This window comes from Mus caroli, unplaced genomic scaffold, assembly GCF_978045245.1.
Source record: "Mus caroli unplaced genomic scaffold, Mus_caroli_1 scaffold_19, whole genome shotgun sequence".
NCBI classification, from domain to species: domain Eukaryota; kingdom Metazoa; phylum Chordata; class Mammalia; order Rodentia; family Muridae; genus Mus; species Mus caroli.
In genome coordinates, this window is record NW_028227274.1 from 59784154 (window position 1) to 60360869 (window position 576716).

General features: G+C 46.3%; 8 protein-coding genes, 2 long non-coding RNA genes and 1 pseudogene across 23 annotated transcripts; 4 read left to right on the forward strand and 7 right to left on the reverse strand.

Moving 5' to 3' along the window:
* Positions 1-2759: 2759 nt before the first annotated feature.
* Arhgef37 (Rho guanine nucleotide exchange factor 37) lies at positions 2760-47343 on the reverse strand. Of its 3 annotated transcripts, none has more exons than XM_029472268.2 (13): positions 47204-47343; positions 34553-34749; positions 33285-33408; positions 28701-28848; positions 19606-19805; positions 18149-18279; positions 17326-17430; positions 16580-16690; positions 15153-15482; positions 12707-12835; positions 10871-11066; positions 9299-9459; positions 2760-6152 (listed from the first exon to the last, which is right to left on the reverse strand). In XM_029472268.2, the coding sequence occupies exons 2-13, from the start codon at positions 34736-34738 to the stop codon at positions 5943-5945; spliced, it is 2031 nt and encodes a 676-aa protein (XP_029328128.1). In that variant the 5' UTR covers positions 34739-34749; positions 47204-47343; the 3' UTR covers positions 2760-5942. The 3 variants fall into 3 exon arrangements, with proteins under 3 accessions (XP_029328128.1, XP_021006365.1, XP_029328127.1); XM_021150706.3 differs by lacking the exon at positions 47204-47343 and adding an exon at positions 46897-47135; XM_029472267.2 differs by lacking the exon at positions 47204-47343 and adding an exon at positions 46964-47134.
* A 28000-nt stretch (positions 47344-75343) lies between these two features.
* Csnk1a1 (casein kinase 1 alpha 1) lies at positions 75344-108084 on the forward strand. Of its 5 annotated transcripts, none has more exons than XM_021150254.3 (11): positions 75344-75985; positions 76613-76719; positions 87996-88122; positions 89192-89290; positions 91609-91692; positions 95171-95310; positions 96279-96357; positions 96949-97023; positions 98421-98527; positions 100063-100175; positions 101781-102343. In XM_021150254.3, the coding sequence occupies exons 1-11, from the start codon at positions 75863-75865 to the stop codon at positions 101813-101815; spliced, it is 1089 nt and encodes a 362-aa protein (XP_021005913.1). In that variant the 5' UTR covers positions 75344-75862; the 3' UTR covers positions 101816-102343. The 5 variants fall into 5 exon arrangements, with proteins under 5 accessions (XP_021005913.1, XP_021005912.1, XP_021005914.1 ...); XM_021150253.3 differs by lacking the exon at positions 101781-102343 and adding an exon at positions 107204-108084 and having other exon boundaries at positions 75346-75985; positions 100063-100211; XM_021150255.3 differs by lacking the exon at positions 101781-102343 and adding an exon at positions 107204-108084 and having other exon boundaries at positions 75346-75985.
* A 46960-nt stretch (positions 108085-155044) lies between these two features.
* Positions 155045-166176, forward strand: LOC147000309 (uncharacterized). Of its 2 annotated transcripts, none has more exons than XR_015046028.1 (3): positions 155045-155112; positions 163936-164138; positions 165940-166176. It is a non-coding gene; the product is annotated as an uncharacterized LOC147000309 (long non-coding RNA). The 2 variants fall into 2 exon arrangements; XR_015046027.1 differs by lacking the exon at positions 155045-155112 and adding an exon at positions 157603-157797.
* A 39986-nt stretch (positions 166177-206162) lies between these two features.
* Positions 206163-210425, forward strand: Il17b (interleukin 17B). Its single transcript, XM_021151098.2, has 3 exons — positions 206163-206183; positions 208081-208370; positions 210194-210425. Exons 1-3 carry the CDS (start codon positions 206163-206165, stop codon positions 210423-210425), a joined length of 543 nt encoding a protein of 180 aa, XP_021006757.1.
* Positions 210426-214666: 4241 nt separating this feature from the next.
* Positions 214667-225187, reverse strand: Pcyox1l (prenylcysteine oxidase 1 like). Of its 2 annotated transcripts, none has more exons than XM_085833520.1 (6): positions 221038-221174; positions 220879-220920; positions 219719-219893; positions 217077-217288; positions 216345-216485; positions 214667-215937 (listed from the first exon to the last, which is right to left on the reverse strand). In XM_085833520.1, exons 3-6 carry the CDS (start codon positions 219751-219753, stop codon positions 215273-215275), a joined length of 1053 nt encoding a protein of 350 aa, XP_085689646.1. In that variant the 5' UTR covers positions 219754-219893; positions 220879-220920; positions 221038-221174; the 3' UTR covers positions 214667-215272. The 2 variants fall into 2 exon arrangements, with proteins under 2 accessions (XP_085689646.1, XP_021006618.1); XM_021150959.3 differs by lacking the exon at positions 220879-220920 and adding an exon at positions 225010-225187 and having other exon boundaries at positions 214668-215937; positions 221038-221244.
* A 5158-nt stretch (positions 225188-230345) lies between these two features.
* On the reverse strand, positions 230346-243182 carry Grpel2 (GrpE like 2, mitochondrial). Its single transcript, XM_021150616.3, has 4 exons — positions 243091-243182; positions 237779-237932; positions 236830-236911; positions 230346-234169 (listed from the first exon to the last, which is right to left on the reverse strand). The coding sequence occupies exons 1-4, from the start codon at positions 243162-243164 to the stop codon at positions 233805-233807; spliced, it is 675 nt and encodes a 224-aa protein (XP_021006275.1). The 5' UTR covers positions 243165-243182; the 3' UTR covers positions 230346-233804.
* A 1814-nt stretch (positions 243183-244996) lies between these two features.
* Afap1l1 (actin filament associated protein 1 like 1) lies at positions 244997-300817 on the reverse strand. Its single transcript, XM_021151060.3, has 19 exons — positions 300708-300817; positions 274327-274455; positions 273182-273265; positions 272359-272453; positions 271105-271216; positions 269021-269119; positions 268206-268417; positions 265200-265379; positions 263287-263379; positions 260120-260213; positions 259731-259883; positions 258078-258289; positions 255807-255952; positions 255360-255432; positions 254179-254290; positions 253474-253638; positions 252323-252501; positions 250464-250592; positions 244997-248169 (listed from the first exon to the last, which is right to left on the reverse strand). Exons 1-19 carry the CDS (start codon positions 300721-300723, stop codon positions 248146-248148), a joined length of 2307 nt encoding a protein of 768 aa, XP_021006719.1. The 5' UTR covers positions 300724-300817; the 3' UTR covers positions 244997-248145.
* An 8495-nt stretch (positions 300818-309312) lies between these two features.
* Positions 309313-309798, reverse strand: LOC110285199 (U1 small nuclear ribonucleoprotein C pseudogene; annotated as a pseudogene).
* A 3607-nt stretch (positions 309799-313405) lies between these two features.
* On the reverse strand, positions 313406-435477 carry Ablim3 (actin binding LIM protein family member 3). Of its 3 annotated transcripts, none has more exons than XR_015046122.1 (23): positions 435327-435477; positions 434877-434979; positions 388043-388180; positions 374155-374338; positions 372385-372497; positions 366476-366602; positions 361582-361675; positions 355465-355552; positions 342345-342403; positions 339488-339559; positions 337493-337648; positions 335943-335972; positions 335290-335416; positions 334466-334564; positions 332516-332563; positions 329801-329935; positions 329116-329180; positions 326694-326841; positions 324516-324545; positions 323963-324021; positions 320467-320527; positions 319137-319715; positions 313406-315418 (listed from the first exon to the last, which is right to left on the reverse strand). XR_015046122.1 is itself a non-coding variant. In XM_029471984.2 (23 exons), the coding sequence occupies exons 1-23, from the start codon at positions 434887-434889 to the stop codon at positions 315305-315307; spliced, it is 2049 nt and encodes a 682-aa protein (XP_029327844.1). In that variant the 5' UTR covers positions 434890-435294; the 3' UTR covers positions 313406-315304. The 3 variants fall into 3 exon arrangements, 1 of the variants encoding a protein (XP_029327844.1); XM_029471984.2 differs by lacking the exon at positions 435327-435477 and having other exon boundaries at positions 319137-319217; positions 319708-319715; positions 434877-435294; XR_015046123.1 differs by lacking the exon at positions 334466-334564.
* On the reverse strand, positions 400096-417108 carry LOC110284599 (uncharacterized). Its single transcript, XR_002376960.3, has 3 exons — positions 416795-417108; positions 400299-400370; positions 400096-400194 (listed from the first exon to the last, which is right to left on the reverse strand). It is a non-coding gene; the product is annotated as an uncharacterized LOC110284599 (long non-coding RNA).
* Positions 435478-477356: 41879 nt separating the features above from the next.
* On the forward strand, positions 477357-539955 carry Sh3tc2 (SH3 domain and tetratricopeptide repeats 2). Of its 4 annotated transcripts, none has more exons than XM_021150688.3 (17): positions 477357-477581; positions 485695-485793; positions 491197-491324; positions 494335-494440; positions 496698-496841; positions 497889-498087; positions 499016-499089; positions 501357-501552; positions 511697-511830; positions 513340-513381; positions 513491-515191; positions 515285-515465; positions 531782-531932; positions 532591-532713; positions 535906-536056; positions 537290-537486; positions 539140-539955. In XM_021150688.3, the coding sequence occupies exons 1-17, from the start codon at positions 477461-477463 to the stop codon at positions 539329-539331; spliced, it is 3939 nt and encodes a 1312-aa protein (XP_021006347.2). In that variant the 5' UTR covers positions 477357-477460; the 3' UTR covers positions 539332-539955. The 4 variants fall into 4 exon arrangements, with proteins under 4 accessions (XP_021006347.2, XP_085689590.1, XP_029328002.1 ...); XM_029472142.2 differs by lacking the exon at positions 477357-477581 and adding an exon at positions 477928-478398; XM_029472141.2 differs by lacking the exon at positions 477357-477581 and adding an exon at positions 478450-479255.
* Positions 539956-576716: the final 36761 nt, after the last annotated feature.

A 576716-nucleotide genomic window follows, 5' to 3' on the forward strand; every position in this document is an offset into this window, starting at 1 on the left:
CGTAAGAGGAGCGACTCTGAGGGAAACGCGACACTTCCCACAGATCCAAGGGAGAGAAATCAATGTCCAATGAAGTCAAGACACCAAACTAGCTCTTCAGAGAAGATGCTCCAGCAGGAGGAGCAGAGGTGGGCCTGTTGTAGACCACGTGAAGATTTCCATAGGAAAAGGGGACAAAGCCGGGCATGGTAGTGCAGGCCTGGAATCCCACTACTGCGGGGGCTGAGGAGGGAAAACTGTCAGTCAACCTGGGTTACAACAAAACCAAACCAAGCGAGCATAATAAAAGCCAAGCAAAACCTCTGGCTTCTGGCTTCTCGTCAACAGCCAGCCAGTCTGATGCCACCCGTGTCACTCTGACGTGGCAGCAGTTGGCTGGAAGCCAGCAAGCTGTCGTCCTTTAGATGTGGTGTACAGATTCCAATCCAAATGCAGCCTCCCCCCCCCCCACCCCCGCTCTTCCCCACGGGCTCTTCCCCAGTGCGGTGGTTCTCAACCTTTCAAATCTGTGACCCTTTCACACAGTTGTTCATGTGGCTGTGACCCCCCACCACTAAATTATCTTCACTGCGCCTTCATAACTGTAATTTTGCTAGTTATGAACTGCAACCTAAGTATCTGTGTTTTTTCCGGTGGTCTTAGGCGACCCCCGTGAATCGGTGACCCACAGGCTGAGAACCATGACCCTACTTAACGTTCCTCTCCCAGTCTTTCTCTCTCTGCCTGGCCAGCCCAGCCAGTTGCATAGGCATTTCAGTTGGCTTCCTCAGAACCCTTCATGGCTGAATGGAAGAGACCTGCTGCCCCCTGGTGGTCACAGCTCACACACTACCTCCATTTTATCTTACGTGTTTGAGTGTCTTGTCTGCATGTGTCTGCATACCACTTGCCTGGTGCCCTCGGAGGTCAGAAGAGGGTGTCAGATTTCCTGGAACTAGAGTTACAGACGGTTGTGAGCCGCCACGTGGGTGCTGGCAATCACACACAGGTCCTATGCAAGAACAAGTGTCCTTAACCGCTGAGCCATCTCTCCAGACCCTCCTTGGATTCTTAACCAAGAGGAATGAAGAAGGGAGGAAGGGAGGGAGGGGGAGGGAAGGGGAGGGAGAGAGAGAAAACAGATGTGCAGGGCTGGGGATAAAGCTGACTGATAAAGTGCTCTCTTAGCACACAAAAAAAATCCCTAAATTCAATCTCCAGTAGTTTTAAAAATAAAAGTACACAGCTGGATGTGGTGGTACAAACACCCTTTGAGTAATCCCAGCACTCTTTGAGTTCAAGGCCAGCCTGGACTACATAGTGAACTACATAGGACTAATAAAGAGTACCTTGTTTAAAAAAAAAAAAAGTCAGTCATGGTGTGCATACCTTTAACCCCTGCACTCAGGAGGCAGGGGCAGGCAGACTTGGCTAGCCTGGTTTACACAGTGAGTCCCAGACCAGTCAGAACTATATAGTAAGAACTTGTCTTTAAAATTAAAGAAAAATTAAGAAAAACAAAACACCAACCAACATAGAGACTGATTTGACTTGGCCAACTATTTCTGAGCACGGGGCCCTGAAATACAGTTAATTATGTCCAATATCAGTCTATTGGAGAAATGCTGGATTTTCCTCTATTTTCCAGCAACTTCAGATCACTTCTTGGTTAGAAGTGGACTCTGTGTCCACTTCCCCTGCTCCGTGCTGGGATTCTGTCTGGCTTAAGCATGTTTAGGTCTTGTGCACTCTGTCAAAGTCTCTGTGAGTTTGTATGTGCAGCTGCTGTGTAGGGGAAACACTGTTCTGGGATTCCTGAGGCCAAGTTTCCTCTAGCTAGAGACGAGCACTCTCTCATGTGGTTTTCCTAATCCTGCTCCTCTACAAGGTCCTGCATCTATGCCCATCTCTTCTAGCAAGCCTCCCACGACCACCTCAGCCCTCCCAAATCTCCCCCTTGTCTAAGCCTGATGCGCACAGTTCTATGAGCCAGGAGCGGGGCTCATAAAGGTTTCAGTGTTTCTGCTCCCATGACATGTATCTATGTAATACATACTGGACACCTCTAGCTTGGGGCTTATGACAGAGCTTTAGAAGGTTCTGGAAGGAAGCAGCACTCCTTGTAAAGTGGTGTCATGTATACGAGACACCTAGCCAGAGCCAGGTGATTCCCCAAAACTGTAGCTCTGAGCATTTCACTCCCTCTCCTTCAATGGCTCCAGTGGCTCCCATGCACTGTCTGAAAGCCACCATGCAACCTTGCAGGCTTGCCCAGCGCATCTCTTACTGCCTCTGCCTCTCTCTCTCTCTCTCTCTCTCTCTCTCTCTCTCTCTCTCTCTCTCTCTCTCCATCCCTTCACTCTGGCTCCACAGTATTTCAGTTCTGTGATCTGCTCTCTCCTCTAGCTTTTGCATATGCCCTCCTGACCACATAAGCTCAGGCACCCGTTGGGTCAAAGGTCATCTATCACCTCCTTTAGGAAGCGTTCCTTGCTTGCCAAGTCCAGGTCAGAGGTCAGCATCTCTCCTGGGCTCCAGCTTCTGCACTGCTCTGACACACTCATAGAACTGAGTGCTAACTTGTTTGCCTCCTTGCCCAGACTGTGTGCTCAGAAAATGGCACATCCATCTGTCTGATGTCTTGCTATATCCCCAGCATCTATGCCCAAATCTTGGAGACATCAAGGGTATGCAGTAGACACTCAAATAAACATGAATGAACAAGGCGTCATTTTCATATCTAGCAAGAACAGTGAATGAATGGTATACTAGCCAACGGCTGGAGTCATACTAAGTCTTTTATTGCCAGTACTTCACATCATGCTCATCACGTGACTCAAGAATTCATTCATCTTCCCTTGACTAATACAGTTGTCTCCTTGTATCCTAAACGAGGTTGGAGCTCAAAGGGTTAAAGAGTTCCCACTTCCCTTTGAGGAGCAGGGGGGATAGCATGTGAACTATCCTCCGACTCCTGGGAGCTCTGTTCCATTCTTAGGCAATTCTCCTTGTGAGTCTGCACGTGACAGCCCAAGAGTGAAATAAATAAGACACAGTGCAATGGCTCTAGGCATTGGGGTAAAAAGGCACATTACACAGAGTCCCTTGGAGAAAATCCAGGCCATGCTCCATCCTCTCAGCACGTTCTCTCTCACTCTCCAGTGATTTTAATCTCACCCTCTGGTCTGAGAAACTACAACCCACATGTACTGACTACATTTTTATTTCTCCTTCATGAGATAGCCTTGGTTCAAAGTATATTTAATTTTTCTCCCTTATGCCTACAAGAATATCCAATTTTGTTCAGGTCCCCTTTAATGGCACTTCATAAATATATATTCTGGGACCTGACAGAACAGGCTGTTCTATTACAAACTGCTACTAAAGCTTCCTGCTTAGATAGCCAGTACAAAGCTCAGGCATGGCACAACTTATCCTTTCCCACCTCTGACTGGGTCTGTTTATCTCTGCATGTCTAGGGCAGAGGTCCTCAGCGTGGCTGCGTGTGAGATTCACCTGGTTAGCTTCCTGAAGCCTAAGGCCATGACCATGCCCAGATCAATGACATCAGTTCTCTTTGGGTGGGACCCTGCAGTTTAGAGCTACCCAGGTAATTGCAGCAGTGGATGAAAGGCCATGCTAAGAACCCTAAGCTAGAGTCTCGGCTTCACAATGAGCTGTCAGTGAAAAGCCGTGGAAGCTGCAGGTCTTGTTCCTGCTTTGTCATCTGTTTGTCTGTGCTTCCCACTTTGATCTGAAGCCTGAGAAGGAAACAGATAGGAAAGTGAGCTGAGAACATCTTGCGAGCAAACCTGAGGTTGGGAAAGAAGCTGGGGAGTCTTGCTCTTGCATCACAGTGTTGGGGCTTTAACAAGCTCAGAGGAGGCGCATTATAGATGGTCTGTCACAGGCAAGGGTGTCTTTCTCAAGAGCCCTTCAGAAGCCAAAGTTAACAAAGAGGCACTCGAGTTGGAAAAACAGATGTAGTCTTGAAAACACTGAAGTAGCCACCTGTTTTAAGCTGTCTCTCAAGAGGGTCAACTCCAAATTTGTCAGTTGTAGACAGACCACAGTGGATCACCTTTTGACTGTCTTGGGATCTTCCAATGACTCTTGACCTAAAGCAACAACCTAGGGACATTGCCCATCAGTGACTACACCCAACACTGCCCCCATGGGCCCATCATCCTAGAACGGGGTCTTCTTTGAGGGGGTTGTTTCCAGATTTGAGAAATGACTTGCTCACTAAGTACTAGGCATTGGGACTTTGGCTACCTAGATTGTATCCAATGTCACATGCCATGCAACAGCCAGCTACAGATAACAGCTGTGTGTATGGCATAGTCCCATGAGATTTTATTGCCTAGTGATGTCATAACCTTGTTATTTTGCACACTCCGTGATGTTCACACAAAACAAAATCCCCTAACAGGGTGTACTGGCTAGTTTTGTGTCAACTTGACACAGCTGGAGTTATCATAGAGAAAGGAGCTTCAGTTGAGGAAATGCCTCCATGAGATCCAACTGTAAGGGATTTCCTCAATTAGTGATCAAGGGGGAAAGGCCCCTTGTGGGTGGGACCATCTCTGGGCTGGTAGTCTTGGGTTCTATAAGAGAGCAGGCTAAGCAAGCCAGGGGAAGCAAGCCAGTAAAGAACATCCCTCCATGGCCTCTGCATCAGCTCCTGCTTTCTTACCTTCTTGAGTTCAAGTCCTGACTTCCTTTAGTGATGAACAGCAATGTGGAAATGTAAGCCGAATAACCCTTTCCTCTCCAACTGCTTCTTGGTCGTGATGTTTGTGCAGGAATAGAAACCCTGACTAAGACACAGGGCATGTCTCGAAATGTGTCTATTGTTAATCCATGCTGATTGTGCCTGGGGTCAGAGCCTGGGCTTAAGGAAAAGGACACTGTTGGCTTGGGCATGAGGGGTGGCACAGGACTTCTTTACTCTGCTAACTCAAGCCAGCCAATGGTTGCACCATCCCAACGCCACTAACAGTCTTTATGTTAGTGTCACGCTTCCTGGTTGACAAGGATCCTCAGCCTCATGACATACATCCTTACCACATCCCACGACTTGGTTATTTTCCTAGGTGGAAAAATGCAATTGTGTCCTACGTCTTAGGCCTCACATCTACCCAACCTCAGCTCCCTGCAGCCTCCATGGCCTCAGAGGCAAACCCAGGCCACCTGTGTTCTCTGGTTCTTCTACCCAGAACCAGGAAATCACACCATCCCTCACCTACCCAGAGCGCCAGGCCAGTAGTCACCTGTCTCACAGAGCTCCACCAGCATTGACTGCCAAGTTCCTTTGTCTCCTAGTCTGAAGAAAACACCACGAGTCTAGACCATTGCAATCAGCCTCGCACACCCACTGATCCACCCTCAAATTCCCCTCTTCCCTGGAACCACCTCCGAGTTTGTACACACCTGTGCAGAGACCACACCCATTCCCAGACCCAGTAGAGGATCTCCTCAGAACCTAGGCCCATGGCTTCCCCTTGAGCAGGACTCTCCACAGTTCACTGTTCACAGTAACTCAAAGCAGCAAGAAAGAAAAGATGACTAGTGAGCCGTGGTGTTTCCTGGCAACGCTGGGGGAAGTGTACTATCAAGCCAGGCAGGTCTGGTCTTCTTCAGAGATGCCCTGCCTGTGAGTAACACAAGCAACATTCATCCTAGACATGAGAGAGGGAAGAGGTAGGATGAGCTTCGAGCTGTGGCAAGCCCTAGCTAATCAGCTGTGGCCTTGAGATGGCTTCTTTATGCAGACAAGAGTGGCACTGCTGAGCCACCCACTGTGGCCTCCCACACTAGGCATTCTGTAAGGCCTAGTCACCACTTCCTGCTGACTTCTGGGTGCCCTTCACACTGATCCCATTCCCACTGTGCTTTGTGCCATGTCCCCTAGGTCATACACCTTTTCAGTCCTTAGGAATGGGGGTTCCAAAGAGGGCATCCTAAGAGGGAAGATTCCAGCCCCAGGGAGTTGGGCTTGGGGTCCTGGCCAGAAAGTTGGAAGGCACATAGCCCCTCTGTCCATTTGCTTCCACCAGGCTCCATTCTGGGTTCCCCTTCTTGTCTTGGGCCTCTAGGATGGTCACAGGCTGGCCTGCCTGTAGACTCAGCTCGTGGGTGCTTCTGGCCACAAAAGGGTACACTGCCACCACCTGAAACACATAGGAGTGACACATGTCAGGGGGTGGGCAGAGAGCCAAACTCCATGCAGCAAGGGTGTCATCCTGTGTCCCCACCATGCTCATCTGTAGTCTAGTCTCTACTGCTGGACACATCACTTCCCAGGCACATTCTTAGCACTAAAGATGCTGGGCCTGCTAGCACTGTGGCTGATAATTACTGTATGGCTGACACAGTTCTAACACTTTGCTAGGCTCTGGTTTTTACTACAATTCCATCCTGTATTTGCTCCATCTTTTTGGTTTTTATTTTTTGTTTTTTTGGGGGTTGTTTTTGTTTTTGTTTGTTTGGTTTTGGGTTTTTTTTTTTTTTTTTGGTTTTTTGAGTTTTTGGATTTGGGGGGGGGGGGTTGGACAGGGTTTATGGCTGTCCTGCAATTTGCTTTGTAGACCAAGCTGGCCTTGAACTCACAGAGATCTGCCTGCCTCTGCCTCCCCAGTGCTGGGATTAAACATGAACACCATCCCTGCAGCCGTGTCAGTGAGTAGCTTCAGCAACCTCTCCTTTCCCAGATCTAGGGAGTTAGCTTATCCGTCCAGACCAGTTCCTAACCTAGGAATAGTGAGGTTTGAAGACATGGCTACAATAAGAGGGGAAGGCATTCATCAAACCGCTGTCTAAGTTCTCTATGGCTCATTGTCATCCCCTACAAGTGTCTGTAACAACGTCCTACCCTCTAGGTTACTGAGGAAGCAGATGGACAAATGCCTGTGCAGAATAAGGTACCCATCAATGTGGCTTGCTTTGACTCCTTACCATTAGTGTGACTGGTGACTCAAAACAATAAGCACCATGGGAGAGTACCCTAAGAGTCCCACAGAGGGTCAAGGAACAGAGGAAGGGGCAGATAGACCACTGCTCCTAGGCCAAGCTTCCTGGAGACTCCATTTACATCTACCAGAGCTGGATACCTGGATGATGGTAGCAACTTCACTCCCCTTTGGTGGGAAGAGGGGCGGCTGAGTAGGGTGATCAAGTCCCTGGTGAGATTCTCGGGGACCCTTTGTAGTCCCTGCTGCATTACATCTAGCTGACACTGATAGAGGTAGGGGTGGTGGGAACTGTACACCTCCCCGACACTGGCTCTCAGCTCCACGGTGCCCTGACCCAGGGCATCCCGTACACGTCCTCAGCACCTCTGGGTCCCGCTCCTCTCTGTCCACCGTCTTTCTATCACACATGTCTCATCTTTGTAGCTCTCCCTTGTCTGTGAAGGGCCAATCCACCCAAGGGTGTTTGAGGTGGGGGGTGGGGGGGTAATGTCAAGGATTCTGCCCCTGCAAAGCCAAACCCTTCAGTACCCTAGAGTTTGAGCACCAGGGCTTTGCTTGGCCTCAGCAGTCTCTCCGACCCCAAACCTGAAGGGTTGTTCTGCCCAGGCCAAACACTCCACCACTGGGCTACATCCCTACCACACTTCCTCACTTCCTTCCCTTCTTCCTTCCTTCCTTCCTTCTTTCCTTCCTCCCTCCCTTTCTTTTGATGTTATTCATATCCCATACCGGTCATCCCTTTAAAGTATACAATTAGTAGCTTTTAATATAGTCCCAGATACTCGCAATCATCACCACTGTATAATTTCAAAAATACTCCCACTGTGACCAAAGAAAAGTCCATACCAGTTAGCAATCTTCCCCCGCTCCCCTCCCTTCAGTCTCTGCCAACCAGAAACCCACCTTCTTCCTCTACCAGTTTACCGAGGTTGGACGTTTCACGTGAGCGGGATCCTACCCTATGTTTCTGACCTTCCTCTCTCTTGGCATGTTCACCCGTGTTGTAGCGTGTCAATACTGACCTACTCTGTTCACTTTGTTATCAAAAGAATACCGCACTCTACAGTGTCGCAGATCCTCCGATAATAACCACCATCATCTCTGTCAGGACAGGGCCACTACTCGGCCGAGGCACAAAAGCTCATAGCGGGACTGTAAGGACGAGCGCTGGACCCTCATCTGCCATTCCAGCCGCTTCCGCCTGCACCTCTCAGCCACCTGTATGTCATTCGGCCCTAACTGCACATGGTCTCATAAGTCTATAGTAGTGGAAGACTAACTGACGGGGGTGGGGGTGGGGGTGTCCCATCTATGTAACTTTGGGAAAGTCGTCCGCAGTGGGGTGTGACTTTGCAGCTACGATGGGGTCACCCTCACTCCTAAAAGTACCATCTCACCCATCTCCTATAAGAAAGCTCAATAAACTTCTTGGTTCCCCCACTATGGGACATGGCAGAGCTGTGCTTTGGTTTGCCGTCGGTGCCCTATGAGGAGGGAGTAAACTTTGCTTACAGCTCTCCGAGGAAAGAGTTCTCAGCACACGTGGCCCCATCGTCGATGGTTTACCTGTTTATACGGATGGATACTTGGGTTCTTATAAATAATGCTTTCAAGAGCATGTGCAGCTGTGATCCCCACTGCGTCTGTAGGGAAGACTGACACCCTCGTCAATGGCACAGGGTCTGTCTGGGCCTGGCCCTGCAGAGTTCCACCAGGAGCATCTCACTACACCATGCCCTCTCTAGTCCCTCGGGTTCTGGCATCATTGGTTCTCCTTGGACCCTCGCGGATCACCAGGTCTCTGCATTGCTCTCCATGCTGAGAACTCACCCCAGGCATCACCACCCGCTGTACCCCCTTTATCTAGTTAGCTCCTACTCCTCCTTCCTATGTAAGGAGAAAGCATTCTTCTTCAGAAAGCCTTTCTATTCCTGGAACTCTGGGCCTTACCACAGCAGGGAGCATTGTATTTCCACTGTGTTTACTCACACATTCACATGGCTAATCTAATCACTGTTTCCCCCAGGCCATGTAAGTTTGAAGAGGACCAAGACTTGCTCCTATTCATCACTGTGACTCATTTAGTAACACACCTGGCAAATACAGAGTGAATGGCGGACTCCCGCTTATCCTGCGGATAGAGGGGATGTTGGACTAACTCCCTGGTGTTCCTGTGGGAAGACTCTATGCATTACACCACTGGCCAGGATAAGAACTTATCACTGGTCACTGCCTGGCCTCACAAGGAGGTGGGCCCTCCGATAGAAGGAGCAGTCACTTCAACAGTAAAGGAAAATCCAGGCCCTAATAGAAACAGATAAGAGGATGCCTTCCTCCAGACTCACCTGACTCGTGGTTGAGACAGTGGGAACAGAGAGCTGGGTGGGCTCTGGGGCTGGAAGCCAGGAGTCTTCATGTGTCCCTGTCTGGCCTCTGAGCTCCTTCTCACTGGGAATGATGGGGTGGTATAACTGAAGTTTTCCAGCTGGCACATAGCCCCGGTGTCCTAGGAAACATGCAGAAGGTTCAGTAGCTGCCAGCCAGCTTCCTATCCTTTTCAGTGGTGGGGAAAGCCTATAAACGTGAGTGTTAGAGCCTGGCTTCCCAGCATTAAAAAAAAAAAGTACAAGGTCACCCAGGACCTGCACACTCCCTCCCACCACCCTGTTCTATAGTGATTGATATTCCTAGCTGCAGACTTCATGGGACAGCCCATGAAGTCTGAAGTTCATCCCTGGGCTGGTATGACAATTGCTTCCCCTTGGTGGCTCTACGGCTCATGTCCCTCTAGTGGCCGCCCAGAGCAAGGCAGCTTCCCCAGCTCTCATCAGGACCAGGGCTGCCTTCCACTGCTGATGCTATCCTTCTGGGCTCCTTCTCACCAGCACCCACCCCACGCAGCCCAGCTGCTGCCCTCAGGAATGACCGCCATGTCCCGCTTCCCAGGTGGGTAGAATCTTCACACCAGTCTGGGGTCGGTCTGTGTCACCGTCACTCCGTTTCATGCTGACACCACTGTGTTCAGAGAAGCCCCATGCCTCCGTACAATCACACCATTAGGTACGCCCCGAAGCCTCCCTCTGATGGTCCTTATACTACTTCCCCACAGACATGTTTTCAGAGTGTACTGCTTTCTGTTTTTCTTTTAATTATTATTATTTTAGACAAGGTCTCACTGTGTAGTCCCTAGACCTCTCTATATAGCTAGGGCCGGTCTCAAACTTGTGGTCATTCTCCTGCCTCTGCCTTCCTAATGCTGGGGTTAGAGGGATGCACCATCATACAGGACTCTACTTCATTTTTAAAAGCTGGCTTGGTTTTAAAGCTTGGCTTTGTGCCGTACGGTAACAGCAATAAAATCACGAGTTTAAGGACCAGTGAATGTTTTAATAATATTCATAAAGGTACTTCAGTAACTATTCTATCACCAACAATAATCCTGTGCAACCCTTGTGTTTAGAATATGCCGTTGGGCCATTTCGTTACCCTGGGCTCACGGTACAGCTCACCTTTATCTAATTTACCCATGAGCCTCAGACCTCAGTGACACATCCCAAGTCCATGATCACTGGAGATCTAGAGTCCGAGTCATAAATCAGATTCTGAGAGAGTGGCTCAGATGCCAGCATCCCGTCTCAGCACACATCTGTATCTTTCAAGGGTACTATTCAAGTTCCTCCCACACAACCTATCACCGAGTTGTGTGTATGTTCTCTAAGGTTTGCCTTGCTTGCACAGCACCCAGGAACGGGGTGAATTACTGTAAGCTGACTGACGGAGCTCCTGAATCTGTCACTGGGTTCATCCTTCCTGAGTTTGCAGTCAGATTGGCACACAAGGACATCCCTGCCCCCCTAGCAGCTTCCAGCAACTGGCTTTCCCAAAAGGAGATGAAGGGGTCACGGGGACCCACATACCCCCTGTGTCTACCAGCCAGCGACTGTTGTTGCCTTTGGTATCCTTGTTTTGTAGAAGGGCCACGATTTGGCCCCGCAGCAGGGTCAGGTCCAGAGCCCCAGTCCCGTTGATGTTGTTTGACACCTGGTATAGCTTCTCAGGGCCATATCTGGTAAGGAGAGCCTGCATCTGGTGTTCAGACCCTGGAAGGAGTGGCTGAGAGAGAGAGAAGAGACAGACACTGGAGTCTGAATTAAGTGTCAAGGTTGTGCCAACATGAACTGACAGCTTGGAATCCTATCCAGCCCTTCCTCTGTCATTGAAGACTCCATTCTGATGAGGACAACCATGCCCTCTACTCCATAGCTGGCTCTTAGCTTCCAGTGACATTTTAGAAGAAAATTTCAACTAATTCAAGGATAGATATCTGACAGTTATAGAATTCGTGGGATGTAGCCCTAAATTCTATGCATAACCTGAAGCTAAGTCATTCCACAGGAGATGTTTTATGTAGGTCTTTGAACCATGCCAGACTATGGGCTCCATGGTACACCAGGCCTTAGCCATCTGGAATCCTCAGAGGCTAATACAGAACCAGCACTAGCTCTCGTGGATGAAGGACAGCTAGGTGTGACTCTGGGAATTTCCACTGCACATGTATTGGATACCTGCTGTGTGCAGAGCACTGGAGCACACTTCATACAGCAGGGACACCATACACTGGTGCGGCAAGAACATACAGCAGGGTTTTATTCAGATAGAAACTGCCATCTAGCTGGGAAGGGAGATTTGGGAGAGAGGGGACCTCAGTCTATCCCCAAACTGCCTGGCATTTCCTTTGTTTTTTCTGTTCACTGTTTTCAGAAAGAAAAAAAAAATATATATATATATATATATAATCAAGAAGGAGTTCAGGTATGATTGCCCCCTCTGTAAAACCATACAAATGTGTAAAATACATACATTTATCATATTCTCTACTTAAACATGTGTATGCCTGTTGTATTCACTGCATTGCATATGGTTATTTGAAGATGTTGGATATGGGGCAGGTAAAGGTATCTGTCAGGGACATCTGAGCATAGACGCTTGCCCTTGTACTGACAAAGAGTCCGAATTAGGAACCAGGATGCATGTTGTTAGTCCTTGTGCTTGGGAGGAAGAGGCAGACAGATCTCTGTGAGTTCAAATCCAGCCTGGTCTACATATGACTAGGCTGGAGCCAGAGCTCAGGGGCAGAACTCCTACTTGGTGTGTACAAGGCCTGTGTGCTATGTGCAACCCCACAGAAAGAGGATAAAAATCAAGCAGACAGATGTTTCCAGGCTAAACATACAGGTGGCAGTTGTATGAGAAACTGTATTCCTGGGAGCTTGGCTCGGCAGTATCTGCTCTTCCAGATGACCTAGCACCCATATGGCAGCTCGCAGCCGCCTGTGGCTCCACTTCCACAGAACCCTCTCTTCACAGCTCACAGCTGTCTCAGGCTAAGCCCTAGCTATGTGGCAAGTTCAAGGCCAGCTTGAGGTATATAAAAATCTATCTCAAACTCACTCACTCACACACACACACACACACACACACACACACACACACACATAAAATAAAATACATGCTGTGCCTAGGTGTGCTGCTTAGTGGATTGGGAGATTGTGTTTCTCTCCCCCCTCCTCCAACCCACCCCTCTGTGTGTGTGTGTGTGTGTGTGTGTGTGTGTGTGTGTGTGTGTGTCAGGAAGAAGAAATGTTTCCATGAGTAACAGGGGAAAGAAATAAGAGACATGAGGGAGGGAAGCGTCAGCACACTCAGGAGAGAGGCTGGACATGGGGGGGGGGGCAGGGGGGAGGGACACCTACCTGAGTGGTGGAGGGTGGAAGCACCTTCTCAAAGTTCTCCTGAAAGAGGCGGAGCTGACTGCTGCTCTGGCCTAGTGTGTGCTCCAGCAGCTTCTGGAAGTCTGGCTCTGAGACGTGGTGATGAGGCAGCTGGGTGGGAAGATGCTGTCAGCACAACCTCTTCAGGAGAAGGGACCATGGGGTGCCCGGGCACTCACCCTCTCTCTACTCCCAGTCTGCTGCTTTTGCCTGCCCACCTTTGTGTTAAGAAAACATCTCTCCATAGCGGAAGGAAGAGAACCTCTGTCACCATGACACCCTAGTTCTGGGGCTGGCAGGCCTGGCATCCCTCCCCTTACCTACTGTGACTACATCAAGGGAAAACAAGGCACTTAGGCCAGGCCCCTTCTGTCAGACGCAGCGTGCAAAGGCTCAGAACACCAGTTACTCTTCCTTCAGATCCCGAGGGGTAAAGGTGCAGGCCTGGTGATTTCCCATCTTTCACACACACAGAAACAAATCTTGCCTGAAAATCAGCCCAGCCAAGGGAGGAAAACAGGCAGGAGACTGGGAGAGAGTCACGACACTACACGTCTACAAGTGGGTGTGACCCCTGACCCCTCCTGGGGTCAGGCCATTCTGCTCTTCTCTGTGTTCAGCCACTTTGGCTCACATAGCTTGTGAGGACTGAGCTCTCCCATGAAGTCCCTTCCCTGCTCAGACTCTCCCATACTCTCATCAGACAGCTCAAGGGTGAATGAAGACCCCACAGCCAACAGACATGTCCAGCCCTCTGGGTTACTGCCACTTTCATTTATAACCCAGAGCCTTGCTCCTAGGCTGCAGAGAGAAGACAGTCTTTGCCTTGTGAGTCTTGAATCACAGGAGTGAGGCCAAGGTGAATGACCCACTGGATATATACAAGGGAGGTCTGGCAGCAATCCTAGGTAGGTCATAGCCATCCATAGTTCAGGACCAATCAGGAGACGCTCCCTCTGCTTCCCCATCACCACCACCACACATGCGCTTTCTATGCCTATAAACCTCCTGCTCGGGCATTCTTGCCCTGCTCACCTAAATGTCAGACTAGTAAGTTAAAAAAAGGGGGGGGGGGATTAGAAGAAAACAAAAGGGCTATCCAATCAGATTCACTCCTCTTCTTGTACAGCACTAGGTCTATTTCAACCTCGTACTTCAAAAAGTATGCCTGAGGCAGGGCCCAGTAGTAAGACATCCAAAGGAGGAGCCACTTGGATCTCTGGTCCCCACCCCCAACTGAGGGAAAACATGGGTCCCCACGACTCCAGCAGAAAGGCAGGCTCTAGTGAACACCAAGCAGTAATGTGTTAGGACACACATTAAGTTCTGCTGGTATATGGAGGTGAAGGAGGGTGTTGTCCCCACTCCTCCAGAGCAACAAGAATTCTGGGCGCTTCCTGAAAGACTGCTTCATCTGTCACTGGATGGTAAGCATCGAGGGGGGCCTGGGGGACCGTTGAGGTATTTCCAAGTGAAGAAGAGTTTGCACAGAGACACAGTGACACTGAAGCAGAGCGCTGGAGGGAGAGACATGCAATGGGACCATGGATTGGAAAGTTGGCAGGAGTGGGGAGGCGAGGAGATAGGATGTGGGGATAAAGGGGAGCTGGGGGTAGCGAGTCAGATGACGACAAGGAAACACAGAAGGCAATGTGGGGACAAAGAGCGTGGAAATGGCTCCCAAGGCCTGACTCGTGAGCCATTCAGCTGTGACTCTGACGTTACAGAGCCAGATGTGGCACTGCCACCTAGTCCCTCCCGTACCAACTCAGACTTCTAAATTCTCCACCGCAAGTTTGTGCGTGGTGGTCTGTGTAGAGCTTTGGAATCTGATTATGTCTTCAGCTGATGGTTCCTTTTTGAGAGGCTCTTGATTACTATGTTCAAAGCCCAGTTACTGCACAGTCAGGGGTCAAAACCTTCTGTCCACTCTGTATCTTTGCCCAAGCTATTTTACCTCTGTGGGCTTTGGCCTCTATATTATTGAGAGGACCCCCATACTGTACAGAATTGCTTGAGGACTAAGTGAGGCACTGCCTGGAAAGGTCCCCAAACAACTAGACAAGAAACAGCTGCTAGCAATACCAGCAGTAATCCCAGCTGGACACATCTACTCCTGACTAGACGGAAGAGACACCTGTGTCTGTCACTGTCTCATCATTACCCCCCAGGGAGGGTTTGCTGCTGTTTTTCCAGAGTAACCTCCTCTGCTCCTGAGTCCCAGAATAACCTAGAGTGGCCTAGAGTCCAGCCTGGCCTCTGCCTCCACAAGAGAAGGAGAAAAGGCATGAGAGATATCTCGAGGGTCCCTGCTGAGTCCTGGGTCCCAGAAGCCTATTTAGTCCACAATATCCCCATTTCTGCCTTGACAACACTTAGGGTCTTGCCTGGCTCTGCTCCACAGCAACCTTAGTCCCCAGAGCCTTACCAGAGCCATGCTGCTTTCTGCCCTTCGTAGCACTTGATCGGCGAGGTCTCTCTGGAGGACCACAAACGTGCACAGGATCTGACCCAGCCACTGCATGACGAGTTGGTTAAACTGTGGGAGCTCGGCCACTAGTAAGGAGTTGAGGGCCTGGTATTCGTGCCGGGCTGCCTCCTCCTCGTAGGTCACGCTGCCCACATCCAACAGCTTCTCCTCTACTCGATCGAAGTCCAGGAGTTTGTCCAGGCGCTTCTTGATCAAGTTCTGAGGGCCAGCCAGGGCTCTGGCCAGACTGCACAATGGTTGCCACACCAGGCTTCTTAGCCGCTGCTTCTGTAGGGAGAGGGGAGCGTGGGAACTGGGATGGGGGGTGGCAGAGGGTAGAGGCTGGGTAGGGGGCTGGAGGCCCACTGTTGGGGTTCTAGGCCACCCTCCATTGACAAGCTGTGACTCATAGCATATCCTAACCCCCCTGCTGCCTAAACTGTGGATTGCAGTCCATATAGGATCATGACTGAACAAGTTTCGGCAACTGTAAAAGCTTTCTCAACGTGCGCTGACCCAAAATGAATTCCGTAATGTGTATTTATGTGAAGTGATGGTCTCAGCGTTCATGATTATACAATCAAAAAGCTCATCAACTCTGAAAAAAACCTTTGAAGATGTTCTGTATCCAGGGATCTTATATCTGCATCAAATATTCAGCCAGGATTCCGCTCGCGTAAAAATGAACAGCTCACCATCACATTAGGGCTAGATGCACTTTTACTTTTAATACATGGTCAAATTATACATATTTCAAAGAATTATTTTAAAATATTCCCTTATGATTTATCATCTGTAAATCTGTATACCTATTATATATATATATATATGTCACATAAAAGTTCCTCAGGTAATAATGAGGTTGAGGTGGATAAAGCTTTAGAGCCCTGCTCTAACCTCACTGAGTCTTGGGCTTATGGTTTGGAAAGTGGGGGGCGTGGTATGTAGTGTCCCCAGAGTGCAGCCCGGGGAAGGTTCTCAACTCCTGGTACTTCTTAGTGTTGTCGTTATTATGTAAAGAACTTGAAACAGATTTCTGTATAGAATGATACATTGGAACTCAGACTCCATTTGTGTAAATGACCCAAGAGATGGAGCTCTCTGGGCCTCAAGCTTCCATTAGCAGAACTGGGCTATTAATAGCGCCTCATCTGAAAGCGTGTGTTGGGGGGTAAATGAGGTCAGGAATGGGAAAGGCGGGCACGCTGCCTGGTACAGGGCGCGGCTCACTGCACATCGGTTGGGCTATTTTTATCAGTAAGTGCAGGAATAGCGCTCCCTCCCCTATTGGATGTGACAATTGTGTAAGTGCCTGACTTAAAATATCACCCTTGTCGGCTCCACCACCTGCCTATCAGGGGAACGGGAGGAGATACCGCACTCACAAACTGCAGAAAGGCATGGAGCTTAAGGTCCCTCGCTAGGCTGCAGTACTGCTCCGCAGGTCCCCCGGGGATATCCAGGCACCGTTCGTGTGGCCGGAAGCTGAGGAAAACCTGAATCCAGGGCCAACAGAGATCGGTGGTCAGATCCCACCGTGACCATCTTACGCCTAACCCCCAATTCAGCAGACCTCCCAAGCAGCTTTCCAGAGCCCCCACATACCTCCCTGTAACTAGCCAGCACATACGCCATCTGTCCCTGCTCAACATGGGGGATTAGAAGAGGCTTACTGAGCCAGGGTCCTTATCTCTTCACTCCTTTGGGGCCACACTTATCTGTGTGCCACCTCCATGGTGAATCTTTGGCCATGTGCACGCCCTACAGAAGCTATTCATGTCTTGTCTGTTAAGCCATTCAAACCAATGCATGCAAAAGAAAAAGCCAGGGGGCTGGAGAGATGGCTCAGTGGTTAAGAGTACTACTTAACTGTTCTTGCAGGGGACCTGGGTTTGGTTCCTAGCAACCACAAGGCAACTCACAACCATCTGTAATTCCAGTTCCAAAGGACCATTGACCCTGACCCATGAGGACTCTAATGGGCTCAGAAGCTACCTCTAGCCCCCAGTTTTGGGGCTTTGGGTTACAGTGTGCTTGTCAGCACACCCAACTGACACTTTACCCCAGAGTCTCTGCAGCTGGTACCTCTGTAGCTTGTGGGCTTAGCCTTTGGACCCTGCAGGGCTCTCACCTCCAGATTACCCATGAAATCGACCACATTGTTTCTGAGCTCCTTCACACAAAGAGACACCCACTGGAATCTCTCCTCCAGGTCATCAAATTCCTTGTCTTCTGTCTGTAAGTAAAGCCATATGTGCGAGGGTCAGAAGAGCCACATGGGGGCAGTGTGTAACTGGTTTCTCTGCCTCAGGAACTCAACAGGGACAATCTCTCCACAGATTTTTGGGAAGACAAGAAGAAGAGCTGGTTCATTCAGCCTACAACTTAGAGGGGCAGTTAAAAAAAAAAAACAGTATAAACTGTATGTTATTAATATTAATAATGCTATTAATAGCCCAGTTCTGCTAATGGAAGCTTGAGGCCCAGACCCTAGGACATAGAGGCAGGATTATGAGGATGCCATAGCAAGGACTTGTTTCAAAAACAAACAGCAGTGGCGTTGGGTAGCTTTGCATTCAGACCATGGCATCAGACACTGCACTCTGAGTCCAGGCCCACTTGCTTCCTAGCTGTGTGGCTATGGGCAGACACTTCATCCTCTGCTAGCCTCTGTTTCCGTGTGTGAAAACTGAGATAAGAATACCTACTTAGGCCCATGGCTTAAATGCTTAAATGCTACTGCTTTGGAAGAGGCACTCAGCCTGAGCCTCGGCTGGGAACTGTTCAGACTGCTTGGTGCCCTGCCCAAGCTCAGAGCCTGATTCCTCTATAAGCGGCGTGAGCCTAGAGAATCAGGTGGTGTGCTTCTTGTGGTCTCTCCCTCTCAGCTTCAGATACCTCGCTTTCCAAAGGTACCTCACCATGCTTTCATTCCCCACCGAACTTGCGCTCACCCGGGATACTAGCCCTGCCTCCTGCTTCAGCATCTGGCTCAGTCTGGTGGTCTTCTTGGAAAGAGTATGTGTGTTGATGCGGGCCAGCCGCTCCCGAAGGCTCAGCTGCTCCACTTTGGTATACTTTAAGGCTGCAGTGACACGGAAGAAAAGGCACTGTGGGTGACCAAAGTAGATCCAGAAGGCATACAGCCCCATTTCCTCCTGACTTGGCACTCTGCTCCATCAAGTTACACCCCGCAGAATGGTAGATCCCACAGGGAATTCCAGTACTCAGGGTCCTCTTTGTCCCAGGTATGATTCCTGGCTGGAGAGCATGCAGTGTACTTTAACAGGTCACCGCAACTTGGGGTCTCGGTTTAAATACACACACAGACACACACACACACAAACACACACACACATATATATATATTGGGCAGGAGAGATGACTCAGTGGTTAAGAGCACTGATTACTCTTCCGAAGGCCCCTAGTTCAAATCCCAGCAACCACATGGTGGCTCACAACCATCTGTAATAAGATCTGACTCCCTATTCTGGAGTATCCGAAGACAGCTACAGGGTAATTACATATAATAAATAAATAAATATTAAAAAAAATAAATTTAAAAAAATATATTGAAGGAAAAAAAGCATAGCAGAATTAGCCTTCAAACAGCATATACTGACCACCACTCCATCAGCTGGACATTGTATGTGTGTGCAGAAGTAACACACTCTGCCCTGCAAATATTTATGAATTTGAAGTAATTGTCTTCCAAAGAAGCACACGGGCTGTTCTTCCAAAGGACCTGGGTTTGGTTCTTAGCACATGCATGGTGGCTCACAACCACCTATAACTCTAGTTCCAAAGGATCAATCTGACACCTTCTTCTGCTCTCCACGGCAAGCATGTGGTGCACCGGCATACACGGAGGCAAAACACCCACATACACAAAATAAAAGCAAATACATTCAGCCAGGGGCCTGAATGCCTTTAATCCCAGCACTCAGGAGGCAGAGGCAGAGGCAGGAGGATCTCCGTAAGATCGAGGCCAGCCTGGTCTACAGAGTGAGTTCCAGGATAGCCAGGGCTACACAGAGAAACCCTGTCTCAAACAATAATAATAAATAAGTAATATTTTCTAAAAAATAAACTTGCACTTAACTCTTGGTATCATGCTCACAGTGGACAGCTGAGTTTCTTGATGCTTGGCTACCGCTTCCTTTTGCAGCCCTTCCGACTACAAGTAACCTGAGAGGTGGATGCATCATCCAGCCACTCGCATATCCACACACACCTCTTTCCCTCCCAGCGGTGATGGAGATTAAACCAGGGCCTTACACATATCAGGCAAGCACCTAGTCAGCAGAACTCCTTCCCAGTCCCACATTTTCATGATAGATGAGGCTATCTCGGGGTGAGTTTTGGATCTAGGAATGCTGTCCCTGAAGCACCCCGAAACGCAAGTCCCTACCCACTTCCTTGCGCATCTTGTATTCGTTGATATTGCCGTTCACATCCTGGAGGGCAGAGGTGGCTCTCTGAAGAGCAGGGTGGGCGCTGGCATCTGCAGGTGTGTTCTCCAGGATTTTCTGCAGCAGGAGGGGGTACTTGGTAATCCTCTGCAGAGGGATCACAAGGAAGAAACTGAGACCCGAAGGTCCAGCTTGTGGCCTGAGGGAGAAGGTTGCTGTTAGGCAGGTAGAGACCATCCTTTAGGGGGCCAGGGGGCTTAGGGTCGTGGTCCAGCTCTGTCACTTAGCTCAATGTGTGATATCAGGCAGTGCACTCTCTCCCTGTTGTCTTTTCTGTAACTTATGGAATCTAGATAGTAGGCGGCCAGAGCCATTCCTAGGTCTTAATGATCCCTGATCAGTACAAAGTCCAGCACTCTATCGGCCCTATTCACCCTCTCAGAATTAAACATGACTGACTATGCCCTCTTCCTTAACAGGTATCACTCAGTAGGACCCAGAGTCTGCTCATTCCATGGGTTACTCTGTCTGCCTGATGCAAGAGCCCTTTCCTCCACATGCGCCCTTGGCCTTGTGTGGTCCTACTGCTTTCGATATATCCTAAGCCCCTGTTCTCACCGTTAGCTTCTCTCCAGGCATCAGAATCACATGCTGAACTGCACTCAATTGTGACGTCACGTCTCTAGTCAGATAACATCCCAGGACCCAGAGGTCACTCACTTGATATTTTACTTAACAAAATAGGCTATTACTTTAAAAAGGTTTGAGGGCCAGCGAGATGGCTCGGCAGGTAAGGGGGCTTGCCACAAAGCCTGAGGACCTGTCTCTGACGCTCACATGGTACAGGAGGGAGCTGATTCCTTCCTACAAGCTGTCTTCTGACCTCCACAAATACATGCACACACTAAATAAATAAATGAGTGTGAGAGTACCACGGGAGCCTAATTTTTAGAGTATATGGGAGAAAGTATCAACTTCCTTTAAATAGTTTAGCATAAAAATAGATAAGAAGATATTGATGTGTTAACTCTCATTTCAGGTGGTAGATAGAATATTCATCATATCATCCTAGTTTTCTATGGGTTTGGAATTGTTATCAGAAAACCATGTAATGATTTATTTATTTTTATTTTAGGTGCATTGGTGGGTGTTTTGCCTACATGTATGTCTGTGCATGGGTGTCTGATCCCCTGGAACCGGACTCACAGACAGTTGTGAGCTGCCATATGAATGCTGGGAATCGAACCTGGGTACTCCAGAACAGCAGCCAATGCTCTTAAGCACTGAGGCAGGTCAAGGGCCGCTGGGGAGAGGCTCCAGCAGCAAGCTTTCTTTGGTGATTCTCAGATTCTGAGAGGTGTATAGAATTCCAGCCCCTAACTTGTCTCAGTGCGCCTCCTACAAGAATCACAAGTGTTCCTAGGGGCCAGCCTCTGGGGCCCTGTAACAGAGCCAAGTCCTTCCTAAGGAAAACTCTTTAGACCAAAGTTCGGGAAAGAAACAGCTCAGAGGCTAAGAATAGACATAGCAGGTGGGAGCCCGAAGGGGGCAACGGGTGGACTTCACCTGGACTGGCCATCTGCTCTCCCTAAGGGTGTCCTGAGCTCAGATAACTGTGGGCGGGTATTTTGGGAACTTCATTCTAGGCTGACATTCCACGGGAAAGAGCCAGCTGTCTCCCAGGGACAACTGTCACCATAGTACAAACCAGAGGCCTAGGGGTCCTTAAAGAGATGACTGCATTTTTTTTAATGTCACCAAGGAATCAGTACAGAATGGTGGAAGCCACTCACTCACATTTGTGGCTTTCTTAAATTAGCACAGAGGAAAACTGTATGCGGCATCTCATACAGATGATAGGAATGGAAGGACAACACAGAAGGCTGAGGGAGTTTGACAGAACACAGCTTCTTACATTCTCTCGGGAGTGTCACTGGCTGAGATCTGGGACAGTTGGGCAATATTTTTGAAACATACCTTTGCTCCACCAACCCCAGCCTAGACATCTACGCACAGAAATCTTAGCTCAAGCAAACAAGGGTAGAGGTTAAGTTGTTCAGCAATTCTATGACTGCACACCACACACACACACAGAGACATACACACACACATACACATGCACACTCGCACACACACACACTCACACACATTCACACACATACATACACACACTCACTCTCACACACACACACACACACACTCACACACATTCACACACATACATACACACACTCACTCTCACACACACACACACACTCACACACATTCACATACATACATACACACACACACACTCACACACACATACACATGCACGCTCTCTCACACACACACACACACTCTCACACACTCACACACACATACATACACACACTCACTCTCACACACATACACACTCTCACACACTCACACACACATATACACAGACACACAAACACAATCCACCAATAGAATAGGGGAGTAAAGCAAAATCTACGAGCTGTCCTGGAGCAAGCTCTATGCAGCCCTAAAAGGAACACAGGAGAATCACTTACACTGTCAGGAGACAATGTTCACAGCTACAATTAAATAAAAGTTCTAGAATAGCGAAGGCGTCTCTTTAAAAACACCACCACCTCCTCCTGCTTCCCTACCGGCCTCTGTATCTTTCTGTCTGTAACTATACAGAAGAAAACTAAACAGGGAATGGCCATCCCTCGGGAAGGCCAACTGGGAATGGACTTCATGTGTTTGCGTATAATTTGAGTATTACATTCATATTTAAACCAAACACAATTAGCTGATGAAGGGAAACAGGTTATTTGCCTTCTCGAAACACCGCTGCACCTGCGCCTGCCAGCCTTCTAAAGCATTTGTTTCCAGGGCTGGTCCTCCTCTGCTATGCCTCCTTTCCCACACCACTCTGTGAAAGCTCCTTCCTAATATAGAGCTTCCTGTCCAGGCCTTCGTCTCTGTCTTAAAGGTCAGGCTACCCTGACAGCTAATCCACACAAAGGTGAAGTCGTCAGTGTATGTTCTGAGACCTCGGTCTGACTTTTCTACTACTGTGACAAAACACCCTAACCAAGGCAACTCACACAATTTTTAAAAGAATTTAATTTGGGGCTTACAGTGTTAGAGTGTTAATAGTCCATGATGGTGGAACAGAGGCATGGGAGCAGGAATACCTGAGAGCTCACATCTCCATCCACATGTCGGAAGCAGTGAGAGAGAGAGAGAGAGAGAGAGAGAGAGAGAGAGAGAGAGAGAGAGCACTAACTGGGAATGGCAATAACCCTCATACAGACCTGTGCTACAGAGACTCAGAGACTAGCACAGGACTCTCATGTCCCTCTGAACACTCAGAGTCTGAACAGGGCCTCAAAATATACTCTGACTCCATGAGCCAAAATATTTCTGTGACTCTCAGACTCGATCCAACCACACGACACACTACTGGGCTTTTTTTTTTTAATTCCTTTTTTAAAATGATTTATTTATTTATTTATTTATATGAGTCTCTCTTCAGACACACCAGAAGAGGGTATCAAACCCCATTGCAGATGGTTGTGAGCCACCAATGTGGTTGCTGGGAATTGAGCTCAGGACCTCTGGAAGAGCAGTCAGTGCTCTTAACCGCTGAGCCATCTCTCTAGCCCACTAGCCAGCTTTTTATACACCACCTTCTATACAAAAGACTCAGGCTATTTACAGGGATATCATCCATTCTCATTTCCTGACCTCCTGAGTGTGTGAGCTATCATGTTACATTATCATTAGTGTGTCATACACATGAAGTCAGGACTGCCTTCCCTGTGGGTTGTGGTCCTTGGGTACACACACCCTCTGCTCTTTCATCTTATTGTACTTCTTCTTTTTAATTAATTAATTTAATTTTTTACATTCCATATTTTACTCCCCACCCCATCCACCCCTCTGACTGTTCCACATCCCATACCTCCTCCCCAACCCCTTGTCTCCACGGATGTCCCCATCCCCCACCCCACATGACCTCTAAACTCACTGGGGCCTCCAGTCTCTTGAGGGTTAGGTGCATCATCTCTGAATGAACACAGACCCGGAAATCCTCTATTGTATGTGTGTTGGGGGCCTCATATCAGCTGGTGTATGCTGCCTGTTTGGTGGTCCAGTGTTTGAGAAATCTTGGGGGAGGAGGGTCCAGATTAGTTGAGACTGCTGGTCTTCCTACAGGATAGCCCTTCTCCTCAGCTTCTTTCAGCCTTCCCTAATTCAACAACAGGGGTCAGCTGCTTCTCTCCATTGGTTGGGTGCAAATATCTGCATCTGTCTCTTTCAGCTGCTTGTTGGGTCTTTCGGAGGAGTCATGATAGGTTGATTTTTTTTTTTTTTTTTTTTTTTTGGTTTTTCGAGACAGGGTTTCTCTGTATAGCCCTGCCTGTCCTGGAACTCACTCTGTAGACCAGGCTGGCCTCGAACTCAGAAATCCACCTGCCTCTGCCTCCCGAGTGCTGGGATTAAAGGTGTGCGCCACCACGCCCGGCCGATAGGTCGATTTTTGTGAGTGCTCCATAGCCTTAGTAATAGAGTCAGGCCATGGGACCTCCCCTTGAGCTGGATCCCACTTTGGGCCTGTTGCTGGACCTTTTTTCCTCAGGCTCCTCTCCATTTCCATCCCTGACCTCAAGCTTTACTACAGAGCAATAGTGATAAAAAAAAAAAAAAAAAAAAAAACTGCATGGTATTGGTACACAGACAGACATGTTGATCAATGGACTAAAATTGAAGACCCAGAAATAAAACTACACATTTACGGTCACTTGATCTTTGACAAAGACGCCAAAAATATACAATGGAAAAAAAAAAAAAAAAGAAAGCATCTTCAATAAATGGTGCTGGTCTAACTGGCTGTCTGTATGTAGAAGAATGAAAATAGACCCATATTTGTCACCTTGTACAAAGCTCAAGTCTAAGTGGATCAAGGACCTCAACATAAAACCAGATACACTGACTCTAATAGAGGATAAAGTGGGAAAGAGCCTGGAACTCATTGGCATAGGGCAAAATTTCTAATGGCTCATGATCTAAGATCAAGAATTGATGAATGGGACTTCATGAAACTGCAAAGCGTCTTGTACTTCTTAAACAGAGCAGCTTCAGGATTTTCTTTCCTGACCTCCAAACTTACTTCTTACGTAGAGAGGCAAGCTAATTTTAGAGTGCTTCCTCGCAGCTTCTGGAGTGCTGGTACCCAAGCGTACATTGAAAGCCACATTGCTAGAAAATGCTTCCCCGTCCTTTCTCCTTCATATTAGAGTTAGCATCACACTGACTTCTCCCAGTTCGTTTATAGGCAGGCTCCGTTTTCCAGGGTTTATTTCAGGATAATAAACACATTTAATACTTGGTATAAAAGGAGACATTGCAACGGACAGGACCGAGAACTGCAGAGCGACACGATTCCTGTCTGGCTGAGATGACAAGAATAGCTGGGACTTATTTAGCGTCCCTTGTGTCGTGTGTCTACGCTCCACCAAGCCCTGTTAGGACTCCCATCAGACCCATAAGGAAATTGGTTTTGAGATGTGAAATGGCTCTCATAGGAAGGGGCTGAACCCAATCTGCCACCATGTGGGCCTGGCTCCGGAGCTGCACATACAGAACAAGCAGAAACCTCGTTGCCAACTAGTTATTGCTTCTAGCATGGCTGGGAGGCTGGGGGTGGGGGGAGGGCAGGAACAGAACCCATGGTAGGCATCCCACCTAAGTTTCTGCTTCTCTGAAAAATCTTATTTTTTTAATATTTGCACATTTATTTGAGTGTATGTATGTGGACACAGGTGGGCCACAGCACATGTATGTGGCCAGAAGACAAGTTGTGGGAGACTGTTGTCTACTTCCACCATGTTCTGGGAAGTGAACTTAGGTGGTCAGGTTTGGTGGCAGCAGTCAAGTGCCTTTGCCCACTGAACCACCCTGCCAGCCCAGTAAATGTTGTTTTAAGGAACTGTTTTAGGTTGTTTATTACCTAGCAAAAGCTACTGACAGCAACACTCTCCTAAAGCCATTCTATGCTCTAAACAGGGTCTGCCATCTCCCTTTTACCACAGTCTCCACTGCTCCCTTTTGTCCCACATTGGGCTCTAGCTTTCCTGGTTTTTGTAGTCTGCCTCACATCTAATAAATAGCCCTACAAAAGCCTATGTTTTTGAGACCTATGAGACATTTTTTTTTTTTTTTGAGGAGAGGATCTCAGATATGAGTGAAAAGGAGACTCGGATGGAAGGAGATGGAAGACTGAGAGGAAGGCGAGGCAGATGAGAAAGGCTGGCCCGGCTTCACATCACGCCGCGTGCACTCGCCTGCCTGCTCAGCGCTTTCTCTAGGGCATAAAGAAGCGCCTGTGTGAGGTAATGATGGCTTCCCTGTCCTGCCTCCGCCACCCTGATTTCTCAAGCCTGGCCGTCAATCCCCTCTTGGCAAGCTTCTTAAGTTGTATTTGGGGCTTCTTGTTGGCTCTGGGTTTTCACTGTTGTAGGCTTTGGAGGATTTTGCTTACGAGCAGGATCTTGCTATGTAAGCCTGGCTGGCCTGGAACTCGCTATGCACAGCAAGCCAGTCTCAAGTTCACAGAGATCCTCCTGCCTCTGAATCCTGAGTCCTGGGATTAAAAGTGTACAGTATTCCATCCAGCCAAGTTTTGGAATTGTGAGATATGAGCTTGCCATGTAGCCCAGGTGAGCCTTGAACTCATAGCAATTCTCCTGCCTTGGCTTCTTAAACAAACAAACCAAAACTAAAAACCAAAAACACGAAAAACAAAAAACAGCTACCCTCTGGATGAAGAGTCACAGGTAACTAATGGCTACCGAGAGAGGAAGAATCTGACTTCTGCAAGTGTGATTCTCTTGCTAGGTTATCTAATCCCACGTGGTCAGCCCTTGTCTATATTTATGATCTCAGCTCATATACATATGATCAACACTAAATATATTCAGCAGGATATGTATATATGTATGTGTGTGCATACATATATATGTGTGTGTTACATATATACATACATGTGCAACAGTAATAATTAAAGAAGAAGAAGCTTGAGCTTGAGAGGGAGCTGAATGGGACCCAGAAGGAGTTGGAGGCAGAGGAAGGTTGGGTGGGGTGAAATGATATAAATACAGCACTCATGGATGAAATTGTCAAGAAATGTAAAAAAAAGAAATATATAAATTTTTGATAGAAGGGAAATAGTAAAATGTGAACCAATAATGAATAAATGACCCAAACAATAAGAGAAATCTGTTTTTACACACACACACACACACAATCTCTTTAATATAGAAACAGAATGTGTCACAAGAAAATATCCACAAAGGACTCTTCAATGTCCAAAGAGATGGCCAACTTGTTGTAAGATAGAGGCAAAATAAAGCCAGCCGGAGAGCACCTCCTGACCTAACCCAGGGCAAGCCTCCTAAGGTTTGGTGACATGCTGCACTGGCAAGGATGTGGGAGACAAGCGTGTGCTGTTGACAGGAATATAAATGGGCACGTCTTTACAGGGAGGTTTTAGTTATACCCCACTTCTGAAAAATATGCCTTGCAGCAGAGTAAGATGACCGCAAATCCTGAAAAAAATGCCCCGCCCATAATACTGAGAGAATGAAAACAAACTGAATGTCCACCCACAGCGACACGGGTCAAGCAAGCTGGCATGACCACCTGGAACAAGCGTGTGCATGTGAATTTATTTTTCCTAAGCATTATTTTATAGTCCTATCTTTATGTATCTCTTTGGTCTCTGAAGTTCTGACATTTGAGGCTATCTATTGCACAGTTTTAATGTCAATGACTGACTTTATTTCTCTGATTTTGGGAATTTCCTTCCATCTTGCCACCATTACAGATGATATTGTCCTGTATCATTTGATGTCTGCCCTCACAGGTGCCTTTCCCCACCCAGAAACCTCAGCCCCTAAAGGAGTTCCTTTCCCCCACGTGCCCTAGAATGTGATCCAATAGCTTCCTCATCGGGCTGGGCCAGAGCAGAGGAACCTCTGGTCACAATTACTAAGTGAGGGTTCTAACTGTATCACGCAGAGGGTTCCAGGGAGATAATGTCATAGCACCAGTGACCATGACCACATGTGTTCTTGAATACAAAAGATGAGGAATGACGTGTATTTAAGTGGAAGCACCTCCAAGAAAGAGATAAATGTAACTGGCTTCTGGTTAGAAGTTTAGCCAGGCATGCTGGTGCATGTCTTTAATTCCAGAACTCAGGTTAGGGAAGCAGAGGCAGGCAGAGGATCTCTGTGAATTCCAAGGACAGCCTGGTCTATCGAGAGAGTTCCAAGACAGCCAGGGCTACAAAGAAACCCTATTGTGGGTAGAGATAGAGAAGTAGAAGTAGTAGTTTAAAACAAAAAACCAAAAAAAAAAAAAAAAAAAAAAAAACGATATGTGTTCTGGGAGTGGTAGAGCAGTTTGGAGAAGAGGCAAGCAGGTTTGAGGCCACCTTGATCCACAAACTGAGTTCCAGGAAAGCCAGCACTACACAGAAAAATCTTGTCTGGAAAAACAACAAAGAAAAAGGAAGGAAGGAAGGAAGGAAGGAAGGAAGGAAGGAAGGGAGGGAGGGAGGGAGGGAGGGAGGGAGGGAGGGAGGGAGGGAGGGAGGGAGGGAGGAAAAAAAGAAGGGAAGGAAGGAGGGAAGGAAAGAGGGAGGGAGGGAGGGAGGGAGGAAGGAAGGAAGGAAGGAAGGAAGGAAGGAAGGAAGGAAGGAAGAAGAAAGGGAAGGAAGGAGGGAAAGAGGGAGAGAGGGAAGGAGGGAAGGAGAGAGGGAGGAATGGAGAGAAAGAGGGAAGGAGGAAGGGAGGGAGGAAGGCAGGAAATAAGATTGTATATTTGTAACTACTTGTACATGCAAAAGAGCTATCCATAGAAATCCAAACTGACAGGAAACACAGGAACATAAGGAAGCTTGGAGCCTTGCTTGAGACCACTGAGACTTGAACATTGACTGGCAGCAAGGCCTTCCTGACTGAGAGAGAGGCCTGGCTGCTGACACAGGCCCCAAGCAGCCTGGGCAGACCCCAGCAGGATCAAGACTTGAACTGTCACCAGACATGGTACTCACATGGCAGCTTCGATGATGCCCTGGATCTCCTTCTGCAGTTCTGGCTCCTTCTGGTACGCCTTGAGCAGCAGCAGGGCCTGGTCATAGTTGGCACAGTAGACTTTATAGACTTGTTCAAACTCCTCTTGGAATTCCAAGAATAAGTTACCTGACGGCCAGCAAGCAACAAGGGTTATCAGTTACAAGGTGGGAGGTAGAGTTTGCTCTGCGGAGGTCTGTTTCTATTTTCCAGCCATTTCATGACGTTGCTGAGTGGGTAACAAAATGCTGTACGGTCCAGGTTCTTAAATATCTTTTTTCTTTAAGATTTATTTATTTATGTTATTTATATGAGTACACTATAGTTGTCTTCAGACACACCAGTAGAGGGCATCAGATCCCATTACAGGTGGTTGTGAACCACCATGTTGTTGCTGGGATTTGAACTCAGGATCTCTGGAAGAGCAGTCAGTGTTCTTAACCCATCAATTCTCTAGCCCTGGGGGTCCAGGTTCTTAAACTGTAGGTCATAACCCCAGGTAGGGCTGGCTGCAGACCTAAATGTGGGGTCTGGGAAAGTTTGGCAAGAGTAAAAACTTTCCAAACCCAGAGTAACCGGAGATCACTTCTAAAGCAAACTGAATATGAACCTGAGGTGTTTCTGTCCACGCCCACCTGTGCGGGCTCACGGAACTTCCTCTGCAGCCTTGGTTTTGAACACATGAAACATCTGCACTTTGTTCTGCAGGTAACCTCATGCTACACAACCCCAGTGAACACTGCCTGCAATACCTCTCAGACCTGAGACCCCCCAGATGATATGAAAGGAGTCGCAGCATCTTCTCTGTATATACAAGGTTTTCTGCTCTTACAGAAACAGACTGGTTTAGTTGTGGAAAACGAGACGTTTAATATTTTTCTACTGTCACTCCATATGTAGCAAGTTAGTGTATCTTTGGATCACTTTGTGATAGAATGCCCGATTTTAGTATTTTCTGCTTGAGAGGGTTGGAGAAACGGCTTAGTGGTTCATAGAAATAATTTGCCATTCTGTCAGAGGACCTGTGCTTAGGTCCCAGCAACCACACTAGGTGGCTCACAACCACCTGTAACTCCAGCTCCAGAGACTCCAAAGCTCTCTTCTGGCCTCTAGAGATACATTAACACATATGACATAGACACACAGATACACACACATACATAAATAAAAATAAAATTTACTGCTTGACTGGAGTTTCAGTTTTTTAAAAGTGGTCAAATTTTGGCTTGGAATTAGAACAGTACTTTCCTTAATTTTTTTTTTTAAGGAAAAAGACCCCCTACACTTCTGTCATTGTACTACAGATTCAGACCAAGTGGAATTCTCAACATCGATAATGGTCAAATCAAAATATTGATCAACTCAGAAAAATAAAAAAAAAAACCTGAGGATGTTTTATGTTGTAAAGTATCTGATATTCAACCAAGACTTAATTCTTTAGGTTAAAAATAAACACATATATCTCACTAGTATGGAAATTTGTTTTCATAATTGTTATTGTTGTTGTATTTGAGACAGTGTCTCACTACTTGCTTTGTAGACCAAGCCGGCCTTTGCCTCCTGAATACTGAAATTAAACTTGTGTGATACAAATTCCTGCTGCCTTCAACCTTAATAAGTGGCAAAACTATGAATATAGAAGACATGTCTTAAAATTATTTGTGATTGTCAGTAAATGCTCACGGTTTTCTGTTTTTGTTTTTTGCTTTTTTGTTTTTGCTATTGTTTTGAGACAGAGTTTCTTTGAATAGCCCTAGCTGTTCTGGAAGACCAGGGCTGTAGATCAAGCTGACCTCAAACTCAGAGATCTGCCTGCCTTTGCCTCCTGAGTGCTGGGATTAAAGATGTGCATCATCACCATCTGGCTTATATATATATATATTAGATAGCAATATACTCCACCCCTGAATTGTGTAAAATTTTCTTAGGTAAAAAAAAGTTGTGAGTGGAGCTGGATCCTTGTGTAGAATCATAAAACAGGCTGATAACCTATGTGTGCAGTTTGAGTGTAGTTTAAGAAGCCCTGTATAGACAGCAGGCCAATAGCCTATACAGACCAGTTGAAATTACCTGTGCAAACTGCCTGAGACCAGCACCGCTTCCGGTGTTGGATTTTTCAAGATTGGGGATATTTGTATATATATATATATATATATATATATATATATATATATATATATATATAATGAAATCTCTTGGGGCTGGGGTCCAAGATAACATATGAATATTAGTAATATATATATTAAAATATTATATATAATATATATAATAAAAAATATATATATATTTCCAACACAGTTCTTGCCCAGTTCTGCCCTATTTTATTTTTCTGTCCTATTTCTGGTGCACCTGTCTTTTAACTGTGATCCACCATACAAGGTTAGGTGTGAAATTTTCTACCTCAAATTTTTCTGGATTTTGAAGCATCCATCTTAATAATTTCCTTGCAGCAGGCAGTGGTGGCACATGCCTTTAATCCCAGCACTTGAGAGGCAGAGACAGGCAGATCTCCAAATTCAAGGACAGCTTTGTCTACAGAGTGAGTTCTAGGACAGCCAGAGCTACACAGAGAACCATGTCTCAAAAAAAACAAAAACAAAAACAAGCGGGGTGTGGTGGCGCATGCCTTTAATCCCAGCACTCAGGAGGCAAAGGCGGGCGAATTTCTGAGTTCGAGGCCAGCCTGATCTACAGAGTGAGTTCCAGGACAGCCAGGGCTACACAGAGAAACCCTGTCTCGAAAAAACAAAAAAAAAAAAAAAATAACAAAACAAAAAACAACAAAACAAAACAAACAAAAACAAAAGACGTGGGGCTGGTGAGATGGCTCAGTAGTTAAGAGCATTGACTGCTCTTCCAGTGGTCCTGAGTTGAATTCCCAGCAACCACGTGGTGGCTCACAACCAACTATAATGGGATCTGATGCCCTCTTCTGATATGTCTGAAGATAGCTACAGTGTACTCATATACATAAAATAAATGAATCTTTAAAAAAAAAACAAAAAACAAAAAACATTGCTTTGTTCCTGTTGTAGTTTCCATTCATTTCCCTTAATCAGCAGGTTGAACATCCTCACACATTAATGGGATATTAGAACTCCCCATGCAACTTCTATTTAAAATGCTGTTTTCATCATTTTTTAAAAAAAAAAAAATCATTCTTATGTCCTACAGTTAAATTGTATCAAACACTTTTTATAAAAGAAAACAGTGTCTGTTGTGAACATGTGAGACCTTTTCTTGCTGCCTCCATCCACAACCTTCTCCACAACCCCTGACCAGTGCTGTCAGAAACCCTCGAGCATGGTTTCCAAGTGTCCAGGGGAGCTTCAGGGGGTGTATGCTAATACTGTGCCACTTTACACAAGGGGTCTGCTTGAGCATCGGTGAGGGGAAACCTGCCCTTGTAGATACCAAGGGATGACTATGTTAAAGTAAAGCCAAATCAACATCAAAGACTAAGTGTGGGTGGGGGGGTGGGGTGTCTTTTTGAGGAAGGTAGCCAGCCCCAGAAAGCCCAGGGGAGGGGTGACTCCCAAGCTTGTGGATGACAATAGCAAGGCCCAGAGTCAGGTAACCCTGGCCTGAGGACAGCCACAGACCTTGGTGTGTCTAGGAACAAAGTGAGCCAGGCACATGGGGCGGAAACACATGGGATACTAAAGCCAAGTTGCCGGGGGCATCAGTGTAAGTGGGGTGCAGCCAGGAGCTCAGTTTGGAATCCAGTGGTGGCAGGGAGCGGAGGGAGGGGTTTGAGCTGGGGTCTCATGTCAGCTTAATTTCGAGAGCAGGTACCGTAAAGCTAGAACAAGTGGAGAAGATGAAACAGGCTCGTTTCCTAAAGTGTTCTGTGTCTTCTAATAGGAATCCGGTTACTTATAGGGAGAAGGTGGGAAGAGTAAATGAACTGGGGTAGCACCGTAGGGGTAAGAGACAAAGAAGACTGCTGCATTAAAAACAAGGTTTGAGATCATTCAGACGCTTGGTACCACGGTCAGTTTTCTATAAACCTAACAATGCTCTAAAAAAAATAAAATCTACTAATTAAAAATAAAAAATAGAACCTGGAGAGATGGCTCAGCAGTTAAGAGCACTTACTACTCTTCAGGAGAACTGGGTTCAAATCCCAACACCCACATGACAGCTCCCAACCATCTGTAACTCTAGTTCCAGGAGATTCAGTGATTCAATGCCCCTTTCTGGGCATGTGCTGCAGGCTCGAGGCACTCTCGTGGTCCAGAGACATGCATGCAGGCAAAACATTCATACATATAAAAGACAAAAATAAATCAGTATCGTGTTGAGTCTAAACTGGGAAGAACCGTGGTTTCAGCATCTCCTCCCAGGTACACGTGCTAAAAGCTTCACCTCGAGGAAGCCGTGAGTGGGGCCACAGGAATCAGACACTAGATGAGTGCCCTGCCCCCTCTGACATGCCCAGACTTCCCCCTCGCTGATTTTCCCTGGAGCTCGGGAGCCAGTTCTGCAGTAAGCACAGGCTGCGTGGACAGAGCCGAGGGCAAGCAAGCCAAGCAAGCTGGTGAGCACCTGGGTCCTTTGCTTACCAATCAGGTGCGCTTGCTCCTCTTCCCTGCAGGCTGTCTCCTGCAGCCCTCGAAGGAACCTGCTGCTCACTTGGATGATGTCATCGATGTTGGAGAACAGGATGTCCAGATCGCCTGGTGGCAGCTGGAAGCAACAAAAATGAAGAGAGTGGGGGTCTGGTAGGGGACTCTCGGGAACAGACCTGGGCACTCATGCTATCTGGGGCCATATCGCTCTTGGGGAAGACTGGCTGCCCAATGCAATATTGTGGAAGATTTGAGAATATTGTAAGTTAGATCCCCACATTAAGAGACATCAAGTTCGGTGTGTCCAGCATGGAAGGAATGCTTAAGACTGGGGTTGGGGGCTAGTTTGGGGCAAGGGGTCAGTGTTATGATTTGAATATGATGTTTCCCATAGGCTCTTGTATTTAAATATTGCTTCCCCAGCTGGTAGCATTATTTGGAAAGGCTCCGGGACCTTTAGGAGGTAAGCCTTGCTGGGAGTAGACTAACAGAGGTGGACCTGAAGGCTTTTCAGCCTGCTCCAGCTCCTTCCTTGTCTGTCCAATAGCTTGTTTCATTCAGCACTTGCTGCTCTTGCAGAAGACCTAGGTTCCCAGCACCCACCACGGTAGCGCACAACCATCTGTAACTCTGGCTCCTGGGAATCTCACATCCTCCCTGGCTTCCTCAGGCGCACACACAGTTATCTAAGCATATGCCATCAAACACTCATACACATAAAAATAAATCTTCAACAGGCTGGAGAGATGGCTCCGTGGTTAAGAGCACTGACTGCTCTTCCAAAGGATCTGAGTTCAATTCCCAGAATCCACAAGGCAGCTCACAACTCTGTAAGTCCAGGTCCAGGGGATCCAACATCCTCACATAGATATACATGCATACAAAACACCAATGCAGAAAGATAGATAGATAGATAGATAGATAGATAGATAGATAGATAGATAGATAGATAGATTTTAATTAAAAATAAATAAATATATCTTCAAAAACTAACCTTGCAAAATTGAGTTACAAAAGAAGACAACAATGATATTTTCATAATACTTTAAGTAAGTTTACTATTTTATGTCGGGCTAAGTTCATAGCTATCCTCGGCCTCTCTGGCTAAGAGGCTGCAAGTTGGACACACCCAAGTCATTCAAGGCCTTGCTGAAAGCTACATGGCCAGTCAATAAAGACTGGCAGCTTATATCTATGATGACAGGTCTTAGAGGCAGCCCACTCCTGCTGCTATGAAGATAGGTTGTGGGGCACATGAGTACCTGCTGTAGGTGGCTTCTGATGTCAGAGGCACAGAGTCGGAGCGTGTGCAAGTAGGAGACTTCTGTGTCAATGAGCTCTCTGATGGCTAGCCTCTGATGGAGCAGCGATCTGTCCTCAGAGCCCTGGTCTTCCTGCTCAGGACTCTCTGGCTTGGAAGAGGCCTCATCTGCTCCAGAGTCAGCCATGTCCACAGATTCTGGAAAAAAAAAAATCTCAATCCAATTGTAAGGTAGACCTCTCATTTCATCTCCTGGGAAATGTTGCCCCTAACTTGAAGCCTACTTATCAAGTGGCCTAAAACATCATCAGCTACAGAGTCAACTGTTTATTAAACAGTCAGTGAACCGTTGGCTTTTGCGGGTGGTGTCTGAACAATACGAGAGGTCAAACAACAGCTCAGGTTGTTTCTGATATGGGAAATTCATTTCCAAAGGGTTGCCTCTGCCTTGAGGCGCTGGTTGGCTGGCGCCACTACAACGATAAAGATGTGGACATGCGCCATGGAGAGAGGCAGGACGGGAGATGTGATTGGCAGAGGCAGGTAAGAGAGAGTGCCGAGGCCGACACGCTGCCATTGCCCAGTAGGGTTGGCAGGATGGTATACAACAGCCTGGTGCTGAAGCAGATACAGACTTAGTCCCCGGACCTGCTTTCCAGCCGTAGGACTCTTCTAGCTCTGGGCCATGTTGGAGGCCCAGAATGAGGAAAAGTTCACTTTCTGGATCGGATCCCCTCGAAGGACCACCAAGGTCCTCAATACCACAGAAGGCCAGGTTGGTGTAGGCGGTCCATGCTGCGGCTGCCCTGGGCAGGATGAAGCCCTGTGAGATTCATGTGGACATACGCGTGCATCTCTGCCACTACCTGATGCCTTGGTAATGTCTTTAGGCTTTGCTGCCTGGGAGATGGATTGGAGGGGGATCCTGATGTGAGTGGCATGTGTAGCCACCTGAGGCCATGTTTGAGGCCCGTGGTCTCTGCAGCCATTGAGGGCCATGAGTGGGTTGGTGGTCCTATGGCCAAGGGTCGTGTTGATGCCTGTGGCCTGTGTTACCACCGAAGTCCATGCGGATGTCCATTGTCTGAGCAGACATCTGAAGCCACGATAATGTCAGTGCGTGCGGGAGAGCTGTCCCTGCCCCCTCTCCAGCCACCACAAGGCTTTCCTAAGTTGATAGCTTCTGGAGAGAATGCAGGTGGAGAAGAAAGAAAGAACCCTCCTCCCTTGGGGACAGAGGGCCGGCCACTAGAAATGTGAGCATGCTCCAAAGAGTATACAGACAGCACAAAATGGACTTGGTTTTTTCTTTCTTTTTTTTTTCCTCTTCTTTTTTTTTTTTTGGGGGGGGGGAGGGTGTTGTGGACATAAGAAAAACTGGGAGGTAAGCATGATTGGGGTGCATGAAGTGAGATTCTCAAATAATCAATAAAAAGTGATTATAAAAAAGAAATTTATTTCCCAGGACTCAATGTACTTTCCTAAAATCGCTTTTAATTTTTTTTTCCCAAAGTTTGACCCAGAGTCATCCAGGCCCTCACTCATTCGTTTTAAAAATACTTTATGCTGGGAGGCTGGCGAGATGGCTCAGCAGTTAAGAGCACTGGCTGCTCTTCCAGAGCTCCTTGAGTTCAAATCCCAGCAACCACATGGAACCTCATAACCATCTGTAATGTGGTCTGATGCCCTTTTCTGGTGTGTCTGAACCATATACATACATACATACATATATACATACATACATACATACATACATACATACATACATACATCTTTTATAAAAAATATTTTATGCTGGGTTCATGAGGCCATGCCCATGTAGATATATATATATATATACATGTATTCTAATAACACTTCCTCCCCATAAACAGCAGCCCTTCCCTTTCATGCCAACCCCATTGCACCTATAGGAAACCTAAGTCCACAAGTGAGTGACGACCTGTGATAGTGTCTTCCTGTGACATACTTACCATGACAGTCCCTGGTACATCTGTTTTCCTATAGATAACATAGCTCCATTCTTCCTCATGGCTAAAAAGAAATCCTACTGTTTGTATTAAAGCCTGGCCACTCCCTGGCTGGAGGCCACCCAGGTTATTTCCATAGCTTAAGTATTCTGAAAAGTGCTCTGCTGTGCGTGTGGCTCTGGAGGTGCTGACTTGGAGTTTTGTTGGTGAATACCCAGGGGTAGCACAGTCGTTGACCCAGATTTCTTCATTTGGCTCGGCTAAGTCCTCTTTCCTTTTCTCCCCCATGGTTCCTGGCTCTAGACCTCAATCTTGACCTAGAGCCTATGACCAAGTGATTTTTCTTTCTTCTTTTTCTCCTTTTGGTTTTTCGAGACAGGGTCTCTCTGTACAGCTCTGGCTGTCCTGGAACTCACCATATAGACCAGGCTGGCCTTGAACTCAGAGATCCACTGCCTCTGCCTCCTGAGTGCTGGAATCAAACGTAAGCACCACCATGCCCAGCTTTGCCAGGTGATTTTTCTAAGGTTCCAGGACCATCTTTCTGAACTGAGACCTCCCTCCAACCCTGCCATCCATTCACATTTATCCTGGATGTGCTTCCAGTTTAAAGTCCCTGAAACAAGCTGCAGTCATGGCGTTCATCCCCTGCTGCCCACAGAATCATAGCTCCTTCCTGCTCAGCCTCACTGCCCCCAGCCAGAAGCCAGCCAGAGAGAAGGTGGTGCCTCTCTCTCTGCCCTGTGCTTCTTCTGCACTTGCTGCACCCCTCCCAGGCTCCACCTGTAGCATTCTTCTTCCCTAAGCCCATTCCTGGTCCTCACCCTTCTCAACTCTGAAACTCCCATGTACTCTCTACTCGTTGTGTCTAGATGTTAAAACTGTATAAATAGGCCATGGTATGGACAAGACGGCTTGAAAAAAAAGAAAATCTTTCTACTATGAAACACTCAAAGAAGCCAGAACGGATATAACTTTAACTCCAGAGCAGGGCTTACAAAACCCTAAGAGAAATCTCCAGGGAACTAAATCAGAGCAGGGGTGAGTGGGCTGGTGCCACTGTGCCCTCAGTAGAGGGAACATGGAAATGATTGTGGCCAGTCTTAGCCAACTGGGAACTTACCAGGAAATACGCTCCATTTGTGAAATGGTGAGTCAGAGGAAAGGATCGGCCCACCAGGGAAATAAATCAAGAAAGATATTGGAGAGCAGTGATTAACAGGCTGAAGAGGAACCGATGGGATCCTGGCGCTGTGGGGGGGTTGGGGGGGTAGGGGAGGGGACACTAGAACTGACAGCTGGCCTCATGCTAATGGAAAACAATTAGGACTAGAGAATGTCAGAAGATTAGAGAATACCTTGAGAACAGATTCTTTTTTTTTTTTTTTTTTTTTTTTGGTTTTTTGGTTTTTTGGTTTTTTTGAGACAGGGTTTCTCTGTGTAGCCCTGGCTGTCCTGAAACTCACTCTGTAGACCAGGCTGGCCTCAAACTCAGAAATCCACCTTCCTCTGCCTCCCAAGTGCACCATCACTGCCCAATTTGTTGAATTAATATAGAATATGGTATTTAATTGGGAACATTTACACAGACAACTCTTAGAAAACTAAGAAACCAATCAACCAATCAAACAAACAAATATATATATACATATACACATATACATATATATGTGTATATGTGTGTATATATCTATATAGATAGATATAAAATGAGTTTTATGCAGAAGAGATAAAGGAATCTTGACCCATTGCTGGAAGAATAAATATTGTGCAGAAAGGGCTGGTACCTGAACAGACAGGCCTCCTGGGGCTCCCCATTCGGTGTATTCATAATGGCTCATGCTTCTTTCTTTCTAGTCCTATCTCTATATATCTGTCAAAGTCAGACAGTTTCCCAGCCCCGGGCCTCCAAGTCAGGTTAGAATTATGACCAAATATACCTGTGGTGCTCTTCTCCCGTTCATATACTGGCAATTTCAGAAAATTCAAATACCAAACCTTCCAAGAGGAAAGCATGAAAGTTGTCAGGCCTGGAGACAAATGTTTTTTAACCCACTGAGCCAGCCTCTCAGCTCAAGTGACATTTTTATAACTGTGAAGCAACTGAAAATTAACTGGAAAAATGAGATTTTTCCAATTTTATTTAAATTAGTAATAATAAATAACAACAACAACAATAATAATAATGTATGGGCTGGATCTGTAGCTCAAATTCATATGCAGTGGGCCAGTGAGGTGGCTCAGGGGTAAAGGTACTTGTCACCAAGTCTAAGGACAGGAATTCCATTCCTAGGACACACATGGTAAAAGGGAGCCAACACTTAGAAAGTGTCCTCAAACCTATACATGCACACAATAAATAAATAAATAAATAAATAAATAAATAAATAAATAAATAAAATTTCTAAATTACACAGAGAAGCTACATGGGCCCTTGATGCAATTTCACACATGGTCAGTTGCAAAACTACATATGATTCAATTACTCATCTGCTGACCTTGATAGAGTCAAGATTTAGAACATTCCATTACAAGTACCCTTCATCTGCCTCTCCCCTATGGCTCCAACTCCTCTTGGGTACAGTACTCTGGAAAATAATTCTTCAGTTTCTTTCCAATGAGGCATGTACATATCACCTTCCTAAGCAGCTAGGCCTCTAACCCAGAGGAAGTAAATGTAGGTCCATACAAAATTCTATATGTGACGACTCATAGAAGACAATCAGAGTGCCCTTTAGCGGCTGAATGATTGAGCAGACTGGCCCGTCGGTATCACTGAACAATCAGAAATGAACACAAACTATTGACACACAGCATTGGCTTGGTTGGGCTCTCAAGAAAATGACTGTGTTAAAAAAAACCTAGAAAGTAACTGTCCTCAGTAATTCCACCAAATGACATATGAAATTACAGAGGCAGAGGACGGATCAGTGGCTGTCTGCCTAGGGACAGGGCTAGAAGGCAAATGAATGGGACTACATTATAGAAATGAACATGAAGGAGCATTTTGTTGTGGTGGGAACGTCTATACATGTATGTATAAGTGGAGGTTACGCAACCCATCAAGTAATAATATGATAAAATGCTGTGAAATAACCGCATACATGTAGTATGCTAGTGTCCATTTCCTGACGTGGGTATTGTACAGCAAGATACCGCCACTAGACAAGCAGAGGGAGGGAGGCCAAGGTGGCTCAGTGGATAAAGGAGCATGCCAGCAAGCCTTGATGACCTGAGTTCAATTTCCAAGACCTGCAAGGTGGAAAGGGAAAGCTGACTTCTAAAAGCTGTCTTCTGATCTTCACACCTGCACCATGGCATGTAGACACCTACACACATATATGTGAAACAAATAAGCACATGTAAATGAAAAATTAAGAAGGGGGCTGGAGAGATGGCTCAGTGATTATGTGAGACCCAACTTAGAGTGTTTCTCCCTGGAAGGTAAAGCCCCTGGACGTTCCCCAAGCTTGTTTTCCCTGATCTCTAAAAATACAGCCAAAAAGAAGCTCTTTGTTCTCTATAGCCAGCAAAAAGCCTTTTTGTTTCTATACTTTACAACCGGAGATGCCTGCCTTCCTGTGCCGAGGACATGGAGATAAAAATTCAGAAAGAACTCACTCCCCACTCCTGCCTTGTAAATTTCACCAAGGACACCCAGAAGAGAAGAACTCTCCTCCCAACTCCTCCCAATTCCTCAGCTAGCTGTTAAAAGCCCCCTACTGTCACCACCACTCGGGGTCGAACTCCCCTGCCCTGCATAGCAGAAAGAGTTCTTCCTCAGCTAGCTGATAATAAAACCTCTTGCAGTTTGCATCAGGTGTAGTTTTCTCTTGAGTCATTGGGGTGCTGGCCAGCTCATCCCAGGACTTGAGCAGAGGCCCAGCTTCGGAGGTCTTACAGTTAAGAGCACTGACTGCTCTTCCAGAGGTCCTGAATTCAATTGCCAGCAACCACATGATGGCTCACAACCATCTGTAATGGGATCCGATGCTCTCTTCTGGTGAAGACAGCAGATTTACATACATAAAATAAATAAATTTTAAAAGAAAAGATGGTTCATGGAGGGCTATCCAAGGTGAAGGTCAGGAGCTGTGATAGTAAGAGACCCTACTGAGGAACACCTATAAAAACAATAGTGGCCTGGAGGGGACCCTGGCTGAAGGGTGTGGTTAATGAGACCTCTGTAGCAGTCAGAAGAAAAATTCCTATACAAAGAGCTTGCAGCTCTCAAGCTCAGAGGGGTCTGAGATTGAAATTTGTATATGAATCACCTTGTAAGCCTGCCCCTACTTGATTACCAAGTGTATCTGTGTGTGTATATCTTACATATACAGGCATGCTCAGGTAGAGAGGTCAGAGGTCAACTTCAGGTTTCAGTCCTGGCCTTCCATTTTGTTTGAGGTAGGGTCTCTTTGTTGTTTGATGCTGGGCCTTGTACAGCAGGCTAGCTGACCCTTGAGCGCCCAGAGATGCTCCTGTCTTCTACCTACTGGTATTACGAATGAGTGCCATTCTAGCTTTCTGAATGGGTTCTGGAGATCAAACTCAGGCCATGAGGTTTGCGAAGCCAGTGACTTTACCTGCTGGGCCATCTCTCAAGTTCCACTTCTAACCATACTCTTAAGATTCATGCTCAGTGCCCAGCAATTGAGGGCCAACAGCCCTACAGGTCCTTTGTGCCTACATTATACATAGCTTCCAGCTTAGTCTTTTCATGGGATTCCTGAGTATGCAGACTTTCTTGTGCCTTCTCCTGGGCTCTTTTTCTTCTATTTGTTTGTTTTGTTTTATTCTAATGTCTTTTTTCCTATTATATTTATTTTATTCCAGAATATTTTATTAGTATCCCTTTGAAGCCTGTTTGTTTTCTAATGAGAGACAAGAAGCGGGTGGATCCGGATGGGAAGGGATGTGGGGAAGAACTAGGAGGAGTAGACACAGGGGAAACTGTAATCAAGATACATCATGTAAGGGGGAAAAATCTATTTTCAATAAGAGGAAAAATATTCACACTCAGAAACGATATAAAACAGACATACTATCTGATGGCTCTGCTCTGTCTAAAAATAACTGTAAAAACGATGATGATCAAAGCCCAGGCCTGGAGCCAAGAAAATCTGATTTCACGTCCTGTTCATAGGCTTTAGGGTCAGGGTCTCGTGTTTCCCAGGCTAGCTCCAGCTCTCACATGGCCACACTTAGCTTTAATTCTTCTAAAGGACTCCAGAGTATGAGGACTACAGGCATGCTCCACCATGCCCAGCTGCTGGTTTGAAATTCTGATTCTGCGATCAATTTACCAACCTTCCTTGCATGTTTATCCAACCATCCTTATACGATTTGATAAGAGAATGTCTAACAGACTGCCCAGAACATAAGCTCTCAGCTGGTTTTTAATATCTTTTGTTGTTGTTGTTGTTGTTAAACTGGAAAGCTAGTGTGATGGTTTGTATATGCTTGTCCCCGGGGAGTGGCACTATTAGAAGGTGTGGCCCTGTTGTAGGAGGTGTGTCCTTGGAGTAGGTGTGTCACTGTAGGACTGTAAGAGCCTCATCCTAGCTGCCTGGAAGTCAGGATTCTGCTAGCAGCCTTCAGATGAGGATGTAGAACTCTCAGCTCCTCCTGCACCATGCCTGCCTGGATGCCGCCATGTTCCCACCTTGATAATAATGGACTGACTTCCAAATCTGTACGCCAGCCCCAATAGCATGTTGTCCTTTATAAGAGTTGCCTTGGTCATGGTGTCTGTTCACAGCAATAAAACCCTGACTAAAACAGCTAGTATTATCATTGACCAGGTAGATGGAAAGTTATCTATGAATACTTGCTAACTGATTTTGTTACAATCAATCAAATTCAAGTAAACGGAGACATAAAAGGGTTCATCATGACTGAAGTGCTGATCGTCATCATTGACAATAAGAACTATGAGCCATCACCCGAAATTGCTGCTACTTCCTCAAAAATAGAACTGAGAGATTGGGAGGGAGAGTGGGACCTGAGGATGTAACTCAATCCAGTCATAATGGAGACTGATTCCGTTCCGGTTTTATTTTCACAAGAGCTAATACAGTTTTCTTCTCTACCTCCACCTTGGCTTATGGACTCTGAATTGGATTTCTGCCACTTGATTAAGACAGATGGTTTTTTAGTCCTTGGAAGGAAACAGGTCACTGGGAGTCAGCACAGGCTAATAAAAAAAAAAAAAAAAAGCAGGTCATGCCAGACTATCCACGTTCTCTGGCAGTCAACTAACTGCGTCAGTAGCTCAAAGGAATGCTGTAGCCTATGTAACCCAGCAATCTGGCCCAGCAAGGTCTTGTGATTCTCTCAGGACATCCTTACAAACAAGAAAGAAAGATGTGGTTATGGGCTGGGGGGATACAGCACTGAGAGGCCATCATGGAAAAAAAAATTGCCAAGCAAGATGCACCCACCGGAATAACGGTGTCATGACTGTTAGTGAATAGCCATCTGAGTTCAGAGCACATTTGAGGCCTGCCGCGTAGGAACTAATGTCTGTCACTGTCATCCTGGTCAAAAGCCCGAGCTGGCGGCTACGAAGGTCATAAGCTCTAGTGGGGAACCTACAAAAAGCATTTGTTTTGTTAAATGGACACCTTGTCAAACTGCCTCCTAAATATTTATGTTCACGCCCACGCATTAATGTTGCTCCCAACCTCAGCAAGAGTTTCTACAGCGGGCCAAAGTGGCTAAGTGACTGTTGAGCCCTAAAATGGGTCATCTATATCACACTCTGTTTTATCTTCTTTACAGGGATCAGGAAACATGGTAGAGGAAGGGGTGGAAAGAGTCTAAGAGCTGGAGGAGGGGGAGAAATGCTTTGAGATGTTTCTTCTGGACCTGATATGCCTGTTGCATTGACAGACCCACAGCAGCCGTGGATTCCCTGCGGAAGATCAAGATGGTCGACATTCCCGTGGGCAGGGGAGGGGCTCATGAGGCCCCGCCCTCCGCTGAAGAATTATTGACAGTTGTTATCCGGAGAGGGGTGGGGTTTTTTCCCCAGGGGTGTGGCTAATGGGTGGTTGCACATGCTCCCGTGGATGTTTCCACACCCATACACATGCAGACAGAACTAACTGAATATCATGGACTATGAAAAAATAGGTAGACATGAAGGTAGAAAAGGAATGTGGGGGGTCTAAAGAAAGTGGAAGGGGGAGTTAGGTGTGTATATGATCAAGATACATTGTATACACATGTGAAATTGTGAAAGATTTTAAAAATCTGTTGTTTGTTTGTTTGTTTGTTTGTTTTCCAAGACAGGCTCTCACTGTGTAGTGTTGGATGTCCTGGAATTCTCTCTGTAGACCAGGTTGTCCTGGAATTCAGAGATTCACCTATCTGCCTCTGCCTACTGAATGCTAAAGGCATGTGTCACCACCTGAGTTCTGTTCATTTACCAATATCCACTAATCGCTCCAGTGTTTCCTATCTGAAAGACCACCTAAGTTCACACTCTACTTTCTTCCTGAAAGAGTATGACAGATTCCTGACTGGAATCATGGCAGCAGCATGCCATGATCTTTAGAACATGAAAACTTGGACTTATCTTTGAGAGACGTCTTTCATAGGGGGCTGGAGAGATGGATAAGTGGTTAAGAACACTGGTTGCTCTTCCAGAGGACTCAGGTTCGATTCCCAGAACCACAAGGCAGCTCACAATTCCAGTCCCAGGGGATCGATAATCTCTTCTTGACTCCTTGGATACTAAGCACACACGTGGTGCACAGGCATACACATACAGGCAAAAATTCATACAGATAAAACTAAATAAATAAAAATTTTAAAAATAGATACATCTTGGGATTGGAAAGATGGCTCAGCAGATAAGAGCACTAACTGCTCTTCCAGAGGTCCTGAGTTCAATTCCCAGCAACCACATGGTGGCTTACAACCATCTTTATAAGATCTGGCACCCTCTTCTGGTATGGTGTGTAAGCATATATGCAGGCAGAGCACTGTGTACATATAAATAAATAAATCTTTAAAAAAAAAAAAGGTACCAAAGTCACTTTCCTGAAGAAGAAGAAGAAGAAGAAGAAGAAGAAGAAGAAGAAGAAGAAGAAGAAGAAGAAAGACTCCTATGAGTTAAGAGAGTGATACAGAAGTGAAAAAAGAGCCAAGATACCTCTCTCTCTCTCTCTCTCTCTCTCTCTCTCTCTCTTTCTCCTCTCTCCCTCTCTCTTCCCCTCTCTTTCCCTCTCTTCCCCTCTCTTCCCCTCTCTTCTCTTCTCTTCTCTTCTCTTCTCTTCTCTTCTCTTCTCTTCTCTTCTCTTCTCTTCTCTTCTCTTTGTAAATACGTGGTCAGACAGGTGGTATGTGTCTTAACCCAAATTAAACAACAGCTATTTACCCTTAGTCAGACTTCCCTGGCTCTACCTGGAAGGTTAAAAGGGGTAGAGAAAGGAGCCCATACAGACTTTTTTTTTAAGCAGGTCTTTTTATAGAGCAGTGGGTTTGCCCAGTCTGTGTCTTCACAACTGCAGATCCACAGATTTAAAGTCCTTCAGCCTGTCAATAAACAAGCACCAGGCTGTGGACTGTCAAGCTTGGTAAATGCCAAGCTGCTTTGGTGACAACACTCGGACACACCCCCTCTCCATAGTTAAATAAAAAGCCATTGATCTGAGCTGGAGCAGAATCAACTGAGGCACTGTTTGCCGCAGTAATCTGCTGATCCGAGAGAGAGGCGAGCCAGCTGTTGGCGAATCCTGTGCCCTGGCAGAAATTCAATGAGGCCGTGTGGCTGGGCAAGAACGGTGCTGCCAGGTCCCAGTTCATGTCCTCTCCCCTCAGGCGAGTGACACCAAGGGACCACCTTTGTTAGAGTAGCTGGTAGTTTCCACTTTTAGTTTTGACTTTGGGTCATACCGTGAATTGAGGGGCTGGAGAGAGAGCTCAGTGATTACGAATGCCCACTGCTCTTCCGGAGGACCTGAGTTCATTTCCCCCTCGCCAATGGCACTCAGCTCACAACCACGTGTATCTCCAGCTCCCTGGGGATTGGGTGGCATCTGACCTCAGGGAGTCCCTGCACTCACAAGCACATAACTACAGACAGGCACACTCGTACACATAATCAAAATAAATACAAGTATCTTAAAAACCGTGAGTGAAGTACTTCGCTTCACCCTTACTGAATGTATGTCACGGTATCATTGACTTTATTATATTTTCATGTGTACACTTTCGTCTTTGGGGTGGTGTATGTGTGTGTGTGGAGGCCAGAGATCCCGTAGGATGGCTTCCTCAGCCTCTCTCCACCTTACTTACTTACTTTTTTTTTTTTTAACTTGGCAATCTCTCACTGAGCCTGCAGCTCACCTATCTGGTTTAAGGTGGTTGGCCAGCAAGCCTCGGGGATACCTTTATCTCTGCTTGCCCCCACTCCGTGGACTGGAGTTACAGACTAAGTGGGTGCTAAGGATCCAATTTCCTGTCCTCATGCCTTCAAGGCTTTGCCCGTTCCGCGATCTCCCCAGTCCCACTCACACACACACTTTTAAAAGTTTTCATTTTAGGTCACTTTGGACACAGCATAATTCCTTCCAGGTCGTTCCTAACTGGCACAGCCGTGTTTGATAGGATTATCAGCAGCAGCCCTTCTGTTGAGCATCTACTGCGTGCCAGGTACCAAGCTTTACACTCAAAACAAACTGGAGGGCAATGTACTGAGCCTGGAAAAGGGCAAATTGGACTTCCCAGATCGTCAGGAGGCTGCCTACTTCGCAGCTGGCTGGCTAGCGCTCCACCCCACCCCTCCACTTCCCTCGCAAGGAACAAACTGTTCTCACTGTTCTCGGAGATTCTGAGAGATTCTGACTGGGTGGGCAGTGGACAGCTCTTTTGCCGGACCACTGACCTCCAGAGGACCAAGAACCAGCACCTGCGCTAGGGGTGCGCTTCTCCACTTCCAACTTGCCAACACGCAGAAGCCACAGTTCTGCTTTATGGACCCAGTTCTGATACCACTTTTCTACCGGGCCAATTCTCCCTTCAGTCCGTCTTAAATTTCTGATCCTTTCTTCCCAGGCCTTGCCGGTCTACTCAGTTTCTTAGTCAGGACTCTTTTCTGTCCTTTGAATCTTTCCTTTGTTTTAATGAATGGTTTCTTATTAAAGCCGCCTCACATTCGAACCAGGCAGAGAGATAAGAAACAGAACAGTTTACCTTGCTCTAGCCCAACTTACTTTCCAGGACCTTTCTCCCACCCAGAAAGGAAATCGGGGGAACCACCTGAATCTGGTGGCTCGAGCGCCTAATAGGCTGGAGACCCAGCACCGTGGGGCCTGGGATCCGGCCACACCCTGCCTCTCTGCTTGTTCCCAACAACAACCTCGCGCACCTCATCTGTCCAGCAGCTGTTTCCCCGCAGCCCTCCTGGCGGCATCCTGTCGCCGGGCTGGACTCACCGCGCACGCGCCAGATGCCCTCCGGAGTCACTTGCACCCGCTGGGCTCCAGCTGCCCGGCTCTGGGAAGCTCCACCGTCTGCTGTGCACGCGCAGAGCGCGCCCCCGCCTTTGTCAGTTGCCACTCTAAGGCCAGGTTGTTTTCCGCGCGCGCTCCCTGAGTCATCCAGGAGCCGAGGGCGTTCCCAGACCGCGCCTCCGCTGGTCCCGGGCCCGGGCAGCACCTCACCTGTCAACTCACCTGCGGGACTTCACCCCAATACCAGGGCGACAGGTCCCCTCGTGGGCCCTCCTGCTGGCAATGGGTTTATTCTGTGCTGCGAGCAGAATCACTGAACTGGAGAGCTGTGTCTTAACTTACTTTCTATTGTTGCGATTAACACATGACCAGAAGCAATTTAGGGAGAGGACCACGGTGGATGTCAAAATCACAGCCCATTCTCAAAGGAAGTGAAAACAGAAACTCATGCCGGGAAGGAAGCTGGAGGCAGGAACTGAGGCAGGGACAATACAGGAATGTTGTTTACTGGCTTTCTCCCCACGGTTTCGTTTGTTCAGCCTTCTTTCTTCTACAAACCAGGGGCTTCAGGTGTGTCACCGTCCACAATGAGCTGGGCCCTTCCACAGTGATCATTAATCAAGAAAATGCCCTCCACAGACTTGCTTAGAGGCCAATCTGATACAGGCATTTTCTCAATAGACCTTAGCTTGTGTCAAGTCGACCAAAACCTAACCAGCTGAGACTTAAACCTGTGGAGCACTCACTACCGGTTCTTGCTCCAAGGCTCTCTCTGAGCATGCAATCTTAGACAAAGCTGCCAGTAGTTTCTTCTGGGACGTGAAAATGCTGATGTTTTATTTCGTATTATTACAGTAATCGAGGGTCACCTCTGGGTACTGAAAACTCAGATGTTAATTCCACAGTTAGGGTCTCGGTTAGCCATAGCTTCCTGTCTTGGGCACTGAACTCACAGCTGGAAGAGCAAAACACAGTGAAGCCCAGTGTTTCTTATCAAAGTAATCTACGCTTGTAGATACGGCCCTTCCCAGCTCTACCCTAGAATTTATCTAAAGACAGGATCTCGCTATGTAGCAATGGCTAACCTGGACCTCACTATAAAGTCTAGGCTGGTGTCAGACACAGAAATCTACCTGCCTCTTTCCTCCCACATGCTGAGATTTAAAGTGTGCACACTACCCCTGGTCCAGATTTTTGTATTTGTTTTTTAATAATAATTTCTTGAACTTAAAAAGAAACATCACCTTGCCTCTAGTGACAGTGACCCAGAGATACAAAAGGATTCCCCTTTACTTCTTTCTTCAGTGGTAATCAATCTTTAAAATTTACCTACTTAAAAAATGCATTTGTCCCAGCACTTGGGAGACAAAGGCAGGTGGATTTCTGAGTTCGAGGTCAGCCTGGTCTACAAAGTGAGTGCCAGGACAACCAGGGCTACACAGAGAAACCCTGTCTCGGAAAATCAAAAAAAAAAAAAAAAATGCATTTGTCCCACGGAGTGGTAGCACATGCCTTTGATCCCAGCACTCTTGAGAGGTAGAGGCGGGCAGATCTCTGTAAGTTTAAAGTCAGCCTGGTCTATAAAATGAGTTCCAGGTCAGCCTGGGCTACACAGTGAATTTCTGTATAAACAAACAAACAAACAAGCAAACAAAAATACATTTGTCTCATTTAAAATTCAAAAGTGTATTCTTGGGATTATTTTTCACTGATCTTTGGAGTTCTTCAGTACCTGGCATACTGCCAAAAAGACACTGTTAGCACTGAATTAGTGTTTGTTAAGTGGGTGGATAAGAGAGTACAAATTAAGAATTGTGAAATGCCAGCACTTGGGAGGCAGTGGCAGGCAGATTTCTAAGTTCGAAGCCAGCCTGGTCTACAAAGTGAGTTCCTGAGCTATATACAAGGAAACCCTATTTCGAAAAAAACAAACAAACAAACAAAACAAAAAACAAAACAAAACAAAAAAGAATTGTGAAATGGCTCAGCAGTTAAGAGCACTGACTGTTCTTCCACTGTGCCTGAAAAGAGCAATGGTGTACTCATTAACATAAAATAAATAAATAAATAAATCTTTTTGTTTTGTTTTGTTTTTCGAGACAGGGTTTCTCTGTATAGCCCTGGCTGTCCTGGAACTCACTTTGTAGACTAGGCTGGCCTTGAACTCAGAAATCCACCTGCCTCTGCCTCCCGAGAATAAATAAATCTTTAAAAAAAAAAAGAATTGTGAAAGTTAGAGAGAAAGAGAGAGGAAGAGTGAGTGCTGATTTGAAATGGGATAGCAGATATTTTGAGAATCAAAAGACAGCTACTGTTTTCTTTGCCATTTCTCCTTTTTTCCTGAGGCATACAAGAAAGACTTAAGGGGAACTCAGAGAGAACTCCCAAACCAGTTACGAAATTAACCGTGGTATTCTTTAGAGACACATACTATAAGCTGCAAGATGTAACTCCCTGGGGTTAAATATGTCTAGAAATGACGGACTAACAAGGCTGCTAGGGTCTTCAGCAGTAACAAAACCTGGTACTGGTTAACTGAAGCACAAACAGAGTGCATTGGAAGGTCCTTGGGGGGCTCACTGAATCGACAGAGATATAGACGAGAAGGCTCAGCTGTTAAAAGTGCATGCTCCCCTTCCAAAGGGCCCGAGTTTAATTTCTAGCACCCACAATGGACTGCTTACAACATTCTGTAACTCCAGCTCCAGGTGGATCTACTGCCTTCTTCTGGTGGCCTCTACATGTATCTGCACATGCATGGCACACAGGCATACAGGCAAGTGTGTGTGTGTGTGTGTGTGTGTGTGTGTGTGGTATGATAAATCTTAAATAAAATCCTAATAAATCTTAAATAAAAGGGACAAAAGGAAAGGGTCAAGAACCAAGCTAGAAATGTGGGCAGTCACCCATGGAGGCTAGATGAGTGATTTTCAACCTGTGGGTGGCAACCCCTTTGGGGGAGTCATGTAGCAGATATCCTGTATATCAGATATTTGCATTATTACAGTACCAAAATTACAGTTGTGAAGTAGCAATGACATAGTCTTATGGTTGGAGGTCACCACAACATGAGGAACTGTATTAAATGGTTGTAGCATTAGGTAGGTTGAGAACCACTGGGCTAGATGATCAGATCCATGAAGAAACCACACCCCAGGAAGGATGCTATCCCATCAGCAGGCTCTGGATTTGGTGATGAACACTCTCATAGCTGACCCAGCTTTTATTCTGAGAACAAGTGTTGATTGACATCTTCGCTGTAATTCACTACAGTTGACCAAATACTTTTATGAATTGGCTGTTTCTCTTTGCATCTATCTATCTATCTATCTATCTATCTATCTATCTATCATCTATATGTCTCTCTTTCTCATCATAGTCTAAGATGAACAGTGTATTCCTTTTTTGTTGCTGTGACAGAATAGCTTAGGATAAGAAATTTTATTTGTTCATGGTCTCATAGGTTTAAGTCAGTGACTGTCCAGGGGCATTGTTGTTAGGTCTGTGGCAAGGCAGAAGTGTCATGGAGGAAGTTCATGGTAAAGAAAAGCTTCTCACCTCTAAGAAATCAGGAGGGAGAGGGAAAAGGAGAGAAGAGAGATCCAGCCCTCCAACTAGCCCCACCTCCTGACACCCCACTCTTCTATGAATTCATCAGTGGATTGATCCGTAAAGGAAGTCACTGTTCTTGGGCTCCATTTGCCCCCTAATAAAAACAAAAGTGTTGGTTTCATGTTGTCTTAGTTACTTACTAACTGGTTGTTGGGAACTAAGGGAGTGGGGGGGGAGGGGGGAGGGAGGAGCCCACGTCCGGCCAGAGTTCCTCCTATGCTCTGGGCAGGCAGACCCAGGAGGGCTGTCAGACACTAAGCCACTGACCCCACTCAACAGGGGGTGGACAAGGGGCAGCCCCCGATACCAGGGGCCCCCGGGCAACACCCTCAGCCCTGGGGTTATGGGAGAGAGGGCAGAGCAAGAGAGGTTCCCACACAGGTGAGAGTCCTTAGTCCTTGACTGGAGCACAGGATGGCCTTCCAACGGGAGACTAGAAATGGCTCATTAGAGGAAAGCCTATCCCATCGTCCAAGCACAGCGGGCCTTGATGAACAGAGACAGTCTATGGTTTTAGAGCTTTATTGTAGAAAGGCAGGGGGAAAGAGAGAAGGTAAAAGAAAGAGAGACTGGCCATGGCCAAGAAGAGAGAAGGGAGAAAAGGAGAGAGAGAGAAGGCTAGAGTAAGAGGGAGAGAACAAAAGGGAGAGAGATTAAGAGAGTGAGAGGAGAGTAAGAGAGTGAGGAGAGAGAGCAAGAGTGAGAGGAGAGAGTAAGAGAGAACAACTCGAGGTGGGGCCAAGCAGCCCCTCTTCTGGTGGGTTGTTATCTTGTCATTGCTAGGTAACTGGGAGGAGTCTAGCCTGAAGGTCAGAAGCTTGGGACATTGTCTATGTGACTACTAGCCATGCTTCTCCTGTGGGGGCTGTGGGGGCCAGAGTTCCAGGAGACATGGTCGAATGCCTGCTGTCCCATGTAGGTGGGAATTATCACCACCAGGTCCTACCAGGGTTCAGACCTCAACTCAACTGGAGACCAGACTGTCTGTGCATTGGCCCATTGCCCCTCAACTGGTACGATTAAAATATCCCGACAGAAGCAACTTACAGGATAAAGGATTTGTTTTGGCTTACTGTTTTGGAGAGATACAGTCCATGGTGGTGGAGAAGACATGGCAGCAGGCAGGGCAGGTGAGGTGGCCGAGCAGGAAGGTGATTGGTTATATTACACCTGCACTCAGTAACCAAAGTGTGAGCAGGAGGTGGGGCCAGGCCTCAAGGTTCCCAGTAACTCTCTAGTGTCCGCTGACAAGGCTTCACCTCCTAAAGGTTCCAGAGCCTTCCCAAACAGCGTCACCAGGAGGCTCTGTGGTGTTTGTGTCTCTGTGTGTGTGTGTGTGTCTGTCTGTCTGTCTGTGTCCCCAAACATGAACACTTATAGTGGGGGACCATTTCACATCAAACCACTGCGCATGCTGTAGTATTGCAGATACTCATTTCCAGGCAATTCCTTCACAGTGTTCCACAGAGTCATCCACAGACCAGGCCCAGTCTTCTCTTTCTCTATAATCATATACAAGATCGCATGAGGACATAGGCACATGCTTGGGGCTGGAAGAGGCTGTAGCAGGAACAGGATCCATAGCCATTTGGGCCACGTCTTCATATAACTCATACATGCCTTCAGGATATACTTGAGCCTGGGCATGGATATAGCACATCCATTTAAAGATGGATTTGCTTCTGTGCTTTTTGCTGGAGGTCTCAGAAGTCCCTTCAGCTTCTTTATATCTGGGCCACACCTTGTAGGGTGCCAGTCACATGGAGGTGGGTCTTCCCCGTCAATTATTCATCTTTGTTATTCACTCTCACAGATATACCTAGAGGTGTGTCTCCTAGGTGATTTGGGGATACTGTCAAATTATCAAGCCCAAGCATCACATTAGTGAAAATGTCTCTAAGGAGAAAACATTTTCTCAGTGACCTTCAAGAAGTAAAAAGAATGTACTCATCAGGGTTCTCTAGATGGTGACAACCAATCTATGTATAGACAGAAGAGCAGACAAAGCTGGGGAGGGAGGGAGGGAAGGAGGGAGGGAGGGAGGGAGGGAGGGGGGAAGGGAGGGAGGGAGGAAGAACGATTAATTTCAACAGTTTGGTTTACGCAATTGTGGAGCTTCTGTGAGAATGAAGTCTTCTGTGTATGCTAGTAGGCTTGGGGAAGTGTTAAAACTTGTAGTCCAAGCTGTCTCCTGACAGTTTCCAGGTTGGTAGAGGTCAGTCTTTGTTCTTTTTGGGTCTTTGTCTGTGCTGAAACTTCTTATAGAGACCTGGCTAGCCTTGGACTGGTAGAGATCAGCCTCCTTCTGCCTTTAGAAAACCTGACATCTCCTTGAGCAGGGCTTCTCAAGCCTTTTCCATTTGTGACCCTTTTCTCCTAAACTCCCAGATATACAGATATATAAAATAGTATTATAAAACTGAACACGTGTTAATGAACAAATCATAAAGAAATTTACTTTAAAACAATTCTTTGGTATACATTTTCTTCTAAAGACAGGGAGAGAGGGAGAGTTTATTCTGGCTTCTGGTTTCAGAAGGCACACACTGTCATGGGAAGGAAGGCACAGCAAGCAGGAACAGGAGGCTGGAGGGTCACACTATACCCACAGTCAAAAGTTAGACAGTGTAAATTTTAATAATACAAACTTCATATTATTCACTCTTAACAAAAGTGCAAGCTGGATGTGGTGATGCACGCCTTTAGTCCCAGCACTTGGGAGGCAGAGGCAGGCGGATTTCTGAGTTCGAGGCCAGCCTGGTCTACAGAGTGAGTTCCAGGACAGCCAGCGCTATACAGAGAAACCCTGTCTCAAAAAAACAAACAAACAAACAAAACCCAAAACAAAACAAAAAAACAAAAAACAAAAGTGCATTTTTACGGTGATAAGTTTGATATTCTTATTTATTTTACATAAAGAATTCAATTTGAGGGGCTACAGAGATGCCTGCAAAGATTAAGAGCACTGGCTGCTCTTCCAGAGTACCCCAGTCTATTCCAGTAGCTCACAATCATCTGTAACTCCAGTTCCAGGGCACCTGATGTCCTCTTTCGGACTACTCAGGCACATGCTCCACAGACATACATGTAGGCAAAATACTCTCACACATCAAATAAAATGTACCATATTTATATGGGTACACGTAGCTGTTTTCAGACATACCAGAAGAGGGCATCGGATCCTATTACAGATGGTTGTGAACCACCATGTGGTTGCTGGGAATTGAACTCAGGACCCCTGGAAGAGCAGTCTGTGCTCTAAACTGCTGAGCCATCTCTGCAGCCCCTAAAATTTTTAATAAATGCTAAATTCTAATAAGTAGGTTTCTGAGGCTACCCTCTGGATCTTTAATCATTGGGTTGATGTTGAAAGGTAACTTAGACATGAAGAGGAGGGCTGCTGAGATGGCTCAGTGGGTAAGAGCACCCGACTGCTCTTCCAAAGGTCTGGAGTTCAAATCCCAGCAACCACATGGTGGCTCACAACCATCCGCAACGAGATCTGACTCCCTCTTCTGGTGTGTCTGAAGACAGCTACATATAATAAATAAATAAATAAATAAAAAAGAAATGAAGAGGAACCAAATTTCTGGCTGTTAAGAAAAAACCAGGGCCCTGGAATTAGGAGTATACAAATTGAAGAAGGGGAAGGAAGAAGAAAAGAAAAAAATATATCTGTTGCTTAAATTCATACAAATAGAGACAAACCAGGAGTATTGAGCATACCCAGCACCCAGATCTTGGCTTCTAAATAGCATTCCTCATTAAAGGAGCCAGGTCTCTTGGAAGAAGGGGCTGGTAACCCTAAAACAACTTATTTTAGTTTGTTGTCCTGTTCCTGCAATAAAACAGTGGTCAAAACCAACTTGGGGCACGGGGTTGTTCATTTTGTCCCACGCTTTACAGTCTATCACTGAAGGAAAACCATGGCAGGAACTCAAAGCTGGAATCTGGAGACAGAAACGGAAACGTGGAAGAACTCTGTAGGACTGTAAAAGGCAGTCTGGTTTCTCTAGGTTGAGCTAGCTTGGAAACCCCGGTGACCCTTCAGGGGATAACCCTGCAAAGAACAGTAGGTGTTTTGCTACACTCCTGGACACCAGACTCTTGACACGAGGCCACAGCTCTCCATAGGTCTGTGACCATCAGTCATGTAAAGCCAACGCCCCAAACCCCTCCACAGGTAGAGGACATGACCTATGGTCATGTTGCCTCAAGACAGATCTCCATTTTAATGAGGTACCTAAAGGCCTGGAGGCTTAGCCAATAAACTCTCCTTCCCAGACACTCCTCCCTGCAAAAGATATTTAACCTCAGGCCCTCCCTGAGAAAGTAGGGTATGTTTTACTCATCCATTCACTCTCTGCCTTGACAATAAATGCCTCAAAACCATGGTCTGTCTCTTTTCACCGGGATCCGCCATGGGGAGCAATGGGGCAGGTCTCCCCCTAAAGAGCCTAGTATCCCACAGAGGCCTTTCAGCACTCCCAGCCACTGCCTCCACCAAGCCAAGCAGCCTGTGGAGCAAGCAAAGGACTTTCCTCCCTGTGGGACCTAGCCAGAGCTATCCCCTCTTTCATCCCTGGGCTAGATCCAGTCTTCCGGCCCCCACTCCATTCTCAGCTCTTCTGTGGCTCCCAGCAGCGCCTGCGTGCCTAAGAGTCTGAGAACCAGACTCCCTCCCTGCAGCTCCAGCAGTCCCCAGGGACCTCAGACTGTGCTCCCTCCCCAACACCCCAAGCGGTGTCCCGCAGCTTCACATAGCCCAACAGCCACCTGGCGCTGGTGTTGGGTAAACATAGTCAAAACTTTCTGTGTCCTGACTCCCCAGCAGCCCGAGCCCAGGACACCCCATAACCCAACAGAACTCTACTTGCTAAATTGCTTCTCCCTTTCCTTTATAGCCTAGGCCCATCTGCTTAGGAATGGCACTGCCTGCAGGGGGCGGGGTCCTCCTCCAACAAACAGTAATTAAGAAAATCCTCACTGCCAGCTGGTGATGGCGGCGCACACCTTTAATCCCACTTCTTGAGAGGCGGAGGTGGGTGGATCTCCGTGAGTCAGAGGCCATCTTGATCTACAAAGCAAAGTCCAGAACAGCCAGGGCTTTGTTTCCGGGGTGGGAGGAGGGGTATGTGTGGAAGAATATAATAGTCAGAATGATATAAAGAGTTCATTTGCAAGGGTTTCCTGGCCAATTCTAAGTTAATTTATCCAAGTAAATATCAACAAGTAATGATAAATCAAGTAAAATAATAATCTAGGACTCCAACGAAACAGCTCAGTAGATAAGAGCGCTTGCTGTTCTTCCGGAGAACGCAGGTTCCGTTCCCAATACCCTTGTCAGGCCTTTTACAGTGGCCTCTAACTCCAGCTCCAGCTGATCTAACACGACCTTCAGTCCTTAGAAGTCTGCACACATAGCACACACTCACACGGACAAGCACATGCACGTGTAAATAAAAGTAAGCATTTAAAACAATAATAATCCACAAGCCCTTACTAATAGAAATAACAGAATGAATGAAGAAATAAAGACTGGGAAAGCTGTTCCTTACAGCAAAAAGCGTCCCAATATACATGAATTGTCTGTTAGAAAAATCCTTAGGGACTGGAGAGATGGCTTAGCGGTTAAGGGCACTGACTGCTCTTCCAGAGGTCCTGAGTTCAATTCCCAGCAACCACACGGTGGCTCACAACCATCTGTAATGGGGATCTGATGCCCTCTTCTGGTGTGTCTGAAGACAGATAGAGTGTACTCATATACATGAAATAAATAAATAAATAAATAAATAAATAAATAAATATAAAAAAAGTATTAAAAAAAAGAAAAGAAAAATTCTTGAAGGATGTGCTGTAACGAAAAGTTTGATGTGAAAGAGGGTCAAAATATCTTGCCAAGCTGGGTATGGTGCTAGGAGCCTTAATCTCAGTCACTCGAGAGGCTGAGGCAGGAGGAACACTAATTCAAGGACAGCCAGAGCTACACAGGGAAACCCTGTCTCAAAAAAAGTTAAAAACATGGGCTGGCTCAGTGGGTAAGAGTACTGACTGCTCTTCCGAAGGTCATGAGTTCAAATCCTAGCAACCACATGGTGACTCACAACCACCTGTAATAAGATCTGACATCCTCTTCTGGTGTGTCTGAAACCAGCTACAGTGTACTTATGCATAATAAAAAATAAAGTAAAAAAAATAAAAAATAAATAAAAAAATACATAAAAATAAAACAAAGCCAGCCTGAGCAAGTTAGTGAAACCCTGTTTCAAAGAAAAAAAGTAAAAAGCACAATGGTCACTTGTGTGCCTAAAGTATAAAGGCTCTACAAGTCAATCCTCCGTACTGAGGGCTCGCCTGTTTGGGAGCAGGTGGAGGTGGGGAAAGGGGGTTACCCCACTTACAAGTTACAAAAGCAAAATTATGCCTTTGCAGTGGAACTGCTGGCACCACTTTAACCAAAATGTAATCTCAAGAACACTGAGGTGTACTGGCAGCATGTGACAGGGATAGGACACAAAGGAAAGGACACAGAGTTGCTGCAAATATGTTCCTGCTCCAGGTTTATAACCTGGATGTACTTATGTGGAACTGTAAAATAAATGCAAATTAAAGACCATTTTGCAAAATACCTGGCCTGCCATCTTCAAAAGTGATAATTCAAAGAAACAAAGAAGCCAGGTGTGCTGGCACACACCTGTAATCCTGACACTTAAAAGGCAGGTATAAGAGAATGGCTGTAAGGCCAAGTACGCCTTGGTCGACTGAGTGAGTCCCGAATCAGTCACGGAAGACTGCATATCAAAAAGAAAACAGAACAAAGAAAATATACCCATCAACAAAGGCTAAAGAATCCAGAGTGAAGAAAATGGGTAGGACAGAAAATAATGCAATTCAGTTCTTGATGCTGAATTGGATCCTGGAGTGTGGGAAAATGGCACTATTGGGACAACTGAGGGAGCTTGAATACAGACTGAGGATCAAACAGCAGTACTGTGTCAACATGAAATTTCTTGATTTTTAAAAATTTATGGTTGGAGAACTTCTTGCGCGCGTCCGACTCGACCAGCAAGAACGACACGGCACACAAGTAGGATCCTTCTGCAGCCAAGCTTTAATGCATCTTGAGAGGGAGAGCATAAGCTTACACACGGATGCGAAGACTCTGAGGAACCCAGCCCTGTGCCTTATATAGAATTTTTGTCCCGCCTCTGACGTGGCGCATCCTCACAGGGCCATTTCCAAACGGACAAGATAACGTACTTAACGGATGTATGTCCTCGCGGACAGGGACTATCCAGAGACATGTGCAGTAAGCCTTTTTACTTGTTCAAACACCCAGCTCATGTGCCATCTTGTAATGGCGAATGTGGGAGCGGCTTTCCACATCTCCTCCTTTTGTTTTAATTTTAAGGCCACCCAAGCAATCGAGAGTGAGGGTGGAGGTCAAATTCCCAGTGTGCAAGATAGGTCTTACACAGGGTCCTCCTCTTAGACTCTTCGCCCAGAGGAACCCTGGCCTGACCCTATGTCGTTTTTCCTGGGAGAAGGAAACTTGGACATATAACCTTCGTATAGATGACACGCCCTCCTGGAAGAGGTTTTAACAGCCGCTTTGCCCCTTCCACTGCAGTGCTTAGCCTCGCAACTCTCCTTGGGCTGCTGAAGCGCACTCACTCTGTCCCGTGCAATGAGACTAGCCTCGTGGGGTGCAAGAGCTGAGTGGCCAGCGACCTTTTACTATACATACTGGGTCCAAGTTCGGCTCCACACTTCTCTAGAAGGTCCCCATCCAAGCCTCATAAGATATGGTAATAGTATCTTTCTTTCTTTCCTGACAAATCTTGAAATTTTGAATGCCCTGTGAGTATTGGCCACGCTCAACCACCGGGACAATCCTATTCAATCCACCCTGCCTCCCACAATCCCTTTCTTCGTTTTTCCTGTCTTCATTCTGAGGTAATTCCAGGTTTCTGCAGCCTCAAGCAATTTCGCAATCAATGCTGGTTATTCTTAATATCCTCTCTCTCATAGGCAGCAATCCTATTTTAGCAACAAATAAAACAGCATCATTTAAAGGCGTTCATACATAGCCATTATCTCAAGCACTTGTACACGTTCCCACAGGAGAGACACCACCTTTTTAAACAGGCAAGATCCTATCATAAGTATCAAAAGAAGCATCACAACTGATCCCACGAGTGTGGAAATCAAAGTTGTCATTCAGGGGGACTGACTGAACCAGCCCTCAAACCATCCTTTATCGGCATCAAAGATTTTTTGTCTCTGTGCAAGGCGAGTTCTCAATTTTGCCATGCTGTATCGCACTAATCCGGTCTTATCAACCCAGAAACAGCATTCTTCTTTTAGGGTGGCACACTTCCAAAGAGGATAAACTCGTCTCTAAATTAGTAATTGATTTTTCAATTTCCTTTATATCCTCATGCATAGCTTGTTGCAAAATTTTGAGCTGATGAATATTATTAAGCGCTACCGCCCCTGTGCCTATACCAGCAGTGATGCCGCCTGTGGCCAGGCCTCCCAATAACACCGCTAAGGTAATAGAAGCGGGATCTCTCTTAAGACGTCGGGGGGCCGGCATTCTCATAGGCTTCCACAACATGACTTATGGGATGATAAATAATCCTAGGCCATAGGGTTACCATAACACAAAGAATACTGGTAAAATTTAAGGTAGCAAGGGAAACGCAGGGGGTAAGGCCAGCACTACAGGCCCAATAAGTCCCTTCTGGCGGGACAAGATAGCCAGAGGACTGGGAATGAGAAGATATATTTGTATAACTTCTACTTATAGAAAAAATGGCGACCGGATCATGACCGGTACGGTACAATCTCAGACCCCAACTTTTTGGGCCATCCCAGTTAGCTTTCTTTCCTGCCTCAGTAAAGGTAATCACCAATGGATTACATTGGCCCCCAGGGGTGGCTCCGATATGGCTAGTTTTTAAAGAATCATAGCAGGGGCCACAATCAACCCTCCTTCCATCCTTCGTGCATTTCCATTTTCCTCTCCCCCCATAAGTATAGCCAGGTGTATTTCCTCTCTTAACAGTAATGAAATCCCATGTGGATGAGGGATTCCAATAGGCATGCCCCGTGGTCTCACACCCCCATACTTTACTATAGCCCTCTGCCGGACCCCCACAATGAGGTGACACCTTATGACCAGGGCAAACATAGATGTCAAATTCTCTGGTAAATTTTCTTTGATTAATATATTGGCATCCATAATCTCCAGATGGATCATGATCAGAGGGATCCCATTCATTACCAACCAGATCACACAAATCTACATAAAGGGTTGGAAAAGCCTCTTTTAGGGCACCCTGCAAAACAGTCTTATTAGCAACAACTCCTGTTAACAAATTAGAACTAGTCCAAGTCACATTATAGATCTGATGTGGGTTACTCCCTGATCTTTGAGTTCCTCCCAGTGTCATCATTTCCAGAAGTAGGATCATCCATGTCCAGCTCCGTCGCAATGGGTTCTTCTACCGCCTGATGGATTGTTCTCGTAAGGCGGGCAGGGATCCAAAAAGGATTGGCTTCATCCTGTGGAAAGACACATATGGCTCCCCTGGATCTGATCAATATGGGATCCGGGCCCTTCCATTTGTTATTCAAAACATCTTTCCATTTAACCCTTTCTTTGGGCCTATCTGGCTCTGAGTAATGACGTTCAGCCGCAGTATGGCCATGAGCATCAAGATTTAAAAAATTGAGTGTAAAGAGTGCCATAGACACAGACACTCTTGGTACTCGGGGTAGAGCCTCCTCGACTCCCCCTTTCTGTTTTATTAGATAGGATTTGAGGGTGCGGTGCGCCCGCTCAACAATACCCTGTCCTTGAGGGTTGTATGGAAGTCCAGTCAAGTGGGTCACGTCCATCTGACGGCAGAACTGTTGGAATTTTTGAGATGTATAAGCTGGACCATTATCAGTCTTGAGGAGTTTGGGTTTCCCCCAAGCACTCCATGCCTCAAAGCAATGTTGAATCACATGTGAGGCCTTTTCTCCAGTTAGGGGAGAAGCAGACATGATACCTGAGCACGTGTCAATGGACACGTGGAGGTACTGAAGTTTGCCAAAGGAGGGGACATGGGTAACGTCCATCTGCCAGACCTGTAGGGGTCGAATGCCACGTGGGTTAATTCCTACGTGGGGTTCTGGCAGAAACTCACAACAGTTTTGACACTGAATGACAATGTCACAGGCCTCCTTTCTTGTCAAGGAGAAGCGACGCAGAGTTTCAGCCGTCACATGAAATTTGTTGTGAAACCTCCTGGCAGTTTCTATTGGAGACGATAAGGCTGCAGCCACCATTTTTGTAGCTTTGTCTGCCATATCATTTCCCTGAGCCATGGGCCCAGGCAGGCCCGAGTGGGCCCTGACATGAGTAATATAGACTGGAAATTTTCTGGCTAATAGGACTAGCTGTATTTGCTGAAAAATATGGGCAACCTTGCTAGATGACCTAATCACCCCAGCCACTTCTAAAAGATTTACAGCATTAACCACATAATGAGAGTCAGACACAATATTAAGGGCTCCTGAAAAGGTTTTTAAAACCTCCAGGACCACAAGACACTCCACTACTTGAGGAGAATTCTCACCAAACTGTTTAGAGGTGACCTCCCCATTGTGGACATAGGCACCTATGCCGGTTTTTGACCCATCAGTATATACCACGGCCCCATCTTCAAGTGGGGATTTAGATGTCACACGTGGAAACACAACAGGCTGATTCTGGGCAAACTGTAAGATGGGATGCTTGGGATAATGATTATCTATCTGTCCTTCAAAGGAGGTAACCAAGACTGCCCAGTCATCGGAGGTGGCTGCCAGAGTTTGAACTTGTACAGCGGTGTAAGGCACAATTAAGGTATCTGGGTTTTTTCCAAAGTGGGTAATAGCTGCTTTCAGGCCCCTAAGGGCAAGCTGTGCAACTGCATTAGGATACCATTCTATTATTTTAGCAGGGGAAGCATTTGGGTGGACCCACAGTAGAGGTCCACCCTGCCATAAAACTGCAGTCGGCAATTGGGTTGTCTTAAAAACACACAAATCAAAAGGTTGAGTATCATTAATGCGATGCAATTGGGCCTCCTGCAAAGCCCCCTCAACTGCTCGCAACGCCTGGTCAGCAGCTGGAGTAAGGGCTCTAGGGGAGGAAATATGAGAATCCCCTTCCAATATTTCAAATAAAGGTTTCAACTCCGCCGAGGGGATTTTCAAAAAGGGTCTAAGCCAATTAATATCTCCCAGCAACTTTTGAAAATCATTTAAAGTATGAAGATGGTCCCTCCGTATTTCTATTTTCTGGGGTGCAATCCTGTCTGGGGTAATTATCGACCCTAGAAACTGTCCTGTATCAGAAACCTGCACCTTTTCTGCAGCTATTTGCAAACCCCACCGTTGAAGAGTGTCCAACAAACAGGGGTATGCCCTTTTTAATAGGCTCAGGTCTTTGTGACACAAAAGAACATCATCCATATAATGTATTAAAATTAAAGAAGGAAATTGTTCCTTTATTGGGCTAAGAGCCCTTTGTACATAAAGCTGACACATGGTGGGACTATTGGACATGCCCTGGGGCAAAACTTTCCATTGATATCTTCTATCTGGTTCCATATGATTGAATGAGGGAACTGTGAAGGCAAAACGAGGCCTATCCTCAGGGCATAATGGTATAAAAAAAAAGCAATCCTTAATATCTATAATAATTAAATTCCATTTTCGCGGCAGGGCAGATAACACCGGCAAACCACGTTGCACGGGGCCAAATAACTTCATTTGTGCATTAATGGCCCTTAAGTCATGAAGCAACCTCCATTTTCCAGATTTCTTTTTAATAACAAATATGGGAGTATTCCAAGGAGAGACAGATGGCTCGATGTGTCCTAAATTTAACTGTTCTTTTATTAATTGTGTTACTGCCTCTAATTTTTCAGAGGATAAAGGCCACTGAGGAACCCACACCGGGTCCTCTGTTTTCCATGGTATAGGTTGTGCTATCTCAGCAGCCCCTAGGAAAAACCCAGTCCCTGTTTTTTATAATTTTCCTTTGGTGCAATAGGCGTTATTCGTCCCTGTCCTTGTGCACCCAGTCCCTCCCCATCTCTATAACCCATCTTGGTCATGATATGCTTTGCTCTATCTGAATAGTTGCCTTCTAAGGAAACTGTCTCATTAGACAAGACGAGACTCATGTGCTGCATGATATCCCTTCCCCAGAGGTTAACCGGGAGCGGGAGCACATAGGGTACAAATTTTCCCTGCTGACCTTCGGGGGATCTCCAGGTTAAAGCAACAGAACTTATAGTGGGACAGGATTGGTATCCCAGACCTTGTAACGAATGAGATGATTCTGTGGTGGGCCAAGTTTTGGGCCACCAATGTGTGGAAATTATACTTTTGTCTGCTCCGGTATCTAGAATGCCCTCGAATTCTTTCCCATTTATCTTAAGGCGGAGCTTAGGTCTGCTATTTAACGATACCACTAAGTAGGCCGAATCACTTCCGGAGGAACCCATTTTCTTCACATCCTGTCCCACAGGCTCCTCTCTGGCGTTATCAGGGAGGAGCAATAGCTGGGCAATCCTGTCCCCTTTGTTAATAGAGAAGACTCCCCGAGGGCTGGAACATAGGACTTGAATCTCAGGAGAGTGTTGGCGATCCACCACTCCTGGGTGTACCACCAAGCCTTGTAAGGTGAGCGAACCTCGACCAAGAATAAGGCCCATGGTCCCCGGGGGCAAAGATAATACAGACTCCACCGGGACCGGTTGAATGTTCATTTGGGGCATTAGTAGGAAGTCGGTGGCGGCACGCAGGTCCACCCTTGAGGGTCTTCCTGGGCCTCCTCTCTGGTTGCTTCCTGGGTCCTGACAAATCGGTTCCCATATCTTTGGGGGCCCTGGGACCGGGGGCCCGGTTTCCCGTTTTTTGTTACACGAGGAAACTCTTTAGTATCATTAGCCTCCTGTGGTGCAAGTAGCCTGCCATTGATATCTCTGACAGACCGACATTGATCTGCCCTATGATAACCCTTACCGCACTTGGTGCATAGGGTAAGGACCCTCCTCTCACGAGGAGGGGCCCTGCAGTCTCTTTTGAGATGGCCAGGCTTGCCACAATTATAACATGTTTTATGTCCCTTTTGTCTTGTTGCTTGCTTTTGCGACTGAAGAATTGCAGCCGCCAGGCCTGCATTAGTAAGGGGTCCCCCCAACTCACGACAAACTCTAAGCCAATCCTGTAAGCCTTTGCTCTTTCTAGGGGCTATAGCTGCTCGGCACTCCTGTGTGGCTTGTTCAAAAATTAACTGTTCTATTAAGGGGTTTGCGGCCTCAGAGTCCCCAAAAATTCTCTCAGCCGCTTCTGTCATTCTTGCCACAAAATTGGAGAAGGGCTCTTGGGGGCCCTGAATAATTTTTGATAATTGTTGATTGGCCTCACCCTTGTTTGATAGAGCTTTCCATGCCCTAATAGCAGAATGTGCAACTTGCGCATAAGCTCCCCATGCATAGTTGTTTTGATCAGCCGCATACAGGCCCTGCCCTGTTAACAGGTCGAAGGTCCAATCGCGTTGTTCTGGGGTGAGTGCTGCCGCATTAAACCTAGCTAGATTTTGGGCTGCCTCATGCCATAGGGCTTTCCATTCCATATACTGTCCCATGGTTGGTAAAACAGCTTTGGTAATCATCTGCCAATCTGAAGGAGTGAGCGGATTTATGGCCAATCTATCTAGTTGCATCAATGTAAAGCTCCCCGTCACCCCATATTTCCTTACCGACTCCGCAAGTTCCTTAATTTGATTATATTCTATGGGTGCATAAACCCTACCTCCTTCCCCATTATCGAAAACGGGGAAGGCTTGTGTCACTTTATGGCAGGTTTTTTCAGAAAGAAGTGAAGAAGATGCGGGTCGTGCCCCATAAGGGGGTGGGGCAGTAGGGGTAAGCTGCATGCGTTGTTGGAGTGGGGGCTGTTTTTTATTTTTATACCTTGGGATCCTTTCATCAGGGTGATACCTCTCTTCTTCATATCTAGCTGCAGCTTCCTCTAAGTCCTCTTCCTCAGAGGAGTCAAGTTCGTCGCTCGAACTTGAGCTAATTTTCAGTTCTTGAAGTTCCCTTACTGGGTAGATACTCTCCCCTTTTTTCTTATCATTATTAGAAGGGTGATCCAACCTTATAGGTTGATCAGGCTTCTCTCCCCCTTTTTTACCTTTTCCGGGGGGTCCCTTTTCTCTTTTCTTGGATATCCCTTTTGTATGTGCTCGAGCACCCAACCTCTCACTCCGCTCGGTTTCTGACATGCTATCTTGGACTGATTCTAACGTGTGCTGGCCTTCCTGTCTTACTGGACCGCAGGTTTCATCCTCTAGACAGTTGTTAACCATCTTCCAAATGGCCTTGGTCCCAGGGTGAAGATCGTCCTCTAACAGTTTTCTATCTAGATCTTTTCCCAATTTTTTCCACGAGGCGCGGGAAAGTGATCCGGAGCAGGTGTACCATGGCGCCACACGATCAACTTCCTTCACAAAATTTTTAAGTGTGCGGGGTGCAATCTTAATGTCCCTTTGTTTAAGAAGGTTATCAAGGGCTTGAACCACAGATTGGGACGAACCCATTGTAGATGGTGCCTGCGGTTTATCTACACCCGACTTATGTAGCACGGCAGATTTCTACCTCCTCGCGGCTTATCTACGTCCGTCTGACAGGAGATCTGACAGGAGATTTGACAGGAGATCAACGGCCGAAATGTCAACGGTCGCAGGGCCGCTTATCTACGTCGGACTTATCCGCAACCCTCAACAATACAACACCAGGAAGAAAAGGAAGAAGACTCCGATCACTAACACCGCCGCCTCGGGCACCTTGTCTCCCAAGGTGGAGACAGTTGAAGACCAAGATTAGAAAAAAATCCGACACACCTCTCCGGGCGGAGTCCACTGCAGTTCTGAATCCACCTCAACGCTGAGGGGTCTCCGGTGGTGCGAACGATGTTTCGAAGTCCCGGGTTTTCGGCACCACTTCTTGCGCGCGTCCGACTCGACCAGCAAGAACGACACGGCACACAAGTAGGATCCTTCTGCAGCCAAGCTTTAATGCATCTTGAGAGGGAGAGCATAAGCTTACACACGGATGCGAAGACTCTGAGGAACCCAGCCCTGTGCCTTATATAGAATTTTTGTCCCGCCTCTGACGTGGCGCATCCTCACAGGGCCATTTCCAAACGGACAAGATAACGTACTTAACGGATGTATGTCCTCGCGGACAGGGACTATCCAGAGACATGTGCAGTAAGCCTTTTTACTTGTTCAAACACCCAGCTCATGTGCCATCTTGTAATGGCGAATGTGGGAGCGGCTTTCCACAGGAGAAATGGCTCGTGGGTTAAGAGAGCTTTCTGCTCTTCTAGAGGACTTCAATCAGGTCCCATCATCCAGTCAGGTCATTCACAAGTGCCTTTAACTTCAGTCCAGGGTCTCTGATGCTTCCCTCTGGCCTTCCTGGGCACCTGCATACATGTGATATATATGCACTTAGACACACACACAAATTAAAAACTAATTTTTTAAAGATTTATTTATTTATTATATGTAAGTATATTGTAGCTGTCTTCAGACACTCCAGAAGAGGGATTCAGATCTCGTTATGGATGGTTGTGAACCACCATGTGGTTGCTGGGATTTGAACTCCGGACCTTCGGAAGAGCAGTCGGTGCTCTTACCCACTGAGCCATCTCACCAGCCCCTAAAAACTAATTTTTAAGAAACTAGGGTTATGTCTCTTGCTCTCTTACTCTTGCATCTCTCTTGCCCTCTTGGGCTCTTCCCTTCCCCCCTCCCTTCCCCATTCCCGTCCCCCTCTCTCCACCTGTTCATGGCCGGTCTCTACTTCTCTACCCTCTCCCTCTCCCTCTCCCTCTCCCTCCCTCTCCCTCTCCCTCTCCCTCTCCCTCTCCCTCTCCCTCTCCCTCTCTCCCTCTCCCTCTCCCTCTCCCTCTCCCTCTCCCTCTCCCTCTCCCTCTCCCTCTCCCTCTCCCTCTCCCTCTCCCTCTCCCTCTCCCTCTCCCTCTCCCTCTCCCTCTCCCTCTCCCTCTCCCTCTCCCTCTCCCTCTCCCTCTCCCTCTCCCTCTCCCTCTCCCTCTCCCTCTCCCTCTCCCTCTCCCTCTCCCTCTCCCTCTCCCTCTCCCTCTCCCTCTCCCTCTCCCTCTCCCTCTCCCTCTCCCTCTCCCTCTCTGCCTTTCTCTGCCTCTACTACCCTTTTAACTCCCCTCCCCATGCCCTGAATAAACTCTATTCTATACATTTAAAAAAGGAAGAAAAGAAAAAAGAAAGAAAGAAAGAAAGAAAGGAAGAAAGAAAGAAACTAGGGTTATTAAAAGATGCCATTGCAATTGGGAAATATACAGAAATATTTAAGGATGTGGCATACAGGTATACATAATATATATGCACATATTCATAAAGCTAGACGTAGAATGCTATGCAGTTCTCAGCAAATAGTAGTCCTGTTGGCATCTAGTAGTCAGTAAAATGGCCCTTGCCATGTGACAGAAGGAAAACGAATTTGAAAATTTCACAAACTGGCCCCTCTAATTATCTTTATGACTTTGGATATATTCACTAGTATTTCTGGGACTTTGTTTCTTGGGGCTGGCTTCAAACTCAATGAAAGAGCCACCTGCCTCTGCCTCGTGAAGAGCATGGAGCACCACACCCTGATACGCCTATATGTCTTTCCCAGAGTTGACTGACAAAAAAAAAAAAAAAATGAAATAACGTATAAGAAAGATATAAACTTCAGAATGCCCAAATGGAGAGATCACATCATACTATTTTGTGGGATTCACTGAGTTTATACTAATTCTAAGGCCATAGACAAAATGGCATTTCTGACTCAGATCATCTCAATCTAGACTGCAAACCTCCTCAATGCAGGGTGTTAGAGCTGATACAGTGACTGGCCCACCGTGGTACTCAGCAAATAATGCCAGTACGCATGCCTAGTGGCTGTGCCCCTCTTAGTGGCCACCGAGAAGGTTAAATACGTTTCAATGTCTCTAAGTCACCAATAGGCTTCTGTTATTGGGGAATAGATGTGATAGCGTGGGTAGAGAGAGTGCTGACTGACCTGGGAATCTGCAAAACCTGCTCAGCTATGACTCTGAATCTGTCCTCTTTCCCCTCTGTCCCTCGCTCATTACGTCACAAAATACAAATAGGCCTGATCGTCATTCTCACCGATCACTGTCTACAGAGAGACAGAATGCACTACACAGTGAGTATGATGCAGTATGACGTCATCACAGTAAGAAAGAGGAAGAAAGGATTCTTTGCAGTATGTGTTGTTCTGCACATAATGTTTAATTGTTCTCTGACAAGGTCTTTTCTCGTCTGCCATATTCTATAAACATCATAGTTGGTTGTTGTTTTTTTTTTCAGAGTGAGTTCAACACTGTGTATTTACTCGGGGGTTATTTTCTTCTCTGAGACTGGCAAATGCCTGGTTCTGTGCATTTAATATTTGACTTCAGATGCTGCTAGGCAATCTAAGTCACAGTATAGCAGTCATAAAAGGCTGGCTATAGTAAATAACCACAAGATGGCAGCATTGTATAAATATTGAAAACCATGACCCGGTTCTTAAAGGTTCTTTGGTTGTGTATTCTAGACTGTTAAGGAGATGTCTGGTTTTGCAGCTTCTTTTAATTATGATATACATTTACAGTTTCCTTCTTTGATATATTTTGCAATCCTGAAGTGGAGGGACTTAAGTAATAAAAAGCCTGTTCTTCAACATGAAAAAAAAAATCTGTTTAAGTAGATGATCCTCAGCTGTCCTATCAAAACATTTTAAACAATGACAATTTTTTCCTATGCAATATTTATGGCATATGCTTATGTGTATAAGAATAATATTATAGATTGGATGTAATGGCAGATACTTTAATCCCAGCACTCCAGAGGTAGAGGCAGGAGGATCTCTATGAGTTTGAAGCCAGCCTGAAATATAGAGTAAATTCTAGGTCACCCACTACATTGTGAGACTTTACTTTTAAATATATATATATACATATATTAGTAGTAGCATTGCATAAATTTTTGTAAATATTGTAAAATGAGTGCAATAAGTATTGGTTGCCTTAGCATGGGAAAATCTCAATCCAGGTAGATGCTGTGTAAAAACCCAATATTCTCTCGATGAGCAGAAGACAGGTTCAGAAACCTTTAGAATAACTTGGAAATTCTTATTTCTGTTCCCTGTGACACACTTAGACACCTTATAAATACCCTGTCAACAGGAGTTGTCGTCACGAAAGTGAGTTGTGGAAATGTCCTAACTGCTGCCTTTCTCATTTCAGATATCAAACAGTAATTGTGACATTCGTCTTTTAGCTGGCAGCCTATCCCCTCCCTCTAAGAGGTTAGAGAATGTCACCTTTGATTTGTTGACTTGTCTAATAATAACTGTAGCAGCATATATTTCTGGGAGGTTTATGGCTGAGACAAAGTGCTCTCCCATATCCTGTTCCAACAAATGCAGAGTGACGCCGTCCTTGACACTGTGGGGGAACAATTAAAAAAACTAAGCTAAGAAAGGATGATAATCAAACTTGTGCCTTTGAAAAATACCAAGTAAGTCAGGTGGTGGCAGTACAAGCCTTTAATCTCACTTGGGAGGGAGGCAGAGGCAGGCGGATCTCTGTGAGTTCTCATCCAGACTACTCTACAGAGTGAGTTCCAGAACAGCCAGGACGGCACAGAGAAAGCCTATCTTGAAAAACCCTAGACTAATAGATGATAGATAGATGGATGCCAAAATATGTTTCATATGAGCTAAACAGGTTACCAGGTAAGTAGAAGAATCCTATTATTTGACCACATAGGTAAGAAGCCCTTTTAGGAGTTCAGACCAAGCTCAGAGCCCAACAGGAAGTCGGGAACTCATAAACTACAAAACACTCTGAAGTGTAAAGGGTTATTTCATATAATCAGATATTTTGTCTTGGCGGATTAGGGCCCTGCAATCCAAACCATCACCACCAAGACCTGCACATGGCTCCTCTGGCTCTGTTCACTGCACTGCAGCAAGTCTTAGCCGGCCCCCAAAGGAGCAGTTACTCCATTTCCTGTGATGACCATCCACCCCTCCAGGCCTCAGCCTGGCAAATTGAGAGTTAACAGGATGATGTGGCTTTAGGACCAGCACTCCTCAGGAATGGTAACTCAAGAGACTCCAAATTTAGTCTGACAAAGAAAAGTGGATTACTAAAGTGAACCGTGAGTCACAGGAGCCCTTCATGCCCTTGCTAGTGAACAATGCAGAGGGAGAGGCCGGGAAGGACAAAAGAAAGGCACATAGAAGATGCAGAAACTCCAGAATTTAAGGACACGTCTTCCTAGTAAAAAATAGCTAACGAACACCCCAAACTGCCAGGTGGCACAGTAACAGCTCATACAAATGAAATAAAACAATTAAAAATAGAATTTGATAATATAAATATAAATATTGTCAGGTTGATCTAACCAGAATTGTGAGAGAATGGTAGAGAAGGCCAATCAGCCAAGGCACTTTGTCTTTCACTACCTGATGCTTAAGGCCTGGCTTTAGTCGGGTGGTCAGCAAGGACATAGTCATGTGCGCCTTTTTGTTAACAGTCAGGATGTATTTCCAGCTTTTGTGCATTATTATACTGCGGAACGTTCAACTCAGACAAACAAGTCAACGCCTCCAGTATTGTTTCAGAGTGATCCTGAGAAAAGGGGGAGAGGCTTGGCTGGATCTTCATTGTTGAATTTCATTTCTTTGTTGTGTTGGGTGGTATAAGTCATTTCTCCTTTCGCTCTATATTAAGCTTTTTTTTTTTACGCAAAAAGGGAGGGGGGCTTTTAGAGATTATTTAACCTCGTGTCCCTCTCCTATCCTCAGAGATAGCTACTCTGAAAACTAAGTTATAATTGCTGTCTTTCTTAACTGTCCTGAAAAGGAACAAGCCTTTCAATCCCTTCTAATTACTATTCTGCTACTGTAGCTCCCATTCGAGGACCATTTATTGTTTGTTTGTTTGTTTGTTTGTTTTGGGGTTGGGTTGGGTTGGGTTGTGTTGGGAAAGGCAGGATTTCTCTGTGTAGCCCTGGCTATGGTGCAACTTACTCTGTTGGCCCTGAAATCAGAAATCCATCTGCCTCCTCTGCCTCTGCCTCTGCCTCTGCCTCTGCCTCTGCCTCTGCCTCTGCCTCTGCCTCTCTGCCTCTCTGCCTCTCTGCCTCTCTGCCTCTCTGCCTCTCTGCCTCTCTGCCTCTCTGCCTCTCTGCCTCTCTGCCTCTCTGCCTCTCTGCCTCTCTGCCTCTCTGCCTCTCTGCCTCTCTGCCTCTCTGCCTCTCTGCCTCTCTGCCTCTCTGCCTCTCTGCCTCTCTGCCTCTCTGCCTCTCTGCCTCTCTGCCTCTCTGCCTCTCTGCCTCTCTGCCTCTCTGCCTCTCTGCCTCTCTGCCTCTCTGCCTCTCTGCCTCTCTGCCTCTCTGCCTCTCCTCTGCCTCTCTGCCTCTCTGCCTCTCTCTCTGCCTCTCTGCCTCTCTCTCTGCCTCTCTGCCTCTCTGCCTCTCTGCCTCTCTCTCTGCCTCTCTGCCTCTCTGCCTCTCTGCCTCTCTGCCTCTCTGCCTCTCTGCCTCTCTGCCTCTCTGCCTCTCTGCCTCTCTGCCTCTCTGCCTCTCTGCCTCTCTGCCTCTCTGCCTCTCTGCCTCTCTGCCTCTCTGCCTCTCTGCCTCTCTGCCTCTCTGCCTCTCTGCCTCTCTGCCTCTCTGCCTCTCTGCCTCTCTGCCTCTCTGCCTCTCTGCCTCTCTGCCTCTCTGCCTCTCTGCCTCTCTGCCTCTCTGCCTCTCTGCCTCTCTGCCTCTCTGCCTCTCTGCCTCTCTGCCTCTCTGCCTCTCTGCCTCTCTGCCTCTGCCTCTGCCTCTGCCTCTGCCTCTGCCTCCCAAGGGCTGGGACTAAAGGGACTAAAATCTAACCTTTAGACTTTAGTTACAGTAATATTCATTATAGCATTGTTTGTTTAGACTAGAAAAGTCTGGAAAACAACAGAATATTCAGTTGGGATTGGTTCAGCATTCCATCAGTACCATTCATATTTCCATAGACATTAAGAGTGATACTGGCTGGGCAATGGTGGCGCATGACTTCAATCCCAGCACTCGGGAGACAGAGGCAGGCGGATTTCTGAGTTCGAGGCCAGCCTGGTCTACAGAGTGAGTTCCAGGATAGCCAGGGGCTATACAGAGAAACCCTGTCTGGAAAAGAAGAAGAAGAAGAAAAAGAAGAAGAAGAAGAAGAAGAAGAAGAAGAAGAAGAAGAAGAAGAAGAAGAAGAAGAAGAAGAAGAAGAAGAAGAAGAAGAAGAAGAAGAAGAGAGGAAGAAAGTAAGTTGAACATATGTGCACACACATGTATACTTGAAATTTTAAACAGTCTTTAAAATATTGAAACGTGAGTTTTATATAAGCTAAAAGGGCTAACTGGTAAGTAGAGAGGTCTTAAGTCTATATCATGTGCTCATTGAGATATAAGTAAGAAGTTCTATTAGGAGTTCTTACCAAGTTCAGAGCCCAACAGGGAGCAAGGAGTTCACGAACTATAAAATAGTCCTGGGAGTTTATGGGTCTCTTCAATATAGTTTTTTAAACTGAGTATTGTGCCCTGCATTTACATCATTTCCAGCCTTCTCCCCTTATAGCTCCACTCCTGTTGTCCTCTACTCCCTCACAACCGTATTTTATATACACACATATACACACAGGCATATGTATAATAGAGGTCACTTACACATGGCTGAACATTTGGGATTAGATAACCTGTCAGGAAGCCCCACCCCAGAGAAAACTGGCCCTCCCTCTCGTAGCAGCCATTACTTGCCTTTATCTAGAGTTGGGCACTTGAGATTCCCCACAACCATGTTGGGTATTAACTAGTATTACCATTGTGATGGTTTGTATATGCTTGCCCAGGGAGTGACACTATTTGGAGGGGTAGTCTTGTTGGAGTAAGTGTGTCAATGTGGATCTGAGCTATAAGACCCTTATCCTAGCTGCCAGGAAGCCAATTTTTTCCTGTTTGCTTTCCTGTTTTGCAAGATGTAGAAGTCCTCCATCATTCCTGCCTGGACTCTGTCATGCCTTGATGATAATGAACTGAACCTCTGAGCCTGTAAACCACCCCCAGTTAAATGTTGTCCTCATAAGAGTTGCCTTGGTCATGGTGTCTGTTCACAGCAGTAAAACCCTAAAGTAAAGCAGTCATTGAGCCCTGTCTTATTTAAGTGACTGTGTTGTTAAGATTTCATGGCCATAACTTACTGTCGTATATAGAAGACACTATGTCATAATTACATTAACAAAATCCTCGGAACAATGTAGTGGGGGAGAGCAGAGACCAAGAAAAGAGAGAAAGAGAGAAAGAAAGGACAGGGGAAGGAGGGAGGGAGGGAGGGAGGGAGAGAAGGAGAGAGGGAGGGAGGGAGGGAGGGAGGGAGGGAGGGAGGGAGGGAGGGAGGGAGGGAGGGAGGGAAAGGAAGATAAAATTGCTGTCAGTGTCAAATGCTGAGAAACAGGCTGAGTAAATGATGATTCTGACCCAAAAGCACGTTTCCAGTCTCCTGGAGTTTTCAATCCCTCCCTTGACTCCTGCATCTGATACTGACTGTCCTTGGGGGTGGGGGTGATCGGCAGCACCTGGGGGAGGGGCTTGCTGTATTTGTTATAAAGGTGTTGCAGTTTTCTACTGGTTTGTCGGTTTGTGATCCTAGAGACAAACAAGCAAGCCAGCTTCTGTTTTTTGAATGCACCTCAACTTCTTGGGTTTGTTCTGATTTTACCCAAAACACACTCTGATTACCAACCAGGAAGCTTTTCCCAAGGAGCACTGACTTTAAAAAAAAAAACAAAACAAAAACAACAACAACAACAAACTGTAGCTGCTTAAAATCTAGATTTATCCATAAATACAGATGTAATTACCCAGACACAATTGTTCAAATTTGTGTTCTACTCTTTTTTAAAAGTTCTTTCTTGCTGGGCAGTGGTAGTGCACACCTTTAATGCCAGCACTCGGGAGGCAGAGGCAGGTGGATTTCTGAGTTCGAGGCCAGCCTGGTCTACAGAGTGAGTTCCAGGACAGCCAGGGCTACACAGAGAAACCCTGTCTCGAAAAGCCAAAAAAAAAAAAAAAAAAAAAAAAAAGTCTTAATAAGATGTGTGAAATTAGTAGATGAGAAACACATACTATTCTTCTATAATTTTGTGGAACATTTTGCTAGATTTGTACCTATCTAAACCCACCCAAGTTAGTTCTCCCTACCACACCAACTGAGCATTTATAACCCTCCACCTTGTGTGTGTGTGTGACTCTCATGTATGCTTTGGCCAATCCTAGTTTGCTCATCCTTCAGAATTTCTTGCTAAGCCCTAGATAGATAGTTTCTAACTATTGTACCAGTCTTCAAACTTTTCCCCCCATTTCCCCTTGATCTGGAGTGATGGCTCAGTGGTTTAGGACACTTAACTATTCCAGCAGAGCACCTGGAGATCATCCACATCAGATGGCTCTCAAGCACCTGTGACTCCAGTTCATGCGAACCAGGTCCCTCTTGCATCCATATATATGGTGCACAAAAACTCATGCATGCACACACACATGAAATAAAAATATATCATTTTTTTCATTTTAATGTTTATTTTAGGGTTGCCTTAAATGTTTACAAATCAGGCTATATTCGTGTTTCATAGCACCCGAGGGAGCTTTTGTAAACCTTAGTTCTCACACTCAATTTTCAGTAAAAAATTTTGTACCTGAAAATATGGTCAAGTCCTGTTTTATCCGTTTTAAATAAAAAATTACCTTAAGTTTTAAGCAACGTCGGTTTTACTTTGTAATATTTATTCGTACCGTTTGCATTAATATTGTATTTCTCAACATGACCCAAGACGAAACTGTTTCTTTGGGGATCGGTATAACAAATTTTACTATGCGCAATTTCCTTGTCAAGTTTTTCTGTTCATTGCATAATATTATGAAGTTCCTATCAGAATTGTTCCTTTCCAATCCAGTGTATTAAAAGGGATACGAACAGAGAGTACTAATTCCAGGTTCTTTATGCGCCCTTAAAAAAATAGGGGGAGGGGAGTTAGCAACACTTCAGGAGCCCTGGACTTTTAATTACTAGTAAGCAGTAGGGATCGCTAAAACCAACCACTTCCTAAACCTAGCTCGCCCAGGGCAGCTTTTCTCTTCCCATCAGAGGCCACGACCTATTCCGACCCCACTGTGCTGGAAAAGGGGACGGCCCCAGAGTGACCTGGGAAAAAAAAAAGGATCAAAGGCTATAAACCGCTTCAAACGCGGAAAGAAAGATCACTCGACGCCCAAGGAGACCAGAAGCTTACATTGGCCACATTTGAAAAAGAAGGTGACTCCCTAACGCGTTCTCCTGACGCACAGCAAGACACTGCCCTCGGGGTCCGAAGTGACTAACAGGTAGCACGAAGAGAGCCACCGCCGGCCGGAAGTGGAAGTGAGCCCGGGCGGAGGGGTGGAAGAGGGTGGGAAGGACAGACCGCACCGGGCCTGCGCAGTCCGCAGGCATTGCAGCGCGCAGGCGCAGCTGGGCGTGACTGGGTGACGCCGGGAGCGTGGGCTGCGCCTGTCGCGAATCCGGTTCCGCCCTCCCCTTGTCAGCCCACCCTACGGAGAGAGCGCCCGAGCTCCCTTTCCCAGAGTGCTCCGCGCCGTGAAGAAGCGGCTCCCGGGGACTGGGGGCATTTTGTGTTGGCTGGAGCTAGAGTAACAAGATGGCGGCCTCGGCGGAGTGACGGCTTCCCTCCGGGCCGGAGCCGGCGGCAGTGGTGGCAGCGGTACCGCCCGCCCTCGTTCACCGCGCCCCTTCCCCAGCCCGCGACGTCGCCGCGACCACGAAAAAAAATCAGCGGCGGCCGCCCGAGAAGAACAAGCGGCCGAGCTTCAGCAGCCGCGACCACCCTTCACGAACCGCGGCCTGGCCCTTCAGCGAGCGGCGGCGGCGGCGATCCGGCTTCTCTCTGCCGCCTGTGCGCCCCGTGACGCCGACAGAGCCTTGGGTTTAGGTTGCCCGCCGCGCTTCTCACTTCTGCCGCGGGTGGAACAGCCCCGGAGGCTTCCATCCTCTTCCTGAGGTGTCGGGGCTCGGCCCCCCGCCTCCATCTTCGCGTCTCAGGATGGCGAGCAGCAGCGGCTCCAAGGCCGAATTTATCGTCGGTGGGAAATACAAACTGGTGCGGAAGATCGGATCTGGCTCTTTTGGGGACATTTATCTAGCGATCAACATCACCAATGGCGAGGTAATCACCCGGTTTTGGGGGGGGACGTTAACGCTGGGCTTTTTTTTTCACCCCAACCCCCCTAAGTACACCGAGCCTCTTCCCACTGCACGCACGCACGCACGCACAGGGGAGTCCGGAGCGAGCCAGTTTTCCTGGCTTAGCAGCCTCCCCCACTATTTCCCTAAAAAGGGAAAAACCCGATAGAAAGTCAGGGTAAACTCTGAGGTTTCCCACCTTGTTCAAAGTGTCTCATTTGTACAATTACTTAAGATGAGAAGGGCGAAGTCGTATGATCGCCGTGGTTTTCTTTGTATTTCTTAAATTTAACCCGGATTTCTTGTTCCAGTTAGAACACTTTCCTTTAAGAAGTCTCGCCCTAACGTTCCAAGGTTGGCTGTTTTCTGCACGACTCCTTTCATTCACTTTAAATTTAGAGGACATTGGGGGGGGGGGAGGTGTTCGCCTTTGCTCCCCCCAGAAAAGTCCTTTGAGGCTGCTTGTGTTTTGTAATTACTAAGGTAGCTTTCCCATCTTTTCACGTCCTTGTGGCGATCAGAAGCAAGCATTGGTAACATTTCTTCTCGTTTCCCAAGTGAGTTTGAATCCGTAGGGATTTTGATACCACCGTCCCCTTTCCTCTTGCAGGAAGTGGCAGTGAAACTAGAATCCCAGAAGGCCAGGCATCCCCAGTTGCTGTACGAGAGCAAACTGTATAAGATTCTTCAAGGTGGGGTTGGCATCCCTCACATACGGTAAGCACCTTTGAGCACCTAGTCGAGCACAGAGGGAGTTGCGAAATGGTGAAAGGGGTTGAGGCTGGTAATTGGACCCGATGAATCGGTCTTGGTGCTGGGTCCTCCAGATTCCACAGTTAACCGTAATCGTTGGGTAATTTTTATCTCTCCCAACTTAGTTGAAATTTTGTTTGTTGCACTGCTGCGTTTAGCTTCTGTCATTTTTTCCGATTTCCAGGGCTTTCATTTGCAGTTAACTCTGCGGGTCGTCTTTGGTCCCTACGCGGAGGGTTGGCTTCTTGGTATTTTTAAGGAGATACCCTTGGTGTTCATACGTTTGTCCCCTGAAGTGGTTTTGAAGGTGTGGCTGTAACAGAGTTTAGTCTATTGGGGTTGCTCCCGGAGCTGGTTTGGGAAATGGCTGCTCTTTTGTTGTGTTTTTGTTCCAACATGTCTTCCTCCTCCGCTTAGAAAATGGCGGAGCGACGTGACTCAACCCCCATATTCCTGCCTTCTTCTCAGCTTGGAATCACAAAATAAGCTTCCTTTAGCAGCCTAAAATAGGTTAACCCTGAAAAGCCAAGAATTGAGTTTCATAAGGCCATGAGATTCTGGGGAGGGGATGGATGACATTACAGTATGTGATCTCTGCAGCAGATGCGACATAAACTTATGAAATTGTACTCATGTAAAATTCTTATTATCCCTGTCCAATGTGTTCATTGCCTTTTGCTTTTGTGAATGGTAATGTTTGCTGTGTTTCAGTGCCTACAAACTTTATGTGTAATGGCAAAAGCAGTTTTGAACAGCACCAACTGTTGAAGTCTTGTGGTCAGCTGTATAAAAGAAAGCCTCACTTGACAACAGTTTGATAAATAGTTTCAACCTGTTGAGTTATTTTGTTGGTAACATTTAAAGGGAACTAGAAGGGAAGGAATGGTAAATAGAAATAATCAGGATAGAAACTGCTCTTCCAAAGATTTTTAAATATTATTAGAATAATTTTAAATTTTGCTTTTGAAATGAACCTTTTTAAAAATTATCGTTTTAAATCTCACCCGTTTCCTAGCAGTATTAAAAGATGACATTTGCAAACAGAGTGGTAGTTGAGAATTAACTGGACGGCTACATGATGTATTCTCTCTTTCCTCCCTCTGTCCCTCCCTCTGCTCTACCTAGAATGTAGACCAACCACCTTGGGGCCTGGACCTCAGAGATCACCCTGCCTCTGCTTCCTCTGTGCTGGAAACAAAGCATTGAGCCACCCCTGGCTCCCCCACCCCCACCCCACCAATCTTAAAAGAATTGTCTTCAACCTAATACTTTTAAAAACATTTTTAAAAAAAGAAACGTTTTAATAATGTTGGGAGATAAATACACCACTGGTCGTTTGTAAATGAGCTCTTTGAAAATAATCCACATTTATGAGGCAGAGATGAAAGTGAAATTGGAGGAGATCCAAGTTTGAGTTTCTGAACATTTTTTGTCCCTACTAATATTTGCGATCATGGGAGGAAATAAGGCCCTCGGCCTCCACTGATTTGCTTTCATTGCCATTGTTTTTCCTGGAATTTCTTAGAAATACAACCAGCGGAGCCGGGCGTGGTGGCGCACGCCTTTAATCCCAGCACTCGGGAGGCAGAGACAGGCGGATTTCTGAGTTCGAGGCCAGCCTGGTCTACAAAGTGAGTGCCAGGACAGCCAGGGCTACACAGAGAAACCCTGTCTCGAAAAACCAAAAAAAAAAAAGAAATACAACCAGCCTTTATCATTTGTGTTTGATTCTTCTCATATTACTCTTAAGTTGGGAGAGTTGTAAATTAAAAAAAAAAAAAAAAAAACAGTCATTGCCTTTTCAATGCTGAACAAATGCTAATGTGTTTAGTCTAGTAGCTTATTTAAGGATCATGCAGATACCGATCATTAAGGGCAGTGGGTAATATACTAACTAAGCAAATGAATACATTGACTTGGGAGCAGACTAGTAGGTGCCTACTATATATAAAATGGTGAGTTCAGGGAGAGTTAAGGCCTTTGTAAGCTTTCTGTGGGTGTGGCTAAATAGATTAACCAGCCTTTTAAATTAAGGCTTCCTGGGAAAGGAGACTGATTTCAGGAAGAAACCTTGGTGGACTGGTTGGGGAGGGCATCCTAGACTAGAGACTAGCTGGCTTCTGGGAGTGGTTCCTAAAGCAGAGTGGTAATTAGGGAGGGCCAGAGCGTGGACTGGAGTATGCAGCCATGGGAGGAATGGCTACATAGAAACAAATGGTGGGTTGGGCTTTGGTTTTGTTTGTTTTTAATTATTTTTGAGACAAGAGTCTCATTGTACAGTGCTGGCCACCCTAGCTGAGCAGTTCCTTGGTTTTAGAGGGAAGTAGCATTTTCCCATTCTTTTTGTATATTCCTCAGTATTTCTATGTCACTTGTGCATAATAGGTAGATAGACACACACACACATATATTCAATACTAAGTTGGCTGTTAAATAGAGCAGTCTGTTTTATCCATTAGTTGGTATGATTTAAAATATATAAATTTTTACTTCATTGTACCCATCCCCCTTTCATACTTTAGTTTGTGTGCGTACTCATAATCTGTTTATAAGATTGATTTTAAGAATCTGGCATATCCTAAAAGAGAATTAGTTGTGGCCTATGAAGGTGGTAGCCTCCCTCTTCCTCTGTACCTTTTGCCCTTAGAAGTCTAGCCTTCGAGTGTGTGACATTCAGTTGTATGTACAGGAAATTGATTCCTTTGGCTTGTGGGACATCTGGAAGCTCCTCTAGAACTACTGTCACTTCTGGATTCCTTTTCTATGTGCTGTTCTCAAGTCAATTCACCTTCTCTAAAGGAAGAACAGTGTTAATAAACAAGAAGAGTTCTTACCTAAGTGGAACCGGTTAGGGATTGGATATTTGAGCTCTATATCTGCTCAAGACTCTTGAAGCTAGGGTGATCTAGAGTCAGTCTCTTAAACTCCTTAAGGCTCATCAGCTTCCTTACCAATACAATTAAAATTACTAATTTATATGTTTTTAGTTCTGTTGAGGGTGGGAGAGTGCTGAATAGAAAGAAATGTTTAGGAGGCAGCTAAGAGCATTTAAGGTTCTGCATCGAGGTCCCAGCACCTCCCAGCGTGATGGGGTTGCTCACCTGCTCTCCTGTCGTCCAGGCTTTTGCACATATATTCACATCATGACACACTTATTTTACTCCCAAGGAACAAATGGGAAATGTATTCTTCTGGGTAAGGAACTCATTTCTTCCCAGCTTTTTATGTTGGGAAGTTTTGGTGTGAATAAAGATTTCCTATTTACAGTGTTTTTGATTGCTTGATTGCAGATCTTTCCGTTCATGAGTTTTTAAGACCTGCTTCCAGGTGAATAGTTAACAAACATTTTCTTTTTTAGAGTTTGGTGCTATGTCAAAGTCTAACCATTAAATACTTTTTTATGAAACTACCTTCAAGACTAATAAATGCATCCGCTTCTGGTTACTTTTAGATTAACTCTTTAGAGAGATGTGGTAAAATATTACTTCTATAGGAAAACTGTATCTAAGAAGGTGGTTTGGATATAGGAAAATAATTTTTGCTTGTGCTTTAAAACCACATCTTCCTGCATTTGCATTTAGGAAGCATTAGTTAATATATTCACTGCTATAAGGTGTTTAAACAGTTGCAGTCTTTTTTGTTTGGTTGGTTAGTTTTTCAAGACAGGGTTTCTCTGTGTAGCCCTGGCTGTCCTGGAACTCACTCTGTAGACCAGGCTGGCCTCGAACTCAGAAATCCACCTGCCTCTGCTTCCCAAGTGCTGGGATTGAAGGTGTGTGCCACCATGCCCGGCTATAAACAGTTGCAGTCTTAACTTCTGCTTTCAAGCATGTGAAATAAGGTTGTAATGTTATAGAGGAAAACAGCTGTTGAAAGTGTTACGAAGTGAGTCTTTGAAAGAGTACCTACATACCAGTGTACAAAAAATGCTTTGTATTGTTAATTTGTGGGATGCTGTTTTTGAGCTGACAAAACCGAGAGAACATCTACTGACCCAAATTAAAAAAGAACATCTGATACAAATTAAATTTTTGAGTTCCTGGCTCTTTGTTCTCCTGAGAGCCATTATCACCTCCATGTCAAGGTCATATCATGCCTGCTCTACACTCCACGCCTTTATTTGATACTGAGAGAAACATACTCTTATTCACTATCCACACATAATTAAATTTAAAAAAAAACCACAAAATCTGGCTTAGAGTTCTGCAAATAAGAAAAAAAAAGTATAGAGAGACATTTAGAATTTGTTTCATCTTTTTGAGTCAGGGTCCCACCATGTAATGTGTCTAACCAGAAACTCAGCCTTGTGGACCAGGTTGACCCTCCTCCTCCAGAGTGTTGGGATTAAGGGTGTTCCCCACTACTTTTCACTAATTCACTCTTTAAAGTGGGTCATTAAGTTACTTGAGTATCTTTTGCAGCTACGGGGAATAAAAGTATCTACTTTGGTTAAGGCTTAGATATATTTATATATAATGAAATGCAAAGATGCTAATGTGTGTTTGAATTATTGTTGACAAATGTATGCCCTTACGGAGATAGGAGAATTATGTATATGCATTGCTTATCTCTTATAAACTACAATCTGTGACTATTTTTTAGGGTAATTTTTTTATCATAGTTGTGTGTCCTTTTTTTCTAATTTGATGAAAGACTAACAACAACAAAGCCTTCTGGTTGCTAGTTTGCTTCTCACCCTAGGCACTCTGTGAAAGTTACCTGACAGAAGAATTATGTGCTTGCAGTGCTTGAATACTCAGTTGATAACTTCAATTTGATTCTCTCGCTCAAAGACCTAGAATATTGCCATTCCCTAGTCTTGGTGAGCAGTGAGTGGAAACAGTGCAGCTGTTTTAGTAGGACTTTAAAAGTGCCATACAGAAAGAATTAGTTGAGAAGTGTTAAATGTTAAATGAAAATGGAAAAGGCAAAAGCCAACTGTATTTGAACTTAGAATTCTATAATTTTTAAGGCAGGAGGTTCAAAAACAGCCTGAGCTACATTGCTCTCAATAATAATAATAATAGCAATAATAATCTAACCAAACAAACAGAAAAGAGCTTAGTAGTTAAGAATGTGTACTGCACTTACAGGAGATCTAAGCTATATTCCCAACACCTATTATGAGTGGCTAATGACTAACTCCATCTCCAGAAAATCCAACTCCTCTGTGATCAGTCCACTTGTGGTACATGTAAATATTTTGAAAAAATAAATGAAGAACAAGAGACACGCTGCCCATGTGTTTTATACATTACCTCTTTTAATCATCACAAGAGTCCTATAAGTTGGTAGTTTCGTGTAAAAATATAGTATATGACATAGATATTTAAGGCCTTACAGGGTGATTCAGATGTGGAAAATACAGGAACAACCATACTACACTATGTAGGGTTTTAATAACTATTGCCTATCTTGCTCAGCTAATTTATCCCAATTGTTCCTAAACAATATCAGTAAGACCTTGACCTTGGAGTTGGCTCATGCCTTTAATCCCAGCACTAGGGAGGGAAGCTGGGTTAGATGGGTCTCAAGTTTGAGGCCTGACTGGTCTACAGAGTCAGTTCCAGGCCAGCCAGGGCTACCCAGAAAAACTCTTTGTTTCTGAAAAATTATAATGGATTCTTTGTGCTTAGAGTGCTATACTGTTAACCTCATACAACCAACTGATGTGATTTTTGTTGTTTGGTGAGGGAGATACCTAAAACTGAATTTAAAACATCGTGTTTTGTGTGCATTCCTACAATGTTTTGAACTCGGTCTCATTGCTAGGCTTCGAGTATAAAGAAGCTTTTACTGTGACTTCATTGTATGTGTTTGCTTTGCTTTCTCAGTCCAGCTGTATGAATATGCACTGTACATATTGAATTCTAGAAGTAATTGATGCAAGTATGGAAGTTCCTTGGCTTCTAATTGTAGTGTTCCCAGTTCTAATACTTGTATTAGACTAAGACTGGCTAATGCACTGGGCTAATGCTCTTTTGCCTTGAATACTAATGTAAAGAAACTGCTGTGTGACTGAAATTTAATGTCCCAGCACCATGTGTGGTAGAACTTACATGTAATTTCAGAATTCTAGGCCAACCTGGGCCACATGTGGGCCACAAACTTAGCCTATTATAAGTTTAATTACTATCTTAGCCATTTAAAATGTCTAGGTCAATACCAAGTAGGGGGCTGCTGTGTTGGATATTTGTGTGATGTGTGCTGTTTTTATGCTTGTTTATTTTTTAAGAGAATGGCTATAGTGGCTGAAGTATAGGTAGTATAAATTGTCCCATGTTTAATTTGTATTGCCTTTAAATGTACAGTGGAGAAATTTACAAGTGATCTTTAAGACATTGTTGTCCTGCCCTCCCTTATCTGAAATTGAAAAGCTTGGAAATAGTTGCATTAAAAGTGTGTCATATGTAATACTTGGTAAAAACGTAGCAAGAACCTTCTTGACTAGAGTTTATGCTTTTATTACTTTCATTCTCTACTTGCTCTTTTCTTCACATTCATTTATTATTTATTTTTGTTTTGTTTAATTTGAGATGGGGGTTTTACTATGTAGATAAGATGGCCTCGAACTCAAGCGCCAGCAATCTTAGCATCCCTAGTGTTGGGATTAAAGGTGTGTGCTTGTGCCACCACACCTGTCTTCCTCTGTCTGTTCTTGATGCTTTTTATTATTTATTGGCTGGAATTGGCTTTGCGGGGGGGTTGCTGTTGACACTGTGTTTAAATTATTCCTAACACCAAATTGTACTTGGTGGAATCAGTGTTTCAGTTTTGAACTTTTGCAATTTTAATCCAGAAATGAATATTATTAGCTTTAAATAAGTCTATAGTGGTTGAAACTGTCTTGGTTAAGCTAATATACTTAAACTTATAAACATGCTTATATAGCATATCCAAGTAAGTTGTATATAAAAAGCTTTTTTTTTTCCTATGAGTTTACACTGTGTAGGCACACTTCAATGAAGAGTCGATTTTTGTTTTTTGAGTATGTGTCACGAGTCAAAGCAGGTGGCACCAGTAACTTTGACTTCCTCTGAAAATTAGGACAACCATGTTTAACTCTCAAAATGAGATTGAATGTGTAAGGGCATGAGAGTTTTCTTAATTTCAAGAGGATAATAGAAAGAATAAGCTTCAAGCTAGAAGCTGGAAGCACTCAGTTGCTTTCATTGGTCAGTGTCTTAATTAGAGGTGTCAGTTTCTATGACAAAGCATCCTGGCCAAAAGCAACTTTGGGAGTTTAGCTTAGAATTCCATAGCTCAACCGAGGGAAGTCAGGGTAGGAACTTGGAGGCAAAAGCTGAGTCAAGCCATGGAGGATTGCTGCTGCTTGCTTGCTTGCTCAAACTGCTTTACAACAGCACCTAGGACCACCAGGTGGGACTTCAAGGGCCTGCACCACAGGCTTGCCCACAGCCAGTCTAGTGGGAGCATTTTACAGATTGAGATTCCCTCTTCCATATGACTCTGTCATAAGTAAAAGCTGACATAAAACTTGCCAGCATTCAGATTCAAGGGACAGATACCATTAAGGTTGTCTGTTTGAATCCAGTGAAGTGAGCCTTTCTCAGACCTTAACCATGTATAATAATTAGCCATATGACATGGGTGGAGAGATGGCTCACCATCTCTTCTTGGGTAAGAGCATTTGTTGCTCTTTGAGAGAATTGGAGCTCTATTCCAAGCACCAAGGTGGCAGCTCACAGTCATCCATACACACACGTACATATATGCAGAGTTGATTGTCTTAAGTTGGCAATCCTCGTGCCTCTGCTTCCTAAATACTGGGACTAGAGGTATAGCCCACTACTCAATACTTTCAATACTGACATGAGAAATAGTTCCCTCGAAGCCTCTCTCAACTGTTAAAATATTATGGTCATGAGCCTCCACAAATACTCCCAACTATCCTTAAGATTTCTATAACTTCTAATTAGAGTATAGAAGAAATATTAGAAATAACTTTAAGTGACAGTTTGCTAATGAAAAGCTTGGCCCGTTTAATGTGTGTGACTTATTTTTGTCATGTACAGAGTCGTACAGTCATTACTGTTATCCAGTTTTTGAGTATTTTCATCGCACTCCTCAAAGGTACCCTGAACCCATTAGCACTTATTCTCTATTTCCTTGCTGGCCACAAGACACCAACAATTTTATTTTCTGTATGTGTATGGTTAATTGTCTATTAGGAGAATACAGATCAGGGGCTTGGACATACAGTAGTGGTAAAGTGCTTGCTTGGCATCTGGGAGCCCCTGGGTTTGATCTACAGCACCCAACCAAAAGAGCAAGACAATTAATAATTTGTGATTGATATGCAGATGATAGCTGTATTTTCCACTTGCAGCGAGTATGTGTATTTTAGTACTTGAATCTCTTGACCTTCAGTTGTCTACACTTTGCCCCATAGTACTACCACTGTTAGCAGTGTTTAAAGTAGTGACAACATGAACTGCCAAAAAATTTATTCATTGTGATTTTTGTCAAACTTTAAGTAGTCTAATAAGAATGTATTGCATTAACCAAGAAAAACATAAGTAAAATAATGGATATAAAAATTTTTTTAGTGAATTAACTAGTGAAGGAGATATAAGGTAACTGATTCCTTTTTGTGTAGGAACCATACCGGTTACCTGCAGTTTATTGTGACCATTCATGCTTTCACCTGACTCAGTAAAAGTAACTTACTCTCAAGTAAAAATTGTTGTCTGAAGGCTTACTGCTCTGTCTGTTAACCTAGACCTAGTCATGGAAGCTTCTAGCCTCTGTACAATTTAATCTAGCCCTAGAATGTTTTCAGCCTCTGAGAGTTGCTGCTGAAGCTCACCCATTCTTAGTTCTTTCTGATTGATCTCTGTCTGGCTGATCTCCAAACTGACTGAATCAGTCTGGCTTCTCTTTCTTGTCCTCTCCTGAATTGTTCTGCTTGGCCTCTAACTATCTATCAATCTGTTCTGATCTTCTGGTTCCTTCTCATTCTCTGGCTTATTCTGTCTTTATCTGTGTATACTTTGTTCTTTTCGCTCTTTTTGAGCTGTCTGTAAAGTCCTCCCAGTAAAAATTCCTGGTTCCCTGCCCCTCAAGGAGCTCCCCTTTCCTCTCTTCTCTTGAGAGCTGGGCGTATCCTATTCTGTCAAACCTTTTTTTTTTTTTTTTTTTTTTTTTTTTGACATGCCACTTTGCCTGCCACATCATTTTCAAATATGGGTCCTTCATTCTACAAACTAACTTTACCTTCTTTGTTTGGGATTAAAGGTATATACTAAGGGTGTGTCTGTATTCCAGTTAGAAGAATTAAAGGTGTGTGCTAAGGGCTCACAGTAAATAACAATCTTGGTTTTCACAGTGTGATCAATTATCCTGCAACAACTCCCTTTATCGTACAATGTAAGGATCAGTCTTATTTATTTATTTTTTATTTTTTGGAACTCCGTGTTTAAGTCATCATATAAAGTTGGGATCCTGTAATTCTTTCTCTGACACATCTTATTTGACCATATATATTGCATAGTAAACAAAGAAAATTGTTAAAGAAGATATTATTCAGCTTTGTCTTGTTAGCTACTATAAACATCAGATTCATAAATAAGCAGTAGCTTGCATGGTGCTTACAGGCTTTAGGCTGATGAGAGAAGTCAAGAGTAAGTACCTAGCCAGAAGACAGTGTTCCACAACATACCCTGCTTCCTCTTTCTCCAACTCTGACATCATTTGGGGATGCTCCCTGGACCTTGGAGAACGAGATATAGAAGTCCTATTTAAGACCCATTTTCAACAGTTAATGTCAGCACTTTGCCCAGTTAAGAGTCTCCACAGTTAGCACATAACCCACTTCCAAAAGAAGCCTCTGACGGCAGCACTGGTGTGGACATTCTGATCTGCATGCAGTCTCTAGTCGGCAATACAGCAGTGGTCTGAAATTAGAGCCAATTGATGTGAGCTTTATTTGTATTTCCTAAATCTCTTGAATATCACTTTTGAAATACACTACAGTTCTGATGGATGGTATTGAAGCAATGATAGTATTGAGTATCTGAGACCATTAATTGAAATAAACAACTTCAAAAACAGAAATACCAGCCTTCTGATCTGCATATAGTCTCCAGTCAGCAATATAACAGTGCAAGCTTCCCTAGCAGGGCCTGAGTTCCCAAACCACCAGCTTTCCTTCCTGGGAACATTATACCTTTGTATTCTTGTGTTAATACTGACGCTATTTATCAACAGTGTAGCATAGTAGAGCAAAACTGTAAAAAAAGAATTAGCATTAAAATACCTAAGAAGTAGTATCCTAGATACCTGTAAGTAATGCTTTTTCTGGGCCTTTGAGACAGGATCTTATCTTACCCTGGAGCATAGGCTGGACTCAAGCTCTACCTCAGGCTCCTGAAGGCTGGTGTTACATTCACAGATTTTATTTTTCAAAAAATCTTGGCTTTAGTACCTATTGGTATTAGCAAAGAAACTATGCCAGGTTAGGCTTTTATGTCATTTATACCAATTTTAGTTTTTTCTGGAGACAAAGGCTTGCTGTATATAGCCAGGTTGGTTCCATATTATTTCAGAGGAGAACCTGTGTTTGCAGACATTAAAATGTGAAAAGACTTAGGGTAGTAAGTTCTAGTCCTTAGAACAGATAAAATTAACAGTAATCGCACTTGAGTTATTGGGGAGTTCACTTAATGTACATTTATAGCACTGGATAGGTAAATGGTTCTTCTCAAGCAGATAAATCTAATCATGTGTGCCAATATACTTTTATAATATAAACTAAACAAAAATGTGATTTCTTTGCAAAGAAGGACAAACAACTAAGTGCAATTTGGTGTAAAGGGAGACATGAGCGAATGATAAGCCTTTCTGAGGTGTGGGGTGGCTGGTGGAGGCACTTCTTCATTACAGAGAATTTGTCCCAGGTCAGGAGAAAGGATGCAAAATGCTACAAAATTGAGCTGTGCTGATGAGTTTGTGTGTGTGTGTAACAGTATAGTTGATTATTCAGTTTGTTTTGTGACTAGAGGAAAGGTTACCTTAAATAAACAATATCAGTCATCTGGCTTTGAGACAGGATCTTCTTAACTGAGAATGGCTTAAAACTCATCAATTCTCCTTAGTTTCTCAGGTGTGAGCTACCATGCCTAAGAAATTGTTTCAAGCCTTAACCTTAAAAACAGTTTAAATGTTAGGATGTTAAGTGCTCACTCATGTTTGTACTGACTCCTTTCTTGTATTGCTAGGTGGTATGGGCAAGAAAAAGACTATAACGTGCTAGTCATGGATCTCCTGGGACCCAGCCTCGAAGACCTCTTCAACTTCTGTTCAAGGAGGTTCACTATGAAGACTGTACTTATGTTAGCTGACCAGGTATGCAAACTTTTGACAAAACAGACAGACGAGAAAGGTTGTTTATAAAATAGCAATATTTCATAGAATTGGGTTGTTTTTAGGTTTTGTTTAGTTTTTTGTTTGTTTGTTTGGTTGGTTGGTTTTTTTGTACGTGGTGGCACAGACTCTTAAAGTACCAGCATTCAGGCAACTGAAGAGGAGTTACCTGTCCAGCCTGGGCTTTATAAAAGATCCTGTTTATGATAATCAAAGAACAGCAAGGAACTCCCCCCCCCCCATTCCCTTAATAAATAACTGATAGGCACCCAAATAACTAAATGATTCTAGTCAAATTGATGCTTAAGGTAAAAAAAGTCTGAACTCGGTGTGGTGGCACACACCTTTAATCCCAGCACTCAGGAGGCGGAGGCAGGCTGATTTCTGAGTTCAAGGCCAGCCTGGTCTACAGAGTGAGTTCCAGGACAGCCTGGACTACACAGAGAAGCTGTTTCTGTTTCAAAAAAAAAAACAAAACAAAACAAGGTAAAAAAAAAGTCTGAAAGTACTAATAGCATTAAAACAAATCCCTAAGTTTGCCTCTTGGTAGCCCAGCTAGCTTCAAACTCCTTAGGTTTTACCACTGGAGAAACTAAAGTAGATAAAACAGCCCTTTCTAGGAGCCTAAAGTCAAGAAGAGAAAAGTACGAAAACAAGTTAGTCAAGGTTCTGTGGTAGAAGAGTCAACACTAGTAACGGGGAAAGAATAGGAAAGGATTGAAGCAAAGGCCTTCTTGCAATGTAGTTCTTGGCAGTTATTCTTTCTTGGTATGGAGGGCCCAGAGAGATGCACCTGCCTTTGCCTTCTGAGGGCTGGGACTAAGCGAGTGCCACCACATCCAGGAGCCCATGTATTTAATCATTTCTACTTAAAACAGGTCAAACGCCATTACTAGTTTAGACCTGAATAGCCAGCAGGCTTGAAATAATAAATGGGGGGCTTTGTTGCTGTCATTACAGACTCTTAAGTGATCTGGCCTGCTGGAGTGCTTGAGAAACTCATGCTGCTTGCTTTTATCTTATCACCTCTTCTACCCCTTTTCTTTTTCAGATGATCAGTAGAATTGAATATGTGCATACAAAGAATTTTATACACAGAGACATTAAACCAGATAACTTCCTAATGGGTATTGGGCGTCACTGTAATAAGGTTAGTTAAATGCTCTTTGCATGAAAGAACAAAGAGTAAGATATTGATATGAATTGCGTTGATAAAACTTGTAAGTCTTTAAAAAGCCATAGTAAATTGAATATGCTGTAATTTACTTAAGAGATTGTGCTAGAGATAAATCAGTTAACTCTATTAACTTAGTAACTTGAAATATGTTGCTCTACAATTGATCCAACCAAGGTTAGTTTATTTATGTGAAAATAATAAAATTCCAAGGGCTTTTTAATGAGATTTAATCAACTATACTTAACTTAGACAATTGTATCTAGTTTTCATTCACTTAAATAGTGAAAACACTTACATATAATCCTTCCTGAATGAAACAAGTCAGATTTTTAACCTTAGACTCTAAAGTGTGGGTTTTGTAATACATGCACTTGTGCCAGTGTGGCAGCCACCAACCCATCTGTCACTATGGCTGAGGGGGTTGGTACTGAGAGCTCTTCAGTCCTTGGATTGGTGTATGTAAAAGAATAACTCTTGGGCCCGCTTCAGAAGTAGCTTACAGTTTATTACTTGGGTTTCGGGTTGGGTGAGTTCTCCACCCTCCTCCATGCTGTTACAGGACAATACTGAGTGTTGAATCGAACATCTGTGTAGCAACATGAGTGCTTACTGGGGTTCCTGCTGATTGCTCCGCATATGGGTGGTTAGGTTAGGACGCATGATTGCAGTTAGAAACTAATAATATTGAAATTTTGTCTGCAATGCTTAGTTTTATTGAGTGAATTGCTTTCTTTATTCATTCAATGTTGAGCTCGGGCAGACAGGCAGCATTGGCAATGCACGAAGCATGTTCCAATCTCATGATCTCAGAAATTCTCAACTTCAGGACAAACTGGGGGGAGGGGGCTTTTTTTTTTGTTTGTTTGTTTTTTGGAAGGAAACTTCCCATTTGTCAGGCAGGTAGGGGGTGTGGTGTTTTAGGTGCAGCTGTAAATGTTTACCTTTGTTTGCCTGTATGAATGCCAACTGGGAGCCATTATTAGAACTGGTGTTACTTGTTAATGCTAGAGATTAATGTTGGTCTGTCCAAGTTTTAGGAAATTAGGTTTTTCACTTAATTTCATATATTGAAGGGCTTTTCAGCCTTATAATTTATCTTGCATCCCCAAGTTGCATATAAAGAAATGTACCTTCTCTCTTTGAAGCATCCAGGTTCTTCGTTATTACCATAAAACCTGGTAATTGGTTGGAAAAAAATTGTCGGTCTTAATTTTTTTCTCCTGCAGTTTTGGTAGTTTGACTCTTCTTTTGGCCATTTCCCAGCCCTCTCCTTCCTGTTTCCTTGTCCTTAAACCCCCGATATGCCCACGTGACCCCTGTTCTGCATAGTGACAGAGCAGTGAGTATACATGGCTTTTGCCTTTACTTTAACAGTGGCCTAGATAGTAACACCTCACATTCTTTCCCCCGTCTTAGGAACAGTGCGTTTAACCACATAGATAGTTGTCTTGGGAAGTCTATTTTTAGAATCTGTGTCCTCAGTACAGATAGGAAGATGATTTGTAGCACTGCTTACCTGTAGCAGTTTTGAGAGAGACCATAGGACCGAAGTGAAGTGCTTCATTTATGATTCAAATAGAAATGTTCCTCTTGGACACTTACTTCAGTGTCTTGTTTCCGTAGTTGGGGGTTGTTTTTGGTGTTTTCAGTACTACTGTAGTTTGAAAGTGCCCATTGTGTAAGACTGGCTCCTTCAGTCAGCTTGTACCAGTAGATTTGTATACACAACGGATAGGCTTGATGGGGTGGGGGCAGCTTCCGAGTTTGGTTTTTTGAAGTTAAATTTCTTACTTGGAAATTGTTCTGAATTTGATATTGGAGTAGCTGCTCCAATCTTAGTGAATTTGCTCATCTATTCCAGTAATCGGCCCTGCATGGTTTTAAAAATAAATTTTAAGGTGACTAAATGCCTTCTACCTCTTCCTTACTGAAGATTTTTCCCCCATACATTCTTTTGGGGGGGAAGGGCAGATTGTGGTTTTAAAGATTGCAGATCCAAATTCCCCATTTTTTATTTAAAAATTAAAGAGCCAAATGTCACCATTGATATCCCTGTTTCAGGCAGTGACACAATCATAGTGGCATTAAAATCTAAGTATTCTAGAATTCAGTGTTCTTGAGCATGTGATTTTTATTTGGAAAACTGAGAAGCTACAGTGCTTGGTGGAAGAAGGATGGCATTTGGCTACCCTGTTCTTTCTCTAATGCCTCGGTGTTGCCTGTCTGCGCCGGCCATTGTTGCAATGTACGCAATACTGTTTGATGCACTGCCACCTCTATTGTCTGTTCAGTGTTTAGAATCTCCAGTGGGGAAGAGGAAAAGAAGCATGACTGTTAGTCCTTCTCAGGACCCATCTTTCTCAGGATTAAACCAGGTCTGAAACTGTCTCCTATTCCAACCTCAACCCCAAATTCATGTGCTTTTCTTTCTTATTGTTTTAATTACTTTTATTTAATTCTGGGGAATATAGATCTTGCTCAAGCATCTCTTATGTTGGCATTATTCAGACATACTTGGCAAACATGTAACATTACTAAGATATTTTCATGGCTTTTGCTTAAAACTTTTAAAGCTTAGATCAAGCCTGAATGAAAATAGGATATTGTCATTGTTTTAGATTGCTAACATTGATATGAGGAAATGCTGTTAAGTTTAGTGTTGGAAACTTTACTTAAATAAAAGTTAGGTAGACTAGGTTAAAAATGTGCTTGGAGTCGGAGAACTTAATACACAAATTGAGTCTCACTGTGCTGTAGTAAATCTGTAGTGAGCTCTGCTGTGCTGTCCTCTCCTTCCCTAAGAGCCTCCAGTAAGTATAGGTCAGGTTTCACAGCCAGTATTTCTCAAACTTGATTCTGAAAACAGGCTGTCAGTCCAGTTCTACCAAATGGCTGCATTCTCTGCTCTAGACTAAACGACACTGTATTCATAATAGTAACAATTTAAGGAGTAAAGAAACTAAGTGGTCACTGACCATTAGTAACACAATAACTGAATATATGACCTGATTTAGATTTGGGCAGGCTAAACAACCCAGTAAGCTAATTTACTTTACATTTTATTTACTTATCTAGAAATTGTAGTCTTTCCCCCCCATGTGATATTTTTGTTTTTGTTTTGAGGCCAGGTCTCTGTAGCCCAGTTGGCCTAGAACTTAATATGTACGTGGGCTGGCCTCAAATTGAGAGCCATCCCACCTGCCTACCTGTGCCAGTGTGCCAGAATGAATTGTTTGTTTGTTTTGGTTTTCAAGACAGAGCTTCTATGTGTGGAGACCAGGCTGGCCTGGAGAAGTCAGATCTACCTGCAACTACCTTCTTAGTGCTGGAATTAAAGGTGTACACCACCACCACCCAGCTCCAATATGAGTTTTTATAGAGACAAAGGAACCTTTACTTTAAGGATGTGAATTTTGGTGTTTCTGGAACCAACAAGTCTTTAGTTTTGATACTGTATTCTCTGAAAAGATTATGTTGGCATAAATCACCAAAAAGTGAAGGACTGTGCAGAACTGTGCACTGGTTTACTCATCTAAATCACCTTTCACTGATTGTCTGAACTACCCCCCTGTTTTTTGATTTTTGGTGTGTTCAGTAGTGTTGAGGGGCTAGCCTCCTACTGTTGAACAAGGTTTCGGATACTTGAAATACCACTATTGGACTGAGTTGTGACACATGCCTGTAATCCAGGAGGAGGAGGAGGAGAATCACCAAAGTTCCAGGCCAGGACTAGTTGCATAGGGAGTTCCAGATAGCCTAGGGTGTTAGTTGCATAACCAAGACTGCTTCTCAATAAATAACCCCCAAACACCTTACTGCTGCGGCTTAATCTTGGTTAGGGGTAAGAGCACATGACTTAATGCATTCACTATAAGAGGAAACAGTTTGTAAAAACTTAATAGCCTGATTTTTTACTTACCCACCCATCTGTATATTTTGCTTACATTTTGTAGCATGACTGCTTGATAATCTAAATGCTTTAATATTAGTAAATCCTATACAAGCTAGTTAAGTTGCAGATAATTACTATAAGCTCATGGAGTAACTTGTCCCACCAATGAAGATTGCCTGTGTCTTTGCAGGTGCAGTTCTTATGCTTAACTGATACTGACTTTCCTTACTTGGTTCTCTCCCTTTATGCAGTTTCTTATTAAAGATTGGGCATTTGAGGAGGTAGTATTTGCTCTGGGTTTTTTTGTGTACTTTATATTTTTTGTTTTTAATACTGTTTCCTCATTTTTATAGAGGAGATAACTTTTGAGTGCTGGATTTCTTGAATCAGTCTTTGTTGTTTACACAGTGTCTGCTTATTGAGTGCCAGCTGTCAGACACATTACATCCACATTAGCTCACTTCCCCTTCTCTGAAAACCTGAAGGGAATAACAAGACTTGTTTTAAATACCATGAAGCTGAATATCCTTTGCTAATTTTTCTGTTTTCAGAGTAAGTCTGCAGAACTGTATGCTTATTTACTATTAGTATACTGATGGTGGTTTTCATACTCAGATCAGTGTGAGCTGTATGTATTAAAGTGCTTTCCCATATTCCTAAATAACTTGATTGCTTAGAGAGTTTAATACTAGGCTTACAATATATCTCTCATTAGTCTTGTATTATAGTAGACCAAATGAAAGTATAGTTCATAATAGCTGGCAGAAACAGGTTTTACTTTAGTTGGGGGTGGAGGGTGTCTCACTATGTAGCACTGACTAACCTGGAACCCTCCTTGTAGAGCAGGCTCTCCTTGAAGGAAGAGATCTGCCTGTCTCTGCCACTCCAATGCTGGGAATAAAGGCATGTGCTGTTACCCTTGGCTGATATTAATTCAAGTAGAGATACTTTGCTTATATGTTTAAAAGATGAAGTTAACACATTTCCTAAAGCATCACAGATCCCACACTGGCAGAAAAGGCCCAGAACTTTAACAAAAAGAAGAATAAAGTATAGATATAGTTAGAAAAGAGACACTTTTACATGTGTTCTATGTACACATAGAAATATCTAGCTTGATAATGTTGGAGATAGAATTTTATTATAGCATAGTATGGTAAGTAGGGCGTTTATAGAAGTTAAAACTTCAAATACATTGGTAAACAGAAATGAGTTTTACCTTTTCATCAAAAAGTAGGTTTCCCTTTCAAAACTTCAGTTTTGTAAGCCAAATTTGAATTACTTAATGTGCTGTTAGTACTTTATTTCTGGGATACCATGTAGATTATATACAACTAAACATTTTCTTCTAAAATGCTAATGTGATTTGGGTTAGTTTATTTAAGCAGATAATTTGTAAGCCATCTTAATTTAAATGCTATGCTTTTAATTTTTGGATTAACATTTTATATTTTTCAGATATCTTGTGAAACAATGTAATGCATGCTTTTTTATTTTATAATGTTTTATTAACAGTATCAGACTTTGAGAATTATGTCATTGAAATAATTAGCTTTCTATTGACACACTGAAGAGTGCTCTCTGTGGATGAGAAGATACCTAGAAAGCTGTGCATAGATTTGAAGCATGCTTGTTTTATCCATAAAAATGGGCTGTCAAGTTTCATGAGCATCCTTGACAACTCTGCTGTGGAACATATATATTCTTACTGTGAGAAGACAGGCTAGTGTGGGTATAAGAATTGGGCAGATGAAGTTACACGCATAAGGATAGATTACTAGGTATAGTGAATGGAGGGGTGGCTGTTACTTACTGGTGAAGAATAGTAAAGGCTTATTGGGATGTTAAATCTATAATCTGTTTCATTTAAACTACATTTTGATATTTGAAAATACTAATGAATAAGAGATTGTTTAAGAACAAGGTTAGAAACCTAATGTTTCTTTATTTCTCTTTTAAAGTTATTCCTTATTGATTTTGGTTTGGCCAAAAAGTACAGAGACAACAGGACAAGGCAACACATACCATACAGAGAAGATAAAAACCTCACTGGCACTGCCCGATATGCCAGCATCAATGCACATCTTGGTATTGAGCAGAGGTGAGTCTTATCAAATCCAAATTCAAGGCAGACTATTGATGGCTTTTCTTGAGTTTGTGTTTACGTTTCTTACTGTCTTATGATCCTTCGTGGCTGAGGATCTAAGGCATTGCTTACTGTCTTACCCTTGCTGTTAGCTAGTGCACAGAAGCCAGTTCAGTTCATCAGGGCTTTTGATTTTTTCTCTCGAGTGTTGTCATAGAAAGTTAAATGTCTAGTATAATGGCATATACCTGCAATCTTAACACTAGGAGACTGAGGCAGGATGTTTGTTAATGATTCAAGGTCCTTCTTTCTGGGCTACAGGACAAGGAATAGATTTAGCTAGGTTCTACATTATGAGACCCTATCTAAAAAGGGAAGGAATGAAAAAGGAATGGAAGTTGAAAACATAAGTATTTTGACAATTTCTTTTGAGGTTTAACATGCCTACTTTGTTTGTTTGTTTGTTTGTTTTCAAGACAGGGTTTTTCTGTATAGCCCTGGCTGTCCTGGAACTCACTCTGTAGACCAGGCTGGCCTCAAACTCAGAAATCCGCCTGCCTCTGCCTCCTGAGTGCTGGGATTAAAGGCATGCACCACCACTGCCCGGCTTTCAGGGTTTTTTGTTTGGTTGTTTGGTTTGGTTTGTTTTTTTGATACAGGGTTTCTCTGTACATCTCTGGCCTTTAGGAGTTGCAAAATTCAGACATCTCTTCTTGTTTTTCATTTGTTACCTTTTAGAGTGTTGTCTAGCTATGTTGGCATTCTTTTTAAAAACAGAGTTTCAAGTTCTATGACAGTCTTCAGTAGTTAACCCTAAGTAGTTAACAATCTATTTTGAACATTATTACTCTAATTGCCCAATTTTGTAAGACACCAAATAGATCTTTATCTTCATTTGTGAGCATTTCTTTTCTTTTGTGTACAGTGTTTGGCTTTCATGTTTTCCCATAATCTGGTTTATAAAATAATGTTCTCTTTTCTAGTCGCCGAGATGACATGGAATCTTTAGGATATGTTTTGATGTATTTTAATAGAACCAGTCTGCCGTGGCAAGGACTGAAGGTACAGTAGCCTCTAATTACTGAGGGTAATTGAAGAAAAAATAATGAGGCAGGTGATCCCAGAATTTGGGAGTTGAAATAGGCCTAGTAAACTAAAAGCAGCCTAGGCAACATAAGGAGCCCCTCCATCTTAGAGGGAAGAAGAGACCTTTGTAAGGGGAGAGGAGGAAAGGAAGAAAAATAGCAGGAAGGTGTTTTCTAAATCTGAGGTACAGCCAAAGCCTGTAACCTAAATTTAACCATTTTAGTAGGAAATTAGTTAAAAGCAATTGTTTGGTTTTTTGTGCTGGTAGTCATTGGTGACCACTAGCCTTATCAAGGTGCACTCACAGGTGGGGTTTTGATGTGGGGTGTGTGTAAGTCAGTCAGTAGTATAGGATTTAACAGCTATTTTGAACCTTTAAAGGAAAACAGTAAAATGCCCAGTTCTTTCATGCATCACATTATCCAATATGAACTTGATTCCATGCACTTCTTTACTTAGTTCTCACATACTGAATCTCGAGTATACGTCTCTGTTCACTGAGTTTAGTTGCTATACTTCTTCTAAGCATTAAATCAATTTATCTTTGCATTCTTCCTTTTCTTATAGGCTGCAACAAAGAAACAAAAATATGAAAAGATTAGTGAAAAGAAGATGTCCACTCCTGTTGAGGTGTTGTGTAAGGTAAGTGTGCATGATGAATGTGTAAAGAAAGTTAATGTGAGCCAAATGTGGTGGTGTACACCTTTGATTGCAGCACTCAAGAGGCAGAGACAGTCTTGGTCTGTATACATAGCAAGTTCTATGCATCCAGAGCTAAAGTAGTAAGACTAAATAAATGATTTGGGCTGGAGAAATGGCTCAGTTGGGTTTAAGAGGTGCTAGGTGTGTTGTTGCACTTGTACCTTTAATGCCAGCATTCTATAGTCAGAGTCAGGTTAAAGTATGACTGCCCAGATGATGGAGAGAGATCCTTTCTCCAAAAAAATCAAAACCAAACAAAAAACAGACAAAAATGGTAGTTGCTACTCTTTCCGGGGATGCAGTTCATTTCCCAGTGTGTACATTGGATGGTTACCAGTCAAGCTTCACACGCTCTTTTCTGTCTTTGGCCTTTCTGGGCACCAAGTATACATGAGGCAAGCATAGTGCATATATACACCCACTCATACATACAAACGTACATATGTACGTATGTATAAATCTTAAAAATAAAACTAATTTGTAGAAAGGGCAGCAAGGTGACACAGTGTTGAGAGACACTTGCCATCAAATCTGATTACCTGAGTTTGATATCTGGGACAAGTGGTGGAAGGAAAGGAACAATTCCCACAAGTTGTTCTCTGTTCCCTGTGCAAGAGCCATATCACATGCACATCCATTCACAGACAGTACACACAGAAAGTAAGCAACAGTAGTCATGCTAAAAAAAGCAAATCTGACCCTAACAGAAAGGCCTCAGATCTCAGGTAGGGGAAATCACCCTAGTTATTTTTCTGGTATGACAGAAGTCTGTTGTCTTTGTATTGCCCTCAAGTCCTGAATTGTTTGGGAGCACAGTGCTCTTGGGAAAGGTGGTTTCGTTTGCAATTGTCTTGAGTTTCTATTGCTGTGATGAAATACTATTCCAAAAGCAACCCAAGGAAGAAGGGGTTTGCTTCAGCTCTTATCACTGAGGGAAATCAGCAGGAATTTAAGACAGGAACCTGGAGTAAGAACTGAAGCAGAGCCAGTGGAGGAGGACGCTTTCTTTCATGCTTGCTCCCCTAGGGTGGCGTCAGCCCCTGGGAGAAGGACGCTCGCACATCAGTTATCAATCAAGAAAATGTCCCCCAGGCTCCTTCCCAAATGACTCTAGCTTTTTCCAAGTTAACAAAAAACAAAAAAGACTAACCAGAATATTCTAGATTGAGTAGATGAAGTTTAGCTTAAATTGGTGAGAAAAATAAGACATAGCTTCCTACAAAGTATGGAAACAACTTATTTTTACATTTCTTTTTGCTTATAGTTTGAAACTTGAATTTTTTTTCTCTAACTTGATTGTTTTGCTTTTCACTCTGTTTTAAATGTTGAATTGATAGGGGTTTCCTGCAGAATTTGCCATGTACTTAAATTACTGTCGTGGGCTGCGCTTTGAGGAAGCTCCGGATTACATGTATCTGAGGCAGCTATTCCGCATCCTTTTCAGGTCAGTTGTTAAGATATAAGTAGCTGCAGAGGCTAAAAAAAAAGTCTTACCAGTGAAGAGGGCAGACTGTTCTCTCAGATAACTCAGAGTGTGGGCTGTGTGTGTGTAAAACCAAGTGGAGTAGACGGGAAGATCAAATATCCTAGTATATCCTAGGGATATCAGAAGCTACACCCAATAGTCTCACCAACATGACTCCTTAAACTAGGGAATCTTGAGTGCCAGAGAAGATAGCAGTGAAAGTCTAACAAGTAATGCCACACATACTCCTGGGTAGGGCTGGCGGATAACAACAGTTGATCAAAAACAAGATCACGGTTGGTGTTTGGGTTTTGTTTTATTTTTTAAGAAAAGGAGCATGTGAGTGTGGTTGGAGAGAGGAAAGGAAGAAATAATGTTAGTTTCAAAGTAAATATTTTAAAGTGATTTAAAAAAAATTTTTTTTAAAGTTTCAGTGGTATAGAACCCCATTCGGTACCAAATAAAAAGCATTAAAAGCTGAACATGGTAGCATTCACTGCTCGGGAGGCAGAGGCAAGCGGATCTCTGACTTCCAAGACAGCCAGGGCCACACAGAGGAAGCTTGTCTTGAGGTGGTTGGGGGTGGGGTATTAAAATGTAGAATCTGACAGAGGTACACCTGAAACTCCAGCACTTAAGAGATTGGGTGTTCAGGGTCATCCACTGCACGAGATAGCTAATTGAGACTAGATTTAGATTCTTTAGATCGGATTCTTTGAAGGAACCAACAAGTAGGTCATTAGTCTCAGATGTGATGTTCCAGGATCCTGTTTGCCTTGCCAGCTGCCAGTTCTGTGTATGCTCCCCTGGCAGGTTCTTGACTCTGCTGTCTCTGCTTACTTACTGGTTTTTTCATTCCGACATGCCCCTTTTTGAGAGATGGTGTTGCGGGGTGGGTTCAGCTTTTGAGATGGGGTTTCTCTGGCTGTCCTGGAACTTGGTTTATAGACTAGGTAGCCTCAAACTCACAGATCTACCTGCCTCTGCCTTCCAAGTGCTGGGAATAAAAGTGTGCATCACTGTGCTGACTTTTTTTTTTGGTCTCACTATGGGCTATCCAACCTCAAACTCCTAGAGATTCACCTTAAGTGTGGAGGTGCTAGTATTCTGAGCTACTTTGGAGAGAATTTAAAAGGCGACTTCTATTTGAAAAGTTATTATTTTTTTAATCTAATACATCTAAGTTTTTCCCCTTAGTTGTGACATAGTAGAAGTAGTTATTTACTGAGCAGGAAGAAAAAATATTAAAAGTTACCGAGCTTAAAAGAAAAACTCTCAATGTAAAGAAATGCCCTGGGTTGCTGGGCACGGGAGTGCTTGCCTTTAATCTCAACAGTCAAGAAACAAGCAAGCAGGTCTCTGAGCTTGAGGGGAGTCTGATCTTTGCAGAGTTCCAGACCAGCTGGGGCTATCTGTATAATAGGAGAAGAAGTGCCCTCAGCTGTCTTGAAAAGTGTGCTGATTATTTAGCTGGACAGTATTATTCAAAGGTTAACACAACATTTCTTTTTCAGGACCCTGAACCACCAATATGACTACACATTTGATTGGACGATGTTAAAGCAGAAAGCAGCCCAGCAGGCAGCCTCTTCCAGTGGGCAGGGTCAGCAGGCCCAAACCCCCACAGGCAAGCAAACTGACAAAACCAAGAGTAACATGAAAGGTTAGTAGCCAAGAACCAAGTGACGTTACAGGGAAATTAAATGCAAATTGGATAATTCATTCAGTTCTAACAGTGTTAGATCAAGGAGGTGGTTTTAAAACATAAAATTTGGCTTCATATTTATAAAAAAAAAAAAAAAGACGTCCTTGGAAAATTTGACTACTAACTTTAAACCCAAATGTCCTTGTTCATATATATGTATATGTATTTCTATATACATATATGTGTGTATATTATATCATTTCTCTTGGGATTTTGGGTCATTTTAACAACTGCATCTTTTTTACTCATTCATTAACCCTTTTCCAAAATAAACATTTGGTGTTGGGAATATGGTATTGCCAATCAATCCAAAATCCTAGACCTAACACTTGTTGATTTTTTTTAAATAAAAATCTGGTTAGCCGTGGTATTTTGACTTACTTTCAGACTAACAGTGTAAGATATTCTAAATTTTTTGTTTGCATGTTAATGCTTTGGCATTTAATGGGAAAAGTGAACATGATCTAATTTCCAGAGGTGAGTCTTGGCATTGCCTTTAGCATGTCTATCTTCTTAGTTGCAGAGCAACTTGATAATTGCAAAGCTCAGTATAGCTTCCAAAATCAAATTCTCTCTGCTAATGAACTATGATATCCCAATTTCAGAATGATCTTTCCTAAAGGGAGCACTTTATTTAAGTGCTAAGGAACTTCTGGCACTAGGGTTCAGTGTGGAGCCTGAAGCCTGCAGTTAGACTGTCAGTTGAAGATAATTGAGGCAAATGCCATTAAACTGCTAGTCCATCTCTGTCTCTCTGGCACTTGTAATACTTCTGAGGAGTAAAACTGTCAGAGCACAGCATCATTCCTTATTCCTGGTGCCTTAGAGTTCAACTCCCGCTTCCTTCTGTGTTACTGACTCCCTCTCTGGGGCTTCCCTACTGAAACCTGCCTGCTTTGTGCAAGTGGTGGGCAGGTAAGGGTCTAATTACTCGATTTCTGAAAGACTGCTCTAGTCTGAACATGGTTTTCAAATATTAGTATTTGTTCTATATTTTAGTGTTGTATTTAGTGTTGTATTTTTAGTCTCTTAGCTCGAGGCTGGCCTGGTCTACAGAGTGAGTTCCAGGATAGCCAGGGCTAAGTAAGACCTTGTCTTTTTAAAGAAAGAAAAGCTTTTAGTATCTGAGGAACATTTGAAAAATAAACTGACCTGATGTCATCCTGACCCCAGGAGCTCAGTTATTAACTTTAAACTTGAGGCCCTTCCTTTCTGTGAGTCTGTATTTGGGGAGGGTGAGCTGGAGAATTGATGTAGGTGGGGTTTGAATTGATGTAGGTGGGGTTTGGATGGTGAGGCCTAAGCTAAAGAGCAGAGCAGTGTGTTTGGGCTGCTCTGCCTCTGCACCTAAATTGGGGCTTAGAAGTAAAGCTAAGGGCGAGCTCGCTCTCATCTGGCCTAGAACAGTTTCTTCAGGCACTCAGCAGCCTTCAGAAAGAAGTATCTTAATTCTTACCTAGCTTTATTGTTCCAATTTCCTGTGTGTTTCTTAATAAACAAGCAGAATTTTTGTCCTGCTTTATCCAGGTATTAAAGACGAGAAGTTGGATCCACTGAGTTAGTATGTTTCCTTGAAAAAGAAACGTGATTAAACTTAAGTTTAAGCCTTCTTTTGTATTGTAACTTATTCATAAAAAACTTGAACTCTTAAACCAGTTGAACATCATCAGACACAGTGGTCGTGCACATTATTACATGTACATGGTCTTATCATGTTCTGAAATAAGAGGTTTATCAATAAATAATTTGTTAGTATTGACTGCTTCTAAAGGTACATTTACAAGGCCCGGTTCAGCGACATAATTGCTTATATATAGTCTCAGACACTGGGAGGCAGAGGCAAGTGGATCATTTGATCTCAGGGGTTAATGGCAATAGACAAAGAGTTCCTTCTCAACAGTAGGCGGGTGCGGTGGGTTACCAAGAGAGGAGGTTTTTTGCCTTAAGCACAATACTGCTTGCTACTAAAATATGTCATTCTTGGACAGGAGAGCTAAGATGGTGTCCACCTTGTAAGAAATGGGAACTGAGTTAATCCCTAGAACCAGCATTTTAAAAGCCAGCAAGCTCCAATAGCAAAAGCTACACTGAGAAAACCTGTCTTGGGGAAAGAAAAACTGAAGGGAGGGAGGGAGGGAGGGAGGAAGGGGCCAGAGTGGGCTGGGCATCGTGTGCAGCACATGCCCTGAATCCTAGAAAGTTCATCTCTGTGAGCAAGACCCTGTCTCAGAACAGCAGCCAGCAGGCTGTAATGAAGTGTATGTACTCTAAGCAAAGCCGTGGGCCTTGCTGAACAGCCTGAGTAAGCCCAGTCACTGAGTTCCAGGTCCACAGTGGAAGACCTGATTCCAAAGGGTAAAGTTAAGAAAATGCTTCTACCCTAAGGGTAGCTTGAAATGAGCATGAAAAATCTAGTCTTAGACCTTCTGCCTCTCACATTATGTAGGTTAATGGTGACTTGAAACTTTTAGATAATAGGGTGTACATAGAACTATAGGCTATTTCTGCTACTATTAGCTTTTGATGTCGTGGTATCTTCCAATAACGGTAATACCATATGATTTCTCTCTGCTCAAAAATGATGGAAAATGGCTGAGGGTTGTGGTACATTATCTTTAATCTCAGCTCTCAGGAGACAGGAGTTTGGATCTCTGAATTTGAGGACAGCCAGGGCTACGTTGTAAGGCTGTCTTGAAGACAAACCATGTGGAAGGTCCTTCTCCGATGCTCAGGTGCACGCTCACTTAAGCTTGCATGTCTGTGAATTCCGTTTCATAAATCTTCAGCAAACAGGTTTCTGTCTTAGAGACTGTCTTCTGCAAAGATCATCTCAATGTTGACATTTACTGATAATTTTTTTATAGTCTTTTGAGTTTGTAGAGGGGGTTCTTGGCTTAGTTTTGGGGTTTTCTCGACAAGTTGTTTTTTGGTTTAAGCTTTTGTTTTTATTTATTTATTTATTTATTTATGTTTCTTTCATAGAAATTAGAGAAAGTTCTAGCCATCCACCGAGACTGTACAGGGATTCTTCTACTTTTAAATCTTGCTTATTTAGTTAATATGTACTTGTTTTGTAATAGGTGGTCTAATTACTTCTAGACCTTTCAGTTACTGCATCTCAGAGCCAGTCAAGACCAAGAAAAAATGTTTTTTCCTAATGTCTCTTGGATTTTTTTCCCAGTGCAGAAGTGTCTGAAACAATAGAATAGCAAGTCTGAGGGCTGCCTGGGCTCCCTAGTGATATCTCATATCAGAAGCACAATACATACAGAGAAAGTTTAAAATCACTTCAGTTACAGACAGCATGAGAGAGAAATTTAGCTAGATCATTTAGAAGACAGATCCTCATGGGATTCTATTCTCCTACTGTCTTTTAACTGCTCCCTGTCTCAGACATAAGTATTAAACACCTTTATTACAATATAAAAGATTGTGATGACCTTCTAAGAGTTGAAGTGTCGTTCCCTCACCTTAACCTACTTGTATCAGTGTTCCCCCAACAGTGGGCTTCCTTCACCTCCTAGTTCCATGTAGTTTAACCTTTTCTGGCTTCATCAACTGCTGTCAGGAACACAGCTGATAATTCAGCAACTTAACCCAAAACAGGGAAGGGAGGACCTTGAGATATTTGGAAAGAATGATCTACCTTGAATACACAGTTCAAAGAAGACCAGGAAACTGAATCTTCTTGCTGAATTCTGGGGTTTTTGTCAGCCTTTTTCATTGTGGACAGTAAAGCTGGAGAGTAACACAGTCCAAGAAGAAATGAAGATGAAAGTCCAAGAGCTCTCTCCAAGGCTTGCTGGGCCTGTTAACTCTTCAGCATGTCCGCTTCTGTGTGATGGTGACTGTCAGAGACCGAAACAGTGTTGCTGAACCATCTGCCAGTTGGGAAGGATTCATTCATAACAGGTATGTTAAGCTTAACTACTGTAAAAACTGTTAGAAAATGAAATCTGAGTAGACAAGACAGTAATTGAGACTGCTAAACTGTTGGTACAATTCAAGAATGATGTGAACCTATTACACATAAAGTACCAGTTTGTGATTAAAAAAATACTTGAATCTTTTGTGGTTTTAGTTTGTAGATGAGTTGCTAGGATTGTTGCTTGATGGTTTGGTAGGATGTAGTGGGTTTATACATACTGGCGGCTTAATTCAAAATTCATTTAGCTTAATTTTGTATAACTGGAAGACTATATAAGAATGTTGTAGGAAAAATTAGTTAATATAAGTGACATTGTATGGTGATGATTGCATTGATACTAACTTCAGACTGTTTCATTCATACTATACAGTGGAAAGAGCCTAAATTTCAAACATCCACCACAAATATATAAACCTTATTACCACATGATGGACCTTTCTTATAGTCCCATCAATACAGATGTAGAAGCAGGTGAAACTGTCTCAAAACATAACAGTGTCTATTTTAAATGGATTCTGGTTCTCTTTTAAAAAGAAAAAAATGGGTGTTTGAAATTGATTCATGAGTAAAGCTATATTTTTACAGATTTCTTTTTGAGGGGATAAAGTGTGTTATATAAGAGTAAGCACTTTTTCCTATTCAAAGACTTGAAAAGAAACTTAATATAGCTTAATTCCTAGGTCATTACACTAATCCTCCAATGTTGGTAATAGTCTTCATTCTGCCCCTCCTGTAGGAACAGAGATGCTGATGCCTCATTTCTAACTGAGGCTACAGTGAAGATGCACTCTGGAACCAGGGGTGCCACCCAGGCTACAAGATTTTAAAATCAAACAAAAGACTAAAGCATACAGGCTGGAAGAGAGTGATTGTTAGTAGTTGAAGATTGGACGTTGGCCTGCTGAGATGCTTTTCCTTCTTGAGTACTATCAGAGGACAGCTCTTTGGAGAAAGGATGCCTGGGTAGAAGAACATCTGCCGTTGGCCTGTCTAGCTGAAGAAATACATCTGGATTTGACCGCTGTACTCTACCAGGAATATTGTTAGACTAACCTTCAGCCAGGCCCTAAACAATTGTTGACCACAGACTGAACTAGCAGGTCCACACAGATAGACTTCTGACCTAGAGCTTCCCTATTATTAAAAAAAACTAAGTTGTCTTGTATTTTGGCTTATAGTTTGTAGTGGTTTTCCCCTTCAAATCTGCTTGCATGAAGGGATATTCAATGTAACAATCAAATTATTAAAATACAGTTACATGATTACAGCAAATTATGATAAGGGGGAAACCCTAGGTGTAGTAGCTGGGAAATCGCCTTTGGTTACAGTATTTATGAATAACTTTTTAATACTTAAAGCCATATCATTTTTGTTTAACTAGTCCATGGTTCCTTGGTTTTAATAGCTTCTTAGCCTGTGAAATCAGAATTAGATCACAAGTATGATAGCCTTTTAAAGTATGCCTTACTGTGTGGCTAGGGAGCTAGTCCAATAGATAAAGCACTAGCAGACAATGAAAACCAGCATTCAGACCCTTAGGAATGGGTGGATATGTAGGCCAAGTGTAATCCTTGCACTGGGAATATAGAGATAGTATCCCACAAAGCAAGCTGGCCAAATTGTAAACTCTAGGTTCAGTGCAAGGCCCTGCATAAATAAAAGGTGGTGAACCATCTGGAAAGATACTTGATTTTAGCATCTTACACATAAAAGAGCACAGAACGATTTTGGTTTTTTTATTGTTTTGTTTTATTTTTTAAGTTTACTGGTGCTATTTCATCATCTTTATTCAATGTTTGCTTTATGCCATTTTAGGATTATGGGATCAGGGTTGACTATGTGCCTGTTCTTTCATAGGAGATACTCTGGGAAGTGGGGTAAACCACATCTCTGCCCTCAGAGCTTAGGATAGTGTGTTTATCAGTACACGAGGATGGCCAGTTTTCCTCCCAAATGAGAAGTTTTTAGTAACGGGTGAAAATACATTTATTTAAAAAAAATGATTATAAATGTTTAATAATGTCTTTACAATTTTATTCTTGAAAAGATTTGTAATAAAAAGTAAGTAGTAGGAAAATTTTATATATCCCATGAAGCCCAAAGGAAAAATCCAGTGCTGGAAGAGGAAAGGGAGAGGAGCAGTATATTATTGACGGAAGCGTGGGGGTTGTCATGCTAGTGGTTTGCTTGTTGGCTTTGTTTTTAAAAAGTCAAGAAATGGTCTGAAATGTAGTTAGGTCACCTCGGGTTTGGAAGGGAATAGACCAAGTGGCCTTTATGGGATGTTTGTGTTACTAAGAGGTAGACTGTTTATTCTGTCTTAAGGTTTTTTAAAAAAAAAAAAAGACCAGCCATTAAAGGTAGCAGCCCCGGGTTCCCTCATGAGGAGAGAGAATTGTGTATCAGGACAATTTGGAAAGTACATGAAGCATTTCTAGTTTGGGAGTTAGTCATGAGACTTGGTCTTTTTAATGCAGCAATGGAAGTAGAAAAGTAGTAAGTTTAGCACGAGGGTTTTATATAGAAATCATTTCTTAGTGGTATAAAAAGTTGATGTTTAATGAATTCATTAAAGCTTTCTATTATGTAATCTCTCTATTAGATGGTATACACAGAAATTCATGCATTTACTCTAGTTAGAAACATATTCTAGCGCTGCAGTAATGTCTCTTTTTCTTTGCTTGTTGGGTTTTTAAAATATAGTGTGTTCTTGGTACCAAAGAAGAAGAACTGGGCATCCTCTTGTGAATGTAACAACTCTACTGTAGCGTAGAGTTGGGTGCTGAGGCTCTGATTGACTATAGACTGCTTCCTGGGTTATTCAGAGTGAGGGTGGGGAGTGGCTTTAATCAGAGATGCATGTACTGCCTTGTGAAAAGTTTAGGCTGGTGATTTTCCAGATAAAAAACACAGCATTTCCAAGTGATTATTGTCCTACTTATACCTAATTTGGGGAGTACTTGTAAAAAAAAAAAATGTTTAAAACTTGTAACATCTTTTTTCTGTTTGAATTTTTTAATAGGTTTCTAAGCATGAATTGCGGAAGAGAAGCAGCAGAGCAGACGATTGGAGCAGCGTTTGTTTCTCCCCAAACCTAGACATTTTAGTTCATATGTACACTAGCCGGTGTTGTGGACAACCATTTACTTGGTGTAAAGCACTTCATTTCGGTATAAACTGGCTCTGGGTAGCACTGCGGATCCTGAGCTGTAGCCGCTGTACTTGTGAATATTAACTGAGGTAGTGAAACATGGTGTCCGGTTTTCTATTGCATTTTTTTTTTCAAGTGGAAAAGTTAACTAAATGGTTGACCCACAAATTGGTGGAGAAATTGTGCATATGCCAATTTTTTTTTTTTTTTTTTTTTTTTTGTTAAAATCTTTTATTTTGAACTATACTGCTTTGAGATCTCATTTCAGAAGAACGGCATGAACAGTCTTCGGCCACAGTTGTGATGGTTGTAAATGTTCACAATTGTGTGTTCTTAGGGTTTTCCATCCCTGGGGTTTGCAAGTTGTTAACTTAAAACATTCTTTAAATGGCTGGCTTCTTGTTTGCAAGCCAGCTGATATGGTAGCAACCAAAGATTCCAGTGTTTGAGCATTTGAAAGACTCTGCCTGCTTACCTGTGCTAGAAATAACAGCATCTAAAGTGAAGACTTAAGAAAAAAAACATAGCGACTACTAGATTCTCTTTAGGACTCTGCATTAACTCTATAATGTTCTTGCTATTAAAAAAAGCATATTTGTCACGGGAATTTAGTTACCGTCTTACAACTGAACATGTATGTGTGTTGCTTAGATAAATGTAATCACTGTAAACATCTATATGATCTGGGATTTTGTTTTTATTTTGAAATGGGAGCTTTTTGTTTACAAGTTCATTAAAAACTAAAAACTGTTTCTGTAAGGAAGTGAAATTTTTTTAAACAAAATGCCTTGGCTGACTCACTATGAAGTGTGTGTGTGTGTATATATATATATATATATGTGTGTGTGTGTGTGTACATATATATATACATATATATGCACACATATATATATCCATCCCCAGTTTTTTGTTTTGTTTTATATTTTGAGACAGAGTCTCATTTTGTAGCTCTAGCTGGCCTGGAACTTTATAGACCAGGCTGGCCTAGAACTCTCAGATCCTCCTGACTCTGCCTCTCTAAAGAGCTGGGACTGAAAAAAAAATGAGCCACCATGTCCAGCTTTCCCTAATTTTTTGATAGACTACTTCAAGCCATTTGTTATATGATATTCCTTTGCTGCAAAAGGTTTGGTTTGGGGCTTTTTTTTGGGGGGGGGGTGTCTTGATCTGAAGAGAAAGGTATTCTTTGGCTTTCTGTTTGTAGTTCATAGGCACACTACCCCGTGCTACAGCTGTGGGAACTTTGGCATTGACTTCTGCCGCCACTGACTAGCAGATATGAACTGATGACAGTGAAAGTGTTAAAGGGTTTAACTATATTACAAAATATTTTTCTTCATAATCCCTGTGAAATGGCTGTAAGGTTGTCATACAGTGTGAAGTTAGTGATGGTTGACCCTCAAGCCCCACCTCTCTAAGTACCTGTGCACGCTTCCCCCAGTCTTTCTTGGTCGCTCTTCAGTTTTTTCTCTGATCCAAGAGAAGGAAAAACTTACAGTAATTCTTTAAATGGTATAATTTATTCATTTACGGCATGTCAAGATAAATTAAAAAGAAAATTTGTCTGAAAATGCTGCCAGGAGCCTATTGTGTAACTAGGTATTGTGTATAATCTTGAATTGTAAATTGACCCATGTTTGGTAAGATTGTATCAGAATTGATTTGTAGTAGTTTTCCTTTTCTCCCCCCCCCCTTTTTTTTGAAACAGCAATAATTAACTCCATGATTGCCACATTCTATCACCAAGAGATGTGTTATTACCGTAAAGCTGAAATAATCTGAGGTGGATCTGATGGTGGGGTGGCAGCTTCATGTTTCTTTTCTCCCATGCTTGTCAGTTTCTTGACTAATAAACCCTTTGATACTTTTAGCCGGAAATCAGTCTCATAAAGCTATTTTGAGTATAGTTTGTGTAAAATAAAACTGTTCAGCTTTGGCAATAGCTTTCCAAGTTGAACTCCCTCTCTCTATCTAGCAAGATATTTTTCAGTGCTTTTATTTACTATGCACTTAGACTATGCACTTTTTCTGAAATATTTTTGTAACACTTTTTTGTATTTTTGCCATTTGAAAAGGTCGTGGTGTTGTTGGTTTGTCATTAAGTTGCAGGTTTGAAACTGCTGTTAGCTTTGTGAATCAGAATCTAGAAATGTTCTGTCCTGGTATTTTGTCGTCCCATCTACAGCTGGAGCTGGAATCCATTGATCTTCTAGCTACCATTCATTTTCTTCACAGTTCACAAAGAAGAGGGTGAAGTTCAGTGAATGCAGTTACTAATCCTGTCTGGAAATGAATCTCATTTCACCAAATCAATTGTGCTTTTCCACTAAAATGATGGTGTATGTTGAAGACATCACTCTGAGATTGGAAGACCTCACCACTAAAGGCTGCATCCACAGTGGCCGGCTCAGCTGAACTTTAGGTTACCACTCTTTCCTTTGTTCACCCTTGGGTGAGGCAGCGTTTTAACTGTTGGGAGATGGCCATTCTAACTACTGTTGAATGTCTCTGTTTTGGGAAGGTAAAATAAGAAAATAAAAAAAGAATATATATGAAGGGAGAGGCTGGTTGTCTCTCCCGTGTGGTTGTGAATATGCTCTTATGACCCACAAGTGGACATACAAGGCTTACCTTTGCTGTGATTTCCTCTCTGCTTTAAGTCTATCATACTGTAAATATTTCAGAGTGTACTGTAACACAAGCTGAATTGTGATAAATCATGAACCGCAGAGACAGACGGTGTAGTCTAAGCCAGTAGGCTGTTTTCCCTGGAGATTGCTGGGAATAATAAAGAATAGTTTATTGTAACTCAACCAGAACGAGCCATGAAGATTCCAAGAACGGCCATCAAAGCATCTTTGATTTGACAGCATCCGTGCGGGTGTACCAAGAGTGGGCCTCCCAACTAACCTTGGCTGTGTTGGCTGAGTCTGTCTGGGCCAAGCTGGCTTATATAGTGATGAATAAGGCTATGTCCAAGATGTGAGGGTAATCTGTATGACGTAGCAAAGATCAGAAACTTGAAGCAGATGTGGCCCATTCTGGGGGCCGGTGGGGTGATCCCAGAGCCATTCCACAGCATTCGCAGCCTGTGTTGCTTTAAAGTACCACTGAGTTGCTGTTGCAGCATTTGGTCCCAGTCATTGAGACACAACACCAGTATCAGAAATATTTAATGGGTTTTTTTTTTTTTTCCCTATTTGGAATAATGTCAAGTATGGTTAGTACATGATTTAGTGGGCTTGCTGTTTAGGGTTGTTTCACAGCAACTAGGCATGGAACGGGAACCTTGTTTCTGTCTGGCAAGCATTGTACCACTAGTGGGCTGGTCTCCATTTCAGAATACTGAAAAGTGAAGTAAGGAGAATGGTTGATAGTTGCAGGCCTAAAGTGAAGGTGGCCCATGCCTTTGTGTCAAGCAGTCCAGGAGGAGGTAAAGTTCTGTCTGGAAGTTGTGGCTCAGCTAGGGCTACATGGGAAGAACATGTCTTTTCTTACTTTAGGACTAACAGAAAAAGAAGGAACTTTTGGACCATCCTTTGGTGCCAGAGAGATTTCAAAATGACAGTGCATCTGTCAGAAAGGGGCCACTTGAATGTTCCAGAATGGCAGGGTCTGCCAGTTACCATCACTGATGGTGGTTCACTAAAAAGTGAATGATTTAATCTTTTTACAGAAATGGGATAAGGTTCTAATTTGGAAGTCAACAAATTTAAAGGGGACAGGAACATAGCATATGCCTTTCTCCCACCCAGGAGGCAGGCAAAGGCTGAAAACAGATCCTTTGATGTATGCCTGCAATCCTAGAACTCAGGGGACTTGAGTGGAGAGGCCGGAAGTTCCAGACAAGCGGGGGAGGGGGGGGGGTCACTAACACTAAAGGGAAAAAGACTTATCTTGCAAAGTATTAGTGTTTTTAAGTAGTATTATATTTAGTCTTTGTAAGTCAACAGTCAGTGAGATGAATGAGACTGACTACCCATGGTTCATTGGACTGTTGAGTTTTTCCAAACCCTCAGCCTTTCATAAAGTCCTGTCTCACATGATGTTGGGAGAAATATGGGGTGTTTTGGTTTTTTCCTCAATACTGACTTGGTTGTTCTGGAACTTACTGTAAACTAGGTTGGCCTCGAACTTCCATCTGTCTTAAAGGAGTGCCGCCACCGCCTAGCTTCTAATAACTATATGATTTGGATTTTCCAGGTGGATCTCACCTAGCCTTGAGAATTCTCCCCTGCTATACTAGACATGAACTGCATTAGACTGACTTCTGTCTCCTATATCTGGTTTTTGGTGCAGGCAGGGTCTACTTTCCCAACACTGAAGCCACCGACATCTTTTTTTACGTGGATGCTAAGGAGATGCTTTGGTGTGAGTTTTGAACTAAGGGTGGTGGTTTGTGAGATTAGTGAGTGCTTGTTTGTTCTTGAGTCATGAGTGGACTGTGTCTATTAAACACAAAAGGCCACTCGGGAATGAAGAGAGGATGAGACTGAAGCAGAAGGCCTTGAGGTCAAAGAGCTATGACAGTATTAGTGTAGAGTGAAATGTTTGCAAGTTCTCTGGTTACATTGGCCTTGAGGTTTTTCAAGCAGTAATCTCATGTAGCCTAGGCTGGCCCAAAATTCATCGTGTAGTGGAGGGTGAACTTGAAGAACTAATTGCTCTTCCACCCTGTGCTGGGATAATAGGACTATGTCACCTGTTGGCAAGGGTTCAAATTTTTGTTTTATTTGTTGCTTGGTTGGTTTTCTGAGAAGGTTTGTGTGACCCAGGTTAGCCTGGAACTCTCGAGATCTGCCCGCCGAGTCCTAGGACTGAAGGTGTGTAACACCTCGCCCATCTTTCAAGTTGATCTTATTTATAAAAGTACTAACCCTTGCTTGTTCCTTTTGTGATTCACTAAATGAACTGAAGTAGAGAGGTGCTCAGGATCACGTGTCACAACTACAAACCTAGCCACAAGCTTCGAGCTCACAGAGCTCCTCTGGGATTAAAGGTATGCACCACTTGTGACCCTGGAACGGTGCTGCTTAAATCAGTGTTTCCTAGTAGCACCATTAATTAAGCCAAGGTGGTTTCATTACAGTTTGTACCTTGTTATCAGCTCCCTTGGGTGTTGGTAGTGAAAGAAAATAAAAGGTCAGCCTGCTTTGTGACTGGGCTACTTCAGATGAGTGCTATTGACAAACTAGTATTGGGTAGATGTAAGATACAGTTCAGGTAGTCAGGAATGTAATACGATGGATTGTGTTACATGAAATGGAGTTATCTTTGCTTGTGAATATAAAAATTTATACAATTAGAACAATTCTGTATTCCCGGGTATATATTAGTTGGCCTGATACAAGCTAGGGTATAAACTGAAAGGATTCTTTTTCCTTTTACTTTAGAATACAGTACTTTTAGAAGGTCTTGGTTACAAAAGTGCAAGCCTTGTATTAGCATATATTATATGATAGCAGATTTCATTGACATTTCATACAAATACAAATGATTGTGGAAAACCTCTTACCCTCATTTTCTTCCCATATTCCCAGTCAGTCCCTGTAATGTCCCTCTGCATGTATGACCCACTTACCAGAATGTGTCTAGGCAGCTTACTAGTAGGCTGCAGTGCTGGAACAAAGACTCCCAGCAGCCAATAACTACCTAGAGCAATGGTTCTCAACCTGTGAATTTTGACCCTTGGAAAGGGGGTCACCTATTTACCATAGTCTTAGGAAATGAGACATAACTTCTTTATTCAACTCCAGGCAGGTCCACCCTGGAGACAGCATCAAGCCTTTCAGGATCCAGCTTGTCACTTACTCCCTCTGGAGCTGTCATTTCCTTTCTCAGTCACAAAGAGAGCGGGTCACTCTTTGTCTCTCTTGCCCAGCGCAGAACTAAGCCTGCCGTAGGGATTCTGCTTGTGATTGAGAACTTGTCTTTCTACTTTTGTTCCAGTGTAAGTCCTAGCCCTAAGACCTTGGAGTGTGTACTTAATGGGTCTTAAAAGGGGATCAAAGTCACTGGAAAGAGCAACTCAATCATTCCAGCTGACCTGGTTGGGCTAGAGAGGTGGCTCAGCAGCTAGGAGCAAGTACTGCCCTTGCAGAGGACCCAAGAGGATCTCCGCACCCCTCGCAGGCGACTCACGTCAGTGTGTAACTTCAGCTTTGGAGGCTCTGATGCCTTTTTGGGCACCTGCACTTAATGTACACACGCGTGCGTGCGCGTACACATGTCAACAGGTCACCAAACATTACCAGGTGACAGGTGTTCTAGAACATTAAAAGGCAAGGAAAGAGAAACAGGAATGGCCCTGTCTTCAATCTCTCCTCCCAAGTCCCTCCTTTGTTAGCTTTTCCTCAACCGAACAAATCAGAAATTAGTGGAGGGACTGGAAATTAAACTGGGGCTCCACGTAGAGGATATACTATAGAAGCTCTGGAATAAAATGAAAACTAACATTTTCTTTTCCAAAACAGAATTTCTTTGTGTAGCCCTAGCAGTTCCGAAACTCACGCTGTAGACCAAGCTGGCCTCCAACTCAGATCTGCTTGCTCTGCCTCCCAAGAGCTGGAATCAGAAGCCTGTCCCATCAGGAAGCATAAACGTAGCCTTGGAGGCCTTGCTTTCTTGTTCTCACAAACTCAGCCGCTTACATACCCACATGTTCTAGGCCAGAAGATACGCATGGCACCTCATAGTAACCCAAGTATGTATGTTGTCTGAAAGGGGCCCCAGCTGCATCTTAACTGCAAGTGCGAGAGCAGGGAAAGGCCACATCAGAACTCTGGGCTGTGAATTCTCCCGTTGGCTCATGCCTGGTCTCTGTGATGGCAATTCTCAGCCTGTGAGTTTTGACCCCCGAAAGGAGTCCACAGGAGTCACCTAAGACCATCAGGAAACATTTCTAATGGTATTAGAAGGGGAGACTCCACTCTCCTTATCCCTCTCCAGGTGGGTCTGCCCACATGCAAATACACCCAAATAAGAGTTCTGGGCCTGGTGACATCTTCAAGCCTATACGTGCACCTTGAGCATCAATACAGACATATGTAACAGGGTTGGTGCCATAATGTACTTAAGCAGACCAGTCAACCATGTTGAGAGCAGCTACTGTGTTTAGCCATATTGGATATAAAAATGACAATGAATTATAACTACTGGGTAAATGCAAAAATCAACAACTTCCAGAAAGAGTTCCCTGAGAACTTAATCTGGATGCTAATCGGTCTGGATGCTAGTCAGCTGTGGTTGATGTGAAAACTACCTTGTGATAGTAACAAATGTGTTATAAAAAAACAAAAACAAATGGGCAGTGGTGGTGCAGAGGCAGGCGGATTTCTGAATTCAAGGCCAGTTTGGTCTGCAGAGTGAGTTCCAGGACAGCCAGAGCTACAGAGAAACAAGCAAACAACAAAACAAAAAAGTCATAAATCATAGAAAACTTTAATGAACTGTTTTGACTGAATTATGCCATATATTTTCTATTTTTGTTGTTTTGGGTTTTCTTTTGTATTTCAAGAAACAATTTCTCAATGTAGCCTTATCCTGGAACTCACTCTGTAGACCAGGATGGCCTCGAACTCAGAAATCCGCCTGCCTCTACCTCCCAAGTGCTGGGATTAAAGGCGTGCGCCACCACGCCCGGCCTAGCTACCTATTCTTACTTCAGGCCAGATGACAAGTTCTCAGATTGGCTGCCCACGGCTGTGGTTGGCTGACCTTGGGTTCCTGGATCCAGGTCCTCATTTCTAGAATGGAAACAGGCCTACTCTCCCAAATTGCCAGTTTGCAGCCTGTCGTGGAGTCAGCCTGGCTTTGACTAACTCAGTCCTCTCATTCTCTCCTCTGACTTTTAACTAGCTCTTTTTCCCAACGTCCAAGCCATTTGGCCAAGGAACCTTTGTTCCTTGTCCGTTGGAACCTAAGAATCCTGTTATTGCCAAATGTGGGCCTTTTTGACTTAACATTTCAGTCTGTAAGGTGGGATAATGGATGTCAAATTGTACTTCTGTAAGTGCTTCCTGCTGACATGAGGATGTTGTCTTTGGGAGCCCAGGAAGGCCGAAATGCCTGTCAAAGGCTGGGCAACAGGGCATTTATCAGAAGCATCTGATTAGATGATCCAGCTGAAAAACAAGGAACCACCATATCGATCACACTGGCTAATTATCAGCTTTCAGCAAGACAGAAGTTGGCAGTTTGCAGTCCTCAGGTGGTCCCTGTATGTAAGCCAAGTGAAAATCTGTCGAGACCAATGTAGGCTAGGGACTGAAGTTAAGAAATCCCAAGGCCAAGGGAAATTTCCTATTTTTTAAGGATAAGTGTATGTATTTATCTGGAGTCCATTTGATCTGTGGCCAGCAGATCCAAGTTTTAGGAGTCTTGATGCCCTGGAGCTTATGTGAACTTCAGTTTACCAAAGGATGAACATTAGTATTTACCATTGTGTCAAACCCATATTTTAGAAAAAGTTAACAGGTATCTGTAAGACAACAGAAATAGATTCAAGACCAAGTAAAACTATAGGTTTGGGTCAAAAGTCACAGAACATTCTCTTCTCAGTCCAGAGGGCTAGATATACAGATTGAACCGAGATGCTCCTAGCAGGATAAGCATCTTTAAGTCTATATTCAGAAGACAGCCAAAGGGAATTTAAAATCTTGAGCTTGTGACTAAATTGTAAACTGCCAGGGTTCCATTAGCTTACCACAACTCCATTGATCAAATTAAAATTTAGAGCTTTTGAAATCTTAGTATAATAGCACAGATGAGGGAAAGAAATCTGCAATATTTTCTAATTTCAGATAACTTAAATGACTTTCTTATACCTCTACAGCTTGCATTTACACACCTTAGATAATTTTCTGACACTCAGAACTTACCTAGCCTTTTACATCCTCAGAACTTTATACACCATAGAATACTCAGAAATTGGATAGACTTTGAACCTTTCCATCCAATCATTTATCAGAGACATGAGTAGTTACTACTGAGGACAGTTATTACAAAGCAAATTTAAATAAACAGTAAAAAGCAACATCTGAAACCTCTTTGTATTTTAATCTGAAGCCTGTTAGTAAAGCAAACGTGTCTGCCTTTTTAAGCAAGAAGAGAACTAATAGTTTTTTGTTTTTTGTTTTTTTTTTTTCGAGACAGGGTTTCTCTGTGTAGCCCGGGCTGTCCTGGAACTCACTTTGTAGACCAGGCTGGCCTCGAACTCAGAAATCCACCTGCCTCTGCCTCCCGAGTGCTGGGATTAAAGGCGTGCGCCACCACGCCCGGCTCGAGAACTAATAGTTTTAACTAATAAATTAGCCAGTGTACTAGCACAGTAGTGGATTACCTTGACATAAAGAGCTAGTTGCCTGTTGTCTAGCTGCTAAGCTACGAGTAGTCACTGTAGCACTCAGATAACTTGGATAAATTAAAATGACAGAGACTAGTTCATATTCCATTACCAGATGCCCCATGCTCCTGCATCTCCAGTTTAAACATATTAAATGTCATATTCAGATCGCTGACAGGTTTGAGGGCCAATATTTACCTAGCATATCTTAGTTAAGCAATCTGTCTATTTTAGTTATCTGTTTTAAATTATCTGTCAGACATAAAATGGGAGACTAAATAAGGCTTTAACTTATAATTAATTGCATCAGTACTTAGCATGACTTCATACATATGTCTGAATATTTATAAGGTTACTGACTATCCTTGTTAGGTTTGAGCCTTAAAAGTTACAGTTTTGAAGTGAAGATCTAATATTTTAAAATATAACTTTTCTTTTTAACTTGAGAATATACTCCTTAAGGAGGCTTACATAACAACACAACAGTTTCCTTTGATTTAGTTTAGGCTGAAACCAGTGTTAGGACGGGAAAAGGTTAAAAAGTTGGGATTGAAAGAATTCTTTGGGCTGTTGGAGACTTGCAAGAGCCCAGGCAAATTGAGGTTGGGCTGGGGGGGGGGGGGAGGGGGGGCGGAGTTCCAAGAGCCAGTGATTTTTTTTTAACCTTTTTAATGTTTTAACTCTTCAATATAGTTTTTAAATTATCAAATTGTTTAATTAAAAAGACAAAGCTACAACAAAAAGTCTCAGGAATGTATATCTAGTTAATGTATTGCATTAATAAATAGCTGTATTTTTTGCAAACTGTGACTATGATAACCCTGAGCAAAAAGGATTTCCTGTTTAAGCTGCAATAACTTTTCTGAGTATGGATTATCATTTTTCCTGTGGAAGAATTTTACAGTTTTCTACTGCATTTGGAATAAATGTCTTAAAATAACCTGCAGATTTGCTGACAGCTCTTTGTTTTTAATCCTGCCAATAACTATAATTTGTTTCTGTTTTATTTTAAAACCTTTTCTGCCATATCCACTGTTTTTATCATCAGATATATAGCTATCCTTATAAGGACTGCCTGAACTTTTTTCATCAAAATTTCCTCCCCTCATAGGTTTATAACCTGATTGCTATCCAATAAATAAAACTTTTTAAAATTGTAACCATCACACCAAAGACATTTTAATTACTTAATAAAATGTAGAACATCCAATAGTTTTATATGTATAACTTTTTTTTCTTAACAATTTTTTATTAGATATTTTCTTTGTATACATTTCAAATGCTATCCTGAAAGTTCCCTATACCCTCCCTCCGCCCTGCTCCCCTACCCACCCACTCCTGCTTCTTCGCCCTGGCATTCCCCTGTACTGGGGCATATAAAGTTTGCAATACCAAGGGGCCTCTCTTCCCAGTGATGGCCGACTAGGCCATCTTCTGCTACAAATGCAGCTAGAAACACGAGTTCTGGGGATACTGGTTAGTTCATGTTGTTCCATCTATAGGGTTGCAGACTCCTTCAGCTCCTTGGGTGCTTTCTCTAGCTTCTCCATTGGGGGCCCTGTGTTCCATCTTATAGATGACTGTGAGCATCCACTTCTGTATTTGCCAGGCACTGGCATAGCCTCATATGAGACAGCTATACCAGGGTTCCTTCAGCAAAATCTTGCTGGCATATACAATAGTGTCTGGGTTTGGTGGCTGATTATGGGATGAATCCACACTTTTTGCAATATCAAAATAAAGTATCTATTTATTTATTTATTTATTTATTTATTTATTTATTTATTTTGATTTTTTCAAGACAGGGTTTCTCTGTGTAGCTCTGGCTGTCCTGGAACTCACTTTGTAGACCAGGCTGACCTCAAACTCAGAAATCCTCCTGCCTCTGCCTCCCGAGTGCTGGGATCAAAGGCATGTACCACTATTGCCAGACCAAGTATCCTTTCTTAAAGAATGAAGTTACAGAGCATAACCATAGTTTTTAGAAGACAAAACCAAGTTTTAACAGTGTAGCCATAATTTTAGAAGACAAAACCAATTTTATTTTTTAAACACTTTAAACAATCCAGTGTTTCTAAAATCAATATCAAGTATATTATTTTCACGTTACAAAGTTTGACTGCTAGAGAGAAAAGTTCTTGTATACCAACAAATGAAGGTGCAGTTTTAATACCTCATTAATTTTTTTAAAAAATCCTATCTTTTTAAGTCTGATTTCTAGGACAAAATATTATTTCAAGCTGGGTGTGGTGGCGCAACGCCTTTAATCCCAGCACTCTGGAGGCAGAGGCAGGTGGATTTCTGAGTTCAAGGCCAGCCTGGTCTACAGAGTGAGTTCCAGGACAGCCAGGGCTACACAGAGAAACCCTGTCTCGAAAAACCAATATATATATATATATATAAAATTCTAATTTAAAAATATCTTTAAAGATCTTAGTTGACTCATGCCATGTGTTGTTAACCAGTATAGCTTTAACCTTGAGTTGTTTTAAACCAGCTTTCTGTTACTGATATTATAGATTATTAACAATATATTATAAATTATGAAATAATATTTTATAACCAAGACATGCAAAACATATTAAGCTTATATATATATATATATATATATATATATATATATATATATATATATAAAACCAGTCAAGTACATGCAGTGGCCACATAAATTTATATATTTAAATCAGACAGACAAAACCTTTTTCATTCTTTTAGCTATAATTTCAAGGAAGGAGCACCTTGCTACATGTTGGATCCAGTTCTCATGGGCACAGAAGTTCTGTAGCAGGATTAGCATCAGCTTTCTTACCAGAGAAACTGAGATGCTTTAAGAACAGCTTCTACTTGATCAAGCAGGCTCTTGCCTAGTGCCACTTTGATTCATTTCAGGAGGTGGGGTTTATCCAGCAATGTTCAACTTCTAGCTGCAGGTGCAGAGCTTTTGAGAGCAGAGCCAGTTTAGAAATCCCTGTGTTAAGACTCAGTTAAGGATAAACAGTGGGCAGGTAAGTTTGGCCCATCTTTTTTAGTATGAAACAATCAGTCCAAACTAAGACAAGCATTCCCAGGGAGTCTGAAGAAGACATCTCAGTCAGGTTAAATGCGTCCTCAGATGGCCAGTTTGGAAGTCTCCATTCAAGCTTGTCAGAGTAATGGAGCAGAAAATGTGGGAGCACACAGCACGGCTAGGAAATTCTGGAGCCATGACAATAGGCTGGGTATGCCTCAGAATTGCATTGCAAACTTTTTATTTTGTGAATTCATGTATTGAAGGAAAGCTATTTTTCTTTAACATCCCCCCCCACCCGACTATGAAACATAGAGCAACAATTAAGCAACAAAATGAAACTATATACATAACAGTCAGACATGGACAGGCCAGTGCCCCAATAGAGTTTGGGGGGTGGGAGAGATAGAAAGCTCCCTCCTCGGACCATCCTACTTTGGTGGAGGGTCATTCATTCCTGCAAAAGATCATTAGTTTGCCAGGAAGAACAACCAGACCTAACTCAGCAGAAGCTCTTGAAATGACTCAGGACCAAGACCAGTGCAGTGCTCTCTGCCTGTCTCATCTCAAAAAGAACACGAGGACAAAATCACAAACATAGAACAGTGTTTCCAGGAAAGTTAATGCAAAGCAGAAAGGCTGTCTCAGATGATCTTCCTCTCTGTGAGTGTGAGGATTAAAGACCCATAGTTAAAGATAGTCTTTCACAGGCAGACTGTCTTTCTTCCTGTACACAGGAGGCCCACAGACCTATAGCAGATTCAGAAATCAGATTAGAACTAACAAGTTCTCCCAGATCGGTTAAGGAGCACCTTGGTCCCAGGCCTGGTGACAGAATACATGTCTGCTCTGTCCCCCTCAGCTTCCAGATTGACAACAGAAAAACAGAGATACAGACACAGATGGAGCACTCCCAACTTACCAAACAGTGGGGAAAGAAATTTCCCCAAAATATTCAGCTCATCCATGATTCAATGGATTTGAAAGGTGGGGGTTGAGTCCCCCTAGAATCCCGGACGAGCCCCCAAATGTTAGGATCCAAGAATTACCAAAGAATGATAGCCTAGATTCAAATAGTATGCTAAAGCAAAAAGTGTTTATTTAGCTGTGTTTCCTGCCTGCAGGGGTCTCTCTGGGAATGGAGACCTCTGGTTGGACTTGCAGGATCAGCTTTTATTGTCAGTTAGGAAAACTCCAGGGAGGGGTATGTGCCCTTTTACATTGATTAGCGCTCTCTCTCTCTCTCTCTCTCTCTCTCTCTCTCTCTCTCTCTCGGTCTATCTGATTGATCATTCTGGATCCTGGATCCAGGGCCTCATTTCTGAGAAACAAACTAAGGCCTAGTCTTCCAAACTGCCAGTTTGCAACCTGTCATGGAGTCAGCCTGCCTTTGACTAAGTCCTCTCAGTTTTACCTCAATTATTACAGCAGGAACTGCAACATATTATTTGTTGTGCAGTTCTATCAGCCAAATCTATGAAGCTAAAGAAACTAAACTGCCATTTTGATAGCAAACATCCAAACTTTACCAAGGATATTTTAGAAGCAAAGCTGATGGTCTCAAGAAAGTCAGACTTGACACTGGTGGCAAGTACCACAAATGAAATGTAGCATCTGTGGAAGCTTCATATTTAATGGCACTCAGAATCACCAGAGCTATGGAACCTCACACCTTTCTGAGGGTTTAACTATTACCAGCGGCCAGAAACGCTGTTCAAGTTATGATCGGAAACATAACATTGAATTAGACAAAAGGATTATGATGATAATTTCTGTGAAAGAATTGCACATGCTTGAAGAAGCCCATTGTATTTTCCAAATCTACCTGACACCCCACTGCCAGAAGCTCATTCACAGCCAAAGTTGAAGATGTTTCTGAGGCAGCAAAGAAAGAGTTCAATGAAATTATTATCAGAGATTCAGGGAGAACTGATTTCTCTACAACATCAGTTACAAAATTCTGGATCAGGTGGTTGCAGTTATGCCCTGTTTTGTCTGAGATGGTGTTGCACCTTTTTTTTCCTTCCCTTTTCTAACAACGCATCTTTGTGGAACAGAGCTTTCCAACTTGTTGGTTATCAAGTCTACATACAGAAATAGTGTTGCTGTAGGAAATGGTCTTGATTGTGCTCTCTTGCAACGACTGCCTAGCAATTTCTGATTGGGTGAAAAAGAAGCAATCTCAACCTTCACACTGATGTTGGATTTTTATGCATACTGTCACAAAATGTTGTCTGTGTAGTTTACCATTTCCTGTTAAAACTGTTACCCATGAGCCGGGTGTGGTGGCACATGCCTTTAATCTCAGCACTTGGGAGGCAGAGGCAGGCAGATTTCTGTGTTCGAAGTCAGCCTGGTCTACAAAATGAGTTCCAGGACAGCCAGGGCTATACAGAAAAACCCTGTCTCAAAAAAACAAAAAACAAAAAAAAAAAAAAACCTGTTACCCACGTTACACCATGCTTCAGGACAAAATTTCATTTATTTGTAATTAGAAATAAATATTCTATGGTAAATAATTACATAATGTTTTGTGATTAATTCCTATGTTTTAGTCATTTTCAAATTGTAACAATGAAAACACATCCTGCATATCATATTATACATTATGATTCATAACAGTAGCAAAAATTATAGTTATGATGTAGCAATGGAAATACTTTTATGGTTTGGGGGTCACCACAACATGAGGAACTTTATTAAAGTGTCACAGCATTAGGAAGGTTGAGAACCACTGGCTTAGAGAGTCTGTGTGATGCCTCCATCTTTGCTGTAGCTGACTCACTGTCAAGATCCTAAGTGGGCAGTGGGGCTCAAAAGCTCCTCCTCTGCAATGTAGCCTTTTCTCTACGTTACAATATCAGGTCTGAAACATTACTGGCTCAGGGAAGGAAACCAATTGTAACGATCTCTGTGGATGTGGACCCACCAGCCATTGGCTCCAGTGTATACCACCTGACAGTGACACAGTGGGGTCACTGTTTTCTCTAAAGCTAATTAGAATCAGGGAGAGACAGGTGGGTTTTCATTGCAAAGCTGATTTGCTTGGCTAATATGCACATCTACTTAAAGTGGAAATGTAGTCTGGATTTAGTAAAACTGGCTGATTTGGCCTCTGGCTTTGGGTAGTTTTTGTTTTTGTTTTTTGTTTTGTTTTGTTTTGTTTTGTTTTTTCAAGACAGGATTTCTCTGTGTAGCCCTGGCTGTCCTGGAACTCACTCTGTAGACCAGGCTGGCCTAGAACTCAGAAATCCACCTGCCTCTGCCTCCCAAGTGCTGGGATTAAAGGCAAGCGCCATCACTGCCCGGCGGCTTTGGGTAGTTTTAATCTGCAACATGAAGACCATGTAAGTCACTGCTGCTTTGTGTGGTTTATGACTGAATGCAAATTTTGCCTTGCTGCTCTGCCCAGGCTGCCTTTCAACTCCTGGATTCACCCTCCTGAGTGGCTGAGACCACACGTTTGTATGCACACCATGGTTGCATCTTAGTTTAGTCTGATAACCTGGTTACAAAAGTGAAAATTTCGATACTATACAAACAGTAACAAATTATGGTTTTTTTTTCCTCTGTTTACTAAATAGGAAGAGTTTCAGAGCCCAGCATTGTTAGTCTTCCCTAGAAATTCAGATCTGATGTTTCATATGGGACTATATTAAGTGAATATGTGGTGAAACATAACAGTGCTGAAGCAGGTGGAAGCCAGAGGATGCTTCTTCACACACACAAAAACAGCCTCCTGAGTAATTTTAGACAGCAGAACAGCCATTCCCTCTGCAAAGCCAGGAGATGATGCTGGAGGTTGCTGTGTGTCCCATGAAGGAAGTGCCTTTGGGTGCACACCGTATGTACATTTTGACAAAAGTTCAAATAGACATATGTAATGGTAGGAGAGATCCCAGTTAGTCATGTTCCCAACTCAATAATGTGGTTTTGCTTTTGTTTTTGTTGTGCGGTTGGTTGGTTTGTTTTTCTTCAGTTTCTAATAGTGTATAAATTTTTTTATTTTTTTTATTTTTTAATTTTTTTTTTGGTTTTTCGAGACAGAGTTTCTCTGTAGCCCTGGTTGTCCTGGAACTCACTTTGTAGACCAGGCTGGCCTCGAACTCAGAAATCCGCCTGCCTCTGCTTCCCAAGTGCTGGGATTAAAGGTCTGCGCCACCACGCCCGGCTAAATTTTTGTGTTAATATCGGGGTGTGGGTGCGTGATGAGACTGACACAGCAACATGAAACTGACAGTAGGAAAAGGCATCTGGAGGATGGATGTGACCTGTGCAGAGTCGAGGAGTGGTCAGTGGTAGCCAGAAAACACAATCATGCTTGAGCCACTCTGGCCTCTTAATCAAGTCATATGTGTATTGCAAACTCTTGCTTAAACCTGAAAAAACTTGTCATGACTGGGAATGTACCATGCTGTACTGAAGGAAGGTTCCTATTTTTAGGCTGTTGGGGTAAATACATCTAAATGTCTTCTGGATGCTGCTGTCCGTCTAAGCTGTTGTATCAGTATCAGGATGCCAACCCAGAACTCATCCGTGCTATGGGAAGTGTTGTGATACTCAGCTTTGGCCTTTCTAAGGCCAAACCCTTACTGTTTCAAACCCTTACGGTGAGGAAGAGGCACTGTATCCATGGGGAAGGAAATCCCATAGGTTAACTACTGCTGAAGGGTCTCATAAAGCCACATGTAGACGCGCACTGCCACCAGGGAAGACACTAAACTTACTTACTATAAAGACATTGGATTCTGAGCACTGGAGAGATGGCCTAGTGTTAAGGGCACTTGCTGTCCTCCCTGGGGTCTTGGGCTCAGTTCCTAGAACCCACATCGTGTGTGTGTGTGTGTGTGTGTGTGTGTGTCTGTGTCTGTGTCTGTGTACAACCACCTGTGACTCCAGTTCCAGGACATCTCATGTTCTCCTGCCTCTGTGGACATGTGTATATATGTAGATCCAGACATACACAGCTAAATCTTTCCTTCTTTTAAAAATTGGACTCCCTACCTTTCCTTTTTCTTTTTGTTGTTGTTGTTTTGTCTCTGAGTACTATGTTTGAAATGGTGATGGAAGGAATAAACAGAAAAGAATGCCAAGAAAAGAATAAACAAAATGTGGAGCACATACAAATGCATATGTATATGTATATACATCCTATACCTAGACATATGCATGCACTTTGTCAGGCTCCTGGGGGTTGGGGTTGAAACCAGCGTCTCATCAGCATGCAAACACTACTACTACTAAGCTACATCCATAGCCCAGGACCACTGAATGTAAAAGAGGTAGAAGAGAACTCTAGTCACAGAGCTCTTTTTCCTCCTCCTCCTCCACCTCCTCCTCTTCCTCTTCCCCTTCTTCTTCTTTTCCTCCCCCTACCCCTCTTCCTCTTTCTCCTCCTCCTTCCTCTTCCCCTTCTTCTTCTCCTCCTCCTCCCCCTTCCCCTACTCCCCTTCCTCCTTCTCCTTCCTCCTCTTCCTCTTCCTCTTCCTCTTCCTCCTCCTCCTCTTCTTCTTCTTCCTCTTCTTCTTCCTCTTCCTCTTCTTCCTCTTCCTCTCCCTCTCCCTCTCCCTCTCCCTCTCCCTCTCCCTCTCCCTCTCCCTCTCCCTCTCCCTCTCCCTCTCCCTCTCCCTCTCCCTCTCCCTCTCCCTCTCCCTCTCCCTCTCCCTCTCCCTCTTCTTCTTCTTCTTCTTCTTCTTCTTCTTCTTCTTCTTCTTCTTCTTCTTCTTCTTCTTCTCCTCCTCCTCCTTCTTCTTCTTCTTCTTCTTCTTCTTCTTCTTCTTCTTCTTCTTCTTCTTCTTCTTCTTCTTCTTCTTCTTCTTCTTCTTCTTCTTCTACAGTGTCTCAGTTTTTATCCCCAGGCTGGGGTTGAACTCTATTTGGCTGCAGAGAGGCACATTCTCAAGCCTTGACCTAGACCCATAGAATGGGAAGGGTCTAGCAGTTTCATACATGTCATGCACAATCAAGTTTGACAATCCTGGCAAAAAAAGATGCCAAGTAGAAAGCAGAGTAAGCCAAGTGTAGTGGGACATGCCTTTAATCCCAGCACTGGAGAGGCAGAGGCAGGTCAATCTCTGGGTTCAAGGCCAGCCTGGTCTACAGAGCAAATTCCAGGACAACCAGGGCTACACCCTGTCTCAAAAACAAACAGACAAACAAAGACAAGATAAATTAGGACCTGATGCATGGCCTAGTATGTCTGAGATGACAAGACCTTGGTTTTATATATATATATATATATATATATATATATATATATATATATATTTCATGTTCTGCATTTTGCTGGTCGTGAATGGAATGAAGTCAGGTTAAGGACTTGCTCAAATGTTAATAAAATCCACTGTGGTCATCGTAGCTATCATTTCATACATACATATACATTTATGGGAGCGACTTATGCATACATCTGTGTGAACTGGTTTTCTCCTTCTGCTATATGTGTTCAGGCTCAGGCTTGGCAGCAAACACCTTTACCTACTGTGCTGGAGCTTGCCAGCCCATCAAATAGTCAACCTATTTATAGATTTAGCTCAGTCAACCTAAGCTAATCCAATCAGTGTGCTCTGGGTAGCCACCTTTTTCTAACCCCAGTTATGGGCTTACATATGCACACCCCCTGACTTATATGGATGCTAAGGATTAGAATTCAAGTCCTCGTACTTACAGCAAAACTTTACCTACTGAGCATCACCCTGTCTATCCATTACCTATCATTTCTATGAAAGCGACAGTTCCATGAATTCTATGACACCTGAGGTGACAGTGTGGGGCAGAGATGTGGCTTTGGTGGTAACATGCAGAGCAAGATGAATTCTACACTGAAAACTTGGATCTAGAACTGACCAGCTGAACAGAGTTCCAGGGACACAAGGACAGAGGATAATGAACTTACTGGAGAAAGTTAAGCCCAGTGGGCTTTACAGGACAATATGGAGAGGTCAAAGAGTAGACTTTATTGTTTGGTTAGCCAGCACTACCTATTACAAATTACTGCAGTGGACAAGGCAAAGTGGATTTCTCCTTAACACGAGCCATGTGTTGAGCCTCCTGAGTGGATGAGGCAGGGAAAGCCAGTGGAAACAGACCAGCCACCAGTTATCTCAGCTCAGGGGGTATGACAGCCAGCCTGTTTTGACAGTGACCGCCCTAGGTGTTTGGTTCTAACTTTCCATGTCACAGGCTTTGCAGAGAAAGTTGGAAGTATTCGAGAGGCAGTTTCTATCTGTATCCTCAAAATCTGAGTTAGGTCTTCCTTCCAGGAAGGGAGAGAGAGCCCAGACCTGGTAAACTCAAGGCTTTTGTGCTGGCTCCTTGCCTCTCTTTCAGGGCTTGTCACATAGGAAAACAAGCTGTGTGACTCCCTCCGTTGCTAGGAGATGTACAAACACAGCCAGAAAAAAAAAACCTACTGAGGGTTTAGAGTTGCAGCTTTCCCATAAATGACAAACAGCTGTTTGGGGAGGCAGGGGGCTTGAGCGGCCATGGCTCTCTGTTGGTGGCGTAGGAATGAAAAAGGAAAGAATTTCTGCTGTAACTGTTTCTTGTACTCAAAAGTCTAGAACAGGCATGCCAGTGAACACCCACTTAGAATAGAGTCTGCTTTTCGGCAGCATTGTGCCAGTGCCTCGCTGGACTTGGGCTCTGCCAAATAGGAGAGAAAAGCTTTTCCCCTGTATATAATCTTAAAATCTGAAGTGGCCCCACCATTAATCAACAAAACCCTCTTTCTAGAGTCAGGAACTGCGCTGAGCTATCTCCCTAGCTGTAAATGGACTTTGTTTGTGTGTTTGTTTGTTTGTTTGTTTGTTTTATTTTGTTAAAAGAAGGTCTCAGCCGGGCGTGGTGGCGCACGCCTTTAATCCCAGCACTCGGGAGGCAGAGGCAGGCGGATTTCTGAGTTCGAGGCCAGCCTGGTCTACAAAGTGAGTTCCAGGACAGCCAAGGCTACACAGAGAAACCCTGTCTCGAAAAACCAAAAAAAAAAAAAACAAAAAAACAAGGTCTCACTATGTGGCCCTGCTCAGCCTGGAATGGTCTGACCTTGAACTTGAAGACATCTACCTGAGTCAGCCTCCGGGGTGCAGGGCTAAGGGCAGGGCCACTATTCCCAGTCGTCAAAGGCAGTTGTGACATTTATCCAGATTCTGGGAGTCTGGCTTTTCAAGTTTACATTCAGAAGACCAGTACTGCAGACCTAAGTTTGGCAGCTTGAACCTTTTCTTTCTGCAAGGCTGAATCTGTAGGCAGTCTTACACACCTACTGTTCAATGCGTTGGTGTCTCTTCTCACAAGACATGGCTGACTTGAAATCTCCCTCTGCTTCCTCCCTGATCCTCTAGCCCACCCTTGGCTTCAGGTGGTTTGTTACTCTGGTCACTGTGTGCCTCAGTTTTTTTGCCACTGGAGAGCTTAATTTTGAGGGTTTTGTGCCTGAAGGTCAAAACCCATGTTTTCCCAAGGCTATGCATTTGTGCACTTACCATGTCTACCTAGGGAATGGGTATCTGCCTCTTTAGTTATGGTCTCTATTATTTCCATATCCACCACATCCATCCACACTGTGTCCCTTAATTTAGCCTTTATCATTTCTGAAGTTTCCTTGAGATGGGCTCATGGAGTCCAAGCTGCTCTTGAACTCACTATATAGATGGAGATGGAGATAACCTTGACTTTCTGATCCTCTTGGATCTACCTCCTGTCAGGATTGCAGGTGTGTGCCATCATGCCCTGTTCCCATGATAATCTCCTATAGGTGCTGCTTCCGTGGCTCCTTGGTTCTGACCCCTGCTTACAAGTCTCCCCAGCCCTAGGTCTTGGCCTCGGTCGACCCCAGCTCCAGTTTGTACGCCGGTGCCTCACAGGTCCGTGCACTTGCTTCTCACAGGATTCACCGTGCATCTGGCCCCTCTCGGAAATGCTTTGCACTTTACCAACGTGCACGTCTCTGGGAAGCATCCCCATGCTCCCCTGCCCCCACAGTAGCTCTGTCCTAACTATATTTGGAATCACATTTCTGGAACTGTTCAGACTGAGAGCTCCTCGGTGGTCACGACTCTTCCACGTCAAGCCCCTCCTCAGTGTTCAAAGGAGCGCATACTAGAGCCAATGTGTATGATAGGCTCACAAAGAGCCTGCGCTCAGCCGATGATGTTGGGACAGGTAAAATCTATAGAACATAGGGTCTCAAAATGAGAGTATCTGTCACCCAAGGATGTGTTCATCCTTCTTTGGGGGGCGGGGTATAGACCAGAGAAGGCAGAGAATGCAAGATTTTGTGACTTAAACAATAACGTGGGCCAGCAAGGTGGCTCAGTGGGTAGGGAAGGTTGCCGCTGGGCTTGGCAGCCTGAGTCCAATCTTTGGACCTACATGGTAGAAAGAGAGAGTTGATGGCCACACCGAGTTGTCTTCTGACCTCCACAGGTATGACAGGCATGGCACTCTCAAGGATAAACAAACACAAATTACTTTAAGGCAGGAAGAATCTGAAAATGTCGTTGGTAGACATATAAGACCGTTAGTACAGGATTAAGCTTTTACGTGTGTATTTCAAAGTATGAAGAGGCGTTCACAAAGCCTCGCCATTCTCTGAAGATCATAAGCAGTTAATGCTTTCTAAGAGTCCCCCCCACCCCCCACCCCCGCAGAGGTATAGACACTGGGAAGTCATCCATTAGAAGCAACGCTAATGTCACTAGAGTGGTGGGGGTGAGGCATAAAAGTAGGAGCAAGCTAATTGGAAAGAGGAAGGGAGCAACAGAACTGTAAAAGGGACAAGAAAGAGTAATGGGGTGACTGATTTATATATTATAATTTATATAATATAAATAAATAATAATATAAATAAATAATAATATAAATAAATACACATTATAATTAGTGTATGCCAATTTAAAACTTTCAAAGCTATGAGGGCAGGGAGTGAGCTCATCTTGGGTTGATCTGTTCTCAAGGCTGGTCTGGTCTTGGATTACGAGGAGACTGAGGTCTTAGAACATTATCTGCTCCTTCTCTGGACATTAGGAGCAATCAGTTGCCCTACATATCTTACATTTTGTATCTTTGAGCCTAGAAGGGAGCTCAGAGGGTCCCTTCTTAAACAGTCCGTGACTGGCCAATATGTCCATGTGTGGAGTTAAAGCAGCAGCCTGTTTGAGTGGTATGGTGGCACAAACATTTAATCCCAGCATTCAGGGGACAGAGGCAGGCAGATCTCTGAGTTTAAGGCCAGCCTGGTCTTCAGAGTGAGTTCTGGGACAGCCAGGGCTATCTATACAGAAAAAATACTTGTATCAAAAATGAACAAACAAACGAACAGTAGCAGCCAGACCCTGAGTTCTAAAGAAAACGAAAACAAAACTAAGGCAGGAATGTCAGGTTTTTATCCTTTTAGTCACTCAGTAGGCCCGAGGGGTTGGATTTCCTGTGTCTGTTATAGTTAATGGCCCTAGGGACACCTTCCTGCTGTCACACAGCCTTGCTGCTGATGGCTGTAGGGTCTTGTCCTGTTTCTTTTTCTGTGCAGCATCTATAAATGCCTGAATCCCTTGATCACTAGAGTTCTGTGTATCACGAGCTAAATAAATAAATAAATAAATAAAGCCTGAAAGATCTTTTATCTAAAAATAGTAGCTGGGTGTGGTAACACACACCTTTGATTCAAATACTGCAGAGGCAGAGGCAGAGGCAGAGGCAGAGGCAGAGGCAGAGGCAGAGGCAGAGGCAGAGGCAGAGGCAGAGGCAGAGGCAGAGGCAGAGGCAGAGGCAGAGGCAGAGGCAGAGGCAGGTGAATTGTTATGATTCCAAGGCTAGCCTGAGTTCCAGAACAGGCAGGGTTATAACACAGATAAGAATAAACAAAGTAGTATCTAATGGAGGGATGCAGTTCACTAGGCTAGTGTACACGAAGCCCTCCTCGGTCCCCAGCACCACATACAGTAGGCATGGCACTGAGCACCCATGATCTTAGCAATCAGGAGGTGGTGGCAGAAGAATCAGAAGTTCAAAGTCATCCTCTGCTACACAGTGAGTTCAAGGCCAACCTGGAATACAAGTCCAGTAAACAAGCCAGGTGTTGTGCATATGCCTGTAAGTCCGGCAATTAGGAGGCAGAGGCAAAAGGGCTAGTACAAATTCAAGGCCAACCTGAGCTACCTGGTGAGAACAAGTCAAAACAAATCAAATCAAAACAAAACAGTAGTCAGCCCACCAGCTTCTCCATCTTATGCCTTGACTACCTCTTTTCTCAAATGTTGTTCTGAAAGTAGCTTCTCAAACAGTGTTTCTTAACCTGCGGGTCATGAACCCTCTGGGGGTTTCCATATCAGGTATTTACATTATGATTCATAACAGTAGCAAAATTACAGTTATGAAGAAGCCATGAAATAATTTTGCAGTTGGGGGCCACCACAGCACAAGGAACTGTATTAAAGGGTTGCAGCATTAGGGAAATTGAAAACCACTGTGCTAGAACAAGACAGAGAGTGCAAGTTTACGTCTGTTCGCTGGTGTTTCTTCTTGCGCTGGTTTGCTCTAGGGACTCAGTTTCCCAAGTGAGGAGCCGAAAGCCCTGTGCCTCTGCCTCCCTTCTTCAGGTTTGAATTGCTGTGTCTGATTCTTGAAATTCCTTTGGGCTGAAAATCAGGACTGTTTTCTGCTCCTCACCCTAGCAACCTAGCCGGCTGCCTCCAGCAGACAGACTGGGCCCTGGGCCCTTGTAATTAGCCATTCAATCCACTGATGTGCTTTTCAAAGCCCAGCTTGCTGGAAGCGTTTGGTGTCAGCTGTTTGAGCTCTTTACAACGGGGGTGCTGACACAATGCAAAGTCCACTAAGACACTGAACCACTCTGGAAAATTTTCCAGAGGCTGGCGCTGGCCCCTGACTCTCTGCCCTAAGCATTTTCCCTCACGCCATTAGCTTGACTTTTGTATCTGAATCTACTTGGATTCCTGCCTCTTTGGGGCCACATTAATCATCTCGGTTTCCATTAGGGCTCTCTCCTTGGCTTCTTTCCATGTCTAATAAAGGTAAGGCCACAACATCAAAGCTGCTGCATGGGTAACTTTCTTATGCATTAGCCTTTGTTCTAACCAGAAGCCACATCCTCTTTTTGAAGGGACTCCATCCCTCAGAGACGGTGCTGAGGCCGATGAGAATGAAACCTAGTTGCTATATACTAGACTCTGTGTGTGTGGTGTGTGTGGGGTGTGTGTGTGTGTGTGTGTGTGTGTGTGTGGTGTGTGTGTGTGTGTGTGTGTGTGTGGTGTGTGTGTGGGGGGTGTGTGTGTGTGTGTGGTGTGTGTGTGTGTATGTGTGTGTGTGTGGTGTGTGTGTGTGTGTGTGGTATGTGTGGGGTGTGTGTGTGTGGTGTGTGTGTGTGGTGTGTGTGTGTGTGTGTGTGTGTGGTGTGTGTGTGTGGTATGTGTGGGGTGTATGTGTGTGTGTGTGTGTGTGTGGGTGTGTGTGGTGTGTGTGTGTGTGTGTGTGTGGTGTGTTTGAACCCAAGGCCTCTGACTGTCAGCATATGTGCTTCCACTGAGCCATACCCACAAGCCCCTGGCTTTCATTATGACATTATAACTGGCCTGGTAAATGGAGATAATCTCAGACTATTGAAACAATGGATTCCCCACCCCACCCCACCCCACCCCCCAAAAAGGGAATTTCCCCAGGAAATCATGCTGGGAGAAGGGAAAGGCACCAACCAGACAGAAAACTTGTAAAGGGATTTTACATAGATCCAACAACTTGTCAGACCGTCTTACAGATGAGGCTAAAGCCCAGACAAAGATGTGTTGGTGATGAGGAACCACACCTTGCCCTGCACTGCTTAGATATGCACATCAATGTAGCGAGACGTTTGGAATTCTGTTTCTTTAGAAAAACTCAGGAATGTGCTTTTGCTTTAATCCCACGCATGGCTTCAGTTTTCAGTGTATGGACATGAGGCTGCTTTGGACTGTCCACAGCAGCCGACTATGATTTGCCTCATGCTCTAGCAGAGGTGTGGTTTTACCAGCTGCAGATAATTTCTGTGATGGTGGAATGTTTGGAATTCTGGGAACTTCTTAGAGGGTATAAAAATGCTAGAGCACCCACCTCCACCACCACCATGTTTAGCGTCAGTGGTTGTTGGTCATTTAGAGAGAGGTTGGTTGTAGTTTGTTAGTAGTTGTGCTCAAAGAAGAAACAAAGGGAAAAAGATTAGAGTCAGGAATTTTCCTAATTTCTTTCTTCCCTTTGTCCCCCTTTTCCTCCTATCTAGTGGTGAGGGGTGAAACTGGGGGGGGGGGTAAAGGATGGAAAAAAGAAGAAGCCACAAAGTAGCAGAACCAGCTACATCTCCTTGATCCTCTGAACTTCGATCTCCCTTCAGGAGCCTGGCAGATGGACTTAATAGAATTCACTGGCTCTCTTTGCCCCTCTTCCCAGTGTAGCCACATTGAATTAATCTTCCTTTTTCTGCTTTCCACTTTAAAACTCAAAAAAATTTTTTTTATTTTATTTTATGTGTATCAGTGTTTAGGTGTGTATACCACATACATGCCTGGTGTCCCCAGAGTTCTGAGGAAGGCATCAGATCCCCTGGAAACGGAGTTACAAATGATTGAGGCCGCCATGTCACTGGGAATCAAACCTAGGCCCTCTGCCAGAGCAGCAAGTGCTCTTAGCTGATGAGCCATCACTCCAATCTCTTCTCACTGAGCATGGGTGGCTGGACTGGATGTTGGATACAGGTTATGAACCAGGCTGGCTCCTTTCTTTATCTTGAGATAGTTCTAGTGTCATCCCCGCACATGGGATATGGTGAAATCAGTAGGGTTTTTGTGGCATGGCTTCAGTTTTGACATGGGGTCTTGTTAGATAGCCCACAATGGCCTTTGGCTCTCAGTCCTTCTTCTGTTTCACCACCCAAGGGCTAAGATTACAGCCCTGGCTCCTCCCCAAACCTGTCAAATCCATAGTGGCTCTTTGTTGTTTCCTATCTGTTTTGAGACAGGGTCTCTCACAGCTCATGCTTGCTTCAAACTTACTGTGTATCCAAAGATGACCTTGGATTCCTGATCCTCCCTGCCTCCATCTTGTGGGTCACATACATCACTGTGCCTAGTTTCAGGATGCTTACAAAGTCAAATTCAGGGTCTTGTGTATGCTAAGCAAGCACTTTTCCAATTGAGCTACACTCTATTCCCGCTTTTGCTGCGTTTACTTATTTATTTTGTGTGTCTGTGAGTGTGTGTGTGTATCTATGTGGTTACTCTTTCTTGGCTAAGCTCTGCTGTTGCACTCTGTGGTCCTGGTGGGATCCTCACCTTCACTAGAGATCTGTCTTGGTTTCTTTCCTATTGCTGAGATAAGATACCATGACCAAGGCAAGTTACAGAAGAAAGAGTTTATCAGGGGCTTACAGTTTAAGAGGGCTAGAGTCTGACTGCTGAGATAGGGAGTGTGGTAGCAGACAAACAGCTATGGAGCTAGAACAGTAACTGAGAACTTACGCCCTGATCCTCAGGCACAAGGCAGAGAGTGGACTTTTTAAACCTCTGAGCCATCCCTCGGAGACACACCCCCTAATCCTTCCCAAACAGGTCTATCAACTGGAGACCAAGTATTCAAATATATGTGCCTTTAGGGACCATTCTCATTCAAAGCACCACAGGTCCATTCGATTTTAAAACGATGTGTGTGTGTGTGTGTGTGTGTGTGTGTGTGTAGATGTGCATGTGCCATGGTACATGTATAGAAGTCAGAGGACAACTTGCAGTGTTCAGCTCTTTCTGACCATGTGGGTCTTAAGAATTCTACTCAGGGCTGGGCATGGTGGCGCACGCCTTTAATCCCAGCACTCGGGAGGCAGAGGCAGGTGGATTTCTGAGTTCGAGGCCAGCCTGGTCTACAAAGTGAGTTCCAGGACAGCCAGGGCTACACAAAGAAACCCTGTCTCGAAAAAAAAAACAAAAAAAAAAAAACCAAAAAAACCAAAAACAACTACAACAAAAAAGAATTCTATTCAGCTAACCGCATCTGTAACAGAGGATGGCCTAGTCGGTCATCAGTGGGAAGAGAGGCCCTTGGTCAGTGAAGGTTCTATGCCCCAGTATAGGGGAATGCTAGGTCCAGGAAGCAGGAGTGGGTGGGTTGAGGAACAGAGGGAGGGGGAAGGGGAGAGGGGGTTTTTAGGAGGGGAAACTAGGAAAGGGGACAACATTTGAAATGTAAATAAAGAAAATATCTAATAAAAAATAAATTAATTAAAGAAAATTCTACTCAGATCTTCAGGGTTGGTGGCATCTTTTGAAGGCCTGTTTTCGAGACAGGGTCTCAGTAACCCTAAGTTGCCCCCAAACTCACCCAATAACCGACATTGACCTTGAACTCTGGATCCTCCCGCCTTTGCTTCCCACGTGCTGGTATTACAGGCATGAGCACCCACATCTGATAAACTGATGGTTTTTCTTTTAAATTTTTACTTTATTACTTGTATGTGTGCTCGTGCACTCACATGTGCATGATGTGTGCATGTGCATGATGTATGTAGATATACATGCACACGTGACAGTGCTCGTGGAAGGCAGGGGGCAACTGAACGGAGTCAGTTCCTTTCTTTCTGGATTTTGGGGATCAAACTCGGATTGCCAAGCTTGCCCAATAAGTGCTCCCCCTGGCTGAGCCTTGTCACCGGCACTGCTTTGACTGTTTTTGTTGTTGCTCATTATTTTTGAAAGACTTTTTTTTTTTTTTTTTTTTTTTGGTTTTTCGAGACAGGGTTTCTCTGTGTAGCCCTGGCTGTCCTGGCACTCACTTTGTAGACCAGGCTGGCCTCGAACTCAGAAATCCGCCTGCCTCTGCCTCCCAAGTGCTGGGATTAAAGGCCTGCGTCACCACGCCCGGCTGAAAGACTTTAAAAAAAAAAAAAAAAAAAAAAAAAAAAAGCATACATGCATGTGTGTGATGTGTGTGCAAGGGCCTCTGGAGGCCAGAAGTGTATGGGGAGGTTCTGATACTAACGTTCTGTTACCCAATTGGTTCTTGATTTGTCAGTAATAAAAGGTGTTGGGGGATGGTGATGGTGGCAATTGCTGAGTGTAAGGCACAGGTAGGACTTCCGGGTGCCAGGAGGAAAAGGGAGACAAGGGACAGAGAGAGGATCTTTCTGCCGTGCTTTGGAGGAAGAAGAACACAGCAATCATGTGAGATCTTGAGGGAGAGCTAGGGCCTGTGGTCTGGGCTACAGGCGGTTGGCCAAGGATGTTTGGCAGTGTCTAGGTGGAACTAGCCACTAAGTTTAGGGAAGGTGGAGAGATGGAAATAGTAAATTGGTAAGGGCATGCTTTTCCAGGCAGAAGATAGTAACACCCTGCAATTGTGCCAAGAAGGCAAATTATAAAGGAATTAGCCATGTACGTCTTTTATCTGAGGATTCAAGGGTCTCAGGAGTGGGCTTGTAGCGCAGTCACATCCCAAAGCTAGGCTGGGTAGAAAAAGGGAAGCTGGAAGGGGCCAGAGTGCAGTCAGACCCTGGCAAAGATGGTAGCTTTTAAAAATACACGCAACACAGAGGTGTTATATTTCCCAGAACTGAACTTATGAGCCTTTTGAAAGTCACTTGATGTAGGTGCTGGGAACTGAATTCAGATCATCTGCAAGAGTGGCATACACTCTTAACCACTGAACCATCTCTCTAGCTCCCTTGTTTTGTGAGATAGGGTCTCCTACAGCCTCTGCTGGCTTCAATTTGATAGGTAACACGGGTTTACCTTGAACTCACGATCCTCCTGATTTTTCCTCCCAATTGCTGGGATCACAGGTGTGTGCCATCAGACCTGGTTAAATCATGGATTTCCATGGAGGGAGTCAGCATTGACTGTTGGGCCCATCTAGTTAAAGCTTTATCTCATGAAATGCTTTGTCCGTGTCGGGGGAAACCAGGGCCACAGCTGAGGCCTGCCTAGGCAGGGAGAGTGGGTGGACCAGCTGCCTCGCCAGCTCACACCTAGCTATCTGATTGCCACCGCTCTTCTCTAGCCAGACAGGTGCTACCCAGCCTGCCCATGAGTCATAGCAGTCGCTTGCTTGTGCAGTAGCCAGCCTCAGGAACTATAGGGCCACCTGAGCAAGAAAGGCCTGTTCTGGATCCTGCCATGAAGAGCCTGGCCTGTCCAGTTCTGAGGTGGACAGTAGGCTACAGTCTACTGGAGCTGGAGAATGAGCAGGCCCTGGACAGTGATGATCCCTACCCTTAAACAATAGTGACCAGGCCAGAGAAGAGTGACCTCCCTCCCCTCCCCCATTTCAAGGCAGCTGCATTGTTTGGGGGCTGAGGCATAAATCCTATATGTTAGGGTGTTAGACAATTCATTTAGCTTTTCAGGCTCTAAAGGATGAACATTCCCTGGACCCCCCCCCTCCTCCCCCACAAATCCAGTGTTTAATAGACTGTAGGAGACAGCCCACACTGTCACCCACAGCAACGGGAGCAGTTCGTGTCTGAGAGCCCTCCATCCTGGACTTCACTTCAGGAAGGAACTTCAGGACAAACCAATAGGAAACATGGTTTATTTAAAAAGGATTTATAGCATATTTAAGCATGGAGGGGTAGTCAGGGAGAGAATAAGGCGTGTCCAGGTGTATGTAGGCTTTGTAAAGGAGTGTGTGTCTTTACAGTAGCAGCTTCTGAAATTCCACCTCACACGGTTGCTAAGGAACCCATTCTTATTCCGTGAATGAGATCACGGGGGTGGCTCCTGAGGAGCCCTGGGTAGAGTTTAGAGCCAATAAGTTAAGTCTCTGGGTGACAAGGGTTACTATAGACAAATGTCTACGCTTGCTCATCGGAAAAGTAAAAAATGTCTGGGAAAGAACTAAGACCACCGCAAGGCCTCCCGTGCTTAGGTTACCTGGAAATCTCTCCATGCAGAAGGAACATCGTCCCCATAAAGGGGGGACCTTAAAGGGAGCTGTGGCTCTTCGTACTGGGATGATCAACTCTCCGCTGCTAACATGCTTCGGTTAAGACTCTGGGATCCCGGTGAGATGGCTCAGGGGGAAAGAGCACTGACTGCTTTTCCAAGGATTTGGATTCGATTCCCAGCACCCACATGGTCGCTCACACCAGCTGTAACTCCAGCTCCAGGGGATCTGACCTGATGGATCTGATGCACACTTTTCTGGGCTCAGGCATCAAACATACGTGGTACACAGACACACATGGATTACAGGGTAAAACACCCATACACTCAAAATAATAAATAATAATAATAATAACAATAATGACACTGGGGTATGAATTTGTACTTGAGTAAGGCACTGAATTAGATAGCTAAGGTTTATCTCTGTGGGCTTGATAACAGAAACTAATCCAGCCTTCCCTAAATAATGGGGAGGGAGAGACTTTGTAGTAAGGGCCTCCTTTCCCTTCCTTCTTCCCCTCTGTTTACCCTGCCTTTTTCTCCTGCCTCAAGATGATGCAAGAACTCTGCAATGTCTGGTGGAACACAGGGAAAGAGATCCAGCCAGATAGAGCGGTCAAAAGTCTGCGGTTTGGAAGCAATCGGGGAAGTCCCGGAGTCGGGAAGGCTGCTGAGGAGCATGAGGTCAGTCGGAGGAAAGGCAGATCTGTGGGAATGATGAACAGTAGATGCAGAGAAATCAGCAGGGGTTCCATGGCGGCACTTCAGTTTGGAGGCAGGGTCTTGCTCTTTTGCCCAAGATGGCCTTCAACTCATGGTCCTTCTGCTTCAGCCATCCAAACGCCACAGTTACAGTCTTGAATCACGAAGCCTGCCAAATCTGTAGTGTGGTTTTGTGTGTTTGGGATTGGTTTTGATTTTCTGAGGCAAGATTCCCCATAGCCCATGCTCACCTCAAATTTACTATGTATTCAAAGATGACCTTGAACTCCTGATTGTCCTGCCTCTGCTTTCTGGGTCACTGCTGGGATCACATACACCCCATCATGCCTAGTTTATGCGATTCCGGAAGTCAAACTCGGCCTTGTGCATGGTAGGCAGGCACTGTACAACCCCCCCCCCCACCCCACCCCCGCCGCCGCCCCAGGAGCTACATTTCTAGCCCTGTTTTTGCTGTCTAACATTTGTTTGGTGTGTCTGTGAGCGTGTTGGTATATGGATGTGGCTACCCTTTGCTGGCTGCCGTCTGCTGTGACTCTCCATGATCCACCTGTCTCTGCTCCCTGGATCTGGGATTATAGTCTCACAAGAATCCCTGGCTTTACGTGGGTGCTGGAAGTCTGAACTCAGGCGCTCACACCTGCATAGCACCTCCCGCTTGTATGCTTTTGTGTTGGGCCGGGGATTGAACTCCTGACCTTCTGAATGTTACAAAAGCACTGCCACGAGCTACAACTCCCCCTACCTCCTCCCTTTTTCCCAGGCAGGGTTTCTTTTTTTTTTTTTTTTTAAAGATTTATTTATTTATTATATGTAACTACACTGTAGCTGTCTTCATACATTCCAGAAGCGGGTGCCAGATCTCGTTGCGGATGGTTGTGAGCCACCATGTGGTTGCTGGGATTTGAACTCTGGACCTTCGGAAGAGCAGTCGGGTGCTCTTACCCACTGAGCCATCTCACCAGCCCCCAGGCAGGGTTTCTTATGTAGCTCAGGCTGGTCTGGAACTATGTGCTAGACTTGTAAGTATGGGGTCGGTCAACCTCTGCACTCTTTCTCCTTGGTTTGTTTGTTTATTTTTAGGTAGGTCTCCTGTGCTCCACTCTGGCTTCAAACCCACTACGTAGCCGAGGATGTTCTTGAACTCCTGGTCCTCTTTGCTTCCACCTTCCTCGTGCTAGGATCCTAGGCATGCACCACCAGGCTGAGTTTATGCTGAATTCGTGGATTGAACTCGGGTGGGGCTCTGTGCATGCTATAGACAAGTGTTCTAATAACCCAGCTGGATGCCCAGGCTTTCCGTGACTTGCAAATCCTTTTAGAAATGGCCACAGGGAGCAACCGACCCAGATGAAATACAAGAAAGCACACATCAGACGGGATAGCTTCCCAAGCTCCATGATCAAAGAGCTGCACCTCTTCGGATTCCTCCACTCATCATCAGGTCCCTCCTTCAGGGAGACTCACTTGAAGGCTCCAAAGTGCTGAATGAGGAAGCCCAGAAGGCAGGCAGCAATTTGAGATCCAGCCTGGGCTCCCTGATGGGGAATCTGAGTCAGCATACACCCACACAGGGCCATCTCATCTTCCATAGGCAGCTGTTGTCCAGTCATAGAAATGCCACCACACTGAGGGGCCCTGACACATTAGCAGATTCCCATCTCACCGCATGATTCAGCCTCGCCAAGACACTAGACACACACACACAGTGCTTCCGCCAAGGGTGTTCTGCAAGCAATTTGGTCACCCACCAGTGATGACCATAATCTCCCTGTTTAGACATCAAAGCAATGACAACGGCAGTGTTTAACACAGGTTGGGTACCTAGCAATTTCTTGGTCGTACATTAAATGAGATATTTCGCAAAGCCACTGTTGTCTCTGGTCCATGGCCTGAGACCACAGAGCCATCCATGGCCCCTTCCACACTTCCCTAGACTCTGTTTCAGCTATACCAGCTCCCAGTGTTCCCTCTACAGCCAGGGCAGAGTCAAGATGCAGTTTCCTGGTCTACCGTGTTGGTGTTGGTAGTAATAGCAGCACCTGGCTGTGTGCTGGGTCTGTTGTAACGGAGTTCCACAAAGCAGGGCTCTTTTTTTGGTTTTTCAAGACAGGGTTTCTCTGTGTAGTCCTGGCTGTCCTGGAACTCACTCTGTAGACCAGGCTGGCCTCAAACTCAGAAATTCACCTGCCTCTGCCTCCCGAGTGCTGGGATTAAAGGTGTGTGCCACCACTGCCAGGCAAAACAGGGCTCTTAAACAACACATACACTGGACTCTTGTCCAGAGGCCTGAAGCTTGCAAGCATAGGGTTAGTGTACTGGCTTCCCTTTTCTGTCTTCACAATGAGAATTAAACCCAGGCCTTGCTCACACTAGGCAAGTGGTCTACTTCTAAGCTACATGCCTAGCTAGCCCTTGCTTGTTCGTTTTTGTTCCTGTTCTTTTATTTGAGACAGAGTATTATGTTAAATACTATTATGTAGACCTGGCTGGGCTTGAACTCACAGAGATCTGCCTGTTCCTTCCTGCAGAGTGCTGGGATTAAATATGTGTGCCATCATGCCCGGACTAGCACATGTTTTGAGACAAGAGTCTTATTACAGAGGCCCGGCTAGACCAGTAGGCTAGCCAACCAAGGTCAATATTCCACCAGCGTTCACCTTGTAAAAGTTATGTTCAAACCCTTCAAGTCCCCTCTACCTGGTAAAGCTTCAGTTGTGCAAAGGCCCCGCTGCATTCCCAGAACTTGAGCAGGAGCATCCTTCCTCCCCTCTTTCTCACACAACAGAAGGCAAGGACGCTTTCTAGAGGGGCAAAAATTAAACTGCTGAAGGGTATGGAAGCTTTCACCCAGCCCCAATCCCAGAACGACTCCAAAACTGTGTAAGGCAGGAAAGAGAACACACACTTATAGTCCTAGCACTCAAATGGCTGGGGCAGGAGAATCTCAAGTTTGAGGCCAGCCTGGACTATGTGGTGAGTTCTAGGCCAGCCTGGCCCTATCTCAATAAATGAGTAAACACTACCTATCATTTGAGTTCAGAAAGAGAATCCACATTGGATTTGATGGCATATAATTATCCTAGCATTTGGGAGTCAGAGGCAGGGGGCTCACTACAAGTTTGAGACCAGCCTCCTCTACATAGCAAATTCCAGGCTAGCCAGGGCAACAAAGAGAGACCCTGTTTCAAAACAAAGACAACAAACAAAAAAAAATCTGAGCCGGGCGGTGGTGGCGCACGCCTTTAATCCCAGCACTTGGGAGGCAGAGGCAGGCGGATTTCTGAGTTCGAGGCCAGCCTGGTCTACAAAGTGAGTCCCAGGACAGCCAGGGCTATACAGAGAAACCCTGTCTCGAAAAACAAGAAAACAAAAACAAAACAAAACAAACAAAAAAAAAAATCTGGGCTTGGTGACAAAATCCTAGTTATTTGAGGGGCTGAGGCAAGAGAATTGACAGGTCTCTAAATAAGAAGAGAATGGGTGACATAGTTGATGATAGAATGCCAGTCTGGCACGAGGGAGGTCCTGGATTCAGCCCCTCAAGTTGGAAAATATCCTTAGTGTTGGACACAGCAGCACCCAGAGTGAAGGTAACCCTGCAGGGCAATGTGTGGTTGGGGAAGGGTGGGGCTTGGCTCTTTCTCATTGGCTGATTCAAGATCACAGTCTACTCCCGGTTGGCTAATTTGGAAATTGGTGCAAAGGAAATGAAGGGAAAAGCAGAAGGAACGGAAAAAGGTAAGACGTTCTCCAAGGCCACACAGCTGGCTGGCAGCCACATAGGTGAATTTTATGCTTTCATGGACTCTGCCTATGAAAACTATTGCCCACGCAGACCCCTAGAGGAACTGGGCTTCAGCTCCATTTTAAATATGGTGTTTAAGAAGAAAAGCAATTATGCCAAAGCCAGAGGGAGCTAAGAAGGGTGCTGTTTTATTTGTCTGCTTCAATACCTCACTCCAGCTTTGGCTTAGCAGTGTTGCAGAACCTAGCCACACCCATCTGTTAAGGCTGAGGGAGGCGAGCTTGGGCCAACTGTGACTTGCTCCAGTAGCCAGGAGCTTGTTCCCCAAGCCTTGCTTCTAGCCGCCAGGTGGATAGGCCCTTGCCTGTAGGGTCACTTTGATGCCTTCCTGCACTTTCCCCTGGCTGTCCCTGACTCTCTTGAGAACCTCTGATGCCCTCAGGCCTGGCCTTTCTTGTAGTCCAAAAGCACGTATGAGGCCCTGGGTTAGAGTCTCAGCATCGAAGTGGGTATAGAAAGATGGTGGACAATGTGGGCATTGATCCTATCGTCCTGTGCTACCACCTGGAAACACCCATCCTGGGGCTCACTCAAGGTCACTCAGGACTCCACAGAAAGAGAAGCAATACTTGATGCCGGCCGGGTCTGCTGGCTTTGGTCTCAGATAGCACTGGTGAATGTGAGTGCCCAGGAACGTGATTGGTGGTTAAACCTGCAGGTCACATGCCCCACCCTGCAGGTCTCAGAGGTCTCTAGAAGGGCACTGATGTCCCCATTCAGCCCTCATCATGCAGGCAGGTCTTGAAAAACACTTGAGTCCGGGGGTTCTTCCTCCAGGGGTCTAAAACAGTGATTCTCAGCCTTCCTAATGCTGGGACTCTTTAATACAGTTCCTCATGTTGTGGTGACCCCCCAGCCCAACCATAAAATTATTTCTATTGCCACTTCATAACTTTCATTTTGTTACTGCTATGAGTCATAATGTAAATATCTGATATCTGATATGCAGATGATCTTAGGCTGAGAACCACTGGTCTAAAACAAAATAAAAATTATGTATATCTAAAATAAATGTCCCCAGTGTTCTGAATTAGTTGCCAAAATTCAAGACTGGAAACATGTCACGAACAAATATGAATTTCAGCCAGAAATAGTGGCTCGTGTATATAGTCACTGTACTCAGAGGCTGAGGTAGGAAGGTGACCTCATGGCCTAGCGTGGGTTATCAAAGAATGGTTTCCAAGTCAGCCTGGGCTAGAATGAGACTCTGCCTTAAAAAAAAAAGAAAAAGATCTGGCCGGGCGGTGGTGGCGCACGCCTTTGATCCCAGCACTTGGGAGGCAGAGGCATGCAGATTTCTGAGTTTGAGGCCAGCCTGGTCTACAAAGTGAGTTCTAGGACATCCAGGAGTACATAGAGAAACCCTGTCTCAAAAAACAAAACAAAACAAAAAAAACAAAAACAAACAAACAAAACCTATTTTTAAAAATCTGAATTTCTTTCTTCTGAAAATCTGAAAAATAGTCAGGTGGCACATGCCTTTAGTCCCAGCACTGGGGAGGCAGAGACAGATGGATCTCTGTGAGTTTGAGGCTAACCTGGTTTATATAGAGATTTCCAGGACAGCCAGGGCTATATATAAAACCCTGTCTCAAAAGAAAAAAAAAAAGGAGAAGGAAAAAGAGGAGGAGGGGGAAAAGGAGGAGGAAGGAAGGAAGAAAGAAAAGAAAAGAGAGAAAAGGAAAGAAAGAAAAGAAAAGAAGAGAAAAGAAAAACCTGAAAAATGTCCAATTAAAGGTTGGCCTAGTCTAGTGAGTTCCCACTGGGGCTATACAGTAAGACCCTGTCAAGGAAGGAAGGAAGATCTGGTAGCATTGAGCTTGTGACAGGAAGGCTGACAGGGTTAAGGTCCTGGCCCTCACTGTGGTTCTCTGTTTTCCATGTGTGGGAAAATGATTTTACTCCCGTGTGATTCATGTGCCTAAATAAGTCAAGAAACAGAAGGAACACGCACCCGCACACCCGCTGACCTCTGCTGACTGCCTGTGTAAGCCAGAGCCTTGCTATTGCTCAAAGCACAGTGGTCCCATTGGATATGTGGTATTGCCCCAGCCAGCCATGCTGGCCCGTTAGCCTTCCTATTGACTCCTTAGTACCTCCTCTAAGCATAGAGCCGGTCTCTCTCACTTGGCTTAGGAGCTCCTGCATGAGGTGGTGATGAACTTCAAACTCAGCTAGTGAGTCAGCACCTCACCCTGGTCTTGCCCGTGGTGAAGGTGTGTCTCACAAGCTGGCTGATGTCAAGATCCCCGGGGGATCATAGGTAACTAGAACCTCTCCCCAGAGACACTGACCCGCTGTTCCACATCCACCCCCTGCTCAGGTAAGGACCTGCTGACTCATTTCCTGACTTCGCCTGTGCCCTCGGCAACTTCAAGATCATTCCCTCTCACTTAGTTTTTTTGCTTTGTCCACCAACCTTGCTTAGGCTGGCGTCCCGGGACCAAACTGTGAAGAATGAGTTGGCTTCTGGGCTTAGCCAATGGGAGAGAGGGATATGATTGATTGATCTTGTTTGCCCCAGGTGGGGCAAGAGGGAGTGGCAGCCTACACCTCATCTGGCTGCCTATAGCTAGACTGTTGGTCATAAGCTTAACACATGCAGAGGGAGCGGAGGGAGGCATGGAGACAGGCTGTCAGCCTTAGTGTAACTGTCCTGACATACCCTCCTCAGGGACAGCCAGGGTGGGACCCTGTGACGCTGCCTCTTCGGTACAGTTGATTGGATGTAGATGGGGACACAATCTCTCAGCAAGTTCCCAAGATCGTGAGGGAGACTGGCTGGAAGACGACGCTGAACAATCTAAACTTCTTTTAGTGGAAACATGAGGTCAAGGCAGAGTAGGGTAGTTTGTAGCCAGGACATGCTGATGCTGTATGTTGGAGAAGATGTCAGCAGCTAGGAGGGAGAGGGGAGACAGAGTGGGAGCAAAGATCCTGAGGTTTGTGTGCTCAACTCCCAGAGCCTCTGTGGGCCAAGGGTGGGAAGGCAGGAAGAAATGCATGCTGGGTCATCAATGCTGCATTTCTACACCGTATCTTTTTCTGGCCAATGGAGAAGGGGGCTATCTTTATCTTCCAGGCTTATTGAGGTCTCAGTCAGGCCCATGTGGGTGCCCCAGAACTGGCAGAGTGAAGTAGATTCAGGTGACAACTGTGACACGGTTAGAATTCGCCACCTGGCTGGGTGTGGTGGCCCGTGCCTTTAGCCCCAGCACTATGGAGGCAGAGGCAGATGGATCTCTTGTGAGGTCAAGGCTGGGATGGTATACAAACCAAGTTCTAGGACATCCAGGACTGTTCCACGGAGAAACTGTGTCTCAAGAAACAAACAAAAATAACTCATATCCAGGCAGTGGTGGTGCACACCTTTAATCCCAGCACTCGGGAGGCAGAGGCAGGCAGATTTCTGAGTTCAAGGCCAGCCTGGTCTACAAAGTGAGTTCCAGGACAGCCAGGGCTACACAGAGAAACCTTGTCTCAAAAAAAAAAAAAAAAAAAAAACAAAAACAAAAACAAAACAAAACAAAAAAAAACCCAAAAAACAAAAAACAAAAACAAACAACTCATGACCTGTACATTTCCTAGGCTCTGGCGTGCTAAGACTCAGAGTTACGGGGCTGGAGAGATGACTCAGAGGTTAAGAGCACTGACTGTTCTTCCAGAGGTCCTGAGTTCAAATTCCAGCAACCACATGGTAGCTCACAACCATCTGTAATGAGATCTGACACCTTCTTCTGGTGTGTCTGAAGACAGCAATAATGTACACACACACATAAATCTAAAACAAAACAAAACAAAAAAAGAGTCAGAGCTACGGGCAGAGTGTACCACTCTCCTGTACTTGTGTCCTTGTTTATGAACCAAATGACAGACCTGGGCCTTGGGGTGGCCACTTGACCTAGGGAGAACCTGTGGACATCCCCCCGGTTGTTGCTTGCTTTCCCTGCAGTAAGAACTAATGATGAAGACAGAAGCCAGGCCTCTAAGCAACAGTCAGGTCACCTGATCCAAATCCAGACCCAAATCCAGGAAGCAGCGACTTTCTGGTTCCCGGAGTTCTTTCTTCTGTCTCTCAGCTGCAAATAGCCAGGCACATGACCGGCTGCTTGGGAAGGATAAACAGCCCTGAGGTGACTGAGCCTGACCTACATCCGACCTTCACTCTTCTCAGCAGCCTTTATGAAACTGCCACTCTGGGTCTAATTCCGTAGGTGGTAGAGCCAGAGCCCAGGGGCGGGGACAGGGCAATGGTCTGGGGACCCTGTGCATCCGCAAGAGGTAGGGGTGTGACCCCAGAAGCTGCAGTGTGTGCCAGTCACCCATGGACATCCTTGTACTTCCTCTTCTCTTGGAGCTGCCCTCACAAACCACCTCCAAGGCCTTGGGGAGATGGCTCAGTTGGTGAGGTCGCTTATCGCCAAGTCTGAGTTCAACACCCCAGGACCTACACAGGAGAGAAGACACCAGAGGCTGAGAACTTGTCCCTCTGTCGCACGTGTACCCACACGTGTACTTTTTGTTTTTGAGACAGGGTATCTCTACATAGCACTGGCTGTCCCGGAACTCACTTTGTACACCAGGCAGGCCCTGATCTCACAGAGATCCCCTCCCTCCCTCTTCTGCCTGAGTGCTGGGATTAAAGGCGGACCTGTTTTACAAGTGACTTTAAAACAAATAAATTAAAAGGGGCAGAGTTACCAAAGGAGATTCCTGATATCAACTTCAGGCTTCCACAAGGACATGTGCCCACATACATGAGACATGCCTTGTGAAGGGCTTTTGCTGCTGCCTTCTAGGAATTTGGTAAGAATTTGACATTGGGCTAGGACATGGAAGTAGGCTCAGGCAGGAACTTGACTTTGGGCTAGGGCTAAGACTCTTGACTCTGACCCCCAAGTAGGCTCAGGGTGTACACAGCTGAGGAGTGTGTTCCTTGTATCTTGATGGGTCTTGCTAAGATGCTGACTACTGTAACCATGGGACCTTTGTCTATGCTTTGTTTATTGACTACTCTGTTTGTGCCTTAGAACTGACCTTATTCTTTGCATGTACCTAGAATGGTATAAAAGCAGGCTGGAGAAGAATAAACCCACTTCAGCATCCGTACTGGCTGGGGTCATGTTGTCTAATTGTTTTTTTCTTTTCAGTCCTCGCTCCCTCCCTTGAGACCCTGTTGACTGACTGAACTGGCTTGGTCAATGCATAAAGTCAGTTACCACTCATCACACACACAAACACACTAAAAAGGAAAAACCCACACCCCCAAAAATATTATCTCAGAGGCTAGAGAGACTCCAGCACTTGGACTTGGGAGGCAGAGGCAGGCGAATTTCTGAGTTCGAGGTCAGCATGATCTACAGAGTGAGTTCCAGGACAGCCAGGGCTACACAGAGAAATCCCGTCTTGAAAAACTTAAAAAAAAAAAAAAGAGTTGTTGCTGTTAGATAGTTCTTTTTCTTTCTTGTAAAAACATGACACTACTCAAGTGACACGTAACTCTTTGTTATGGATACATGTTTATGTATATGAATGTTTGCCCCCGTGTATGTGTGTGTACCACATACATGCCTGATGCCCTGGGTGGCAGATCGCCTGCAATTGGAGTTACAGACACTTGTAAGCTGCATGTGGTTGCTGGGAATTAAACCCATGTCCTCTGCAAGAGCAGCCAGTACTCTTAACCTCTGAGCCAATACTTCAGCCCTCTTTTTTTTCCTTTTAAGATGTATTATTTTGGGCTGGAGAGATGGCTCAGTGGTTAAGAACACCTACTGCTCTTCCAGAGGTCCTGAGTTCAATTCCCAGCAACCACATGGTGGCTCACAACCATCTGTAATGGAATCTGATGCCCTCTTCTGGTGTGTGTCTGAATCTGAAGATAACTACAATGTCCTCATATACAAAAAATAAATAAATAAATAAAATGTATTATTTTATTCTATGCGGTTGTTTTGCTGTATGCGATGTATATACACCTGTTGCCCTGCCCGACGAGGTCATAAAAGGGACAAGATTTATAGACAGTTGTGAGCTACCATGTGGGTGCTGGGAATTGAATCTAGGTCATCTGTGTGAGCAGTCACTGCTTATAACTAACTACCTAGCCATCTCTCTAGCTTGGCTTTAGCTGCTCATGAAGAGGACCCGAGTTCAGTTTCCAGCACCCATGAGAGGTGCCTCACCACCATCTGTAACTCCAGCGCCAGGTCGTCGGACACCTCTGGTCTCTGCCAACATTCCTGTACATCAATGGTTCTTAAGCTATGGGTCATAGTCCCTTTGGGGGTGAAGGACCCTTCCACAGGGATTCTATATCAGATATTCTGGATATCAGATATTTACATTATGACTCATAACAGTAGCAAAATTACAGTTATGAAATAGCAGTAAAAATAATGTTATGGTTGGGGGGGTCACTACAACATGAGGAACTGTATTAAAGGGTCACAGCAGTGGGAAGGTGAGAGCCACTGCTGTCCATGTTCCCATGCAGACACACATACCTACTCATCATCTTTTTTTTTTTTTTTTTTTTTTTGTGGTCTTTCGAGACAGGGTTTCTCTGTGTAGTCCTGGCTGTCCTGGAACTCACTCTGTAGACCAGGCTGGCCTTGAACTCAGAAATCCACCTGTCTCTGCCTTCCCAGTGCTGGGATTAAAGGCATGTGCCACCACCACCTGGCATACCTACTCATCATTAAACATAATAACAATAAAGGCTGGATGTGGCAGCACATATACCTTTAATCCTACACTCAAGGCAGAAACAGGCTGGTCTCTGTGAGTTTGAGACCAGTCTGGTCTAGAAAGAGAATAGGCAGGAACTACATAGATAGACCCTGACTCAACAAACAAAAAAGCAAAACAGAAGTCTTAACAAATAATAAAAATAAATTCTCTCTCTCTCCCTCTCTCTCCCTCTCCCTCCCCCACCCCCTCTTTCCCCTCATCCCTGGAGTTCCAAGCCAAAAATTCCAGGCCAGAGACCTTGTCTCTAAAAACCAAACCAGCCTTCCCTCAGCAACAACAACAACAACAACAACAACAACAACAACAACAAAAACTAGTTGATAACTAAATATCTAATTTCCTGGGTGTAATGGCACACACCCTTACTCCCTGCACTTGGGAGGCAGAGGCAGACAGATCTCTGTGAGTTTGAAGCCAACCTGGTCTACATAGTGAGTTCCAAAACAGCCAGAGCCATATAGGGAGACCAGATCTACACGCCCCCTGCGCCCCCCCCCAAAAAAAAACCCACTTAAATATTTATTTATATCTTTGGTGCAAATAAGCTTTTATGAGCTGTGAATGTAACTCAGGTGGTAAGAGTTCTAGAGAGGTATACACAAAACCTCAAATTCAATCCCCAGCACAATATAAACCAGGCATGGTGGTATAGGTTTATAATCCCAGCACTCTGGAGGGAGATGTAGGAGGCTCTGGGTTACATAGCAAGCTGAAAGTCAGCCTAGGATACTAGGAAATCCTGTCTGTTTGTTTGTTTTTGTTTTGCTTCTTGGAAACATGGTTTCTCTGTGTAGCTCTGGCTATCCTGGAACTCACTTTGTAGACCAGGCTGGCCTTGAACTAAGGAGATCCACCTGCCTCTGCTTCTGAAATGCTGGGGTTAAAGGTGGGTGCCACCATCATCCCCAGCTAGGAAAGTCTATCTTTTTTTTTAATTATTTATTTAATTTGTGTATGGGAGTACACTGTAGCCGTCTTCAGACACACCAGAATAAGGCATCAGATCCCATTACAGATGGTTGTGAGCCACCATGTGGTTGCTGGGAATTGAACTCATGACCTCTGGTAGAGCAGTCAGTGCTCTTAACCTCTGAGCCATCTCTCCAGCCCTAGGAAAGTCTATCTTAAGAAAGTAGAAAATATACATATTTATACACACACACACACACACACACACACACACACACACACAGGGGTGGGGGGAGGTGGCTCAGCAATTAAAAACACTTCCAGATGACCTGAGTTCAGTTCCCAGCACACAACTGGGAGGTTCCCAATTCCCTACAACTCAGCTCCAAGGGACCTGACACCCTCTTTTGGCCTCTGGAGACATCTTCATACACATAAATAAAAATAAACCTTTTAAAAACATTTAGAGCTTCTAGTGAACATAAACAAGTGCTGTTGATTTCTACCTTTGAAACGTGAGAGAGAAGGTAAGGAAGGAGAGGCTCAAAACCCCTCAGTAGACAGGGCAGCGGCACAGCTTTCTGACTGACAAAAGTGTGTGTGTGTGTGTGTGTGTGTGTGTGTGTGTGTGTGTGTCTGCCAGACGCCGGCCAGACACTGTGGCGCTCCCCAGGAAAGAGGAAGTCTCAACAGGAAATTCCTCTTCAGGAGCAATGTCCTAGGCCGCTGCTTATCAGCTCAGGGACTGGACTTGTGTCCCTCAGCCCTCCCAGTTTCTCCAGCTTCTCCACTTCCTGCTGTTCTCAGCAGCACAGGCAGAAAGAGACAGGCGAGTACTCTGCCCAGGCCTGTTCCCTGCAGGTCTGGCCAGAGCTGCAGGCAGCAGCAGGAGCAATTTCAGAGAACCAATGGCTGGACAAGCTGCCAAAAACCAAAAACCAAACCAAACCAAACCAAACCAAAAATCCAACTCTCTACGATGAATGCTAGGCCTGCCACATTCAGGGGCTCGATTTACTGAAAGGGACATTTACACCCGTACCCCTTCATCCCCCAACCCCCCTAGCCAGAGGCTGGGTCTCTCTGTGTGTACTATAGTGTACTATCCAAGGAAGGCTCAGCCCCACTGTCTGGCTCTGCCCCAGCTGAATGCTGCTGACTCTAATCACGGGAGCAAATTCATCAAGGCAAGCAGACAGGCCAAGAACCATGATAGGGCTGGACTATCAAATAATTGGCCAGCCTACTGCCAGCTCCCTTCCTTCTTCCCAGCACAGACAGCTCTGCAGAGAGAGCACCCACCATCAGTCAGCTGGAGATGAACATGGGTTAACAGTCACTCTCAGGCATGGTGGTGCAGGCCTGTAATCCCAGGATGTATGTTGGGCTACCCAAGACTCTCTCTCTCTCTCTCTCTCCGTCCCTCCGTGTGTGTGTGTGTGTGTGTGTGTGTGTATGTGTGTGTGTGTGTATGCGTTTGTTTACTTGTTTGTCTTAAGACAGGGTTCTCTGTGTAGTACTGGCTGTTGTGGAACTATCTCTGTAGACCAAGCTGGCCTCGAATCCACCTGCTTCTCTGCCTGGTGGATTTTGAGGGTTAAAGGTGTGAGCCACCACTATGAAAAGACCCAGTCTCAAAAACCAACCAACCAACCAACCAACCAACCACTGCAAACAAACAAAATTACCCTTTGGTTCTAACCCTAGTGACATCTTCCAGTTTACAGAGGCCAGAGGCAGGCAGAACAGGGCTGGGTCTCAAAGTCAAATCTCGAACTTTCTCCCAGTGCTGGTTACACAGGGCCACACCCGAACCTTCCATTGGCCCCTCCCTGTGAATCATCCCAGCTGTCAGGCAGGTTTTGCAGTGCTGCAGCTGACATTTTAGGACAGCAGTCTGGCCCCAGCCCTGGCTGAGCTGATCTGCGTGGTGGGGCAGGATGCTCCAGCCAGGGCAATGGATTCTAAGATCTCTAGGCTCACAATCCCCAGATGATCACATTGTTGTTGTTCTCTTCCTTTCCCATCTTCTTCTTTGACAAGATCTCATGGAGCTCAGGCTGTCCTCTAATATACAGCCTTAGATGGCCTTGAGGATTTATAGGCATGCGTTGGGATTATAGACATGAGCCATCAAGCCCAGTTTATGCCGAGTTAGGGATCATACCCAGGGATCAAAGGATGGGCATTTGTCTATAACCTATACACTTCCTTGTACACTTCATGTCTCTACACTGCAGTCCTAGGGCTCTACGTTCTGTGTATCTCTGTGCCCATGGTATCTCGAAGGGAAGATGATGAAGTAAACAGATCTATATGAGTACAAGGAGCAATGGATATGAGTAAGAACACTTACAGGGGCGATTGGGACAGGAGAATGGGAGAGAACAAGGAAAGACAGCTGAAGGAAGAAGAGGGCTAGAACTGAACAGAAGGGGCTGGGATGAAGCAGGGACCCGGGAAGTATTGCTCACAGGACCTGGGTACCAGGCCTAGCTTAGCTGGGGGGCTGCTAAGGAGCCTGAGACAGACAAGTCTCCTTCCCTCGGGCCTTGGTTTCCCTATTGGAACAGTGGAAGGCAGGGCTGGCTGGCGTTGTTCACTCTCTGCCTTTCCTGTTCTGTTGGGGCTCTCACTACGCTCCTCGGCACCCCACTGACTGGTAGAGTCACACTCTTGACATTGATCTGTTGAAAGGCTCAGTCAGACTGGCTAGGAGCTAGCCCATCTTTGGAACTTTGCAGCATCCAGCTCAGGACTCCCGAGAGGACACACTGCCATCTCTCCACACACTAGGACAAGAGGGTCACTCTTTAAGGCTTTTAAAGTCCCCCTGTGGCTGTCAGTGAGTCAGGACCCCTCCCTTCTCCTCTTGCCCTTCCCCACTTCTTTCTCCTGCAGTTGCCCGAACTCCTCCCTGTAGACCAGCTGCCTTGGCCACCGGCCAGGGCGGAGGCTGGGGGCGGGAGGGGTGGCGGAGGGGGAGAGAGAGAGAAACGGTGGGGTGCCGGAGGCAGGAATGTCTGCAGAGTCCAGGAATGTTTTTACTCCCTACTCTGTTGGGAGGAAAGCAAGCAAGGGCCCCTGGGTTTCTTCCAAACCAGGCCAGAGGGCTCTCTTCCTCTTCCCTCAAACGGAGCCTATTGCTGTAGGCACCCCTCTTGCCAGCCATGTTTGTGTTTCTGGGTACTCTTTTATTTCTTTGTAGATCTGGACCTTGACACCACTGGGGCTCACAGAGGTATCAGGCTCTTAGACTCAGGACCCTGGGCCCTTAAGGCCCTCACAAACCTGCAGGAGCCTGGATCTGTGAACTGCGGGCATTTTCTTCCTTATGGCTTTAGGGCATGGTGAAGAGAGTGGGATATAGACAAACACTGGAGCACTGTCGAGGGCCCTGGGGAAGAGAAGCCCAAGGTGGCATCTGCAAACCCTCCCTTTGCTTGTTCTCTAGACAGAGAGAAGTCGGCTTGTGTGCAGGCACATGGATGACCAGGAGGAAACGCCTTTCTTTTATAACAAACCTGATCCCCGAGATGAAACACCACTCCCGGGTGTGTGAACCGGACTTTTACCCTTTACCAGACAGTTTGGGGCTGTGTGCACTGGGGAGAGGGAGGGGGTGGGGTGGAGCATGTGGCAAGTTGAAGAGATAATATGAAATCTGTGTCATTAGATTCGACTCCAGGAAGCAGAGGCTCAAAACAGTAATGGCTCCCGAAATGGAACGTTTACCTTTTTTTTTCTCCCATTAAAAAAAAAAAAAAGTCCCCCCCCCCAAAAAAAAAAAGTGGCTGGGTATGGTGACCAGAACTCAGGGAGGCAGAGGTAAGAAGTTCTCTTGTGTTCAAGGCCAGCCTGGTCTATAGAGTGAGTTCCAGGACAGCCAGAGGTGTTACACAGAGAAACCGTGTCTCAAAAAGACAAACACCAACACCAACAAAATCTAAAACTGGGTGATGTGAGGCTGGCACGGTAGCTCTGCTGTGCCTGAGCAGAGAGACCATGCTACTTCCCTCTCAGTGTGGCTGTCCTGGACCAAAATGGTCGCCATTACATGCATACTCAGTGTGTGAGCAAGGTCAAAGCAAAGATAGTAGAAAGAAGAAGGACAAAGAACGGAAAGACCAAAGGAAGAGTCAGGGGACCTGACTGGGATGGATATGCTCACATTTCATTGGCTAGAATCACTCAGACAGCTATGCTGTGGCAGAAGAAGATGGGAAATATTTTGTTGTTGTTTTGTCCTTCCCTCCTTCCCTCCCTCCCTTCCTTCCTTCCTTCCTTCCTTCCTCTTCCTCCTCCTCTCTTCTTCTTCTTCTTCTTCTTCTTCTTCTTCTTCTTCTTCTTCTTCTTCTTCTTCTTCTTCTTCTTCTTCTTCTTCTTCTTCTTCTCCTCCTCCTCCTCCTCCTCCTCCCTCCTCCTCCTCCTCCTCCTCCTCCTCCTTCTTCTTCTTCTCTCTCTCTCTCTCTCTCTCTCTCTCTCTCTCTCTCTCTCTCTTATTCTCTCACTCTTTTTTTCTTGACAGAGTTTCTCTGTGTCGCCCTGGCTGTCCTGGAACTCACTCTGTAGACCCTCGGCTGGTCTCGAACTCAGAGATCTGCCTGCCCAGTGCTGGGATTAAAGGAGTGTACCTCCCCTGCACCCTGGCTGTTTTGGGTATTTTTACCTAAGGCACACAACAAAGACCATCTTTGTGGGAAGAGAGACGGATACTGAAAGACAGTCTCTTCAGTGGACAGTATTTCCAATAGCTTTCTGCTGGGAGAGCCCATGAGTGTGTGAGGTTCTGTCACTATAGTGCAGGTCTGAGGCTTGCCCCTTGACCAGTCCCTGACTGGAGACAGCGGAGAGAAGACAGAGCAGGGGTTCAGGGAGAGGCCTCAGATTTGGAGGGACAGCCTCTCCATTCTCCATGCTGACTGAGTGCCACCCCAGTGCCTGAGGCCTCCCAGGCACTATGAGCTGAGCACACCTGCCTTTCCTTGCCACAGATAGACTTTCTTTTGAGGCAGGCGATTTCCCTACCTATGTGAATGTGAAAGTGACAATCCTGTCGCAGAATTCTGTGGAGTTACCCTCGATTCATTCTGGAATTGGCTTTAATGGTTTTCTTTGCCTACCAACACCTTGGGAACAGCAGAGGCCCTCTTGGCAGCATACCTGTTTTTCTTATGAGAAACTGCCCCTCCTCCATCCTGGATTCAGTACACGAGGTCCTGGTAGAGTGACTCTCTAGCCTTTCCTCTTCTGTGGCGGGCACAGTGCCCAGGTCGGGTGTGTCTGAGTCAGAGTGACAGAATCCAGGATCAGATCACAACCCAGGTAGGCCACTATGAGACTTGGGAGACTGTTTTGTTTTTTCCTGAAGTCACTCGGGAGTAGGAACAAGGGAATCTTTTCTACTGGGAGCACAAGCTAATATGCTAATGCTAGTCCGGAATTGCTGGGACTATTTTTGTTACTGTAGGGAGAATGAGGAAAGACTGGGATATCACTCAATGGTAGAGTGGTGTGGCCTAGCGTGTGTAAGGGCCTAGGTTCAGTCCATAGGACTGGTGTGTCTGGAGTCAGCAGACCAGGTTACTACACCCTCAATGACATTGTCACTCAGGCCTCTGGACCTAGCCATTCCTGAAGCTGGAATGTCCCTGGATTTCCTAGTGACTAGTCAACAGTTGTCTTATCTGTTTGAGTCATCTTGAATAGAGTTTCCATCTTCTGCACTGGCAAAAAGAGAGAGTCCCAATACATCGTCCATTAAAATATCGTCCTGTGCAGAGCAGGAAAAACACTGTAGTCTGGAGAGTTGCGGGGGGCGTGCGCGTGGTGTGGTGTGGTGTGGTGTGGTGTGTGTGTGTGTTAGTATATGCTGAGAATAAGTGTGTGAGCTGAGTGTGCACAATGAGTGTGAGTCCTCGTGCTGTGTGCAAGTGGGTGTGCAACCGTGCACACTACTGTGTGGGCGTTGCACAACTACATGCAATTGTGTATCTGAGTGTGTGTCCGGAGTGATTTGTGTGAGCTGTCAGTGTGAGCCTCCACATCTCTTAAGCTCTGGATCAGGGTGACCCTGCCCTGACAGGTGGGGTCCCTTCCCTTTGGGGCCTCTTCCACCTTCTGTCCTCTGTCCCCTCCTCCCCTTCACATGCTGACAACAGCTGCCACCCTTGGCAAGTGCTGACAGCTGCAAACTTAAGTGGCTCAGGCAATAAGGGTGGCCCTGCCCCAAAGGAAGAAACGCGTACTGCCACGGCCAGGGAGCCTGGAAAGAAAGGGTGGGAGTGGAGCTTCCCTGGGGCCCAGGAGAGAGAGAGAATGCTGACGTGGCAGCCGCCCTTGTGAAACCTTTTCCTGACAATGACGGCCTGAAAATCCCCAGGCCTCAGTTTACAACAACCAAGGTCACAGACTCCTTTTCTGTGACGCATCCCTTGGAGGCTGGTCATGCGCTCTCTGCTGCCACCTGCTGGGCACTTTCTTCTTGCGGCCGTGGAGAGAAGCCAGACTGCCGCCCTGGCCAATGCGGCTTCCTCCACTTTTTTTTTTTTTTCTTTCTTTCTTTTCATCCCACGCAGCACATGGGTTGGGCTCCCTAGGTTGGGGAACTGGCTTACTCGACGCTCATCATCATAGGTCTGACACTTAGTCGATGTAGCTATCCCCACCTCAGGGCAACAAGATTGGGCTGGCAGACAGACAGGGGAAGCCAACCTGCTTCCTGCGGGTGGGTTTCCAGACTCCACCCGCAGGATTGTGCTTAGCTGGCCCATGCCTGGTGGGAGATGACAGGGACTTAGATACTTAAGCATCTGGGAATCGCTAACCTCTAGACAGATAAAGACACCAAGGTTCAGATAATTCCTCCAGCCATGTCTGCACCCTTTGCTTTCTCTCTCTCAGCTCTCCAGTTCTTCCAGCCTCCCATACCCCAACCCTGCTCCTCACCACACCACAGCCTCTCCCTCACCTCAGTTACTCTTGTAGAAATCACCTGAATATCACTCCTGCCTCTGGTCCTTACCACACATGACCCTGTCCCTTCTGTCTGCTTAGGTCTGCTCTAATACAGTGTCTGTCTCTCATCTGTGGAGCCCCAGGGTTATCTCAGCCCTTTTCCTGCCTACTGGAAGCCAATAGGCATGGCTGGATTTATGGGCTGGTGTCTCTAGAGGGACTATGTGATGGGAGTTTCATCTTCTTTATATCCACAGTGCATGGCAGGATCCTGGCAAACGGCATATGGCAAATGCTCACACAAAATGTGCTGGCTTGATCAGACCAATATGCTCCTGTCAAGAGCAGCAGAACTCGTAGACTCAGGGTGCATTCTATCCAGGTACTTGCTAAAGACAGTAGAAAAGTCCTCACCCGGTCCTGAGACTATTCAGAAGGTGGGCGAGACTCCTGTGAGGCCCATTTTTCTAGGGAAGGGAACTGAGAGCCAAAGGTATTGAGTGATTGATCTGTCATACCCACAGTTCCCACCCAACTTTTGTCTTACCCGCTGTGGCTGTCCTGGACTACAGCCCTGCACACTCCTGCTTATGTGATGCTTTCTGCACCCCACCCCCACCCCCATGCCTCCTCTCTTTCCCCCACCATCCTTAACCAAGCCAAAGATCTTTCCTCTGTGTCCCTACTCCAAGTTTAGCTAAGGGCCCCAGAAAACAGGGTGGGTCTGCAGCAGATGTCAGGGGCCAGGGGCAGCTGAGGGATGAGAGAGAGAAAAGGCACACCCTTGCTCTTTCATTTGGCTAAACAAGCGTCCACGGGCCTATTGTGCTTCCCAAACCTCAGGTTCCTAAACTGAGCTTGGAAGGAAGAGGAAAGAGCTGCAGAGGCGGAGACTCTGACCCCAAAGTGATCGAGGGCCCTCCCCTGGCTTCCGTGTCCCTGTGGCAGGCGGTGGTGGTCGGTGGTGGTCGAAATCTCTGCCCCTCAGAGTCCGAGGGAGGATGGATGGAACAGGAGGAGCATCATGAGAAGGCTTCCTGTAAACTACGGAGGGTGAGGGGACAGAGCGTGAGGGAACGTTGTGAGATGGTCAGTAGCTTGGCTCAGGGGCTGGGAGGAGGGAGAGAACGGGAACCTGGCCCAGCCGCAGGTTTTTCTGGTTTGGGAGCCAGTGTCATCAGGGAGGGGAGCCGTAGCCTCTGGGGGAGCTACCTTGGTATCCCAGAAGGTCTGCTGACTCATGCTCCTCCTCCTTCTCCTTCTCCTCCTCCTCCTCGTCTTAATTACTTCTTTTGTGCTTACAAAAGCAGCACACACTCTTTGTACAAAGAGGGCAGACAGCTCCTCCTGTTCACGCCGCTGCTGCTGCCATTTTGGCATATGTTCTTCCAGTTTTTTGTCTTTTTTTTTTTTTTTAAGACAGGGACTCACTATGTAGCCCTGGCTGTCCCAGAACCCACTGTGCAGACCAGGCTAGCCTTGAACTCAACAGAAATCTGCCTGCCTCTGCCTCTGCCTTCCAAAGGCTGGGCTGAAAGGTGTGTGCCACCACACCCCTGCCTGTCTCTTCGTTAAAGAGAGAAGCCGGTTCCTTGAGGACAGTGTAAATCCTTGCAGAACTGTAGACTGCTTATTCCCTCCGACATCCAGTTGGGACTATGGCTATCCAAACCTCTGTGGGATGCTGCATGAACGATGTGTCTGAGTTTGTATTCACAAATGGGCCCGAGGGACTGGTTAGGACCCCAGACTCAAAGGCCAAGGCTACCCTAGTACAAGTCCCACCTTCCCCATGATTGGTGGCTGGCCAACTGTAGGCAGTTTAGCCTCACTGAGCATTTTCCTTCTTCCTCGGGGGTGGTGGTGGTGGTGGTGGTGGTGGAAATCATGACAGCAGAACTCCAAAGTATGGCTGAGGCAATTAAGGATGCTGAGCTCAGCACCCAGTCTGGCTCATCAAGGACATCAAGGATGAGCTGTTGCTAGAGACACACGAGAGAAGCCCCCACTCCATTCTAGGCAAATTATCCTCCTTGGATAATATGTGAGAGATTAGTCACAGGGATTCTGGAACTCACCCCCGAAGATGGGAAGTTTGCATCTTGAGTCACAAAATCGGTTGCACAAGCGTGGGATGGGACGGGAGGAACTAAGATTTCCCAGGCGGGGTGGAAGTTCCTGCAGCAAGCCTCCTCTGCATCCCCGGCTGCTGAGCTTGTGGGCATCGGAGGTGATGGGTTCTGAGTGAGGCTGGCCAGACCGCCTGAAGCTTTTCCTTTCTCCCTGTCCAACGATAACAGGCACAGGGGCAGGGGGCAGGGGGCGGGGGCGGGGCGCGCGCGCACGCGCAGTGCTGGGAATCAAACCCAGAACTTAGGCATGTTAAGCCTGGAGCTCTCTGCTGTAAAACCTCTCCACAGCCTCCATGTGTCTCCTTTTATCACCTCTCTCAACCCCTTTGGTCCTTCAACTTCCTTAGCCAAAGTGAAGGCATCAAAATCGGCCATTCTTTGAAGCCGGGCCCCTGGGAAGGCAGGAAGAGGCCGATCTTGCTCATCTCTGGTGGGGTTTGAGTCCCCTGAACCTTAGGGCTCTCCATGCCCGCCTCCTCCCTCCCTACATCTGCCATCATGTCTGTTACAGACTGCTTGCCGCCCTGCAGCTAGGAAAATGTCTTATGTTTACTTTAGCCATTTTGAATAGGTAGGCTTAGGTGGGAAGAAGCTTCGTTTGATTTTCAGAATCTGTGACTGTCTCTTTGGTGGCTCTTGGCAGATGTGACTGGGTTCAGGATCTTGGAATGGGGAGGCTACCGTGGGTTAGCCAGACATACCCTAAAGCTGATGATAGATTGGCCAAAGAGAAGATGAGGGAGCAGTGTGCCTGTCACTGGCCTGGCAGGAGAGGACCCTGCCATCAGCTTGAAAATGAAAGGACCCCCAAGTTTCCCAGAATTCCATGCTGTGGGGGGAGGAAAAGACTGAAGCCTTGTGCTAGGCAGAAGAGGCACTGGTCTCCCAGGAAGACCTATCACACAGTTCTAACAACTTACCAGACCGATTTACTGGACAGACTAGCGCTGAGACAAGGGTGGATCAGTGATAGGCAGGTGGGCGGGACGACACCATGACCCGGACTTCCTAGTTATGCATAGTTTTTGCCCTTTATTTAAGTCTAAACTTGGGGCTGCAGGAGACTCTGTGGAGTCATGTGTAATACATGCAGGGGGATGGCACATACTTGGGAACTTAGGCCTGAATTATGAGAAATTATCAACCTCATTCTTTAAATGTCATCATCCTGTTTACTCCTGCAAGTCTTGGTCCATCCGTTCATGAATCTGCCATTAGGTTTACATAGAACAAAGGTCCTTTTATTGCACTTTAAGCTTCTGTTAGTATGGCAGTCATTTCTGACATCATTTCTTCTTCTTCTTCTCCTTCTCCTTCTCCTTCTCCTTCTCCTTCTCCTTCTCCTTCTCCTTCTCCTTCTCCTTCTCCTTCTCCTTCTCCTTCTCCTTCTCCTTCTCCTTCTCCTTCTCCTTCTCCTTCTCCTTCTCCTTCTCCTTCTCCTTCTTCTTCTTCTTCTTCTTCTTCTTCTTCTTCTTCTTCTTCTTCTTCTTCTCTCATCCTCCTCCTCCTCCTCCTCCTTCTTCTTCCTTCTTCTTCCTCCTCCTCCTCCTCTTCCTCCTCCCCCTCCCCCTCCTCCTCCTCCTCCTCCCCCTCCCCCTCCTCCTCCTCCTCCTTCTCCTCGTTCAAGACAGGGTTTCTCTGTGTAGCTCTGACTGTCCTGGAACTCCCTCTATAGACCAGGCTGGGCTCAAACTCAGAGATCTACCTGCCTCTGCTTTGCAAGTGCTGGAAGTAAAGGTGGGGGCCACAACCACCTGGTTCTAAGATTTTTAATTGGCTCTTAATGGTAGCCAGCCACTCATTTTAATTTCATTATCTGTTTCTCACTAATGTGATTCCCACTTTAATGTCTGCTTTGGAATTCTATTTTACTTGGCTTCCTTGAGTTTAAGTACTTCAATGTCCTCAGTGGTTTTTTGTTTGTTTGTTTGTTTTTGCTGTTGTTATTTATTTATTACTTTATTTCATGCTTTCATACATGCAGGCAAAACACTCATACACATAAAATAAAAACTAAAAATTTGGGGGCACAAAAAGCCCCCTCACCCCAGAGCCTGAGTTCAAACAGGGCTAGAGTGATGGCTCAGTGGTTAATAGCATTTGTGGCTCTTGTGGAAGACCCATGTTCAGTTTTATTTTTAATTTTTATTTTTTAAGATTTCTTTATTTATATAAGTATACTGTAGCTGTCTTCAGACACATCAGAAGAGGGCACCAGATCTCTTTATAGATGGCTGTGAGCCACCATGTGGTTGCTGGGATTTGAACTCAGGACCTCTGGAAGAGCAGTCAGTGCTCTTAACCGCTGAGCCATCTCTCCAGTCTCAGATTCAGTTCTTACCACCCACAAGGCAGCTCAGAGCAAGGCCATCCAACACCCTCTCCTGCCTCTTCTGGGCTCCAGAATGTGAATGGTGCACATATACACACTCAGGTGCTCACACATACACAATAAACAAGCAAACAAACAAATCTTTTTTTAAAGCAGCAAACTCAAACTTACCTCAGGGCTAGTTTCTAAGAGGGTTCAGTAAGTCATAAGGATGAAGGGGTCAGGACAATAATGTTTAACCCTTCTGAGGCTTTGTTTTTTTTTTTTTTTTTTAAGATTTTATTTATTTATTTATTTATTTTTAAGATTTATTTATTATATGTAAGTACACTGTAGCTGTCTTCAGACATTCCAGAAGAGGGCGCCAGATCTCGTTGCAGATGGTTGTGAGCCACCATGTGGTTGCTGGGATTTGAACTCTGGACCTTCGGAAGAGCAGTCGGGTGCTCTTACCCACTGAGCCATCTCACCAGCCCCAAAGATTTATTATTATATGTAAGTACACTGTAGCTGTCTTCGGACACTCCAGAAGAGGGCACCAGATCTCGTTGCGGATGGTTGTGAGCCACCATGTGGTTGCTGGGATTTGAACTCTGGACCTTCGGAAGAGCAGTCGGGTGCTCTTACCCACTGAGCCATCTCACCAGCCCCCTTCTGAGGCTTTGTAAAAACCTGATGACAACAGGAAATAGGGCCACAGGTGGAAAAAAAAATTGTTTTGTTTTGTCTGGATTGGTTAGGGCTTTTTTTGTTTTGTTTTGTTTTAAATGTTTATTTATTTTATGCATATGAGTACACTGTAGCTGTACAGATGGTTATGAGCCATCATGTGGTTGCTGGGAATTGAACTCAGGACCTCTGCTCACTCTGGTCCAAAGATTTTTTTTTTTAAAGATTTATTTATTTATTACATGTAAGTACACTGTAGCTGTCTTCAGACACTCCAGAAGAGGGCGCCAGATCTCGTTACGGATGGTTGTGAGCCACCATGTGGTTGCTGGGATTAGAACTCTGGACCTTCAGAAGAGCAGTCGGGTGCTCTTACCCACTGAGCCATCTCACCAGCCCCAAAGATTTATTATTATATGTAAGTACACTGTAGCTGTCTTCAGACACACCAGAAGAGGGCATCAGACCTCATTATAGACGGTTGTGAGCCACCACGTGGCTGCTGGGATTTGAACTCAGGGCCTTCGGAAGAGCAGTCAGTGCTCTTAACCACTGAGCCAATCTCTCTGGACCCTTTGTTTCTTAAGACAGGGTCTCTCTAGTAGCCCTGCTTGTCCTGGAAGTCATTCTATAGATCGGACTGGCTAGATCACACAGAGATCCACCTGCTTCTGCCTCCTGCTGTTGGTGAAGAGTGTGCACCACAGGGCCTGGTGGAAAGCCCATTGTAAAATGCAAAATCGTCTGCAAAAGCAATAAACACTGGCCAATAATGACGTTATGATAAGTCCCAGAGAACAAGGAAGCCTGTCCTCCCAGGATGGGCCACAAGAGGGCGCCCTATGCCCCTAACCTGAGTCACCAGCCCTTTGTACCACCTTTCCAGGAGCAACCGCCCGCCCTTCCTCCTTTTTGTAAGTAAAGGCTCTCTAGGCTCTCCATTTGGGAAGAGCTTGGGTTTGGGACACTGTTCCCACTGTGTCCTTCCTTCCCAGGACAGAAGCCTGTGTCATGGCACTTAGGGATGCTTGTGAAAGTGGTTCAGCTTTAGGGTTCGTACGAGGCGTGGCCTCAGGTTCGCCGGCTGAAGGTAGGGTCCTGATGAGCGCAAGCTGGGATCTCTTTACAGTAGGATTTCCTTGGCTGCTTCTTCCCAGGCACAGCTTGCATATAGAAGATTCCGAGTGGTGCCAAGGTGAATAAAGATGCCTAAACAAGTCAGGAGCACACCTTCAATCCCAGCACTTGGAAGGCAGAGGCTGGCAGATCTTTGTGAGTTTGAAGCCACCCGGGACAGCCAGGGGCTATGGAGAGAAACCTCGTCTCTCCACCACCTGCTTCCGAGAAAAACCTAATAAAATGGGACACCTCTGGGGTCCTGCTTATTGTTTTTCTTGTGCGCCCCTCTACCTCGAGACCCTCTCAAGTCACAGTATGTGACTGTGACCTGCTAGCAGCCAGCTGGTGATCAGTTCCATGAGACTTCAAATGGGAGCTCTAGAAGGAACAATGACAAAGATGATGCCAGTGGTCCTTGAGAAGCCTGTGGTGTCCTGGTCCTGTTGGCTACTGTTTCAGAGCTGAAAAGCACAACAGTTGCAGAGGCATCCTAGGGCCATCTCTCCTGCTCCCTGTTAGGCACTCAAGTGACTGGAATGATTCCAGAGTCTCAGACCCCTCTTCGGGGCTTGTTCTGGGGGCACTGAGGAGCAATGTAGAAGCCCTTGGCATCTGGGGATGACCATGCAAGAGGGCTTGTTTTATCTAAATATAGTAGTTTGGGAACGCATGTGAGGCATGTGACTGTGTTTCCAATTGGGTTGGGTTTTTTCAAGACAGGGTTTCTGTGTGTGTAGCCCTGGCTGTCCTAGAACTCACTATGTAGACAAGGTTGGCCTCAAACTCACAGCCTCCAGAGTGCTGACATTAAGGGCATATGCCACCACGGACTGGCCATGTGACTGTTTTAAGTGTCTGGGCCCCTGTGTGGTGGTGCATACCTATAACCCCAGACCCTGGGTTTAGTCATATTTTATTTATGTGCATATTTGTGTGCAGGCGACCGTGGAAGCCAGCAGAGGGTGTAGGGTCTCCTGGAGCCACATCTCTGGAGTTACAAGAAGTTGTGAACCTCTCAACATGGGTTCTGGGAACTGAACCCAGGTCCTCTGGAAGGACATCGAGTGCTCTTAACCACTGGGCCATCTCTGCAGCCTAACCCCATCCCTTGGAGGCTGAAGCAAAGCAAGTTCAATGACCGTGTAAGAGGGCTTGTTTTGTCTACATACAGTAGTTTGGGGGATCACGCAGCGTGGGTTGCATGGTGAGACCCTATCTCAAAAAAGAATATCCTCACGTGCTGGTTTTGTGGCCTGAGGTACAACTGAAGCTGTGTTGTTGCAAAGCCTGGCTCAGAACCTGAGGTAACTCAGAATTGCACACGTGTGTGATGTATGAACATATGATTTCAGACTGTGTTCTCTGGAACAGATGGAGAGGGCTTACCATGCGTTAGATCCCCCAAGTCTTCTGTGGACCTTGCTTAAACTCTAATGGTCCCCGTCTCCCACAAATCTCTACCCTGACGTCATGGCCTAGAAGCATCCTGAGACACCAGGAATGTGAAGGGCAGCTAAGATGTGGCTCCTGACTGCTGTCCCTGTACTGGTCTCTGGAAGTGTTGGCCAGGTGGAGGCACTTGGGGGTTATAGCAGTGAATACTGGGAAGTTCTTTTTTGCCCCATACTCCCAGGAAGAACGAAGACACAAATCAAAGGTCTAGTATTTTATTACTGTCACAGAACACAGAGAGGAAGGCTTGATATCCCCCCCCCCACACACACACACTATGGGAAAGCCACTGGGATGGGGGCAGCCTGAGGCAGGCAGGACTGGTGGGCAGAATACAGGAGGATGGTGGAAATTGTTAGCATTGGCTGGATACCGTCACAGTTCCTGAGTGTGGCCTAAGGTCAGTGTCTTAAGCTCTTTCAACCCAGGGCTGCCTGTCTGCTACCTCATTGGGTCACAAGTGACATGGTGCTGGAAGTGCCAAGAGCCAGAGGGTGGAGGGTGGTGTTGCTATCGTCAGCAAGTCTGCCGTCCTGAGTGGGTCAGCAACAGCCTCTGCGTGTGAGCAGAAGGGGGGGTGGGTCCTCTCTTCAGAAATGTCTTCTGGAGGCTTGCTAGGAGCATAGCCCCTGGGGACTGCCTGGTCTCTGAAGACTCGAGGCCACATCAGAAACGAGGGCTATGGAACTATGTGACAGTTACCTCTTCCACTGACTCAGCCAAATGGACTAGGGACAGTTTAGGATAGTTCGAAGGGTCATGAGTGTGTGCATGAGTTTGTGTGTGTGCACATGGCTAGTGTCTTCTGTCACTATCTACCCTATGATGCTGAGACACTGTCTCTCGGTAAACCAGGAGCTCACCAACCCTGGCTGGGCTGCCTGGCTGGCTGCAGATCTCCAGGGGTCCTCTTGTCTTTCTCCCTACCAGCACTAGAATGCTAAGTGCGACCCCACGGCTGGCTTTCTACACAAGCACTGGACATCCAAACTCAGTGCTTTACAGATGAGCCCCCAGCACCTAAGTTCTAGTTTCCCTTTCACATTTATTTCTTTTTATTGTATGTGTGTGCATGTACGCATGTGGAGGTCAGAGGACACATTTCAGGAGTCACTTTTCTCTTCCCACCACGAGGGTTCTGGGAATTCTACTCAAGTCCTCAGATTGGTGGCCAGCATCTTTGCTGATAAGCGCCGTCTCATCCTTCCAACCCAAGTTCCATTTTATTGCTGGATTTCTATCCCTGCCTCTGCCTCCCGAGGCTGAGCTTAAAGGCATGTGGTTTATTTTTTTATTTTTAAAATGTGTTTGTTTGTTTGTTTTTAGCACAGTGAGCAAAGATTTACTAAGGAAAAAACAAGAAAGAACTCCCGAGAGTTGGGGGACAGGGAGCTATAAGGGCATAGTAGTACCTGCCTCTACTTTTTCTTTTGTTTCAGACATTCAATTCCACGCTTGAAATCAACCCTGGCTCTGCCTTTTGCTTTCCAGGCGACCTGGCTCTTGTTTGGGCCTAAGGAAAAGCCGACTGTAAGCCGGGGAAGCATCTCTGGCAAGAGATGAATAAGGATTAAGCACGTCTGTGGTTGTGCGCAGGAATCACAAGTGCTCCTGCAGTGGGAAGAGCCACCACTAGGGGCGCTCCAAGTCTTGTATTTTCTACCTTGAAAACTCGTTTCCCTGCAGCTGCCCTCCAAATCCAACGAAGATGAATGGCTTTTAGTTTACCTAGCTGATTTAATAAACTTTAAAAATAAATGTACGTATGACTTTCTTAATAGTGTGGATGTGGGTCTGGGGCCCCTCCTCACCACAAGGTCTACAGGGAAGGCATGTGGAGGGTCAGAGTGGAGGGGAGCCGTCTCATAGTCTGGTTTTCAACCACTGTGTCTTGAGACGAGTTTCTCAAGAGTGAGGCAGTTCTGAGCTTCCCACATCCAACCTCCCTCCTGGGAATGTTAGGAAATATGGACAGAGCGGAAAGAAAAGCTATACAAAGGTCAGAAGAGAGCTCCCAAGAACGCTTACCTCCGACGAACCGCCTCCTCCTCCCTACTCCCCGGAAGGAAATGCCAGGGCGAGAAGGAGGCAGATCCAGCTGCTAAGCCATGACCTCAAGAACAGTATTTCCAGGAATCCCCATCTTAGCATCCAAGGGATTCCTGGGAAAACTGGACCGTGAGGACAAGGTGGGAGAGAGATGCCTTCTGCACGTGCCACGCCCCTAGGGACCAGCAGTTCTCTCGGCATCCACCGTGGGGCGGCTTCCTTCCCGGGATGCAGCTTCCTGCTCTGGGAAGAGCAACCAGAGCTTTGAGTGGCTTGGAAAGTACCTTCCCTGAGGTCAGGAAGCATTTGGGACCAGTCCTCCCTGCCTCCCTCCCCCCGCCATGGTCCACGGGGACTCTGGCAGTGATTATTAAAAGTCCGTTCCCAGGCTCTAGTGACCTTCTCGCTGCGGTCCTCCAGAAGGTCACTTGGACTCTGATCCTCGCACGATTGTAAAGTGGCATCAAATAGGACCCACTGGGTGGGTGAGGAGCCAGCATGAAGGCAGCGAAGCCATGGACACTTAGAAATATGTATGTATGGTCAGGGGCTGGTGAGATGGCTCAGCGATTAAGGGCACTGGCTGCTCTTCCAGAGGTCCTGAGTTCAAGTCCCAGCAGCCACCTGGTGGCTCAGAATCCTCTAAAAAGGGGTCTGATGCTCTCTTCTGGCATGCAGGAGTGTGTGGTTCTGTCTCTGTTGTTACTACAGCTGAGAGTAACCAAGACCAGGGTGGGGTTTGTTCTCTTCTACTCTCCTCTATAAAGTGGGTCACCTTCCTCAGACCAGGCTTGGGAGGTTAACTACAAATGGATTATACCCCAGTGACTCTCCTCTGTTGCCCCTTGCCTCTCTGAAGCCTCTGGGACAAGGGCAGACATTTGTGAGATGCCAGCCTGGCTCAGGCAGTAGCACAGAGGCAGGGCAGAGCTCAAAAAGTGAAGACTGTGACCTCAGGCCTAATGTCTGGCATTTTGTGATTGCAACATGACAGTGTCATATTGTTGGGTTGTCAGGATCCTGAGCCTCTACAGGGGCTAAGGATTGTTAAGGAGTGTCTGATTTACAGAGATGAAGGGGTTTCAACGCAGAACCATATACAGTGGCTATTCACTATGCAGTGCTGAGAAGGGTTCCGAGGGAGTGTTGAAACCTCCCCAGAATGGGTAGATGTTAGCAGGGTCTTCTCTAGGCTGAGGAAGTAAAAGCAGGGTGTTGGTGCTTGGCAGCCCCTGAATGGACCAGAGTTTACTGTTGTAGAGGGCACTAGAGTGATCTGCCCTGGTACAGCTTGAACCCAGGAACATCACCACAAGCTGCTGGAGCAGAATCTAGGGACAACCTATCTAGTCCGCTATTCCATGCCAACACTTACCATGTCCCGGTGACGGCTGCAGAACATCTTCTCCCTTCCTGAGCTACAGTGCTTCATCTCAGACTCCCAACTGACCAGAGATGCAGCACTGCACCTCAGGCTGGGAGACAGGCGCTCCGCACTCAGGCCGCGCAGCTTTCTTCTTGGGCTGGAGGAGTGTGAGCATGCGCAGTAGTCTGCCTCCTATCCGGGTCTTGGCTTACCCTGGAAGCCTCTGGGACTGAAATTTCCACTTTCTTGTCCTTTTGTCTTTTTAAGTTAGCTTTCTTGTGATAGATCCACCCATTTCAGGCATGCAGTAAATTTTTTTTTTTTCAGTGCTAAAAATGGAACCCAGGGCCTGCCTGCTCAACCTGTGGCTCCCGTGTTTGTGCCCCGCCCTCCCCATCCATCTCTTTATGCACGCAGGACAAATGACTGCTACTGAGAAACTGTCTCTTACTTCTTTAGTTCTCAGGGCATCTCCTTTATGGGCTCGCCCATCCTTTGCACTCTGTTTCTCCCTAGCTCTTGAGGTATTGTTTTCAACTGTGGCCACTTTCCTTCGTAAGGAAAGGGAGTCTGATGGCTTCCGTCAACCCCGGGATCAAGGCCGCGTTGAACACTGCTTGAGTGGCTTGCTACCCACCTCATCCTCTGTGGCCTTGGAGCGGTTTATCTCTGGGTCACCCCAGCTTCCCTCTCCAGTTCCCTGAGGCCAGGATCCATATATTATGATTTGAGGTCCCTAGAACCTGCCGATGACTTTGCACGTGACTACAGACAGCAGATGACACGTGGTGACCATCATCTGTGGCCACGGCTTGTATGGGAACTTCGGGGTGAACAGAACACCCCCGACCCCCAAACCACCCACTCACCCTGCTCTTGCTAAGAACCCCCCCCCCCAGGGTCCCCAGATAACCTTTGCTTCTTGGTGACTGCGGTGGCCTTGGTGATGGATGATACATACCTTCAGGGTTTTCTGAAGAGGGCAGGCAGCCTTTCCTCAGGGCTGAGAGAGAACAGAAAAGAAAAAAAAAAAAAAAGCGCGCCTCCATTTTTAGAAACCCCTCTGTTCCTAGGCCTCCCAACAGGAATCTAGCACCCCCAAGTTGGGGGTGAGGTACAGGGGCAGTGGGGAAAGCTTCTTTGATTTGTTGTTAAGGCCAGGAAACTTCTGCCCTCAGGCACTCCCCAGCCAATAACCAACTCCCCTCTGTCTGGACTCCTCAGAAACTTTCCGAAGCCCTCTTACCAGGAGATCTGAATACAGGACTCTCTCGGAGTCTTCTCCATGACATTCCCCCACAGATCCCATGGACCCTGGGAGAGGTGGCACTGAAGTTGACCAAGGGACATTTCAGTAAGTAGCTAGGAGTGGTGGACACAGCCTAGCTGAGTTGCTAGGAGCCTTCCCCAGGGTCAGCTGTGCCCAAAGCCCTTTTGCCTCCATTGCTTTTGCTTTCTGGGGAAGCAGAGGGAGTGGAGATCTTTGGGAGTCATTTGGTGACATACCACTTGGGTCGTCCCCTGCCTCTTTGTCTGCCCTCCCCTCCCCCTTATTTTCCCTTTTGTCCTTCTTTCATTTTAGAAACAGAGACACATGTAGACCAGGCTAGCCCCAAACTCATTCAGTGTATAGAACTGCTGACCCCCCTGCCTCTACTTCAGGAATTCTGAGATTACACGCATAAGCCACAATGCCTGTTGACCTGGAGCCTTGTGTGTGGGGAGGAAAGCCTGGCTGTTCTGCCTCTGACTTCTTCCTGAGGCCTGTTTATTTCAGGAAGGGGCTTCAGGTCGGTGCCTGACAAGCCACAGAAGCAGATGACAGTGTGGTACTGATGTTGCATCTTCATCATTATTATTGTTTAAAACTCTGGCTGGTGTTAGCTTTCCATTTCTAACAAGTATTCCAGCCTAGGTACATAAAAGGATTCCCCTTACTCTTTGCAATAAAATTGCAGACGAAAGTGAAAAACAGGACATCCAATGATTAGGTTTGGGGTGGGACAGCAGAGCCTGCTCTACCTTCTGGTCAGCTTTTGTGGCTGGAAATGATCACCTTGGTTGGAGGACCAGGAATGGGGATAGGGCATTCTAGATTTGCAGACAGCAACTCAGAAAGGGGAAATGAGAGCTGCTGCTGTCCCACCTTGGGATAAAGGAGAACGTGGCAAAGATTTTACATCTTCTCAGCGGGACACGAGAACTAGACAGCAGGTGGTCCATCTTCCTTAAGGAGGCACAAATGGCCAGACAGTATGGAGAGGGAGGCGTTCAGCCAGGAAAGGTCTTTGCCTCTTCTTCCTTGTCCCATCCCTGGATAAAGACTGTCTCGTTCTGTCCCTGTGATTCTAGAATAGTCAAGCTGGTGAACATTTAAATGCACATATCCCCATAGGTCTCCAAGGCTCCAAGGAAATAGAATTTTCCCCGGGGTTGGAGTGTAAGGTACCATGCTGGGCCTGGCCCCTCACCTTCAACTCCATGCCTGATATCTCAGTTTCTTAGTTCTCTGGATGTGGGACAGCTCATTCAGCAGACCCAGAACCATCTCTATGTGCTAAGGGAGTATGTCCCTGCACTGCAGCCTTAATACTGTCCTTGTCCTTGCAGGACACAGAAGGCTGAGGGGGAAGGAAGGCACCGAGGAGGGCATGGGGGCAGACTCATCGGAACTCTAGAGAGCCCGTGGAAAGACTGCCAAGAGCTTGTGGCCAGGGAGGTTCCTTCCCCCACCCCTTGAGTAGCTCGAAAGGCCTCTTGGTGGTGGGGTGGGGTGGGGTGGGGACTGGGATGGTGGGAAGGAACAGTAGGACTGGAAGGTATGCCTTTTTTCTCTGGGCCCATGAACATACACGTCCTGGGCTGGTAGGCAGAGCTTGTCCGGACCCCTGGCTCCCTCACATGTAGCCTCCCTGAGAAGAAGTATTCAAAAAACCTTTCATTCACCCCAAGAAAGGCTCCTTCGCCCTCCCTGAGCTGCCGTTTCGAAGATGAGAGAGGCTTAGAGAGCCAAGCTCTATCCCCAGAGAGCAGGGATATTTCTCACTGGGCCCCTTCATCTCTCGGGCTTGGTTCTCTATTCTGTTAAAGCGGTGGCTGAACCAGGTGGACTCCAGATCTTACCTGGCACTCTTCTTGGTACTGGTTGTCAACAGCTTGAAGGCCTGCTGCCAGGGAGTAGCCCGCCTCGTCTCCTTTTCCCATGTCTTCAGAAAATGTCTCCAGGCAAGGGGATCTCTCCCTTCTGTCCGTTGGGAAGCTCCCGGGAGGGGTGAGAGGAGGGGACGCTGAAGGAGAAAATAAACAGTGGTTGTCTGGATAGTCTCGCCAGGCCTAGGCAGGACGCTCTGTGGCTCCTGCCCTTATATGGCAAGGCTGCTCTGAGCTAGGAACCCTGCCTGTCATTCCCACCTCAGGCACCACTCAGAGGACTGAGGGCCACCACTGGTCACCTGGGCCGCTGCTAAGAAGGCAGACAAGACCTGGCACGAATGCTGGGAATCACCTATACACACACCGAGCGGGCTTATCTTGGCTTTTGATTGGTGTAGCCGGTGGGAGGGATAATAAATGAGAATACGAAAAAGAATTCATCCTCAGCCAGCTTTGAGATGAGAGTAATCCGCTCCTCCATTTTGCAGAAGAGAAAACAGGCCCACAGAGGCTAAGGACAACTACGTAACTGAACAGGAAACGAGGATTTAATTCAGGCTGTCTGGTATCAGGGCCTGGTATCTGGCCTGGGGTTCTGAGTTGACTGCCTGGATGCAGCATAAAGGGGGAGGATTTGGCTATCACGTGTGCTCTGTAGAAAGTCGATTGTGTTGGAGGTTTGCCCCCTGGGAAGCCAGGGAAGCCCCAGTGTTCTACAACACAGCCTCAGAGGAACAGTTCCTTAGACTGGGACAATAGGCTATTATTTACTGATGTCTTCAGCATATGACACTGGGCCTGCTGCAGATTAGGGCCTCATAGAAGGGACGTGGGGAAGCACCTGGTCACAATTGCAGTGTGTTTTAAGGATCAGTTGAAGCAACAGGTGGGAAAGCACAGAATATCTTTAAGATGGCTTTCCCCCTCCAAAGTGGCCTCTGGTGTCTCCCTATGCTGACGCTTCTAAATGAGCTGTTCCCCCTCTGTCCAGCTATGGGACTCATGGCCCAGGCCCTAGATTCTGATTGGAAACCTCAGGTTAGGCCCAAGTCCCGGGCTAGCAGCAGGGACCGACTGTGGGAGAGGCTGTGGAGGGAGGCCCAAGCGGGTGGAGGGGGTGGGCTGCTGGGAACAGCTCAGAAATGTGCCTCACACAAGTACTAACATCCTGTGTGCTCTCAGGCCAGCCCTGGAACCTCCCTCACCCCATCCATCATCCTGGCATCTTCTGCAAGGCTCCTTCCTGGGGCTGGATGGGGGGAGGGACTGGGGGGCTCAGGGCTGACTGTCCTCATGCCAGAGAGAGTACAGCTGGCCACTCTACAGGCCTGCTTAATGTCGGCTGGCTGGAAGGTCACGGAGGAGATGCCTGCAGCCTCCTAATCCAATTTGTTTACACCAGTCTCTGCAGCTCATTGGCTCCCAAGAGGAGACCGGGTGCGTGCTGTGTTGGGGGTGCACGTTCACACACATGTGGGGGCTACACGGGGCTGAACAGGTGGGCTGTGTTATACAAGCCTCGTCTCCCATCCATAGAATCGTGGCTCCTTTCTGCAGCCCTGCCTCCCCACTTCCCTCTCCCTCACCTCCAGTCCTTCCTCTGTTTATTCCATCCCTGATAGATCTGTGCCAGACGCCTCTACACAGCTCGACCTCAAAATTCTGAGTGTGCTCCTCCCCCTCTGTGCCTCAGTTTCCCTACCTGTCTTATGGAGGTTCCACCACTGCTCTTTCCTGGGTGCTACCAAATACAGGATGCTACATGCTCAGACCCCAGCAGGGCTGAAGGAGCACCTTCACCCCGGGGAGCTGCTCTTACCAATAGCACAATGCTTGCCCAGAGCCCCGGGCCCTCAGCTGCTGCTCCTACAAAGCTCTTCCATCTCTAAGGAAGGTGGGGTGAAGCAGGAAGTGGGGTGGGAGATGTCCTCATGCCTGTTGGGTCTCCTCTTCTTTGCTTTATTACCCCACTGCCACCCCAGCCTCCAGCATTCCTGAAAGGCCACCCTTTGGCTAGGTTCTGCTCTTTGAGACTCCCGGCCTTGGTTTCCTGGTCATTCTGAGCACTGGGATGGGGAGCTTGTCTGAGGGTCCCTAGTTATGCCTAGAGCTTCCTGAGTTGGAGTGTCTATGGGGTGGGGGGGTGGGGGAGTGGAAAGGAGTACTTACAGTTCTGGGAGCTGGGCGGCCGTCACTGTCCCTTCTCCGCTTCTCAGGAAGGTTCCTCTCTGGGTCTCTTCTCCAGTGTAGGAGGAATCCTACCAGCCATCACTCTTGCCTGAAAAGAACAAAAGATCTGGCTCAGTCAGAAGTATGCTGGATTACTCTGTGGCCAGGGTGCTAAACTCCAAGGACCTGTGCCTGACAGTGCTCCCACAGAGACCGAGAAAGGCCCCGGGCCACTCCTAGCCCACAAGCCTTGAGCTGACTTGCTGAGGTTTCTCAGGCCCCCCATGGAATTGTCCTTTGGGTCCTATGTGGCCACGATTCCTGCTCTGTCCCCTGGTTTTCAAAGGAGGATGCCAGGGCAGCTCTGGAGCAGAGGGGATCACCTTCCCCTTGGACACTGCAGGACTTGTCGGTGAGAGCTCTGTTCTGAAAGGGCATTGTCCAGAGGCCAATGGTCCCACCTCATGTCCTGAGTGGGCTATGTTGAGGAGACCACAACCTGGGGCTAACTTGGTGACCAAGACTGTAACCCCCTGCAGTAGCTCAAGGCTCTTGGCCTGTAGAATGACCTCAGAATGGTACATCTACTGTTGAAGGGTGTGAGTGTGTGTGTGTGTGTGTGTGTGTGTGTGTGTGTGTGTGTGTGTGAACAAGGGTTTGCAGTTTGCTCGAGCTAATGACCAGTATCCAAGGCAGACAAGAAGCCAGACCCAGCTGGCTTGCCCCTGAGCTTGGTTAGATAGAAAGCAAAGTTCACGTGGTCAAGATCATTGCCAGAGTCAAGACCTTCTTCCATGGAATAAGCCATAACTGTTCCTCAGGGAGAGATTTTTCTACCTTAGCTCCCTCTGGCAGTTCCCTCCCACACACAGGTTCCACGGCTCTGTTCTTGACTCCAGGATCTGATTGCCACCATATGCTTGGACAGAATCAAGGAGAGACGGGCCCTGCTTTTGAATCTCATCCCTGGCACTTCCCAGCTGTGTCCGAGGACCCTTAGGAAGACTTGGCTTCTGATAGTCAGAGGCAGCAGAGAAGAAACAGAGGCAGCTCTGGGCATGTGATAAGCCATGAATACATGGCTGCAGTTTTCTATCATTAGCACGGTAAGCGCAGGGACAGGGGGACATCTAGAAATGTGGATACTGACTGCAGGAGCCACCGCTGCCTGGCCCCTTCTCATGTTCCCTCCTGCACAGCTTCCCTTGGCTTCTGTTCCCAGAGCGCCCTCAGACCCTTGTCACCCTGTAAAGTTCACCAACCTCACACGCTCCCCGCTTCCTCCCCAGGGAATAATGTTCTGGGACTCTTGAGCAAACCCTGGGAATGCAGCTTGAGGTGGAAACCAGCAAGCGGGTAGGGCGAGGGAAGGAAGAGAAAGGGGACCCTGGCTCCTCTGGAGCCCCAAGCCTTGCCTCCAGCAGCTCAGACCCTGGGGAGAGAGGATGGTCCTGAACACCCGGATCCCTAGCTTTCCAGGGAGGGCAACATCTGAGAAGAGGCATGGCTTTCTGCACAGCTTCCCTTGGCTTCTCCAAGCAAGGTGGAGGAGAAGAGCTGGGAGCTCTGGATGCACACCCCCCCACACCCCCCCACACACAGACACACCCGCCCCCCTCTAAGAATGTTTGTCCAAGTCTCATTAGGATCTTTCTCAGTGACATTTGACAAGTGAAGAAACCGAGGTTCTCAGAGCTCACAGCACTCCCTTAAGGTCACCGTCACACAGCTCATTAGTCTAGGAGTCCCAGTTGGCCCCATGCAGTCCAGCACGTACTGTCCTCTCTCCCCTGAAGCCCAGATTGCCCTGCTTGTCTTGGAGGAAAGGAGCTTGAGAACAGAGAAAGCCTTTTTGGTAGGAACAGAAACCACCAGGCACTGGAAGCTACGCTTGTCTTGTCCTGGGCGTCGCTCTCTCTCCCTTTCCTATGGCGTCCCTCTCTTGTTTGCAGGATATTTGTTTAAACAAACAACCCCAAGCCCCATTGCCATTATAAACATTTTGCTTCTGTTCTGTCTGTGTCTTTTGGGTTTGTGTCTATGCTTGTGTTCCTGTGTGTGTGTGTGTGTGTGTGTGCGCACGCGTGTGGGTGTGTGCAAGTGCATGTATGCATGCGCTTGCACATGTGCATGTACATGTACCAGTAGCATGAAGACCAGAGATGACCATTAGTTTTTTTAAATTTAATTTAAATATGTCTCCATGTATGCAAGAGGGTGTTGGGTCCCTGAGGACTAGAGTTACAGATGGTTGTAAGCTGCTGTAGTTATTAGGGATTGAACCCTGGTCCTCGGCGAGAACAGCCAGTGTTCTTAACTACCGGGCCATCTCTCTAACCCCTCTACCTTATTTTTTGACACAGGGTCTGTCTCTGAAGCTTGCTGATTTTGCTACATTGATTGTCTAGCAAGGTCAAGGATGCATCTGTCCTCTCCTTAGCACTGGCATTATAAGTGCTGTCAGAGGACCTGGTTTCTATACAGGTGCTGGAGATCTGAAACCAGGTCCTTGCCTTGTGCTTGCAAGGCAAGCACATTATCAATGGAGCCACAATCCAGCGCATCTTGCCTGCTTTGTAAAGAGTAGGAGTCTCCAGGGTTGTAGGGCTTTGCAGGAATGTTCAGCCTTCCTGGATATCAGGCACTGGTTTCTTATGGACTGTTTAGGGCACGAAGATTAGCAGGCAGGGGTAAAGCTCCTACAGATAGAATTCCTGCAACTTATGTACACAGGTCTTTGGCTTTCTGGGTTTCAGGAGCATGCAGGACATGGTGGCAGAGAGGGGGACTTCATGGTGTCAGGACTCTCCCAACTCACCCCTCCACTCACCCCCCTTTCCTCATTGCTCCACCCAAAGCTAGTCTCAGCGAGCTGCACCAGGACCTGAAATCTTGGGGCATCCTGGTCTCGCACCCTCGTAAACTCTGAAGCACAGAGAGGCGTTGCAAGGGATACAAAGGAAGTACTTGAAGTCAGGGATCCAACTGACATCCAGCTATTGACTGAAGGATGTCATTGGTCGACATAGGGGGCCTCTGGGAGGAAGGGGGAGCGGAGAAGAGGGCCTTAAGTTCCCTGGCTTTGAAGATGGAATAATCATGACTTCCTTCTTCAAATAGCTTTGGCTCTTCCTAGAAGCCAGATGGCGGATGTTTGGAATGTATGTTGTAAATACTGTTACAGGAGGGGGTGGGGTACAGATGTGTCACTTTCTTCAGTAACAAGAAAAAGATCTGAGGGAGGGGCAAGGAGGGGGAAGCTGGCTGAGAAAGGATCTGGGAAGGGAAGGGCACAGAGAGGAGAGAATTGTGTGTGTGTGTGTGTGTGTGTGTGTGTGTGTGGTGTAGTGTGTGTGTGTTTGTGTATGTGTGGTGTGTGTGTAGCATGTATGTGGTGTGGTGTGTGTGTGTGGGTGAGTGGTGTGTGTGTGTGTGGTATGTGGTATGAATGGCATGTGTGTGTGTATGTGATGTGTGTATATGGTGTGTGTGTGTGTGTGTGTGTGTGTGTGGTCTGTGTGTGCCTATGGTGGTGGGGTAGATACTGATGGCCACAAAGGAGGGTAAAGGGAGCCAGCAGCAGCTGGGGAGGGGGTTGTGCTGCAAAGGGGCAGCTCCATCTCGGGTTAGGAGTAAACCCTACATCTAAAAATAACTCAGCCGTTCTCCCAGCAGGGCTGGCAGCAGGGTTGAGAAAGGCACACTTGTCCTTTTATGGTAAGAAAAAATCCAGATTCTCAGAGGCAGGCTGGGCTGGAGCCCACAACTCTGGATGAAGCCCAACCATGGGGTCTAGGGTGGGATAGGGCTGGTGGGGCTGCAACTTGGTGAGATTTCCTGGTCTGAGTCCCCTACTGTATGTAAAGAAAGAGCCAAGGTAGGGAGGGATAAAAGGGGCCACCAGAAAAAGCCGTGTTGGGCTGCTGGATGCTGGTATTGGATCCTGGGTATCTTTTGTTCACACAGTTCCCTGTTTCCAGGTAGGGAAGGAGATTAGATATTGTGTGCAGGAGTTTGAGACACTGAGGAACACTGACCCAAGTTCATACCAGGTTGGCTTTTGTGCCCATTGTTCTGGAAAGCACTGTAGACAGTGGAAAGAGCACTGGCCTGGGAGTCACAGACCCTGCACCTCCTCAGGTTTTGACTGCTTTGATGACCTTGAATACTCCGCTGACCCTTTTTGATCTTGGCTTTCTTCACTGGTATAATTTTTATTTATTATTTACTTTATTATTATTACTGGTTGTTTTTGAGATAACATTTCACTGTATAGCTAAAGTTGTTAGAGAGCTCACTATGTAAACTAAAGTAGCCTCAGATTCACAGAGATCCACTTGCCTCTCTGTCTTTCAAATGCTGAGACTAAAGGTGTAAGCCATTATGTCTGGCTGATAATTTTAAAGAACTTCCCAGAACATACACACACTCTGCCTCTGCCTCTGCCTCTGCCTCTGCCTCTGCCCCTGCCCTCCACCTCTCTCTCTCTTTCTCTCTCTCTCTCTCTCTCTCTCTCTCTCTCTCTCTCTCTCTCTCTCACACACACACACACACACACACACACACACACGCATCCCCCAACAGACAGTTTCATATTGCCTGTCTCAGGCTCACCTTGAACTCACTGTGTATCTCAGGCAAGCTTTGAGCTCACAGCAACCCTCCTCGGATTTCCGAGTACCGGACTGCAGGTGTGAGTCACCACGCCAAGCTTGCGTCCACGCTTTTTCTCTCTCTGGGAATTTCTTGGCTGGAAAGCAAAGCTTGGGCACAGAAGAATCTGTAGGCTGCTGTTTTCTTCCTGTGGCCCACCCACTTCCTGTACCAACCCCCTGGGGTAAATCTCAGATGGGTGAGGCAGGAGATCTTAGAGGGAATCCTCTGCTTTTCTGGCTCCTTGGGTCCAGACCTTGGTGAACACATGGACGCCAGAAGGTACCTTTTGCTCAAGGTCATATGGAGATCTAGGCAGAATCCAAAAGAACCAAGGACTTCCCCAACCTAATCTCGGGTATCTCTTATGTAGGAGGTCCCCTCCCTTTTGTAGTTCCTTTAGCTTGGGAGCCATCTCTGGCCACATGAAGGGACTTGGAAGACAGATCAGCAGGAATTGATAGTTAGTCACCGTCTCCAACATTGGCTAGAAGGCAAAGGGGCTCTAGAAGATGCGTCCGCTGGGACAGTGTGATTATGGGGAAGTCTTTCTTCAGCTTCTACCACTGACATGAGGAGATAGAATCCCGATGCGTATATACCAGGAACATCTTACCAAAAAGCCACAAGGATACCAAGGGGAGGACATCAGAAGGTGTGTTCTGCTGTTAGTCAGCCTGAGGCAGGTCCTCCAGGACCTCCAAAGCTTCTTCCCCACACCCCATGCCTTTATTCAGGGAAGCCTGGACACCCCCCCCCCTGCCTAGCTTGAACCTGGGTTCAGGAAGTTCTACTAGTGAGCATCCGTACCCTGCCGTTGGCCTGAATGATGCTTAACTCTTGTTCTAGGACTCCCCCCAGCTTGGTTTTCCCTGGGCACCTTCCCTGGACTGCTCACCTCCCTAGGCTCTAGAAGGCAATGGAATACCAAGAGCTGCTCCTGTATCCTAGCTCCCTAGACTGACTTTTGTGACTCAGCCCAGGGAGGCTGTTTGCTTCCCTCACCAGCTTCCTGCCACAGCCACGGCTGGGGGGAAGGATGGGAGCGTAAGAGGGAAAAACTGAGACATTTTGGTTCTAAGTCAGCTGCTTTTCTGTGACCCTGCTGGAATCTCCACGCAGACTTGCTGGAGCGTGTGAACAGGCTCCCAGAGACTTTGCCCCCCCCCCGCCCCCACCCTGGTCTCACTCCTGCACAGTGGGGAGGCTATTGGAGGAATATGGTCCCCAGGGACCTTGTTCTCATAAATAGGCTCCAGGTCTCTCTGGTCAGGCCTGGAGTCCCCTGGGAAGACGAAAAGATCACTGTAGGATAAAAGGAAATGGAGGGGGGCAGGAGTCCAAGAAGCCCCTGTGCAAAGCCAGGGCAGAATTGACGTCATCTCTGGCTAGAATCTGGCATGCAGGCAGCCAGGGACTTACTTTCCATGGCTGTCCCACGGCAGCCTGCATGGGCATGTGAACCTGCAGGCTGCTGGTGGGAAAGGCCTCACTGGGTCACTGCTGCTGTCATCGTCGTTCTGTGTCATCATTGCTAGTCTTGCATACTTCTTGGGATCAGAAGCTCACTACCTCCAAATCACTCCCTCCCTCTTTGAGCAGACCCCTCTAGTGTGCAGATGCCTCTGGCGTCTCTGGGCCATGGTCAGTTCACCTGAGAGGGATGGACACCTTAGGCTTCTCAAGGTTGGTGGCTGAATGCCTGAGAGCTGCTGGCTCCAGGAAGGCAGGCAAGTGGCAGTTGTTATCATGGCCACTACTTATGCTATCTAGGTCAGCAGCCTGTTTTAACTCGTCCCCATTCCTGTTTGGCTAGGAGAAGCAGAAGAAGAAGGGAAGAGAGAGTTGGTCAGGAGGGGCAGGGTTCTATTGATCGCCCTCTCTGTGATACAGCCGGGGTCCCTAGGGATATAGATTGACGTGGCTCTTGAGGAGGTCCTAGTCTTGCCCTCTCTCACTGTTCCCTCTGCAAGACTCCAAAAGGCTGTGTGGAGAAAGAGCTGATGAGGTCTCCAAGGGGACACAGACCACCCAGCACGTGTGCCTTAGAGTGGTCTGGCCAGGCTCTGCATTTTCTGCCCTCAGCTGGGCTGTGGTTGAGAGTGGAGGCGGTGGGGGTGAGGGGACTCTTTTTATCCTGTCAGCATAATTATTCTTAATCTAGAAGGCACATAGCTTCCTCCCAAAATATCATGTGTCCCATAAAGAAGGTGAATGCTGGAACTGATTCAGATTCATAGCCGTGGCTGGTTCTCGAAAATAGCAGCTAAGCCAGATTTGGGGTAGAGTCCCAATTTTGCCTATTAGCCTGTCTGGCTTTGAGCAAATGATCAGGTCTATCTCTCTGAGCACCTGACTTATGCAAAGGATGAAGGTATTGGGCAGGGAGGCCTTGATACATAGCAATTTGGGTTATGTAAGAGATGGACATGATGGAAACAGAACACATGATCTGGAGCCTAGCAAGCGCTCTACCATGGTACCGTGAGCTAACACATCCCCAGTGTGACAACTGTTTTCTGAGACAGGATCCCATGTAGCCCAGGCTGGCCTTAAGCTCACTGAGTAGCTAAGTACGGCCATGAATTCCTGATCTTTCATTCTCTACCTCCTGAGAGCTGCCATGACAGACACGTGTATTGTGTTAAGAATTGTTACTTGTGAAGGAACAAAAGCATATTATTCCTTAGTATCCAAGAAGCTAGAATTCAGCAGGGCATACCCCCCTCCCCAGAAGCTGTGTGGGGTTGTACCAGCTACTTTTTCCTTACATAATCCCTGTGTGTCAGTCATTACTCCATGGGTTTCAAGGGCTTCCACTCCTCTAATCCAAACGGCTCAATAAACCATCCTTGTTAAGTACCGTAATCCTCCAACTTTGCAGATGGAGCTATGGAGGCTCAAGGAACCCCAGTTGCTTCCAGGGAAAAAAGGAAAAAACAAAATAAGCAAGATTCAGAACCAAGCAGCCTGTAGCTGACCTGGCCCTGTGATCCCACCTCCCTGTGACTTCACGCTATTTTTATAGCACCTTGATTATAACTGCCTCGTTCCTTCATCTTGGACATGGGGGACACCTCCAAACTCCAGCCTCCGCAAAACTCTGTATCTGCAACAGACCCAAAAAGTAGTTGAGGGAGCTGGGCTGTGTGGGCCAGGAGAGTGGACAAGGTCCACTGTGCATCAGGCATGGCTCAACCCAGAGCAAAGGTTTGTGGCGGCGCTGGGAGACCGCCACCAACAGAGTCTTTTGCGAGCAGGAAAATGGCTGGCCCTAGAGCCCTCGAAATGTGATTCCTGTGGGGCCTGTCTAAACAGGCTGTTAGGTGAGGCTGCCCCCTGCTTCTATCCACCCAAGCCCTACAGCTCACCCTTGGGTAATGGGCCCAGGGTGCATCAGGACGACTGCTACTCAGCCTTCTTCACGGTCTTCCTAAGTGCCTGTGTGAACAAAGATCAGCAGCTTCCTTCCTTCCTTCCTTCCTTCCTTCCTTCCTTCCTTCCTTTACCCCCACCTCCAAGCCCTTCTTTTCCTTTCTTTGTGGTGCTGGGAGTGAACCAAGGGCCTCATATATGCCAGACAAATGCTCTACTACTGAGCTACATCCTCAGCCCTCTTTGTTTGGTATATACAAAATAAAGTATGTAATGTATATATTTCAGGAAATCCCATCATTTCTAGTGTGGTCAAGGAGAGTTCCACTTGGGGGAAGTAGCCTGATGACTTCTTGTGCCGTCTTCCAGCCACACCTAGGACCCAGCAACCCCACTCCAGGTACAAACTGAGAAACTCTGGCCTCTGTCTATGTTCAAAACTGAACAGAAAACAGAGGGCAACACTTCTCACAACGTCTTCTTTTCCTCTTTTGTTCTCTTTCCAGGATATAGCCCTAGCTGACCTGGTTGCCTTGAACTCACCGAGATCCCCCTGCCTCTAACTCTTGAATGCTGGGATTATAGATATGTGTCACCATGCCCAGGTTTCTCATGGTTCTTTGAGCCACCCAGGACCTGGAAGTGACAAGGCCACCATCAAGGACCTTGGAGATCTACTCTAGGGAGTCTTCTCACCTGGGGAGTCATCCAAAGCTGGTTCAGTCCGTGGCAGCTTGAGGTCTGGAACATTCTCCTCAGCAGAGCTGTATGGATTAGCTTTTCTCTAGCACTAGCCAGGTAGGAGAAAGGACTGAGGTTGGCCACAGAGCTATACTGTGGCTGTGGGGACCAGTGAGTCTCCTATGTTCTGGGACAGTAGCATGTCTGAGAGTTAGCAGTAGCCTTAGAGCTGGGGCCCTTTCATCAAGACTCAGAAAAAATCCTGGGACTAGAGTCTCTCCCTCATGTCTGGCTTCCTCATAGCACTCAGGGGGTTGGGAAGGCAGCTAAGAGCATGAAGGTGAAGCTGGGTTGATGCCTCCTGCCTAGTGTCTAGTGGTGAGACGTTGGGTGGGCTGTGGTTTCCTTTTCTCTAACCAGGGATGTTGGAATCAGTCAACTCTTGATGAGAATAATGGAAATGATAGAAACCATGTAGCTAGTGTCTGGCTCTGGGGGGTGGCCCCATATATATTTTATCTGTGAGATTCATTGGACACTTCCTAGGAAGACCATGGTGGCCCGAGCAGAGCGGGAAGTTAGAGGGTCTTGCTGGAGACAACACCCTGGGGCAGCTAGCACACATACACAGGGTCTGACCTCTCTGTAAAATGGGAATAACTGCACTGAGCTCCCATGGTCCTGCAAGACTTCAATAAACATAAAAGTCTCAGGTTCCTGGACCTCCTAAGTGCTCAACAAATGAAAGCCATCTATTGTTTTTATTCACAACACCTGAAGAATCCCCTGGCTAGGCAGCCATACATTCTGCCCCCACTCTGTTGTCAGCTAGAGCTATGCTTCCACCCGGAGTTTGCAGTTCCTCAACTCTGTCCTGATTGCAGGGTTGATTCCTAGCTTCAAGCAGAAGATGAGCTCAAAGGGAATTGTCTTAAGCTCGTCGCTCTCTGCTCCTTTCTTTCCTCTGACTGGGATTTGTCCTATCTTTCTCTCTCTAGGCTGTTCTGGGCATCTCTTCCTTCTATCTCATTTCCTCTCCATAAACATAGGTGAGGCTTATGCCCCTTTGTCGGAACTTGGGCTATTCCACAGAGGAAGAAACCTAAGCTGAGGTGGCAGAAGACTGGATCAACCACTTCTAATATGTAAACAAGCCAGAGTTGGACCCTCCCAGGGGGAGCTCAGTGCTTCCTTCAGAACCATATGGCCTTGGGTGACCAGGTACAAGAAGGAATAGATGCTGCACAGTCTGAAGCTGGAGGTCTGTGATCCATTCTGGGCCCAAGGTGTTGGATGCTGCCTGTGTTCCAATCTGAGCGCTGCCTGGCCCCACACAGTGTCCAGCACAGGCCTTCCTTCTTAGGCCCTGGAAGCTCTCTGTGATTTCTTCACTCCATTCCTGCCCTGAGGTCTTGCACACATGGCTTATTGCATCAGACATCATCCCTGTGCCCACCAGAGGCAACACAGCACCCTGGGGAAGCCAGATCCTGGACTTTAGCTAGATGCCCTGGGAGTGTTCTCACTTGACATTCAGCTCAGCCTCGACAGCTCCCAGGGCTTCGACCAACTGCTTGGACTCAGAGTTTATGGTCAAAGATGGATGTAACCCAGGAATCTCCTCGGGGGACTTCCCCCAAAGGTTCAGAAACCACACTATGTCTCCTGACTATGTCACATCTGGACAGGCAAGCTGGCTCAGCAAGGGATAGGAACCTGCCCAGAGCCACATAATCCAGCACTGAGCACAGATCTGGGATCGGAGCTCAGCCCCTCCTCCTCCTTTCTACACACAGCCAGCATCCCATCCTTTTAACCCTGGTGTCTCCTACTCCCGGGCAGGGCGGGGGGTGGGGGGTGGGGGGTGGAGTTGAGCTTACACGACTGCTTCCCCAGCCTTTGTTTATGGACCCATTAGTTGGAAACAGTTTTCCCCAAGGTCCTTGGAGCTGAGGAGTGAGCACCTGATATAAGGTAGAGACAGGGCAAACTGCCCAGATGTGGCACAGTGGGAGCTTGGCCTGCCAAATCCATCAGCTCAGCCCCTAACTCCTCAATCAGCAGGAGCAGCCAATAGGCCCATAGGCCCAGCGCTGCTCAGGGCTGGGTCCAGTGCTTAAAGATCACCAGATGCAGCCCTGGCACAGATGGGGAAACTCAGATTCAGAGAGGCAGAAGGCACAGAGCAGTTAGACAGCAGGGACAAAGGCCCTTGTAAGAAAGCCCCAGAGACCAGCGCAGGGACCCATGTCTGTGGCTGGCCCTTACCTTGACTGGTGTCTGGTCCAGGGATGAATCTTCGGAGGTGGAGGCCCAGTCTATTTGGGGTGTGGTTGTGGGTGTTATTGCTTCTCAACTAAATTCACTTGGGTCTGGCACCTCTTGGTGCTACAGGGGCATTTTTAAGCAACTGGCATTGGAACCCCCCTCTGCTCAGCCCCTTGCCCGTGGCTCTCTGGCCACCGAGGCCTCGCTGCCTTTTACCTTATATGAGCTGAAGAAGGGAGCCTGGTGTTGGGGCAAGGCGGGTGCTGCGTCCTCCCTGGGTCCCCCATTGGCCAGGGCGCCTGCCACGTGACTGCCTCGCCTTGACCTGCCCCTGGTGCCGAATGTTGCTTTTACCCCCTAAGGAAGGAGTGGTTGACAATTTTCATATTTCTTCTAAATTTGGAGGTTTCAGACAATGCTGAGGGCTTGGCTCCAGCCCCCAGAGCCCATGTGGAAGTTATTAAACTGGAGAAGGGCAGCGCGGGGAGGAGGAGGTAGGGAGGAGAGGAGGAAGGGAGAGGGGGATGGACTTCTGAGGGCTGCCAGTTGTCAGCCTGGGAACTCTGGCAAACTCCTGGGAGAGAGCTGTGTGTGTGAGAGAATTTCCTTTTTCTCCCGCTGCTCCGAGTCCCAGGACGGGACAAGGGGCCCAGAAATGTTTTGAGAATCCCCTAAGAGGAAGACAGCAATTGAGTTAAAGCTTCTGGGACTCAAAGGGTGATGGGAACGGGTGACACACGGAAGGCCTTAGGGAAGGCAAATCTCTTCTCCCGAAATCTAATACCTTGAGCGGCTGCTCCTGTCCAGGGCCCAAACAGTGAGGCTGCCCAGATAGGGCAGGCTTTTGGAGTCAGGCATGCCCTGCTGGGAACTCTCTTACCCTAAGGAACAACCGCAGCCTCTATTTTTCAGTGTCTCACTGTATGGGTTAGGTGGTCTAAAACTCTCGGGTCTCAATGTGGAGTTTACAGGCCCAGTCCAAGACCCTGCTCCCCGCTTTCCTCGAAGACACCATCTCTGAGAGATCTGCGGGCTATCTCAGTGCTCCCTCCCGCCTCACATGATCACACTTGTCTGCCTGGTTTACCACAGGCTCTCCTAGGAGTTGGTGACTTCCTGGACCAGCTCTGAGTCTCCAGGCTTCCTAAAGGGGTTGGTCAGAAATGCCTACGGAGGGGCTGCATGAGAGGCCTTGGCCAGTGAGTGGGAAGCTCAGCCCTGAGGCCTGCAGAGAGCTCCTCCCAGTGGCCAGCCATGCCTCTGCCGAGAGCCTTGCCTTTCGAGGCTCAGAGTTTCCCATCAATGTCCACACTAGGTGGCTCTCCACTGACTACTCAGTCTGATATAGGCACCCAGGCTTCGGGCTGGGCAAGACCCAGGGTGGCTCGGCTTTCCCTTTCCTGGGGCCATACTCTATGATCTGCTCCTATTGTTCACTTCCTGCTAATAACAGACTCACGCCATCCTGTGTGGGTCCAACCAGGGGGTCTTAGGGTATGGAGCAAGACATCAGACTGTTGATTTGGGGGCCAGAGAGGAAGCAGGGTCTGTCTACATAGCTTTGGCTGTCCTGGTTCTCACTATGTAGATCAGGCTGGTCCTGAACTCAGATCCTGTTTGACTCTGCCTCCTGAGTGCTGGTATTAAAGGCACATGCCACCACGCCTGGGCCACACTATTGATCTTAATTGGCTCCCAATCAACTAGGAGAATAAAATACTCCTCATTTACCAACTGGTCCTCGAGGAAGAGGTCCCTGGATGTGGACAGGCCCGTGTCTCTTTCTGCCTTTACGATATTCAGCTTTGGGTGAGGGCACAGAGTTATCTGTGGCACTCTGAATTTTCATCTTTGTGACAGTAAGATACTAGACACCCCCTCTCTGCATGGCCATTGAGGATTGGCAGGGTGGTAGTACGTCCCTGGGGGGGGGGTGAGCAAGAGAAGGGAAGGGGGCTGGAGCCATCCTGGGCTCAGCCAGTTGTCAGCCTGGGAACTCTGCAAACTCCTAGGAGAGAGCTCTACCCCTTGATGCCTGAGAGGCTAATAATGGCCTTCCCTCCTCAGAATGGAGCTGATGAAGCACTCAGTTCCCAAGGGCTTGCCACACAGCAGTTGCTGTTGAAGTCCCCGCTTCCTTCCGTGGGCTGAGCAATAACTACCCATCTGCTTTCACTGGAATGCAAGTGACAGGTGCTGGGTGGAGAAGGCTCATGATGTCCCCTTCCCCAGGCTCTGCATGGGAGGTAGCCATCTGACAAGGGTGCCAGGAGTGAAGACTCATCTCTCCAGCACCGCCCCCCCGGGGGGGGGGGGTTCCTGCTGAGTACAATAACAGGCTGCCTACAGGGCCCAGAGGCAAGGCAAAGCCAGTCCAACAGCACCACAAAGGAAAGCCCCCTCTGGAGAGAGCATGCCTCCTCGAGGGAGGCTCCTTTCTCTGTGATAATTCCAGCTTGTGTCAAGTTGACACAGCCAGTACAGGTATAGTGATACACACCTGCTATCCCAGCTCCTTGGGAGACTGAGCCAGGAGGACAGCTTTCATCTACAACTGAAGGCCACACTGGCCAATAGACTAGGACTTTGTCTCTCCCAAATCCTCTTCAAAAAAAAAAAAAAAAATCTGTTGTCATGACTCGGACTTAGAGAGACCTGGGAAGATAGGGCTGCCTCTAACTTTTCAAGGGGACCAAAGAGGGGCTCTAGTTTGTACAGGTGGAGACACAGAGAGATCTATCTATCTATCTATCTATCTATCTATCTATCTATCTATCTATCATCTATTTATTTATGTTGACACAGGATATCATGTAGCCTGGGCTGGCTTCAAGGCTGCTTATGTAGACAGTGCAGGCTCTCAACTCCTGATGCTTCCTCTAGCTCCTGGGTGCTGAGATTGCAGGTGTGTGCCACCACACATGTTTACACGGTGTTGGGACCCAACCTACCGCTTGCAACTGAGCCCCATACACTCCTCAGCCCTGAAAAGACCTTGAAACAGTCAGTGAAGACATGAAGGACGATAGCAGCTGATGGATTGTCTCGGTAAAGCAGGGAATTCTCTGCCACTAGAGAATGCAAGTAGAGGGTGGATTCGAACCTGCGAAGTCCCTTCCAGTTCTGAGACCCTCTGAATTTCATTTTTCAGCCTTCAGCCTTTCCCTTACTTTTAGTCTGACTTCCTACCAATTCACCCCAAGGATACAAGTCAGAGGTGAGAAAAATTATATTTAGACAGGGTCTATTGCTCCTAAGTTAAAAGTTAAGCTCCAAGCTGGGCGGAGGTGGTACATACCTTTAATCTGCTGAGAGGCAGGGGCAGGCAGATCTCTGTGAGCTGGAGACCACCCAGCTCTACATAGTGACTTCTAGGACAGCCAGGTCTATGTAAAGATACCTTGTCTCAAACAAACAAAAAGAAAAGAAAAAGATAAAAAGGTAGCCTTCAAAACATCACGGTAACACACATCTATATCAGCTCTCAGGAGGCTGTGGCAAGAGAGTCACTAAGAGCTCAAGGACTGTGTGTTAATTACTTTTCTGTAGAGAGAGCAAACTGAAGGCAGGACGAGGCTATGAACTCTCAAAGCCCACCCCTCAGTCAAGCACTTCCCCAAGCAAGGCTCTACCACCTCCCTGAACAGCACTACCAACCGGGGACCAAATGTTCAAATACTGGAGCCCCCTGGGAACATTTCTCATTCAAACCACCATGACCTGCTTGGGCCATAAATTCAGGCCAGCTCAAGTGAGACTCTATCTCAAAACCCAAGCCAAAACTAAAACTCTGCATCCACAACCCATCACAACAAACAAACAAACAAACAAGACATAGAAACACATTAGGAAGCAGAGGCAGGCAGATCTCAATGAGTTTGAGGCCTGTCTGGTCTCCATATCAAGTTCCAGGCCAGCCAGGGATATAGGGTGATGCCCTGTCTAAACAAATACAAACAAACCAAAACCCCAAAACAACAACAGCAAAAATCCCCAATTCCCCAAAATGTTACACGCCTTCTCCAGTGGTGTTTGAATGTGGGCGGTGAGGCTGCACGACTTCTTCACTGCTGAAATTTGGAAAGGGTCATCTCCACTGTCAACGTGACTGGCTTTAGAATGACCGTAAAAACATCTCTCCGAGAGAGTCTGTAAAGATCTATGAGGTGGGAAGATTCACTCTGAATGTGGGTGACATTATCCCACAAGCTGGGGTCTGAGGCGGAATAAAAAAGAGAAAGCGAGCTGAGCCCGAACCTCTGTGCTTACTGCTTCCCGACTGCATGTACAGTGTGACCAGCCTTGTTCTGCTGCTCTCAAGACTTCCTCTCCCTGGTGAACTGTACTTCCAACTGTGAGCCAAAAGAAACCTCTTTCTCATTATTAAACTGTTTAAATTGTGTGTGTGTGTGTAGTACCATAATGCACACGTGGAGGTCAGGACAACTTTTCAGAGTCTGTTCTCTTCTTTCACAGGTCAAATTCAGGTGATCATTACATGTCCCATGAGCCTTTGCACTGTCCCACCAAGTTGCTTTTTTGAGGAAAGTAGTTAATTCAGAATTCTATTTTCTTCTTCTACTTCGTCTGTCTTTGTCTCTTCTTCTTCTTCTTCTTCTTCTTCTTCTTCTTCTTCTTCTTCTTCTTCTTCTTCTTCTTCTTCTTCTCCTCCTCCTCCTCCTCCTCCTCCTCCTCCTCTTTCTCCCCTCTCCTCCTCTTCACCTCTCCCTCCTCTTATTCTCCCCTCCTCTCTTCTTTCCCCTTTTGTTTTTTTTTAAAGACTTATTTATTTATTTATTTATTTTATTACATCTAAGTGCACTGTAGCTGTCTTCAGACACCCCAGAAGAGGGCATCAGATTTCATTACGGATGCTTGGGAGCCACCATGTGGTTGCTGGGATTTGAACTTGTGACCTTCAGAAGAACAGTCGGCACTCTTAACCGCTGAGCCATCTCTCCAGCCCTCCCTTTGGTTTTCTTGAGACAGGATTTTATTGTGTAGCCCTGGCTGTCCCAGAATTTACTCTGTAGACCAGGCTGCTTAAGAACTCACAGAGATCCATTTGCCTTTGACTCCCGAGTGCTGGGATTAAAAGTATAGGTCACCACCACTTGGTTCAAAATTCTTATAATTACTTGCTCTATCCTGTCAAAACCATACTCCCATCAACAGCTCAATTGGAAGAGCAGAGGCTGTCTTAACTCTCAAAGAGCATGCTAGAGACCTTCCCTCCACATATTAATGAGGCTTTCTAACAAGCCCAGAACTGAGCCGGGCGTGGTGGCGCACGCCTTTAATCCCAGCACTCGGGAGGCAGAGGCAGGCGGATTTCTGAGTTCGAGGCCAGCCTGGTCTACAAAGTGAGTTCCAGGACAGCCAGGGCTATACAGAAAAACCCTGTCTCGAAAAACCAAAAAAAAAAAAAAAAAAAAAAAAAAAAAAAAAAAAAAAAAAAAAGCCCAGAACTGAAGGCACGCGGTGGGATCTCACTGGAGTAAAACACATCTGTGAGTGGATAAGGTGGGTGAATGTTTGAGAAGCCAGGCTGAATTTGTTCTGTCTTTTCCGTAGTCTTTCTGCACAGACAAGCCAAGACAGACTCGGACTATGCAGTGCCCGAGGGAGCATCCCTGGGAATGGCAGGGGAGGGGAAGCTGCCCATTGTCCTGGAGAAGGATGTAACAGACCCTTTGTGCTGCTCGCCAAGGAAGACTGGCTGTGGAGGTGGAGGAAACAATGTGTGGCACAGTTCTCCCCGAACGCTGGGACAGCCAGGCATGCGATGCTGACAGGAAATGGCCATGGCTTGCATTCTAAGGCTCTGATTAGTTGGCGTGGGACCCTTTCCTGGTATAGTGGGAACACTGCCTTCCAACCCTCTGGCCCCTTTGGCAGTCCCAGATTTGACCCCACGACTCAGACAGTAACTCGCTGAGATCAGCCTAGGTTGGTCCTTTCATGTTTTTTCCACCACAGTGAAAGAACTAACAGGACCAAAGGGGCTGACACTGCTTAGATGACCTGCAGATCCATCAAACCCTAGCAGGACAGGACATGTGTGTGTGTGTGTACATGCTGGAGAGGACAGAGGGGCTGCATGTCCAACTTACTGTTATTACCAACATCAGTCAGGGCCTTGAACATTTGAACCTCCAGAGACAACTCTGACACATTAACTACACCCCAAATAGTGCAATAAAACACATTACCGGCTGGGTGATGGTGGCGCGTGCTTTTAATCCCAGCACTTGGGAGGCAGAGGCAGGCGGATTTCTAAGTTCGAGGTCAGCCTGGTCTACACAGTAAGTTTCAGGACAACCAGGACTACACAGAGAAACTCTGTCTCAAAGAACAAAAAACAAAAAACAACAAACAAACAAACAAAAAAGAACACATCACGGGCCTGGAGAGGTAGCTCAGTGGTTAAGATCTCTTCCAGAGGATATGGGTCCAGTTCCCAGCACCCACATGATGGCTCACAACCACCTATAAGTTCAGTCCCAAGAGAGCTGATGTCCTTTTCTGGCCCTGATGGCACTGTATGCATGTAGCACACAGACAGGAATTCACACACATACGGGCATGCGCACAGGCACATACATACACAGATCATAAATATTAAGAACACTTCAGTTAAACAGGTGGGTTTGCGTTTGATTATGCACCAAAATGCATTGTTGGAAAGAATGCGCTGAAAGAATGTTCAAGTTGGCTAACACGACAGAACTGTCTTGCCAGGTCATTGCCACTCTCGCCATCAGAAAGATGTGCCATGGATAGTCTTCTAACTCAAGTGGCTGGTCAAACACTTCTAGTGTGTCATGGGGTGTTATTTTCTATCAGGAACTGAGTAAAGGAAACCTACCATTGCTAGAGTGGCTGCTCACCTTCTAATCCGATGCAAATAAAATGAGAAGCAGGACAGGTGAGTCCACCCTCCCGCTCCCCCCTTTCTCAGCTGAGATCCATCTCCTGCTCTTAGACCTTGGAGATCTCAGTCTTGTCCTGTGGTCTCCAGGAAAGAAACTAGCAGCTCCCTGGTTCCCTAGCCTTTGGATATGACACCAGCAACAATCCTGACTTTTAGTTTCCAAGTGCATGGGGTGGTGGTATACATCTGTGAGTGCATGAATCTGTAGAATGTCTGAAGTCAGAGGATTGACAAGGTGGCGTCCTTCTAAGGCTATGAGAAAAAAGGGTGGTCTGTAACCTTGCTTAGCATCTGAGGAGTAAGCCATCTTTGGAGTTCTTTGACTTGTAGACGAATTATTCCCATTTCCACCTCTGTGTTCATGTGGGCTCACTTCTGTGTCTGTCTCTAATTTCCCCTCCTCTTAAGGGACAGTCATCTCACTAGATGCTGATGCAACCTCATTCTAATCATACCTGGAAAGCCCTATTTCCAAATAAAGTCAATGTCTTAGTTCTCTTTCCTATTGCTGTGACTAAATACTCTGCCAAAACCAACTCAAGGGAGAAAGACTTTTCTTATCTCAAAGTTCAAAGCATAGTCTGTCATGGTGAGGAATTCAAGGTAGCAGGAGTCTGGTCAGATCACAGGACCAAATTCTGAGGTGTTGAGGATTAGGACTTTATCATAATAATTTAAATGTCTATAAGCCAACCCTGGACATGAGTGAGGAGATGTTGCTACATACATGACTGTGTGCTTGTGCTTCTAACAGCTATAATAGTGACCTTCCTCCAAGAAGTCTGAGTGAGACCATTTTCAGTTTAGATTTTAGTTTGAGCAGGTTGGAAAAGATGCTCTAAACACTCTTCGGCCTCAACCTGAGGCCACCTACCTACCACACTGTCTATCCATCCCATCATTCTCAATTTCAGATCTTGAGCACATGAGTCGACTAGAAATTTCCCTGTTCTCAGAAACCAAGAGGTGGAGGGGGCTAAGCTCCTGTGATTGACAGGTGATAGCCATCACTAATGAGACCTACTACCTGTTGACTAATTAATGGTTTCCTCAGAGTTGAAACGTCCCCTCTGGGAGGGAGGCGGGGAGGAGGTTTGAGACTCAAGACTCCCAAGATAGACAAAAGGTCATGTGTGTGGAGGGGCACAGGGTAGAGGCAATGGGAAAGACTTAGAAGAGTCTCTAAGGCCCTTACCAGGCTTTCTAGAAGGGGTAAGCAGCCTGGAGGGAAATCACTCTGACTAATCTCGTTTCGCAGAGCTCTCTCAGACCTGGGAAGTGGAGTGGAGAGTTGCAGGGTTGTAGCTTTCATAAGTCATTGCCTTGTTGGACTGAGCTTTTCAGTGATGCAACTGCTTTGACTCATTGCTGCTCCTGTAAGTGACCACTCACTCAGACTCCTGCTAATAACCCTGATTAAAAAAACCCACTGCTCCACCAAGATGGACTTTGGTGCAATCATTACTTTGGTCACTCATGGATTCCCTTTCTGGGATGAGTAGGGGTGTGTGTGTGTGTGTGTGTGTGTGTGTGTGTGTGTGTTTCACTTCTCCCTAGGAAAAGTCTCTTACACAATACCAGTTGGGAAGCCCCATTGAACACAACACACTCAAGAAGATGTGGTCCCCAGAGCTGTTACATACTCTAGACTAGACTCTAATCCCACGTGCTGAGAACTAACTTTGTAAACTCTTTACACAAGGCTATCATACTCCATTTGTCGTTCTATTATAATTTTAAAAAATATTTTAAAGATGTATTTACTTCTTATTTGAATGAGTGTTTTGCCTACATATATGCATGTGTACCATGTGTGTGTAGCACCCACAAAGGACAGAGGAGGGCATCCGGTCCCCTGCAACTGGAGTTCAGGTGTTTGTGAGCCAACACGTGGGTGCTGGGAAGCAAACCCAGGTCCTCTCTACGAGAGCAGTCAGTGCTCTTAACTACTGAGTCATTTCTCCAACCCCACTTTATTATTATTTTTTATTTTATTTTTGTTTGTTTGCTTTTTTTATTTTTTTGAGACAGAGTTTCTCTTTATAGCCCTGGCTGTCCTGGAACTCACTCTGTAGACCAGGCTGGCCTCGAACTCAGAGATCCCCGCCTGTCTCTGCCTCCCAAGTGCTAGAATTAAAGGCATGTGCCACCACTGCCTGGCTTATTTCTATTTTAGGATTACTTCAAAATACAATTGTCTTTTCTCAGCCATGACAGTTCCTGCCACCATCACTGTCTTTGTGCCCTGGGAGTTGAATGCATGAGCAGCCCAAACCCCACACTCTTCTCCAGTTCATTATGAATGGCTGAGAAGGGATCCGAACCAGGGAGCCAGGCTTTCCATCTGTTTGTCCACTGCCTTGCTGTGGGTGGTAGGGACCAGGACATCTAATCCATGAGAAAAGCCCGTACTTTCTGCTCAACTGGCAGAGTGTGAGCAGGGCACTGAAGAAGGTGTGGATGAATCTTTCTGTCTGCATCTTCTCTCCTTGATAGTGAGCTTGCTTGCCGAGGGCTGCAGATATTCTGGCTGGTTTTGTTTTGTTTGTTTTGTTTTGGCCTCAAACAAAAGCGCCCGAGTATTGCTTGTGTGTAGAGTATTGAGGTGGATACCATGGTATGGAGACAGGGAAGTTGGATCATTTCTACTGCATAATATTTACTAATATTCCCTTTTGGAGAAGAATGAAAACACTTCTTCCAGGTTTCTAAACAAGAGGGACATCATTGGCCCTTGTGACTGAAGCCTTTGGGTAGATTCAGCTTAGATGTATCTGGATCCAGGGACGTCTGTCTTATTCGCTGAGAATGCATTCCAGGAAATGAAAGAGGGCAGGGTTGGGGGAGAAGCAAGGTCACTGGGAGCCGCAGTCAGGAGCAACTGCACTGTACTATGTGTCACACAGCGCTATGTGACACGAGAGGGCTTGTGAAGCATGGAGGATTTCAGAAGGCAGTGGGATTAATGTACTCAGGCATTCGTCCATGCCTTTATTGAGGCTGAGATACTAACCCTCATCTGACCGTCATAAGAACAAGCAGGGTGCTTCAAAGATAAAGACTGCCTGATTTAAGGGTCTGTCACCGTCTCGGGAGTAGGCAGACCAGTAGACACCGGTTACAAATTAGTCACCTCTTGTCACAGTGACGTAAAGGACATGCCAATGGCATATGGCCAAGAGCTCAGATCCTACTGGGGAGCCTGGGAAACCTCTGGGAAACAGTTTATAAGGATTCAGACCAGGGCAAGAAAGGCTTTAAAAAAATCCCTAGTCTCCTCATCCCGAGTGTATGTATGCATGTGTGTGTGTGTGTGTGTGTGTGTGTGTGTGTGTGCACGTGCACTCACAACTTTAGCACTGGAGAGGATACGCAAAAGAATCATGAACTTCAGGCCTGCTGGGAGATATTGCCAACAAACAAGCAAACAAAAGAAAAAACTGTCTGGGAACATGGCTCAGTGGCAGAGTGTTTGCCTAGTGGGTGGAAGGTTTTCTCTTCCCACCTTTATTTGGGTCCAGGAGATTGAACTCAGGTTGTCACGTTTGGTGACAAATATCCTTACAGCTGAGCCATCTCTCTGGTCCTTATTCATATTTTAAAGAGATTTTTTATGGGTATGTTTCTAAGTGAGCATATGACATGTATGTATGTATGTATGTATGGGTGCCCGTAGAAACCAGATTGTAACTTCTGGAGTTCCAGGCAGCTGAGAGCCATCAGATGTGGGTGTGAAGGACTGAACTCAGATCCGATGCAAAGAACAGCAAGCGCTTTTAACCACTGGGCCATCCCATTATTCACACCCCATTCTTTACACCTCTTATAAAGCGCTTATTACATTATTAAGTTACTTTTAACACAAATTAAAAGGTGGAATTTAGAATAGCATCAAAAACACAAACCCCTTGTGTTTTTTTCTAAACGTAGAACGACACTCACTTTGGGAATGCTACCTTCCCTTTGAGCATGTGTAGAACATTTCTGTGTGAGAGGTTCTGGGGTGTTTGTGTGTACACTAACTCACCGTGTGGAGCTGTTGTGAGATTTGGGAGACTGGAGACAAGGCAAGGACTTGCAGGGTCTCTAAGTAGTGAGGGGTGTAGACTGAGCAACGCGGTCCTGAATGAGGGAGATTGTGACAATCAGGAGATGATGGGCTGGGCCCTCAGAATCTTGGCATGTGGAGGAGTTTTTCTGGGCAAGCTCTCCATGCCCCAGCTTGGCTGCAGAGGAGCAGAATGGTATTCACCTTCATAATAACTTCCCTCCCTCCCTGTGAGCATCCACTCCTTGTCTCTGTGGATGAAGAGCTAGACTGTGGTGATGGATGAGGTGGTACCACAGCAGGGCGGTACCTGATTATTTTGATTATTTTACCTGCTTGCTGTAGGATGGAGCCACATTCCTCCCCCAGGCGCCAGGGGCTATGCTATCAGAGAGGAGCTGGGAGGAGGGGTTTCCAACTGTGAGCAACCTGGCTGGTGAGATTAGAGAAAATGACCACCTCTCCTGCCCGATTTGCACATAGACTGTGCTTGTAGGGGTGGGGGTGGGGCTCCCTTCCCTCTGATACCCTGCCCGCTCTTTCCATCTGATACTCTTCAGCCTGTCTTGAGGACTGGTGCTGACTCCATGCCTTCCTTCATAAACCACTCAGGACTGTTAAACAAATCCTATAATTAGAAACCAGGTTTGCTAGACCAAGTGAAAAATGTAACATTGTCCTCTGTCTGCTCACTGGACACTCAGCTGTTGTCCCATGACCCAGAGGAGCTGTGACCTTGGGTTTCCAAGAAGCCTTAATAAGGTAATGTTTATAAGGCTCTTAACTTTGTAACTCTGCTGGAGTACAACCCTGCGAAGAGAGGACATGCCATGATTCCAAGACGGTCCCCTCCCCCGCTATCTTGATGGTGAAGCATGTTGTCCCCTTAGGTAGTACATGGAAAGTCCCAAGCTTTAGAGTAAAGGATGTGGGCTCTCCTCCCAGCTCTGACACTGAATGCTGTGTGGCACCCTTTTCTCTCGTCTCTGGACTTTCGATTGTCCATCCTTAAACTAAAGCATTGAGGGGTGATGCTCTCAAAGCTTCTTCCAGCTCCAACAAAGGCTGTTTCTTTTCAGTGTTTACCACTATGTTTCATCCCAAGCAAGAATTTGTTTCCAAATTCCATTTCCTTCTCTTGATGCCACAGAACTTGGTAATGAACTTGAGCCACATACCTCTGGGAGGGGGTTGGAAAGACAAGTAGGCACATCTTTCTCTGCCTCTGCGTTCAGTCCCCAGTCTCTGTTCAGCGAGAGCAAATAGAAAGGCAAACAAACAAACACAGGGCAGGGACCGTTAGGAAAAGAACTGACAGGCCTGAAATGGGACAACATGGGGGATAGAGGAGGAGAGCCAGGGCTCTTCTGTGGAGAGATGGTCGCACCAGCTCTGATCATGAGAGCTGACTGAAAGCTCTATGAACCAGAATCTGCTGTAAGCAGATACCATGGCCAAGGCAACTCTTATAAGGACAACACTTAAGTGGGGCTGGCTTACAGGTTCAGAGTTTCAGTCCATTATCATCAAGGTGGGAACATGGCAACATCCAGGCAGGCAAAGAGCAGGAGGAGCCGAGAGTTCTACATCTTCATCTGAAGGCTGCTAGCAGAATACTGACTTCTAGGCAGCTAGGGTGAGGGTCTTAAAGCCCACACCCTCAGTGACACACCTACTCCAACAGGGCCACACCTTCTAATTGTGCCACTCCCTGGACTGAGCATATACAAACCATAACTACAACCTCTATCCTGCCAGCACAACTCCCAGCAAAGTATCAAGTTGTGTACTTCCTTGCCAGTCTCATTTTACAGATGAGAAGCTAACAAGGATGGAAAAAAGAGGGCTGGGTGTGCAGCTCAGTGGTAGAGCATTTGCCTGTCATATGCTAAACCCTGGGTATGATTCCCTGCCTTGCATTGAGAGAGAGAGAGAGAGAGAGAGAGAGAGACAGAGACAGAGACAGAGACAGAGACAGAGAGAGACAGAGAGACAGAGAGGAGATTTGCCCAAATGAAGTGTATTATTGGAATAGAGATCCCAAAACCTATCCTTGGCCTCTGTAGATCAGTCACCTATAAATCTCTAAACCTGCCATGATACTTTTGGTCATAAGCATGATGGGAGAGTTTCCATCTCTGCATTTCTGAATGTTCTGATGGAAAAGGCTCGGTGACCTGTACGGGTCATGTGGCATAGGCGATGAGGGCACCTTGGCTGTGCCAACCTTTGTAGGTTTAGGGGCTGCTCCTTTTTGCAGCACAACTAGGCTAATTCTGACTGCGGTTGCTTGGCATGGGCAGAGAGGCATCCGGCTTGCTCTGTGCCTTCACAGTTAATGTCTGGACAGCAGAATAAAGGGTCAGACAAAGGGTTCAGAGGGAAGACCAAAAGACATTTTATAGGAGTGTCAGAAAAATGCCCTTTGATGGTCTCATGGAGCTTGAGAGCTAAAGAGGAGATCTGTGATTTCTTTAAGAAGATGTGATTCTGGAATGCCCAGCCAGACCTAGCTAAGATAATGGAGTGAAAGCAAGGGGATACTAGTATGGAAGAGGAAGTCCTCTGAATATAGCTGTGTATAACACAAGTCAAGCTGTCTCCAGGAGAGCACACTGGGAAGACAGAGCCGGGTCAGCCTGACCCCTGTATCTCTACAGGGCTTACTCAGTGTCCTGGCACTAGGGCACAAAGCCTCCTGACAGATAAAGCCTCTCCCTTGCAGACGTGTATAGAGTCCACACAACTGTGCATAGTTTGAAGTCATTCCACCTTTAGTCTTTGGCGGAAGCCATCTGATGATGGGTCACCCATCTCTGACCTCAGCTGGCCCAGTGCCCTTACCTTTCTCTAAACCAGGGAAAAGACTAGGGAAAGTGATGGACCCAGCTTTTCATCCCAAGCTCTGTCTGTCTTTCTCTCACTGTACGGCCATGGGCAGGTTATTTCTCTTTCCTGGGACTCTTTCTTCTCTTGTGTTTATAGTGATTTCACTTCCTGTCCTGAGGAAATGAAGTCTCTGGGATGACTGCTTTTAAACTATGGAGTTGGGGGGCTGGAGAGATGGCTCAGAGGTTAAGAGCACAGACTGTTTATCCAGAGGTTCTGAGTTCAATTCCCAGCAACCTCATGGTGGCTCACAACCATTTGTAATAGGATCTGAAGACCCCTTCTGGTGTGTCTAAAGACATTGATGTACTCACATAAAATAAATAAATAAACTGTGGAGTGCCACATGGCTGTGAGGAGTGTCACTCTTATCCCCAGGTAGTGGTCACCTGCCTCTGTGTAGGACATCTCATGTGTGTCCCGGAGCCGGGGACCACAAAGCTCCTTCCAACATCAATGTTGGAGCTACTTTTCTGGGAGTCAGGCTCTGGAAATGGCCAACATCACCAGGCTGCCTCTTCTTCCTTCATGGGGTGTAGGGAACTGAGCTCCCTTAGAAATTTGGTGAGATATCACTGTCTTAGGGTTTTACCGCTACGAACAGACACCATGACAAAGGCAAATCTTTTAACGGACAACATTTAATTGGGGCTGGTTTACAAGTTCAGAGGGTCAGTCCATTATCATCATGGTGGAAGCATGGCAGCATTCAGACAGGCATGGTGCAGGAGGAGCTGAGAGTTCTGCATCTTCATCTGAAGGCTGCTAGTAGAATACTGACTTCCATGCAGCTAGGACAAGGGTCTTAAAGCCCACACCCACAGTGACACACCTACTCCAACAGGGCCACATTTCTAATGGTGCCACTCTCTGGGTTGAGCATATACAAACCATCACAGTCATCTGGGGACAGCACTTTTCTCCTATTAAGCTGAGCCAAGGATCACAGGATTCTCAGAAGATGCAGCATGGATCTTGCAAGAGATGCAGATGTTGTCATGGATACAGGAGATGCAGAAGGCTGAGCAGAAGGGTTCAGCAAGAGCTCTTCCAAGATGTATTGCTGCTCCTGAAGCATGGACATCGTCACATCTGCCACTCTCCACTAGAGCACAAGTTTAAGAACTGGTGTAAATGTACCATGTTGTCCCCCAGTGCCTGGAACCATGTTGGGCGTCTTGAAGTTGCTTAAGAAGGACACTGCTCACTGACTAGAGAATACATTTATCCATCACTGTTTCCTCCAGAGCACACGGACAAGCTCACCAGAGAGGCTGAGTTGTAAGTCACTATAGCCTTAACCACCTTGAACTTCCTAGTGGTCATCAGGATGGGGACAGAGGCCCTGGCTATGGCCACCAAGGCTCCACGCCCAAGGGTAAGCAAGTGCTCTCAGAGTTGTCTGTTTCCTAAATGGTGGGTTGTGAGGTGCTCTTGGGGAGAATTCGAGCAAATCTGTGTGCTTTATCCTGATCCCAGGCTCTCCAGGGCAGGTGAATAAGATACACTCATTGCCTGAAGTAGTGCTCCCTGAAGGCACTTCAGAACTGTAGCAAAGCACAGACACTACCCTCAAGGCCATACACCCCCAGCTCCACAACAGAGAAACAAATAAAACAACTCAGTGCTGGTCTCCCCAGCTAGAGACTAGTGTTAAATCTGACCTGCTTAAGGCACGGGTTTCCACTCTAGCCCACCTCACTCCAACAACTCCTTGTAAGACGGCAGAAGATACTGGCTGGCCCCTCATCCCCTGTCCCCAATAGCCTGGCTAGTTCCTTCACTGGAACTGGGGCTCTACAGCTGCTCGCCCCCTATTTTGCTAGGTAGTGAGGCCTCCTTCCACCAAAGAGACACAGAGCCACCCAGGATGGGGGTGGTGGTGAGTGGTGGCTTGGGAGATGGGTGTCAGAGTCCTGGAGACTCTAACAGATTATAAACATCCCCTGGGTCTGAGGCATGGTTGTGTGGGTGAGCAGGGGGCCTGCTGCCTGGGCTATGCAAACGGGCTGTTTATATTCTGATCTTTCCGTACCCAGGCCTGCTAGTACTGGCAGGAGGACCATGCTTATGGAGCTCCTGAGGCCTGTACAGAAAATCAGGGACTTCTCCTTGCTGGGGGACTCTAAAGCTGGGGAAGCCTGACCCCCCTCTACCTGTCTTGTACACCATGCCCCCCAACTCCAGCCAGGCTTCTTGCCTCTGCTGAAACATATGGGGTGCCCACTCTTCCCTAGAGCTCTTCCTTCTCTTTGGGGTCTCTCTGGGAACTAGAAGGATTTTAGAACCGATCTGACTAGAATTACCCCATGCTACCTTGTCGGACAGAGCTAAGAACAGTGTGTTCAAGCAAACAGTAGCTAAGCTGTCCGTGACACAGTTACATACATGTCACACGTATGACCTCACTTTCATCACTCCCTCTCTCCCTTGATGGAAGTCGGGGTGCATGCCTCTGATTGGGGTTCAGCTTGCTTTGGTTCATAAACGTCAGTCTTCACGAAAACTAGAGAGCAAGAATACACCTGTGAAAGCGCACAAGAAATGAATTTACAATAAAAAGAGTCCAAAGAGACCAGATACGACATGCCCGTTACATCAAAGGTGGAATGTGTATCCTGAAAGACTGTCCTGGAAGGCAGGGAGGTCACCAGCAAAGACCCTACACTGGAAGAACTGGAAAGAGGTCCCTGCCCATGGGGATGTCTCTGGGTAGTGAGTGCCAACCAGATACAAAGCAAACACACAGTCTATCTGCAGCTTAGACGCGTGGCCCCGGTATTTTCAAGGCTGGACACTGGCCGACGGACACCTCAGAGTCGGTCACCAGAGAACCAAGTCCAATTCACACTTGTTTGATGCCCACCCTTTGGGGTGCAGATGCTAGTGTCTGGCCAAGGCCCAGGGTCCCACTGATGCGGCTGTCCCTCTACACGGCTCATTCACTCAGCCGTTCCCTTTTTTGAGAACTGGGAGCTCGTTGGCTAGGGCTATTCCCACCAACAATGTTCCTGTCTCTGGAGCTTAAAATAGCCCCCTCTTGGCTGGGGCTCTGCAGTGAGCAGTGAGGCAGGCATTTGTGCAAATAAGGACTTGTGAGAAGGGTTCCTACCCAGGAGGGAGGGGCAGACAGTATGGCAGAGGAGGCTGGGCCTCCTGGAGGGATGTGCTTGAGTGTCTGTGAGACTGTTCGTGCTGCCCTGACCTAACTGGATCCCCTTGACCAAGGATCTGGGCCTACATCCCTCAGAGCCTCCTGGCCTGGCTGAGATTCCAGGGTAGGCAGAGGTTCACTGAATAGAAAAGCCTTTGCACTCTCCCGCTGGTTACAGCCTCATCCCTACTCATTTCATAATGCCCAGATTTCTACTTAGGAACGTCCCAAAAGCATCCTGGAAAGCCCAAACTACAACTTATTTTCCTAACAGCAATTCCAATGTCTGCCCCCATGAGTTGGCCACTCACTTTGGCTAGGCATCGCACAAAGCACTTTAATGCACATTCTCATTAGAGCCTTACCACAATCATTAGAAATCAAGTGGTTGCTGTTTTGAGACAGGGTCTCTTGTAGCCCAGGCAGGCCTCAAATTTACTATATAGCTGAGGATGGCCTTAAAGTTCTAATTCTCATGCTTTTGCACTCTGAATGCCGGGATTAGAGGCATGCCACCACACCTAGTTTATACAGTGCCAGAAATTGAACCCGGGGCTTTGTGCAAGCCGGGCAAGCCCTCTATCTACCAAGAGAGCTACATTCCCATCCCCTAGCTATTATCTCTATTGAACAGAAGAAACAAAGGCTCAGATAAGGCAATTTCTTTCCCAAGGTCACACAGCTGTGATGAGAAAGATAGGACCAAGACTAAAATCCACCGACCTGTGTAGTCCTAACTACGCCTGCTCCCCTGGATCCCCACAGCTCTCATCTCCCACCCTGAGTTCCAGCATCTCCATCCTATGTTACAACTGGTTGGATTCAATGTCTCACATTGTGCTTTCTGTGTGTCACCCATGTTATAGCTAAACTGCCCCTGAGCTTGGGAGTTCTCAGGTCTCAAAGGACTGGAGTTCTTTCTCTGAGCTCCTAACCTTGCCCCATCTGGCTTGTTTGAGACTGGAAGGTGAGGCTGAGGTGTTACGGGCCCTCTTTGATGAGCAGACCCACTCCATTTGGGGGCGGTGTCTTCCACCTACACCACAGAAGGAGACATGGGGGTAGAGTGGACTTGCTTTGTGTCTTCTGTGACTTTGGGGACATGGTTAAATGGACATTCCAAGCCTCTGCATCCCCAGTTATCAATAGAGAACAAAGGAGGACTGCACTCCAGGTGTGTTGGGATCGTTCCACAAAACAACACACTCGAAGGTGTTAGCCCCTGCCTGGCACCCGGGAGGTGGGCACTAACCAATAACTTCTTATTCCTCACTAATTCCTTCCCTCTGTCCCCCTCTCCTAATCATGTGTGTATGTGCATGTATGTGTGAACGTGTGTGCCGCTACGTGTAGATGGAGGCGACCAGAGGATAGCCTCAGATGCCATTCCTCAGGAGCCAGCCATCTTGGTTTTGCTTTTCCAGACAGTTTCTCTGTGTAGCCCTGGCTGTCCTGGAGCTCGTTTTGTAGACCAGGCTGGCCTTGAACTCAAGAGATTCACCTGCCTCTGCCTCCCAGGTACTGGGAGTAAAGGCGTGCACCACCACACCTGGCTTCCATCTTGTGTTTTGAGACAGGGTCTCTCATTGGTTAAGGGCTTTCCCAGGAGGCTAGGCTGGCTGACCAGCAAGCTCTAGGGAATCTGCCAGTTTTTGCCTCCAGGCCTTGAGTATAGTGTATACCAGAGCTCCTGGCTTTTCTGCTTAGGGTCTGGGGATTGAACCATCAAGCTCTTGTGGTTAAGTGGCAAGCATTTGTATCAACTGAGCTATCTCTCTAGCTCCGTAGTTGCTATTTTCTGCGAGTATAGTAACCAGGTTTCACATTCTACAGGCCTAGTATATCATAGGTGCTTAAGGGAAGGGTGTACTTGGGGTCACCAGATAGAAATTCTCAGTAACTGCCCTCCACAGGCTGGGCTGGCTATCCCTACTCTAACGTGGCAGACATCCTTAGCACTAGTTCTCAGCAGCAGTGTTACTGGGAAGCCAGGGGCAGCAAGCACAGGCCTTGCTCCACCACCCACTAGAGAGCCTGCTTAGCCTCAGAGCCTACTCCAGGAGGAAGGAATGAGCCACTGTTGCTCTTCAGGGCTGTCTGGCTTTCTGTTGGTGCCATCTAGTGGTAAGTACGATGAGGCTCTCAACGGGTCTGCAGTAGACCTTCCAGGGATTCCTGTATCACACCTACCGCCAGCTGCCAATCCAACCATCTGCTGTGTCGTTCTTCACATGTGCTCTTAAGCCTTATTCATAAAGACCCAAGGACCCCATCCTCATACACGAGGCAAGAGGAGCCTCCAAGTCCTGGTTTCTTCTCCTTCCTCTTGGGCCTGAGAGTATCCACAGGTTCAGATACCAGACATCACTGTGGGAAGATGACTCTTTTGTAGGATGTTAAAGCCAAGGCTGGTGGAAGAGGCTTCTGTCTGGTCTAAGACAGCCCAGGAACAGGGAAGCTAGTGAGGGCTCCTCTGCTATCCCTGGGGCCCATTGTGAGCAATCTGAGCCTCTCGTGAATGACCCAGCTCCTCCGTCCACTATAGACTAGCAAGAAGGCTCAGAGTGGCCCAAGCCTGTCTGTCAGTTTAAGTATTGAAGGTAGGACAGTGGATAGAATCAGGGAGTTAGTTCTGCTTCTGTTTCCAGCACGAGTGCTGTGTGAGCCTGGACAAGCCCTTGTGAACCTGGGAAGGCCCACAAGGAAGGCCTGAGCTTTATCCCTGGATGGGGAGTGTAATGTAAGGATCTCTGATGCTTCCAGACTGGGTTTGTATTAAAATGACGATTCCTGGGTTTCCTATGTCAAGATCTCTGGATTAAAACACTAGAAAGCAAACAACACCCTTCTCTTCCTTTTATGCCTTGAAACTGGGCCTCTGTATCCCAGACTGGCTTTGAACTTGATGTGTCAGTGAAGAGATCCCCAAATGCCTGATCCTTCTGCCTCCATCTCCCAAGCAATGCAATCAGAGGCTGTACTGCCTGGCTCTGTTAGTTTGGATTCTCCATTAGCACACCCTGCATGTGGGTACTGGGCAGCTGCTCTTTCATCCTCAAGAATCAGGAGGAAAGAAAATTGTGTACTAGCAAGTAAGAGGAATGGATATTTATGGGGTCCTGAAAGGCAGAGGAACCTCTATATTCCAGTATATATATTTCATTTGCCTCCCCACCCCCACCCCGTCTACCGACCCCAGTGTGGCAGCAGAAGAAAGAGGAGAACTATGCAAGCTGCCCGCACTCACTCCTTAGCCAGGTTCTTTCATTGTTTAAAGAGGGGTTGGGACAGCCAGGGCTGGGGGTGGGGGCTTGCTGCCCTAGGAGGTATTTTCAGAGTCTCCCGCCCTCCGGAGTTTCCAAGGACAAAACAGAGCCCTGTCTAGTATTTGACCAAATATGGTGGTATCTCCCAAGGAACTCGCGCCCCAGCCAGCTCTTCAGTTATGCTGTGGAAACCTGCCCCACACAGATTAATCTTGTGACATTCAGGAGCCTCTCACGCTGCTCTCCTCCCCTCTCTGGTTCTTGCAAATGGCAAGACTGGCCCTCAGCAAGACAAGGCTGAGGGACTTGACCCGCTTACTAACCCCCTTTGCCCCCAACGCCATTCCTGCCTCCCAGAGAGTGGACTCGTGGCTTGCTCACATTCTGACGATCAGTTGGTTGTTCACTCAACGTTACTGGCCTTAGCCAGAGAGGATGGTCAATTTAGCTTTTGGGGACCCATGAACCCAGGGGTCCCCTGGCCTCATGAAACTGTGGCCTGATTTAAGAAGGTTTCATGCAGCCCCTTATCCAGAAGGCTGGGTTTGAGGGGAACACGGGAGAGGTGTTGAGATATCTAAGCCTTAATACTAAGACAGCTGTTGTTTATAATTAAAAAAAATTATCACAGCATTGTTTTATAATAAACAGTAAAGTGTTTATTGAATGCTTACTCTGTGCGAAGCATTGCCAGCTCTGACATGGCTCATTTCTTTGTGCTTTGAAGTAATATCTAGAGATGTGGAAACAGACTTAGACTTTAAGTAGGAGTCGGTGCGGGGTCACTCTTCTCAGGGTGTAACTCCCATTATACAGAGAATAATACTGAGGCTGAGAGGAGGAAGGTCATAAGTAGTCAGTCCTACAGGGGATGGAGATCTCTCGTGCAAGGTAGCAAGTGGTACTCCATGAAGGCTGTAGCAGTTGGCTAGGAAGTTTGTCGGCATCTGCACCTCTGGCCTGGGTGGAGCACACAGACTCAGAAACATGTTCATAGAGGGCTAGAACGGTGCAGAAAATATCCCAACACAAACAGTGTGGGATGGTGTGTTGAGTTCTGGATAGGAACCAGGCCCAAAGCCCAGCCCCGACACTGCTAATTCACTGTGGAATACTGGGAAAATCTCCATCTTATTCAGGTCTCAGTTTCCCTGCCTGTGACCTAGAGGGTAGGCAGCCAAGCTCACCTGAGGCTGGTTGGGGTGGCTGGAGTTGTTTCTCGGGGAGATAGTGTTCCCTGGTGCTGGGCCAACTTGGTCTCAGTACATTTTTCTCTCCTGACCAACCAGGAGCCTATCCCTCCTCCACCCTCACCCCCTTGCCATCCCCAAAGCAAACGAAGCTGATTGTCTCAACTGGCGCTGTGGGTGCTGGCTGGTCAGCCAGCCGCAGGCCACAGGCAGAGGTGCCATCAGCCAGGGCCCCACCAGACACACAGGGCATTGTCCTTTGGTCAACAGCCCCTGGGCACCTCAGCCTGGCTCCTGGCCTGCCCCCACACACCCCTCACCGCCTGCCACTGTGCTAAGGCACAGCCAGCTGGGGGCCCAAGACTCCCAGCTGACAGTGAGCCCACCCACCCACACCCCCCAGCAGCCCCCTGTGGAGCTATAATTGCCTCAGTCCATCCTGTTGCTGCCATTCTCTCTCTACGGCATCTGGGGTTCCTGGCGGGTGGCAGCTGCGGGCCTGCTGCCTGACTTGGTGGGATGGACTGGCCGCACAGCCTGGTACGTGGTGCTCCCCTACCCCACCTCCACCTTCTCTGTAAGTGTTTCTTTCCCATTGATTAATGGCTGCCTGTGTTTGGCTTGGAATCTGCAGGGACCAGTTCTGTCCTCTCCTCCAGGCCCAGAGAGAAACAGAGGCTGGTCTCAGCCTGCCGTCATGGCCCAAGGCTGGACACAGTCTGGCCACACTGAACCCCTTTCAGACAAGCAACTGGGGAGATCCGGACAGACTCAGGCACTAGGGGTTTTTCCAGGCCTGGCTTCTGGGATGTGGGCAGAATGCATGATCTTAGGCAAGTTGTCCTGTCTTTGTTTCCCATCTGGAAATTGAGGGTGGGGCTGTTGAGTCTGGTCCATGCTTCCCCTGCAAGGTGAGTTGAGGCGTGTGTGGGAAGCGTCACTGAGACAGCCTGGAGGGAGGGAAATATTTCTGCAGCAGAATGGAGGACCAAGAGGAAGAATTTAGCAATCTGATTCACTGCTGCGCCGGAGTTGACGCCAGCAAGTGGCTCCACCAAGAGGGGCTGGGCTGGGACTTGTTTCCAAGGATCAGAGCTTGCTGGGGAGCCTGGATAAGAAACTAGGCCCAGGCCCTGTGGACTGAGAGGTCCAGGGGAGGCATTAAGCCTGGTAAGACTCTGAAAAGTAGTGAGGAAAATCAACCAGGAATGGGGAAGGACAGGTTGTCTTTGAAGGAGGGGGAGGGGGAGGGAAGGAGGAAGGAGGAGAGGAGGAGGAAGAAGAGGGAGGAGGAGGAGGAAGAAGAGGAGGAAGAGGAGGAGGTAGTGGTGGTGAGTGCGTGATCTGGAAATGGAGTCTCACAGAAACCATGTGCCAGCTTCATGCTGCGTTCCTTCTTCTCGCCCACTCTGTTTCAACTCACTCCCTTTCAGCAGAGCCTGTAAGCAGCTCCAAAACTCCTCTCACTTTCCCACATCCCTGGAAGAGTTCTTGTGCTCATGATTCCTCCTTATTCTATTGGACGAGCCTCTAGAAAAGCTGGGCCCAGCCACCTTGCTCACCCAAGCCAAGTGTGAGCCCTAGCCTCCAGCCCCTCCCTCCACTTGTCATTCCTGCTACTTTTCCCGCCCTGCCCCCCACAGGGCAGGTGTTGTGACGGGCGGACTCTGTTCATTCTGTTTGTGATCCAGGATGTCTGACACCATGCAGATACAGACACAAGGAATAAAATTGTGTGGAAAGGCGCTCTACACTCTCCGGGAGTTGGCGCCATGGTGGTGGGGCTCGGGGCAGCCAAGAGGATATCAAAGTATTACATGTCCAAGTACAGTTGCAGGCGTGTGAGGAGTTGTGACAACTCCAAGCTGCTCAGCAGTGTGGCTGAGGCAGTGAACTTGAGCCCACCGCTGGGCAAGGTGTTCGAAGGGAAAACGGAAGTAGAACTCTGCAGGCAGAGATCTGTGAAAAATCCTGTCTACAGCAGCAAGGACTGTGCTGAGCACAAGCACAGAGGAGCCAAGAGGGGGCACAGGAGACCCCCGAGGGCCTCGGGAAGGATGTTAAGGGGGAAATGATGTGGACAGACGCGCTTCTCAATGGTGGCTGCTGCTGGCCTTGGTGCGGCGAGCTGACTAGAAGCCAGGCAGTTTTGGAAAAGTAGGCTTTAGTGGAGCTGTCCTGGGAAGCAACTATGGTCTATAGATGGAGTGACTAGGATGCATTGGGTGGGGGGGGGGGGGGGCGTTTCAAGAGATTCTCTATTTTAAGGACTTCAAGATAGCCGCCATGGGGGTGTGTGGTGTGACCAGTGCCCAACACAAAGCAGGTGTCCATACATAAGGTGGCCATGGAAAGACCTCTCACCTCCCTGACCTAACCTATGCTTTGGCCCAGAGATGCTTGGCTCTGGCCTTTGACCAGTAGTCTTCCTCCCCAGCTCTTCCTCCTGGCCATCTCCATCTTCCTGGCACCAAGCTATCCCCGGAACACCAAAGGCAAAAGAAAGGGGCAAGGGAGGCCCGGTCCCTTGGCCCCTGGGCCTCACCAGGTGCCGCTGGACCTGGTGTCTCGAGTAAAGCCCTACGCTCGAATGGAAGAGTATGAGAGGAACCTTGGGGAGATGGTGGCCCAGCTGAGGAACAGCTCCGAGCCAGCCAAGAAGAAATGTGAAGTCAATCTACAGCTGTGGCTGTCCAACAAGAGGAGCCTGTCCCCATGGGGTTACAGGTAGGTGGGCTGGGCACAGCAGGCCACCTTCCCCACTCTTCCAGACACTGTGTTCAAGACCTTGGATTCAGATGAGTTTTAACCCCTCGCCTGCCCCTTACCAACCGTAAGGCGGTTGGTTGGTCGGTTGATTAGTTCTGCTGAGCCTCAGTTTCCCCGGCTGTCAATGGAAGCTTTGTCAGTACGAACTTTGTAAGCTATTGTAAACAGGTAGCCTTACACAACACTGCTTTTTTTTATCCTCCAGGGGTGCTTCTGAAGGTACTTTGTTCAGCACTGTGGTTCACACTTTCTGGCAGGGCTCGCATCTTTCATGTCAGATGGGTGCCTTCTTAATGTCTGCCTCAGAAACACGTCAGCGTTCCTGAGCTCACCCGGTCAAACTCCCTAGGACGGATGCCAGGACCACAGTGTTTTACTTGTCTCTCTTGCTTACCGTGCACAGTCCCCGCTTTGATTTAGGACTCTCTCTGCTGCTCTGGGCTGCAGAAGCAGTGTCTGTGTGTCTGTCACCACCTCTTAGGCCAACATGCACGAGGAGCCCAAGATACATGGATTAAAATGGAATAAAGAAATGGCTAGTTCACTCACAAACTCAGCCCAGAGCGCTCCCAGACATGCTAAGACTCTAGACTAGCACTGTTGGCCAGAATGCCCTTTAATAAAGTCCACTGTGGTAGCCATGTGACAACTGAACCACGTGGCTAATGAGACTAAAGGACTATAGACTGAAATTTAAGTTGGCGTTTGTAGCTGGCGGCTACTGTATTGAGGGGTGTAGCCCTGGAATGTGACAACAGAGTCAGTAAGGATTCTTCAGGCCACAGCTTGTTCCTACTTGGCTGTGCCTGTGTGTCAGTTAGCGAGATTGTAAAACTGTAGGCTCATTCAGGATGTTTCCAATTCATTTCCAAGAAGCTCCCAGGCAATGAGAGGTGTCTGAGGCTGTATGTTCCCAGGTCTAATTCTCTTACCTCTTACTCCTGTTTAACTGAGGAGGAAGTCGAGACAGAAAAGAACAGTGAATCTGGGACAACCCCCAGAAGGCTCTGTGTCCCGTCCTGTCCTGTGTTCGTACCCCCATTCCCATCCCTCTGGAATGCCCAAAGTCTAATTTATAACAAGGGATGTGTATAAAAATACAATCCCCAGAATTCACAGCATGGAAGGAGAGAGCTGACTCCCAAAAGTTGTCCTCCAGCTTGTTGCAAGGGCTCCCCTGACTCAAATAAACTTGAGTCTTGAGGTTGGTATAATTCCAACCTTGGGAAGGCTGAGGCAAGAGAATTGCAAGCAGGAGGATAGCCAGAGATGCAAAACAAGACCAACAAGACCAACAAGACTGGCTCAAAAATGGGAAGGAAAAAAAAAAAAAAAGACAAGAAACAAAAGAAGCCCAAACCAAACCACAACACTCCAAAGCCTGTTAAATTTCTGAGGCTCAGTAACACAAGAGAACACAGGCCCAGATTTTCTTGCAATGAATATTCTACACCCATGTGTGCACATTTTATCTCTGTAGACTAATTTCCTACAATATAAAAATAGGGCAGAGAAGGACGAGGGCTGACTTGGTTTTTTTCTGTAGTCCCCATGGTATCTTTCTGGCTGAAAGGAGGAACCTGGTTTCACAGACCCTGACTACCAGCGATTAGCTTCCAGATTTTGATCACCTCTTTGCGAAGGAAGAGTTCAATACAACACACCCTGGCTGCTAGTCCTGATCCTAATCGCGCAGATCCCTTGGGGTTGGCATGGGCAGCGCCCTTTGTTGTTCCTCTTGGCACTCACCCTGCTCTCTCCTGCCCACCCGCTTCCCGCAGCATCAACCACGACCCCAGCCGCATCCCTGCGGACTTGCCCGAGGCGCGGTGCCTATGTTTGGGTTGCGTGAACCCCTTCACCATGCAGGAGGACCGTAGCATGGTGAGCGTGCCAGTGTTCAGCCAGGTGCCGGTGCGCCGCCGCCTCTGTCCTCAACCTCCTCGCCCCGGGCCCTGCCGCCAGCGTGTCGTCATGGAGACCATCGCTGTGGGTTGCACCTGCATCTTCTGAGCCAACCACCAACCCGGTGGCCTCTGCAACAACCCTCCCTCCCTGCACCCACTGTGACCCTCAAGGCTGATAAACAGTAAACGTTGTTCTTTGTAAAGGAAGGCATTGTTTGGGCTTCTTTCTTTTAGGACGCTAAAATGGTGTCGGGGTTGGCGATCCCTGGGACACAGATTCCAGATCAGCGTGAGTGAGCATTTTCCAGGATGTTGTAGCTCAATTGATAAGAGTGTCTGCCCAGCACAAATGAAGACCTGTATAAACCCAATGGAGGCTGTGCTTTCTTTGGGCTCCCGAGTCTGTGTAGCAGCTATGTAATAGAAGCCTGGCTGCCTTACGCTACCCAACTAACTCAAAGTTACTAGGATTTTTAAGTTAGTAATTACTCTTAAGAAGAGACTGGCTCCAGGATCTGCAGTGACAAACTAGGGATCAGCGTTTCCCGGGATTTGGTGGAGCTGACCCTTGTCAGACTGGAAAGGTTGCCCCCAACCCAGAATTCTTTGCAGAACAGACCTAAATTCCCCTAAAGAACCTCTGCTTGCCAAAAGAGGCATGAAAATATTCACATACACACACACACACACACACACACACACACATATGAATAATATATTATATATATTATAATTATATATATATATATATATATATATATATATATATATATATATCTCCCCGGAAGAGGAACTCTTTTTTTTTTTTTTTAAATCCAGCCACTTATCTGCAGTGCTGGATGTATATATCTGTGATCCTCAAAATGTCAGTGTGGGTCAGCCACCTGGGAAGCTTGTTCATCCAGACACAACTGGCCTAGCACTCAGGATGCTGACTTAGGTGGGCCCTTGAGTGTAGTGACTTCTTTTAATTACTACATTGTGGGTCTTGGCGGTGGCTTATGCGGCCATCTGTGACCAAACTCTGAGAACCACTGGGTCACAGCAAGACATTCTACCGACCAGCACAGGCAGTATGGAAAGAGTTATCCTAAAGCCCCTACAGGTCTTTTTGCACCCGTTGATGCTAACTCTTTCCCCCTTGAAATTGAATCTTACCCCTTGGGCCTTCTAACCCCACAGCAAATCCATAATCAGCTGTCCTGGGCTCTAAAAATACCCTGCCTCCCCCCAGAACAGCTGAGGGGCTTGGGCTATTTTCCATGGGTGAGTTAGCATTTTGGAGTTACCCTCTGGGAAAGGGTCAATAGCCCCCCTGCAGGAATATTTCACTTGGTTGCTTGAGATCCTGCGCATACAGCAGCTTCAATGTGCAGAGTTTTAAACTATCTTAATTCATGAAAAGCCCATGGTTAGGTATGTGTCTGTCTGGGCTGGAAAGTAACTTGCCTTTTTTGGTATTGTTGTAGAGTGTATACTGGTTAAAATTACCCTGGGAAGTTTTGGCCTGGGTCCAGACACATGGAAAATACACTCCACGTGCCAGCTCATGCCGATCCGTTTAGCAGACACTTCTGCAGGGGCTGCTTGTCTCTAAGGCTCCCACAGAGGTTCTCTGAGTCTGTGGGGTTGTGGCCTTGTCTGCCTTAATGGGCACTGCACATCCCTACCCAGCACTCTTAAAGAAACACAACATGTAAATAAATGCAGCCTTCGAGGGACCCCTAGCTTTCCTTAGTGCTGTTTCATGACTAGGTGAGGAGAAAGGCATTCCTTAACGTTCTACCTCTAAAGGTTGGCCATCTTGGGTCATCTGCTCTAGAAAGTAGAACGTTTGTGCAGTTTTATGTTTTTCTTTCCTCTTTTCCTTCCTTCCTTCCTTCCTTTTTTTTTTTTTCTGAATTTTATGTACCCCAGGCTAGCTTCAAACTTACTACGTAGCCAAGGATGACCTTGAATTTCTGATCCTCCTGCCTCATCTCCTGAAGGCTGGATTCCCAAGCAGGGATGACCGTAACTCAAGGCTTCGTGCATACTAGGAAAGGACTCTACTGACTGAGCTACATTCTTAGCCTGTGTGCAGGGCTTTAAGTGCTCCTCATACTGTACTGAGGACTATGGGCCATCTGGATGGTACCTTTTCTGTTTTACTGGCCAGATTCACAAGCCTTTCTGGGCCTGGGGAGGGATTGCTGGTCCTGGCCTGAGAAGGCTAAATTGGGCCCTGGGACTAGCTCTCGGCTGGCCTGTGTGTTCCCCTTTCTGGAATCTGTCCTGAAAGTACAGAGACCATGAGTCGAATTTGAAGGCTTGGGCAAGCAGGCCTGAGGGCATTGGGAGTGGCTCTGGATTGGAGCTGTTTAGGCTCCCATTCAGGCAAAGGACTCTGAAGAGTGCAGCCAGCTCAACTTTAGCATAAAGCCCCAGCCCAGCCCAGGACCTGCCCTGGGGTCTAAGCCACACCCTCCTTAGGGATCTGAAGGAGGGATGGTTAAGAGCAGCGTGTTTTGCATTGTCTTTGGTCTTCTGACATACAATGATAACTTGAGCCATCAGACTAACTGAAAGACTCTATCATATGTTTTGACTGATGTCATGGATCTTGGGGTCTGGGTTTCACAGCCTTGACATTTGGGTAAGACCTCTGCTCCAGGGATTATATTATTAGAACCAGTTATTCAAAGAAAATCAGTTTATTCTGTTGTCCCATTATTAGACAAGTCAGCACTTGACCCTTCCCTGGCATGGGTGTCGGTGCAGGGCCAGTCTATAAGGTCTATGTTAGGAATTTGGCTCAGCGGCTGTGGAAGAGCTCCCCTGGGGTGGGGGGAGGCTGTTGACAGCAGTCTTTGGTTGTGGGAGAATCTGGGGATTGATCTGTGCTCTGCTTGTGGCCGCTAGTCGTTTTAACCAGTTTGTCTTTATTGTTCAGTTTTCATTTGTTTTTCTTCTACTTCAACCAAGTTTGCCTTCTGGTGTGCCAGTCTTACGGCTTCTGTTACACCTGCCGCACGCAGATCATGTGTGCCCCAAAGACCATCTCTTCCCTGCCATTGCTATTGCCTGATGGAGCAGGAGCCTACGCTCCGGTGTGAACCTCACTGCACGGCAAGGGCTTCTCCTCTGTGCTGAACTTAATTAAGGTGAGGCCCCGGATCTGGGATGTGCTTTAAAACTGAAGCCGAGACCTCAGACAAGTTACTTTCTCGCTTATGTGGGCTTTCGTCTTCCCTGCAGAAGGAAGCAGCCAGGCGACTCTCAGGTCTATCTGTTGGGCAAGTGTCTGTGCTAGAACCCTCAGGTGGCAATGTTTCCTGTGTGCACCCAAGCACCTCCCCTAAACCCCAGCTTAACAAGTCTGAGTAGGGTGTGTGTGTCTTTTTGCTTCTGTGTGTCCATGTGGGTAGGCAGAGCCCATACTGGCTCTACTTCTTCCTGTGCTCCCTCTGTAGAAAGGCCCAGATCCAAAGGAATGAAGATAAGTTCCACTCCGTTGTTAAAAAGGAATTTTTTTGGGGGTGGGGGGAGTAGTGGTGCTGAGACCTGAACCAGGGGTTTCACACATGCCAAACATATGCCCTCTAGTGAACTATGCCCGTACTCAATGTTAATTTTTTTTTTTTTTTATCTATTTATTTAATGGCCCAGGGAGCCAACACCAAGGCCTCTCAAATGCTAGGCCAGCACTCTCCTACTGAAGTGTATCTCCAGCTCCAACCTACTGATCTTTACAGGTTACAGAAGAAGCAAAACATAATTCTCTCTCTCTTAAGCTAGGGCCAGATTAAGCTCTGAAGAACTCTGTCTCATGCCTCCTTTTGAGGATGAGGTAGGCCCACTCTCTGAGGACTTGTCTCCTTTGCAAGACAGATCTATCACATGACTCCCGTGCGCTGGCCGATACCTCCAGGGGTGGTCAGAAGCATCTCTTCTCCCGAAAGCACAGTTTGGCTCCATTCGTCATGATTGACAAGCAGCCCAGAGCTCTACTGAAGGCAGTGGCGGGGGTAAATATCTCTCCCTCAGGTCGGAAGTGTGGAGATGGTCTCTAAGGAAGTTCTGAGCTAGAACCCTCTCTAAACAGCCCACCCAAATGCTTATTTTCTGACCTTGCCTTTCTGTTTTTAAGTATCTGGTTGTAAATGTTTTACTTGCAAAGCTGTGCAATTTTGAGAAGACAGGAATGGAAGACAGGAACGAAAGAAAGAAACTAGTTCTCTGCTCTATACCCCTTCTCAGTCATCTTGGCTCCATGTGAAAAAAAAAAAAAAAAAGAATAAGTCAGAAGTAGCTTGGAGGATGAATTTATATTTCTTCTTGAAAAACAGTAACCAACCAACAAAAAACCAAACAAAACCAAAACAACCCCCCCAAACCAACAAACGACCAACCCCCCAAAACAAAAACAACAAAACACACACACCACCCCAAAACAAAACCAAACAAACAAACAAAAAACTCAAAACCCAACACCACAAAAAAACAAACAAACGCCGGGCGTGGTGGCGCACGTCTTTAATCCCAGCACTCGGGAGGCAGAGGCAGGTGGATTTCTGAGTTGGAGGCCAGCCTGGTCTACAAAGTGAGGTCCAGGTCAGCCAGGGCTATACAGAGAAACCCTGTCTCGAAAAACCAAAACAAAGAAACAAACAAACAAAAACAAACAAACAAAAAACAAAAACAGCCAAAACACTGACTTGAATTTCCTTCCTTTTTCTTAATCTCTCCAAAAAAAAAAAAAAAAAAAAAAAAAAAAGGCAGCCTCTAAGAGGATCCTTAGATAAGCAGACAGCAGATCGCCGGGGCCCACATGGGGGACCCTGCTCAATCCATGAGAGCAGAGAAAGCCACAGAGCCCATGGGTGTGGCCTCGTCAGTCCTGCGCGGCTGGAGTGCGCTCCATCTCAGTTATCTTCAGTGTGGCGCAGAGTCCCTGGGCTCTCCTGGGAGCCCTCACAGTTCAGTCTTGACTTTATGGATTAGGTCCTTCTGGTCAATCTTATCCAGGTCCTGGTACCAGCGGTTATAAGCCAACAGAGCCACATTCTTAGCAGCTACAGCCGTCACCTCCACGGAGCTGGCCGCCCACTCCAAGGCATTGAGGTAGAAAAGCTGATCGTGGAGGGCGAACCTCGGGAGGGTGCGGCGGGAGCCGTAGAGGGGGTGGGCCTGCCACTCAGCCGTCTGGACTGAGTAATAGGAACGGAAGAGGGTCTTCAGCTCCATGCGGAAGAGGGGCTTCGGGGACTGCACTCGCCACACGGCGGCCTCCTGGGGTTGCTTCCGCCGGAAGCTGGCCGAGATGTTGACGGGACAGATGTTGTCCAGAGTGCAGAAGAAGCTCGGGAAGTCCGTGGTGAGGATGTTGGCGAAGGGGAATAGCTTAGGGTCCGGGAAACCGAAGTAGGAAGAGTTGAGGTAGCCATGGACCAGGGAGACCACGGTGGGCTGGAAGGAGCCTTGAATGTCCTCAATGGGCGGAGTAAAGCCTTCAAAGGTGATGTTGTTGTTGCTGCTGTTGTCCAGGTGCAGGGGCGTGGCGATGACCACGATGTCGTAGAAGTCAGAGCTGTTGCCCTTGTCACTCTCGTACGCCACTTGGTACAGGGCTTTCCCTTCTAGCAGGAAAGAACATAGCATTCATTTTCATACCCACCGACCTTCCCTGTGGGGCCTAGCACTGGGGGTGCAGGGAGAGTCTGGGGTCAGGAGCAGCTGGGTGGTCACATTGACGCAGCTGCTGGGCAAGCACTGATCCGGCTGTTAGAAAGGCCGAGGGCCCTTCCACTGGTTCTGCTGCTGACTGGCTGAGGTAGGGATGTCACTCAAATTCTCAGTGCTCACAGGAGTCGCAGTGTAGACTCAAGTCTCTGTGAACCACGACAGTGCCCTCTAGTGTTGGTAGACCTCCCACTGATTTTTCTGAAAAAAATACTTCCTACACCGACCACTAGGTGGAGGTACAGAAGAGAAAGGATAATGGGAAAGGGGTGGACATGACTCCTGCACCCGTTTGGTCACTTACCTGTACTGTGCAGGGTCACAGAGGTCACCGTGGCATGGATCACGGTGGCCTTGGCAAGCTTCAGCAAACCAGAACAAACCAGCTTGTTGCCCCCTTCCACAGACCACAGGTTACCCTGAGCCCCAGCTAGGGACATGGCTCCTGGGAGAGAGAAGAAAGATCTTGGGCCTTCATCCCAGGACAAGACTCTTCCCACCCATGGGTGTGGATTTCAAACATTAAATACAATGTGATTTTTAAACTTAATTTTTGTTTGATTTTTTTGTTTTTTTTCGAGACAGGGTTTCTCTGAGTAGTCCTGGCTGTCCTGGAACTCACTCTGTAGACCAGGCTGGCCTCGAACTCAGAAATCCACCTGCCTCTGCCTCCCAAGTGCTGGGATTAAAGGCATGTGCCACCACGCCCAGCTGATTTTTAATCTTAAAAACATTAAGAAAGGGGACTGGAGAGATGGCTCAGCGGTTAAGAGCACTGACTGTTCTTCCAGAGGTCCTGAGTTCAAATACCAGCAACCACATCTGTAATGGGGTTTGATGCCCTCTTCTGGTGTGTCTGAAGACAGCTGCAGTGTGCTCATATACATTAAATAAATAAATAAGTAAATCTTTAAAAACATAAAGAAAGAAGAAAAAAAAGAAGGCCACGGTAGTAAGCCAGAGGGTCTTCATGGGACCCAGCTTGTTCTAAGTATATGGGCAGGAAGGACAAGCAGGCTGAAGGTTGCATACTCACCAGCAAAGGCGGGCATTGATGCTGACTGGCCATAGCTGGCCCGTAGGACCGCAGAGACGACATCATCAATAAAGCGCTGTGTGACGCCCACCTGGAGCAGGGACTCGGCCACGGACCGCTGGGTCATGTTGACAAAGGTGGCTTCCCCCAGCGAGTAGAGTAGCTCTTCTACCCCCGAGAAGGCATAGCCGTGAGCCTGGTACTTGTAGATCCTAGGAGAAGCGAGCGACTGGAATCTTGTGCAGACAGGCTTTCGGGGTGACCACCTACAGGAGGTCCCCCTGCGGGCCTGCCATTCCCCAGGTGCTGATGATGTCTCTGAACACGCGTGGATTTGGTTTTCCTAGCTTCAGATCTGCTCTGGCTTCAAGGAACGAGCTGGGTTGATGGCAACAGCCTGATAACACTACTGTCCTTCCCTCTGGCTTGGCCTGTCGGGGATCTCACTGGCTCAGAGCTCCTGTCTTATACCCCCTCCATTCATTTCAGCCTCCGAACTAGCACAGATGGGAACCACCCGCTGATACAATTCTGGACTAGCTTGCCTTTGAATGGCTGCCTTTTCGGAGCCTGGTTTTCAATTGGGCCACTAGATAGGAATGAGGGACCGGAAGAAGACCGGTAGAACTTGCTTCCGCCATAGGGAACAGTCAGCATGGCAGGGAAACTTAAAACTGACGAGAGAGGAGAGCATACGGAGGAAAAGAGGGGCCGAGCATGACTGTGTACATGACGGAAGAAATGCAGTCCCAGGACTTGGGAGGGTGAGACAGGAGGATTGTGAGTTTGAGGCCAGGCTAAACGGCACAGTGAGATTCTGTGCCAACCCAAGGCAGAAAGAAGGTGACAAAAAAAAAAAAAAGAAAGAAAGAAAAAAGAAAAGAACAGAAAAGAAAAAAAAAAGCTGGGTGGTGAGGAGGAGGGTTGTGAAATAGTCTTATGGGCAGGCCATGGCTGTGGCACTCACGAATTCACCGCAACTGTGGTTGCCTGCGTAGAGCACGCAGAAGTTAGAGCCTTATAAAACTTCAGTCACAGATGGGGAGGAGCTCACAGGGCCCCAGCCCATCCTAGGAAGCTAAAAGCAAGCCAGGGCTGCTGGAGAAGAGGAAGCCACTGTCGCAACCAGAGAGTGACCCATACTCTAAAGGACAGTTCCACACCAATGCCCCTGTGAGCAGCCCTGCTTAAAACCCAGGGGATGGCAAAACAAACACAAAAACAAGGCAGAAGACACAAAAGTGAGATGAGGTCTTGGTGGGAGTGGAAGAGAGGTAAGAAAGGGAGGAGGGAAGAGGAAGGAGGGAGGAAGAGGAAGGAGGGGAGAGGAAGGAGGGAGGAGGGAAGAGGAAGGAGGGGAGAGGAAGGAGGGAGGAGGGAAGAGGAAGGAGGGAAGAGGAAGGAGGGAGGAAGAGGAAGGAGGGGAGAGGAAGGAGGGAGGAGGGAAGAGGAAGGAGGGGAGAGGAAGGAGGGAGGAGGGAAGAGGAAGGAGGGAGGAGGGAAGAGGAAGGAGGGGAGAGGAAGGAGGGAGGAGGGAAGGGGAAGGAGGAAGGAGGGGAGAGGAAGGAGGGAAGAAGGAAGAGGAAGGAGGGAGAATTGTGGCCAAATGCATTACGATACATACATAAAATTATCAAAGAATAAATTAATTTAAAAAGAAAGGAGAGTCAGAGCAGAAGTGCAGCTTCTCGGGGGGGGGGGGGGGGGGACATCTGGAGAATGTCAAGATGTGTCACCTTGGATGGTCTAATCATAGAGTGAAAAGGGAGTGGAGAAGGGCAGAGAGGCAGGGAAGGGCACTGTGGGACCACACCTGGACATCTGCTACTGAGAAGGGTAGGTGATGGGGAGTCAGCGCAGGGCTCCAGGAAGCAAGGGGCTTACATAAGAGGCATAGCTGCTTGGCATGAGGGCAGAGCGGGTTCAGACCACTTGTCCTCTGTATCTAGAGGTAATAGGGAGGGGCTGGCATTCAAGAGGAAGAAGAGAAAGTTCTAGGGCAGTTGCTCTCAACCTGTGGGTCGCGACCCCCTTTGGGGCTGATGATCATTTTCACAGGGGTCACTCTACCTATCGGATATTGACATTAAGATTCATAACAGCAGCAAAATTGTAACAAAAAAAAATAATCTTATGGTCGCCTCATTAGGAAGGTTGAGAACCACTGTTCTAGAGCGACAAAGTGGGGACTGCAAGCTTGCCAGTGGGTGACCCCAGGCTGCACACAGCCTACACAAGTGCTTCACTTGGCTCACAAAACCCACTGGCGATAAACATTGAAAAGTTGGAAATTTTCATGACACGACTCCTTGTGGTATGCTGCAGCTGGCTGGCTCCCTCAGGTGGCCTTACTCCTTGAGGTTACGCGGCCTCCCAGTCCTCTTCCACCCGGGCGCCTCACCTACGCCCGTCACACTTCAGCCTTGGAAAGTTACTGAGTTTGCAAAGTGCTCCAGAACTTCGGTGGGAGGAAAGAATGGAGTTAGTATGACACGTGGGGCTCTGTCCCACACACTCCTCGGGCTGGGCTGTCTGGGGCTTGCTCTGAGCCTGCATTGAACTGTGACCGGCCCTTGGATTTACCGTCCCTCCCCTTTCACACTTTCCGACCAATCAATTCCTTCCTAAGAGCATCCCCCTACCTCATGAACTTCTCCATGACTTCCTCTACCCACATCTGCAGCCTCAGGAAGCTGATGCCGTAGTACCACCAGAGGCGGAAGAGATTCAGCAGGTACCAGTCGGTTTCCTCCAGCACGAAATGTTCACCGCCGAAGATGGCGCTTCTGCCCACCACCTCGCGCCGCTGTCTCAGTCCTGTGGGAGACCAGCAGCCCCCTCAGCTCCTCTTCAAGGACCCCAGGAGGCCCAAGCAGTGCTTTGAGCTTTTATTTATTATTATTATTATTATTTTTTTTTTTTTTTGCACTGGGGCCTTCCTGATGCAAATGGCTGGAACTGTCTATTTTGTTCCTATATGCTACTTGTCTGTAAGCAGCACGCTAATGCATACACTGAGAAAGTTTGCTCTTCCTAGCGAATACGGAAATGAATATGGAAACAATGTACCATTTTGTATTTCTCTCAACAGCGATCTGCTTAGCCAAGAGTGAGGGAAATGTTCGGAATGTCTAAAGGCTCTTGTGACAGGGCTGGCTTTGAGATGGGGCCCTGACCTCACGGGGAGTTCTTTCTAGCTTCTCAGCACTCCAAAGGAACACTCCACTCATGAATATGTATGTATATGGCCATGATTTAGTCCCTCCCTCCCCCAACCCTGAAATAACATATACATTACCCTGCTCTTTAACAGCATCCTGCATCCTGGATAGTCTACTGTGTGCTTCCATGGCATTGTGTTTGACCCCAAGTACAGAGAGGGTGGGCTGAGAGGACAGGCCAACCTTCTGCTAAGGCAGACCCGGATGTAGTGAATGAGTTTGCATGTACCTACTTTGTGTATCTACAGGACAAGGTCCCGCAGGACCACTTCTGAGAGCTGGGACGTCTTGAGCAAACAGGGTGTGTATTTGGAGTTTACATCATGCTGGCTTTGAGTCCCGGCTTTATTGCCTATATAGATAGCATTGCTGTCTCAGCTGAGTCTCTCATCCTGAAGGCTGGTAGGGTTTGGAGGTAATGTCCACATACCACCTAGTAGAGTACCAGGTATCTGGTGGGCAACAGGACTCAGACACTGATACACTTGCATAATTAATAGGCAGTAAGCTGAAAGGGAAAGACTGGTCTGGGAGTCAAACCTGAGTTCTAATCCCGGCTCTGCAACTAACTCACTGTGTACCTCAGGCAAGTTCTTTCCCCTCTCTGGTCTCAGCTGCTCCATCTGTAAAATGAGGAGATTGAGCTAAATGACTATCTGACCTTAAGGGTCTGGGGGGAGTCTGGGCCCCCAGGAGCCTGAGGCACGGGGCACTGGAGCCCCCCTGTGATGAACACTCACCCAGCAGCTTGACGAAGTCCTGCATGTGGAGGCTCAGAGAGTGAAAGGAGGCCGCCCCGCTCTCGTAGTTCTGCTTGTTGACGGAGATGGTGGCCAGGCGGCCACCCACAGTCCCTTTCTCATAGACGACAATTTGCACTCGGGGTCCAAAGTGTTGCTGAAGGAAATGGGCCACAGCAGAGCCCCCGATCCCAGCTCCGATAACAGCTGTCAGCAAGTCCAAACCAGGCAGGGAAGGAGAGATGGCACAAGAGAGAGGCTGGTTACTTTCATACTGCCCCGTGCAGAGTGCAGGCCCCTGGCTGGCACTTAGCAGGCTTATGACATTTCAAAGCGGGTAATTTCAGTCTGAGCTTGAAAACACTCTAAGCCCAACAATGAAAGGGCTGCCCTTGCCTCTCGTAGCTGCTATCACCCTCATCAGACAAAGGAAGGCCCTAGCAGGAGAGAAGGAAAGAATCTCAAAAGTCAGAATGTTCTAAAACATTACATTGAGCTGGGCAGTGGTGGTACAGGCCTTTAATCTCAGCACTCGGGGGTGAGTGGTGGGTGGGTGGGTGGGGAGGCAGATGGATCTCTGAGTTCGAGGCCAGCCTGGTCTACAGAGAGAGTTCCAGGACAGCCCTCTGTCATGAAGAAACCTCTACATGAAGAAACCCCTGTCAAAAACAAGCAGACAAACAAAACCATGCCCCAGGCCCTATGTAGTGGAAGGACAGAATGAACTTGTTCAAGGTGTCCCCCAATCTTCACACAAGTGCCATGACATGCATGTGCCCTCTCTCCATATATCAACCAACCAACCAACCAACCAATCGATGTTATCAGGTGATAAACTTAGATTTATATAAAATTCCCCATCTCCTCCATTTTGCTTATTTCAGGATTAACTGGTGAAAAGTTACTAACCAAGCACTTCGGTTGGTGGCTGGAGACCATTCCTTAATACAGGATCAGCACACTACAGCCCGCAGGCCCAAATCCAAGTACGGGTTTGTCTTAGAAAATTTGCAGACATAGGTCTTCCCTCATTTTCCCTTTTTTTTTTTTGTGACAAGGTCTCCCTATGTAGACCAGGCCTCCAACTCCTAGAGCTCTGCCTGCCACCACTACCTCCTTAGTGCTGGGTTTAAAGGCATGAACCACCAAGCCTGGCTGGTCTTGTCTTTTTTGAGGTAGGGTCTCACCATGCTGCTTGGGCTAGCTTTGAACTCCTAGGCTCAGGTGAGTCTCCCTCTCAGCCTCCTGATGCTGCTGGCGTCTGCCAATAGAGCCCACACCCTTACTCTTACCTACCGTCAGGAGACGGCCTTCAAAGCCCCAAATATTTACCCTTTGGCTCTTTAGAAGCAAAGTGTGTCAACCTTTGGTTAAAGTCCAACCTACCACCTGATGCTACTGGGAACCACTGTCTAGACAGATCACACTCAACAAGCAGCCCTGAGGGAGGAGGGTGAGCTCGTTATGAAACCCTTGGGTTGGGCTCCTGCCTTCCCCAAGATTCTGTTTGTCTTGTATCTGAAACTCTGTTTTCCTCTCACTGACAGCCCAGTATTCCCAGCCAGGCAGGCCAGAAGATAAAGACTCCCTTTAGCTCGGCTTGCCAGAGCCACCTTCAAGGGAGAGGCAGGGATCTCTCACACGTATCGCGGCAGCACACTCTGCCTTTGCCACACCGTCTTCAGAGGGTTTGAGGACAAAGAGGAAGCAGGGTGATTCTGTTCCCCAGACCCTGGCATATCTATCGCATGTTGAAATGAACGACTCCTTTTCCTCAGCACTCAAGAGTGAGTCACATCTCTAGTCTAAGCCCTTGGGAGGCAGTGGCAGGCAGATGTCTGAGCTCTAAGACCAGTCTGGTCTACAACAGAGCAAGTTCCAGGACAGCTAAGGCTACACAGAGAAGAAACCCTGTCTCAAAAAAGCCAGAAAATCACTTCCAGGAATACTGTTAGCTTTTTCTTAACCACTCTGCTCTCTTCCCTTTCTCTTTCCCGAAGAGTTCCAAACTACCCATTTTCTCCAAAGAAATGGTCATTTCAAGGTCTGGGGGTGACTCTCAACTCCCACTCTCCCAGGCTATAAGTGAGACGTCATGTCACTGTGAATGGGCTTATGGGACACACATAACAGACACTGCTTTGTCCTATAAGATGTACCAAAGACCCAGAGATGAACCAAAGAGGGTTTTGGTTCCCAGAGGCCTAAGCAGCCAATGGGCAGAGACTCTTGAACAGTCAGCTAGAACAATCCATAACCAAGTAGGACCACAGGCTTTCAGGGCATCCTGAGAAAAAAGCAGCAGCTACAGGCTTCACATAGAGAAAGCATTGGAGCAGGATTCCTAAAGAAAAATCTGCATGCCCGTGAGAGCAGAGAGGACATCAGGAGCGCCCGGGCCATCAGGGGGACTCTAAAGGGTCCTAGGGCCACCCTGAAGCGTTGAGATAAAATCCTGCCGGAGCCCAAGGATTAGGCCCTCAAACAGGAAGCACCCTGCCCTTCCTCCTGTCTAGGTCCAGACCAAATCACCAAGGGGTTGAAGGCACTCAGGATAGCTAAGGGACAGCTTGTCATCAAAAGAGAAGGACATCAGTGAGGTGTGTCTGGGGACAAGCTAGCAGGAGGCAGGATGCAAGATATGGAATCACCATTTGGCTCTGCTGGGAGGGGTCTCTGCTGCTAGGGAAATGAGTACTGTACATCCCTGGTCCCTGCCTGCCTAACTCTTCATTATCCTGCCAAGTCTACCCCAAAGTCAACCTCCATTAGGCCTTCTCTTAATACCCAACCTCTAAGATTCTCTCTTCCACGGACTCTCAGTCATAAATCGATTTCCAGTGTGCTTTGGTCAGCTTTAACCTTTTGTGGCCTGTTGGGGGAGTTAGTTTTTCCTACACAATTAAACTTTAGAACCAGTCCAGGCAAGTCTATGATGTCCCAGATGGTCCTAAGGCGCTCCTGCCTGCCCTCCCACTACCAGAAGCCCAGCATTTCTGGTTGTCTGAATTCATGTACAAAGAGATCTGAGAACCTCTGAGTCATGCCGAGAGAAAACAAAAGAAAGGAAGAAAGAAAAGTGAACAAGGGCGGCACTAGTGACAAAGACTACACAATTGTGTGTTTAGTGAGGTGGCCCGGTGCCTGAAGTTTATTTTGAAACACACCAGAATGTAAGTGGTGTTCGATGGCAGTAAATGCCAGAGTGGGTAGTGGGCACATGGTCGAGATTGTAAAATTCTTTCAACTTTGCTGTATGCCTTAAGAACTCTGGGATGAAATGTTGGGGAAAACCACACAAATAATAATTAAAAAAAAAAAAAAAAAGAAAAAAAGATTGTCGCTAAGAGTTGTCCATATCGGGCTGCGCAGTAGAGTGCCTCGCTAGCCTGAGAGGAAAAAGTTCCCCACTCTGTCACTCAACAAATCCACCCCCAGCCATCTATTGTTCTGTCCTGTGGAAGGAACTGCTTTCTACAGACCGGAAGTTCTGGTTAAATGTTACTCTTCCAAAAGCTTTTTTAGCGCCTGCAGAACATGCCAAGCGCTCTCCAGACACGGAACTTTCTCGTCCTAAGGAAGGGCCTCTCCTGCTGCAGGAACCACAGCCATAGCCTCTGCTACACACAAGGCCCTCAGCAGACCCCTGCGAACGCCTCCGCCCGCCCAGCTCCTGTCTTGTCACCCGCCAGCTTCTCCAGAGCGAATGGGCAGTGACCATGTGCTTTGCAGACAGCAAGCTGTCAGTGGCTATTACTGCCCGGGCCTCCTCCTTCCCAGGTGGCCCTCTCCTGGTGCTCAAGCCACCCTCCCCATCACTACCTCCCCTATGCCCTCTTCTTCTGCGCCCAGTAGCCCCTAGCCTCTCCTACACCCAGTTCGTCTCCGGAGCAGCCCTCCCCTACCCCCGGTCAGCTGCGAACCCTCTTCCCGCCCGTCCTCAGTGAGCACCCCACCGCATCCTTCCCGCACCGATTTTCCCCGGCGGTGCGTCTCCGCCTGCAGCGGCGGCGGTGAGGACAGTGGCCAGCACGGCGAGCAGCGGGGCAGCGCGGGCCATGGCGGGTGGTGACCGGGCAGCACGCTCGGGATCGGCCTCTAGCGGTTGGCGCTCGACTGTGCGGCCCGCCCTGCCGCCCCACTGGCGATCCGGCCTAGCAGCCTGGCTGGTCTCAGTCTTTCATTGGTGGAGCAACCGTCCCTCTGCAGTACGAAGTCCTCATTAGCTACATCTGTCTCAGGGAGAGCTCAGTCATTGGCAGCGTCCCTGTCCCTCCTCCTGGGATGCGGGTTCTTCATTGGTTGGCTCATTCTGCTCAGGCGCAGGTGTGCCACTTTTTTTTGGATCTCAACATCAGGACCAGGGCCCAGCTGCAAGAAGATGCACAGAAGGGAGTCCAGTTATTAGCTTTGTGATGTCCCTTCTGTTATGTCTGTTTCCAGAGGACAAGATAATCTGCGCTCTATCTTTCTAGGTTGTGATGATCACGTGAGATAACGGAGGGGGAAGTCCTTTGGGGGCTTGTCTTTCCTGGGCTGTAAATTGCTGACCAAGCTGGAAAACTGCTTGACTAAACGCGCTAGCATGTGCTGAAACAAGCAAGTCTGCGTTAGATCCTGAATGGTGTTTTGTTTTCTTCCAGTTTCTACACTCTACACCTGCCTTCTACCATCTCCCCACTCCCTGCCTCCTTGATTTTTAACTATTTAATTTAGATACAGGTAGCTTTGGCTTTCCGAACCTCACTATGTAGTGGAGGATGATCTTAATCCCCCGATGCTCCGGCCTCCACCTCTCAAATGCTGGGATTTTGGACAGGCTCTCTGGTGTCTTTGGAGACAGGATCTTACTTGGTAACCTAGGCTGGCTGGCTATTCTCCCTTAGGCTCTCAGTTGCTGGGATCACGGGCCTGAGCCACCGTGCTTATTTTAAAATTTATGTTCGAGTGTTTGCCTGTGCACCATGTGGAGCCTGCTCGCCTCTAAAATCAGAAGAGGACGTAGGATCCCACGAAAGCCAGACTTACTAAACATGGATGTGAACCACCATGTGCATGCTGGGAACTGAATCTGGGTCCCAGGTGCGCAAGAGCTACAAGTGCTCTTAACCACTGAGCCATCTCTTCGACCCTTATTCCTTATTTTAAACAAGCATTTTCTTATCATTTTGTGTCGCGTTCTCTTATGTGCTGACTACTTAGGCTTGTATTTTTAATCATATTTACTTTAAAATTCATTTGGCACTCTACTTTGTAACACTGGGGTCTTGTGTTAATTAAATCTAGAGATGTGCTTTCCCACTAGTTCTTTTTAATTTTTATTCTTTATGTACATGACATCTTGACCACAGTTTCTCTTACTTCCACTTCTCCCAGCCCCTCAGCCCCCAACCTCTCCTCTAGATCTACTCCTTCTCTATTTTCCAAAATAAATAGATAGATAGATAGATAGATAGATAGATAGATAGATAGATAGAAGAGAAATACTAAGCAGGCCTCCCAGGGATATCAACTAAACATGGTGTAACAAATTACAGTAAGACTAGGCACAAGCCGGGCATGGTGGCGCATGCCTTTAATCCCAGCACTTGGGAGGCAGAGGCAGGCAGATTTCTGAGTTCGAATCCAGCCCGGTCTACAGAGTGAGTTCCAGGACAGCCAGGACTACACAGAGAAACCCTGTCTCGAAAAACCAAAAAAAAAAAAAAAAAAAAAAAAAAAAGACTAGGCGCTGTACTGGCTATTTTTGTGTCAACTTGACACAGCTGGAGTTATCACAGAGAAAGGAGCTTCAGTTGAGGAAATGCCTCCATGAGATCCAACTGTAAGGCATTTTCTCAATTAGTGATCAAGGGGGAAAGGCCCCTTGTGGGTGGGACCATCTCTGGGCTGGTAGTCTTGGGTTCTATAAGAGAGCAGACTGAGCAAGCCAGGGGAAGTAAGCCAGTAAAGAACATCCCTCCGTGGCCTCTGCTCAGCTCCTGCTTCCTGACCTGCTTGAGTTCCAGTCCTGACTTCCTTTGGTGATGAACAGCAGCATGGAAGTGTAAGCCGAATAAACCCTTTCCTCCCCAACTTGCTTCTTGGTCATGATGTTTGTGCAGGAATAGAAACCCTGACTAAGACAGGCGCAAACCTTCACTATCAAGGCTGGACGAGGCAACCCCATAGAAGGGTCCCAAGTGCAGGCAAAAAGAGCAAGAGACCCCCCCCCATTCTTGCTGTTAGGGGTCCCACAAGAACTCAAGCTACAAAACCATAATGTATATGCAGAAGACCTAGCTCAGGGCCATACAGTTCATGACTGTCACTTCAGTCTCTTTGAGTCCCTATGAGCCCTGCTTAGTTGATTCTGTGTGCCATGTTCTTGACCCCTCTGGCTCATAGGTGTTTTCCTTCCTCTCTTTTTTGGGGGTTCCCCTGGTTTCACCCCGTGTTTGGCTGTACCCATTAGTTCTTATAACTCTACCAGCTTATTGCTCATGCATGAGACCATCAGGCTCAAATAGCTGGTAAGAGGAAAGCAAGGAAACAAAACCACACAATTAGTTGGTACTTGGGTGCAAAATAATTAGTGGAGACTAAAAATGCATAGAGGAAACCGTATCAGCGAACTGCTGCTACGTAACAAACCACGCCAAAACCAAAGAAGTAACCTTTTAATTTGTCCACAAATGTAGAGTAGCCCCACTTGCATGATGGAGCCACTGATGGACAAGAAGGTATTGGCTTAGCTACTTTTTTTAAGATTTATTTTATGTGCGTGAGTACACTGTCATTGTCTTCAGACACACCAGAAGAGTGCAGTGGATCCCAATACAGATGGTTGTGAGCCACCATGTGGTTGCTGGGAATTGAACTCTGGACCTCTGGAAGAACAGTCAGTGCCCTTAATTGCTGAGCCATCTCTCCAGCCCCTCAGCTTTTTTTTTTTTTTTTAAGGGTTGGTCCAGAAGCCCAAAGTACCATTTTCACTATTATCACGTGGGTCAATTACAATGAGAAGACTCAAAAAATGAGCTCAGAAACAACTCTCAAAAGTGTCAAAAACCACTGGTGTCATCATTTTAAAGATCTGTTAATGTGTATGTGTGTGCAGTGCCCTTGGAAGCCCAGGGAAAGACAATGGATCTCCCAAATGGGAGTTACAGGCAGCTGTGATACCACAGTGAATCTGGTCAGTTTCAGGAACTTCCTGAAGAAAGTTTGGTTTACTTCTCATATTAATGACCAGAATAGAATGCAGCCATGCATATAGGATTATATATATATATAATTGGTGATTGATGGGGAATTATATATATATATATATATATATAAATAAATAAATAATTGGTGATTGATGGGGAAGGCTCCAATCCATTCCCACATAGAGATACCCCTGGGCTGGTGGTCCTGGGTTCTGTAAGAAAGCAGACTGGGCAAGTCAGTAAATCAGTAAGCAGCAGTCCTCCACGGCCTCTGTAACAGCTCCTACCTCCAGGTTCCCGCTCTGACTTCTTTCAATGATGAGTGACATGCAAGTGTAAGCAGGGTAAATCCTTTCCTCCCCAACTTACTTTTGTTCTTGGTGTTTCATCACAGCAATACCAACCCTAAGAGATTGGGGTCAGTGTGGCGATGGGGAAGTCTGCGCGAGTGAAGTTCTGAGTGAATGTGTATTTTTATATGGATACAGCCTGCTGAGGACCACAAGGCCAATTCATTGGCCCATGGAAAACTGGCAAGACTTTTCTCTGGAGTCTGAGTGTCTATGGAAGACTGAGTGTTTGCAAAGACTAGCAACCATTACTTCCTCCTCCTGGATGCTTATAGTCTTAGACTGCAGGCCTCCAGACATCTCCTTTGAGACTAGTTGACATCCCCTTCGTGCTGTATCCAATACATATCCACAGGTTCCAGTGGTAGTGATAGCGTTATTGAACCCCATCTGATCCCAGCCTCACTGTGTGACTATGTGTACGCCTGTCCTTTCTTTACTCCCTCCCTAGCCAGGGTTCCAGGGCTCAAGCTACACGGGTCACAGAAGGTTAGCTAACAACTTATTATTATAAATTACTACTACTCTCACTCATATTTTTTTGTTTTGTTTTTACGAGACAGGTTTCTCTGTATAGTCCTGGCTGTCCTGGAACTCACTTTGTAGACCAGGCTGGCCTCAAACTCAGAAATCCACCTGCCTCTGCCTCCCGAGTGCTGGGATTGAAGACATGCGCCACCATGCCCAGCTTACTCTCACTCATTATTATTAGTGTTCTCACTCAACCTGTCTTTAGACAACCATAAAAATGCAAGAAAAACAATGTGATAATCTAAGCAGTACAATAGGAGAGCTTACTGGAGTTTCATGTGCTCCTCTCAGCATCACAAATTATAACCGTCTTATAAACAGGGAATGATTAGCACCAGAAATCACGGGGACCCGAAATGGGCTCAAAGTCTATTCAAAGCGTGAGTTCTACTACACTGTTCTGGCTCCACCGTTCCTTCTGTTTTGCTTTTACAACTTCATCTCATCCCGAATTCACGATTTAAGTCTGCAAAAACTACCGAACAATAAAAAAACATACTACGAATCTACTTGCAAAACTACATGGAAAGAAGATCAGAACACTTTTTAGACAAGAGAACTCCTAAAATTGCAGTTTGTCCTAGTTTCCTGTCAAGGACAGCTAGTAACTCCAAAATAGACACGGCCCGTTTCTCATTGTTTCCATCTGTCAACCTTGTAGAAATGAGGGCACGAGGGGGCAAACTCCAACTGTGGAATTCCACTGCTTATTAAATTTATAATATGTGCCTAGTGGAAGAGTAAAATAATGCCTTGCCAAGAGAATCTTCTGACTTCAGAAGGTGCTGGGAACAAACCCTGGTTCTCTGGGAGAGCAGCCAGTGTTTTTCACCAGAGTCACGTCCCAGCCCCAGTAAGCAGTACTTTTAAAGTGTACCCACATGGTGGTTTACAACCATCTCTAACTCCTATTCCAGGGGATCTGTGTGCTCACAGGACACACACAGAGATAAAACATGCACATGAGATAGTCATAACTGTTTTCTAAATGTGGTTATTTACAGCGCCCAGTACACATCACACCATCCCAAGCCCTACCTTTGCCCAAGTGGTTAGATCTGGTGGAGATGGTGGAGACCAAAGCAAGATGGCTTCATTTAAACACACTTACTCATGAGGGTCCCTCCTGAAAATGACTGGAGGTCAGAGAGTAGACTATGCCACCTCAGAATAGTCTGTGGTATGTATTGAGCTGATAGTATTTTGGGAAACTGCAATCATGAGAGAACTCGAGAGGTGTTTTTCCTTTTTTTAATACACAAGTTGAAAATCTGTATACCTGTATATTTACAATTGGCAGTTTTATGTACCAAAGGGCTCCCCAGACAATGTCTACAAGACCACCTTTATTCATTATAGCTTTCTCTGCTCTTCTAGTTTCTAGGAGACCTAAGCCCTGTTCTGTAGATGAGGGTGGGATCTAAGCACCAATTTTCTGACAGTCTCAGATTTTGTGGGATTCTTATATTTATATGGACAACAGACTTTGGTTCTTCTAGTGATCCAGTTGGTGCCAGTTTAATTTGTAGTCCAGTCAAAGTCTGTAGAAGGGCTGTCTCCGAGTCTGGTCCTAGAACAGACATTTTTAAGCTCCAGAAGCAGCAGAATGGGTGATGTTATAGAATCCATAGGCCCTTCCCAGGGAGAAGTCACTCCATCTCTTAGAGATTAATAAAGGGAAAGCTCCTTTAACCTAGGCCGTCCTGCCTGCCTGGCAGAATTATGCTAAGAGATTCAGACTGCTGCTTTTGCTAAATTCTACCTAGTAGTTTTCCTAAGCAAGTTTATTTACATCAATTTCTCATTCCCATTTTCTCCTATAGAAGACCTCTTATGCTAAAACCTTTATAAAGCTTACCTTGTGTATTATTCGCGCAGTAAGGTATTTACCGGGCAAATCTTTTACACATCATCAGTTATTGAGACTTAAAAACTATACAGGTTCATAAAATTTACAAGGATAATACATAAGTGGATGCACATACAAACAAGGCCTAAGGCGGATACAGAAACAAGGAGACAAAGCTTGCCAGGCCTGGGAGTTGTAGAGAGCTTACCTGGCATTCATGAGACCTTGCATCCAATCCCCAATGCTCTAAAAACACAAGTTTTGTTGTTGTGAGAGGTAGTAACTTGTCAGCCCCTATGACGGGGAAAAAAGGGCACACATCAGCCTTATTTAATGAGAAATTCTAAGAGTCCAGAATTTTTGTTTTCTCCCCATATCATCTAATATAGGATCCCAGGGCCAATCTGACGAAGGCCAAGAATCAGGGTTGGTGGAACCAGCCACTGTAGGTAATTAGCTATACAAATGTTATTTGGGTTGTTTGTTGTTGGCGCTGCCTAAAATTGCTTCATACCCAAGGAGCTGTAAAAATAGCTCCTTACGTAGAAGGGAAGATGCTCCGTGGTATCCACATTTACCTGGCAAGCACAGGCTTCTCTCAGATCCTCCGCTGCCAGGTCCACCTGTCACCAATTGCCATGGAGGCAGATATTGTTTCACTGGCACTAACAGAGCTGGCTTCATAGGTGAGCATGCTTCCAAGTCTGTCTCCTGCTTCATGGTGGGGTAGCTCAATGCACTGGGGTGTGATGGTGGCATTAGCCAGGTTTCCTACATGGGTGGGTAACAAGGCCTAGAGCAAGAGAAGCATCCTGACCCTGAGGTATCCATGGAGGATTTAACTGTCACCAACTTGGATGACAGACACACCACCATACTTTACTATGTGACATGTGTAGTCCTGTCGGAACGCTTGGTGCTGCTCTCCGAGGCTCCCTGAACCCTAGGCCAGTCATGAACAGATGACCCAGACCATGCTCAAGACCATCAACACCCAGCCATGCACATAGCCACCAAGGCTGTGCTGTCTTGATAGTACCACTTGCATCCCAGTGGACTCTGGAGATAGGGTCATCCACATTGCTCATCCACAGGGACTATATCCTTCCTTATGTGATCCTGATGGACAAGACCTTCTAGACTACTCATGAAGCTCCTGAGCAAGCTACAGCCTCACCACGGCCAACTGTTAACATCGACGGGAACCTGTGCCATGTTGCCCGGGACTTCCCATAAGTCATGCCTGCTGCTGCATCCTTCTCCCGGGAGAAGAGTTAGGAGCTGCCCGATGGCCAGGTCACTGTTACTGGCGAGAACCAACTCTACTGCCCCCCGGGGTTCTTCCACCTTTCTTTCTGGGTGTGGAATACGATGAGCTTCCCTTCCCTTCCATCTCTGCCCCCCAGGGATTTTCCACCTTTCTTTCTGGGTGTGGAATACAATGAGCTTCCCTTCCATTCCATCTCTAAGTGGGATGTCGATGTCAGCAAAGACTTCAGTGCCAACCCAGTGCTGTCTGTCTGGTGGTAACCCCATGAACTCAGCACTGGTTACTACAAGATGCAGATCACTGCCCTGGCTTCCAGTACCATGAAAATCAACATCCTTGCTCCCCCAGTACACGTGTGGATGGACAGGTGCACCTTAGGCTTACTGTCCATCTTCCGGGAGGTACATACAGCTCACCAAGGAAGAACACAAGGAATATGGCCCTTCCTCTGTGCACTGCAAATGATTTTAGGTGGACAGGGATGGAGCTATACCACACCTTTTCTTAACAAAACATATGCAGAACTGAGACAACTTTGGTCTTTTTGTCAATAGTAAATATACAAAAAATTTCTTTTTCTTGATGCTTTTGACTCGGGATTTAAAAACTGGAATGGTGAAGGTAACAGCAACTGCTTTACAATGTGCCTGAGGACTTTGATTGTATTTATTTTTGTTGCTGCTGCTATATGAAGTCTCTTTTCCTCTCCAACCCAGAAAGGAGGATAGCCTGGTTCATTCTGAGTCCATGCAAGGGAGGCAATTACTTTTGTGTAAATTATAAACTGTAAAAAATATTATCCACCTTAATATTTTGTTTTTATTTTTGAATTGACAGCCATCATACCAAGTCCCCAAAGTCTATTTCTCCAACTTGAGATGTATGGAGGCTTTTAGTCTCTCTGGGATTGAGTTGTATTGTCAAGGCAACCAGGGCTTGCCTGTTCTTAAACTTGAGACCAGTTTAGTAATAAATATATTCACCTTACCAACAAGAAAGGAAGACTGGCTGGCCTGACCCTTTAGCCCTTCCAAAAGGGACCAAAAAGGGGTGTGAGTGTGACCCTAGCAAGGACTACAAGCATGAGATATGACTGGAAAAAGTGAAATAAAAAAAGGAGTCTTAGGAAATCTCTCTACACGCCAGCCCACATGACTTAAACATATGCAAGGGTAAGGCATCGTCATCTACGTACCTAAACGTCAAACCAATCCCTACCTTTTCCCTCTCCCCAAAATACAAGATACAAGGTGCTGCACTAATTCCAGCAGTTAGATGAAAACACAGGTAAGAAGATTTTGGATTCAATCATCAGAGTACCAATTTAAATGATTTTTGTAAACATTTTGATAAAGGCCACATGACACTTGTCATATTGTTCAAATGCCTAGTGGCAGGACTCCCGATGAGACCAAACAGGTCACATAAACCCAATAAGACACTGTAGAGATACAGCCAATGTGACTAAATCCGAAACGGAGCACACGAAGGACCTCGTGTATAATACAAACCAGCTTAATAAATAAAGGAGACATAGGTGCCTGGCTCTGGGAGGAGGTTTGGTTCCAGTGACCTGTTCAGAGTCTTCTCTGAGACTCTACTGCCACTTCCACTTGCGCAAGTCTAATGGTGCGGCCATGAAGTTTGTAACCATCCTGCCGAACTAATGCCACGGTGCCAGGCTGCACCCCAACACCTGCTGGCATGTGACAGATGAGTTCATGCTCATGAGGGTCGTATTTGTCACCGATGGGTGTCATTTTCTCTAGGCCATGCTTGGTAAACACGCTTTTCAGTTTGGCTTCTAGCAGGGACAGCCCTTGGAAGACTTTTTCCAGAGTGAGCTTGTGGTCCTCAGGTTCAGCTCCTTCTGCACAGCACTTGGCAGTCTTCTCCAAAATGTCTGCCACCTCCACCAGGTCCTTGCAGAAGCTCTGGATCCCTACACAGAAACCAAACACACGGCTGAGAACAATGCTGACCTCAGGGGCAGAATCTGGAGAAGGCCCAGGGTAGTGGCTGGTACACTTTATTCCTAGCATTTCTGAGAGGGGGAAGGTCGTCATACAGGACTCGGGGACTCAGCTTAAGCATCCCAGCTCCACCGACAAGTCAGTGCCGTTTTTGCAAAGTGTGTCCTTTTGGAGACAGCCAGCTATCTCCGGGAATCCTACTGGGAAACTGGGAAATTACAACTTGACTAAGTAAGTCTACGTAAACAGACTAAAAACAGGTTTATCTGAGTTGTGCAGGGGCCATTCTCAAGAGGTAAGATAGGAAGATTTCATTGGGAGGCCATGGGTTGGGAATACCAAACAGAAAAAACATTATGCTAAAGCTGCCAAGAGCCACTTGTTCTTGAGGCTGGCTAGATAGGAAGGTATGGCACACCTGTAGCTGAGGCGAGTTTCCTTCCTATGGACAGTGACCTAGACTAACCACATGTAAGCAATAGAAAAACACTGACTGAGGGATCTGAGAAAGCTGACCAGAACATGGCAGGCTAGAGGAGCAAGGAACAGTGGGAACCTGACTGGAGCTAGTCCAACAGCAGTGGTATTAGCCTGTGCCTGCTGACTTACAGGCATGCACCCGGGCCCATAAGGAAGGAATGGACCCGAGTGCCACGTGAAGCAGTGTGGCATCATCCAGTGTAGAGTAGGAGGGGGCAGGAGAGAGAGGATGAGCAGAGGTGCTTCAGAAAAACAAGCCCCGACCGAGAGCGGACTGTGGGTTTTCAGAGCTGCCTATCATGCTCAAGCCCGCCGCTCTGAGCATGTGTGAGTGCTCGGCCACTGAGCTGCATCTCCAGCCCTCTGGCACAAGTGTGAGAGCAGCAAGCTTCTGTGCTGACCTGTGTGCTGCCAGGGGAGACCTTGCTTCTAAGTCAGTGAAGCAGTGGAAATCTGGCTAAACAGAGCCCAAGTTCTCCTTGCTACACCAAGGCCCAGTGTCTGACTGCATTCTCAGCATTGCATTAGGATTATTTTGTGTGTGCTGTGTATATATGCTTTCCTGTGTGTGCACACCGGTAAAGTCACCACAGGTCAACACTGGATGATTTGCTCTCGGGTTTTCACAGTCTTCTATTGGGCAAAGAGCTGGACATTTCAGCCAAACCGAGTGCTCTGTGAGCCTGTCTCCTCCCACAGCACTGGGGTTAGTGACACGTCTGACCTTCTTTTTCATATGAGTTCTGGGTATCCCAACTGAGCCCTTCAGGCTTGCAAAGAAATTACCCACTGAACCATCTCCTCAGTTCCAATTTATTACATTATTTTAATAGGTAGTAATCTCTTGGAAAAAAGAATCTTGTGACCAAGAAGAGAGACTACAAAATTAAACTATGCATGCAAGGAGGTGAGACAGTTGTCATGATTTATCTGTTAAAAATGCTCTACTTTCTGCCAGGCACAGTAGTTCACCATCTTTGGGAGGCAGAGACAGACAGGACTCTCTGTTAAGTTCCAAGGCCAGCCTCAAACTGGTCTACATAGAGGGTTCCAGAATAAGCAGGGCTACATAGGAGACCCTGTCTCAAAAGACAAAAACAAAAAACCAAAAACCCACTGTACATTTCTTTTCTCTTCATGAGCATCCAAAAACCCTTTGGCTTCCTAAGTATCTCTGGTCACCAGAAGAAATTCCCTCTGCTAATGACTGTTATGGACTCTTTGGCTAGATACATTTTAGGATAATAAACTGGTTAGCAGTTGCTAACATGAGTTTGTTCCCAGATATCTTACCATTTGTTTCTTGAGTAAACTGATAATAACTAGCTCTAACTCAAAGCTTGACTTCTGGTGTCCATCCGTCTTGCTCATCAAGCAGGTGGAACATCAGAAATTCTCCCATTGCTAAAACTGTGCTATTTGCAACAGACATTTCCTTAACTCAGCAGCCAACAACTGTCTTCTGTAAAATGCCACACGGGAAGCATTTTAGGCTTTGTGGGACAAGAGGCAAAAAGGCAAGGACTTTATGTTCTGTAGGTAAAGAGAAAACAAGCTTATATGGATTAAAAAAAAAATCATGACATTTAAAACTGTAAATATTACCTGGCTATGGTTTGCTGAGCCTTGCTATAGGTAGGGGTAGGTGTGTGTGTGTGTGTGTCTGTCTGTCTGTCTGTCTGTCTGTCTCTCATTTTAGCTTCCTTCAGGCTGTTCTATAAATCACCAACTTGCAGAGTACTGACAGCAACTAAGAATTCTTGTTCATAGCAGTGCAGACTTTCCCTGTGGTTACAGACCAATGCTGCTTACAGCAAGCAAACTTTAGCGTCCCTGGTTATGCACTGTTCTTTGAATTCTCCTTTGAATGTCTTAAAGATTCACTAGTTTATTTTTGACAGAAATGGTTGTGTACAGACTAAAATGTTAGACATTTACTAATTGTACATGCTTAGAAAAGCAAAGGCCAGCATTATCATAGCGATGGTTAACATGACATTATTCCCATGAACAGCAGAGAAAGTCTGTGGGGAGGAAGTCTGTGGGAGGAGGAACGAGATCAGTTAAAGACTCAGGCATATTTCCACTTACTCTCAGTTTACAAAGGTCCCCTTCAACCAAACTTACTCATTTGTGAATCATCCCTTACCAAATATCTTCGCGTCTTCCACACATCTCTGGGTTCTTCTCCTTATGTTTTCACAATCAGCGACAGCTCTCTGGTATCTCAGCTAAACATCAAAAGCAAAATCAAAGGATGAGAAACCACCCGGAAAGAATGCTTTTACTTTATAAATTTCATGCTTCTAACAGTGACATGGCTCTCAGCATGTACAAAGGCTCCAATAAAAACCAATAGTGTGAAGCTGTCTGCTCTCCAAGCTACCAAAGAGGCAATCTACTTACTCTTCAGTGGCTTGTAAGTAATTCTGACTAGCTTCAGCCCATCACTTTCAAGTTCATTATTCAGAGAAAAGTTTCCAATTTAGGCAACACTGCCAAGCTTTCCTTCATTAATCTGAACTCTAATATGCCTTAGTAAGTTTGAAAACCCATCACCCATTTCCAGGCAGTTCTCAGCCGGTTTAGTTCTCTTCTCGCTTGTAATCCCTGGTTTCTTTAACTGCTCTCCTAAGACACGGTTCCCAGCACCCTTTGGTCCTGAGGGGCGCTGTTCTGCTTTGTAATCCTTCTGCTTTATTGGTTTCTTCTCAAAGTGCTCAGTCTTGACCGTGTCCAGGAAGTCAGACGCCATCTGACTAGGAGAGTACAAAGAGCCAACACACCCAACAAATATTTACTCTCTATCACCTGACTGGCACCACACGCATCACCTTTACCTTGGCAAGCCATCAGCTATCTAAATGCTGGATACAAGAGGGAGCCAAAAGGAGGCACATCCTTAGCCATGAGGCACTTTAAAAACCACAGACCTTTTTTCTTTTTTTGGCCTAATGGGCCCAGTGGAGGAAGAGGTTAAAGAGCCATTTTAGAGGAAAATTTATTTTGAAAAAAGACACACACACAACACTTCGCTTGAACATTTAAACCCAGAGAAGAGACATAAACAAACAAATGATATAAAGTCTACTACTCACTGTTAAATCCTGGACTTCCTTTTCCAGTTTAACAGCTTTGAGCCTTAAGGCCTGCTCAGCAAGGGAGGGTCCCAGTCCATCAGGAGGGTCCTCAGAACTGCAGTCTTCCCCAGCAGTTCTTTGGGTGGCAGTGCTGAATGGGTGTAGCCATCCCCTAAGAGGGTGGGGCCGGGCAGCGGCACACAAATGCAAAACCACAACGGTTAGTGCCCAAAGCACCCACACTGACACTCTCCACAGTTTCCAATCAGTCTTATCCACAAACGAAGTCCTTCCTAGGCATTTTTCTGCTTCATCTGCCTCAGGTTTTTAATTACCCAGTACCTGAAACACGACTAGATTTTAAAGTGGTCTTAAAAGCAGTAGCTTTTTTTTTTTTTTTTGGTTTTTCGAGATAGGGTTTCTCTGTATAGCTCTGGCTGTCTTGGAACTCACTCTGTAGACCAGGCTAGCCTCGAACTCAGAAATCCGCCTGCCTCTGCCTCCCGAGTGCTGGGATTAAAGGCGTGCGCCACCACGCCCGGCAAAAGCAGTAGCTTTAAGGTGAGAAAAACAGCCCAGCAGTTAAGAGCACTGGCTGTTCTCCCAGAAGACCTGGATTCAATTCCACGCATTCCATATGGCAGCGCACAACCACCTGTAACTCCAGTTCTCGAGGATCTCAATGCCTTTTGGCTTCTGTGGGCAGCAGACATGCAGGTGGTGTACAGACATAATGTAGGCAAAACTCTCATACACTTAAAGTTTATCAGTATGTAGTGGTCGTCATGCCATGGAATTTACCATTTAAACTGTACAACTGAAACATTTTTACTATGTCTAAAATCATGATGTCAGAATATCTTTGTCACCGTAAAAACAAGGTCTGTCCTTAGTATATCACTTACCATCTCCTCTTAAATCGTTTGCCCCAGGTAAGCCTGACAGTATTGTGTTCTACAGACATGTCTTTTATGGACGCTTAGTGTCAACAAAACCATAACAGATGGTCACTTAGATAGACGCAGCTTCTCACTTAGAATGTGTTTCAGAGTCATTCATGTTTTTGTGATACAGATAAAAATACTAACAAGTTTTTTTTTTTTTTTTAATTAAAAAGAATAGGGATACAGTGAATTAACTGACAAGTAGAAAATATTAGGTTACACAGGAATTTAGGCTGAGACAGGGAGATCAAGGGGATAGGTCTAGTTAATCTCCCCTGTAGGAGCAGTCATTAAGTCATAAATATCCAGAGGGGAGAAGCCACGGTGGACATCTTCTGCACACACTGTCAAAACTCACTCAGTCCCCAGAGGAAGGCTTTGCCATGACCCTGAACCTCACAAAAGGAAGGCGGCTTTGCCATTCCTCCATGGGCCTGAGGCTCCGGGGTCTTTGACATGGTCAGCTGATGTCGCCACAGTCACTATGGACTTTAATCTCTCTCAGGGTTTTCTCTTTTCCCTACATCTCCATTTTGTATTTCTCAATGTTCAGGATGAATTTTCACTCCTGGTCCAGTGGCAGTTTGCTGCGGTACTCAGCACCAGACAGACAGCAGTAAAGCTGCCATCTTTTTTTTTTTTAAAGATTTATTTATTTATTATATGTAAGTACATTGTAGCTGTCTTCAGACACTCCAGAAGAGGGAGTCAGATCTCGTTATGGATGGTTGTGAGCCACCATGTGGTTGCTGGGATTTGAACTCCGGACCTTCAGAAGAGCAGTCGGGTGCTCTTACCCACTAAGCCATCTCACCAGCCCAAAGCTGCCATCTTTTGCTGTTCGCCTTTTGGCTACTCCATGCTAGTGCTCCCACCCTGTCCCTTTGGGCTGCCTTCTTGCACTCAGGTGCTACAGAAGCCTTGTGGGCATCTGTCTTGGCCTCCTCATGTCTGGAGACAGGCTCTTCATTGGATCCATGGACCTTTACAGGCCTCGAAGGCACCCAAAGTGGCTGATCTGCACCTTCAGGAAAAACACAAACATATCCTCACCCCCACATTAGCACAGGCCAGATCATTCTCCTGCCATGACGTCTTCCCATATAGCACCTTAGGTTTTACTACTCTGTCCTTTGGTGACCAGTGTCATTCTGCGCAGTGAGGTTATCTACTATACAATTAAATATTTTAATGTAAACAAGGCCTTGTTTAGGTAACTGGGTCGGGGTATAGCTCTACCCTTTTAGCTGTTTGCTGTTTGAGACATCTGTGGGATCTTTCTACAATAGCCTGTCCCTGGGGGTTGTAAGGATGCCTGTGTTGTGAGCTGGTTTATGTTGGGCACAAAAGTTTTTAATGCAGAAGATGTATAAAAGGGAATTATTTGCCACCTAAAGATGCTGTGGATAGCTCAAAATGGCAAATGCTGCAGTGCAGTGAGCAGTGTGGTACGCTCTGCAGCCTCCTGTGTGGAGAGAGGCATGAACAATCTGAGAATCGGTATCAGCATTAAACATGCACAAACTATTTCCCAAAGGAAGTTACATGAGTAACAGCCATCTGCCAGAGAGCTCTGTGACGTAACCCCCTGGGGTTAACACTTCATGTGCGACAGGCGGAAAAGGACCCCAGTGGGTGCCCTGCTTAACCCCTTCCCTAGCCAGTCCTGTGCAGATGGCGATTTACTGTATAAAGAGGCGGCATTTAGACGGTACAAGCATGACTAAGGGCTTGTATTAAGGCAGACTACGCAGCAGTAGGGAAGCAGAGCAGGGATCCTGAGACCAAGGCGTTTCTCGTACACTACCTTCAGCCAATGGCAGAGGGAGACCTCAGTGTCACCAAATATGACAAACACAGCAAGAGTTCTGGGTCCTACATAAAAGACCGTGTAACTTTTGATCCAGGCTTGTAGCGCCTCCAAGGCTTGCATTATTCTGACTACAGGGGTGTTGTCACTGTGAACACTGATGGGAAAAGAAGAAATGGCCCAGCAGCAGGCGATGGCAGTCCTGCTGCAGGGATCCACTGCCCTCTTGTGGCTCGTAAACTCTGTAACTGCCTCCATTTATCCCATTTCTTTCTTTCTTTTTTTACAACAAAGATTGGGTGTTCTGGGGACTACTAGACTATTCTGTGTTTGGCCTGTAATTGTTTTCCACCAAAGCAATAGTTGCAGTGAATACCCCATCGGATGCTGCAAAATGGCCAATTATCTACAGACCAGTTTCTCTGATAGTCAAGTGGTCTAGGAGAAAAAATTTCCATCACAGGTGTGTGCCTAGTAGTACTGACTGGGGCTGCTAGTGAAAACAGCCTGTCAAGGACTACCTAGCATTGATGGGGCTGCAATGTTTTTACCCTGACTTCACGGTTTCTCAAAATCTCTAAGTACTGAAATATAACTGCCTATCTCTAGAATCTATGTATCCCATACTTCTTATACTCAACACTTAGACTTGGGTAAGTGAAATAATATCGCACAGCTAATGAAATGGCTAAGGTCCCAACAATGGGGACATATACTCAGGAACTGCTTCCAGGATTCCTTTGGGGAACTTTCACACAGGCTTTTTAAGAAAGGACATTCCCACAAGCCATTGCCTTGCCAAGGACATTTGATTGCACAAGCACAAAACATAGTCACCCCCAAAAGGAAACATGTGACTTGTGAAGAGGCATGATGACATTTAACATTTACATGGGCATAAATGAGCCTAGATCTTTCCCATTCTCGCCACCTAAATGAAAAAGAAAGAAACACCTCTCCTTGTAGCTCCCCTATCAACTGGCCAGGGAAAGAGGCAAACTTTCTGCTCCTGACTTCCTCCACAATAAACTTTCCTTGCAATAAAACTATGTGTGTGTACCTGTCCTTGGCTTCTATGGGCATAGGGAAGTGAGGCCTTGCATCTGGTATTACTAAAATAGTTCAGTTTACATAGGAATGTAGCCTAGGACCTTGTTCAGAGCAGATCCTGGAGTGTGGCAGTCCTGACTTCGAATTTAACCCCCTCCTGGATCCTGGTAATTATTTCAAGTGAAAAAACTACCAAGAGTTCTTTAAAACAAGCAGTTCATTACTTACAGGAACAGGGATGTACTGGACGGTGGTCACTGAGATGGCAGAAATTTAAGCAAAGGTTTAAGGGGGTGGGGGGGCGTGGGGTAGAAGTCTGCTTTAAAGAGAACATTCTAGGCAGAGTGCAGAGCTAGCTTGAAGATACAGGTGAGAGAATTTTCATCTCCCAGACTTTTCAGGCCGGTCTAGAATTTTATGATGGTTTGATATCCAATTCTACATGGTTCCAAATATTTGGCTCAGAAAATATGGTTATTATAGATATGTCTGGAGCAAATTACATATGGTCAAAGACCATCCGTCCTAGAAAACTACATTTATCCTGGATAAACAGAGAGCTGGTCAAAACAGGGCCAATTTAAAGAGAAAAGTCATTGCTCAGAACAGTTCCTCCTTCAGATGAAACTAATGTTTATTTCCTTACCTTACCCAACAAACTGCCAAAGGTTTGAAAACAAACCGCCCTGCCCTAAGCAACAAATCCAACATCTCACAGCTTTGGTATGTCGGGTGTTAGGTCAGGTGCATTAAGATTTTTCTTTTTAAAAAAAGGAGTGATAAATGGCCATGCAAATTTCCTGGATTTCCCCACAGCTAATTTACAAGTCAGAGTTCTCTAACTCACAGTCAGTCTTTTTATTCATTCTCAGGAATGAACTAACACAAAACACCTGTTGGTGAATCACTACTGGTTCCTCGACTGGGTAACTTCCTTAAGGTTTAGGTCTGGAGGAGTTAGCAAATTTCCCCTAAATTCCAGTCTCCTCAACTACTAAACATGAAATAGTAAAAAGAACTAACCCTAGTTCTGCAGCCCACTGACGACAATGGTCATTTAAAGTATCCCTAAGACTGATGGATGGCTGATACGGGAACCCATCTAGTACCTTCCTTTTACACTCGGGTAAAGAACGCCCCTGAGAAGGTGGAAAGACTGCCTGCCCTAAAACCACATGGGGTCCGGCTAAGATCCCTAAGACATCCATCGCTGCAAGAAACAGGTGATACATCCATCCCTGCAAGAATGACAAGCAGGGGCTAGGAAAGAGTTCGTCTGCTGATTCAGTCATGCCTGGGGTTCCCCCTCCTGGGACATGGCCTGGGATCCAGTCATCTTCCAAGGTAGGGGAAAGCGCGCCTATGGGCCTCAGCCTCCCTTGCAAGAGCCGCGGCGTGGACGCCGGGTCATGGGACCTGCAGGAGGCCGGTCCTCTGCGCAGTCCAGCTAACCGTCGCTTTCTTTCCCAGGGCTGCCCATCGCCGCGCTCCCGCCGCCGCCTGCCCGGCCCCGCCGCCCCTCTTACCTGCTCTCTGACACAGCCCCCGAGGCCAGGAGGCGCTGCAGCCGCTGCACCGCCCACAACGAACGCGCCGCCATGTTCCAGAGTAGAGCGCCCACACTACGCCTGCGCACTCGAGCCAAGCCGAGAGTCCCGCCCTCCGAAAAACCACGCCCCCCAGCAGGCACAGGACTTCCGGTTTCCTGTGCGCTACTCTGCTCTTCCGGGCATGGCGCTACTCTGCTGGCCGGTGGTGGATGTAGGCGTGAGGACGCTTGTCTCTAGAGGCTCGTAGTAGGTGTGGGGTTCCCGGTGAGTGCAGTGGGTCCTCGCCTCATCCTCGAGAAGCGATCGCGCGGTAGATGTAAAATGTGGCCAATGCGTAAAGGAGAAGGGCACGGCGCTGCGAAAGTTTAGGGCCGAGGAGATGGCTCCCCGGGCCAAGTCGCTGGCCGCCGAGCCTCAACATCGTGGGTTCGATCCTGGGACCCACTTGGGGAGATCCGACTTCCTCAACACGTCCCCTGACTTCACTACGACCTCAGTCGTCTACGCGCCACGCACATACAAAACCGCAAAGGACAGACTTAGAGTACAAGCCGAATACTGATGGATGAAAAGTGGAAGTTGTTCAGGGAGTAACGTCCTTTGTAAAGAAAGAGCCAGTGAAGAGGGATAGTGGGAAGAAAAAAAAATTCAAATATGGGGAAGGGGTACGGAAACGTGAAGACTGGAGAATTGGCGCAACCAGGTTGCATCTTCCCGTTACTCCCACGTGTTTTTTCTTTCGATGGTTTTCCGACTTGTGTGTTAATGATGTATGTTGTTTCCTCTTAAAAATCTAAGCGCTTTCAGGGCAGAACTATATTATCTAATTATGATTACAGTAATTTGACAACAGGTATATAGTGACTCAGGCCTGTAATCTCAATCACTTCCTTTTAAGGCAAGAGGATCACAAGATTGAGCCCAGCCTGAGTAACTTAGTGTGGTCATCTCAAAATACAAGAGAGCTGGGGATACAGCACAGCCAGTGGTCGAGGGCTTGCTCCTAGGACATGCTAGGCTTTTCCTCAGTATTGGAAAAAAGTCACTTTGCTGTACAGAGAAAAATCGAAGGGTGTAAAAAGCGGCAGGGGAGAGCCCGCTGCTGGAAGAGTCCAGGCAAGAGAGGATAGAGTGTTTTATTCTGGTTCTTGGGAGAGGGTCTTACTATGCAGCCCTGAACTCGTGCTTCCCTCTCTTCGGTGATGGGACTGCAGTGCAGGGCATCTCATCCCTACCACCGTAGTGGAGTTTCAGAGAAACCTTACAACCTGATGCAAGTCGCTGTGCGTACATCTATTTCCTTAGTATTTTCTCTTGCTTCTTCTTTTATTTATTTTGCAATTTAGAATTTGACTTTTGTGCTAGGTCTTGATCATTGATATTTTGCCCAGTAAATACTTGTTAAATGAGTGAAGTTGGATGATGTCAGTGAAGATACGGGTCAATTTTATTTATTTATTTTTTAATATGTGTGTACATCTATGTATATGGCTACACCTAGGCGGGCATGCAGTCACAGGACCATTTGCAGTAGTCAAGTTTTGTCTTTAAACTGTGTGGGTTCTGGGGATTGACTTCAGGGCATCAGGCTTGGTGGCAAGCACCCTTTACCTGCTGAGCCATTTCGCCGGCCCAAGATGTAGATGCATTTTCGGGTCTTGCTTGGTGTGCTGTTGCATGACTTTGATCCCAGCGCTAGATCTCTGTCAGTTCGAAGTCAGTCAGATCTATGTATTAAATTCTAGACCAGCTAGAGCTACTTTTTATTTTTTTTCCTTAGATGGGGTTTCCCTGTGTGGTCCTGGCTGTCCTCAAACTTAGAGATCTTTCTACCTCTCTGCCTCCCAAGTGCTGGGATTAATGTTACCTTTGTTTCTGGAAAAAAAAAAAAAAAAGTTAGGGGACTTTGAATAACGGATATCTGAATGAGAAGATGAACTAGTGTTTGGGTTTAATTTTTTAAAAAGGAATGGGATATGCCCCTTCAGCGCTCTAAATCCTCACCAAAATAAAGCTTACTGTTACCATAGCAACTTGGTCAGACTTTTGTCTTCTGCCTGTTCGAGTTCCATGAACACAGACACAGTCTTCTGTATCTTTGATCTCGTCTAAGGTCCAGCTCAGACGTGATAGCGAGCACACACTCTCATCCTCCTCAAGTGGTGACCTATATGAAATGCAGCTAGGATGGGGGCTGTGAACTCTTCCAGATAAGAAACTCGAGGCCCTGACCAATGCTTGAGCCTGTGTAAGGTTCCCCAGCGAGGATGAATGGCCCTAGGAATGGAACACTTCAGACTTGGGAAGGCTGAAACTTAAGTTCCCTTCAGACCTGTGGCCTGTAGTCAGAAAAACAAAGGCACTTTAGAATGCAAGTACAGGAGCTGGTGTTTGCTTTAGTGGTCGTTTGTATAGTTCTTTTAGCAGCACAGTTTAGACCAAGTACATACATGCACCGATTTATATATATATAACATGTGGTTACATATGTGTGCATATGTGGGGTTTGAGACAGTCTTTGTAGCCTTGATTGGACTATAACTTATTATGTAGACCAGGCTGACTTTGAATTTGGCTTTTACTTATGTATTTATTAGGTGTAAGTGTGTTTCTGGATGGAGATCCACAAATTTGGATTTAAGAAATAAGGGTTCTAGACTCACACTGAACTACAAGAAATAAGTTATTTTAGCTGGCCTCACAGAATCTTAGCATAAAGTCCAGGCAATAAATTCCAGGGCTGGCTACTATTTAAAAAATATTTTTTAATGTTCATTTTGTGTGTGAGGTATGTGGGGAGGTAGAGGTGGGTACGAGTGCCAGTGTGCAGGCCAGAGGGCAGCTTCTGAGAGTCGGTTCTCTCCAGCCTTTCATCGGGTGGGCTCTGAGGATCAAGCTTGGGTTCTCAGGCTTGGCAGCCAGCCCCCATACATCCTGAGTCATGTTGCCAGGTTCCGACTGCACTATTTAAAAGACGAGTACAATGCAGAACCTCCTGTCCAAAAACGATTAAGGAGAAACATTTTCCAGAAGGCAAGCACTAGGTGTGCTCTGAACATGGGCCTCGGGTGATAAAGGCTTATGCCAGGCAGGTGGCATGTTCTCATGTTAATGATTAATGATGCAGGGCCCCTCTTTCTTTGAGCTCAAGATCTACTTGTGGAAAAGGCATTTAACCCTAAAATAACTGCCTAAGAAAGAATGTAATGTATACTTAAGCCGGGCGTGGTGGCGCACGCTTTTAATCCCAGCACTTGGGAGGCAGAGGCAGGCGGATTTCTGAGTTCGAGGCCAGCCTGGTCTACAAAGTGAGTTCCAGGACAGCCAGGGATATACGGAGAAACCCTGTATTGAAAAAAACAAACAAAACAAAACAAAAAAAAGAACCCAAATGTGGGCTCTTCCTCACTGAAGACTTAGATGTAGAATTTGGAATGAGAACCCTCCCTTTGGACTGCATGTCTTTTGATAGCTGTTACTATTTAAATCATTTTTTTCCTTTACAGACAGAACAAAGGTTTTTGAGTCACATCTTTCTTTCTCTTCTAGCTGACATTAAAATCCACATGTGACCTAAGCATTTCCAACTTTCAGCAGTAATAGAAGATGCTTCCCCCGAATTATCTCATTAAATACCCTCCAGGAGTCTTGGGGTGGGAGTACAATCACAGCCCGTTCTTATAACGAAAACCAGAGGGGTTGGATGATGTTGCTGATCCTCACTCAGTTAGCAGCAGACAGCCCAGTCTGCACCCAGGACCATGACCCCTAATGTGTATGCCCTGCCAGTGAGGTGACTGCTGGGGTGATCTTCCTGCCCTGGTCCCCAGCTACTTCAAAGGCTGGTAAGGTGTCAGTGAGGCTAAAGCATGGTAAATCTTAGGTGGGTAACAACAAGACTAGCAAACTCATCCACTGGTTATACTGAGGCACACAACTTCCCCCTCCCTGACAAGAGCCAGCTACCCTCTGACCTCTCAGAGTTCGACAGTTCATCTTTATTGGAAATGTGTATGTTAAAACAGACTTAAAAGCCCAGTGTTGAGACAGTCATGAGTGGCTTAGAAAAGAGGTTGCCTAGGACCTAAGGTCCTACAGAAATATCAAGTGTTTGGAAAAGGCTTAGCACCCTTGTGGTAGACATGAGCCACCATCCTGTTAGTTTTCCTTAATAGTCTCACTGTGTAGCAGATAAGGAAACAGGCTTGTGTGCCTCCTAGTACAAGATGAAGACTTCCTCAGACCAGAGAGCTTCAATCACAGTCCCCGGAGCTTCAGTGTCACATTAGGTAGGTAAGCACTTGACTGACAGCAAAGGACTCCACCTTCCAATGCATACAACAGTGTCAGCATTAGCACTCCATACTTCTGCCACTGTGCTTAAAATGTGCCAGCTGATCAGCCCACTTTACCCTCTGAATTCTCAGACAATCTGATTTAAAGATGTTCAAACCTGGAAGGTTCTAGCAGCTGCCTGGCTCTAAAACAGAAAACGGGGATTTTTACATTCTCAATAGCTTTTGTTCACTGTTGAGCAGGCAGGGATACATTGACTTTCCAGTCCATTAACCCTGTCCAGGGTTGCCTGTAATAACCAACAGGAATCAGCCTGCCTAAGTGTGATCAGGTGATGGAGTGGTTTTCTTTTTTATCATAACACTAGCAGCACTTCAACACTGGCTTCCTTTGCTCTAAGGACTGGGACTGGGAGGCCAAGGAAAGGATGGAATGGCTTACGTGCGTTCATTGCATCAGAAGGCAAAGATACCTAATAAAACCTTTACAACTGTGGATGCTTCTGTCTCCGGACACTCCCAGCTCCACCCTTTGTCTAGCCAGAAGGACGCTTCCACGCCTCCCTTCCACAATCCTTAAAATCATGCAGACAGTCAAGCTGGTCTTTTGGGTGCCCCAATCTTTTCCTGATGTCTTTGCGAAGAAAGCATTCCCTCCTTAGAACGGACAAGCTGATCCTGCTTTAGGATGGAATGGACAAGCTGATCCTGCCTCAGGATGGGCTTCTCACCCTCTCTAGGTCTTCTTCATTTCCCATTCCTAAAGCACAGAAAGAGGAGACAAATCAGTTTGTTGAGAGTTCTAGTAGGGACTGTAGGTTGGAACACTTGCTGCACTCCCTTGGCTAAACCAGTCTCTTCTCCCTTCTGAGCATTAAGGTAGGTTTTGTGTGGTGGTGACAAGGTTTCAATACACAGATCAGGCTGGCCTAGAACTCTTGGTGATCCCCCTGTTCCAGCCTCTAAAATGCAGGGATTACATACCTAACCAGGATGGTCTTTACATTTATTTTTTACTGATGTATTTATTTTATGTGTATGAATGTTCTGCTTGTAGATCTGTCTGTGCACCATATGCACGCCTGGTATCCATGGAGATCAGACGAGAGGCATCAGATCCCCTGGCACTGGAGGTACAAATGGTTGTAAGCAACCATGTAGGTGCTGGGAACTGAACCTGGGTCCTCTGCAAGAACAATTGTTCTTAACCTCCAAGCCATCTCTCCAAATCCCAGAATGGCCTTTGAAAAATGTACTTGGTATTTACAAAAGTCTGCTCAAGCTGGGCAGTGGTGGCAAATACCTTTAATCCCAGCACTTGGGAGGCAGAGGCAGGTAGATCTTGAGTTTGAGGCTAGCTTGGTCTACAGAGCAAGTTCCAGGACAGCCAGGGATACATAGAGAAGCCCTGTCTTGAACAAACAAACAAACAAACAAACAAACACCAAAAACCAACCAAACAAAAACCCCAGAAAACAAAACAGACAAACCCAAAAGTCTGCTCAGATCTGCCCAGTATGTTAAAATCCACAGTTCCTCCACTGGTCTGGTTGATAAATGAGGAACTGGCTGTAACCTGTAGACTCAGTCTGGCTTATCTGCTTTCATAGTTTAACAAACTACCAGCGAAGGATGTCTGGTCATATTTCTAAGCACTTGGAAACAGTACCCAAAGAATATTTTGTGACAAGTAAAAGTGACACAGAATAGAAACCTCAGTGCCTGGAGGTGAAATTTTACTGGGAGGCAACCGTACTCTTCCTGAGTTAGTAACTGTCTTTGTCCCTCCCAGGAGAAGTCTGCTGGCTCCTGGGCCTGGCTGCTCCCTCTGGCCTGGTTGGTCCTTCTTGGGTCTCACTCTTAGTGCTCAGCCTTCTGCCTGATTGTGCACAAATAATCCCTTCTCTGCAATCCCATTTGGTCCCCTCCCACTGTACTGAGCTTGCTACTTGTGTGTAGGCACTGCTGTCAATGGTTGATAACCACCCTAGTCACCTGTCACCTTTTCTCCCCTTTCTCTGCCTTATTTCACTTCAGAGTCCTTACTCTGGCCTGGTGTCATAGTTTTCACTTATATATGCATATGAGGTATATCTTCCCGAGTCCACGAGGGAAAGACAGACTTGTTTGGGTTCCCTAACTCCTGGAACTCATCTGTAGACCAGGCTGGCCTTGAACTCAGAGGTCCACGTGCCTCTGCCTCCCAAGTGCTGGGATTAAAGGCAAGCACCACCACTGCCCAGCTGTAGGTTTTCATCTTAAAGTAGAGAAACCCCATTGATCTCCACATCTCTTAGGTTAGGTACTTCTAGATTAAACTACCCAAGATGTCTAGGTTAGCTTCCACTGAGGCTAACTGGGCACACTGGCTGAGCTTGCTATCCTCCATAGTCCAGGCTGGTCTAGAAATCATGATCCCCCTGCATAAGATTCAGGTGCTAGGATTTCAGGAAGCGACACTGTGCCCAGTGTTGAACATCTGTTTCTTAGTTCCACACCATCTTTCTTGTATCTTCTGAAATTCAGGAAACAATGAAACAGGCATCTTTTTAAGATGTTTTGCCACAAACTTATTTGGTGGCAAAACCTGATTTGGCATGATGTAAGGAGTTTTCTACTCTATGGTGTGTGTATTCTTACAACCCACTATAGAGTTATTCATATCCTGAGAAATGTGTTGGAGTGTTTCCTAATACATATATCCCTTTCTAAAGCCCCAAAATGTTCTTAACATCTATCCCCAAGAATTACACAGGAGAGGTTGAGGACCAGCTTCAAAAAGTCTCTCTGTCCAGAATCTGTTGGCTCCTTGCTTAGCCTTGGGCAGGTCTACTACTCCCATTCTTGTTTTCTTACTACCTCAAAATGCTGTTAGGCTCAGAAACCAGATAGAACTGTGTTAGTGAAGGGTGGGGATCCTGGCTTTCCTGTCTGGCTATCCCAGCGGTTCCCCGCCTTTCTCCCTAGGTGGGGTTGGGGGTCTGGGTTTGGGGATCGGTCCTGTATAAAAAGATCCAGGTCTGTGACTTGCCATTAGCTAAGCTCTTGGTTTACCTTGGCCTTCTGTAGCACCCTCCCTTGGTTGGAGGTCACAATGGACGGACTCCTCTTTCTCAGTTCAGAAACACAGTTGACAGGGAGAGATGGCTCTGGGACATTGCTTTGGGGTTTATTTGTAGTGTCCTGTTAATGGCAAACAAGACAAAACCATTAAGTAGGCGAAATACAGTGGTGGTTATTTGCACCCAACCTATATTTACAAGGATAAGCAAATTTAAATTAGAAAGCACTAGGCAAACATGCCAGCACTGAACAGGGCAAGAAGGGGTTGGGGACAGATGCTGGGGACTCAAGTAAAGACAGTTAACAAAATCACAGAGGCCTCTCTATGCATCAGGCAGGCATTAAGGCATTATTATATGAGTGGGCTTTCCCATGAGCCTGTGAATTAGGAAATCTTAAATAATCACCCCAGTTTATAGGTAAAATCAGGACGGTCAAGGTTCTGTGTAAGGTCACACGATTGCTTACTCTGAGAGCTGGGGTTCGAATCCCATAGCTGTACTGTTTCCTTTGGGGGGTGCTACTAGTGCGGAGACACAGAGCTTCATGTATTAAACACAGGGCTTCATGTATACACACCTAACTTCTACCCAGCGTTCTGTCTTACTCTCTACATGGTCTTCACTGTTAAATGTTCCAGATAACTGCTTAATATTCAGCTCTGTAAGTTCCTGTGCTGTCTACTTTTATGTCAACTGAACACAAGCTTCTGAGAGGAGGAGTCTCAACTGAGAAAATAAATGCCTCTATAAGATCAGGCTGCAGGCAAGTCTATAGAGCATTTTCTTAATTAGTGATTGATGGGAGAAGGCACAGCCCATTGTGGGTGGCGCCACCCCTGGACTGGTGGTCCTAGATTCTATAAGAAAGCAGGCTGAGCAAGCATTGGGGAGCAAGCCAGTGAGCAGCACCCCTCCATGTCCTCTCCATCAGCTCCTGTCTCCAGGACCTATTTGAATTTTCATCTTGGCTTCCTTCTATGATGAACAGTAAGCCACATAAACCCTTTCCTCCCCAAACTGCTTTCTGGTCATGGCGTTTCATCACAGCAGTAGTACCCTAACTGAGGCAACCCTGGAAAACATTTAGAAAAGACTTATGGATTTCTATCTCCAGAGGGCATCACAAGGATCAAAGGTAGCAGGAAGAGCAGGGAGCGCGCTGCTAAGAAGCAGCAGTAGGGATGAAGGGATGGGTTCTCCATGCTTCCCCAGCCCTCGGCGAATCAGGTTCTCCAGCTGCAAAATGAGGCTAAAACCGATCCCAAAGAGAGGAAGATCACGGGGTGTGGTCTGTCCATAGAGAGTGGCTTGGATCACAGCTCCCAGTGGCAGCTCATACTTATCAGACAAGCCAGGGTTGTTATCTGAGAGCAGGGAGGGCATCTAACCATTCAGCAAACACTTGGCATACTCCTCTCATCCAGAGGCAAGGGTATGATAAACAGTCTAACTCCTGTGGATAGTTTCTGGTGCTGGTGATCTAACCTAATGCTTCATACATACCAGCACATGTGCTTTTATGCACCACACCCCCATCCCTCAATTCTTAATTAAACCAATTACTTGGGGGCAAGACGCAGAGAGCATACAGATAAGGATGGACACCCCCCACCCCCCAGTTCAGGGCTTGGACACACCCCCACCCCCCAGTTCAGGGCTCTGCAGACGAAGAATGGATACGACCACTGGCAATTTATAGCAATGCTTCCTATTAGGGTAATCCTGCCCTCCCTGGGACATACGGCATTTTCTGGTGACACTTCTGAGTGTCAGAACATACATGGGTGGGTGGGTGTAGTGTGTGAGGGCCTCAGAAGTGGCTCCCCACGGAGGGGGCGCCGGACTCACTTGGCTCTTGTTCTTGTTGCTCACGGACAGACCGAGGGCCGGACCCCCGGCCAGGGACTGCTGCAAGCGCTCCTTCACAGCTACCAGCTTGAGCTCCAGGTCGATCCTCTGCTCTTCTTTGGCACGGCATTGAGCTTCCAGAGTGGTCACGGCCTCTTCCAAGGCCTTCGACTTTGATCCTGAGTCCAGAGACATGGATGAGAAAGTCTGTGGGGCTATAGCCCCCCCCCCCCCCGCCCCTTGCTGGAGTATCCAGAAGGACTGGGTGAAGGCTTGTACTGCAGCCACTATGTCACCACAAAGAGAAAGAGAATGAAGTCACATTTTTCTGTACTTCACTACACCCGATCTCTCAGTTTGCAGTTTGTGTATCTGTCTCTTGGCAGTGTGAGGTGGTGTGAGGCGATGTGATTTGGGTTTCTATTACTTGTGTACCAGAGTCAAAGGACAGAGCTTTCCACAGATCAGGTTTTTCAGGAGGACCTTATTGCTTATTTAGTTTAAGCGGACAATTTTTCATTAATACTTCTCTCACACTATAATCTCTACACCAAAGTCCTCATCTTAGGCCCGCTGTGATCTATGAGGTAGGATCTAAGGTTGGCCCACTGAGTCTGTACCGTTTTGATGTGTGTTTTGTTCTTAGGGAAGGGTCCATAGATTCTATGCTCCATAAGGGTCAATAGTATTCTATAAGGCAGGACTTCCTTTACCCTAGAGCATCTGAGAGAAACCCAGGCAGAAGTGTGGTAAACTGCAGCCAGGTAAAGAATTCAAAGAAGCAGTAGAAAATGGAGTATGAGACACCCAGAGCAGGCAAGGCCTATTGAGGTCTCTGATCCCAGAGACCCTGGGAAATATCGCTGCTCATCAAATCTAGACCTGAGCTACTGTCTAACATCAGCGTGAGGGACTGCAGGACCCAAAATAGTCGAGATGCTGAAGCAAGCATCTGCCTCAGCGCCACCGTACTGGGATGGTTCCCAACCTCTATCTGAAGCAGTTACTAAACGGCCAGGCTTTCTTTAGACAGGGTGGATGACGGCAAGGGGGGGTTAGGGGTGGGAAACCAGGAAATCTGTGTTAAGGGGCCTCCCCTTACTGTGCTCAGGCTAAATGGCCCTTGTGCGCCCCAACACCTTGGCAGGTACCTGGGTTGTTCCGAATGGCTTCCTTCAGCTCTTTCTTCTCCTGTCGCAAGGCCGTCAGTTCTGTCCGAATCGTCTCCTTCTCTTTCTCCAGCCTCTCTTTTTCTACCAGGTACCTTCGGGCATCTTCCTCCGCCCGGTTCTTGCCGTACTTGTATTGATTGGCACCTAGAGAGATACAGGAAAGGAAGAGGTTCTCAGGTCTGACCTCTGGTGAGGTATCTCTGTGATGTTAGCTTGACCTCCACTTCATATATAAAATGTGAATAGTTAGGCCTACGCATTTAAGTGTACTCAGCATGAATCTCTTGGGAAAATTGGGAGCAACTCTACCACCCCCCTTGTGTTACTTTCTGTTTGTGTTGCTGTGCTGGGAACTGGGAGCTTAGGTCTTACCACAGCTGGCAAGCGCTCCCACACTGCCCAGCCTCATTACTTTCCTTAGGGCAGAGTACACTGGCACACTTAAAGCACGATTCGCTCATGCTCATTTTGATACCTTATTCCCGGGAAAACCTGGTCTTAAGACCAGTTGGTATCAGGAACCGGCTCCTCGGATAGCTCCGAACCCAGCCAGTGACGTCACTCACAGGCGACCTCGCCCGTTGCCATAGCAACCGCCATCCATTCCCAGAATCCTAACACAAGACAACCTCTGCTGATGTTCTGCCCTACTTCTCTTCATCAGAAAAAGATCACGGAACTCACTGGAGGCGTGGCGCTTGACTTTGACCTGCGGGTCGGCACGGTGGGACTTCTCACTGCAGGAGGAGGCGTGGCGCTTCACCTGAGCCCCGGTGGGGCGCTGGGGCTCCTCATCCTGCGCCAGGAGCACAGAGGAAGAAAGTTAAGTGCAGGCAGGGGCTTCTGGCCAGCACCTCCGGGATCGCAGGATGCGGTCCGCAGACATGCAGATTTGTGCAGCACTTTAGTTTACAGACATCACTAGGAGTATCATTCAGACCTCATACCTTTCTGTGGGAGGTAAAAGGCTATCTTAAGCTTGAAACTTATGGAGAAGACAAATTAGAGGGCTCAGAAAACTGCAGGTGACCATTATTGTAGGCATTTTGCTCCCATTTCTTTTGAAAGCATGCGCCTATTTTCTGAATTGCTAATGCACAGTCTTCCCTCAGAAGAGGAGGAAGAGGAGGTGGAGGGAAGCCATGCTGTGGATGAGAGGAGCCAATGGCAGGTGGTACAATTTATTAAACTGGCTGTATATTTGTGCTTTAAGAGTACTTCTCATGCTCCAAGTCCAGCCAACACGCTGGGAGCCTGGTGTGATACATCACTGCCACCTAACATCGGATTCTGGACAGCATTGCTATCTCTCTATACAGAACGTTCCGCTGTCTGGGCGTTGTGCTAATTGCCTTCTTTTCAACAAAGATCATTTCATTTTGTTCTCAAAGTACTTCTGGGAAGGATGGAGCCAGAAAGTGGGAAGCAGGGTCTGATAAGAAAGGCAGAAGTCTCCCCGGCTCCCGCCTTTGTATCTGAAGCGCTAAAGCCATGCAGCAGCTAGCGTCTCTGCGACTGAGCAAACGTTCAAGTTGCATCCAAGAAAGACCTTAGGACCAAAAGGGCAGGCAGGGAATGTTTCTAGAAAAGGAGGATCGTGGAGGTGAGAATGTAGAGTATCATCTAGTTCAGGGTCCTGGCTCACAGTGTGCTGTGTTCTCCCTCTAGATGCCACCCACCCACTCGTGTCTGGTTGCACGGCGCCCGTCTTCTAGTTCTTTCTCAGGAGAAGGCACAGGGCATGCTGTTGAGAGCAGGCAGGTTTAGTGAAGGCAGTTTCTCTAAAGTAAAGGATCAAGTAAAAGGATAAGAAGAAACGGAAAGACGGGGCCTTCGCTGCGTTTCTAAGCCGTGGTGGACCGTACCTGCACCTTTTCATAAGGCACCTCATCGTAGATGCGGGGCTCAGGCCACTCATCCTGGCAGGACTGTGCATACCTAGAACATGAAAAGTTCAATGTTGGTGACAGTTTGTGGCTTATGCTGCCTTCCTGACTTCTCTCATTTGATGGTGGCAGCCGTTTTGAATGTAGACCGAAAGGTCGTGTGCTTGTGAGGACTGCATAGGCATGTGTGAGTACCGCAGGTGGCTCATTCCCAGCATCCTTTGTAAGTCAGAAGCCTGGCTCCAGGAGGGCAAGCAGCAGGCTATGCTTCCCATCTTGGGTGACCGTACCATCCTTCAGGGGGAAGTCGACTTCCTGTGCTTGCCCCTCCCCTTCCGCCTCTGTGCTCCAGGCTACATGCAGAGCCTTGGAAATGGAGCTAAGGCAGAGCACCCTGGCAGGAGCGGGCCACGGAGCCACCCTTACAGGAAGGAGTTGCGCCCAGCACTGACGATGCTGGTTAAGGTCTCCACGTCGACGTAGTCATAGTGCAGTGCCTCTGGGGTGACCTTGGAGCCCATCTCCACTAGCAGCAGCCCGAGCCAGCGGCCCATGTCCTCTGAGCAGCTTGCCTGGGGAAAGGAGGTACAGCGGGGTTCACTTTCCCACCATGAAGCCTTTCATGGTGCTTGCTCGTGTCAGAGAAACCCGCAAATGTTTTTAAGTGCTCAGTACTTAAGGATGGAGGAAGAATTAGACTACACACGTGCAGAAATGGGAGACTCACAAATTCTCATTTTTCAAGTGTGTTCAAAAGCTACTTCCTCTAAGGAATCTCATTACTTCTGTAAGACGGCACACCTCTACCCTCGACCCTCTGGGTTTTTAGATCCAACCGTTTTTGATATAAAAACAACATTGATGTGTTCCTGAAACTTCTTCCTTCTCTCTTCTTCCATGTTGGGAGTCAAACCCTGGGACTGTGTATACAAGGCCTGGCTCTACTATTGAGCCACATCCCCAGCCGGAAAACATATTGTTTTACAATTATTTTATGTTATTATTTTTATGGCGGATTGTTTTGCCTGCATGTATGTATACGTGCTACATTTATGTTCGGTGTCTGTAGAAGTCAGAAGAGGGCATCAGATCCCCTGTGACTGGAGTTACAGACGGTTATGAGCCACACTGTGCGTGCTGGGAATCAGAACAGGGCTCTCTGCCAGAGTGGCAAGTGCTTTTAACTGCTGAGCTATTTCTTCAGCCTCCATATTTACAATTAATTCTCTAAATAAGCAATGGCTCATATAACTCATTTTTTTTCCCTTAGACTGAATTACACAAAGCATTATAGTGCCATTTATAGAGAATTAATGACCAGTTAAACATATACTTAATTCTGATTTAAAAGGCATTATCATAAAATCGGTTTAGCTAGTGTGGTTTGAATAGGTACGGCCCCCAGAGACTCATGTGTTTGAATGCTTGGCCATAGGAAGTAGCATTATTAGGAGGTGTGGCCTTAGAGTAGGTGTAGCCTTGTTGGAGGAAGTATGTCACTGAGGTCTTATATGCTCAAGTGACACCCAGTGTGGCACACAGTCTCCTTCTGCTGCCTGTGGATCAAGTTATAGATCTCTTAGCTCCCTCTCCAGCACCAGGTTTGCCTGGACGCTGCCATGTTCCCACCGTGACGGTAATGGAATAGACCTCTGAACCTGCAAGCCAGCCCCAGTGAAATGTTTTCCTTTATAAGAGTTGTTGTGGTCACAGTGTCTTTCCACAGCAATAAAACCCTAACTAAGTCAGCCACTAATGGCAAACTTGATTAAAGAAATAAACAAGGTACCCTTTTAAAGGAGGGAGGGCCGGAAAACTCTGTGTAAGTCAAGGGAAACTCAAAGTATGGTGCAGAGATAATAGGAACACAGAGGCAGATGGAGAGGCTACTGGTACTCTGGGAGCCTTGAAAACCATGTGGCTGCCCCGGCCTCTGTTCGTCTATCATACAGGGAGGTAGCCATTTGAACTTTCCTCCTCTGTCAACATTTTGAATTCTAGATATCCACAGGGGTGTCATTTGGAGGGTCATCTGTGTCCTCTGAACAATCTGAGAGCGCAGGCAGTGCCGGCGGGTAGGATGGCCAGCGAGCAAGCGCCACCCACCCATTGTTCAAGATGTGCTTGCTGAGCTGACGGCGCGCGCTGGACATTGTGTAGGAAAGATAAATATTGTACACAAGCACGGCCGCAGACCCGCCAGCACGAAGCCGGGAGGATTTTAACTCAGTGTAAGCAAATTCTCCCTAGAGCCTGGAGTTGCTCAGCGCGAGGGGCAGGCACCCCAATGGGCAGTGGTCTTTTCTGAGGTCGATGACTCCCGGTGGGAAGGTTTAAGCAAGAACTCCAGAGTTAGATCCCAATCCGACCACGGGAGGTGCCCGCTAGACCTGGAACTTTAAGGTCAGGGCAAATAAGCAAACCCAGGCTCCAGAGTTAGGGCTGCCAGTATGAGGATACAAAAACACAGAGTGCTATGTTGGGTTTGAACTTCAGATAAACAACATAGGACCTTTCAGTCTAGGCACATCTCCAAACTTTCATAGGAATAACACGGTTCTTTGTTTACCTGGAATTCCAGCATACCTGGTGTCCCCGTGTTATCTGACAAGTCCGTTAGGTTCTAACCCCCAAAGATCCTATAGCAGACTAGCAATAAGACCACCACCCCGGGCTACCCGGACCCTCTCCTCTCACCTCCAGGATGGCCACCTCCTGTCGACTGCGCAGGATCCTGAAGGCAAAGGGGTGCCTGGGTCCAAAGCCTGGGGCTACCTCGCAGCCCCTGAGGGCTATGGCATTCACGTGGGTGTGCAGGTCAGTGCGGTCTTTGTGGAAATAGAGAGTGTTGCACCTGAGGCGACACCACCGTTCCTTCCAGCCTTGGTTTACCAGCACATTCAGGTAGCCTGGGACAGGAGACAGTGTGATGACCTCTTTATAGCTCCTTGGGCAAAGGCTCTGAGCAGTATCTACGCAAACCCTGTGATCTAGCTGGCAGGAAGGCCTGGCACCTTAGGTATCCTCCTCTTTGCGTCTCAGCCGCCTAGCTATGAGTGCATGTTGTTGACGCCATTCATACATCTGTTCACAGCATCAGGACCACACCAAGTGTGATGGAAATGCCGATACTACTAGGTAAGACATACAAAAGCTACAACTATCCCCTTCATGCCCCCAAATCAAATGTTAATGATGGACGATGCTGACACCTAGTGGCAGAATGTAGAAATGCCACCATCTAGCCACAGTAAGGATTATTAAACCTGAGCAGACTACAGATAGAGTTAGAATCTTCTTTGAGCATTTTTTTTTTCTTTACCAGAGCATGCTACAATTCAAAGATCAGGAGATATTTCTTTACAATCATATCTTTAAAACTCATAGAGTACTTCTGCATATCCAAAATAGATGATCTTGTTTTTTTGCTATGCTAGGATGGAACCTGGGACCTCACATGATTTAGGCAAGTGCTCTGCTAAGTGAAACACCCTCATATGCTTTTAAAACATGGGTTACAATGCATGGACCACAGAACTCGTATGAACCAAATAACCCTTTCTCTACCAGACACATTTTATTAATGTGCATTTATCTTTAAAAGTACTAAATATTTTCAATCCTAATTTCCTTACCAGACTAGGCTGTAATCTACATACAGTTACACATATATGTACATGTCTATAAACCAGAAACCTCTGTCAATCAAGGTGCCCGACCCTCTTAGCAAGCAACTCCAGTGTCTACAAAGAGTTTTCTCACACTGAGTTAAAATCTTTCCAGTTCCATAAAGTAGCAGACATACTTTTTATGTAACTTTTATTTTTCTCTAGCTTATAAAGGATATAAGCTACATATACATCACAATCTATATACCTTTGTTGTTATTGTTTGTTTTTGAGTTAGGGTCCATGTACTCCAGGCTGGCCTCTGGCCTCAAACCCACTATGTAGACAAAGATGACCTATGGCCTTGAATTCCTGACCCTCCTGCTTCCAAGGTTCTGGGATTAAAGATTTATACTCCTATGTTCAGAAAAACTTGCACGTTAAATGCTGTGAATTCACTCCTATCACATATTAGCTGGGGAAACTGAGGCCTAGAGGTGGACAGCGGTTTGACTTGGTTCACAGGAATCATAGATATGATAGTCAGTTGTTTTTCCTTTCCTAAAAACCCTTTCACCCACGGGAGTGAAGGGATGCATACCCTGGATGTTGGTAGAGTGGAGTCTAGCCATCCAGAGGAAAGGGCAGGGACGAAGGCATGGAGAGTTCCCTGGAACTTGGCCCCAGGAGCCCAGGTTCAAGAGTCTGAACTGCTGCCCTTCTTCTCGGAGTCAGGACTTACCACAGCATGGAACCTCATCCTCACTGGAAAACGTCTGCAGGTCCTCGGACAGCGCCTTCTTCTTGGAGAAACTGATGATGCGTGTGATCTTGCGGCCGGCAGCCCTGCTCATGGAGCCCTTAAGCTCAGCCAGGCTGTTCTTCTTCCCTTTGCCTGGCACCACAGAAGTGGGGACACAGGGATGGGGAAAGAGGCCATGGTCCCACTTCTACCCACCTCTGGCCTTCCCAGAAGCCCTTGCAACCTGCCTGTAATTACTAGATATGAAAGGCCCAGAGGCCTTACTCTGGTCCCCAGGATCTGCTCTGCCACTGTGGACCTGTAGCAGAGCCCCTCCCACCTTTGACATTCTCCAGCACGGACTAGTGGAAGCTCGTGGAAGCTCCTACCATGTTCACAGGCTTCTCGGCGGCCGAGAGTGGAACCGCTGTCATTCATGCCCAGGCTGTCGGAGTCTGAGTTCTGTTTCTCTTGGGACAACCTCTGGGGAAGGACACAAACAGCCTCACATCAGGGGGACTCTCAGACAGACTCCCTTATCCTCCCAGTCTTCCTCCAGTTCTCCAAGCAACATCTATTGTGTATCTGACAACATGCCAATATGATCAGGAAGGTGGCAATGACTTAGACACGACCATGTCTTCAGGTTACACTCCACTGGGGGAGTGTAACCTGAACCATAATGCATTGACAGCAATGTCCTGGGATATGCACCGTACCTGGCACATGACAAGCATTTAAGTGGGATGTGACTGTAATCTAGTAGCACCGAAGGGATGGACGAGGCAGGGGGTTAGGGGGTAACCTTGGATGCTGAAGAGCCACTGGGCAGGCTGGGCATGATTACGTTTCAGAAGGGGATGGATCAAGGTGACAGCAGAGAGGAAAAAGGACGAGTTAGAAGATGTTTGCAAAGGAGCCCTGACAAGGCCCTGATGATCAGCAGGAATCCATTACAATTCTATCTTCAGTGAGAGAATGAAGGAATAGGAGCATGCGCGTGTGCGCACACACACACACACACACACACACACACATATGCACACATGCACGCACACACGCCACATACATGCATGCGCACATGTATGTGCATACACACTTCATTTCCAGCCTATTATTTTTAATTCATTATATCACCTGTGAAGCAATCATACCTTCTGATTCATTAATACATCCATATGCTACAACGTAGGCGGAACAGAAATGACCGAAGGGACCCCAGCGCTACCATTGCTTATTCACTGTGGGGGAAAAAATCCATCTTCCCAAGGCTCTGTTTTCTCGTGTCAATTACACTCACTTGAGGAAGCTGCAGTAAAACACCAGAGGGCTGGTGCATGTGAATCTATGAGGCCAGTGAGTCAGTTCTAACACCCACGTAATTCACTCTGATCTCACTCCAAGAAGCCAGACTTGGCCCGGCCAGTGTTAAAAGGATCCCCACTCCTTCAGGAAGGTACAACAGCAGTTCTTTAGCCTGTCCTGAGGAGGATCCATTAGAACAGGCCCAGGGATGATTTGGGACAAACTCAGCACTAGAGAGCGGTGGGTGAGTGGTGTGAGGACAAGAGAGGTGTTTCCCTGTCCTAAAGGGCTGGGTGCGGGGGCGGGGGAGGCACCCATCAGGAAGTGGCTGAGCTGCCTAGACATGAAGACTCTTGTCTGTAGGGTTTGAAATAGAAGTTATGGCCCCATTGGTTCTATAGCAGCTCTCCCATCAAGACAGGGAGCAGATACAGAGGAAGGCTGAGGGCATTCTGTAAATGGACTCAGGGATGGTATTTCAGTCTCATGATCCCATGGAAAGAGACCCCCACCAACACAGCATCCTGGCTCTTCTTCCACCCAAAAGACCACCATAAGCAGGTCAGCCACCCTCGCCCTGTACACGCAACCTCGGCAGAGAACTCCACCGCACAGCTCATCCACAGTTGCTCTATAGAGTCTTGACCTGCACCAGAGGCCACACCATGGTGTGTATCTGCACAGTCACGCCTGTCTTCCAGTGTCATTTTCTGTTCTCTCTTTCTCTCATATTCTCTCTCTCTCTCTCTCTCTCTCTCTCTCTCTCAGATTTATTTATTATATGTAAGTACACTGTAGCTGTCTTCAGACGCACCAGAAGAGGGCATCAGATCTCATTACAGATGGTTGTAAGCCACCAAGTGGTTGCTGGGATTTGAACTCAGGACCTCTGGAAGAGCAGTCAGTGCTCTTACCCGCTGAGCCATCTCTCCAGCCTGCTTTCTGTTTTCTAACGGCCTTACTGCTGGCAAGGGCCAAGTGTGGGCAGGGTTGGACTTCCCCTACACTAGGTACCCGAGACCAAAAACCCAAGGCTGCCTCTCTGACCTCGCGCCTTTGCTGCTACTGTTCCCTCCCTTCACCCACCTTGGCTCAATTATATTGTGTCTACTCTTTAAGGCTCAGCACAGGCATCCATGCTCCCCCATACTCCAGCCCTCCCAAGCTCCCTGGCCCACCTCCCGTCCCTCTCCAGGGCCAGGTGTATCAGTTTGCCATCTCTACACCGAGCCATATAGTCCACCTTCAGTCCTACATTTTCTCTGCTCTGCAACTTGTTCCTGCTGCCCAGAGCACCTTTTCAATTTAATTTAATATTGCCCTTTTTTTTTTAATCCTTGTCCGAAGCATCACTTCCATAGGAATGGTTCTGAACCTCTGAGACAGGAGCATATCTTCCTGACACACACACCAGGAACCTGGCACTGTCTCTCGTAGCTCGTGCCCAGAGTAGCAGTTACAAGGCAGTTGTGATAGCTTTGTCTATGTCTGCCTGACTTGGGCTGTAGGTGTAGTGGGGTCAAGGGTCACACTGGTTCTGCGTGAGGCCCCTCTATATAAGTTGCCCAGTGGTTGTTCAAGGTGCTCTGTTGCCATCAACAGAGTCCTGAAGAGCCAGCCTGTGTGGGCTCAAGCCCTGGCCTTGTTCCTCACTTACTACCGGATTACCAGGGGTTACAGCTTTCTCTTTTGAACATCTGTCTCCAACACGAGCATTCCAGAAGCGGGGCTTCTGAGAAAGGACTGGATCCTAAGGGCTCTTCCTTCAGTGCATTTGCTCATGGCTAAACTATCTGAAACTGAGGGGAGGCGGCCCAACTTGTTAGACCAGGTGTCTCTGGAGGGCATGTCCTGAGAGAAGGACATGAGAGAAGAAGATACACCCGTCCCTTCCTGCCTCCCTTTCCGGTCTTTTATGAGGAGAGCAGCACTGCCTGCCTACGCGTTTCCCACCTAGTCCTAGTGTTGCAATGGAGCGCCCTGATGATGCTCAGGCTGGCCCAAGGACTGCAGCACAGCTTGTAGGCTGACTGGGGGCTGACCCACAACGAAACTCTCCTCCTTTAGTTGTTTATGGCAGGGGTGTTGTCACAGAGATGAAGGTTTGACTAGCAAGCACCTGCTGCTCTGCTGCTAAGCTTGTATGATGTCACAGGTGTGTGTGTGTGTGTGTTCACCACCAGCCTGTGAGTCTGTGGGCCTGTGCTTAGTACCCACTACATTACCCAGAGGAGATGATGAGACAACATACCTTGTCTTGATCCGCCTTGCATAGGATGACTGGGGATCTGGGGACCTCCAAGCCCTCTGCTCCCACAATGGGCCGGCTGACCTCTCGGATGACCTGTGAAGAAGACAGAGCTGGGAACAGGTGCACAGCTCTGGGACAGAAGGTTGGCTGCTGGTGTTGGTGGGATCAAGATTGTTGTGAAGAGGATTAGGGCCACCAGGGGGCAGAGTAGGGCTGAACTAGGCGTCCGGATAACTGGGCATGTATGAGTCTTAAGGACACTGCTCTCTGCTGCCTGAGGACAGGGAGACCCTGGAGAATCTCACAGTGGTTTGGGGTCTGCTTCTGTGAGAGCCAGGACTTTTATCGTAGACTCCAGGTGGCTGGAATCGTCACCTTACTTTCAGTGACATGGAAACTGAGTCCCTTGCTCAAGATGGTAGGAAAAGCATGCAGGTGATACAATTGGAAGAGTCAGAATCTAAACTGAGCGTGGTGGCGGTGCACACCTTTGATTCCAGCGCTCAGGAGGCAGAGGCAGATGAACCTCTGAGTTCAAGGCTGGCCTGGTTTATTGAGTAAGTTCCAGGACAGCCAGGCTATACAGAGAAACCCTGTCTCAAACAAAACAAAAAACAAAACAAAACTAAACCAAACCAACAACAACAAAAAGGGCACCATCTGATGCTCAACCAGACAGCAGCATTTATCCCCCAACCAGTCTGTGATGCCCCAGTTACAGGTGAGAGGACGATAGGAGGCCACAGAGCCAGACTCAAAGTAGGCTATGTGACTGCCAGATGGTAAGCCTTGGACTAGACTGTAGAGGGCCAGAATAGCCTGAACCCTGGGTCTCAGACTCCAGCTTCCGACTCATACAGAGCCTAAAGCTTGAGGTTCCCAGAAGGCAAGCTCTCTCCCTTCCCTCCCCTCAGGACACAAAGGTACGGATGGGAATACCAAACATTCCAGGGAGAGCTAGCTGGTTATCACCAGAAGGAAGGGAGAAGAGAAGAGGGGCTAAAAGGAGGGGATTGGCTTCCTTATTCCAACAGGAAGGTGGGAGGGGAGACCAGGATGTCCAGAGGAGTAAATAGAGGCATGGAGGGTCTGCTGGAAAGGACAGGGCGGGGCCTGGGGGCGGTATGGGGCTAGGGGCGGGGCGGGGTAGTACTACAATCACCACCACCACTTACTGCCCAACAGGCAGTGGGCCAACAGCTTATGTTGAGTCCTTAAAAGAACTGTTAAACAGAGGCAACCGAAGTGGAGGGAAGTAATGTCATTTGCAGACAGTCTCACAGCCAGCAAATGTTGTTTAGTTCTAGAATCTGAACTCAGATCCATGCACCACCAAAGTCCCTTGCTATCACGATGCCGCCGTGCCTACTTTGGAACAGACCTCCTTAGCTTCAGATCCTGGCCTCAGTCACGTGATGCTGTCTGTGGTCCTGGGCAGTCATATTAAGTCCCCTGTGCCTCAGTTTACTTACGCTGGAATGTAAGTAACAACACGAGCCTCAGTCCACGGTACAAAGTGGGTCTGTGACACTATAAAGGCGCTGGACTCCAGAGGACATTACGACGATGGACATTTCCATCTAAAAACAAGAAAGGGATCCCTTTTCCCCCTCCCCCTTTTTTAATTAAAAGGGCTCGCTGGCCTAATGATAAAATCAGTTTTCAAAGGCATGAAGCTCAATGTTGGATGTGTAGGTTGAACAAACAGTAGGTTGCTTGGTAGGGAAGTTAAATAACTAGAAGATTTACAGATCTCCTAGATGGGGTCATCTGTTGTGAATATCCAAGGCCCATTTGGTATGAGTCATGCACACCACACCTGGATTCATTTCCCCCCAAGGTTAGGCCCCCAGGCCTAGGGGAAGGCAGGGAGGTCAGGATGGCAGCTTCCTGAGTGTCTTGTGGATGCCTACCTTCAGCCACTCCTCGGCCTGTTCCCTGCTCTGCAGAGCCAGCACCAACACCTCTGTGGCCCCCTGGGAGAAGCGCAGCTCGTGCCGCTTGTGCCTGCTGTCCTTGGGCACATAGATGACGGTGCAGACATCTAGCGCCAGTCTCAGGTGTGGCTGTCGGTCCTTGGAGCTTTTGTAACACTGCACAGGGAGAGATGGGGTCAGAACCTTCTGCAGAAAACCCTCACATACAGAGAAGAGTCCCCACCCAGTCCGACTGTGAGCAATACCTCGCAGCGAGGAGCCTAAGTGGGGGGAGGTCTATCTGGGAATCTTCCAGCACTGCTGTCCATGAGGAAAAGGCAGACTATAGCACAATACTAGGAAGACCATGCGGGTTGAAGAACAGAGAACAAACAGGCTGGCTTGGGGGGATGCCAGCTGAGAGGGCCCGCAGGCAGAACATTAGGAGTGAATCCCGGGAGGCATGCAGTATTGACCTTGAAAAGGCAGCCTTTTCTATAATAAGGCCAGCCTTAATCTCGACCACAATGCTACAAAAAGGAATCTATAATGGGATAAAAATGGGATCTAAAATGGATAATGGTTGCCGGGGGAGGGAGAGACATTTCCTTCAGTAGTGGATACACTGGTAAGGTGCCTACACTCCTGTGGGCAATCCCAAGTAAGTAAGTACACTGGTACACACACACACACAGACACACACACAGAGGCACACACACACACAGACACACACAGGCACACACACACAGACACACAGGCACACACACACAGACACAGACACACACACACAGGCACACACACACAGATACACACACACAGAGACACACACACACACAGGCACACACACAGACACACACAGACACACACACAAACACACAGGCACACACACAGATACATACACACAGGCACATACACACAGATACACACACACAGAAAACACACAGACACACACACACAGACTATGGGGCAAAATCTATACATGCATGGATACACATCTTTCACACTGAAACCTGTGATTATGATACTAAGAGCTTAAATAAAGGTTAACATGGCCCAGTGGGTAAGGGCATCTGTTACCAAGCCTGGTGACCAGAGCTTGATCCCCAAAACCCACATGGTGGCAGCTGAGAACCAACTCCAGCAATCTGACCCATAGGTATTTGCCTCAGTGCGTGTCCTCTCCCTCCCCGCCCCCCCCCCCATAAATAAATAAATAAATGAAAAAAAATTTTAAAGGAGAAAAAGCATAGTCTGATTTCTTTTATAACAGAGTTGAAAATCCTAAATGAAACACTAGCAAAGAAAATCTAGCCACTTATAAAACACAGGGGCCGTTACTGGTTTATTCTAAGAACACAGGGGTGGCTTAACATTGAAGTAGCCGCATAATTCATCATAGTGAGAGAGGAGAGAAACAGGTGATAAAATTCAGGACCATATATGTATAAAAAGTAAGGAAACAGAATAGAGGGGACTGCCCTGCGTGTGAGATAAAAGGTACATTTACAAACACCTTAGCAAGAGCCCCCTGGGGGCTGGAGAGATGGCTCAGTGGTTAGGAGCACTGACTGCTCTTCCAGAGGTCCTGAGTTCAATTCTCAGCAACCATATGGTGGCTCATAACCATCTTTAATGGGATCCGATGCCCTCGTCTGGTGTCTCTGAAGAGAGTAACAGTGTATTCACATAAAATAAATAAGTAAAAATAAATAAATAAATAAATAAATAAATAAAAGATCCCCCTGACTGAAGAAGTATTAAAGCGTTCCCTTTGGAGTTGGGCTGAGACTGGCTGCCTTCTCCTTTCTCTATCTCTGGGCTGGATGGCCTGGCAGAGCAGGCAGTCAAGCCAAGCAGAGAAAGGGAGGTGTAAGAACTGGAAACGCCCCCCATCATGACCCTTAGACTGGCCCTGGCCTGTGTTCAGTCTTCACTGCCCAGGGTTTGAAAAGGTTTCAAAGCTGTGTGTGTTGATCCTGGCTTGCAAACAGATTAAAACTTTTTTAAAAAGAGAAATAGCTATTATCTTTCTCCACAATTATGGTCAGTTTCCTACTCTGGAATTCCCAGTACTCAAGGTTTCTCTGTGTAGCCATGGCTGTTCTGGAACTCACAGAGATCTGCTTTTCTCTGCCTACTGAGTGCTGGGATTAATGGCAGTGCATTTTCTTTAGGGGTGACGGTAATTAGAAAATGGTGCATTAGAAGAAAAGCTCCCTTTAAAGAGAAGGAGTTATAGGCTTGTATGTGCGGGAAGGGGTTGTGTCAAAAACAGATGTGTGAAAACAAGAGTGGAAACGGGGAGTGTGTCTTATTTTAGCTTTATGTTTGTAGGTATTTAGTCTGCTTGTATTTCTGTGCACTACATTTGTGCAGTACCCCAGGAGACCAGAAGAGGGCATTAGTTCCCCTTGGAACTGGAGATACAGACAGCTGTGAGCCACCATGTGGGTGCTGGGAATCTACCCCAGGTCCTCTGCCAGAGCAGCCCATGATCTTAACCAACGAGCCATCTTGATTATCTGTTAGCCAATGAGATTCATTCTTTCTTTTGCTTTGCCTCTCTCTGGGGTCTTGCTGTGTAGCCCTGGCTGGCCTTCAACTTATGAAAATCCTCCTGCCTCCACTTCCCAAGTGCTGGGGTTATAAGCAAAGGTCTTTCTTTTTAATTTTTTTTTTTGAGATTTATTTATTTTTGTGGTACTGGGTATTGAATTCCAGGTCTCATGGATGTTAGGCAAGTGCTTGGATACTGAGCTACATCTTAACCTTTGCCTAGTTTATAAGTACACTAACTTGCACAATAAAGAACAATGAATGTTTTAAGAAATTGAAAAAAATTCTGGAAAAAAAAACTAGGTGAGCTTCCATCTGACTTTCAAGGGTGTGCGCATGCGCGTGCGTTGGAGTTCTGATGTATCATGTCCCGAGGTTCTGTGCACAGGCCAATTACACCCTCAGACACGCACGGGCACACACACAGGCCTCCCGTGAATCACTCACCAGTAGCTGCTCCTCCTTAATGACCGTCAGCTGCTTGGCCCACTGCCCGAAGCGCTTTTTCCGAAGCAGGAAGGCGCATATCCTGCAGTCCCTAACCAGGTGCATGGAGGCCTCTTCTGAGGGCCACTGGTGCTTGGGCTGCCGCCCCTTCTCTTCCTCCTCCTCCTCGTCGTAGGACTCATAGGAGCTACTCATGGCGTCAGAGTCATTGTCTGCGGGTGTCATGAGAAGGGGCCCTCAGTCCCTGTGCCACTCCCAGGAAAACCCCTTCTCGTCCTGCCTGGCAGGTAACCTGTTCTGGGCCCGGGCTATGGAAGGCAGAGGAGTGGCAAGGACAGACTGTAGGCCTTACTCAAAAGCTTTGCTTTGGACTGGCTTGTGTGATGGGGTCTTTGAGATTTCACATCCTGGGAGTTCCTCCGGAGACGTGGTCATGATAAATACCAGAGTCTACTTCATCTGGCACGGGCAATGTTTGGCTAAGAGTCTTACACCAATAACTGCTCAGTAAACGTCTGTTATTGCTCTGACTTCATCACTGTCCACAGCCATTGTCCCCCCAACCACTGCTGTGAGCCTGCAAAGCCCCAGGACAGATAAGGAAACTGAACTTGGGAAAGATTCAAGTGACTCCCATTTCAATGGTCTTTCCATCCAGCCCACTGAGGGAACAAGAGCTTCGGGGCCTGTTTGGTGATCTCTCGTGTGTGTGTGTGTGTGTGTGTGTGTGTGTGTGTGTGTGTGTGTGCATGCCGAGGGTCAGCTCTTTGAGGGTGGGGGTGGGACAGCTGTGTGAGCAGTTGCCCAGGACATACAGGAGTTCTTCAGTTCTCCATTCATCCTTGTGGTGGGGTAGCTGTTGTCTGCGTCCTCGTAGTAACCATCCACAATCGACTGTGCAGGGCTGCAGCCATCTGTGGGGTTGTCAGAAAGAGCTGAGCTTAGAGAAGGAAAGGAGGAATCCAGGGTCAGGGCTGGAAAAAGCCCGGGGGATAGAGAGTGGGGAACAGGGGCAGCCTCAGCCTGGATATGGGGCCCTATGCTCCGACTTCCCACTTAACCCTACATACCCATCACTGTGAAGGGGCTTGCTGGACCCTGTCGGACCTCCAGGCTAGTCTTGTATGCCTTTTTACATTTTTATCAGAGAATTACTCCCTACCCTTCAAGATGAAGCTCAAAGATGTCTCCTTTCCTCTCCCAATGGCATTCAGTGTGTGAGAATGTCCTTGGTCATTTGCTCTCTGCACTGCAGGTTGGGTAGCTGCTGCTAAAGGTAGGCTTTGACTCCATTTTACACACAGGGCAACAGGCCCCACAGAGATTGCTAGTGGCTGAGGCTGGATCAGGACTGATCCGGATACCTTCATTCACGCAGGCTAGCTCACTCGCTCACCACACTGAGCCCTGCTCTGGGTTGTTAGGTCCCTCCTGTCCATCTGTTTCCTGAGGAAAGCCATACTGAAGTCCCTAGCTACGGGATGCTCGATGTTCTGCTCAGAGCCTGCCTTTGCCTCTCTGAGGCCTACATGTTGACAGCATGACCTGCAAAGTGGACTGGAGGAGTCAGCAGTAGGTGAAGCGGGTCATTTCCGGGCAAAATTGTTAACACCAGGCATGCCTGGATGCTGTGTGTGGGAGGAAGAACATGGTGATGGCTGGCTTGGTTGTAGGCTCACCCCTGCCTGGGTCCGTGGTCTTTCCTGAGCCCCTCCCTTCCTGCCTTCCCAGGAGGAAGCCTCTCTGCCCTGTACTAGGGAAGTGAGCTCTCTGGGAAGGTTAGGGAGCCTCTTCTTGCCAGGGCTCTTGACATATGACTTGGGGCCCGGCAAGTACTTTGTCCCTTCCTTGTCCCTTTGCCCTTAATGGACCAGATAGGAAAAGTTGCCTGCTTCACTTCTGTGACACGGAACTGGGGACTCATGGAAGGTCACGGATCACTTGGTCCAAGCTCACCACAGGCAAAAGGTGTAAAGAGCATAGATGTCTGTTGGAAAGATAAGCGGCATGTGCCATGTCCTCAGCAAAGGCGACCAGCCAGCCATGGAAGAAAGCCATGGAGAAAGGACTATTCACATTGCCATCTACAAACTCAGCTGCACATGCTCGGACACCAAACCCACAGTTTCCCTGTGTAATGCCAAGTCCTTATGCTGGGTGAAGGCCTCCATCTGATCCTCATGCAAAGGATGCTACACACCGGGGAAGTCAGCAGAAAAACAAGGACTCTCCTTTGAGGCTAACTTAAGAGTCTGTCCCATCAGTTAAAAAAAAAAAAAAAAATATATATATATATATACACATATATATGTATATATATATGTATAAATTATATATGTGCTATTTACAAGCATTATGCTTAGAAGGAGATGATAATATAAAATATTCATAGTTTTAAAAAATGGTTGAACTATATATAAATAAAGCCTCTGCTATTTCTGCCTGTACCACTGTATGCTATGGCTCCCTGGGGCTGACCCATGAAGCGTTGTTTGGGCCATGGGTCACATCCGATGATGTGCTGACTTGGTAACAAGACTCATTCATATGTACACACAGAAACAAACGATGAAACCATAAGCTGAGAAGCGTGAGAGGATTGGAAGCAGGGCTATCCTAACGGTTGTCACTTATGTCCTAACGCTCTTTTATGAACAGATCTAGTGCCTCCTTGTTTCAAGAGTGGAAGAGCCGAGATCCTCAGAAGACAGGAGTCTGTCTCAGGCCACACAGACCTGAGACTAGAAGCCGAGCCCCTGAGCCACACCATTGGATCCAACGTTAGGAGATCAGGATAGCCCCTCCCTGGAAAGGGTGATGGCGCTGGTGGGGCAGTGGCTCTGGATCTGCTGCTGCTCAGAGAGGGAGCCCTCTAAGCCATGAGGGGACCAGAGCTTACTGTGAGAGCTGATATACTCGGGGGACTTGCCGGGCCCCAGGGGAAGGGCTTCTTCATAGTAGTCCTCAGGAGGAGGCTTGTTGGGCAAGGGTGGAGGCACATCAGCAGCTGCCTGCAGTGGAACAAATAGGGTTTGTGACACTAGGTGGCTGCGAACACAGCAGAGGGGAAGAGGTGACATGAAGGAAGGAGGCTGGTGGGATAGGAGGCCAGGGCTCTGAGGAGGCAGTCAGAATGTGACACTTTAAGCTGTTTTTGGTGTGTTGAGGTCTCATTATGTAGCCCAGGCTGGCCCTGATCTGCAATGCTCCCATCCCTCCCTCCTGTGTGCTGGGATTACAGAACTTGCTGTTATGTCTGGTGTAGGTTTTAATATTGAATAGACTTGGAGCTAGCAACCTGAGAGCCTATTTGTGCACTCCGCAAGTGCCAAAGCTCCTTGGTCATACCCGAGAGTTACTGCAGTTGCCCAGAATGGGCGTGGCGCTTTGTGAGTGCGCACGCCTACAGCTCTCCAACACCAGTGTGAGTTCTGCCACCATGCGAGGAGCTACAGAACAAGTAACCACGAGGTTAGTAATTGATCAGTGAAATCTGGGGTCAGGAAACCTCAGAATTTTAGCTCAGCGCCATCCTTTACTAGCTGTGGGTCACTAGGTGTGTCACCTGCCCTCTCTGAGCTGTGTCTGTAAAATGGGGACAGCACTCCTGCCACATACGTTTGGTTGCTGTATGCACATGAAGGGCATAGCAAGTTAGCAACTAGCTCCTGTGACAGGTGATGGTAAGGTTCTATGGGTGACGAGCAAAGCTTGTCCCTAACTGTAGTCCCAGGGTTGGGGACACTAGATCTATTCCTTTACTTTTTGAGTATGGAAAAACTCAGGCTCTAAGAAAGGTGTTTTGCTCACGGCCTCCCAACAGAGCAGCGGGGATAGCAGAAGCCTACACCTCCTAGTCCAGAGTGTGTTCTTGTTCTCTCTCTCTCTGTTTCTCTGTCTCTCTCCTGTATATATAACCTGAGGCTAAGGTGGTGAAGTCCTTTGGGCCAGAGGGCACAGACTAGGCTCGCCACCTTCTCCCTACTCTGTGTGGACCACTGTAAGCATGTCCCTGCCCAGTGATATGTTCACATGGTACGACATCTGCCCTTAACCATCACCATGGAGAGAAGACGGTCCTGCACAGCAGCAGTGGCCCCTGGGGTTACAGGAAGAGCTTCCCTCACCCTTGCTAGATGGGGGTCAGACTCACGCTTTTCAGAGATGGGCTCTTGGTTGGCTCAGGGCTGGCTCCTTTGCTGGGTTCCCCATCGTCCGACATATCCCGAAGGTCACCCAGGTCACAGTCTACAGAGAAAACCAAGGACAAACATGGCAGAGGGTTTGGGATCCAGGAGGCCTGCCTGTGAATCCAGGCCGGACTTCCACCATGATCAGGAACTTCAGCAGACAGCTGACAGTGCCCTGGGCATCTTCTGGAGATTGGCCGCACTCATGTCTCTTGCCTGGCTTCCAGAGAGAGATGACAGTGGACTATCTTCGTGAGGTGCTTTAAAGGTCTTTGATGGTATGACACAGAGGCATAGGGTTTCCTGCAGCAGGGAGGGGCTCCCATGTCTGATGTGCAGGGACTGTAGTCGCAACAACTCCCCTAGACCATACCTCTCTCCTTACATGAATAGTACTTTCTTCTCTATCATGGTCACATGGCTCCCTCTCTCTCAGAGCATGGCTGCTCTCAGGCCCAGGCCACCACTCTCCCCAGCCATAGCTCCTACTTCCTCCCGAGTGGCTGGATCGCTCAGCCAGGCTCGGTGGCCGTGACTGATGGACGGCAATGGCTGTAAGGTGACCACCCTGGGCTGGGCTATCTGGCTTGCACGTTCACTCCTGCAAGCTTGGGGTGAGTCCTTCCCTACAGATTCAGGCAGCTTACAGAGCTGCCAGGGCCCAGGACCCCCAAGGAGACCTAAAGGCTCTGTGTGAAAGCCAAGAGCAGCAAGAGACACCTTTGTGTACATGCATGTGAACACGTGTGCGTTAGAGGGATGTTTCAGGGCTAAGAGGGAACTTACCGAATTCTTCAAAGAGAGACTCCACAAAGCTGGGCCCCGAGTGCAGGTCTGCAGTGTTCACATACAGGAAAGAGACTTCCTTTGCTGAGGGAGGAGGGCAAACTACCGTGAGCAGGGAAGGTTACCTCACGCACCTTTTCCTACTTGCTTGCATTGTCAATGTGATGGTGAGCTCTGTTTTCACATGCAAAGGTACTGCCATAGCACAGGGCAGGGATGTCAACGATAAAGGGTCCCTTGCGTCCCTACAATGATCTTGTGAGGCAGCAGTCAACACTTTGTTTGGGGACAGTATGGCTTGGAGTGGTGACTTTCAACCTCCTCTTTCACACTCCAGGGGCCCTGCAAGACTGGGGTATAGTTTGTTAGTTACACAGAGACTGTATGCTGATTTGGGGTGTCTCAGAGGGGCCGAGGGAAGCTACTGGGTAGGCAGTGAAAGGAGCTCACGTGGTTTTAGAGGGGGCATGAGGAAAGTGGTGGGAACTGTTTCAACTTGTGAGGGTGTGTCAGAGAGTACGCAGGAGCAGACGTCTGTTTGCAACTACATGCTGCACATCCAGGTATCTATTTTTTTTTTTAAAGATTTATTTATTTATTATATGTATGTACACTGTAGTTGTCTTCAGACATTCCAGAAGAGGGCGCCAGATCTCGTTTCGGATGGTTGTGAGCCACCATGTGGTTGCTGGGATTTGAACTCTGGACCTTCGGAAGAGCAGTCGGGTGCTCTTACCCACTGAGCCATTTCACCAGCCCTCCAGGTATCTATTAAAGTGTAGTCAAAGCATGTGTTTATATGTGTGTGTGCTATCTGTGTGTACAGCGTATGTTACTTGCTGTGTGTCATGTGTGGTATATATGGTGTATTATGTGTGAGAGAGTGTTCTGCTGTGAATTACGGTGGCGAATAGGGGTGCGCATGTTCTGTGGGGGTCTGTGGAGGGCTGGGATGGAGGGGGCCGTACAACACAACCAGGACTGCAGCGGAGGGGCAGGGCCTTGGTGGATGAGCGGACTGGGTCACAGCACAGCACCTGCTGTGCTATCCTGAGGCTAACCTAAGGCTTAGACATCCCCTTCTACAGGCCATGGGGTGAATGCTACCACTGTTGTCCGTGTAACTGGGACTCTTTAGGGCTGACCTGGGAGGGGCTGCAGGCTCTGCAGGAGGGAGGCCACAGCCATCTTCTTCTCCAGGGTGCTGTCGCTGAGATACTCATGGTCCAGGAGGCTGAGGAGTCCGGTGAGCTCTGGGATTAGCTGTTCCAGCACTGAGGAGAGACAGGCAGGTTCTGAGTTAAGAATCCTGACCACGCCCGTTGGAAGCTAGAGCAGCAGGGGTTGTCAGAAGGCAGGGCCCTGTTCACCAGGGTGACACAAGGACCCACACACAGCTGCCCCATGGTTGGCTGGTCACCAAAACCAGGTGGCTTTCTTCCAGCCTTCCTACTCTGCCTTAGACCTCAGATGGCCTTGGCCCGAGGATAGGGCCTTCATGTTGGCACTCGTGAGCCCAGGCCACCCTAAACAGAAGTAGAATGGCTTTCCTTTGCCTCAGCCTGATTTACAGGCCCTGGGGCTCTGGACAAATCTCAGCCAGAGTCCCCAGCTGCCCAGAACACAGGCAGGAAGGGAGCCTTCCTGTTTCATCATCCACTTGCTTCAATCTCTGGAACCTTCTGTTTCCTGTGCCAGAGCCAAACGGAATATTAACCCTTCCCGCTCCATGCCTAAAGCTATCATGGCTGCTCCTTCCACCCACACACCGGTGCATCTTGATCCTACGTGTGCATAGGAATCAGCTGGGTTCTGCCCGAAATGCAAATTCTGGCTCAAGAGGTCTTCGGCGAGAGCTGAATTTCTGTGTTTCTGATAAGTTCCCAGGTCAGAGACTTCAGTGAATTGCAAGCTCTCAGAGCAGAGAGTCCTTTAAAGACAGGAGCATGCCAAGAGCATTATGTCACTGGCATCTCTCTGGGCCATATAGGATTTCTTTTGCACTGGGGCTAAGGGCCAGTTTCATCAAAGCAGTAGCATAGGCCTGCTTTGTGATAGACACTTGCACATGGTAACTTGGATTGAATGGTTATTACGAGTTGTGCTAGTAAGCATTCATCTTATATCATTTAAACCCCGGATCAAGCATTTTACTGTCGCCGTCATATAAGAAATGAAATGAAGACTCGGGAAAGTTAAATACAAATAGCTACGAGTGTCTCCATTGAGTTCTTACCCTGTTCTCTTAGCCAGGGAACTATATTGCCTTTCGGTGTCTCGTTTGATCCTACCAACGATTTTGAGGCAGGTGTTGGAATCACCTTTAGATAAAGGTTTTTCGATAAAGGAACTAAGACAGAGAGGCCACACAGAAGCAACTAGAAGGGCTGGGACTTCTGCTTGGGACCCAACTCTCAGATTGTTTAGTTTCTTTTCTCCCAAGGAGGCAAGGAGGTGCTGATATGAACCTGTAAAGATACTAGGAGGATCTTCACTTTAGAGACTCTGGGGCCAGAATAGCAGGTTCAATTCAGTGTTACAGGACCTTCTACAAGCTATCTAACGTCTCAGTGACTCAGTTTCTTCCTCTCTAAAGGGCTTAGCCACAGCACACCTTGCAGAGGGGCTGTGAGAGTTTCTTACCGCATGCCCTAGGTGCTCTTACTGCTTCTGGAATTCACCCCACTTATGTTGGATGCTCAAAAGGCTTCCTAAGTGAGGGCAAAACCAGGTGCCTCACTTTCTAAGTATCTAGGCTGCAGCCAGCTCAGCAGAGTGCTTCATGCTGAACTTTGTTTCAAACAGACATCGTTTGTACACTGTCACTGTTGGGGACAGGTAGCAGTGTCATCTCTCTGTGGCATTAAGCATTAACCCAACGTTGGAGCAAATGAACCAAGGTTGACAATCCAGATAGGGTCACTCTTTCAGGAAAGTTCCGGTCACTGGGCACTGTGGTAGCCACTTTCCGAGTACTTTCTAATTCATCCCCACCAGGCTGCTGTGAGTGGTCTGGCAGGGAGAGCCATTTTCCAGGATGTCCAGAGGCCGGTAGAGCTGAGGGACCTGTACAGCTTCAAAGGAGTGGGTGTAACCCACTGCTTCCCAGCTGTGATCTCCAAGCCTGCAGAGGACGAGAAGAGCTACAAACTCAGGGCCTGAGTCCCCAGTGCCACAGGAGATGAGGGTCTGAATGAGTAGCAGGCTCTCCTCGTTAGAGCAGGAACACGTTAAGTTTCCCTAGAGCCAAACTTCCACTGCCTGGAAGGAAATCTCTTCCGAAGGAATCAGAGACCTTGCTGGACCTGAGGGACACACGGGTTTCAGTTAAGATGATCTCAAAACATTGCTGGACATTGTGTGTCAAGTGGGTTGCTCTGGGGATTAGCAAAAATAGAAGAGGGATTATCCCAGTAGAATTTATTTATATTCTCTCTCTCTCTCTCTCTCTCTCACACACACACACACACACACACACACACACACACACACACACACACACACAGAGATACATTCATACCTAACCATTCACAAGGGAGACAATTGTGGTGTAAATACAACAGGGCAGCCTTGCTGGCCCTGCTCGTCAGCACCCTGGGGATATTGGGCAGAACAGCTCTACACCATACATTCTGGGTTTTATTGGTCCCAAAGTTCTTTTATACTTTCAGAAATTCTTGAGGGTCCCTGGAAGCTCCAGTTTCCTGTGGGTTGAGTCAATCAATGCTGTATAACAATTAAACCTATATGTATATATAATCCTGGCTGTCCTGAAACTCAGAGATCTCCCTGCCTCTGCCTCCCAATTGCCGGGATGAAAGGTATACACCACCATGACAGGCTGAACCAAGAGATCCTTATACCACAAGGATACACAGTCAATACAAGGATACAAGGATCCCAGCAGCTTCATGGCTGCTGTCTTCATGAGCCCCTAGACACTGACCCTGCACACTTGTGTAGAAGGGACACCCAAAAGGGACATGTCTTCGTATTATCTGAAATGGTTTTGAGCCAGGCTTGGCAGTGTACATCTGAAGTTCCAGCACTCAGGAGCCTGAGGCAAGGGGATAGCTGGAGCCCAGGAAGCTAGAGACAAGTCTGAATTCACCGTGAGATCCTGACCACCAACAACAAAAAGGCCACAGAAATGTTGCTTTGATCTCCTGGTTCCCTTGAAAAATATCTTGGGATACTCAGATGTTTCCAATCTCCATGCAAGCGCACAAAGGCAGCATCCTTCTGGCTTCTGCAGAAGCTCTCCTTGTATTTATTGCTCTGAACACAGCTTGGTCACCCTTTCTAATTAGGAACAATTAGGTTGAGTGAATCTCTGAGGTTAAGATATAGACTTCAGTACCACACTCGGCAAGGCGAGTTCTGTTTCCCTCCTGGTCTTTGATGGGATCCTGCACATGAAGCCTTGACTTCTAAGTACTCCCTCCCCCTCCTGTTGGGGATTAAAACTCGGGGCACCAGGACAAGCTAGGGTACCACTCAGGTTCCCTCTGAGACCTAAAGGACTGATCACCAAATAGAGATAGATCACTAGAATTCAACCAGAGAGAGGACTCAGGTGCTTTGCCCCGGCAATGCAAGTTTCAGCGTTTGCAAAAATATACCAGCAAATATCTATGAACGATACTATTACAGGAAAGACTTGTATCACTGGAGAAATGTGGACTGCCTCCTCTGGAGTAACAGAGAGGGAGGGAGGGATACTCCTGAAGATGAAGATGAATAGCTTTAGGGCAGAGTCTTGCCCAGTGGCTGGCCATCTGGGTCTAACTCAGAATGAGTCCTGGGATTCTTGTACTTTGAATTTGCACTTATGCTGAGCTATGGCTTTGCTGTTTAAACGAGTACTGGAGGACTCCCAACCTCAGGGGCACAGGGGACTACGTCAGGTCCTGCTGTGCCTGTAGCTGACACTCATTAAATGACTGCTCTTATTGTGTGCTGTGGTCAGAATTGTTGCTGTTTATTAGCACCCTCAAGATTTTGGATTCCAAAGCACTGACCAGATGACATTTGTGGATGACAAGCTATCCATGTTTTAACCCCTGGCATACAGCAGATGCCCAACGAACTGTACTCAATGAAAACGACATTATTTGGATGACCTAGCCCAGCCCTCTCATTTTTACGATCTGTAAAGTGAGGGTCAAAGAAGATGTGTGACCTGGCCGTGGTCACGCAACCAGTTGAGGGGAAAGAACTATCCAGTGTAAAATTGACACACAATTTACCCAAGCCTGATGCTGAAGATGAACCATGTCAGAGAGGCCAGAGGCTATAGATAGCCAGAGTCCTCCTCCAGTACTTCCGGTTTCCAGCTGTGGGATCCTGGAAACATTTCTAAACTTTCCTACGGCTCCAATCTCTCAGCAAACAGTGGATGAGCGGTCATTCCCCCACAAAGTGCCGATGAAGCAGTGACTGCATCAGTCAGTTGGTCTGCAGCCACGTCTGCTCCCAGGAAGGCGCTCCAGGTGTGTGTGTGTGTGTGTGTGTATGTGTGTGGGTATTAAGATCAGGGACTCTGCCAGTCTTACCACATGGACGGCTCACAGGTCCAGTAGAGCTCCTTCTTGCACGCAAGGTGCTCAAAGCCAAGTGAGGGGACAAGATTCTTTAGTTAGAAGGACGGGCGATGTCACTCATGAGCCAGGCCTCTACTCTTCCCAGTCACACATTCATAACCTGTCCTTCTTCTTTATTCCTGGTCCAGGTAGTATGAGCTTTTCATGGGAGAGACTAGGGTGTCAGCATGGGGAGACCCCGAGGGAATGTGTGCTGACAGGGCAACAGCCTCAGACCTATGAGAAAATGCATAATCTCCTTGCTCCTCAGGGGTAAGGCTCAGAGGGATGGCAATGCCTTCCTCTGGTCCAAGTGTGAAACTGACCACGTGCGCAGAAAACATTCATCATAGCATTTTTTTCCCATATGCCCACGTTTGTGATCTGGAGAGTGTGCTCTATGGAGTTGACACCTGTCTCCTTTGTTCAGCCATCAGCCACCTACCACAAACCCTGCCTCTTTGTTCAGCTGTACAAAACAAAACACACCAAGCTTCCAAGGCGCTGGATCTCAGGGTCCAATCTCCCTGAGCCCAGCTTTGCAGTCTGTCTGTCTGTCTGTCATCTCTTTAGCCCAGGCAAATCCTCAGAGCTGTGCCAGGACTCAGCAAATCAGAACAGAGTAATCTTCACGTCTAAAGTTAATTAGAATAAATTTCCCTAGTGTTCTTGGTTTTGTCCTAGAGTGGTTCAGTGAATTCTAAGGGCTAAAACAAAACGGGGAAAATGGGCTGATTGTCCATAAACCTTTAATCTTTCAAGTGAGAGTAGACAAAGGTTTCAAACCCAGAAACTCAAGATGAGGAGAGCTTTTTCTCTCGGTTGTAAGGAGGTCTCTCAAATAAAACTGAAATTTAGGGATATACCTAAGACTAGACGTCTGAGTGTGTATTGTTTCTGGGGAGAACCCATCCAGGACTAAGATCAGCTTCCCCTCACGAAACAAAATGAAAACAGGATGCCATGTATCAGAGGTTAAACCTGAGGTCCCCGTCACTTGCCCGTGGCCCTGATGCAGTCTCAATGAAAGCTTTAGCCAGGAGGATTCTTAGCAGGTAAGGAGCACAGGATTCCAGCAAGAACACTGGGAATATGGGATTTATAGAAAGGGCTCAAAGGTAATGCATCTAATTTCCATTATAAAAGAGGAAAACCAGCTGACTTCAAAACCCACAGGCAAAATAAATCCTGACAGGGCTCCTCCAAGTTTGAGGTCTGTCCAGCCCACCTTCCAACCTGGTACCTTACAGGTCTCTTGACAAGATCACAAGGTCAATTCATCCCTGGCTGCTGTTGAAGCAGACACAGCACAGCTCTAAGTGGAAAGTAAGAAGGGTCAGCATGGTTTTACAAAGGCCCACAGAATGCTCTTTTGGTTTTGCTCAAAGTTCTAAGCAGCAAAATGTCCCAATTTCCATTTTACAGCCATTTAAAGAGACATTCCATTTTGTTAAAATTAATTAATTAATTTTAGTTTTTTTTTTTTTCCAAGACAAGTTTTTTTTTTTTTTGTAGTCCTGGCTGTCCTGGAACTTATTCTGTAGGCTGGCCTTGAACTCAGAGATTCACCTGCCTCTGCCTTCCCAGTGCTGGAATGAAAAGCGTTCACCAGCTCCACCCCAAGGCATTTCTTTAAAGCTGTTTCATTAAGATGTCTGAACCCACTGTGGTGGTGAACACCTTTCATCCCAACATTCAGGGAGGCAGAGACAGGCAGATCTCTGTGAGTTCAAGGCCATCCTGATCTATATAGTGAGTTTTAGCATTGAGAGATTCTGTCTCAAAAAAACTAGAAGGAAGGAAGGAAGGAAGGAAGGAAGGAAGGAAGGGGAAAGACAGACAGACAAGGACAAGAAAGATTCTATTCCAACACTATACAAAACAACCAGCATGATGATCCTCCCAGCACTTGTCTGGAAGATTAGAAGTTCAAGGCCATCCCCCTGTCTGAGGCTACACAAGGATGCACAAGACTTTGTTCCCCCAAAAAACAAACAAACAAAAAGGTAAGGAGATTTACATTTTACTACATGAGGTCTGGAGAGATGGCTGAGCAGTAACAAGCACTGGATGCTCTTCCTTAACGTAAGTTCCAAGTCTAATTCCCCCTCTGGCCTCTGCCAGGACCAGGCACACACACACACACACACACACACACAGGCAAAACACTTATACACTCAAAAACAAGTAAATACATCTTTTAAAGATAGTCTTCCCACATGAAATGCCAGAGAGAGAGGGAGATCCATCAAGAGATGATAGCATAAATTAGGAGAGATCAGAGCAGCCAAGGAAACAGAGCTTTTTCCCGAGGAAACATGGCAGAGTAGAGAGCAGAAGGCCTACTGGGCAGGCAGGAGAGGTCAGAAATGCCTACCAGATGTGAGACTGAGTCTTGTGCATCCTTGTGTAGCCTCAGACAGGGGGATGGCCTTGAACTTCTAATCTTCCAGACAAGTGCTGGGAGGATCATCATGCTGGTTGTTTTGTATAGTGTTGGAATAGAATCTTTCTTGTCCTTGTCTGTCTGTCTTTCCCCTTCCTTCCTTCCTTCCTTCCTTCCTTCCTTCCTTCCTTCCTTCCTTCCTTCCTTCCTTCCTCCTCTTTCTTTCTTTCTTTCTTTCTTTCTTTCTTTCTTTCTTTCTTTCTTTCTTTCTTTCTTTCTTTCTTTCTTTCTTTCTTTCTTTTCTCTTCTCCCCCTCCCTCCTTCCCTCTCTCTCTCTCTCTCTCTCTCTCTCTCTCTCTCTCTCTCTCTCTCTCTCCCTCTCCCTCTCCCTCTCCCTCTCCCTCTCCCTCTCCCTCTCTCTCTGTCTCTGCTTCTCTCTCTCTTTCTTTCTGTTAGCTTCTCTCATTTGGGCCTGAAAGGAATGAATTATGGGCACACACTTTTTCCTTGTGTTGATAAGCTCTAACAGTCCGATAATGTGGCTTAAACAAACACGTCCACCCTGATAGCGGCTCGGCAGAGTAAAAGGGTACTTGGGAAAAAAAAGCAAACCCCCCAAACCTCTGGTTATAATAGGAAGCAGAAGCCCAAGCTCTCCTTTGGCTCAGCTCCCAAAGACTGTGCTGTCTTGTAAGCCTCCTGGGAATATAGCTGTGCCAGATTGTGGGTGTGGTGTGTTGGTGGTGGGTGTGAATTCTAACAAGTAAATTGGAGACGGTGGTAATCAGAAGATACTGAGGAAATGGCCTGTGATTGTCAACTTGCTGGGATTCAGAGTCACCACACAAACAAATCTCCGGACACGGCTGTGATACAGTTTCTAGAGCGGATTAACTGAGGTGGGCAAACCTCTCCTAAATCCGGGTGGCACCATACTGAACACAAAGGAAAGCACGGGGATCCACCTCTCCTGCTTCCTGTGGCTACGTCGTGACCTGCTTCCTCACACTCCCGTTGTCGTGATGTCCTCTTCATGACAGTCAAACCGCAAACCGGGAGCCAAAATAAACGACTTCTTCTACAAGTTGCCCTTGTCACGGAAACAAGACAACTAACGAATACACCCCCTCCCACACCCCAAGCTCAACTCCTATTGCCCCACTTCCTAACCATGCATGGCTGAGACAAATACCCCCCTGCTCTACACATTACCACTGTCAACCCACAAATATGCCCCCTGTGTAGGAATGGGCTTGACACAAGAGAACTACTTAGCATCTAGCATAGCGTAGGTACTCAGCCAACAGGGGTGCTTGACTTACTTTATGAGACCTGGTGTTATTCGCATGCATTAATTTGTACGAGGTGGGCTAGCCATGTTTCATAGGTCGAGGAAGGCAGAAAGGGAGGAGCTGGTTGTGGTTGAGAGAATGTTGCTCTCATGCACGCCCAATTTTAGGCCTCAGCAGGGGCCACTGGGACCACAGTCAAGGCTAGCAGAACCCTCCCTTCAACCTGGAGGTTCAGAACTGCCGAAGTTCTCCTCCGGTTTGCTGCAGATCTTCCTGGCTGAGACCACAGGGGGTCACACTTCTTCCTGTGGCTTTACGAGAGCTTCTTTCTAAGACCAAGGAACAGCCACACGGTGGGCAGAATGCTGGAAGTGACAGCATTGGTTGGACTAGCGGTCTTGTTTTTCAAGCAAAGTAAACATTTCCTGTTGTCCTGTTACACAGGAAGACCATGGTAAAAATGGAATGCAAAAGAAGCAACAGAGTCACCCCACATGCCCAGCCAGGTCCTGGCACTCAGCATCTTCAAGAAGTTCAGTTTTGCCCCTGTAGAAGACACCTTGGAAGGCTTGTATATGTTAAGTAGAGCATTTACTGGGGAGAGCAGGAGGGAGGGGTGTGGGGGTTGGGGACTTGATTTCAAAGGACTTGGTTTGAGTTTTAATGCCCCTCACTTACTTAGTGTGATTTTGGGTAGGCAATCTAATCTCTTTGAGCATCAGTTTCCTCCTAGGCTTGATGATTTTGAACTCACAGAAGTGTCGGTGCAGAGAGATGGGGAATGACCGTGCTTTTAAAGCAGGGGTTATTACCAGGAGAGTAGACTAGCAGACTTCTCTAATCTGCTATAACTTCAGCAAGATAGGGAGGTAAGAAGCCAGGAAGGCCTTAAGTCAATGGGAGGGCAGGCAGTTGGGCAGATCTGGTCGCTCTATCGCTGAGTCAGGCTGGGGGACAGGCTCAGGGAAATCCAGGGTCTTCACTGCCATTCTCAGCAGCAGATCTGCTCCTGCTGAGGGCTCTTACTTGGGGAACCTGTTCTTAGCTCCAGGCTCCAGGGAAGCCCCAGTTTCCTCACATCAGGCCCTCTGCACATGGGAGGAGGCGGGGGCTCACCGATGACTTCCCACTTCTGAGGAAATAACTTCTGATGGTGGAACTGGGCTCTCCCATGATTGTTCCTTTGTCTGTGGATTCCTTCCTGGTTAGCTCACAACGGAAACAGTTCTAGGAGGAAGTGGGAAGCTGTGGTACCAGCTACTCCTCCCCCACAAGATGGGAGCTGCTTCCGTTTGGACAGTCTGCACTGTCTACCTCACCAAAGCCAGGGGCGACACAGCAGCAGCCCGGGGGGCACTCGTAAAACAGCAGTTAGTATTTGCAGCACTTCAGGGATGTGTCAGATGTTGTGCTAAGCACTGTGCAACACTGCCTCCTCATCCTGTACCATCAGTAGAATCTGCTGTTCTGTGAATGGACCAAGAGAGGCTCAGAGGCCACAGTCATTTATCCAGATTTGCACAGAGCGCAGACGACGATTCACACTCATATCCAATTCAGCTTAAGCTTCCTGTGTCCACACTGTAATCTTTTCTGGCCATCTCGTTGCTAAGCACTTCCTGAAGGGAGGTTCTGTGTTGAGTACGTTTATTTCTTTTATTAGAAGGGACAGAGAGCCTCAGGAGGATGAAAACTGGATTAATTCTAATTCTGGCTTCAGGAGTTACTCTCAACACTAGACCATACACACACAGGCCATTCTTAATTTACTTGTTATTTATGCCATCAGTTGTTATTATTATTATTATCTCTGCAATTGGTTCCTTTTTATCTGTCCTGAGCATCCATCAGCCTAGCACCTCTACACAGAAGCCAGGATCCCGACAGCCCTGGTCTCTGTGATCCCTGACATCATCTTCAGAGCTGCCTTCTGCCTTCATTTGTTTCCTTTCTTCATAGTTTTTGTTTGCTTGTTTGTTTTTCCTGGTATAAAGGAGGTTTATTTTGGGGGAGGGGAGGGAGAGAAGAGGTAGAGGCAGACAGATGGGAGCAGAGCCACGAGGGCAGAGAAGTGGGGACAGAGAAAAACAGAAAGGTTTTGGAAAGAGAGGCCAGCTAGGGACACATGGGAAGAGAGAGAGAGAGAGAGAGCAAGAGCAAGAGCGAGAGTGAGAGAGAGAGAGAGAGCCTTTCATCATAGTTTTATTGTAACTAAATGAAATACTGAAAATCCACATTTTAAAGTTTTAGCAATTGACCTTATTAAGAGGGTTTGACTCTATAGATAACCCTTTGTTTATTACTGTGCTGCAGAGGGATTTGTTCATGCTGCAATGGTCCCTGCACTCCCTGATTTTGATGGCTGCATGCTTTTCCACCATGGGGCTATCTCTGTACCTCACTCTGTGCTTGTTCCCTCTCTGTAGCACTGCTGTATACTAGATACTGTAGTACCACTGTATACTAGATACTGTAGCACTGCTGTATACTAGATACTGTAGCACCACTGTATACTAGATACTGTAGCACCGCTGTATACTAGATACTGTAGCACCGCTGTATACTAGATACTGTAGTACCACTGTATACTAGATACTGTAGTACCACTGTATACTAGATACTGTAGCACCGCTGTATACTAGATACTGTAGCACCGCTGTATACTAGATACTGTAGCACCGCTGTATACTAGATACTGTAGTACCACTGTATACTAGATACTATAGCACTGCTGTATACTAGATACTGTAGCACTGCTGTATACTAGATACTGTAACACCACTATATAGTAGAAATTGTAACACTGCTATATACTAGAAACTCAGTTTTGGAGTTTTTTGTTTGTTTGTTTATTTTGCTTTTTGAGACAGTTTTTTTTTTTTCTTTCTGTGTAGCCCTAGCTATCATGGAGCTTGCTCTGTAGACCAGGCTGGCCTCGAAGTCCCAGATATCTGCCTGCTTCTGCTGACTGAGTGCTGGGATTAAAGGTGTGTGCCACCCCTGCTCAGTAGGAATTCAGATTTATTGAAGTTCAGCATGGTTATGGAACTTGCAGAGGTCATGGTGCCACAGGGAATTTTTTCTGGCCACCCATGGTGTGTTGTGTTTTGGCACAGTGAAGAAGATACAGGCATTGGAGCCAGAATCCAGGGATTCAAATCTTGGCTACCTCTTTACTGACTACATGGCCTTGACCAAGTTGCTTCATGTATTTGAGAAAACTGAGTTTTTTTTCAGGATAGGTGGTCTTGACTGCTTGTCTAACGTGTGAGACTAAAGTTTTACCACATCATTATGACATTAAAGCACTCTGTGAGCTGAGGTTTTGTTGACTGGTCAATTTCAATGAACGATAAAGGTGTGGTGGACAATAAAGGTTCTAATCATGTGAAGAACTCCATAAAGATTCAGGAGGCACAGCTAAGCAGCAGCCACTATATAGCCGCTATATATACAAGCTTAGGATGAGGGGGAGGTCGGCACCTAGGAAGCCAGCAGCCAGAGAAGGAGCCACAGATGCCTCATACTGCACAGATGGGAAATGACTATGCACACAGCTTTGTTCTGCATTGTGGCTCAGGTATTTGAACACTTGTCCTCAACTGATGTTTTGGAAAGCTGTAGGCCATAAAGGCTTGCTGGAAGAAGTGTATCACTGGGGGGTGAGGTAGGCCTTGAGGTTTCATAACCTGCCCCCCGTTACTCTGCTCCTTACCTGCAGACAAATGTCACCAACCACCTCATAGTCATGACTTCTCTGTCTAGCTTATGTCTGACCTTCTTTTACTATCTGAAACCCCTTCCCAGGGCTGTCTGCATATGATATGTCCTCTTAATGACCCGTGCTCCAATGGCCATCTCCTAGAAGCTATGTGGCCTGAGGCACAGTATTTAACCCCTTCATGTCTGTTTCCTCATTTGCAGAGTGGAAATAATAAAACTGCTCTGAGTATCCAGTAGAGCACTACACAGCATCCTCATGCTAACCAAATTGAGCCTTATTATGGCTTAAAGCCACTTCAAATCGTAAGCCAAAAGGCTGCTTCTTGTCATATATTTGGTTACAATAACAAGTAAAGTAATTCGTAAAACTGGTACCAGGAGTGGGGTCATTATGAAATAAGCCTGACTATGTGGTTTGTTGACTTTGGCTTTCCAGACAGCTATGGAAGAGCTAGGAGCTGGAGAAACCCTAGAATGCTATGAACAGAGCTTCACAGGCCATTCTAGTGGGTGTCTGGAAGACAAAACATGGAGAGAAAGGCAGACAGCAGAAGCCTAACTCATGGGATTCCAAAGGGAAATGAGGATTCTTAATGCTTTGTGTCCCAAAGGAAAGATGGTTTTCTGGGCTCTGGAGGGCTAGAAGAAGATAGGGTATACTGCAGTGTGGGTCATTTGTTAAAGCAAAAAGGAACTCATGGATGAGTGGAAGGAGGGCAAATGGACAGAAGTGGGTAATTAGGACTGCGCAAACACTTATATGGGAACAGATGCCTAAAATAAAGTTACCTTGCCACTAAGAGAAGAGCCTCATTTCAAGTGGAGTTAAAGGGGCAGCACTCCAATTCTAATGGGGAAATGAGGTTCTAAGGGCCTATTCAGGCATCGACTTCCATGACCTGTAATCAAGTTGCTGTGTTTTTATTGTTGTTGTTTGTAATTTCAATTGATACAAGAATCCCTCCCCTGAGGACTCCTCAGGGGAAGCCTTGGGGACCTGACTCACAGCCAACTTCACAGCAATTCAAGGCACATCAGAAGGTTTCTACAGGCAAGAGGAAGGGAGGCAGGGAAACAGATTTCCAGCCTAGAGGACCAGGGTCCAAAGGGTCAGTCTGAGCTCACCCTTAGCATCCCACCTGGACCATCTATCTCACTTACTAAGCATTACTGTCAATAATAGCAAGGCTTCCCAGCTGATTGAAGGGACTGGACACTGTTCATATGTTTCCTTCTTAGTGACCTTTGTCCTACAGGTGAGAAGACAAAGGCTTGCTGAGGAATGTCAGCTGCTTGGATGGCTGGGGAAAGGAAGGAAAATTCATTTGATTCTGGGTGCTTCTCACCCCAGTTTACAGTGCTAGTCACTATCCACTGTGCTGACCCTAGTCTTTCCACAGAGGCATCTCGGGCACCTTCTTCTCATTTTAGTCCAGACAGCTGACAATTTCTTCTATACAGCTAACCCAACATTATGGTGGTGGCACTGCCCAACAACTCAAGGACCACTCTGCTCATGACACCCCGCTTTCTCTGGAGCCCTTCCATCCTTCCCTAGGTTGTTTTAAGAGGATCCGCTGGCCCCTCTCCAAGTGGGTCTGCTATGACCCATTGCTGTGCTAGACACCATGCCAATGTGACACACATTAAGTAAACCACTGTTCCTGTCCCCATGGGCTCACAGCTTAGAGGGAAGGGACATGGGACAACTCTGTTCTGCAGCCTAGAGCAGGGTGATCTTACCTGTCCAGGAAGGCAGTAGAGTGTTTAAAACAACTCCCACAGGATGGTGCGGTGTGCAGGCTTGTAATCCCAGAATCACAAGGGAGGTTAAGGGAGAAGTCTGTGGATCAAGGCCATCCTGGGCCATCCAATCCAATGTGTGTGTGTGTGTGTGTGTGTGTGTGTGTGTGAACACATGCACGACATGCCATGACACATGGATTGGGGTCAGAGAACAATTCTCAGGTGTGAGTTCTCTCCTTCCACCATAGTTTCCAGGGATCGAATCAATTAAGTGTTGGTTAAGTCATTGGATGAGCAGGAACTATCAGGGAAGCAGGAGATGTTAAGCAGTAATGAGGGGTGACGAGGTTTGCGTGAAGCCACCTGCAGTGTTCTGCATCCTCGTGACAACACAGCTATCATTTCCATTTTGAAGATGAGGAAATAAACACACAGGCGTTGAAAATGTTGCCTGAGGGACATAGCTTCTGGAACACAGGTCCGTAGGAGAACATGTTGTAAGCAAACAACACTGGGAGGTATCTCAGAAATTAAAAAAGGAGACCAGACAAAAGCTAGGTGTGTTGTTGGTTGGAACTGGTAATCTTAGCTCTGGGGAAGCAGTGTCAGGCTGCTTCCTGGGAGCCACTGGCCACCAGCCTAGCCTACTTGACAAGTCTTGGGCCAATGAGATACTCTATCTCAGGAAGATCCCTCCTGGGGTGGATGGGAACAAATATATAGACCCATACGTGGACATGGTGCATGAGATGTCTCTATCACCACCCCCACCCTTTAGTGCTCAGGAAACTGCAGAAGCAGAGATGGAAAGAGTGTAAGAGTCAGTGTGGATAGAAGAATCCAAGGCAGCAGGGCCTTCTAGACACAACAGGGCTGATGCACATATGAACTCAGAGACTATGGCAGCATGCATAGAGCCAGCACACATCTAAGCCAGATGGGGTCCCGGTACTTAAGGTTAATCAGAGGTTAAGGGGACACCCCTCTCTCTTACTCAGAAGCTACCTGCAGCTGATAACTGCTTTCAGAGGAAAAACTACTTTACACTGGTGGAGTCTCATTGGGTAAACAAACCACATTTAGGGCCAGGCCAAATGGCCAACACAAAAGAAACCTTACAGATCTTTTGCTTATATATTACCACATCCTTTTCCTTTTTCTTTTTTTCTTTTCTTTTCTCTTCTCTTCTCTTCTCTTCTTTCTTTCTCTTTTCTTTTCTTTCTTTTTTCTTTGTTTTTGAGACAAGGTTTCTCTTTGTAGCTCTGGCTGTACTGGAACTCACTCTGCAGGCTAGGTTGGCCTCGAACTTAGAGATCTGCTTGTCTCTGTCTCCGAATGTTGAGATTAAAGGTGTGTGCTACCCTCCACCAATTTTGTTTTTATGGGTTTTTCTGTGTGTGAAAATGTGTGTGTCTTACCATCTGTAGGGGTTTCTTGGACTTTTTCTTTTACTCTTTTTTTCTGTTTCTTGTGGTGGTGGATGTTGATGCTGTTGTTTTAGATGCCTGTTTGTATTCTAATGACAAAGAGAAGGGGGTGGATTTGGGGGGATGGGGAAATGGGGAGCATCTGGGAGGAGTTTGAGGAGGGGAAATTGCAGTCAGATATACTGTATGGAAAAAAATCAAATTTCAATTAAAAAAAAGAGAGAGAAATACCCTCTCTCAAAAAATGAGGTGGATGGCATTTGAGGAATGCTAGCTAAATTTATCCTCTGGCCTGCACAGACAGGTGTGAGCCATGCATGTGCAGACACATGCTCAGGCAAACTCACAGACAGTAGGTCAGACACTGTAGAAACAGAAATCATTTAAATTCCACCCAAACAGAATGCTGATGTGTTTATAAAAAGATTAAGATGTATAAGATATGTTCTATGGGGGTGTGGTGAGATATTGGGGGAAGGGGGTGTCTCAGGGGGCCCATGCAGAGGCATCCCTTCCCCCTGAGGGACCAGGCATAGATAGCAGTATAGTATAGAATAGAGTTTATTCAGGGCATGGGGAGGGGAGTTAAGATGGTAGTAGAGGGGGAGGGGGAGGGGAGGAGGGAGAGGAAGAGGGAAGGGAGGAGGGAGGGGAGGAGGGAGAGGAAGAGGGAGAGGAAGAGGGAGAGGGAGAGGGAGAGGGAGAGGGAGAGGGAGAGGGAGAGGGAGAGGGACAGGGAGAGGGACAGGGAGAGGGACAGGGACAGGGACAGGGACAGGGACAGGGACAGGGACAGGGACAGGGACAGGGAGAGGGAGAGAGAAGGAGGCAAGCAGCCCCTTTTATAGTGGTCCAGGCCTACCTGGCTGTTGCCAGGTAACTGTGGGGAGGAGTTTAGACAGAGCACTAACAAATGCACTAGTTACTTATGGTAATGCTGTAATCAAATACCCAGCCACAAGCCACTTAAGGGAGAAAGGGCTTATTCTGGCCCACAGTTTGAGGGGACAGTCCACTATGGAGTCACAGACATAAAGTAGATGGCCACATCAGTCTGCCTACAAAATCAGTACCATAAGGACAATGCTGCCACATTTTGCTTCCAGCTCATGATGTAACCTGGCCCCCTTGAACCCAAACTGTTGTTCTATGCCTTGGTGGCTGAATCAGAGAAACACTTCTCCTGAGCAGTTGCTTTGCAGCAGGGAAACTCTTGGTGGCATACTGAGTTCATGTTCTCTCCTTTCAAACGAATCCCTAGTTGTGTAGGTTGGAGCCTTGGATGGGTGAAGTCTCACCCCTGGGCACCTTGGCAATTGCCCTGTACAGAGACAGACATTCTTGAATAATGCTAACCTCTAACAATTCCGTGGCTCTTCAGCCTTGTCAGCAACTCTAAACTCGACTCCTTTTCTTGCCAAACTGCACATTTTTTTTTAAATGTCCTTCTGGTCTGTTTTTGTCTCCTTTCTTTATGGACCTGAATAAAGAGCCCTGAAGAGTCACCACTGAGGCCAGCCTGAATGCTCCTGTCTTGAAATTGCCTTCAGCAAATACATCCACCATGACTTTTGAATTTAGCTTGACCCCAGTTCTCAGGATACAGGCAGAATGTAGCCAGATTCTTGCCAGACTAAACAAGAACGGCCTCTCAGCCAGTTCCAGGACCATCTCCAATCTGGCTTTCTTCCTCCAGGGCCAATAAGGGGTGTATAAGAAGAGGAGCCTTCCTTCTCTCCTGGAGAAAACTAGGGCGCCTCTCTTGCTTATTAAGAAACGATCATGCCGGGCATGGTGGCGCATGCCTTTAATCCCAGCACTTGGGAGGCAGGCAAATTTCTGAGTTTGAGGCCAGCCTGGTGTACAGAGTGAGTTCCAGGACAGCCAGGGCTACTCAGAGAAACCCTGTCTCAAAAAAAAAAAAAAAAAAAAAGAAAGAAAAGAAAAGAAAGATGATCACTTACAAACTTGTACTCCACCCTTCACTCTGAGGACTTAAACCAGAACGAGTCCTGTAGGCAGGGGCATTTTCCCATTGCCTTCCTGGAGCCTCCTGACCGTTTCAGGGGGGAGGAAATAGAATTATATGGAAGCAGGTACAGACGGGAATCCAAAAGAGGTAACCAGACAGACACCAGCAGGCATCTAAGTAAGGCCCTTGACTCTGGCCTTATCTGTCTCTATAATTAGGCACATTGCAAGCAGCACAACTTCCAAGAATAGGGACACACCCTGTTATAGACCTCAGGAGTGGGGGCCTCCACTCTGGAGGCCCTCAAGGCTCAGCTTGCTTCTTTCTGCCCTTCTGGATTCAGGCATGCCGCTTTGCCTTCCTTTCCTCTCTATCACTCCCCCAACCTGCAGAGTTCCCGAGGGTCTTGGCTACAAAGTATCCCTTGAGTCCTCTGGCTCTTTACACATTCTCTTTGATGCAAAGCGACCAGATAATGATTTCGGGCTACAGGCACAGTCTCACTTCAGAGTTTGCTCTCTACAGCCCTTCAGAACCACACCTGGCTGCTGAGGAAAGGCCATTAGTCCCTCAGGTTTCCTGGCAAGGTCCCAGGAGATCAGTTTTCTTGGTTCAAGTGGAGCTAAAAAAAAAAATTCTTCCTCGGTTTTATATCAGCAGGATCTGCCCTCAGCACACCCTCCTACAAGAATGGGCAGGAAGGGTAAATATTTATTCTACAAATGAATGAATCTGATTCCATCTTCAAAGGAAAGCTTTTGTATAAATTATCATAATTTCTCCATCTTAAGATGCTACTGATTTGAAGATGTTTTTATCTACTGAGTAACAGCTTTTTTTAGAAAAGGGAAAAATGAATAAATTAACATGTCAATTGTAATATATACTCTGGGTTTTTTTTTTAAAGTCTTTGTACCAATGAAATTTTTTAAAAATAAAGATTTTAATTTTTTCTTTTGGTTCTGGGCCTCTCAGAAACGAGGTTCTCAAAGATGACTCAGCCATTGTGATTTAATGCAAGGCAGCTTCCCCTAGAGTGTCCAGCAGAGCCCCAGATCTGACCCCTGGAGGCTCTGGATCAGAAGGGCTTACCATGGTTGCTGTGCACTGACACCAAGAGCAGGCTCTGCCCAGCTAACAGACAGGCCTGTCCCCTAAAGAGATGCGTCTGTCATCTGCTTGGGACATTAGTAGTTCTGTGCAATGTCATCTGGGGGTTCTGACACATGACTAGGGAAGCTACTGCCCTTGAAGCTCAAGTCCCCACTGTAAAAATAGCACATGTGTGTATGTGTGTGTATGTGAGTGTGTGAATGTATGTGTGAGTATGAGTGTGATGAGTGTGTGTGGTGTGTGTGAGTGTGTGTGGTGAGTGTGTGTGAGAGTGTGTGTAAACACATGGCTTTCATCTTCCCTTTTAGCAACGTCCACGGGGTTTGCGTGGCTCCCACAGGGGTAGTGTTGGGATTATGAGGGAGGGAGGTTGCTCAGTAGCCCCTACTTCACCCACTGTAACTCTACTACTTAAATTTTTTTTTGCAAAATAATTTTGAGGCTAAATGTAATCTGAAAGCCAGAGGGAAATAACTCTCCCATCCCCTGCATGGTTTAAGGCACACTGCTTCCTTGTCCGTGTTGAACACACCCCTACCACAGTCCTCTCAGCAGGCTCTGCACTCTCTCTATAGCCGTACCCAGAGTAGGCAAACCTCTGGGAAGGCCTAGATCAGTGGATCTTCCCAAACTTCCTAATGCTGCAACCCCCGAATCCAGCTCCTCATGTTGTGGTGACCCCCCTCCCACCCCAACCATAAACTTATTTTTGGTGCTACTTCATAACTGTCATTTTGCTGCTTGTTAAGATTTGTGATGTAAATACCCATGTGCAGGATATCTGATATGAAGCCCCCGTGAAAGGGTCGTTTAACCCCTGAAGGGATTATCATGACCTACAGGTTGAGATGGCTGGCTGTGAGCATTGTTCATTTTTTTTTTTTTTAAAGACTTTGAAGGATGCTTACGGTCTGTTTCAACTACTCAACTATGGTCTTGTACTGAGGAAGCTCATCAAAAATGTATAAGGAATGGGCATGGCTCTGCACCTATAACATGGTTAAATTTGTTATGTGGCCCATGGGCTGAGGTCTGCTGACCACTGCACTGCAATATAGTCACTGCATGACATTCTGTCAGATGGAGCAGCCCAAGACAGTGAGTCAAAGAGCCAGGGGCTGGGTCAGGTCCCCATCTGCCACCAGCATCCTTAACACACTGTTCAGTCACTCTCTTGCCCTAAATGGAACCGAGGGCCTCTGGGAACTACATGATTGAGAGGAGACACGTGCTTTGCATCTCTCTCTCTCTCTCTCTCTCTCTCTCTCTCTCTCTCAGATCAGTTTTCTTCCAGGTTCCTGGAGTGCTATAAAAAGCCCCTTGGCCTGACTCCTGGGCAGCAGGCTGCTGGTGAATTCCCCCTCCTAGCTGGAATGACTGCAATGTGTGCCACACTCTGCCCCCACCATAGTCTGACAGCTGTGCCAGGGAGAAGAATCACGCCTGGCCAGCCCCTCACCTCTATCTTCCACTATGGGCGTCACTGGCATTCCGAATGGAATTTTACGTGGAAGACTAACCCAGCCTGGGGCCCTCCTGGGCCAGCCTCCTTGGTGGCTTCTTTAATTTTAAACACCAGCTACCGTGGGAAGGCTAGGAAGGGTAAGACGTAATAACTCAGCGCACGGGGCTGCCTGGATGTATTCCTTCACGGTTGGAGGGTGCCCCCAAGAAAGGTTCAGGTCTCCTTCTCTTCATAGTACCTGTCCCATCCCTATCTTGAAGTCTTGGCCTGGTGAGCCCCTCAACATTCATGCAAAGCAGCAGAGAGCAATGTTAAAGACAAGGCCAGCAACTCAGAAACAAATGACGGCAAATGCTGGGGGGGGAGGGGGGACGGAAGAGGGAGGAGTAAGGAGCCCTTATACACTCCTGGGGGTGGGGGTGGGGGATGTGAATTGCAGCCACAATGGGGATCAGGGTAGGAGTTTGTCAAGAAACAAAAGCTAGAACTACTACATCATCTGGCTAGACCATTCCTGGGTACAAGTCCAAAAGACTAAGTCTTTCCTGTGGCACTGTCACAATAGCCAAGCAAGACATCAGCTCAGGTATCCATCAATGAACAAATAGGGGGAAATGAAGTGTGTGTTCTCAATGGACTTTTATTCAGGTACAAACAAACAAAGCAAAACAAAAAACAAAACCCCAAACTGTATCACCTGCAGGAAAGTGGATAGAATTGGACATTACTATGTTGAGTGAAGAAAGCCAGATTCATTAAGGCAAATATATGTTTTTTTCTCATATGGGTAATCTATATTTAAGAAATAACAGAGGGTGTTGGGCACCCATGAGGCCAGGCAGAAGTGAATACCATTTGGGAGATGACAAATGACCCTCAAAGTTAAAAAAATATAGGGCAGGGTTAGGAAGAATTAGATATATTATGGGCTATATAAAAAATTGCATGGCTATTTATTTATTTACCTTTAGGGTTTTTTGTTTGTTTGTTTGTTTGAGACAGAATCTCACGATATAGCTATGATTGACCTAGACCTTCCTATGTAGATCAGGCTGGATCAAACTCACAGAGATCCATCTGCCTCTGCTTCCCGAATGCTGGGATTAGAGGTGTGTGCGGTCACTTTCTGCCTGGTGATTTAAGAGTTAAAGTAGGAGAACTCTAGCCTGAAGGAGTCTACATTGAGTAATAGGTACAGACCACAGAGTTCCACTTAGCTAAAAGTGTGAAAGACCTTTACAACCCATTATGTATTTAGAGCAGGCAACAAGGAATCCAGGAAGGTTGTATGAGCAGGGTCAAAGGTCAGAAGGGGCACAAAGGGGCAAAGCAGTCTATCAGAACCTTGGTATTTGCCAGTGAGGACAAGTTTATCCAGGGCCTGTTAAAAAATGCAGATTCCCAGATCTCACCCCAGAACTGCTGATCAGATCTCTGGAGTGTGTTTTCTCTGGGCTCCACGTGGCATGATTTAGAGCCCAGGTAGATCAGGGAAACACTGCTTTAGACACATTGGGAGTGGTCCTTAAGGCTTGACTGAGAAGCCAAGGGTAGAGACAGGAAGACTCTGTAGCAGGGAGCAGGATGTAGAGAAACAGCCACCCAACATCCATTTCCCAGGAATAGTCAACAGGATTTGGGATCTGTCTATACAAAGGAGGAAGGTCAAGGAAACAAGGGATAATGAATGATAAAGCCGTAACTCTGTCCCTCAAATCACCATCAGTGACGTGGCAAAGCCTGGTGCCCAAAAAATGACGCATCCAGAGTCCACTCAAAATTGGGTCCTCTCACTTTCTTTTCTTCTCCATCTTGATAGATATTTCCTGGGCACCTACTCAGTGCCAGGCATGGTGGGAGGAACTCAAGAAGAGGCTGTGAACAAGCTAGGAAAGGCCTGTCTGTCCTCAAAGAGCTCCTACCAATAGGGCATTCCATGTCTCCATTAATGAAAATGACAGCCAGTGGCACCTGAGCCGCAGGGAGCAGAGGCAGCTAGAAAGACTGGGAAAGACTGCCCCGGGGAAGAGATGTTTGCACAGTGACTAGCAGTGAGCCAGGGGCAGGCGCAGAGAATTCATAGCTGGAAGGGGTAAAACCAGCAAGAGGAAGTTAGCTGGTGGAGGGAACAAAGGATTGCAGCTTAGAGAGAGAAACCAGCCAAGGGTCTGCTCTGGCAGGTCAACAGATTCTCTCCCTTTCTCCTTCTTTCTCTCTCTCTCTTTACATTTCATTGATTGAGAGAGGGAGGGGGGGGCGTGTGCTCCACATGCCAAGATCAGACAACAACGAGCCAGTCAGTTCTCTCCCTCCTCTACATGAGTCTTGAGGAGCAAACTCAGGCAGTCAGATTTGGGGGCAACTGTCTCTACCCACTGAGCCATCTCACCGGCCTACTAGTTTTAAATGACCGCTTTGAACTGCATCAGACCCCTGTGTCTCCTCAGATTCCCATTTTCACACACTCTGATCCATAAATTCCACTAAAAGCTGCACTGTAGCGCGAAGCCAAATAAAAGCAGACTGTTTCAGGTCAAAGTACACACACCTGGGAGCCCTGTGCTCTCCGCTGTGCAGGGAGGCGTTTATGGAATCCTTTGGAACTTTAGGCGTAGGTGAGCACAGCCTTTAGACTACTTATTTGTTAAGGACGACTACTTATTTGTTAAGGACGACTACTTATTTGTTAAGGACGACTACTTATTTGTTAAGGACGACTTAACCCCTGCCTTAGGCTCCCAGGCAGCACTTGTTTGGTTGTTTGGTTTTTTTTTTTTTTTTTTTTTAAATCTCTTTTTCATTTCTTTCTTTATTGTTTCTGTCTGTTTGTAGACCTCTTCCTGCCTCGGTTTCCTGAGTCCTGGAATGACAACCACTCCTCACCACACCCAGCTTTGAGCTTTGAACGGCTTCTTTTATTCCTAGACTTCAAAGTGGAGCCTGGCATCATCAGCCTTTTGGTTCACCTTTAATAGAAACTTCTGGAAGATATTTCTACTACTTCCTAGAGGGATGCTAGGTTGAGAACCAGTCTCAATGCCGCCCCTTCAAGTTTTGTCTTGTTCGTAAACATCCCCGTTTCCTCTGAAAGTTCTTCGTGTATCTGAGCTCACAACAGAAGAAGCCACGCGAGGCAGGCTCATCTGACATGGCGGGGCAGGAGGGAGTTTAGAACTTGAGCCCTTGGAGGTTAGCTGAGTGAGTTAACAGCAAGCAGTTGCATGACTCTCTATGCTACGCTCAGGGTGTATACATTTTGCATCCATACCTCCAAGAAAAGGCATTCTCTCTCTGCACATTTTAGCTTCACCTGGGGTCGGAAAGTTTGCTAGCTTGCCTTGTAGAAGATGGAGTCATGAGGTTTATCAGTGTACTATGTCACTAGTGGCACGCCAGTTCTCTTTGTGTGACAGGCATACACCAGGAAATCCCGTGGGAAGGGGTTCTATAAGGAGTGTTTTCTATGTATGTGACCAGGTCTGTGAACCTTGCTCTGCTCACTCGAAGCCACTCGTGTGCTGGGAGAAGAGAAATCCCATCTCCCATGCTTGTTCCGGTTCTCCATGTTGGGGGTTTGATGACATCATTGTGACAGAGAACTTGCCCAGGGCAACTGAAACAGATTCTATTTTCGGGCTTGGCTGGTCCTTTGTCACCACAGAGGCAGTTAAGCATTATGCTTAAAATCAGAACTGTGTTCAAATCTTGCTCTTGTGTATCACATAGAAAACGACTGCAGTTAACATCAGTGGCTGCTCTGGTCTGACTTATGTCTCCTGTCTTCCCTGACCATCTACCCATTCGTATGCTGAAGCCCTGACTCCCATGTGATTGCATTTGGAGCCAGGGCCTCCGGGAAGCAGGTGAGGTTAAATGAGGTCGTGAGAATGGGGTCCAGATTTGATGGGGGCTGGTTTCGGTGTAAGAGGTGGAAGACCATAGAGAAGAAGTGTGTGAAAATACAGAGATAAGAGGGAAAGCTAGGAAGGGGTCTCCTCCCGGGCTACCAGAACGGAGAGCTGTGAGAGAAGAGCTTTCTGCTATGTAAAGAGACCTGTTTTTGGGAATTGTGCTGTATCCTGTTCTCCTGAGAGGAGATAGCGTCTGACCCTTGCATGAGTATAGTTCAGGGAGAAAACCATGTGAAAACTGAAACAGGGAGCCTCTTGCCTGGTGATTTCGAGTGGTGATTTCTATTGTACTTGCTGCAAATACCGGTGAGTGTTCTTGTCCAGGGCAATCCTATTCTAATTAAGATCATCCTACCCTGGGTAAGAAGAGGCTAAAGTGAGACCAACATTTAAAACTTCCCTTGACATGGGGGTGAGGGAAGAAGAGTGCCCGGCTACCTGAGGACAGGGGCACAACACAGAAGACTACATCTTGTTTCTGTTTTCTGTTGATGTATCAAAATACCCCCACAAAAGCAATTTGGGAGGGGGGAACTGTGTTTATTTCCTCTCGAAACTCCAGGTTCCAGCCCACTACTGCAGAGCAGTCAAGGCAGCAGGAATTTAAAGCAGCGCATCACATGCACAGTCAAGAGCAGAGGGAGAACAGGCAGTCTTGCTCCCAGCTCCCAGGCTCCCTATCTGCACAGCCCACAGCACAAATCGTGGGACTCGTGCTGCCCACCGCTAGGCTGAGTCTTCCCACATCAACGAACAGAACCAAGAGAATCCCTCAAAGGCACGCTCGTAGGCCAACCTAATCCAGACAACCCCACATTGATGCTCTTTCCCTGGTGATTCTAGAATGTGTCAGTTAACAGGCGAGAACGGCCTCTAAATATCACTTCAGAAATTAGTAGACCATGATGCTTAGCTTTATCAACTTGACACATTCTAGCTTTTATTAAAACAAAACAAACAAAACAACCCAATAAGACACAGAGAGATTTTTGCATTCTAATCCACAATACAGCCACATTTGCTTTCGCCACAGGGTTCCAAGTGTAGGAAACCGAGATACCATGGTCTTGTGCACTCCCCTCTCACACTGCTTTACTCAAAGGTTGACACAGTGCATGCAGCTCATGGAAAAGTTTCGTCCTGAGAAATTTTCAGGATTCTTTTAAAAATAGACATTATTATGAGGAGGTGGTGACAGTGCACGATTTTAATCCCCACACTTGGGAGGCAGATGCAAGAAGACCTTTGTGAGTTTGAGGCCAGCCTGGTCTAAGGTGTGAATTCTAGGACAGCCAAGGCTATACAGAGAGACCCTGTCTCAACAAAACAAAACAAAACAAAACAAAACAAAACAAAACAAAACAAAACCTCCCAACTCCCCCAAGACAATCAACAAACAAACACGATTAATTAATTTGAGGTGCACAAGAAGCATGCTTCGTTTCACTCATTAAACCCCAGTGGTCAGCTCCCATCATGGGTCAGACACTCACAAGCTCTGGAAGCTCACTTCTGTTCAAGGGAGCAAGAATAAGTGCTAACACTACAGCACTAATAGGACCCTGGGTCAAGAGCTAGGAGGGAAAGGAAAGGAGGGTAGAAAAGGTCAGAGTCCTCGAATGTTCTGGGCACCAAGAGGTTCCTGGGAGGTCCCACCTCCTAACTACAGTGTCCCGAAGCTGCTTTTTGAAATGGCCACACTGCTAGTGAGACATTAAAACCTGCAGTTCTCCATACAGATTTTCGTTCGGGGAACAAGACAGAGTGTATGTGAACTTGAGGACGATCCTTGCTTTCGTGGTGAGGCTGGGGCATTGGGAGACAGCAAAAGGAAGGAGAGATGCCCTTTGTGCTTTTCTTCCCCGGGGTAGGAGGTACACCCTTCCCCTGATGTCAGCCAACAGGTGAGAGCTGCCTTCAAACCATGCCTCAGTCTTAAAGAACAATCTGTAAGCCCTTCCTCTATTGTCTGTCTGCTCTCCAAGGACCCTGAAGGAGAAGGTGGGTGCTGAATTTTGTGTTGGAGAGGGGTGGATGAGGAGGATGGAGTAGAGGGTCCTCGAAGGTCCTCTGAATTTACACGGGGTGCGGAAGGTAACCCCACACACCTGCTCAAGCACTCATCCAAGCCCAAACACTTCCTTTTGCCCCTGGGGCCTCAGCAGAGCAAGCAGGGGGCGGGCTATTAGGGTGATTGTAGGAAGGGAGAGGAATTTTCCATTAACAGCAACAACAATAGAAACTGCTTCTCCTAGTAAAGTGCCTTCACACCTGCCATCTCTGGATTCCAGAGGTGCTGGCGGGACCCAAATCTATGACACTAACCCCTGCTCAAGTAGGCACGGGCCCACTGCAGTGTCCTAACCTTTACTAAGATGTGTGCTGTCCCCACCCCAGGGTCCCAGGAAGCCTTTATCTTTGCCCTGGGCATTCCCAACTTCAAAAGTCCTCAGGGTTATTATGTCCACCAAACAGAGGCAGAGCGTGCTCACGCAGCCCCGCCTTCTTCAAAGTCCTAGGCAGCTACAAACTTCAGTCTCTCGGGGCTTCTTCTAGGGTGCACAGTAGAAGCCATATGGGTGACTGCTCAAGTTTAACCTGTACCCTGCATTTCACATTCTCCCTATATGTGGCGAGGAGTGACCTCAAGAATCCCGGTGAGCCTTTCATAAAGTTAGAAAGGAGAGTGTGCCAATTTCCCATCAGACGAGGGGACTCAGACCTAGGCCACAGGGTCAGGGATGGGGTGGGCGCTGACACACAACAGTTTACTCCCGCTGCAGGAGGCACCTGTGTTCAAGTGTTTAGCGCTCGCCAAACCCTACCGCCGCCACCTCTCCTCCTCCTTCCCAGTCCTACCCAGCCTCGGATCTCCAAGGCCTCCCTTCTCGGCCGCAGAAACCACTTACCCCTGCTTCGGTCCATGGCTCCGGCGTGAATCCTGGAGCACTCAGCCCAGGGCGCAGCGGCTGCCGCACCAGGCGGCGTGCGCTCTCCGGGGCTGCCCCGGTGGCTAGCTTGTCCCCTCCCCCAGACAGGATGCTCGCAGGACGCCCCCGCCCCGCCCTGCGCGCTCCCGGAATAGACCCGAGCACGCCTCGCCCCCCTGCGAGTGTCCCGGTCCGCACTGGCCAACGCCACTCCCTGCTTTCCCCCCGCCCTCCTGCTGGGCTAGTAGGGACAGCCTCACAGCCCACACGCTTCGGTTCAGTGCCCCCGTGGCTGACCTGCCTGGACCACTCAGTTTTGCTTGCCCTCCGCTAACGACAGGGAAGCTAACCTCTTTACACCCCTGTGGGGACTGCCTTGCATTCCTCCCAAGGACTCAGCCTGGCCCACCTTTTTGGCTTTGAGTTTATCATGTCCACTTCCAAAGTTCTTTCCTGAGCCAGGCTGGTAAAAAGACAACAAAGGAGTGAGAAATATTAAACAAAGATCTTAAATTGCTAAAAAGACAGGTGGTGGTGGGGCATGTTCAACTTCCCAAGTCCCGAATGTACTAAACTGTGCAGAAATATCAAAATAAACATAATAAACACCGTGGAATGGAACAGTTTTAGCACCGAAAATACGATGCAGTGCTTGCCTCTGAGGATAATTATGGGATGCAGAAAATGTATTGTTACAGCCCAACCGAGAGATTTAGTGTTAAGTGTATGAGTGTGTCCACATTTTAAATTACTGGTAGGCTAGGACTGTGGACTACTGGAAAGCTCTGAATTTGAATCTGTAAGTGCCATTCAAGGCCAATGCTTAGACACACTTCCCCAACTGTGGGCCTCACCTACCCTGTATTTCAGCTTTGATTGAGGGACTATGTTGTAGCATATCTAATGTTTGGAACACTTCTGCAAAGGCACGGAGGCAGGTATGGGCATCTTGTATTTTCTTCACCTCGAAGTACTTCCTCCAGAGTTTTTACCTGCAGGTTGAAGTTAACATTACCTGGTGTAAAGTGATCCCAGTAGCTTGTTCTGTACATTTGTGTGTAGAGTGCTTAGAGAGAGCATGGTGTGATTAAAAAGATAAAAAAAAAAAAACGTTTTCTGAGTCTTTCCTTCCTATTCAGTAGGTGCTGCATGTAATGTCTCATCTTCGAAGCCTGTCTGCTCCTCTGTGCTGAGGGAGAGACCTCATACTGACCTCCCAGAGCTATTGGCAGGGCAAATGAAAGGATGCTACAGACCCACTTTACAAACCACAAATAGCTATGAAGATGTGAGCCATTGTGAGTTTCCAAGTTCCTCTTTGTCCCTGCCCACTTTTCCAAATTTGAAAAGGTCATGTGCAGTTCTAAAGAGGCCAACCAACAACTGCAAGTGGATGCAGCTTCCCAAGTTCACTGCTTGAACTCTGGAACTTGGAAGCCTTCAGCACAAGCTAAATCACCATTTACCCAGAATACTTTGCAGCACTGAGCATTGAACCCGGGGCCTTCCTCATGCAAGGCAAGCATTCTACCATGGAGCATCACCCCAAGGTTTGTTCCTTCCCTCCTTCCTTCCTTCCTTCCTTCCTTCCTTCCTTCCTTCCTTCCTTCCTTCCTTCTTTCTTTCCTTTCTTCCTCCCTCCTTCCCCCTTCATCCCTCTCTCCCTCCCTCTCTCCTTCTCTCCCTCCCTCCCTCCCTCCCTCCCTCCCTCCCTCCCTCCCTCCCTCCCTCCCTCCCTCTTTCCCTTCCTTGTTTTTCCTATTGGGACAGGTTTCTTCCAAAGTAGCTCAGGCTGGCCTCCAACTCCAGAGGTTTGATACAGTGACAGTCTATCATGTCCTCTGATGAAATAATTTTCAATTGATGGTATAAAATATTACCATTGTCAAATAGATGGCGGCTTTCGTAGACATTCTACAATAGGATTTTCAGAAACTTTAAAGGATCGTGAAGTTTTTATTCATATAATTGGAGTAAAGAGTTAACGAGAATTTACATGTTTCTGTGGGCTGACCGGTGCAATAGTATTAACTGCACCTAGGAAATGTATAAAAATGGGAGTGAACACAATCTACAGGCAGCTCTGAGAATTAATAAAGTTCTTTATGTGGGAGGTACAGTGGGTTTGGCTTACCCCACAACCTCCACCAGGTGGAAATGTTGGCCACGTTGCTTGGTTGCTGTCAGGGAGATCTAACGAGAGCTGTGTGCTAACACAAAAGCATCATTATATGGTCTTCTCCACTTTTCCTTTAAGGAACCATAAAAAACCTGATTCCCAGTGTCCATCAGTTCCCTTAGGTAACACTGACGGGATCTGGGTACGTTGGTGTTGAGAGAACAGATGCTAAGTAGGAGTGAGCCCCATCTTCAAGGAACCATGAAGTCTAGAAAAGGAGGTAATTTTAACACAGATTGCTGTGCAAAAAAAAAAAAAAAAAAATACACAAGGGCGATCAAGTGCTTTGGAGTCCATGAAGACAAAGCAATGGTTTCATACGGACCATGGAGACCGTACTGGAGGACAGGCATTTGTTTAGGAGCCAATTGATCTGAATGTGTAATGAGGAGATAGCATAACAGGCAAAGAACAGGGAGAACCGAGACACCCAGATAGAACCCCGGCAGGACTGTCGGCAGCACTGTTTGGATTGGCCGGATCACAGGGTATCGGGTGCTAGGTCTGAGGACAGGATGGGAAGAGGACTGTTGATGTCGAGTTTTTAATTCCCTTTTCAGTTTCTCCATACGTAACTCTGGCGAAGAGACTGAAGATTTGCCCCGTATCTCCTTTCTCAATGCTGAGTTTTCCAGGCTCGCCTGGTGCTTGTCTAGAGAACTCCATACACAGAGGTCCAGCTCTGTAAAAAGATATCGAGTTTGGCCCCTGGGAACAATACCAGGAAGAAAACTTTCAGCTCCGTCCAGCTCCTGGTCTTGTGAAAACAAATGATAGTCCCCAGACTCTCTCTTAGCTTATCAGGTAGAGCTGGGAAATCCTGGGAAAGAAAAAGTCTGAAGGGGAGAGAAACGTTCCCACCTTCCAATCTGTCACCTTGCATTCAGGGTCAGCTTGCGCTCAGTCGCCAGAGTGACCTTTTCATGACCCTGATCAGACTACGCAACTTCCACCTCAAATCTATTTGGCACTCTCCTTTGCATCCATCCAACTTCCTCATCATGGCGTTTAGACGCCTTCTTTGCTGAGCTTGGGGCATCTCAGGAATCGATAGGAGGTAAATGCAACAGGACAGATTGTGATCAGATCTGAGGTCTCCGGTTGACACTGCTGCCACCTGGATCTCCATTTTCCCACCGGGTCATCAATGTGCAGCTTCCTGCTTAGCCTTTCTTGGTTCCAGATCACTGTGCCGGTGGGTGCTGTGCCTTCCTCGGAGGTCCCTACATGCCAGCTCAGCACTCCGAATCTAATAAGTAAAAATTCATGACGACAGGAGGTGAACTCATGGCACCTGCAAGGCCCACACCCTCACTGGCTGTTGCTTCTCCCTCAGGAAATGTCTTACTGGTATCTATTTTCAGAAGGTGACAAGCTACCCCGTAGAAATGCTCTGTGTTCTCCAGGCTCACGTGTGCACCAGGGCCGTAGACCTTTTGCTTGGCCGAGGCTCCTCTCCCATGTTCTTTGTTCAGGGTGAGCCCCGAGCCCCAAGCTTGAGTGTCTGCTCCATGCTGGCTGCCAGATGAAAACCTCTCTTGTTCCCCACAGCACAATGTTGGCATTATAGCCTTGGGCCAGGAAAATGACACATGCTGCTGGTCCACCCTGGGCCCCAGTGAGCAGTCAGCGATCTGGTGACAGCTGCAGGGAGGAGAGAGGGTGAGCAGGCTCTTTCTTTCTTTCTTTCTTTCTTTCTTTCTTTCTTTCTTTCTTTCTTTCTTTCTTTCTTTCTTTCTTTCTTTCTTTTTTTTTTCGGAGAGCCGCAGCATTTCTGTTCCAGGGCCTGGGGTCTGTATGCAGCCTGGCTTGGGGGTTCCTGCTGAACTCAGGGCTTAGGCTCACACAGGCAGAAGCTGTGAGGCCAGAGGAAATATTTGAAGGAGTCTTTGTCATCATGTCCAATTGCCTCACGGAGCCTGGTCCTGTGCTAGGTTCTGCCCCAAGACCGGAGGAACAAGACTCCTTAGGGGGCAAACCTAAACTGAAGTCTCTGAGGAGCAGAAAAGGGTGTTTGGAGTGCTGGGGGCTGTGGTAAACCAGAGTTCTCCTGTTTCCTGTAGATGGAGGAACATCCAGTTAGCTCAGACCTGGAGTGCACAGACGGTTATTTTTTTTTAAAGAAGAACCCCAGAAACTCAGATTTTCACATAAACATAAAAAATGTGCATGTGTACCTGTGAGTTTATGTGCCCCACACATATGCGTGACCGAGGACAACTTAAGGGAAGGGTTTTTCTTCTTCCCTTCCACCATGTGGGTCTCATCAGACTCAGGTCTTTGGGTGGTGGCAAGCACCTTTACCTACTGAACCAAATCAACAGCACATAAAATCAAAGAACACTGGTCACAGGCTGGGGGGATGGCTCAATGTGTGCCTGGCCTACACGGAAGCCCTGGGTGTGAGCTCCAGTGCTGCAGAAACTGAGTGCAGAGGTCCATGCTTGACATTATAGCACTAGGGGGGAGGAGGAGGAGGAGCAGGAGGACCAGGAGGAGCAGGATGAGCAGGAGAAGGAGGAGGGAGAGCAGGAGGAGGAGGAGGGAGAGCAGGAGGAGGAGGAGGGAGAGCAGGAGGAGGAGGGAGAGAAGGAGAAGGAGGAGGGAGAGCAGCAGCAGCAGGAGGAGGAGGAGGTAGAGCAGGAGGAGGAGGAGGAGGAGGAGGAGGAGGTAGAGGCGGCTGTGGGAGGGTCAGTATTCCATGGTCACTCTTGACTGTATAAAAAGTTCAAGATCAGCTTGGGATACGTGGAGACCCTAATCTTAAAAAAGAAAAAATTGATCATGACTTTCTCTTGTTATTACACCCGTGCTTCTCAACTTTCCTAATGCTGCAGCCTTTTAATACAGTTCCTCACGTTGTGGTGAACCCCCCCCCCCAACCATACATTTATTTTTGTTGCTACTTCATAACTGTAATCTTGCCACTGCTATGCATTGTATTGTAACCATCTTTGTTTTCTGATGGTCTTAGGTGACCCCTAAAGCAGTCACAACCCACAGGTGGAGAACCTCTATTTTAGAATATGGAGACCCAGCTAAGCCATGCCTATGTGTGAGCCATCAACCTTCCTTCTGGAGACTTCTGGAGCTCCTGCCCACTTTGAGCTCCTGTCCATCCAGAAGCCTCCTCCCAGTGCTGCAGCAGAAGGTGTCTTTGCTTAGAAGCTCGCTCGCCATTTTATTCTGAGGCTCAAGGCAACACTGGGCTTCAAGGTCCCGAATGGATTAACCTGGAAAAATCCCAGAGTTGTGAGGAGTTGAAAACACCAGCCAATCTGGTCCTGTCCTCTGTCACATGGGAAAATGGCGGCCAAGAGTAGGTAGAGACTTTTAGTGAAATTAACACAAGACCTTAGCGGCAGAATGGAGAGCAGTGGGGGCAGGAATCTAACAGTCAAATGGCTATGCCATTTCATCGGAAGGACAAGCATCTTGGGTTGCATAGAGTTTGTTCTGATCCAGGTGGCTCAGTGCATTTGGGACTGGGAGGAAGGCACACTTATGTCACAAGCAGGTTTGGCACTGGGAACCAGAGATGGCATAAGGCCTTCTTCTCCAGGGCTGAAAAAGACAAGTTCCTGGTCCTTCACAATGACTTTTCCGTTTCCCCAGGGATTCACACTTTCTGCCATCTTTGCCATAGCCCCTGGTCTGTCACTCTGCTCTGTTTGGGGTGAAGAGCTAACCTTTGGAAGGAGGTAGATCTGAGCCTGATACCTCGACCTGTCCCTGCAGTCCAGGGCAGGATCTTCAACCTCTCTGAACTTCAGCTCCCTCACCAGGCTAGTAAGACTTCCTAACAGAGTGGGCAGGAAATGTTTAAACACAACATCATGCCGGGCAGTGGTGGCGCACACATTTTTAATCCCAGCACTCAGGAGGCAGAGGCAGATAGATCTCTGAGTTCCAGGCCAGCCTGGTCTACAGAGTGAGTTCTAGGACAGCTAGGACTGCATGGAGAAACCCTGTTTTTAAAAAAATAACAAAGAAGCGGAAATTTCAAAGCATGACTATGACTGCATGTGTTGGATGCCCGGTGTCACGTGTGTCAAATGGCAAACAGTCATTCAAATGCCACTTGACACTCTAGTTAGGGAGGTAGTAACTCAGCGGTTAAGCACACGGTCATCAAGTGAGATAGCCGTGAGTTCAAGTCCAGACTGTACCACATGTTACTGTGAACAACTGGATAACTTACTCACCAAAGCCCCAAGATCGACGAGGAAAGCCGTGCAAGTGAGATCAGAGCACAGAGCTCCTCGCCTGCTGCTAGATGTCTTGCATCGTTTGTCACCAGTGTGAGGTTCCTTGCCAGAAGTTTATGGAGATAGTAATGAAATCTTGACTGCGTATGCCCAGGCTGCCCCCTGCAGGGAGTTTCTTATGTCAAAGCATTGGCTAGGGAACCCATTTGGCCAGGTTCCTCCTTCCCTGCAAGAACATCTGGGCTCCTGAATGGGAAGACTGCCAGGGTAACAGCACCTGCTGCCGCAGAGGCCGACGAGAGGCAGCACTTCGTACAGACATTTAAAAAAATCAAATGACATCCTGGCAGAGGTAGTGCATGCCTTTAATTCCTGCACTCAGGAGGCAGAGCCAGGAGGATCTCTGCATTTGAGGTCGAGAGAGAGAGAGAGAGAGAGAGAGAGAGAGAGAGAGAGAGAGAGAGAGAGAGTTAGTTCCAGGTCAGCCAGAGCTACACAGAGAAACTCAGTCTTGAAAAACAAAACAAAACAAAACAAAAAAACCACATCAAATGGCTATGTCGTTTCATCGGAAGGACAAGCATCTTGGGTCTCGTGATGTTTGTTTTGATCCAGGTGGCCCAGTGTGTTAGGGACTGGGAGGAAGGCACACTTATGTTACAGTCAGGTGTGGTACTGGGAACCAGAGATGGCATAAGGCTATGGAAGATCTTTTCCAGGGCTGAAAGACAAACTCCTAAACCTTTGTACTGGCTTTTCCATTTCCCCAGCGATTCACACATCTTGCCATGAGCTTTCACAGGGACAGATACATGCCCCATTGGGTTGTGGTCACCCCTCACATGAGCGGCACATAAGACTACACTGTCAGCATTAATGCAGTGTGTTTGTCATAACTCTTTTGGGCAGAATTCAAAGCAACTTAAACCCAAAGTCTGATGTCGGGAAAAGCTGCCTTTAACGAGAGCACAGATCTAGGTATGCAAAGCGAAGCCATCTCTGCTCTCTCCTCCCTCTCCTGGCTCCTTGTGTCCCTAGTCTCTGTGGCAAACGAAGGAGGCTAGCAAGCTTCCCTGATAGCTGGAGAATCCAGAGACACTAGCCTGTCTCCCTGCAGTTCCAGAAGTAGCCTACAGGGGGCACTCATAGCTTGGGGAAACGATTTGAACCTGCCAGAGACACTAGCTAGAGCGATGTTTAGCTCATTTCAACTAGACAACTCATTGGTCACTAGGTTTACATGACACATCATTCGTCACTTACGTGCACACTTGTCCCTGCTGGCCTCTGATGACTCTTGCCCATGTCTCCCAGGTGTAGAGGGGTTGGTAAAAGGCTGTGCATTCTCACAGACTGCATTTTGCTCATTTAGAGCCCTACTCCGGGGTCTCTAAAATTGGTTTGGAATTTGGAAATTCCAAATTTGGATTTGAAGACAGCTCATCATGGTATATGTAAGTGGGTATTTGTCATGGTGTAGTCAAAATTCTTAGTGTTGTGAAATGACGCAGATCCTCGTTCTACACAGGGCATTACTGGAGTGGGTATAATTCTGCGATATCATTGCTATTAATTAAAAAAAATTAAAATCTTCTGTACAGAGGTATTTTACACGTATGATGTCTCTGCACCACCTGTGTGCCTGGTGCCCAGGGAGGCTAGAAGAAAGTGCTGGCTCTCCTGGGACTTAAATTATAGCTGCCTGTGAGCTACTTTACATGCAGATGCTGGGCACTGAACCTGGGTCCTCTGTAGGAGCAGCGAGTGCTCTTCACTGTGGAGCCATCTCTCCAGTTCCCGACTGCTGTTATTCCTAGCAGTTCTTTGTTTTCCCATTAACCTTTACAGCTGTGTTGAACAGCAGTACCTTCTAGCTCCTGTGAAACTCCTCAGAGGCCAGTTGCAGCCATCTGCACCTCCCTAGCCTCAGTTACTGTGTGTGTACCTCAGTGCCTGCAGTCTACCATGAACGATTGTCTCTGGTGCAGCTGACCAGGCTCCCTGTCTCAATAAATCTGCTTAAAACTGTTCATAGCTACACAGTTACAAAGTGCAGCCATTGCTGTAGCTGGGGTTTGTTTGTTTGTTTGTTTTTTTTTTTTGGTTTGTTTTTGTTTGTTTTTTGTTTTTGTTTTTGCTTTTTGTTTTTGTTTTGTTTTGTTGTTGTTGTTTTTAATAATAAAAGAGCACTCTGCTCTTATCTGTCTGGCCTGGTCATGCCAGGCTGTGTGAGCACCCTCATAGGGCGGGTGGGAGGTCTCATCATTGGAGGCCCCGGGCATCATGGGCAAGTGACCTTCCGTGGGTGGCCTTATCCCAGGAGCTGGTCCCACAGGCATCATGGCATCTAGGAGGAGGAGGGCCCATCGTTGGCATCATGGGAGGGCCTCCCATGTGGGATGCAGGCATCCTGCCAGGCTGAGGAGGACCTGGGAGTCTGGGGAGGAGGTAGAATCATGGCCCCTGCAGGTGGAGGAGCAGAGAATGGAGCTGAAAGGATCTTTCCTTGTTCAAATGCAGCCGTTGTCTTGTCAGTCAGGCTCTGGGCCTGCTCTTCCATCCATTTCCGGTAATAGTCTTTCACATTCTCTTTGTGTTTCCGACCACTGCAGGGTGTCTTCCTCACAGACGGAGAATCGTGGGTAAGATACGTATCACAGTAGTCACAATAAAACTTAGGCATGTTGCTCTACAATCTGTTGGCTACCCGAGTCCCCACCACCAGGAACTCCATTGCTGTAGCTTTAATTATGTAGATTTAATTATGCCAGTGGCTCCTAACTTTACGTTCTGGTATTCACAGAGGTTATATGTATGGGAAAATACCCCTCTCTAAGAACCTCAGAAAGTCTGACAGATAAGGTTGAGCCTGCCCATAAAGGGCAGGTGGCTTAGAGCAGAGCACCTCACCTTTTATGCTGTGCATCTCTTGGGAGAACTCATTAAAACAGAGTTGCTGACGAGGAAGCCAGGGCAGGGTCTGTGACACTGTATCTCTCAACATTCCTCATTGGAGATGACACACTTTGTGGGGATAACTAGAGCAATTCTTTCTCACACTCACTGTTAATAAGCACAGAACAAGCCAGGATATCTATACAAAGCACAGAGGAACAGGTGGGGCACCTGCTAGAACATCTCCATGTCTCCATGGCTATTACAACCCCTGGCTACCTCTAATTCACTTTTTTCCTTACCGGTTCCACTCCACCCCCACTTCCAGGTTCTCAGTAAGACAAGCTCTTATCCACCCCATGCCTCTGCACATGCTGTTTCCCTGGGCCTAGATAGCTCCTTCTTCTGCCCTCTGGCTGATCATTTTCTTCTCTCGCTGGGTATTCACAGGGAGTTCCTTCCCCGTAGCATCCTGTTTTCTGTCTCCGTAGGAGCTGTCTCCATGTGCTCTCTCTGTTTACTTATTTAGAATATGTTTCTTCTCTAGACCTGCACACGGGAGGCTCATCTTCCATACTGTTTATCTGGCAGCACATACTCACGAAGTAAACATGGGTTGGGTGCATATGCAGGGAGGAGCAGAGGCACTCTAGGCTTCCTTCTGCACATTTGAGCCACTTGTCTGGGAAGAAAGAGGAGGCAAAGTAGGAAATGTATTCTCTACTTGTTTTTCCTTTCAAAAAGAAATTGGTGGAAAATAAAAAAGAAGTTGGTTGTTTAAAAAATTGTATTTGTGTGTGTGTGTGTGTGTGTGTGTGTAGGTCAGAGGACAACTTATGGAAGTCAGTTATTTCTTTCCATCCTACCGGTTCCAGGCACTGAACTCAGGTTATCAGCACCTCACGTGCTGAGCTATCTCACTGGCCCAGACTTATTCTTGCTAAAGAATTATTGAATAACAGGTCAGGAAAGACGCTAGTTGTAATGTCTCATTTTCAAAATTACTTCATTCATTCACGAATGTGCTTCCGGGTAGACGCATGCATACGTGTGTGCACCTGTGTATACATGTGGAAGCCGGAAGAGAATGTCAAGTGTCTATCACTCTCTGCCTGTTCTTTCAAGTCAGGGTCTCTCTCTGATTCAGAGCTTGTGTTTTCTCAGTGGGGCTGGAAGCCAGCAAGTCCCAGAGACCGCCCCCCCCGACTCCTGTCCCTGCACCTCCTGGATCTGGGGTTGCAGGTGTGCTTGGGGTGCTCAGCTAGTTACGCAGGGGATAGGGCCTGAACTCCCAACCTCATGATTGCGAAGCAATTGTTCTTCTTTACCACCGAGCCATCTCCCAAACTCCCACATCTCATTTTCAGAGATGTCAAAATATGATCACAGAGTGGGCAGCTTAAAAATAGATGAAGCGCTCTAAGTCTCCATTTCTTACACAGAGTTGATGCGAAGCTCGTTGATGAAATACTTGGTTAAATGAAATCACTGCAGGCCATCTCAGGGACCCTGGCGGTGTGCACTGAGTATCTTTAATGATAACAGCATGGTGAAGATTACAACACTCACCCATAGGTCATTGCTATCCCATCTTTCGCCTTCCTACTCAATAAGAATGTGTACAGCCCCTGGGTGGGACCCGAGGACATCCGGTGAGGGAGGCTTCACTGCTCTAATAGTATGAGCGCCCATGTCTAACTGGCATACCATGTGACACAAAATAGAGGATCCTAGCAAGTCAGTAGAACCTCAGAACGGCCTGAAACAGGGCAGTGACGGCTTCCCCAATCTTTACAGAAGTCCCCTCGGGTGCTGGCAGCCTGGCACCTCTCCAGAGTGCCAGTAGGATGGTTGGCTACTCCAGAGCCTCTGTCTATAGGCTGCATAAAAACGCTTGCTGCTGCACAATACGGTAGATCTGCACCTTGATGCTGGTCTCCAGAGTCTGTTTCCTCAGTTTGTGACTTTGCCTCCCCCCCCTCCAGCCCCCATCCCGGTTCCCACGTTGTGACCCGTTCCTCATTGTGGTGGCTAAATATGCCCAACCTAAATGTCCTTGTCTCCCCTGTGGTAAGCAGGAGGAAGTAGTTTGTAGTTCTAACCGGCCTGAACAGAGGCAGACTCCGGTCTCTGGGAAAGTTTTCCTTGTTAAACTAGAGGTGTGAAGGGAAGTCTCCTTCCTGCCTTTTATATAAGCTTGGGTGAGGCGATGCCTGGGATCACAGTGGCCTCTTGTAAATATGGGGACACACTGGCAGAGGATGAAAGCCAGCATATAAAAGGTGATGGAGTTGAAGGGGCTCAAAGAAACCTGACTCTGGATGGCATCGCTGAGCTGCTGAGTTCAGAAACTTTACATCGCGGGCTCCTGGCTGCTCATATTGCTCAAGCCACTTTTAATAAGGCAGTTTGGACTTGCAGGTAAAAAGAGAGAGAGAGAGAGAGAGAGAGAGAGAGAGAGAGAGAGAGAGAGAGAGAGAGAGAGAGAGAGAGAGAGACTTACCTGCTAAGAATGGGAAGCTGGTCTTTCTAGTTAAGACTAGCTGAGACGACACCTAGTCCTACTGGAAGTAATAAATATTTTTCAGAGTTGTTCTGTTTGTGAGATGGGAGTGTTAATCATGGGTACCTGTGGGGTTGCTAAGAAGCCTAATTGAGATGACACGTCTAAAGTCCTCTGCATAGGACTTTAGAAATTGGCACACTGATAGTGTTTAATACTACTTTTGATTGTAGAGTCTTATTTGTGATCCGAACACCCTCTGTTACTGCAAAGTACCAGGCGTTCTGCAGAGAGCAAGCTGGATAGTGTCTACCGTGTGTGTGTGTGTGTGTGTGTGTGTGTGTGTGTGTGTGTGTGTGAATACTGCCTACCTTGTTTTTTGAGATAGGACCTCTCACTAGGACTTGGGCCTTGCTAGGCTGGCCCCTCTTCCCCCCAGATTGCAAGAGAGCACTGCCACTCCCGGATTTTCTTCTGTAAGGACTTTAAGGATTGAGTTAAGGCAGTGGTTCTCAACCTATGGGTCGTGACCCCTTTGGGGGCAGGTCATTGAACGACCCTTTCACAGGGGTCACATATCAGATATCTTGCATATCAGATATTTACACTATGATTTGTAATGTTAATAAACAGTAGCAAAATGACAGTTATGAAGTGGCAACGGAGATAACCTTCTGGTTGGGGAGCAACATGAGGAGCTGTATTAAAGGGTCGCAGCATGAGGAAGGCTGAGACCACTGAACTAAGGCTTTTGTGCCTTAGCATCTTTAGTGAGCGAGCTGTACCCAGCCCGGCTGTACCCAGCCCTAGTCTTTAGTTCCTTTTGTGCATAGTCAGCCTGTTCCCATACCAGCTACTTCCCCACACACAAGAAATAAGAGGAGGACAAAGGTTTGGGTTGAAATGATGTGCTTTTATGGGAAATAAAAATATCCAACAACAATAACAAAAGCCCTTCAATCTCGCAAGTTGTTAACCAGTGACAATGAGGCAGTTTCAATGATCGCATCTGGCCGGGGGGACATTTCTAATGGGTTGGGAAAGTTGAAAGGCGTTGGCCAAAAAGAGAAGTTGCAGGGAGGTGACATCATAAATGAGAGTACATTAAACGTCCCTTGCAGTCCCTCCGCCCCGTCACCCTTCCAATGTGCCGATTCCTCCTATCCTTTTTGATTACTGCTCGCATGCAACCTCCTCCAGAAGCCTCCTTGGGTCTGCACCAGCTGCACACGCCTTCAGCAACGTCACACACACTTTCTCAGGCCTCAGTCTGTCACGTTCTGCCTTGCCTCCGTTACGTTACATCACGTTACGTTACGTCTGGCACACGTCTTACCAGGTCTCCCGTTACTAGGCATGCCCCGGAAACTAGGGCCTTCTATGAGTCATCCCGGTGCCCCTCCCCCTCCCCCACTCAGTGCTCAGCATTCAGCAGGTGCTCAGGAACGATTTGCTTTGCTGACGTCATTTCTACACTCGCCACGTCACATCACCAGCTTCTTGAGTGTTGTAATTGTCCTTTTAAACCTCCCCATCTTTCCCCTAGGATCCACCCCTTCCCCCAAGAACTGTGACACAGGCATCTCCAAGAGGGAACAGCTACCACTGATCAATGACTCAGAATTGAAGTGGGGGTGTGAGAAGGCTCTGTTCTCACTTGTCCCAGAAAGCACGAGAGTCAGTCCCTGAGGCCACCGGGAAAGAACATGAGCAGTGTTGGTCAAGGCCTCATTCTGGAATCCTCTCGAGAGTCACCCTTCGGAAAAACTTCACCTGTGAGACCCAGCTAACTTCATAGCATTGCCAGGGGATGATGGGTGGGGGTCTGATATGAATGTCTTGCCCTCTAGGGACCAGTGTCCTAGGCCAAGATTTTTCTTTGGGGTGTGGCCTATTCTCCCTGCACAGGGTGGTGAGTGTGTCTGGTTGCTCGCTGGAGCTATGGTGGGAGCATTAGCCCTGTGGTGTGTAGATCATCAGGCACATAGATTGTAATAAGGCTGAAGAGTACAGGCTGCAACGATGGCCTCTCCTAGAAAGGGGGAAGGGTTGGGGGGTGCTGGGACCACTGAGGTGAGGGAGAGGAGCAGGCTGTGGGTGGTAGAGGGAAGGGAAGTGCCTTTTTCCGTTTCCTACCATGAATTCTAGATTTGCATGAGGGAGTGCTTAGGACCAAGGGTGGAAGGAGGAAGGGTGCTGAGCTGAGGAGAGGCCAGGGCCCATCCACTCTGTACTGATATAAGCAATGGGTTTGAGGACCTCACATCTAACCACATCACCCCATGGAGCGCTGAGCTCCTCCTATTTGGGTGTGTGGAGAGAATTCTTTACGAGGCCTCAAAGGTGCTCGCTGATTTGGGTGGATCGCCATGGACCTCCCACCGGAGGGCCCATCCGTGACCACGGTGTGTGAAAACTTCGTGGCCGGCGTCAGCCCTGGAGACTGGGGGAAGGTCCTGAAACAGGGAGTAGAGGCTCCTCCAGGCACCTTTTCAAAGGAGAGCCAGTCCTTGGGGACTCAAGGTGGGGCAGATGTTTCAGTATAAAAAGGATCCCCAGTAAAAGGATGGAGTCCCTTCAGATTCCTTCCCAGACCCCACAGCACGTAGAAAAGAGAAGTAAGGAGCATAAAAATACCTCGATGATGTGGGCTCGCCCGACAGTACAGAAAAGCAAGTCTCACGGCAGGCAGCATGTTGTGTCCCATTATACAAGAGGATTATACTGCGTGTCAGGATAGAGATTTACATACATCTTTATATAAATGCATCTATATGTATAGAGCCTCCGCCTAGAACAGCCGGGCTTGCTTCTTCAGTTCGTTCCTCTTCCAGAGGGCTAGCCTCTCAAACTCGGAGATGGTCATGCCGAAGACTTGGTAGAACTCCTCCTGGGACAGGTGGCGCTGAATGATGGGGAGGGAACACAGGAAGCGTGAGGACCCGTGGTGTGGGGACAGCAGCAGTCACTGTACCGTACCTTCACTCTGGGTGGCCCTGCATCTGGCCAAGGGTCGGGCCAAGGAAGTTCTGTGGTATGTGTAGAGGGGATGGAGGTGTGGATGATGCCTCTCCAGGGTGGTATGCTTGCTGTAGAAGCTTCCCTTGTCTCCATCTCAGGAGGGTGTTGACTTTACTATTTGTGCACCCTGGTGGACCTCACCTATATGGGTCTGTGTTCCAGTTATCTGTACATGTTATATGTGTATTCATGGTTAATGCTACCCAACACCCTTTTGGGAGAGAAAGAGCTACACCCAAGGATTCAGGGTGTATTGCCACATCTTAATAGTTTTACAAATGACCCAGCAGTCTGTGCAACGAAGAGTGAAAGAAATCACTACTGTTATCTCTCTCCCCACTGGAGTATCCTTTCTTTTCTCTCTTGAATGGAAACAAATTTGTCATATGATCAGACATTGTTCTGTGTTTCACGGCAGGTTTCTCTCCTGCCTTTTATTTTTCCTCTCTGTTCTCAGCAAGCTTGAAGGTTCATGTCAAAAAGCCTTTAGACTTAGACGCATATGACATTTAAAATATAGCAAAATATTAGGAATTGATAGATTTAGGTGAAGGGTAGGCGGGTGTTCGTTTTACCATTCACACGGCATTTCTAGAGGTCTGAGAATATTTGAAAGTGTAATTTGAAATCAAGTTTAAAAGAAGAAGTAAATCCATTCTAAGCATGAAGCCCAGCGTGGAGCCTCAGAATGGCTATTCTAACTGAACAGAAGCTCTTTGAGATGCATACGCTTGATCTGATCAGTTTCTTTGTGATTTTTTTTTCATAATAAAGTTTATTTAAAAAGGAAACATATGGGCTAGCTTTTGGCTACAAGCTTCCCGGACTCTCTGAGGATTTGATATCTCTAGTTGGGTATTGAAAGGACACCCAGTGAGAATTATGCACACAGGCACACAACAATTAGCCAGATATGAATCTTTGGCTTTGAGCAAATGAGCAATCCTTCCAAGCCTCAGTTTTCCCTTCAGGAAAAAAGACCATCCTAGTACCTACCTCATTGGCATGGCAAGAGTGAACTAGAGCACAGGGTGTATGGATGTGCCTGATTTGTGCACTTAAACCACTGTGTGTGTGTGCATGTTTGTGTGTCTGTGTGTGTCTGTGCGTGTGTGCGTGCACGTAAGTGCACGTGTGTGTGAGTGTGTCTGATGTCACTTCCTCCTCTCCTCTTCTGTACTCTTGCAGTCCCAGGCACACTGGCCTCTTGACATCTGCTATCACGGGAGGCTCACCTCTTCAGTAAAGCCTCAGTATGGCTGTTCCCTCTGCCTAGAAAGTGCTCCCAGAAGCATGGGTAACTTGCTCAGATGTCATGTAGTGAGCGAGACCTACTCTCATCAGTTTATGTGCAAGCACATCTTGCACCTCCTAACTCCCAGTCCTAGGCTCAGCCCTCCTTGGGCCATTTACCCTGCCCTTTGTCACCTGCTAGCACAGTTTAGCATTTGTTCTTCATTTGTATCCTGTAGGATCTGTCGTCCCACATAAGTACGCAAGGCTCTAAGATATCAGCGTCTCCGTGTTGTTCATAGACACAGGCAAACACACAGAACAATATTTAGCACCTATAACGGATTTTTAAATTAAAAACTTCCTTTGCCTATTATTATTTTGTGTGCATGTGCATGGTGTGTGTTGCACATGTCACAGAGCATGTGCAGAGGGCAGGACAACTTCGTGAACTCCATTCTCTTCCTCTTCCTTTAACATGGTTTCAGGTTACCTAGCTTGTGTGGCTGCCAGTTTTACCTGCTAAGCTATCTTGGCAGCCCTATAATAGAATTGCGATAAATATTTGCTGGATAAGTGAGTGTACTCTGAACTTCGTGAGGACACATCGGGGTTGAGAGCTGGGGTAGAAGCTGGTCCAGTGTTTCTAATTCAGTGTTACGTTTTAGACATTCCCAGGTTGATTTATGGGGTCTGAGCTCCTCCCCTGGTTGATTTCTCAGGTCTGGGGTGAGACTCATGTGTGATAAAGTTCTCTGAGAGGTTCTGATGCTTGGGAAACTTGAGCTCATGGGCCTGAACCTTGGGGACTGGAGATTATATGGTGCTTTAAAGTCAGCTCTTTCAGAATGGCAGGGAGCTGTCCTCTTCAGCACCAGCAGCAACCTGCAGCTTCTTGTTAAGAAGATGGGGAAAACGTCACTCAAGGTTCTAGGCTGCTTAACCCAGCACACTGGGGCTGTGGGCATTTACAGAGCTCCGTGTCCAACTTGCAACTCTCCTATCTGCCTACACCCCTGGGTGAGTTTCTCAGCACCAGAGCAAGGCTGGCTCCCATGCCCTTCCGGCATACAAGTCTACCACTGTGTTCTGACATCTCTCCTAAGCGGGACCTACGTACAGGACAGAGAGTCTTTCCCATAGGAAGCTCAGGGTCAGGCAGAGGACATGCTATAAACAGGACCGAGAGGTACTCGAATCTCTCTTGAATGCAGGCAAGGGGAGGCTGGAGGACCAGGCATGTCACCTAGGGGAGGACTGGAGAAGGATTTGGATATTGTGATCTCTAGAGCAGGGCCCTAAGAAGCGAGACAGCCACAGGATGGGAAGGACATTTAAGGAGAGTTAAAGGCATGGAAGACATGTCATGGGACAGGGCAACACATGTTCTGGATCAGAGGTAGCCTGGGGTGGGCACTCTATGCTAATTAAACTTACTACCCAGTGCCACGCCCAGGGTCCCTCTGCACTTTCATCTATACTGTTTCAACTGCTCTTGGATGCTTCTCCCCCTGTCCATCCAACCCCCACCTACCTGCAAGTCTGTGTCAATCAAGCAGGACTTAGTGACATTCTTTGAATAACAGCATAGTAACATCTAGCTAGTACTTAACCCCTAGCTCTCTGCTGAACTCTGCTCATGTATATCCTTGACATACATCCTTATCTACTTCTCCTGGATGCCTGAAGGAAGCCCTGGTGGGATAAACTCATCAAGAACCAGCTTCAGCAGGTCATAACTTGGCTGAAGCGCCCACCCAGTGATGGCAGAAGAAGAATGGAAATCTGTAACTTGGGACTTATTTATGTGTTTGCCCTCTAAGCAGAGTCGTCTGCCTCATTCCTCATACCCACCCCATGACCCTGCTTTAGTACAGTCCTGACTATGAAGGAACAAACCTAGCTGCTGTTATGCAGACAGAACATCAGCCCCAGGTGAGAGACACCGGCAGCTGTGCACCACAGACACCAACCAGGCTGATGTGGGAACGGCTCAGAATAGCACAGCAGTCAGGCTGTGGAAGCTTAGCTCAAGTCTGCTTTTGCATCAAGCTTCAACAGGTAATTAATTTACTCATTCTGTCCTGAGCTGGGTCAACTCTGGCAATGCTGGGATCTCTTGGACACAGAAGGTCTTCCTAAGGATTGTACAGGGTCAGGCACGTTCAATGTGTGCCCCGAAACGGCTATGAATGCAGTCGCTCATACCACCTAACACATGTGATTCATTCAGCCTAATACAAAACTGTAAACTTACTTAAAACATCAGGAGATTTTCTTGTGATTAAAAAAAATGGTTCTTGAGTGTGAACTTTATAGATGACAAGGTTATGCCGCAATGTCAGAAAGTTAGACATGTTTGTACATACCTCTAAGCGAGTCCGGTCCACATCCTTTGGCAGTCGGTTCCTTCCTCTTGTGGTCACCAGTAGCAGCTCATAAGGATAGATCTAAGGAGAAAGGGGGGCATATCTAGCTTGGTTGACAGGGGGTGAATTTGTCTTTTCCAGCTGCAGTTCATGCCTGGGCTCCTCCTATCCACTAAGGCCAGATATTTAGTCAGGAGGAAGGGCTGGGTCTGCCCTCCTTGGGTTGGCATGGTCCCCAGAGTGCACTGTTATCGCTAGAGATAAACTTGGTGGTGGCATATGACATTAATGTGGTTTCAAGGCCTTTGGAATGTAAGTGTCTAAGAGCTGGTGAGTATGAAGCTGCCCAGTTGGCGCCTGTGGTGTCCCACAATCTTTAGGGACGGGAAAAGGGTTAGAGGAGACTTGGGGAGGACTCAGGGACAATGGGCCAAGGAGAGACCATGTTAGTCCTGAAAGGTCCTGCATCTATGCTTCGTCCCTGCATAGATGGTGCTGCCATCCTCTTGCTGCTCCCCAAGGTAGAGCTTCCCCGAATCCTGGAGACCCCCAGGGTCTATGTGTTCTTTACCTTGTACTCTGCAAAGAGAAAAGAGACATGCACCAACTAGAACCCACCTCTGGGCTGTAAGTCACTACACTGGCCTCTGTCTCAGTGTCTCAGGGGGCTGGTCTCCACGCAGCGACTACTCCAAGCTATGAGAATCCCTGCCTTCCTGAGTTCACCGTGGAGGGAGTTATGAGCATGAGGTGGGGGCTGGCTGGTCCTGAGATGGCTTTATGAGGACAGTAGGAAGCAATGGCATACAATAGGAAGAAAAAGAATCTGAGTCAGCAGACCCTGGGGAAATGATCTCCAGCATCTAGGGGTCCTTGGAGGCTGTGATATGATCCCCCAAGCCAGGGTCTGCTCCAAGCAGCCATTGGAAACTTGGCATGAGATCTTTCCTGGCAGAGAGCATGGATCTCATGGAGAATTTTCTGGGAATGATGTACAGTTGGCTCTGATTGTCTCCCTCTCCCATGTCTGACTGGAAGCTTTAGCTCTGCAGTACAGGGTAATCAGCACTCTCAGATGTTCTGAGAGCCTGGGTTGTACAGATGGCCTGGAAAACACCCAGGGTCCAGGATGAGAGAGGATGTGGGGAGGGGAGGGAAAGGAGAGGGTGGAAGTGGAACTCGGGCTTTGGACAGAGCCCATCCCTCACCCCCTGCTACAGAACCGGAAGCAATGGTTCACAGGTCAAGCGACAGTTAGGAGCACTCCATCCGGAGTCTCTGGGAAGTCTCAGGAGGGTCTGACCCCGCAGCTCCAGCCACCAGGGCTCACCTCGCATGCCCCAGTTGACTGCGTTCATGCTGTCGTAGTGGAAGAGGTCCGCACTGGGTGTCTGTAGGGAAATAGAGCCAGGATGGCGTGAGAAGCTTACCTCTACTTCCCAGAAGCACCTGCCGACCTCCAGAATGTAGAACAGGGCCAAGGCGGGGACTCTTTCTGTAGCATCAGTATCAGTTTAGGGAAATGTAACTCACTGTGTTCTCCTTGCAATTTAGTCCCAGGACTCAGTAGACAACCAGCACAGATCCACTTATTCAGTGGAATGACCCTTTTGTACAAACAGGATCTTCCCTGACAGAGAGTCCTAATGGCAACTGCCAGTCACCACTTCCATAAACACTTAACCGTTAACCAGATCAACGTTTTTCTCGTCTCATAACGCTGTCTTCCAACTTTGTATGTACCTGGATTTATTTCCCATTATTAATATTAATACTTTGTTTTCTCCCACAAGAATCTACACTCTGGGGTTGGGGAGATGGCTCAGCCATTAAAGGTTAGGCTTACCACCAAAAAAGGTAAACTCTGAAGAGACAGAATATTAAAAGAAAAAGTGTGTATAAGTGTTTAGTCTATGTGTGTGTGTGTGTGTGTGTGTGTGTGTATGTACCCTTGTGGCTGTGGAGGCCAGAAGGGGTCTTTGGATCCCCTGGAACTGCAGTTATAGTGAGCCACGATGCGTGTGTGTGTGTGTGTGTGTGTGTGTGTGTACCCTTGTGGCTGTGGAGGCCAGAAGGGGTCCTTGGATCCCCTGGAACTGCAGTTATAGACAATTGAGAGCCATGATGCGTGTGTATGTGTGTGTGTGTGTGCGTGTGTATGTACCCTTGTGGCTGTGGAGGCCAGAAGGGGTCCTTGGATCCCCTGGAACTGCAGTTATAGACAATTGAGAGCCACGATGCGTGTGTATGTGTGTGTGCGTGTATGTGTGTGTGTGTGAGTGTATGTGTGTGTGTGTATGTACCCTTGTGGCTGTGGAGGCCAGAAGGGGTCCTTGGATCCCCTGGAACTGCAGTTATAGTGAGCCACGATGCGTGTGTATGTGTGTGTGCGTGTGTGTGTGTGCGTGTGTGCGTGTGTGTGTGTGTGTGTGTGTGTGTGTGTGTGTGTACCCTTGTGGCTGTGGAGGCCAGAAGGGGTCCTTGGATCCCCTGGAACTGCAGTTATAGACAATTGAGAGCCACGATGCGTGTGTATGTGTGTGTGCGTGTATGTGTGTGTGTGTGCGTGTGTGTGTGTGTGTATGTACCCTTGTGGCTGTGGAGGCCAGAAGGGGTCCTTGGATCCCCTGGAACTGCAGTTATAGACAATTGAGAGCCACGATGCAGGCATTGGGAACCAAGCCCAGGTTCTTTGCAAGAGCAGCCAGTGTTCTTAACCACTGAGCCATCTCTCCATGCCTTGGACAGAGATCTTTTGTTTTGGTCACTTACAGGTTCTAAGCATCAGAGCAGAACCTAGCAGCGAAGGGGTTTTCCATAAACATGATGAATGAATGAATGAATGAACGAATGAATGTGTGCTGGCGTGCACTGAAGACAGGCTTCTCCCGAGGCCAGGGCCATGAATACCAAACATTCTCTCCAGTGGTGCCCTGCCTCCTTGTGTGTCCCATTCTAAGATGGTCTCCTAGTAGAGCTATGGCTTCCACTTCCGGCTCACTTGCAGGGTCTACTCTTCACAAGAGACAGAAGGATCCCACTAAAAATCCAAGTTGGGTTCACAGGGCACATCTACGAGCACCCTCTGAAGTGCCTTCCTGGGGTGTATGGCTCCTAACGACATTCCCATCTGGCTTCAGGCCCTCACTCTTTGCATTCTGGCCATGTGACTTGGGGCTATGGTTCTCTTCTCAGCAGGTCTTCAGATGCTGAGCCCTCCTACTATGCTCAGGCCTTTGTTTAAATTTACTCCTGTCTCATCATTTTTCCACTCCCTTGGCTATTTTCCATCTTGGCACTTCTGGCCACCTGACTGCTCCAATTTCTCCCTTACTGTCCCTCTTCTAATGAGGACTGTGAATGTCACAGGAAAAGTGACTTCATTCACTGTAGGATTCTCAGAACCTGGAGCAGTGCCTGGCACTTAGTTGGTGCTTACAGTTCAATACTTGGCACACAGACCCTGTCCCCATCACTTATTCAGGTTTTTTTTTTTTTTTTTGAGCTTATTTTGTAATTCTATATTGTTTATTTTATTACGCATTTTCCTCAATTACATTTCCAATGCTATCCCAAAAGTCCCCCATACCCCCCCCCCCCACTTCCCTACCCACCCATTCCCATTCTTTTGGCCCTGGCATTCCCCTGTATTGGGGCATATAAAGTTTGCAAGTCCAATGGGCCTCTTTTTCCAGTGATAGCCGACTAGGCCATCTTTCGATACATATGCAGCTAGAGACAAGAGCTCCGGGGTACTGGTTAGTTCATCATGTTGTTCCAACTATAGGGTTGCAGATCCCTTTAGCTCCTTGGGTACTTTCTCTAGCTTCTCCATTGGGAGCCCTGTGATACATCCAATAGCTGACAATGAGCATCCACTTCTGTGTTTGTATGGCCCCGGCATAGTTTCACAAGAGAGAGCTATATCTGGGTCCTTTCAGCAAAATCTTGCTAGTGTATGCAATGGTGTCAGCGTTTGGAAGCTGATTATGGGGTGGATCCCTGGATATGGCAGTCTCTAGATGGTCCATCCTTTCATCACAGCTCCAAACTTTGTCTCTGTAACTCCTTCCATGGGTGTTTTGTTCCTACTTCTAAGAAGGGGCACAGTGCCCACACTTTGGTCTTCATTCTTCTTGAGTTTCATGAGTTTAGCAAATTGTATCTTATATCTTGGGTATCCTAAGTTTTGGGCTAATATCCACTTATCAGTGAATACATATTGTGTGAGTTCCTTTGTGATTGTGTTACCTCACTCAAGATGATGCCCTCCAGGTCTATCCATTTGGCTAGGAATTTCATAAATTCATTCTTTTTAATAGCTGTGTAGTACTCCATTGTGTAAATGTACCATAATTTCTGTATCCATTCCTCTGTTGAGGACTTATTCAGGTTTATAGCAACATGTCCCCTCCCTTTACCCACTGAACTAGCTCACTGATTACACGAGGGGTTTTATGAGCTTCTCAAGGGTGTAGGAAGTTTGAATCCCAGCTCAGCCACTCATTGGGTTCGAGAACCTGGGCTTGCACCCTCTATCTTTTTTGCCTTTATTGTTCCACCCACAAAATGGGTTTCCCATTAGTGACTGCCTTGCCTGAGGTATGAAGGTAGTTGGTGCTGGTAAAGCCAGCGATGACTCAGAGTTCTTTCCTAGCATCTCCCTCTGCTTCTTTCTTCTGGATGACCCAAAGGGGAGGGGGAAATTATTAGCACTTTTATCAACACCAACTCCACTCTAAGGCCTGTCCTCAGTCCTACCCAGGTTATCACTCGGGTTAGAGAGTTAGCATCTGGGGGAGAGGCTCTCAGCATGGTCTCCTTACCCGGTGCAGCCCATTTCTCCTGTAGGCAGGCAGTGAGGCAGATTTGGAGATGAGGGGATCTGAAAAAGAGGCAGAAGAGCTGTCAGGATCGATGAGCCAAGGTTACTCTCCCTGGGGTCACCTGGCCAACAGTACCCTCCACCTAGTGGGATGCGGGGTGGGATCCAGGGAATACCAAGTTCTCCTCAAGTTTTCTAGACTGTTTTGGGGAACCCTGCTCCATCAAGACCCACCAAAGCACCTACTTTACACACCCTGGCATTGACTTATACACATCTATCCTCTTAGGACAGATGCCTGTGTTTTGGCCACAGGCCTTGAAACTGGACTTAAGCTCAAATCCAGGGTCCCAGGTGGGTATAAGAGACATGTGCTCTTCTCTTCTCTTTGGGAGAACCCCAAGTGGAGACCCACAATCTGACAGTGGACAAACTGTTAGATGGGTCAGCTAACTTATGCTAGGACTCTGTCAATCAAGCCATGGGGAGCCGGGACTGCCTGGGCTCTGTCCTTACAAGACACAGGGGCTTGTGGTTGGGCAGGCAGAACATACCACTGTCAGCCAGGTAGTGTGAACGAGGGGCTGCAAGAGAGAGAATTCAGATCAGTGCTTATGGGTATATACTGGCACGGTGGAAACATTTCTCACTTACAAAGAAACATGGCTTCATGCTCAAAGACTCTGGCTGATGCGAAGATGGGGCCTCAAACAGTGTCACTTCCAGTTAGTCAGTTTCTTACTGTTAAATCTAAACACCACCTTCCCTCTCCCTCCCCGTTCTTAGTACCTGGCAGGGAACACACTCAGGGATATCTGTTGCATAGATGTAGCTGGGATATGTATGTATGCATGTATGCATGCATGCATGACTATATATGTATTTACGTATTGTGCTGGTGATGGAGGATGGGGACATCACACATGCTAAGCACACCCCTTTCCACTAAGCTACATCCCTAGTCAACAGGTGTATTTGGCACAGTCTTGGTGCCCTCAAGAGACCTAGAGGCAGAGATGGAAAACAGCGCCCCAAGTGGTTAGACAGGGAAACAGTCTCATCAGTTCATCCCTGTCTCTGTCCTTAGTATATTCTAAGATCAGACAAGCTGCTTAGTCATCCTTCAGTTTTATCGTTTGTGGAATAGGAGTGACAGTGTCTCTGTTGTAAGGATATTGTGAAGAATACACATGTGCCCGTTAGTTTTATGTCAGCGTGACACTAGTTAGAGTCAGCTGTGAGGAGGGATCCTCAATTGATAAAATGCCTCTGTAAGAATGGGCCATGGGCAAGCCTATCGGGCAGTGCTCCTCATCCTGTGGATTGAGGCCCCTTTGGAGAAGTAGAGCGACCCTTTCACAGGGGTTGCATATCAGATATCCTGCATATCAGATATTTACATCACAATTCATAACAGTTGCAAAATTACACTATCAACAAAAATAATTTTATGGTTGGGGTCACCCCAACATGAGGAATTGTATTAAAGGGTCACAGCATTAGGAAGGCTGAGAACCACTGCTAGAAGGCATTTTCTTATTAGTGATTGAGAGGGGAGGGTACTGCTCACTGTGAGAGGTGCCATCCCTGGGTTGGTGTTCCAGGTCTATAAGAAAGCCATGGGGAGCAAGCCATTAAACAACACCTCTCCATGGCCTCTGCATCAGTTCCCAGTACCCACACTGGGGTCCTCACAAGTAACTCTAATTCTAGATCCAGGGGATCCAATGCCTCTACTTTTCATGAGCACCTGCCCTTGTGTGTGTGTGTTTGTGTGTGTGCTTATGTGTGAGCATGCTAAATCGTAGAGATATTTAGCACAGTCCCTAACCCATACATAACACTGGCCTTATCCATCCCCTCCCTTCTCCATCTTCAGTCTCACCAAAATCAAGGGCTAGCAAGGGGAAGAGGGGCAAGTTCATGGCCCTAGGTTCCCTCCAACTTGTCTGACCTAGCTTACTCACTTACTGGCTTTCTAATAACCATGGGTAAGTGGCCTCATGTTACTTCTCTCATCTGTGAAGTGAGAGATGATAACTTTTCTACACTATGTAGATTGTAAGGACCAATAGTGATGCCTGCAAAGGCCTGGAGTAGAGAACTATAACTAACAATGGCTTCTCTCTCCTAGAAAGCAGTGTCTGGAGATACAACTTCCTAGCGGACTGAGCTCCATAGGGGTGAGAGAAGAAGGAGACAGATGGAGCAGGAACAACAGTAAGGAGCTCCGTGAGAGTTTTAAGTTGGGACGCTTGAAACGCTCAGAACCTCAAAAAAAGGAGCTCTGTATTTTTAAGCCATTCAGATGGCAGTATTTTATTATGAACTCAATCAGAAGTCACGGCTCCAGACTTCCCCCAAGAGGTGGTGTGACTACTTAATAGAACATGGTTTCATTTGGTGCCCCAGTCTGTGGTCCATACCCAGGAGAGGCCCAGAAGGATGACCAGAGAGTCAGGAAAGTGAGAGAGCCTGAGGCTGCCTTCAGGGCCAGCCTCTTCTGATCCCTCCCTTCATCAATTCAAAAGACTGAATCTGGGTGCCGGCTGTGTTCCAACATAGTTCTAGCAAGAGGCCCAACTGTGAGATCCATTTCTATGAACTCGGTGATCTTGGGCTTCTGTGTCTTACAGGGGTGGGGTGGGGTGGGGTGGGGTGGGGTGGGGTGGGGTGGGGTGGGGCTGGCACAGAGCCAGCAGCCAAGACAGCCAGAACAGAGCAGTGCTTACAGCCATCGAAGGACATCTCATAGCCAGTGGTGTGCAGGGCCTCCCGACTGCTGGTGGAGCTCCGTGGAGGGGTCCAAGGATCTGCATAGGAGCTTGACCGCGCCTTCATCTCTTCCTTCAGGATCAGCCGGCCAATCCCACTCTGGAGCTGGGGGATGAGAGGTGTGAAGTCAGGAGGAGGCAATGGGGCAGGATCAGGCATGCCTGAGTCTCTGGACCTGACAGGAGCCTCTGCTGACCCTTCCCAAACTCTCCCTCCTCGCAATGGTTATGACTTCCTCTGTGAATCCATCTCTGTTTCCCAAGTGGTCCTGAGGACTGGGTGAAGCTCTGGTGTTGGGTCCTCCAAAAGGTCTAACTAGTGATAGGATCATATTGCCCTGTCTACAGTCATTGGTTCAATAATGGGCACCCATCTCCCTCTTTTCCTTGAAATGAAAAGTCATACAATCCAAAACCGAATGACTGAAACCCAGTCATTGCTCAGTAGCTACAGGGCATTTGTTTTAGGAATTGTTCTCAACTCCAGGGCTATGAAGATCCTCAGACACTTAGGCTGTCTCTTATAGACAGTGGTGGTGTGGTATTTGCATATAGCCTAAGCATCACTTCCTGCATGCTGCAGCTTGGGTCACCTCTCATGAACTTACTAGCACAAGGGAGACACCATGTGACAGTTCCTGTCTTGTCTGAGGAGTGAGGATAAGAAAAGCAGCACAGATATCATTTTTAACAACATGCTTTTCAGACTAAAGCTGTTGGGACCCAGTGTGAATGATATCAATGATACTTAGCAGATTTATAATGCTGTGTAAAATCCACCTCCATAGCATTCAAACAAACATATGTGAGCTTTTAGACCTTATTTCTCTTATCTTGTTTTCAAAGCTCACTCATAGAGAGGGGTTTATCAGCACTTCCTTTGTATATGTGTATACATGTTCACATATATGTGCACATGAATGCCTATGTATGTGCATGCACATATGTATGTGTAGAGGTCAGAAGTCAACATTGGGTTTCTTCCTGTGATGATTTGTATATGCTTGACCCAGGGAGTGGCACTATTTGGAGGTGTGGCCTTGTTGGAGTAGGTGTGTCACTGTGGGCATGGGCTCTTAGACCCTATTCTTAGCTGCTTGGAAGCAGCCAGGATTCTGCTAGCAGCCTTCAGATGAAGATGTAGAACTCTCAGCTCCTCCTGCACCACGCATGCCTGGATGCTGCCATGCTCCTACCTTGATGATAATGGACTGAACCTCTGAACCTGTAAGCCAACCCCAATTCAATGTTGTCTTTGGGCAAGAGTTGCCTCGGTCATGGTGTCTGTTCACAGCAGTAAAACCCTAACTAAGATACTTCCTCAGTCACTTTCTATCTTACTTTGATTTCTTTTTTTTATTTTATTTTATTTTATTTATTTATTTTTTTGGTTTTTCAAGACAGGGTTTCTCTGTATAGACCTGGTTGTCCTGGAACTCACTCTGTAGACCAGGCTGGCCTCGAACTCAGAAATCCGCCTGCCTCTGCCTCCCGAGTGCTGGGATTAAAGGCGTGCGCCACCACGCCCGGCTCTTACTTTGATTTCTTGAGACAGGGTCTTTCACTGAAATTTACTGTTTCAGCTCAACTGGATGGCCAGAGAACTCCAGGAACCCACCTGTTTCTGTCCCCTCTGTCACCAGTTACTGGGGTTATAAATGTGCACTGCTATGCATGGCTTTCACATAGGTGCTGGGAATCTGAATTCAGGTCCTCATGATAAACTTTGCCAGCTGAGAACTTTCTTTCGTCCTTCCTTTCCTTTTAATAGATAATTAATAGTAGACTGTATGGCTATCCCACACATTGTGCATCCATTTGGAAACTGGTGGATGTTGGGTTTCCTGCCTTGGGCTATTGTGATAAGCACTGATATGAACATATATTTGCTTGGATGCTTATTTTCATACCTACGATCTATCTATCTATCTATCTATCTATCTATCTATCTATCTATCTATCTATCTATCTATCATCTGTTGAGATAGGGCTGCTACATGGGTCCTACAGCGATTTTTTTGTTTAACTTTTTGAGGAACTGTTGATCTGTTTTCTACAGTGGTTAGGCCACTTTGTATCCCTGCTAGCCATGAAGGATACTGGCATCTGCTTCCCACACATGCAAACAACTAGTTTGAACATGAAGCCAACGCAGAGGCCACCACCACAAGTCAAGAGAACAATTTTGATCTTTCTAAGAGTACTTTCTTTTTGAGCAGCTGGAGTGTAGTCATAACTGAAGCTCATCTTGCCATCAGACTCTTCAGTTAGGTACAACTCACTGTGCATTTCTTCTAGGATGAGTTTGAATTTGGTTTCTGTCATTTGCAAATGAAAAATAAGAACCCAAGTGTTGTCTTCCATGATGTAGTTGGCTCACCTTGTGCATACTTCGGTCAAAATCCTCTTCCTCTCCTCCAGATGAGAACCTTCTGGCTCGGGGCACTGTTAAAGGACAGAGGAGATTAACTCCAGCCAGCATGTGCATTCTGTTCAGCCCTCTGGCTCCCTCCCTCCATCCATCCCCCAGTTTCTGGTGGGGCTCCTCACTGCTGCTCTTGCAGTTGAGGATCCCTGTCTATTTTACTTATGGCTGCTTCTGTGTTATACCCTTTCTCTGAATGGAGGTTTCTTAGAAGGCAATGAAGTCACCCCTGAGGTTCTGTAAAGCTTTGTTTAGAAAGGAGATTCAATTAGTAAAGGCCAATGTTGAGTCAAAGTAGACATTGGTGGAAACTCCTCTGCACAACAGAAAGGAACAGCTTGGGCAGTGTGGTGGGGTGTCATGGTATCTAGGGGATTTATACCTCCCCTCTTTAGACCCTAGGTCTCCTTCCCAAGAGCAGGAACCTGGCATTTTGCTCCCCACTATATCCCTAGGATTTTGCTCCCCACTATATCCCTAGGATCTGGGGCTGGCATCTAACACCTGCTATGGAAGCAGCAGGAATCTCAGTGGTAGCCCCTTCCAGCATTCTCTGTGAAATGATTGTGTGAAGGAGTGGGTGACTGTCGTTGATACAGATGGTAGGGCTCTGCCCTTTGCTGCCCTGTGGTGATACTACCTTTGGGGGACCCATGGTAGGTCCAGTACTCAGACTCTGAAGCATAGTAGGGGTCTGGCGAGTAGGCTGGGCTATACTTGGAGGCCTGGCTGATGTCTTCACTTGTTTTGCTCTTGGTTGCTGTGGACAAATCACCTGTAAAGGGCCCAAGGACAGCACTTTAAGAAGACAGAGTGTCTCAGCTCCGAACATACTGAACATGCACTCTCTGTCTGTCAAGCTCCAGTTCCAGGAGGCAAGGCTACTTAAGGTTAGAGGTCTCTGGTGGGAGAGCCTGGGGCATGAAACAGGAGCTGGAGAAGCCCTGGGTGATGACTCCCCCTTCCCCCCATCTTACATTTTAGGGAAGAGAAGGGAAAGAGCTTGATCAAGACCACCCAGCTCGTTTGTTAATAGGACTAACTCGACTTGGGCTTCTTCCAGCACATTCCATGGAATGTAGTGGTATACATGAAAACCATATCCTCAAAAAACAAAACAAAACAAAACAAAACAAACAAAACAAAACCCTGAAGTTTCTAGTTGAATCTATCCCTTTTCTTTCTGACATCTTTGAAGCCTCCTTTGTTGTGGCTTTGAACCACAGTGAGGAAGGAATTGCCAGACAGGGAAGGTGCTTGCTGAGTTAGGTCGGCTGTCTCCATGTCCTGCTTGAGGAGGCTGGGTGTCTTGAAGGAAGGGGCCCTGAGCAGGGAGTGAGGAACAACGCAGATCCCTGGTTCCAGCTCTGCTGCTTGATTTGAGCTCAATCCTGAGCACATCCCGGCCTTCCCTGCCTGTTTTCTTATGGTTAAGTATTAGAATTGTATGTTAGCTAGGGTTCTACCTGACTTCCTACAACAGGGGTGACCAAAATACTTACTGCTGGGGACACACATTTATAGGGCAGACATTTGTGCAACTTTATAGGGGCACAGACTGGTGACAGACTGACAGGGCAGAGAGCAGGGCAGGAGAAGTCGGTATGGCTTGTCAATCCCTCTGAGGGAGAGTTACAGGGAGGCTGCTAGGGACAAGGTTTGTTCCAAGGACCTGAGCAGCGTATCCTGGCATGGGAGTGGGAGGGGCTTAGGTTCAGCCCAGGAATGTCTGTCATTCCCTTGTTCCCTTGACCTGAGTCCTGGATTATTTCTCTTGGTTGATGGCATTTTGACTTTTCCTATGATGCAACCACTGGACTGCACTCTGGACTCCTCCTGAGCCTGCTTTGGTGCTATCTCTTGGAACCCTCTTGGAAAACCTGCCAAGTCCTAAGAAACTTGGGTTGTAGGGAGCCTTTTCTGTATGTAAAGACAAACTATCTTTGTGAGGGGCAGCAAGTTTTTTCCTGTTTACAAATACAACAGGTTTACTGTGGGGCCCCTGCTCCACCAGCTCTGAAAACTGAAGACATCTGTTTAAATGCAGGATCTTAGCTGGGCAAAGTGGTGCAGATCTGTAATCCCATCAGTCGAGAGGCTTGTGGAGAACAACCAGGAGTTCAAGGCCAGCCTGGGACTGTACAGTGAGTTTAAGGCAACCCCCCCACCCCGTGTGTGTGTGTGTGTGTGTGTGTGTGTGTAGGTGTGTGTGTGTGTGTTCAAGACAGGGCTTCTCTGTGTAGCCTTGGCTACCCTGGAGCTTGTTCTGTAGACCAGGCTGGTCTTGAACTCACAGAGATTCACTTGACTCTCTTAGCAACAGCTGTCCCACCCGCAACCCTGAAAAATATATTCTGGTCTTCAGTGCCCAGAGCCAGTACTTATACTCATCCCACCTGTTCCACCATCTAACTAGCTGGGTTCACAATACAGGGTTACTTCCATTTCCAAGCTCCAATCCAAGCCTGTGCTTTCCTCTGCTATCTAACCTGAACAGTGAGCTATTGACAGTGAGCTGCCTCATCAAAGGGAAAGGTATGCTTATTTGCCTGAGGCCTAAGGAATGCTTTGTAGTAAGGAACAGGAGGTCCCAGCATGGATGCCGTTGGTACTGGAGGATATGTAGAAATCATGGGTAAAGCAGCCAAGAGAAGATTTCTAGGCTGCAAACTCAGTGTTTCTAATTTTAAGGGCTCTGGGTCATGGAGGAAGCTGGTGAATCTGCCCCTTTAAAATTAGTTTCTAAGGGACAGACATTCCACAGACCATTGTTTTTTTTTTTTTTTAAACACCAAATAAATGAATTAACGAGGGGCCAGGGAAGGAGGGTGCTTATGTAGCATGCACAAGGCCCCCCGGTTTGAGCTCCAGCACCAGGAAAACGAAATTCGAAAGGAGAAGATGGTTTCCTGCTCCTTTCTCATCTGTGAGCCTCCGTCTGCACTCAGGAAAGCAGGAGAAAAACCTTAAAGCAGAGGCCTCGGACTCAGTACAAGGATCTACACAGCTCACATAACCCTAGTGAGCAGTGTGAATAACCCGCTTTCTGAGTGCAGATCTCCTAGGGGTTCAGGCATTTTCCAGGGTCGCTCTGATCATGGTATTTAGAGCAGCAAGGAGTGGCCAAGGTTGGGGAGGTGGTAAGAAAGGATTTTCGGGGGACATGAATAATTTTTTTCCTCTTTTGAAATGACATTGACACCCAAAGCTACCCTGAGTGACTCGGGGGAGGGTGGCAAGAAGGACGATGGTGCGGCCTTGCATCATCTCGCTTCTGGGAACCATCTGCGTTGTTGGTTATCACCCCTCCCCTGCCCCCCTTGTTTGGCCAAGCTCTCTCTGCCTCTGATCATACCATGCCGTTTGTAGATCGGGGGTTTTCGGTAGATGTTACTCTCTCCAGCTGCCAGAGACCGGGAAGGGACAGTGGGGAGGAGAGAGAGAGAGAGAGAGAGAGAGAGAGAGAGAGAGAGAGAGAGAGAGAGAGAGAGAGAGAGAGAGAGAGAGAGAGAGAGAGAGGAGAAGACAGCACTTGATCAGTTGATCTGAGAAGAGAGAGCCAGTCAGCAATTTTTTTCCAAGGGGCCGCCATCTTTCCCCTGCCGGGCTTCCTAGTCTCTTTCTTCCTTTGTTCGCACCCGGACAGGTAGGTTTCAGGTAAAGCAGGGTAGAGGGTGGATGCATTACAAATGGTATCAAGGGAGGGGATGTGGGTGGGCTAAATAAATGATGGGCATGCAAGAGAGAGGGAACGCTAAGCAGGCCTGGTGCCGGAAGTGTTCACCGATTCTGCCCCTGGTGGCCACATCTTGTCTCATTCCATGCAAAAGTAGCAGGGTTTCAGCCTTGTCTACATTAGCCTCCCTCAGAGACATGCTGAACCCCTCAGGGGCCATTGGGAATGGTGTAGGGAACAGAAATAGGATCAACAATCGAGGGGCGAGTGAGTGGGGGTTGCCCAGCTGGAAAATGGTCTAGAACTGGCTCTTTCAGACCCCATAATGTGGGTTAGTTGTTTGTTGTTGTTGTTGTTAACTTGATGCAAGGCAGCATCCTCTGGGAAGAGGTAACCTCAGTGGAGACATTGACACTGTGAGGGAGCCTTTCCTTGATCAATGACTGGAGGACCCATCCATTATAGGTAGTATAATCACAGGGCAAGTGATACTGTGTTATGTATGTATGTATGTATGCATGCATGTATGTATATATGTGTGTATGTATGTATGCATGCATGTATATAGTTATGTATGCATATATAAATAAAGTAAGCTAGGTGAGCAACGAGAGCAGGCTAGTAAGCGGCTCTCTTCCACAGTCTCTGCTTCAGTTCCTGCCTCTAGGTTTCTGCCTTGAGTTCCTGCCTTGGTTTTCCCTAATGATCAACTATAACCTGTAAGTTAAATAAACCCTTTTCTCTCCCTACTTGCTTCTTGGTCAGGTTTTTTTTTTTTATCACAGCATTAGAAAGCAAGTGTGGTGAACATCCATGGTTGGACTTCCTACCAGGCCACACTAAGGCGTGCTGACTTTATTTCTGCTGCCCCCAGTTGGCTGTGGGGCTGTCACAGCACTAACTTGGATGCTCCTTCCTCCTCCAAGAAGTCTTTCCTTGCCCGCCACACCAACACAGCCTTCCTTACTCTATCCATTCCTTCACAGCACTCTGGCTTTGTTTTTCTTTTCTGTTTATAGCAGCTATTATCACCTTGTACTACCCTTTTGCTTCTATGGTTTTCTTTTTAAATTCATTCACCATTGCTATTCACACATCCGCTGTGAGTATCACACTAACACCTGAGCTAACTGGGCGGATGGCTCTCTCCACACATTTAACTGTACTATGAAGGTGAGACCTGGACTGGAACAAGTCCAACTGCAGCCTTGGGGTCTAGAATACTACCTGCCTACCCAGTGAAGCCGAGGGATGGGCCCCAGACCACCAGCTTACAAGCAGTGTGGTCAGGGTTCAAGGCAAAAAATCCAAGTCAAGCATCCGTCATAGCTGGCCTTTACTCTGTCCATCAGCGATGTAATACTTGGGCATTTCATGCGAGCCCCTTGAGCCTTTGCTTCCCTAGCCCTTCCTGATGGTCATGATCAAGGTTGGTTCATATGGAGGGAGTAGACCAAAGCTCATAGGCATGTTGCGGCTGGAAGGTGTGGGTGATTGGTTAGGAAGGGGTCCCCCAGGAACAGACTTCTCCTCAGTGCCTGTGTAGCATCAAGCAGGTGGCTCAGGCATCTGGCACCCCCATGGAGCATGCACTCATGCCAGGAACGGGGGGGGGGGGGCAGCGCCTACCTGGGATGTGAAAGTGCTTGGGAGCCTGGTAAGAGGTTGGTGTGGAGGACCTCACATCTAATTGGCTATGGTATGGGGAGCTCCGGCCACTCTCAGGCCCTGGAGCGTGCAGGCAGGGATCCCCAGAGAGAACAGAAGCACAGAGAAAAACAGGCATTAGACACGGTAGCACTGAAGGAAGCAGCGAGGTGGTGGCAGAGGCGGTGGCGGTGGCGGTGGCAGGGGTGAGCCAGGCTGGGTGCTCCGGTGTGCTCAGCTCCAGAGTGGAAGCAGTCTGTGCTCTCATGCACCATGTCGGCCGAAACAAGCTTGACCTTTCCCCTCATGTGATGCCCCCCTCCCCCAAGTCTGCTTCTGCCAAGACGATATCTACTTGCTTATTATCCTCTCAGCCCCACCATGTTTAGGTTCCTCCCTGTTTCTCCTTTCTACAAACACTTGCTTCTCCCCTTACTACAGGGTGACTTGTACATACGTTAACTGGCTGAGTGGGGTTGGGGCCCTCAGGTGAAGACCAGACTCCAGCCATGATGCTATTGTGCTTCTTTCTGTGGATGCTCAGGTCAAAGGATGAGATAGAGGACTGATTCTTCCTCTAACCAGGGTCCCTGGGCTGCCTGACATGCCCTCTCCTGGCAGTTCTCAACCCACATTCCTGCTGTTTCTCAAGTGTCACAGACCCATCTTAGGGACTCAGTCAGGGCCACGAGTCACCTGAGTGGCCATAGGCTTTGGAAAGTGTCTATTGTCCCTGAACCCCACAGACACTATGTGACCACATTGTCCCAACCCTTCATCTCTCTTTGGGGCTTCCCTTGCCTTACCTGAGCGGTAGTAATGAGGCGAGCGGGAGAAGGTGGGAGACATGCCTTGCCGACTGTAGGTGGGGGAATCGATGTATCCAGGACTGGAGGCCCGCCTCTGCCGGAGGTCCAGGTTCTCATAGATGTCCTGGGAGAGGGAGGAGGCAGAACCATGAGCAAGACCCTCGGTGCAAGGCTTTTGTTTGTGTGTGTATGTATGTATGTATGTATGTATGTATGTATGTATGTATGTATGTCAGGTAAAGCATGCTATGGAGTCTGAAATTTTAGGGATTCAGGCTCGAGTCACACACATACAACCTGAGGAGGATGGGAACGAATTCTTAGGCTTCATTCGCCATTCACAGCCCCTGCCTAGAACCTACACAGCCAGTGCCTGGAGTCTGACTAGGGATTCCAGAGGCACACAAGTGGTTCTTTCCCAGCCGCTTCCATCCTTCATGCCATTGCTTGGTTAGGCGAAACATTTTGGGTTGGGATCAGATAGGTCCTGTGGTGCAGGGGAGTTGTGACCAGGGATCCTCTTTTGTTCATCATAAAGGAATAATATATATATATATATATATATATATATATATATATACATATATATGCACATATATTCATATGTATATATATATATATATATGTCTTTTACATATCAGATTAATTACCTGGGAGTAAGGAGATAGTGTTCCCAGTGACTTTAGAAGCGAAGAATTTGAAGGCAGCCACAGAGGGAGCAAAGGGAGAGAGAGGCAGGCAAGAGGAAGGGAGAGAACATGATTACATTGTAAGATGGTTAAATAGTGGTAAGGAGAGGGCCTGAGGTGACCCTTATCCAGACAACATTTCAATTTGAATCCTAGAATATCGGAACTGTTGGAAAGTGGTATTGTGCCTATGACTCCCCCTTCTAATATGAGGGCTCAGGGCCAAACTAGGGTTCTCAGGAAATGGCTAGGCTTGTGAGCTCAGAGCTACTTTCTCAACCCCCCTCCCCCCTTTCTCTCTCCTGGCTCACATCTCCTTTATGGTTCATGAAGACAAAGTCCAGGGCACAGTATCCAAATTTAGGGCCCTGAAAGGACCAGGCCATTGCTGTACATTGGAAGGCTGGCATGGTGTGGAGCAGAGCAAGCTGGAGACTCAGTCTGCTGAGCCAGGCTGTTCATTTCAGCTATGACCAGAGTCATGTTGGAACACCTACTCAACGTTGACCAGACTCTTAATGTCTAAGACAAGTAAGAAATGTAGATTCTTATGTGAAATCTAACATTTACATGCCAACAGATAATTTACATTTCTGAATGACTCTCTGTGAGTGAACTGAAACCATCTGGTACTCGGCTCTGACCCAAAGGCCCTGGTCTCTAGATTCAGAGTTGGAGTCTACGAATACTTGATCCTCTTTTCCTGGCCCATTTTAGGAGCCAGAACTCAGAGGCTCTCAGGACTGGACTCTTTTGCCAGATAGAACTCAACTCCTGTTGGTTGTTCTGTTGCTACCCAAGAATACAAGCCAGTGAGTGGTGGTGGTGAAACAGGTATCTGAAAGCCTGCTCCCCAGGCTAGGATCTTGTTGCCCACTGTTATAGTTCAAGGACCTAGTATGGGGTGAGAAATCTCTTGGAACATGACTGGTCAGGACCTATTCTGTGATAGCTATCCTGCCTTCTCCAGAGAACTCTCCCTTTTCTAGTAGCCATAGAATGGTTTCTAAATCCACCTGATACTGCATTTTCATAAATGTATGTCCTGTTCTGTGCACGAGGTTTTAAGTAAGGTTTAATATGGAGAGAACAGGCCTGACCAGGGTTTAGGAACTTCACTGCCTTTTGAGCCTGGTATGGTATCAGAGACATGGGCTTGAGTTCCAGCAAGATTTCTCTACTGTAAGAAAAGCAGCAGCTGGAATAATGAATAGTTCTAGACTTTCAGCTTGTATGCTGGCTCAGTAGGGCATGGTGAGGACTGGGAAGGATGGAGAGCCTAGTCCTGTCCACAGGGCATGCTACCATACCACTTACCTCTCTATGACGGGCATACACATTTAATGCTTTAGCTGAAGCCAGATTTTTGGATGAGCGCTCTTGGTTTTTAAAACTTGGCTATAAATTCCAGGTTAGAAAGGACTAGGGGCTACTACTGTAATGAAGTTGGCTGGGGACTCCAGCAGGACCTTGTCTCTTTCAAGAGTCCCAGAGAGGGCAAGACGAGATACCTCTCCATAACCGCATCTCTCCAGCATCTCGTCGGAGGTGTATCTGGAATGAGGCTCGTAGGAAATGAGGTCGGGGCGTTGCACCTCGTAGATGGACTTAACCTTGGGGAGAGCTGCCAGGTCTTTGTAATTAAGGATCTCATTATCCACTTTAGCCTGGGGAAGAGGGAAAGGGACAGGAGAGAAGAAGAAAGATAAGAGGGAAAGAGAGAGGAAACAGAAGCAAGGGGCTCCAGGTTTTACTAAGAACAGCCATTAGGTATGAAGGGAAGAGCTGTAGATGTTAGAATAACCACACTCCCAGAGGCCATCTGTCAAACATCATTGTTTGTGAGGCCCTAGGCTTTACCAGAACGATCTCCTCCAAAGGCCACCATACCTCTCTGAAGGAAGAATTGATATCTTCTAGACGTGCAAACAGGGACAAACATCCCACAACTGATGTCACAGACTGCAGTCTGAACTCTATTCCTGGATGCTGACTGCTGACAACCCCACAACAGGATGGCATCCCTAGCTGCAGCCACCTTGATAATTCCCTTCTGGGGACTAGCCTGTGCTTGCCAATAACTTTCTTATTGTACGGGTCCCCAAACTAAGCCCACCAATTCCGCTATGACTGGTGCCGTTCTGAAAGTCAGGGGCCTATTTTCTCTCATGTTCCGGATGGGAATTTGTAATGAGTACAGCCTGTGATAATAGTGACTTGTCCTGTCCTGGGGATGTAGCTCAATAGCTTACTGCCACAGGCGTCTGGCACGAAGTTAATCCCAACCCCATAAAAAAGAAAGAAAAAAAAGTAACTTGTTTTCTGAGAGAGGCACATGGCAGTATTGACCAATATTGAAGTTCCAGCAATAACTCTTATTTTCACTTGTCCAGGGGAAGAGAGGACAGGAAATAGTGCCATTGGCGGGTATTATCCAGGGTCAAAGAGGAAACTGGATGGGAGTCTGAATGATCGTGCCATGGTGTTAAAGCCCTCTTGCGCCTGGCAGCTTTGAGGACTACGCGTGGGGTTTTCTCCTTGCGGCTGGGTTCTTTGCTGTCCAACACTCCCACATTCTTGGACTTGGCTCCTTTGCCTGTGGTCAGACGGGCTGCTTCTCTCATTGCTCCCTGGCTCTGCCGCCCTTGGCTTCCTTCTGTCATCCCATCCCTTCTGTTATTCAGTAGTTCTTCCTCTGGGATGCCCTTTCTCAGCTGGCTCTGGGTGGTCAGGCTTCTTCCTTCGCTCGCAGTATTGTAAGGGTGTGCGGTGACTTTTCCTTCTGCTACTTGTCATAGTCACAACTGATTATCCATTCTATGTCCAGTGTCACGAGGGTACCAGATCAGTTCACCACCATCTCCCCAACACAGAACACAGTATTTATCCCAGAGCAGCAGCTCAGTATCCACTAAGTGAATGCATACATTAAGTAACCGGGAACCTCTGAGGGCACCTAGCTTAACTCTCATCTCTTCTGCCCGTGTGTGACTGTCTTTGAAGTTGGGAGCCTAGACAGCTTACGGGGTCTGCTTTGTTTCTAGCCTTCTCACATGTTTAGAAAGGTCTCCTTTAGCTTTGTAAATCCTTTTTAGTTGCATCTTCTCCTGCCTGCCTCTTTATCACATATCACTTCTTATTTACCAACATCATCCCATCTCTCCCTACCACTCTGACCCCCTCGCTGTTGTCTTGCCTGGTCTTAGATCAGACCCTGTAGCTGCTGTCTTGTCTCAGTTAAGGAATGGGAAAGGAGGAGGCTGCAATTGATTTTGGAATGCAGGAAGGTTTCTTTCATCACTACACTTTCTCATGCTCCTTGAACTCTAAACTGCCCCTGTGGCTCTTGGTTTATTAGAGAACGAGGTCCCCGGGCCCTTCTGTATCCTCAAGATCTGGTATGCCATCCAAAACAGAGTGGGCCTGGCCCAAATGACCTTAAAAACATTTCAGGTGCTAGGTCAGGGGTGACCAAAGCCCCACCAGTGCTAAGAAGCGGTACATACACAGATGACTCGGTTAGGCGACCCGATGCTGGAACCAGGGGGTGAGATGGAAGTTTCAGATGTCCGCCTGTGCTGTGGGAAAGATGAAGACAGAGGGGTGAGAGGCAGAAGTTCAGGCTCAGCAGGGTCATAATGCAGTTCTGCCTCCAAAGTGCTGGGATTAAAGACGTGCGCCACCACTGCCTGGCTATCATGCAGTTCTAAAGTCACTATAGCAGTATTGTTAAAGTATTTTGGCTACCACTGTCCTCTCTATTCTAGGACCTTTTAGCCAATATCTCTGTGTGAATGAGATCCAGCAGGTTCAGAACTTCAGGCCGTTGGGGTAAAATATGAATTTATTTTCTAGTTATCTGTAGCCAGCATTTTTTTATTTAAGGCATTTTTTAATTAGTTATTTTCTTCATTTACATTTCAAATGCTATCCCCAAAGCCCCCTATACCTGCCCCTCCCCCCCCACCCCCCCCACCCCCCCCCCCCCGCTCCTCAATCCACCCACTCCCACTTCCTGGCCCTGGCCTTCTCTTGTATTGGGGCATATGATCTTTGCAATACCAAGGGCCTCTCCTCCCACTGATGGCCCACAAGGCCATCCTCTGTGTTGCCAGCCAGCATTTTAAATAGAAAGTTTTTCATAAAACTTCATTTTGGGTTATTTCAGCCAATAAGATATTTAGTTTAAAGCAGGGCGTGGTGGCGCACGCCTTTAATCCCAGCACTCAGGAGGCAGAGGCAGGCGGATTTCTGAGTTCGAGGCCAGCCTGGTCTACAAAGTGAGCTCCAGGACAGCCAGAGCTATAAAGAGAAACCCTGTCTCGAAAAACCAAAAAAAAAAAAAAAAAAAGATATTTAGTTTAAGTGAACAAAACTGCTGAGTATTCATTCCTTGGTGGCTTAGTAAACATCAGCTCACTTACACGCACAATATGCCGATCCTTTGCAGTTAGACCCTTGGCAGACTGACATCAACTTAAGTGAAAACCTTAAATCTTCTGCCTCTGCACATCAGCCATGATGGATTACCAGCACCCCACCCCCACCCCAACAGTGTGATGCCCTCTCTGGTGCATCTCAAGGTGTGGCAGCGTGTGGTGATGGAACAGCCAAGATTGGCTCAAGGACCACTAAAGAAATATGTGTGAATTTAGAGACCTCAGATTCCTCATGTGCAAAAGGGAATGGCAGGTTGAGCCTCGGGGACTGCTCAGCCCTCCCACATCCATTTCCAAGCATCCTGAGTGGCGCTAAAGAACGGCTTTCACCAAACCATGAATGAGAAGGAGGGGTGCATCCTGCAAAGTGAGCATCTGACGGTGCCGCGTCACCCAGTGATGAGTGGGATGGTTTATTTCAAGCCTCCTGATTAGCTGGAGAAGGACTCTTGATTCGGTGCTAACACATTCCACCAGCTGTCCCAACAACACTTAATTTCCCCCTTTGAATTAACGAGTGTGTCAGCAGCGCTAGCTAGCATCTTTTTAAGATTTATTTTTAATAACGACTCCATTACCATTGGATTTATTTTGTTTTATAGCCAGCAACACTCCTTTCTACATGTGAACCTCAAGTTTTATTTTAAAATGAATTCAGTTAAATGAAAAGTAGTGGAGTTGCTTTAAAGGAGGGGGGGCGGGGAGGAGCAGAAACTCCTATGAAGAGGTGGTACACAGATGCTCTGAAAAGCATCCTTGCTTTAAAGGGGAACTCAAATTTGGGAAATTCCCCAGAAAAAAGACGGAGAAAGATGACAGTTAGGTCTTCTTGTGCTTTACAGACCTTAGAAAGAACAGGGTGGGGGATTCACACATGGGTAGAAAGAAATTACACATCAACAGGACCAATTCTTTCACCAAATTCACACTGGAAGGAAGAAACGGCAATGGAGTAGGGTTAATTAGCCAATCAGAGATTGTGCATGGGTATGTTTAGTTGAGAAGATTCTAACAAGTGACGTAAGAGACCCTTAAGGGGTCAAATAGACAGCAGGGGCAAGATTATAAAGGCATGTTGGGGGTGGTGGTGGAGGGGGCAGGGGGTTTGTGGAGGGGAAACTGGGATGGGGGATACCATTGGAAATGTTAATAAATAAAATAACCAATAAAAAAATGAAGAAAAAAAAGGCATGTTAGAGTTCAAGTGTTGCCCTCCACCTCCCCTAACACACATCTCAGGAGCCTCTCTGCCCCTTCAGAGGCTAGGAAGCAACCTCTCCCTGTATAAGCCTGGGTGAGTCCACCCCCTCCCTTCAGTACCAGGGACTCAGATGCACAGGCATTCCTGGCATCTGTCAGAGCACAGCTATTCAGAGGTACCAGGGCCTCAGCTGGTCGGCAGTGTGCCTGGGGACGTCACGACACTCTGCTTCGGCCTGGCTACACTGCTGCTGTCAAATTGCTCTCTTCAGATCTGATTTTCTCACAGGCAAGGTGGAGGAGATACAATTTCTTGCCTCATCTGCCTCGGGAGGTTAAAGGAAACCAGCCAGAGAGGCGCTAGGAAGACACTCTGCAAACTGTCAACTACTGAGACGATGGCACCGATACAATTACTAATAAATGACCTTAGGCTAGGGAAAAGCCACGCCATAATAGCTCAGACTGGCTGCCATCTTGGCCAACATTGGTACAGTTATAATTTTATCTTCCCTAGACATACTTAGAAATCTCCTATGCATAAAATCCTTTATTGCTTTCAAGGTTCTTTCCTATACAAGATCTTAATTCACCCCATGAACCTGCCCTTCCCATTAAGGAACCCACAGAAATGCCCACACTTTTGGGAGCTGATACGCTCTGTACTGAAGCACAGGTTTCCCAACCCGTGGCAAACGGCAGCATGGAGGACCATGCCTCTTACCTTGAGCTTCTTCTCTGCCCTGGCTGCCTGCTTGCAGATCGGGTGCCAAACCTCAGAACCTAAGGGGCCAGGAAAATAACAAAGACTCAGACCTCTCAAAGCTACCAGTCACCGGAGTCCCCACTCTTATCTCAGTTTACTCCTTTGACAGCACGCGTACCCGACATACACATCAGTCGGGAAGAGTCCATTCCGTCTCCTGGCTTTCTTAGCTCCCCATTGTTCCTGAGAGCCACTGATAAGCCGACCTGACTACACATATCCCTTTACAGGGTGTGTCTAAATCCTAACTCCTTCTTCACAGCTCACGCGGCATCCTTTTGTGAATGTTCTTACCTGTCAGCTGGAGGTGACTTTTTCCTCCTCTGGGATCCATAGTTCTCTGAAGTTTCTCCACAATACAGTCTTAAGTCATATTAGCTTGCAAATTTGCCACCCTGAGTACATTAACAGCACCTTCTAAGCAGGGACTGAGCTTCCCCCATGGGTCTGTCTCCCATAGCATCTGCACAGAGTTTGCCTTTAGTGCAAGTTCAGGGGTTTGCGGGGGGAATAGATGAGCAGACAGCTAGCTATCCCTGAGTGACACATAGCAGGTGGCCAATAAATATTTGTTGAATGGATGAATGGCGGGGGAGTGGGATGTGAAAGAAAATGACAAACCTTGGTTACCTCAGCTTTCTTTTCTCTTAAGACTTCAGATGGAATTAGGACATATTTGCATTTAGGGGGCGGAGGTGTCATGGTATATATTCCGCTTAGGAGCACTGTCTTGACCTGATAATTCCTCAGAGACTCCAGACCCTTCAAATTTAGTACACCAGTGCTGCTAATACCCACATTTTATAATGGGTGTGTGTGTGCGTGAGGGGGTCCAGTTGGCTGGCTCCAAACCCAAGAGGCCAATTTGGAAAGGCATGAACAACAGGTGGCTGGTCACATACTGTGAAACTTCGACTACTGCACATTCTCCAAAGAAGGGACAGGTGTCCTGGATTAGAAGAGGAAAAAATAGGAGCGAGCTATTCCTCTGGAGCCATCCCTTCGGTAACCAACCAGCCCTAAAAGGAAAGGGGCCAGCCAGCAAATGGCTCCACTCCTAAGCAGCAGATGGCATTTGCTTGTCTGACTTTGTTTCTGGGTTATATTTTCCATGATGGCTGTTGCCTGGAGCTCCTAGCACTTGAATATTGGTTAAGGCACAGGGGTTTGGTGTGAGATCAAAGACCTGAAGGAGAGGAAAGAGGATCAGCTTCACATAGGGAGTCCAAAGCTTATTTTTTTTCTCTCTACTCAGCCTCTAATTGACCCTCTATTTCTTCATCCGAGTAAATATCAAGGCAACACCTGGATAGTCTTAGGTTACTTTCACTTCCGAAATTCTCATTCTAGGGCTGGCTTTGTCTTTTGTGGGATAAGAATCCCCACTTCATCGCTGGTATTCTTGGATGGTTTTTAATTATTCAAGAGGAGTTGGCTAATGCAGTGGTTGTCAGAGCCCAGTAGAGGGACTCTGGGTCTGAGGCTTGAGCCAGGGATCACAGGGTGTGTCTGTTATCATGCAAGCTGTGGGTTGTGATTGTCTCTTTTGGGAGATTAAATTACATGGAGCATTTCCGGTTCCTCTCTGGGTTGCTCCTGTGTCCACCAGGAGTTGTTTACCGCTGTGGCTATGGCAGGAAACATATGTTCCAGGTCACTGTAGGAAACGCCTGAGGTGGGCATGGGGGTCTGATGACGTCATGAAATTAAGTGAAAGACGAAAAGGAAAGGTGAGACGGGCAGGAGTCCAGGCTGGGGAAAATGAGAACAGCATGTGTGGGTTCAGAATGAACTGTCTCTCTTGCTTTGGCTCCGAGACACGACATATCTGACCTGAAATAAAACTGAGCCACAAATGGCTATTAGCTTCACTCTGCATACACTCTGTGTACAAGAAAGTGTGCTTATAAAGGAACTGAGGTAGGAGAGGAAGAATCATAAGACAGGAGGAAGGTGTAATTAGAAATGAAAAAGGAGGGGTCATTCAGGAGTTGCCAGAATAATATATATATATATATATATATATATATATATATATGAAAGTTAAAAAAAGATTGCTGGTAGCTAGCAATAAACTCACATAAAGTAAAAAAATTGTTTTTGTTTTGTTTTGTTTTCCATGAAGGCTTGTAGGAAATTATGGTCGTCTGAGCATTTATTCCCTTGGTCACCAGATTAATAGCATGGTCCCCAACAGAAAACAGCTAGTGTGCAGGCTAGTTTTCTGTCAACTTGACACAGGCTGGAGTCATCTGGGAAGAGAGAATCTCAACCGAGAGAATGCTTCCCTTGGGATCAGATGGTGGGCAGGGCCTGTAGGGCATTTTCTTGATTGGTGACTAACATGGAAGGGCTCAGCCCTTTGTTGGTGGTTCTGTCCTTGGGTTGGTGGTCCTAGGTTCTATAAGAAACCAAACTGAGCAACCCATGAGGAGTTAGTTAGTAAACAGCACTCTTCCATGGTCTCTGTATCAGCTCCTGGTTCCTGCCTCCAGGTTCCTGCCCTGCTTGAGTTCCTGCCCTTACTGCTTTTGATGAACTGTTATATGGAACTGTGAGTGAAATAAATCATTTCTTCTCCAAGTTGGTTTTGGTCATGGTGCTTTACCATAGCAATAGTAACCCTAGCGTAGACACCCAGGGAGGAATATAATCACTTCCCCCCTCACTCCCATTTAAATACCCAACACAGAGGCTGGTTGGAGCCTATCTTGTTTTTGTTTGTTTGTTTTTTTTACAATTACAATGTGAAGGGTACCCAGAGGAGGATGGTAAACAAAGCAGGGAGGGCACCCAAAATTAGTCCCTAAAGATGGAATAGAAGGCTGAGACATGCTGTGTGCATTTCTGCACTCTCTGAGGGAAGGTGCCTTCGGGCAACCATTCCAGGGAAGGAAAACTGACTTTCATTAACTGAATGTTCTTGCTCAGCTGATAGTGAGATTCCCTCCCTCTACAAGTTTTCAAATATACACAGGACAGGAACAAGCTCAGCCTCAGTATTGTGGAGGGGACTCATCACATGTCAATCACAGTGACGGATTTTGGACAACCAACCCAGTCCTTGGAGATCTTGTTTCTAAATTAATAGGTCTTTCCATATATACATAATAAACATTTGACCTGCCCAGTACTTCCAATGAGAATGGGAATTCTCTGAAGAAAGAGATCCCTATCTATGTGTCTACTGGGACCAAAGAGTCTCAATAAATACTCACTGAGTGAAGGAACAGAGAAAAATGGGTCGAGGGGACGATTCAACCTGTAAAGGCAATTACCACCAAGCCTGCTGACCTGAGTCTGATCCCCAGGACCTCTATGGTAGGAGAGAACCAACTCCCACAAGTTGTCCTCTGACTACAAATGCACTGTGGCAAGTCTACACCCATACACAAGTTAACACAACAACAATAAAAAAGCTTAAAAAAAAAAGAAGCTATTTGATGTTAGGTCAGTTGGATTTTCTAAGTTGGACTTGGGGATTTGGGCAAATAGAAGTTAGCCTCTCATTTGACAGCTACAATTGTACACTGAGTGTATGTGAGAGCATTTGTTTGACCGGGGTTGGTCAAGGTGTGACCCATGTGGAGCACATGTCTGATAAGCTGGGGCAGACTCCTTAGGTCCCCATGCTGAGCCTGATCCCAATTTCTTGAAGGTAGGGGTGAGAAGAAGCAGCGTATTGACTCTAATTTAATGACTCTAAAGATGAGGACCAGATGGTTAAATACCATATAGCACTCTCAAGTAAATTTTAATGAATGCCATGGGAGAGAAAAACCAACAGCCCAAGACAGAACTCTAACATGGTACAAGAATGGGACATGTTTTGTTTGAGCTCCTGGTTCCACAAGTCACCCTCTCTTACTCTCTGAGACTGTCACCCAGGACTCCATACTGTGTGGTGGAAATCTATTGTGAAGGTTATAGGTTCCTCAGCTGACTAGAGATAGAGATCTGAATCTAGCATAGTTCTCAGGTCGGCTTTGATGCTCACCAGAACCTGCAAGACTACTTACAGTATCTGGCCTGCAGTATCTGGGGCTGACAGGACTCTAGGATCCCACCTATATCTTTGTTGGGCCTTGCCATTCAATTTGCTAGTGCCTCTTTTAAAATGTCAGAGCTGGATCTGATGGGGTTGTCTTACATAATGCCCAGGGATGGGTTATAAATACAAAGGTGACTGGAAGTTCTGGGTCAGCACTGTGTAAACACTTTTGAGTCTGAATGTTTTTAGACACTGTGGGTTGCCACGATCCTCCCAGTAGCTAACTCACAGCCCTTCTCACTTGGTGGTGAAGGTGGTTGAGTTTCAAGTTTCTGATTCTGCCTCAACAGGTTCCTTCTTCAGATTGCTCATGACCACAAGCAGGGTGAGGTTGCTCTGCATTCTGCCTCTGTGACATGACCCTCCAATGACCCTAGAGTTGCTCCATGAAGAACTCTATCCAGGGCCAGAGAGATGGCTCTGTGGTTAAGGGCATTTGCTGCTCTCCCAGAGGACCTGAGTTTGGTTTCTAGAACCCACACCAAGCACCTCATAGGTGTAACTCCAGCTTCAGAGGATCAGATGTTCCAGCCTTCTTAGACATCTGCACTCAATGGGCACATACCCACATTCAGATCTTGTAGTGGTTGGGGCTGGTTTTGTGTCAACTTGACACAAGCTAGTCATCAGAGAGGGGGAACAAGTCTCAGTTGAGGAAATGCCTCTGTGTGATCCAGCTGTAAGGCATTTTTTTCCAATTAGTGATCAGTCAGGGAGGGCCCAGTTCATTGTGGTTGCTTCTATTCCTGGGCTGGTGGTCCTGGGTTTTATAAGAAAGCAGGCTGAGCAAGCCATGAGGAGTAAGCCAGTGGGCAGCACCTCTCTATGATCTTGGCATCAGCTCCTGCCTTACTTTGAGTTTCTGATCTGAGTTCCTGTCCTGACTTCCTTTAGTGATGAACAGCAGTGTGGAAGTGTCAGCTGAATAAACCCTTTCCTCCCCAACTTGCTTTTCGGTCATGGTGTTTTGTCAACAGCAATGGAGACCCTAAGTAAGACAGACATACACTTGTAGGAGGCAAAGTCTGTAGAACCAAGCAAAACTGTGGATACCAGAAGCTTATGGCAGGAGCAGGCCAGTAGACAACTACTTAATGGGAATGAGGTTTCGTCTGGGGTGAGATAGAGCTACACATAGATGCCGCTGTACAACCCTGTCAATGGACTGACTGAAAGCTACTTGAGTATATATTTTAAATGGTTAATTTGGTGTTATATGAAATTTTAATCTCAAGGCAAAAAAAAAAAAAAAAAAAAACCTCCTTGCCCCATAACTCCAGAGGAAGTGGACTGCTTCTGCAGACTACAGGGCATGTCACTCTCCCTCTGTCATTGACTTTGCTGTGTATAACAATATCACCACTGCCATCGACTTGGGTATCAGGGGTCTTCCCCGGGTGTCGGGCACTTGATGTATTATTTAATGTGATGTCCTATGAGGCTTGAATCCTGGGCTGCTGCTTACTGCATCACTGGCTGCACTGTCCAGAGCAACTCAGTCCTGCTTGTGCCTCCTACTCCCTTTTCCCAACTACAGAGTGGGGATTGATATATTTGACTTGTAGATTTGTTGTAAGGATTAATGAACGAACACACACACACACACACACACACACACACACACACACACACACACACACGGAGCGGGGCACTTGAGTGAACTCTGGAGTGATAGCTGCCTTATTCTCTCGAGACAGAGAGCAAATGCTTACCATTTTAGCTAGGTTGGCAGGGAGCTCCAGGGACCTGCCTGTCTTCACTCCCTTATGCTGGGACTAGAGGCACATGTATCTATGCCTGGCTTTTAACATGGGTGCTGAGGATTCAAACTCCAGTCCTCAAGCTCAGATAGCAAGTGTGCTTATCCACTTAGTCATCTCCTTGGCTCCTTAATGTGTTCCTAATGCTGTGGTGGCAATAGTGATGCAATTGAGCATTGATGAATGTGTTGTACCCTAGGGCACAGCCACCCCTAGGTGTTTGCCATGAGCTCTGAGCTGGTGGTACTTGGCTGTGCACTGAGCCCGAATCCTGTAGTTGATCTTCAAAGCTGACCTGTGTGGTGCTGAAGAGTCCTGGGAGTTTGGCTGCCTTAGCTATTTGTTCACCTTTATCTTCCCATCTGGGCCTGGGCCTAGCATTTGCCCAAGTGAAGTCATCAGACCCTCCCTGGGACTCCTCTGCTGAGCTCAGAGGGGAACAACACCTCTCTACACAGCTGCTGATTGGAAGACGGCCATAGTCTCCTTCCCATCACGTGACTTCCGGTCCTCTGCAGGAGAGCATGAGGCCAACCCAAAGAGAAGCAGAGAGAAGACCAGCCTGGGGATTCTCAGGGACTGCTCAATGAAGCTGCTTCTGGAAGCTTCTCCATCCCATCAGCCATCAGTCATTCCCCTTCTGCCCTAGTGGCAGATGTTGAGTTTCTGCCACCAGAAAAGTCCAGAGCAATAAAACCTCTCCTCAAACTCAGACCCATGTGCCTGACACTTCCCTGACTTGCCCTGAAGGCAATTTTGTTTCTTAGAAAATACAGGAAGCAACCAGGAGAATTGCTGCTCTGGACCTCATTTTGACCAACACGAACAAATTGGCTGTGAAGTATACACGTGACATGTAGCCCGTGAGAAAATGGCCACATCACTTTGCGTTTGTGGTGACCTGATCAGAACAAGCTGGAAACAGATTTTAGAACTCCAACACTGTAATTCTTTCTGCGATTCAAGATGCTAGGTAACCCTTAAAATCTTGAAGGAAAAAAAAAGGCAGCTCATCAAAAGTTAAAATGTACTCTATTTAAAATGAAATGTGCTTAGCACAGGCAGACTAGAGACGGCAGTTTAGTCAAAGAATAAGATATGTTTGAAGAATCTAAAATTATAGAGCAGGATTGGGGAAACAGAAGTTTTAAAGTTTTTAAGCATAACTCCTACAACCTAAACTGTCTCTGGAGAGACCCAAATGAATGTACTGAGCCTGAAGTATGGAATGACGGCAACGTGTTTGGCAATGGTGCCTCAGCAAGTGCGGTTGGAGGAGATTTGAAGATCAAGAGTGTGGGTTGGTATGCCGTAGCCTGAGACAACTGCGTGACTTCAGTGGGGCCCCCACTGGCCTGATGCACCTGTCGGAGCGACCTGTTAGGAAAAGGAGGTCTTTGCTAAATGTCAGTTGCACCTCCAGCTGTGCCAGGGCATGCCTCCCACCACCAGGTCCTTGTATCATGTGAACTGAAAAGCATGTGGTCAGAAATAGCCTCAGCTCTACAGAGAAGGCTTGGCACAGCTCTCAAAGGCAGCCCCAGGATCGGTGGGGTGTGCATTAATGCAGAACTGAGGCTCCTCATTTTATTTTTGGGTCACGCACACTGCTCACAATCAGATGAAAGCCACGGACCTTCTCTCTAGAGAAACATCTATATGTGGAATGTGGCAAGCAGTTTCAGGAGATTCACACTCTTCAGAAGGCCAGTTATAAACCTCTGATTAAGTTTGGTAACAGAGGGTCTGGAGAGATGGCTCAGTTGGTAATGAATGTGCTTGCTGTGCAAACATGAAGGCCTGAGTTTGATCCCATGAACCTATGTGAAAGAGCCAGACGTGGTGCTTTATGCTCGTAATTCTGGTGCTGGAGAGTGAGAAAAGGGTAGATCTCTGGAGCTTGATGGCTTATCACCTTCCCTTACTTGGCCAGTCCTAGACCTGTGAGAGACCCTGACTCAAAAATCAACCAGATGGCTTAGCAGATAAGAGTGCTCGAAAACTCAACAGCCTGACTTCTTTACGTGGAATCCACATTAAAAAAATGTCAAATGCACTCAGTAGACACACACTTGCAATCCCAATACTCCTAAGGTAAAACTGGAGACAGGAGAATCAACTAGAAGTCTATAGGGCAGAGCACTGAAGACTTGGTACCACCCTTGAGAGCGGCAGATGCTGGAGCAGCGAGCAGACTCAGCATGATCTCTGTTTCTCAGATTTAACACTGGCTGGACTCACACTTTGTTACAGTACCTCCATTAGCAGGGTAGGGTCTGTCCCTGGATTTCAAAATGAATTCATTGAGTATGCAAACGCTAAGAGCTGACCTCATGCATTCCAGGGCTAACTGTCTCAGATCCTTGCAATGGGGAGGGGCGGGGCACATGGTACAGCTAGAAGATGAACACTGCACCCCCTTCTTCTCTGATGGAGGCATATTTAGGAGAACACACACAGACACACACCACGTTTAGAGCCCAGCACATTGCCTACTTTTGCCACAGTGCCCACTTCTGCAGTGACTATGGCCTCATGGTTTCAGTGTAAATTCTGCCCTGAACCTGAGGTATTTCAGCTTCATTCTGCCGTACTAAAACTGGTGACCTAATTTCCTGGGGAAACCCAAATGAGGGGTTTGGATAACAAGCAGATTAGAAGTCTGGCCTCTTTACAGAAGCACTTGAAAGACAGGATGCGCAATGGAACTTAAAGCAAAGAAAAGGAAACTTGCTGTAGTCTCCGGGGGCCCCAGACGTCCCCCAGACAGACGTCAGACATCTCCCAAGTGGGGTCCATCAGAATACCATCACACAGCAATTAAAATACAAGCTAATGAACCAAAGATTCTCTGGGGATTAGCTGCCAGGCCAGCCTGTCCTGCTACAGACCTCTCCTCCCCCAGACTTGGTCTATAAGCTCTGTGTGTGTGTGTGTGTGTGTGTGTGTGTGTGTGTGTGTGTGTGTGTGTGTGTATGTGTGTGTCTGTGTGTGTCTGACATTGTTTCTGGTCTGCCCATCTACACGAACTGCCCAAAGGCTCTCAGCACTTTCATGTTCACTCTGTTCTCCAGGGTTTCTGAGGTGTGTGTCTGCTCTTTTTGCACCATGTGTATGGATTGGCTTGGTGTCCCCACCATGTGGTGCTTCCATCCAGCTGAGGACTTTGCACCTGCTATCCTCCTGCCTCCACAACTGTCCTTTTCTCCTCTCCTCATTGTCTCTGTCCCCCACTACCATACTCAGGGTCCTAGCTCCAAGTATCCCTTCTTCAGAGGAGCCTCCCCTGGCCTCTTGGGCTTCTGACACATCCCCATTGTCCCCAGAGGACTTTCCTCACTCTGTTGTTGATATTGTTGCCTCTCTTTGATTAATGCCAGCCTGCTCTTTCTGACAATAAATTCCACCAGGGCAAATTACCATGCTCACTTTGCTCACCTCCAAGTAGAGTACTTGGCATGCAATAGAGAGCCCGGGGCAGTGTGGCTGTCACAGGAGTGGCCGATGAGAGATTGATTCCAGCCTCACTTGACAAGGGAAGGAAGAGACCCAGAGGAGAAAGTCACTCCTCAAGATGCCAGCCCATTAGTGGAAGTGCTGACCCTTGAACTCAGAACTCGTAGCTCTCAGCTGGCTCATTTTACTTCTGAACTGCCATTTCTTGAATCCCGGTGCTGTTACTCTTCGAGGGTATTCTAGGTTCAGCTCCCAGTGGTAACTGAAACTCCTGGTGGCTGCCACCCACACATGACACCCATAACGAGAATCATTATGACTCTAGCACCCAGGGTCCAAGCCCCCTCATTCCAGATCACTCAGCACCTCCTGAGGCAGGTCCTCTCATACTCTGCAATTACTCCCACTCTCCCAGGAGCCAGAAGGATAGGGATGGGGATAATTAATGAGAGGGTGACAGCTCTTCTTCACTACAAGAATATCTCCCACCTCCTGGAGGCATTTCTGCCTTAAGTTCTACAGTGCAGTCTGTCTCACAGTCACAGAGCTGTTGGCTCAACTCCATCGCTTAACTCCTTCAGCATCTGTGTGAGGTTGGGTGAGCCGAGTAACTAACTCATAGCTGTGAACTCCCTGAGGGCCAGAGCTTTGCCTCTGCTGCTCCAGTCTGCCTCTCCAGCTGTTAGGAGACAACTGGATACAAGGTAGATCTCAGTAGATGATAAATGAACAAAGAGAGCTTTCCTCGTGTTAGGAATTAACTATGCTTGTGTCTCACAGGGGGTGCTCGGAGTCTATCATTCAGGTTAGATAATCAAGGTCCAGAAAAGTTAAGAGGCTTGTCTAAAGTTAAGTGGTGGTGCACGCCTTTAATCCCAGTACTTGGGAGGCAGAGGCAGGCAGATTTCTGAGTTCGAGGCCAGCCTGGTTTACAAAGTGAGTTCCAGGACAGCCAGAGCTACACAGAGAAACCCTTTCTCAAAAAACCAAAGGGGGAAAAAAAAGAAACACACACACACACACACACACACACACACACACACACACACACACACAACCTTAGTAAGTAATAGTGCCAGGACTCGAACTGAAGCAGTCTAGGCCAAACTACCACAGGAGAATGGGGATTTGGAGGTTAAGCAGGAAGGTAAAGATATTGATTGCTCAGTGGTACACGAGTGGGAATGTGCCCACACAACTGGGCAGGCTCAACACCGGGAGGCTGAGAAGGTGAACATTGCACAGCAGATTTTCTACCTAAGTGCCAACTTCACACCCTAGTGGTGGTTGCTTGGGTAAGACTTGTATCACAGGGTCCTGAAGCAGGGACAACTTAGGATCAGTGGAGGGCATTGGCGTCCCTGGGGTTGCCAGAGTCTGAGTCCCATGGGAGAAGGTGGAGAGAGCCTGGAGGGAACCCCTGCCCATGTTCTTCTCTGCCCTACACACTTTGGTTCACAAAGCATTTCTCTACGAGTATCCCCTGCCTCACCTATGCAATGAGGGCTATGGCTTCACACACACCCTTCCCCCTCCAACACCTGAATGATGACTATATTTAAGGAACCCATTGGAACCCATGCCCCGCACACCCTGTGGATGGTACAGGCCTCTGTTGAATAGCTCTGGGCAACAGGTTTCAGCTGAGGATGATGTCGTCCTGTTTCCTGTATGCTAGGATATTAGGCAATATCTGAGACAGTTTTGGAATGGGTATATTACTGGCACCTTGTGGGTATAGACCAGGAATGTTACTTAAGACAGCATACAAGACAATCCTTAACCAAAGAACTGTCTAGCCCCAGATATCAACAGTGTTGAAACAGACACAGAAGGCAGAGTACAGCCTGAGGGACTTTGTGGCTGTAGGAATCTGGGATGAGGACAATATCCCTAAGAAGACCCACCCTATAACCGGCCCATGTGCTCAGGGTTATCTTCTGGGGAAACCTTGAAGGACTCTTACTTCTGTCCAAGAGGCTACTAGAACATTCTTAGCCAGGCTAACCATACTGACTCAGCCAACACCCTTATGTTCTCAATACCAGTCATAACTTAACTTCCTTCTTTCTGAGTCCCCACAGTCTCTTGTACTTTGCTTGCATTTGGTTCCTTCTGGTTTGTCTACGAGTTGTTGGGCTTCTCTCTGTCTCTTAGCCCTAACGTTGGCCCCGCTATACTCCTTCCATGTAACAATATTAGGAGACGGGGCTTTGGAGAAGCGATTGGGCCATGAAAGCAGAATTTCCATGATTGAGATCAACATCCTTATGAAATAGGCCTCGGGGGACCACCTTGCCTTTTCCACTGTGTCAGGATATAGCAAGAGGGTGGCACCTTGCCCCTTCCACCGTGTCAGGATACAGCAAGAAAGTGGCACCAGTGTGAAAGTGGGCCATCAGCAGACATTAAATCTGCAGCCACCTTGATCTTGGACCTGCCAGTCTCCAGAGTTATGAGCAGTACATTGCTATCCTTTATGAGCTACCAGTCTATCTTGGTTGGCTTTGCAGCCTGAACAGACAGAGGTACCAGCTGTTAGGTTTTGAATCTCGGATGTCCATCATCGGCTCATCCTGGGAAGGCCTGCCTGCTTCTCAGCTGGCTGCTGTGGGGGAGGCTGTGACACCTTTAGGAGGTGGGGCTTGGATGGCAGAAGTGGGTCACTACAAGTGGGCCTTTTTGAAAGTTATAGCCTGACCCCTTCTTTCTTGTCTGCCCATGGTAAAAAATAGCCTACATCACAAGGTCCACTGCTACACAAACCCTTCTTTACCGTGATGGACTGGACTGTGCAAAAAGGAATCTCTTTTCTCTTTAAGCAATTTTTATCGGGTACTTTGGTGACAGTGTTATAAAGAGAACATACCAGTTATCAGCCATTCACCAGGAGCTCTGCTTTTGGTCCTTCTGTAAGGTACCTTTCTTGGCACACCTCCCACTGGGCCCTCCCCTTGACATCACTTGGCATGGCTGACTGCCATTCATGTGATTGTTGAGAAACACCTAGTTCCTGCCTTAGGCTGTGGGGCTGTAATGAGACAGACCTTTCACATGTGAGAGACCCCCAGAAGTAATTGCTAAAGTCAAGTTGGTTTGGTAGCTTAGGTGGTAAGTTTGTTCAAATCCAGAAACAAGGTTTGATACCTTGGTGAGGAGGCCTCAGATGAGAAGCTGAAGTGATCAGAGAAGCTCCCACTCGTGGAGTGGGAGGGGCCTGGAAGAGCAAAGCCTAGAGCGCTGTGGCATACTGGGACAAGGGGGCTGGACAAAGGACAGAGGGATGAGAGGAAGCTAGAGATCACCTGAGTGACTGAGGCACAGGAATCCCAGAACAGGAGGGCTAGGGCGGAGGTGGGGGTGCCACTGTGTCTTTCACCCTGGGGATCCCCAAGCAACAGTCTGTTGTGATGCCCTGGGTGTGGAGTTGCAATGGATGGAGCGAGGCAGGTGGATGCCTTGCAGAGTCAGAACCCCGGGCATTCCCTGGAGGTTCTCTTAACTCCTTGGCCCCATTTACCTCAACCTCCCACCCCCAGGTGGAGCCAGAGCAATTGACTCCTGGTATTGCCAGGGAAGCAGGCCAGGGGAGCAGCCGGCGGAGGCACACAGGGATGGAAGGCAGATTACATGTCACTTCATATTAGCCACGCCGGCAACTTTCCTCATCCACCCAGAGAGGAGAGAATTAATTGCAACCTTGAGGAAAAGCTAACAGCAAAGATATCACGGAAACAGAAGGAGGTCCGCTGTCTTTCCCAGCCGTGAGCCTACTAGAATGCGTTAGAGAGAGAGGGTCAGATTTGCTTACCTGTGAGATACATCTCCTCCCCCTCAGTGAACATCTGGTGGCAGCGTACACATCTGGCACAGGTAGGGTGGTAGTGTTTCCCTCCTGCCTGTGGAAACCAGGACATGAAGTAGAAGCATCAAGATTGGGTTTACTGTAGAGTACGGCTGGTGGGTGAACCCGTCCTGGGTATATTGGTGGTGTTGGTGTCTCTTTCCATTGCCCTGTGGTTGGTTGGGAGGCTGCCCAGGGGCATCCACAACCATATGAGAGTTTACCCAAAGATCTTGGTTATTCCTTCATGGGTCCTGGTGAAAACTCATGGAATTTCCTTGGACACACGCAGGGGATTCAGAGGCTTCTCTTCCCACATCCTCATTGCCCACAAGGAAAGGTCATTTTGAGGACTGCCAGCATGTCCCCAAGTCTTCCTAAGGGGCCCTTAATACTAGTGATAACAAAGATGACTGTAAGTACTATGATAAAGGGAGAGTCAGAGATAGATGATCGACCGATAGATAGATGGTTAATGGATGTTAGATAAGGAAATCCTTTTAACCCTGTTTGAATTCTGATTTCACCAAGGGGAATGTACCGGTTTAGAGTCCATGAATCTTTAGCATGATCTAAAGCACACTGATCTATTTTTCTAAGAATGAAAGCAAGTACGAGGCTTGAAGTCTTCACAAACAAGAAAACTTGGCCAGAACTATATTCATTTTGGGTTGTCTTCAATTTGGCAAATGACTTGGTTTTTCCTGTTATGTTTTACCAGTTGTCTGTTAAGTGAGTCAACTTAAAGACAGATTAAAGTGTTAGGTAAGGATAAGTGTGTGAAGTTTACAAACATGCCAGAAAATATGAGAAAAGCCTATGAAGGACTGATTTTTTAAAAAAAATGTGCTCAGTGTGTAAGTTATATTATGTGAGAAGCAGGACCCCCAGAGCTCCTAGACTCTTTCACCTGGATCTCTCAGACTGGCCTATTCTAACCTGGTTTTGGCAAATGAGTGAAGTTGCCAAATCTCTTTGGGGGTTGGAGAGGGGTTGGCTTTTGAGAAGGTTGTGTTTGAAGGTCTTCTTGGAAACCAGTAGCAGTGTCAGGCGCTGTCTTACTTCTGCATTAGATGCTGGAACTGTATCCCATAAGACCTGATGTGCAAGGGACCAAAGGGTGTCACCAAAGGGTGACAGAGCTCGGGTTCCCATATGGGAGGAGCAGCTCAGAGCCTGGGATGAGAGGTGCAGCCTGTTTTGATGGATATTTTTCATATCGGGATAGGTATTTTGGGGGAGGGATGAGGTAAATGAATTACTATTGGGTGTTGTGAAATCCTCTTTTAGGTCTGATGTTAGTTCCAAAATTACAATCATATAAAGAAACCTTGCTTCCAAACAGTCTTAGGGGTGGGGTTCTTGGGATCAGCTTGTCTGTTTTTGGAGAAACTCTTATCTCATCGAGAATGTGAAAAGGGCAGATTCTTACAAAAGAAGAATAATCTTCAATGTCTCCTTTCTCCATTCTTGGTTGTTTATTTGGCTCCCACCAATGAAAAAAATGTCCTTGTCTTCAACCAAGCGAGCTGTATTCAAACTTTAGAAGGAGCCTGCTATTTTCCCGAGTAAGGAAGTCGTGGGACTGATTCTGTGGTACCATGACAAGGATAATCAGCTTAATTAGTAGCCTCTTCCTACCGTGTCTCCTTATCCTTTCAATTACAGGCCTTTTTTGGCCCTGATTTTCCCCCTTCGTGGCAACAGTGCCCCAGCAACACTGAAGCACACATCTTCTTAAATGTCACACTCTACCACCCTGCCCCAGATGAAAGAGACTTCATGCTAGTCTCAGCCACCTTGGTCCTGGATGGGCTTAGACAACAATGGGAGAGAATCGAGGCTACCAGGGCAGCCTACCCCCCAGCATAAGAGAACAAAGGCAGAGATATGCCACAAACCATTTCACCCACTAACAACCCGAGGTCAGGAAAGCAGGGAAGAAAAATAGTGGAGAGCTGGTATCACCGCCAAGCGAGGCCATATTAGAAAGTACTGAGAATGGCAGCCAAGGTTTGAAATGGAGCAAAAGCAGGCTGTGGCTCCTTTTGCTGAGGACACAGGAATGAAGGGTGGGTCTGACACTCAGCATACTGAAGTCTGTCTGTCCCCAGAGGAGGAGTCATAAGATAGCCTCGGAAGGGAACAGGAAGGTTGGGATGAGAAGAGAAAGAATTTTAAGTGCCAGCAGTATACTGGAAATGTGCTGGCCCAGTACTGGGCAACTGCCTAGCTAGCATCCTTTCCCATCTTCCAGAAATAGCACTAAGCCTTGCTCAGTTGGACCTCCTGCCATCAGGCCATATGGTTATATTGTGTTAAACCCACCAATACGCTGATTCTAACTCTACGGGCACAGCGGGTTCAGAGATGGGCCTGAAGTTATCCAGAGAGTCCCCAGCTGTTTGCTGATCTATTAGGAAAGAACAGTTTGCTATCCACTGTGGATGTGGCTGGTAGGATATGAGCTTGAGCAACTGGTGTCCAATACCCCAACCATGAAACAGAGCCCTTTTCAGAATAAAGGCAATGCAGAAGACCATGGAGCCAAGATGGTCAAAGAGTCAAGTGATTTTGATCAGCCACATTCTCCAGCAGTGCCCGGAGCCAGAATGATGACTACACTCTTATTATGAGAATGGACACATTTCCTTTTGAGCCCCTATGATTTGAGGGTAGCTTCTGCCTTCCGACTAAATAAAGCCCTGTTTAACATATCCATTAAGATGAAGTGGCAGTCTTCACTACTGACAAAGGCTGACTCAACTGGCTTCAACTGTCTTGGCTAGACATAGCAAAATTAGAATTCAAATCCATGATATTTTTTTTCCTAGTCTCTGAGTGGCTGAGAGCTTTAGGCACCCGTGTAGGATCCGGAAGGGTGGAGTCCCGCACTTCATCTCTGTCTCTGACCTTGCAAAGGTACCACTTGTCTTGGGTGTTTCTTTTCTTCATTGGTAAAACAAGGATGGGGTACCTGATTGCAAAATGTCTTTCCCAACTCCAAGAGAAAAAAAAAAGAAGTCAGTAAGTCCAACAGGCTGAAGGACAGGGTCAACTGGACCCCAGTGACAGCTGCCACTGGAGGGAGAGACTACCAAAGTAGCTATTAGAAAACGGTTCTAGCTACAGTGTGTGTCGAGATTTTTCTCTTGAAAGAAAATCCAGCTCTGTGGCCTCCATTCCACTGGCTCTGCAATTTTCTGAATGCTTCTTCCTCACAGTCATGCAGAAGTAGCCAACAATTCCCATTTAAGGCAAGCTTCCACCGCCCGCACCAGCCTTTGACCAACACTCCAAGTGAGCTGCCAGGTCTCTTGAAGCTCCATCCTCTCACAGCGTTATCAATCTCCCTCCCATATCTTGTGTGCACATGCACCTATAGGTTCACATGGGTGTGCAAGTTCACATGTGTGCACATGCTTGTGAAGGCCAGAGTTCCTCAGGAATTGCCCACTTTTAAAACGACTTGTATTTTATGATGTGATTGCTTTGTCTTCATGTCTGTGCATCCTTTTTATGCTTGGTGCCCACAGAGGCCAGAAGAAGACATGAGATCCCCTGGAACTGGAGTTTCCCATGGTTGTGAGCTGCCATATGGGTGCTGGGAATCGAACCTGGGTCCTCTGGAAGAGCAGCCAGTGCTCTTAACTTGAGCCATCTCTCCATTCCCTTCACCTTGTCTTTGGAGATAGGGTCTCTCACTGCTTGACCACTCACCAGGTAGACTTGGCTGGTGCTTGGCTGGCTGACCCATGAACCCCTGGGCTCTGCCTGTCCTTGCTTCTCCAGCCTTGGAGCAGCACATAAGCACCATTATACCTGGCTTCTTAACACATGTTCTGGGGAATCGAACTCAGGTCCTTGTGCTTTCAAAACCAACCCTTTACCAATTGAGCCATCTCTCCAACCTTCCACCTATAGCCATAATTGTCTCTATAGCAGCTCCTGATCTCTGTGCCACCTGTAGGCAACCATTTTACAAGGCCACTGCTAGTGCTTTTTCCAGTCTGTCAGTATCTCTCTTCTGCCTTGGAAATCCTGACTACTTCCTCTACTCTCATTCACTTCTGAGTGCTTTGATGTCCGTCTCTCTGGGTCTAGGCTTTGTTTCTGGGCTTTGGTCTATGCTCTTGTGTGCAACCTTCCTGGGATTTCAGTCATAGCCCATCTCAAATGTTCTCTAAGTTTCTGTCCAGATCATATGGTTTCTTTTCTGTTTCTGGTGCTGCAGATGCCAATCTTAGCTTCTTTTTTGTTTTTGTTTTTTGTTGTTTTTTGTTTTTTCGAGACAGGGTTTCTCTGTGTAGCCCTGGCTGTCCTGGAACTCACTCTGTAGACCAGGCTGGCCTCGAACTCAGAAATCTGCCTGCCTCTGCCTCCTGAGTGCTGAGATTAAAGGCGCGTGCCACCATGCCCGGGCCCCTAATCTAAGCTTCTTGTCACCCAGACTCAACACTTTGCCCCTACTTTGGTTTCTTCTTCCTCAGTCCCCAAATTCTCAAGTTGTCCCACATTGGCTGAACACATTGAATTTCTACTTCCACGAAGCTGGAGACAAAGGTATGCTGTGGCTCCTGGTGGCCTCCTTCTAGCTTCCTCCAGTGGACAGGTTGTTCCCATTCCGTCTCTCCCAACTCCTCAGTGCCCAGTGAATCATACATAGACTCCATCTTGAACCCACAGCCTTGGAAACCTGGGCCCAGCAACCTTTCCTGTGCTCATTCCTTTTGCTCTGTTTGGCACTCTTGGCTGGTCCTTAGAGATGCTTCATCATTTAGGAACTCACTGCATTTGATTATCTGATTTTCTCCGACTCCCTACAGTGAATTTTCCATATCTCATCAAGTGCAATTCTTAAAACATGCAATTTTGTCATGCTGCTCTGTTCTAAAGTTCTCCAAAGGTTTTTCCCTATACTTAGTATATAAAACCCAAGCTCTTGAACATGGTGTATAAAGTCTCACCTTCAAATATTTTGTTTTGTTTTGTTTTGTTTCTTGGTTTTGGAAACAGGGTTTCTTCAGGTGGCCCTGGCTGTCGTGGACCTTGCTCTATAGACTAAGCTAGCCTTAAACTCAGAAATCCACCTGTCTCTGCCTCTGGAATGCAGGGATTAAAGGCCTGGGCCACCACTGTCCAGCTTCCCTACCTTTTCATACAGTGACCTCATCATCCTGAAGGCTCTGCTTCCATGCACTTCCTCACACAGACCTTTCCTGATTGTTCTGCTCTCCTGCTGAGCCCATATGTGGCTATAGACTCCTTCTCAACTTAGTCCTCAAGATAACCACAAGCAAATAACCACGCTAATAATTATGCCTACAGTAGCTGAACCAGCCTACAGTTCCTTAGCCACTATCAGATGCAAAACTGAGGCCTATAGATAACAAAGATGCTCACCTCAACGACGGGTGTGAGCTAGCAGTAGAGACAGCTACACCTCAATTGTCCCCACCCTTGGGCTATTATTTTTTCTCTGCACTGAGCTCTTCAAGGTAGGTGACCCCAAAGTATGGGAAGGCAGCATCTAGCTCCAAAAGGGGTAGAAGGAAAGGCTGGGAAGGCCAAAGCCTCAGCAAAAGGGCTGTAGGTGGTCTGTCACTGGCAGAGAGGGCTGTTGCATCAGAGGCTTGGGAGAGTGGTTGCCATGGCAACAGGCCAGCCAAAGAAGGGTTTGGAGAGCAAGCTGCTAGACAAGCTGCTTCTTAAATCAGCACATTACCAAACAGTTAAAACATAAAAAGGGCTTCCATCCTGAGGCAGAGCCTGGAGGAAAATCCTAATTGTTACTCCTTAGAAATCTGTCTTGAGTCTGAATCCAAAGGAGCAACCGATTTTTCCAGCGCAGCGGTTTTTGAACCAAGAATTATTTTGTCCACATTTCTATTTTGGGGGTGCTCAAGCTCTTGGCAAGGTTATCTGGTCAGGGCCATGCAATAAGCAGATGCTGGGAGGCTGAAGCAATGGAAAAGGGGACACGGGGAGGGGGGACTTTCTCCTCTTAGGTGATGACTTTTTGGAGTCCCAGGCCACCCTGCTCACACATTTCCATGGTCACTCTGGTCACTCTGTCTCACTTACCTCCAAGACTCTGCCACTGATGTACCGGTCACAAGTCTCACATTTGATGCCAAACTGGGAGTGGTAGTCAGACTCGCAGTACGGAACACCGTCTCTGCAAGGGAAGTTCACATAGGAGGGGAAGTTAGTAGAGTGGGGAGGGTGTCCTTATCCAGAACCTGGTCTGTCCAGGTCTTGTTCGGAACTGGACAAGACTGGGAGGCTGAGAATGCTTTTCAAACTCAAACTGCCCCTCAGATATATAGCTAAAGAAAATCCGTGGGAACCTGCATTTGGTCAGGTCACTAAGCCCCGATGGGAACACGACTCTGAGCTGCCATTTTTGGTGTCTCATCTTTTTCCTCTCCCCCAGCCCCATAAGTTATCCAGACCCATCTGCTTCTCTCGGTCCCAAAGGACTCTCTTGGAAAATTATTTAAGACACAGTTTAAGACATGTTTTGTTTGCTGTAGGAAACGTAATGCTCACACATGGTACAGACAGGCATAAGGGAAATGTTTCCCCCTTTCCTTCCACACTTTCCTGGTTTCCCTCTGGGATGTAACAATATGATCAGTTTCTTACAGACCCTCAAGAGTTCCTCCTTTAGCCAAACATTTTATCCACTTGGTTGAGCTGATAGACCATAAGAAGTCTCCCACAGTTTATACACTATGTCTCCCATTATCGCTGTGTGTATATGCGGTGGTGGTGGTGGTGGTGGTGTGTGTTTGTGTGGTGTGGTATGGTATGTGGTGTCCCACAGCAATCTTGTGGAGGTCAGAGGATAACTGTGGAGTTTGTTCTCTCTTTCCATGTTTCCATGGGTTCCAGAGATCGAACTTGGGATTTAAATCAGGTGTCAATCTTGTGTGGTGTCTTTACCCACTAGATTATCTTGCCAGCCTGGCTATGGCTTATTATACTGCTCTCTACAGCTGATGGCTGGCATTGCTTGCTTTGATTCTCATGGATCATTCCACTTAATAGTTATGGCAGTCTAGGGAGGTCAGTACTATTAATCTCTCAGTGCGTGAATAAGAAAGTACCCAAGGAGCTAAAGGGATCTGCAACCCTATTGTTGGAACAACATGATGTACTAACCAGAACCCCGGAGCTCTTGTCTCTAGCTGCATATGTATCGAATGATGGCCTAGTCGGCCATCAATGGAAAGAGAGGCCCATTGGACTTGCAAACTTTATATGCCCCAATATAGGGGAATGCCAGGGCCAAAAGAATGGGAATGGGTGGGTAGGGAAGTGGGGGGCGTTATGGGGGACTTTTGGGATAGCATTGGAAATGTAATTGAGGAAAATATGTAATAAAAATATTAAAAATCAAAAAAAAAAGAAAAAAAAAAAAAAAAAGAAAGCCCAAGCATGGAACAGTTAAGTGACTTCCCCAGGTCATCCAGAACTGCGTGCACTGAGGATCAAGCCCAGCTGTTCTGGCTTCTCCCCATGTTTTCATGAGGATTGAAGGAGATGGGCCCAGGATATGCCAGGGTTTCCTCTGTGTCTGGCTCACTGCCAACTCAGGAAAGACATCGATCACCATGGTGGCTATGAGAGTCCTCAGGGAGACTGTTCTCCACTTTTGGGTATAGGATAAGGTGGATCAGACACAGGCCTAAAGAGCAGGCATGCTATTTCTGTCTCCAGCTGGAGACAATAAATACCTGGGAGCAAGGTGATTAACATTAATGTTAAAGTCACTCTGACCCAAAACCTCTCTGACTCAACTAACCTGACCACTAACCACTCAGGTAACACTGGTTCTCACTCTGTGTAAGCAGCACAAAGAAAAAATTGTCATCTGGGTTAAAAAAATGCCAATACAACTTCACTTGGATTCCTGGGTTGGGGACACCTTAGGGAACTGGAAATATACATAATTATAAACACAGGCAGATGGGAAAGGTTGTATTTACTGTGTCCTTATTAGATATGGAACATAGACCTCTGGAGTCATCTTATTAACAAATGAGCAAACTATGACTTAGAGCTGTTGAGTCCTTGGCCAAGGTCATCCAGGCAGGAGAATTTCTGCCTTGAGCATTTGTAATAACTTCATGACTCCTGCCACTTTGCTGCAGCAGGTGAGGGCCCAGGGATAGACTCTAGAGACCCGGGGGTGAGGGTGGGGTGGGTAATCTAGGCTGGGGCTCCAGAGCTGTGTGCTGGACACTTGGCTGGCGACTTCCCATAGACATTCCTTCCTTGGCATGCTAAGAAGGGGAATGCCTAATACTTACGGACATGGCATCTAGGACTTTCAGTGACTTAACCTCAGCTCACCTCTGCAGCCTGGCATTCTGCTTCACCCCTGTACATACTTGTGTTTCCAAACTGGATGGAAGTGACTGACCTATGCCCACCCTACTTCTCCTGATGGGCTGGGATTCTGCCTCCATACTTGTATTTTGAATCTTACCCAGTCTTTCAAGGCCCAGCCCAAAGCTTCCATGAAGCTCTCAGGCTCCAGATGGAATCTGTAGCTTGTTAGAAGGGGATCCTTCCTTGCTCTGGAGGTCATAGCCCCATTATGCACTGTGGACACAGGCTGGTGTGTTTGGCCAGTAGCTACTTCTCCTTCCTCAGGCAGCAGTATGTGGGCTTTCCTTCGGAGGCCATTCTTTCCTACTTCAGCTAAGTATCACAAGGGCTGCTATAAGGTTGGGCCTTCCTGGTTAGTGTTTGAGCAGAACTGGGCAGGTAAAGCAAGGTAGCTAAGTCAGAGGTAGTTGTGGGGCTTCTGCTGCCATTTCTAGAGAAAGGTTTCTTTCACCAACCTTGCTAAACTGATGATCTAAAGCCAGGCACCACTGATGATTTCTTTGCTATTTAATCTGCCTGGGGGTAAATCTAATAGAGAGGGGAGCAGAGGAGGAAGGAAAGGATGAGAGAGAAAAAGGGAGTAGAGGAGGAGATAGGCCATAGTGCTGAAGGCATCTTCAAGAATCTAGTATACCAAGCTGGACAGTGGGAGTGCATAATTAGGAGGCAGAAGCAGATCTTTGTGAGTTTGAGGGCCAGCCTGGTCTGCAGAGTGAGTTCTAGGACAGCCAGGGCTATACAGAGAAACCTTGTCTCAAAAAAAAAAAAAACAAAAAAAAAACAAAAGGAAAAGAGAGAGAGATGGATGGATGGATGGAGGGAAGGAGGGAGAGAGAAAGAGAGAGAAAGGAAAAGAGTGAGAAAGAGAGAGAGAGGAGGAAGAGGAGGAGGAGGAGGAGGAGGGAGAAGAAGAAGAAGAAGCAGAAGAAGAAGAAGAAGAAGAAGAAGAAGAAGAAGAAGAAGAAGAAGAAGAAGAAGAAGAAGAAGAAGAAGAAGAAGAAGAAGAGAAACTAGTATATGTTTGACTTTTCCATATCTGAATCAAACAACTCCAATTGTTGCTTTTAAGTGTGTTGTACTGGGCTTTTGGTAACTCATGACTGATACTCATAGCTCACAGGCGCTTTCCACAAACCCATGGTGTCCTAATTCTTCCTGTCTGTAGCTTGTCTCCCTTATTGAATGTGTCTCCACAGAAGACACCATGTATAATGTAGCTCTACAGCCTCACCACCTCCTGGCTTTGGGTTGGACAAGGGCAGAGGAAGTGTCTGGGATCAGGAAGTGCCAAAATGTTGAGGGCCTTGCTTCCAGTTGCCTTTGGATGTTTGAACATGTATGTGTGGTCACTAGTGTCAAGGCCTGAAGAGGAAGTGTCCAAAGTTGCTGTAAGTCCCTGAGATTGAGTCCTCTTACCTCATAGTTTTTATTTATCTACCATCTCCTCCTATCTCAATTAAACCCATGTAGTAACAGTACTGACTTTGGTCAGGCATTGTGCTAAAGGCTGGGAATGCAGAAGTAATTAAGTCAAAGCCACTGCCCTGAGAAGGGCAGAGAGCAAAACTACCACTGCAAATTGCTTGCTCCTTTGAGTTTCTGTCCTATGATAGGTTTTTTCTTTTCTTTTCTTTTTTTTTTTATTTTCATTTTGTATTGGTTTTGGTTTTGAGATAGTGTCTCTATTTCTGGCTGTCCTGGAAAGTACTATATAGACCAAGCTGGCCTTAAACTCACAGAGATGCCTCTGCCTCTCTGCCTCTCTGCCTCTCTGCCTCTCTGCCTCTCTGCCTCTCTGCCTCCCTGCCTCCCTGCCTCCCTGCCTCCCTGCCTCCCTGCCTCCCTGCCTCCCTGCCTCCCTGCCTCCCTGCCTCCCTGCCTCCCTGCCTCCCTGCCTCCCTGCCTCCCTGCCTCCCTGCCTCCCTGCCTCCCTGCCTCCCTGCCTCCCTGCCTCCCTGCCTCCCTGCCTCCCTGCCTCTCTCTTGCCTCTCTTGCCTCTCTTGCCTCTCTTGCCTCTCTTGCCTCTCTTGCCTCTCTTGCCTTTCTGCCTCTGCCTCTGCCTCTGCTGAGTGCTGGGGTCAAAAAGGCATGTGCCATGCCTGGCGAGGGGAAGGAAGTCTAATGTCATAGTCCATCCCAAGATGTCTGTTAGTTCTTTGTGCATAGTGAGAGCTCAGTAAATGTTAGGAAGCATTCTCATTATTAAAACTTAAAACATACACATACACTATATATAATTATAAATAGTGGTAGCCCGTGTAAAACAGAGCAGTCTGATGGTAGTGATGGAGGTGGGAATGATGGCATGGAGCCGGCTACCTCTGAGTTAGAGGTATATGGAAAGAAAGGAAGGAGCCACAGGTGAAGACCACCAGTGCATCATGGGAGACGGAACAACCCAGGAAGGCCTGAAGGTAGGAAGAGGCTGGGAGGGTGGCCACTGTGGCTTCTGTGGCTTCAAATGAATGTGATGAATGGTGATGGTGATGTTGGGGATTCAGGAGAGGATAGTGGGGCAGGCCTTGTGGGATGCAGAAGCCCCAGGAGACCTGATGGGGAGAGGGAGAGAGACACTCACTTGCTAATGTATTCCCCAGTGAGGATGACGCTACAGGTCTGGCATTTGAAACAGCTGACGTGCCACTGCTTGTCCAGTGCCAGAAGTGACTGGCCATGCTTAATCTCCTCTTTGCACCCAGCACAGTCTGAGAAGACAAAAGGAAGAAGGACATCTTGGGTCTGGCCATCATCACCTGCCAAGGGAACCCATCCCTGGATACCATTTTATTCCGCACCCTGCTGCTGCCTCTACCCAGAGACCCTGCCAGGCAGGAAGAAAGGTTACCAGAGCTCTGGCCTGTGGACAAAGGACCGTGGAGTGTCGGGAAGGAAAGTGCTGTCCTGCTGCTCACCATGACCGCCATTTCTGCAAGCTCATGCTCTCTTTCATCACCCTAGAGCCTGTCATATTTGCATCATCTAGGAGCTTGAACACCCACCATTGCAGTCCCCATCTAAGGAATGGAACCCTACCACGACCTCTGCATGGTAAAATTTGAGAAGCCCTGTGTTTGGAGACAGGCTGTATCTTTCCATTCCTTTTTTAGGCAAAGGCTATGGGACGGTTAATCCACTTGGTCAACTTGGTCCAACTGAATTTGGACTCCTACAGGAGGCACACATTTAGATGTGAGGGTATTTATATATGGTTTGAATTGATGGGGGGTGGGAAGATTCTGTCTGCCCTGAGTGTGACTGGCACCACCCTATGGGCTGGGCTGAATCAAAAGGAAACAAGGAGAATGGCAGCTGGCAGAGTGACTGTGTTCTCTTTGAACTGCTGTGATATGAGCACATGCTCCTGCCACAACTGTGACTCACTCCTGACGCCATGCCACCCCTTGGCATGATGGACTATAGTCTCTGAGCCATGAGCCAAAGAGAAACCTTTCCAACTTAGTACTTGACTGCAATAAGGAGAAAAATAACTAGTGACAGGACATACTTGTGTTTTGTGTTAAATCTATCTATCTATCTATCTATCTATCTATCTATCTATCTATCTATCTATCTATCATTGATCTATCTATCTACCTATCTGCCTAGCCTGGTGCTAGGCACAGAGTGGGAACTCAAAGGATATTGGCTGAAGGAAGTCTGAAGAATGACTGGATCTCATAGTGCTCAGGCAAAGGAGTGGATCCCCCATGTTCATCTCTCCCTGGCACACAATGAGAAGAGCCTAAAGAGACTGTCCCAAACCAGACATGTAGTTTTGCTCCCTGTCACTGTTACTCTTGAGCCAGAATTGGACAGAAAACAAGTTGGAGCCCAGTGGTCTGGTCTGCCTATTGTTCAATGAGTGTAGAGCGGGGTGGGTGGGGCAGGAAATGCAGCCAGCATCCAGGGTACTTGGGAAATCCTGGGGATTCGGGCCTTGCTGATCAGATGGCCCACTCCGGAGGAGGAACATGGTCACTGGGGAAAGTTTATCAGAGGTCAAACCTCCTTACTGGCATCACAAGACGGACGTACACTTTGGAGCATGTGAGGGGAAGCTGCATCTAAACTCGGGGGACCTGGCTAGACCACCTTTAATCTGGTCCTGGAAGAGGAGATGGTGTGTCTAAAGGGTGGGACATTTAGAGGGCTGTTGGGAGCATTGGTAGGGTTCTTGAAGTCTGAACACTTGACTGCTGAGCACCCTTCGAACATCCCTTAGCATAAGCTGGGGGAGGAAGGTCTCCAACTACAATGTGCTTTAAGCCTTCAGATAGGCTAGACAGCAAAGAATGCATAGCTTTATCTTTTTTCCTTTCATTTTTCTGGAATCAGTATGTCTCCCTGTAACACTCCCCCTCCCCCCAAACAATGGCTTTGGTAGGTCAGGTGCCTCCTCTCTTTATAAACAGACAGTGTCTGGTCACACTGTCTATGTGGCTCCTCAAGAGGACTTAACCATCACAGAGAGGCTTCAAGTTCTCAGAGCACTTGGTCACGTGTCCCAGGCAGGGCAGGGATCTACCATAGTTTTGACAGGTGGTGCCTGTTTCATGGCTTATTACATGCGAAGGCTCAGCCTTTCCTGAGTCAGCTGTGTCGCGTTTGGCTAGGCATGACTGTCAAGGATGTCTTCTTTCTGTGGAGCCAAGACCTGACTCTGTCACTTTCCTTATTCTTACGTATCAAAGAACAATCTTCTTGTTTCTTCCCTGGCAATCCCTTCAAATAACTAAAGGCAACCGTGGTTTCTTTTCTTCCCCCCCTTAGCCACCATGTCTTGTGCTTCACTTGATGTGCCCATCCACATCCACACAGAAACTCCTTAGTGGCAAACATCATATTAGCTAAGTATGCAACTCTCTGACTCTTCAATGAGGCTTCCTTGGTAGCTGGTTGTTGGTAGAAATGGCCACATTCTAAAAAAGTGCCATTTCTACAGGCTAGAGGGACACACTTGAGATAAATTTAGCACACCGAGCTACAAACAATTAGCAGCCAGTGGGGTGTAGTGGTTGGAGGCTGGGCAGAGAACGGAGTGAGGTGGCTCTGGCAAGTTCCTCTTCTAAACGGCTTCCCTACAACCAGGTCAGTAGAACTGACAGTCACATAAGTGGTTCTTCTATTTGACATTCTTGTATTTTCACACGCATCCTGTGTGTTTGCCAAGTCTCGGATCTGAAGGGAAGCCCTGCTTATTCCTTTTGAGAATTCTGGGATGCCCTCACTTGTGGCTTTTCTATCCGTGTTATTCTGCTGGTCCTCCATTGTCCTGGCTTCCTGTTCCCTGGGACTTCTCCTCCCTCTTCCTTCTCCTTTTGCTCCTGTTCACTGATGGCCACACCTCTCTGGGAGCCCATGGGTCTGGTGCCCTAAACAGGGTTGGGAGAGTCACTCTCCATCCTTGGTATTTCTTTGGGAGCCAGCTGTCCACTCTTCTTGTATGCTTCTCCATTCCAAAATTACAGTCTTCAGCTGGCAGGAAGCATGATGCCCCCACCTGTTCCTCCAAATCTCTCACTTTACTATCAAAGCCCCGAGAGATCCCATGCAGCCATTTTTAGTTTAGTGGGCTACATCATCCATTCTATTTAGGTCAGCAAAAGTAAGTGAGCTTTGTGAAGCGCAGAAAGTTATTCACCTTGCTTTAGGCAACTAGCCTAGGAAGACAGGACCTTATCCAATTAGAAAGACATACTCCTGATATAGGGAGCTAGGGGAATAGCCTCAGAGCCTTAACATCTGTGTTACTTTGGGAAGGTCATTTATAGGCTTTGAGTCTCGGTTTTCTTACTTATAAAACAATTACTCTTATTGCCTTCATAGCTTTGTAATGATTGAGATATCTGTCCATTGTTTGCAATGCCTAACAATAGAATAAATGCTGTCAGTGGTGATGGTGACACATGTGATGGTGGATTAGTAGTGACGGAGGGGTTTGTTAGTGATGGTAACCGCTGTGGTGGTGATGGTTATGGTGGTGACGGTGGTGACAGTGATGAGTCTGGTGGTGATTGTGATGCCTGTGCTAGTAACAGTGACAATTGTGCTGGTGCTGGTGCTGGTGATGTTTGTGCTGGTGACGGTAATGACTGTGGTTGTGCTAATGTTGATGTGGATGGTTCTCCTGCTATTGATTCTTCTTTATGAGATCTATGATCTGGGAGTATTTCTTTTACAGACGATAACATGATTTTTTTTCCTCTTGACAGTTTATGACTATTTTCCTTTGAGTAAATATTATCCTAGCTTTGCCAGAATATATCCACACTACAGGGATGAAACTTCACACTCTTATAGCTAAGAGGAAAAAAAAAACCCAACTAGGTGATTTGTCCTTTTTCTGTCCTCTGGTATGTTTTTCTCCATCTTTCAGTTCTTGCTTTAGTTCTCTCCATTCCTTAGGAGCCCAGGAAGCATCTACTATGCCCTCTAGTCAGGGATCCCTTGCAGAGTCTGCAATCATCTCTGCAGAGGATACTTCAAGGAAATATACTCAGTGGGTGCACGGGTAGATACTTTTATTTCTGAGCTAAGCCAAGGGCCTTTGTTCCCCTGGAAACCGCTCACATGCCCACTTGTTTGTTTTTAACAACTTCTCCCTCATCCTTCTGGATATCCCAATCTGCAAAACTATGGTGGAGGCATGTTAGATATCTCTCTTCTAGAACTTGTTTCTATATTAGGCTTTCACTCGGTAGAGAAAGCCTGTCCTGTTTCTGAGACTTCAGCACACACAGAAACACACAGTGCACCCCAGAGAATTCACAGTGGACTCAGGAATCTTATTCTCCATGTTCCTTTGGTGTGCTTTCTACAGTAAACCTTGGAGTCAGCTAGCCTTGCTCATTGCTGTAATCAAATACCAGAAAGAAGCAATTTAAGGGGGGAAAAAAGGATTCATTTTGGCTCATGGTTTTGAATGTTTCAGCCCATTATGGTAAGCCATTTGCCTCTCCAGCCTAAGGGGCTATGGTGTCCACATTCAGGATGAGTCTTCCCCTTTAGGTAATCCTCTGATCATATTCATCCTAAGGTATGCCTAAACCAATCGTGCTAACCTGATCCCTGAACAGAAACGCTGTGGCTTTTTACAACACTCCTGCGAAGATGATAAGGCATCCCATTAGTTTTTTTTTTTTTTCATAGCTGTATAAATCAAGTGTCAGGGAGGCTATAAGATCACTTTGTCTCCTGCAGCTGGTTTGCAGCCTCCCAACTCCAGCTTGCTTCTGTCTGTTCTTCACATATGCGGCCACTGGTCTCTGAGCTTCCAGGAAGCATAAGCCATGGGGCGAGAACCCTTATCTAGTGTTTTGGTCATAGGGATATGATATCAAGGAGTTATGAAGGATAGTTGTGTGCACACTCAGCCACCTGGGGATGAAACCTGGCCAGAGCAATAGATTGTTCTTGAGTATTGTCAAGGACACTAAAGGAAGAGGCCTTAACATCACATCCTATCCCAGGAACAAATCTGACTTCACGGAAAGGAAGGGCAGGCAAGGCAAGCCCATTCATTGCCTCTCCCATCAGTTCACCACAGCGAGGCAGGCTGTAATGGAGCCCCTGGGAGTTGAGGGCAGCTGACGTGGCTCTCCTCCTTGGTGTGATGCAGCTCCAGCATGCTGACTGTGCTGGTGCCATGCCTGGCGGCATCTGTACCCACACAGTAATGCAGCACAGGATGCTAATGGGTTTTCATTGATTCTCTTGATGGGGCGAGAGCCAGGGTATCATATAACATGAAAGATCATTGGAGCTCAGTGTGGCTCAGGAGACCCAGAGCGCTGGATCTGTGTGTGTTTGTGGGTGCGTGCTGTCCACGGCTCTACAAGGACATCTAAGAACAGTGATTTAAGCATCTTGTCAGTACACACAGTGAGTGGACTGACTTCCGCAGATTAGGACTGCCATAAGGCATACTCTCAACCTTTATGTCCCCCTCCAATATGTGGCTTGATAAAAACGTCCTGTTATTATGGTGTGGTTGATGTCTTTGTCATGCTATTCTCGCCCTAAGAACAGCTAATGAATCACCCAAGTCTCTTGTGTGACCCCTGGATTCCATTCTCCAAGGTTCCAGATGAGCCCAGAAATATGCTCTTTCACATGATGATCCACAAGGCTGACCTAGTGGTCCCGGAAACATGCTCTGTGGGGTTTATTCTTAAAATCACTCCTGACTTCTTGAATGAGTTTCTAGAAATGGAGAACTAGTGGGAACAAAACCCTTGATCAACTCTGCTGCAGTGTTGGTACGTAGAATCAGGAACGCCTCCCCTCTTTGTCCTAGAAAGAACCCTACCAAAGTGGCTCTGGCTATCATTCCCTATAGCCTGTCTTCCCTGCATTGTGTCTGGGCTGTATGCCAACTGGATAATGCTAGGATTCATCCAGGGTGGCAGCCTCCCCTGCTTCCCGCCAGGAGAGGGTACTCAGGAGGACGTGTTCATGGACAGAGCAGTGCCTATGGGGAGGACTTACGGCTTGGTCCACGGATCTTGATCGGCTTGCTGCTGGTCATTGACTGGGAGCACGTCTGACATACACATTCTTTCCCACTGAAGGTCACCTTATCTCCAATAGGGAAAGGCTTCCTGCAAGGGAATGAGAAAGAGAGTCAATGTCTCCTGTTCTAAAGAGTCTGCGGCTCCTGGTGACTGACAGGCATGTGCTTGGGTATTCTATAAGATGCGTAGCTTGTTTCCTAGAGCATCAGACAAGTCAAGTGCTATTCAGAATGACAGACTGAATAAAGCACCCAGAATCCAGGTTCCAGGAACTCGAAGACTTGTTGGGCTACTTACATCATGTGACAGTTGCAAAGTCATACTGTCGCTGTGAGCTTATGCTCCCCAGCTGTAAAGGAGAGGCGACCCACTCCTCACAGAGCTGTTCTGTCATCACAGCTTGTCCTGTCCCCATGTATCAAGGGACCACTCAGGCCCCAAAGTTGCCAATTTCTCCTTTTCACTATCTAGACATCTCTTAAAACCCTCTTCCCAATGAGAAGACTATCAGTACCCAAACATTTCCCCCTTGTCCTGTGTTTGCTGTTTCTCTAGCTGAAGGGTCTCAAGCTCATACATCTGCCTGCCCAACAAAATGATAAACTACATCTAGAGCCCCAGCACTGCCAATGCCGTTTGTTGAGTGGCTGCTTTTGTTCATGCGATGTGCGGTGCTTATCACACACGCTTGGAGCTTAGCACAGAACAAGTGGCCCCACTGTCTTTCTATGAGCAACAGGGAACAGTGGAGGGAAATCTGGGTAGCTATACCCTCACCATCCCGATTTGTTATTTTTTTTACACAGCCATTAGTCGGAAATTCTAACTGGTTACTCTATTTGGCAACTAACCAACCACTGGTTATTTTACAGGGAGAATAATTAATCAATACTTTCTTTTCCAAAATAAAAATGCGCATGTACTCAAATCATATTTTGCTTATGACTTAATCAGAGACGGCCATTAAATTTTAACACACTGGTGGGCGAGGCTGAGGTTTTCTTCAGTTTGATTTCATCTCCTTAATGTGTTGCTTGGCATGCAGCTGACCCAATAGCGCACATTGCCAAATTAACAGACATGTGACTGAGCTGTCTGGCAGGGAAGCGGGCAGAGAGGAACTGTTCTGAGAGGGTGGTTGGATGCCTACCGCAGGGGTGAGAACAAGCATACTGCAGGCCAGCCACTGGATGCAAGTCTCTGTGTGACCCTTATCACACATCTTACTGAAAGCTAGTGAGGTTGCAATGGTCTAACCGCCATTACCCAGGCTTACACAGATGAGGCTACTTGCTGGGGTTATTCTTCCAGCAAGAGACAGTGTTGGGATGATGGAGGAAGGCTATCGATAGACATCCTTATGCTACCCCAAGGATGAGAGTTTGGAAGCCTGGGCCAGAATGATACTTGGCTCCCAGACTGACTTCTGAGAGACAAGATACTCAGTGGCTTTCTTGGAGGCCTTTTGAGAGGAAATGGAACACCAACCATGAGGTTTAGATCCTTACCCTGCCATCACAGGATCAACCAGTGCTTTACATCCCACTGGATGTGATGAGACAAGATCTGGGGGTGACACAGTTTGAAAACCACTGGCCTATCAGAGCAGTCCACCCACTCTCAAGTGTCCAGAAACATCAGATTTCAGCGAAAAGCCTATATGCTCCTGAGCTGCCTGGGAAAGGCCATGTTATTCTCTTCCTTCAGGCTTACCCAAGAGGGCCTGGTCTCTTAGAACACTCACCTGCACAAGCTGCATACGAAGCATTTAGGGTGGTAGGTACGGCCCAGGGCAGATATGACCTCACCCGTGATGAAGTCCCGGCAGCTATCACAGCGGGTGCCATAAAGCTGTTGGTAGTCCTGGGTGCAGATGTACTCCTGGTTCTTGAAGAAGAAGCCAGACTGGGCCAGGCCGCATCCACATACTTGGAGAAACAGGGAAGGGGACAGTGCAGGTTGAGTCCAGGGAGAGTTTGCAAGAAGATCCTTACAAGGGGAAAGGCTGCTGTCTGACTTTGTCATGAGTTGACATGAGATGGTGGCATGTTAGAGCTCATGGGCTTTGGGGTCCCCTGCATTAGAATCATATGGAGCTTATTCAGGGGTGGATGCCTAAGCTTGGTTTGGAATCCCTGAGTCCAGGTCTGGGTTTTCACACTGCCCAGCTGATTCTGATATATAGTCCCTGGGGATCATAGGCATTATGCAGTCCTCTCGATAAACTGAATTTCAAGGCCTTGGGGATCATGGCATGCCACCCAGCTGGTGGTATCATGAAATTGAGAACGAGTCAATCACTAAAATAAAAAATCTCTTGGGAACTCGCTATGTGCTTGACTCTCCCTTAGGTCAAGAGCGGTGTGGAGATTATAGGCTCCGAATCCCCAACAGAAGAGAATAGGTTGGCAACGGGATGGAAAATGTGAGGCTTCTGACTGGTTCGTGCTGCAGCCAGAGGATTGGCCTGTTCCCAGCACGTGATGCAAAATATACAATCCCTGAACTGCAAAAAGCTAAATGGGTCTGCAGAGAGAAGATGCATGCATTATGCGCCATGGACCGTGAGAAAAGTACAGACCATGGGAGAAAGGACATCTTGTCAGCACGGAGGGAGGGATTGAAGCATTGATACCACAGAATGGGACAGAGTACAGGCACAGGGAGTTGCCAGCCACAGTTGCATGGGGTGAGACTGGGGCACAGTGGAGTTTGCAGGGAGTGAAGGGAAGTCACACAGAACAAAATGGTTCCAGCCCACCAGGAGAAAGGCAACAGTCCAGCTTAAGAAGTTCAGGTTTTCCCCATGTGGGATAACTCCTAAGCCATTGGTTGGTTCTGAGGGTGAGGTGAGAGATCCAGCAGGCCATAGAACAATGCAGGCTTTGCCATTACTCCTGGCTGTCCACCAGAACTTGATGGTAACACCCTACTGCAGAAAACAACACATGCTTTGATCCCAGGACTCAGAGAAGACAAGCTGATATTGACTGGGAAGCTTTCTCCAGTGTGGCATTTTATAGAAATAGAGGGTGGGTAAGAGAAAAGCAGGTAGATTTGTAGGTATCTGAACAATTGAATTTATGGAGGAAACAAGCCCCACTAAGGGAATCTGGGGATAAGGTCTCCCAGTAGGAAGTTAATTTATGAAACAAACACATTAAGCTATAGGAAGAAGCTGTTTCTTCCAATGGAAACAAAAGAGTCCAAGAGATAATGAAACCCCAGTATGCATGTGACTGTACTAGTTCAGCTAAAACTAGAGTGGGTCAAAGGAAGGTAACTGGAAAGGCCCTTGGGTCTCGTGTCTAGCCCTGCTTGTCCACACCTATCTGGAGACTGTCTGGTTGCTTGGCTTTTCACACAGTCCATCTCTGGGTGGAAAGAAATGGAAGACTCAAGAGTAGTACAGTACTCAGCAGGTACTCTGATCTTTGGCATGAGTTCCCTGAGGATATGTAGATACAAAAAGCGGCTCTCTCAAGTCTGGGCAATGGTTGGGGAACCAACAGTTTCCAAACCTGTCAGTTTGCAGAACCAGCTTGTAATGGGTGATGTCACCTGAGTAAATACTATTTCATTACAGAGAGTTCTGCAAAAGAAGCCAGGCTGACAGCAGGAGAGCTTTGCAGATTCAGGCAAACATGTCTCGCAAGTGTTTGCTCACTTCTGTAGGCAGCAAGCTTAACAGACAGTGGGGGATGGAGTGATCTTGGAACTAGATCACTGGGCTCTCGTCTCATTCCTGCCACTAAATCTTTGGAAGACCTTGAACTTGGCTCTCTCCTCTCTGGGGCCTCAATTTACACTAAGGAGGCTGAACTTTTAGAACTGACCTCCTGTGGGCCCAGGAGAAGAACTTGGGGTTGCCATGCGTCTGAGCATTTTGAAGTCAGTATGAAGTCTTGCTGGGTTAGGGGAAGGCAGGATGGATGGTGGGGACAGTGGTGACAAGAGGCCAGGAAGGTCTCAGCTTTCAGGCACCATGGAAATTCATCCTCTTAAACAATACCTGGCCTTGGGAGCAGGCAGAGACAGAGCACAGGCTGTTCTGGGCATGCAGGTGGTGGATCAATTGCTTCATGGAATCAGTTGGGTCATGGCCTACTACCTCATTGGAAACAGCTCCTGTTTTTTCCCTTTTCTTTTTCTCCTTTGTTTTCTCTGCCAACTCCACCTCTAGAATCATCTCTCCCAGTGGAGAGAACCAGGAGGCCATGAGAAAACTTGGAACAATCAGTTCCTTCATTTCCTCCAAGGAGCTAGAGGAGGAAGTTTCTGGTGGGAAGGATGTAAAAGTTGATAAGAATCAAATGGAGTCCTGGAAATACAGTAGGGAGCCCGGGATGGGAGGCTAGCAAGGGGCGAACAGGAGCAGGATAGCAGATGCATAGGAGACCCAGCAGAGCCTCACACACAGGGCATATGCTACATGAGGGACTAGTAAGAGTGAGCATATATGGGTAGCCATGATGCATACATACACACATATGTAAAATTCCAATGATTAAGACAACAAGAACTTGCTGGGCAGCGGTGGCACATGCCTTTAATCCCAGTGCTTGGGAGGCAGAGGCAGAGGCAGGCGGATCTCTGAGTTCAAGGCCAGCCTGGTCTACAGAGTGAGTTCCAGGACGGCCAGGGTTATACAGAGAAACCCTGTCTTGAAAAACCAAACCAAACCAGACCAGACCAGACCAGACCAGACCAGACCAGACCAGACCAGACCAGACCAAACCACCAAGACAACAAGAACTTGGAAGATGGGTGACTCAGTGGTTAAAGCTACTACATAAGGTCTTGATACTTGGGACTTATATAAAGCCAGACTGGTGGTGCACACTTATAAACCCAGCATTCTTCATACACATGCACTAATGTGCACACACACACACACACACACACACACACACATCACCTTTGTATAAATGCATACACATAAGCACGCATACACACTTGCACTACTTGCAGAGTCCCTCATACACGCATGCACGCATACATACTCAAAGATTAAAAACAAAAGCAATGCAGATCATATGTCTGGGCAGTAAGAAGGATAGATTACACAAACTTAGAACCTCTTGTTGAGAATGCAGATGGATGTTATCTGTGAACACCCTGACTAGAAGTAGGTCTCACACCCCGCCATAGCATGTGCCAAAAAGAAAGGCACCGTTTTGTAGGCTGCTGGGCTTTTGTCTGTGGTCCTTGTCTCAGGTGTCACATGATTCTTAAAAGCCCCCCCTCATTCTCTGAAGCTCCTTTGTAAGGTGAGGGGACTAGCTTGTTACTAAGGAGATATCAGGTGTTCGAGACTAGGATTCTGCCAGAGAACTCGAGACGTTCAAGAGTAGATTTATAAAATTTCAAGATTATTGTTAGAAAGGCCTGGAGCACAATCTAATTTGATATTTAAAATATTTCAATTGTGGGATATTTAACACACAGGAAAATATATCTGTATAGTTTAAAGAATAACAAAATATATGCCCACATGTCTGTACCAAGTTTCTAGGTGCTAGAACTGGGTTTCAAGAACTAGGCTGTCCTCGGCACTTGAGGAGATTGTCTGTGGTTCTCTGATAGTGCCCCCTTCCCACACAGGCCCTGATTGGATGTTTATTATCCTTTCGCTTTTCCTTATAGTTTTATCATTTATGATATATCCAGGCACAGTAGATTATCTAGTATAGGCTGTGTCTGGGGTCGACACTGCTGGACCCTTCGTTGCCTTGCTCAGTTTTTGGGCACTGTGTGTGTAAGATTTGCTGGAGGAGGATGAGGCTACAGGCGCTCTCCCTCCGCTGAGAACCTAAGCTTTAACAAGTGCTACTCTTATAAATATGCTACTGAGAGCATCACTATTACATTCTAGGTTTTTGTCGTTGTTGCAGTTTGTATTTAACGTTCCCACCAGAAGACCCCATAGAGCCACAGTATTGCCAACACTTGGGGAGACCCGACTTGACAATATGACCCATGTGAGACAACATCAGAGTGTGACTCTAAATTTCATTTTCTGATGATTAGTGAATTTGAGAATATTTTCATATTTATGGGCCATTTGTATTTCCTGCATGGAAAAATGTGCTAACATCTTTTACCCATTGAAACCTTTAGTGGTGTTTTTCCTCTCTCAAAACCGAGTCCCTCTCACCGGTTCCTGTTAACACCTGGAACTCCAGTCTTCTCCCCTTTACGTCTTCTGATGAACTCACACCCTCAGTTTTTTATGGTTAGGTTTATCTTTGGTTTCTCTGTGACTTGAATGCTCTGTGTTACATTTAAGAAATGATTCTTTACTCCGTCCGACATCCGAAAAGGATGTCTTGAGGTTGTTTTCTAGAAGTTTAGTTGTATGGCTTTTCATATGGCTGCTGTCCCACCCATCTGGAATTGTCATTAGTGAGGGACATACAGTAGGGATGTAATTTCCCCCACATGGACAGTTAATCACATGTCTGTGTTGTTTATGAAGCAGCTTAATTGTTCTCCACTGGCCAGCAACAGACCAGGTTCCTCATGTGCCTTTCTTCTGGTTCCATATGCAGCTCTACTGGCCTGATTACCCATCCTTATTCCAATAACTTAATAATGTACACACTAACAACAGGTGGGGATATAGTTACTAGAATAGGCCCTTGGCTTTGCCCTTGTTCTTCAGGGTCATGGACAGGCACAGACTCTTTGCTAAGAATTCAATTTTAACAGACTCCTAATTTTCCATGGGAAACTTTATGCACTAGAATTTCTTTGCATTCATAGTTCATCCAGTATAGCACTGCCATCTTAAATTTATTTTTAGTTGTATTTATTTTATTCCCTGTGTATGAATGTCTTTGCCTGTATGTATGTCTGTGCACTATGTGCATGCCTGGTGCCCTCAGAGATCAAACAAGGACATAAAACCCCATGGAACTGGAGTTACAGATGTTTGTGCGCTACCATGTAGGTGCCAGGAACAAGATTCTGGTCCTCTGCAAGAGCAATCAAATGCTCTTAACCTCTGAGCCATCTCTCCAGCCCCACACTGCCATCTTTTTCATGCCTAGCTCTTTAACTTAGATGAATATATATATTTCCTATGATGTCTTACAAACTTAGAATTTTTCTAATTTTTGACAAAAAATCTTGTGCAAGTTTGTAAGATTGATATTTTCTCCCTTGGTCACTCTGTCTCAAAAACCTTGTACAATGTAGATAAACACTCTACTGCTGAGCTAAAGTCCTGGCCCTCCCCTGTCTTTTTTTTTTTTTTTTTTTTTTTGATAGAGTCTCATTAGGTTGCCCAGGCTTGCCTTAAACTTGCTTGTTAGATAAGGCAGGCCTTAAATGCTGCTCTTCCCACTTCTACCTCCCGGGTACAGGCAGTAGAAAAGGCGTGGAGCAGCATACCTGGCTCATGATTTCCTTCTTGGTATTCCTATCTCAAAAGGCATCTCTAAAGTATTAGAACCCTTTAGAAGAATAACCACAATAACCTAGTCGTTAAAAGTAATAACTACAAAGGCAGCATCTGGGCTATTCCATTTTCCCCAATTACCTCTTCATCATTCTCCATTTTGGTGATTGGCTGTTCAATTCAAGGTTTTTCAAGGTCCACACAAGCACAATGGATCTTGTTATCTTCAAAGTCCTCTTCCCTCCCATCCTTCTGTTTGTAATGCATTTCCTGAAGAAATTGGGTCACCTGCCCTCTAAAGTTCTTTAGAGTTTGATTTTTTTCCTCTGGCTGTACCTTGTGGCGCTCACTAACCTGCCCCCTTCTTACACTTCTGTGGCTTGACAGTTAAGTCTAGAAGTGCCAGTGGATGTACATTGTCCTTTTATGGTTTAGGGTGGGGATGTGGTAGAATAAATCATTGATGAACACAGTCTGGGTGGGAAGAATTGGCCATCGATGAGCTCAGTCTGGGCACATCACTTCACTTGGGGGAGGGCGTTGCAAACTTAAGAGAGTCTACTTCCCCAGTTCTTTGCTGATGAACCCCCTTTCTTTTGCCGAAGAGTTTTAACTGAAGATCCAGTGGTTTAATTGGGGAGCTACAGGACCACTCAGCTTTTCACATTTTTTTTGAGTAAGTTTTGGTCTGTTTCATTTTGACATGATCAATTTTTGTTTAACTCAAGTTTAAAATCTATTATACTGACACTGTTGATAATGTTGTTTTCACTATAACCATATGTTATAACTATATATATACATGTATATATATGTATATGTGTATATATATGTATACTTATGTATGATATATAGCTATGTATATATAACTACAATGTTATGTTTTCGCTTGTAGTATCTTTCTGTTTTAACTTTTCCACCATCCATTTGCATATCTCTTCTCTTTATTTAAATGATTTTTTTCAATCACTCGAATCACCTTTTGCTTTGTTCATCTGTCTGCTGTAATTTTTTTTGGATGGTATCTACTATTCCTTTCCCCCTGTTTTCCTCACATTCATTTGCTGTTTAAACTTCTAGATATGGGTGGGTATTTGGCTCACTAATGTTCAAACTTCTTCTCTGTTGTCATTATTAAGGCTATTCAGCATTTCCTGAGACTCACTTAACATTTTCCAACATATTTCACACATCATTTCCTTATCTCCCATCACTGCTAAGCATCTTCTATTTTCCATTAAGATTTTTTTTCTAGTGATTTCATCTTACATCTCATCTTTCCCATCTTTGGGCTGCTTTCCTTCTGCCTACAGAACATATTCCAAAATTTCATCTACTGAGGGTCTGTTGAAACAAAAATTCAGTCTTCTTTTCTCGAAGTGTTCTTCGAGCAGTTTCAACAACATACGATTCACACAATATAAAATTCAACTACTTAAACATGTATAACTCATCCATATTTAGTATACTTTAGCATACTTGGTATTTTCATTGTATCCAAAATATACAATAAACCCATTAAAGTCAGTCCCTACATTTCTTCAACCTCTTCCAGCTGCACGGAACCACTAATCTTGCTTATTCTGAGCAGTTCATATACATGGACCCAAACACGTATTTGTGATGTGTTTCCTGTGTGTTTCAAGGTTCATCTCCATTAGAGAATGTATTTCACAGAAAGCTATTGCTCAATAATATTCTATTGTATAGACAAAGGGTGTTTTATTTATCAGCTCATCAGTTGATGGATATTTGATGTTCCCCCTTTCAACCACTATAAGAGTACTACTATGAACATTCACGTATGTTTTGTGTGAAATTGTTTTCATGACTCTTTTTGTGTACATGTATATGCATTTGTGTATGTGGAAGATATAGGTACCTGCATGCATGGCACACGTATGGAGGTCAAAGGACAACCTTGGCTGTCAGTCCTTAGGTGCCTTCTAACTTTTGTTTGGCCTGTGGCTCTTCCACACAGCAGGCCAACTGGTCATAAGTTCCTATGAATCTGCTTGTCTCCACTTCCTGTCTCATGACCCCTTGGATCAGCTCTGCATCTCACATGGGTTTTGGGGATCCAGGCTTTTATTATTGTCAACCCTCTCCTCAAACTGCTTTCATTTTTCTTGAAATGAAACCCACTGAGGAACGGCAGTTGTAGTTCTATGCTTAACCTTCTGAGAAACTGCCAGGCAGTCTCTGAAACAGATGACTGTTTTTATTCCTACGCACAGACAAGGGTCCCGACATCTCTACATCCTCAACACTTATATTAGGCATTTCTAATTTTAGCCATCCTTATGTATGGGACCTTGGCATTGTGGTTGATTGGATGTCTTTGAATTCTAATAATATTGAACATTTTTATGTGTCTATGGGATGTCTGTATAATTATTTGAAGAAATGTCATTATAGATCCTTCATCCATTTTGAAAGTGGGTTATTGAAATTTGTTACATTCTAAGAATTCCTTACAAAGCTTGGACCCAGTGTTTGGTTAGTATCTGATGAGAAAATGTTTTCTTCTATTTCGGGTGTTACCTGTTCACATTCTTAAGGTTGTATTTTGGCCAGGCATGGTAGCATACTCCTTATTGTTAGCTCTTGGGAGGCAGAGGCAGGTGAATCTCTGTGAGTTTGAGGTCAGCCTGGTTTATACAGTGTGTTATAGGCTACCCAGAACTACATAATGAGAACTGGTCTCAAAACATATTCAAGTGTATTTTTATAGCATAAAATGATGAAGCTTTGATGATGTTTAATTTGCCTACTTTTCCTTTGCCGAGTGTCCTTTTATATTTTCTGAGAAGCCTGTGCCATGCTCAAGGACACAAAGATCTAGTCATCTATTTTCTCTTTAAAATTTTACAGTTTCACTCATATGTTTGTCTTTGAACCATTTTGAGTTAATAATTTTTATGTGTTTGTAAGAAACAATCTATTTTCTGTCTTTTTAAAAATTTCCTTTTGCCTGTGAATATCCAGTTTTCCTGGAACCACTTATAGAAAAGACTGTTCTTTTTTTCTTTCTTTCTCTTTCTCTATTGAATTATCCTGGCACCCTTGTTGAAAATCAACTGGCCATCAATATAAGGGTTTATTTCTGGACACTTGATTCTATTCTATTGATTGGTATGTCAATTCATGTGCTATGCTAGCAGCTCAGCTTTGTACTAAGTCTTTAACGTGAGAAGTGTTGGATCCTTGATGTTATTTTTCATCGCTTGCTCTTTGTAATTTGATATGGATTTTATGGAGTGATTTATGCCATCTCAAAAAACATATGTTGAAGCCTTGGCCTCCATTGCTGATGGTATTTGGGGATGGCTGTCATAAGGTAATTAGGTTTAGATTTGGATGAGGTCTTGTGGGTAGAGTTTTGTATGCAGTGGCATTATTAGTTCCCTTATAAGGAGTTCTCTCTCCCTGCCCTTCCCCATTTTCTCTCTACCATGTGAACACTATTGATACTGTGTGCCACTACACTAGATATCATTTATAATTCTTATGTTTTGTTATATTTATTTGTATATATTTACTATCATAAATAGTTTTATAAAAAAGTTTATTTATTTATTTATTTATTTATTTATTTATTTATTTAGTGTGTGTGTGTGTGTGTGTGTGTGTGTGATGTAGTTCATGTGTGAAGGTCAGGGGACAACCAGTAGGAATCAATTCTCTCTTTCCACCATGCAGGTTCCTCGGATTGAACTCAAAGACTGACAGATTTGTCTGCAAGCACCTTTACCCACGGAGCCATCTCAGCAGCCCCTTGTGACTGTTTCCTCAGTTTTATTTTATCGTTAGCGTTGCTGGGAATTGGACCCAGAACCTTGTGTATAGCAGGCAAGTGTTCTGCCACTGAACTGCTACCTCTCTAGCTCTCTTATCTTTCCTTTCAGAGCGCTCATCGCCGGTGCATAAACGCACAAATGGTTTTGGAATGTTGATCTTGTGTTTTATTTTCCCAGTTCTGATTGTTTTTTTTTCCATGCATTACATAGGTTTGGCTATACATACGATCATCTTATCTGCCGTGGGTACCCTTTCCATCCTTTCTTCTCAGCTTGTATACTTTTTATTTAATTTTCTTGCCTAACCCAATAAATCATTAAACAGAAGTGGTGAGATCAGACATCCCCAGCTTGTTCTGTCTCTTAGAGGGAAATATTCAGTCTTTTACCAGTAAGTATGGTGTTATATGGGGAGGAGGGGGTTGCCTTTTTTCTTGAAAAGTGGTTTTGTTGATTACATAATCCTACTTTGACAATTTTTTTCCCTTTACCAGTACATGAAAGAGCATCCTACTGTTTTTGGCTTGTTTGTTGCTATTAGACTGTCAACTGTCAGCCTATTTACCAATTCGTATGCAGATGATCTGTCTTTTATTTCTGGTTACTCTTGAGATTATCTCTTTATCATCTAAGATCTGAGGTTTCACTCTGACGTATGTAGGCTACTTTTTTTATATTTTCCTGAAGGGTTTTATTATACAGTTATTAGATAGCAAATATTCTAATTACTATATTAGGTAATGTGTATTCTAATACGCACTCTGCTCTCTCCACTGTTTCTGTCACCTCTGTCCTCTATGGCTTGTGAGTTTGTCTCTGAGTTACTCATTTTTCTATGTTAATTCTTTGAGGTCTGGAATAGAGCTGAGTTCCTTCCAAAAGGATTATCATTGGCTTTTACTATTTGTCAAGTGTGAAACGTTGCTTTCAATCTCTGACTGTGGAAAACACTTGAACTGATCTGAAATGGAGTCAAGAGGGAAGCGACTGGACATTCCTTGCTCTCCTATTTACCAGGCCATCCAAACCATCCGAGAGCAGCACTAGGGGCTGAGGGAACACTTCAGAGTTGACCCCTACCCTGACCAGAAGGCTGGCAAGATCCTGGCCACCAAACTCAACTTCGTGGAGCAAGTCGAGATCTGGTTCAAATGCTGCAGGAACAAGCAGAAGGACACCGTGACTGAGCATGTGCCCTATCTTAATCCTGTCCAGCCTTGTGCTAGTAGACAACATGCACCCTTGAGCCCTCATCCTACCCTACCTGGCTCAGCCTCTGGCTCTACCATTACTAATCATTTCACCACTGATGCCTGCAACAAGGATGGAGAACCAGGGATCTCTCCGTCCACCTAAGGAGACCTCTGGTCAGTGAGCACAGGTACTTCTACTGGGCTGGAGGATAGGGCCAGGTGGGAGTCTTCCTGAGAGACAACCCCTGGCTTCCCACAGTTCTAGAAGCATTAAGGAGGCTCGGCATCCTGGTATCAAGGTAGAAATGGTAATGTCACACCATGAACCAATCCCCAAGGATCCCTGAATCTATAGGGAAGCTGTCCTGTAGACCCAGCAGTACACATCTGAGCCTCTAATCTGCATGTGCATGGTTGCAGCTCTTATCATTCTGTTCTGAGAGGGCTCACATACCCAAGGCTAGCCCAGAACTTAGTGTAGCTGAGGAAGACCTCCAACTCCTAGTCCCCCCACCCCTTCCTATTTTAAAATTCTGTTTTATTTTGTAGTTGTTTTGTCTTGGGCATGGACTTTGAAGTTTCCACTCCTTCCCCATCAGATGTTGGGCTGTTCAACAACTGTCTGGGAGACTTTTAGATTTTTTGTTTCATTTAACATTTGTTTTATTTTTGACCCCTCCCCCATGCACTTTCATGTTCCTCCTTGCTCCAGAGTTAGGTTTTTTTGGTGGGCTTCTCAATTTGCAATTATGTTTTCATTTCTATCAGTGGCCTATGGATAATAAAAGTTTTCATAGAAACAAAATATTCTTCAACTCTTATAAATGTATAGCAAATACATAGTATCAGTGTCGTCCCCCAGTCACATAAAGGATGGGCTCTCCACAGTTGCACAGACATTTTAGTGCCCTGTAGCCATAGGCAAGCTTGCTTCCTATCCTCCTTGGTTCCAGGGGCATTTCCTTTTCCCATCATGCACTGTGTGAGGGCACTCTGCTGCTGGGCCTCACTTCTCATCATGCACTGTGCAAGGGCACTCTGCTTATCGGGCCTCACTCTGTGTCTCCTACTACCTCCCAGCTGTGGTGGCTCCATCATGGTCTGCTTTTCTCCACAATCCATCAGACACGAAGTCGAGAGCTTTTTATCTCCGTGGCTTTGCACTAACCATTGGGATGAAACCTGGCACTGGCTGTTCCATCACCAGCTCTCCTGATTGTTTCTGACCTCTGCAGATTCATTCCTTTCATCCCCGCACATTGTAGTGTGTAGCTGTAACAGGCATGCGTAGACATTTCAGAATTGTAAATGAGGCGCCTATTGAAGGCAACAAATCTGCTTCCTTGTTTGCAAAGGAAACCCAAAGCCTGTCATTTGTCTCACTTCTAAGCACCTGACCTAGAAATATTCAGAAAAAAAATAATGGTCTATTTTTCTCCTTAAAATCGCCATCAAAAGAGACTCTCTAACCTCCTTGTGGTGACTGTAGACATGGCCAAATTATTCCCTTCTCTGTGTTCACATCCTTGAGATCTGAGGCTTCAGATTTCCCCACAAGAGGCAAAGTTGCTCCAGGAGCTTAAATCTAGGTTGGCTATTGGCTTGTTTTGTCAATAGCAGGGCATTAAGTATGTCCCAAGGTGGGGTGTTAAAGGTCTCAATCACGGGAGTGAATCTTCTCGTTGTGCTTGGAGATCTGACACCATCACATGAAATGAGGCCAGGCCAGGCCAGGAAGTGAGAAGCCATGCGCGGGCAAAAAGTAACTGCTCACATTTTCTTTAGAAAATTAATTGCAAAGGCGCACGATACATCTTTATTGTTTTGACTTCCTGTCCTGCCCCAATTTCTGAGATGTCAAAATAGTCACTCACCAAAACACTGGTATAGCTCACTTGTACTAAAGGGTCTGCCAGTTCTGAATATAAATATGAAATTTAGACCACACAAATCAAGATACAGCCTAGATGTGTGTCTATAAAATGAATTAGAGAACACAAAATACATACTGCTCAATGCAAAGCCCAGTTGGAGAATAAAGGAAAGAACTTAGGATTTTTCTTCATGGCACGGGAAGCCAATCTGATACATGAGACTGAGGTAGCTATTGATAAGAAGAGATCTGGAAGTTTCCATTGACCATAAATTCAATATAAGTTAATGGTAAGAATTGGATCCTTAAGAAATGAAGTCAGCATGGGTCCCATTGACAGAAACATTGCTGTGTTTGTCTGCCTTTGAGAACAATGCTGCACTCTGAGAATCATGATTTAAGAATAATATTGACAAACTAGAATGGATCAAAGAGGAAGCTTCAAGATAACGACACAGGTGGGAGTCATTTCAGATGAAGTTCCATTGGAGGACCTGTGATGTCATTTGTCATGAGAAGCCCTAGTTACAAACACCCAAAGCTCCGTCCTAGGGAACAGTGAGCAGAAAGCACACAGCCAACTTTGAACACACAAACGTAGGATGAACAGGTGCAAGTCACAGGTTTTAGGTCCAACTCACAAGCAGTTCTTCACTGGAATGTCTGCTTGTGAGTTTAGCAGCCTGGAGGCAGAGATGGGAGGTGCCGGGGGAGAGGTGTGTGTCAGGACCCTGGCTTGTGGGCAACAGGATTCTCTTTTGGCCAACCCCCTCTCCCTTCCTTCTGCTGTGATCCTTTCTGTTTGGGAACCAGAATGAGGCTGGGCGTAGGCTGTAGGACACTGTGAGTCAGCTCTATGTGGGTAAAAGCTGTAGCAAACAGAACATCTGTTTGCAAATGACAAGCCTTAAGAAGGTCAAGGCAGATCTTTTCGTTCATCGGTCTTAAGCCTTTAAGGGCTTGCATATGGCCACAGAATAGGTGCACATCTCAAAGTCAGACTGAGCTTACCAATGATAGTTTGTACTATCATTCACTCTCCAGTTGATTGATGGTCACAAGCTGTAGAAGTTAGCCTTAAGGATTGTCCTTTTCTCAGGCCAACCCCTGTTTCTTTGAGTTAGCCATGTCCCCTATTAACCTCCCCATCCATCCATCCATCCATCCATCCATCCATCCATCCATCCATCCATCTCTAATCTCATTAGAACCTCCCTATGGGCTCCACACTGCCTCAGGGAGAATTCTCTGAAGAGAGTTCTGGCCTTTATACAGTGTCAACCACTTGTTCTTCCTATCCCAAGGCACATGCTGGCAGGGGACAGCCAAGCATCTGAGAAGCAAGCTGAGAAAGGGCCTCCTACCTTGACAAGTGAAGCATCGAATGTGGAAGTGGTTGTTGTGGACACGGACCACCTCCCCTTTGCAGGTGTCTCCGCAGCGGTAGCACTGGATGACATTGGAGCCGCCCCGGGGACTGTACGGACTCTGCTGGTAAGGAACTGTAGACAGAAATAAGAGATCACTGTCTAGGAGGCTTTGGAAAGTCAGTCATAAGTCATCATAATCTTAAAACTAGAAGAATATGATGTGGGAAGGGTAGAAATTATCCCTCCACCAAACAGACATCCTCAGCATGTTGTATATGCCAAGCTTGGCACTTGGTGGCTCTGAAAGGAGTCTACTACCCTCCTCCAACAGGCAGAGACTCAGGTGTGCATATAGCCTTTCCTTGAAATCATAGAAGCAAATTGCTGAATGTAGAGAAATGAAAGAGGAAACAGTGTACAGACATGTGTTGTACAAGGTCTGGGCCAAAGGTCAGATACATGACAAGGACCATTGGCATCAGCTAGGAAGGCTCTATTGCTTGATGCCTCCCTGGCTGCAGTGACAATGCTTCATAGCCTGTCAACTCCACTGCACTGCCAGTCATAGGAAGCACAGACCGTCATACATTGTATAGAGTGTTTGACCATGATAACAGATGGTTATTAAGCATTTTGTGTTTCCTATACCATACTTTCCATTCTTACAGTTCCTTAAACCTCGGATCAAAGCCTCATATGGGGTCCTGTGACTGAGTTGGGGAGGGTTGCAAAACAAAATCTGGCAACAGACAGAGATTTCTGAACATGCAGCATAATAATAATAATAATAATAATAATAATAAATCAAATCTGTTATGAATCTAGGTGTTCCTGGCAGTGCTCAGCTGTGCTGCACTGTGAGACTTTACCTCAGCCTTGTCTATGGACCCTGGTCACTTCTCATGCCATCATACTATGCAGTGCTAAAAGATGGTTGGCTTATATCTGAGACCATGGTATGTTCTAAACTACAGTGGTTTTACTGATATACAAGGTTTTCTCCTCTCACAGAGACGTAATTGCTTAGTTAGGGAAGACAGCGACTTCTGCTACTTTCCGACTGTCAGGCTTCAGCCTGCAAGTCGCCAGTCAGTGCATCACTGGGTTGTATTGTGTTAAGGATGTCTGATTTTAAAAACTGCTGCTTGAGTTGTTGGCTTGAGTTCCACAAAGACGTTGTTCAATCAGTTTTGACTTTGGATGGAGGCAGACTTTCCAGTAATTTCTGAAATGACTGTAACAATACTTTAGGAGTTTTCTACAACGTATTTATGTAAAGTGCCGCTGTTAGCACTGGGCAAGCCTGCAGATACCTGTTCACTATGAATCACCCGTTTAGATCTGCTCATGGCTACTGTAGAGCTCCCCTTTCCCTGAGATGTCATCGGTGGCTTATGTAGAGATGTAGGGTGGTTTACCCATCCTAAAATTTGGTCACTTGGAATTAAATAATAGCTACCTGCCTAGACCACAGGACCTCAGGGTTGAAATGATGTTAAGAGTCTGATTAATGACCCCATATAAGTAACTTTGGCTTTGAGGAATCCAATCTCCCTTGGAGGCAGCCTTAGTTGTTTTTGATGAGACATTATTCGGTTTCTTTATTTCCATTCAGAGTTGGAGACACAGTGAAACACCATCCGCTCATGCTGTTAGAAGGACCACTCTTGTCCTGGAAATACCACTTGAACATGCAGTCTCCATGGATTAGTGGATTATAAATTCTCTTGACCTCTCAGCAGCCTTGAACTACAGAGGGATCCAGAGGTCACATCCTTTAGAGGTTCTTAACCTAGTTGTAGCTGAAATCTGTTCACTGGCATTTGAATGGTGACTTGTTTGCCAATGGGGTGTGAATGGAAATTGTGTGTGCCTTCCCTCAAGGAGACAGTATTCTATCTGTACATTTTCTTTCTCTTCACCTAGCTATGAGTGAAGGATGTCCTGATAGTGTCAGGATGCTGGAGTCTGGATCCATGCAAAAGCATCCAACTTGAGCAAGGACCCATCTTTGTTGTCATGGCACCCTAGACCTTTAGTTAGTGCAGCACAACCAAGACTGTCCTACTGGACCCATCTGGAACCCGGTGTTTTCCCCCAGCTAAATCTGGCGTTACCCACGTCCTTCTCAAGGCAGCTTCATGGTCAGGGTTATGGTTTCTACAGCTCACCTCATCACTCTTCTCTGTCTACAGACAAAAGAATAGGGCTTCTGATTGTTTCTTCCTTACAAGGGTCCCAGATCACAAGCGTGCTGGAGAGCAATGACCCAGCTGCTTAGCCCTGAAACTGAACTCTGAGAACTTTGGTAGCGAGGGTTGGAGAAGAGAAGATCATGAGAGAGAGAGAAAGAGAGAGAAAGAGAGAGAGAGAGAGAGAGAGAGAGAGAGAGAGAGAGAGAGAGAGAGAGAGAGAGAGTGAGTGAGTTACAGTGGCCTTGAACTCATACTTTTGATTCTCAGCTACTAAGATTATTGGGCATCACTAAGATGCTTGTCTCAATTTCATAATCTCTCTCTCCGTTACTCATCCTTTTCTTTTCTAACTTAAGTTAAAGACAGAAAAGGTAAATCAAAGAAATGCATTGATTAGCCAGGTAAAGGAACCATGAACTCACTTGGATGAGTTAACATGGAAAAGTCTATTAACTGCCCTGCAAGAGGCTGAGCAATGACTCAGCGGTTAGGAGCTCTTGCTTCACCTGGGTCAGGCAGGTCACATCCTCCTGTAACGCCAGCAGCATGGGCTCTGGTATCTTCTTCTGGCCTCTGTGTGCACCCATGCATGCACCCAGGGGTGTGTGTGTGTGTGTGTGTGTGTGTCCTCCTGTAACTCCAGCAGCATAGGATCTGATATCTTCTTCTGGCCTCTGTTTGCACCCACACACGTATCCAGGGGTATGTGTCTGTGTGTGTGTGTGTGTCTGTATAGGTGTAGGTGTGTGTACATGCATTCATGTGCATGTGTTTGTGTGTGTTCTCCTGTAACTCCAGCTGCAGAGGATTTGATATCCTCTCGGGCTTCTGTGTGCACCCATGCATGCACCCAGGTGTGTGTTTGTGCGAGTGCACATGTGTGCGTGTGTGTGTGTGTGTGTGTGTGTGCCTGTGTCCTGGAAATGTTGCCTGGAATCATGACTACCATGCCTCCATAGCTCAAAACAATTCTCTTCACCTAGAATGTTTAATCCATTTTTCTTCTCTTTCGAGTTTCTGCTCCGGGTCCCCTGGAAAATATCACACTCCCTTCTCTTCTCTGGCTTGTGAGAAAATATAAATCCCACTCATATGAGCAGCATGGTGATATACCACTGCCAAGGGAAGCAAAGCTGTGGGCCTGGAAAGGAAATCAGAACAAACAGTACCGCCGTCCCCATCAGTGAGGTGAGCCTGGAAGGCTCTTACATTCCCACCAGAACCAAAGCACACGTGCTCACCTACGGCTTTGATTCAATCTGCCCTGCAGTTCAAGAAGCACCATTCAAGGTCAACTTAATTTTTTTTTTCTAATTTAGGGAAGTGGAACTGTGGGCATAAATCCTCCATCAGAATTCAGTCTTTGAGTCTGATAGAGATAAAGTTAGAGGGGAAGATGAGGAAAATGGACCATTGTGGACTGAAACATTAACTCTGTCCCTCTGTCCCCCTAACGTCAGGATGCAGATGCTGCCGTGAGGATGCTGTGCATGGTCAGGGCTCCAGGAGTGTGAGATGCTCAGAAGTAGATCATTAGCAGAAACTCATGCACCCCTGCAAGAGTTCTTTTGGGCTTCTGGTGGAGGCTGAGTATAAAAGGGGTGGATTTTTTGTTTGGTTGGTTTTGTTGCTTTTAATTTGGTTTCTCCAGACAGGGTTTCTCTGTGTTAACAGCCCTGGCTGTCCTGGAACTTGCTTTGCAGATCAGGCTGGCCTGAAACTTTCAGAGATCCATCTGTCCCCACCTCCCAAGAGCTGGGCTTAAAGGCATATGCCACCATACCCAGCTCCAAGACCTTTTGGTAACCAGACAGTATCAACAAGACCTCTTGGGTCAGGAGGTTGGGCTGAGATAGGCCACATGTGCCCTTGCCCTGGCAGCTATCTTGTTTCCAGTGAGATTTTGTATTTGGGGCTAATTAGATTAAGAAATTATCCTAACTTTATTTTTGTGTGTGGAGGCGTGTATGGGGGATGAGTAGAGAGCATGTGTCCCCTCTCCACCAATCTGTAGCTCCTGCGAAATGTTGACTTATTTGGATTTTGATTTTAGTTGTGATTCCAGCAGACAGAACTTGGGGCTTTACACATGGCCAGCAAGCTCTGTCACTGAACTACCCCATGTCAAAAATGTTGAGACTGACAGTTGGCTTTCTCCTGGCTACTCTTCCCATCCCCCAAACACACACTCTTTTTAAACCTATCAAGTAGTGAGGTTTAGCCTTGTGGTTTATCACATTTATCTTATGAGTAAAGGTCTTTTACATTCCAAGTTGACCGACATACAGATTTCCAAACTATCTCACATGTAAGGACCCTGTCCTTGATAGCATCAATTAAGACCAGTGACAAGCCTTATGGGATAGTAGCTCTGTTTGTGATGTAACTGGGCATTGCCAAGTTTAAGAATATAGATTGTGCCATATATTCTCAATATGCTTTCAGGGAACCTCTAGTTCCTTTAGAATTATTTGGGTGAGAGTCATGACTGGTATCAGCCCTTAGAAAGTGCTATCTAGCGGTGCATGCCAGGATGAGAGAAAGAACAGGTATCTACAGTGTTCAATTTACTAACCATCAGCGGTAGGTAGCTGCTGGACATTTTAAATGTGGCTTGAATAACTGAGAAACTGAATTTTGAGTTAGTTTTGACTATTATAAGCTTACATAGAAGTAGCCATACATGGCTAGTGGCTGCCATAATTGGACAATGCAAGTAATCGTAACAGTTTCAAAAAGACAACATCAGGCAGAGTTAAAGGGATTAAACCTGGCTGAGTTCTGTTAATATGAAAACAGCATGTATAAATGATCTCAGATACCACCATTGACACAAATTATCATCTTTATTTTTTGAGATAGGGTGTCTCTAATGTAATCCTGAGGTTAGCTTAGAACTCAGAGATCCTCTTGCTTCTATCTCCTGAATGCTGGGATGAGAGATGTATACTACCACTTCCTGGCTCAAACATTTTTAAATCCCCCACAAAGTTTGAAAATTATATGAAAAATCCAATCTGTAATTAGTACCAATTTTACACACACTTACATGTCCTGAATTCGACCTCAAAACAACAGCTTCTAAGCTTTGTAGAAAACACTGATTTTCTTGGGCTGGAGAGATGGCTCAGTGGTTAACACTGGCTGCTCTTCCAGAGGGCCAGGGTTCCATTTCTACCAACTACAGGTGGCTCATGATTATTGCTAACTCCAAGTCCACTGGATCTAAAACCCTCTTCTGGCCTCTGTGGGCACTCCATACTCTGTGGGCACGTGGTTCATATACATGTACTGAGGGCCACACATACACACTTAAAAATCATATACATACATGTACATATGTGCAAATAACATATGCATGAAACAATGTTTTATGGCTAAAACATATATTTGTAAAGTATATTCATGTATATGTACATATATGTGTATATATATATGTACACACACGCACACACACATATATATATATATACACACACACATGCATAGATAGATAGATAGATAGATAGATAGATAGATAGATAGATAACATCCTCCTTATCCATTAGTCTGTTGATGGGCACCTGAGCTGATTCTTTAGCTTGGCTCTAGTGGACAGTTATCTCCTGAACAATGGGGTGCACATATGTCTGCTGTATGCCTATGAAGATCCCTTCAAGTACATACTAATGAGAAGTATGGCTGGATCATATGACAGCTCTTTATTTTAGCTCTTGAGGAACCTGCATGCTGATTTGTTCAGTGGCTGCACTCATTTCTATCCCTGCCACCTGTGTGTGAGGGTCCCCACTACAACCTCACCAACATTTGTTTGCTTTCAATAAGCCCGATTCAGCGCCCGAATGGGCACCCGTGCTCCCTCCCTGGCTATCTTTCTATGCTTCCATGCGCCTCTCTCTCAGATGGCTGGTGGCAATCTGGATTTTGTTTTCATCTCCGCCGGTGCCTAGTTTTCTGATGTTTGGATAAATCCTATGATTTCTTGAGCCTCAGCTCCGTTTTTGTCCACTGAGCATTATAGACAATATGATTTATAAGGCTCATTCTAATTTGCAAATGGTCTTGCCTTTGTGGTCTGCTTCTGGGTTTATCTTCTCCTATACTCTATCCTCTCTACTAAACGGTCCTACATTTAAACTAAACTGTTTTATGCTACCCGATTTATTAGTCTCTTTAAAAGCAGATAATGGCACAGTTTCCCCCTGTAAGCATTGCAACCGAGAAGTTATCTTCTTTTTACCCATGGGCCACCTGTGCAATCTTCTCTTTCTTCTCCCCAAGGGTCACTTGACCTTGGAGATAAAAATGTTCCCAAGTCTTAATAGAGTGTCTTTAGGATAGTCTTTAAAAAGTAGAGGCATCTATGCTATGCTGGAGTCTAATTAAGAGAGCAACAAAGCTAACTTGGAGACAGTCTAACAGCTTGAATAATTGGCTAGAAGTGTAATAAAAACAGCAGAGTTTCCTGTTGCAAGGTGAGACAGCAAGCAGAGAACCCACTGCTTCAGCAATGAGCTGCCAGTGCCCTGGGGCCCAGAGAAATGCACACCTAGGCGGGGTGCAGGGGGTAGCAGCTGCTGCTCTATAGCTCGCTGACTCTATTGGAACCCAAAGTACCCTGAGTGTGTACTCTAGGGTTAGCTAAGTACGGAAGAGACCCAAGTGTGGATCCCTGGCACTCTGTAGGTAATGAAGAGGCTGTGTGAAAGGTCCAGGGGTTTGCATAGGAATGGATCCACCAACTCACAATGGGATGCTGGGTTTGACTTCAGAGTTGAAACACTCCTGTTGGCATGATCTAGCTTCCTAAGGGGAGACCAGAGACGCCAGTCTCTGCACTGGAAGAAGAAATGCACATGGCACATCCGGCTGCTGGCACTGGGGGTGGGGTGGGCTTTGGATTATGGCCTTGTAACTTGATGGGAGTCTGACTGAGCAAGGTGCAAAGCTGAAAGCTCAATTTCCCTATCTTTAGACTGAGGGTACCTCGGCACAGTTTAAGTCATTTAAATTGTGCTCAGGTTACTCTAGGACAAAATAACTTGGGCTCAAAAAGCAATGACTAATTGTAAAGGCCTTCAGAAGTCCTGTATCTTTACCTTGAACCATTGTAAAAACTTTTCCAAAATTACCCCTACCAGCTAGCCACTGATCCTGGCTAGTTCTCATACCCACTGCTGGACAAATCCAGCAAGGATTTCTTTTTTTTTTTTTTTTCCTTCTTGGTGGCTACCAAAATAAAGTTGTTGGTTTCCAAACCATTTGTTGTCTTGAGCAAACTCTTCCTTCTCAGGACCTCTCTGTTTAAGGATTACTGTGGGCTGCAGAGGAATGTATGAATTGGGCCCTTCCTGTTCTGGGAACGAGACTAGATCTGTCTGCGATACATCCCTGTGTATTTGAGCACATCTGCCATTTCCAAGGTGGAGAGTTCGGGTGCTTATCTAGAATAAGTGGGTGATTGGCTACTCTTGGTTACCTGGGAGGGTCAAGTCTCTGCCATGACAATAATGTTCACTGAAGTAAGACCTTTGGAGCAGAAAGGGACTGGGAGGTCACTCATATGCGCTGGCCTGGGAGCCCCATTTGGGCAAGGACCACACCCTTGTCTAGCAGTTTGCTCTCAGCACCAAGCATGCAGTATGTGTTCATCTCACCATGCTGCCGTTTCCTTTGCAGAACTGAATCAGAAAATCACTGAACAAACGAATAAGCAAGGGCCTAGGGGAGAGGGGCTTGTCAAACTTGCACAAACCACAGAAACTTACCTCAGAGCACAAATGTATGCTATAGAACTGGACCAGAGTAAGCAAACCAGAGGTCAGCTGGGCTGACACAGAGCCCAGGTCATGGAAAAGTGGCGAGAGAGCTTACAAAGGTGAAGTTATTCTAAACCTAGTGGACATGTGAGCTCTTGTGCTGCATAGGTGGCCAGGGTTAGTTTACAAGATTTAAAAAGCCCCGGTGATGTAAGAGGAGTGAGCGCAGAGGTCAAGTTTGCAAGGGCAATAGGTAAAATCCACACTTGTCTGGAAGTGGGCTCAACAAGCTACGTGTCCCCCCTGCCACCAAAGAGTTTCCTTCACTCAAGGGAGAACACCTCTCTCCTCATTTATGGATGAGAAAACCGAAGCCCAGAGAACGGAGACTCCTTGTTCAAAGTCACAAAGTTAGTTAATAAGGCACAGAGTCAGAGCCTGAAGCCGGCCAGTCTGACTCAGTCTGACTCCGAGACCCTGACCAGAGGCATGGTCTGCTGCCAGATACTTTTCTAGAGGAGCGCTGATGGACAGCTAACGGAGCATCTACCTTCCTCTAACAGCGGCCATTTATGTTCCAAAAGGTCGTTTTGAAAAGATCCAGAAACAATGATGGGAGAATCCTGGGCTGCAGAGTAGGGCTTGTGTCATTTAGCACCCTTGAGGGAGGATGAAGAAACCATGATGGTTGTTCTCAGGCCAGGGCACTTCAGCCCTGAGCAGTTTCCCTGGCACAGGCAGACAGAGCTTGGCAGGTGTGCACACGGGTCCTCAAGAGAGGCCAACTCTGTAGGTGCTGGCAGCTGTAGCCGGGTGGGGCTCTGAGTCTCCTCAATTCCCCAGGCCTCTCCACAGAGGGGCCTGGCTTGCCCATGGTTTCCCATGTCAGCAGGTTGAGAGCACAGGCAGACGGACACACATGAGGCCACTTTAAAGGCAACAGAACATCCGCCGCAGCCCTGCCAGGCTCAGCAGCATGCTTCCCTGTCAAGGCTGTCTTCTTCCAGAGAACGTTGTCGGTACATATGTCAGAGCGGCAAGCTCTTGGCCAGACACACTGCCCCTGTCTGACAGCTACTATGGGAGGACATGGGTTTGACCTGAAATGGGCTTCATGGCCGTAAGCATCATGAATGAGGGGGGGGGGGCACAAGTGGCTCTACACACCCAGGGACATGCCAATTTCTAATAATTCCCCTTGGCTCTACTTGAATTAGGTTCTTATCTTTCTCTCTGTCGCTCTTCCTATATCTGTTTCTCTTTTGCGATAAGTGGAAACCCTGTTTGAGCCACTGCACCCCTTCCTGCCTCCCCTCCCACCCTGTCTGCTGCTGGCTATGCCTGTGTCCATGGGCTTTATCCAGACGTCTGGCGCTGGGCCTCTTCCTTAGGACTCAGTTTAAATGTGCCTTTTCCATTCTTGCCCAGAGAGCCTCCTCCCTGTCCCTAGGCAGAGGAATAGCCCTGTTAGCTGTGGGAGAGGAGCCCGTTCTGTTCTCCCTAATTCATGCTCTGTGCTGACAATCTGAATTTGCAGTAAGCGCCCCCTGTTCTTCTGAAGTCACAGGCCTTGGAAAGTCTGAAGTCAGGAAACTGCTCCCTGTCGTCCTGGCTCTTGGCCTTGCCCTTCCTGACCCGAGGCCTTGTTCGCTGAATGGAGGGAATTCACCCGAGTTGGGTGGTAAAGGAAAAGTCCCCTTGATGCTCCAAAAATATTGTTTGGCCATCTTGCTTATGGGATTCTACTAACTCGCTGCCCAAAGCTGTGTAAGAATAGCTGTGAACAGGCAACAGTGACAGACGGAGAAGGGAGACTCTACTGGGTCTCTACCAGTCTTGGGATTTTTTTTTTCCATTTTGGAGTGGGCTCCCATCAATTAGTACCAGTTCTGCTATCCCTCACCACCTTCAGACACCCAGTGAGTCACACGGAGAAGGCTGGAAAAGTGGATAAAGGTGTCTAACGTTAATTGTGCAATTACCATGTGCCAAACCTGCGCTAAGTGCTTCGTGGTCCTTATACCATTTAATTCTCCAAACAGTTCCAAGGCCCAGAGGGGATGATTGTTGTGACTGAAGTCACCATCCAGCTAAGGGCTGGAGCTGAGTGTGCCAGGCATCAGTCCATCCAGAAGAGGTCCATTCTTCTCTTCTATCCTCTCTCAGCAGTATCTTTTGTCCAGGGCATCCAGAAAAGAAAGACAACTGCTTTCCTCCCTGCTGAGTCTTCAGGACCGCGGTCCTGCCTGGGCATTGCCAATAGGAGAGCGTGGCGACCTCAGTCCAGCCTGGCAGCCCCTTTGCCACACAGCTTATCTGAGAATCTGGGTTTTGTCTAGGGCCCTGGGAACCATGTTGGAAAATGGACTCCCTTAGGAAATTGGCAATTGTCCTCATGCTCTGAGTGACTCAGTCCCCTGGTCCCCGAGCCAGAGGCTTCAGGAGTTATACAATGTTTGCTTCCTGAGACCCTGGCAAGCCATCAAGCTCCCATACACTGTAGAGAAGTCCTGGGGATATCAGCTAGCAAGCTGAGCCCTAGGACTCAACGGTTTTCTCATTAGAGTGGAGGGACTCTGGAAAACATCTAATTTTCTAGAAATACCCAGAGGTTTCTAAGCTCCCTCCCCACCCCCTCCCTCTGGAATGCTGATATATCCTGTCCTGGTTGTTATTAAGGGAATTCCCTTGGACCAGCTGTTGTGTGACTTGGACATGTCTCCCACACATGCTTTATTTGGGTGGCCTAGTATTTGTGCTTAAGGTCTAATAGATCACTATGGTTCCCCCCCCCCCACCTTTCTTTTTCTTCTTTTAGCCATGATCAACCTCTCTCTGAAGCTGTAGGCACTCAACAGAGCTGGGCTGAGATCCTAGAGGCCCTAGGTAGATGGACTAAGAGCCATGGCAGTCAAAGTAGATCTCCGTTCACCCCAGTCTGATCTCCAGGGAGCCTCTGCCACATCTGCCCATCTCTGTCTTTATAGACACAACCTCAAGGCTCAGAGAAGGGAAGAAGTTACCCATGGTCCTCATCATGGTGGCTATATCAGAACTGAGGGGAACACTGGGTTCCAGGACAAGGACATTTCACCTGAGGGCAGGGTACACGTTATGGAATAACTGAAGCTATTTAAGCACTGTCAGCTCTGAGATAGTCAGATTTCTCAAGGCTCTCTCTCTTCGGTGTGTAAGGTCCAGGCCCAACTGCTCAGCGTTCTGCAGTGTTCCCCTCAAGACCTTCATGATATTCAGTAGACGCTCATCTCCCTACTCCACAGAGCCTGACCTAGCTGTCGGCCTCCCCTCCCCCAGGTTATGGGGGCATTAACCATCTTTCCAACTCCTCTTCCAGCCTCTCCTTTGTTATCCCCTCCTTCCCCTCCCATCCCCTTCCCTCCATCATTCCTCTCTCTGATCTTTGCTGCAGTCAACTTTTCAGGAAGTCTTAGTATTTCCCTTTCCCCTTCTGGGTTCTTGTTTTCCCCCTGTGAAGTTAAGCTTTCCTATAGATTCTGTATAATTGAACATAGAGCAAGTACAGGTTGCAACACCCAGGGCCTCAGGGGCAGGCGATGGCATGGAAAAACATAACCAAAAACCCAAACTGAAGAGAATAGCTACTCCGGAGGTGGGGATGGATACAACTTACTGGTCCCCAGGAACTACAGTCATGAAAAAAAAAAACCTATGCCAATCCCAAAGGGAACCTGTCTATGAGAACCAGATTCTCTGTCTGTGGGTCATCATTTTGGGTCTTTGCATCTGTAGAGGCAGATGACCACAAAGTCACTTTCAATTACTGAGACAAGCCACATGCTGTCCACATGCCTGAAGGACCTAGAAGGACAGCGTATTCCTACAATGAGGTCTTACAGAGCTCCCGGCTGGAAAAGGAATCGCCACAGAAGCCTGCTTTCCCTCCAGGTTTCATTATTTACTCGGGGGTGGGCAGTGGTTTTCAAACAGGATTTGGGCCATGACTCACTGGAAACATTTTCTTTTGCACAAAGACCCAGGATACAAATCTGTGAAACAAAGTGTCACTATGAAAACTTACCATACACAACACATGCTCACATATTCTGCTAGTCCATATACCATACTTTATTACTTTATTCCATCTTCTTTAAAACACTGTCTGCTACCAAGCGAACTGATGTTCAAGATCTGCTAATGGGTTGTAGGAAGGCTGTCAGAGGTAGAAAGAGAGACAAAGATCATTCTAGCTATATGCTGTCTACGGTGGTAGGTAGTTGTTGGTCATGTGGCTATTTAAAATGTATGAAGACTCACCAATCAGTTCTGAGCTGTATTAGGTGGGTGAGTCACGTGCTCCATAGCTTCACAAAGTACTAAGCTGCTATCCTGGATAAGACAGAAGTGGAGCATTTTCCTCATTCTAGGTTGTCCTATTTGACATCTGGTTTAGATCTAGCTTCATCATTTTGCCAGTAAAGAATCTAAAATCCAAGGTCCCTCAAAGAGGATTGTAAAAGGAAGGCATATGGGATTGGAACTAATTGAAGTCTCAAGGATGTCTGCCAGTAGCTAGGAGCAATTAACCGGCGGAGCAGGCCTTAAAGATTTATCCTCACTAAAACAGCCATAGCTCCAAGTCTGTAGCCTATGTTTTGCATGCAACGTAGTGGATTCAAGCCTTAACCTTTACAGGCAAGCAGAAGCCACTTCTACTTTCTACTGGGCAAGCATGAAGGGAGAGCAGACTACACATCCTGTCAGACCAGGGCTTATTCATCTCTAGGCTTTGTTCTCACAGGCTATGAGTGTGAGCAAGGGACTTCATGCCACCGAGTCTCAGTTTCTCTTTCTGTGAGATAGAATCACAGTATTTACTCTCGAGGATTTCTGAAAGAATCAGAGAGCAGAATGCCCATGGCAACACACGCTTGTCATAATAATGATAACAATGATATTTCCACTAAAAGTTAAACATCAAAGAACTGTAAAGATGAGCACACTTTTTACCCCAAAGGAAGTTCCATGCTACTGTAAGGTATATGACGATAGTGGCGATGATATGGTCATGATGGTGTTGGTGATGGTGATGATGGTGATGACTATGGTGGTGATGGTGATGACTATGGTGGTGATGGTGATGACTATGGTGGTGATGGTGATGACTATGGTGGTGATGGTGTTGGTGATGGTGATGACTATGGTGGTGATGGTGATGACTATGGTGGTGATGGTGTTGGTGATGGTGATGACTATGGTGGTGATGGTGATGACTATGGTGGTGATGGTGATGACTATGGTGGTGATGGTGATGACTATGGTGGTGATGGTGATGACTATGGTGGTGATGGTGATGACTATGGTGGTGATGGTGTTGGTGATGGTGATGACTATGGTGGTGATGGTGATGATTATGGTGGTGGTAATGATTTTGCCTCTAATGTTTCATCTAGCACCTGGTATAGTAGGAACTTACTTTGTATTTGTCCGAATAACTGTATTTGTCTGTATGATTGGATAAAACATATCTCTAAGTAGCTACCCTCTAAGGGAGGACATTGTACCTATGTAGGGGTGATAGGATTACTGAGTATTTCTAACTGTCAAAGGAAGGAGAGAGAGAGAGAGAGAGAGAGAGAGAGAGAGAGAGAGAGAGAGAGAGAGAGAGAAACTGTGGAAAGTGTAGTGGAGAAATGGCATTATTTAACTAAGGTATAAGGGTGGCTGAGCGGTCTAAGGCGCCAGACTCAAGCATTTGCTTTTCCTGTTGAGGGTTCCTCTGCATGGAGGTTCGAATCCTACTTGTGATACAGTTGTCTTGGGCTGGAGAGGTGGCTCAGCAGTTAGGAGTACTGACTGCTCTTTCAGAGGTCCTGAGTTCAATTCCAAGCAACCACATGGTGACTCACAACCATGTGTAATGGGATCTGATGCCCTCTTCTGCTGTATCTGAAGAGAGCAATGGTGTACTCACATACATAAATAAATCTTCAAAAAATATTTAGTTAATTAGAGCGAGAGGGAGGGGTGGAGGGAGGGAGGGAGGGAGAGAAGAGCATAGGAAAGCCAGAGGACAACTTTGTGGAGCTGGTATTCTCCCTCCTCCTTTCCATGGATGCTGAGGAAGGTTATCAGGCTTTACCTGACAAGCTATCTTGTTGGCCCTCAGAAAGAGATGGCATTTTTATAGTTATTAATAAGTTGCTGGCCCTTGATTTGTGGGCCCTAGAAGTTAAGACATAGTAAGCAGCAAAGAAGAAGTAGAAAAAAGTCAAAAGGCAATAGAAGAAAGCTATAGAAAACTTTTAGATATCACTTATAAGAAAAAAAAATTGAGATTTTTTTTAACACACCAATGGACAAGAACTGCCCTTTTTTGGTTTTGTCTTTTTGAGAAAGTATTTCTTTGTGTAGCCTTGGCTGTTCTGGAAGTCACTCTGTAGACCAGGCTGGCCTTGAACTTAGAGATCCATCTGCCTCTGCCTCCTGAGTGCTGGGATTAATGGTGCGTACCACTGCTGCTACCCCCCCCCCCCCACCAGGCCTCAAATTCACATTTGAACATTTGAAACTGGGAAACAAATGATCATCTCACATTTCAAGTTTAATTTTTACAATATGGAGGGGCAGGAGGAAATGTTGAATCTCTTTGTATATGAGCATGAGGCTCTTGACGGTGGCTTAGCCTGTGTATAATGCCCCACAAACAGCTTTTTTTTTTATCCATAAATGTGGTGGACATCTGTTGTTTTGCCTGCTCAGCATCTGTTCTCCGCTTCTTCTGGCAATGAGATCTCTTTCCTGTGAGAAGCCATTCCATGGAATCTGGGTAGGATTGACATTGTCCTAGGACACGGTGGCCAAGTAGTCTAGACCTGGCCCATCCAGAGGATGCTAATTCTGTCCTAGGCACTGAAGTTTCACTCCTGTAGGTGCTCTTGGGAAGGCGCCTGTCTTACTGAGCCAGTAGGGGGCAGTTTTGAGGGATGTGATGCCATCTGGAGATGGTCTCCACTTGGAGAGGGCTTTAGAACTGAGTGTGAACAGGTTTCTGAGTTCCCTGTTTGGAGTCTGTGGATCCTCTGGACGTTCTAAGTACCAATATGGTACTTTTACCTATGCTGGATGGTTTATGTGTCATCTTGAACAAGCTAGAGTCATCAGAGAAGGAGGAGCCTCAGTTGAGGAAATGCCTTCATGAGACCCAGCTGTAAGGCATTTTCTCAATTAGTGATCAATGGGGGAGGACCCAGCCCATTTTGGGTAGGGGCTATCACTGGACTGATGGTCCTGGGTTCTACAAGAGCAGGCTGAGCAAGCCAAAAGAAACAAACCAGGAGACAGCACCCTTATATGGCCTCTGCCTCAATTCATGTCTCCAGGTTTCTGCCTCACTTTGCATTCTTGATGAACAGCAGTGTGGAAAGTGTAAGCTGAATAAACCCTTTCCTCCCCAACTTGTTTTTTGGTCATGGTGTTTTGTCACAGCAATGGAGACCCTAAGACACTACCCTCCTCTCCCTTTATAGAAAGACGTGGGTTTGAGTTGAGGTTTTGTCTCTTAGAGATAGATAAACTAATAGTTTTCCATCCAAACTATAACTTGCCACCAATGTAAACTGAACAAGTTATATTTTAGGGCCACTTCATGCTGGAGTACATGTATGTAACAAGACTCATAGCTTAACTGAGGACATGGGGGTGACCCGAGGAGACCCGACTCCTGCCTGTCATGATGCTGACTCTAATGTGGGGGAGGATGGAGATAGTGCTGTAAGAGAAGAAGGAGATACAGTAGCTGCCTTCTCAGCAGCCATTGATCCTTTTTTGTTTTCTGAGCTTCTTTCTTAGTGGACCCTCGTCAGAGCAGCCATGACTTTCTGAGGAGGAAACTCATGGGTGAATTTCAGAGAAGGTAGAAACCTTTTCCAACTTGGGTGAGACTACTGACTGGTGTTTATGGATCCTCATCGTTACCTTCCTCTGCCAATGGATTGATTTAACAAAGACATGTGATGTGATATTGGCCAATGAGATACCAGAGAAAGCTTTTAGAGGTTGGGTGGATAGAACTGGGTCCCAGGAATATTTTCTCCAGTGGATATTGTTATGCAGTGGTAGAGTTGTGTGTTCATGTTGGATTCCAAGCTACTTCAGACAGAAAACCATCTGGGGACTTAATGGCATAGATGGGCTCACCAATGGATCTGCCCTGGCCCACGTTTTGCTTTCTGTAATATACAACCAACATGTCTAGATTGTTAAGGCCAGTCTGGCTATTGTTATGGGTCCAGCATCTGTTGCTGCACCCAGGGGAATGTGATCTGGGAGCATCTAAACAGTTGGGGAAAGTTTATCAGAACAGCACTGGATAGAAACCAGAGAGCTGGGAGAGATAAGTAGAGTCTCGGGGCATAGGCGGTGATGGATAGGACTCATACATTTTCCTCCAAGGCATTTTTCACTGTAAGCTATTTCTCAAAGTGGTCAGCTAACAACCTGCTATAGAACTTCCTAGGCTTAGGACTGTAGGTGATGGGGTTCTACCTCAGACATCACATCCTGAACGAGCTCCTCCGGACATCTCTTTGCTCACCCAAAGATGAGTACCCTTGGGTTAGTAACTGGAAAGAAACGCTAAGCACTCCTCAGCTCTAAGGCAAGAACGCAAATAGCATTATCAGATAGTGTGCCAGCCTCCTCCCGGGTATTACAAAGTATATTTCTGCAGTGTGTTTGCCAACTTTCATGAATGTTTGAAAAAAAAAATCAGCCGGCATTGAAATGCTGTCCCGTTACTGCTAGATTAAACACACTTCACTCTCTCAACCATGGCAGATGGTTTTCTTCTCTAAACTTATCATTTCTTTTTTTTTTCTTTAAGTTATTTTCATTAATTCATTGAAAACTTCATACATTGTATTTTGAGCGTAATTACTCTTCTCCGATGCCTTCAAGATCCATCTCTTTATACCTACCCAACTTTATTTCCTCCTTAAACAAAATCCACTGAGTCCAGTCTGTGCTACCCAGGCACTCTTGGGTGTGTGGCCTTCCACTGGAATGTGGTTGACCTACATCCTTAAAGAAAACTAACTCCCCCTCTCCCAGTAGCTAGAAATTACCCACAGATCCTCAGCTGGGGGTGGGGTGGGGGAGAACTTCATGCCTGCCTCCTCTCGCTTCTCTGGCTTAAGCTTTTGCATGTCTTGTGCCTGCTGATACAACTGCTGTGAGTTTGCATGCAAGTGTGTAAGTGCCCTACTGTGTCTGATAAAAGCAGCCTTTCCCTACATTCATCCACCACCTCCAGCTCTTACACCTTTTCCCTCGCCTCTTCTGCAATGATACTTGAGCCTTGGAAGAAGCGAGGTGTGATGTAGATGAAGATAAAGATGTAGATACAGATGTCCTATTTAGGGCTGAGAAGTCCACAGTCTCTTATTCTTTGTATCTTGACCAATTGTGGGTCTCTGTGTTCATCTCCATCTACTGCTAAAGGAAACCTCTCTGACGAGGTTTGAGAGATACACTAAGAACCTGTGTCTAGAAAGGTTATAAGGTCCAAAGGGAGCACCTACGACTGTTGCTTTGACTCCTGATGTACCCTTATACTTACTGTCATTTCTTTAGGAAGAGTATTTTGGGTGCCCAGTTGTAGCCATCTCTTACCAGGCAAAGATGAACAGCCCAGGTGGCTATGCTGGGAGAGAGAAGGGCAACGGTGTTTCCCCTCACTGTCATGCATTGTAAGCCCTGGACCTTGAAATCTCATAGCCAGCTTGTGTTGGTGTCATTTATGCAAACAAAAGCCAGCCCTCGCCACTTTCTAGTCTACCACATTGTCTACCCACTCTCAAGTTGCATACGGATAGATGGATCTCCGTATCTTTCCAGGTCAGCCTCTCCCCATTGCTGCCAACTCCATATCACTGTAAGCATCACTCACTATAGCGTCCTTCCTACCATAACCCTCTTCTAGATCACCAGTTCTCAACTAGGAACAGCTCCCAGCCAGGGTTATTTGGGAATGCCCAGAGACTGGTGTGACAATAAAAACCGTGGTGTGTGCAGGTATGCTATTGATACCTAGCACTAGTAATTATCCAATAATGCGTAGGGCGATTCCTCCTTCACCTCTCTACATGGAATTATCTAGTCTAAGATGTATGTCAACATTAAGAAATACTGTTTGGGATAGAACTCTGCCATCCCATAATTTTCAGGGCAAATGTCTACCAACTCCTCTCAGCAGTGTAAACTCTGTGCCATTGGTTCTCAGGGCCCTAGGTGCTCTCTCTTGATGGTATACTCAGCGTTTTTTGTTTGATCTCTGTCTCTCCCAAAGACTTCAGGCTTGATAAAGGCAGAGGGTATTTTTGAGCCCAGCTCTGTAGTCTTAATGCTAAGTCTGATATCTTGCATACACTGACAAACAATAAAGGTTAAAAAAAATTAAAACAAGCCGACTTAGTGTACAACCATGTGCAAACTTGAACACAATGCAAGTTATGAGGGTGTAGTGGTGCACACCTTTAGTGCCAGCATTTGAGGGACAGAGGCAGACAGATCTCTATGAGTTTAAGGCCAACCTGATCTATGTAGTGAGTTCCAGGATAGCCAGAGCTACACAGTGAGGCCAAAATAAAATAAAATGTAAAATAAAAATAGACTGTGAAAGTTGAGATTTCAGCCAACACTCAACTTAATACTAAAAACTTTAAAAATATATTCCCATCTTAAATCAAGTTGGGGGTTCATGACTAAGGGAGGAATGTGGGAACAAACCTACTTCCACCAGGTTGGGTAAAATGACCACCATTTTGAGGACTTTGTCCCTAACTCTCCAATATTCAAAGAATTGTGGTAAATCACTTACCCATTTTGGCGTGTTAAGTAAGTTGGCCATAGATAGAAAACCGTCCCCAAGTCAGAGATACCCAGATAGGTTGCTCCCAGTGTAGTGTGAGTCCTATATGTGGTTGAGGCTGTGAGGTTATAAAGTTTACAGGGTGAGAAACTAGATCTTTGGGTATCGGATGCATGATTACATTAGGTCAAGATGGCATAAACTCAAGTGCTAAAAGAGACACATGAGTGATGTAGTTGTGACAAGATAAAGGGACCAGCATATTGTCTCTAAGGCTTGCCCCTACTTGGTTTCAACTGATTCCTGCCCTGTAGAGACACAGGTTCAGTGAAACTGGAAACTTGAATTTTAAAGTAAAAAATCCCAGGTTTTTTATATTTTGACTCAAACACCAAAGCAAATAAAAATAAAAAAGAATATTCTATGAGCCAACTAAAACACACTTGTGAATTTCTTTTTTTCACTCAGACTACGAGGATGAGAAAAAACTTTAGTCTTCTTGCCAGCTTAAATATGCTTTGGTTCTAAAAGAACAAAAGCAACCCTTTATATTCATTCAGAATTTTGCTTTGTTTTGATTTTCATGGCATCCTGTCAGCTCATATTTTCGAGATTGAGTAGCTAAGTCAGGACTTTTGACTCCACGTGTAGCGCTCATGTGACAGCTGAAGAGACACCTGCACGGTGTATAGGGGTCTAGGTGGAGCAAAAAGAACAGCATGTGGTGGAGCCCAGAGAGCTATCCCTGACTCTGAGTGACTAAGGAAAACGCTCACAGCGGAAAGCATAGCCTTGATCCAGCAGCTGTCACACAGAGCATCTCTGCAGCAGCTATTCCATACCAGCCTTCTCTGCACTTCAATGGTAGGGACCAATGAACACTGGAAGAAGTCTGAACTGGGTTTTGGTTACTTGGAGAGGATTAAGAACTTGTGCTGTTATAGTGTCAAACAGCTATATCCACCAAGTCTGTGAGCAGGCTTGGCTGTATTCCAAGCAAATAGTGACTGCACAAAAGGATGTGGATCAGAGCTGGTGCTCAGGCCATAGCTTGTCCATTGTTCTAAAGAGGTATCCAATGGTCTGACAAAATGGGTGTGTGTATATACTGTATCCTATTGCTACCTGTCCTTCAAGGCAAGCTGAGAGGCTGCTTAGCTGGGTTAAATGATTAGAGAACACTGACAGCTCCTTCTCACTCTGAGATGCAAAGATACTTTGATCTGCTTTTGTCTCAGCTCTAGAGGTAGGACCCCTCCCTCCAGATCAAGCTGTGTATGGAATGGGGGCAGACCTCTAGCAACGTGCCCCCCTCCACAACCCCCAGCTGCAGTCGCCAGTTCTGTAAGTGAACATATGTTGGTGGGAGCTTCAATTCAGAGTGAGCCAGTTAGAAGACGAGGAAGGGACAGCTAACAGATCTTTCTAGTTAAGAGTCCAGGCTGCTAATTACTTTTGTAAAAAGAAATACATAAACATGCAGATGGCAACTGTAGTAAATATGATCTTCTACATATAAATATAAAAATCCTACCCACTCTTCAAGGCCTTTCTCATATGCACCACATTTCTAGAAATAGTCTCTGGTTCTCCTCTCGTCCCCACTCCACATAGGAGCTATTTTTCCTTGAAATCTCATGGAATGAGCTCCTTAGGGATAAACTATGCTGTCAGACTTGGGCAGGCATCTAAACTCTTGGATGTCTTGTCAAGACTCAGATGGCCAGACTCCACTCCTGCCATTTCTGGTTTAGCCGCTCTAGGGTGAGGGCTGAGAACCTGTCTTTCTCTAGCCAATTCCTACATGATGTTAATCGTGTGACTGAAGACCACATTCTGGAAAACCTCTGTCCTCCAGCACGGTTCGCACACAGTATGGCGACTTGTGCACTTGTTCCTTTTTTGCCATCAGATTTTAAGTCATTTGGGGAGGGATGCGTGTATACCTGGAGCCTTCATGTGGACGCACGGTAAATATTTCCCACAGCCTCAGATGGGATGAGGATTAAGAGTTCTTTCCTCGGAGCAGCTGGGGCGCAGGGTCTGCTGACACTCGCCAACTGCCCACAACACCCGCCACAGGATCTTAAGACTTCTGGTGAGGGGAGCACAGCTTCTGCTCCAATCCAATTGCGCGGGACCTGAGACTGCATTAGTTAGGGAAGCAGAAACCGGCCTGAGTAGGACCACAGGCCTCATCCGGCTGGATCAGCGCCGGGGTAGCGGGAGCGCAGGGTTGCCTGACACCCGCCAGCTACCCACGACCCCCGCCGCAGGATTTTGGGACTGCTGGTGAGTGGAACACAGCTTCTGCTCCAATCCAATTGCGCGGGACCTGAGACTGCATTAGTTAGGGAAGCAGAAACCGGCCTGAGTAGGGCCACAGGCCTCACCTGGCCGGATCAGCGCCAGGGTAGCGGGAGCGCAGGGTTGCCTGACACCCGCCAGCTACCCACGACCCCCGCCGCAGGATTTTGGGACTGCTGGTGAGTGGAACACAGCTTCTGCTCCAGTCCAATCACGCGGGACCTGAGACTGCTCTGGTTGGGGAGAGAGAAATCCGGCCCACACAGGGCCACAAGCCTCTTCCGGTCAGAAAAGCACCTGAGCAGCTGGGGCGCAGGGTCTGCTGACACTCGCCAACTGCCCACAACACCCGCCACAGGATCTTAAGACTTCTGGTGAGGGGAGCACAGCTTCTGCTCCAATCCAATTGCGCGGGACCTGAGACTGCATTAGTTAGGGAAGCAGAAACCAGCCTGAGTAGGGCCACAGGCCTCACCCGGCCGGATCAGCGCCAGGGTAGCGGGAGCGCAGGGTTGCCTGACACCCGCCAGCTACCCACGACCCCCGCCGCAGGATTTTGGGACTGCTGGTGAGTGGAACACAGCTTCTGCTCCAATCTTTAAATAGTGACAACGATAACAACTAACCCCAGAGATTACCAGATGGCGAAAGGTAAACGTAATAATCTTACTAACAGAAACCAAGACCACTCACCATCATCAGAACCCAGCACCCCCACTTCACCCAGTCCAGGGCACCCCAACACACCGGAAAAGCTAGACACGGATTTAAAAGCATATCTCCTGATGATGATAGAGGACTTCAAGAAGGACGTTAATAACACACTTAAAGAAATGCAGGAGAACACTGCTAAAAAGGAAGAAGACAATAAAGAGGAAGCACAAAAATCCCTTAAAGAATTGCAGGAGAACACTGCTAAAGAGTTACAAATCCTTAAAGAAAAACATGATAACATAATCAAACAGGTAGAAGTCCTTACAGAAAAACAGGAAAACACATCCAAACAGATGATGGAAATGAACAAAACCATACTAGACCTAAAAAGGGAAGTAGACACAATAAAGAAAACCCAAAATGAGGCAACACTGGAGATAGAAACCCTAGGAAAGAAATCTGGAACCATAGATGCAAGCATCAGCAACAGAATACAAGAGATGGAAGAGAGAATCTCAGGTGCAGAAGATTCCATAGAGAACATCGGCACAACAATCAAGGAAAATGGAAAATGCAAAAAGATCCTAACTCAAAACATCCAAGAAATACAGGACATAATGAGAAGACCAAACCTACGGATAATAGGAGTGGATGAGAATGAAGATTTTCAACTCAAAGGACCAGCAAACATCTTCAACAAAATTATAGAAGAAAACTTCCCAAATCTAAAGAAAGAGATGCCCATGAACATACAAGAAGCCTACAGAACTCCAAATAGACTGGATCAGAAAAGAAATACCTCCCGACACATAATAATCAGAGCAACAAATGCTCTAAATAAAGATAGAATACTAAAAGCAGTAAGAGAAAAAGGCCAAGTAACATATAAAGGCAAGCCTATCAGAATTACACCAGATTTTTCACCAGAGACTATGAAAGCCAGAAGATCCTGGACAGATGTTATACAGACACTAAAAGAACACAAATTCCAGCCCAGGCTACTATACCCAGCCAAACTCTCAATTAACATAGATGGAGAAACCAAAGTATTCCACGACAAAACCAAATTCACACATTATCTCTCTACGAATCCAGCCCTTCAAAGGATAATAACAGAAAAAAACCAATACAAGGACAGGAATCACGCCCTAGAAACAACAAGAAGGTAATCCCTCAACAAACCTAAAAGAAGACAGCCACAAGAACAAAATGCCAACTTTAACATCAAAAATAACAGGAAACACCAATTTCTTTTCCTTAATATCTCTTAATATCAATGGACTCAACTCCCCGATAAAAAGACATAGACTAACAAACTGGCTACACAAACAAGACCCAACATTTTGCTGCTTACAGGAAACTCATCTCAGAGAAAAGGATAGACACTACCTCAGAATGAAAGGCTGGAAAACAATTCTCCAAGCAAATGGCGTGAAGAAACAAGCTGGAGTAGCCATTCTAATATCTGATAAGATTGACTTCCAACCCAAAGTCATTAAAAAAGACAGGGAGGGACACTTCATACTCATCAAAGGTAAAATCCTCCAAGAGGAACTATCAATCCTGAATATCTATGCTCCAAATACAAAGGCAGCCACATTCATTAAAGAAACTTTAGTAAATCTCAAAGCACACATTGCACCTCATACAATAATAGTGGGAGACTTCAACACACCACTTTCACCAATGGACAGATCATGGAAACAGAAACTAAACAGGGACACAGTGAAACTAAGAGAAATTATGAATCAAATGGATCTGGCAGATATCTACAGAACATTCTATCCTAAAACAAAAGGATATACCTTCTTCTCAGCACCTCATGGTACCTTCTCCAAAATTGACCACATAATTGGTCACAAAACAGGCCTCAACAGATATAAAAATATTGAAATTGTCCCATGCATCCTATCAGATCACCATGGACTAAGGCTGATCTTCAATAACAAAATAAATAATAGAAAGCCAACCTTCACGTGGAAACTGAACAACACTCTTCTCAATGATACCTTGGTCAAGGAAGGAATAAAGAAAGAAATTAAGGACTTTTTAGAGTTCAATGAAAATGAAGCCACAACATACCCAAACTTATGGGACGCCCTGAAAGCATTTTTAAGAGGAAAACTCATAGCTCTGAGTGCCTCCAAAAGGAAACTAGAGAGAGCACACATTAGCAGCTTGACAACACACCTAAAAGCACTAGAACAAAAGGAAGCAAATTCACCCAAGAGGAGTAGACGGCAGGAAATAATCAAACTCAGGGGTGAAATCAACCAAGTAGAAACAAGAAAAACTATTCAAAGAATCAACCAATCAAGGAGCTGGTTCTTTGAGAAAATCAACAAGATAGATAAACCCTTAGCCAGACTCACTAGAGGGCACAGGGAAAGCATCCTAATTAACAAAATCAGAAATGAAAAAGGAGACATAACAACAGATCCTGAAGACATCCAAAACACCATCAGATCCTTCTACCAAAGGCTATACTCAACAAAACTGGAGAACCTGGATGAAATGGACAAGTTCCTAGACAGATACCAGGTACCAAAGTTGAATCAAGATCAGGTTAATGATCTAAACAGCCCTATATCCCCCAAAGAAATAGAAGCAGTCATTAATAGTCTCCCAACTAAAAAAAGCCCAGGACCAGATGGGTTTAGTGCAGAGTTCTATCAGACCTTCAAAGAAGATCTAATCCCAGTTCTTCACAAACTATTCCACAAAATAGAAACAGAAGGTACTCTACCCAACTCATTCTATGAAGCCACAATTACTCTGATACCTAAACCACAAAAAGACCCAACAAAGATAGAAAACTTCAGACCAATATCCCTTATGAATATTGATGCAAAAATCCTCAATAAAGTTCTTGCTAACCGAATCCAAGAACACATCAAAACAATCATCCATCCTGACCAAGTAGGTTTCATCCCAGGGATGCAGGGATGGTTCAATATACGGAAATCCATCAACGTAATCCAGTATATAAACAAACTCAAAGATAAAAACCACATGGTCATCTCCTTAGATGCGGAAAAAGCATTTGACAAGATCCAACACCCATTCATGATAAAAGTCTTGGAAAGATCAGGAATTCAAGGCCCATACCTAAACATGATAAAAGCAATCTACAGCAAACCAGTAGCCAACATCAAAGTAAATGGTGAGAAGCTTGAAGCAATCCCTCTAAAATCAGGGACTAGACAAGGCTGTCCACTTTCTCCATACCTATTCAACATTGTACTTGAAGTCCTAGCCAGAGCAATTCGACAACAAAAGGAGATCAAAGGGATAGAAATTGGAAAAGAGGAAGTCAAAATATCACTTTTTGCAGATGATATGATAGTATATATAAGTGACCCTAAAAATTCCACCAGAGAACTCCTAAGCCTGATAAACAGCTTCGGTGAAGTAGCTGGATATAAAATTAACTCAAACAAATCAATGGCCTTTCTCTACACAAAGAATAAACAGGCTGAGAAAGAAATTAGGGAAACAACACCCTTCTCAATAGTCACAAATAATATAAAATATCTTGGCGTGACTCTAACTAAGGAAGTGAAAGATCTGTATAATAAAAACTTCAAGTCTCTGAAGAAAGAAATTATAGAAGATCTCAGAAGATGGAAAGATCTCCCATGCTCATGGATTGGCAGGATCAACATTGTAAAAATGGCTATCTTGCCAAAAGCAATCTACAGATTCAATGCAATCCCCATCAAAATTCCAAATCAATTCTTCAACGAATTAGAAAGTGCAATCTGCAAATTCATCTGGAATAACAAAAAACCTAGGATAGCAAAAACTCTTCTCAAGGATAAAAGAACCTCTGGTGGAATCACCATGCCGGACCTAAAGCTCTACTACAGAGCAATTGTGATAAAAACTGCATGGTACTGGTATAGTGACAGACAAATAGACCAATGGAATAGAATTGAAGACCCAGAAATGAACCCACACACCTATGGTCACTTGATCTTCGACAAGGGAGCTAAAAACATCCAGTGGAAGAAAGACAGCATTTTCAACAAATGGTGCTGGCACAACTGGTTGTTAACATGTAGAAGAATGCGAATCGATCCATTCCTATCTCCTTGTACTAAGGTCAAGTCTAAGTGGATCAAGGAACTTCACATAAAACCAGAGACACTGAAACTTATAGAGGAGAAAGTGGGGAAAAGCCTTGAAGATATGGGCACAGGGGAAAAATTCCTGAATAGAACAGTAATGGCTTGTGCTGTAAGATCGAGAATTGACAAGTGGGACCTCATGAAACTACAAAGCTTCTGCAAGGCTAAAGACACCATCAATAAGACAAAAAAACCACCAACTGATTGGGAAAGGATCTTCACCTATCCTAAATCAGATAAGGGACTAATATCCAATATATATAAAGAACTCAAGAAGGTGGACTCCAGAAAGTCAAATAACCCCATTAAAAAATGGGGCTCAGAACTGAACAAAGAATTCTCACCTGAGGAATACCGAATGGCAGAGAAGCACCTGAAAAAATGTTCAACATCCTTAATCATCAGGGAAATGCAAATCAAAACAACCCTGAGATTCCACCTCACACCAGTCAGAATGGCTAAGATCAAAAATTCAGGTGACAGCAGATGCTGGCGAGGATGTGGAGAAAGAGGAACACTCCTCCATTGTTGGTGGGATTGCAAGCTTGTACAACCACTCTGGAAATCAGTCTGGCGGTTCCTCAGAAAATTGGACATAGTACTACCGGAGGATCCAGCAATACCTCTCCTGGGCATATATCCAGAAGATGTCCCAACCGGTAAGAAGGACACATGCTCCACTATGTTCATAGCAGCCCTATTTATAATAGCCAGAAGCTGGAAAGAACCCAGATGTCCCTCAACAGAGGAATGGATACAGAAATTATGGTACATTTACACAATGGAGTACTACTCAGCTATTAAAAAGAATGAATTTATGAAATTCCTAGCCAAATGGATGGACCTGGAGGGCATCATCTTGAGTGAAGTAACACAATCACAAAAGAACTCACACAATATGTATTCATTGATAAGTGGATATTAGCCCAAAACTTAGGATACCCAAGATATAAGATACAATTTGCTAAACGCATGAAACTCAAGAAGAATGAAGACCAAAGTGTGGACACTGTGCACCTTCTTAGAATTGGGAACAAAACACCCAGGGAAGGAGCTACAGAGACAAAGTTCGTAGCTGTGATGAAAGGATGGTCCATTTAGAGACTGCTGTATCCAGGGATCCGTCCCATAATCAGCTTCTAAACGCTGACACCATTGCATACACTAGCAAGATCTTGCTGAAAGGACCCAAATATAGCTGTCTCTTGTGAGACGATGCCGGGGCCTAGCAAACACAGTAGTGGATGTTCACAGTCAGCTATTGGATGTATCACAGGGCTCCCAATGGAGAAGCTAGAGAAAGTACCCAAGGAGCTAAAGGGATCTGCAACCCTATTGTTGGAACAACAGGATGTACTAACCGGAACCCTGGAGCTCTTGTCTCTAGCTGCATATGTATCGAAAGATGGCCTAGTCGGCCATCAATGGAAAGAGAGGCCCATTGGACTTGCAAACTTTATATGCCCCAATATAGGGGAATGCCAGGGCCAAAAGAATGGGAATGGGTGGGTAGGGAAGTGGGGGGCGCTATGGGGGACTTTTGGGATAGTATTGGAAATGTAATTGAGGAAATTATGTAATAAAAATATTAAAAAAAAAAAAAAAAAAAAAAAAAAAAAAGAATGCTAAAAAAAAAAAAAAAAAAAAAAAAGAGTTCTTTCCTCAGGATGAACCTGACAGCTGTTGCCCATAGCAGGTGTTTCCTGAGGCCACAGCAAAAGTAAAGGGCACCAGGTTTGATCCCAAGAAGTAACTAGTACAGGAAATTCCTGCGGTTATCTTAACAATCACACGGCCATTTAGGTGGAAGACCAAAACCCGAATGAAATCCATCAAAATGTTATACAACCTTCACTGCACATAGTGTGGTTACAGATTATACAACCTTCATTGTACATAGTGTGGCTACATATACAGAGCAGGGAGGGAGGGGAGAGAAAGAACCAAAACACTGAATGCTCTCTACAGCAGGAGGGATTTCCAATGGGCTGAATCATGGACTCTCCCCCCTCGTTCACTGACAGAAATCGTAACTCAGAGTTTTAAGGAGGAGATCAAGTTAAAGTGAAATCATGAGATAGACTCTAATCCAACAAGAAGAGATGAAGACACAGGGTAGATGACAGGAACACGTGTGTGAGAAGCATCATCTACAAGCCATGCCGAGAATCTCAGTAGCAAGCGTCCCTGCCCGAACCTTGACCTTGCACTTCTAAGTCCTTATTTGTGACAAAATAACTTCTGCTTTTTGTGCCATGCACAGTAGTTCAGTATGGAAGCTCTAATTAGCTATTTAATAGCGTCGACATCATTACTTAAGTGGCACGGATGGTACAAAAGCTACTAAGATGGGCTGGAGAGATGGCTATTACAGAGGACCTGGGTTCAGCTCCCACCACCCACATGGCAGCTCCTAACTGTAACTCCAGTTTTACCTAATCTGATACTCCCTTCTGACTTTGGTGAGCAACATACAACACACACACATATACATACACACACAGACATAATACCATACACTCCACATACACACACATACACACACACACACACACACACACACACACATTGTCAAAACATTCATACACATAAAATAAAAGTAAGTAAAATTAAAAAAAAAATATCTACCAGGGAATCAAGGCCATACCATGGCCCTGGAATAGGAGTCACTTCCCCATCTACCTTCAGTCTCAGTCCCAGCCTGGAGGAATCTAAGTCCCAACCGGCCTCTCCTGATTCATTCTCTGCACAGCAGCCAAAGTGATGCTTTCAAAAAACAAATCCAGTGATACCCAGCTCTGACTCCCATCCTCCCCGGGGGCACTGAATAGTACCCAGTAGCTTCACTCTACCTGAGATCCTTGCCAGACACTAAAGGCCATGTTGCTCCACCTCCTGGCTCTTGTTGGCCCTTTTAGCCTCATCTCAGGCCTGCTTTCATCTGCCATCCACCCTGGATATCTTTCTTTCCATTGCATCGGGCTTCTTCTGCACACTGGCAGATCCTCTCTCCCAAAGAGGTATGTTGGCGGCACTTCTGGGTTACCTGGCTCTACACTTAGGAAAACACACAGCGTCTGACAGCTTTCAGAGGGGAGAGGTCATCTCTAACCCTCTAGACTGCCTGTGACAAGTGAGCCATCGGAAGACAGTGGTCTCAGGAACAGCTGCCAAGAGTCAGGAGCATAAGCAAGAGGAGAGGGAAAGCTAAAACTTGAGTCCTCCTGAGAGGGTCACAGGGCGTGACAACACAAATGCTGGTGACAGCATCATTCACCTGGGCTGAAGGGTGACAGTCTGCGCCTGTCAGCCAAGGCAAGTCACCTGCTCTGTCAGACATGATGAAAGGGCTTTCTTTCTGGTCTGGCTTGCTCCCTGCCCTTCCAGACACAAAAGGAAGCAGCTAAGACGGTACCCTATGGATACCATCCTGAGACCCTTTTATTATCCCTTGGTTAGACATTAATGCTTTCTGAATGAGACACAGGATGTGTGAGTGGGGGACATGGCCCGGCAATCCTATAAAATATTTGAAATGAGGGCAGTGGTATGTAATTACATTAGACCCACAGTGAACTGACTCTCCCTCGCTTGGTCCATTCACCTGTAACCCAAATAAAGTTGGGTTTGCTTTGTGCTCAGTTTTGGGGCAGAATTCTTTGAGACTTTAATGGGTAACAGAAACACTACCAATAGCCAGAACTAATAACTAAAAGAAATCAAGTCAGATCTTTGCTGGCTTCTCTTTCTCTCAAGTAGCCAAGGGAAGAAGACACGCCCTAGATATCTAGCAGACAGAGGTCAATCCAAGGCTTTATGGTTTGTGCCATGTGATCGTCTCTGGCCCAGTGAAGCAGGTAAGGAGAGGATCACCCCGCTCGTTCCGTGGCCGAGCAGACTGAGATGTAGGGTACTGAAGCCATGTGCCTGATGCCAGCTCAATCCTTGGACATTTAGCCAGCTGCCTTCCTACATAAGAGATAGACTGCTTCCTGATATCCTGCCTTGTAAAAAAAAAAAAAAAAAAAAACCCCAAAAATGGAGACTTCTCCTGACACTGTTGGTAGCAGACCTTATCACTGGCAATATTAAGGTCAAGAAACCCCAAGAAATCATTGTTATTTGCTTCTCAACCCCCAGCTGTGTGAGTTGTTCAGACAAAAAAGGAGAAAACATCATCAAAGCACACAAATATGTTGTTCACTTGCTCAGCCTCTCTAAGCTAGATTAATGGGCAAAGCATCCTCTATGTTTACACCCAGCAGTGGACTTTGCTACTGGCTAAGGAGTATTTTCCCCCAGAGTGCTGACAGAGTCACAGATGCTGAGGTAATCCAAATCGCCACACTCAGTAGCGGACTGAAGGCATCCTAAGGCTGCCTGGGCGGGTGAGTTGTGGGTGGTGACCAGCTGCTCTGGGTCTGAAGGTAATCTCTGGCCTGGATTTAGCTCAAGGGGAGAAATGGCCTCAGGGAAGGGAATGGCATGGGATCCAGACTGCAGAAGGAGGTCTGCTTAATAGCGCCAGAGAGTGAAGAGATTGAGGCAGAGGTTCTGGATAAAAAGAGGAAGATGCACAGCATCTCCTACCATTTACTCCTGGCCCATTTGCCAGATTCAGGATGAGGAAGGACTGGTGGTGGGAACAACTCTTGGGTCACACATTGTCAGTCTTTTTGTGCTTCAGATTCTTTTTCCACTTGAGGACATATGGAGGTCTCCCAGGCCATAGGCCAATGGAGGAGCCATATGCACAGTAATACCAGGGAAGTGTCTCAGTCTTTCCTGAGGTCAAGGCGGCCTAAAGACTTCTCTGAATCCCTTGACACGAAGGGCTCTTCTCAAGTGAGAATTAGTCTGGTGTCACTTCTGGCACCCATCAAACCCCAGTGAGGACCTGGCCTCAAGCAGGAAGTTCTGAGCACAACTAGACTGCCAAGTCTTCAGCTCATGCACATTGGCAAAAGTCATTATTTATCAGTATTTCCTGGGCAATTTCTCTGTGCTGCAGACTGGGGAGACAGTTGTGTTTCCTGGGCATTGGGAGTTGATAATTACATGGGAGAGAGCTACGATAGGTAATTAAAGAGGCATTTACAAAATGGGGTGGGCAGAATGAAGGAATTGAAGAGTGGGGGAAGGGAAGCATTCCAGCAACACTACAGAGATGGGAAGGAATCAGCTGTGGACCAGGGATGGAACAAGTCTGCTGGAGAAAAAAGGTGCATGAAAGGGAACCCAAGTCTAGGGTTGAGGTGACATGGTCACATCCAGGAGGCCAGTGTGGTTAGGATATCAGGGCCATGGGGAGCAGTACAAATATGTTGGAGAGGTGGCTCTTGAAATGCGTAATTCTTAAAGGTTTGCCTATCAACAAATGATACTTTTAAAGGTGTTGTGTTGAACTAGCCCTTTAAGACAAGCAGGATGGCTTGATGAAACACGATGGGCCTGATGAAAAACCAGCTTCAAGGGACTACAAACTCAGCAGGACAGCTGACGCTGGAAGTCAGTTCTGTTTTAAAGATCAGAGTCTAGGGGGATAATCATGGGCCATGCTGGAACTGTGCACAACTTATTATCATTAACCCAGAGATCTCACTAAGAGTTTCGGTAAGTACGCAAGCAAGGCCGTCATCAACAGAAGGGACATTTCCGTGTCTCTGGATAATCTGCTGTGACTTTTTGCAGACATTTTTCTCCTGGTCAAAAGCAAACTCTGCTATGACTTCTTTATGTGTGTATTGTTATGTGTGCCTGTGTTTTCCGATGTGCCTGCAACTGGGTAAACGTGTGTGTGTGTGTGTGTGTGTGTGTGTGTGTGTGTACACAGGTGTAGAGGCTGATGTTGGTGTCTTTCTCTGTGTGTTTTTGTCAGGCTCTCGCACTGCACCTGGAGCTCACCAGGGATCCTCCTGTCTCTGCTTCTTCAATGTGGGGACTGCAGATGTGTGCAGTTGTGCCCAGCTTTATGCTTTCTTCTTCTTCTTTTTTTTTTTTTTTAAAAAAAAGAAAACACAAGTGCTGATATTTAAATTCAAGTCTTTGGCTTTCCTGACAAGCATGTTACTGATTGTGACATCTGTTACGATTCCTGCCTATGTTGGTTAATCTTGCCTGTTCTCTGTTATGATTTCTGCCTACCACAATCAAATTTTTTTTTCTGCTCTTGAACTTCATATAAACGGAATCAGTTTATACCTTTACGTCTAACTTCCCTCTTCACCAGCTTCTATCACTGATTCATGTTGTGGCTTGTATTAGCAGGCTGTGACTCTTTCTTAGCAAGTAACAATCCATTGTAGGAATGGGTCTCAGTCTGCTTATCTGGCCTGTGTGCAGAAAAACATTTGGGTTACCTTTAGCTCTGGGCTATGATGAATGGAGACGCCAGGAACATTCTTGCATAAATCTTCCTGTAGATATATGTTTTCATCTTTCGTGCATTCACAGCTGAGAGAGGTGTTGCTGGATCATGGGTAGGTGTATCCTGAATTTTTTATGAAATTCTCATGTAGTTTCCCAAAGCTGTGCCCTTTGGATTTCCACCAGCCATACATGAGAAATGCTAGCTACCGGGTGGTGTTTGAACTGTATTCCACCAAAAACTAATGATGCTGAGTTCCTTTTTGGTAGTCTGTTGGCCATATATCTTCATTCTTTTGGGATGTGTTGATTTGGGTTGTTGCTTTTTTTTTTTTTTTAACTTATTTTAGTGATCAAGGTAGTCGGAAGTCATGGCCTACCTCAGGATCATAACATACTTAACAATATTTTCTTATAAAAATCTTATGACCTATAGCTATTATTTTCTTTAGGTCTACAATATCAGTTTAAATCAGTTTTTATATAGTGATTAACAGAGGTCTTGTATAAGGACTCCCTTAATTTAATTTTTTTACCTTTATTCTTACTCTTCTCTTATATACTACATCCTGACTGCAGTTTCCACTCTCTTCCCTCCTTCCAGTCTCTCCCCACACCTTCCCTTTTCCTCCAGATCCAACCCCCACTTCGACTCCCCTCAGAAAAAAAGCAGCCTTCCAGGGACATCAATCAGATATGGTATAACAAGCTACCATAAGGCCAGGCACATATTCTCACGTCAAGGCTGGATGAAGCAAGGCAGCAGGAGGAAGGGTTCCAAATCAAGACAAAAGAGTCAGGGATTGCCCTCATGCCCACTCTTTGGAGTCCCACGGGGCATCAAGCTAATATTGGATGAAGGTTGGGGAGTACTGTGGAGAAGGAGGAGGGGGAAGAAGAGAAGAAGGAGGAGTGTAGGGGAAGGAAGGAGGGAGAGAAGGAGGAACAGGAGAAGGAGGAGAAGCAGGAGGAAGAGGAGGAGGAATTGGAGGAGCCAGAGAAATCAAGGACACCACAAGAACACAAGAACATGACCCACAGAATCCACTGACCAGGACTCAGAGATCAGGAAGCAGACATGAATCTGACCTGGGTCTTCTGCATATATGTCAGTTTTATTTTTAACATTTATCTTGAGGCAAGTTGTGGTAGTTTGAATAAGAATGCCCCCCCCCACACACACACTTCATAGGCTCATATCTTTGAATACTTAGTTACCACAGAGTGGAACTTTTTCATAGGATTAGAAGGATTAGGAGGTGTGGCCTTGTTGGAGTAGCTATGGCTACAAAGAAGTTTGTCATTGGAGAGGATTTTGAGGTTTTGAAAGCCTAGATCTCTTTTCCCTTCCCTTCCCTTCCCTTCCCTTCCCTTCCCTTCCCTTCCCTTCCCTTCCCTTCCCTTCCCTTCCCTTCCCTTCCCTTCCCTTCCCTTCCCTTCCCTTCCCTTCCCTTCCCTTCCCTTCCCTTCCCTTCCCTTCCCTTCCCTCCCCTCCCCTCCCCTCCCCTCCCCTCCCCTCCCCTCCCCTCCCCTCCCCTCCCCTCCCCTCCCCTCCCCTCCCCTCCCCTCCTCTCCTCTTCTCTCCTCTTCTCTTCTTCTCTTCTTCTTTCTCCTCCCCTCCCCTCCCCTCCCCTCCCCTCTCCCCTCTCTCTCCTTCTCTCTTGCTGCCATGCTTCCTGCTATGATAATTGATAATGGACTGAACCTCTGAACTGTAAGCAAGCCCAATAAAGTGAACATTCACCTTAAAAATCAATGTGACCTCTGACTCACAGCTGAAATAAAAAAATGGGTGGGGGAGGGACGACTATTTATGGGGAGTGTCAGAATGGGGTCTAACATGTAATGAAGCTTGCAGTTTATTAGCTAACAATTAAGTCCTGTGTCATCAATCCACGCGGGAATGATGAAGGCCTGTCAATGTCAGACTGCAGTGTGAGGCTTATTCACATATTTAAGGGGCTTCTCCCAACACATTCGACTGTATTCACCATGCTCCCACTGCCTTTGTGGGTGTTTACCCTGTGTTGGGCACTATGCAAAGCATTTCCATCCACCACTCACTCTATCTAGAGAGGAAACTGAAGTGTTGGTGGGGAGAGATAAGTCCCTGCAGGTGATGTGGCCAGCAAGCAGGGTTCCTGACTGGAATCTGAACCCAGCCTACCTGTCCGGCTCTGTAGCTCAAGCACTTAGCACGATCTAGGTTTCCTGATTGGGTCAGTGACCTAGTTCTTCAAGTTTTTCAGTTTGCACCGAGTCAGAAAGCAGAATCAGATAGCAGACCCACCTGTGGGCCTAAGGGGAATGATGTAGGCCATAATGTATGGTGAACCACAGCGCTGCAACCTCTTGGCAGCCCCGTGGTCTCCCTCTCCTAAGTCACATGTACAGCTACCTGTTGCCAAGTGCCCTCCCCCCCCGCCCCCCCCCCCCCCGCCCCGGCTCTGCAGTGTATCATTTGGGTGTTGCCATGCGTTCTTCTTAAATAATGCACAAGCTTTGTCAGGTCACTCGGCTCAAACTCTCCTGTGTCTCCTCATCAACTACAGACTGGAACGCACACTCCTTAGCTGGTACCTGAAACTCTCAAAGACCTGATCCTCCCCAGCCCTCCTCCAGCTTATGTCACACCAAGTATCAAGCCACGTCTCATAGCGCACGAGCACAACAGCTGGCTTGCCTGACCCTTCCCCACATGCGCATGCCCTTTCGTGGTGTTCTGTGTCCCAGTTCCCAGCCAAAGACCCAGGCCTCAGGGGTTGTACAATAAGGGGCTATGAGATGCTTGCCAATTAGAATAACTATACAAGTCCTGCTGTCCCTTCTCCTTGACCTGACACAAATTTGTTTATCCCCTTGAGGTCTAGATTGAGTGGTACATTCCTGGGTCTTTCAAAGGACTTTGGCTTGCCTTCATCAAACCTTGCCTTCCCTCTCTCTCCACCTGAAGGTTTCCCTCACAGTAAGTTCCCAGTGCCTGTCCCTTGACAACTCTGGATGGAAATGGTCTTAGGTTGAGGTCTCTATCCTGCCCATCTCAGGCGCCTGGAACATCATTGCTATTAGATCGGGGATTTGTTTATTGCTTGACTGAATGAGCAAATTGTACCGGGATATCCAACTGCAAGACTAACATCCCTGTGTTCCCTGGAGCTTCCCTCACAGAAAACAGGGAAAGACTATGCAGAGGCGGAGCAGGAAGTCAGGAAAGGTGGCTTCAGCCGGAAGACATGGTTTGACGCTTGCGCAGCTGCTTCCCGGCTTGTGGAACCTTGTCCAGGTGATCTGCTTGTGAACTTCAGTTTCTTTTTTATGCAGGAGAACAACATTAGACGTAGCTGTCCATATATCTACTCAAGGCTCCGTCACCTGTTTCAAATCTGTGGTTTGGAGCCAGCTGTGTCTTCTCTGGGCCACTTTCTTTTTCTGTGAATTAAGTATAGTCCACGGCATGCACCATGCAGGCTTCTTGCGATGGCTCAGCGGGTTAATGCACGGGAAGCCTTGAACCTCCGCTCTCTCTATATAGGCGAAAACAATATTCATCTAACACTGAATGAGGAACACAGAATAGAGCAGCACAGAACAGGCAGCGTCTGTCACATCATCAACACAGGAGTTCTTAAAGGGGACAAGGGAGCGAAAGGAAAGTCAATGAGCTAATGATCATAATCGTTTCAGACTGTGCTAGGTTTATCTGTGATGAGTGGTGAGAACTCAGCATCATGTGGGGGCCTTTGTTAGATCCGGAACTCCGGAGTGTTGTAAGGAGTCACAGGCTACAGTTAGAAAAGAATGTTTCTTCATTGGAAAGAGGGAAAGGAGGGAGTAGGAGGGGAGAGGAGGAGGAGGGAGAGGAGGAAAGGGAGAAGGGGGAAGAAAAGAGGAAAGAGGAGGGGGAGGACAACGAGCAAGATGGGAAGGAGGAGGGGAGGAGAGAGAGGGGAAGAAGGGGAGGAGAGGGAGGAACAATCTTTGATGGAGGTTGGGCTTCTCATTGTTCCATAAATGCTGCCTCCCAGGTCTCCTCTTCTTATGTGTGTGACAGTCTCAGCTCTGTGTGTGCCCTTTGAAAGGGGGATTTATGGTTACCTGAGGTCACATAATCCTAACATCAGAGGCAGCGCATCCATGCTGACTGTGAAAATAACACAATTCAATGGATGCTCCAGTCTACCTTTGGACAGCAGGGCCAGGATTCCTGGGAGGTTTCCCGGATCTTAAAATGCAGGAGCAGCCTTCAGGCAGCCTGCTCGCTCCTGCACGCTGAGAGTGGCTCGCAGCAGGAAGATTGGCACTTGGTGGAGTACGCTTCAGGTGCTTAAAATAGATCAACTGTGTCATTAGACTACTCAGAGCAGTCATCTCATTGGCTCGGCTGGTGAGGGCAAGTGATGGCAGCCCGTGGAGAAAGGCCTTTGCTTTGCACAAAATTAAGCAGATGCAAGGGAGCAGCTCTAGAAGATTCTGCCAGGATGGAGGGGGAGTCGGCGGGGAGTGGGTGGGGCTGGTCACCAGTGCAGAAGCAGTGGGGAGCCTGCCTCTATGTGCCCCTTGTCTGGTTTGGGTTCCCCTGGAATTTCTGAGGTTAACAGTTAACTGTGCTCTCAGGCAGACACGGACCAATGTGTGATGTTGAGTCTGGTGTCTTCCTGCCTCCCTAGCATCCTCCACTGTTCCGGCCACTTCGGCCTGGGCACACAGGGAACCACTGTCCTCTCAGCACATGATGCTTCTGTAGAGCCCTAAGCAGGTTCTAGCAGAGCACTGCTCTGATCTCTTGAAGTCCACATAGCCTGAATCAGATAGGCCAGCAGCTCACTGTGCTTAGTGTCGCTTCCTGAGTCTGAGATGAGCCCACCTCAGCAGCCTCTCCTTCCTTGATAGGGGAATTATGGTCAAGGATGAGGCACAGTCATCTGTCTTTATCAAAAAAGCTTAACAGAGCGTATGGGCTTTTCATCAGCCAGTTCATTCCTCAGATGTCTTCTGAGCGGCCTCTGTGTAACAAGCACTGTGCTTTGCTTTCTTCGAACTTCCCCATGGGGGTGTGGGGAATTATGCTATTCTAGAAAGGCCCCAGGTAGCTAGGTGAGATCCCTGTTGTTTCCTCCCAGGACACAGTCCTGGCAGGTGTCTTCCTGAGCTGACACAGAGCTCACACTGTGACTGGAAGTCCTCAGCTGGACCAGGTATGTTTTCTATGTCACGACAAAAATGGAACAACCATCAAAGAAGCCCCCAGAGGATGCCTTTCAGGCATTGGGAACCACTGATCCAAAATAGTCCTCTTTGCTCTTGGTCCTATTTTCTACTACCAGGTTCCCTGGAAGCCAAAGCTGACCTCCAGAAGACATAGTGGACCCTGCCTTTGCTCAAATGCATGTAACAGGATAATATATCCACCTCTGGGTGTAGGTCAGCTAAGGAAGTAGGGCTCACAGTGGGGTCTGCTCCCTTCAAGGGAATTTTAATGCGTGGTGGGAGGTAGGGTGTTCATCTACCAACTTCAGGCAGAATCTAGCAGTTCAGAGAGATCCACCTGCCTCTGTCTCCTGGGTTCTGGGCTTAAAGGCATGCACCATCACCTGACTCTAGTTTTGTTTTTTAAGCATCATGGACCAGCTTTGGGTTCTCCATGGGATGAGGTGTTTCTCCCCATTTGATGCTCTATAGGTCATCTGCTAGACTGGGCTATAAAATCCAGGGTCATAGAGGTAAAGTAACATAGAAATACTAAAGTGACAGGAAGTGGGGGTCAATGTGGCTAAATAGACTTTTATACATACAGCATACCTGAATTATAAATCCTACTGACTGGCTATGTTGGGGGAATGGGGGAAGCGGTGCTTTGCAACCTTCGAGTTTGTTTTGTTTTTTTTTCTTGTTTTTTTTCCAGACAGGATATCTCTGTGTAACCTTGGCTGTCTGGGAACTCACCAAGCTGGCCTCGAACTCAGAGATCCAACTTCCTCTGCTTCCTGGGTACTGGGATTAAAGGCATGTGCCACCACCACTTGACTTGGCTCTAGTTTTGTTTTTGAGATAAGCTCGAAATCCCAATTTTGAGATGAGTTAATAATTCACATTTATTAAAATCCAGTCCAGGGAAAACCCAGCATGCTGTCCACCAGAGGCTCATTGTACTTGCTTGTGTGGTCCATGAAAGCAGACTACACCAGTTACATTTAGTGTCTGCTACCAGAATCATGCCTGGTGCCAGCTGAGTTTTTAGCAAATAATATTTGAATGAGTACATTGTCCAGTTTTGATTACCCTTTTGAACATGACCAGGAATTAGGCAAACTGGAAACCAAGACCATGCCTGTAAATTTTATTACAATACTGTAGTTGCATAATGTCCTGAGTCTGTCTCTGTCTCTGTCTCTGTGTGTGTGTGTGTGTGTGTGTGTGTGTGTGTGTGTGTGTGATGAGTGCTCAGCAAACTGAGTGTGAATATGCTTAGCCACTTTTGGTCTTCCCCTATTTGAGATTCCTCACCCCCTCCTTCCCTTTCTGTCCCTTCCATTCTTCCTTGCTCCTTCCCTCCTTTTCTCCCCCAACTCCTATTTTTTCTTCCCTCCCTCTCTCCCTCCATCCCTCATTCACTCCCTCCATCTATCCATCCCTCCCTTTTTTTTCTTTCTAAGACAAAATCACAAGTATCCCAGGCTGGCCTTGGTGGCTCTGTAGCTGAGGATGACCTTGAACAATTGATCCCCCTTCCTCTACCTCTTGAGCGCTGTGATTAGAGGTGCTGCCTCCACCCCAGTTTATGCCGGGATCCAACCCAGAGTCTCTTGGGTATAGTCAAGCACTCTGCCAGCGGAGCTCTATCTCCAGCCAGGAGGGTGACATTGCTGGTCACGAGTGGCACAGGGAGTGTTAAACCATCAACCCTGGAGGGAGAACTTAGGTGACACTAGTATTTTAGATCACCTGTCAGCTCTGGGGGCTGGCTGCTATTTGGAGAAACCTACCTACAGGGAGCGCTTCCTTTGGAGGGCTGCCCCTGGCAGACATGGCCCTGGGGGTTGACTTGAGTCTTCCCCCCATTCCTGTCTGGAGATCTCAAGGCTTGGTTTATCAGAACATGGCCTGATTTGCAGAAAACCGTTTTGTAGATATCAAGTTCAAATGAGGTCATGTGAGTGGCCCTATTCCAGTATGACTGGTGTCCTTACCAGAGGAGAAAATCTAGACAGAAACACAGGCAAGAATTGGAAGGTCTGAAGAGAAACAAGAAGATGTCTAGGTATAGACCAGGAGCTTTCTGGAACCTCAGACTATCAAAGGAAACTCACTGAGTTAAGGCCTTGACTTTGGACTTGTGGTCTCAAGAACTATAAAGCAATTAAACTCTGTTGTTCAAAACACTCAGCATGTAATACTTGGTTGTGGAAACCCTAGTGAAATAACTTACTCATTTTATAATCACTTGTTATGGGCTGGATATCCCTTTAGGCAACTACAGACTTAACTATTACTTTAAAAATATTTATTTTACTTTTATGTATATGAGTATTTTGCCTGTGTTGCATGTATATGCGCAATGTGAGTGCCTGGTGCCCTCAGAGGTCAGAAGAAAGCATAAGGTCCTCTGGAACTGGAGTTATGGATGGTTGTGAACTACCACGTGGTTGCTAGGAATGGAACCAAGGCCTTCAGCGAGAGCAACAAGTGCTCTTAATTGCTGTGCCATCTCCTTAACACCCAGGCTTATTTATTCACAACACCTCTATGAGAAATCCTGTTAATACTCCATGCCCCCTTGATTATCATCAAAGAAGGAAGTTGGTATAGAAAGCAGGCAATTTACTTAAGATACACAGTAAGTAAGGGACAAGGATGAGTTTAAAATAAAAAAAATTCAGTCCAGTGTCCCCTTAAGAACTACAGGATGACAATTTAATCAGCAAACTACCCAGGGTTGGAGTTGCTTACACACTTCTGGTTGTTTTCTGTTCATTTACAATGGAATCTGGTGCATGTTGGTTGAGGGCCAGGGGTTGACCATTCACGACAGCAGATGCTATCTCAGCCAGATGAAGCATTGCCAGACAGGGAAGTCGGGATTCAGAACTCTGAAATCGCTTCCTTTCTACAAGCCAAGTGCTCTTGAAATCACACTATGATTCCTCAGAGATGTGTGCTGTTCATTTTGGGTGATTTAAAAATGGTTATTTACATTATTTCTCTAGGTCCTCTCAGGTAATCATTGTCAACAACTGCTTCATTGTATAGGAAGCAATTCGATTGTCATTTGCTTCACTCTATGTTGTAAATGGCGTCTTCTCTTAAGGAAGGCTTAGGACACGGGATGCAGGGAATGGCATCAGCAGAGACATTGCTACCTGTTCTGGAGTCCACACTGACTTCCTTTGTCTTCCACCTCTCTTCCTATTCTGCTGTGAGCCCTGTGAGGCTGTGGGTGAATGGCTGTTACAGCCTGTCAACTGCTTTTCCTATCCTATGGCTTCTAGTGGGACTGGGCCACTATGGTGAATCCGAGAGCAGATAATGATATTCCTTTCCCTGGCTACTTCCCTAGAACTGGGTTGGTTGCTCTCTGAGAGCCAAGAAGGGCAGGCTCGGATAGGTAGTGCCTACCCAGCACCTAGATGAACCTTCTGGTTCCTTCCTTCTGCTCTTCAGGCCAGGGGCCATCATGACAGGGTTGGGAAGTGGGTGCCATAACTAGGCTCCCTCCCCTGGGCTAATTCTTATTTTTCTGCATGTTTCCCACATATCTGGGAAAAAGCTTTCTCTCATATCCCTATAAAGTGCCCTTCTAGCCCCTGCCAGAAGCCCAGCTGTGAGAATCCTCCTCTGTTTTTATCCCCACACCACAAATAGGTGGCATGTTGCATGGTCTATTTTCTGAAGGATCTTTCTCTCCTTATTTCTATCTTCTAACCACCACAAACCCTGGCCTCATACCTTTTCTGAACCAAGACAATGTGTGTGTCAACCACATAGGATTCTTACTTTCTATCTGCTCTCTATAGCTTAAGCCAAATACAATGCTGGGTTAAACATCTTCCTGAATAATATGGCTTCATTTATATACAAAAGCCCCCATACTGGCTACTGTAATGATGAAACCATCCTTCTGAAATGACCATCAGTCTGAGAGCTTGGCTTCTATGGCACCATCAGTTCAGAACCTTGCCTGACTCAACGGCCAACCTCAGATTCACCCCTGTTCATTGACACCCACCTCCCATGAGCATTTCATTTGGTTCTCTCAAGAACTCTGACCTTTTCTGCATCTTACCGATCACATTCTAGATTATGATCTGTTATGTCCGAGATCATGAAAATCCTGAGCTGGAATCTAGGGAGCCATACTCCAAAGCACAGTTTCTTCCAGCCAGTAACTTTATTGTGGGGTTAAATAATTTCTGAATACCCTTTCCAACAAAAAGAAAAGTTAGCATGCACAGAGGGCATGGTCTGTGGTGGGCAGGATGCTCATCCCACCTTGAGTATGACCCATCCCTAAGTTTCCTACATAAGAAATCATAGCATTTAGGATCTGTGGAAGCACTGAGTATATTATTACTCCAGTGAGTACTATGGTACTTTATGGGACATGAAACTGACTCTGGTGTCCAGGTCTCCAAGCACACTGGGGATCAACTCTGTCTCTTCAAGTTTTGGAACTCCTCGTTATCAACACGAGAACTTCAGCAAACAATAAAATATTGTTGCTTGAGTGTGTACAGTTGGTATCCGTGACTCTAGACTGAGACAGCAACTGGTCTAGGTTCATGAAAATCCCAGAGTGTGTCATTGCCACAGGCTGCATGCCACAGCCCATGTGGCATTGGGTATTTGCAGAGATGGGCCCCATGCAGGGACCACATGCGTGAGTACAGAGTGGCAGAGAACAACAGTCTCTGAGCCTGTGAACATCTACTGTGGAGATATTAGCTGGAATGAGATCTGGGAAAGCAGCTTTGGAAGGTGGAGAGTAGGCAGAGGGGCTGGTGTGATATGGAGAGGACTTTCTGAACAGCGAAGGTCAGAGGAGCAAGCTCTCAGTGGGATGAAAGAGGCAAACATAAGAAGGGCACAGAGGAGGGATGGGTCTGGGTCACGTGACACGCAGCAGAAGGCCACACAGAAAGCGAATATGGGGGAACAACTGAGGGATGGGACAGATCAGTTAGGAGATGCTTCAGTGGGGCAGGTGACAAATGACCCCTGGCATTAGACTTAAATGACCCATGTGTAGAAGGAAAGAAGACAGATGATGGAGATGGCCCTAAGAGCCCCAGAGCCTCGAAGCTCAGTCTCTCCTCTAGCATACAACATTTAAACTTGGGGTTGCAACACATATGAGACCGTGTAACAATGCAGGGGTTATGAAAAAATTGGCAACGGTGAAAGGTTTCTGAGTGCTCTGTGGACATAGATGAATTCAAAATCAAATGAACTTGGTGTTTTGGCAGGTCTCGGCTGGGCTGTGTCACATGACCTCACTGAGGGTGCTGCTACACCACGTGGTGCCAACAAACACCACCCCAAACACCTGGATGAAAATTCGAGCTACTGCATGTTCAGAACAGTAGTGTTTTCACCGTACTTGCTCATGTTTTTTGCTGTTATAAAAACCTAATAGTTTAGTCATGGAAAACAAAGGCTTTTCTACTGCTTAAACTGTCATTCTTCAGCAGGCAAATGCTACATTTGTATATTCGTTCAGATTGCATTGGGTTAGAACAATTGCTTCTAAGAACTGCTATGTGAGCTGTTGACTTTACTTTCATAGAAAACTGTTCAATGAATTTCGGCTTCGGATTAGGACAGAATTTTCAACAATTTCTCAGATGGCCCTAAACATATTTCTGCCATTTTGTTCTGTGCATTTACATGACATGGTGTTTTCAGAATTGATGATTATAAAACCAAAACCAAAACATCGGTTAAACTCTGAAAATGCCACGGGTATTCTATGCCCTGCTGTATCAAATAGTCAACCAAGATTTTAATTAGTTAAGCAAAAGTAAATGATCATATATCATGGCAGCATGCAAATTTACTTCAGTTATCGATATGTAGTAAATGTATAGTACTTAGATATCAAGGAATTATTTCAAAATTAATTTCTTTATAATTTATTATCAGCAAATATTTGATTTCTTTTGAACATTATTTTCTGGTTTATTTATTTTATTATTTTGTGTGGATGAGTGTTTTATCTGCATGGACATATGTGCCCCACATGCATGGCGAATGCCACAGGCGCTAGAAGAGGAGATCAGACTCGCAGGAACTGGAATTACAGACAGCTGTGAGCTGCCATGTGGTGCTGGGAACCAAAATCTGTAAGAACTGCTGAGCCATTTCTTCATTCCCCAGATATTTGATCTCTGCACCTTTTTATAAAGCTACACACCTGGAACTGTGTAAATATTTACTGGACAGAAAGGGATGACAAGTGGAAAGGTTTAGGGAATCCTGAGCTAGGTGGTCTCTTCCATTCCCCTCATTGGTTCTGAGTGGGGAGCCCACCTGGTGCGACCTTTTGGTCCACCGCCTCCCCCGGCCTCAGAATCACTCTTCTTCCAAATGCCTTGCTAATGCTCATCACACCGAGAGAAGCAAGGATCCAGATAATGCTGAAATCTACACTCAGTAACGAGTGGCTGAGCACTGTCCTGTTTCGTAGAGTGTGGAGCAACTTTCTTGTTAATAAGCATAGTTTTGTACATGGTTATGGAACCCGTCCTTGTCATTCCATATAACCCTCCTCCAGGTATGCTTCTCAATTCGTTGGGAAGGGGTGACACCCGAGAGGACTGCTTGCTAACATTCCAAAGTTAATGTAGTGGTGACAGTGACCCCAATGATGGCCAGAGTAAAGACGGCTGATAATCACCTGTTGCTGACATGTCAGCTGTGCCCACAGACAAGCACGTCAACTAAGTGTTTTACACAAAGGCGTAACATGTAGATTCCATTCCAACTTATATTTCTGCAGATGAAGCAACATGTTGAAGACCACACCATTACTAAGATGAGAGAGGCCACCTAAACTGGGACCCTCGGAGGCAAAGTAAGCTCCCCCCTCCCTTTCTTCCTCTCCCCCCTCCCTTTCTTCCTCTCCCTCCCCCTCTCCCCCTCTCTCCCTCCTCCCCTCTCCCCTTCTTTTCTCCCCTTCTTTTCTCTCTCTTTCTCAGCAGATCCTCACTTTGTAACTCATGCTGGCCTAGAATTTACCAGGTAGCCCAGACTGCCTTTGAACTCAGGGAACTCCTCCTGCCTCAGCCACCAGATATCTAGGATAACAGTCCATTTGTCACAACAGCTGGCTGTCGCTGCTCTTACAGTTAGTTGCCTCCAAACCGCAGCCCTGTGTTCTCCAGGTGACCTGATTAGAAGTTGAGCAATAAGTTATAGTTTGCCCAAATTTCGATGTTGGCGCCTGAACCACTGACTAGTCAAATACAGTTCACATTCCAGAACCTTTCGAAGTCCAACAATTAAATAAATGGCTTGAGATGACCAAATACCAATAGTAATGTCTCATCTACGAAGCTGGAACCACCCACCTCACAGCTTCAGTGGGAGTTTCTGTGTGGGGCTTAGCAGTGCCCAGGTTGGTAACTGGCATGTGGACCCCTTAACTGGTATTGGAATTAACACTGTGAATTGGCGCTGTGTGAATAGGATTATTTCACATCTAAAAGGAGAACATTTTTGATCACATCAGACGAGCCAAGGGCCTCCTGCCAGTCTTCTGCTCTGTGGCCCTATGACCTTGTTACTCTATGAGGTCTGATTTTGATTCTCTCCATCTGCAAGGTCTCCTTGTTGAGATGAAGCTCAATGATAAAGCCCAGTTCTCAGGCCCTGAGACTCCCCATAGGGTGCTCCAGCTACTGAGCATTCCTCTCTATTGGATGCTTGGGGGCTCCCAAGGTTGTCCTGGTTATTTTATTGATCACTTCCCAGCATGACTGTAAACTTAACATCCCCTAATATTACATTGATCATTATTTCAAAGGAAGGAAGAAAAGACAGGATGAAGGGAAACCTGGTTTGGGGTTTTTGGGGTTTTTGTTTTTTTGTTTTTTTCAGTCTGAAATACTCAGTGTTGCTAATAGAACAAACATTTCTTAAGATTCTAGAACAACAAAAAGGCAGAGTCAGTTGCTTATCGCCTTTCTTAGTTCCTTCTCATCTATCAGTTACTGGGAAAGACTCCCATAAACAAAAATCCCCCCCTAGATAGAGCAAGGAATGGCAGGCGATCCACACCTTAATTTTTCTGAAGCACACAGATGCAAACATACGGCCCTCCAGTGACAGGGTTGACAGGGCTTGTCCCCACCCACTTCCCAAGTCTGGTATGAAGCCAGAACATCATTTCAGACTGTCAGCTAAGAGGAAAAATTCTCTGGTTATAAGAGGGGAAGGGAGTCCAGCCTCACTCGCTTGCTTAACACAGCTATGTGATACACAAAGGAAGACGGCAGAGACGTGAGTCACACAAATGCGTAGTAAATAAATACATTTCGTTTCCATCCCAGCGGCTGTGCAGCCTCTCTGTGCCAAGGCCTTGAAGTGGAGGGAGAGTCAGGAAGTAGTGGGGCTCGCCTCACTCAGGTGCTGACCCCCCCCCTTCACCCCGCCCTTACTGCCAAGCTCTAGCTTTTGAAGAAAGACCTCGTCAATTCTTGATCAGAAAGGTCTCCGGCGTATCCCTCCAGATCTCATAGCCGAGCAATCTGAGATGCAGAGTTGGGACTAAGCCCAAAAGTCAGAACCTCCAATTGGGAATGCTCGCAGGACTCTTCTGGTTCAACAGAGCCAGCCAGTGACATTTGAACACAATTATGCCCTCCTAGGGTATTGCCTGGGTCACATTAACCCATCCAGGACCTTCCTGGGTTGCTTGAGTACATTTCATGGTAGCTAGGACCCTAAATGTCTGGCCCAGGTTCTGCAGGGCAGTTATTGCTTCTGCCGTGACAGAGCTGTTGCTCAAAGGGTTTGCCACTTCCTCTCGTTCTCCTGTAGGCTAAGCAGCCTCCAGGTAGGTGGGGAATCAGCCTGGACCACTGAGGGAACAGAAGCTAAATCTTTCTTCCGGACCCAAAGGTGGCTTCGTGAGGATTTGTTTATCAAATCGCTCTTTGCTATCCCAGGTCCGCCCAGGCCCGCCCACGGCCTCTTTGCTCTTCTCGGGACAAGCAGGGCCTCCATGGATTTCCAGATGTGGGCACGGAGGTCTCCTGGGAGCCCCCCACAGTCAGACAATGGCCACACTACTGCTTCTTAGGCCTTTCCAGGCACAGCTAGGAGACAGCAGTTTTCCCGACAGAGGAAACTGGCGCCGCTGATTAAACATTAGCAAAATCATGAGGAAAAGGCAGACCCCAAAGCTCTCCCTGTGCCAGGGAGCTCCGAAAGCAACCGAAGGAGGGAGTCCGGGCGTCAGGTGTCCCCGCAGATACCGGCTTCCTTCCTCTTTCCAGGCAGCCCGGGTGCAGGCTCCTGAACCTCCCGCCCCCACCCCTGTTCCCATGGCAAAGGAGAGGAGGATCCACTTACTGCTCGTGTTCATGGTGATGCCTTTGCTCTGGGTCGTTCATTCAATACGGAGGAGGCCCCGGTTGCTTTTTAAATCTTGTGTTCTCCTGGCCTCACTCATCACCTAGGGGTGAAAAGGCAGAGCAGGGCCAGCTGTGTATCCTCAGGTGCGCTCTCCCCCTGCTGGCCCCTCCGTCTGGGCTGGAGCCGCTGGCCTTTAAGGCTAGTGGACGAACAGGGCAGGTGAACAGGGAGGAGGGGCAGGCGAGGAGGACTCAGGTGCCTGGTCCTCAGCACCTGGGACCCGAACCCTGGGTAGTAGCGAGGCTGGCAGCGCTGGCTCGTGCGCACCCCGCGTTATCCTAGCCGGCAGGCTGCGGAGCCCGAAGGGGGTGTGGACCACAGGGAGGCAGGGCGGAGGCAGCGCGTCCCCGCCCGGCCTCGGGAGCAGCGACCCGCCCCGGGACCCACCTCTTGGCCAGTTTTGGGAGCCAGAGGCCCCTGCCCCGGCCCCTGCAAGCGGCTCATGAATCCCGCGGGTCGTCTGGGGTCTGGGATGCCAAGGCGAGCCAGGCGAAACCTGAGAGCTCGCCATCCATGATGTGGGCTCGCAGCTTGGCAGCGCGGGGGGCGCGGCCGCTCGCTGCTGCCACCTGCTGGACGCGCCGGCGCGTGTCTGAGGCTCCGCCCTGCAGGGCTTTTTGCCTGAGTGCTGGGGGTGGTGGGGGAAAAAAGAAAAAAGAAAAAGGGGGGGGGCAGTCCGGGAGGAGGTATGGGGGGTAGGGTGGACCTGGGTCCTAGGGGTGAGCCTACATAAGGAAGGAAAGTTATCACTGGGAGGACTTAGAGGGAGAGACTGGCTTTGGAGGAGATGAACTCCCACCTCAGCCCAGGGCTGACAAGCTGGGTGCAGTTTAGCCTTGCGTAGGTCCCTACTGAACTGTATCCTGTGGCCGCTGGGTCAGTGAATGGGATGCTCAGGTAGCCTTTATCCTTCCGACTTGGGTCCCCATTCCCCTACTTGTTCTCTTGATTCCTGGGATCACTAGATTAATTTGCTCTAATAGCCTACCTCCCGTGTCTCACTAGAAATGTTCACTGTATGAAAAAAAAAAGGGGGTCTTCTCAGTAGGCCTCCTCCATCAGGGCCTGGCACAGTAGGTGTCAGCTAAGCGTTGCTGACAAAAATGACCCTTGTCTTATGTGACCCTAATATGGCACAACCCTAATTGTGGAAGGTCTAAGCATCTTCACCCCGTTGCTCTCTCCCTTCTGAGGAAGACAGCAGGTATATTGCCTGGGCCACCTTAGCTTTTGTACAGCCAACTTTACCTCGAGTTATTATTATTGTTGTTGTTGTTATAGCAATTAGCTGTCATGGCTATTTTTTGAATTTTTGGGGTGACAACTGACCAAAATATAGTGGAGGCTCTTCACATTCCTATGACAGCTGACTTTGGCACCTTCTCAGCCTCATTTATGCTTATCAAAATGCAACGACTTAGCAGACTAGGAGACCATATATACCATCCTAGTCCACACAGTGACTCTGGAAGGGGCATGTATGGACTCAGAAAACTGAATATCCATATTCTCAGAGTTCTCAGTTCTAGAGCACAGCATCTTGTTGGCAGACCTGACCCTTCTAGGTTAACTAGAAGTTCCGTGTAAGGATAACCTCATGCACTTGAGTCTGGGGTCTCTGGTTAAGGTGAAGTAAGTGCCTTCTTAACCCTCTAACGAAGACATCTTATAGATAAATATAATGTCTGTATCCCATAAAGCCGAGACTATTGATACGCCCTAAATGCAAGGCATGGTAGTGGCTGAAGACCCTTTAGATAAACTGAATTACCAATGAATTCCAAATTCACTTTCATAGTGTATCATGATCGTCTTTTCCGCTGAGATGGGGTGAAGATAGTTCCAGCCTTCTCACAGAGGTTCGTAGAATCATTTATGTGTGTAGCAGGTTTTCAGATACAGGCAGAAGGTATAGACATCTAGGATCTGGGTTGGTTCCCTTAGCAAGCACTTCAGTAGGTATGCCAGAAGCATTTAAGATACATCATTGTGTTGAAAAGGGCAGAGGCCTGGAATATCTTTGAAATCATAGTAAGTGATTAATAAACTCCTAAGCTCTTCTCTAAGATTTCTCTGGAGACTGCTACAGATTTAGACCAGGATTCCTTATTCAATCCTAGATTATCTTATTAGGTTCTAATTCTTAGAGAAAAGTTATATTCCCCCCCGCCCCCTCCCCGAGAGAAAGTTCAGATGAACAAGATGTATAAAAATAACCAAACTACATCCATTTATTGTTATTCAAAACTTTAATAAAAAATTATAGAGCAAACTCAAATAAAAGAACGGTGTATATCCCTTCCTCCAGTCACTCAACAGTAATAATATGGGATGTTTATTCTGTGCCTGCCTTCCTGCCAATCTTGGAGGGATACAGTAGTTAGGAGGACAGACAGGTCCTCTACACTCACGTAGCATCAGCTGGGCTTAGGGACAAGAGAGAAGATGACAGTTAACGACGTACAGCTTAAATCAGGTAAGCCTGCTTGCTGGCAGCCTGGTTAGGAGCTCAAGGCCTGTTTTTAACCCAGATGATTGGGTCTCCCAGGTGCATGTCATTTCCTAGCTGTGTGACTTCCAACAAGATAATCTCTATGAGTGCCGACTTCTTCATCTGTAAAATGGGTACAATGACTGTAGCGCTCTATCAAATAATGGGATGCATGGAAGTTCCGTTGTAGACTGATCCTTAGTGACACTCTTCACCCTCACCTGTCCAAAGTGACAATCCTGTTATCGCCTAGACAGCCCCTGTCGAACCTCTTCATGCCTTAAAACTTTCCAATGACATGGAGCTTAGCTAACCTGTTGTTCTACTCTGGGATTCTTTCTACAACACATCCTTCTGGTGGCTGCTGAACTCTGTCCTTAGGAGAGACCACTGGGCAGTTGATCCCTATAAAAGATCCAAGAAGCTTCCATGTGAGAACAATATTACTTTCATGGTTTTAAAGCTAGAAAGAAAGGTTGTGGGTTTTATTTTTTTTTCCCCAAAGTGCTCCCTATTTTCCCTATGAGGCCAAAAGGATGTTCACAGCAATCTGGGGTAGCAGGAAAGACGGGAGGAAGTGGGGGGTGGCGACCTGTGGCTGTAGAAGTCATCAGAGGATCAGAGTCATGGCTCTCTCTGGTCCAGAGCCCGGGGTTGACAGCTATAGAGCAGGGAGCCCTTTGTTTGGAAGTTTGTTTTGAACTTTGACGCTCCAGATGGTCACAAACAAGTCCCACTTGGAAACAGGTTTCCGCTTGTTGAAAAGCCCTGCGACAACATCGCCAGGAGAGCACTTTTCTGTCTTCATTACAAGGAGGAGGATGCCAGCTCGGCCAAGCTTCACCCATGGCCGTTGCCTGGATCTCTGAGGCTGTTGTGGGGCTGCCCATGATGCAGCTCCTATTTATGGGTGCTCATCCTTACTGACCTCACGGTCCCAACCAGAGCCATGTCTGTCTCTCCTCTTCACCTTCTGCCCACACCCTCTCCCAATGTGTTATTATTATTTAGATAACACAGTCTCGAACCCCTACCTTTCCTTTGTTCCTACCCCCACCAACCTGTTGCACTCTGGGCTTCTCTCCACCATATCTGCCCACGCCTCACCGTTCGTTCTTGTGTATGGTGAATGTGTGCTCATTCACCCTCACCTTCACACAAGTATAGGAACCGGGGAGGAGTGTTTGTAATTTAACGGCTGCCACCTCTACATACTGGAGCACCTTGCTAAGAGGGAGAAGTTCTAATCTTACTTTTGAAAAATAGTGTGTAGTAACATATGGAGCACAGGAGCCTTGGTTTGGAAGGATGTGAACAGTGCATCTGGAATATTCTTTGCAGTAATGCATACATGTGGACATACATGCTGTATGTACCATATAATGAGATATAGAATACACCTAATGCATCACATGAAGGGATCCAATTATCTTAGTAAGGGTTTTATAGCTGTGAAGAGACACCATGACCACGGCAACTCTTCTGAAGGAAAACATTTAATTGGGGCTGGTTTACAGGTTCAGAGGTTCAGTCCATTATCATCATGGTGGGAACATGGCAGTGTGCAGACAAATATGATGCTGGGGAAGGAGCTGAGAGTTCTACATCTTGATCTGACAGCAGACGGTAACTGTGCCATCGTGGGAGTACTTTGAACCTAGAATATATAGAGCAAATAATAGAACAACGTCAAAGCCCACCTTTACAGTGAGACACTTCCTCCTATAAGACCATACTTCCCCAATAGTGCCACTGTTTATGGCCAAGGATTCGGACACATGCATCTGTCGGGTCCATTCCTACTCAAGCCACCACAAACTATCCCCCCACAAATGGGTCCTATGTAGATGCCACATCCACACGCAGCTGGCAATCTCTGTCTGAGATTCAGCTGACTGCAGGTGAGAAATATCTGAAGAAGATTATTGTGTTCATATTGAATGCGTCTAGGCTTTTCCCGTCACTACTCAAGGGATATGGTAGAAAACTACTTACAGAGCATTGCTCTGTGTTGGATATTATAGGTAGTCTAAAGACGACAGAAAGTATGCCTGATGGTGTGCACGGGTTATATGCACATATTATTGGTGTTATATATATAAAGGGCTTGTGCAGCTGAGATTTTGGACATTCTTAAACCCATCCCCTGCTGATTCTGAGGGGCAACTGTTTAACTGTGTGTGTGTGATGCACTGTAAAAGGCTCAGATGGATACATTCCCAACTATCCAGCCCTTGAATGAATGGACTTTTCTTTATTATGTAGGTTTAGCAAAATTACTCGTCTAAATACAACATGGAAAAGATTTTGGCCCACATTTGCTTTAATTTGTTTACTCAATAACCTTTAACTGAGCATCTATTCTGTCGGGAGGCTTGATGAAGACAGCGAGTTAGTATGTGACAGACTTAAGATCAGGGTCTGCAAGACAGGTGAGGAGCTGCTCTCCCCAGCCGGGTGATTCTGAGGCTAAAGAAGGAGCAAGGACAGTCATCCTCTGAGTTCCTTGGAACTGGAGGGAGGTAACATACACAGAGCTAAGGAACCTGCCTTAGCCAGGGTTTCGACTGCTGTGAGGAGACACCGTGATCACAGCAACTCTTATAAAGGAAAACATTTAGCTGGGGCTGGATTACAGTTTCAGAGGTTCAGTCCGTTGTCATCAAGCCGGGAAGCATGACAGCGTGCAGATAGACAGAATGGCGCAGGAGAAGGAGCTGAGAGCTCTACATCTGGATCAGCCGGCAGCAGGAAGTGAGAGTGACACTGGGCCTGGCTTGAGCTTCTGAAATCTCAAAACCCACCTGCATTGACAAACTTCCTTCCAACAAGGCCACACCTCCTAATAGTGCCACTCCCTCTGGGCCTATAGGAGCCATTATTATTTAAACCACCGCAGGGCCAAAGGTCACAGACCAGAGAGAAGATGCATCTGAAGTCACTGATGAAAGAAGTGACAAGGATACCAATGATGCTGACAAGCCAGAACTAAGGGGCCTGGGATCCAAGTTGTTCTGTTGGTGTAGGAGGGCAGAGATCACGAATGTTCAGTCTTCGTGGTGAAGGCAGTAAAAAGAAAGAGACCGTGGGATAAGATGCTCTGGCTGCTATTCCAGCTATGCGGCTTTAGGCCACACCTCTCAAACGCATAGGTTCCTCACACATAAAATGAAGATTCCATTAAGACTCGACTCGTTGTGAGCATCCATAGCAATGACAGAGACACAGTTTGGTCCAGAGTTACTCACAAGTGACTGCTTGCTACTTTCAACTGCCATTAGCCTTGGAGCAAACCTCGTTGACTTGTTATATGGGCCCAAGTCTCCATATTTATAACAGGAGGATTGTACCAGAGACTTCCTGAAGCCTGATCTTGGCTGGAGAGTGCTCTGTTGGAGCTGGACAGATGTGACCATTTTCCAAGGTCATGTGGGGATCTTTAATCTCCTAGGGCACTGCTGAGACCCAGACCCTGGGCAGATCAAGATCTTCAGGGGACAGCTTTCTGCTTACTGCTCCCTAGCCCCATGTCAGTTCCCTCCCCCAGGCCTGTCCTCTTCCCCACCTCTGTGGAATTGGCAGGACTTGGCCCTGTTGTCCTGGCTGGAACAGCTATGCTTTTCCTCTGGTTCCTCACATTGTTTTTGTGGAGCTTTGTTGAAAATAAAATCAAAGTAGTTTCCAAGATGTCCGTAAGGCTTCTGGGGGCTTGTGGGGGGAAGTGGGAGAGGGGGGACAAAGGGTTGCCTCAGAGAATTGAGGGTGACCACATGGCCTTCAGTCAGAAGTCCCCACTGCAGGATTCTGCTGAGGTCTTGTAGGTATGTCCTTTCAGGGCCCAGAGCTCCTTCCTGATTCTCACTCTTCTAGCAGAAGGAAGGAGCTGCGGTACAGCCAACTGGGGGATACACACTAGGGAGAGCCAAGTGCGGAGCACAGGCCTGTTACTCCCTTGTCTGCCTGTGGTTCAGCTTTCCCATAATAGACTCTGAGGGGACATCAGGAAACATCCTGCTCCACCCCTCCAGGTTGCAGGTTGAGAGTGTACGTCTTACATTTTACTCAGCATCTCCCTTGCCTCCCACTCCCCTGCAGGCAGAGCCCATGGCTGCTGTGCTTACCTTCCGTAATGGTGGTCGTGTCTTCAAGATCTTCTCAAGTCCCATGTTTTCCTTGAGTCCCTCCTTATAGCATCTTTAGCACTGACCACCCTGGGCTTCCGGTGGGTGTCTCCATCTTGGGAGCTCTGTGCCCACTACTCTCGTATTGGTTTGCTCATCTTCTGTGTCAGCGAAGCTGGTGCCTCCTCATTCTCTTTGCCCTGGTTAAAGTGACAGAAGCAGGCAGCCTGCACTGTGTCTTTGGTTAGAGAGATCAGTGGTTCCCACACTAGGCAGACTTGTCCGTTACTCCTTGATGTTCACTATAAGTTAGTTCTTAGACCCTCTTCCCCAGGTTTACCCTGTTCTTCTTTGCATACTTGCTCTTTCACATCTGAGTTCTGTCTCTGGAAGTGGAAGATAAGGTCTTCCACGGAAACCATTAGACTTCTGGGGATGCACACCTCCCCACATCACTTAGGGTTACAAATGGGTCTCCACTTCTACCCTGAAGGGAAGCACAATATTGTCTTGTATAAGAAGAAAGAATGAGGACTCAGAACATATGGATTGTGGGTTCTCCTTTATTTCCTAGCTATTTAACTCTGGGAAACAAATGGATTTTCTTTGTCTTGGTCTATTCAAGTATAATGAATAACAGAACTTTTTTCTATGGTGGTATAATTTTCTCTTTTCTGCGTATGTCTCAAGGTTGATCCAGGAGTAAAATGAAAACCCTGTCTCGTAAGTTAAAGCATATGCAAAGTTGGTTGTAGTCCCTGTACTGGCTAGTTTTGTGTCAACTTGACACAGGCTGGAGTAATCTCAGAGAAAGGAGCTTCAGTTGGGGAAATGCCTCCACGAGATCCAGCTGTAAGGTATTTTCTCAATTAGTGATCAAGGGGGAAAGGCCCCTTGTGGGTGGGACCATCTCTGGACTGGTAGTCTTGGATTCTATAAGAGAGCAGGCTGAGCAAGCCAGGGGAGGCAAGCCAGTAAGTAACATCCCTCCATGGCCTCTGCATCAGCTCCTGCTTCCTGACCTGCTTGAGTTCCAGTCCTGACATCCTTTGGTGATCAACAGCAATGTGGAAGTGTAAGCTGAATAAACCCTTTCCTCCCCAACTTGCTTGTTGGTAATGATGTTTGTGCAGGAATAGAAACTCTGACTAAGACAGTCCCCTTTCCCTTCTATCGGTATAGATAAATGCTTCAGGCTTAGAATTAACACAGAATCATGAACAGGGAGATCCCAGGCATGGAAAAAGGGTCCCAGAAGTCAGTGCCATGCATGTACTAGTTTTATTCCTAGGAAGACCCTGCGTGGAGCGGCACGTTGTGTTCTTGGTGTGCTATGAGCCATGCCAGTGTGCCCTGTGATTTCTGCAAGGGGATCGAACCCCTGTGTGTGAGAGCACAGCACACGTTTAACTCTCAGAGCCCCAGAGATGTAGGATGTGAGCACCGTGGGAGCTCAGGGGCTCTTCCAGTGGTTCCTCCTCTGGAACACATCATACAGGGTCTGAAAGGCAGGAGGGCTGGTCATGCACTGAGCTCTTGATGGAAGCGGTGATCAGGATGGATCTTCCACAGCAAGGTCACCACTCAGTGCTGAGAAAGGTCTGCAACTGCTGCAGCTCTTTTTTGATAACACTGCATTAAGAGTTGAGTCTTGGGGCTGGAGAGATGGCTCAGTGGTTAAGAGCACTGACTGCTCTTCCAGAGGTCCTGAGTTCAATTCCCAGCCACCACATGGTGGCTCCCAACCATCTGTAATGGGATCTGACGCCCTCTTCTGGTGTGTGTCTGAAGACAGCTACAGTGTGCTCGTATAAATAAAAAGTAAGTAAATTAAAAAAAAAAAAAGAGTTGAGTCTTCCATCAAATCTTTTTCTGATCCATCATTTTGCCCCTGAATTAGATATCACTTTCAAACATAGCTGCTTCCTTCCATGAGCTAACCTTACTTTGGTGTTTTGGATTGAAGGTGTTCACTAAGGCTGAATCTGTATTCCAGCCAGTGGGATTAAAGGTGTGTGCTAAGCTTGAGCCAAATCCCAACTAGAAACAGGATTTCTAGTTTAAACAGTACAATCTCTGTGTTCACGGTGTGATCGAACATCCTGCAACACCGCCATACAACACCATGACCAAAAGTAACATGGAAGGAAGAGTCTACCTGTATCTTACACTATCTGGTAGCAACCTGCTACTGAAGGAAGTCAGGGCAGGGACTCAAGTTGGATAGGAACCTGCAGGCAGAACTGATGCAGAGCCCATGGAGGAGGGCTGGTTATTGGCTTATTTCTCATGGTTTGCTCAGCCCAATTTCTTATGGAGTCCAGGACCTGGACCAGTTCCGGGGGTTGGGTGAGTGGGGAGCACGTACTATAAGCTAAGCTCTGCCACATTAATAATTAAGAAAATGTACCAAGGCTTCCCCAAAGGCCAAATGTAGTAGGGGAATTTTCTCAGTTAGGTTTCCTCCTCCAAAATGAATCTAGCTTATGTGAAGTTAACAGAAAATTAGCTAGCACAGGTGGCTGGGTGGTTAAGAGCATTGGCTGTCCCAGAGGACCCAGGTTCAATTCCCAAAACCTTCTTGGTGGCTGACAACTGCCTGTTAGTCCAGTTTCAGATGATCTAATGCTTTCTTCTGGCCTTTGCAGACATTGGGCATGAAAGCAGTGCACAGACATCCATTCAGGCAAAAATACCTTTAAAAAAAAATTGGAAGCATTCTAAACTATAAATACATAAAAAAATATTGGAAAATTTGTACATAAAATACATAAAAAAATTGGAAGCATTCTAAACTATAATTCATACAGCTCATGTTGAGGAGCATTACAGGCAACTGGAAAAATAAGGTGGATAGATATTCAACCACCTGAACAAGCCAATTAATACCTAGTATACAGATGGGGCAAAATCAAATTGTAAGGTTTTATGTATAATTTGTTTGAATGCCCTAAAACAAACTTACAACATGCCACATGATCTACATTTTAAGAAAGATGGGATCTAAAAACACGTTTGCTGAGCTGAGGAACTACTTAGCTCTTGGTGGGAAAGAGACAGAGACTGACAAGGGACCAAGTTCAGAGGGGAGGGGTCTTAGGGAACACTAGCCGCAGGGTCATATTTTATTGTAACTCCCCCCCTTCTTTTTTTGTTTTTTTTTGAGACATGGTTTCTCTGTATAGCCCTGGCTGTCCTGGAACTCACTTTGTAGACCAGGCTGGCCTTGAACTCAGAAATCTGCCTGCCTCTGCCTCCTGAGTGCTGGGATTAAAGGCATGTGCCACCACGCCCGGCATAAGTCCCCCTTTTTAAACAAGGAAAGTGTATCTGTGAGTTCTCATGTGACTAAAAATTAATTCTGTTGTACAGTGGTGCATCCCTTTGATCTCAGCACTGGGGAGGCAGAGGCAGGCCGATTCCCGTGATTTCAAGGTTTCCCTACTTTATAGAGAGAGTTTTGGGGAAGCCAGGGCTACAGACAAAAACAAAACTGCAAATCAAACCAAACAAAAACAACAACAAAAAAATCTCAATGACTAAAAAGTAACACTTCATCACAGTCCTTTCTCTAGGCGTGTGAAGTTGATCTGTGATTGTGACTCACAGTGACTAATGGGAAGTGGGGGGGGGGGCACTCTCCAGCCTGGGACTCCTTGGATCTCTGCAGGCTCATCCCTCGCCAGGCCCTGAGTGTGAGCATCATATGACTAAGGGCCAGGGGTCACACCTGGAGTTGATGTGGTGACTTATACTGTCCCCACAATGATGCGAGGGCCTGTATGGAAATCATCCAACCAGCAAGCTCAGAGGTTCCAGTTCCTGTCTCAGCCCTGCTTCTACCTGATAATCCAGGAGGACCTGGGGCAAGTCCCTGCATCCCGCATCCTGTCTGTGCATCCCCACAAACTGTCTGTGCCCACCTATCTGACCTACCCTCCTCCAATCCTCACCTTATCCACTCTTCTGCTCATGCTGCCTCCCTTGCCTGCCTATGTGGTCTTTGTGGTTGCTGCCCCTTTCCAGCCCGGATCTTCCTCTGTCTGAAAGCCACAAGACCCGGGTCTTCTTATCCAAGTCTCACAGCTAGTAAATATGGCCTCCTGGAGAACCTTTCTAGCTTGTCTTTCCCTCTCAGCCATAGCCATGGGAAGCTATCTTGTGCGATTCATTTGTGTTTATGGGCTGGGCTGTACACTCAAGCATAAAAGAAGGAAGACCTTGCCACATCTCCCCTTCAAGCCAAGTACTAACGATGGTACCTAGCTCACAGTAAGGGCTAGATGTCACAGCTTTGAGCAGGACCCTGAGCTTCTGTCTAGCTAAGGGTAGGAGTGTTGCTACTTTCGGAGTCAAGCAGGAATGAGCGGCTGAAGCCTGGATTCCCAAGTTGGTCACTGCAGGCCGAAGGATGGGATCTGTTTTTTACTCCCCAGATTCTCCACCCCAGTTTGCTCATCTGGAAGATGAAGGGATTGGATGAGATGCCTCTCCTCTGCCCGAGGCTTTCCCATGCCATAAGGTGTAAACGGTTATATGCTTGAATATACCTTCTCCAATATTTCCTAGAAAACCATTTGGATGGTTTCTGTTTCTTTTTTTTTCCCCCTTACTTATAAAAACACTGGGATGCGGAGCATCTGGCAGCATGGGTCTCTGGCGCACAGTAACATGGAGTCCTTTATGCAAAATTTATTTGGTGATAGGCTGTGGTTTTCTTTATCCCTGTCATTATTTGCTCTTCAGAGAACCTTCAGCTTTGACATCTTTATTAGTGTCTTTGGCCTGGGAGTGGAGCAAAACCACTGGGTACCCAGTCACTGTGGCGTGCTGAAGAACATGCAGTATTTATTCCCAACCCCCTTGTTCCTGCATGTGGAGCAGAGATGGAGATGGCTGAAGCCCCGAGTTCCCTCCCAGCAGAAAGAAGCTGGGTGAGGCTCTGATTTCAGTACCAGCAGTTCCAATTTCAGTACTGTCTCTTCTTTAGAGAGGTAACTGATCAGGTGTTGATCTGGATCTGCAGGCCCAGAGCATGAAAGCCTCCTTTTACAGAGCCAGGCACTGCCCGAAGGGTTTTCACTCACTAGCTCATTTAATTTTAATTTTCCTGGGAGGATTACGAGATGGGAATTATTACTGACATTCTTCATGAGAAGTAACAAACCCTTGGCTGAGGAAAAATCAAATGTCTTAGCTCGCTTGCATCGTAGTTGTCTCTCCTATAATAATTCAAAATAAACTAGATCAATGCAAGTCTGGTTGTGCCAGAAGATGCACCTAGTAACATTAATCCCTGATACCCATGCCGTAATCAACACGTGTGTGTTGGTATCTACTCATGTGTGTACACAGGCATACGGAGAGCAGGGGTTACCATAGGTATCTTCCTCAACTGTTTTGTGCCATAGTTAGAGAAACCTGGAACTCATGTATCTGGCTAGACTGGCTGGCCTCTGAGCTCCTGTAATCAGTCCGTTTATCCCTGTTTTCCCTGCTCAGGGACTAGGACCAGCTTTTAACTTGGGTGTCAGGATCCAAACCCAGATTTCACAGGCAAGCACTTTATCGACGGAATCATCTCCCTCGTCAACAAGCAACATTTAAAACCCAGAGTTTGCATCAGATTTTAAAAGGAATTATAAAAGCAACAGAAGGACTTAAGAAGTTCACTGGGGATAGGGGTAAGACAGATTCATTATGTATGGCCAGGGCAGGGGCGGGGGGCAGGGTTATGGCCAAAATATACCATGTACATGTACAAAATTGTCAGAGTGAATCCTAAAACATAATGAAAATTATGATTGGCACAAGCACCTCTCATTTCCTTGGTGAGCCCTTACAAGACAAACCAGCCAAATTCGTGCTTTTGGCTTCCAGAAACAGCCCTCACTCAGGGACTCGGTGTTTGATGTCTGAGAAAATAAAGGCTGAGAGATTGTGAGGAACGGGTCCAGCTCCATCCAGATCGTTGGCGGCTCAAGTGGCACTCACGTTTAGTTACTTCGCCCCTCAAGCACTCAACTCTCCTGCCTTGTGGAAAGCACGCAGCCTATCTGGTTCCCATTTCGGATCGCTAGCTTGTGATCTTTCTCTTGTCTGGGATCTGGGGCAATATTTTAAGATATCACTCATTGGGTTGCCAAAAATGTTGTGGAGCGTGAGTCACACAGAATGCAGCAGGCTTGCTCTACAGCTGCACCACTGCCATTTGCTGGGCATTCTCGTGAGTGCTGTGCTGTGTGTTGGCCGGGCTTGGCGGTTTATGCATTCCTCTAGCAGAGGGTCCTGACAACCAAGAAGGCTCCAGGAAATGCGTCCTCAGGGAGACAAAAATCTTCCTTGATAAACCCTGCAGAAAACCCAAACAAACAAACAACCCCTCCTTTCTGAGCAAAGTCTGCATAATTTACATTTCCATCATGTTAGTGATTAGTGACTTTGAATTTAGGAGCCTGCACCTTTGGCATTATCACAGGATCTTCAGGTGGCACACACCTTTAATCCCAGCACTTGGGAGGCAGAGGCAGGCAGATTTCTGAGTTCGAGGCCAGCCTGGTCTACAAAGTGAGTTCCAGGACAGCCAGGGCTATACAGAGAAACCAAAAAGAAAGGAAGAAAGAAAGAAGGAAAGAAAGAAAGAAAGAAAGAAAGAAAGAAAGAAAGAAAGAAAGAAAGAAAGAAAGGAAGAAACAAAGAAACAAAGAAAGAAACAAAGAGCAACAACTCGAAAGAGTAATATGTCCTTAAGCGTTAGAGCTACCCTCAGTGGGGAGAGGTGGGTAGAACCTTGAGGCCTACAGCTCCTCTGTTCACCCTGCTGACTGGGGTCCTCCACAAAGGAAGAATAACAGATGCTGGAGTGGGGATGTAGGTTGTGGCCCTACTCCTAGATTATCACAGAGGAGCCAGAAGGAAATGCAGAGGACCCTGTCTCACCCCTGCAGACGTAGTCTGCATTTTGATAAACTCTAGGTGCTTTGCTTCCACTTTAAGGCTTGAAACATAGTCGTCAATATTATACAAATGTCCTTTAAGAACAGAGAGGCCGCGGTCTGTGGTTCTGAACTGGTTCCCTCTCACTAGCTCTCACACGTGTTGACTGAATAGTGTGGGATGCCTCTGTGTCACTTGTTTGCCTAGGATCTCCATGGGAATGTGGCTCTGTGCAGGCTAAAAGCATCTAGCTGTGCTTTCTCAGTGAGCCAAAGTCCTAAAGGTGAGCCTTGTGTTTTCATTTTGCCTGATTGATTGATTGATTGAGACAAGTTCTCTCACTGGCCTAAACTATCCCAGTAGTCGAGGCTGGCTGGTCAGTGAGCTCCAGATATAACCCCCATGTTAGGGGTTGCAAATGCATGGCCTTCGTGCCTGCTTTTATCTTCTGTGGGTTCTGAGGAGCAAAGTCAGGTTCTTATACTTCTAAGGTGAATACATGATTTACCAACTGGGGCTAGCTCTCCAGTCCTCTGTCTTCTAAGTTTTACATGATGAGGCAACTACATGTGGGTCCTATTCCATCCAACCCTCTCCCAGAGTCTTTGTGAAGTCCGCCTCTGCCATTTACGAGCCATAAAGCCTTAGAGAAGATAGCAGACATCTCTCAGACCACAGATTGCCTCGCTAAGGTGGATTTGCCTGCTTTGAAGGCCTGGTGAAGGACGTCATGAACCATGACTGAAGCTCCACAAACAGGCAGCTCTGAGCAGCCAATGGTGGGGGTAATTTTTGTCATAACCGTTGCCAGTAGAAATCAAAAAGATCACAATGAATTTCCTGAAGCCCAACTGCTCTGTCTATGCTGACCCCTGTTGGGAAACTCTTTAATTAGCTGGTGTGGCATAGTGGAGTCAGAAACATATCCAAGTACCCTGCCCTCTCACATTTGTAAAAAGAACCACTGTGGCAATGCTTCTCAAAATATACACTAATCAGAATTCCCTAGGAAGCATCTAAAAATTCCCAAGGACTTTGTGTTTAGGAGTTCTGATTCTCCTCATAGAGTCAGCTCTGGGGATCTGAGTGTTGCTAAATCTGCCCAAAAGATCTAGGAGTCCAGTCCCTGAGTGCTGCTTAAAGCCCGTTGGTGGGACCATGGCTGATAGATGCTACACCAGAAGATCAGCAGCACAGCTGACAGGGGAAGCACCAGGCCTTTAAGCTGCGTATCAGGTACCTGAACTCCTGGGTGAGGGTGTGGACACACAGCTTCCAGAAAGGGTTGGCCAAAAGCCTTCGAAAGGAAAGCAGAGGTGTGAGGGGACTGAAGGAGAGGAGTAGGGGTGGAGAGAGGAGTGCTTGGCTTGCTCAAGGTCATCCACAGACATTTATCACTAAAAACACACAAGATGAGACAGACATCTGGATGTTCCTTATCGTAAAGCTACGTTAACGAAGCCAAATAGCATAATGATGAAAGGAACTGAGTGCCTAAGTGCATAGCTGCTGGTTCGTTCTTTCTTTCTTTCTTTCTTTCTTTCTTTCTTTCTTTCTTTCTTTCTTTCTTTCTTTCTTTCTCTCTCTCTCTCTCTCTCTCTCTTTCTTTCTCTCTCTCTCTCTTTCTTTCTTCTTCTTCCTCTTTCTTCCTCTTCTTCCTCCTCTTTTTCCTCTTCTTCCTCCTCTTCTTCCTCTTCCTCTTCTTTTCTCCTCCTCCTCCTCCTCCTCCCTCTTCTGCTCATGAGGTAAATAACTGGTAAAAGCCATCTGTGAAAATGACAGGCAGGTCAAGGGCATGACGTGGAGAGAAGCAGGCAAGCGGACCCAAGCTTGAGACAACTGAAAGGAATCTCTCTGTCTCTCTGAGGACAGGCAGATCGGGTTTGACGTGGGTGTACTTCCGTGTAGCCTTTCCTGTTGAAAGAGATTTTATCTCCATCCTAGCTGCAGGAACATTCTACCTACTTGGGGACCTCTTCCTCCTCATCTCCTGCACTTTCTGAATGCATGAACAATACATGAAACCTGTAAAATGAGCCACCTTCCCACACACGTGGGTACAAGCTTTGAGTAACAAAACTCAAACACTTGTGGACCTTTTTGATTCCTCAGAACTATTCTGTAATACAAACCTTTTAATTATGTTCAATAATAATAATAATAATAATAATAACAACAATAATAATAATTCATATTGTATATGGTTATACTTCCCTAAAAAGGAATATAGCTTAAAATCGACAGAGCCAGGGTTGGGAACCTTTGACCTCAGATTTAATGATCAGTGTATCACAGTATTAAGAGCATGAGGAATGGGGCATGAAATGTTTGCTGTTCTACTGGCCAGTCATTGATTTTGCTGTGTTTTCTCTGAAGGCCAGAAAAATGCACAGAAAAGCTCAGAGTAGGTTGGAAGGATTGTGTTCCTTTGTATAATTTCTGTTACTTTTTCTCATCTGCTCTTGGGTAGCCTGTCTTGGGGAAATGTACCTTGAAGAAGAATGGAGCAGGACTTTGTAAAAAAAAAAAAAAAAGTCTGGCTATGTAGAGAACAAGGCTGAAAGAAGGTCTGTGGTCTGGGAGATGAAAGTATGACCTCATGGGCCCACATTCTTGGAGGAAGTTGGAGGTATTTCCCTGAGATCTTCCTGCAGAGCCTCTCCAGGTAGGAGTCTATGTCAGTCTTCAGGGGACCATAGGGTGTGCGAGGATGTGAATAAGGGATGCTTTTCTCCCCAAGCTCAGGCATTGGAATACTTGGTCCCAACTTGTTGGCACTGTTTGGGAAGGCTATGGAACCTTTAGGGGGCGGAGCCTTGCTGGAGGAAGTACATCATTGGGAGTGGGCTTTGAGTTTATGGCCTGGCTCCATTTCCAGTTTGCTCTCTTCTTCTTGCCTGTGGGTGGAGATGTGATCTCTCAGCTGCCTGCTCCAGCTGCCTGAGGCCATGCTTCTCCTTCCATTATGGATTCTTCCTCTGGAATCATAACCCCCACCCCCAACTCTCCTATAAACTGCTTTTGGCCATGGCATTTATCACAGCAACAAGAAGTACAGTTCCTGGAGCCAGTTTGCTGCGGGAGACATATTATCATTTACTTCCCTTCTTCCTCAGACACTGGCTATTGTGCCTGGGTGAGGGAGAGTGTTTGCTTGCTGGGTTGCCATGGCCTAGGAGACACTGGTCTTCCTTCTAAGAACTCCTGTGCCCCTTGGCCCTTAGCCAGTGATACCCTTCCCTCCCCTTCACTTACATACATGTCTGTAATGACACATCATAAGTAATTCGTTTTGCAAAAGTTTCAGATGATACAGAGTGCTTAAAAACAAAACAAAACAAAACACACCATGTCTCTTTCCCTAACCCTATCTGTATTGGATACTTTTTTTTTCATCGCTGAGACAAAATACCTAATAAGAAGCGACTTAAGGAAGAATGTGTTTTGTTTTGTTCTTCTTGTTCTTTAAGGGACATGTCTATCATGACGGCAGGAACCTGAATCAGCTGGTCCCAGGACATCTGCCGTCAGGAAGGACAGACTGGAAGTTCCTGTTCAATTATCCTTTGCAATCACCCCAAGACTCCAGCCAGTGAGGATGGTCCTTGCTACCTTTAGGGTGGTGTTGGTGTTGGTGGTGGGGTCTTCCCACCTTGCCTAACATAGTCTAGTCTAGAAAAATCCCTCACAGATGAGCCAGAGGCTTGTTTCCATGGTGACCACAGATCGTCTAGGGTTGACAGTAAAGATGAACCATAACACCATCTTGTCCCCAGTTCCTCCCACAGTTGTGAGAGGCAGGGTGCTGCCCTTTCTATCTGCTGACTCCTGTCACAGCAGAGGAGGCACCCAGCACATTCTTGGAGGGAACAGATGCACGCCGGCTGCCAGCCACAGCTGCACAGCCTTCTGTGCACGTCACAAGTGTACACGCTCTTTTTCCTTAGATGGGTTCCTATTGACTCCATAGTACTGCGGTGTCAGGTTCCTTTCTCCTCCTCTTCCTTTTTACAGAATACACCTTATCTTTGGATTCCTTCCTTTATTCTTGACACCCACTTGGTTCTCACTGCTAAACAACCCCTCCATCTCAGTGGATATTCTTATCCCTCATCCCTCACTGTTTCCATGAGGCTGTGGCCAACCTCCTTGCTTAGCCTTCTGGAATCCAGCTGTGAACATCCCTCAGGGAAGGACACCAGGTGAATGTAGTGACTAGCAGGGCCTGAATCCTAAACTCCTTTGGAAGTTGAACTGAACTGAAGAGGAATTCCTTTGCCTGGGAGTGGTAGGGAGTGTCAGCCCTGGGCTGGAGACATGAACTTGACACACACAGGCAAACACACACACACACACACACACACACACACACACACACACACACAAATCCTACTAACCCAGCCTACTGTGGAGAGTCTAATCTTTTTTTTTTAAAGATTTATTTTATGTATATGAGAACACTATAGCTGTCTTCAGACACATCAGAAGAGGGCATCAGACCCCATTACAGATGGTTGTGAGACACCATGTGGTTGCTGGAAATTGAATCCAGGACCTCTGGAACAGCAGTTGGTGCTCTTAACCGCTGAGCCATCTCTTCAGCCAGAGCCTAATCTTTGACATGAGTCATACAATGTTAGTGTGTTATGGACCAAGGACAATTAACGAAGTCTTCAGATATGAGTTTGAATACAGTCAGGCTTAGTCACAGAAATTGTCTAAAAGCGTGGGTCTCGGTTTCTCTGTCTTTAAATGGGCTTGGAGGAGGAGGAGGAGGAATACGAGAAGGAGAAGGAGGAGAAGGAGGAGGAAGAGGACAAGGAGGAGTAAGAGGAAGAGAAAGGCAGGCTCACTGCTGCTGAAGGGCACTTCAATATCCATTTCTGGTGGGACACTTCAGCTGTCCATCCTTCACCCTAGTTTACTGTGGAGCCAAGCAACGAGGAACCATCATTTTGGAAGGCTCTTTCGGGTGAGGCCGGAACAACGGCTTGATGACGTCTGCCTTGGTCAGCAGCCACCTTCTCTCCTGGAGCTGCTGCTTCTGGCTCCTCAGTTGATCTCTGATAAGGGTGTGTCCTGAAAGCCGAGCTGGCCCTTGGCTCCTCAATCAGTAATTCAATGGCTGCTGGCCCTGCACCTGACGGATGCTTGGGCGGGTTATCCTGTCCCAGCAGTGAAAAAGACTGTTAAGGACAAAGGTCCCGGAATCACACTGCCAGGTTCTAATTCCGACTCTGTGCTACCCTGCAGGCTAAGAGGACTGGGGGCTCTTGCTTTCCTTGTCTTTCAACTGGGGAGGATCTTCATTTAGAGAGTGGCAAGGACTGAATGTTTTCTTCTATTTAACAAGGGCAGTGTTCAATAAGTGATTTTATTTTTAACATCCGGAGCAGACCAGAGTCCTGTAGGTGCCCAGTCAATGGGTGCTAATTAGATGACAATGACAAGAATCAAGTGGAGATTGACACCAAGGACTAGTTTTATTTCTGCCCAACTTCCTTGGAAACCAAGCCTATGGCTCTCCCCAACCTTGCTTCCCCAAACATACCGCCAGCCTCCTGCCCTCGCTGGTGGTAAGTACATACACATAAAATAAATAAATCTTAAGAAAAATTTCTATTATGTATATGAGTAGACTGTCGCTGTCTTCAGACACACCAGAAGAGGGCATCAGATCTCATTACAGATGGTTGAGAGTCACCACGTGGTTGCTGGGAATTGAACTCTTGACCTTTGGGAAGATCAGCCAGTGCTCTTAACCGCTGAGCCAGCTCTCCAGCCCCTTTATTGGCCTTTTGCATCCCACATTTTACATTTCCAGATCCATATCTTGTAGTTTCTGCCCCGTGTCTGTTCGGACATTCGTTTGATATTAACACGCTTCACCTTCCTCTCGGCTAAGCCAGCTCTGCCTGTAGGCTCTCCCCTATCAGTTAAGTGCAGCTTCCATCTTTCTCAGTGCCCAGGTGGAACTGCTTGAGGCCATCTTAGATGTTTCATCTTGTATCTATCACGTTGGATCTCTTTGTGACATCTCATTAACCTGTTGTTTCCAATACAGGTTACCACGTTGCAACTCAGGGCCAGTGGCTTCCACCTTTGCCCCTTTCGACCCACAATCGCTTTCCTCAGAGGAGCTGGAGTGATTCCTTGTAAAATATGCATCAAATCCACCTGCCTTCTGCTAAGTTTTCCAGAGTGGTTCATGGTTCCCTCAGCGTGAACACAGGCAAACAGGCTTAACAAACCACGTATCCCTCTGACGTGTCTCCCACCATACCCCTGGGTCTTCCCATGCTTTCTGAACTGCCTCCGCTCATTCCCTCTCCTCTTCCACTTCATCCTCTTCTTCCTGGCCCCCCCCCCTTCCTCTCTGTCTTTTTTAACATGGTTCTGCTACATATCCTAGGCTGGCCTCAACCTCACTATCCCCCTGCCTCAGCCTTGGAGGGCCAGGATTACACCACTGTGCCATCCTACCTACTTTTAGCCTTCCTTACCTTGCTCTCTTACTCCTAACAATCTTCAAACAAGCCCTGCCAACAGGCATCTGGGTGGCCAATAGCAGGTATTAATTAGTCCGGAGTGGTGTGGTTGCCAATTGATTGATTGACTTAGGTATCTACTCCCTGCTAAGCCTGGCTGTGTTCCTTTAAGACGGGTTATACCACCTGGTGGCAGCCCTTGCTCTTTGGCAGCCAGCTTGCAGGTCCAGGTGCCAGCAATCTTGCTCTCTGCTGCCCCCTTCTGGCGTGAGAAGGCTAAAGCCATCCAGCTTATGCCGGGAGCTTGACTAACTTTACCCACAGGTCTGGAAATAGTCCCCTCATGTAATACACTTCATTTATTTTTTATAGAAATATTATCAATCACCTGTAACTCAGAAAACTCTAAGGACTGTCAGAGAAGGGACGTGTCTGTTGGTTCCCTGATATACTAGGGTAAGCAAGTGGCTGGTGTTATCTTAGGGATGGAGATATTCTGGCTGGCTGAATCGGTAAAGAGAGCACCCACCCTTTGTCTTCATCTCTCAGTGCGTATTATTGCACACTGCCTTAACACGTAGAATCGAAATCTCAGCATGTCAACTAGATTGTGGGACCTTCAAGGGCAAGAACCACTGAAAAGCCATGAGGCTGGACCTGGCCTGTAGGTGAGTTAGTTCACACTTCCTCAGCATCAGCCCCAGAGTTTTCAACTCTACTCTTGAGTTACCTTTCCAATGTCAAGAATTAGGATTTTTCGAGTAAAGGTGTAAATCTCTGGTCTCTTTCTGGGTCTGACTTATTTCTCTTAACATAATAACCTCCATTTGCAACCATTTTCCTTTTTCTTATGGCCGAATACACTTCCACTGTGTACACCACGTACCACATTTTCCTTACACAATGGTCTGAAGGCAACACTTTAGGCTGTTGTCATTTCTTAGCAATTATGAACTTGGTTAGGTTTAATCCTAGGTATTTTTTTTCTCTGCAAATTCACTATTGGTTATATAGAGCTGCTGTGGAATTTGTATGTTGATTTTATGTCTTGGTACTCTTCTGGAAGTGTTTATCAGAGCTCAGAGAGTTCAGGTGGTGCTATCAGGATCTCCTTTTCCCCCTTAAACATAGCTAGTCTAAGAGCTTCATGATTCCTCTGATCCTCGATGCTCCTGCTGCTGGCTAATTCGAAAAATGACTTATTTATTTTTAGTTTATGTTCATTCATGGTTTGTGTGTGTGTGTGTATTGAATCCCTTGAAGCTGGAATTACAGACAGCTGTGAGCTGCCATGTGGGTGCTAGGAATCGGACCTAGGTCCCCTGGAAGAGCAGCCAGAGCCTTTAACCACTGAGCCATCTCTCCAGCCCCACTATCTGGATCATTTAAGCGTAGGTCCTGCCATCTGCAGACTTGACTTCTGCCTTCGCTTTTTGTATTTTCTTTATTGATTCCTCTTTTCTTACTGCTCTACTTAAGACCCAAGCACTCTATTGAACAATAGCAATGAGAGTGGGCGCTCATAGTGAGTATCTGATTTTAAAGAAAATTTGTTCACTTTTTCTCCATTAGTACAATTCGGGTATATTTTTATTATGCTGAGGCATATCCCTTTCATTCCTAATTTATTCAGGACTTTTTTTTTTATTTAACCAGAAAGACACATTGGACCTTGTCAAATACCATCTTGTGTTTATTGAGATGATCATGTGATTCTTGCCTCTTTGTTATAGAATATGTATTGATTGGTAATTATGCCCCCTTGGGATGAAACAAACTTAGTCATGGCTCATAATCCTTTAAAATATATTTTAAATAGAACTCACAAGAGATTTATTGAGAATTTAAAAACATATATGCACCAGGGAAATTAATTGTCTCTAGTTTCTCTGTTCGTTTCTCTTTCATTTCTCTGTCTCTGTCTCTCTCCTCATCTGGTTTTGGTAACCAGCAAATATTAGCTTTTGTAGAAGGATGCTCCCATCTTGTATGTGGTCTTATGGTACCCCAATACAGCTTTCACTGTACAATTTTGTCTGATTTCCATGTTCCTATGATGTTGCGGGTCGGCACACTTTTATTCAAAAGCCTCATAAGTGCCCTGGGCAGAGGTCCAATATCCATGCAAGGCTGAATTTATGCCCTCACCTAAGATTTTGTTGAGTTTTCGCCTGGAATATATGGAGGGTCCTTGCAGGCTTTTCAACAGGCAGGGAAATGACCCAGGAAGAGGCTAGGATGAAACTCAGTTCAGCCCATTTTAGGTGCCCAGTGCTGGGCCAGGCCTTCTGGAGCCTGACCAACAGTAGGTCTATTCTTCCCACTTTTAGGTACAGGCAGTCTTGGAGAACTCAGCCCTGTGCATACCACAAAGCATAAGTCACATTTACATTGAAGTCCTTTACAAACTACATATGGCTTTGTCGGTAAGACAGGTTCTAGTTGACTCAGAAACAATGCCCAAGATAAGGGTCTGGGGAGAATGACTGAGGTAAACACAATGCCCGTGGACGTCAGATTTGGCCTGGCCCTAAGATAACACAGAAGTCCCTTAAGCTATTGTAAATTATAATGACATCCCTCACAAGGATGCGGCGTGTTATGTCCCAGAAGTAATGCTCAAGGCTTTAGGGGGAAAATCTGGGATAGACAATCTTCTATGAAACATGGGTGGAGCCTGGCTCAACAGGTAGCCAAAGGATCACCAGCTTGTAAACTACACAGCATTGCATGAGGAACGGGTTGCTAGTTTCTCCAGGGCTTACCTGTATGCACAAGGACTTTCTTCCCTCCACAGGAATAGAACCAAAATTAAGCTTAAGACACTGTGCCCCTTCTTAGAATTGGGAACAAAACACCCATGGAAGGAGTTACAGAGATAAAGTTTGGAGCCGTGACGAAAGGATGGACCATCTAAAGACTGCCATATCCAGGGATCCATCCCATAATCAGCTTCCAAACGCTGACACATTGCATACACTAGCAAGATTTTGCTGAAAGGACCCAGATATAGCTGTCTCTTGTGAGACAATGCCGGGGCCTAGCAAACACAGAAGTGGATGCTCACAGTCAGCTATTGGATTGATCACAGGGCCCCCAATGGAGGAGTTAGAGAAAGTACCCAAGGAGCTAAAGGAATCTGCAACCCTATAGGTGGAACAACATTATGAACTAACCAGTACCCCAGAGCTCTTGACTCTAGCTGCATATGTATCAAAAGATGGCCTAGTCTGCCATCACTGGGAAGAGAGGCCCATTGGACTTGCAAACTTTATATGCCCCAGTACAGGGGAGCACCAGGGCCAAAAAGTGGGAGTGGGTGGGTAGGGGAGTGGTGGGGGGAGTGTATTGGGGACTTTTTGGATAGCATTGAAAATGTAAATGAGGAAAATACCTAATTAAAAAAATATATATATATAAAGAATCTGCTCAGAAAACAGTGCTCAAGGAAGTATTGAGTACTTTATTAGAGGTCTTTAAATCTGCGAGTCATCTTTCTTCTGTTTGCACTCTGCCCTTGTCTTTTCTACTCATTTGTGGGAGCTCAAGTTTCAGGTCACGTGTCAATTGTGTTTTCCTGCTCACCGCACACCCCAAAAGGTAGAATAGTAAAGGCTTTCCCTTGCCAGCTGAAAGCTGAAAGTTTCTTCTGGTTGTCCTTACAGATGGAATTGAGAAAGAAAAAATAAAGCATTCGCAAGACTGAGTGTTGCATACCAGATACCAGGAGATGTATTCCTTTGCCTCGTATGGCTGGATTCTGTACATACTTGCAGCCTAAAAGGGTATTTGGCTTTCCGGTTTATCACGTGGGACGTGCTGGTCTGCACAGCACCTTGGGAACCAGTGGCTGAGGAGCTGGCTCTCTGCTGAGCCTGGTGCTCAGGTGACACTCTGAGCCCATATCTTCAGATTTATCAGAAAGCCAAGGGAGGGCTTTCCAGAGCGAGCCTGGGTGGAGTTCTTTCCCAAGGGCTGGCTGGCACTCAGGGAAGAAGTAAGAACTTGATTCACGGGATGCTCTCTGCCCTCCTCCACTCTGACAGCTACCACAAGGACCAGAGTGTGCCTCCTGATCCTAGAATGTGAGGAATGTTCCAGAGCCGGATAGGCATGAAGCCATCCACAGAGAGGCAGGGAGGAGCTGCTCCCCAGGCCAAGGCTTGACAGCTCATGAGCTCTGTGGAAGCAGGTGGCTGCCCACCCCACTTTCCTACCTCCCTACTGTTGCCTGGATACACAAAGTTGTGCGGCACAGAGAGCCAGCTCTTCCATCTGTGGTATGTCCAGTGGAGGAGAGGAGAAGGGAGGTGTGGTCACAAAGGGACCCTGCCCAGCAGTCACATTCCTGACCTCACAGTCCTGGAAGGAGGGTGTTATTAAAGGGACTTTTCTAGGGAGCAGAGCTGACCCTGGGGCAGGAAACATTTATTGATCTTTTAAATGAGATAACTGTTTCCATTGATGATTTCCATTTGACCTCCACTCTTATCATTATTAGTTTCATTTTATATGCTCCTTACGTTGGATTTAATTTCTTTGCTTAGATGCCTGCCCTGTTTGAGTCTGAATCTTAGAATCTGATAGTGTAAGATCTCCTCTGCACACTTCCTCTGCAGCCTTGCCATGCGCTGTGTTTCGACTGCTTTCTGTTCAAACCACTTTTAAGAATTTTTTAAAATTTTATTTATTTATTTTTACTTATTCACTTTACATCCCACTCACTGCCCCACCTCCTGGCCACCCCTTCCCACAGTCCTTTTCCCTCCCCCTGCCCTCTCCCCTCACACCACTTTCTAGTTGTTTTTTGTCCCCTCTCCTGTCCCTTGAAATACTCAGGAGCATTTTCCAGATGTAACGTTCTTATCGATTTCTGGTTTAATTCCTTCGTTGTTAGAGAACACGCTTGACTGATTTCAACCCTTTAAAAATGTATCAACATTTGTATTTTGTCCCAGAATGTGTCTTATTTTGATGGCTGACTCATATTTACTTGAAAAGAATATCTGTTCTGCTCATTTCTGGTGACGTGTTGTATAAATACCAACGAGGCTGAGCTGATCAGAGTCTTGGATGAGGTCTTGCGTTACCTTACTATCATTTATCTGCGCCTCCTGTTAATCACCGACGGAGATTTTTCTAGCCCCTTCAACTCCCCTACTTACTGAAATCAAGACTTCTACTAAAGCCTGCAGGAAGTGTTATTGTTGTATACACCTGCTACTTCAGGGCAGGAGAGTTAGGTGTTCCCTCTTAAAAAGTTAAGTGTGGGGCTGGAGAAGATGGCTCAGCGGTTAAGAGCACTGCCTGCTCTTCTGAAGGTCCAGAGTTCAAATCCCAGCAACCACATGGTGGCTCACACACCGTCTGTAATGAGATCTGATGCCCTCTTCTGGGGTGTCTGAAGACATCTACAGTGTACTTACATATAACAATAAATAAGTGTGGACAAAGGCACTATAAACAATAATAAATCAGTGTTCCGAAGCATGTTTTAAACATAGTGTGTTTGTGTGTGTGTGTGTGTGTTCATGGTATGTGTGGAGGGACACTTAGGTCATGCCCTCGTGTGGGAAGAGTTCAGAGAATGACTATGCACAGTTAGTTATATGGGTTCTAGGGACCAGACTGAGGCTGCAGGCTTGCATGGCAAATGTCTTCACACACTGGCCCCATAGACGTATTTTTAAAAAAGATTTATTTATTTTATGTATATGAGTACATTGTAGCTGTCTTTAGACATACAAGAACAGAGCATGTGATCCCATTACAGATGGTTGTGAGCCACCATGTGGTTGCTGGGAATTGAGCTCAGGACGTCTGGAAGAGCAGTCAGTGCTCTTAACCACTGAGCCATCTCTCCAGCCCTCCCATAGACATATTTTTAAAGCTATACATTGCCATAGTTAAAAACAACTTAGAGGTTCTTCTAAACGTTAAAAATAGAAGTGCCACATCCCAAGGATAATGACAAAGGTTGCCAGGAGACAGCTGCATTCTTAAACGAACTGCAACACTGTTACCATAGCCAGAACACAAGTGTCCATCTCGAAAGAAACAGCTAAGGGCAATAGGGATGTATTTGACTACAAAAAAGAGTGAAGTCCTATACTTTGTGACAATATGCTTGGAACTGGGAGTCATTATCTAAGTGAAGTTGACCAGGCACAGAAGGACAAGAACCACCCAATGTCACACATACACACAATCTAGACGTTCCCATCTCATACAAGTTGAACGTAGAATGGCAGTGGTTGTCAAGGGCTGAGGAGAACAGATAGGGTTTGAGGGGGCTGGGGGAAAGGTTTATCAATGGGTCCTGAGTTACTGTTAGATACGAATAAGAAGTTATGGTGTCCTATTATGCTGTAGGGTGGCTCTAGGTAGCCATAAGGCGTCAGGCACTTGAAAAAGCTTGATAAGTCTTCTGTTTCAAACACCACTCAGACCCAGCAGCTTTCTGAGTCACTTGGTGGATGGACCAGGAGAACACACCTAAGGGCAAAGGCAAAATGCGCCGTCTCCAAATCCCGAGTGCCTACTAGGTGCCCTTCTGCTTCTTTGGTGGGAGAGACCATGTTCAACTTATCTTCACATTAGAAGGAATGACTTTTAGTCTTCCCCAGCCCTTGGTTCATCAACATTTCACTGAGGTGGCCTTTAAATTTTGGTTGGATTTATCCCCACCCTCTGGTACGCATATGATTTAGCATCAAGTCCATTCATCGCTACCTAAGGGTTCACTTAGTCTAATAAGCAAAATGTCACCTCTACAAAACGCTATTATGATATCTTATGGAAGAGACAGACAATCAAGGTCCCTGATAACCAAGTTATGATGTAGGAGTTGAACTGTATTTCTGGCTTTGCCATCAGTTGGCAAATAGCTATTGGTGGTTCTTAGGGACGCCTAAGAGACAAAGCTTCATACCAGGTATCAGGAGATGTGCTGGTTTGCTCAAGCCAGAAAAACCACATCTGTGCAGCAGCTGCAGCTGGAGTCATTAAGTTTGTGATAATCACCTGTTGCGGGTCTCAGTAGGGGAAGAAGGGAGGAAGGAGGCCTTTGGGATCCATCATGGGCAAACCACTAGGTGGCAGCATAGCTTAATTGTTCTCAGAGTTCTGCTGTCTGACTCCCCCCATGAACGGCACACTGTTTCACTATCCTCTGTAAATTTCTTTTTCTATTTCTGTAAAGAATAGTGCCGGAATTCTTATGGAGATTACAGTGGATCTGTAGGGTGATTTTGGCAGGACAACGACTTCTTGTGCATGTGTGTGTGTGTGTGTGTGTGTGAATGTGATGCCTGTGTGTGTAATGTGTATATACATGTGTGGGTAGTGAACCTGGAGCTAGGATGGTATAATAACGTGCCCTAGTGATACCCACCTTTATTCTAGATTCGCTGAGAATGATGAATATTTTGTGATGCTTGCATAGAAAGCTTTGTTTAGTCCGTTTGGTGTGACGCCATTTAAAATCCAGTGTTTTGCTCTCCTCTTTTGGGATGACCTGTCTCCTTGTGAGAGTAGGGTATTGAAGCCACTCACTATTTCTGTATTGGAGCCGTGGCTTTATATCTAGTGGTGTTCTGTTCTCTATATGGAATTGGCTACACATATATTTGGTGCATACACACACACACACACACACACACACACACACACACACATATATATATATATATATATATATATATATATATATATATATATATATATATATATATATGCAGAACCCTAACAGCTTCTTGCTGGGTAGCTCCCTTATCTGGTTTGCAGGGATCTTTATCTCTTCTGATTAGCCTATTTGATCAGCAATTTAACATTGACGTTTCCATCAACAGCGTCGTATTCAGGGTTTTCTTTTCTTTCATTATTTTGGGTCTATTGAGCTCCGTTTTCATACCCTGCATCAGCTTCTCATTTCATGTAACTGTTTGTTCTTGTTCTTTTGAATGAGCTCAGGCATGTGTTTAAGAAAACTTCCATTTACTTGAACACATTTGACATTATTCTGCTGATGAGGTGGCCTTGCGGGGTTGTCTTTTTTAAAGCCTCTACAAGGTATTTATTGACTCCTGGGTATTTTCTGGAAACCCAGAGACGGACTTGGTCAGACAGTCCATCAACCTAGCCAGTATTTAATTAAAATTTGCTTCAAGTTTGACTTTAAACCGTGGTAGTGGCCTTATTCTCAACTGGTGGAATGAACATAGGGAAGGGGGAAGAGTGACATGTAATCAGAACAGAGTGGAGCTGAGCTGGCTTGCTAAAATGGCATTGGGTGTTAAAAAGACATAAGGGCGGTGGGGGGGGGGGGGAGAGCCGGGTGGAGATAAAGATACGGAAATCAATTGGCCCTATTGCTGGCTTTGCTTGGACTATCTTTCTGTCTTTCATTCCTTTCCTAGGTCTTGGAATGCTGGGAGCTGAGACAAGGCCTATTCATTCTCCCCTCAAGCCTTCCTTGGAGGATTCACTACTGATGCTATCCAGGCCTGAGGAGAGTGCCACACAGGTGGAGTCTCAGATCTGGCCACACCTTGGTAAATTGCTCTTGTTTCCTATTCTTGCACTGTAGACTAACCAGTTGGATGACTCTCTCTGCTCTTATGTGTCCCCTCTGCCCCACTCTTATTTATACTCCTTGGTGGTTAATTTCTTGTGTGATTAGAATCCATGTAACTGTGCACTACTCTGAAATATTCTTCAGTTAAACGGGAATCTTGGGAACACTTCATTGTGAAAGTCATAAGAGAAGAGCCTTTGCGGGGAGTTGATGTTCTGTCAAGAGTCAGGGCTCAAAGCCCTTTCTCCGGACTCACACTTCCGGGTAGGGTTCCCACACCACACAGGCAGATTCTGTTCCTACACTGCCTGTAGGTTGGCAGTTGCCACACAGGGCCTCAGAGATGCTGTGCGTCTTCAGCATATCTTTAGAAGGTGGAAGAAGGTTTTCTAACTATCTAACCTTTTTTTTGATTAAGCAGTAACCCTTCCAGCCTTCAGGCATTTTGGCAAGAGCCATTTCTAGCTTCCTGGCTTCACACAAGCCCAGGGGGACTGTCACCATCTGAGGGGAAGTAGAAGATTCAGTTCCGGCTCAGAGGACCACCGGGCTCCCAAGGCATCCTTTCCCAGTTGTGTAGAGGCTTTGACATTTGCCTTTGTTTCTGACTCCTAGGATTTTCCCTTTCTTTCTTTAAAGCTAAATATATTAACCTACATCTTTCACATTTCACCCTATCTTGGCCTTGAGTGATTCAGTTTGCTGCCTGACTAGCTCATCTGGGCCACAGAGGGCTTTGTGTAGAGGCTTTTAGATCCTCGCCACTACGGCTCCATCCTCAACTGCTTACACAGGGCAGCCTTTGTTGCATCCTGCTTCAAGGCGGTGTCACTGTGTGAGTCTGCCTTGACTTTTTGAGCCTTCTCCACCTGCGAGGAGAGAGTGGCAGGCATGCTGCGTGTGATGAAGTGAGGTTGAAGTACAAACCAGAATCTGGCTCACACAGCCCAAACAATGACTATTGAGCCAGTCCTCTGAGCTCCAAGCTACTACTTTTAAAACTTGCTCTGAGCTGGGCATGGTGGCGCACACCACCATGAATCCCAGTGTTGTATGCCAGCCCGCATCAGCGCTTGGTCACCATGCTGGTTGCTTATTCAGGAATGTCTCAGGAAGACAGGTTCAGCCTCTCGGCAGGTAGCAGAAGAGCAGGGCAGTTGTCACTTCCAGTCAAGTCAGAAAGCTGCACCGCAGGTGGTCCCACCTCAGTGGCGACAAGGTCTGTACCAGTCCGCTTCAGGCTGGGGGAGGCTGCATCGCAGCACTGAGGAGGCAGAGGCAGGCTGATCTCTGTGAGTTCGAGGCCAGCCTGGTCTACAGAGTGAGTTCCAGGACAGCCAGGACTTCACTGAGAAACCCTGCCTTTAACAAAACAGAACAGAAAACAAACAACCAAAATGGCCCTGAGCTAAAAACAACAAAAACAGCAACAATTAGATTTTCAGTCTGGAAAGGGCTTTAAAAATTATGTGTTCTAGACTGGATGCTTTCTGAAATTGTGAGAGTTCTTTCTGTCTGCATCTCTCTGCATTAGGAAGTGAGCATGAGCTAAACTAGAGACTCTGTAGCCTGGGTGTGATAGCCTGTACATCATCATGAGTTTCTTCCACACCAGGATACTCCTTTAAGCCCTGCTCTCCATCCTTTAGCAATGATATCTTTTCCCCTAATGACTCACAATGAACTTGCCGGAGGTGGCAGAATCAGTTCTCAGTAGCACCCAAGCTTCCCCTTGTGTCTTAGTGCCTCAATGTTTTGTCACCTGTCCCTAGGTGTTTCCTGGAACCACCTAGTGGGGTTTGATTTAAGCTCTAGGTGCAGGCCAGTGGTAGTCTACTTAATTAGTGTATAGGAGAACACGGGCTGGGCTTAATCCCTAGTGTCACAAAGGTCAAAAGGCAAAACAAAACAAAACAAAAACAAAGAAAGAGAAATGAATAAATGTATAATAAATTTCCCTCCCTAACTATATGTATATGTTAACCATATGTGTATGTTGACCTCTGTCAGCTCTATGGAAGTGGAGGACCACATAACTTCACAAAAGGAGTCGCTGTTACAGAAGGCTTTGTTTTCAGCTATGACTCTCTCGTCCTCTATTCAGACCCGGGGCTTTAGGATGGTCAAATGTTTACCTAAAGAAAAGATTTAGACAAGCTTTGTTTCCTGTTACCTGGGCTGTGAAAAGGACCAGTTTTACACGCAACAACCACCACCATTGGACTATGAATACAAAGCTAAAATTGCAAAATGCTATCTTCATACAAACATTGCTGTCATGGATTCTCTGAAGCCGACGATGGAGTCTCTGTGGTGCTGAATGGTTCTGTAGAGGGCTGACATCAAGACACTTGAAACCCTTTTCTGGAAACTCTAATTTAAGAAGTAGATTTATTTATTTATTTGTTTATTTATTTATTTATTTGAAACATTAAGTACGTTTCTATCGCTCATGTAGACTTAATATATTAGCTGTCAGATTTTGTGGGGTCGACAGTGTAGACTGATATCAATTTGATTGGCTATGACTTTTATATAAAGGATCCTCTCAGATAGTTTGTACCACAAAGTTCTGTTAAAGTAGTCACTTTATACAGTACCAAACAAGCATACACACACACACACACACACACACACACACACGACATATATAGACACACACACATATAAACACACATACCTATATGTGTATATACTTATATATTAAATATATGCTTATATTTTAAAACATCAAACCTTTCCTGGTCTTTCTTGGTGATGTGCTTAGTTAAGTGGCCTCTGCGACCTGAGAAGAAGGTGACTCAAGCATTAGCTCTGTGGGCATTCCCCGACTCTCGTTGTGGCTTGCCTTGCTGTCTGGATTTCCCCAGAACTTCTATCCTTGTTTTATTAAGATTATTTTCTGTGCTGAGGTTCCTTTTCCAGTTTTTTGTTTTGTCCTGGAGCTCACTCTGTAGACCAGGCTGGCCTCGAATTCAGAAATCCACCTGCCTCTGCCTCCCAAGTGCTGGGATTAAAGGCATGCACCACCACCTCCGAGCCCCTTTTCCAGTTTTTTATTTACTGATCTGTTTCCTAAGGTATGGTTTGAGATCTATAAACAGCACAACACAAGATAAAAGGCCAACTCAGTACAACGGTGAAGCAGCAAACCAGAGGGAGGCTGTTTCATTCCCATCACACCCAACTCAGCAGTTTCTCAGATCAGCCCTCCACGGATGAGCTGGCCACAGTCATCCCTGCTGAGGAAACTGACTAAGCTGCGAGTTGGTGTGAGGCTGACCTGCTGATGTCTGATATCCCTTTAAGTTCTAAAGTTTCAACCTGTGCAATGAATACTGCCTCGTCTTAGGTTTCATTTCCCCCACTAAGCCCTGCCATGAAGGAAAAGTTCTTTGACATGGAGTGATTCAGATAAATAGTCTAGTAGTTACTGAGCACCAGTGTCTAACAATGTATGTAACCATTCTATGGGTGAACATCGCTCATTTAGTTAAAATGTGTTCGTTTAGCATCTACTGTGTGCTAGGTGTCAATTCTTTTCTTTTTTTAAAGTTTTATTTATTATTTTATGCATACGAGTACACTGTAGCTGTCTTCAGACATACCAGAAAAGGGCATCAGATCCCATTACAAATGGTTGAGAGCCACCATGTGGTTTCTGAGAATTGAACTCAGGACCTCTGGAAGAGTAGTCAGTGCTCTTAACCATTGAGCCCAGGTGTCAATTCTTGAACTGCTATGAAGAAGGTAGAAAGACCGCTGGACTACAACTCTGGGCAAAATAATGATGTCATAATGGATAATATTCATTATAGGCACAGTTTTGTTCTCAACACTTCATTTAATCTGCACAGTGGTCCTCTGAGGCAGGTCCCATCATCATATCCCGTCTTACTGAAGTAGAAGCCGGAGCTCAGACGGGTTCTGTATTTTCTCAAGGCCACACAGTTTGTTGGGGGTGGTGGTGGCATAAATGGGCTTTCACTCAGGTCCCTACCTTGCTGTGTTCTAGGACAGGTTGTTCCCTCCTATAGCCTTAATTGGCATCTATGTTGAGTAACCTGTAAGTTTACCTTGTGACCTCATCCACTATAAGTTTGTTCTCACCTACCAGGTCCCTCGGCTGCATCAAGGAGAGCCTGTGTATGTTCATAGATCTGGGGAAACAAACAAGCCTGCTGGAGTCTGGGTCCATGCTAGATGCACAAAAGCTCACCAGGGCCTTTTCATTTTGCAGATACTTTGTGGATACAAAGTAATGGACGCAGATACTTAGTATGGCTGAGGAGGGTGACTCAAAAACCGACAAGCTTAGAAATCCTATAGAACACACAGTTAAGTGAAATAAAGAATCACAAAACAGGAAGGCAGCATGAAACTGAATAAAAATGAAGGTTAAAATATGTAGTTCTGGACTGGAGAGATGGCTCAGCACTTAAGAGCACTGACTGCTCTTCCAGAGGTCCTGAGTTCAATTTCTGGCAACCATGTGGTGGCTGTCAACCATCTGCAAGGGGATCTGATACCCTCTTCTGGTGTGTCTGAAGACAGCTACAGTGTACTCATATACAATAAATGAATGAATGAATGAATGAATGAATGGATGAATGGATGGATGGATGAACAAACAAACAAACAAACAAAATGTAGTTCTACGCCTGTAAGGATGGCAATAATTAAAGACAGGGTCTTGTAAGGGCCCAGCAAAAGCTGGAGGGCATATGGATCATCCCAGGAGAGCAGTGGGGTTAGCACCTCAGTGCTGGTGAGACTTGCTCAAAGCAAGTCTCAGAGGAGGCTCTAGAAAGGCACATTTAATCACATAACAGGTGCTATTTTATTTGACATAAGATTTTTGATGCAGGCGAGATGGACTAGAAGGATCATCAGACAAACGGAGGGTTCTAAGCGTGTGTGTACATCTGTTTCTACTATACATTACTGCTGCAGAGCTAGAACAGGTACGGACAACAGGAAGGCAGGGCAGGGGCAATGGGTCACCCAGATACACCCATGACTAGCTTTGGGAGCTCCAGGCTCCAGCCTGGCCTGGTTCCTGCCAGCAGCATGCAAATCCTACTGGTCATCTGGGGTCTGGGATGCTAATGAGAGCCAGAACATCGCCATCCATGATGTGGGCTCCGCAGGCAACACTTGGGTGGGTGAGTGAATGGGAGGGTAACACTGCTGCTCACTGCTGCCACCTACTGGACACATAGGTATGTGCCTCAGGCTCTCCACTGTTGGGGGTCTGGGGGTGGTGGGTGAAAGGGCTTTTTGTGTCCTGGGGACACCACTGTTCTGGACCTGAGCCGAGATGAGGAAGGAATATTTTTCACTGGGAGGGGCTTAGAAGAAAAGACTGGCTTTGTGGAAGGAGAGCTTCCACCTAGGCTTGGGGGCTGACAAGCTGGATGCGTTCTGGCTCTGGGATGAAGTGTATACTGTCTCTGAATTGAAGCAGCTGGACCAGTGATGAGATACTGGGCTGCTGCTAGTTTTCCTGCTCTGTGCTGCATCCTCGCTGCCCCACTCCCCTCCATGAAAAGGGCCCATTTTACTGGTGGTCTTGACCACATCCCCTTTTTTTTTCTTTCTAGGAGGAGTTGTACTTGCTCTATAGCCATTGCTTAGTAACTGTTTGTCAAATGAATGCCCCAGGTCACCCTTAGGCTTTCCCACCCACAAAGCAGGGGTTTGGTAAATATTCATTGCAGTAGAAAGAAACAAGGGAAACTCTATGGTTTCTTGTTCAAGGGTCTGGGTCCTCCAGCGAGTGGCCTGTGATCTTTGGCAATGCACTCTGCCCCCCAGGGCCTTTAATTCTTCATTTATAAGATGAGGTTAGTAATAGTGCCTCCTCAGAGTGGTTGTGTTTGTGAAATGAGTAAGTCTATTAGAAGGTGAATGTCCCAGTGGAGTTGGTTCCCATATTAGGCAGCATTCTCTAAACTTCAGAGTCTAAAGGAGCAGAACTGACAGAAAAAATATATAATATATATTCATTTTATATACACATCTTGTATGTATGTATGTATGTATGTATGTATGTATGTATCTATCTATCTATCTATCTACCTATCTATTTTCTTAATTAAGGTTCCATTTCTGTGAAGGGATAACATGACCAAGGCAACACTTTTTTTTTTCCCCCAAGACAGGGTTTCTTTGTGTAGCCCTGGCTGTCCTGGAACTCACTCTGTAGACCAGGCTGGCCTCGAACTCAGAAATCCTCCTGCCTCTCTCTTTCAAGTGCTGGGATTAAAGGCGTGCGCCACCACTGCCCAGACCAAGGCAACTCTTAAAAGGTAAACATTTAATTGGGGTTGGCTTACAGTTTCAGAGGTCCAGTCTGTTAACAACATGGCAGCATGCAGGCATAATATGTATGTGTATGTGTATGTGTATGTGTATGTGTATGTGTATGGGTATGGGTATGGGTATGGATATGGATATGGATATGGATATGGATATGGATATGGATATGGATATGGATACACACATATAGAATGATGTCTTCAGAAGGAGAAGAGCCTCTTCAGCTGTCCCCAGGGCCCAGCAATGGTCAGGCTCTGCACAGCTTGCTGGCTAGAGCATGCTAGGCAGCATGCTCTACATTATGGAGTTACTGTTATGGGATGCCCCAGACAGGCCGCTTATGCCGTGAAGAGGAGCTTATTTTACTCATAGTCTGAAGGTTCAAGTCCAAAATTGGGTGCTCTCATTTCCTTGGTCCCTGGTGGGGATGGGATCTGGTAATGGTGAGAAGTGCCTCACCGAGCAAGCAGCAGCAAGAGCCAGGAAGCAGAGAGAAGGGACCGGATGAGGTAGTCAAACCCCCAGATGTCCCAGCTCCAGTGATCTAAGGACTCACTACAGGACTCCATCTAATGTTGCTAACTTTGGAATGGACATTAGATGGTGAACCTCGTTATATCGGAGGAGAGGCATGGAGAATAGTGTAGCTTCTTACATTGTCTCCACCACAGTAGATGATTCTGACCATAAAATACTGCCTGCCCCAGGGAGCAGTAACTCCCTATCAGCTGGGGTTCTGGGCAGCTCTCCTATCACTGGGGAGCCCAGAAACCACCCGTTATCAGAGAATGCCTGTGACAGAAAACCCTTTGATAGTGTAGCCTCTTCCCTCCCAATTACCTTGCCTCTTGGTTTTTGCACTGGGACATGTCATCCAGCATCTTTTGGGTTAGGTCAGGTGAGGAGTGTGGTGGCCTAGGATATGCCCAGGCCTCCCTTCAATAGGAACTCGTGACTGACAGTGTTTATATGTAAACATTCCCTCACCTCTCCCCTCTTCCTTTATGTATATATCTTTATATTTACTACATGAAGACTGTTGTGGAACATTCTAGTTGAAAATTTTTTTCAGTAACACAAAAGATCACACACTGCATGAGACTCAGTCCACTCCCGTTCCCAGCTGGAAGAAGCAGGAAATTGCCTGCTTGGCTTCCTGCTGGTTCCTTGTTAGTTCAGAAGAGGGCACATGGGTGGTGGGAATGAATAGATCAGCACACACAGGCATGCACACACTCAGGACTTCTCTCTGTGTTAAGTAGACTGTCACTTTTTGATCACATGGGAACTCTGTCACATAGTGATGTCTTCAGACTCCTTTGACCCACTCTGGACACCGACTTCTTCCAAGCTACTAAATAACTATGCCTACCGGTTCCTACCATGTTGTCCTCAGCCTCTTCCCTGGCCTCCTGATGTCTGTTCAGATGTGAGCATACCTCAGGGAGGGACACTCAGGTGAACTTACCAGCCAGCACACTGCTCTTCCCCACCCACTCTGCTGGATCTGATGAGGGAGATTCAAATTCCTTTAGACGTTGATCTGAACTGAAGAGAAATTCCTTTGTCTGGGAGTGGTAGGGAGTGGTAGGGCTGGCTGGGGTCATCAGCAACACCACACACACACACACACACACACACACACACACACACTCAGTTCAACCTCAGCTTGCCCACCTGCTGATGGCTTGGAAACCCCGATTTTGAGACATGAGGGCGTAAGCAAAGTTAGTGACACTCTGAAATGTGCTATAGTCTCCGAGCTCTGGAGGTCAGAGATCCACACTGTAATGTCAGCCGATGGTACTTGAGAGATGACTGCTCATTGGTTAAGAGAACTCAGCTGCCTGTGTGGGGCAGTTTTTTGTCATCTTCCCGCAAGCTAAGGTTGAAAGAAGGAAACTTCATTGAGGAAATGTTTCCATTAGATTGGACTGCAGGAACATCTGTGGGACTTTTTATTGAGACATGATTGATATGGAGGCAGGGGCTGCCCACTGTGGGCGGTGCCATTCCTGGTCAGTTGGTCCTGCCTGGGTTTTGTAACAAAGCAGGCAGAGCAAGCCATGGGGAACAAGCCAGTCAGCAGCCTTCCTCCATGGTCTCTGCTCCAGTTCCTGCTTCCAGGTTCCTGCCCTGCTTGAGGTGCAGGTGGGTCACCCCATTTCCTGCTGCCGGCGGGCCTCTGGAAGTGCTCTTTATCTTGTTCTCTATTTTTTATACTTTTTTTGTCTATTACAATAAAAGTAAAGTAAAAACAATCCCCTCAGAACACAAAGAACCCGGTTAGATGCCCAATATTAAGAAAGGAGCTGTGTTCAGATCGTCACAACCACACTGTGGACTCTTATGCAGTCCATTAAAAATGATGGATGCAGCCGGAGAGATGGCTCAGTGGGCAAGAGCATTTGTTTCTCTTGTAGAGGACCTGGTTCAGTTCCCAGAGCCCACAAGGTGGCTCACAGCCACCCTTAACTCACGTCCAGGGACTCTGATAACTTCTCATCTTCAAGGAGAAACACTCATATCTATAAAATCAACATCTCAGCACCCCAGAGGCAGAGACAGAGGCAGGAGGATCTCTGTGAGTTTAATGCCATTCTGGACAGCCAAAACTCATAGAGAAACTCTGTCTTGAAATAAATAAGTAAGTAAGTAAATAAATAAATACTAAATAAAATCAAATTTAATTTTTTTAAAAGATAGAACATGGATTACAGTGCAGTGTCAGGCAGGACAGAGAATAGACACAATTTCTATACAAGATGTGGATGCTACCCAGAGGACTTCCTGAAGGGATGACATCACTGATGCTTTCGTTTGTTTGTTTGCTTGTTTCTTGCTTTCAGCTTTTCTATAGTGAAAGCTTCTATGACTAGGAAAAAGTTTATTTACTTCAATTAATTAATTTACTTTATTACTTTATTAATTTATTTACTTTAATTAATTTATTTAATTAATTTAAAAGTTCACATACAAAATAATGCATTCCGTTATGATGTTTGCCCACATATATATCACCACACTTTCCTCCTCTCCCCTGCTGGTTCTTTCTTTTTCTTCCCTCTGTCTTTCTGTCTCTCTCTGTCTGTCTGTCTCTTTTTCTCTGTCTGTCTCTTTCTCTGTCTGTGTTTCTTCCTTTCTGACAACCATACTGGATTCGAGGTCTACTGTGCTCCCGTAGGAACTTAGAGACTGACATTTATGACCTAATTTCCAGTGAAGCCACATTCTAAAGGCTGGCACTTAGAACTTCTGTTTTGTTTTGTTGTTGTTGTTGTTGTTGTTTTGTTTTGTGTTTGTTTTCTTTTTCAGGAGAGCATAGTTTAACCTGTAGGGAGTCTTTTCAGTTCTTCCCCTCAGGCGAGGCCTGCCTTCCTGCCTTCTGTCTCCTGTCTCCCTGCCTTTCTGCCTTCTTGTTTTTCTTTCTTGGTGCTCAGGCTGTAGCTGGAATCAAGGGCCTTCTGCATACTCGGCAGGTATGCAGCTATCCTGCCGGAGTTGTGCTCTCCACCCACTTAGCATTACCCTGACACGATTATAACATTTCTAAGAGAAGATACATTTCCAATGTGCAGTAAACCTAGTGGCTCTCTGGCTAGGTCTGGTCTGCAGCATCTGCTCTGATATCTGCTCAGTCTCAGTTCTGGGCACACTGAGCTCTGGAAGACTTCTCTGAATTAGCTTGTGACATGCACAAAGTTGGGAAACTCCACCAGCAGATCTGGATCTTTGGACTCCAGGATAAACCAGAATACCTGCTGACTTGAGTAGCCTGTCCTGTGTTTTCCCTAGCTCAAGGCACAGCAGGGGCTTCCCAAGGCTGGACAGAGGCAACTCTCCCTGATGCTTCCCAGCTGGGTCAGTTGTCACTTGTCACTCAGGGAGCTTCACTTACCCCAGCTGCCACCAAAAACTACTAAGGGAATAAGTACTTGGTGATGGCCTTGGTGGCTAACGAAATGCATTTGGGTTTCCCCTTTTTCTTTTAGCTTATGCTCCCCACGCCCCCAGCTTAGATTTTGTCCTCATCTCTTTGTGGAGACAGTCAGCGGCAGGCTCTCCCTAAATCTCTTCCCTAGTAGCAGCAGGGACACAGTGGGTCACCCGCTGTCTTGGTTAGTGTGAGTCCAGCTGTGATGGACTCTTGACCAAAACAGCTTGGGGAGGAAAGGGTTTGTTTATCTTACACTTCCACATCACAGTTCATCATCAAAGGAAGTCAAGACAGGAACTCACGCAGGGCAGGAATCTGGACACAGGAGCTGATGCAGAGGCCACAGGGAGGGGGTGGAGGGCGGAAAGGGGGTGGAGGAGGGTAATGGCAGAGGGGTGGTGGTGGTGGTGGTGGTGGTGGTGGGTGGTGGTGGGGAGACTGCTACTTGTACATCATAGCTTGCTCAGCCTGCTTTTCTAAAGAACCCAGGGCCACCAGCCCAGGGATTGCCCTACTCATAATGACCTGGGTCCTCTCCCGTCACTTACTAGTTAAACTTACAGCTGGATCTTAGGGGAGCTTAATTTTCAATTGGGTTCCCCTTCTCTCTGATGACTCTAGCTTGTGTCAAGTCGACATGAAACTCGCCAGTACACCTGCTGTTAAAGACACTTCCTTCCTGGGAATTCAATTATACTTAAACATTTTACTGGTCCCGTTCCCTCTGCTAAAGTCAGTGGTTGGTAAGCCTCTCCGAGCGCCTGTTCCTGCTTCTGTCTTTGCTTAGACACACATGTCAAAGGCCCTTGAACTTCCCACATAGAAAGCTAGCTCTTCCAAAGCTTGCTTCCCAAGGCCCAACATTTTAGTAGACAGCCCACTAATTCTCTCACTTGTTCAGGAGGAAGGAAACACTCAGCGAACTCTCTGTGGCTTTGCCCGCTCATGCACTCGGACTGTGGCCTCATCCTTTGGAATGGTTAGTTCTGTGCCAACTTGCAAAGCTCCTGGTGCCCAGGTTCTTAGATTATTTAAGAAAGCAGCTGGGGGGTGGGGGCCTTGGCCTGGTCTTCGGAGGACCATGTTTATTCATGGTGAAGTTGGGTCTTACCACTCACGTGTATGGCTGGCCAAAATGCCTACAGTGAAAATGGAGTGTGGTCTCTCATAGGGGTGGAAATGACATCTGTAGTCTGCAAGGGGGGCTGGGAATTGTAATGTTCAGCAGGAAACTATCACAGGTATTTGGCCAATACACCGGCGTAAAGGTAGCTACAGAGGCCCTCAGGGTGGGTTAGATCTCAAGAAATCCATCCTAAGTAAAGACACGATACAGGCTAGGAGTGTAGAACTCAGTAAGTGTACCTGCCTGCCGGGCAGGAGGCCCTGGGTTTGGTTCTGAGTTTTTTGTTTGTTTTTAAATGGGGAGAACAAAAGAAAATAAGTATTTTAAGTAAAAACTTCATTGACTGCATGGAACACTGGCTGTTTGTCCTCGAGAGCTCCAGCACGGAGACCAGAGCCATTTGCTGCTGTGATCTCTTTGCTCATCCACAGATTCCTTCTTCCCAGCGCTCTGGCCACTGTGCTTCCCGTAACATGCAAGCCAGGAGCCTGCCACATAGGACCTTTGCTCCTCCTGCCTGTCTTTGTCCTGACAGATTCGTCAGAACAATTCATGAACGGAACTGAGTGAGGTCTTCGCGTCTCAAGGGAAGTAAGGGCTTCCTCAAGAATGGGCAGTTAGTTCATTTCAGACCTGCCAAAATGTCTGTCTTAACCAGCTGCCCCAGGGTATCCTCTAAGACAGTTGCTCTGGGTCTCTGGTCCTTCATATTGTTGGTTGTGTGGTCCTTGTATGAAAGTGGCACGTGGATAAGTCCCACAGAAAGAACAAGCCTACCCATTTGCTTGGCTTCTCTTCATTGTCGGGTTCCTGGATTCCTCTGAGAGTCTTTGAATGGCTGCTTTCTAAAGAACACTTACCCTTTATTCTTGAGTAGGTTTCGGTTAGGGGAGGGCACGGCACATGTCATGGGAAACATACTTGAAACAGTTGTGCATAGACAAAACACCCACCACAGGGGAGGTGGTGGTGGGCTGGGATCAAGGGACCACACCCTATGAGTCCTTGTTATCTCCAGCCCTCCTCTTCCACTATGCCTTCCACCATGGAGGTTGGTGCAGAGGGTGATCTATCACTGTGGGAAGAACTCACATGTCAGAAAGGCGATACTTTCAAGCCATTGAAGCAACTTGGATGGGTCCAGGGACTAAGTCTGACGTTTGGAAATGCGATATGTGTGTGTGTGTGTGTGTGTTTGTGTGTGTGTGTTTGTAGTCACTTGGGCAAATTAAATGCTTCTCTTCCCTTCTTTTTTTCCTCACCAAAAAAAAAAAAAAGTAATGCTTACATTATGGGACTCTTATGGTACCTAAGTAATATATAATGAGTGTTTGGTTCTTGGAAAACAGTCTCTGATGGACACATAACCAATTAGCATACAGTCTTTGAAGCTGGAGTAGGGGAGCCTGCTGGAGATTCTGTGTACTGTGTGCCCCTAGGCTGAGGACTCTCTTGACTATTGCAGGACCCTCTTGTCCTTCACACTGTCACCCAAGGCTCCTCCCGGAATGTAAACCTGACCAGGACACTGCCCTTTCTAAAAGCTCTGTGAGACCTGAAAGTTCCATCTCCAGAGAGCCTGAGGCACAAGCCAGCCAGGACCCTGCCTCTCTCAGCAAGTACCTTCTTGTCTTTGGGCGTTCCTGCAGACCTTTGCTCTGGGTAGGGAGGGAAATCAGTGCTCAGTGATCCTGTGAATGGGTGAATGGCTTGTTAGAGCAGTCATGCCCCCTGAGCTGTCTTGTGGGTATGCAGCCTGTTCACTCTCCCTCCTGTAAGTGATCTCCTGAGAGATTTTTTTTCCCCTGAGGCTCAACCTCCTTGTGTGGTATGAACTCCCCTGCTTCACTGACCGTCTGAAACAGAAAAGAGGTTGTTCTAGCATGACCAGTTCTTGTGAGTGCCTGACACCTTAAATGTTTTGCATAGTCTGGTCCTTCAGCCATCAAGTCTTTGGTAACGCTAGGTGATTTCCTGGATTCTCTCCCATCAGAACTTTGGGGGAGAGGGGGAGGGTTGTCCACAACTGGGGGCTGGTGTAGTCCACACAGTTCGCCAGCCAGTACTGGCTTCCTGATCCTGCAGATACTCAGTTACAGGTCTGATTTTCCCAAACATCCCAGGAAGCGTTTGCAGAGAGGCTTTCTAAGAGCTGGCAGGGGTGTTTGCGGGCCAAGTCCACCTGGGAGAGAGCAAGAACAACACCCTTGACTCGTGGGATGCTGTCTGCCCTCCTCTGCTCCGGCCACGCTCACAAGAACCAGCCTGCATCTGGATCCTAGAATGAGAGGAATGTGCCACAGCCTGATAGGCATGAAGCAATCTGTAGCAAGGCAGGGAGGAGCCGCTCCCCAGGCCAAGGCCTGACAGTGCTAGGACTATCTGGCCTACAGGCTGGGTGGCCCCTCCCACCCTCCCTGGCCTCCCCACTGCAGGCCGGATATCAAAGGCTGCATTGTGCATTGAACAGCCTCGGTCCCCCCTCCTCGTGTGCCAGGGAGGAGGCGGGGAGGAGGGACACCACCGATGGGAGGCTCCCAAGGTTCTTCTGACTGGCGCTCCCAGGGGCCTTGGCCCAGGGAGGATGGTGCACACATGGGTGGCTGTTTCTGTATCCCTGGGGAGCGGAGTCTACCCTGGGGCCCAGGTGAGTTTCCTGAGGGGATCTGGCCTAGGACTCAGGCAAGAGTGCTTGGTCCAGGGAAGGCTCAGGGAGTTGGTGCTTTGGAAAAACTGTCCTTCCAAAGATTGGGAGAAGGCTGTAATTTCTGGCTGCCTCTCTTCCTTCTCTAGTTTGGAGTTTCCCATTCTGGGAGCAATAAAAAGGTCGATGAAGTCTTCGGAGCATCTACTTTCCCCAAGAAGTGAGCTGTGTGCTGGGGCTGTACTTTGTGGACAGGGAGTGAGGGCGGCCCTTGGCAGCCACTCCTAGTGTGTGACTAAGCCCTTCCTGCCTTCCTTCCTTCCCAAGATTCCCTGGGACAGGAAGAAGGCTCTGTAGCGAGTTCCTCTGTAGCCCACGACGGTCATCAATTTGGCCGGGGTCACTCGGCGCTATTTTCATCGGGGCTTCTGCTGCGGAGGAAACACTGGGGCGGGTTCCTCCTTCCTACCTGTTGTGGTGGCTTTTGGCCGGTAGAGTTGAGGTCATGGAAAATTGTCCTAAGAAGATGTCCAGCGATCTGGGCACACGGTGACCAGCCTTCCTGGTTTGCCCGAGACTGAGGGCTTTCCTGGGACGTGGTCAGCTTTAAAATACAGACCGTGGGTCACAGCGAACCAGGACAATTGGACGTATTGTTGAAAGCCCCTGCAAATTTTCCTACACTGTAGGATGTTCATCTGGAGGAGCTGTGGCTGTAGGGGAGAAGGGCTGGGCTGGCTGAGAGTTTGCTTGGGAGATAGGCATCTTTCTGCAACCGTATTAGGGTCACATGGCTCCCTGTAGCACTCCTATGGTTTGGGTGAGTACCACTTGGAGGTTCCCCTAACCAAGGACTTTTCCTTTGACTGACTGCTTTCCTCTATGATCTTGTGACCTGGGCTCATCAAAAGGTCTCTCTCTCTCTCTCTCTCTCTCTGAAGCAAGCAAGCTAGAAGTCCTGGCCTACGCACTTTGACACTAACAGCAAGGACTTCTTAGACAAGAAACACCAAGGACCCACCCAAAACTAAGCTGACCAACTCCAAACGTCACAAAAGGCATGGCACATTTCGTCTCTCCAAAATTTCTAGACTTCTCAAACTTTCCCCCAAATCCCATTGTCTTTGTTACCCCCATGGGACCAGACATAGTGAGGGCTACTTTGGGATCACAGGTCTGGAAGTCAGGGACCTGGGGTCCAGGTCTAGCACTGAGTTTACCTCCAGGGAGGCACATATCATTGTGGTCAGCCCCTTCCAGCTTTCAGGCCTAAAGATCTGAGTTTGAGCTTGACTCTTTTATCCACTCTGAGTAACTTATTTAATGCCCCTGTTTCGGCTTCCCCACCCATGGATTTTATACCACATCATGCTCTCCTCACAAGGTTATGGTGGCCTTAAGTTTACACTTTTTGACTTAGAAAACAGCCTAGCACACAGTCAATTACGCATAGTAGCTTGCCAGGCCTCATTAATGATAGTTCGATGACCCTAGCACACCACATTCTCAGGGTTCCACTGGTCACCTGAGGGTCATCTGAAGCTGTAAGCTGCCAGTGGAGGCACTCCAGGGCTCTGTCCCTGATGCTTAACTCCAGCTTCTCTGGGTGGTGCTCTGCTGCTGTTGGGAGTTCCATTTGGGAAGAGTTCTGCGGCGCAGAGCTAGGAAGCTGACATGGTAAGGTGTCCCTGAAGTTCCACGACACTGTCACCCACCAATTTTATTCTCTTTGCCTTTTTCACGCTGGCACTGCTGGGCCCCTGGGTTCACTGTTTCATCAGAAGCCGGCTTACCATTTATTCTGTCAGAATTTCCGTGTCCTTCTTCCTGAGGTGTTCTCCACCCACCAGGCTTTTCCTGAGGGAAGTCACTAGGGATGATATCTGAGGCCAGATGGTGTAAATATTTTCATCCCAGCTTCCCAGTAGATCCTAGGGAAATGTCACAAAGTCTGAGATGCTTCTCTGAACGGCTGAAGCTTCTCCTGAACGAACGGCTCAAACAGTTGCATGACCTTAGGGAAGTCTGTCAGACCTTTGACTAGCAGTTATCTGGCAGTGTGCTGGCGTCAAGTGGTGGTGCCGATCACAGGAAACTTGGGGAGGATTAGATTGGACAGTGTGTCTCATGCACATGACATTCTGTGATGGTCAGCGAGCTGTTCTACTGTTATCGAATACTGGCCACCCCTCACCTCCAATGTGTTACTCTCTAGTGGAGAGAGGTCTAGTTTCTTTGGCTGCTTCCGCTACTATGTCTATTTAGGAGGGAGTTAAGAGTGAGTAGCAAACACGTGTCCTTATGTGGGGAGGCAAGGAAGAAGGTTAGAGATAATGTGGGATCCTGGATGGCTGCCCAGGTTTGCCATGGGGTGACTTAGTAATGGAAACTGGCTTGGGCTGCCCCAGCAAGCTGTGTTCACCCATGTAGACCCAACTGGTAGCTTCTCCTGGTGATGTTTCTCACTTTCTGCAGAAATCTTCCAGTAGCATGTGGAGGTGGAGGCGGGGAGCAGGTCCTGGCCAGTATCTGTGACTGCCCTGCTGTGGGTTTCTTGCCATTGTTAGTCACCAACAAGTTCAACAAGTCCCCCCCCCCCCTTCACAGCACAAAGGAAGCCATGTCACTGTTCCTTATCTCCAACGCCTCTTTGAGGAGATTTGGCAGCAATTCTTATATAGAAGATGCAGGGGAGATGTGTGTAGACATTGCCACTCTCTCTTCAGGCTTTCTAGTATGACTGACACATTGATGTAATTACAGGAGGAGGGGAATACCCACAGTAAGAGACAGAGCATCAAGGATTTAAAGGAATGGAGTGACCTTATCAACTCTATGACGCTACAGAGCGTTGGAATAATGAGCCTTGTCCACAATCTGTATTTTTCCCCTTTACTAACTATTCATGCACACCAAGTCATTGCAAAAAAAATAATAATGTAAACACAATGCTACAACTTGCTTGCCCACTCCTCTATATTATACTCTGGGCTACATCCATATGGATGGATGTAACTATAGTTACAGTCTTTTTTTTTTTTTTTGCCCCAGCAAGGAGATGTGGGCTTACCTCACAAAAACTGCTGATGGTGTGGGTGTGTTTGCTGGGTCAAAGGGAGAAAAATGTAATAAAGTAATGAAGAGCATGCAGGGGGCACCTTCAGGGTTGATCTTCTTCATGGCTGGGGGCGGCAGAAGGATCAGAGAAGCAGCCATAGGAAGAGAAGAGGGAAGGGCTCCATCTCCAGCAGGTTTCTGCAAGGAGAGGCTTTCCTCATCCGAGACCTTTGACCTTAGAGTTCCTAGGTCAGCCGCTGTAGTAGAAATAACAAAGTCTGGCCCCGGTGATTTGGGCGAGCTCTGACTCTTGCGATAACTGGCTGTGTGACCTTGGTAAAGTCAGCTCTCATTTCCCGGCCTACATTTCCCCAGATTCGTTTTCTGTGGTGATTGTTTCTCCCTTGTGATTATCGCCAGGATTTGGCAGGTCAGGATGCCTTCCTTCTCTGTTCTTACTTCAAAACAATGTATCATTTACTCCTCTCCCACCGCTCCCCACCCTCCCCGCCCCCATCCTCTAACAGCTTCCCTCCCACCCCTCTGTCCTCTTCGAATCTTCTGCTTCTTTTTCTGGGTCCTTCCTATGCTACTCTTAGCAGAGTAGACACTTTTATTATACTGCTCCACTGCCAAGAGCGTCCCAAAGCTCTGCTCTGCTTACATACATCTCATAATTCACCCTGCCACAAAGAGCTCACCTCTCCTGCCCCTACAGTCTGTACGTAAATACCAAGCCTGGCTACCCACCTGCTCAGCTTGTGCAAGATGGCTTCTACCTCCAAGCATGCATGGCTACCCTGTGTGCTCATTTCCTACAGATTAAAAGGACTTTCCAGTTAGATTTATTCACTGTATCTTATGCATTTTGCTGGCATGTATGTAGGTGTACCACATGTCTGCATGGTGCCCGAGGAGGTCAGAAGACAACACTAGAGCCCCTGAAACTGGATTTACAGATGCATGTGAACCGTTGTGTGGGTGCTGGGAATAAAATCCAGGTCCTCTGCAAGAGCAACAGGTGTATGCAAATGAGAGGCCATCCCTCCAGCCCCGCCCCCTGCAACTTTCTCATGGGTTTTCTTGTGTATTCCTCGTTCAAGTTTCTTTTTTTTTTTCTTTAAAGATTTATTTATTTATTATATGAAAGTACACTGTAGCTGCCTTCAGACACACCAGAAGAGGGCATCAGATCTCATTACAGTTGGTTGTGAGCCACCATGTGGTTGCTGGGATTTGAACTCAGGACCTCTGGAAGAGCAGTCAGTGCTCTTAACCACTGAGTCATCTGTCCAGCCCTAGCATAAGTTCTTAAACTTAATGCATTATAGTTTATGCATTGTTTTTCAGGGAGGAGGATAGGTCTTTGCCCATGTTGCTTAGGAAACCACTGGCAACTTAAATTACACAGGCATTCATCTGTATTTTCTGTAAATTTGTTTTTAGAGACATCTTTCAAAAATGTCCCATCTTCCCTACTCTCAGGGCTGGGTATTGAACACCCAGCCCCAAGCATGCTTGGTAAGTGCTCTACTGCTGAGCTATCTTCCCAGATCCAGACATTTTGTTTATAAAAAGTCCCTACAAGCTGGAGAGATGGTTTATTGGTTAAGAGCACCAGCTATTCTTCCAAAGGACCTGGGTTCAGTCCCAGTACCCTCAAGTAGGTGATTCACAACTATCTATGATCAAATGCTCTGGCTTTTGTAGGAGATCTTCTGGCTTTTGCAGGCAGCAGACATGCAAGTGGTGCACAGACACGCATGCAGGCAAAACACCTATACATGCAAAAAAGCATAATTTAAAAAGTGCTCAAGTAATTTTAATGCTTATGTCCATGAACGAATCACAGTTTGAAAAACTGTGGTTATCTTCTCCAAAGCCTCACATCTCCTGACAGGCTGTGTGACCTGTGTCCCACATCAGAGTCATTACTTTGGACTTTCCCTCCTGAAAGTAGGCTCACTCGACAGGCTGCAACTGTCAGAGAGACCATTTTCTGTGCAAGGATTTAATGAGTGACTGGGTAGGCCGGCTGTGGGACAGCAAGTGCTTTGTGGTGGGACAGCAGCCGCTCACCTCTGCGAGCCTGTGAGAGTGAGAACCCTGAGCTATACCTCCTCCAGGTTTCTAGGCAAATGCAAGCGAGCATCTCGGGGTAGAGAAGCATTCTGACTACTAAATGATATTAAGCGATTAACATTAAACATTCTCTCTGTAGGAGAGGAAAAGGACGTTTGGGGGAGTTTACTACATGGTTAAACGTGGTCACAGGGTAGGGAAAGCGACTGCCACTCTCCGAATGTGCTCCTCCGGACAGTGATGGAAACACCATTTAGAAATGCCAGAAATGCAGAGCCTCAGTGGACAATTGATTAGACACTCATGACATCCGAGGAACCACAATCTGCTTACACGGTTCTTAACCTTGCCTTAAGCTGATAATATCACATAGGAATGAAAAAACTACTAATTTTAATAACAGGTCTTCTTCAAAGTTTTAAAAAATGATTTGTTGTATTTGTAGTGTGTGTGTGTGTGTAAGCGCGCGCGCTTGCACGCATGTGCACACACGCGTGTGTATCATAAATTCTTAGAGTGAAGAGGACACTGTTGGATCATTTGAAGCAGAAGTTGCAAGCATACATATATATGTATACACGTATGTATGCATATGTATGTATGTATACATGTATGTATGTATGTATACATGTATGTATGTATGTATGTATGTATGTATGACTCAAATAAACAACCAGGGTTCAGAAGCTCTGATTTGGTCACCTCCTTCTCTTATAACCAGACACATACAAGACCCCAGAAGTGGATGAGGCAAACACCCTGTCCAATGTCATTTCATCAGTCTGATTTGTGCTCTTTCTCATGTCTTATGATTCCCACCACCCACCTGCTTTGGTTACTTCTGATTCCTGCTCGGCTCTAACTCACCACTGCCAGATTTCCCACTAGGCTGTCTAGCTTTCAGCCCTGAGCAGCTAACAGTGTTTCCTGAACGAAGAGCTGCATGTTCTTTTGTGGACTCAAGCTGACACCCATTTTGTATGTCAACCTTGCTAACTGCTCCCACCGCGAAGATAGGGAGAGACCCCTGGTGTTAAGATGCCACATGGAGGCCCACAGTGGAGAGAAACCAAGCCTTCTGGCAGTGGGATGAGGACCTGCAGTTTGGCACTAGCTAGGGTGGCTGTGACGGCTTGAGTTTTGTATGGACCTTGCCATTAAACCACAGGTCCAGAGGGCAAGACTGGATGGGCCTGTACACCTCTGACCTAAATGTTATAGACAGTTGTGGAGAGTAAATAAATGACTCAGAAATACTGGTAGAGACAAGAACACTAACCTTTTCCCCTAGAAGTCAGTCCTGCTTAACAGTTCTGGTCCAGTGGTTTAGTTCTTGAGAAATTTTGTCCTGAGAGGACAAAGATCAGAGACCAAAATTAATGTACTAAAGATTCAAGCTCCTTTTTATTTGGACAATACCATAAAAGAGGCCAGACTTACAGGGTTATCCAACATTTTGGGTTCTCTGGTCCATACTGTGTGAAGACCTGTCACTGACTATGTATTATTTGATGGTCTCCATGCTGAGAGCATAATTCATTGGGGCAGCACAGCAGGAAAGAACTACCCTGGACTGTGCATGGCACAGGGGTGGAGGCTGGGCACACTGTTGTGTCTAAAGCAATGGGTAAATGTCTCCACTCTTTTTGTCTTCTTCTCCATGCTTTTTGGTTGCGCTCTCTGCTCTCCTTTCTACCTTAAGCAGTCAAAATACCACTCCTCCCACCTCACCCCAGTCCCCGTCCCGTGTCCCAATCTGAAGCTCCATTTTAGTATATATTTATGCCTAGTGTGTGTAGGTGTTTCTGTGTGAGTGTGTATGAGTGCGTGTGTGAATGTTCCTGTGTGTGTGAGTGTGAGTGTGTGTGTGTGAATGTGTGTGTGTGTATGTGTGTGTGTGTGAGTGTGTGTGTGTGAATGTGTGTGTGTATGTGTGTGTGTGTGAGTGTATGTATGTGTGAGTGAATGTGTGTGTGTGTGTGTATGTGTGTGTGAATGTGTGTGTGTGTGAATGTGTGTGTGTGTGAATGTGTGTGTGTGTATGTGTGTGTGAATGTGTGTGTGTGTGTGAATGTGTGTGTGTGAATGTGTGTGTGTGTATGTGTTTGTGTGAATGTGTGTGTGTGTGAATGTGTGTGTGTGTGTGAATGTGTGTGTGTGTGAATGTGTGTGTGTGAATGTGTGTGTGTGTGAATGTGTGTGTGTGTGAATGTGTGTGTGAATGTGTGTGTGTGTGTGTGAATGTGTGTGCGTGTGTGTGTGTGTGTGTGTGTGTGTGTGTGTAGAGGCCAGAGGACAACTTACAGGCATCACATCTGTCCTGGGGATTGAAATCAGGAGGTTTGGTGGAATCAGGCTCCATGGCCTTTACCTGCGGAGCCTTCGCATCAGCCCAGAGTCTTCTGTCATTTTGGTGGTGGTGGCAGTGGTGCTTGTGATGGAGCCCAGAGCCTGTTAGTGTTAGGCAAGCACTCTTTAATAGCTACAGCCCTTTACTTCTATAGCTACAGAAACAGTAATGGTTTTAAAAGCTGGGAGGACAGAGACTCTTAGACAGGTCCCGATTTTGTGGGCAGATGGGACATTACAACCGTTCTTCAGCCACCTCTTTAATAATATCATTCTTGCTCACTCCAGTCCAGTCCTCTCAGACCTTGCTGCAGTTAGAGCCATATGATCTGTATGGACCCCACATGCCTGGAGCATCTTCAGTGCGCTAAGCCCTGGAACTTAGTTTGACCTCTGGGTGGGAATATTTAATGAAACGGGTACACCCAGGCTGCTGCAGGGTTGAGATAGCATACGTGGCTGTTCTTTGATAACAGCTGGCTACAAAGTAGCTATAAGGCGATGGTGATAGTAATTCTTTAAGGCCCTTAGTCCTGGGAAAACCACTAACCCTTGGTAGGAACTTGCAATCTGTACTTCCGACTCGTGTACACTGTTAACGGACAAGCTTTTGGTTTATTTTCTTCAGGTAAAGAAGGTTCTTCCAAGGATCCACCTGGATTGACTGAGGACACGTCCTCACTTGAAAACAAGAGAAAATGTTTCCTGCCACAGAATATGACCCAAGGTATCTAAATCTCAAAGATAAGTGCAATTAAAAAAAAAAACTTCTATGCAGAGTAAGTAGTTCGGGGGCTTCCTCATCTGTCCATCTTCAGATTGTCCCCACTTGCCCTTGTCTCTTGTTACCTCCAAGTGCATATTTGTATGTGTGTGCATGTGTATGTGTGTGTGTGTCATATTAGCACATTAACAAATCTTCCAGGCTCTTACTCAAAGCTCTTTAGAATTTGGCACAGGTCAGGAACTCCATATATAATTTTTGGATTAGAGAAACATATCATTGATTAGATTTTTCAGGTGATAGGGGGCAGGGTTAAATTTAAAATGAAGTGCACATTCAACATGGTACCTTAAAGAGTTTGTATGCAGTTGGTGTCCAGAAAATATATAACAAAGACACAGATTGAGAAATGAATATGCGGGGGACCTGTTTATATTCTAGATAATGCTTATCATGGTCTCTTATATATTCTAGGTTCTGAGTAGATATTTCTTAAATAAATGAATAATAAAATGAAGACTTGCCTGGATAGAATGAGATCAAGACCTGAGTATATAGAATGAGATTGGCTGGATAGAAGGCAATCTGAGTGAATATTTTAGAAGCAAAATATTTAAAAAGATTTGGAAATCAATATTCTGAAAAATATCCAAGTAATGAATATCTCAGAAGGTCCTCTATTTATTTATTTATTTATTTATTTATTTATTTATTTATTTATTTAATGTAAGTACACTGTAGCTATCTTCAGATGCACCAGAAGAGGGCATCAGATCTCGTTACGGATGGTTGTGAGCCACCATGTGGTTTCTGGGATTTGAACTCAGGACCTTTGGAAGAGCAGTCAGTGCTCTTAACCACTGAGCCATCTCTCCAGCCCCGAAGGTCCTCTTTTCTGAGACTTCAGTGAAACTCGCAAAGAGAGAATTCTCACTTTACAGAAAATGCTGTAACTGAGACAAACTTTACAGCAGAAACCAGAGGATAGGCAGGAGTATAGCTTCTGCAATATGGTAGTAGGGACCTGTCTTACAGTTTTACTGCTGTGAACAGATATCTTGAACCTGTCTTAGTTAGGGTTTCCATACTGTGGAGGGATACCATGACCAAGGCAACTCTTCAAAAGGACAATACTTAATTAGGGCTGGCCTACAGGTTCAGAGGTTCAGTCCATTATCATCATGGCATAGCAGCATGCAGGTAAACTTGGTGCTAGAAGAGCCAAGAGTTCTACATCTTGATACAAAGACAGCAGCAGGAAACTGGCTTCAGCAGGTGACCAACAGAAGGGTCTCTTCCATACTGGGCAGACCTTGCGCATAGGACCTCAAAGCCCACCCCCACAGTAACGCACTGCCTCCAACAAGGCCACACCCACTCCAACAAGGCCACACCTCCTAATAGTGCCACTTCCTGTGGGCCAAGCATATTCAAACCACCATAGGGCCATTTTTCTTTTCTTTTTGACTCTGATAGTTCTGGAACTTGCTACTTAGATTAGATTAGGCTGGCCTTAAACTCACAGAGATCTGTCCGTCTCTGCTTCCCTAGGGCTGGGATTGAAGGTATGCACCACCTCACTGGGCTTAGCGAGAGCCCATTTTGAGAGCAGATCCTGTGTCAGGAGGCCTGACATGATCCTCTTCTTACACAGTCTCTTCTGTATGGTGGCATCTAAATCGCTACCTATCAGATAGAAGGCAGAGTCTCAGAAGGGAAGGTGACTTGACTGTCCTATGCTTAATGTGTGATGAGGAAGAAGCTTAACGTAACGCTTGTTTTCTTAGCAGGGTTCTCTAGTGGAACAGAATTGATAGACTATATAAAGGGGTTTGTATACAAAGGGGCTGTGGTCCAGTTAGGCCAACAATGGCTGTCTACCACCATAAAGTCTGACAGTCTAACAGTTGTTCAGTCCATGAGGCTGGATGTCTTAACCTGTCTTCAGTAGATGCTGGGATCCTAAAGAAGTAGACTTTAATGCCAGTGAAGGAATGGCCTTGCTGGTGAGAATGAGGGCAAGCAGACAGAAAGCTAAAGCTTCCTTCTCCCAAGTCCTTTGTATAGGCTGCCACCAGAAGGTATGGTCTGGATTTAAGGTGGATTTCCTTACCTCAAAAGATCTAGATTCAAGGTGGGTCTTCCCACTTCAGAGGATTTAGTCAAGGAAAATTCCTCACAGGTGTATCCAGCCACTTGAGTTTTAGCTCATACAGATAAAGTCAAGTTGACAACCAAGAATAGTCACCAAGCTTGTCCTGTTGGTAGCTATCATGATCCACACCCTTCCAAAAATGTACCTTGTCTTGTGACATAAAGTTTGCGAATGAGTTCCATTTTGGGTATTTTTAAGGATACAAACAGTGTTAATAGATATAATTACCAAACCAGGTTCTTTCTATTCCTTATCAAAAATTATGACAAAATGCCATTTTTATTTTTTAGAAATTTATTACATTTACTTGTGCATCTGTGTATATTTGTATGTGTGTGGACATGCACAGCAGAATGTGGGAATTGGTTCTCTTCCACTACGTGTCTCTCAGGGATCGAAAAGGGTCATCGGGCATAACAAGCCATCTTAGCAATAATGAGAAAAATCTCATTATTTTCTTGGGTCACCTGCTTGACATCTGTAAGCTTGAATTGCCACCTGCCATTCTAGAATGGCAGCGACGTCAGCATTTTGCCTTATTAGTGTTTGAAAGCTGATGAACATGGGGTATCACAAGGTGAAACCCAATCTGCAGGCTGAACTTGCAGAAAGGTCACAGTGTGGAAGTGGGAGACTTGGTGCTAGCTGCCAACCTTGCTTTATGCCAGACGACCTCACACAGAATCAGTGCATTATTCTGATTACCGACTAGCTTCCAGAAAGATTAAAATAGGATATAATGTGCTTCCGTCTTCACGGGAGTGAAATGGACTTACTGCCCCATGTGGTGATTTTCGGTACTACAGGGTCCCACCTGCACAGAGGTTGTGCTCTCAATACTAAGATCTCAAAGATCTTAGGGTTTTTTTCCATTTTGTATACACGAGTTCATATACCATAAAGGAAGTCACACTGAGGGTACAGCCAGTGGGCAGCAATGATTTTGTAAGAGATCCTAAGAGGGAGTTTGCATCAGGTTTTGGGAGGCAGGAGAAAGATGGAGTTTGGCAGAACAGAAGTCAGAGTATCAAGGTTAATTAGTGTTAACAGATGAGGACATTGGTGAGCCATAATTTGGGGGCTCCTGGGGGCAGGGAAATGGGTGGGAAGCTTCGCATGTATTGAACATTTAATATGGGCCAGGAACTAAGAAAAAATATATTTATATCATTTAAAAGAAACCAAGCCACTTAACAGGTTTTATCAAAACCATTTTCTCTCCCTTTTAAAATAATTCCTCTTTCATATAGTGCATCCTGATGGCAGTTTCCCCTCCATTTCATCTTCCAGGACCCCCTCCCCCACACCCAGATCCACCCCTCCTCCTCTGTTTCCCTTCAGAAAAGGCAGGCCTCCCAGGGATATCAACCAAATATGACTTACCAAGTTGCAATAAGATTAGGCACCTCCCATCAAATCAAGGCTGGACAAGGGAACTTAGTGGGAGGAAAAGGGTCCCAAAACCAAGAGTCAGAGACAGCCCGTGCTCCCACTGTTAGGAGACCCACAAGAAGACCAAGCTACATAACCATGACATATACACAGAGAGCCTAGGTCCATCCCACACAGGCTCCCTGATTGTTGGTTCAGTCTCTGTGAGGCCCTACGAGCCCAGGCCAAAGCCGTTTTTCTAGCAGGACTACCAAGCACACAGAGGTGGTTGTTAACTGCTCAGGGTAGCGCAGTCATTGAGGGGCAGAGCTAAGCCCTGAACCTGAGGTGCTGAGGCTCCTCTCTTGGCTTCTTGTTTGTGTTATCACTCATCCTAGAGGTAGGGCTGCCAGAGGGAGTCTGGGAAGAATTGCCAAATGGGAAGGGGCTGGGCGGGCTGGAGGGAACACAGGCCAGAGAGCATCTGAATGGAAGAAGAAGCCTTTTAGCTGGATGCAGATCCCTTAAACTTGATCTGCAGCCACAGACAGCACTTTCAGCGCCTTTAGGTTAAAAATGGACCTTTTGTGGAGTGGAGTCCCAGCTATCCTGTGGACAGCACGTGCAGGATAGGGGCTATTTCTATAAATCTGGTTTCAGACAAGTTCAGATGAAAAGAGAGGTTTCTGTGAATGCATTCCAATGCTTCTGTTTCTTGTGTTGGATTATTATTAACAAAAAGGGTACTTAACATCTGAAGAAGGTATTTCTGAAAGGACAATTATTGCATCAAAGGAGTATTCAGTGTGGCCTCTTCTGACAGCTCCAAACACACATGCAACTGGATATCACTGTTTCTTGATCCTCTGACAGGTTCTTGTATCCACAGTCCTTTTCTCCGTGGAAAGGAATACCAGGCAGGCTGATTTCATGCCTGCCTAGCATCAGTCATGGGAACAGGGGATATCTATACTCGTTGTCATACCCACACATCTAAACAGACTCCCAGGAGGCTTCAAGAAGTGTTTGTTTAAAGAACATGCACTCTGAAGAAGTTAAAGATGGGCCATTAACTTCGTCCTTGGTTGTCATGAGAAACGTTAGTAATGGAGCCGGAGAAAGTTGCCGGGAATATGTGTGTAAACAGCTTGTCTGAGTGAGAGTTTCTCTTGCTGGGAAGAGACACCATGATCAAAGCAACTCTAACAAAGGAAAATACTTAATTGGAGCTGGCTTACAATTCAGAACTTTAGTCCATTCTCATCGTGGTAACATGCTGGCAGACATGGTGCTGGAGAAAGAGCTGACATCTTGATCTGCAGGCAGCAGAAGTGACTGTGTGCCATACTGGGCTTGAGCATACGAGACCTCAAAGCCCGCTCCCATGGTGACACACGTCCTCCAATAGTGTCACTCCATGGTGACTTACACTTCCTGTAATAGTGCCACTCACTATGGGCCAAGCATTCAAACACATTAATCTATGGAGATCATTTCTCTTCAAACCACTGTACAACTCATAAGAAAATGTTTATTACCTATTATAAACTTGTTGTGTAAACACATTCCCTTCAGTTTGGATAAAGTGTTTTTCGTTCCGAATGTTTGCACATTATCCGCTGGAATCAATGTCTGCCCTGGCTGGTTCTATGTTCGCACACACATAGAAGTAACCACTGTGCACCTCTCCTGAGCCCTGCTGGCCTTCAGTGTCTTTCCCTACCCCTAGGGGGCGCACTTGAAAGGGAGCTTGGATGCTCCTTTAACCTACTCTGATCTATTGTCCGTGGAGGACACCAATTCAGGGCTTGTAGGGGAAACATCCCCTGACCCCTCCGCCCCTACTGTGCGTCCAGCCTTGCATCTCTGTTCTCTTTCAGACCTGGTGCTCTCATTCTGTGTGAAGAGTCGCTCCAGGAGGTGTGTCAACGCAGCCTTACAGGAAGCTGCACGGAGACGGCTCTGGGCCCTGGAGAATGAAGCCCAGGAAGTCCACGCGCTATTTAAGGTGAGCTGGGATGGCTGGCTCTTGGGGAAGCAAGAACTGTGCCTGGAACAAAGTAAGTCCCCAAGAAAACAAGTGGCTGACAGAGGGTGGGAGTGGGTTAAGTTCATATGTTCTGCCTAACAGGAATGAGTGAACTATGCTGGAGAAAACTTGTGTCTTGTCGCCCCACCCCCTTCCTTGCCCCCCGGTCCCTCCCCCACCTCTCTTCGTCCATCCCCATCCAGTCTCCCCTCCCTCTGCCCTGTCCGTCCCCCTCTCTCCACCCCGCATCCCCCTGCTTTTGGACAAGTTACTTGAACTATGCAGAATGGGATTGTTCACAGCGATGGCCTCAGAAGTATCCTTTTCCCCCTTAATGTGCCCAGTTTGAATTGTTTTGTTACTGGGAAATACTCATATACTTCCTACTGTGATTTCAAAAAGCACAGTTCACTCGCGATGTTTGTCTCCGGAACATCCCATCCACTCTATTTACTCCAAATTTCATCTGTACCCACGAACAACTGTCCACTCCCCCCTTTCCTCGGGTCTTGATAAATATTGAACACATTTTAAAAACATCTCTTTTTATTTTATGTGCCTTGGTGTTTTGCCTGGATGTATGTCAGTGTGAGAGAGAGTCGATCTTGGAGTTACAGAAGGTGTGAGCTGCCATGTGGGTGCTGGGAATTGAACCCAGGTCTTCTGAAAGAGCAGTCAGTCCTCTTAACCGATGAGCCGATGAGCCGTGTCTCCAGCCCACTGCACATGTTTTTAAAGTAACAATATTGCTAACAAAAAACCATAACTATAAATATTGGGATGGGAGGAATAATGCAATAAATTAAACGTTTCTCATAGCACATAGATAATATGTTTAACAGTCGAACTATATTTTGTATTACCAAAGAATGAGAGTCAGAAATGGAGAGAATTTGTTGCTGGTGGTAGTGGAGAATGTAAGCATTGCTTTACATAATATGTCTTATTATCTTCCTATTCTTCTCAATCTGGTACACGTTGAATGAAGAAAAGTGCTGTGGCTGTCACGTAGCAGAGCGACTGGCTGTTTTTTGTTTTTGTTTTTGTTTTTCTTTTGGTTTTTCGAGACAGGGTTTCTCTGTATAGCCCTGGCTGTCCTGGACCTCACTTTGTAGACCAGGCTGGCCTCGAACTCAGAAATCCGCCTGCCTCTGCCTCCCAAGTGCTGGGATTAAAGGTGTGCGCCACCACGCCCGGTCGCGACTGGCTGTTTTTAAGAGAAAGCAATGCTACCCGTAGAGAGCTTGGCTTTGTACAAGGGTAGTGGCACCTGCTCTGTAATTAACAGCTAAAAGTTTGTTTTGTTTTTAAAAATCTGTGTGTTCCTGTGTGTTCATGTGGCATATGTGTGTGCGTGCACATGTGCGTGTGCATGTGTGTGTCGTGTGTATGTGTGTGCATGTGTGTGTACTCTCCAGCACACATGTACCTGTGCAAGCTGGAAGGGGACATCAGGTGTCCCGCTCTTTCATCTTACTCCCTTGAGACAGAGTTTTTACTCTGAAGCTGGGCTGATGGCCAGCAAGCCCTAGCAACCCTCCAGTCTCTGCCCCACCCCTCAGTACTGGGGTTACAGGTACAGGGGTTACACCTGGCTTTTTTTTTTTAATGTGGGTACCGGGAATCTAAATTCACATCTTCATGCTTAAGCAACAAACGGTTTTACCTATTGAGCCATTTCTCCATCCTTGGACTTCTAAATTTGATCTTATTCTATTGTAATACCTGGAATTTAGGAATTCAAGACAACAGCTGTTGGTGACTTTGATGAATTTCTCTTTAATTAAAGTCACCTTTTCTGTGGATGGGAGCAGGAGGCAGGATTTGATAGCGAGAGCTGTCTGTTAGGTCATATCTTGTCATGTCTTGAGCTATGTAATGTGGAGGCTGAGGCCAGGAGTTGACTCTATCCAGTCAAGACTCTACAGCTTACTCACTATAGGTGTAGGTGACCCTGGGCCAGTTACCCCACCTCTCTGTGTCCTTATCTCTTTGTCTATAAAATTGGGGCAGTGCTATTAGCACCCTGGTACTACTAATCATAACGTCTGTCCTTATTTAGTGCATGCTCTAGAAAAAGCACACATTGTCCATTAGGCAGGGTGCCATACTTTGTCTTTCAAAGAAGTGGTTAGATGTTACAAAAGCTTGCCTTTACAATGGATTAAATACCATGATCAAACTCTTTCCAGGGGATTACTGTACAAACTCTTTCCAGGGGATTACTGTAGGGGCTGCATGAGGTGTTGCTTACAAAGATTTGCCTTGCAATGGCCTGATATCTAATAAATCATCTATAAACTATTTTGTTCCCCCAAGCAGCCCTCCTTGCTCACAGGATCTATAGGGCTTAGGATCTGGTGCTTCTGAGTCTCTGGTGTTAAGGCAACATAGATTCTGACTTTGCTGAGCTCAGGGCTCTTCTTTCAGATCTTCTTCCCCTTAGATTCCCTATGGACTGGAGTCTAGCAGTTGCTCTCAATGGTGGGCTCTGGGGCAGGATGTTCAACCAGCCGAGAAAGATTGAGGGGATGCAAGTGCCGCTGGAGTCAAGCCTTTGCTCCCGTATTAGAGAGCAAGAGGCTCACAGGCCTCTTCTTGTTCTACTTAGGAACATAAGTTGGTGAACTTCCTTGGAGGCTGTGGAGGGGCTGCATTTTAGAATAGAAAATGCAAACCTTCTCCACCAAAATTGTGCTTTTTTAGAATCACTTATAGCCAAGCAAGCCAGAGTGTGCATAAAGATTTATTTATCTATTGTGCTAGTTATCCCAGTGCATTAAAATTGTGAAATAATCCAAATGTGGATGGATGGCATTTGTAAGCATTAACCATAATATAGGCTGCTCACGGACCCAAGAGATGGTTTACATTACGACATGCTGCCTAGCAACAACTTGTCTGCTGTGGAGTAAGTAATACTGCATACTTACACGAGCCCCTCCCAGAAGACCCCGCTACCCCAGGCTGACTTGCTGCCCTTGTACAGGATCTCTCTGCAAGGTTGGTGAGTGTCCAGTCCCAGAAGGACCAGTTCCTCATCACCTTCAAGACCCTGGAGGAAATCTGGAAGTTTTCCACGTACCTGAACTTAGGTATGCCCTGGGACGGGGGAGGAGAGCATCTGTCTCCATCCAGCCGGCTCATTGAGCCTGATACTGGGGAACTGGTTTGTCTCTGATAGTTAAAAGAGATAAAACCCTGAAATGGATGGCCAGCTTTTGAAATGTCCTAAACTCTCTAAAGCTCCTTTTTAAAATAAATATTAGCTATTGCTCTAAGATGTCATCTGAAGACATTTTATGAATGGGTGTGTCTTTTCCCGTATGGAAATAGAATGTCATCTCTTATGTCCAGGGAGACCTTTCCTTTAGTCACACAATTGGCTCAGTGAGCTACAGAGTTGAGAGCAGGGAGATAGATGTGGAGTTCAATCAGGAGAGAGACAACAATTCCTAAGGAAGATGGAGAAGCTGCTCGGAATGCTGAGGTTCAGGGATGCTCTGTCACATGTATTTGTAAAAGAGTCAAGAAAGAGCTGAAAGATCTAGCTGGGAAAGTGGCACAAGACTTCAGAGGTTTCTGGAAGGTCACAGATGTCAGGGCACAGCGACATTGCTACTGTAGTGGCCGCTGTTACATCCTCTATTCCAAGACACCCCCCCCCCCAAAAAAAAAAAAAAAAAAGAAAAGAAAAGAAATTCTCCTGGCAAGAACTGATGGCTTCAAAGCCAAGTCACCTAATTTATAGAAAACACTGGGTTCCCTGCAGCTATACCTAGAAAACACTGCTGAGCTGGGCTGAGGGTCAAAGTGACCCTTGGCTGGAGGGGGAAACGTACAGCCAAGGTGATTTTTCTGCTCTTTTTATGCCATATTTCCCGTGACCATTACAGATGGGCAGTATTGCATTTTTGCTCTGTGGCCCAGTTAGTTTGCTCCATGGAGTGCACCTGGTGTTAGAGACCCAGAAACCCCCGGCTCTAACTCTGGCCCACTAATTAGCCTCTGCGTTTTTATAAGACTCCCAGGTGTGAGCTTCTGAATTTAAGATGGCCTTTGTAGTAGAGACTGAGGGTGGAGGACGGCAGCCTGTTGCATTTTGGAAATGGTGGAAAAGACTCAAAAGAAGAAGTAGAATTCTAGTATGAGTGACTAATGTTTAGAAGAATATTGATATATAATAGTGATTTTTTTCTTTTACAATCGACATAGTTTTAAGTTTTCTCTCTCTCCCCTCTTTCTCTCTCTCTTCTTTTCAATTCTGAGAGTCAAACAGAGAGCTTAGCTCTTGCGAGACAAGCATTCTAACCATGGTGCTACAGCTCCAGCCAGTTTTGCTTATCACAAGGCAGAGCTGCTTCCTAGGCTGTGGGAGAGGTCAGAGTCAGAGCAGATGGGAGAAAGGGATTTCTAACTCCATGGGCTAGGGACAGCCTTCTCAGCCCCCACATCATCAGGGTCTAGAAGTATGAACTTGAAGGGGAGGCCAGGAGCCCTCAGAGTCAACACAGTAAACTGGAGGGCCACCATTGCTGTATTAGAAAAGAAATGGCTGAGGGCCAATGAAGTGGCTGAGCGGTGAAGGTCCTGCCTACCAAGCCTGATGACCTGAGTTCCAGCCTAGAAACCAACAGGGTGGAAGGAGAAAACTGACCCCTGTATCCACTCATGCACTGTAACACACAAACAAGTGTGTGTGTATGCCCACACATGTACAACACACACACACACACACTCACACACACTAACACACACACACACAATGAATAAATGTAAAAAAATTGAAAAGTAAATATGCATGTATAAAGACCTCAAAGTGCTTAAAATGGTACACATAACTTAGACTCAACTTGTATTTCTTTTTTTAAAAGATTTTTTAATTTATTTTATGTATATAAGTACACTGTAGATGTACAGATGGTTGTGAGCCTTCATGTGGTTGCTGGGAATTAAAGTTAGGACCTCTGCTTGTTCGCTCCAGCCCAAAGATTTATTTATTATTATCAATAAGTACACCGTAGCTGTCTTCAGGCACACCAGAAGAGGGCGTCAGAACTCATTACGGATGGTTGTGAGCCACCATGTGGTTGCTGGGATTTGAACTCAGGACCTTCGGAAGAGCAGTCAGTGCTCTTACCCGCTGAGCCATCTCTCCAGCCCTGTATTTCCTAATAGAGGTTGAGAAGAATCAGTTCATTCTAGAAAGTATCTAGTTAGCACTCTGCTCTACCTAAATGGCAGGTCTGGGTATGAAGGGGGAGTGGGGCGAGGGCAGGGGCAGCTGCTTTCTCTTTTGTGCTGGCTAAGGGTGGAACTCATCTAGCTCAGCTTTGTTGGACTGACCTCTAGGCTATGTGTCCACATGTCTGGAACATCTCTTCTTTGACCACACGTACTGGCTCAACAGCAGGCTGGTGGACGACACAGAGATCCAAGTGTCTGTGGATGATAATCACTTGGAAAACATATACCTGGGCCTCCTGCTGCAGGAAGGTGAGTCTGGCATGGGATTTGGGATGGGAGTCTTGTCTAGATATTTGTTACCAGAGTCCCTCAGATAATTAAGATACCAAAAGAAGCAATAAAATACAATAAAATAAAATCTCTGAAAGATGAAGACATACATGAGTAAACCTCTGTTATAACAAAACTTCAAACGTCCTTCTCAGCTCAGTCCCAATCTCACACAACAGCTGCAGTAGTTGGTCTGCAGGGATTCATGCTCAGGCTGTTTGGGGGGGCTCAAGAGGCTCATCCTGCCAGGCTTTATCTAGGATGGTAGAGTTCCTGGAGGTGGGGAGCCTGGCACTGGCATTTTAAGAATAAAATTTCCCATATGATGCTAATGGTCTCCAGGATTGAGAAACAGCTCTACGAACACATGATGCAATTTGATTGTAAAATGCATCTATAAATCCCGGAAAACCTGAGCTATTTCACGAAATTCAATAGCAGGATGTTGAGGAGTGGGCTGAAGCACCCTGTGGACCTTTCCAGAGGGGTGACTGCGTCAGGCTGGCAGGTGGTCAAATCTGATCACTTGATATATATTGAAGGGTCCCAGGATAGTGTTACAAAAGTGATTCCCTTTCTGACTCCATTGCACAACTCGTAGAAAGGACACAAATCACATTGTGTCATTGCAAAGCTTGCAGAGCCATTGCATGAGTCTAGACAGACTATCCTTTTCAAAGTCTTGAGGCTCTGAACGAAGCACAGGGCTGCAAGGCCAGCAAGAGTTCAGTGAAGGCTTGTGCATTTCTCTGGGTCTTTGTTTCACCTCGTTTTTGAGGTAAAGTTCAATTAAGCTTTATTCTCGCTAATTACTCAGAATGGTGAATATCTATTTTAAGGGAACGCCCTGCCAGTGACTTTTCTACTCCCAGAGATCACAGCACAAGGACCTTTTGCCTCCTCCTGGATAGTGGACTTTCCTCAGAGGAAGAAAATTGCCTGGGCTTTGCATCTCAGTGTCACCTTGTAGGAGATGCTCTCTCGTTTCCGGCCACTCCCTGGAAGGGCTCTTCTCATTCTCTGCAGGTCACTTCTTCTGTAGAGCCCTGTGCTCCGTGGCTCAGCCAGCTGACAAGGAAGGAGAATATTTGACACTGTGCAAGAATGAGCTGATCTCCGTGCTCTCTGGGGGCGAGTCGGAGTGGGAAGCCATGTCCTTAGTGACGGGCCAGAGGGGCCTGGTGCCCATGTCAGCTCTGGAGCCCCTGCCTGTCCCTTTCCACCAGTGAGTACCTGCCCACTCCCTGGGGGGTGGTCCCAGGGCAAACTGAAGTTTGTGCAGAATAGAATTGATGTCCTTTGAGAGATGGTATTCAGGTGTTTGGAAGAGCAGACAAATTTGGGGTGGCTTTTTTTCTCTCCCTCTTTTAAAGCCAAAATCTGTATTATTTGATGAACATGGGAAATCCTCTAAATTTCAGATGAACATAGTAATAGTAAGAAATATATGACATTTTTGTAGTGCTTTACAATGCATGGACTGCATTTATTTATTTATTTATTTATTTTATTTATATGAGTACACTGTAGCTGTCTTCAGACACTTCAGAAGAGGGCATCAGATCTCATTACAGATGGTTGTGAGCCACCATGTGGTTGTTGGGAATTGAACTCAGGACTTCTGGAAGAGCAGTCAGTGCTCTTAACCACTGAGCCATCTCTCCAGTCCAGACTGGGGCTCTTGTGTCAGTATCACCTGAGGGTGTTAGGATAGATTCAGCCTCCCGACCCTCCTCTGACTCTCTTGGTGCTGGGCTCAGAAATCCCTACTTTCAGTTAACCCCCACCCTGCTCCCCGAGCATGTTCTTCACACTAGAGTTTGCGATTTCTGCTGGAGGATACTGTAAACTTGAGCCTTACGGAGTGACAACATTATCTCATGCTTTATGAATTCTGCTTGGTCCTAGCAGAATCGACCCTGAGGATACCAAGGGCTGTGTGTAAGTTATTTAGCTGGCAGAAATAATTGCAGAGCTAGGAAACACCCCAGTCTGCTGAGCGTTCATTTTCCACAGTTTAAAGTAAGTTCTCAGTTGATGGTCATTAAAAATAAGATGCACAATAATAGTACTACCACCACCATCATCATTTTTCTGTGGGACTGTTCTGCTCACGGTTCTAACGTTTTGAAACGCCATGTTTCCACTGGCAGATGGTTCCTAAAGAATCACCCAGGAATCTGTGGCCTTCCCAGGAAGAGAGACTGGACAGGCTCCGGCCAGATCGGTATGAGCTGAAAACAACATTGCCAGGAAGAGATGATGCTTATCTGCCTCCCAATCTCACCGGCAGGATGCGGGAGGCCAGTTATTGTCTGCACACTTGGGGTCTTTGCCTGTCAACTGAAGGTCATGAGCCAGGGCTGAGGAGACAGATGCCTGCCTGCCCGAGCAGGCAGAACACACTCGCGTGGGGAGGGCTGGGAATGGCGGGGGTGAGAGAGATTTAAAGATAGATGGGTAGAAAAAAAGGTCTTGCATGGGCCAAATGAAACGCGTTTGAGCCAAATGTGACCCGTTTCTCACTTATTACCCAAACATTTTCTGATTTTCCATAGAGTTATGTGGTTTAGGGGAACTATGAATGTCTAGTACATAGTGAACGCCCAGTAAACACTGGATAAACAGATGAATGAATAATGCACACACACACACACACACACACACACACACACACACATTTATGCCTGCTAATCTCTGTGTACACACACATGTTGGCAAGTATATGCATTTACTAGATAACAAAACATCTAAAATACACCGTTGAAACTTGGTCCTTGCAAACTCCCTGTTCTGGCACATTTCCTATCACACATCTCTAGCAAAAAGAAAAAAAAAACCATACAGTCTTACTGGTTCCAAACCAAATAACACTAAAAACAACTAGAAGAAATTACAGAGTGAAAATGTTAGAACTGTGCAGTAAAATTGGCCATAAACAAGATTTTTAACATTTTGAAGCAACATGACCAACATCCTATGTATGGTCAGAACTATAAGGCTTTGGAGTCAGTTATGGGTCCTGACACAACCTGACACCAGCCCTCCCTGCCCTCATGATGCCTCCACCTTCTCAATAAAGAAGTTGTGTAATCAAGCCAGATGTCACAAAGGCTAAGCAGACGGACAAGCGAGGAGTGAAGTAGCAGAGGAGCCTCACTATGGCTCTAGCTTGGCCACCTGTAAGCTTCATAGAACATTACTCACTATTATCTCCCAATTTCTCATCCATGAAATAGGTGTTATGCTGGGTACCCTGCCTGGTTCTTGGGAAGATCTGAGAATGGAAATGTGCTTTGTAAACTAGACAGTACAATACTCACATAGTGAGCCGTTCATCACACTGGGCAGTTGCTATAGCCATAAGGAGAGTCCCTGACTCCCCTAGGTTCTTCACAGCACTCTGTTCCAGGAGTGGTTGTACAGTAACATCTGCTGGGAGTTGATTAGGTACTAGGCATGATGCAGTTTGTCTTTGACTCTAGTATTTGTAAGCATCAGTTGTCACAGTGGCTGGAACAGCTGGAAGGAGGTGTAGGCATCTTCTGATGTGAATATTCTCATACAGTGTTCAGAGGTCTCAGAGGTTCAGAAGTGCCAAGCAGGGTGATGATATGCAGGAGTATCTTAGAGTTTTACTGCTGTGAACAGACACTATGACCAAAGCAACTCTTAAAAGGACATTTAATTGGGGCTGGCTTATAAGTTCAGAGGTTCAGTCCATTATCACCAAGGCAGGCAGGGTGCAGGAGGAACTGAGAATTCTACATCTTTATCTGAAGGCTGCTAGCAGAATACTGACTTCTAGGCAGCTAGGATGAGGGTCTTATAGCCCATACCCACAGTGACACACCTACTCCAACAGGACCACACCTTCTAATAGTGCCACTGCCTGGGCCAAGCATATACAAACCATCACGAGGAAGGTGGCAGAATCAGTTGACAATACAAGGAACACTCCCGTTTGCTATAAGCTTACCCAGTTTAGAGGCTCCTCTGCTACTTCCCTCCTCGCTCGTCCATGATGTAGCTCTTGTGACACCTGGCTTGATTGCACAACTTCTTTATTGAGAAGGTGGAGGCATCATGAGGGCAGGGAGGGCTGGTGTCAGGTTGTGTGACCCATAACTGACTCCAAAGCCTTATAGTTCTGACCATACATAGGATGTTGGTCATGTTGCTTCAAAATGCTAAACTGGGCACGCATGAGAATACTTCCTTATAATTATCAAAGTGTCTTTTCCTTTTTTTTTTAAAAAAAAGGTAGTGAAGACCTCTGGATTTTGGTTCTTTTTTTGGCTGTCCTAGTTTGGCAAAATGAAAAGCCAGCTATCCCTTGCCATTTCTTTTCAGTTTGATTTTGGTGTGTGTGGGAACTGACTAAATTGTTGATAATCCTAAGGCTGGAATTCCCTAGTCTGTATCACAGTCATTGAGAGGGGGAGCGTCCCTCCCTTAAGTCTTTCCAGTTGACCTGTGTGTTGCTTCCCACAGGCAGAGGACGGTGCAAGGCTCTGATGGATTATGAGCAGGAGGAAAGAGACGAACTGTGCTTCCTCCAGGGTGAAAGCATTGAAGTCATCGGCTTTGTCATACCTGGGCTGCAGTGGTTCATTGGGAAGTCAGTGAGCTCAGGAGAAGTGGGCTTTGTTCCCACCAGGAGCATCGATCTTGATTCCTGCTCCCCGATGTGAGTATGCTTTGGGGCCCAGCTGCCTTCCCTAGTACTTCCTTCTCCTTTGTCTTAGTCAGGGTTTCTATTGCTGTGATGAAACACCATGACCAAAACATAAGTTAGAGGGTAAAGGGTTCATATGGCTTACACTTCCGGATCACAATCCATCTTTGGAAGAAGTCAGGACAGGAACTCAAGCAAGGCTGGAACCTAGATGCAGGAGTTGATGCAGAGGCCATGGAAGGCTGCTGCTAACTGGCTTGCTTCCCATGGTTTGCTCAGCCTCCTTATTTATAGAACTCAGGCAACAGCCCAGGGATAGCACCACTGACCCCATGGGGTGGGCCCTCCATCACTGGTCTCCCCAACTGAGAAAATGCCTGACAGCTGGATCTCATGGAGGCATTTCTTCAACTGAGGCTCCTTTCTCTCTGATGACTCTAGCATGTGTCAAGTTGATACACAAAGCCAGCCAGTGTGCCTCTGAGCAGTTTTGCAGAGGGTGTGGGGGAGTGCCCTGGATGTAGAGCCAGAAAAACTCATTCTGACATCCATGGTGGACACAGAAAGTTCTAGGAAGGACGAGTGACCAAAAAAGCAAAATCATGTCAGTTCATTTCAACAGATGCTCTTTGAAGCCTTGCTCTGTTCAAAGAGAGAAGCAGAGCCCCGAGACCAAAGGGCTCTACACCAAAGAAAGGTGCAGTAAGGTTAAGGGTAAGGGGTTGAGTCCCTCACTCACAGTGTTCAATCACATGACCCTGTCAAAGGATGAACATAGACAGAGAGCAGTAGATCGCTGGCTTGGTCAATGACATTCTCTCCTTTGTAGGTCCCTTGAAGATATTCATACCATTAGTGTCCAGGCTAAAACTTGAATGTGTGAAGTCAGCATGGGCAAGGAGAACCAGAGGCGCCTTCTTCTTCTCTCTGCCTTGATTCGGGAAGGGCTGGTTCTGAGAAGCAGACCAGTTAGCAGCAGGTGACCAGCCTATCCAACTCCCTGTCCTGGGAGGAGCAGAGGTGGGCAGTATTGTGTAGTCTGTTTGGGTTTCCAAAGGGAACAGGGAAGCACAAAGCTAGGGTCAAGGAGTACAAAGGAAAAAGAAAACACATGCCTACAGGCATGAAGATGCTGTGGCCACATATCCCACCGTGGGGAATAGCTGAAGCTCCATGAAGACTATCTAAGGCTATCTTAGATATCAAAGGCCAGATGAGGGATATTTAAGTCTACTTGAGGACTCTCTATGGCTCCATAAGGAATATCTATGGCTACACAGGAATATTTAAGGCTACAGAAGGAATGTCTAATGCTGTCACTGTTTATACTAGAATTCCCTCTCATGAAAAAGAGCCAATAAAGAGAGTAGACTGAAGGCAGAAGCGCCCTCTGAGTTCCATCTCTTCCTGAGAGGAGACAGGGCATTTATTAAATCCAGAAGTGTAAAAATCCAAATCCTTGATCAAGAAGAGCATTTCTTGATGCCTTGGGAGGGGTGGAAGACAGTTGGGATTTATAAAGTGGACCAAGCTGTCAAGGGAACTCTCAGGAGAGGTAATTAGGCAGGGAAAATGGGAGGGGCAGGAGCGGGGAAAGGGAGGTGGGAAATGATGTGCCAGTGTCATCATTCCGCCTCCCTTTTCTCCCTCCTGCCCCTCCCATTTTAGAATTAATTAGAATAAAAAAGTAGAAAAGGTAGAAAGAAAGCACACGCACACACGCACACATGCACACACACATACAGAACCTTTGAATTATGCTTTGCATCATGGGAAAGTGAGTCATTCTCTTGGAGAGAGGTTACCAGGAGAGAGCACTGGTGTAGCCTTCCCTGTTATGGCCTTCCCTGAGGCAGAAGGTGGGGATGCCATGTGGGGTGTGCCCTTTACCTTGCAGAGGATGTTGAGTGTCTGAATCTCTGCAGAGGCTGAGAGATGATGGGTGCTTGCCCAGCTTTGGGTATGTATTAATAGGGCATTGGCCAGGAAGCAGGAGTCCTGGAGGAGGACTGGGAAGGAGAGGGGACTCTCATAATGAGCAGCAATGAATGAGAAGTTAAAGAATTGGAGAGACATACAGATATGGGTACCTGTGTCCTGCCCCCCAGAGGCTTCGTCTAGTTGTTCTGAGAAGGTCTTGGGCCATGATAGTTGTAGACAGTGTGAATAGCTGTCCTCTGGATGAAAGATGTCTGTTTAAATAACTCTTTTATTTTGTTGCGAGGGACCAGTGGGGACCCATAGGACTAAAGGGCTTGAATGCAAAGCTCGATATCTAAAACACTAGAATTCTGGTATTGAGTGCATGAATTCTGTAATCGAGGTTCTGGTGACAGGGAGAGAGAAGGAAAATAGCAGAAACTTAATGGAGGAAGAATCGTTTCTATAGCTGAGGAGAGAAGAAGAATACAAAAGAGCCCCCAAGGAAGGAGCAGGTCAGGAGAGGCTGGAATGGTTAAACACTGTTGGTGGCATTGGCGAGTGAGGCAGGGCTGGCTGGGGAAAGTCCTGTGGTTGATATTGGAGAATGATTTTAGAAGTATAGAAAGTCACTGGTTTCCAGATTTGTGGGTTGGACCGGCCAAACCACGTCGGACGTCGGTAGTCAGTGAATCCCATGTCTTCAGAAACTTACCAGTGCCGTGACTTTGCACATAGTGACTTCTTTTTCTAGCCCTCAGTTTTCTTATCTGTAAAATGTGTGCAATGCTGGTGGTACCTGATAGGATCATCGGGAGCTTAAGAGAGATCATGCACACAGAGCATGCAAAGCCAAGCCTCGTGCCGTGTGCCAGCAGTCAAGATTTTGGCTTTTATTATTATGTTTTTGTCATGCAGGGTCATTTATGAGGTTCAGTTTTAATAGGGTGTTAGAAGTAGGTACTAGGGCTGGAGAGATGGCTCAGTGGTTAAGAGCACTGGCTGCTCTTCCAGAGGATCCAAGTTCAATCCCCAGCAACAGCATGGGGGCTCATAACCATCCATAATGAGATCTGACACCCTCTTCTGGTGTGTCTGAAGACAGCTACAGTGTACTCAAATACATTAAATAAATAAATAAATAAATAACGAAAAATTTGTTTTAAAAAAAAATGAAATAGGTACTGGGGTTTATAAATTACATTTGGACTACTGTGACTTAAACATGGCCGGAACAACCACTTAGTCTTACTAAGCTGATTTGGTGCTTGGCTAAAAGGGCACCCTCTCCTAGTGAGGAAGAATATCTCCCACCTCAAAAGATGTAGTCACCTGTACACCTGTGGGACGCAGTACATCTGGAGCTGCCTGTTTGCTAGAAAGGGGAAAGAGAGTCAGGAGCCGGAGCAGTGGGAGAGAAAGGGGGACCCTGGGTTCTTGCAGCTCTAGAAGCACTCTTTTGACTACAGATGCCCCAGAACCACAGCAGATAAAGGGTGCACCTTGGACTCGGGGGTCATACTCAGAGGTGGGACAGACAAGGAATCTGGCCAGGCATCCAGGCAGCGCACCATTGAGGTTCCCCGTGTCCTCCCTGTGCCATCGATGTGCCTGTCAACGCCACAGGGTGTCGCTCTTAGGCTGTGCTCATGTATTTGTGAAAGGTTTTTGAGGAAGATGTTAACTCAGACTCTTGCCGCACATTTCCTTCCTATGCTGGCATAGTGTCCCATAATGGGTGTGAATATGAATGTCTGTGAGTTTGTACGGTGTGAGGATGTGTCCGTGCATGTGTTTGTGTGCACACCCAGTTGTCCATGTGTTGAGAGTGACATTTTCCAGGATTGTTTCCTTTTCCTTTTCCTTTTTCTTTTCTTTTTTTTTTTTTTAATTATTGGATATTTTCTTTATTTACATTTCAAATGTTATTCCCTTTCCTGGTTCCCTTCTGAAAACCCTCTATCCTTCCCCCCCACCCCCCTTCTCACCAACCCACCCACTCCCACTTCCTGGCTCTGGCATTCCCCTACACTGGATAGAGCCTTCACAGAACCAAGGACCTCTTCTCCCATTGATGACCAACAAGGCCATCCTTTGCTACATACACAGTTGAAGCCATGGGTTCCTCCATGTGTTTTCTTTGATTGATGGTTTAGTCCCAGGGAGCTCTGGGGGTACTGGTTGGTTCATATTGCTGTTCCTTCTATGGGGCTGCAGACCTCTTCAGCTCCTTGGGTACTTTCTCTGGCAACTCATTTGGGGACCCTGTGCTCAGTCCAATGGTTGGCTGCAAGCATCCATCTCTGTTTGTCAGGCACTGGTAGAGCCTCTCAGGAGACAGCTGTATCAGGCTCCTGTCAGCAAGCACTTGTTGGCATCCACAATATTGTCTGGGTTTGGTGTCTGTATATGGGATGGATCCCCAGGTGGGGCAGTCTCTGGATGGCCTTTCCTTCAGTCTCTGTTCCACACTTTGTCTCTGTAACTCCTTCCATGGGTATTTTGTTCCCCCTTCTAAGAAGGACTGAAGCATCCACACTTTGGTCTTCCTTTTTCTTGTGCTTCATGTGGTTTGTGAATTGTATCTTGGGTATTCTGAGTTTCTGGGCTAATATCCACTTATCAGTGAGCGCATACCATGTGTGTTCTTTTGTGATTGGGTTACCCCACTCAGGATGATATCCTCCAGATCCATCCATTTGCCTAAGAATTTCATAAATTCATTGATTTTAATAGCTGAGTAGTACTCCATTGTGTAAATGTACCACATTTTCTGTATCCATTCCTCTGTTGAGGGACATCTGGATTCTTTCCATCTTCTGGATATTAAAAATAAGGCTTTTATGAACATAGTGGAGTTTGTGTCCTTATTACATGTTAGAACATTTTCTGGATATATGCCCAGGAGTGGTATTGCTGGGTCCTCAGGTAATACTATGTCCAATTTTCTGAGGAACCTCCAAACTGATTTCCAGAGTGGTTGTACCAGCTTACAATCACACCAGCAATGGAGGAGTGTTCCTCTTTCTCCACATCCTTGCTAGCATCTGCTGTCACCTGAGTTTTTGATCTTAGCTATTCTGACTGGTGTGAGGTGGAATCTCAGGGTTGTTCTGATTTGCATTTCCCTGATGACTATGGATGTTGAACATTTCTTTAGGTGCTTCACAGCCATTTGGTATTCCTCAGTTGTGAATTTTTTGTTTAGCTCTATACCCCATTTTAAAAATAGGGTTATTTGGTTCTCTGGTTTCTAACTTCTTGAGTTCTTTGTATATATTGGATATTAGCCCTCTATCTGATATAGGATTGGTTAAGATCTTTCCCAATCTGTAGGCTGCCATTTTGTCCTATTGACAGTGTCCTTTGCCTTTCAGAAGCTTTGTAATTTTATGAGGTCCCACTTGTCAATTCTTGATCTTAGAACATAAGCTATTGGTGTTCTGTTCAGGAATTTTCCCCCTGTGCCCATGTGCTCGAGGCTCTTCCCCACTTTCTTCTCTATTTTCAATGATTCCGGTTTTCTGTGGAGGTCCTTGATCCACTTGGACTTGAACTTTGTACAGGGAGATAAGAATGGATAGATTTGCATTCTTCTACATGCTAACCACCAGTTAAGCCAGAACCATTTGTTGAAGATGCTGTCTTTTTTTTTTTTTTTACAGTGGGTGGTGTTAGCTCCTTTGTCAAAGACCAAGTGACCATAGGTGTGTGGGTTCATTTCTGGGTCTTGAATTCTATTCCATTGATCTACCTGTCTGTCACTGTACTAATAGCATGCAGTTTTTAACACAATTGCTCTGTAGTGCAGCTTGAGGTCAGGGATGGTGATTCCACCAGGAGTTCTTTTATTGTTGAGAATAGTTTTCCAGGATTATTTTCTGAATCACCCTCTTCTTGGTGCTTCGGACACATAGCCCAGCCCCTGAGCTTGTCTAAGGAAGTGAACGGATGAATTTCCCCTTTATAGCATTTTAATGCCAGCCACTTGGTTTCCCAGCAGCTGGAAAGCAAGCCTGTAAAACTTGTGGCAAGCGTTTATTTAGTTTTATATTCATTTATTTATTGAAGCTTAAGGGCAATTTTTAAATCTTTTTTATTTGTTAGCAGCTATTTATATTTTTATTTAGTTCTTAAATTTAATGGTGTTGAGCCCAATTCAATTAATGGGGTCTAAAAGAAAAAGAAATGAAGACCAAGAATACACAAGGGCCATGCAATAATCCCAGCTCTAAATCCCAGCAGCTGACTAGAGGAGGAGAATGGAGGAAGTGGGAAACATGCCATTTAAAAGTCAGCATGGAGGTCAGACACATGGTGACCAAGCAGCCACATGGAGGAAAGGAGGGGACTTTAGAGAAAGAGTAAGGAAGCCCCAAATGTTGGAGAAGACATGCTTAGAAAAGAGACAGAAAGGAGAAAATAATGCTTTTTTGGAAAAGTGGGCAGACTTACAAAGCACAAGGCTGAAACCCGGTGTACTACTGCATAAGGGGCGGGGATGTTGAGAAGGAATAAGCTCAGTATCTCATTAAAGGATGAATTATTCTGCCTATCTCATCAGCCTGGCTCAGTGAGGACCTGCTTTCCACGGCGGGGCGTGCTCCCTTGGCCAGGTGACTGACCCGGCTCAACTGGAATGCTAGGTCAGAAGCCGTAATCTTCTGATGGGAACTTGTTTTTAGTTTTTATGATTTTATTTTATGTGAATGAGTGTTTTGCCTGCATGTGTGTCTGTGTAACATGTGCACGCCTGGTGTCTGCGGAGGCCAGAAGATAGGACTAGATCTTTTGGAACTGGAGTTACAGAAGGTTGTGAGCCACCTTGTGGGCGGGTGATGGGAATCAGACCTAGAGAAGGAGCCAGTGCTCTTAACTGCTGAGCCAGCTCTCCAGCATCCACATGTTTTTGTTTTTTTGTTTTCTTAATGGGCCTTTATTGCTACTCTAACATTCTCTACTCTGAATATGGAACCCCAAATCACTTAGAAACCAGATTAAGGACCAGTGCCCCCAAACAATCCTGGCTTCTTTGGCTTCTAGCAAGGATGAGTCTGTCAAGAGGCCTGAGGATATTTCTGGCTTTCAGCTGAGAAAAAGACCAGTTACTTTTCTTTAGGGTCTTTTTACACATTTAGATAAATTGGCCAATTCCCACTTCCTGTTCTTATCACCCCTCTCCAAAGAGAGAACCCTAATTTCCATTATGCAATTCAACTGATGACTGATTCTGCCATTCCGGCTGAATGTGGGTGGCAGGTGTGGCCGTTGGGGTGCCCCACCCAGTGGGCCTGCCTCAAAGATCCCAAAAGTGCATCAGTTGTTTTATTTGTGTAACTGTCAGATGTAGGGAGGAAAAGAAGTCTTTGGCTAGTTTGTGGGAAGAGTTGTGAGAGAGAATTAAAGGCAATAGTTAAACAGCATTGTAAGTACTAGATACGGAACAGAGAGAAGCCAGAGCACAGGACGGTTTAAAAATTCTCCAAATATAAGACTGTCTTGATGGGCTCATAAGAGATCTATCTGTTGGACTTATTTGTCATGCTTCTCAGATTCTCTGTAAACACCTGGAAGGCAAGATGCTGGCAGGTCAGCTCTGAGGCAACAGACATGGATGCTGATGGATAATAAACCACTTTCAGTGTTGGCTGTGCTACCCTTCCACCTGCACAATTTTGAGCACGCACCTGAATCATTTCATCAGCAAACATAGATTAAAAACAATTTACAAAGGGAGCCATGAATATGAAATGAATGGGCAAATTCAGAACATGCTGTAACATTTAAGGCTTCTACAAACACTTGGGTTTTATATATGTCTGTATAAAAACATATACACACCATGTAAATATATGTAATATATAGATACAATATATAATATTTATTTTAGGATGTTTGTATGTATGTATGTATATGTGTGTGAGTATGCATGGACCTATGTGTACCATGTGCATGTGGGTACCCATGGAGGCTAGAAGAGGGTATTGGGTCCCCTGGAACTGGAATTACAGGTGGTCATGAGCCACCTAATGTGGGTGCTGGGAATTGAACTCAGAGCCTACATAAGAACAGTATGCAGTCTTCCCCACTGAGCCACCTCCCCAGATCCCTTTATACATTCTTATTCCAACCCAAGGTTTTAATTGTATGCTATTTTGAGGCTGAAAATTGAGGGTACTAGGAGAAATCTGGAGAGCAGGCTAAAGATGGATCTCACACATGGAGGGGGAAAACTCTGGGCCAGGTGTCAGCACACACTGTGCATGTCTGCTAGTGAGCAGTGGAGCGTCCTTGAACAGTTCCCATGGCTGGCTGGCCAGTTGCCGACTTTCCAGCTGCTCTTGCCTGGGCTCTGAGGACAGACAGACTGATCAGAGCAACCCATCACAGCTTCTCTAGATTCCTGCCCTGACTAAACAGGTTCTCTTACTTCCCACTCACCGACTCTAACTTTTTTTTTAATTAGGTATTTTCTTCATTTACATTTCCAGTGCTATCCCAAAAGTCCCCTATACCCTCCCCCACCCACTCCCACTTCTTGGCCCTGGCATTCCCCTATACTGAGGCATATAAAGTTTGCACGACCAATGGGCCTCTCTTTCCACTGATGGCCGACTAGGCCATCTTCTTTTTATTAGCCTGTATGTTTTCTATCTGTAAGAGGGGATAAGAATAGCACCTCCCCCCCATAGAGCAACTGTGCAGATTAAGTAACAGTATTGCAACATCCTTCAGGCATGTTGGCTGCTATGGAGTTTTGGATTTTGAAGAATTTGGTTTTAAATTGTTTGGTACCGAACAAAAACTGTGTTTTGTTTTGTCTGGGAGGAATGATGTCCGTGGACTTTGGCTTTCATCAGGCACCTGGTGGAATTTTCAGGTTCAGAACAAGGAACTAAACAGGCACCTGTGGTAGACCGCAGCAGAGGGAGAAAGATATGCTTTCGAAGGTGGAAGAAGGCCAGAGCAGGGAGGACATTTTAGAAGCTAAAGGGTCATGTGATGATGATAACCTCCCCCCCCCCAAAAAAAAAAGAATGGATGGGACTTTCCCATCCCAGTATTCCATAGTTTTGGGAGTCATTTGAACAGGGTGGCATTTTTGGTGTATGCTCTCTGTAAACATGAAATTTATAATGAACTGTGGGTTGGTCACCTTCAGATACCCTGGGGCGCCTCTGCACCTGCAACAGTAGCTCCAGTCAGTTCTAGCTGGCCTTGGCTGAGGGTGTGGGGTGTGGGGTGTGCAGTGTGTGGGTGAGGGTGCCTGGCCTTCATCATTGCCAGGTTTTTTTTTTCTCTTGCGTTAATTGTCCTGCCTTTGCCAAAGGCTTTCCTGGCCTTGCTCTCTGCTTTACTCCCCTGAGTCAGTTATACTCTGTAACCCAGCCACACTGGCCTAGACCTCACTATACAGTCCAGACTGACCTTGAGTTCAAGGCAAGTGTCTGGACTCAGCCTCCCGAGGAGTACTGAGATTACAAGGGTAAGCTCCCACAGGGGTGTGAAAGTGATCTTACAGCATGGTCAGCTAAATAGAGTGCATTTGGGAGACAGAGATGCACAGCTAGATAGAGTGCTTTGTCAGCCATTTGTATTTTTCAAAATAACCTCTAGCAAGCAAATTAGACCTTGCAGGTAGATGGCAGATAGGTTGCACTTAAAGAGCTCGTTGTTTATGATTGCTTCTCCAGCCCCCTGACCCTGCCTCTACTCATGTTCTGTCCTTTAGTTCTGTCCTTCATTCCTTTCCTTTCTTAATGTCACACAGTACTGCTCTGTGTCCTGGAATCAGACCTTAGCAACTGTGTCCTTCAGAGCACAGGGGAACTTTCTTCGCTGTTCCTCTAGATAGATACCATTTGTCCCTGACTTCTCATGGAAATAAACTAAAGAGAAAGGAACTTCTTATATTTTCCTTAATCCTTACTACCATCCTAGCACCAGTCCCTGTTGCTGCCATTACAAACAGATGCTGCTGGGGCTTGAGGTGTGGGGATTTCTCTGGGGAGATGGAATTTTAATAGAAGGACATTTCTACCTCCCCTCTGGGCTACTTGCCACTATAGGACATCCCTTTCACCTCCAGCAGGGAAGCTCAGACTGCAGCAGTGAAGAGCTGATGGCCACCCATGGACAAGCCTGGTTTTCTAAGCTTTACCCCATCCTTGGTGGAGAGAGGAAGAGGGAGAGTTGAACCCCAGCACTGACCTTGTCTGTTTTCTACCCCATGCAGGAGCAAGAACTCTGCCTTTTTCAGTGATGAGGAAAGGAGTTCTCTCTGGTCCCCAGGAAGTGAAAGGAAGGCCGAGTGTTCCAGCTTCCTATGTTCGCTCGCTCATACTGACATCACTTCTATTTACCGGCTGAGTGAGTGTCCCTAGACCCCAGACAAAGCCCAGGCTCCTAAAGACCAGAAAGGAACCCATGGCCAGGGATAGACTTCTCTTTGTTCTATTCCTGTCTAGGATTTTGGGGCTGCAATCACTATCCACTTGATGGCCCGGTTCATACAGGATTAGTAGTTTCCCTGTAGACTTTAGATCTTTCTGGGTTGCACACATTGTGTTGCTTGGCAACCATGATAAAACCATGATAAAACCAACTTGTCTTTGCCTCTGACCACCATGGGTGGTCAGCTGGATTGGCCTTTCATCCCAAGGAGAGGAAGAACTTCCCAAGTCACGGCTCAAGGTCACATTGCTGACTAGGTACCAAATCACACATCATGTCGATAATTGGAGAGACCTCAGAGATAATTTCTCCCCTTATTGTACAGATTAGGAAACTGAGGCCCAAGAATTGTTGGTACCTGAACCAGGATACCTACTAGCCAAGACAGTCCATTTCATCACAGCACCCCAGATACAGGGTGACCCTGGGTTGTTGGATGTATCAGTCTCAGGAGTGGATCTACCTTGCTTAGCACAATTTTTGGCAATGTTGAATGCATGAATGAATGAATGCATGAACAAATGAATGATAATAATTTCCTTATGATGGGAAAGGCCCATGGCTTTGTAGAGGAAGGACAGCAACTTTACTGTCACTAATGTTGCTGATGAAGGGTTACTTGTCTCTCACGTCTTCGGTGATGGCATGTCTTAGTCAGGGTTTCAATTCCTGCACAAACATCATGACCAAGAAGCAAGTTGGGGAGGAAAGGGTTTATTCAGCTTACATTTCCATACTGCTGTCCATCACCAAAGGAAGTCAGGACTGGAACTCAAGCAGGTCAGGAAGCAGGAGCTGATGCAGAAGCCACGGAGGGATGTTCCTTACTGGCTTGCTCAGCCTGCTCTCTTATAGAACCCAAGACTGCCATCCCAGAGATGGTCCCACCCACAAGGGGCCTTTCCCCCTTGATCACTAATTGAGAAAATGCCCCACAGCTGGATCTCATGGAGGCATTTCCCCAACTGAAGCTCCTATCTCTGTGATAACCCCAGCCTGTGTCAAGTTGACACACAAAACCAGCCAGTACATGGTATGTCTGCTGCTGTGAGGCTGAATTAGATGGTTGCTGTTTCATAGGGATAGCCAGAGATTTGCCACAAGGGACTCTCCGGCCAGTTCCTTGGGAGAGAGGAAATTGGAGGAGGCTTTCTTCACATATAGGGAGCCTTTGCTAGGAATACAAACCACAGATATCAATGCTAAGCCCTAGAAACCTTTCCTGTAGCAGATCTGCCAGACTCAGGCAGCAAGCTGAAGCCTTGAGGCCCTCCTGGTCAGGGGAGCAGAGCTCTGAACACCACAGAGAACTTGTTCTTGGAGCAGGAGAGGAGCAACAGTTGGTGATAGACTTGCATCAAAGGGATCAGCGGTATGGTGACATGGTGTGACCTAACACTAGATCTGTCCTTCATCTCTGCCTAGGTGAGTTTGAAGCCATCCAGAATCTCCAGAATGATCTGAGTGGTGAGTAGAGATCCTGTCAGGCCCGACCTCCTGTCCTTGGGTCGGCTTATCTAGTCTCTTGCCAGGAGCTAAGGCCCTCACGGGTGCTCAACTCTGCCTGTCCTTACAGCATCGCAGCCCGAGGGCTTCAGGGAGGCCAGGTCTGGTGGGACCTGGATGGAGCGGCAGACCATGGGCTCCAGGCGTTCCAGCGGTTCTGGAGACTCCAGCCCCGAGGAGGCTGAGCTCATCTCAGCCTCCTCGGACAGCTATCACCTTCCGGAGCCTGAGGACCTCGATGACCCGGAACTGTTCATGGACCTGAGCACCAGCCTGGAGGAGGATGACGTGGAGCACTTTGCCCCCATCTTGGCTTTTCTAGATCACGAAGGCTACACCGACCACTTTAAGAGCCTCTATGATTTCTCCTTCTCTTTTCTGACTTCCTCCTTCTACAGCTTCTCTGAGGAGGACGAGCTAGTGGCCTACCTAGAGACTTCAAGGAAGTGGGCCAAGATGAGTCACATGACATGGGCCCATGCCCGGCTCTGCTTCCTCCTGGGCCGACTAAGCATCAGGAAGACCAAACTTTCTCAGGCCAGGGTCTACTTTGAGGAGGCCATTCGAGTCCTTGATGGGGCGTTTGAAGACCTCTCCCTGGTGGCTGCTCTGTACATCAACTTGGCAGCTATCTACCTGAGGCAGAGGCTAAGACATAAAGGGCCCACCTTGCTTGAAAAGGCGGGCGCCCTGCTGGCCTGCCTGCCAGACCATGAGTTCAGTGCGAAGAATGAGCTAGATGTCGTGACTTACGTCCTGCGCCAAGGGATCGTGGTGGGGAGTGGCCTTCTGGAGGCCAGGTCCTGCTTCCTGGCCATCCGGTTGCTCCTGAGTCTTGGCCGTCACGAGGAAGTTCTGCCATTCGCAGAACGTCTGCAGCTCCTTTCTGGACACCCTCCCGCTTCGGAGGCTACAGCCACCATGTTGAGTTCTCTGTATGACAAGAAGTATCTTCCGCATCTCGCCGTGGCCTCTGTTCAGAAACGTGGTCCCCAGAGTGCCCGGGGGATGTCTCTTTCCATTTGGCAGGCCTACTTGGTTCTCCAGAATGCCACTAAGATCCTGGGTGTTCCTTCTTCAAACTGGTGTGAGGTTTCCGCCCTGGCCTGCCCAACCCTCAGGCAGGCCCTGGCTGCCTGTGAGGAACAGAGTGACCAGGACATCCAGAGGACCTTGTGTCTCATCCTGTCTAAGATGTACCTCCAGCACCGATCTCCTGATGGTTCTGTCCACTACCTGAGCCAGGCCCATGTGTTAGGGAAGCTACTGGGTGAAGAGGAAGCCTTCGAATCTTCTCTCTGTCTGGCATGGGCATACCTCTTAGGCAGGCAGATAAAGAAGGCTTTGGAGATTCTTGAACCACTCCTATGTTCCTTGAGGGAGACAGAGTGCGTGACCCAGAGGGGAGTGGTCCACAACCTCCTGGGACTTGCGTATGAAGATGAAGGCCGGACGAGCAGGGCGGCCAAGAGCTACCTCCGAGCTCTGATCAGAGCTCGGGAGATGGGGAATATACGTAACCAGGCTGTGTCTATGGCCAATCTTGGTCACTTGACCCTCAAGTCCTGTATGCAGCAGTCAGCCAGGGGTTATCTCCTGCAGGCTGTCCGGCTGTATTCCGAACTCCAAGCCAGCAAGGAGACAGACATGGAGTTGGTACAGGTGTTACTCTGGTTGGGCCAATCTTCGGTGTCTGGACACCAACTGGTCCACAGCCTCCTTTGTTATGAAATGGCATTGCTGTTTGGCTTAAGGCACCAACACCTAAGCAGTGAGTATGCCCATGCTGCAGGGAGCATTGGGGGAAAAATGTGTCGATGCACACTATGCCAGTGTCTCATTCACGTCCCTGTTTTATGTTCAGGTCAACTTCAGGTCACCAAATCCCTCTGCCATTTCTACAGCTCGGTGTCCCCGAATCCTGATGCGTGCATTACCTATCATGAACACTGGCTGGCCCTGGCTCAGCAACTCAGGGATCGGGAGATGGAGGGGCAGTTACTGGAGTCCCTTGGGCAGCTTTATAGGAACCTAAACACATCCAGGTGAGTCCTTGCTTTAGGGAGGAATGGTATTCTTTCTCTCAAGAAGACTAGTCCAGATGCACACGGTACATGGATAATATGTTGGGAAACTGTGGGTCCTGCAGCTGTCAGGCAGCGCTACCCATCGGTTGGGAGTTCTATGGCCTTGGACAAGTTATACCTTGATTTCCTCATCAGTCAGAGGAGAATGGTAACGGGTGTTTATCTTACAGTGCCAGTGTGAGAGGTGAATGAGTTAAAGTCCCTGAAATGCAGACAGTCTCTGTAATGGTTATACTACTTTCATTTGTGTGTTTCCAAAGCAGTCTATCCTGACTGGCTGACAGGACATAATTCAAAGGGGTCAGTTACACTGTGGACCATGGCCCCTTCAGGAGGTCTTCACTATTTAAAGACAATTAGGATTTGAGAAAGGACATGGTATTTATAAATGCCATGAAGCAGGGATGTATTTTTTTTTAAATAAAAAATGCTTGATTGGAACCTCATCTTTAAAATGGAACTGGGACTTAGGAAGTCAAGTCTACTTTCACCTATACTCAAGCCTCACAGTAAATGCATGGAGGTGGAAGCATGGACTTAGCACTTGGTTGCGTGAGGGAACTGTATACTAGCACTTTCTTTTGTGATTGACTTTTTGGCACTTGTCCTCGTTTGGGTTTTATTGCATGTGGATACTATGACCATAGACCATGGCAACTCTTATAAAGAAAAATATGTAACTGGGGCTGACTTACAGTTCAGAGGTTTAGTCCATCGTCATCATAGAGGGAAGTGTGGTGGCATGCAGGCAGACATGGTGCTGGAGAAGCAGCTGAGAGTTCTACATCTGGATCTGCAGGCAACAGGAAGAGTATGTGGGCCTTCTGAGACTTCAAAGCCAGCCCCTCCCCCCACACCCCTAGTGAGACACACTTCCTCCAATAACATCACACCTACTCCAACAAGGCCACACTTCCTAATAGTGCCAGTCCCTATGAGCCTATGGGGCCATTTTCATTCAAACCACCACAGTGGTCTCTGTAAAACCTTCAGTTTTGTAAAATGTATATCCCAAATATATCCAAGCATCCCTTAAGCTATTGGTATTCAAAGTCTCCTCACCCATGCATCTTGCTACCTGCTGGAGTTCTTTGCTTAGATCAGTCCAGGGCCACCAGGATGGGCAGGCTGCAGTTCCGTCTCTAACAAGTCTCATAAAACCACAGAGGTTTAAAAACCTCTCATTTCACTTTGCAACAGATTTGTGTCATAATATTACATTCATAATTCTTGCTAAAATAAAGTGGGGATTCTTGCTAGTGTTGATCAGAGAAGCATTGTAGGGAACACTAGTTCAAGGCTAGCTTTTGATTTCTAGACACTTCCCTAGATAGGGTTTCTATTACTGAGATGAAATATCATGATCAAAAGCAAGTTGAGTAGGAAAGGGCTTATTTGGCTTCCACGGCGTAGTCTGTAATTGAAGAAGTCAGGACAGAAACTCAAACAGAGGGAACCTAGAGGCAGGAGCTGATGCAGAGGTCATGGAGGAGTATTGCATACTGGCTTGCTCCTCATGGCTTGTCAGCCTGCTTTCTTGTAGAACCCAAGACCATAAGCCCAGTGGTGGCACTACCCACAATAGGCTAAGCCCTCCCCCATTTATGATGAATTCAGAAAATTCCCTACAGGCTTGCCCACAGCCTGATTTTATAGAGGCATTTTCTTAAGTGAGGCTCCCTCCTCTCAGATGACTCTAACTGTGTCAAGTTGACATAAAAGTAGCCAGCACTAGTACCATGGTAACTGTGAGGATGCAGGCATCAGACAATAGTTAATTACATGGTGAACTCTCGTTCTCTATGTATTTCTCCCCGCTCACTCTATTTCTTTTTGTTCCTGTTCTCTTACAAAAAAAAATCAGGCATCTTCTGAGCTTCCCATTGCCTTTGGTGCCAGGGAGAGAATTTTGAGACATTCAGCCTGTGGGAGGCAATGGAATGCCTGCCCAGCCTGTCCTGCCTTCATTTCTACACACTCTAGGAGTATGGATGCCTCTGGACAGGCTTTAGGAAAGTCGGATATAAAGGACCAGGACAAGGATGCTGAACTTACATCTGACTTATTGCTGCCTCCTCCATACTGTGTATCCTGTGTATTTTCAGTTTTAGATTACTCCTGTGCCCAGCTACTACCTACCATCCTTTGCTCTCAGCTCTGGCTTAGTTGTCAAAAATATTGATATTTTGGCAACAGCGGGAGGGAGAGACAGAGACAGGGAGAGACAGAGAGAGGAGAATAGGTGGGCAGAAGGAGAGAGAGTATGAATCACTGTTTTTAGATGATGCAGGTGATACAGAAGAGACATGAAGTGGGTACTGCAAGAAGATAGCAGCTACAAACCTGGACAAGTGGCTGGAATTAGGAGTCTGGAAACCAAGCCCTGCTGTGACCTGATAACATTGCCCTTTACAAGCCACTTGCCTTGGTTGCTGTGTTCATAGAGTCCATTTGAGTCAGGAATCTTCCTGATGAGTCTGAGACCAGCTAACTATATCAATCTGACACTGGCTACCAGTACCTCCAAAGAGGCTTCATTTGTTGAGGCAGATCCTTAAAGCTACGAGGATTTCAGATAGGGGCATGGAGCCAGTGACCTAAGGGCTTTTGGGGGAAGGAAGGGTCTGAAACATTCCAAAGTGTGGTGAGAGTTCTTGCAGGCAGATGTATCAAATGCTATCTATGTGCTCACGTGGGCATCTGAGTGATAACTGAGTTTGTTAGCCTGAGGGATCTCTACCCTTGTGATACAGGGTAGACTGATGTGCTACCCTGCATGTTGATGGTTAAGGGACAGTGGGGTGTTTGTTGCCAAAAGGAGACCCTGGCTGGATTGCTCAGGGCTCAGGTAAGGAAAGAAAGGGGCTTGGAGTATGGAGGCAGGCTTTCTGGTAACAAGGTTAGTGGTCAATGCATTAACGGGAGTTCAGGTGCCATTCCAGATGTTCTCTTTGATCGTGGCCTATGCAGTGTTGGGTGTAAAACAGCATAAACCCCTCCTTAGGGAGTACTCATCAATAAGGAACCATGCATTGAATACATATTAGGACAAAGTGACTGGTCCCCAAATAAGGAATGTAGAGTCTCTCCCTAAATTAGTTACTGATAGTATAAAAAAAAAGTAAAATTAAATTAAAGCAGTGTTGAAGATTATGCATCCAAAAACAAGGATCTCTTTGCAAGAACCTATGCCCCAAATTCTCCAGAAGTACCTATTTTAAAATTTAAAAATACTATCAAATAGTTCTTGTGTATGAAATATTATATATCACATTCTCTATATCAAGTTCTCAGTATAGTAAATATAATATACACATACCTTAGTTACATGAAGGATTATGATAAAACTTCTATACAATGCAGTCAGTGAACTTTTTGTTCTCATTTTTCATTTGAAATGCTATAAAATGCTGAACCAGCATTTTTGAGGCTAAACTCTGTTTTATTGAAATAAATGTCATACTACTTAATATTTTCATACTAATAGTATTTTCACAATATTTCATATTTTGATCATGCTTTTCCCTCCCCCAAGTCTTCTCAGATTCTCTCCACTTTTCCTACCCAACCCAATTTTTATGTTCTTTTTCTCTCTCCCTTAAAAAAACAAACAAACAAAAAACCAACCTAACCCAACCCAAACCAAAACTCCTAAGAAATACAAAAAAAAGCACCAATAAAAACAAACAAGCAAAAGACTGATAGCTTAAAAAATGACAAAAGAAAGCAAAATGAAACAAAGAATCCTCAACAGAAACCCAGTGGGTTTGTTTGGTGTTGGCCAACTACTGGGGCATGCCCTGCAGGCTGGCTGATACACCCAGTGAGACTCCATTGGAGAAAAGTGACTTGATGTTCCCTTCCCCAGTGGGTGTCATTTGCAGACAGCTTCATGGTAGGGGTGGAGCTCCAACCCCCACCCCCATGTCAGTGATAGGATCTGCCCGGAGAAAGCATTTTATTATACCATAAGATCCTTTCTGATGCGTCTATGGTAAGTGCTGGAGAGTCTCATAGTTAGGACCAAAAACATCCAAAATAACTGTCCCATACAGCCTCCACTGTGCAAGCATGTGTGTTGCCCTTACAGGCTTCTATTCAGGCAGGCATTGATTATTCAGGAACTCTTCGTAACATCTGTCTGTCTGTCTGTCTCTCTGTCTGTCTATCTATCTATCATTGAAGTTTAAAATCACATGCGATACAGCTGAGCCTTTACAATTTAATTTGCAGCTCAACTTACATTTTAGTCTTTAGTATTTTCCTGTAGCCATGTTAAGTCTCACTGCCACCAAACTGCCAGTTATCTTCAGGGCCTCCTCCTTCCAATCCCTGAATCCTCAGCTGCAAGGACTGCCCACTCTCCACTCTCATCTGGAATGGGAAACCACAGACCTCCTGTGTCTCCTGTTGATATTAGCTACAGGTGGGGTCAGTTTCGTGACTGGTTTCTTACACTTCCTATGATGTTTTCAACACTCATTTATGCCATGAATGTCAGTGTCCCACTATTTTTTAACTCCCCCCACTCCCCGCCATTTGTCTGTTTATTTTCTGTTGTGACATTATATGTGTGGAGGTCATCCCCTTCTCTTCTTTAAGTGGGTCCTGGGAATTGAACTTAGATTGCAAGGCTTGGCAGCAAGAGCCTTCACCTGCTGAGCCATCTTGCTGGCCCACTAGCCATTATTTTTAGGGCTGAACAATATTCTGTGGCTATGCCACGTTTGCTTATTCATTCCTTAGTTGACAGACATGTGGGTTGTTTTTATTTTTGCAGCTATGGTAATTAATGGGCAAATGTGAACAAGTCAAGATGGGGTTGTAGTTCTCTTGCATATGGACTCATGAGTGGTATTTCAGAATTACAAGTGTTTGTAACTTTATGTTTAAATATTTGGGGAACTATGACTGTTTTCCAAAGAGGTCACACTATTTCATATCCCTATGAGAAATGTGTGATGACACCAGTGGCCCCATGTCCTCACTGTATTTGCTATTGTATGGGTTTCATTTTAGCCATACTAGTGGGGAGAGATGGGATGGAATCTCATCTTGTCCATTGTGCTTTTAATTTGCATTTCCTTAGTGACTGAAGATGTTGAACATTGTTTCATGGGCTTTATATGTGTTTTTTTTTTGAAAAATGTTTGTACAAGTCATTTGTCTGTACATCTATCATTCATCTATCTATCTATCTATCTATCTATCTATCTATCTATCTATCTATCTATCTATCTATCTGTCATTTATTTGAGACAGGGTTTCTTTGTATAGCCCTGGCTCTCCTAGAACTCCCACAGCAGGCCAGGCTGTCCTGAAATTCAGAGATTCTCCTGCCTTTGCCTCCCGAGTGCTGGGATTAAAAGCGTGTGCCACTACCACCTGGCCTTTGACTATTTAAAATCAGGACCTTTGCCTCTTTATTGTTGAATACGTGTCTGTCATCAGATGTGTGTGTTGCAGACATTTTTTTCCCAGTCTTGCTCTTTTGATTGCCTCGTGCAGTGAACTAGGCATGCTCTTTACAATGGTCAATCTTGGATGTCACTTTAAGGCAATTAGGAAAGCACACCTTGGGGTGCATAGGGGAGGGGATTCCAGAGAGACATAAGCTGTGAAGGCTCACCACGAGTACAGAGGGTATCATCCCATAGGCCGGCGGTCCAGGTGGAATAAGGGTGTGGGGGAATGAAATACTATCTCTAGAGAATAACCAACCCCTTTCTATTTCTACAAAATTGGTGATAGTTTTCAGTTTAGTTCCCAAGTCTCCCTTTGCCTTTCTTGCTTTTTCTTATCTTACTAATCAGAGGTGTGACACTTTAAAAAAAATCCTTTAAAAAACTGATTTTCCGTCTTATCCTTTTTATCCACTATGCCATTCTCTGTGTGGCTCACTCTGCTCGCCTGTCTTGTCTGCTTCCTCTACTTGCTTTGGGTTGATTTTACTTCTCTTTGGTTAGCGTCTTAAGGTGGCATTGACGTGTAAGCCACCTTAATTACGAATTCCCCCTGAGCTCTGCTTTATATCATCCCTCAAATTCTGATATATTGTGTTTTTGGTTTTTTATTAATCTCAAAGCACTTTCTAATATCTTTGTGATTTCTTCTTTGACCTGTTAGTTATTTATGAGTATTTTCAGATGAATTTCCCAGTTTTAAAAACCTATAACTGATGCCTAATTTGATTCCACTGTGTTAGGAATATATAGTTTGTATGAGTCTCTTCCTCTCAAAGTTTTGAGATTTGTTTTAAGGCACAACATATGGTCTATTTGCAGGATGGTCTAGACACTGTAGAAGGATGTACTTGTTGCTGCTGTTAGGTGTGATGGTATGTGTAGATCTCTTTTAGGTCCGATTGGTCTGACTCCTTATATTTTAATAGACTTTAATCTTGTTCTTTATTTTTTATCACCATTGTTATTGTTCAGAACTGGGGATCCACTGGGGGCCATATGCATGTTGAATATGTGTTGACCTACAGAACTATACCCACAGTCCCTGGTTTCCTTCTTACTCCATGTCCAACTGTCGTCCTATGTGTCATTGAACACGGGTTACTAATATATCCAGTTGTTTTTGCTGAATCATCTAGTCCCTCTTCAGTTCTATTAGGCTGATCTACACATCATTTTGGGCTCTGCCACACACACACACACACACACACACACACACACACACGTAATCCATGTGTTTCCTATTATATTGGCTGTCTAATTATGACAAAATGACCGACGTTGTTTCTAGTGATAATTCTGGTGCTTTTCTCAGTACCAGTGTCTGCCTTCACCTCCCTCCATAACTGCTGCATGGTGTCTATTTCTATATACTTTTGCTTTCTGATATGTCTTTGAGTCTCAAGTGTGCATATACTTCGGTCATTTAAGATATCTGTCTGTCTACCTTTGACGGAAGTGTTTAACCAATTCCCGGTTAAGTAAGCCCCCTCTCGTGTGTACCCGCAGCCAGGCATATGCACCAGTTTGTCATTTTTCTGTTTGTTTTCTGTTGTCTCTCACCCTTTTCCGCTTTCAGTTCTGCCATCTCTGCTTTCTCTCATGTTAAGTAGATATTTTATGGAGCACCGTTTTGTCTCCTTCATGACATCTATTTTCTCAGTGGGTTCCTGAAAAGCGTGAGTTCTAGATTAACCTGTATCACCTGTAGGACTCTCTGAGTGAGCACACATAGCTTCAGATATGCACATGGCCTTCATACACAGAGAGGCTGGCTGGAGCTTTACAAAGTCTCGTGTGGACACGGTATCGATACCTCCCCTTTTGCTTTTATGTGTTTTTGCCTGTTCTTCATGTGTCGTTCCTTTTTGTGACGCTGAGGATTGAACCCAGGGCTTCACAGATGCCAAGCAAATGTTCTACCACTGAGCTACGTTCTCAACCCTAGATTCCTATTTGTCTCAAATATTTTCTTTGTTGTAGATAGTTTTTAAATCTCAGCCCGGGGTTTCTTCCCCATCTTGGTTATTGAGTTCCCGGATAAAAACCACACACACACTTATCCTTTATATTTACAATAAGCCTTAAGTAGCACAATAGCTGGGCAGCTGCCTACCCTCCATGCTGTTAGAATCTACTTTCCTATCGATAACCTGGAGTTATTATTTCCTATTTACTGTGTTCCATCTGAGCTGATCTTAACTCCAATTGGGCAATCCTCAGGGCCCTGTTCTTTTGATCCTTCACCCATGGCTGCTTCGCCTTCCTCCTATCCTGCTCCTTCTTCTCCCTCATGGTCCTCCTCTTGTATAAGCCTGTGAGACCTAAATTCCACTTTTGTCTTTTCTGCCCAACTACTGGTTGTCAGCATCTTTATTCACCAATCAGAATTAACTTGGGGGCAGAGCCATAGGGATACTTGTAGACTCCAGGTCTTGGGGGCGTGCACTTAGGATTACAACAGACAGTAAAAGACAAAACCTTAACATGTTTTATGAGCGTGGCGGTGTTCGTTTATCTTTCTAATTTTTTTTTTTTTTTTTTTTGGCAAACTGCATAGAAAAGAGGCGGTTTTTAAAAAATAATTAAATAATTAATGAGAATAAACTCTAAATGATATCCAATAAAAATAAGCTCTGCAAACCACAGGCTTCCAGACACCATCCTCAGGTCAAATTGACCCTCCTCTAGGCTGAAACTTTGGGGAATCCAAACTCATCCTGATCCCTGTAGCAGGGTTCCCTAGCAACTGACATAAAGGTTTTGTTTGATGGTTGTCACAGGGCTAGGGTGAACAGGAAGGATCAAGGCTAGGTGAGAAAGCTTCAGGTGTCAACAAAATTAAGGTGAAATTTGAACAGACTTTCTAGGGAAAGGGTTATCGTGAAAAAAGTCATTGCTTACGTTTTCGTTGCCTTCCTCTAGGGCGGGACTTTCTGAGATCCTTGCTCCATCGCCCTAGAAGCCGAACCAGGTTCTATATTAAAGTGTAAAAATCGCATTTGTCTTTATCTTATGTGTTTGGGTATTTTGCCGGCGTGTGTGGTGTGTCTGTGCACTATTCATGTGCCTGGTGCTTGTGGAGGCCAGAAGAGGGCTTTGGATCTTCCGGAACTGCAGTTACAGATGGTTGTAAGCCTTCGTGTGGGTGCTGGGAACTTAACTCTGCCTTCTCTGGAAGAGCAGCTGGTGCTCTTAACCGCTGAGCCATCCCTCCAATCCCGGGGACTTTTAATTTTAGTATACAGTAGTTCCAGTTTTCAAGATTTTCATTTAAATTCTTTGGAAGAAACACTCGCTAGCTATCATGTTGACTTCCCCAGAATCCAGAAGTACTTCCGGTGTCACAGGAAGCCCTTATCGGTGGAAAGGCTATTGTTCCTTTTTGAAGTAGTGAATGTGCTGGAATGCTGTACTTTTTAAAGCATCTACAGAGCAGCAATCCTTTAGAGGGCTTTTAAAATAAAAAAGAAAAGGACGGAGAACAAAGACAAATGAACAGGTGGCGCCACACCCTGCTGGGTGTGGCCACTTTAATTCTTCCTGATGCTTCCTGGTGGCTGTAGTAAAAACGGAGGAGCCTTATGAAGTTCTGACTGTCAGATAAAAGAACATAAAAAATTGTCCACGCATCTGTCGGAACAAATTTTCTCCTGGCGTTGGTTCCCAGGAAGAATTTACTAAGCAGGTCTTGATGTTGTCACGGACCCCTGGTTTCTGAATGCAAAAAAGGAAATGAAAAGGAAAAAGGCCATAACTTCTTCTAGGTGTAGCGGAGGAGAAAGTTGATTACAGATATGTGGAGTATAGCCAGAGGCAGATACCTCTGGGAGAGTCCAGAGTGGACAAGACCCTGAACCATGTTGAGGGGAGGGGGAGGGGGAGGGGGAGGGGGAGGGGGAGGGGGAGGGGGAGGGGGAGGGGGAGGGGAACCCAAGTACAGCAGCCAGGAGGCCAAAGGTACAAAAGGGGCCAGTAACCAAAATGTCTGGATTATATAGGGAAGAGCCTCTGGTGGAAGGGTTGGAGAGTTCAGGGTAGAGGGTGGGTATATCAGCCATACCCCTTAACAACTAGGGACTGAGGGATGCTGGGAGAACCTGGAGGCCAGGCCCACTTTGATAGGTTAAATAGGCATCTCAGCTGCGTGTCCAGGGTTTGAAACTTAACATTTCTCAACCTTCCTAATGCTGTGACCCTTTAATACTGTTCTCCCTGCTGCAGTGGCCCCCAACCACAAAGTTATTTTCGTTGCTACTTCGTAACTGTAACTTTGCTAGTTATGAACTGTAATATCTGGTATGCAGGACATCTGATATTCGACTCCTATGAAAAGGTCATCCAGGGTGGCAACCCCCAGGTTGCATAGCACTGTCATGGATAGATTTCTTCAGCTCCTCGCAAAGAATTTCTGTCCTCACCAAACTCAAGGGAAAGCAAGCAAAGGTAGCTAAGAGGAGAGAACAAATCTAGGGAGGGGTAAGAAGGTCTGTGTGACTGAAGTCATCTGGGTAAAACATCTGAGGAGAGTCCCGAGGGCTAAGTGCGATGTTTGGGAAGAGGAGAGTGGTCCAAGTGGTATTTCTGATGGAGGGAATAGAAGCAAGGGCCATGTGTGTAACAGGTGAACAGATGCTGGTGGCCACTGGGACTCAGGCAGAGACATCCTTGGCTAAAAAAGGATGCAGGGTTGGGTGGTCTGGGTATTGCATCTCAGCAGGCCTCTGGACTTACAGTAAGCACGTATAAAGAAAATACTGGGCCAGCAGAAAGCTTCTATTGAACATGTGTTGTTTGCTAAGCAGCGTGTTTGTTTCAGGGCAACCACGTGTGGCAAGAGGTTATTTGGAAGTAGAGAGCTAAAGTGGTCCAGTGTGTTGCCTGAGGCCCCGGGCGGAGGTTGTCCTCAATAGTTGGACACTACAGCAGTATTGGCAAACTTGTTTGGTTTTTATTTTTTGAGACAAGAGTCTCCCAGAGCAGGGTGACCTTGAACCTTGCTTCTCCTTGCTCCCACCTCGAAAGTGCTAGGGTTATGAGCATGAGCTATCACATCCCCACATTAGTAAGCTTAAAAAAAAAGAGTCAAACAGTACATTTTTCAGAGTTTGTGGACCATATGTTCTCTGTCAGTGCTCTTCCACTCTGCAGCTGTAGTGCAAACCAGCTCTGGGCAGTACATAAACAATGAGTGTGGCTGCATTCCAGAAAAGCTACTCATAAAAGCAGGCAGGAGGGTGTGCTTGGCACATGGGTCAGAGTTTGCCACCCCTCGTCTATAGTGCCTAACAATCTGCTAACAATCCTCACCCTAGATAAGGATGGTGTGTTGGGATTCCAGAGTTGAGAGTGGCTTCGTTTTTTATCAGCTCTGTCCCTGCCTGCTGGAGTCCAGGCTCATCCTGTTTCTTGGATTCACTGGATTTGCCTCAAATTCTCAATATAAGAGAGTTTCCCTCTTTTTGTTGGTTATGATAGCCAAACTTAATGATTTTTCCTCTGGTGTTTAAGATGGGCAGGGTTAGTAGGTGATAAAAGATTTGGCTCACTGTTCAGTACCTACAGGGTAATGTTCTCTCTGCCTTCCAGGTGACAACTAGATTGGAGTGGGGCCAAGTGTTTCAGTCTCCGGGTAGGAGACGTCTTTGTGGATTTTGTTCTCAACCTTAATGGGACACATGCAGACTGTGTTAGTTACTTTCCTATCGCTGTGGTTAAATGCCACAAGCAAGGCAAGTAATGAAAGAAAGCATTTAACAAGGCTTCGATTTCAGAGGGTTCGAGTCCATCATGACAGAGTGAAGGCGTGGTGCAGGGAACAGTTAAGAGCTGGCATCTCAGAACTGCAATGGGATGGGGGATGAAGAGTGCACTGGGAATGGTGGGAAGTATTTGATGCTTCAAAGCCCACCCCTGGGTCAGATCTCTTCTAGCAAGGCCACACTACCTTCTCTAGCAAGGCCACATCTCCCCAACAAGACCACACCTCCTCTAACAAGGCCACACCTCCCCAACAATGCCCCACCTCCTCAAAGAAGGTCTCCTAATCTTGCCAAACCATTTGACCACTTTAGTATCAAGTATTGAAACATATGAGCCTATGGGGGTATTCTCATCCAAACCACTATACAGATCAACCCCTGGTTCTAGAGTTGCCTCCTCAGGAGGACCTTGTGACTTTATTGGGTCCACTCAACAAATAAATCTTTTAAGATCATTTTCTATGACCCAGACAAGTAGCTAGAAATCAGATAAAGGCATTATAGTCCCCGACCTTATTATGCTCACAGAACAGCAAAGAGAACAGGGAATGGTCACCACCACAGACAGGACGCATGGTAAGCACATCCACACACTATAACTAGAAAGAGGGCAGGCTTTGCATGCTTAAGGCCCTCGTGGAGACGAATTAGTCTCTGCATGTGAATCTGATGCCAGTGGAGGATCCGTTCCTCCCAGCTTTTATTCTTATTCTATTCTGCTTGCTTCTGTGGACCGCAAATCAAAACAGCGAAAACAAACAACAGACACAACAAGAAAAGCCTCCAACATTTGGTTTCTAATGTAACTAATATGACTAATGCCGACTTCTGCGATCCTAAATGAAGAAACAGCTGCGTTTGGTATGCCCTCAGTTGATCCCAAGGCTGTGGTTCACTACCACCTGTTTTTGCAGATGAAGAAAGTTTTTTTCAAGGTTTGCAATCATTTATGTCCTTAGCAATTTCAGTATTTTTTTTTTGTAAGTGGCAAAAGATATCAAAGCTTTCCCACAACTGATAGCTAAGCCAGGAGTTCAGCAAGGGTTGCTCGAATGTGTGGTTAGACTCCCAGTGTTAGTTTCTGTCTTAAACATGGTTTATTACATGTCCACAGTTACTTATACTTTCTGAGTCTCAATTTTCCATTTCTAATTGCACTTATTTATTTGTAGCATTTGTGTGTGTGTGTATGTGTGAGAGAGGGGGAGGAGGGGGAGAGGGAAGACCATAGCATGTCTGTGACAGTGTATATGCGGATTTCAGAGAACAACCTTGAGGGTCAGTTCTTTCCTTCCACCATGTGGGTCCCAGGGATGGAACTCAGATGCTCAGGCTTGGTGGCAAGTGCCTTAACTCACAGAGACACTCTTCAACTAGCTCTTTTTTTTTTTTTTTTCTTCTTTTGTGAAATGGATACAGTAGTAGTAATACCACTCTCTTGGAGCTACTGTGATGATTAATTGAGCTTAGGGGTACAAAGTGCCCAGGGCATGCTAAATACCCAGTAAACTCTAGGTAACAATATGTTGTCACTACCACAGTCAATGAGCAGCAGAGAGTTTCAAATAAAGCTTTAGAAATGAGAAATGAATAGGGGAATTTGGGAATGTTTTCTTTTTCTTACTTTCTTTCTTTTTCTTTTCTTTTCTTTTTTTTTTTTTTGAGACAGGGTTTCTCTGTATAACCCTGGCTGTCCTGGAACTTACTTTATAGTCCAGGCTGGCCTTGAACTCAGAAATCCACCTGCCTCTGCCTCCCAAGTGCTGCGATTAAAGGCGTGCGCCACCACCGCCTGGCTTTCTTTTTCTTTCTTGGGGCATTGTTTATTTGTAAAATCAGCTTAGCCCCTTGCTAGTTTAAAGTTCTATGGCTGGAGAATGAGAGAATAACATCTAAGGTGCCCACCCAGGTGCCACCTGGACGGCCATCTGCAAGTAGGGCTCTTGCTATAGCAAAAGGGCAGAAGGACCACCAGAGGCTAGGCTCTGTTAGAGGTCAAGCAGGGTCACCCAGGAAGAGAAGGCAGGATGCTGTCTTGGGAATACAGATGTACTGGGGGTCACCTTGTCGTCGTTCACCTGTTTGGACAGGAAAGAAGAAACAAGGCCCAAGAGTGTGAACTTGCAGTGTGGAGAGGAAATGTGATTAAAACAGAGTGGGATCAGGTCAGGTGGTGGACTCACATGAGTAAGACAGCATTAGCCCAAATTACACACACACACACACACACACACACACACACATTATATAATTACAGGCCAAACCAGGTCTAGAGCCTTCAGGTAGTGGCAAGAGGATGCTGGGTCATTTCGAGTCAGGCCTCAGTGATACAACACAGCGGTTAGATTTATTATAACAGAGTGGTAAGGACCGATGAAAAGGTACCAAGGCAACTGAAAACGCCTTCCAGTTTAGACTAATATCTAGCACACTTTTAAAAAGACAACTGTGTGTCTTGGTGAATCCCTCCTCTCACGTGGAGGTCTCCATGGTTTACCTCCCACCCCCACCCTGCGGTATTTCTTAGAATGCTTGCTCTTCTTTCCCTGGCAAAGAAGCAAATGTCTACTCTGTGTGTTAGCCTCCGTGAATCTAAATCTTGCTCCCTGAGGATCTGGAGTCAGAAACTTCAGAGCAAGGACATCCGAGGACAGTAAGTAGTAATAATAATAATAAAAAACACAACAGGAAATAGGATCAAGATGGGATTTACGAGTTCTGTCTTTACCATTCGTTCTGGTCAGAGTGAGGAGCCTAGTGGAGCCAGGCCTGTACTGCTTTAACTCTATTTATTCAGACTTAGAGAAAGAAGGTTGGGCCTTCCTGTGTCTAATGAGGATTGTGGTTCCTACCTAATCAGAGAGGCCAGTGGCCAGCGTAGTAATGCATGCGGTTCTACAGCTTTCAGCATTGTCCCAGTTTCAGACCTGTAATACTTGAGAGAGTCTAATGTTCACCCTGGAAGCCAATCAATAATCTTATGTCAAGGGCAGGGGAGTAGGGACAACCAGAGTTCTTTCCTAGCTCTTACATGGGCCAAATACCTGGGCACTCTTTTCAGAAAGCCAAAAGCTGCTTCACTGCCAGAAATGATCAGTGAGTACCAGTTCGAGGCACTATTTGCATCCCTCATTGGAAAAAGGGCTGAGTTGTCTGTGACGAGCTGACGTATTAATCCATTTTCCATTGCTATTGCGACACATCTTGGGCTAGGCAATAGGGCAAGATGCCACCATCACTCCGGGTCTGGCGTAGGCCTACTGGCTAATGGTATCACACTGGCAAGAATGCTTGGTGAGATAAGAAACCAGAGCTATGCTGTTTCTTCAGGACAACTCAGCTCTCATCAGGACTAACCAAAGTCCCAGGAGAGCCATGTAATCCCTATGTAAACAATGCCTCAGATAACTGGTGATCCAATTACCTTGCATTAAGCCCTATATCTTATAGGCTCCACTACCTTTCAGTTTTGCTACAGTGGAGATCAAACCTCTTAACACGTTAACCTTTGTGAACCAAGCCATATCAAGAACATAACAGGTTGGAACCGTGCTCAACGTGCATGCGTCCTGTGTATGTGTCCACAGTTGTGGCTGATAACTTTTGGTGGTGGACGCACGGGACCTTAGACTGAGTGTGTTTTCAGAACTCAGGTCTATGGATTGTGACTGTCATGCTTCATCTAGTTAGTCCCAGGAAGCTCTGGGAGTCTGTAGTTTTCTGAAGCTCTCAAGGTAATATTGATGGTGTGGAGGCCACAGAGGTTGGGAGGGTGGTAGGAGGTGGGGGGAGGGGTGGAGTGGTGGTGATGGGCAGGGGAGAGAGCCAGAGCTTTCAGAACTGTGGGTGGGGCACTTGTTTTGGAGCTGCTCCTGGTGTGTTACACAGCAGTGTAGAGTCATCCCCCAGGTCTGCAACTGTTTCCTCTACAGCACTGGTTCTCAACCTTCCTGATGCTGGGAGCCTCTAGCACAAGTTCCTCATGTTGTGCTGACCCCCCCCCCCAACTATACAATTATTCTCATGGCTACTTCATAACTGTAATTGTGCAACTGTTATGAATCATAATGTAAATACTCTTTGGCGTTAGAGGTTTGCCAAAGGGGTTGCAACCCACAGGCTGAGAACCGCTGTTCCAGCGAATACAAAGAATGGACTAGAACAGCAAACCCTAACCCAAGCTGTACAGTCAAACCACAGGAGCTGTGACCAAGTGCTAGCACTCCGGGGCGTAATCAGTGAGTTGCATAGCTTGGCTGTATGCATTTGTTTAAAAAGTCCCCAAATGACTCATGGCCGCTGGAGGTGACAGAAGATGCCCTGTGGTTCCTGCTGATCTCCAGCTCTGGGTCTGCACCATTTCATTATCCGCACTGCATTTCTTCATTAATCGCTGTTATGGGGAAATTGCATTTTCTACATGACACATTGCCCCAAATCATTTGAAGAGTACCCACTAATTAGAGAGTTTCCAAATAATTAAGCCAGGATGAAGTACCATTTTTTTTTAAATCAGTCTGTTTGGATTGCTCTTCTTAGTGAAAGATCAAAATCTTCTTTGTGCTTCATGATTTCAAGTTACCCACTATACATTATCTCTATGTATAGATAGAGGCAATTACTTTCATAAAAGTACATTTGGTGTCTTCTAAGGTGCTTATGCAAAATGTACTGTGGTATAGTGTAAAGGTTGAGGGATGTGGGTTAGTAACGGTGGTCATGATATTTAAATGATCATCAACTACTTCCTGTGTCATAGGCACCAGGGTGAACATTCTAGATGGATTATGTTTCTCAGTCCTCACAATGATCTCCTTAGGCAGGAACAATTTATCACATTCCCGTTTTACAGATGGGAAAACCCAGGCTTGGGTAAGTACTCTCCTGTCTTAAGATCACACAGCCTGCAGAGCTGAGACTCAGATAAGCCCCTGCTCTCTCTGTGGTCTGCAGCAAGCTCGTTCTTGTCTAGAAACCCGGGTCCTCCTGTGCTGAGTGACCTCTGAGCTCTTGGTCCCTCCATAGCTCACAGGTCCACATCTGTCCTCAGGTCCCTCCGAAGGTCCCTCACCTGCATCAAGGAGAGCCTGCGCATATTCGTCGACCTAGGGGAGAGAGACAAGGCTGCTGAGGCCTGGCTGGGGGCCGGACGCCTGCACTACCTCATGCAGGAAGATGAGCTGGTAGAACTGTATTTACAGGTGAGTCGGGTGTGCTAAGCTCTCTTTCCTCTCAGCCACTTGAGGAGGCAGCTGTACCCTCTAGGATGACTGGATGCAGAGACAGGGGAGCTTGTGGGGCTGGGGGAGGGGTACTGAGCAGAGAACATTTGTTGCTAGTAGTGACTGGAGCTTGAAGGAGGAGTTGGGAGTTTGTTCAAGTCTTGCTGGGATGGCTCCCACATTTCCAATTTCAGTCATTTATGCGTTAAGTGGGTCTGTTGCTAAGTCCATGCACCCTCTTAAACCATTGTTTATTTATTTTTCTTGGACTCGACTTCAAATCAACCTTTCAAAGACACTCAACTTTACATAGCGTCTCAAAATCACTGGCTTGACTCATTTTTTAATGGCTTTCCTGAAACATACTAAAATAAATATTTAACTATCGAAACAGACTGTTTATCTGTGCACTACCAAGAGCTCCCCAAGTCCCACCAGAAGAATGCCCTCATCCCACACGGGACTTTCGGATAGATCTCATCTGAGTCTTTTGACCAGCCTCATGAGTGGAGGTCAAGACCACACAATGGCTAGGGTTTCTAGGATTCTGACCAGGTTCTAGATCCTTCCCCTGCCTGTCTCATAGAACTCTAGATGACCTTTATTCTGCCTTTAACAGCCATTTTTGTTCCACCAGGAGGCCATCCAGACAGCCTTGAGGTCAGAAGAGCCCTCCCTTGCTCTCAAGCTTTACGAAGAAGCAGGTGACGTGTTCTTCAATGGGACCCGCCATAGGCATCGTGCTGTGGAGTACTACCGGGTAAGCCCCTGACTTCCCAGTGTGCTGAGCCAGACCGTGACACAAATGTGGGCAGCTCCATTGAATCCTCTTTGTCTGCCTTGTCTAGAATTCACATCTTCATCCCAGCAAAAGATCTCATCAACTTAGTTACTCTTTGGCTTGACATATGAGCCTGGATGCCACAATGTAACCGAGTAATTAGATCTTTTGTGTGTATAGCACTTTACAGTGGTAGCATACATAGATTATCAGTATTCTCCCTTAGCACTGTAGCGTTATAACCTAAGGGGATGCATGGGTAGACACTATTGGCTACCTTTTCAGTTGCTGGGATAAAAAAAAGACCAAGGCAACTTATAGAAGGGTTTAATTTGAGCTCGTGGTTCTGAAGGAATTAGTGTAGCACCCTATCAGAGACGTGTGACCACAGGCAGGGAAAAGCAGCAACAATATCTCAGACCTCACATCTCAAAGTGCAAACAGGAAACAGAGGGAGCAACTTGAAATGGTGAGTCTTTGGAAACCCCAGAGTCCATCCCCAGTGACATACCTCCTCCAGTAAGGCCATTCCCCTAATCCTCCCCAGACAGTCATCATCTGGGCACAAAGGATTCTAATGCCCAAGACTGTTGGGAGCCATCTCACTGTCTCAGACACTAAAAATATCCTACTGTGCCTAGAATAAACAAGGATTAAAGGGCGTTTAAAAATTAAAATGCATGTCAGGCAGCAGTGGTGGCGCACGCCTTTAATCATAGCACTTGGGAGGCAGAGGCAGGTGGATCTTTGAGTTTGAGGCCAGCCTGGTCTACACAATGAATTCCAGGACAGCCAGGGCTATATAGAGAAACCCTGTGTCGAAAAACAACAAACAACTTAAGATGCATAACACCAGTTCACCAAATCACGATTTCACAGTTCTTATTGCAAATGCTGAAGCCAGAAGACAAGAGAGCAAACAATACTAAATGAAGTAAATGTCCAGGTGTCGCAGATACAGGAATTGTTGTTCAGCACCGGACTGTCATTTGGGAAGTATTTGGTCCTAAACCTTCACTTGTTTGGGGATGTACTCTGGGCTTAGTGCTTGCTTTTCATCATACACGATCAGGTATCAAATATGTGCCGGACACTGAGTGTAGGTGGGAGAGCAAGAAGCACCTTACTGACTGTTGAGATCCTTCCCTTCCCTTCCCTTCCCTTCCCTTCCCTTCCCTTCCCTTCCCTTCCCTTCCCTTCCCTTCCCTTCCCTTCCCTTCCCTTCCCTTCCCTTCCCTTCCCTTCCCAGACCAGGCTGGCCTCGAACTCAGAAATCCACCTGCCTCTGCCTCCCAAGTGCTGGGATTAAAGGTGTGTGCCACCACTGCCTGGCTGAGATGCTTATTTTCTTACGCACTTTGTGGAAAATAAAACCAAGGCCTGGGGCTGGATAAAAAGCACTTGCTACTCTGGCAGGGGACCTGGGTTTGGTTCCCAACACCCACATGGTGGCTCAAAACTGCCTCTTGCTCCAGTACTAGGGGAATCCAATACCCTGATCTGGCCTCCTCACAGGCTACATGCATGCAGTGCACATGCATGCAGGCACACACTCATACACAAAAAGTAAATAAATTTAAAAAGAAAATAAAACTCAAAGATTTGGTGACATGCTTAAACTTCTCAAATTATGAAAGCAGTGGAAATGATTATTTCCTGAACACTATCAGACACCAGCTCATACAAGTATTCCACATACCGCCTGAGGTGAGTGACTCCCCAGGTGACCTCAGAGTTCTTAGAGACCTTGAGAAGCCCCACACTGGGTGTCGTATATTACTGGGGAACCTGGAGTCCTGTTGTTAGTTATACTAATGAAAGAATTTAGAAATTGACATATAAAGAAGCCCAAGGATAGTTTTATTAAAGTCTAAGAGGAAAACCTGGCAGGCAAACTATAAATGCTTGGCAGCTTCAGGAGGAGAGAGCCAAGAAGAGTGAAAGCTCCCCTAGTAGGCAGAGTAGCCACATGGGTGAGGGGAGGGCAGTTGGTTTAGTGAAAGACTGAGAAAGATCAGCACAACAAGAAAGCGTTTCCAATATCTGGAAGGAAAAGAGAAAAGAAAGGGAAGGAACTATTTTCTTTCTCTGAGTTAGAACTCAGAGAAGTGGCCAGGCTGCGTGGCCACATTAGCTGCATGGTCACATTGGCCGAATAGTCATGGTAGTGGCCTGGCAGTTTGGCAGTGCTGTTTGATGGAAGACCTCCAGGCAGCTGCCCTGGAGGCAGGGTTTCTTGGAATGGAAAGGACATTACCTCCCTAAGGGGACAATTGTCTCCTTTCTTTTCCTAGTATGGCTGTAGGTGACTGACAGGCTCAGATAGGTTAACCCTTAGAGGTAGAAACAATCGTTTGTAATACCCTAATATTTGGAGTAGATCTGAAGGTCAAGTCTTCAACCAAGGCCAGAGGAAGATTCCACTCTTTAATGGGGCCTCAACGGAGCCTTGATGTTCCCAATGACCTCTGAGGCCATTCCCTACTTAAGAGCTGAGATCTTAAACTCATTTAGGACTGGTCTGGAATTGGGGAGTTGATATAAGCCCCGTTTCAGAGTTGTTCACAGTAAGGGATTAGTGTCTGTGGCTACCCTTAACCTTAAGATGACAACAGGCAGGTGCTCACTCAAGAGGTGATAAAAAGCCAGAGCTCTCTTCTAGCAATCCTGGCTGGAGAGACAAGGATGACATGTCTTGTTTCTGGCTAAGGACAAGCAAGAATGGAACTGTTGAATCAGGCAGTGGTGGCGCACGCCTTTAATCCTAGCATTCGGGAGGCAGAGGCAGGTGGATCTCTGAGTTCGAGGCCAACCTGGTCCACAAATTGAGTTTCAGGATAGCCAGGGATACACAGAGAAATCTTGTCTTGAACAAACAAAGATTGGAACTGTTTATTTTTGGATTCCCTGCCCCTAAATTGCACTTAGCCAATTCTTCTGTCTCCTGTCCTCCTCTTTAGGAAGTCGACGTTCCTTTGTGCTTTTCAATTTTAGAAGGTTCAATGACCTCCAGTTCTTAAGCTAGCTACATCTGGGCAGAGTACCAAGAGGAGAGCAAGTTGAGGAAAGGCAACATGGGAACACGTGGTTACCACAATCCCTCCAGGAGAAGCCAGGCCTGGAGAATGCGGTGCATCTATAGATTAAGATCACTGTGCCTCCATTTCATAGGCTGGCGCTGTTCCTTTAGCGAGGAGAATGAAGGCGCTGCGAACCGAGCTGCGGATCTTCAACAAGCTGACAGAGCTGCAGATAAGCCTCGAGGGCTATGAGAAAGCTTTGGAGTTTGCCACCCTGGCTGCCAGGCTCAGTGTCCTCACGGGTAGGTGGTCCTAACCCGTAGGTGCACGGAGCTAAGAGTAGACGCTTCTTACACATGGCTATTGAAGCAGTGGACGCCAGCTTTGAACTAGGTTTGTGCTCCCCCCATGGAGCACCAGAGGACTCTCTGCCATTTTCCCTCCACTTTAATGGCAGGAAATCTCCTCAGAGGGTTGCTGCTCACCTCAGGAAAGGCCCGAGGGCCTTGGACAGCTTAGTCTCTGCATATTGCTTCCTGGAAAGGGGCTAAGGAGGCGGGGCTTACCTCACACAGATGTCTCTGTGACTGTGTTTTCCCAGATAAGACAATTTTTCTCTCCTTTGGACTGCTGTTATAAATTTTGGCTTTTGGTTCTTTGAAGCTTAAAAGCAATTTTCTTTTCTTTTTCTTTTTTTTTTTTTAAAGGTGTTGTCAAACAGCAGGCAGGATTGGAGAGGGAGCTCATGTCCTCTGTATTAATAAAAATACTTTGTATTAAAATGGTTGGGCCGGGCGTGGTGGCGCACGCCTTTAATCCCAGCACTTGGGAGGCAGAGGCAGGCAGATTTCTGAGTTCGAGGCCAGCCTGGTCTACAAAGTGAGTGCCAGGACAGCCAGGACTACACAGAGAAACCCTGTCTCGAAAAACCAAAATAAATAAATAAATAAATAAACAAAATGGTTGGTTATTAAAACCATTAACTCACACAAACTTCAAAGACCTTAGGCCCTAAGCACACACAAAGCCACTGTTCTAAAAGAAAATGGGTCACTGTAGAATCCACAGGACTGTGAGTTGGTAAGGAGCTGCCATGTCACAGGGCTTTCTGAGGAGAGACTTCATGTGGAAAGGACAGTGTTCTTCGAAGAAGGGAATTCCTAATCACTTAATCAAGTTTGTCTTGTCATCTATCATAACCCATCCCAGGTTTTAAGAAATAGCTCCCCCTTAATGCTGAGTCATCACATCAACTGCAAAAGAGAGAACACTCCCTCCAGAAATCAGACATCCCAGCATTTTGTGGCTGTCTTTGTAGCACATTCTACAAGAGCGAAGTTCTACTTGTGGGATCTATTTAAGGAACTCATTGTTCTGAAACATCAGGTCCCATGAGGGCAGGGGCCTGCCCTTTGCTCTTTTCTAGGCCCCTAATCTGTGACATCTAGAGCAGACTCCGAAAGTTTCTGGGCTGAAGATGAGTGAAGGATGCCCAGTGCTGGCTGCATGATATCCCTCACTCTTGTCCTTCTTAGGAGATCAGAAACAGGAGCTGGTGGCTTTTCACCGCCTGGCAACTGTGTACTTCTCTCTGAACATGTATGAGATGGCTGAAGACTGCTACCTAAAGACTCTGTCCCTGTGCCCACCATGGCTGCAGAGTCCCAAGGAGGCGCTGTACTATGCCAAGGTCTATTGTCGCCTTGGCCGACTCACTTTCTACCAACTGAAGGTAAGAGGCTGTCTTCCATGATGGATTATTATTATCATCATCATCATCATTATCATTTTTATTATTAATTTTGAGAGCTACTTTCCAGCCACTCTTTGCTGAGATAGTTAGCAAGGGGACTTTGGAGCAGAAGTGAGAGGAGTAGGGGGCCAAGATGATTAGGCTTTATTCACAGGGTAAGGAATGGTTTCTCTGGGGACATGAGGACTTTTTCTGTTAAGCCCCACTGAGAAGAAAGGTCACACCTCTCCTCTGCTATAATTCCTGTGAAAACTTTAATGTCAACAGCACCACATGTCATATAAAGTTTCAGGAAATTGCATCATATAAGGAATGTACACACGTATGAGTATGTTAGAGATAATCATGCATGGACACCTTAGAAATAAGGATATTTAAGCCCTGAGAAGGTTCTTGTCTTGATTCCCTTCTTTGCTGGGCTGGAGTCCAATTTAGAACTCCCAGTGGCTTCTGGGACTGAGTTGGTGGCTTTTAATCCCATTATAACTCTGACCCAAAACTGTGTCCTCAAGTTTGGCTTCCCCTTCCAAAGGTCCTTGTCACCCCAGCATAACCCATAAACTCAGTGGCTTGTCGTGAGTCTTGTCTCACTCTGACCACGAATGGAGACTCAAGGCATCTCTGCTGACCTTTCCCCACTGGTCTGACTGTTTCTGGCCTGCAATCGTTATTCAGGATAATGAGAACCAGGAGACTCTTTTTGCGGCCTCTCCACAGAGGCATCTGTTTTTTATCCTTGTGTGTAGAAAGGGGCAGGCGAGGTGAAGGCCCCCTTAACCAGTACGCTGTAGAGCCACAACAAGTGGTTCAGGGACAGAGAATGCATGGTTTGGTTGCATCAGTCAAGGACTCTAGGTATTGCAAAGGGAAAACCTAGAACAACTGTAAACAGAAGAGGCAGTTTACCAACTCCTATAACTGTAAGCTGAGGTGTAGATTTAGTTTTGGGTATTTCTGGATTTTGTTCTTCTATAGCTTCATGGATTCTTCCCATCTCCTCCTCCTCCTCCTCCTCCTCCTTCTCCTCCTCCTCCTCCTCCAAGATTTATTTATTTATTATATGTGAGTACACTGTTGCTGTCTAGAGACACACCAGAAGAGGGCATTAGATCTCATTACAGATGGTTGTGAGCCACCATGTGGTTGCTGGGAATTGGACTTAGGACCTCTGGAAGAGCAGTCAGTGCTCTTAACCACTGAGCCATCTCTCCAGCCCTCCCATCTTCTTCTTGACGCTGTGTGTTCCTACCTCTCTGTGGCTCTTGGCTTCATTCTTTGACAGTCCCTGGGAGGCTGATCCCAACCAAAAGGACACAGGCCATTTTCCTAGTTGGGTCACACCGAAAAGTCCCAGAGAGGGATGGACTGGCCAGATTTTGGTCATGTGTACATCTTTGAGATGCTGTGTCCAGTGAGATCTTGTATCATGATTGGAGGAGATGGGGAAGATGCCATCTCTGTGCCTGAGGAGGGGCAATGCCACTGGAGCCAGAGTACAGCGAGGGAAGTCCTCCTTTGAGGCGCTGGGATAGAGGGATGGAATGAGTGAACAATGCTAATGCTCTCAGCATAGACTTAAGCCTGTCCTGCAGGTACTGATAATGATGTTTCTCCTTTGCCTCCTGGGGTTAGGATGCCCATGATGCTACTGAATATTTTCTGCTGGCGCTAGCAGCTGCGGTCCTGGTGGGTGACGAGGAGCTGCAGAACACCATTAAGAACAGGCTAGACAGCATCTGCCAGAGTCCCCTGTGGCACAGCAATCCCTTGGGGTGCTCTTCAGAGAGGGCACGGTGGCTCAGTGGTGGGAGCCTGGCCCTCTGAAGAGATCCATCCCCTTCTTGACCACGTAGCCACGGCTAGCTGCTGCCTTCCTGCCCCACATTCTTAGATCCGGACTGGGAGGCTTCAAGTTATCACCTCATTTTATGGAGAAGAGCAATGGCCAGAAGGAGAAGGGCTCTGTGAGAGGCATCTTGGCTCCATGCTTTGCCTCTGGAATGTTGCTCAGGTCACTGTGACTCTTGTACACAGACAGCTCCGAGATGCCTTCTCTCAACCCAGCTCTAAAGAAAGGAGGGAAGCAGGCACTGCACTGGGAAAAGTGTGAGCAGACTGTCCTGGTGCCCTCACCAGTGTTCTCAGGGAAGACCCTTTAGTGCCTGTGGAAGAACCCATTGTTTCTTCCTTGCTTTCTTCAAAACCAAAAGAAGTCAGCACTCGGTGCTCATGGGGGCCGCTGGGTCCGGGACAGTTTTGGCTCAGGAGACGCAGCCTTAGAAGGGCCAGGTGGAAAACCCAGGGGTCCAACTGGGATCCACATTCTCCATTCTACCTGGAAGCTTGGTTCCTGTAAGACTTCCCAGAAGCTTACTCAGGCTAAGGCTTGAGAATTCTGCATACATCATATGTAAATAATATACATATGTAATACTGTATATTATTAAATATTGGCTGTTTATATTAATATACCCTTTTGTCGCCTTTATCTTGGGGATGGGGAGAGAGAAGATCAGTGATTCCTTTATAAAACACCTCTGAGAGTTATCTGTAACCGCACACCAAGTGGCTTGTAACAACATTGATTATCTGTCTCACAGTATTTGGAGGGCAGTCATCCAAGTGTGACCTCTTCTGGCTCAGGATGGCTCTCAGGACTGCCACCAAGGTGTGGGCTAGGGAAGGAGTCACCTTGGGCTCAACTGGGAGAAGGAACTTCTTCTATTTGGTTCATGTGGTTGTTGGCAGGAGTTGGCTAGGTGGTTGTTGCTGGCAGTTGGCCAGAAGTGAGCCACCGTTGGTGCCATGTAGGCCAGGCCACCACAGGATAGCTCCTGTCACTGGGATTGAACAAGGAAGAGTTGCAAAAGAGAGATCAAGCAAGAGAGATTATAATCAAACAGAGAAGTGGTACCCATGTGTCTTGTGCATTGTGTCCATTATAAGGCAGCATCTTATGGCTTAGTGAATGTTTGGGATGCTCCTCGGAGGGGATCAGCTTACACAAAAGATGGCTGGGTGGGTAGCAAGACACGGAAGTCAGGAGGGGGAGGGTTCAATGAGATCACTCTGGAATTGCTTACCGTTGTAACTGAGTTCTTTGGTAATGGAGCTGGGCAGTGAGATAAAACTATGTTCACTGACTAGTGTCGGCGTCAGATGATTGACAGCTGAAGTGCACATTCTGTGTCTGTCCCCGAGACAGCTGGATGGAAGCCCCTGAAGCCCAGCTCCCCACCTCTCACAAATACCCCCAGCCATTCAAGCATATAGTGAAGCCTGAGAAATGTTGTTCTAGGACAGCTCCTAGACAGTGTGTGGATCGCTCCGAGAAGAAGTTGACCATGAACTTTTGGTTCCTGCTCCTCCTAATTTTGGTTTAGTGAGTCACATGTTCCAGGAGCATACAGTATGAGAGAGCAACTCCAGAGATCATGAGGCAGGTGGTCCACGCCTGTTCTGAGCAAGGTAATACATGAGGAAGTCTGGCCATCACCCTCTTCACCTGTACCTAGCTGCTTAGATTTGACTAACCAGATCGCATGCCTTTTGTGTCTAGACTTTTCAGATGACTAGATGTTGTCTGTGTGGTGGGGGTGGGAATGGATGATATACTGAGTCATCATTACATCTAGTCACCAAGATTATAGATACATCACCTCACACACACCCACACCCCACACCCCACCCCACTATATATATGCGTGTGTATATATATATGTATATATATAGTGTATGTACATATATATGTATGTGTGTGTATATACATAATATGCATGTGTGTATATACATATATTTATGTATACACACACAAACACAACATATCTATCTATCTATCTATCTATCTATCTATCTATCTATCTATCTATCTATCATTTTTTTTGGAGGGATTCAATCCTTGTTGGCTGTTCTCCGATCTAGAGTGTCCCTCCCCAGAAAGGAAATGGAATGATTCAATCCGCTCCTGTGTAAAACAGATGCAATTCTGCCCCCACTACAAGCTGTAAAATCTAAGGAGCCGGAGGAATGTTGTGGTTGAGGCTAGCTGGCCTAATCTTCCATGCAGAGTTCTTGCAAAACCATTCCTGAGGGATGGTTAAGGCACTTGAGTTCCCGAGCAGTGACACATCTTATATTTGAAGAAGGCGCTCTCGGCTTGGAAGCCAAACCCTAGCTATTCTCCATGTGACTCAGTTACAGCATCTCCCCTTTCCTGCTGATATAGCTCATCACCCTCTGATCTGAGTTGATGATGTTTCCAAACTGCTCAGGCTTTTGATGTTGGACAGGGGGTTGAAGACTATTAAGGAATGTTACTGTAATCAACGTAATCTGATGTTACCATTTAAGCCCTACTAAGATTGTTCCCCCTCAGCAGCCATAGCGGATTCTTCATTTCGAGCTCTGTAATGGTGTGGACATTTTACAAAGGAACTTCCGTCCCGTTAGATCTTCCTCAGTTGTTTCATGCACACACGCTCCATGCATGCACATATATATGCATTTGCACCCGTGTACGTGAAGTGCCTTATGAGGATTTTATATTTCATTGTAAGTTTTGGCTGAAGTGTTCTGTGCATTTTGATTTATCTCTAAATCCAGTAAATTTGCCTGTAACCAGGCCAGATATAAATGACCAATATGTTTCATAATATATAATATCATTACATATTTCATAAAGACAATAGCCAGACCATTTAAAAAATAGCTAAGGTATTGTACCAGATAATTACAATCTGGTACAGATAATTATGTTTAACTCACGTGTTAAAACAGTTGTGAAATGTGCCTGTGAAGCCTTAAGCAATATGGGTAGTTTCTTTTAGAATTGTACTGATCTTCTTTTATTTGTGTTTTTTCCCCATTATCCACAGACATTGGAAATATACAGGTCATAGCCATGGCTTAGGTACCTTGTTATCTAAGCCTACCTCCCAGAACTTCCAGATTGTCTGACTTCGGGCTCCTCTTCTCTTATACTTTCAGGAGTTCTCTTATACTTTCCAACAGTGCTAGCATCCTGAAACCAACTATCACTCTTGTGCTTTTCCTATATAGACACTTGTATATGCATATATATACATGTATATATGTGTGTATATGCATATATATGTATATATATGTGTGTATGTATAGTGTATGTATGTGTGTGTGTTTGTGTCTGTGTGTGCTTGTGCTAAGTGAATGTAATGTAATTCACTTGTCAGACATTTATTTAGGGAGGGAATAGGCAGGGGTAAAGGGAGAAAAATGGGAGAGATCACCGGGAAATGGGAACCTTTGACTTGATGTTAATTGCAGGGAGGCTCTGCAGCTCTAACTCTGAGCTCTGAGCTCAGTCCCCCGACTGCTCCTTTCCCACGAGTTTCTGTCACTCTCCTGCATAACCAGGTTTGGGGATGCCATCTGTGGGATGAGATCAGATTTTCATATACTCTGATTTTTATTCTTTCTATGGCCAAGTAAGCTAAGAGACAGAAAGTAATTTTCCTCCTGGGCACATAGGTAGTGGCAACACACAGCGGTGCTCTGAGGGTTCTGATGTGAGACTAGATTGGGGAATGATAGGATTTTTGCCCTTCAGAACCCCCTTCACAGTGTGTAACTGTGTGCCACAAGTTTGTCACCATGTACAACACTAGAAGATCCACTTGTCAAGCTGTTTATATCTACTCAGTTTGGGGTCTTCTTCTTCCCCTTCATTTCCTTTGCTATTAAATTAATTCTATAAAGTACAACTAGTGTACACACACACACACACACACACACACACACACACACACACACACACAATTGTAATGCTTAGTCATCAACAGAATTCCATAAGTGATGACAAATATAATGAGCAAAGCAAAGCACTGGCTTCAAGCTAAGTCCTCTTTCTTACCCAAAGCTCTTTGCCTAGGTCCAATCTTTCACTGCTCAAAAGTCCAAGAAATTAACAAATGGCAAAGCATAGAAGAAGGCAGCCTAGTATCCACCAGGTTCTTTTTGAACTTTCTGAGAAACAGAAGCATCAAAACAGAGCCCCTTACTCATGGATAGCATCGATGGCATCCAAGCATGTCTCTCTCAGAACAGGGAAGCAGGGGCCTAGCTGGGTGCAGGAAAGATGCACATGATGCACTGTGGGATAGAATCAGGGTGTTCAGTATCGCTAGACCCTAGATGGATCGGTCCCAGGAGACTATGGGTCCTCTAAAGAACAGAAACTTTACCTGGGATGGGAGCAAGGGTGTCAGGGAGTGACATCTAAGTTCTGCACGGGGAGTCCTCTTGCAGTGTGGCTGTGGGCAGGCCTGCATGTTGGTATTCACAGACTGGAAGCATGCCACAAAAAGCTTCCAAGAGGGAATGGATTAGGTGAGGCTGGAGCAGAGCTGGGAAAACAGGGAAGATGGGCAAAAACAGAAGCCCAACAGTAGGTGAGGGAACAAGCCCCAAAGATGCTTAGGTTTCATCCTGAGGACAAGAGCAAGCTGCAGAAGGGGCAGCTGAGGGTAATGTGGGCATTCTGTGCTTTAGGTTCCTGGCATATCTGGTTCTTCCCCACCCCCAAAGTACACGTATGTGAGGGGTGGCTTTGAATGCGGTGTGAGAACGGTTTACAGGGCAGCAATGGGTGGTGTGAGGGGGTAGGGTTTGGAGTGCAATTACCTAGCCCCTTCATTCTAATTGCTCCTTACAGGCCGGGCGACCTTTAGCAAACAACTTTCTAGAGCCAAGCTGTGTTAGACAGCACATGTAAAAAGTATCCAGCACACACAGTACCTGGCACAGAGGGTAAACTTCAGATGAACTGATAAAGATTTGTTTGCCTTCTTCACTGCATAGACAAGGAAATGGCCAAAGCAAATCTCTCTTTAGGGACAACTTATTACCCAAGGAACAAAGAAACCTCATCTAGAACACAAACAAATGGGACTATTTTTGAAGGGAATCTACTGACTCCACCCATCAGTTCATTTATTTTTAAAGTTAAGCTTTGAACTCTTTCTTTCTATGCTTTTCCAGGTACTCTGCAGTTGTATTTTGGATCTCTTTCCTTCTGGTATAAATGTTGGGGTTAAAAAGTATAGTGATTCCTACTGTGGCTGGTAAGCGGGGGTGGGGGTGGTTTGCACTGTTCCTTCATGTGTGGGCACTTGAGACTGAAGACAGCTTCACAGAGGGACCAGAGTACATTGTTTTACTTAACTGAACACAGTTCATCTGCCTGGAGTGTGTGGTGGTTTGAATACACTTGGCCCAGGGAGTGGCACTATTAGTAAGTGTGGCCTTGTTGGAGGAAGTGTGTTGTGTCACTGTTGGGATGGGCTTTGAGACCCCTCCTCCTAACCACATGGGAGACAGTCTTCTCTTGTTTGCTTTCAGAACAAGATGTAGAATTCTTAGCTTCTTCTCAAGCACTCTGACTGCCTCGACACTGTCATGTTCCTGCCTTGCTGATACTGGACTGAACCTCTGAACTTGCTAGCCAACCCAATTAAAAGCATGCCCTTATAAGAATTGCCTTGGCCATGGTGTCTCTTCACAGCAGTAAAACCCTAGCTAAGACAGGTTGAAACACCGTTGGTGGGTGGCTTTGCATGTGTTCTCACTTCCAGGGATTGTCACAGCGAAGCAGGATTGAACAGGTTCCTCACATATCTGGTTCTTTCCCATCCTCAAAGTACAAGTATGCTAGGGGTTCTCTTTGCTTCTGGTCATATGCCATGACAGTACTGTCGTGTGAGTGGTTGTGTCTTTCCCACTGTATCCAATGCATCACCCATGACTGTCATCAACCATTTGAAATCAGTGGGTGGAGAAATGGAGGCTGCTGGATGTCCTGGCTCTGAGAAGTTGGTTTCGTGTTTCTCTGAGGCATGTCTTCCCCCAGAGGAGCAGAGGGTGGTGGGGATTTGGGATGGAGACTCTGTCCAACTGAAATTTTATCAGGGATAAGACCAAGAATGGCACATGTCGCTGAGACTCCATAATGAGGCCACTCTGTTTTCTCAGGCTGGCTGAAGGCACAAGAGGAGAGCCCTGTGATTTTGAAGGTGGGAATGACATGCCCTGGTCCTAAGGTAGCCTCTGACTCTGGCCTGAGAATCAACACAGATCCCCTTCCAGTGGAGCTTCAAAAGAAGATAGGTGCTGGGCATTCTCTGAGGATATCAAGACATCCAGCAGGGGGCAGTGGTGTCTGTTCTAACTTTCTGTGTATGGCGTCATCAAAGGCTATATAATGTATTTAGATGCTCCGAATCAGACTGGAACAGTAGCTTCAAAACTGATCTAGAGCTATCTATCACCATGATTCATATTTGTGTTACCTTAGTACATGTACAGATAACCACATCTGTATATATTTGACAAATACCACTTATTTCTTACGTTGAGTACATTTTGATTTTCCCATTTAAAAAAAAATAACATTCTATTTAAGTTTAAAAACATACAGTATGGATATGCAGATAGGGCTCCGTGGCTAAGAGCTCTTGTTCCTCTTGCAGAGGACCTAAGTTCAGTTCTCAGCACACATATTCAGCAGCTCACAACTACCCATGTCTCCAGCTCTAGGGGAACTGATAACCATAGTCTGATCTCTAAGGGCATCCCAACCCCCAACCCCTTCTCTCTCTCTCACATACATGCACACACAAATAAATACACAGGATGCTAAATTGACATTTAGGTTGACACATATTGACCTGGAGGGAGGCCTCTTGTGAGGAAGGGATGGCTTTTGGTCTTGTATGTTTTTTGGTGGACAGCATTTGGAGACTAAAGTATGTGAACAATGACAGTTGACACTGTGTGGATGCTACATGTCACGCAAAGCCATTGTTACGATTCCCTCCTGGAATCCCACATTTTGATGGAGATACTACTGTTTGTAGTTCCACTGAGACTTAGAGATTGGAGTTGGCTTTTCTTAGTCTATAGTGGTAAGTGGTTGAAGTGAGAGCTGATCTCATTTCCCTCTGATGCCTGAATTACAAAACTAAGTTGATTCATGCTTGTATTCTTTTGACAGGGACCATATCTCTGGGAGAGACAGCATCATGGATACAACCACATCATCTAGAAGTTAGATTAAAACTTGTTCCAGTGGCTTGTAACATTGGGTAGAAAGCAACTCACTGATTCTGACGGCTCAAAAAGTGATGAACCCAGAACACAACTGGAGCAAACACTTTTTAAAAGAAGGTCCTCGCTGTACAGAGAAACCCTGTCTCGAAAAACCAAAAAAAAAAAAAAAAAAAGAAGGTCCTAGAATAAAATATGGTTTTAGTTGGCCATAGTCAGACTACTTAGCAATCTGTTTGTCCTTCTGTCTGTCTGTCCATCAGTCCATCCATCCATCCATCCATCCATCCATCCGTCCATCCATCCAGTCATTGAACTAGCAGGCAACTAGCCATTCATCTAGACATCCACCCAACCAACCTACTCACCCACCCACCAACCAAATACTGTTAAACAAACAAACAAACATCTAGTTAAACAACTAGACAATCAACCAACCTACCCATCCATTCAGACCAGCCAACCAACCAACCAACTAACCAACCAACCAACCAACCAATCAATCAACCAATCAACCAAACAACCAATCAACCGAGTATCTAACCAACAAATATCCAATATATCTTGTGTTAGGCTCATTCTACAGTGAGCAAAGTAATGTCAAACCCTGATCTCTTGGAGTCTGTGGGGTCCTGGCCTGCTCAGGACCCTCTGATGAATTTTTCTCTTATTATCATAACCATGCCAACTTAGATTTGTACCAGAATGTCCCAGGCATTACAGTAAATATTCTACTCATTGTAACACTGACTCTTCTTATCATTTTCCCATGAGTTAATTTCATGGTACAATTGCCCATCTGGCACATAAAAAGAAACAAGTTTAGAGATGTGAAACAAGAGACAAGCTCTTGTCCCATGTCCCACAGGTAGAAAGGATAGAGGGAGGATACTAATAAAAGCCTGGCTTGTATTGTAGAATTGCTCAACATGCAGGCTAGACTTTCATTAAATGGCATTGAACACAAACTTACAAAATCTTGTTCATCTGAACACCCCATCTAGTGCAACTCCATTGAGCAACTCCACTATTTACCAGCTATGAAGCCTGTCATTGGTAAGTGGGAGTAATAACAGGATTGATGAGATTATTGTGAAAAATCAAAGAAGTTGATGAATTTTCAAAGGGTGTAGAACACTACTATTGTGCTAACAGACATTTCATAATAGAATTTTTTTGAGTCAAGAAGGTAATATAGTGTGCAGAGAAAATATTGATATAGTTTTCAACTAACTGAATGTGAAATTAGTACCACGTTCCTATTTCCTAGTTGGTTGTGTTCCATGATGTCAGGGGTTGCCAGTCCCTGTCACCACGACACACATGGTGCTGGGACATTGGCACACATAATGCTGGGACATTGGCTGGCCCTTGGGAGGTGATGCTTAGAGTTTATTCAGTACATCAAAGGATGAATAAATAAATTATATACTACATGGCATATTTACACATGGGTAAAACAGTGAGGTAAATAAATTATGTCCCTTATAGGATGCCAGCAAGACCTTAAACAGAGAGGCACTTGTGTGATTATAGGTATCCTGTAGACTTGAAGGATGTGCACCTTCTAGGAAGAAGTGTGTGGGACTAGGGGAAGGGAGTGTAATTTTCTTTCCAGTTTCAACAGAACTATCTAGGGTTCTGGGATATCCTGGGCTAGGCCTTCACAGCATCCCAAAATTCTCCATCTATCTGTCCGTCCATCTGTCCATCCATCCATTCATCTGTCCGTCTATCTATCATGAGGTTTGGGTATCTTGGAGGAGTTGGGGGAGGGGAAAACATGATCAAAACATAGCATCTGAGAAAAAAATTTAAATATAACTTTAAAAAAGGAAAAAGACCTTTCTTCCTGTCCTTTATCTTCAAACTGAGGTCAGAGGCTTTAGGCTGATTTGAAAATAAATAAAGTTCCCAACAGACAAAAGCTGCTTTGGAGCCAGCCCTCACTGTAAACACCCGCCTTCCTTTCCTCTGGCCTGGAGCTTCCAGGCACTTCCCTAGCTCTCTGTGACCTCACGTAGCACAAAAGTCTGGTGGCAGTGGCACGTCCTGGCAGTCTTCTTGAACCAGATGAGAAGACTTTTGGAGGATGTCCATGGATGTATGCAGCCTTGATTTTATTGCTACACAGATTTTCCTTTCTATAAAGAATGTTTAGCACCCAGTTCACAAATAACAAAATCTACTTGGACTTCTCCCTGCTGTGGGAGTAATCACACCATTTCCCCATAAAACCATGCTGTCCTTCAAAAACAAAACAAAACAAAACAAAACAAAAAAACCCCCAAAAAAAAACCAAATGAGAATTTCCATCATAATTTTTGAATAGGCAATTAATTCTGAAACAATACACTTTCTGATTTGCGTGTTTCTCGTATCTAGGCTCATTAGGGTTGCCATGGACTTACAAATATAGTTTTGACATGAAAGTCGGTTGATACCTTTGTGAACAATTAAAATGGAAGTGGAGCAATAAAGATGCTGGAAAGTCGCCCATTTGTCAATGAGATGACTGACTTTCTGCTGAATGAGAAGTCAAATCAACTAAGTTTCTTTGTGTTTGTTCCAGAGGACAGATCCAGATGTGCCACAGTCTTAAGTATAGTCTCCACAATTGCCGAAAGGTTTTATTCATTTGTGAGTGACTGTGTATATGTGTGTGTGTGTACCTGTATGTATATATGTATGCATGTGTGACTGTGTGTGTATATGTGTGTGTCTCTGTGTGTGTATGTATGTAGAAGTTTGTGCATATGCATATGTGAGTGTTGTGCATCTGTGTGTGTATGTTTGTGTGTCTGATGTGTATACGTGTATGTATGTCTGTGTATTTGTATAACTGTGTATATGTGTGTGCGAGCATGTGTATGAGTGAGTATGAGTAAGTGTGTGTGTGTGCCTGTGTATGTTTGTGTGTCTATGTGTGTGAGGGTGTGTCTCTCTGTGAATATGTACATGTGAGTATGTATGCATGTGTGTATCTCTGTGTTTGTGTATCTCTGTGTGTGTGTGTGTGTGTAAGTTATGTGTATGCATGTGTGTGTGTATGTGTCTGTGTGTTCCTGTGTATGTGTGTGAGTATATCTGTGTGTATGGGTAAATATGTGTGTGTGTCTCACAGGTACCATCATGTGTGTATTGTACTCAGAGACAACCTGTGGGAGTAACTTCTTTTCTAGCATGTGGGTCCTAGGGGTCAAACTTAAGCCATCAGCTGTGGCAGCAGGTGTCTCTACCTGCTGTGCATGCCCTACCATCCTGTTCTTAACTAGTGGAACTGAGAGTTACACCAATTTGGGGGACACTTATTAACTTTTGTGGTATAAATGCACCCACGGTGGTCAGTGTCAAGCATCATGAAACAGGCCATTTGGAAAGATTCCATGGTATTTTTTCCCTGGGTGCTATCCTTCCACACAGATACCAGGGCACAAACACCTCAAGAACATAGATGTGCCCTCACATTAGTGTGGTCATATGGGCACAAGCTGGCGCAGAAGACAACATCCTCTCCATGTGCCATAGCCTTCCACAGAGGGTCCTTTGGTGTATTAAAGGCCATTCTAAAGGTTTTGGGATCAAGAGGGATTTGGGTCCTGTAAAAAGGCCTGTGGAAAGGGTCAACAAATATTTAATACATAGCTCTAATTTTGCATTTTGGGATGAAGTTTATATGAGGTCTTGGCTGAGAGCCCAAGGCTTGTACTGCATTGTGTCAGACAGTAACAGATCAAGGCTTAATGGCTTTGGGGACCTTAGGAACACACCCGAACCCTTCTGTGCCTCAGTTTCCACACCTGTTAAATGGGACATTTGGCAAATACTTCATTGTTTTTAAAGTACTCAATCTCGAGCTGTGTTTGGAACTTATATTCAATCAATAATGGATATGTTAAACCATGTGAACTCCAAAATAAATAAAAGCAGTTAATGATTACTGAGGTCTTGCTGCACACCAGGCATCGGAAAAGCTCTTTGAACCCACAATCTCATTTTGTGCTAACAAAACCTCAGGGGAGAACTGTTAGTGGGCCCCCGTTTGAGCTTAGGGAACCAGGGCTTGAAGAAGTTCTATGATTTATTTGCTCAAGGTCTAGTGGCTTGTGGCAGTGGAGGGAGGAGATGGACACTTTGGTCTGGTTCCAGGGACAATGCTCTTCATATACAAGTGGTTCTAAGTACCTTCTCCCTCTGATGTCATCAGCCAGGCTGTCTTCAGGTTAACCTGATTATCCCTCAAATTCCCTCATTTCATCCAATCAGCAGTGTGTGTGAGTGTGAGTGTGTGTGTGTGTGTAAGTGTTTATGTGTGTATATGTGTGTTTGTGTGTATGTGAGTGTTTATGTGTATATACGTGTGTTTGTGTGTGTTTATGTGTGTGTCCGTGTCTGTGTGTCTGTGTGTATGTGTGTGTATGTGTGTGTGTGTGTGAGACAATGTCATTTTACTTGTAAAGGGAAGAAACTAAGATGTGGACAGCCAAATGTTTGCATTTCCAAAAAAGAACTCCTGAGTATATATGAGTCTATTTCATATGGACACTACATGTAGGAAGTATGACTCGGGACATGAATAAGAGAAAGAACAAGGCTTTAATACCACACCCCAGAGCATACCACCATGAAATCTCTCCATTTGAGGTTTTTTCAGAATGCTGAACAGGAGAATGCAGAGAAGAGTGGTTCAAGGGGAGAACAGTCTCAGAAGAGGTAAGATTGCTTGGGCAAAGCTCAGAGAGAAGTAGTCTTCATCTCATCCTCTGTGCTCACCAACATGTACAGAAAAGTATGTATATGTGGACCTGTAAGGTATGTACATCATATGTGGACCTGTAAGGTATGTACATCATCTGTGGACCTGTAAGGTATGTACATCATATGCGTACCTGTAAGGTATGTACATCATATGTGTACCTGTAAGGTATGTACACATGTGTACCTGTAAGGTATGTACATCATATGTGTACCTGTAAGGTATGTACATCATATGTGTACCTGTGAGGTATGTACATCATATGCGTACCTGTAAGGTATGTACATATGTGTACCTGTAAGGTATGTACATCATATGTGGACCTGTAAGGTATGTACACATGTGTACCTGTAAGGTATGTACATCATATGTGGACCTATAAGGTATGTACATCATATGTGTACCTGTAAGGTATGTACACATGTGTACCTGTAAGGTATGTACATCATATGTGGACCTGTAAGGTATGTACACATGTGTACCTGTAAGGTATGTACATCATATGTGGACCTATAAGGTATGTACATCATATGTGTACCTGTAAGGTATGTACACATGTGTACCTGTAAGGTATGTACATCATATGTGGACCTATAAGGTATGTACATCATATGCGTACCTGTGTACTCAATCTGGGAACCCATTGCTTTTTCTGCGTGTCTCCTCAGTCTCTATCGCTCCATCTAGACCTTTGCACACATCTCCTTGAATGATTAGTTCCAGTATCCACATACTAGAATGAGAACACAGAATCCCATAAGACACAGAAGCCACTCCAGGCAATTCAGACAACAGAGTTATGCTAACGACTACCAATATGGAAGAACAGTTGGAAGATGTCACCATTTTGCAATAGCTGACATTTGCATAATCCTCAAATGTATGGCTATCCTTCCTTCAGCATGGCTTCCAAGGACACATTTTACTATTGGCTCATCTATGGCTTTTGTCCAATGCTTTAGCAACCGTGACATCATTTCTGGGTGTGTGTGAACTCAGAGACTCTCAATAGCTCCATTTATGCTGATGAGACGTGCTCATAGGTTCTAACATGGTCTCAGCATCTGTGAGTCCTTAAGCGACCATATCAGCATTTGGAACTATGACTGTTTCAACTGTAAAAGAAGGATAATGAACACCTGCAGCCCAAAGTGGCCAAAAATGTAATGTGATAATGTGTTTAATGTCCTTAGGGTGATTACTGGAATATAATATGTACTTAATATTTTAGACGTTTCTCTAAGCCTGTGACTTAAGCGTATGATGGGGGTAAAGGTCAAGAAGGGACACCAATGGCTCCCAAAGGAGCCAAGATGTACAAAGAAAATGAGTTACAGAACAAGGTCAACAAATTTCCTTACCACCCACGACTGTTATGTATGTGTTATATGTCTTTCTGTGAATGTGCGGTCAGTTCCATTCTTTTGGGACTCAGTGGGGGCACAGCTAGACTGGATAACCAGCATCCGAAATCCAAAGATGAAGCCAAAAAAAAAAAAAAAAAAGCATCCTTTGAGTACAAGAGCTGTGGGTAGCTGGAAGAGAATGTCTTTTGCTTGGTGTAGTGTTCTATCAGGGGTAAGATCTGACCCAGGGTTTCTGTGGTATTTTCTAGCTGAGAGGCATAGTTTAGATTCAGAATTGTAACTGTCATACAGTGTCTGGGGTTGACTTGGTCAAATGCTCATCCCAGAAGCGGGCGGAGCTGAGTTTGAGTCTCAGTTCCCACCTAAAAAAGCCAAGCGTGGAGGTGTATGCCCGTAATCCGAGCACTGGTAGGACGAGACAGGAGGATGCCTAGGGCTTGCTGGACAGGTACTTCAGTGTAACTGATGAGCTCCAAGTCCAGTGAGAAATTGTCTCGAAAAATAAAATGGAGGCTGGGGAAGATGACCCAGAGGTCAAGAGCATTGGCTACACAAGCATGGGGACCTGAGTTCAAATCCTTAGCAACTATGTAAAAGGCTGAGTGTAAAAAGGCTGTGGGCATGCCTGTAACTCCAGAGCAGTGGGAGGTAAAGACAGGGGAAATCACTGTGGCTTTCTGGCTGCAGCCCAGCTTCAGGTCCAGGGAGGGACCCTGCCCCAAGAGATGAAGGCATAGAGTGTTTGCCCAGGACAATTGATCTCCTCCTCTGACTTCTGCACATGTGTGAAAACACATGTATGCATACATTACACACATTTACATGCATATACCCCTCTCCTCAGACAAAATAAAAAGCAATTGAGAAAGATATTCAATATCAACTTTGGCCTTAGCACACATGTACTCCGCATGCATATATATATATATATATATATATATATATATATATATGCACTTGCACCACACATTAAACAGCTACACAAAAAAGTTGCTGTGCTTTATAGGAAAGTGTATTTAAAAACAATATAGGAAGATAATATTTTTAAAACATGATCACAAAAGCCATAGACCTTTAATCACAGATCTATCAACTAACCTTACAGTATATTTTAAAACTCAGTCTTTTTTTTCTCAGCTCTCAAGTTTATTATGAAAACACTGCAGCCATGTGTGCAGTAACATCATCGTCCAGGAGGGAACCAGTTCTGTTCAAAACAACTCACTAGGCTCCCTGACAGTACCGAAGAACAATGCGGGGCTGAGATTTGAGAAGTCGAGAGACTGAGTGCAGACAAACCATACAATTAATTAATTAATGGTATCCCCGAGAGAAATACAACAAGAGGGGAGGCCTTGGTACTTATTTAAAAATGTTCATTAAGCTCCAATGATTGTTTGCTATTCTCATCTACAGTCATGCTGAGTAAGTTACAGCTAAGTGCTTGTAGGCCATAGAGAAATCAAGGTGGAAATGAGCTGGAAGCTTTCTTCTGGATAGTTCTGATAATACTTGTATTTTACAGCCTCTGGGGAAGAGAAGCCATCAATAGTCTTACTTAGTTGTGAACCCCATGAGATGTGAATATGACCTGCCAACTAAGATGTGCTTCCTGGTTCCATGGTGACACGGCTAGTGTTGGGGTAACCAACCACTTTTTCATTGGATTTTAGAGCTGCTTCATTGGTGGGAAACCCCATTGGGTACTGTAAATCTGGTCAGGTTGTTTTGCTAAATGGTCATGTTGTCAAACTACCTTCTAAATACTCATGTTTATACCCATGCAGCATGATGGAACGTTAGTGGGTCTAATCTCCTGTAGGTCTATTACGTGGTATCATAGTGCCTGAAAGTTCAAGAGGGCAGCAGTCATGTCATTCCTGGAGGATCGTGTTCCACAACAGGGTCTCTCATGTGGTTGTAGTCAGATGGTGGCTGGGCTGTTGTCATTTGACTACACTTCTGAATTGGATATTTGTGCTGGCTCCCTTACAGAGCTGGTGACTCTTGGTTGTTGGTTGGGAATTCAGCTGGGTCTGTGGTCAGTTGGAGCATCTAGATGTAGTTTGAGATTCTTGTGGTGTGTGTGTGTGTGTGTGTGTGTGTGTGTGTGAGAGAGAGAGAGAGAGAGAGAGAGAGAGAGAGAGAGAGAGAGAGAGAGAGAGAGAGAGAGTATAAATGAGTATGAATGAATGAGAATTCATGAATTAGTATTTTAAGAGACTAAAGAGAGGGGCTGCAAGGTCTCCTATCACCCAGCCCCAGAAGGCACAGTGACTCCTCTCGCTGCTATACTGTTAGGCAGATCTGGTTGGGATCTGCTGCTAGGGCAGAATGCTCAATGGTGCTAATATTGGGAAGTGTGGTTCCCTAGCGCTAGATGTCAATTTCACTTCCACGGAAAAGGCTGCTCCATAAAAGGAAAAAGCTAGCTTGTTTCCTTGCTTTCCTAGAATGAAACTCTTCGCATGGGCATTTAGGCTTTGTGAGGTCAGAGTGACTCAGCCCGTGTCTAGGACATTCTGGAAAGAAACCTTACAAATAGCTTGTGTCTGTCTGTGGTACCCCTGACACTACCTTAGCTAGAAGTGGGTGCAGTGGTCATCTCCGCACTGCCCTGGAGGCATCTGCAGGATGCTTGACTTCCGGATCACTGTTGGGGAAACATCATTTGAGCATAGTCTGGGGTCACTGAGTAGAGAGAGATTCTTAGAAGAGAGCGCACATGTTCTGAGGAACCACAGGCTGCAGTCGGGAACATAACTGGGTGTGGGGTGCGTGGGAGTGACCTTACTCTTCTTCCTAAGTCTTAATCCAATGATCTCCACAGAGAGAGCAGCTCTGGTTCTCATATTATGACATCTCCCCCTTACTCCTGTAGCTATTCCTGGCGCCTATTTCAGTATCTGTATATATTGTGGTATAACTGCGAGCTTTCCCCTCCCACAACCCAATTCCTGAATAGTGACTCGGAGGCTTATTATTTATGAATAAAAGCCTAGACCGTACACTAGGCTTGCTCCCCAACTAGCTCATAACTTATATTAACCCATTTATACTTTTCTATGTCTACCACAGGGCTACTTACTTCTCAGTTTCATATGTCCAACTTCCTCTGAGTCCGGGCGGGGAATCTTCCCACCCTCTTCCCCCATGCCCCTCACTATTTCCCAGCACTCCTTGCTCTCTACCAAATGTCCCACCTTTTACTCTACTCTTTCCTATAGATGATAGGCTTTTTATTGACAGGCCATGCTTTCGCATAGTACACTAGAGAGTATCTCTACAGTGAGGCTCTTGAAAAAAAAATATACTATGCCAGTTTGACTGGGAAACCGAGAGACTGTGGATTAAGAATACATGTGGGTTATAAGAAACAAGAGGGCTGTTTGCTAAGGCATGGGAGGATTTGAGTCTGTATTTCTTTAGGTTTGCTCACTCAGAAAATACGAGGTTCCTTCTAAGTGCCTGGCATTGGTTCAGTCTCTAGAAATAGACCAGTGAGCAAACACCTAAAGTTGCTGCCCCAGAGTGAGAGCCCCTTGAGGTCACCACTGAACATCACCAGCAGGGACTAGTGTAAACGGTCTCTATGCAGAATGAAGATGACTGAGAAATATGACCGCCCTTCTCCGCATGGATGGGTTATTATCGTGCTTGCCCTTTAACTAAGTGTATGGGCTAGAGTCACGCCTCGGTGGGAAGCAAGTTTCCTGTTCTCACAGAGGGTTGTGTTCCCATAGCAGCTTACAGTTGTCTTTTAAGTCTGTTTTCTAAAGACCTGGAAGCCTTTTCTGGCCTCCACATGCAATGGGCCAGTGAGCAACATGCTACATTTAGCCAGGTGGTGGTAGCACATGCCTTTAATCTCATTGGGAGACAGAGGCAGGCTGATTTTTGAGTTCTAGGCCAGCTGGTCTTCAGAAGGAGTTCCAGAACAGCCAGGGTTACACAGAGAAACCCTGCCTCAAAACAAACAAAAACAAATAAACAAAAAAACTGGAAAACAGAAAACAAAACAAAACAAAATAACCAACCAACCAACCAAAAAAAAAAAAAAAAAAAAACAACCCAAAAAACAAATCCCCATTTATCTCATACAATTCTTTCAAAAGGAAGACTAATAGGATGACTATGAAATGTATCTAAAGCATAGAATTTCAAATTAGAGAATTAGGCCTCACCGCCTACCCTGAAGGAGATTAGTTACTGAGCTAATTTTAATTTTCCAAAAAAATTATTCCTTAAACAATAGCTCCTTGGCATTGAACTGGAGTCTTTGAAAGTTCTGCCTCTCCTTAGAGCTCGGCTATGACCTCATATTATTGAATTGTTAAATAATCTGAACATTTTTTGGGTGTAACCGATTTAGCAAGTTAACGCTTGATACCATTTATATAACGTGTTTCTCAGAGGAGCAAGACTGAACAGGGCCGGGAGGTGACAGCATAGCCATGGGATTTAGATGGCCTGCGTTTAGTCACCCCAACAATTCTCATGCTCCCGTTCGGCTGCAGTATCTACAATTTCCTAAACAAGGGGCTTTCTTTTTTTTTTTTTTTAAATCAAAGAAGATACCTGCTGTAGAGCCAAACCTGTTGAGTGTGAATAATTCAATGAAACTCCATTTTTCTAATCGTCATTCAATCTACATCATTAAGGACCTGTTGTGTGCCAGGCAACACAAATAACACAGAGTAAACTCACTACCTGGAAGGGATGGCGTCCACCGGGACAAGGAGAGGTGGGGATCCAACCAGGGTGACTGAGGTGACTTTAAGTTGCGTGGTTGTTCCATTGCAGAAGGACTGTTACGCTGTATTTATTGAAAGTGGATTGCACTGGGGCGAAGTTCAGAGCAGCCTGGGGGAGAGAGCTGTGTGGGACAACTGGCAGAAGGTCACAGGTCCTGATCTCGACAACTAGTTTAGCCATGTGGAATCTTGTATGTATGATCTTGGCTTTTCGGGGGGCTTCATTTCCTTACTAATGCTAATAGAGATGGACTTGGTGGGAAACTCTCCAAATGTCTTTAAATTCTAAGTCTAGTCATGTGATTTGTGCTTTAGGCTTTAAGAACACCCACACTTATTGAGGTAAAAAAAGCTGAGGAATACCCAGGTTTATCGAGGCAAAAAGCTGAAATCGCTAGCAATGTTTTTCTCACTAACATTTACCGTTGGGTTGCTTTCTGACTCTAAAGCTCTTTTCCATGTATGTTTCTTTTGATCCTCAAAGAACAAAACCAAACCTGCAGAGGTGGAAAAATACCCTGGGCTTTAAAGCAGGTAAGTACTATACTCAGTGTCACAGGGACAGAAGGGCCTAGGGTTTGTTTGGCAGAGCCCTAGAGTGTGACAGTCACTTATAATTGGATTAAAACAGTTCTCTTTGAGGATATTGAGAAAGTGACCTCCAATTTCCCTTTAGATGCCATGTTGCAGGTTGTGAAGTTTTCAGGTCAGGGGAGCAAAGAGAGCACAAAGCATTCAAGGTCAGACAGGTTCTTCCTTCAGAATGTGTCATCAATGAACTTGGGCACTGAAGCAAATTTAACACAGCAGGACTCCAGCTCTACAGGAGCTGAAGTGTCTGTGAACTCTTGAAGCAGTATATGGGAACTTGCTCTTTTGTCGTGCACATTGTTGAATCACATCCCAACCTGGAAGACGAAAGTTTGGAAACCATGGAACTTTACCAGATGCTGGGTGAGGCCCAGCTTGAGTTTTATCTCATTCAAGGTCTATACCATTCCTACATCTCCTTCCTTCCCTACACCTCCTTCCTTCCCTACATCTCCTTCCTTCCCTACATCTCCTTCCTTCCCAGGAGTCCTCCACACCAGTCAAGGCCCCTGAGACCAGATCAGGCCCTTGAAGTTCCTTTCCAGACAGTTCATCAGGCTGGCGTGACAGAGCATACCTGTCATTGCAGACTGGGTAAGTAGAGGCAGGAATGTTGAGAGTTCTAGGCTAGCCTTGGCTACAAATGGAGTTTGAGGTCAGACTAAGCCATATGAGACCTCGTCTCAAACAAAATAAAGGCAAACAAATTGATGTTGTGTCAGTTGGTCACTACTTCTGGGTCACCTGGAGTTGGCATTTGTATGTGGGTTTTCTTCTTTTTTTTTTTGTATACATTTTTTACTTGTTTAACCTCTGCTGTAATTTACTTAAAACATTTATACAATTTCTCAATATTTATTTTTATTTGACAAATATGCACCTCATATATTTAAGCCATATAATAAATGAACTGAATAAGATTTAGTAGAACGCTCCCATCGCATATTTGACCAAGCAGAAGAAAGAACTGGTGAGCTCAGAGACAGCATTTGAAGCGATGCAGATAGCTTTCTGCAGAGAAGAAGAAGAGAATGAAGACAGCTTAAGGGATTTACGGGGTGTCAAGAGAGCTAACAGCTCCAAAGCACACAATTAAGATGCAAGTCAGAAAGAGACAGCCCATTTAAAGAAACAGGGACTTAAAGGAAGATATGACTGTTCAGGTACTAGAAACTGTTCCTAGTGTCTTTTTATGTAGGGGGAGCAAAGATGGAAGTAAGAAGTAAGTAAGTAACTAACTAAGTAATAAGTAACTAAGTAAGTTAGTAAGTAAGTTAGTTAGTAAGTAAGTAAGTTAGTAAGTAAGTTAGTTAGTAAGGAAGTCTTCTGGTTAAAACCAAGCTGGTTCCAAGAGCCGGTGACTGCTTCACCAAGTTTTCAGCTTGGCTCTGTTTTCATTCTTCATCTCTCAGATCCCTGAACTCAAGGGGAGCTCTGGCATCTCTGCATCTCCCTGGCTGCCATGCCCTGGGCCCACAGACCCTTCTCAAGCACCTTGAGCAGAAGCTGGGACCAGATGATCCCCCTGGCAAGGAAATAGACTTTAATTCTTTGGCCTTGGGCACAGGGATGGAATGCTGATGGGTCAGGGGTGGGGATGGGGGAGCAGGTGATTCCCAATAGGAAACCAGAATGACCTTCTGGGAATGCTCATTTCTGCCAGATGAAACCAGTCTATGCCTTACATTATCAAACCCCAGGTTACTTGGCATTAATGTATGTATTAGTGAGAAGCAAGCTTCCCTAGGCTATTTGGGACTTCGGTTAGGGACATTGAGTGCAAAGGCTCAACATGTGCCTGAAGATGTGTTCATTCCCAGGGAGTTTGTTTTGTTGTGCCTCTTACTGTATCCTTGGGGGTCATATTTGTCTATTCCGGAGGTCTGCCATATCCCCCAGGCCATAGGCATTTCACCACCCAGGTTCTTCTGCTCGGCAGAGGCAGGGAGAGACCTCTCAGTAGTAAAGACCAGAGGGATTGGAAGGGAAGGAGAGGGAGGGGGAGAGAGGGAGGGAGAGGAAGGGAGGGAGGGAGGGAGGGTAGTTAAAACCAGTACTATATATAGAACATATGATGTAATTCCAGCTCAGTACAGCCTAGTCAGAGCAGACACCAGAAGGCCAGCACAAGGTGCAGTTGGAAAAATTCCTTTTTATTTACGTCTATACTTTTAAAACAGTGGGAAAGTATGTCTTATGTTGGTTTCATTAAGAGTACTTATTTAAAATTCCCCTGGATCACCCTATAGATAGGAATACAAAGGCCCAAGGGAGGGAAGAGCTGATTGGAAGTTGACATCAGCAAGTTACCGTCGATGAAGATTTGGGGCCAGGACCAGCATCTTCTGCTTTAAAGGGTGCATATTCTACTTTTGGGGGTGGGGGGATGGAAACTTTTGAAAGGTCAGGTCTATTTGGAGGACTAGGTCACCGAGGGTGTGGTGTCAAAGGGGATTGTTACACACGAGTTTCTTCCTTTCTTCCTTTTGCTTCCTGGTCACTACGAGATGACTGGTTCCACAGTGCATGCCCATCAAGATACTATGCTTTACCATAACGCCCCTAAACACAACAGTGCCAGTCCAACAGGGATCGGAGGAGCCTCCAAAACTGTGAGCTCCATTTAACCTTCTTTCGTTTTTAGTTGACTGTCTCAAGTATTGTGTTATAGTAAGAGAAAGCTACTTAAGCCAGCCTCCTGAAACAACCTGTCACATGGTCCCAACAGAACAACTCATTTTTATCTTAAAAGAATACCAAACAATCTTCATGAACATATAATGCATCTTCATAGTTCCCGAATCAAAATTAAAAAAAATACTAACAGAAAAAAATCTTTTAACCCCTTCTTGTCTCAATTTTCTGTATTCATAGTTGTGGGACGGTGAAAGGCAGCTTGTGTTCTGGTTGAGCGAAGCTTACTCCGAAGACCCAGTGCAAGGGACAGAACAGTGAGCCATGTTTCCAGACATAGGTGTCTGACACCATTGAGCCCCCAGCTCCATAATCCTGTGACTTGGTGAAGGGGGGGGATACCTCTCTCTGGTTGGATGAGAGGAGGTGAAGTGAGGAAAGGGGCAGGTGGTAGATCCTTTTTGGGGGGGGGGCGTTGAGACAGGGTTTCTCTGTTTAGCCCTGGCTGTCCTGGAACTCACTTTGTAGACAAGGCTGGCCTCGAACTCAGAAATCTGCCTGCCTCTGCCTCCCTAGTGCTGGGATTAAAGGCGTGTGCCACCATGCCCGGCAATCCTTTGTTTTTTTTTTTTTTTAATGGTGCCTTGCCCTTTGGTGGGAGAAGGAGGGGCAGGAGGAGAAAATTGTTTATTTAGTGTTTCCTCCCAGGCATAAGGAGGCAGGGGTGGGTAGATGGATTTTATTTCTCTTATTAACTGGGTAAGGGCTGTGAGATCTGAAATGGAGTGGTTTTTAGGACCTTGATCTTTGGGTTCATCTGACTGAGGGGGCTCAGGAGCTGTGTTGCTATCAGTCTGTCCTATTTTAGATGGCCCTATGCATTGCTGAATGGCAGCTAAGATCCGAATAAAAAAATCACGGGAGGGTATTTTTCCTTCTCAGGTTTTTGATGAGAGAAGCTACTCTGATCCATGAGTCCTGGCTATAAATATTATCATTGGCCATGCATGGCGCTATCTGAAGAACTTCCTCCCAAAACAAGGAGGCTTGTTTTTTGGCTATCTTTATTCCGTGGTATTTTAGTAGGTTACATATTTCCTTGGCCTGGGGTGATGTTTTATGTGATGGTGAGTTGCCCATGATAGAAAAGAGGAGAAGTGCTTGTCCAACGGGAAAGTTCCCTTGGCCTATTTGGTTTGCAGGGATTCTACAGAGGTCCAAAATGCTAAGCCTTCCCTCAGATTTAAGAACTGGCAGCGGCCCTGTGGCTTTTAAGTGGCTGCTGCATTACCAGGTTTTCTTTTTGTTTTAAGGAGAAGTTAGATAGAGAATCTTTGCCAACGTCCATTGTGGGCTGTTGGGACTTAGACAGAGGCCATAGGGACCTTCGGCCAACACCAGAGAGTAGCTCTGGCCAGGAGGCTTCAGAGCTTTGGTGAAACCTAATTTGCATGTGGAAGGGCTTGGTGCTGCTCCTTTGTGACTGATAGCCACAGACCTCTCTATGGGGGGCTGTGGGAGGCTGTAGCTACTTGACAGGAGCCAGGGACTCATCAGGCATGGCACCTGCCATTCCAGGCAGGTGGAAGTCAGCACCCAGTGGGTTACCAGGGTTCCAGACATTTGCTTCACCTGGGACCTGGCTTTCTGTGCACAGCCCACCACCCCATACATAGGCAGCATTTTTTAATTGTTTTTTGTTTTGTGTGTGTGTGTGTGTGTGTGTGTGTGTGTGCATTCTCCCAGGGAAATTTTTACATATACAAACTACATATGACATACTTTCCCACTGTTCTGAACGTGCAGAATTCTGTATATTCTGCTTTTAATCTTTTTTTTTTAACATTTATTTATTTGTATGTGTGTGAGTGGGCGCACACATCACTGTGCTTAGATGGAGGTCTGAAGACAACTTGCAGGAGTCAGTTCCACTTTATTCATGTCTGGATGACACCCAGTTCCTCAGGCTTGGCAGGGAGTGCCTGTACCCACTGCACCATCCTGTCAGGTCTTCATCTTCTTTGTAACCCTTGGTTCATCTCTGTTGAGTAAAACATACTTTAAATGAAAAAAAAACCTTTATAAATTATTTTAGTGTGTATGTTTTTGTGTGTGTGTGTGTGTGTGTGTGTGTGTGTGTAGAGAGAGAGGGGGGGAGGGGGAGGGGGAGGGGGAGGGGGAGGGGGAGGGGGAGGGAGAGGGGGAGGGGGAGGGAGAGGGAGAGGGAGAGGGAGAGGGAGAGGGAGAGAGTACTTGCATGCCAATGGTGTGTGTATGGACATCTAAGGACAACGTGTAGGAGTTGGTTCTTTTCTCCTCTTTTTTCTCCTGAAAATTGAACTCAGATTGTCAGTTTCCATGGCGAGTCCCTTTACTCAATGAGCCACTTTGCTGGGCCCACTAATTAATTTTTATAGCTGCAAAGTTTTCCAAGGTGATGTAGTAGAGGAGTGTGAGGAGGAGGAAGGGCCTTCTCCACCCGCTTCCTCCTGGCTGGGATCCTCAGGAGCCAACAGGACCATGGACAAAGTAAGCAGTGTGCTCTCTCGAGCAGACACTTCATTAACTATTGCCCATTACATAGTTAACAAATATCATTAATTATTATTATTACTGATGTCCTCATCGCTATTATAACTTTGGCCTGAGTTGACTTGGAGCTTTGGCTTATGTAGATAGAACTTTGAAATCACTATTAGCATGGTTCCAGGGAGCCCTAGAAGCACACAGAGCCATCCAGTTCCCTTAACGTGCTGGTGCCCCAAACACATATGTCAGCCTAATACCTGAGGATAGGAGCCAGGCCTGGGGTAAGGTAAATGACCTCTGTTACTGAGCACATGGTAAACAACTCATTGTCTACCTCAATGTGTCCCTTTGATTTAGACTCTGACTGCTTTATGTTGCTTGCCTGGGTTGGGGAGTGGAAGTAACCATGCTTAGAAGGTCTGTGGGACTGTGTTTGTGAGTGGCTCTGGTTGGTTGAATGATTTTGGAAAAACATTGGTGGAAGGTTCTAGATCTGCAGGTCCCCTCCTGGTGTCTCTCCTCGGACCTCACAAGGCTGGTCACCTCTGGGGTGATAAAGTGTGACAAAAATCTGTCCGAGAAAGGCAATGATCTCATCCTACTGAGCCACAGGAGTCCTCCTGCCAGCCTGCTACACCTAAAATGGGCTGTCCTACCCAGAGGCAAGGGCGAGGCAGGAACCAGGAAGACAGTCTTCGAAGAGTATCTGTGAGTACTGTTCATGAGCCGTTAGGCCCTGCCCACTCTGCCCTTTCTGTTCCAGGCAGTTGCCTGACTACCACTGCTGGGAAATCCTCTCCACTCTTTAGAGTGCACTCAACACCATTTCCTTCTGCATCTGTGGCTCTCTCTTCTTCCTTTCCACGGTACTTAGTTTCTCCTCCCCACGTAGTTTCTGCACCAGATGCAAATATGCTAAGCCACTCACTCCTCCATAGCTATTTACTGAGCACCTACGATGTACCAGGGTTAGTTGATGATGTCAATGCTTCCATAAAGAATCAGAGGGGTGGACTGTTGGAATAGCACACGATTAAAAATATTTTAAAATTAATAATGGCTGTGACTAAGAAAGAAAGGGCCGCATGGTAGTTTCGGAGTGGGGTATAGATGTACCAGGTTAGATAGGTCAGTCAGGGGCAGCCAGCTGAGGAGGTGAAATCCGAGCTAAGCTATGAATTGCAAGGTGAACCCAGCTGTGTATAAGCAAGAGAAAGGGCATTCCAAGCTGGGAGGAGAGCAGGTACCAAGCAGGCTTAGTGTTTGAGAAATGGGAAAGGTGCTGAGAACGGAGTAAGAACGATGGGTGGGAAAGAGCCAGATCAGTAGGACTCTGAGTGTCTTGTGTGCAGTGTAGGGGGTTTTGTGTCTAGAAGCCACTGGACCAGCCACTGTTATGCAGTGGAAAGTGAGCCCTGACTGGAATTAACTCATTTAACTAGGATTTACAGCAAGGTGCTGAGACCAAAAGAGGTCAGCCATGCCTCTGGACCTATGTGTGCCCTCATAGAGGTGCTGTCCCTTATTGCAGCCACTGATCCCCAGATGTGGCCTGTTAGAAGTGTTAGTCCCCTAAGTGAGCAGCCTAATTACAAGGGCTATGTGGTGGTTTGAATATGCTTTGCCCCTAGGTAATGGCTCTATTAAGAGGTGTGCCCTTGATGGAGTGAGCATGGTTTTGTTGGAGGAAGTGCATCACTGGGAGGGTGGGCTTTGAGGTCCCATGCTTAATCTCTGCCCAGTGTGGAAGTGATCCTTCTGTTGGTTGCCTGCAACAGCCAATCTCCTATTGCTGCCTTTAGATCAAATATAGAACTTTCAGCTCCTCCAGCCCCATGTCTGCCTGCACACTGCCATGCTTCCTGCCATGATGGTAATGGACTGAACTTCTGAACCTGTAAGCCAGCCCCAACTAAATGTTCGCCTTTATAAGAGTTGCCTTAGTCATGGTGTCTCTTCATAGCAACGGAACACTGACTAAGGCAATCTCATTTTCACTTTGCATATCATCTCATTCAGTCTGACACAGAGAACAGGATCCAAGCCCCACTTCAGTATCTGGAAATGTATCAAGAGTACAGATACTGGAGGCTACTCAGAACCCACCATGAAGAATCCGCACTCTATTAAAACCCTCAGTTGATCTGTGTTTATTTAATGTTGAGGAGGACTGGCCTCAACGTGATTAGAGTAATGGACTCTTGCTAATCTAATGAAGAAGACCATAATGAGGCAGGTGCCCATCAGTAACCAATAGCCCCATACTAATCAACTCTTACACTTGATGATCTCAGCAGTTTAATATGAATGCACATCATCTGGGAATAAACACAGATTCTGATTCCGTTCTTTGGAACGGGACTCTAAACTCTGCATGCCTAACAAGCTTTCAGGTGCCACGAACACTGCTGGTCTAAGGAGCTGAACCTTGCGTGGCATTGACCCATGTGAAGATTTGATCACCATGGCTACTCTGCTGTTAGTGGTTTGTCTACACATTGAGAAGAGGGCTTAGCTTACATTTGAGTTGTGTCACTCTAGGTGGGCATGTGGACTTCCATCCTTATCTATACAATGGGAGTGGCTTCTCTTCAACGATTGCTCAGGCAGTGTAGGACAATGTGGTGTCATCTACTTGGCACACATGGGTACTTAACACTTGGTAACTTGTTTTCCGAATTTGCATCCAGCTTTCATTCTTAAAATTTGGGGTTCTTTCTACCAAGCCTATGGAAATCAGGAGTTGGCCCAGTCAGTAGAGAAGGCTGGTAATTACACTGCTTGACACTAATTGAATATGGGTGGAATTGGTTGATGGAGTTCCCTCGGAAGTTGATAACTACTCTGGCAGCCACATTTCTATATCTGGAGTTGGTTACTCATCAGAACATCTCCTTCCTCAGAGGCTGAGACTCAGACATGCCTTTTGGTGTCTCTTTCCTTTCCAGATCATGAGCTCGTACAGACTATCTGTTCTGTCAACGATCACGAGTCCTTAGGTTAAATTGCAAAGACCGCAGTGCACATTCCAGTTTAGTCATGACTTCTCCAGGAGGTGCCTAGGTCCGTGGTTGGCCTTGGTGGCATGGAAGTGACCAAATTCTCAGTTTGCTATGGCCACTGAATTCAAACATGGAGAGCACATAAAATACTTCTTGATCACTTCAGCTTCAGATCTGGATATTGGCTTTCTGGAAAGTGCTAGAAACCCCAGGGACAGACTCAGTCAGCCTCTGGGTTCTTGTTAGACACAATCGGTATGGACTTTAATGATTTACAATGCACTTAGTTTTATTTTGTGGTCTTGCAAAGGACATAAAACAAATGTCACACAAATTGTACATGAGGATATTAAAGGGATTAAATAGCTGTCCCCTGTTCCTCCTCAGGAACCGCCTCCTGACTCTACCTCAGTGTTTGTGCACTCAGCCTCCATTTGCCAGACAGCTGGTCTGAGCAGGCTCTGGTCTGAGCAGGCCCTGGGCTGAGCCTTCAGACTGCAGTGGTGAGGAAAAGCAGACGTGTCCACTCTTCAAGGAGCCTGCTTTCTATCGGGGAAGACAGATGTTAAGCAGATAATCACCCAGATAAATAGGGAAGAGCTGCTGGGGTGAGAGCCAAGAGAGAGGGACACACACACACACACACACAGAGAGAGAGAGAGAGAGAGAGAGAGAGAGAGAGAGAGAGAGAGAGAGAGAGAGAGAGAGAAGGGCTGCTTTGGGAGTCCAATGGAGAGGAATTTGACATAAAAGAGAAAACTTCTCTGAAGCCATGCAGAGGGATATGAAGGATGATCTGGGAGCACCCTGACAAGGGCCACTGTCTTTGCTCTAAGAACACTGTCCAGCCAGCTGAGGGACTGGCAGATGTTTTGTATGGAAAGTCTTTAGCACGGATTCCAGTCTGCCTTTCGGTCCTTTCATTATTTCTTTACTTCTCTGGAACAACCTCGAAGACAAAGATCAGTCACTGGATAAAGTAAAACTCAAGACATTTAATTGAGACCCCAAGGACGTTAATTGGGGATGGCCACATACCCCTCTGTAAGGAATGTCCCCAGAATGGAGGTATCAGAGGATAGAAAGCAAACGCCAACCACATCTTATCCAGGCAGGATGGTATTGTGTAGTGGGCCTCCGGGCTCATGTCTGATGATAAGGCCTAGCAAAGTATCCAGAACATTCTATCTTGGGTCTCTTTTCATGAACCATCAGGAAACTCTCTCCAGTCTTGGACGTGGAGGCTGTAAATATGGGTCTTTGAAGTTCAAGTTCCACTTAGCAGCTTCCAAACAAGTCATCTGCTTCTTTAAGTCTGCATGGCTTCATCTGCCAATCAAGGGAGACAAGAGACCTCCTAAAAATGTGAAGGTCAAACAAGATGGTACTTGTGAAATGCTTGCCCCGGGGATGAGCAGTGAGCAGTCGAGATGGTATTAATAAGGGTGTTGCCCTTGAGCCCAGGAGGTAGCCCAGCAGTTCCCCTCTTCCCTCATTATGTAGGCAGAGGACCTCTTGTGAAACAAGATTACGATCTCCTTTGGGTTTAACTGATGATCTTGTCACTGCTAATCTTAGTCTGATTTGTGGCCATAATTAACTACAGAAGACTAGGCAATTTGCTAGGAATTGATTGACCTCATAGTTCTGGAGACTAGGAGGTCTAAGCCAGAGTCTGCTTAACATGTAGTAAAGACCTTGGCCTCGACCACAGTGTGACAGAAGGTATCACATGGCAAAGCAGCAAGGGAGGTGCCAGCCCAAGACCTTCTTCTTCTTCTTCTTCTTCTTACAACATTGCCAGGCCCATCACAAAGAGCCCCACCCACACAACCATGTCTAATCCTAATTGCCTCCTGAGGGCACCACCTCCAAATACCATCAACATGCAAATTTAAGGATTAAGTTTCAATAAGAGTTATGTAGGGAAGAAGAAGCTGGCGAAGTTAAGTGTCCAAAAATCTCCAGGAGGGCTTGCTCAGCTTCCACTGACTCCCTGGATCCTGCAGTTCACTCTCTAGCTGCTCCTTAATACTTTCGGCTTTTGTATGGACAACGCTCACCTGTTAATTATTTACCTCCGTGCTCCCTAAAGCTAATCCTTCTGAAGCCTTTGTCATTTCTCCATGAATGCTATCCATTCCTGCCTCGCCCCCTTTACATACCGAGGCTACAGCGGTGGACACAGAGCCAAAGCTCTTACCCTTACATGTACAGATTTCATTTTGTTTCTGGCGAACCAGGCAACACGTAGTACACAAACAGATAGTGAAGACATGCCAGATGGTGAGGTTCTGTTTCTTGGGGAGAAGGCTATGTAATAAGGCCTGTGGGAAAAAGATGGAGAGTCTATGGGAGAGGCTAGGTGATTGGGGAAGACCCCTAGAGGTTGATGGGCGGTGCTATCTAGCCCAGTGAAGAGACAGGTGAGGCAGAAAAAAAAAAGAGAAGGGCTAGCAGAAGCAGGGAAGCTAATACGGAATAGAGGAGAGTGTTGTAAAGGAAGCTGGGGGTGGGGCACGAGCTGAATCAAGTGCTTGCCTCTCTCTGAGATTCCATGGGTGCTCTAAAACCAACTCTGTTGTGGTCCTTTCCACCCCGGGGGTGAATTGAGCTTTCTGTATCTGCAGCCCAAGTACAGTTCCTGGCTTCCTCAATGATGACCAGAGGACGCTGGCAAGATGTCTCAGTATGCAAAGTGCTGGCTGCCAAGACGAGTGACCTGAATTGGTCCCTGGGACTCAAATGGTGGAAAGAGGAAATAGACTTCCCCAGCTTGTTCTTTGACCTCGACATAAGTCCTCTGGCTTGTGTGTGTATGTGTACGCACCCAGACAAATAATTAAATAAATGTTTTCAAAGAGTTGCTTAAGGTGGTAGAGATGGAGATTTGGGAGGGTGGAGCCTGTTCAATGCAGCGTGGCTTGGGAATCCGTGCTGAACCAGCAGCACCCAGAATGTACTCTCCTCCAGCTGATTCTGAGAGTAACTTAGCATCAGCCCCAAAACTGCAAACAGTGTCAGAAGATGCCCTGCCTCTGGGTCAGGTCAACAGCAGTCTCCATCTCTCCCAAATGAAGCAGACAGGAGGTATTTTGGAAATGAGCCTGCGCTGTTGGTCAAGACCTAATCGATTTCAAAATAGAATCTGGAGCAGGGAGTAGGTGACCTAAGAGGAAAGGAAGACAGGGGTGTGGCCTTTCCAAAGCGAGGCTGAGCAGTTAGGACATCCGGCATCGGCCAAACAGGTCCTGGCGGAGGGAATCTGACAGTTGACCATGACAACAACGAGAGAGTTGGAGCCACAAAGGATGGGGAAGCGAGAGTGAGGGTCTGAGTCATCAACTCTAATGGAACCTTGAGCCACACTCAGCTTTTCCTGCCAGCTCAGGTCCAGTGAAAGCCGTTTGTTCAAATCCTGTTCTATTTGAGGAAACACCAGCTGCATGGGAGGAAGTACTGCTTGTTCCACATTGGGAACAAGAGTCCCTTCTCTTTGCTCATGGGTGTTTGTGGGCACCAGCCCCGGAGTGTGCAGGGCTGTCCTGCTCCTCAAATAAGTTAGGGCAGTGCAGTCTAGCCTGGGAAGCCAAGTATCCTCCTTGGAGGTTGGGAAAAGTTGAGCTGGAGTCACCCCTACAAAGTATGGATTTTAGTCTCTCTAAAGATCCCTGCAAGTCTGCTGTACCTACTCCAAAGGAAAGAGACAGAGTGGCCAGGTTTCTTTTTCTTTTTCTTTTTCTTTTTTAAAGATCTATTTATTTATTTTTATGTATGAATACACTGTTGCTGTCTTCAGTCACACCAGAAGAGGACATCAGATCCCATTACAGATGGTTGTGAGCTACCACGTTGCTGAGAATTGAACTCAGGACCTCTGGAAGAGCAGTGCTCTTCACCACTGAGCCATCTCTCTAGCGGTCAGGTTTCACTTATGGCTTCATCTGTTCCCTTCCCTTAACCTGGGAGAGGTGCACAGAAAACCTGATTCAGTTGTTTCTGGGGAGAGTTGAACAGGTCACCAGGGCATGGCTACCTTTTCAGGCTGGGGGCTGTATACAGCCCGACATCCATTTGTTTCCCTGGAAACCATGGCTGAGATGCTCTAGGGTAGGCAAATGATGGAGCATCCTGTTAGGTAGGAGAGGATGTCCTCCTTTATCCATCATGCTTGGTTTAGAGACAGAAATGACTGATGGTGAAGATTCTGAGCCTACCACACACATGAGGGATTCCAGGGGACCACGAATTCCAGACCCCACTCTACTGTAGCCAGTTATCTGGGCATTCTGCTTGCAGCGTGGGTTAAGTCTCTACGAGCTGTGCTTTGCTTAGCATCTCAGTGGCTGTTTCTGTTGCGAGGACTATGGCACAGGGCACGTGAGTAGATAGCAGGAACGTATGAACATTCCTCTTCTTTATTACCCAGAAGTACCCTTACCTCTGCCAGTTTGGATTATGGCTCCTATTGAAAAATAGAACGAGTCAAGACTCGTCTTTTATCATGGTAAATAAAAGGGCAAGTAAAATAATTATTTAGATGTTATTTCAGTGATCTGCAGCCAAGTGTAGCAGGATGTGTTGGTCTAGAAACACCAAAACCTGCTTTTTTTTTTTTTTTTTTTCTACTGTTCACATTGGCAATGTGACCTTGGTTCATTGCTGTGTGCCTCTGGGCTCCAGCAACTTTTGTATAATGAGGGGATTTGAACAAGAGCACATTGGCTTCAGTCCCATAAAGCTCGGCATGTATTGAAAACACTGAATCACGCTGTAGGTTATACCTGTTGGCTGATTTCTTCAAGGCTCCCAATTCAGGAGACAGCATGTGAGCTGATGCAGAGTTACCACCTTACATTTGCGAGGTTGTTTTTTTGTGAGTGGAGGCCACAGCTCGATGTCAGATGTCTTTCTTGGTCACCCCCACCCTCTTTTTGAGACAAGGCCTTTTATTAGACCTGAGGCTTGCCTATTAGACTGTATGGCTATCAAACTATAAGGATCCTCCTGCCTCCTCTTCCTCAATACTGGTGTTAGAGGTGTGTATGATCACACTTGGCTAGGGATTCAAATTTAGTTCCTCATACTTGTGCTTAGCAAGCACTTTCTTGAGCTATGACCTACCACTCTTGTTACAAAGTAACAATGATCTTTGGTTTCAGGGTCTCCTGGAGCCCTGGGCATCTAGCTAAGGGAAAATGCGACTTGCTTTGTTTCTGCGTTACAGTATTTCTTCTTATAGGTTGCCTTTTACTTATGAGTGATTCTAGTTCTGGGAGTCATGTAAAGTTTTCTCATATAATAAATGTGTTTATATGGACGAGAGCATACATGAATCTGCTATCAACATGTGGCAGAAACAGTGGGGGTAGTATCCAGGGACAGAAGGGCTTTCTGAAAAGCAGGGTCAAGTGACCTCTGGGCACCCTCCTTCCAGCTATGAGCACTTGAAAGGGCATGTGTCCTTATCTGAATCCACAGCACTCACTGGTTGTCACCAAGTTGTCTGCAACGCAAACGTGGACATCTGAAATGTCTGGTGTAGTGGGTGGCCTACCTGGAGCTCAACCCCATGATTCTGATGGTATCAATGTGTGACTCAGTGGAACAGACTGTGATATTTAACTGCTTCTTTTTTCATGGAGTGTCAAAGGAAAACTGATGTTCCTGCACTCAGGTGAACAAGAAAACCACACACACACACACACACACACACACACACACACTCACACTCACACTATACAATACACTCACACCATACACACACTCACATGCCTATAACACACACACATATACACACACTCACTTGCACACACACCACATGCTCACACTCACACTATACACATTCATACACACACACTATACACACCCACACATGCCACACACTTGCACACGCATTCGCACATGCACAAATTAGAGACCTCTTCGGCAGTCCTGTGCTGCCATTTACTGTTGTGTGACCCTGGCAGATACCTTAGCTCTGCAAGCCTCAGCTTCCTTAGTTATTTGGCTGCACACACGGCTCACACAGACACGCGTGTTGTTTGGAAAACCTCCCTATACGGAATTTTCCTGATACAGAAATTTGGAAAACATATACATATTTTTTTTCTTTAAAATTCAGTGACTTTCACTCTCCGGGAAAAAGGCATGCTTTGAATTACAGGCAAATGAGCCAATCACCAACCGTGTTCACCGTTTGATTGTCAGTTTCTCTTTGTTTTTCAAATTTCATTGGCTTTGCATTTGGAGTATTTTTAAACTGACTGGCTGTTGGGTTCAAATGTTTTAAACCAATTTTGGCGCGGGCTACAGGGTTTGGGTGTGCCACCAAGCTGCCTTGGCTGAGTGACAGTCTAAGCACAGCCAAACAGCTGGTCCTGCTGGGAGCCTCCTTGGTGGAAAGATTTCCCAGGAACAATGGTCTGTTGAGCTTTCTTGGCTTGGGAGCCTGTGAGGGCCCCATGGTCTCCTCAGGTTGGAGCATCACTGACCCGCAATGAAATGTGTCTGTGTTCTCTTTCTTCTCCCCACTGACTGGAGTTGGGGGACGGAGAGGTAGAAATTGGGTTTCTCATGTTTCAGGACCAGCCTTGCCTTTGGATAAGGGGAGGAAATGCCTTACGAGCATTTTTTTTCATGTAAGGCATCTGCCTCTTTTACTATCCCAGCTGTTGGGTCATTGTTAATCTTTCTTTTGGGGGTGGGGTGGGGTTTTGGAAGCAGTGGGTAAGAAGAGCTAACTCTGTATTTCCACAGGAGGAAAGAACAGCACATTTAGCTGCTTGCCCAAATGCTGAAAACAAAGAGGAAATTATTAAAATCTGAGACATAGAACCAGAATTTAAATATTTCACTTGACTTTACACATGCTTATAGCATCTCTACAAATAAACACCACACACGCTGGGGATGCTTTAGAACAACTAGTTAACCTTTCTGAGGACAAAGCAATAATCCCAGGAAATGTGAATTGGAAACAGAACCCTGTGTAACACAGAGACAGGCTTTCCAATATCTAGTGACTTGGCAGCATGCTGGGTTATTATAAAGAGACATGTGACAGATCCACTGTGGTGACGAATCGAGTTAACATGCACCTTTGAAAGCAGCCCTTCTATTATTTAAGCTGGAGACTGGCTCACGGTGGGTCTCAGTATATGGGTGTCAATGAGCATGTGACCAAAGCAACCCATTTATAGGGAGGGGCTAGAAGTGTCCAAGCAGAAGACGTGTGCTCTTAAGCTATGATAGCAAAATGGAGGTCGAAAAGACTGCGGAGACCTCATGTTCGAATTGTTCTCCATCAATCTAGGAATGTTCTTTAAGGCATGGCAGAGTCTACTGGGGAGACAGTTGTTGATCAACTTTCCAAGGGCTTCTCTGCATCATTGTTTCAGAAGTTCAAATGTGCCTCAAGTGAAGCACATGTGCCTTTAGACCCTGACTTTTCAGAACAGCGAAGATGCTACCAACTGGCAGGTGGTGAAGTGTACATCGCTCTCTGTGCCCTCTTTGGGATATGGTCTGGAGTTTGTCGTGAGGGTTTAAGGACACTGATCTGGACCTAGTAGAGTATGAAGAGGAGATGAAGTACCTGAGACTGAGGCACCCCCATTCCTCTCCTAACCAAAGTGTGTGAGCGAGTGCAAGTGACCGGGCCTAAAATTACTCAGTCTGCTGGGGTTAGAAAGGACAGCACTGAAGAGGTTGGTACAGGTAGCTGCGGGTTTTCCAACATACACATAAGTTCCCTGACACAACATCTCTGAGACTTCTATATGAACATATGCCTTGGCCAATAGCTTTGGCTTGTTTCCAAGCTAGCTCGTAACTCAATTATCCTGTTTTAAATAGTCTACCTCATGCCATGTGGCTGGTTACCTGGTTCTCAGTTTTATTTGACCTTTCTTCCTCTATGTCTGGATGAATCTCCCCTTGCCTGACTCAAACCCTCTCTCTTTCTGCAGGATGTCCTGCCTTCTAATCCTTCCTCAAGCTTATTGGCGAATACCTTTTTAAGGACAGGTGAATGCTTTCACCGAGTGCGCAAGAGATTACCTCTCCTGGTAGAGAGAAGTGAATAGATTTTGTGCAATATTCTTTGTGGAATCAGCTCCAGGTATTTGCTGCTGGACTCCTGGTGGCAGAGCTTCACAGAGGACTAGTAAAACTCCCCGAATCTCCCAGCAGATGCTGTCCTTATTCTAGGCATTGATTCCACAGGGAACCGTCTCAGAGGCAACTGTTTCTGCAGGCGTGTTCTCGAAGGGATCTTTCTCTGTGAAGGAGCAGAGGTTATGTCTTTGTACATTTTGGGGAGTTTTTGGAGGCAGCTCCAAAGGTCTATGTACCAATCAAGACTCCATGACAGCTTTGGGAAGTATTTCACTGTCTGATTTCAGAGTGAAAGATTAGATATTGTCCTATACTCATGTGGGCACACACCTATAAATCCCAACACTCTGGTTACTGAAGGAGGAGATCAGAGCTCAAGTCCAGCCTGGGCTACATAGCTGGACTCTGCCTCAAAACACAAGATAGGGAGAGGGGGAGAAGAGTTCAGAGGGCAGGTCTATTTATCAGCTCATTTTTAAACTAAGGAGCTAGACAACCAGCAGGGCAGAAGTAGGACCACAGAGAGCCCAGGCAGGAGATATAGTCACTCTTAGTAACTCAGGGCATTGTCAGTTATCAGAATGCATTGGATGGTTGAAGAATTCAGCCAGCAGGTGAAGATATCAGCTGAGAGACAGGCCAGGCCAGGGTGTTACAGGTTGAGCTGTTTGAAGCTTGGAGGTGTGTCTGCTGATGGACACAGCTTACAAGTGTTTGCCCCCAGAAGATGTCTGACCAGAGTCCTTTTGCTTTGTATCTGCTCTGCCTTTCCTGCTGCTGGGAATATTAGTCTCTCTGTAGGGACAGGGTCCGTCTCTATATGACGATGTCTTAGTTGGAGTTATTATTGCTGTGATGAAACACCCTGAACAAAGCATCTTGGGGGGGGAGAGGAAAGGATTTCTTTGGCTTATTCATCCACATTGAAGGATGTCAGGACAGGAACTCAAACTGGGCAGGAACCTGGAGGCAGGAGCTGATGCAGAGGCCATGGACGGGTGTTGCTTACTGGTTTGTTCTTCATGGCTTGCTCAGTCTGCTTTCTCGTAGGACCAGGACCACCTCCAGCTCAGGGATGGCCCCGCCCACAATGGACTAGGCCCTCCCGCATTGATCACTAATTAAGAAAGTGCTCTGCAGACTTACATTTCTTAATGAAGTTTCCCTCCTCTCAGATGCCTTATCTTGGTCAAGCTGACAAAACTAGTCAGCACACATGGGCTCTGCGTCTGTGGATTCAAACACAGTTTGAAAACGTGAAATAGCGGAGGGTCTATTCTAAGCATGAAACAACACCTGTATCCTGTCATCCCCTGAAGGATGGAGCCACAAAGCATTTGCAGTGCATTAGGGATTAGAGTTCATCTTTGATGATGTGAGGTATGTCAAAGAATGAATCTCGCTTAACATGCAAATACTACATTTTATATAAGAGACTTGAGCGTCAGCACATTTTATTATATGTCATGGGCTCTGGAACCAACAACCCACAGGATGACTGTACCCAGTATTGGAGCCTTTGAATTAGTGTTTGGGGCTGAGGAAGCCAGAAACTGGTTAAGTTGTTGTCTCTGTGGTATTATGGGTTGCTGATGAAGTGATCTCATGGCTTCTCTGAGGTGAAGGTTGGTGCTATGGCGGCTGCCCAGCATGTGAGGTAATGGCACCACTGCTTGTGGAAAAGCAGAGATGAATGAGGCAGGAGAACACCCTAGGCATAGTCGGATGGCCCCTCTCCTATGCCTGGATTGGAAGCAGCTTAGTGGCAGTTAGGCATTCCATTAGCAAAGGCTCAGACCAGCGGCGGGCTAGGATTCCTGGATCTTGCCCCTCAGATGTATCATGTGTACTTGGTTGCCCTAGAATGTCACTCAGGAAGAATGATCTTCTAGGCCAGAGGTCACAGACTGGCTGCCTCCAAGCTGCCCTGGCCATCAGATGATTTGATCTATAAGAGTTATAGACTATTTTTAAAAACACTTTAATTGTATTTTCTGTGTACAGTAGCTTTGTCTTCATCAGTGTCTGAGTACCATGTGCATGCAGTGCCCATGAAGGCTAGAAGAAGATGCTGGATCCCCTCGAACTGGTGTTCTAGAGGGTTGTAAGCCATCATGTGGGTGCTAGGAATTGGACTCTGATGAGTTCTCTGGAAGAAGAGAGTGCTCTTAATATCTGATCTATTTCTGCAAGCCCCCAGGTTTACAATCTTAAATGCCAATCACTTAATAAGCAGAAGATTCCATCTGTATGTGAAACGCGGTAGGATCTAACCCTGGTGTTTATAACTGACTCCTCTCCTTGAGTCATGAGTTTCTCACATGCCACAGCCTCCTCCCCCCAGCTCATTGCACTTAACAGTCCCAGTCAATAGCCATAG

Coding starts and splice junctions, on each gene's coding strand:
- Afap1l1 (XM_021151060.3), bottom strand. Junction 260,214..263,286: donor GCAAGGCGGATCAAGACAAG/GTATGTTGTCTC, acceptor GTCCTTCCCCAG/AGGTTGTCCCAAGAGAAACA. Junction 255,433..255,806: donor GCTGGGCGCAACTCCTTCCT/GTAAGGGTGGCT, acceptor TTCATGTTCTAG/GTATGCACAGTCCTGCCAGG.
- Pcyox1l (XM_021150959.3), bottom strand. CDS start 225,097: ATGGCCCGCGCTGCCCCGCTGCTCGCCGTGCTGGCCACTGTCCTCACC. Junction 221,245..225,009: donor CGCACCGCCGGGGAAAATCG/GTGCGGGAAGGA, acceptor ACTTGCTGACAG/CTGTTATCGGAGCTGGGATC. Junction 217,289..219,718: donor GTCATGGAGAAGTTCATGAG/GTAGGGGGATGC, acceptor CGCTTCTCCTAG/GATCTACAAGTACCAGGCTC.
- Grpel2 (XM_021150616.3), bottom strand. CDS start 243,164: ATGGCGGCGCGTTCGTTGTGGGCGGTGCAGCGGCTGCAGCGCCTCCTG. Junction 237,933..243,090: donor GGGGCTGTGTCAGAGAGCAG/GTAAGAGGGGCG, acceptor CCACCCTCTTAG/GGGATGGCTACACCCATTCA. Junction 234,170..236,829: donor GGAAGACGCGAAGATATTTG/GTAAGGGATGAT, acceptor GTTTCTGTGTAG/GGATCCAGAGCTTCTGCAAG.
- Il17b (XM_021151098.2), top strand. CDS start 206,163: ATGGACTGGCCGCACAGCCTG. Junction 206,184..208,080: donor TGGACTGGCCGCACAGCCTG/GTACGTGGTGCT, acceptor CTTCCTCCCCAG/CTCTTCCTCCTGGCCATCTC. Junction 208,371..210,193: donor CTGTCCCCATGGGGTTACAG/GTAGGTGGGCTG, acceptor CGCTTCCCGCAG/CATCAACCACGACCCCAGCC.
- Csnk1a1 (XM_021150253.3), top strand. CDS start 75,863: ATGGCGAGCAGCAGCGGCTCCAAGGCCGAATTTATCGTCGGTGGGAAA. Junction 76,720..87,995: donor GTTGGCATCCCTCACATACG/GTAAGCACCTTT, acceptor TTGTATTGCTAG/GTGGTATGGGCAAGAAAAAG. Junction 91,693..95,170: donor CTTTCTCAGGATTAAACCAG/GTCTGAAACTGT, acceptor TCTCTTTTAAAG/TTATTCCTTATTGATTTTGG.
- Ablim3 (XM_029471984.2), bottom strand. Junction 324,546..326,693: donor TGAGATGTCCTTCGATGGCT/GTAAGCACTGCT, acceptor TCTCTCTTGCAG/CCCCTCGTTCACACTACCTG. Junction 315,419..319,136: donor TGGACCGGACTCGCTTAGAG/GTATGTACAAAC, acceptor CCCATCATTCAG/CGCCACCTGTCCCAGGAGGA.
- Sh3tc2 (XM_021150688.3), top strand. CDS start 477,461: ATGGGAGGCTCCCAAGGTTCTTCTGACTGGCGCTCCCAGGGGCCTTGG. Junction 477,582..485,694: donor GAGTCTACCCTGGGGCCCAG/GTGAGTTTCCTG, acceptor TATTTTCTTCAG/GTAAAGAAGGTTCTTCCAAG. Junction 491,325..494,334: donor AAGTCCACGCGCTATTTAAG/GTGAGCTGGGAT, acceptor GCCCTTGTACAG/GATCTCTCTGCAAGGTTGGT.
- Arhgef37 (XM_029472268.2), bottom strand. CDS start 34,738: ATGGCTGACTCTGGAGCAGATGAGGCCTCTTCCAAGCCAGAGAGTCCT. Junction 28,849..33,284: donor GGAGCAAGCGCACCTGATTG/GTAAGCAAAGGA, acceptor GCTGGCCGTCAG/GTAACTTATTCTTGGAATTC. Junction 16,691..17,325: donor ATTTCATGGGTAATCTGGAG/GTGAGAGCCCTG, acceptor CCCTGGATTCAG/GTTTTCCTCAGCTTCCGGCC.